The sequence below is a fragment of the Geotrypetes seraphini genome, chromosome 6, assembly GCF_902459505.1.
Source record: "Geotrypetes seraphini chromosome 6, aGeoSer1.1, whole genome shotgun sequence".
NCBI classification, from domain to species: Eukaryota; Metazoa; Chordata; class Amphibia; order Gymnophiona; family Dermophiidae; genus Geotrypetes; species Geotrypetes seraphini.
In genome coordinates this window covers 172650399-173150795 of record NC_047089.1, presented here as the reverse complement: position 1 = coordinate 173150795, position 500397 = coordinate 172650399, and the positions used below count along the sequence as shown (strand labels likewise).

Here is a 500397-nt window from a genome sequence, read left to right as displayed (position 1 = left end):
GCCTGCACCCCCCCGAAGGCCTGTCCCCCACTTGAAGGCCTGTCCCACCCCCTTGTAGCTTCTCCCCTCCCCTTGTAGGCCTGTCCCCCCTTGAAGGCCTGCACCCCCTTGAAGGCCTGCACCACCCCCCTTGAAGGCCTGCACTCCCTTGAAGGTCTGCACCCCCCCCCGAAGGCCTGTCCCCCACTTGAAGGCTTGTACCACCCCCCTGTAGCTTCTCCCCCCCTTGTAGGCCTGTCCCCCCCCTTGAAGGCCTGCCTGCCTGCCTTTCCCCCCCTTGAAGGCCTGCACCCCCTTGAAGGACTGCCCCCCCCCCCCCGAAGGCCTGCCCTCCCTTGAAGGTCTGCACCCCCCCGAAGGCCTGTCCCCCCCTTGAAGGCCTGTCCCACCCCCTTGTAGGCCTGTCCCCCCCTTGTAGGCCTGTCCCCCCCCCCCTTGTAGGCCTGTCCCCCCCCTTGTAGGCCTGTCCCCCCCCCCTTGTAGGCCTGTCCCCCCCTTGAAGGCCTGCCTGCCTTTCCCCCCTTGAAGGCCTGTTCCCCCCCTTGAATGCCTGCACCCCCTTGAAGGTCTGCACCCCCCCAAAGGCCTACACCCCCCCCCCCGAAGGCCTGCACCCCCCTGAAGGCCTGCCTGCCCCCCTTGAAGGCCTGCACCCCTTGAAGGTCTGCACCCCCCCCGAAGGCCTGTCCCCCCTTGAAGGCCTGCCTGTCTGCCTGTCACTCCCTCCCCCTTGAAAGCCTGCTTGCCTGCCCGCCCGCCCCACCCTGAAGGCCTGATGCCCCGACCCACCCCGAAGGACCGCTCACCCCCCTGGCCTCCCCGCACCACCTATGAAGCAGCCGCAGCAGGATCGCGAAGTCAGCGTCAGCGATCCCTGTGCTGCTTCCTGCGCCACGGTCCCGCCCCTCCTCTGACGTCAGAGGAGGGGCGGGATCGCGGCGCAGGAAGCAGCGCAGGGATGCTGACGCTGACTTCGCGATCCTGCTGCGGGCTGCTTCACAGGTGGTGCAGGAAGGTCAGTGGGACGAGCGGTCCTTCGGGGGTGGCGGGGGACTGAACGGCAAGGCCGGGAACACCCCCTTAGGGCTGGTACCCGGGGCGGCCCGCCCCCCCCCCCCCCCCCCCCCCCTAGGTACGCCACTGGATGGGAGAGGTTCTGCAAGACTAGAGAACAGTGAATGTAGCCCTTCATAAAAGTGGTAACAGAGAAGAAGTAGGAAACTACTGACTGGTAAACATTTCTGTTGTTGGAAAAATAATGGAGGTTCAGCTGATGGAAAGAATAATGAATTTCCTAGAATCCAATAAGTTGCAAGTAGTACAAGATCTATGACAACATGGTTTTACCAAAGGAAAATTGTGCCAAATGAACCTGATTGATTTCTTTGACTGGATGATTGGAGACATGGATTGAGAAAAAGTACCAGATGCGGTCTACCTAAGCATTTGACACAGTTCCTCATTAATAAGCTTAGCAGGCTGAAGTGAGGACCCAAAGTGGCGAACTGGTTGATTGACAGATGACAAAGGATAGTAGTAAATGGAATTTGCTCAGAGGAAAGAAAAGTGAATAGAGTGCCTCAAGGATTGGTACTGGGGAGATTTATTTATTTATTCATTCATTCATTCATTCAATTTTCTATACCGTTCTCCCAAGGGAGCTCAGAACGGTTTACATGAATTCATTCAGGTACTCAAGCATTTTCCCTGTCTGTCCCAGTGGGTTCACAATCTCTCTAATATACCTGGGGCAATGGGGGGATTAAGTGACTTGCCCAGGGTCACAAGGAACAGTAGCTTTAACCTTCTGCACCACACTCTCCCCTGTTTAATATATTTCTGAGTGACATTACTGAAGGGTTAGAAGGCAAAGTATGTCTTTCTTTGCAGATGACACAAAGATTTGCAACAGAGTGGACACCCCACAAGGAACAAAAAACCAGAAGAGATCTACAAACATGGGACGAATGGTCTAATTGTTTGGTGGTTAAAATTTAATGCAAAGAAGTACAAAGTGATGCAATTGGGGAGTAAAAATCCAAAGGAGCTGTATGTGATAAGGGGTGAGGCTGATATGCACAGATTGAGAAAGGGGCCTTGGGTTGATATTATCTGAGGACCTCAAGGCTGCTACATGATATGACAAGGTGGCAGCTTTAGCCAGAACGATGCATAGAGAGGTATAATCGGCAGAAAAATGAAGCTGTTAATGCCCCTGTGCAAGAGTTTGGTGAGGCCCCACTTAAAATATTGTGTTAAGTTCTAGAAGCTTTATCTTGCTAAGGACATAAAAAGGGGTCCAGAGGAAGGCAATGAGGATGGTATCAGAATTGTGCCAATAGACATATGAAAAGAAACTTGAAGACCTGAATATGTATACCCTGGAGGAAAGAAAGGATAGTGAAGATGAGATACAGATGTTTTGAAATATATCAGTCTACAAACAAATATTTTACGAATGCAGAAAACAGGAGAACAAGAGGACACAAATTGAGGTTGCAGGGTAGTAGACTTAGGAGTAATGTCTGGAAATATTTTTTTCACGGAGAGGTTGGTGGATGCCTTGAATGTTCTACTGGTGGAGATAGAGATAAAAACAGTGATGAAATTCAAAAATGTGTGGGATAAACACAAAGAATCCCTAAATAGAAACACAGGGATGGGGGAACCTAGTGTGTAAAAGCATCTAGGAAATGTTTCTAATCCAGTCTTGAATTTTTCAAAGGACCTCTCCAATTGAAGTTGGAGGGGAGAACATTCCATAATGTTAGACCTGTGATACAGAAAATCTTTGCTCTAACAAAGCTGAAACAAATCTTCCTAAATGATGGGACTGTAAGGCCATTCTGTTGAAAGGATCTGAAAGTTATGGATGTAGAGTGGAGAGTAGAGAGCAAGTAAATGGGTCACATTTTCTAGAACCAGAAATTATTTTCATTGCTATGCTATTTTTAGACATTTGATATTCAAAGTTCTTGTGCCATGTAATACTCCAGAGAGGACATTACAAGGGAGTGGATAAAGAGATAACTTACTGAATTAAACAAGAGGCTGGAAACTCAGGGTCTGATCATAGAGTACTCCAAGGATCTTTATAGATGGTTTAAAAGAAACCTTGATTCTTCTGATGAGGATGGGAATTGCAAGAGGTATAGGAGTCTTGCATGCAATCAAGAGCCCTTGAGATAAGTCAGGTTTTAATTTTAGCTTAGTTCTACAGACAGATTGTTGTGGGGAGTTGGTTTTTTGGTTGTTTTTTTTTGGGGGGGGGTCAGTTCAGTATATCATTAAGTATAAGAATCTTTTTTTTTAATTAATCTTTATTGATTTTAAAACCAAAACAGTCCCAAACAAATAAAGAACAGTAGGTATTACATACAATGCACTATAATCTGTACAGGCAACTTATATATCATTCAAGATTTACAAATATCATATATTAAATAATAATATATTTTAACACAATATATGATTTAAAAAATTCATAAAGTTACCTAAATGTCACCATCAGTATTTATTTATTTTCCTCCCTTCCCTCCCTCCCCAAATCACAGTTCAGGGTGGCCAGTATCTGGCTATCATCTGCATATACATAAAAAGTTAATTCCAAGATCTGAATTAGCATCTGAATTAGCCTTATACATAAAAGAAAACAATACACTCGACCAGAGTGGACACAGCAGCGACGACCAACAAATTGGAATCACTATGGGTTAAAATACCAGGAAGGAAAGGGCCCGAGATAAAGATGGGCCTGTACTATCGTCCACCTGGGCAAACCAAAGGAAACGATGAAGAAATGAAAGCCGAGATGAAGCGAGAATGCAAAATCGGTAACACGATTGTTATGGGAGACTTCAACTATCCTGGAATAGACTGGAGTCTTGGAAACTCACAATGCGCTAGGGAGACCAGATTCCTGGAGGCTATACAGGACTGCTTCATGGAGCAGCTTGTCAGAGAACCGATGAGAGGGAATGCCACTCTGGATCTAATCCTTAATGGACTAAGAGGACCTGCACCTCGTGGTTAGAAGAGCAAAAAGAGAATATGAAGAGAGGCTAGCCAGGGAAATTTCAAACTGTTCTTCAGATATGTTAAAGGGAAGCAGCCAGCAAGGGAGGAGGTGGGACTGCTGGATGACAGAGATAGGAAAGGAGTGATGAAGGAAGAAAAAGAAGTGGTGGATAAACTAAACATGTTCTTTTCGTCAGTATTTACAAAAGAGGACACATCCAACATGCCAGAACCTGAAAAAATATTCAAAGGAGATCAAGCAGAAAAATTAACATCCATGGAGGTAAGCCTTGAAGACGTACACAAACAGATAGATAGATTAAAAACTGACAAATCTCCAGGCCCGGACGGAATCCACCCTAGGGTACTGAAAGAACTAAAGGAGGAAATAGCAGAACTACTACAGCAGGTTTGTAATCTATCCCTGAAAACAGACGTGATCCCGGAGGATTAGAAGATAGCTAATGTTACGCCCATCTTTAAAAAAGGATCGAGAGGTGACCCGGGGAACTACAGACCAGTAAGTTTGACTTCGGTTCTGGGGAAAATGGCGGAAGTGCTGATAAAAGACAGCATCGATGAGCATCTAGAAAGGAATAAACTTATTAAAACAAGCCAACATGGCTTCTGCAAGGGAAGATCGTGCCTAATGAACTTATTGCACTTCTTCAAAGGAATTAACAAACGGATGGACAAAGGGGACCCCATAGACATCGTATACTTAGATTTCCAAAAAGCCTTTGACAAGGTACCTCATGAACATCTACTGCAGAAACTGAAGAACCATGGGGTGGAAGGTGACGTACATATATGTAACCAAAATTGGTTGGCGGGTAGAAAGCAAAGGGTGGGAATGAAGGGCCACTACTCGGACTGGAGGAGGGTCATGAGTGGTGTTCCGCAGGGGTCGGTACTCGGACTGCTGCTGTTCAATGTATTTATAAATGATCCAGAAACAGGGATTAAGTGCGAAGCAATAAAATTTGCAAACCACACCAAACTTTAGTTGAGTTAGGACTAAAGAGGACTGCGAAGATTTACAAAGGGACCTGAACAAACTAGGAGAGTGGGCGACGAGATAGCAGATGAAGTTCAATGTAGAGAAATGTAAAGTCTTGCATGTAGGAAACAGAAACCTGAAGTACAGCTATACGACCGAGGGAGGGGGGGGGGGCTGTTAATAGGTGAGAGTACCCAAGAAAGGGTCCTGGGGGTAATGGTGGACAATACAATGAAGTCGTCAGCACAGTGTGCAGCGGCCCCTAAGAAGGCAAATAGAATGCTAGGTACTATCAAGAAAGGTATTACAACTAGAATGGAAGAAGTTATCCTGTCGTTGTATTGGGCGATGGTGCGCTCGCATCTGGAGTACTTTGTCCAATATTGGTCGCTGTACCTTAAGAAGGATATGGCGATACTCGAGAGGGTTCAGAAAAGAGCGACACGATTGATAAAAGGTATGGAAAACCTTTCATACGCTGAAAGATTGGAGAAACTGGGGCTCTTTTCCCTGGAGAAGCGGAGACTTAGAGGGGACATGATAGAGACTTACAAGATCATGAAGGGCATAGATAAAGTGGAGAGGGACAGATTCTTCAAACTTTTGAAAACTACAAGAAAGAGAGGCCATTCGGAAAAATTAAGAGGGGACAGATTCAGAACCAGTGCTAGGAAGTGCTTCTTCACCCAAAGGGTGGTGGACATCTGGAATGCGCTTCCAGAGGGCGTGATAGGACAGAGTACGGTATTGGGGCTCAAGAAGGGATTGGACAATTTCCTGAAGGAAAAGGGAATAGAAGGGTATGGATAGAGGATCACTATGCAGTGCATACAAGTCCATTCCTGAAGGTATTTTTGAACCAGGCTCTATGCCAGCATATCCTGAGCAAAATATTAGCAGAACTTGATATGTCCTGATCTGGATGTCTCAGTTTGAATCAGCCACAAAAACAAACTCCACCATATATATGTTTTGGTATTTAAAAGACCCTTCAGAAGTAGCCACTGCTGAACAACTTTAGATGCCAGAAGCTAAATGGTTCACTGGCACACCATCATTTGGCCACATATGTTTTCCCACCTTAGCAAACTAACTCCCCCTTTAACAAAACTGTACTGCGGTTTATAATGCCGGCCATGGCTGTAACAGCTCCAACGCTCATAGGAATTCGGAGCTGTTACCGTCGTGACTGGCGCTACAAACCATGCTATGGTTTTGTAAAAAAGGGGGGGGGGATAAATTCCATAATTTTGTGATTTCTATTTCCAACATTTCATAATTGCTTCTTAGTATATGATATCTCCAAATATCCATGTGACTTATACAATTAGAATACAAACAACTTATTTGAGACTGTGTAGGAGGGCTCCTTGCCGACATAACTATGTTTCCATTACTTCATCAAAGCAAATGGTCTCAGTCAAACAATCTCCTTCTCTCCTCGGCATGGTATGTGAACCAATGATGATGTGCCAGTGAGCCTTTAGCTAATGACGTCTAATGTTAAGCCATGGCTACTTCTAAAGCAGTGTCTCGCAAACTTTTTCGAACCAGGGCATACTAAACCTAGTGTCCCCAGCATGAGACACCCGGGAATGCACCAACATGATGACATCATGACATCAGTGCGCCAACATCAGTGCATGCGCAAAGGCCCTTCAAATGGGCCTTGCACCGAGAGAAGGACCTACGCTGGAGAGAAGGGCTGGCAGAGAGAAGAGGTACCGGCGAGAGGCATGTCCTGTAGACAGTCAGCCAGCACTGGCGCCTCTCCTCTTCCCCAGTGTACCGTGGCACACCTGAAATCTCAGGAGGCACACAGTTTGCGATAAGGATCATTTAAATACCAAATACTATATAGTTTGTTCTGCTGTCCTAGATGAGATAGGAAGTTTAAATTCATTATAGGCAGAGTACCTTGATTACCCTTCAAAAAGCCATGATTGTGGAAAAATGGGTCCCCGTTGGACTTGCTAGAGACTCTGCATATTAAGATAAGTAATTTTCACTGCTGATTGATATAAAAGTTGAAAGTTATAACTCAGTAATTTCTAAACGGAAACACAAAAAAGGAGGAGGTGGTTATATGGGTCTATGATGGAAAGTATGAACCGTTAAAAAAAGCTTGGTATTGGACAGAATGCCCTTATCCAAGTTGGTTTCTGAGACCCCTTAATCTCCTCATTCCCTTAAAATATTCTACTGTGGGATTTTTTGGTATTTGTAATTTAAGTTCCTCACCTTTTTGAAGATTTTTGAACTTATAAGTGGTCAGTTTGAATCTGGACATTCTTTCTAAACTATGCTTCCAAACCCACATGGAAAATGCATATATATGAGAATGTGTCAATGATCAGGATACATCTTGGGGAACAGTCCTGTGTACTCTGCAAAATTCAGGAGCTACATATTTCATTTTGCATGTTTCCTTTTCAAATTCTTCTTTTTTTTTTAAAGTAACAATATGGTTTATGGTAATCTTCAGTTGTGCTTCTCAATCTTCTTCTGGCAGCACACCAATCAGGTTTTCAGGATAGCACATTACAGTAATCCAGAAAACCTAACTGATAAGGCGTGCCTTCAGGAGAAGGCTGAGAACGAAGCACTGATCTAAGGTTCTGAAACTGCAAAATAAATAGTCATAGAATTATAATATAATTTTTAAAAAGTTGGAAGCTCCCCCCCTCTCCTACTCCACCATCCTCCAACAGTGAAACTAGGGTCTGTTACATTGAGAAACTCTTACAACAACAATTGAAAAGATCTGTAGCCGTGGAGGGGCATAATCAAAAGGGATGTCTAAGTCCATTTACGTCCATCTCGCAAGTCATCCAAAGTAAAAAACAGCTTAAGACACATTTTCGAAAAATACGTCCAACTTTTTTTTCGTTTCGAAAATCGTCTAATTATTCGTCCTGCCGATCTGATCGTCCAAGCTGCTAAATCGTCCATCTTTATACCACATTTTCGTCCAACTTTTTGTCCAAGTCCAAAATGCCTAGAACAAGCCCTGTTGGATGTGGGAGGGGTCTACAAAGTGATGGACTACACACCCAGACATGCCACCTAAATAGTAGAGTACCTTACAGGCACTGCTGTGAACTTCACAAAAAGAGTGCCATGTCTTCTCCTCACTACAGCTCCCTTATAGGTTACGGTGAGCCCCCAAACCACCTCCAGAGTCCCCTAGATCCATTTATCTACCACCCCAAAAGCCCTTATGGCTGCAGGAGCCACTTATGCCAGTAAAAATGAGTTTTGTGGGTGTATAGGGGAGTGCAAGTTTAAGTATCAATGCAGTGATTACAGGGGCTTTTGGGCATGAGTCTTCCTCTCTATGAGTCTTCCTCTCCACCCCCAAGATGACTTAAGCTGCCTCTGTGCTGGACGATTAGGCTTTCCTATGCCCGGCTGCCAGGTGATGATAGTCTAGAGGCTGAAATTTAAAGGTGTGATTAATATTTTTATGGGGGTGGGGGGGGTCGGTGATCACTGGGGTATTGTGTGTGGGTCTGTTTGCAGTGCTTATCTGGTCACTTTAGGTGTTTTTTTGTGACTTAGACCATGTTTTACATGGTCTACGTCACAACGTCCAAGTTCCGTTGATCGTGGGCTATATAACTTTCGGTTATACATGCTGTATGACTAAGTCTAAGCCGACCCACGTCCCGCCCAACTCCCGCCCGCGACACTCTTCCTGAAATGCCCCATTTAGCTTTGGTCATTCAGCAGCACTATGAAGGCCTAGGTCGTTTAGAAATATGTCCAAAACCCGATTTTAGTATTAGCACTTGGACGTTTTTGAGAAATGTTCGTCCAAGTGCCGACTTAGGCCGGTTTTTGGACGTATTTCTCTTTCGATTATGAGCCCCTTAGGCTGTTAAAATTACCTACTGAAAACTAGAAATAATCACCAGATTCTAGTAATCACTGAAAAGCAGAAATGCAGTTTAACGAACATTGTGGTTATCATTTACTTTTGTGCTCTTATATAAATAAGCAAAAAAGATAAAACGTATCTACCCACAGAGGTAATGGCTGGATGCCTTGTACGCTTAGACTCAGTTCAAGCAATCTCTTTCATTATCCAGCAGATGGCGGTCTATTTTAATTATGACTGTGTATCAGTTCTTCCACTTCTGACTTTCTAGATTTAGATATGATTTATTAAATGCCTTCTCACATTCCCTGCTGATGAGGAAAATGCATAGTATATAGGACTTAATTACACATTCAGAAATTTGAACTTTTTTTTTCTTAATCATAGCAATGACAGATATAATTTTGTTCATTAGCTGCCAATAACTTCTAGAAGTTTCCTCTGCCTGAAGTATTAGTCTAATACATAATAATATAAATCACACACAATAATTGTTCTTCTTTTCTCAGCTGCTTAGTTTTGAGTCACCTAATGCCAATCATTTCCCTTTTATGTATGTATACTGAATGAGATTTGTTGAACCAACTATTCCTCTTGGCAGAATTAAGCAAGTGCATAAATTGTGCAAAATTCCTCACCCCTCTCAGGATGCATAAAATTCTGTACAGGTTATATAAAATTCAGTGCAGACATGGGCAGCAGAGGAGGAAGTGACCCGCTGCACAGCAGGTCACTTCCTCCTCCTGTGCTGGCTTAGACCCGATTGTTTATGTGAACCCCAATATTGCACAAGCAGAAATCTGCAAGGAGTACAAATATTAGCAAAAGCATTATTTTCAAAGAGCTTCTCTTTTGTAAATGTCTTTACACCCCTTCCCCAATTTTCATATTCTGCTTTCTAAAATAACAATTCAAAATGTATTAATAGGGTTGCCAGATTTCCTCTATTAAAAAAGAGGACACCTGGTCTTGCCCTGTTCCGCCTCCAAATCTGCCCCGCCCTCCACATGAACCACCCCGAAATCGAGTGTGTCTGTAGGGTGTCTGTGCATGCCTGGATGTCAATGCAATGACATCATGTGCATGTGTATAATGTCATTACGTCACCGTTTGTGCATGCCTAGATGCCCTCCAGACCTAGCCCTGAGGTCAGGGACCTCCAAATCCAGACAAATTGACAGGTTTTGAAAATTCCTTTGGGCACCCGGAGTGTCCTCTAAAAGAAGATATGTCCAGGTTTTCCTGGACATCTGTATTAAGGTGAATTTGGTTCAAAATGGCAGGCCTTCCCCTTTCCGGTGCATCCTGGAGGGACCTTTAACCACCAGGGACAATCATAACCTTAGGCCTCTCCCCGGTGCATCCCAGGATGCACCGGGGAGGGGAAGGCCCGCCATTTTGAAGAGGCGGGCCTGCTGGCAGGAGGGAGTAGGCATCCCTTCAGTCAGCTATTATAAACAAGGTAAGGGGGAGGGGTGAGGATCGTTGGAAGCACGAGGGGGGTGTTAGTTGGCATTGCTTGGTGGTGGGAGGGACTGAGCATCTCTCCTGCTGCTTGGGGGGGGGGGGAAGTGGGCATCTCTCTTGTTGCCAAGGGGGGGAGAGTCAAGGGCATTGCTGAGCAGCAGGAGGGATGCCCACTCCCTCCCCCCGCTACCAACGTCATGCAACCCCATATTTGGAGGGGTTTTTTCTGTTTGTAAACGAATGTCATAATGAGTACACACTATCCCCCAAATTCTGTAGGGGGGTCACCCAAATTTGGTCAAGGATCATAGATGTGTATGTAAACTAATTACTGTAATCAATTAAGCGCTAGCAATTATTGAAATTAATTGTCACTAATTAGGAGTTATACATATATCTACACCCTATTCTATAACATGAATGTCTAAATTTCACAGCAAGCAACTTTAAATGGGGTGTGGTCTTGGAAAGGGCATGAGTAGGTCATGGGCATTCCCAGACATTAGGCATAATGATTTAGAGTACAGTAGAATCTTAGCTAACCGGGACTCTCACCCAACTGGCAAAAAAAAAAAAAATCACTGGTGAAAAAAAAATGTCCCTCGAAGCATCAGCGGCAGTGGTCCTGAGCTGCAACCCCCACCTCCCTCCCAACCCGAAACACCAGTGTGGCAGTGTCCTGACCTGCAAATCCCCCCTCCCCCCCCTGAAGCCCACAAGCAGCTGACATACAAATCCCCAACCTTTCCACCCCGAACCACCAGCACTGCAGCAGTCCTGAGTCGCAAATCCCTCCTCCCTCCCTCAAGCCCCTTAGTGGCAGAAGTGGGCGGTGATACTGAGCCATGAACCCCTTTGCTCCCTCCCTCCCTTCCTTACCCGAAGCACAGTCAATCAGCTGGAGGCAGCCTCAAACAGGCTGATCGTGGCCAACCCCGACACGGTCTTTCCTCTGATGTAAGCGAGAGAGGGAGGAATGATTTGAGGCTCAGGACCACTACCACACTGGTGCTTTGAGGTGGGAGGGAAGTGGGGGGGGGGGGGGGGAGGAATTGAGACTGTGTTAGACAAGGTTTCTAACATACTCTTAATTAACCAGAAAAGCAGTTATCCAGCATCCACCAATCCCCGTAGGTGCCGGATAACTGAGATCCTACTGAACTTGGATTTGTGCACTCAACCACCATCAGCTGGGTGTGAGAATTTACATCCGCTTTAGACAGGTGTACAGCACTCTTTTTAAAATGCTATCTTAGCAAGAATCATAATGGCGCTTAACCCTGGGCACCATATACTGAATCTGGCACTTTGCACACATAGGATTGAATTCTATATATGGCACCTAATAAAAACTGCCATCGAAAAAACCTGCTGAGCGGCATTCTATAATGCGGTTTATAGAATAGCGCATATCTAAGGAGGAGAGTGGTTAGAGCTACAGCCTCAACACCCTGAGGTTCTGGGTTTCAAATCCCATGCTGTTCCTTGTGACCCTGGGCAAGTCACTTAATCCTTCTCTGCCCCAGGTACATTGGATAGACTGTGAGTCTGCCACGACAGATAGGGAAAATGCTTGAGTACCTGAATGTAAACCACTTAGGCTATAAGCAGTATATAAATACTAAATGAAATAAGGACCAACTAGACGTGAGCAGAGGACTTGATATGAGTGACAAAATTTCCGTTGCATGACACCCCTCTTTCTCCCCTATCCTTCCATCCAGCTTCACCCCTAACACTTTTCTACCGAGGGTCCTTTTGTTTCTCTTCATCCTTCTATTTTGCATGTCCCCCCCTCCATTCTTCCATCCAGCGCCTCCTCCCTGTTCTCCCTAACCCAGGGATCTCAAAGTCCCTCCTTGAGGGCCGCAATCCAGTCAGGTTTTCAGGATTTCCGCAATGAATATGCATTGAAAGCAATGCTTGCACATAGATCTCATGCATATTCATTGGGGAAATCCTGAAAACCCGACTGGATTGCAGCCCTCAAGGAGGGACTTTAAGACCCCTGCCCTAACCACTAGATTAGAAGCAGCACCAGTAGTGGGGGTGGCTGTGGGAAGGAGGTGGGACTGTGTAATTTGCTACAGCCCTGGAAGTGAGCGACTGTGTAAAATCTGTGAGCGATGCTCACAAAAAGTATAAGTGATCGCTCACCCGCTCAACTTAGAGGGAGCGAAGCCCAGGACCTGCACCTTTCTCAGGCATGGTCATTTGTACCAGTGGAAGCGTGGTGCAAATACTCATGCCTGAAGTTAGGTGCGGATGCTTCTTATTCTCTTGAGGAATGACCTGATCAGCTCGTGACTCTCCCATTTCCATAACCCCTTTTCGACACCGTGCATATATTTTAAGTGTGGATTCCATGCTTAAAGTTATGGCCAAATTAATTTTTGGAAGACATAAATATGATCATGCCTCTCCATTGTTGAGGTTACTTCATTGGCTTCCTTTTTACTGGCAAATTCAATTTAAGTGTGTCAATGTAATTTTTAAAATTTTACATGGAATTTTTTCGCCTTTATTACCTCTATCATTTAACTCTCTTCGGTTTCATACTACCAGGAATACACATATATTTAAATTGCTCTTCCCTTCTGTTAAAGGGATTAAAACCCTAGGTAAATTCTCACATTCCTTATCCTATTCCTTAGTAAAAATTTGGAACGATCTTCCCTCGATTATCAGAACGTCATTATCTCTATCACTTTTTAGGAAAAATCTGAAAACTTATCTCTTTCAGAGATTCTTAACTGAGGAGTGATCTAATTTATTGAAAATTTTTCTATTACCTTTATTATTGTTTTATATTATATTCTTTTAAACTTCATTAACCGGCTCGAGTCCTTGCTGGAATGATCTGTATATAAGATGGAAATTAGATTAGATATAAATTTAAATTAAAACTAATTTATGCTAATAATTAAGAAGTCAAATATCAGTGCTAACTGGCTTGCCATTCAATTAATTAAGTTGCATGCAAATCAAAGTGCCATGTAGAAAATTCACACTTTTCTTTCGAAGGCATACTCAGACTCATATTCAAATTGTGGGAAGTCTCGTAAGGTCTGCAGCAATACCAGAATTCAATGCCAGTACCATATCTGCCTACCAGCATTGAAGACTCAAAGGCCAAAGATATACCACCCTTTTAGGTGGTTGTCTTTGGCCAAGGAACATAGCCAGCGAGTTGCTGAATATTGGTGTCGACCAGCTATGTCAAGGGCCATAGGCAGGCATGCTCACCCTTCAGGAAAGATATTCGTTTAAAAAATAAATGACTGCCCATCCCTAAGCTCCAGAGCGGTCAAGTTCTCTAGCTCCAGAGGGGAGACTTTTTTTGACCACGCTTGATTATTAACCTACATCCCAAGGCAGAGCATTAGCGAATCTTCCCCTAAGAAAGGTAAATTCATGTTTGCTGATTCCACTCATTGAGCAGGTCCCAGAGTGCAACCGGATGGGCTTGTCAGAAATCCAGGACTGGCTTCCCACGTGCCTCCTGGAATCGGGCAAACTCGGCAACTTTGCTGCCCCAGAAACAAAAGGAGCGGGATATGAAGCGAGTGACTTCCGCAGCCGGGCAAAGAGGAAAACGTTGCCAGCTTTCGCCTCGCACCTACACCCTCAAAGCCCTGACCGCGACCAAACCACCGGGCAGAGGGGGGAGGAGGAGAAGCCCCTCCCCCACCTGGAGTCAGTCTCTTTGGGAAATAAGACACCGCCCCGAAGAAGGAGAAAGGAAAGCGGCTGGCGAGGTGTCACTCCCGTTCCCTGGAGCCTTCCTTCCTTCGAATCATTTTATTTACGGGCCTCCTTTACGTTTTTAAGGTCGTGCCCTCGGCAGCCGCGGGGTTCCGTCGCTTCCCTGCCTCCGTCTCGCCCGGATCGTGGCCCGGTGGTGTGCATTTGTTAGGAGGAGGAGGGGGGGCGGTGCACGGCCGGTGTAAGCAAGTGGCTGGACTGTTCCAAGCAGCACCTTCTCCGGGGGATCCACCTTAAGAGCGGTGCCCGCAGGGATCGGCCCGGGATCGGGGCCGGCCGCCGATCTTAGCATGCGGGTCCTCGGATCGGACTGAAGGCTACGGATCATGGAGCGTGTGGAGACCCGAGCGGGTCAGCAGAGGTTCCCGGACTCGGCGCAGCTCCCGGGGAGGGGGGCCGACGGCTGGAAGCTGGTGCAAGTGTTGCTGAGTGGAGGAGCTCCCTGGGGGTTCACCCTCAAAGGGGGCAGGGAGCATGGGGAGTCCCTCATTATCAGTAAGGTAAGAAGAGTACTTTGGGTGCTAGTTGGGGGGGGGGGGGGGGAACTGTTAACCTTGTTACCGTGTTAGTCGACTTGGGTATTTGGATTGCTTGACCCTTACTCACTGAACTGTCGCCTACTTCCTCAGTTCTTTAAAGCATGACGTTGCTATAACTAAAGGTTTCCAATCTTCTGGTTATTTGACTAACTTTTGGTGTGCAGATTGAAGGGATGTGCTCCTATGTCCAGGCTGAACAGCAGGTTAAAAAGAGGATTATTATAGAAAGAGAAAATGAAGGCAGATTAATAATGAAAGTGTAAACTCCAAAGGCTCTGTAAAAGGTGGAATTTGAATTTTTCATGCATGCAGAATAGGCTTGAGTGTAAGGTAACAGGTTGGCAACCCACTTTGCTGATTAACTCTTCCCCTTTACTGTATCCATGACATCCTGTTTGTCTGTCTTGACCGTTTAGTGTAAGCTCTTTCCAGCAGGGACAGCCTTCTTTTTTGTGACTCTGTAGAGCGCGGTGTATGTCCAGTAGCACTATAGAAATAATTCATAGCGGTAGTAGTAGTGTGAAGAGTTTCAGTCTTTGGGAAGCAGAGCTAAGACTGTGATGTCATAATGTCTCATTCCACCAATAAGAGCCAACCTCATCAGTGATGTCACAATGGCATGATTGTCCTGTACTCCCTCTGCCCTCCAATCCAGCCAGCTGATTAACCGTTCCCTTTAACTGTATCCATGACATCCTGTTTGTCTGTCTTGGCTGTTTTAAAATTGTAAACTCATTAGATTTGGGACTGTCTTCTCCTTTGTGACTCTGTACAGCGCTGCGTAAGTTTGGTAGCGCTATAGAAATAATTAATAGTAGAAGTAGATTTTAGATTTTATACTATTAAGAAAAATACCCGAAGCTCAGGTTGGTTCTCTTTCCCCTCAGTTAAAGCATGCCCTTATAAAAAAATCTTGGATAGGACCTTGGCATTCCAGGCAGCAGTAATGAATTCATGTTTGAACGCTCTTATCTCTCCATCCCTCACCTATTATCAGTTCCGGAAAGATCTTAAAACTTATCTATTCAAAAAATATGAAATACAAAATTGATTTTATTTTTAAAATTTATTAGGGTATTAAGTTTCCAATCAATTTATGACTACTCGTACAATCAACTGTATCTGTTGCCTAGTGCTTTTATTCTGAATTGTGTTTTCTTCTATTTTAATAATTGTTTTATGACTTTGTATTTCTATTGTAATGTAATGTAATTTATTTCTTATATACCGCTACATCCGTTAGGTTCTAAGCGGTTTACAGAAAATATACATTAAGATTAGAAATAATATCATTGTGTAAACCGCCATGAACTTATGGTTTATATAAATAAATTATTATTATTATTGGTAGTAGTAGATAAAGACCATGGGCTGGATTCAGTAAATGACACCCAAGATTCGCATTACTCGTATGCTATAATGAGTGCTCTGTGTCCTTTATAGAATAGGGTTAGAGCAGTGGTCTCAAACTCGCAGCCTGGGGGCCTCATGCGGCCCGCCAGGTAGTAGTTTGAGAACCTCAGTACGTTTATCATAATCACAAAAGTAAAATAAAAGTTTCTTGATCATATGTCTCTTTAGCTATAAATGACAATATTATTATTAAGACTTAGCCGAAAAGAAAGATTTATAAATTATAAAGAGTTTTACCTCAAATTGTCATTTCTTTAAAAAGACATTAACTATTTTTTTTTCTGAGGCTCTCCAAGTACCTACAAATCCAAAATGTGGCCCTGCAAAGGATTTGAGTTTGAGACCACTGGGTTAGAGCAAATGTTCCTGCTCATCTTCGGATGTGAAGATTTGGGCCTCCTGAAACCTGGTGTGAATCATGTTGCGTAACCCCAGCATTCTGTAGCATTGCTCCCAGATTTTGGAATGCCCCTGCCCATGCACCTCCTATGGCAATGCCCCCTTTCAGTTTGCATGCAAAACATTTTGGGCTAGTGCACAAGTCCAAATGGAGCTGATTGTCATCAATAATTGTTAATGGCTTGCTAACTAACTAGTTTGTGTGTCGATCTCTGATCGGCACCTAAATTTGGGTGCCATATATAGAATATGGTGGTATATGTGCTCATAAATTTTGCTAGTGCACTCTGTAATGCTACAGTCCAAACTCCATCCTTTTTATTTGAAAAATTTTTTTAAGTTAGATGTTCAAACATGTAACTTTTAAGATTGGCCAGTTTTTCATGTCATGGGTCCATAGGCATTCTTAACATTTTGGATCTGCTATTTCAGTCACCTTTTTCCCCGAGGTGGTCACATATGGCCCATCCAGTCTGCCCACCCTTGCCATCTACTCTCTTCTTCTCCTTTAGACATCCAAGCTTTCTTGAATTCAGATACAGTCTTTATTTCTATCACCTTCCAGCACTCCCTATCTTTTCCATGAGGAAGTATTTCCTTGGATAACTCCTGAATCTATCCTCCTTCACCTTTATCCTATGCTCCCTCATCCCAGAACTTCCTTTCATTTGGAAGATATTCACTTCCAATGCATTTATGCCTCAGAGGAATTCTATCATACCTCCCTTCTCTGTCAAAGTACACAGTAAGATCTTTTTTATCTATCTCCATATGCTTTTTATGGAAGTTGCTGCCCTCTGTATCGACTCCATTCAGCTTATTATTTTCAAAAGGTTTGCACTACAGTAGTTCTCAAAATAACTTATCTGGCATTGAAAATATTCCTGTTTTCTCAGGCACATAAAAATTGTTAGTACTGTCCAACACTGGAACAAATTTCTTTAGAGAAATGTTCTAAGATAACTTAAACTTGCTGCTTACATTTTCTCTTCTCTTACAGACCATCTTTTCTTAAACCATCCTTGTATAAACAATGCCCTTAGGCAAGACATCTGTTATGTCTATGCTAAACTAGCTCAATTCCTGTGGAACATATGTGTTAGATCAGTGGTCTCAAACTCAAACCCTTTGCAGGGCCACATTTTGGATTTGTAGGCACTTGGAGGGCCTCAGAAAAATAGTTAATGTTTTTTTAAAGAAATAACAATTTTGGGCATGAGAGAAGAGACAAGGAAGCTCCTCCCTCTCTGGTTATTCTAGTCCTCTAAATTTCCTCTTCATCCTTCCCTCCTCTGGAATTCCTTTCTACCCTAACTCCTGTTAACCGTGTCGAGCTTTGCGAATGTAGAGATGATGCGGTATACAAACCTAAGGTTTAGTTTAGTTTAGTTTATCCATGCAAATGTGTTATTAAGTTTAGGGGTCTGAAATATGTGTTCTTTACACCAGATCATCTACGTTCCTTTTTAGATCTCAAGGGTTTATCTAGTGGAGGGAGTGTAGCTTAAAGGAATTGCCGGGTTGTAGCGTTTTAAGTCTTTACCTTTTTTGTATTATTGTAATATTACTCCCTATAATATCTCTATTTTTGTTTTTTCCTCCTCCTAATTGAGGTCTAAGGAAGAGTTAAGTTTCATAATAATATTTATTTTAAATATTGTAATGTTTAATGATGTTTTTCTTCTGGAACATGATTCTGAATTTCTAAACCAAGTAGATATACTTGTAAAGTATGTTAAATTCAATAAAAATTAAAAGATAAAAAAAAAGAAAAGATAAAAAAAAGAAAAGAAATTTTGCATGAGGTAAAACTCTATAAATATTTCCTTTGGGCTTTCCTTTGTAATCTATAGCTAAAGAGACGTATCAAGAAATTGTTTTATTTTACTTTTGTGATTATGATAAATATACCGAGGGCCTCAAAATAGTACCTGGCGAGCCGCGAGTTTGAGACCACTGTGTTAGATTATACGTCAAATTATCTGTCACGTGTGTGTCTTGTCTGTGCTAAGCCAGTTCAATCCCTATAGAACAGGGATCTCAAAGTCCCTCCTTGAGGGCCGCAATCCAGTCGGGTTTTCAGGATTTCCCCAATGGATATGCATGAGATCTATGTGCATGCACTGCTTTCAATGCATATTCATTGGGGAAATCCTGAAAACCCGACCGGATTGCGGCCCTCAAGGAGGGACTTTGAGATCCCTGATATAGAACTTATGTGTTAGATTTCTCAAACTCCACACCTTGATGGCAAAGTTGTGACATCACACACTGTTGAGCGGCAACCCTGTGTACTGTTATTATAACCCTGTGAGTGTTAACTGTAACTCTATGTTATGTAATATTGTAACACTGTGAATATGAATTTGTAACTCCTTCTGAGCTCCCTTGGGGGAACGGTATAGAAATTGAATAAATAATAAATAAATATAGTTGGATGACACCCTGGGATAAAACATATTTTCAAATCCATACTTCATTGATCAAGCCGGATTGACCCACGGCACCTTCCGGAAAGAAATTAAGACCGCTCTGTTCAATAGATTTATTTCCTAGCCAGACATCTCCCCTTTTTAAGACCTTACTCGTCATGCTGACACTACGCACCTTCTCTAATGTTTTTCTGTTTTTTCACAGTTAACTCGGTGTCTTCCTTACCTGTCTGTATTCTGTAATTCTCTGTTTCCCCAGTTGTTTCGATGTAACTTGTTAAGACTATTTCTGTAACCACTTGTACCCCTGTAATCACTGTCTGTTCAGTGACTTTTCCCTAATTTTCACCCTGTAATTCGCAGATTGTACAGCCCTCTTCACTGTGAACCGCCTAGAAGTCGCAAGATTATGGCGGTATAGAAAAATAAGATTATTATTATTATTATTACTCCTTCAAAGATGTCAGAGGTTGAGGCTTAATATAGAAATTTTTCAAACAGACATTGACAGAAGACAATGAGGCAATATTGTTGTGCCCTAAAATTGGCCCTGAAACAGTGGACAAACTAGAGGTCCACGAAACGCCGGCCGCGTCGGCTCCAGTTCCAGCTCCGAGAGCAGGGAACAGCTCCGGACCTGGTTCCAGCAGTTTGTGATGGCACACAGTAAATGAAATCTATGATTGAAAACTGAACAACTACAAACACTAAAGAAAAGTAAACCTCTGTGAGTTTTTTCAAACTGTGAAGTGGTCTGTCTTCAGAGCTCCAGTGTGGAATATATTAATCACAAGCTACAATTAAGAAAAAAAGATAAAAAAGGTTAAAAATAGTTAGAGTTTATAAGTTGAAGACTAATAGTAAAAATGCACTAAGCAGATTTTTGGCCAGTGATTTATAGTATGGAGTATACATTTGGACTATATCTACGCTGAGGCCTTTTCCTGCACAAACAGTGTGCTTAAAAAATGCTTATAAAATGCTCAACACATGACTAATCAACTGGTTTAAGATGAGTATAAGAATGAGTGACAGAATATAGATCATTTCATATGAGTGGAGTATTGATTCTTATTGTATACTGACTACTAATGCCACTCAGTTATAATTTTTTGAAGCTTTGTTTTCTGAAGTAGGCCATGAAAACTGTAAGTCTTTTTATAGCTATTCTACATGCTGTTTTAGGTTCTTTAATTTGTTATTTTTCAATTTGTATTTTGTGTTTCTCATTTATTCATTACTTTTTACTTTAACTTTTTATTTTAGGGCTGCATTGTGATTAAAATTTGTAATCGTGATTAATTGTATGATTACAGATTAGGCTCCTTTTTAAGGGCTCCTCTTTTACAAAGCTGCACTAGCGATTCTGGTGTGGGAAATGCAACAGAGTCCATCCAGTTCCTATGGGTTTCATCGCATTTGCCACACCAGAATTGCCTAGAGCAGTGTTCCGCAAACGTTTTGACGCCATGGCACACTAAACCTGTTGCTGAGGCCAGAAGACATCCGGAAGTGTGCAGACATTGATGTGATGATGTCAGGTGCATGTGTGATGTCATCACATCGATGCCTGTGCTTGCACGGATGCCCTCTGGTCGCGACCCTGAACCCATCACTTTGCTGGTGGGGGATCCAGAAGGAGGGGAGGGGAGAGGAGGAGAGACGCCAGAGAGGAGAAGAGTCGTTGGCGCTGGCTGACTGCCTACAGGATATGCCTCTCGCCACAAAAAGCATGTCCTCCAAACAGTCAGCCAACACCTCTCCTCTTTACCAGCATCTCATTGGGGTACACCTGGAATCTGCTGCAGCATACTAGTGTGCCAAGGCGCACAGTTTGCGATACACTGGCCTAGAGTCAAAGGCAGCTGCAGTGTGGGAGGAAAATACAGTGGAACCTTGGTTTACGAGCATAATTTGTTCCAGAAGCATGCTCGTAAATCAAGTTACTCGTATATCACAGCGCGTTTCCCCATAGGAATGAATGGAAACTTGCTTTGATTCGTTCTACCTTCTCCTCCCCCGCCCCTCCCTGAGGCTACCGGCGCTGCTCCATCACTCCCTCCCCCCCCCGCTCTAACCGGCATCGCACCCCCTGAACCGGCATCACCCCCCCCTCGTTCTCGGAGAGAACGAGAGCCAGAAGGCCTTGAGCATGCGCAGATGCTCAAGGCCCAGCCCAGGCAAGAGGCGGGAGATTTCTTTCAGTGGCACAACCGGCAGATGGGGTAAGGAGCATATTTGGGAGGAAAGGTGGGCGGATGCCGCTTTTAGCATGGGGGTGTGATGCGGTTCTCACAGGGGGGGGGGGTGTTCGCTGGGGGTGGGGGGGTGATGCCGGTTCGGGGGGTGCGATGCCGGTTAGAGCGGGGAGGGGGAGGCGCTCGTGTAGCGGAACATGATCGGTTTGCGAGACAAAAGTTTACTAAGTGTTTTGCTCGTCTTGCAAAACACTTGCAAACTGGGTTACTCGCAAACCGAGGTTCCACTGTAAAAATAGAGATACAATCACCCCCAAGCCCCACTCTTACATATACAGAAGTACTTTGCCCCGTATACTATACTTTTCCTCTTGGTGTTTTGCAACCCAAGTGCATGACCCTGCATTTTTTCAATATTAAATCTTAGTTGCCTTTAATCATGTCATTAATTGAGATTAAAATTTTAATTGACATTCAGCCCTAATTAGCACCAGTTAACACCAATTATAGCCAATAATTGATGCCAATTAGCTAATTATTAAATTCAGTTACACGTGCAGCTGACATTATTCTATAACCTTGTGTGTTAAGCATAAAATTGGGTGTACAGATCTATACAAGAAGTAAGGGACAGTGTGCCACACTGAGAGAAAAATACTTTTATAACAAGAGAGCAGTGACCTACACACAGATTACCCATCATGCCTTTCGTCTGTTTTAGGATGTATATAGTGCCACAATCAAATGTGTTCAATGATTGATTGTTTACTTTTAGCTTCTGTGATTTTCTTTAAACTTTATTTAAAACTGCAGATACAAGACACAGATAACATACCACACAAGTAGAGATTTTCATAGTACAAGAGAACAGGTCTAAACAAATGATCAACCTCGAATGGGCCAAAAATTACTCAGTTCCCCCCCTTCTGATTTTGACAAGTCCAATTACTAGTTCACACTGCGTCATATTCTCTTTCTTTGGCTAGTGGTGAATTCCAGTTGTTCAATTTCCACCCATTTGAGCTTCCAAAGCAAAAATTCTGGAGTTTGCTTCTGTTGTTGTGCTATTGTAAGTTGAGCTGCATGTAAGCAATGTAAACCTACAGATCTTTGGTTTTTAGTGCCTCTGTTTTAAACTTTTAGCCGCAGCATTTCCATAAGGCTTCGTGTTGTATTTTTGCCCTGACTTGCTTGTAGTGGTTTATACCAACATCTGGTGGTCAGGAGTGCCCGTAAAAGAACCACAGAAGCCAATAAATGATTGTGTTGAACTGAAATGTTTTTATATAGGGGGTATGTAGGCCAAAATGTTTACCACTCCTTGGACACAATCAAGGAGTTCGATCAATATTGGGGGTGATGTGATGGGAAACTTCTCTTCTTATTCTGGCAGGGGTTGGATCCCACTGGCATAGTGCACATTTAGGATGGGAGCATTAACAGGACATGGTGTGGACAGATAAATGGCTTATTCTATATCATTTTGGGATTTTATTAGCTTTCTTTTCTGAATGATGGTCAGGCATTGCACAGTATTGTTTGAATTCACATACAGCAGTGGTGCCCAACATGTGGCCCCCAAAAATCCTCCATTGCAGCCCTCAAACATTTGGCTGAAATGATCTTCAAATCCTGTAAATGTGTTCATTTCAATCTTGCCCAGATATAATAACCGCAAACAGTCTCTTAAGTGTGTTACTCGGGTGTCTCATTTATGGAATTTGGTACTGTTGACAATCCAAAATAAAGTGAGATTTTAAAATATATCTTTGAAATGTTGTAGATTCGGTAATAATTTTTACTGTCTAATACCCAGCCTGAACAAGCAGGTCAAGGCGGTTTGGAGATTTTTCGTATTCACACTGTGGCCCTTTATGTGAAAAAGATCTTTTGTGAACCAGCATCAGATGCCTACTTGAACTAAAGGAGAGATGCTCAAAAGCTTGCCATCTCTTTTTGGGCAAAATTTTCTGGCAAATCTGGAGCTGCGGTAGCTGTTTGTGTGTCTGTTGTGTGAGTGTATATCCCGTGACTATGGTCAGAATCCAGCTCACAAAACACACACACACACACAAAACACACACACATACACAAAACACACACACACACACACTATATTGTGACTGAAACAAGAAAAAACACCTGAGAAAGATAAATTGCTCCGGAGCTTCTACAATCGGATATCGTATTGGGCCTGTGCAGAAGAGCTGTGCTTACCACTTAGCATTTGTGCGCAGCCACCAGGCACAGTTCTCCCCCTTTTACCGAGCAACTCAGCACAAATAGTGTGCATATGATTTGCTTGCTGTTTGTGCTGGACATGCCCCAAAAACCCAGAATCACTCCCAACCTGGTATTTTTTTACCTGATTGCCGGAGCTTTGTTCAACTTGCCCTAAATGTCGGTGAAGACTTTGTCCATTGTTCTGCTGTAGGGAACCAGGAGTACAAGTGATGAAAGAACAAAAGCTAGGTGACTAGATGACTGACTGGTGGTATCGAGTCATTGTTTTACCTCACTTGCCTTCAGGCCACTCAGTTGGTTCCTTGTTAGCATGGGTGTATTTTGTCCGTCCTTCTATCAAGGTGCTCTGCATCATGATGCAAGTGAGTTCCCAGTCGGTTCTTCATAGCTTCTATACATTGTGCTGTTGGGGATTGACTTGTATTCATGTCTTTGGAAAACTGCTTAAGGTAATCGGGAAGATACACCAACTGTAAGAATTTCTTCATGACAATGTGCAGAAGGGATTTTCTCTTAAAATTGCTTTCCTTATCCTGAAAGTCAAATTGTGTGGTTGGCAAATAATGTTGACACTCTCTTTTCTGGTATAAGTTGTGGTGTAGGTTTAAGGTTTCATAGTACAGTCCGTTCTTGTTATTCGTGTATTTCCAATGCATGTTTTTCACATATTTGTGGGTGCATCTATTGTGACCAATATTCCCCATTTATGCTGCTGTGTATATGTATTTACAGACCTGATCTAAAAATCCTTCTAGCTTCCTTTGCTTTCATTTCAAATTTCCAATATGGCCTCCAAGGGCCAGATTCTGTATAGGATGCCCGGTCTCAGAAGCAGCCTAAGTGGCTTCTGAGAATCTCACTCAGGTGTCCCATATAGAATCATGGCTGTCCTCATGGACAGACGCCTAAGCCCGCCTAACACCATGATTCTCTGTGTCACAGGCACCAGTTAGAGAATTGGGTTGCCGCTGAGTTGTGTCTAATTTACCAGTTAACTTAGGTGTGTAACTTCCAGTATTCTATAACCTACTTGTTCAATTTCTCACACTTAGCTCACAAATGTGCACGCAGAATTATAGAGTTAGTGTTATTTTGCTGCACAGTCCCTCATGAGCTTTGGAATGAACTAAATTACCTTCTTTTCAGAGAGAAGGTTTACAGCTTGGCTTGTCAAATACCACCTCAAATTCCAAACAGACATGATCTAAACAGGTGTACGCAAAGGCATGTATTTGGAGGAGAGGGGTCCAAACTAAAACCTTTTGCTTTTAGTCTCTCTTCATTTTAATGGTTTTTTTTTCTTTTTTTCCATTTTATTTAGGCTTTTTGTTTTGTTTTCGTTTTGGGGGCGATTTTGATCAGTAATGCATACTATTGACTACCACACGGGAAAAGAATGACATTTCTGGGTTTTCTTTCTTTCTTTTTCTTGTCATCTAAACCCAAAATGACACGGGAATAGCAGTAACATTTCCCATATTTCAAACAATGCACATCCATATTTACTGTTGTGGATGCATGATCCATGCAGTGCTCCAAGCCTACTGTTACGCTGTCACACCAGGCCCAATTTATAATGTATTATAGGAGTGTCGTTATTTTTGAATAGATACATTTTTATTGTAATCTGCTTTGATGCCCAAAGAAAACAGGGAGCAATTGAAAATTAATAATACATAGAATAGGGTAACTACCTCTCCCAAGTCAACTGAAACAGGTTGGTTCAAGCCCGATGTTGCTGCATTGCATGCAGGGAAATGTAGTCCTGCTATATCTTAAGGAAGTTGGAATTGCAGCTCTGAACGTTCAGAAGAACAAAACCAAGTCCATATCAGCTGTATAGATTCAGGTAGATGAGATGGCAACTGCAGCTCTAAACCAGACATGCTTCTACATAGAGATTGCTGTGTGCTTTGTGCTGTTATTGGATTTTTATTTTTTGGGGGCCTGGTAGCTGCCTTTTTTTTTTTTTTTTTTTTTTTTTACCTCTTATACTTCCAGTTCCATGAAATCATTTACTATCAGCCTTCATTCCCAGCTGCCTAGGATATCTGCCTGTATTTTTATATCTCACACCCTCCTCAGACGGGTCTAGGGGAATTCAGCATGGCCCTTTCATTGCAACTGTTTCAGTGTGCCCCAGTTCAACAGGGCCATTTCATCACTGGAGAGCGTTTACCTTGTTGAATCTGCCATTCCATTGGACAAATATTATTGTGAAAGAGGGGGCATATCAAAGAAGGCTTGCCCCCACACTGGTGCTTAAGTCCCAATTAGACAGTTGAAAGAAGGCTTCCTGGGCAGGCATCTTCCCCCCCCCCTCACTTAGACACACAATGGTGCTTCATGCCCAATTGGATTGATGATCCCCTCACCCCCTTCCACTGGTGCTTCAGGCCCAACTGCTTCAAGGTTTGAAAGAGGGAGGCGGCGGCAATGCCCCCATCATCCTCCAATGGCGCTTCAATAAAGTTATTTGAAGGCTCCCACTGTGGCCAGAAGTACTCCTCTCGCCCCCCCCCTACTAGTGCTTCAATAAAATTATCTGAGGCAGCATGGGGACAGCATCTGTCGGACTCCTCAGCTCTTCAGGGATCAGCGCAATGAGGTCAACTCAAGATAGCATCTGTCGGACTCCTCAGCTTTTCAGGGTTCAGCGCAATGAGGTCAACTCAAGATAGCATCTGTCGGACTCTTCAGCTCTTCAGGGATCAGCGCAATGAGGTCAACTCAACATAGCATCTGTCGGATTCTTCAGCTCTTCAGGGATCAGCGCAATGAGGTCAACTCAAGATAGTCTGTCAGACTCCTCATGAGACACTCGTTCAGGTGAACTGAGTGGAAGCAGACTCAGCTTATGATTAAATGTCCCACTCAACTGGCCCATTCCCCCTCAGACTGGGTTTATAGTCCACAGCTGGCTTGCGGTTGTATCCCCTGAGCCTGGCTGTTAAGTGTTGCTGTTGAGGACTGGCTGACCCTTTCTGTTGATGCTGTGAATGATGTACCTCGGGTTGGCCTGGGGGTAGAATACAGCATTTAAAAGTATTGAATTAACTAGTAGCCCTCTTGGTTGCATGTTCTGCAATTAGATCTTTTGCATTGTGTTTGTACACATGGGACTAGATTCTATATATGGTGCCAGAAAAACATGCTTAGCGCTATTCTATAAACCCTGTCTAAAGTTAGGCACAGTTTATAGAATACGTATAGTGTCTAGACTGCACCTACAATTTAGGTGCAACTATTTACACCAGCTAAAGCCTAGTGTAAATGTTGGCGCCTAAATTCTATGCGGATCGGACGTATTTTATAACAATGCGTGTAATTTTTAGGAACCCCCCCTTATGAGATTAGCACATTAGAATTTATGTGTACCACTTTATAGTATACACTTAGATTAGAAAGCTGTGTGCATAAATTTGAATTATTGTTGATAACTCCGTGTTAGTTATCAATTATTGGCGCTGATGGGCATGTTAAAAAGTAAGTTGCGCATATGCAATTTGGCTGCTTAGGGGATAATTTTATAAAGTGGCGCTACAAAGGAGCACATTTAACACCAGTTCTATAATGGCATTAAGGTGTGCCTTACATAGCGCAAAGCTGCTTTTGTGCACCAAAACGGAGGTGTGGCATCTTACACCCAGTTAGTAGTAGGCATAAGCTGGCATGCCTAAGTGCACCCTGTAATGGGCACATCTGATACTATTCTATAAAGGGGTGCGCATATACCTATAACACACTGGTACAACCCTTATTATTTTGAGCCCCATGCATCTAACATGCAGGTCGCATTCACCTGTAAATGCATCTGTTCTACATTTTAGGCAACCTTCAGGTGTTCTCTTGAGTTCAGACGGCATGGAAGCTTTTTTATTTATATTTTTGATATACCACTTATATTCTAAGCAGTTTACATCAGGCACTCTTGGATAGTTCCCCTTTCTGTCCCAGTGGGCTTACAATCTTACTATGGTAGCTGGGACAATGGAGAGTTGAATGACTTGCCCAGGGTCACAGGGAGCAGTGCTGAGATCAAACTTGCAACCTCAAGGTGTTGAGGTGGCAGCTCTAACCACTCTAACCAAAAAGACTGACTGTGCACCCTCAGGCTGTAAACCATGTTGATGCTCTACAGTGGGCAGTATAGAAAATTTCTAATAGAAACATGACGGCAGATAAAGGCCAAATGGCCTATCTAGTCTGCCCATCCACAATAACCATTATCTCTTTCTCTCTCTGAGAGATCCACATGCCTATCCCAGGCCCTCTTGAATTCAGACAGTCTCTGAACATAAGAATTGCCGCTGCTATATCAGACCAGTGGTCCATCGTGCCCAGCAGTCCGCTCACGCGGCGGCCCCCAGGTCAAGTTCTCTAAATGAGTCCAGCCTCACCTGCGTATGTTCTAGTTTAGCAGGAACTTGTCCAACTTTGTCTTCAATCCCTGGAGGGTGTTTTCCCCTATTACAGACTCTCTCGGTGAAGAAGAACTTCCTTAGGTTTGTACGGAATCTATCCCTTTTCAACTTTAGAGAGTGCCCTCTCGTTCTCCCTACCTTGGAGAGGGTGAACGATCTGTCCCCTCTTTTCAAGGGAGAAGAGGCCCAGTTTCTCCAGCCTCTCACTGTATGTCAACTCCTCCAGCCCCTTAACCATTTTAGTCGTTCTTCTCTGGACCCTTTAAAGTAGTACCGTTTCCTTCAAGTATGATGATCAGTGCTGGATGCAGTACTCTAGGTGAGGGCGCACCATGGCCTGGTACAGCGGCATGATAACCTTCTCCGATCTGTTCATGATCCCCTTCTTTATCATTCCTAGCATTCTGTTCGCCCTTTTCACCGCCACTGGAAAGCTAAACACAGAGAAAACTACATTCTTTTTAGCTACGGCTTCCTACTCTCTGATTAATTCCATAACTTTAAGAGGTATCAATTATACCTACAACTATCAGAAGTTGGGAGTGCACCTAGACAGACAAATGTCCATTTCTGCTCATCAGCCTAGTCATTCGAAAAGGATTCTGCGTGCTCTGGAAGCTCAAATCAATAAGGAAATGTTTTGACTAAGCATCCTCCTAGTCCAATCATTAGTTTCCAATAAACATAAGCATTCTATTGAATAATTTTTTTTAACCTGCTATTGTAGCTGTGAGTTACAGTGACTTTATTGTTGGATAATTTCTTCTGCCTCTGCTTAGCATATCATGCAATCCCCAATTGTTAGGTAACTTCTAATGAAGCTTGTGGATGGATGCAATGCCTTAAGTATCTAATCTAATCTAATGTTTGATTTTTGGGTTGCCCTGTGCCTGTCTAGGTTCAAGGCGACTTACAAATCAAGAAGTTTACATTACGTTTAGGAGTTACAACAATGAAATATAAAGTAAACAGTATACTATATACCTAGATCAGTGGTCTCAAACTCAACCCCTTTGCAGGGCCACATTTTGGATTTGTAGGTACTGGGAGGGCCGCAGTAAAAAAAAGTTAATGTCTTATTAAAGAAATGACAATTTTTTACGAGGTAAAACTCTTTATAGTTTATAAGCCTCCCCTCCCCCCCCCCCCCGAAGGCCTGCATGTTCCCCCCTTCTTTGCAGCGTCCTCCAGCTTCCCCCCCTAGCCTCCCGGTCTTAGTTTCAGCTAATTACCGCAGCCTGCAGAGAGGATCGTCCGTGCTGTAGAATTCCTTGCAGGCTGCCACGACCTCCACAGCACGTTCCCTCTGCTGAGGTTCCGCCCCTCTTCTGATGTCAGGGGCAGGATCACGGCAGAGGGAACGTGCTGCTGAGGACAACAGCAGCCTGCAGGGATTGCTCTCTGCAGGCTGTGATAATTATCTGAAGGTAAGAGCAGGAGGCCAGGGGTAAGCCGGAGGACACTGCAAAGAGCGGGCAGCACTAGTACAGACCGCGGGCCGCAAAATAGTATCTGGCGGGCCGCATGTGGTCCCCGGGCCGCGAGTTTGAGACCACTGACCTAGATGGACCTGTAATATATATTTTTTTTAAAGTCTTTATTCATTTTTAAAACTTTCAATAAGGACCTGTAAATCTAATGTGAGGGAATTTCTGAACTGCAGTGACTTAAGACAGGTCATAAAAATCAGAATATTAAGTGATGCAGAAAGGCAAGTAAGTGGTAGAGCCACACTCTAATGTCTACATATGGTTTCTGCCACAATATTAGCAAGAAAATATTCCATGGCAATGGAAGAAGCTACTGGTAAGAAGCAAATTCAAAGTGCACTCTACCTGTGCAGGGATACTCTGCTGAACAGACACATACACACAAAGGTTTTGTGGTAAGGATGACTTCACGGTGTGCAAGCTTGAACAAAATGAAAAGTGCCAGAACACATCTGCGGTGAACTTTAAGACTCACAAAAATTTGTCGCACACAAAATTTTCAGAGACTAAAAATTGTGTGCTGAATAACATGTACAGATGTATAGACATGCGTGCATAGTACCATAACATAGTAGATGACGGCAGATAAAGACCCGAATGGTCCATCCAGTCTGCCCAACCTGATTCAATTTAAATTTTTTTAATTTAATGAAGCAGTTGTTACCTCCGTGCATCACCATTACTTCCATTTTGTCTTTTAAAGCTGCAGGCATATATGGTCGCAGAAAACAATAACCTGGTAGTAAATCCTAAAATGTGAAATTCTTGCTTTGCAAGTTAAAATTCCCTGTTTACTTCTGTGCCTTGTAGAAGAATAGCTAGTGGCCTTCATTAGCGTATATTTTAATGTGTTATGTATCCCATGTGTGCTGTGGTTAACCTCCCTTCTGCATCGTGCAGCCAGTAAAGTATGTGCAGAATTTCTTTTGAACTGTGTGGTTCTGCTCACAGCCTTTTGCATTGGTCCCTGTTTCTCCAGGTTTCCTGGGGATAGGGGGAAGTTTTTTTATTTCACCTTTTTATCATAATGTATCAGTACTATGTACATGCTTAGAAATGGTGTCAGATCAACTTAAAAAAGAAAAAAAATCAACACCAGTATTAATTAAATCTTTAACTTACCATGTGGCAATAAATTTATCTAGCACACATCTTGACTCTTGGAGTAGATCTGAGTTTGATCATTTCAAGATTGATTTTTTTTTTTTTTTTTAAATAGAGGTTTGCATGGAGGTCAGATTCACTTTGGAAACCAGCATCTTGTTTCTTGGCTCACGTCCCCCTTTCTTGAAGGCCTAACCTGGACATGATTGTACTTTCCTTAGGAAGTGTCCAAGGGTGCGGCAGAGCTAGACAGCACCTAGTAAGTACTCCATGTACTTTTCTCTCTTTCGAGATCGGACAGTATAGCCTGTAATGGGGGAGGGGAAGGTGCTTTCTGACTCATTTAAATAGGTGCAGTGTAGTTCTGGTTGCATGAGAAATCTTTGGCTACCTCTCTGCCTCACTGTTGACCTAATCCTGATCTTTCATCGACGTTGAGGTTCTGTTAAATTTCAGTGAGAGCTCTCTCCCCCTCAGAATCTTATATTTATAAAAGTGTTGCTGCAATAAAGGTTTTGATTGCTAAGGTTCTGCAGGTCTCTGCTAGTGCAGAATATTTTTTTGTATAAAAGATTCCTGTTGCTAGTTTGGACTTGGTTCAGATGGAACCTCCCTGTTCTGGGGCTGCAGTGCCAGACAGCATACAACTTGCATCAGTCCTTTTCAAACCTCACCAACTGAGCACAATACAAATGAAATGTATAAAAAGAGGAAAACGCTAAGAAGAGTCCCCCTGCTAACACCGTGAATGTGTGTTGTTAACTGCAAGCCCTCGCTGTATAGAGTGGGCCCTGCATAGGGCTTGGCCAAGAGCTTTCGGTGCCCACGTAGGTAAACCTTAATCCGTGTTCTCATTTGTGGCTCAGCCAATCACAACCCCTTTTCACCCAATACTCCTCTTCCCCCTTTTGGCCTATTGTGGCTTACAGGGAGCCTTCCTCCGTTGAGGGTCTTTGGCTGCTCTACTGTTGAGTGGCGCTTGCGGCTGGCCTGTAATCATATATATAGCCGTACAGCTGCTTCTGCTTGGTGGCTTGTTTGTGATAAGACAGGATATAATCTTTTCCTGTAAAGGGTGGTAGTGGGGTGCTCAAGAAAGACCACCACTCAGTGGGTGCTTGAGAGGCACAGGCAGCTGACGGTGGCAATTATGCTCTGAAACGTGATTCAGTCGCATTAGAGTTCGTGGACCGAGGATCGGCTCAGCAGTGCCGCCAGCTCTGCTTTGAGCTGCCCACTGTCTTTTTCCGCTGTCGTACAGTGCTGCCTCAAAATCATGCTGTCCCAGGCAGATGCTTAGTTAACCTAGTGCAATGGCCGGCCCTGGTCTTGTGAGAAATGATGTACATTAATGGTGTTGGTGTGCACTGTTTAGTACAAGACTCCTATATTTTGTTGTTGTTGTTTGGAACAAGACCTAAACTAAACTAAAACTTGGATTTGTAGACCGAGTCATCACCATAAAGGAGCTTGACTCGGATAACAGTAAATTTTTTTTTTTTTAAATTTTAAATAAATCTTTATTGATTTTTAAAACATATAAAAAGTGCAACAATTGATGGAGGTTAAGGGATCCAAGATGGCTGCTGCTAAGATGTGCTTAGAAGTACGCACCTTTCTGCTCAGATCTTCTCTTTGTTACTTCCTTCGTGGAGGCTTTTTACGATCCAATTCATGCACCATGCTGAAGAGGAGGGGCAAGATCACTTCTGGTGCCTCGCAGCGTTCTGCTGTGCCGACTCTCGGCAACATTGAAGATCTTTTGCGGCGGATGCAGGGAGTTACACTCCCGTTGTCTGGAGCTGGCCCGCTGAGGGCACCGGGGTTAAATGAGACCGACGCTGCACTTCCTGGGCCGGATACTACCTTGAGCCCAGACATACGAGCCCCACCCCCGCAGCCGCGAATCACTAGCTCTCCAGGGAGCGAGGTAACCCTGGAGCTGGGGGCGGTCCTTACTCCTGAGGCAGGTTACAACATGGTGGAGAGCGTGGAGGCAGAACTCCCTGAACAGGGGAACTCTGCAGAAGATTCAGAGGCTTTTTCAGCAAGCAGCAGTGGAACAAACCAGACAGAGCAAAGCCAAGGAACTTTTCTTCAGGGTGAGCATTTTTACACTCAACAAAAATTTCCTATATGGGAGAAGCCCACTCAGGTGACTCAGGAATCTCTATGGGACTTAGTGGCTAATTTTGCTAAAACTATTAGTCCCAATTTCCATTATATAGAGAACAAGTTGACTCAACACATGGAGCTTAAAGATGTAAAACAAGATCAGACAGCTTAAAAAACTTTAGTTCAAAAGCTTGACCAAGATGTTATAGCAGTGAAACAAATGCAAGAGGCCCTCGTTAAGGATAATGTTAATCTTAGAAAGAAGTTGGAAGTGCTTGAGAATGCTTCTGGAAATAATAATTTGAGACTTATTAACTTTCCAAGATTGACAATGGTAACACCTAGGGAAATGCATAGGAGATACTTGGTAGAAATTTTACAAGTTTCTGAAGAGACATTACCTCCATTCTCTCAAGTTTACTACCTCCCAAATAAAAATGGGCCTCACCTACAGAAAAAAACTGATCAAGCTAGCCGCGTTTAGCCGGGGGTAACCCGCCGAAACAGGGAATGAAAACTAGCAGTGGCTGCGGGGACGGGGACAAGGCCATTCACCGCCCCGTGGAGCAGTGAATGGTCTTGTCTCCGCAGTGAGGCATCAAGGATCGTGCGGACCCTGCAGCCCCCACCCGCCTGCCCAATCGATCCTAATGTTTAGCTAGCTCTCTCCCTTCTCCTCACCTTAGTTTGTAGGTTTTCTTTTTCGGCGACCCACATGCTATCAAAGAGCTGCGCACCCGCGGCTGCTCAATATTTGATCTTCTGCTCTGACGCAACCGGAAACAGGAAGTTGCAGCAGAGCAGAAGACTGAACACTGAGCAGCCGCGCGTGTGCGGCTCTTTGGGAAAGCGAGCAGGTCGCCGAAAAAGAAAGCCTGCAAACTAAGGTGAGGAGAAGGGAGAGAGCTGGCTAAACACTAGGATCGATTGGGCAGGCGGGTGGGGGCTGCGGGGACCGTGCGATTGCACGTGTTCCCGGCTCAAACTGGAAGGAGGGAGTGAAAGGGAAAAGGATTCTGGGCCAAGGGGATGAAGATGGAAAGAAAAACCCACAGCAGGAAAGAAAGGGAAGGACAGGCAGGTGAGCCAGATGCTAGAAGCAGGGGGGGGGAATAAAGAGGGAAAAAAGCTAGATGGGGTTGAAAAGAAGAGACACACTGGTATGGAAGAGGAAGATAGGGGAAATCTGGACACAGGAAGGTAACAGAAAGAGGAGAAATTATGTGCATGGGGCATAGGGACAGAGACATAAAGGGGACATGCCATGGGGATGGTATATGGACACGGGGTGGGAGGGGGGCAATGGCAGATACATAGGGGAGATATTAGAAATAGGAAAATAGGAGCACAGAAGCGAGATGGTTTGTGGGGATGGGATAGAGACCGAGCTCGCAGGCTCCAGTGGCTTGCAAAAAATTATATTGTAATGTGCCACGAAAATAAGAGGGAGGAAGGTAGATAGATAGGCCACGCGAGAGGAGCTGAAGGGTGGTAGAAAGGAACAGATGGTAAAGGAGGGAGGGAAGGATGGTGGTGGAAAGGAATAGAACAGACATTGAAGGAGGGTGGAGAGGAACAGACCCTAAAGGGAAATGTGGAAGACAGAGTGGGAAGAAGACAGATGCCAGACTATGGGGAGCGGAGGGAAGAAGATGGGTGCTAGACCAATTGGGGGGGGGGGGTGAAGGGAGAGGCACAGTAACAGCAAATGGAAGACGCAGAGAGAAGACACACAGTGGATGGAAGGAATTGAATGAGAAGATGTGGAAAGTAGAAACCAGACAACAAAGATAGAAAAAAAAATTCTATTTATTTATTTATTTTTTGCTTTAGGATAAAGTAGTATATTAGTTGTGTTGATAAAAATTTATAAACAAAGCCCTGCCAGCCGAACATCTCTTTCTCTAGTTCAGCAGCAGGAACTTTGATTTATAAGAAAGGAATAAGCTAAATATTACAGTACTAAGGCTTATATGGATGCAGCGGGAACGGTGACGGGGCGGTGAATGGGATGGCAGTGGCGGTGACGGGGCGGTGAAGGGAATGGCGGTGACGAGGCGGTGCAGAGGATGGTGGGACGGGGACAGATTTTTTTCCCCGTGTCATTCTCTAATTTATACCTTGAGAGAATTGTTCTGTCTAACCAACTTTCTGTACAAGTGTTTACTTGATCTGTAAATATGAAAACTTAAAAAAAAAAAAAAGTGCAACAATTATACATTCAGAAATATCATGACATGACATGTCATGCACATGACAGCACTTACATTCTTGCAAATAACTAAAACAAATTACCCTACCCCCCACCCCCACCTTTCCCTCCATCCCTACCTGGTTGTGTGTAAATCCAAGAGCTAAAGAATCAATCATTCTGTTGCTCAACAAATGACTCCAATGGACTCCAAATCACTTTGAAAGCCTTACCAAACAGGGATCAGTGGAGACGATGACCCAGCTGATTGCTTTCTGGAATGATGCAGGATGCATCTATGGAGGTGACCATGCTAATTGTATTGGTTACGCTGAGATTCTGCGAGCTCCACTTAAGGCTGCTGTGTGAGAGCGAAAAGCCTACTGCGTGTTTGTATGCAAATGGTTCTTAAAGTACTGCTAGGACTTCTGTATCCGCCCGCAGCAGTGCAATAAAGCAATTTGTCTTTTCATTAGAGACTGAAGGGATCACACAGTGTATCCCGTTTATGGTTTGGTGAAGCTGGGGGCGTAGGCTGAACTAAAAGTGGAGGAAAGCCGCCTCGGTTTTTATCCTTCCTAGGAGTGTCATCTGTGCAACAGGCACCAGTTTTTGCAGTGGAGAATTAATTGATATACTCATTTGCATAGCAGCCTCAAGAAAGCTGTACAGAATTAAACAACTATGCTGTACCCTACTTTAATATGCATTTTGAACACACCAGTACCTATGTGTGCATTCTGGATATACATAGTAACATAGTAGATGATGGCAGATAAAGACCCGAATGGTCCATCCAGTCTACCCAACCTGATTCATTTTAATTTTTTAATTTTTTTTAATTTTTTTCTTCTTAGCTATTTCTGGGCAAGAATGTAATGTAATTTATTTCTTATATACCGCTACATCCGTTAGGTTCTAAGCGGTTTACAGAAAATATACATTAAGATTAGAAATAAGAAAGGTACTTGAAAAATTCCCTTACTGTCCCGAAGGCTCACAATCTAACTAAAGTACAGTGGAATTGGAGGAGAAGCTAGGAGGTCTTGGAGAAGCGGATACCAAATCTGTCTGGGCCAACTTGGGAGTAATGAGAACCATGTGAGCCCTGCTGTTGTTGGCCTTGCGAAGAACTCTGGAAATGAGAGGAATCGGAGGAAAGGCATAAAGAAGTTGTTGGTTCCACGTAATGGAAAAAGCATCTCTTGCTGACTGTAGGAGCTGGTTGAAGAGAACAGAAATTGTGGCATTGTGCATTGTCCTGAGTAGCAAACAGATCTATTAATGGGGTTCTCCACAGATAGAAAGATGTTGACGTGTTTCCCGATTTAAATCCAAAGCTTTACCCGGTACTGTGCTTGGGATATGGTGTGATAATGCATTTTAGGGGTGCTGAGTAACTAGCAGAGTTTATAAAACATATGAGAATGATTTGTGGCTTTTTGCTGTCCAAAAGAGTTGCTGAATCCTGTGTTGCTGCCTTCTTAGAACAATGACTCCCAAACCTGCCCTGGGGGAACCTCAGCCAGTCAGGTTTTCAGGATAGCCGCAATAAATATGCACGAGAGAAATTTGCATACCAAGGTTGGTTGGGTTTTTTTGCGCATATGTGGAGAGAGAACTTCTTTCATGCATGTTTCACAAAAAAAAAAACAAACAAGCATGTACACGGCAGGATTGGCTGATGTGGTAGCGGTGACTCAGAAAAAAGAGCCATCAACTGTAGGCTTCGCAAGGAGGAATACTTAGTTTGCAGGTATTGGGGACCCCCACCAGCTCAGGGGTGAGAATGGGGCAAAAATTTGTAAAAAAAAGAAAAACCCCTCCCCCCCCTAATTTTGGCCTCTGAGGAAACAGGATACTGGGCTTGATGAACCTTCAATCTGTCCGAGTATGGCAATTCTTATGTCTGTCTACGCGCCTAATGTAAATCATTAGTGTTTCATAATCTAGGTGCATACTGTGCATAGTGTGCATGCTACGCTAACATTCTACTCAGGTGTGCATAGTAAGCGACCTGATGTTAAAATGCATACTGTTACATGGTTAGTATTCTAGAACATGTCATTTTACTCATAGGAATGATTTTATGCGATTACCGCCTTAATGGAGTCTCTTGCTGGAGAGTAATGTGAATAGAGACTTCCTTTTTACCGCTAGTTATTTGATCACTCGTACAGTTTTTGTGGGAACTGGGAAGTGAATATTTGTTTTTGAAATGCAGGTAACATATATACAAGGACTAATTCAAGCAGGTGCCCTAAATATTAGGGCAGTGTATCGCAAATTGTGTGCCACGGCAACTACCGTATTTTCACGCATATAACGCGCACGTTATACACGATTTTACAATCCGAGCATAACCATGTGCGTTATATGCGTGAGCGCATTGTACAATTTTTTTTTTTTACATAGTTCCCCCCCGACGTCCGATTCATCCCCCACCCCGAAGGACCGCTCGCACCCCCCGACGTCCGATTCATCCCCCAGCCCCCCCCCCCGCACGGAGAAGCTGCCTACCGTTGGTTCCCAATGTCAGTGAGCCCTGCTGCTTCCTCTGCCGGCAGTCCCGCCCTTTCTCTGACATCAGAGAAGGGGAGGGACCGTGGCAGAGGAAGCAGCGCAGGGCTCTGAGAAGGGGCGGGACCGCTGGCAGAGGAAGCAGCAGGGCTCACTGGCATCGGGAACCAACGGTAGGCAGCTTCTCCGTGCGGGGGGGGGGCTGGGGGATGAATTGGATGTCGGGGGGTGCGAGTGGTCCTTCAGGGTGGGGGTGCGAGCGGTCCTTCGGGGTGGGGCATCAGGCTTTCAGGGTGAGGACAGGACTTCAAGGGGGGACAGGCAGACCTTCAAGGGGGGACGGCAGAAGGAGATTTAAATTCATGGAACAGCATGCGCAGTATACGCTTGTGCGCTCTATATAATAATTTGTTTACATAAATTTAGGTTTCCCGCACGCTATACCCGCGTGCGCGTTTTACACGGGTGCGCGGTATATGCGTGAAAATACGGTACTGTGCCACATCAGATTCCAGGTGTGCCCTGATGAGACGCCGATAAGGAGAAGTGCCGGCACGGGCTGACTGCCTACAGGACTTGCCTCTCACAGTGAGAGGCACACCCTGCAGGAGGTCAGCCAGCACTGATTACTTTTCTCCTCGCCGGCATCTCTCCTCCTCCCCTCCTCCAGGGTCCCTCACCCAGGTTCAGGGTCACGCTCAGATGGATGCCTTCTGGCAGGGGCACTGGGTTTAGTGTGCCTTTTGGCTGAAAAGTTTGCGGGACACTGAATTAGGGGTGTAAGTTCCAATTCTGTAACGGCGATTGCATACAAATTGCGATTCTAACTTTAGATGTAAGCACTTACATTCAAGGCTGTGGAGTTGGAGTCAGAAGCAATTTTGGGTGGAGTTGGAGTAGGAGTTGATAAAAATGTACCAGCTCTGACTCCAAAATTTGTCTTATGTAATTTTTTTTAAAAACATTTTTTACTTATATTTACCAGTGGTTTAGATCCAGAACAAATATATAACTTATCAGCTGTCACTCATATCAGTACTTTAGATACAAGTTAAAAAATTTGAAGCCTAGTATCAGTTGGAATTGGACTCTTCATTCAAAGATTTGTATACTGACTCCACAGCCCTGCTTACATCGTGCCTAAGATCTGCAATGTGACATAATCAGGCTCGAGGAATGGGCATCGACATGGCAAATGAGGTTCAACGTGGACAAGTGAAAAGTGATGCATGTCGGTAACAAAAATATCATGCACGAATACAGGATCTCCGGGGCAGTACTTAGAGAGACCTCCCAGGAAAGGGACTTAGGAGTTCTGATCGACAAGTCGATGAAGCTGTCCGCGCCATGTGCAGCGGCGGCGAAAAGGGCAAATAGAATGCTAGGAATGATAAAGAAGGGGATCACAAACAGATCGGAGAAGGTTATCATGCCACTGTACTGGGCCATGGTGTGCCCTCACCTGGAGTACTGCGTACAGCACTGATCGCTGTACATGAAGAAGGACATGGTACTACTCGAGAGGGTCCAAAGAGCGACTAAGATGGTTAAGGAGTTGGAGGAGCTGCCGTACAGCGAAAGATTAGAGAAACTGGGCCTCTTCTCCCTCGAACAGAGGAGATTGAGAGGGGACATGATCGAAATGTTCAAGGTACTGAAGGGGATAAACTTAGTAGATAAGGACAGGTTCACCCTCTCCAAGGTAGGGAGAACAAGAAGAAAACACCCTCCAGGGGATTCAAGACAAAGTTAGACAAGTTCCTGCTGAACAAGAATACACAGTTAGGGTGCTGGTCTTTGACCAGAGGGCCGCCGCGTGAGCGGACTGCTGGGCATGATGGACCACTGATCTGACCCAACAGCGGCAATTCTTATGTACACTGGCACTGGTATGGTAATCCTTTTTGTTTGTTTTGAATCTTAAATAAAAGAAAAGAAACAAAAGAAATAAAGTGGAAATAAAGAAGTAAATAAGAAAATGGGTAAATAAATGGGAGCAGTGCATGGTGGGGTGGGGCAGGGGGCCCAGTGGACATGTGTACCTAGGGGCCCTCGATGAATTAATCCTGCCTGACTACACACCTAGACCACCAGGGATTGTAAGAGAGACACAAAGGGGCCATTGTGTGGGGCATTCAAGTGGGGGAGGGGCAACTCCTTTTTTTTTTGGGGGGGGGGGGGTAAGAGAGAGAGACAAATGGGGGAGAGCCCATATTTTTGGCTTATACCTAAAATGCATGTCAATTTTGGCCAAGACCAAAAATCTTGGGCGAAGACTAAAATAATGTTTCAGCTGAAGCTGAAACTGGACTGAAAAAGAATTTTGGGCAACTGAACCCAAAATTCAATTAGTTTCTAATTCCCATTTTATGCCTGCTGTGTATACAAATTTGGCTGGAATGTAATAAGACTGAGTACCACTGACTTAAATTTTTAGCTGCCACTGACTTAAATATTTAGCTTTTCTGTATATTGCTTGCTGTCACTTGTTTTCGCAAGCTTTAGATGGTCAGTGATTGTTTTATCTCCTCTGCGTGAAGAATAAGAATAATATAACAGTTTATATAGCGCAGGACCGTGAAGTTCTATGCGGTTTACAATGATTAAAAGATGCTACAAATTGAGCAGAATTAACAACGTTAAAAGCTACTGATTAACAGCTCTAGAGATCAGATATTGTGGACTAAGATTGTACAGGTCAGTTACCTAAATTCTTCAGGAACAGGAGCAGTGCATACTTTCTAGCAACTTGTATGATTTCAAATGATTAGAAAGGAACCATTTTGGAGCAAATGCAGAAAAAATTTACCTCTTAAACAATGCATTGAAAACAGTTGAGGTGTTACTCACATAAAACTGGACTGGGAATTAGCGTAACACATAAAATTTGCAGTTTATAGAGTGAGTTCAGCTGTGACATCTACTAATTTATTTTTACACCAAAATTAGAGAAACTCTCCTCCTCTTTTATCAAGCTGCGCTAGAGGTTTTTAGCACGGGCTGGCGAAGTTTGTGCTCTGACGTTCATAGGAATTCTATGAGCATCGGAGCATTTACCGTGCCGGCCTACACTAAAAACCTCTAGTGCAGCTTGATAAAAGCTGGCCTATATGATCAAAACTGCTCAAAAAAACTTTCCCCCCTCCCCCAGTATCTGTTAAACTGTTATTTTTTTTGTTTTAAACTAGAATTCCTTTCTAAAAAGAAAATTTATGAAAGCCACACAGGGTGGATGACTGAGATTCTGACAAGTGCCTTTTACTATGTAAAATTTCCAGCTCTCATCCTCTTGAGTTTCCTCATTTTGAACTGTTGTGGAGATGCTCTTGGTTGTGTTTTCATTTCTGTGCTTTTGATATTTCAGTTTCTGCATTTTTTAAATATTTCTATTTGGTGTGGAGTGTTTCACTTCCCTGTTGATTGTTTTAATAGCTATGACAGGAAACAGTCACATGGTGCTGTAGAAATGATATAATAAACATTTCAGTGATATTGAACTGGTTCATGATGTCATCATGTGTCATGGCGCTTTTGAACTATCTTCTTCAGAGACACTGATGTGCTTCCTCTTTTACCAAAGTATGTATGAGCATTACCTGACTGGATTTTCTGTTCACTGCCTACTATCAGGGTTACAGATGTCTTTGACGCACTCCGAAATGCAAAGCTCCCATCTTTGTCTAGCAAAAGTCCAATTATTTTAGATGTGGTTGTTTGTTTGTGGTAGAGGATGAATATTTTCATATTTAATACTGTAGCAGTTTTGAGCTGATTGTTTTCTGGTGAGTGAAAGCATAACTGCTCAAGGGCGAGTAGGCAGCTGGCATGACCAAGAAGTCTGGTTCTCAGGGATCCATGACCCAAAAGTTGAAGTACCCCTGGGGGTGTCTCTTAACATAATACATTTTGATTAACAGTGCAGCAGTTATATGGATTATTGCATATTGAAGCATTACATAATGTCTGGAAAATTTAAAGATTGTTTTTAACTCAAAGGCAGAATAAGTTTTTCTCATTGCTTTGCTTTCCAGAATACACACAATTACAGCCTGTGTTGGCAGCAGTCCTCCTACAAAAAGAAGGAAGTGTGAACAAAATATAGGCATATGCTTTAACTACCTCAGCCTCTGCCCCCCCCTCCCAACAAGAGACTTCATGAGAGAAAAGGAAGGGATCTTGAAATGAGGAAGCAATAGAAACCATGCACAGGATAGAATGACCTCACAGTGAAATTTTTTTTTTTTTTTTTTTTTAAATTGTTGTCTTCACTTTGGCCACTACAGTATTACTGGGAAATACTTGATTTATTAGGTTGTATTAGAGTTAAATGCTGTGGGATTTAGGAACCCAGTATTACAGAATTAGCACACAGCCAGATGTGCATGCTAATTCTTATTGGTGCTAATTGACACCCATAATTGGATGTTGGCATCCCATTATTGATAGTTAAGAGTGTGTGAGCCATTTAAGTTGCATATGCATCTCGGAAGCATGCCTAAATTTGGGCACCCAAATCTGGGCACCATATATAGAATCCAGGGGTTGTATACATTTACTTGTGAAAGTGCAAGCAGAATGCTTAAGCTCTATTCTATAAGGGTAGACGTAATTGGCATAGTGTGTAAATGGAAGGAAGATACACCCATGGATAGAGCTTGGGTGGGGCTCCCCCCTACATGTGTAATTTACCATATTTTGTAAATTACACTTATGTAACTGAACTATATAGCTGTTAGTTGCACTGATACTGAGTTACACTATTATTCTATAATGGAATCAAGGCTCCATATGCCAAAACATTTCATCTTACATCAATCAGTAAGGCACCTACATGGTGGTGCTCAGTTGCAATTGTCCTCTTAATCTACATGGCCTATTTTTATAGCTCAAATAGGTTTAAGGGTACATTGGTGCTTTCAGCTTGCACTTGATGCTGATTTTCACATTGAAAGCACTGGAAGCATTACCATATAGGACACCTACAAAAAAAAACCCAAACAAAACCCCCACTCATGCATTCTGCAATGATTATTTTACACTTGCAGCCCGGGAATGGGCATAAAATAATGCACACATTTCTAAAATAGTCATGTACACATGATATTTTCTGACCCCGATGTAGAACGGAACGTGCTCCCAGGAAAAGTCTACTCAAAATCTGGCTAAAAGTGGCCACACTTTGCAAATCTACTTATTTATTTTGATTTATTTACCACCTTCACCTAAGGCAGTGAACAGAAAGTTTAACCCAGACAAAGTTAATAATTACAGCTATAAAAATATTCAAACAGCAGTACCCCTTATGGCATAATGTTCTACTTAATGTCAACATAATATACATTAAGACATCTTAATAGACGATGTAATATGGGTAAGTGAAAGTACAGCTGGTGTTGGTCTTTGCGTATGTGATCGACTAGTTAGTTATTTTTTCCATTAGAGATTTGGGAGAAGAGCCAGTCTTTTACTTGCTTCTCGAAGATAGGATTCTCTGGGGTTATATTTCAGAGTGAATGGGCTACTCTGGAAAAGGCTTGTTGGCAGGCACCACATTGTGCAATTTTCCTTTGGAAAGTGCGCGGTTAGGAATACTCCTTGGAAGGACATTAGTGATTTTGAGATACATAGAGATCCTATTCTTCAAAATTACTCGGACCAATTTCCTTAAGGGCCTTGAGGATTGGACATAAGAGTTTTAAATTTAGCCCTGTATCGTACTGGTAGCCAGTGAAGCTTTTGCAGAATTGGTATGATGTGATCACATCACTTACAACCTCCTATCAATCGTATTGTGGCATTCCATGTAACTGGAGCTGGTTCAAGTCCTTTGTAGACACGCCAGAGTAGGGTGCGTTACGATAATGTCATGGCATAAATAAGCCTTGCCTTCATGATGCATAGAGAAAGATAGCATAATTATTGCACATCATAGTGGCTCCTAACGATTGTTTTGGATTTGGGGCTCAACTTAATAGTCAAGTCTAACTGTACCCCAAGGTTCCTGAGCTGTGATTTGAGGGGGGGAGGAAGGGTTTGTAGCTCCCAAAATTTGATTTTGATGTCAAATATGTAGCTCTGTGTTTTAGGAACCTACAGGAGCTCCATTATACTTAGGTTCAAAGTTTGCTCTTTAAATTGTTCTGAATTGCTGTTAGGCAGGTAGTCAGTGTATTCAGGGTTGTAGATAAATCTCAGGTTCAGTGGGTATGAGAGTCTCCAGTTTATCTGTCTCCTCATTTCGAGTTATATAGACCATCAAGGAATACAAGAAGTTCTCACTTATTTGCCTATCCTAAGCCAGATGGTGTCAGATATAAGACCTTCTTCGATAGGACCCAGCGGAGGCAACTCTTATGTTCTTATGACCTTAGCGTTTCAAGCAGGTAAACTACAATTCTGGCTTGGTGAATGTATTCATCAAGCCATGTCTTATTGTTCTTTTCGAAAATTAGTCAAGTCTTCTCTGTTTGACAAATTTATTACTTAGTTGGGTATTTTTAAGATTGTAATCACATTTTTAACTTTTTGTATGATTTTATTTTTATGGTATGAATGTATTTCACCGATTGTTCAGTTTCTTATAGTGTAAACTGCCTAGAACTTTTTGTAATGGCGGTATAAAATAATAAATTTATTATAATTATTAGTTAGTTGCATGTCATCCACGTGGATGTAGAACTCTATATTGGCCAAAGCTGCTTATGGTCACGTGTTTGTCCCCCCCAAAATGAGTTTTTCTTTTTCTTTGTTAAATCACAAATTTAGGGGTCCTTTTACTAAGGTGCGCTAAATGGTGCCTATTATATTCTATGGGCACCTTAGCATTTACTGCGCGCTAATCGATTAGCGCACCTTAGTAAAAGGACCTCTTAGTGGTGCAGAAAAAGAAAATAGACAAACTTAAAACCAGCCTGCCACAATCTCTGTTCTGGTCAAATGACAAGAATCACCTATACCAGGGGTGTCCAACCTTTTGACTTCCCTGGGCCGCATTGGCTGAAAAAAATGTTTCTGGGGCCGCGCAAACGCTGCAGCAAGACAGAAAAGGGAGCCGGCAAGACGGTAAACACCCGGGAGCAGCAGAGGAAAACACTGCATCGCCTTCGACCGGGGCCGCACAAAATACTTCACGGGGCTGCATGCGCCCTTGGGCCGCAGGTTTGAACACCCCTGATCTATACCTTCTTCTCCTATATAGCCCTCTTCCTACACTGTTCCCATTCTGTGAACTTATCTGCTTACTTTCAGGGTGACATCACTGGCTATTTATTACCCTGTGATCCGAGTATTCTAGCTTTGTCCCCTCTTATCTTTTAGGCAAATCTACTAAGACCGTGTACCCCTCATAAATTTCTTTTAGGCTGCCTCCCTTAGTGCTATGTTTGTCCTCGCACATTCCACAAACCTTTTGAGTGCATCTGTGTTTCTTCTTTTAAATTCCTTCAGATTTCACGTCAGGCATATAATGCTGACAATAATACCATATAGTACTATATTTTATTATAACTTCTTCAGTATCTGTGAGCTTGGTTGGTGGCTTCAGGTACTGTACTGTAGATATTAAACAAAATATGGATCCTCATGGTACCCTGCAAATCGTTGCCCAAGGTGGCGATGAGATGCTGCCAAACAGCATGGACTGCTGCCTTGTTCATAGATAGGATCTGAGCCAATCAAGTTCTCTGCCGCTCCTGTTTCCGGTAGTTTTGCGAGCGTGCTGTGTGGTCCACAGTGTCAGGAGCTGCAGAGAAATCCAGCACTATTATTTCTGAGGTGAATCATAACTCATAGTTACTTGGCCTGCCAGAGGAGGGTGGGTTAGGCATGCTAATCCATTTTAATACAATTTCTTTAAGAGGTGCCTCCAGTTCCTAGAATGCATGTTTTTAGCTTGCACTGCCATTAATACCTGTGCAGAGCCCTGTGTATTAAATTAATCTAGTACTCCTGTGCATGGCTTCACAAGATTTTAACCTAAGCTGGCACTGGATTTCCATGTGTTGACTGCAGTGCTTTTCTTGTACCTCAGATGATGTGCCTTAAAGCTACGGAGCTGCTAACATGTTCCATTTCTCTTTGCAACACTATAATCATGCCATAGTCAAATTGCTAGTGTCTGCCTTCTGGATTTATACCTTAAACCAGTGTCTCAAGCTGTGTGCCAAGGCACAGTGGTGTGCCACGAGAGATTCCTGAATTTTACTTTATTTTTAAAAGTATACACTAGAATGGATGATATGTATGTCGCATACGCAAGAGTCTGTCAATGTTATTTATTTATTTTTTTATAATTCTTTATTAAATTTTCAAAACTTACAAAAAGTACATTATAACATACTTGTAACCATAAAATTAAGCAGTCAGTAACAGTTTATCAATTCCCCAAAAATACCTTCCTCACCTTCCAACCACTCCCGATAAGATAAAAAATCATTTAATCATTTAATCATATATCCCCCTCCTTCCCCCGGATGTGCAATAAATATGTCAACAAAAATTAAAACTATAACAATTCTACAAAAGACATCAGTGGGCCCAATATTAATTTGAAAATGTTTGTGTTCCCTGACAAATCAGCTTTCATTTTTTCCATATTTATACATTAAACATAAATTTGCCCACCAAAATGTAAAATTAAGATGGTCCCAATTTTTCCAGTTGCGCATAATCAACTGTACAGCTGTACCCGTCATAATTAAGAGGAGACATCCTTTATATTTATTTAACGGGTCCTTAACATGCAACACAGTTCCACAAATCACTACCTCATAAGTCAAAGGGATCGCAGACTCTAAAATATTATTAATATGTCCCCAAATTGACTTCCAAAAACTCAGTATCATAGGACAATAAAACAGTAAATGATCCAATGTCTGTCAATGTTATGAGCGTCTGTGTGTGTAAGGCTATAACTATCCAGACAATCAGCATTCTTTGACGTGATTGGTCCCTGAAAACTATCGGCAAGTAATTTTAGTTTTATGCATTAGTTATCCTAACGAGCAACAAAGCAATCAAGGCTTTGTTACTGTTTGGATCTTCTTATCTTGACAAACTTGGATTTTCAGCTCTGACAGAAATTAAATTGGAAAAAAAAGAGAACGGCAGATGGTGAATGATGAAATGCGTGTTTGCTTGTCAACCATCGAGCCGCATTTTGAGTTAATTTGCACTCAAAAATAAGCACATCCATCACATTGATTAGCAATTCTATCTACTTTAGTTTCACTGTTGGTACAATTACCCATACATAGCTTAAAGAACTTTTAAATAAATAACTCTCAAATTTAAGCTTTTGTTGGTTTATCAGTTTTATCATTTCAATTATAATGTGCCGTGAAAAACATTTGCTCCGTTTATGCCATACTTGGAGCTAAAAAGGTTTGAGAGACACTTCAAATATTGGATCGTGTCTGTGGTGACACTATGGGTAGGGGGAACTGGATAGACTACCTGGGCTAAAATACCTGTCTGAAATTACTTTTAATTAACGTTATTGTGTTTTAAGCGCTGAGATTCTAGAAAATATATGAAGTGGAGGGGTTTCTCTGTCCCTTGCAACATTCTGTTGCAATGGCAGCATAGAGGAATTACGTTTTAGGCAATGTTTGCTTGGGGAAACTTGTCCAAGAACTTTTCAATAGTGAAAGGTAGAACAGTGAATCAACTTTTCCTTTACAATAATTATCACATGAGAATATTATTCCACAAAAACCCACAAGAAATAGTGATGCATTGCTTATGGGGGTAAATAGTGGCACACCTAAGTGACTCACAATACTACTACTCCCATTTAGTTACTTAAGCCTTCCTTTAATGTCTTCCACTTCCTTTAATGTCTTCCACTTCAGGTGATTGAGGCCAGCATCCTTCCCTACCTCCCATCCGAACCCTGCCGACTGCGAGCGAGTTCTACATACGGTACCTCCCTAAGCAGCGTCGGGCTGGCAGCACTCTAAACAGGCTCAGTAACTCTAAACATCATCAGTAACACGGCAGACAAGGCCGAAGCAGCCTGTTTAGAGTGCTGCTAGCCCGACGCCGCTTAGGGAACTTGTAGGACTCGCTCGCAGTCAGCGGGGTTCGGATGAGAGAGAAGAAAGGATGTGGGCTCAGTTGCGTGGCGGGTGCTCGGTGGGGGTGTTCGCTCAAGGGTTCTGCTGCACAAGGGATGGAAGGGAGGAAAGGATAGAAGCTGGGTAAGGGTCCTACTGCACAAGGGATGGGAGCGAAGGAAGGCTAGAAGCTGGGTAAGGGTCCTGCACAAGGGATGGGAGGGGGGAAAGGATATAAGCTGGGTAAGGGTCCTACTGCACAAGGGATGGGAGCGAGGGAAGGATAGAAGCTGGGTAAGGGTCCTACTGCACAAGGGATGGGAGCGAGGGAAGGATAGAAGCTGGGTAAGGGTCCTACTGCACAAGGGATGGGAGCGAGGGAAGGATAGAAGCTGGGTAAGGGTCCTACTGCACAAGGGATGGGAGTGAAGGAAGGCTAGAAGTTGGGTAAGGGTCCTACTGCATAAGGGATGGGAGGGAGGAAAGGATAGAAGCTGGGTAAGGGTCCTACTGCATAAGGGAAGGGATGGAAGGGAGGAAAGGCTTGAAGCTGGGTAAGGGTCCTGCTGCACAAGAGATGGGAGGGAGGGAAGGCTAGAAGCTGGGTAAAGATCCTGCTGCGCAAGTGATGGAAGGGAGGGGAGGAAAGATACTGCACATGTAGGGGAGAGAAAGGAAAGAGGAAGAACTGGGGAGAAGGAGAGGAAGGGAGAGATGATCATGTACATACCCCAAAAATAAGACCAAGTGCCACATCCCTGAAGGCCTGCACCCTACCCCTGAAGGCATGCCTGTCCCCCCCTGAAGGCCTGTACCAGTACCCCCGAAGGACTGCACCTCCCCCCGGAAGGCCTGCGTGTTCCCCCTGACCTCCCGCACATCCATTTACCTCATTTCAGCAGCCTGCAGAGAGGATCACTTGTGGTAGCGATCTCTGCAAGCTGCTATAGGCCTTGGGAGCTGTCTTCCCTCTGCCACGGTCCCACCCCTCCTCTGATGTCAGAGGCAGGATCATGTCAGAGGAAACAGCTCCGAAGGCCTATAGCAGCTTGCAGAGATCGCTAGCACAAGCGATCCTCTCTGCAGGCTGCTGAAATGAGGTAAATGGATGCGCGGGAAGCCGGACACCAGCATTTCCCGACTGACCCTCCCCCCTTGCCCTCTAAAGCAGGAGCGGCAGCAGCCGGCCATCAATAGGCAGCGCTGCCACTCCTGCTTTAGGGGGTGAGGGGGGAGGGTCAGCCACCGAATCGGGTGGCCGACTTTTTTGTTGTTGTTGTTTTAAATCAATTCGAATTGATTCACCCGAAGTGAATCGGTGAACAGATTCAAATCGGGCAGCACTACTGGATATTCATATACGTGCCCGAACAAGACCAGTTTTAGACATGGTGGGGCCCAGGGCATGCTGTCCCTCTCCCAGTTTCCACACCTACCATTACTACCACATATAAAACATCTTTAAATGACTTATTCACACTCAAAACACAGACAGACCTTCACCAAATACATGGATCACAAATTCGAAATTCAGTAGAAATGTGAATTGGAAACCTCAAAAACGTTTAACTCAGCAAGTCCTTCAATTTGTACTAAACGCAATCGATGGCATAACCATGAGATGGGTCACTTTGAGCTTAGGACCTCTCAAAATGAATATCTCCCTTGCTGTAGCTGGTGGGGGAGATGAGAAAGGGAGAGAAGTTGGACGTGGTGTGGTGTGGAAGAAAGAGGAAAGAGATACTTGAAGGGAAGACATTTGGGAAGAGAAAGGGAGAGATGGTGGACCTGGAGGTGGCTTAGAAGGAGGAAGAGATATAGGATGGGAGGGTAGGGTAGATAAACTAAACTAAAATTTAACTTTATATTCCGGGTCTTCAACCAGAGGAAGCTCAACACGGTTAACAATAAGTTAAAAAAATGCTAAAATACAAAGGAATCAATTTTCAAAGTGTTTGGCAAATAGAAAAGTTGTTAAAGATTTACGAAAAGATTGAAAAATTAAAGGAAGTTCATTCCATAATTGGGGAAATTTAAAAGCCAGAGAAAGGCTGGAAAGAGAAAGGGAGAATTGGTGGACTTGGGGGGGAGGGAGGGTAGGTGGGAAGAGAAAGAGATAGTGGACCAAGGGAAGGAAGGGAGAGATACGGGATAGGAGAGCAGTTGGGAGGGGAAAGGGAGAGAAATTGGGCCTGGGGCTGGAAGGAGTGGATGGAGGTAAGGAGGGACAAATATTAGGCATGGGGGTGGAAGGGAGAAAGAGATGCAGTATCTCTTTTTTTCCCTTCCTCCCATTGTTCAGCATCAAGGGGGAAGAGAAGAACAGAAAAGAGAAGGCGGGATGTTGGACCATTGGGAGAGAATATGAAAGATGGACCCATGTGAGGGCAAGAGGGAAGAGAAGTGGGATAAGAAGATGCTAGGGGATGGAGAGCAAGGGACAGGGAGATAGCCTCATGAGAGAGGGGGGAGGATTCTGGAAGTGGTGAGCCATGTGGAAGAGGTCAAAAAGGGGGCCAACAAGATGTGTGAGATAACAGTGAGTACAGTGATAGAAATGTGCTAATGGGAAGTAGATAGAAGGAAATAAGAGGTTGAGAAAGAAATGAGATGGGAAATGGTAGAACAAGTGAATGAAAGGAGATGGAAAATTGATAGTTGAAAATGTAAAAAGAAGGGGGAGAAAGAGGATGATATTTGAGTTGATGGAGGCAGAAATAAAAAAGGGAGGAAAGATGAAAGAGAAAAATAGTATGTTGGAGACAGGCATAGTGAGGGAATGGAGCAAGTGAGAAAAGGAGAAAAAAAATGGACAGCAGACATTGGAAAAAGAATTAGTAGAAGATAAACAAACAGCAGAAAGAGAAACTGGGACCAAGATGATGAAAAAATAAAATAGCCAGACACCAAGGTAGAAAAAAATATTGTTTTATTTTGAATTTGTTAACTGAAATATGCTACTTCTAGCTTTGAGATATGTGCATCACACATATATTTGTATTGTATTTCGTGCATATCCACACAGCTGAGTTGAGGGGGAGGGGCTGGAGTCCAAAAGGGGGTAAATGAGCACCAAATTTACTTCCTGCCTGAATGCAAAATATAAAATATTTCAGCTGGTGGGTGATCCTCAAGCTCTGCCAACTAAGGACCTCCTCCTCCAGTCTGGCAACCAGAAATCTCCATGATTTGCAGATAGTGGCTGTATGCTGCTGCCTCCCCCCGCCCTTGGCTTTCATGCTTGCATGAAAGCAGTGACAGCTGGAGGATACAGCCACTATCTGCAAATCATGGAGATTTCTGGTTGCCAGACTGGAGGAGGAGGTCTTTAGTTGGCAGAGTTTGTTTCTAGCCCTATAAGTTCTTTCCCTCCCCATTCTACTTAAAAAACAAACAAACAGGCATGTCCTCCCCTTCTAACCATACTGGCCCAATGTCACCTTCACCTTTGTTCTTGCTAACAAATCCAATTTTGTTGCAAGGGTCTGCCGGCTGCGGCAGCGATTCTGAAACGCTATGCTTACCTTCTGCCATGGTCTACCCAGGCTGAAACGGGAAGTTGTGCCTTTGAGTAAGACTCGCAGCAGAAGAGCATCACATGAGGGGGGTGGGGGGAGGGGCTGCAGGCAGTGCTTCAGAATCGCTGCCATGGCCAGAAGTCCCCTGTAAAAAAATTTGTTAGCAAGAATGAAGGTGAAGATGACATAGAACAAGGCGTGGTTAAAAAGGAGACAAATATACTGGCCTATGGGAGACCATCTCCCTGAGCCCTGGGGCACAGGGCAATTGCTCTGTTTGCCCCCCATCCCCATCCTAACACCGGCTCTGCAACCAAACACTTGCTCCACCTCCTTATCTTTTGTCTGTACTTTTCAACCTTTCTCCTAATACTGCCTTCCCTAATATTTGTATAATACTAAGTGTGATGACTGATGAGCAATGTACAGAAATACACAGAAGAGATCCTACTTGTTAGAGTAGTCGTCGAGCATGACACACAGACAGAGTCTCTACATTTAAAACAGGATTGCTAACTGGGATATTGAGTCAGGCCCAAGCATGCCCAAAATCTGTTAAAATACCCTACCTCTATTGGTAGTCTATATCAGAAATCAAAACAGTGTTATTTAGGAAATATGTCTTGCAATGCCAATTCAATGTCTGTCTAATAAATTTTGAAATGTAATTTCCTGGAAATGTCCAAGTATCGTAATCCACGGAATAGAAGTCAAATGTAATTCTTGGAAGACTTTAACACTAAATTCAACACCAAGGCACTTTCCATGGTTTTCTAATACTCCACATGCAGCTAAATGTTCTTTGCTGGCCAGGTACTAGGGACCTGGATTAGCCACTGTGAGAACAGGCTACTGGCCTTGATGGACCATTGGTCTGACCCAGTAAGGCTATTTTTATGTTCTTATGTTTCCATCTAGTCTGCACATCCATGCCATGTGCTCAGCTCTACAATTCATTCCTGTATAGTTACAATTATAGCTCATTATTTATAATCCACCTTTACTCACAGGTGTGTTTTGAAATCTTTGTGATGCATATTGAGCATATGGAACTTTTGTAAGTCTATGTGCTTTGAAAATGAGCCCCATAGGCTGTTACCTGAGTTCTTAGAATCATGTTGCAGTCATGCCACTACTGTTAGGGTCATTTATGGTGATATCACCATGACGAGTTCAAGCAAGTATGGTGTAAAATTAAGAACGTGATTTCACTGAGAGAGACTCGCCTAGCTGTTCTCTTGGAGAAGGTTATTGAGCAGAGCCCAATTAGTTTGCTGCTTTGAATGGCATGTTTTAAGGTAATGCATCTGAAAAGCATTCTGGTATCTCTTTTGAAAGTCTGTAGGCCTGTCCCAACATATGTACAATTAAATGTCCATCGGGATGACGGTTAGAAGTTTTGGACTTCACCAATGTATTTAATGGCCTAGACTAGTTCAGAATTGGGGAAATGATCCCCGAGAATCACTGGATTCCAGGAAATGCCTACTGAGTAGTCATGTATGTGTTTGGCATAGTTTGTTTTAAGAGCCCAGCTGAGACAAATGAGCATGCACGAGGATGTGAAATTAGCCTTCAGAATTAGAAAGTGAATCAGGTTTATCTGTTTTAGTCTTGAGGATATTTTTGTAAATATAGTCATATATACTCGAGGGTGTGCAGTGAAAAATTGTGACGCACTTCCTGTGTGTTGATGGCTATTATGTCTCATCATTGTTCTTTACAGTGCAACCCTAGGCACGTGTTGAAATTTTTGTGATGTATGCCTCGTGTTCTTACTGCCTCAGGGTAGTCATCGTCAACTCTGTGTAACACTCTGCCACAGAAGAACTTGAATTGAGCATAGCAAGAATTCTAGAAATGAACTTAAGTTATATCATGGTTACAGTATTCTAATAATGCCTCATGAGGCGATTGCTAAGTCTTAGCTTCCATCTGACTTGTATAGCAGTGAAGTTACTCCTTGTCAATTCTAAAGTGCTTGCTAACAGGGTGCTACTGCTTCCACTAGAAATTCTGTAATCCTTTAACTGAAACTTTTTTTTTTCTTTTATAACATATGTTACAAACTAGTTTGCTGCATAGAGCATAAGCATGTCGGGGCTCTATTACATATGGTAAATGCCTCTTTTTGTTGTCTGACTCTGGATCTGCCTATGACTGGCATCTGCCTCCATTTATGGTGCATCAGTGTTGGCATGCTGAAGATAGTTACTCCCTGTAGTCTTTCTCTCCGTTGTCTCTAGGCAGTATCTCATAGCGACAACCAATCTTCTTGTGCCCCTTTTTCTATCTCTTATTCCAAGCCTCCCTTTTTTTGTACTTTGAGTAGAACGGGGATGCCCACTCCCTTCTGCCACTGGACACCTCCCTGAACCTCTCCTATACTTTTTTTAAAAAAAATTCTTTATATTGATTTTCCAAATATTAAGAGTGCAATACATAATATATAAACATATAATAAATCAATAAAAGCACATTCATCTTACAGAAATACATGAGTAATCATTTTATACCACCCACCCTCCCAAAGACTAATCAATAAAAACACAAATACATAGATTCTTTCAATAATCTTTCCCTATTTAAAATAGTAATGTAATCCCACCCTCCTCCTACCCACTCTGGATGTATATACTCAAAGGACTAAAATAAAGATAGAAATAGCCTCCCCCCCATCCTCTCACCCTTCCCTGGATGTGTGTGGAAATAAACAAAACTTAAAGACAAAAGACAACTATAATGAAGTAATAAAAGATGTCAATGGGCCCCAAACCAGTTTAAATAAATTACTATGCCCCAACATGTCAGCATTCATTTTTTTCATACCTATAGCTTGAGCATAAATTTGCCCACCAAAAAGGAAAATTGAGGCGATCATAATTTTTCCAATTACGAGTTACCATCCCCTATACTTTTTTAAAAAGTTGGAAGCAGGAAGTCCGCTCTGAGGCTCCCGCTTCAGGCCTGCCAGTCCTAAATGACGGGTCTTCCCCTACCCAGTGCATCATGTGATACATGGGTAGGGGCCAAAGGCCCTGATCCAAGGGGTGGGGTCTTAGGCACCTCCCTCTGTATCCTGGATCAGGGTTTACCACTGCTCCATCCCTATTCGTGTTTGTCTTCTGTGGGGTTCAAGCTTTGGTCCTTCCTCTCCCTGGGATGCTATCATCTCTTCCACTTCCAGGGCAGCATACCGGTAATTCAGTTCAAGGGCTGGTGGAGTCGCAGTACCAATCTTGCAGAGTTCTGTAATCTGAATCCAGCAGTTTTTCCTCAGCACAGCCTCTTGATTCCCACTGCTAGAAATCTTTGATACCTCATGAACCATTTCATTGATGTATCTCTCATTCTCACGGATGCTTCTCAGTCTTGCCACCTTCTCTCAGTTCCTTTACTTCCTTCATGAGCTGGCACACGGAACCACTCCCTCTGTCTGGGTAACATTTTCTGTTAGCACAGAGACAGTAGCTGAAATCTGAGCAGCAGCTTTGGTGACACGATGTTTCCCAGCTATACTGTGGTTACAGAAGTACTTACACCTGGAAGATGTATGATTTTGTGTATCCGCTGTTGCAGAAATTGAGACCAATATTCCCCTGTCTTTGCATATTTGTGGAGCAGCTGTTTAAAAACATCTTTCATTGTAACATAGTAAATGAGCAGATAAAGACCTTAACTAGAGAATGACACGGTGGCGGTTTACCCGCGGCCACCGCATTTTAGCCGCGGGTCACCCGCCGAAAACGGGGAAGAAAACTAGCAGTCGCTGCGGCGACGGGGACAAGGCCATTCACCGCCCGCGGGGCGGTGAATGGTCTTGTCTCCGCAGTGAGGTATCAAGGATCGCGCGGTCCCCGCAGCCACCGCCCGCCCGTAGCATTTAGCCAGCTCCCTCCCTCCACCTCACCTTAAATTTCGAGTTTTCCGGCTTCCTTTTTTCCGAGCCGCACGTGTTCAAAAATCCGTGCACGCGTGGCTGCGCGAGTCAATCAATCTTCTCCTCTGACGCAACCGGAAACAGGAAGTTGCAGGAGAGGAGAAGTTTGATTGACTAGATTACAAAATCACATACATAATTTACATTACAAGCATCCATACAAAATCAGACCACAAACAAATACATCTTCTTTCCACCATGTTCATTATCCCACCATAGCATAAAAATGATTTTTCAACACCAGTACTTACAGAATAAATACCTTTATCAATTTTTTTAAAAACCTTCACATCTCCTTGCTGCCATATATAAATTGGGAGCTTTATTCCATTGTATGTGGCCTTCACATGAGAAAACACTTGCTTTATGTACATAGAAACATATAAATATGATGGCAGATAGAGGCCAAATGGCCCATCCATCTGCCCATCTGCAGCATCCATTATCTCCTCCTCTCCTTCAGAGATTAGGCGCCTGTCATAAACTTTTTTGAATTCAGTCAGTCTCTGTCTCCACCACCTATATGGGAGTCTATTCCATGCATCTACCACCCTTTCTGTAAAAAAGTACGGTATTTCCTTAGATTACTCCTGATCCTATTACCTCTTAACTTAATCCTATGCCCTCAAATTCCTGAGTTTCTTTTCAAATGAAAGAGACTCCCCTCATGCATATTTATGCTATGTAGGTATTTAAATATCTCTTTCTTTTTGGCACTGTCTGGCCCAATTTTCATAGCAGCTCAGATTATACTCCACCTCATGGTAATATTGTTAAGTAGGAAAAATGATCAGGTAGGTAGTACAGAGCTCAGTATCACAGCTTCTTTTTAGGACCCACAGAAAACGAGTTTCTCTAAACAAATAGGTTTATATAATTTATTATGTCAGATCAGGCAAGATCATCTTGCCTTTAAAATTCCCAGTGGGTCAGTATGCTAAACCTGAAGGAAAAAAAAAATACCACTTTTGTAAGGTAGTGGTAGACTCTTAAAAGTGCTAATAGCTTTATCTCAGAGATTTCAAATCCCTAGTATGCCTGTGGCCCACTAACTCTGCATGGAGGAAACCCAGGACTATATCAGCCCTGTTGGGTGAATCTGGATCCAGATGGAAAACTTACTCTGTCATGCATTAAGCCTTATTTTACATAGACTGTGGAGCTAGGATTTGGGATGTCTGTGTCAGGACATATAAACTGTACAACATAAAGGCAAGGGAGGTATCCTTCTTTATTCAACTAGATGGTCCCGACAAGGATCCTAGTTTTGGCATGTGGACGCCTTCATCGGGGGATACTAAACAGACATATAAAACATAAATAAGAGGATAAATAAATAGACATATAAAATATCTATTCATATTAATATTTTAGATCTTATGTTTTTTTAATGTTTTATATGTCTGTTTAATTCCATACGCCAAAACTAGGATCCTTTTCGGGACCATCTAGTTCAGGGGTGTCAAAGTCCCTCCTCGAGGGCCGCAATCCAGTCGGGTTTTCAGGATTTCCCCAATGAATATGCATGAGATCTATTTGCATGCATTGTTTTCATTGTATGCTAATAGATCTCATGCATATTCATTGGGGAAATCCTGAAAACCAGACTAGATTGCGGCCCTCGAGGAGGGACTTTGACACCCCTGATCTAGTTGAATAAAGACTCTTTTATTGGCTGATAGGATGCCTCCCTTGCCCCATTGTAGGATGGGAAATAATTTTTTGGTTCTCTCAAACCATACTCACAGAATGCAGGGACTTTGACTGTACCCATGCAGATAGTAAGTAGCATTACACATTTAGCAGTATAATACTTCTAAAATGACCTACATAAGTAACTCTGAAAACTGTGAAGACCAATGGTAGACTGAAAGATGCAGAGATTAAAAAGAGAAGAGTCTAGCTGATTGTATGGGAATGTTGCATTATATTGGTAGTTTGAAAGTAGATTGGGGACTGCAAAAGTCAAAGAACTGTTGCCTAAGGAGAAGTGTGGAAAAGAGCAGTCCAGGTGTAAATGACAGGAGCCAAACCTAAAAAAACAGAAACAAATGGAATAGATATGCAAGGGGGATCAGTGGCGCTAAACTGGAAAACACTAAAAACATGGTACCAGAATATGAAGTGCGTTATTAAATCTAACACCATATATGGGAAAGAGTACTTATGAAAACTAACCACATATAGTCAGCTACATTCCAGTCTTGTCATCTCACTTGTTTTGGACATATTTCTGCGCCGTGTCCTTTCCCATTCTTGTAAACATCCATTTTTTTCATTTAATCCCACACACCCATTTTAACAAGCATGCTCTATAAATGAACTGTTTCTTATAAGCATATCCCTAAATCAATTCCACACCATTCTGAATTAAAAACATATAAAAACAGCTATTGCAAGATTGTGCAACCCATCTTGAATCCCAGCACTTTGGTTCAATATTGAACACAATGTTATGCTATGTTAATGTTATTCTGCCTTTACCTATTCAGTTTAAGGTCAGATTATATTACAAGAGGTTGGGTCAGTTATCCAGGAAGTTACAATGGACATACACTTCCTCCTCCCCATTCGCGGTTTCTCCATTTGCAGTTTCATATAATCGCGATTTTTTCTGGGGAAGGGGAAAATAAAAAAAGCAGTCTTAATTTTAAAATAACCCATATTTTTTTCCTCTCTGCCGCCTTCCCGGCCTTACCTGATGGTCTAGAGGGCTTTCGGGGCAGGAGCGATCTTCCTACGCTCCTGCCCCGTGCAGATCGCCATGAGGAAATGGCTGCTGTGAGTTCCCGTAGGTTTTTCGCCATTTGCGGTCCGGCTCTGCCTGTATCCCCCGCAAATGACGAGAGAGAAGTGTACTGACACGAACATTCAATAGAGTTGCCAGTACAAGTAGATCAGTACAGCTATTAATACAGTTAGGTTAAAGTTACAAGCAGGTCATTGTTGGTTTAATCAGGGGCAGAAGAACAGGTTTTTTTTTTTGCCTTGGGTGGGCCCCCACTCCCCCCATTTGGAATGCTCTCCCGGAGGATGTTGTGACTGAGATTACTGTTCTGGGATTCAAGTGCAAGTTGGATGCACACCTTCTTGCAAATCGTATTGAGGGCTATGGTATATCTGGGTCTCCAATCAGGAGTAACTAAATGGGCCGCCGCGTGTGCGGATCACCGGACTAGATGGACCTCGGTCTGATCCGGTGAGGGCTTTTCTTATGTTACTATTTGTTGATTCTGTGTGAAGCAAAAAATTGGTAGGGCCGTGGCTCTTGAGGCTGTCCTCCATTCTGTTGCTTTTAAACTTACTACATTGAATTTACTCTATTACATATTAGATATTTCATTATGCTCCTCTGGGAATGTTCTAAATCAGTGATTCAGAATAGAGAATGACACAGGGAAAAGTTTGTCCCCCATCCCCGCAGGAACTCAATTTTCCCGTTCCATCCCTTTGAGTTTTGTTGCTGTCCCTGTCCCATTCCTATAAGCTCTGCCTTAATCGCAAAAGCCTCGAACACTTATGATTTTAAAGTGTTTGAGGCTTGTGCAGATGAGGACAGAGCTTGCAGGAATGGGGCAGGGACAGGAAAAGAACTCGCTGGGACAGGACAGGAAAATGAGTTCCCGTGGGAATGGGGAAAATTTTATCCCCGTGCCATTCTCTAATTCAGAACCCAGTTCTTAGGACATACCTAGCCAGTCTAGGTTTTCAAGATTCCAAGAATGAATATGCATGAGAGAGATTTGCATACAGTGAAGATAGAGCATGCAAATTTATCTTACGCAAATTTACTGTGAAACTTATGAAACACAAACACTTTTAAGTAGAGAATGACATGGGGAAAAATTTGTCCCCGTCTCTGCTCCGTCCCCATCCCCGTCCCGTCACCACGAGCTCCATCCCCATCTCGTCACCGTGAGCTCGGTCCCCGTCCCCACATATATTTTAATGAGTCCCGTAGTTCCAAACTTAGTCAGACTTTCTATGCATACATAGGTTGAAGGTGTTTATTTTTTAAAGAGGCATTATTTCTAGTTGCATTTTTTAAAAATTATCAACTTATTATACAAATAGAATTTATAGTTTTGTTTCTCACCACCATCTATTCAGGCTGTGGCAGCGACTTTACACAAAATCTACGTCCAGCTGCTGCGCACGCAGCTCCTGCGCATTGACTGCTGTCATTGGGCAAGTGACCTGCGTGGAAGGGGGTGGGGGGAAAACATGCTATAAAGTGGCGGCAGGCAGCTCATGCATTTACTGTGTAATTTTCTCTTTAACAAGCAGCCGGAGGCGAGCCTTGAAGTCGCATGCGGTTGTTGGAAATCCTTCTGAAGTAACCAGAAACAGGAAGTTGTGTCAGAAGAGGACTTTCCGGCAGCCGCACGCAACTTTGAAGCTCGCCTCCGGCTGCTTGTTAAAGAGAAAATTAAAGTAAGCCTTAAAGTAAGCCAGGGAAGGAGGGAGCTGCTGGACTGCGATTAGGAGGAAGAAGGCTGCTGGACCGGGCAATCTTCAGCGCAATGCGAACCTCAACTGCGGGGACAAGGCCATTCACCGCTCCACAGGGTGGTGAATGGCCTTTTCCCCGTATCCGTGGTGACAATTTTTTTATCGTCCCTGTTTCGGCTAGCCGCCGGTAACAGTCACTGGATGTTAAAAACAGGATCGCTGCTTAAGTTTGATTCATTTGCCCTTTATTATTTACTATTTTTTATTTTCTATTTTGCTTGTTGTCTGCATGGCTCATCTGGTTTTGATTTATATTGTCCATTTCTATTTCTTTTATTATTTATACTCATTTGGTTGTTTTTTTTGCGCCTTTACTCAACATGGGATGCCTTTTCACCACTTTAATTTAGGCATTTCAGTTTCCTTAAATCATACAACCATATCGCCTTTCCTATTTTGGGTTCTGTCCAATTGTTCTCTGTTGCATGTAGCGATACTATTTGGGATCCATCATGTGCACTTAGGTTTGACATTATGTATGCTTCTGTTCTAGTTAAATTTGTGGTTTTTGCCAAAATGTATTGTTAGATTGTGCTATTTTATGTTTTTATTACATAGCCTTGTTCTAACAAAGGACTTGTTACCTGTGGATTACAACACTACATGTTAGCTTTTATTCATTTACCTTGTTGTCTCTTTGGTATTTCTTATCTGTTTTATCAATATTATTACAGTCTCATCATTACATATTTGTTTTTATCTTGTTGTCTCTTTGGTATCTCCTACCTGTTTTACTAATGTTATTATTGTTTTTACTTGGATTTTGTTATATTTAATGACTCCATGTTTTTATTATGTTGGTTTATGCTAGTGACCCCTGATGCAGGTGTTTTCATTCGCTGAAACATAATACTGTGTTGGGTCCACAGTTTGTGTTTGTCCTTTATTGGTATAAACAAGACCTTTTTTACATCTTTGATCCTTTGTGGAGTATTCATTGTACGTTCCCACTGTTTTTGTGTGATTTTGAACCCGTGGGTTTTTTTGTCCTGTTGGACTTTTGTTGTTTGGCGGGGAAATAATATCCAACATCAAGTATTCCTAAAAGAAAAAATAAAGCTGGTTAGTGAGTCATGTAACCACCAAAAGCGCAGAATATGCTAACAAATAAAGACCACATGTGCCATCTTGTCTGTCCATTCCCCTAGGCAGTACCGCAGGGTTTGTCCAATCTCGAACTTCACCTTTGTATCCTAAGATGCCCAAGTTTTTTGTTAACCTTTTGTTTCCACTGGAAGCACATTCTGCATAGCCACCTTCCTTTCTGGGAAAAGTGATTTTTTTTCCCCTACTCTGCCCTCTCTGAGCTCCATGTGGCATCTTGCTGTATTTCCATCGAAAAATGCCTGCATATTGTGCATTATTAATGCAGTATATTTTCTGAAGTTTTAGAATTCTCCCCTTTTTTTTCCTTCAAGGCTGTACATACTCAGGCATGAATGTTTAAAGAAGAAACTTGAATTTAACAGTAACATTTCATTTCTGTTACCCTTGAAATGCGCTTCCTTCTCAGACGGTTGGAACTACCCTCAGGGTTCCTCTGTCTTTAGCTAATCCAGTGTCTCTTGAGTAGGAGGGCTGGTGCTATTGGTTCATAAAATGCAGAGCAGTGGGGATAGGGTGCCCCTAGCCTGCAGTTCAGACTATCCATCATGAATATGTATGAGAAGGATTTGCATTGCTACTGTGTGCATTGCATTCCAGCTATGTGGAAACCTATATTTCAAGCATGCTTGAGCTGTTGGCTCTCAAGGGCTGGCGTTTCACTTGTAAAATATATAAACCAATATTGTCTGTGAATTTCCACTACACTGGTCACAGTACTCACCGAGTGGAGGCTTTCCTAGGGGAAGAGAAGGGAATTGCAACCACACATTTTTGACATGTTTTAAAATTTTATGGTTGCCACATGTTAATGGCCAGAATTAATATGTGATAACTGCAAAGGTGCAGTGTAAAATGTTGTGTGTGGAGGGAGGGGGGGCTTTCCATCATATTCCCACACAGTTAACAGAGACAATATACTTGCCATAGGTTACCTGCACTGCAGATAACATTGATAATGTAATGACACCTATTGAGGTGGTATTAATTGTTCTGCTTTGTCTGTTTTGTTAACATGAGGAAAAACTGTAAGGTGCTGCCCTCGCCCATTGCTCACCAGTTTTATTTAGCTAACAAATGAATTAGCATGTGCTACAGGTCAAGCCGCTATGCTAGTAGATAGCATTGCATGCACTAACTGGGGCCAGGATGCAATATACTCACTGTGCATCTAATGTTAATGTAATTTAATCGACCAATGTACACAACGGTTCACCACGGGCTTTCTGTGCGTTCGTTGCGGCCTACGACTCTGTCGTACAAAGAACCTCTTTAGTATTAAAATGAGGTCATTTAATATTAAAACGAGCACTCTGATTGATGCCCTAATATTGCTAAGGCATGCAGTAAGTCTAGAGACGGCTACTAATGACTCGAAATTACTGACTGGTCTAGCTGGTTGGTAACTGTGTTACTGACAAGTCTGTCATATTGCCCTGAAAAAAACCCAAAACAGAGGCATTTGATGTTGTTCGTACCTATTATAATTTTTTTTACTATGTATATTGGATGATTGTGTTATTCCTGTTTTCTTGTTGACTCATTAATAAAAATGATCTATATATTAAAAAAAAAAAAAAAAAGAAGGTAATCTTACTGCCTTGGAAACCCGACCCCTCCCCCATGCTCCTGAACACTCCTCCCCCCCCCCCCGAAGTTCATCAGCAGGAGGGATGCTCACTCACTCCTGCCTTGGTCACCCAGACCACCCCCATACTAGAGGTCTGCACGGGAATGGGGATCGCGGCAATCCTGCGGGAATCCCCCTAACCCACGGGGACCCTCCTCTGGCCCACGGGATTCCCATGGGGACCCCCCCCCCCTTCTAGCCAACAGGAATCCCACGGGGATGGAAGGCTTTGAAAGCAGGGTTCGTCCATATAATATAATGGACACGTCAGCCTTAGTAAAAGAGGGGGTTTATAAGTTAATTACCTGAACAGAAAACAAAAAAAGGGTTCCACCAAAGAGATTCCACAAGGAAAACAGCAGCACAAACACAAAAGAAACTGTGGAATTGATGATCCTGTCATAAGTAATTGCTGCTTTTTATGTGGACGGGCGGGGATGGAGGTAATTCCTTGCGGGGATGGCTGGGGATGGAGAGGATCCTGGCGGGGATGGGTGGGGATGGAGAGGATCCTGGCAGGGATGGGTGGGATTTTTGTCCCCGCGCAACTCTACCCCACACTCCCCGACTGCCAAAACCTGGACACCCCCCACACTCCCAGACATCAAGGCTTCTGATACCTCTCAACACACTACAAAGTCCCAAAGAGAAAGCATTGGTGGGCTATGGGAAATTGAATTAGAATCACCCCAGTTCAAGCACACATCCCAAACCACCCCTTCATACCTTGTTGTAGGAATTCGGCAAGGGGTATGCCCCCTCCTTCCTACCAGCAGGCCTGCATCCTTCAAAATGGCAGGCCTTCCCCTTCCCAGGGATGTATTGGGAGGGATCTGAGACTCCGATTGGTTCAGATACCTTAAGCCCCTCCTATGAACCAATTGGAGTCTTAGGCCCCCTTCCCAGTTTATCCCAGGTTGCATCTGTAAGGGGGCCTAAGGCCCTGATTGACCCAGGTGCCTAAGAACCCTCCAATGGGAAAGGTCTTAGGTATCTGAACCAATCAGAGTCTTAGGGCCCTCCCAGTGCATCCCAGGATGTACCAGAAAGGGGAAGGCAAACTCCAAACAATCCAAAATACAGCTTTGAGACTCATCTACTCATTGAAAAAACATGACCACATCACTGAAGCCTTCATCAACTCACATTGGCTTCCAATCCAAGAAAGAATCCAATTCAAATTCTACTGCATACTATTCAAAACACTACACGGAGACAGTCCATCATACTTGAACAATCGCCTCATACAAGCACCCACTACAAGACAAAGAAAAACGCACGCCCCATTCATACCCCCCCCAATCAAGGAAGTAAAAAGAACAAAACTACACGACGGCCTCCTAGCCACCCAAGCCGCAAGGCTGGACAACCAGATCTCCAACCTCTTGATGACCACCCCAGACTATAGGACGTTCAGAAAAGAAATAAAAACCACACTTTTCAAGAAATTCCTGAAGCAGCAATAACATCACGACCGCTTAGTAATTCTAAAACTGACACTTGATCTACCCACTACTGCACTAATAATAACAAAAGAACTCCCACTATGACCACCTATTAACTCTTTTACAAACCACCTCACCCTCAACAACCTGCTAAATGTTTATAAGATCTACAACTTACCTCTCTAGCTAATCATTGTAACTCTGTTTTTTTTTAATCTAACCTTTTGTAATCCGCCTTGAACCGCAAGGTAATGGCGGAATAGAAATCCCTAATGTAATGTAATGTAATGTAATGTAATTTTGAAGAGGCAGAACTGCCATCAAGAGGGAATGGTCATCACTCATGCTGGATTTCTACAACAAGGTATGAGGGGGGGATTTGTGAGTGTGTGCTTGAGCTGGGGTTGGGGAAAGGTTCTGACCTGACTCCACCAAACCACCAGGGCCTTCTCCTAGGGACTTGATGTTGTGAGAGGGGTCAGAATATTTTGGGCAGTCAGGGGTGTGGGGCTTGTCCGGGTAGCCAAAGTAGGAGGGAGTGGGCATCCTTCCTGCTGATTTTTTTTTTTTTTAAACATTGTTGGAGAGGGGGGCCATCATTGGGGGGGGGGTCAGGGTATGTATGTGTGTGGGGTCCTGGTGGCTGAGGCATGAGTGTGGGCATCCCTCTTGCCCAATTTTTTTTAAGTTTGGGGGAAGGCCTTTGTCAAGGGGGGGCAGGACTCTTTTTTGTAATGGGCACAGATGTGCATATCTATAACAGGCACGACATCTGTGCCCATTTAAAAAAAAAAAAAAAGTACTCCTTCCTACCCCGAGCAGCTGAGGGGCAAGAGTCTGCTTTGGAGCTTGCCCTGCGAGCTCTGTGCATATGTGAAAGTCTGTTCTCTTTTCCAACGACTGATAGGGTGGGATTACAGCTGTCTTCCGAGAAACTAATATGCATGCAAGGTTGGTTGAACATTGATCGCCGTTTTAAAATTGGACAATTTGTCTGCCCCACAGCAACCCACTGAATTTTAGTGACAATTTTAGTGCATCCAGGCCTAATTTCAGGAAATGGCACCCAAATTTGGGTGCTGGAAAAAAAATGCATGCTGAGCGCTATTGTATAAACGGTGCTCCAAGTTGGGCCCCATTTATAGAAAAGTGTGCAATGCTGGAATCTGTGCCCAACTTTTTTAGGCACAACGATTTATACCAGCTGAACCCTGGAGTAAATCCCTGCACCTAAATTAGGCACAGATCCTACAAATTCTAGAATAATGCACGTATCATAAGTAAATGACCCGCCCATTGCCCCTCCCATGGCCACACCCAGTTTCAGAAGCATGCTAAAGGATTTACATGCTCATGTTTATAGAATAATGCTTAGCAAGAGGCACATGTAAATCCAAATTGTTGTCAATTAGCTCCAATAATTGTTGTTGCCCAAGTGGCATGGAGGAGTGGCCCAGTGATTAGAGCTGCTGCCTCAGCATCCTGAGGTTGTGGGTTTGATCCCAGTGCTGCTCCTTGTGACTCTGGACAAGGCACTTAACCTTTCATTGCCCCAGGTACCATAGTTAGATTGTGAGCCCACCAGGACAGATAGGGAAAATGCTTACAGTACCTGACAACTATGTATTGTAAACCGTCTTGGGTGAATCTCTTCATAAAGGTGGTTAATAATGTAAATATCAATAAATAAATAATTATCACAAATAGGCTTGTTACTTAATTAAATTGCATACGCAGATTGGGCATGCACCCAAATTTGTGCACACAATTTTAAGTGCCATTTATTGAATTCCCGATAACTGCTTAATGTATTTTAAGGGGCCTATTGTTTTTGTGTTTTGAAAACTGCCTGTTTTATTCAGTTTTCTGGTTTCTCTTTTTAGCTTGTTGAAACATCAATAGCGGTAATCGATTGTTTATTCTGGGCCCCTATTTACAAAGTTGTCGTAACGATGCTGCCGCAGTAAATGCACTGAAGCCCATTCAGTTTCAGAGCAGCAGCATCGCTACTGCAGTTTTGTAAAAGGGGCCCTTTGTGGTGCAACAAATTCATTTTCATGTAAGAATTTTCAGTACAGATAAGTCGATCAAATTACAAACTGTCCAGGTGCATCTCTGATCATATGTGGTTTATCCCAGATTTGGTGGAACTAGCAGGGGAAGGTGACTGCTTATGGTGGTGGTAATCTTGAAAGAACATTCTTTGGAAGGTTTATCTTTGATTTTTCTCTGTGTGTTTCTGAAGATCTTGGCTGAGATTCTTTCCACTCCCTCCTCCTCCCCCCCCCCCATCAAGTTCTTCAAGGTCAAGAATTTGCCTGTAACAGCGACGTTTGCTTTGTTGGTCGATTTGACCTAAAGTTAATGGAGCTTAAATAAACACAAGTAGATGGCAGTGATGGCTGTATATGTGTCTGTGTCTGATTTTGTTGATGCTTTCAAAATCAAAGCAAGTAGGAATGCAATTTGCAATCGGTTCCTCAACGCCATGAAAATATGGAACTAATTTTAGTTGAAACGCTTTTAGAAAAATGAGATTGTTAAATTATAACACTGCACAAAATGTGTGTGGTTCCTGATGTGTTCACAAATATGTCTCAATTTTCTTTTGTTTTAACTTGTTAGGAATGAGGGAAGAAAACAACTTGAAGGGGCTGTAATGGTGGCCCTCTGTTTTCACTGTATTCTACAGCTGTAGCCATGGAAACTCTTCCCAGTTGACGTTTTGTTGTGATTTTTTTTTTTTTTTAGCTGATCCTCCCTAAGGAGATCAGAACGGGTTACAAATCAGGTACTCGAGCATTGTTCCTATCTGTCTGGATGGGCTCATAGTCTATCTAATGTACCTGGGGCAGTGGAGAATTAAGTGACTTGCCCAGGGTCACAAGGAACAGCATGGGTTTGAACCCACTACTTCAGGGGGCTGAGGCTCTAGCTCTAACCACTACGCCACACTTTCCTCCTATTCTATGTCTGATCTCACTATGGGGTCCTTTTACCAAACTGTGGTAAACATTATTTCGTTCTTCCTGTGATAAACCCTTTTAAGTTGCAGTGTGTGCTTGTCCATCCTGCAATAAGTTCCAGATTACTATATGCATATCATGTGCTAAAAATCACATCGATGAATTGATTCACTTCCCCCATAAATCGGACTCACCGATTAGGCGAGTCCTGCCAACTCCGAGTCTCCTAAAGCAGCAACAGCGGTGGCGGTGGCCAGCAGGAAGAGGCAGTGCTAGGAACAGGCTGCTCCTCCTGCTCTGCCCCGCCAGGGCCTTTCCTCTGCCGCATCACTGATGACACGGCAGAGGGAAGCCCTAGTGGGGCAGGCCAGAAGCAGCCTGTTCAGAGCTGCCTCTTCCCACCAGCCACTGCCACCACTGCTTCTGCTTTGCGAGGCCTTTATGTTGGATCTCATGGTGGAGGGGATTGGTCGGGATGTGCTGCATAGGGGGACAGGAGGGGAGGGATAACTGCTGCACAGGGGTATGGGAGGGAGGGATGGAAAGCTGCTGAACAGGGATTTATGAGGGATAGAAAGCTTCTGCGCATGAAGGGGTGGGGTGAGAAGAGAGGAAGAATTGTTGGATATAGGTTGGAGGAGAGGAAGGGAGAGATGCAACAAAGAGTTAGAAAGAGGTGAAAGGGAGAAATCCTGAATATGGTGGAGGGGAGGGAGACATGCATGGAGAAAAGAAGAGGGAGAAAAGTTGTTATATTGCACTTAGGGTGGAGGGCAGGAAGAAATGCTGCATGGGAAGAGGAAAAAAATGTTGCATATGATGATGGAGGGGAGAAAGAGAGAGAGATGCTGCATGGTGGGAATAAAGAGGTATGTTCCAGGAAACAAGGCAGGGAGAGAGAGAGAGATGGCAGACAGTGGGGGAAAAACACAGAAATATTGGATATGGTAGTGGAAGGGAAGGTACAGACATGGAAGATGGATGGTGATCACGGACAAAGAAGAAAATGTCAAATGGGCAGGAGACCCTGGCAAACGAGTTAACAGAAGACAAAGAGAAACCAGAGCCTGAGACCAACATGATTGGAATAATAAAATTATCAGATAACAAAAGGTAGAAAAAATTTGTATATTTTCTGTTTTGTATTTACACTATGTCAGATTTGAAATGTGTTTCCTGCCAGAGCTGGTGTTATACAGCAAGCATGAGCTAGGATTCAACAGAGAAAGGAAAAGTCTTTTTTTGTTTATTTTGTTTACACCACAGCACCAGGGTGGAATTTGAGAGGGCAAAAGGGGATGGAGTAGGTGAAGAGGGTACAAAATAAACCCACTGGGAAGTTTAAAAAAAATGCCTGATTGGGTAGGAAAAGTGAATCTAATCGACAAATCAATTCAGTAGGCCAAATCGAATCAAAAATTTTTTTCCATGAATCAGGCAGCACAACAATAATCCAATGAGCAGATCCATGAAGAGAACCCGTGTTTTTTTTAGTACCATAACCCGATGTGGCCAAGTTTCACTAAAAACTTCTCTGAGGAGAAGATGTTGTGTTGCTATTGGGTAGAAGTGTTTTACTCTTTGGGGCAAGATTTATTTTTTTTAAAACCCCTATAGTTTCACCCCTGATGTAGCCTTTTTTTGCAAAATGTGGCCACGTAGGGTTATGGTAGTAATAAACCACACAGTTTAATGGCAGCATCGGGCATTGTATATTTCTTGTGGTAAATTATTAAAGTCCTTGTACTCCTTTTTGAACTTGATTTGTTTTGCTTTTTGGTCCGCTGTTTGTTTTGCTTCAGGATTACTACGTAGCCATTAATGCAAAAATCAGAAATCAGCCATTTTACTGCTGTGCTAAAAATAGTCTTAGCATGCAGGAAAAAAACCTGCATAAGATTTCGCTAAGGCCAAAGCAACTCCTACAGATCATGTTTGTTTTAATCCACAGTGGATGTAAGTGACTGTTCACTGGACATATACATGGAAAAGATACTGTTTGAAGTTTGTATATTTGTGGGGTTTTTTTTGTTTTTTTTTAGCATGCTCACTAACACCCCAACACCCCCTTTTTTACTAAGCTGTGGTAGAAGTTTCTACAGTGGCCCAGAGCGCTAAATGCTCCGACACTCATAGAATTCTATCAGCGTCGGAACATTTACGCCCCAGGCCATGGTAGAAACCTCTACTATGGCTCAGCAAAAGAGGGCCTATGCTATTTAGTGTATGTGTAAACTGAAGTACGTGCCAAATTTTTTTTATTTCATTATTTTCAAACTGACACAGTTAGTGTTTTCAAACAACTGCAGCCCTTCCTGTGCAGACCAATGCTGTAACATTTCAGTGATAGATCCTCAGAACCCTGTCCCTCCTACCTCCCTTCTCTCCTCAGACTTATGTTATTGCTCATGCCACTACTCAGTTTGCCACCTTGCTCCAGCCCAGCTAATGCCTCTCCCCACCCCCTCCTCCGACTGAACAGCCCAGGTACTCCTTCCTCTACTGGTCCTTTTCCTTATCCTATCCCCACTTATTTTTAATATAATTTAATTCATTATTTATAGCCAGCTCCACACCAGAAGGAACCTAGTGGGTTATAAAAACCATTAAAATAAGTTTTAAAAAAAATCTACAAATTCATAGAAATGTAAAAGACAAAGAAACAATAACACAAACCAGAAACTAGCACATGTTCATGTGTCGCAAAGTATAAAAAACATTAACATAAGATGCAACATTTCCTTTTTATTTGCTCACATTCATTTTTCACTTGATGAACTGGATACTCTAGTGTGTAGGCAGAGTAAAACAAAGAATACCCCCCCTATTGTTCATACTGTATGCATTTATACTTTATCTTTAGGACATTTGGCTGGTTTAGAATTCCTTAAAACAACTTATCATAGTGCAATATAATATAGCATGAAAATAATAAAGCAGCCAGAAGATATTGGCTTTTCTGGCCAGCCCTAACTGTGTTCCTGGAACTGCTGCCAAACCTTTGCAGCTTGGAATAAGTAAAGCCATATATGCCAGCACAGTCTGTAGTGATGAGGGGAGAAGTTTGTTGAAAATTGGAGGGGAAATGAAGGAAGAAAGGGGCAGGAGTGATGGAGGCTGGGGAGAGAGAAGACTGCTTGAGGGAGGGAGCAACTAGAATGAAGGGTGGAAGTAGGTAAGGTTGCAAACAAACTAGTGGTGGGCACGTCTAATTGTAGGCATGTGTAGTGGCAGCCAGCTCCCAGCCCACAGCCAGTGCCAAGCCAGCCAGCCCACAGCCAACCCCAAGGCAGCCAGCCAACCCACCTCAAGCCAGCCAGCCAGCCCACAGCAACCCCAAGGCAACCAGCCAGTCCCAAGTCAGCCAACTAGCCATCCCACCTCAAGCCAGCCCCCAGCCAACCTCAAGCCAGCCAGTCCAAAGTCATCCAACTAGCCAACCCACCCCAAGCCAGCCAGCAAGCCCCAGTCAACCCCAAGGCAACCAGCCAGTCCCAAGTCAGCCAACTAGCCAACCCACCCCAAGCCAGCCAGCAAGCCCCCAGTCAACCCCGCCAGCCAGCCCAAAGGCAGACAGGCAAGCACCCCCAACCTCCGGTATCTTTTTTTTGTTATCCTGGCGGTCCAGCGCGCTTTCCGTGCTCTTGCCTCGGTTCACCTGCTCTCTTCCGTCAGCGGCACAGCGGTGCATAAGGCAGGAAAGCGCTTTTTGCATGCCTGCTTGGTCCCGTACTGCACTCCAAATGGTTACCTGTCAGTTCTCGTTCAGGATGATGTGCAAGGTCCCTTCCCTACTTTTTCTTGGTTTCTGTATTGTTACAAGTGGGTTGTGCTTTCCTTGTTGTGGAACATAGGCTTATACCAGTGGTCTCAAACTCAAACCCTTTGCAGGGCCACATTTTGGATTTGTAGGTACTTGGAGGGCCTCAGAAAAAAAATAGTTAATGTCTTATTAAAGAAATGACAATTTTGCATGAGGTAAAACTCTTTATTTTATTTAATTCAATTTCTATCCCATCTTCCCAGTAGCTCAGAATAGGTTACAAGGTTTATAGTTTATAAATCTTTCCATTTGGTTTTAAGTCCTAATAATAATATTGTAATTTATACTAGAGACATAGGATCAAGAAACTGTTTTATTTTGCTTTTGTGATTATGATAAACATACTGAGGGCCTCAAAATAGTACCTGGCCGCAAGTTTGAGACCACTGGCTTATACATTCAACAGAATGAAATTTTTACTCCTGGGGAATTTCTGTTAAATTTTGCATTGGTGATTTATGTCTACTGGTTTTTTTAAATTTTGCATGGAAATCCCCCATCTTGAAGCCTGAAGCTTTCCCTGCTTGAAAACCCTCCTCGTGCCTTTTCCCTCCTCAGGCTTCAGCCTCCATAGTTCTCTATCACTCCACTGCGGTTCTCGCTTCCGCTTAACTCCCAGGAGGACTCCTAATTCTGTCTGACACCCCCCTCCCCCGCATGCAATACTCTCACTTCATTCTACTTTCCCCCCAGGCACTCCCTTGTCTCTCTTCTCCCCTCTCCAGCCCTCCTCTCTCTCATTGCATACCCTCAAGCTTGATCTCCACAAACTAATCGCATACTCTCAGCTTACTCTGCCCCCCCCCCCCCCGAAAATATCTTCAACATTCCCATAACTGAGGAAAAAGCAACAAGCTAAAATCCCCCCCTCCCATCTTCAGAAAACCTGTCAATTGTCTGCATTTTTTGTATTTGCCTTCAAGACTGCAGGGCATGCCCTCCAAATCTGTGATCCTCCTTTGCCAAGGAGCTGGATTTTGGAAAGGACAGACAACGATTACTCTTGGTGGGATATACAACTGTGGTCTGTTAAGAACTATTTGAACTTTCACAAGAGTCCCCAGTCGGGAGTATCACTGATCGCTGAACCTCATATCCATAGCCTCATGCAGAGAGAAGAGGAGGAACACTTCTTAGTGGTTTGGTCCGTCTGTTCTGCCTAATTATATTCGGGCCTGTTAATTTTCATTAGCAGCACAAGCATTACCCTCCCCCCCCCCCCCCCGAATCTTGACCAACAGATTCAGGAATGCTAAGCTTGCTATATTAGGTGCCAAGAGCTTTAGATTCATTTTCTTGGGGGTGAATGAGGATATAGCCAGTGCACTTAACTTTTGCATCTTTTTCTACATTATTTAGAGAATATAAACTGCCATCCATGGTCTTCAAAATAGGCAAGTTTCCCTTTATTTTTTACAGCGGAGATGGGAAGTCTGTGTTCATAGGGAGGGTGAGAGAATGTGGAGGGGGAGGGGGGAGGCCGTTTAATATGCAGCTAGATGTTTTCAGAAAAGGGAACCTGGGGCCTCTCAGCTGTGCAGGAATGTCTCCTCAACCCTTTGCATAGCAGATGCTCTGGGCCAATGAGTGAGTGATCATTTGGAAGACCTGATCCCTTTTTTAACTTGGAGCCATAGGGAATTTCTAAGTCATTACCCCCCTGTGACAGCGTTCAGTCTGTTGAAAAAAGTAGAATGTGCCATCTAGCCTGGGCAGTGGGTTGATAACATTAAGTGCATGTGGCCAGATTTAACAGTTAGACTCTGAAGTCAGCTGCTCTCCCTATTGTGAAAGAGAGTGAGAGTCTGGTTATTGTTTTAAGGCCCAGCAGTGTATCCGTCCAATTTATAGCTCTGTGCTGTTTTGCTTGTACAAGTTCCTGTTGGAAGAACATTTCACTTACACACAAACTGTTTGTTTTTCTTATCCTGAGGATGTTCCTGTAAGAGGCATGGGCTTGTACAGTGGTTGCAAAAACAAGCAGTTTGATTGAGGATAAAAGTAAGGACTTGTATTTTTGATGTGCTTTGGCAGAAGGAAATTGGCGATGCCAAGAACTTGGAGCCCCCACTGGGCCCAAAAACCTTTTGAAAAATTAACCCCTAAATATGTTTGCTTTGCGTTTGATGCAGGTGAAGTTGAAATAAATCATACTTGGGTCAATTTTTAAATGCCGCCATCAACATTTAAATATATTTAGGGCTGCTATCTGGATAGCAGTCTCGTAAACAGTAAAAACAAAATCTTCCTTGCACTGGACAGTTCCGAAACTGTATATCAAATAAGACCAGTGTTAATAGCCAAGCGATATATAAAAGCTTGAAAAAAATTATTATATGAATGAAAGGAACACTCACCTAGATCTTGGCCCTTTCTTGAAAAGGGTCCACTAAAGGTGACCATATGAATTATCTTTCATTGGGTCCTTTCATAACACAGCTTGGCTATTTTTATTTGGTATACAACTGTCTGGATAGCAGACAGCACTTATAGATATGGAGAGTAGTGACTATCGCCAACCATATGGATAACAGCTCAAATTTTCATACTGGGTTATTTCCCATATTTATGGGAATTTTTTGTTTTGTTTCATTTGTTACGGGAGCAATGTTGTAAACAGTGCGCACTTTTGGCAGAGAGTTCATGCTCTTTCCCAATAAAGCACGCGTGTCCATATACAATTGAGAAAGAGTGCACACTTTCTTTGCAGAAAGGATGCCCTGTTTTGGAAGACTGCACGGTATCAATGACGCATTTAAAAATACAGTTCAATCAATAGTTGGCTAACTGTTTTAATCCCTCGGGGAGAGTGTTTGGCCTTGGAGAAGTAAGAATCTATCAAAAATGCTTTAAGTAAACGGACATCAGTATGAGCTCTCGAAGTGTAAACGAAGAATTATGAGCTCGGGCAGCAACCCATAGATGACCAGCACCAGACATAAGTCTAAATGAGAGCGGCCCCATACATCATAAGTGCAAACAATGCAATTCAAATCCTATATGAATCCTATATACCAGGGGGAAAAAAAGAGAATAAAATAAGAATAAATTTATATGTGAATATAATGAGTAAATTAAATAAACTCCCAAGAATCCACAATATCAAACTCACTAATAATTGGAATGTAAAGTGCAAAGTGCTCATAACAATTACACTTTGAGAGCTCATATTGATGTCCATTTATTTAAAGCATTTTTGATAGATTCTTACTTCTCCAAGGCCAAACACTCTCCCCAAGGGATTAAAACAGTTAGCCAACTATTGATTGAATTGTACATTGGACATATTGGCAACTGCAGTGTCTTAAGGGTTATATTTTTCGTGCATTTAAAAATATACATATGAAATTTTATGTTTTCCTTTCTTTTGAAATATCCTTATTAAATTTTAAATAATGCAGAAGTCCCCACAAAAAGTACAGCAATAGTTAACAAGTTAGGAGTCCAAAGCAAAGATTATACAGCAGGTAATAAATGATAGTCATCCAAAGAAGCCCAAACCCTTTTAAAGTGCTGAACTTGATAACGTTTAACAGAAACCACCTCTTTACATTACAGGTAAGGCAGGTTCCAACCCACCATGCATGAAAAGACTGTACTGTTCTTCCATTCTGAAAAAAAATATGCTGTATTGCCAAACCCATAAGTATTAAACAATTTAGCTTTATTCTTTTGCATCAAATGAGGTAAAGCAGCTGACTGTAAAATAGCAAATTTTATGTCAGCTCAACATGAAATGCAAAAACATCCTAAACTCTGTGCCAGACCATATCCCAGAATGTCTTCACATTAGCATACCCAAACAACGTATGGTAGAAGATACCTACATCTGACTTAAAATCCAACATAAATTAGAACAATGTGCAGACAATTGAGAAACCGTATAAGGGGTCCAAAAAGCCCGATGTGCAACATAGAAAAGTGACTGAGCTGTAGAAGCTGATAAAGTAGGCCTACAAACTTTTACCCCAAATAATTTCTGCATTTCGGCATCAATTCCCCTCTTAGTCTTGCTCGCACAATTTTCGCAACGCAACACACACATTCCCTCTCTTGAATTTAACTTTGCAATAAACCGGCAAGGCCTTCTTTGACTGGCCTATAAGATCTACACAAAAATCATGCAACCTCGAATCGCCCACCTGCATCCATTCCACATAACTTTTCCAACTCAATTAATGTCTCAACTGTAACCACTGAAAGTAATGCTTAGCTTCAAAATTGAACTCGCTACACAAATCTTCAAGTCTTAAAGCTGCTATCCCGAAGCAACTGCCTACCATACCAAATCCCCTTAACTTGCCACTCTGACCAACTAATGGCCCTTTCCTTGACCTTAATTTCCAGATTACGCCATTTGGAAATACAATCAAAAACAGGCCACAACCCCAAACTATGAGCAACAAACCTCAGTACTTGAGGCACTGCCTACAAAACCAAGGACTGTGGGGCACAACCTGTTAACCTATGTGGTTAACAGACCACACAAAGGAAATGGAGCTGCATTCCTTCCTCTCCAATAGCAACCATTTAGGTACTTCTGTGCTCTCCTGTCTGAAATAATCCCACCTTCTAAGGGGATGAGCTGATTAAGAATTGGAGCTACGAGTGATGACATGTTACATTTATATAAGCAACTGCACAGCCCTGATTTTGGGGAGATACCTCTCCACATGCCTAGACAATTTTGTGTCACACACAGAATAATTATGGGGTTATGTTATATGGAAATGCATATAATTGGCATTTTAATTATAATTTTAACCAAGTTGAATTTTGATATAAATTGAATAAATATTATTTTTAATGAAAATGCCTTACTCTGTGTGAGTTATTGACGTCAAAAGGTACCATATGTTGAGCCGAGATGCAGTAATCGTTCTCACCTCCATAGGGGACAACCAAAACACCGCCGCAGCTACAAGAAAAACATATCATCATCATCATTTAAAATCCGGGACATTCACTCCCTCCTAACTCTCTAATCATCCTATGCTTCGACAAAGCAATATGCTGCGATTTACCCTTCCAATAAAAATTGAGAATCTTACTCTTCAAAGTCTATGTAATTTACTTTAGGTGCCAACACCATCTTTATCATCTCCAGTCACCTTCACCATGTCAAACCACTGAAGGAAAAGCTCCTCCATTGCCTCAGGTACATTAGATAAATTGTGAGCCCACCGGGATAGATAGAGAAAATGCTTGAAGTACAGTAGCTGTATGTAAACAGCTTTGAATGTGGTTGTAAAATTACAAAAAGGCGGTATACAAGTTCTAGTCCCTTTCCCTCTTAGGAATGAGTTTTTATTTGAAATGATATCATTTTAGGCCAAAAAATGCTGAAATCTGCAATTTTTTTTTCCAGTGTTGCAAATGGTGGTACTCTTTGGGAAGTGCGTATTTTCTGAGGAGTACACACTATTTACACACTTCTCCCAAAACAACAGAAAAAAAAAATCCATAACAAAACCAAAATTCCTGTAAATGACTTTGGAAACTAACCCCCTCTTCTACGAAACTGCTAGCAGTGCTGAATGGCCCACGCTGCTCCCAATGCTCATAGGAATTAGCCAATGGGCGCCTAACTCGGTAGGTGTGGTTAGAGGGTGGATTTGTGGAGGATTTTGGGCATGGTTCGACTTAGGTGCATTCATTTAGGTCAATAAAACTTTGAGCTAAATGGGCTATGTGCCTAAGGATTCAACGTCTACCAGTGTTTAAGATTATTTAGGTGCCATTAGCTGACAATTGACAATCGCGCCTATGAGTTAGGTGATGTTTATAGAATCGGGGCCTATGACGATCCCAATTACTTTTCATATTTTGCAGAAATGTATGTTTTGTAGGCCTAGACCAGAAGGAGTTTTCAACCTACTTCTTTGAGCACACCCAGCCAACCTGGTATTCTAGATAACTCGAGCATATTCATTCATTCAATTTGCATGCAGTACTTCCTCTGTATGTAAATATACCAAAGAGTAGCCTGGTGGTTAGAGCAGTGGTTTGAGAGCAGAGAAGGCTGGGATTTGAATCCTTTTGATCTTGGACCATTGTCTCTGGTGCAAACTTAAATTGTAAGTCCTCCAGGCACCTACTGTATCTGAATATAACATACCTTGATCTACTAAAGGTGTGGGCTAAAGTGAAAGAAATAATAAATAGATGCTGGCAACATAATTAGAGGAGTATATAGATAAGAGTACTTGAAATTTGGGCCCTGTGTGGTCATATCCTTGATCAGTGGTTGCAGACTAATTTGCTAGATTAATGTACTACCTCATACTGCTTGATTTGGCAAGGAGTGGCATGGCATAGCCTAGTGCAAGGGTAGGCAATTCCGGTCCTCGAGAGCCGGAGCCAGGTCAGGTTTTCAGGATGTCCATAATAAATATGCATGAGATAGATTTGCATCTCAAGGAGGCAGTGCATGCAAGTTCATCTCATACATATTCATTGTGGATATCCTGAAAACCTGACCTGGCTCTGGCTCTCGAGGACCGTTATTGCCTACCCCTGGTCTAGTGGTTAGAGAGCGGGCTGAGATCCAGGAAAGCCAAGGTTCAGTTGCTGCTTTTCCTTGTGACTTTGGGCAAGTCACTGCACCCTCCATTGCCTCAGGTACAGAGTCTATCACTCAACGAATGATGAGTAATCTCCTTATGCAATGAGTTCAAGGGGTGTGTATGTATTTGTTTACATAGGTTTTTTGTAGTATGCTGCTATTGATATCTGAGCATACCGTACACCAGGGGTGCCCACACTTTTTGGGCTTGCGAGCTACTTTTAAAATGACCAAGTCAAAATGATCTACCAACAATAAAATTTAAAAAAAAAACACAACGCACACTGTACGCATACAATTGTTAATTATCATTCCTATTCTGGGGTTTTTTCAAAGAGGTCAAAGGAGATGACTCTATGCACTGTCACCTCAGTAACAACCATACAAAAATAGACAAATACCCACCCCCTCCCTTTTTACTAAACCACGATAGCAGTTTTTAGCGCAGGGAGCTGCGCTGAATGCCCAGCGCTGCTCTCGACGCTCATAGGCTCCCTGCGCTAAAAACCTCTATTGCGGTTTAGTAAAAGGGGACCATATTGTAAAATATAGAGAGCAGATATAAATTCAGACACATTTTGATCACTAAATTTAAAATAAAATCATTTTTTCTACCTTGTCTGGTGATTTCATGAGTCTCTGGTTGCACTTTCTTCTTCTGACTGTGCATCCAATCTTTCTTCCCTTCTTTTAGCCTGTATGCTTCCTCTCTTCCTGACCTCATTCCCCCCCCCCAATGTTTTCTTCTTCTCTCCTTGCCCTCTCTTTCTTTCTCTCTTCATGCCCCCATTCTTTTTTTCTGTTTCTCTTCTTTCCTTCTGTCTCCCTGCCTGCCCTCTTTCTCCCTCCCTGCCCACCCACAAGCCACTGCTTCTGCCGCTGCCATCGGATAACAGGCCCCCAAAGCCGCCCGCCGCCGGCCAAGCTCTCCTTGCTTCGGGCCCACCAGCATTCCTCTCCCCGACGTCAATTTTGCCGTCGGAGAGGAAGTTCCGCTGGCCAGAACTTCCTCTCCGATGGCACAATTGAGGTCGGGAAGAGGAAGGCTGATCGGCCCAAGATCGACATTTTGGGAAAAATGCTGCCGGGTCCTGCCTTTGAGGAAACAGAAAGTAGGCAGGACTTGGCAGCAAGAAGAGCAAATCGCAAGCTTCACTGACCTGTCTCCCGCTTTAGCCCGCGAACAGGGCTCTAACATGTGCGTGCCGGCTTCCCTTCTTACCCCTCCCCCTCCCCGGACATAACTTCCGGTTTCAGAGGGAAGCGAAGGGAAGCCGGTACAAGCACATGTTAGCCCCCGGAGCATAAGTTCTCCAAGCCTTTTTTTTTTTTTTTTTTTTAAATGTTGAGCAGCGGAGGCAGCAGCAGAATTCAGGAGCGGGCCAGTCAGGAGGGGAAAAAAGAGAAGGGAAGAAGGGAACCCGTTCTGCGATCGACTGGGGTCGCCTGAGCGAGCGACCTGTCGATCGCGATCGACGCGTTGGGCACCCCTGCCGTACACAGTTTGGATATCTATGTATTATGCATGTGTTAATCTGCTAGACCAGGGGTGCCCACACTTTTTGGGCTTGCGAGCTACTTTTTAAATGACCAAGTCACAATGATCTACCAACAATAAAATTTTAAAAAAACACAACGCACACTGTACGCATAGAAAACGTTAATCATCATTCCTATTCCAGGGTTTTCAAAGAGGTCAAAGCAGATGACTCTATGCACTATCACTTCAGTAACAACCATACAAAAATAGACAAATATACTCCCTCCCTTTTTACTAAACCACGTTAGCAGTTTTTAGTGCAGGGAGCTGCGCTGAATGCCCAGCGCTGCTCTCGACACTCCTAGGCTCCCTGCGCTAAAAACCTCTATTGCAGTTTAGTAAAAGGGGACCTTAGTGTAAAATATAGACAGCAGATATAAATTCAGACACATTTTGATCACAAAATTTAAAATAAAATCATTTTCCCTACCTTGTCTGGTGATTTCATGAGTCTCTGGTTGCACTTTCTTCTTCTGACTGTGCATACAATCTTTCTTCCCTTCTTTTAGCCTGTATGCTTCTTCTCCTCCAGACCTCATTTCTTCCCCCAACTTTTCCTTCCTCTTCCCTGCCCTTTCTTTCTCTCTGCCTCCCTTTCATTTTTTTCTGTTTCTCTTCTTTCCTTCTGTCTCCCTGCCTGCCCTTTTTCTTTCTTTCTCCCTGCCCTCCCCCAAGCCACTGCCACTGCCATTGCCATCGGGGACCAGGACCCAAACGCCACCAATAACAGGCCCCAAGCTCTCCCTGCTTCGGCCAACCAGCATTCCTCTCCCTGACGACAATTCTGCCATCGGGAAGAGGAAGGCTGATCAGCCCAAGATCGCGATCGACCTATTAGGGGAAATGCTGCCGGGTCCTGCCTTCGCGGAAACAGAAAGTAGGCAGGACCCGGCAGGAAGAAGAACAAATGCTTGTCTCCCGCATTAGCCCGTAGCGAACGCTTGCTTCAGGGCTCTCAACATGTGCGCGCCGGCTTCCCTTCTCCCCTCCCCCCCCCCCGGACATAACTTCCGGTTTCGGAGGGAAGAGAAGAGAAGCCGGCACGCACATGTTGAGAGCCCTGAAGCAAGCGTTCGCTACGGGCTAATGCGGGAGACAAGCATTTGTTCTTCTTCCTGCCGGGTCCTGCCTACTTTCTGTTTCCGCGAAGGCAGGACCCGGTTTTTTGTTCAGCAGCGGCAGATGACAGCTGGGCGGATCGCCCAGCTAAAAGGCCCTAGGGAGAAAGAAAACTGGAGAGGAAGGCTGATCGGCCCGTAGATCAGGACGGCAACACGAGTCTATCACAGAGCCCGGGATAGGCTCCGCGATCGACTCGCGTTGCCTTCCTGAGCTACTGGTCGATCGCGATCGACGCGTTGGGCACCCCTGTGCTAGACAGTGTCTTCAGGAGGTATTGTTCAGTTGCATTTCTGCTGAGTGGTGGTGGTGTTTTTTATGAACAGTGACATCGAAGAACTGTGCTTCAGTCACTAACTGTGAGAATCTAGTAAGCAATTATAGGCTACTTTTTAACATCCACGCTAATTTGAGTTATTAGGGATAGCTCAATTTAGCGTGACTATTGGTGATGTTTTGTTTTAATATTAATTTTCAAATCTATAAGCAGTCTTTATGAAGCATAAAACTGATATACAGCATAAATACATAACACCATACTAGCACACTTAAAATATAACAACGTGGCCGGGTTCTTCTTCCATCATTTGCAAATGTCTGGAGACTGGATGTTTTAAAAGACATGATAAAAACGTGTTGCATTAGGGTGACATGAGCTGTATGAGGCATGTGTATTGTGTGAGTATGCATATATACAGTATCTTTGAGCCTATATGTTCAGATAGACCCATGGATGGAGTTTCCCCAGTAAGCACTGTCGCTTTGGTGATGCATTCTTAAACATTTTTTTTAAAACAATGTACAATAGGAAACTACTACTAATTTCTAAAGCGCTACCAGATGTACGCAGCGCTGCACAGAGTCGCAAAGAATAAGAAAACAGTCTCTGCTCGAAAGAGCTTATAATCTAAACAGGCAAGACAGACAAACAGGATGACATGGATACAGTTAAGGGGAACGGTTAATCAGCAGGCTGGGTTGGAGGGCAGAGGATTAGGGTTAAGGATTGAAAGCTATATCAAAAAGGTGGGTTTTTAGTCTGCTTTTAAACATGGGAAGGGGCTTGAAGAACAAACTCGGGTAATTTATTCCAGGCATAGGGGGCAGCAAGATGAAAAGAACGAAGTCTGGAATAGGCAGTGAAGAACATATTTACTTTCAGATGACGGTAGGACATCCAGGCAGCAATGTCAGCCAAACAAGCAGACTTTTTCCTGGACTTTAGGTGAAATTTCAGGTGTAGAGAGAGAGATCTGGGAATCATCAGCATATAGGTGATACTGGAAGCCATGGGAGAGGAGATCAGGGCACCGAGGGAAGAGGTGTAGAGAGAGAGAAGAGAAGAGGTCCTAAACTAGTACCATATTAAACAGTCTGCAACCTTATCTAAGACTCTACCACTGACCTGGGTCAAAGAAATTGGGCTGTACCATAACTGGATATCCACAACGGATTAAAAAACACAAGTCATGATTAGATCCAATCCAAAGAGTTAAAAGTAGGCGTAGCTGACTGAATTGATCGTGGCAATGGAATCCCTAATCAGCTGAGCCGGCAGAAATCTCTGAAGCCGCAGTTTGGAGAGTCCTGCTGGCTCAGCTGATCGAAGGGAAAATACCCCTGCCTCGATCAGTTGATCAGGCTGTGGCAGAGGCCCCCCTACATGCACCCCCAAAATTGTGGGGTGTTGAGGTTCAGGGAGCTGGCAGCAGGAGAGAGTGGGCATCCCTCTTGCTAATCGTGATTGGGGGGGGGGGGGGGCTGGCGGTAGGAACATAAGGAATAGCCTTACTGGGTCAGACCAATGATTCATCAAGCCCAGTAGCCTGTTCTCACGGTGGTCAATTCAGGGCACTAGTCAAAACCCCAAAAGTAGCAACATTTCATGCAACCGATCCAGGGCAAGCAGTGGCTTCCCCCATGTCTTTCTCAATAACAGACTATGGACTTTTCCTCCAGGAAATTGTCCAAACTTTTCTTAAAAACCAACTACTCTATTCGCTCTTACCACAACCTCTGGCATTGTGCTCCAGAGCTTAACTATTCTCTGAGTGAAAAAATATTTCCTCCTATTGATTTTAAAAGTATTTCCCTGTAACTTTGCATGTCCCCTAGTCTTTGTAATTTTTGACAGAGTGAAAAATTGTACCCGTTCTAATCCGCTCAAGATTTTGTAGACTTCAATCATATCTCCCCTCAACTGTCTCTTTTCCAAGCTGAAGAGCACAAACCTTTTTAGTCTTTCCTCATACGAGAGGAGTGCCATTCCCTTTATCATCTTGGTCGCTCTTCTTTTAAACTTTTCTAGTGCCACTATATCTTTCATGAGATAAGGAGACCAGAATTGAACACAATACTCCAGGTGAGGTCGCACCATGGAGCGATACAGAGGCATTAGAACATTCTTAGTCTTGTTCACCATCCCTTTTTTAATAATTCTTGGCATCTTGTTTGCTTTTTTGACTGCCACCGCACATTGGGTGAAAGGTTTCATTGTATTGTCTACAATGACACCCAGATTCTTTTCTTGGGTGCTAACCCCCAAGGTAGACCCTAGCATCCTTTAACTGTGATTTGGGGTTATTCTTCCTAATGTGCATCACTTTGTATTTGTACCATGTACCTAACTTGTTCCCTTTTAGAAACAAGTAATATAGAATGTCAGCTAGATCCTCAGATGCACCACTCCACGTTCAAACAATTTTCATAACGTTAAGCTTGATGTGTATTATCTTCACCGGATCCACTCTAATAAATACTCTATTTTTTATTTCATTTTCTTTTTAACCAGTGTTTAGAAACTTTTTTTTTTATTATTTATTTATAAATTTCAAATTTACAATTCAAGATAAATCTTGTACAGAAAGTGATTACATAGTAGTAGATGACGGCAGATAAAGACCCGAATGGTCCATCCAGTCTGCCCAACCTGATTCAATTTAAATTTTTTTATTTCTTCTTAGCTATTTCTGGGCGAGAATCCAAAGCTTTACCCGGTACTGTGCTTGAGTTCCAACTGCCAAAATCTCTGTTAAGACTTACTCCAGCCCATCTACACCCTCCCAGCCATTGAAGCCCTCCCCAGCCCATCCTCCACCAAACGGCCATATACAGACACAGACCGTGCAAGTCTGCCCAGTAACTGGCCTAGTTCAATATTTAATATTATTTTCTGATTCTAAATCTTCTGTGTTCATCCCACGCTTCTTTGAACTCAGTCACAGTTTTACTCTCCACCACCTCTCTCGGGAGCGCATTCCAGGCATTACATCAAATGAGCAAAGAAATAGACCTCATAAATTTACATAGAAAAAAAAATTTTTGTATAATCTCTCAAGTCCACAATTATGATCCATGATGTATATTAAACAGAACTAAAAGAAACCTATTCATTAAAGATAAGCTGTACATGGTATACTGATATTCAGGCATCTAATTTATTGAAGCCCTCTTTCTTACCCCTTCTCCAGGCGGGACAAGGAGAGGAAGGCCGTTAGCTGGTTGGGCTCAAAGAAAACATATTTCTGAGAATTGTAATGAACTATACACTTGCAGGGATGACGAAGATAAAAAGTTCCCCCTAGAGCCAAAACACCAGGTTTTAATAATAGAAACTCCTTTCTACGTCTTTGTGTATCTCTTGCCAAGTCTGGGAACATCTGTATTTTTAAATCAAGAAACTTTTTCTCTTTATTTTTAAAGAATAGTCTCAGAAGCCAATTCTTATCCATCGTAATAGCCAAGGTCACAATCAATGTAGCAGATGTTGCAACTTCTTTATCAGATAATTCAAGCAAAGCTGATACATCAATTGGTCCCTTCATTTTTTCTTCTTGAAGATCTTGAGTTTTATTAGATAGATAATAGACCTGGGTGAAAGGAGGCAATAAATCTTCCGATACTTCCAATATCTCCAACATATACCTTTTTAACATTTCTCTTGGAGTCACTGTCGAGATCCGTGGAAAATTAATCAGTCTTAAATTATTATTCCTAGAGAAATTTTCAAATGTCTCTATCTTTCTTCTTAAATTTATATTATCCTTAATTAAAGAGTCCTGAAGCAATTTGGAAGATTTAAGTTGATCTTTAATACTTTGAATATCTAATTTGGATAATTTGAAAAAAAAAAAAAAAAGAAAGAAAGAAACTTTTTTATATTAAAGATAATAAATAGTAAATTTTTTTTTTCAAACTTATCTTTTAAGGTTCGTGGTCTCTTTTTCTTAGGGACTTTCTGTTTCGCTGGAGAAAGCTTTTTCAAGGCTGGGTCCCTAGTTGTTGTACACTATAATCTTGACCACTCTTCTATGTGAATAAAGTTTCTAAACACTGGTTAAAAAGAAATAAAAAATAGAGTATTTATTAGAGTGGATCCGGTGAAGATAATGCACATCAAGCTTAACGTTATGAAAATTGTTTGAATGTAGAGTGGTGCATCTGAGGATCTAGCTGACATTCTTTATTACTTGTTTCTAAAAGGGAACAAGTTAGGTATATGGTCATTGATGAATGAATGTGGAGCATTACTTTATAGATAAAGTGCAGTGATTTGGATCACTTTGTATTTGGCCACATAAAATTTCATCTGCCATTTGAATGCCCAGTCTTCCAATTTCCTAAGATCTGCCTGCAATTTTTCACAATCTACATGCGCTTTAACAACTTTGAACAGTTTAGTGTCATCTATACTGCTTCCCTCGGAACATACCTAGACAATCTAGGCATAACCTCCTATAGTTATGCAGACGGCATAACCATTCTCATACCTTTCGACCCACGAAAGACCGCCATGACAGACACACTACACTGAACACTAGAAGCAGTAGCGACCTGGATGAAAGATCACAAACTGAAACTCAGTCCAGACAAAACAAAATTAATCCTCCTTGAAAATAACAAAGTCCCAACCATAACCAATATAAAAATCAACTACCCCATTCAAACCACCCTAAAACTACTAGGAATGACTATAGACAGATGCTGCACCATGTAACCACAAATAAACAAAACAATACAGAAATTTTTCACAGTTATGAGAAACCTAAGACATGTCCGAAAATTCTTCAAAAAAAAACACAATTCCAGCTCATAGTTCAATCCCTAATCCTAGGTCTACTGGACTACTGCAACATCCTCTACCTCCCATGCCCTGTTACAATGACTAAACAACTACAAACGATCCAAAATACAGCTCTGAGACTCATCTGCTCACTGAGGAAACACGACCATATTACAGAAGCATACATCAACTCACACTGGCTACCAATTCATGAAAGAATACTATTTAAATTCTATTGCATGCTATTTAAATTCTTAAACGGAGATGGCCCAATCTACCTGAACAACTGCCTCAACCAAACTACCTCAACCAGACATAGAAAAACACACACACCATTCACATACCCTCCAATCAAAGAAGTCAAACAGAAAAAAACTGTATGATGGCCTCCTAGCCACTCAAGCAGCAAAACTAGATAACTAAATCTCTAATCTATTGATAACCACCCCAGACTATAAGAAGTTCAGAAAAGAAATAAAAACTTCAAGGAATCCCTGAAACAGTCTTAACATCACAAATACCTTCCTTCCTCCCACCTTCTTCCTGACTCACATATACTACCTGTTCTATTCCTTAACCTCCCTAGAAATCACCAATGATCTTCCATTATACCCACCATTTATAACTCTTTTGTAATCTGCCTTTAACTGCAAAGTAATGGCAGAATAGAAATCTCTAATGTAATGTAATGTCATCTGCAAATTTAGGTCCAGATTCACTAAAGATAGCAACTCAATCGCTGTTGGCCAATTCTCTAGCTGATTTTCAAACAGCGATTGGTTCACTATCAAGTTTGCATGCAAATGATGGAGAAGCAGCCTCCTTTCGCTGCTGTCGGGGCTTCTGCTGGGCTTTTTTTCCCATTTTTAAAAAAATGGCACAGATACTTTGGCTTGTATTACAAGGAGGTGCCGAGGCGCCTGAGCCAATCAGGGCCTTAGGCCCCTCCCCATGCATCACATGATGCACTGGGGAGGGGCCTAAGATTCGCATTGCAGCTGGAGCAGGAGGTTGTGACGGGGCACCCGTCCTCCCATCTTAAAGGTATGGGGATGGGGGGTGCTGACCCAACTTGGCCGGGGGGAGGGGGCTGATGGCAGGAGGAAGTGGGCATCCCGCCTGCCATATCAGTTCAGCGGCAGCGGCGATGGCAGGAGGGAGTGATCATCCCTTCTGCTATATGGGGAATGTGTGGTGCAGTGGTTAAAGATACAGCCTCAGCACCCTGAGGTTGTGGGTTCAAACCCACGCTGCTCCTTGTGACTCTGGGCAAGTCACTTAATCCCCCCATTGCCCCAGGTACATTAGACAGATTGTAATCCCGCTGGGAAAGACAGGGAAAAATGCTTGAGTACCTGAATAAATTCATGTAAACTGTTCTGAGCTTCCCTGGGAGAACAGTATAGAAAAGTGAATAAAAAATAAAAATCAGTTCAGCAGCAGTGGCGGCGATGGTAGGAAAGAGTGTGCATCCCTCCTGCCATTTTTTTGGGTTCGGGTAGGGGGTGTGCTTTTTTTATTTTTTTTAAATTCTTTATTAAATTTTCAAAGCTAACAAAAGTGCAAAACAATACACATATACATATTAATAATCATAATAACCACTTATAATCAATCAATAACAATACAGAAAAATAAAATAAAAACCCCTCTCCCATTCAATTTTCCATCAGGGAATAAAACCAAATGAAAGAAATAACCCCCTCCCACCCTCCCCTAATTGTATGTGCGATAAAACAACAAAAAAAAAAATTCACCCACCAAAAAGTAAAACTAAGGTGATCCCAGTGGAGTGCCGCAGGGATCTGTAATGATAATAATAATAACTTTATTCTTCTATACCGCCACAGTTGAAAGACTTCTAGGCGGTATACATTGAAGAAGGCTGGACAATCAGCGAATTACAGAATGCAAGAGTGGGGGTACAGCTTATTACATAAGAATTAAGGCAGCATATTACACTGAGATTGACAGAGGGAAAATATAATTTAATAAGAGGTGAGGTTTCAGTTTAGGAGATGAATTTGTCAAATAGTGCGGTTTTAATTGCTTTCCGGAATGCGCCGTAAGTCAGCCTGGTTTCATTAATGACTGGAATTGTTGGGATGTTCATATCTTGTCTCTATTTCTGTTTATCTTTTCTATCTTTACCATTTTTAATTATTGTTTTCTCAGGTACTTTAGTTAGATTGTGAGCCTTCAGGACAGTTAGAGAACTTCCAAGTACCTATCTTTATTTATTTTTATTTTATTGTATCTTTAATGCATCTTTATTGTAAACCGCTTTGAACCTCACGGTATAGCGGTATATAAGAAATAAAATTAAATTAAAAAAAAAAAATATCCCAATTTTTCCAATTGCGAGTAACCATTTGCAGGGCTATCCTGGTCATAATAAGGAAAAGCTGACATTTATACCGGTCCAATTGTGACTCTAAGGTTCAAATATTTTGTGCCAGATTGAAAAATTCCAATTTTAGCACTTTTTGTACGTGCGCCGAATATGAAATAATTTGCCCTCTCGTTGTAGCTTTAAAAGCATCCCAAATGGTTTCCAAAGGGACTTCTTCCGAGATATTCAGTTGAAAATATTCAACCATTTTCCCCTGAATTTCCTCAAGAAATTGAATTGGCCAGATATTTTGTGTGTGTAATACATGCAAAATATCAGTGCCATTAAAAAAAAAAAAAGAAATAAAAACAAAACAGGCAGACCTCGACAGGTCTACAGCAGTCAGGTTTTAGAATTGTAAAACCCGATGCAAAATAGCCAAGCAAATGTTAGTCAATCAATCGCTTGGCTATTTTGCATGGGGTTTTACAAATTTGCATGGCCAGATCGGGAAATGGGTGATCGAGGTGGGGGGGAGGGGGGAAAACACGTGGTGGGCCATTTTGTGAATCGGGTCAGTTAGCAGTGATCGTGGCTGAACCTGTTTAGTGACGATCGCTGACTTTAGTGAATTGGGGCCTTAATCACCTCACTCGTCCCAATTTCCAGATCATTTATAACAGAGGGTAGGGTTGGGTTAAACAGTCATTTTTCTCAATGGAGGAGAGTAAACAATGGAATGCCACAGGGATCTGTACTGCTACCGGTGCTATTTATAAATAAATTAAATAGCACCGGTCCCAGTACAGATCCCTGCTGAACTCCACTGTTTACTCTCCTCTATTGAGAAAAATGACCACCTCCCTTGTAAGAATAGCCTTACTGGGTCAGACCAAAGGTCCATCAAGCCCAGTAGCCCGTTCTCACGGTGGCCAATCCGTGTTTTCTATCCAATAACCAATTCTTAATCCACAATTGACTTTGCCACCTATCCCATGATTCTTTAATTTTCTCAGGATCCTCTCCTGAGGAACTTTGTCAAAAGCTTTCTGAAAATCTAGATAAACTACATCAACTGGCTCACCTTTATCCACTTGTTTATTCACACTTTCAAAGTCAAACAGATTGGTCAAGCAGATTGGTGAAGCAAGATCTCCTCTCTTGGCTGACTCTGTCTTATTAAATCATGTTTGTCTATGTGTTCCACAATTTTATTTTTTATAATTGTTTCCATCATTTTGTCTGGCACTGAAGTGAGGCTTACCCCCATAGTTTCGGATGTTCCCGCCTCCCTCCAGCCTTTCTCCCGGCATCCCGGCCTTACCTTGTGGTCTAGCGGGCTTTTGGGGCAGGAGCGATCTTCCTACGCTCCTGCCTCATGTAGATCGCCAATAGAAATGGCTGCTGTGAGCTCCCGTCGTAGTCTCGAGAGACTATGGGAACTCACGGCAGTCATTTCCTATTGGCAATCTGCACGGGGCAGGAACGTAGGAAGATCGCTCCTGCCCTGAAAGCCTGCTAGCCCACCAGGTAAGGCCAGGATGCCGGGGGCAAGGCAGGAGGGAGGCGGGAGTGGGTCAGAGCCGGATAAGAAGTTATTCGCGGTTTTTCTCAATTCGTGGTCCGGCTCTGCCCTTATCCCCCGCAAATACCGAGGAAGAAGTGTAATACCTTCTTCCAGTCCACCTCAACTTCAGAAAGCCACATTGGCTTATGCATTTATCAGAGAGAATTGACACATTCAGAGTTCTTCTGACTTCCCCTTATTGTCCTGGATATTAATTTTCTACTCTGAACTTTTCTGCATTTTGAAGCAGAACAGAAAAGATCCTGTTTGTGACATCTGTTTTGAATCTCTTTCTATGTCTGCAGTGGTTGCAGTTAGCTTGTAAAGTGATACCTTTGCCAGGTGCATTCGGCATGATCTCTTAGTTAACTACAACTTCAGGCTTTTAACTTTAGAAAAGAGTATAATTTCCTGAAATAACTTTCCCTACATAGGATACTCGTTCTTTTACTACTTTTTTGCTGCCTTAAGATAGAATTTTTGTTTAATCAGTGGGATGTTAGCTTAAATTAATTGGTTCATGGTCCACCTAAAGGGAACCCCCCACCCTCATTTTTTGTTAGCTCTCTTCTTCAGGGTAAATAAGTTAATAAGTCATTTCTAGTGGCCAACCTAAGAAAAATAAAAAAACACAAATTCTCTTACCTATCAAGTGCAGGTCCAAGATGTTTCATTAACTAAGTTCCATTAAAAGATTGTACTATTGGAACTACATTAGGGCAGTAACCTTATAAGCCTCTTAATATGACTTAAAGGACTGTAACACTGAGGGCTCCTTTTACAAAGGTGCGCTAGGGCCTTAACGTGCGCAATAGCGTGCGTTAAATTCCTGAGCGCGCTAACCACTACCGCCTCCTTTTCATAGCGCGCGGTAATTTTGTGCGTGTCCTAAAAACCCTAGCACACCTTCATAGAAGGAGCCCTGAGTGTCTTGCCCTAATGCCAGGTTTGTTAGGCTTTGGTGGAAAGGGGTTTCATTATACTGTGACTGAGATCAGTCTTCATAAATATATCATTTTGGGGATCTGTCAGTTATAATTTTACTACTTGGAGATTGAATAAGACTACAGAATCATTGTTTTTGCCCCTGATACAGATGCAAGCTAAAATGTGGCCATGTTGGGCTCATCTGACTAAAAGTGATATTCACTACACTGCATTGGACTGTGTCCTATCTAATTCTTTTCATACTTCTGTATGTTTCTTTCTTGGATTATGCCTCTTTTGTATGCTTTTTTAAAACTCTTTCCCTTCCCCATCTGTTCTAAAGGAACTGATCCCTGGTTCAGCTTGTAACTTGCTTCTGGTGGCAGGTTATATTCAGGAGTAGGCAACTCTGGTGCCATGGGAACCAATCCACTGGGGTTTTCACTTGGACCTTAAGAAGATTGGTGACTGTGGAGACGAAGTTGCCTTCCACTGGTTGTCATCAGATGTTATCTTTTTAGGACAAGTATTGAGGCCTTGATTTAATACAAAAAAAGCAGTCTAGCAAAAAAAAAAAAAAAAAAAAGGCAACCAGTGATCGGTCTTTATTCAAAACAGTGGTCCCAACAAGGATCCCAGTTTTGGCGTACAGGAGATGCCTTCCTCTGGTGACACTATTGGAAATAAAGTTGATGTTTTATGACATCAGTCTATTTATTTTGGCATACATCATGCATATATGTATGTGATATGTTGTTTTGGTTTAGGTTTTTATATGTTTTGAATACTGTTGTTTAATTTGATGTACATGTGTTATGTTCTTTTATTCGACTTGTTTCATGATTTTAAATGCTCACTTTACTTGTTGAATGTTTCCAATAGTGTGCCCTGAGGAAGGCGTCTCTTATACGCTGAAACTGGGATCCTTGTTGGGACCACTGTTTTGAATAAAGACTGATTATTGGTTGAAAAGACACCTACCTTGCCTTTTTTTTTTTTTTGCTAGACTGCTCATGTCCCAAGGCGAGGTGGTGTTCTGTGTTGCTATCTGCTTTAATACAAAAAAGCCACCAAAATATAAGTTGGGCATGCCCTAGGACTTTGCAGGAAAGTTAACTCCTTAGACTCCACCAAAAATATAAATATATAAACCTCAAATCTAAATTTTTAAGATGAGAAACACCCTCAGCATGAGTTTGAAAGCTTTAAAGAGCGACTCAAAGAGCAGCTCTAGTGCTTAGAATAGCAAAGCCAGCGAACACTGAGCAGAGATTACCACTCACTGCCAGCTGCAAACCATCATCTGGGTGCCCCTGGGTGCTTTAAAGTGCAAGTCAAGTGCAATAAATAAATATATATAAAAGTGGAAGACAAAAAGTTCACTGTCCTGCAATGCCCCGAATGCCTAACCCAGTGACCTGAACAGAGAATGAAAAAATTAGTCACTTGTCCCTCCAGTTACTTAGCTGAATAAAGGTGCTGTAGTCAGATAGTAGCAAGGAGAGTCCAGCTTTTTTTTGGATCAAAGACTAAAGTTAAGGTGCAGTCCTCTTTCAACACGGCTCGACCCAGCAGGGTTTCAGGGCAATAGCCCCTTCCTCAGGAACCGAACAGGCCAATACGACTGTAGGTCAGAGTGATTCCAGGCAGGCAAGGCAAAAAAGGGGGAGCGTCATAACATGTTATGTAATAGTACAAGTTTAACAGTAATTTTGTAAATGCTTTGGGAAGGGGTTTGAGAAGAGAGAAAAAAGCAAAACCAAGAGGAAGAGGAGTGGGAACAGAAATATGATTTAGTACTGCTTACCTTCCAATGTTCTTTAAAGTAACCACTGATCTTCCAGTGGCTCTATATACATTTCTTGCATTATATGATGATCTCTTACCCAACTGTATTTTATTGATGTCAAATCACTTATAATCACAAAAGCTTTCTCTGTATTAGTTGGATTGAGTAATACTAAATAATTGACGCTAATTAATATTTAAATATATAGTTGCTGCTGCTGGGGTTTTTTTTCAAAGCATTCAGTTGCAACCTGCTGGATAGAGTATTTGTTTAGTAGGCAGTATTCAGCACCACAGAGTTTGTTGACATAAACCATGGCCTACTGTAAATTCATTATTCCAGAGCCTCCCATATGTTAGCTTGGATTTCAAGAGTTCCACTGGTCTATGTGAAGATAATTCACTTGTATGACCTTTTTTTTGTAACCTAACAAAGATGTGCAGGTATCTTTGTTCTTGGCCCAAGGAAAATAGTATTTGCCTTTATAAAGGAACTCCTTTCAAGTTCTGCAGCTGTGATCAGAAATAAGGAGGTGGAAAACGTCATTGTTTTAGATATCAAACTGCAGAAATTTGCTGCACCTCTAGTCCCTATGCAATCCATATTAACATATTAAATCTTAATGTAATGGCATAGGACGATTAGGCCTCATGCTCTGAATTGTTCTGCTTCAAGAAAGGTGGTGGTATTCTTTCTGACAGAGCAACAGTACTGTTTAATTGAGGGGAGAGGGAGGAAACGTTTTTTTGGGGAAAAGAACTTAAAAAATCTTGTACTGTATTGTAACACCTAATCTGTCTCATATTCTGTATCTCTGTTTTGGAGATTTGTATTTTTGCTACAAGTTTTGTTCAATAAATATATTTATTTAAAAAAAATTGAACTGACAAATGCCTAAGATCAGGGAATACTTGAATATAAACTGAGATTTTTGGGCCCAAAAAATGGGAGTCTCAGTTTATATTTGGGTCTTCAAGTCTGCACGCTCCCATGTCCTCCCACCTGGACTCGTTGCAGGCTTCCTGCAGGCCTACCTTAAGCCCTGGTGGTCCAGTGGTGAACCAAGACAGGAACTATCCTTCCTAAATCCTGTCCCAGCCAGCTGTTAACCACCCCGCTTTCTTCCCGCCTCACGGATCTGTTACAGGCCTCCCGTGGACCTACCTTAAGCCCTGGTGGTCCAGCAGCGAGTTGGAACAGGAGCAATCCTTCCAGTGTCCTGTCCAACTGTTAAACACCCTGCTTCTCTCCTGCCTCCTGGACCCCTCTCCAACATACCTTTTGAACCCTGGTGGTCTAGCAGTGAAGCAAGGCAAGAACAATTTTTCTTCGTTCCTGCCCGGTGCAGAGCCGCAATCGGAAATGGCTGCATAAGTTCCCGGGGCAGTCTCTTGATGATATGCTGCAAAATTCATGTAACCCCCAAAAGTAGATAGTGGGGTTTTGTTTCTCAAGACCTGATTGAATTTTTTAAAAATTTTATAAGAAAATGATGTCATAAATCTCATTTGACCAATATTTAAATGAGTCTAAATCATAACTCTCCCAGTAATGACTGATTTCTTTGTCCAGACTTGCTGGGAGGTGTATACAGTATATATTTTTACATTTAAAGGGGGACTTCACTTTATGTTATCTTTGTTGCCTAAAGGAATCGAGTGTTCTCTAGCCAATACTGCCCCTGTTTAAACTATTAGAACTAGCACAGAAGAAAGAGTGACTACCTGACCGTCTTTAAAGTTGGTCGATACTGCCAATGAAATAGGATAAACCTGTAAGTACAAGGTTGTAACCAAACTTCAGGATCCACAGCAGTCTGCCAAGTGCCATCCAAGGGGACATTTTAAATAGTTACCCCAAAGTTTCTTTGATTGTAGAGTGGAAATAAGCTTAAGAATTATGGCATTAGGGCATTAATATCTGCACGGCGTAGTAGCATGCATGAATGTAACATTTACATATGTATACTTATACTTTTACAATCTTAGTGTGCAAATGGTGGTTTGATTTAGGCACTAAGATTACCAAATGCTCTCCCTGCGGAGGTGGTGGAGGCAAAAACAGTGCCCGAGTTAAAAAAAATGAGTGGGGTAGATGCAAAGGATCCCTAAATAGAAAGAGGGAGAGTATCAAGACAAAACTCAAAAGATCATCAGATCAACAACTATAATTTCATTCATGATGCGCAGGAGTGATACTTAAATGCAGCCCCAGCAGTGGGAAAATGAAACTGATGCCCGATGGATTTCTACGGACTTTGTCCCATATATGGCAAGATAGGACAAGCTGGAGTTAGCTTTGTTGGTGTCTCCAGGACTGAGGCAATGTGGCCGAAACTGGACAAATTTCTATGGTCTAAGTCCTGTATATTGCAAGAGGGATCAATAGCAAATATGCTTATTATATGCCACATTCATCTCATCCAAGTGCAGGTCTTGCTTATTGTGGATAGACAGGATGGACCATGCAGGTCTTTATCTGCTGTCATTTACTGTATTACTATGGGGATAATGTGCAGCATTTTAGTCTGTGAAGTTGTGACTTACAGATTCTATCTATAGCAGTGGTCTCAAACTCAAACCCTTTGCGGGGCCACATTTTGGATTTGTAGGTACTTGGAGGGCCGCAGAAAAAATAGTTAATGTCTTATTAAAGAAATGACAATTTTGCATGAGGTAAAACTCTTTATAGTTTATAAAACTTTCCTTTAAAGGAAAGATATATAAACTATAAAGAGTTTTACCTCATGCAAAATTGTCATTTCTTTAATAAGACATTAACTATTTTTACTGCCGCCCTCCAAGTACTCTTTTTTTTTCTGCAGCACTCACATTTAAAGTTCAATATCTTTTCTTTCTCAAAACTGGCACATTTCAATCACTAAATTGAAAATAAAATCATTTTCCTACCTTTGTTTGGTAATTTCATCAGTCTCTGGTTGCACTTTATTCTTCTGACTGTGCATCCAATACTTCTTCCCTTCTTTCAGCCTCCTGTATGCTTCCTCTCCTCCAGACCTCATTCCCTCCCCCAACTTTTTCTTTCTTTCTCTGTCTGTCTTTCTCTGATTCCGTGCCCCATTTTTTGCTTTGTTTCTGGTTCCCTGTCCCCCCTCCTTCTTTTTTCCTTCCTCCATGCCCCATTTTTTGCTTTTTTTTCTGGCTCCCTGTCCCCACCCCACCTTCTTTCTTTCTTTCTTCCTTCCTTCCTGCCCTCCCCCATGCTACCGCCGCCGCGGAATAGGCTGCTGCTGCTGCTGCCGCTATCGGGAACAGGCCATCTCCCTGCTTCTCTTCTGCACGGGGCCGACCAACTCTCGCCGCTCGACGTCAATTCTAACGTTGGAAAGGACGTTCCGGGCAGCCAGGCAGCGATTGGCTAGCCAGAACGTCCTCTCGATGTCAGAATTGATGTCGGGCCGCGAGAGTTGATCGGCCCCGCAGGGAAGAGAAGCAGGGAGATCAAAGAACACGGTGCACTCTAGGGAGAATGGTGGACCGCCCCCCCCCTTTGGTACGCCACTGGAGCAGCAGCGTGTCTGGCCAACTCGTTCGCTCAAAGCTGCGGGTGGCGGCTCCTTGCGACATCCGCGCCTGCGTCTGAAGCCTCTCTGATGTGACATCAGAGAGGCTTCCGATGCAGGAGTGGATAGCGCAAGGAGCTGCCAACCCGCGGCTTTGAGCGAACGAGCCGGCTGCTGCTCCAAAAGGAAGAGAATGATGGCCTCCAGACTGCGGGCCGCAAATAAAACCTGGAGAGCCACATGCGGCCCATGGGCCGCGTGTTTGAGACCGCTGATCTATAGTGAGAGAGTGGAAAGAGCAGTTACTATAATAACTGGTAGTGCTGTCTAATTCAGGGAAAATGTTTTGATTTGATTTGGCATATTGCAGGGGTAGACAATTCCGGTCCTCGAGAGTCAGAGCCAGGTCAGGTTTTCAGGATATCCATAATGAATATGCACGAGATGGATTTGCTTGCACTGCCTCCTTGAGATGCAAATCTATCTATGCATATTTATTGTGGATATCCTGAAAACTTGACCTGGCTCTGGCTCTCGCGGACCGGAATTGCCTACCCCTGGTCTATTGAATCAATTTTTCAATTGAATTTGCTTTTCCTGCCCACTTGGGCTTTTTTTCCCAAATGTCCTGGCGGGTTTATTTTTTAGACTTTCTACCCACCCACGCCCCCACTCCAATCCCACGCCAGTGCTGTGGCATAAACAAAATAAACAAAAAAGATTTTTCCTCTCTCCGTTAAATCCTAGCTCATGCTCGCTGTCTAACTCTAGTTCTGGCAGGATACACATTTCAAATAGAAACATAGAAACATAGAAAAAGACGGCAGAAAAGGGCTATAGCCCACCAAGTCTGCCCACTCCAAATACCCGCCCTCTGATTTCACTCCCCCAGGAATCCCCTGTGAATATCCCACCTTCTCTTAAAGTCCGACACGCTGTTGGCCTCAATCACCTGCAGTGGGAGTTTGTTCCAATGATCCACCACTCTTTCAGTGAAGAAGTATTTTCTGGAGTCGCTATGGAACTTCCCTCCCCTGATTTTTAGCGGATGCCCCCTGGTGGTCGAGGGTCCCATGAGGTAGAAGATATCTTCTTCCAACTCGATACGGCCCGTGATGTACTTAAACGTTTCAATCATATCACCCCTCTCTCTTCGTTCCTCAAGTGAGTACAGCCTCAGTTTATTCAGTCTTTCTTCATACGTGAGATCCTTGAGCCCCCAGACCATCTTTGTGGCCATTCGCTGAACCGACTCGATTCTCTGAACATCCTTCCGGTAGTGAGGTCTCCAGAATTGAATGCAGTACTCCAAGTGAGGCCTCACCATGGTCCTGTACAGCGGCATCATAACTTCAGGTCTCCTGCTGACAAAACCTCTACGAATACAACCCATCATTTGCCTTGCCTTGGAGGTAGCTTTCTCCACTTGATTTGCAACCTTCATGTTATCACTAATGATCACCCCTAGATCTCGTTCCGTCGTGGTCCTGGCCAAGGTCTCACCATTTAGTATGTAAGTTCTGTGCGGGTTTTTCTTTCCCAGGTGCATTACCTTACACTTTTTAGCATTGAAGCCTAGCTGCCATGTTGCTGACCACCGTTCCAGCAGCAGTAGATCCTGTGTCATATTATCAGGCATGGTGTTTTTACCTACTATGTTGCAAAGTTTGGCGTCGTCGGCGAACAGTGATACCCTTCCTCTAAGTCCTTGGGTCATATCTCTTATGAATAAGTTGAATAGAATCGGGCCCAAGACCGACCCCTGTGGCCCTCCACTGATCACGCCTGACGTTTTGGATGGGGTACCGTTTACCACCACCCTCTGAAGTCTACCACTCAGCCAATCCTCAACCCATGTAGTTAGAGTGTCCCCTAATCCTATCGACTTCAGCTTGTTCAATAACCTTCTGTGTGGGATGCTATCAAAAGCTTTACTGAAGTCTAGATACACCACATCCAATGACTCTCCGGCATCCAATTGTCTAGTAACCCAGTCGAAAAAGCCGATTAGGTTAGATTGGCAGAATCTGCCCTGGGTGAATCCGTGCTGGTGGGGATCACGTAGGTTTTCCTCGTCTAGGATTGTATCAATATTTTGTTTGATCAGTGTTTCCATGAGCTTGCACACTATAGATGTGAGACTCACCGGTCTGTAGTTTTCCGTCTCTGTTCTGCAGCCCTTTTTGTGGAGTGGGATAAAGTTGGCGGTTTTCCAGTCCAAGGGGACTCTTCCTGTGCGTAGGGAAAGATTGAAAAGAACAGATAGTGGTTCTGCCAGGACTTCTCTCAATTCCCTGAGCACTCTGGGATGTAGGTTGTCCGGTCCCATGGCTTTGTTCACCTTGAGTCTTGATAGTTCGTAGTAGACGCTACTGGGCGTAAACTCGAAGTCCAGAAACGGGTCATTCTGGCTGTCTCCCATCTGAAGCTGTGGACCAGCTCCCGGTGCTTCACAGGTGAAGACTGAGCAGAAGTATGATTCTACCTTCCACTGCCATATCCAACATTCCATTTCCCCTCCCTGCAGCATCTTTCCCTTCCTCCCCTCCATTATCATGTGCAAATTTCTTTCTCTCTCCATGCACCATCTCTTCCTGTCTTCTACCATATGTTCAACATTTCTCCCTCTCTCTTCTCCATGCATGTCTCCCTCCCCTCTACCATATGCAGGATTTCTCCTTCTCCCCCCCCTCTCTATCTCTTTTGTTTGACCTCTCCTCTCCTCCACCCCAACAATTTTTCCTCTCTCCTCCCATGTGTAACTTCTTTCCTCCCCCTCCCATCCCCCTGAGCAGCATCTTTCCTCCCATCTCATCCAACCCCTGTGCAGCAACTTTCCATTCCTCCCTCTCATCCCCCTGTGCAGTAGCTTTCCATCCCCCTGTGCAGCAGCACCCCATCAACCCTCCCACTGTGAGACCTGACATATCTCTGGGCCTCCCAAAGTAGCAGCAGCAGCAGTGTGGCGATAGTCGGCCTGAAAAGGCAGCACTGTGATTACGGCCTGCTCCGCCAGGGCTTCCCTCTGCTGCGTCATCAGTGATGCCTCAGAGGGAAGGCCCCCCCAGTAGGGCAGGCTGCCTCTGCTAACCAGTCACTGCCACCGCTGCTTTATGAGGCTCGGAGGTATTTCGGGTCTCCCTGGGATGTGTGTGTGTCTGTGTGTATGTTGGTTGCTGAATCGGTGAATCTGATTTTTTTTTTTTTTTTCTTTTTCAGACAACAAATTGATTTGAATCGATTAACCGAAGTGAATCAATTCGAATCAGGCAGCACTAATAACTGGCTGTGTTCTCCTAGGGCTGGAATACAAGGGGATGGGCTATACACAAGTTTTTACCAAAATGTGTATGCGCTCTTTGGATTTAAAAGAAGAAAATTACAGGGAAAACAGTATTACAATCTGTGTTCCTATCGACTTCAAACTACCTACCAGCAGTGTTTTTATAGGAAGGGTCCATAAATTAGTGTCTGCAATAAAAATTAACCATCCGGATAAAATAAACTGAGAGAGAATTCAGGATGTATTCTTTGCAAAGAATCGTTGTGTCTTGTGGTCTTTCCCACTTAAGCTGGGGCAGAGTAAGTAAAACCAGAAGAGAAAAACAACATTCCATTTGTCTGCATTCCATCTTGTGATCAACGTTTTACTACTGCGCATTGTCTGACAAGGTTAGGGGGATAATTGACCCCTTTTGCAGCTTTATTTCAGTGTTCTTAAATGTGGTCATGGGGGTAAGCAGGAAGGGAATGGATATAATTTATTTCAAAGGGTATCTTCTTTTAAAATCAGTAATGTACTGGGAAAGATTTCTTATTTCATTATTTTCCAAATGATACATATGGCAAAAGACGCATTTCCATTTCTGGTCAACAGCAGATTCTAATCTCCAACAAAGCTGGGGCACTACTTTTTAACCAAATGCATATGGAAATGAAAATTTACCATGAATCCACCAATTTAGCATGTGAAAATATGTTTATAAGAATTATCTCCAAAAAGGCAGCAGATGAGGAACCATTTATGAGATGTTATTGACTACTTTGTTTCGGAACATAAGCAGTGCTTCTGCTGGGTCAGACCAGAGGTCCATCACGCCCAGCAGTCCTCTCATGCGGCAGCCCATCAGGTCCAGGACCTTATAGTAATCCTCTATCTAAACCCTTCTATCCCCTTTTCCTTCAGGAAATTATCTAATCCCTTCTTGAAATATTAACCATTGTTGCTTTCCTGTTTGGGACACGTAAAAGAAATGTTAAAAAAAAAACCAAGTTGTAGACATTAGACAATGCTTTGGCATTGGGCTAATTTTAATACATTGTGACTAGCTCTTGAAAGCCAGTCACAAATAATATTTAATATTTAGGCCAGTGGTCTCAAACTCAAATCCTTTGCATTGCAGGGCTACCTTTTGTATTTATAGGTACTTGGAGGGCCTCAGAAAAAAAAATAGTTAATGTCTTATTAAAGAAATGACAATTTTGCATTCTGAGGTAAAACTCTTTAGTTTTATAAATCTTTCCTTTTGGCTAAGTCTTAATAATAATATTGTAATTTATAGCTAAAGAGACATATGATGAAGAAACTGTTTTATTTTACTTTTGTGATTATGATAAACATACCGAGGGCCTCAAAATAATACCTGGCGGGCCGCGAGTTTGAGACCACTGATTTAGGCCAATTGTTGTTACTAGGTTATCAATATACAAGTAGTGTGTCATGGTAGCTGCTCTACTTCATTCTAATGGATATACTGGTAGCCTTTTTAGGCAGCTATGTAGAATAGTTACAAACTGAGGGTATTTATCAGTTTTGCTTACATACTAAAGCAGTAAAAGACTGTTGGGTAGGGGGGACGTTCACTCTGAAGGCAAAGCAAGTGACTCAGCAGGCCTTTCTGTAAACATGCCAGCAATTTACCATTTGTCCTGGTCCGCCAGTTGCTGTAAACAGAGATAAAAGGGTGAAGTTGTTACCCTCTCTCCTACAGAAAGCAATAAACATAACATTAAAACTGAAAAGTACAAGTGTGACCTTCACTTCTGTAACAAGGGTGTTTTGTGAATAGGGCTTGGTTGTTTTTTTTTTAATCTAGTGTGCTCTGAACCTTTTATCCTACCTTCCAAAAATGTCCTAATCACTCATTATATTTCTCACTCAAAATCTTTCAGCTTGATTTTTTTTACCTCGGTTGGTGCACCAGCCAGCCTAAAACCTATGATCCTCAGATTCAAAGGCAGCCATCTTCCAGTAGAGCTGTTCTGGGTGCATGGCTGCATATAGTGAATCGGTTGGAAAAAAAACCCCCAAACACACACTGTTACTGTACCTTGTCCTCTAGGACTGGCTGTGCATGAGTACTGGCATCTTTTTCTTTTCCTAGAAAAAAGCACTGCTTTTGTGCATCCTCCTTATTTTCCTTTGGAAATTCCAATTATAGCAATAATCTTGATGATTGGTTAATAATTAAATAGGATTCTTAAATAAAGCGAGTTATTATATTTTATTTTTTATTTTGTAAAAAAAGGTCTTGATTTCTATAAGCATTTTTTTAATGCTTTTCAACATTTTATAAAGAACATTCATCAAGAGGCATACTAACTTCCAAAGTTGATTGGGTCCAAATCTGAGGTGGAAAGTCTATGATGGTTCTATACAGTTCCCTACTGAGAAAACCCAGAACCAAAAGCAAAAAGACACTGTGGTAAATGATGTTCCTGATGCAAGCTTTATTGGCGATTTCAACAGAATAATCCACAAATGTGAAGAATAGAGTCCTCTCTAGTCTTCACATTTGTGGATTATTCTGTTGAATCACCAACAAAGCTTCCATCAGGAACATCATTTTCCACAGCGTCTTTTGCTTTTGGAATTGCCTTCTTCCTGTGGATACCCTTAGGTCAACTTTACTGGAAAACCCAGAACCAACATCCTTCTGATGCCATAGGAAAGGCTTCCGGGTCAATGGGCCGCATGTACGAGCCACTGATCGCAGCTTTGCAAGACCAGGGGACCAAGTGCCCCTGACTGCAAGAGATTATACCTAGTAGAGCTGTCATAGGCCTCCAGGCCTCCTAACAATGTTATCTGATCCAAATAGGCAAAAAGTGTGGATATCTGAAAGGTACAACAGATATTACAGCAAGAGAAGTAAATTGTGAGAGACAGAAATCATACTCCACATATCCTGGTTTAGGAGTGTCATGGTTATATATAAACCCTATCCCATTTGAAGATATTGCCCTCCCAAACAAACTGTGTCATAAGTGCATTATACGAGAGTCATTTCATAAATAAGGTACACTTTTTTTTTTTTTTTAGTATTTCTTTACAATCCTTCAATAAAGTCTCCCTGCTTTGCAATGACCGAGTCCCAACGGCCGGGACGCTTCATTATTCCATCCAAGACACCGTTTTTGTTCAGTTGCTGAATGGCTCGGGTGCCAGCGGAAGAAAACTCTTCCAGAGATGCAAAAAGATGTCCTCACATTGGTTGTTTCAAATTTAGAAAAAGGTCGAAGTCTGGTGGACTCATGTCTGTACTGTAGGGAGCATGAGGTAACACCTCCCAGCCCTATTCACGTAGTTTTTCAATGACGAGTGGAGAGCTCCATCTTCCCCCATGACCAAAACATTTTTGATGAGCTCAATCAAAAGACAAATGACGATTTTTGCTTATGATCATGAAGGCATCATTACAGACAAAGTTCCATGTTGAAGAAGTGTCACAGCAGTGTATTATCGTGATTTTTTGCAAAAAATGAGCAGAAAAATGTACAAAACCCGACCTCAGTTGCTCTTGGCTGGGCCACTCATTCTTCACGACAACGCTCGCCTGCCCATAGGGAATGCCATCATTGAAAAACTACACGAATACGACTGGTAGGTGTTAGCTCATACTCCCTACAGTCCAGACATGAGTTCACCAGACTTTGACCTTTTTCCAAAGTTGAAACAACCTTTGTGTGGACATCGTTTTGCATCTCTGGAAGAGCTTTCTTCTGCCGGTATTTGAGCCATTCAGGAACTGAACAAAAACAGTGTCTTGGATGGAATAATGAAGCTTCCCGGATGTTGGGACTCAATCATTGTAAAGCAGGGAGACTATATTGAAGGATTGTAAAGAAATACTTGGGGAAAAAAAAAAAACATGTAAATTTAAAAAAATAGTATGCATTATTTAGGAAATGACCCTCATATATTTAATTTGGAACTTCTTTATTAAAATATTGATTGATTGATTGATTTAAAAAAGTTATATTCTGGTATATCAACATTTCTAGGTGGATTCCAACAAACATACATAATTTATAACGGACAAATACATTAAATCAACAAACTTCAAAACACTTAATAAAAAAGAGAAAATTAGCACTGATAGCAAATACAGTGGTCTAATTTGCACATCTTGCTAATGCAACGTCTGTATTGTATGTTTTTCCCATGTTCCCTTCACAAAAATATATTCCTGCTGATAGAGTCAGTAAAATTCCTCCTCTGTCCCCCTCTTTGCCATATAATTGAAGGCTATATTTAATTATGTGCCCTTGTCTAATGTAATTCTTGTTCTAAAAGATTAATCCCTTCAAGGGAAGTTAATTACCGATCCCCCTTTTTTTTTTTTTTTTTACTAAAGCCAGCAGTGTGGACCGGCATGGTAAATTCTCCAATGCCCATAGGAATTGAAAGGGCGTCGGAGCATTTGCTGCATGGCACTTGGCTGTGCGGCTTTGTAAAAGGGGCTCTGAATTATACAGTTTATCATTTTGTGACGGTTAGTCTAGTGTTTGTCAAAGCAAAATATGAAAATAGAAGTGAAAGGTGACTTGTGTGAAACAATGTAATGCAAATATAGTTTGATGCTCATTATTAAGTAAACATTTTATTTTCATTTTGACTTACAAATTACATTTCAGAGGTAGCCTACTGGTTGCCCTTTGTTGATAGCAATTCAAGCTAATGTTTCTCTTTCCTGTCATTTTGCTGCTTTGCCCACCCCACACTTAACCCCCGCTCTCTTCTCTGTATACAGCGGTAATTTCCTTCCACTAGGTTCCCCCCCCCCCCACCATGCTCTTTTCCTGCTTTCTCCTGTTGGCTGCCTTAGCTGTCAGCTTTCTCCCCCTTCAGCTTCCACCTTTCTAACTTTTTAGCTCCTTGAATGTAGATGTTGGGGATGGAGCTCAGCCCCTCCCTCTTCCTGAGCTAGCTCAGGGACTTCTTTTTGTACTTGGAGCTCTTTTTCACTCTTTTGTCTATCTTTTTATTGGCAGCCTCTCTTTATGTCCCTGCCAGTTGAATTGTCCCTCTTTTTGTTCATTTTGATTGTGTTCTGTACATTTCAAAGCAAAACCCATCAACTTTTTTTTTTTCCAATAACCAAATAGAGTGGAACCTCGGTTTGCGAGTGTTTTGCAAGACGAGCAAAACTCTCAGCAAACTTTCGTCTTGCAAAACGAGTGTTGATTCGCTACACAAGCTCTATGGTGGGGTGGGTACCTGCCTGTGGGTGCTGCAGCCCTTGCAGCATGGTGGCTTCCTTTCCCCGGGGTCCCCGTGTGACTCTCCTCCCTCTTCGGCCGATGCCTCCGCCATTCACCAGCGCCTCCCGACTTCCGATTCAAGCCGGCCATCCTCCAGACGCTTGCGCAGGACCTCTGAACTCCCCTTGCAAGCTGGCGCCACTCCAACAACACGCGCACCACATGCTTTGTCTGTCAAATTGTCAACCAATTAGTACGCCATTTGATGTTTTTCTTAAACTCTTTTAATTATTGGGTTATTGGCATTGTTTTTTTGATTTTAAGTAGGTTTATGCTTTTTTTTGTATTTATGTTCTTAATTATATACATTAATTTGTATCTCGCTTAGAATTTAGATAAGCGACTCAATCAAATTTTAATAAAAACTTGGAAACTTGAAACGTTCTATGTCTGTAACACTGTATGTTGAAACCCTCTACTCAGTGTACAGTGATGGCTAAGAAAGCAAATAAGAGTGATAGGAGTTATTAGGAAAGGAATGGAAAACAAAACCGAGAATGCTATAATGCCTTTGTATCACTCCATGGTGCGACCACACTTCGAATACTGTGTGTAATTCTGGTCCCTGCATCTCAAAAGAGATATAGTGGAATTAGAAAAGGTACAGAGAAGGGTGACAAAAATGATAAAGGGGATGGGATGACGTCCCTATGAGGAAGGGCTAAAGCAGCTAGGGTTTTCCAACTTGGAGAAGAGATGACTTGGGGGAGATATGATAGAGGTCTATAAAATACAGAGTGGAGTGGAACTGGTAGATGTGAATCACTTGTTTACTCTTTCCAATAATACTTGGACTAGGGGGCATGTGATGAAGCTATTAAGTAGTAGATTTAAAACAAACCAGAGAAAAGTTTTCTTCATTCAATGTGTAATTAAACTCTGAAATTGGTTGCCAGAGAATGTGGTAAAAGAAGTTAACTTAGCAGGGTTTGAAAAAGGTTTGAATAATATCCTAAAAGAAAAATAACCATAAGCCATTATTAAGATGGGACTTGGGAAAATCCACTGCTTGTTTCTAGGATAAGCAGCATAAATCTGTTTTACTCATTTGGGATCTTGCCAGATATTTGTGACCTGGATTGGCTACTCTTGGGCAGGGCAGGATTAATTCGTTGAGGACTCCTAGGCACACAAGCACATTGGGCCCCCCTGCCCCGCCCCGTCCCATCCCACCATGCACCCAGGCGGAAACAGGAAGCTGCGTCAGAGGGAAGCTTTGGGCAAGCAGCACCGCTTGCTCAATTACAGTTCCCGTTGCATTTCTTACCCGCGTTGCTTGCTTGTCTTACTTTCCGTCGATGGGGGGGCCCACGTTGCCGATCGATGCTGGTGTGGCCCAACGCTGTTTGGAAAAAACAATGTTGATGCCCTCCTTCATTGGGCCCCCCTGACAATTTTGGGCCCTAGGCACGTGCCTACTTGACCTATTGGTTAATCCTGCCTGGCAACGCTTTTGGGTTTTTCCTTATGTTTGTCTTATTCTTTCTCTTCCTGATATGCCTCCTCTCGAGATCTGCTTGACAAGCTGATCTGCTTCAGCCTTGATAGATATGGTACCTGAATGTTGAAGGATCATGTGATTATGTGCTGTTTCCCTTGGGGATGGCCGAGGGTTCTTTTGTTTACCTTATGAATAATTGAAATGGCCTCTTGCTTGCTTTCTCTCTCTCTCTCTCTCTCTCTGTTTCTTTGCTGAGAAGAATAGAAAACACATTTTTTTCCAATTGAGAGACCAGCTGTAATATAATGCCAGCTAGGAAAAATAACATTACTAATTAATATCTGAGCAACTAGCAGATGCATCTACATTTACAAAATGGTTTGCTCGTGAGTAAGCTTAATCTAGGAGATCTGGAGGTTGTTGCTTCAGCATGAAAAGTGGTGACCTTAATGACCTTGAGGTAGAATTCTAGTGTTCCTGACCAGGATTTATTTCTACTTTTACTAGTTTAGTTCTGCTTGTGCTCCATTCCAGGTTTGGAGGACAGTGTCACCAAGCTGCTGGTGGTCGATATTTCAGACTGTATAAGGCAGACTAACGAAAGCAGACAAGCATGTACCCTAGCTGACCTCCATTTTTTTGTTTCCAGTCTGATTCTTTGGTACTGATTTTTCACAATGCACACTGGGATTTTACAGAGGTAGCATGCCATTTAGGACACGCACGACTGCTTGACTGATTCATCCGAACTTAACTTTCCATTTTAACCTTTCTCCTTCTCCTAGGAGTTGAAAACCATTGGCATGCATTTTGGAAAAGTGTTGTATGTATTGTCTTAGAGAACTTTAAGTTTATAGGTATTATTGAACAATCAAAATTAAGGGGACGGCAGGGTTGGGGTTAAGCTGAACCAGTCATGATTTCACCCAATTGAAAATTGAAAAAAAACTTGCTCGTAGCCTCGCAAGGAAATTATTTAAAAAAAACCCATATTCCAACCTGGATAGCGAAACCCTCTCCATCTACTTCCAAGAAGAAATTGATTGTATACATGCAAATCTTGATTTGACACCTCATATCCCTGCAAATGCCCAGAACAACTCCCCCCCACCCACCCACCCCCACACACACTCACTCTCACTATGAGAAAATCCTGAACCGAAACCCTCAATTGCCTTGCACTAGCATCGCATGAAGATCTAGCAAAAATGATCACCACCCTATGACCCTGTGGATCCATCCTCAACCCGTGCCTGCCGAACCTCCTGATGGCCACAAAAGATACCTTTGTCAAATCAATCTTACCACTAATTAAGTCCTCCCTGCAGTCAGGAACAATGCCGCAAAGTTGGAAATCAGCAATCATCAGACCAATCTTAAAAAAATCAACACTGGATCTAAACGAACCCGTCAACTACAGACAGGTCTCCAACCTCCCCTTCATCTCCAAGGTCCTTGAAAAGACTGTACTATTGCGACTAGCCTTTGATGACAGACAGAACAAATAGGAGAAAATGTTTTTTCACTCATAGCATAGTTAAGCTCTGGAACTTGTTGCCAGAGAAAGTGATAACAGCGGTTAGCGTGGTGTCAGGTCAAAAGCGCCTTTCTCCTCTTACCAATCAGAATTTAGAAAAATCCACAGCATGGAAACGGTCTTAGCAGACCTTATTGATGACTGCTGGAACATAGTAGACAAAGGGATGGACTACTGGTCCTTCTAGATCTCAGTATTGCCTTCAATACCAGTGACCATCTCTGCCTCCTTGCCAGACTCTCAACCATTGGAATAAAGGATCAAGCGCTCCAATGGTTCTCATCATTCTTGAGCTATAGGGTCCAAAGCATCCTACTAAAATCTACTCTGTCGCAACCTAAACTGATAAAATATGTAGTACCACAATGCGCCCTCCTGTCCCCTTTGCTTTTCAATCTCTAAATCAGACCGTGATAGACATTGCCTTAAAATACCAAATAAAGATGCACTCGTTCGCTGACAACATACAACTGTACCTATCACTAGGCTTGAACTGGGATGCTCAAAACTACATGACTGTCTTTCAAAAATAAAAAGCTGGATGACCCAAAACAACTACAACTAAATATGGCAAAATCCAAACCCGCATGCCCGTCGGTCAGTCTTCTGGGAATCTGCCACCCTGATGACCAAAGACAAAGTACGTTGCCTGGGATGATCTTGATGGTGACCTTTCACTCTCTGACCATGATCTCCCAAGTAGTATCCGCCTTGTTTTACTACCTCCGGCAGCTACAGAAAATCAGACGATATTTCTCTGAGCCGGACTTTGCTCAACTACTATATGCTTTTATCCTTTCCTCTATGGACTACTGCAACATGCTCCTAAATGAGACTTACTACAAAAACACCTGTCGACTGCAATGAGTACAAAATGTCACCATCCGACTCCTATAGAACCTTCACATATGAGACCCAATCTCCCTGATGCTGTGCGTTGCCCATTGGCTGCTGATCAACAAATGATATATATTCAAAGGCCTAGTAATGGCCTACAAACTCTTCCATGACATGGTACCAGCCTACATGCCCACACCCTGAGTCGACCACTATGCTTGCAAGTAGAACAACAATGCCAGACCACAGGGATTATATTCACCGGAGACATTGAGGAAAGCCTAACAACAGTAAATGTGGAGCTGGACATGGTATACGTCCAGATTGACAAATTAAAAAGTGATAAATCCCCTGGACCGGATGGAATTCACCCGAGAGTTTTAAAGGAACTTAAGGTAGAAATTGGGGAACTTTTACAATCCTTGGCTAACATGTCAATAAAAACCGGGCAAATACCAGATGACTGGAAGATAGCAAATGTCATCCCAATTTTCAAAAAAGGAACAAGAGGGGAACCAGGAAATTACAGACCCGTGAGTCTCACCTCAGTTCCTGGAAAGATAATTGAAGCACTAATTAAAGATACCATCGTACAACACTTGGAGGATCACAACCTGATAAGAGATAGTCAACACGGCTTCAGGAAAGGGAAGTCATGTTTGACAAATTTACTACAATTCTTTGACAAGGTGAGCAAACCAATGGATAGGGGGGATCCAGTGGACATAATTTACTTGGATTTCCAGAAGGCATTTGACAAGGTCCCGCATGCAAGGCTCATGACTAAATTACAAAATCATGGAATAGAAGGAGAAGTGCACAGATGGATCAGCAAATGGTTGGAAAACAGAATCCAGAGAGTGTGCATAAATGGGAAATTTTCGGACTGGGAGAAAGTAACTAGTGGCGTGCCTCAGGGCTCGGTTCTTGGGCCTATCTTGTTCAATATTTTCATAAATGACCTGGAAGAGGAAACAACATGCAATAAATCAAGTTTGCAGATGATACAAAATTATGTCGGGCGGTTGGCACTCTAAGAGACTGCGAGAATCTACAGAAGGATCTCAACCAGCTGGAGACGTGGGCGAAAAAGTGGCAGATGAATTTTAACTTAGACAAATGTAAGGTGATGCATTTGGGAAAGAAAAACAAAGAACATGAATATAGGATGTGGGGGGTGACTTTAACCAAATGCGAACAAGAAAAGGATCTGGGGGTAATGATTGATAGAACCCTGAAACCTTCGGCCCAATGTGCGGTGGTGGCGAAAAAAGCAAACAGGATGTTGGGTATGATTAAGAAGGGGATCACGAGTAGATCGGAAGAAGTTATAATGCCACTTTATAGAGCTATGGTTAGACCACACTTAGAATACTGTGTCCAACACTGGTCTCCATACCTTAAGAAGGATATAACTCTGCTGGAGAGGGTGCAGAGGCGAGCCACGAAACTAGTCAAAGGTATGGAGAATTTGAGCTACAGAGAACGCCTCAAGAAACTGGGACTGTTCACCCTCGAGAAGAGAAGACTGCGAGGAGATATGATAGAGACTTTTAAAATATTAAAAGGATTTGACAAAATAGATCAGGAACCCTCATTACTAACATTTTCAGATGTGACACGGACAAGAGGTCATAGCCTGAAACTGAGTGGCAGCAGGTTCAGGACTAACATCGGAAAGTTCTGTTTCGTACAACGAGTGGTGGGCACTTGGAATGCTCTCCCGGAAGAGGTTGTGATGGAGACTACTGTTCTGGGTTTCAAACGCAAGTTGGATGCATACGTTCTTGCTAATCATATTGAGGGTTACGGGAAAACCGGGTCTCCATAAAGGAGCACCTAAATGGGCCTCCGCGTGTGCGGATCGCCGGACTAGATGGACCTAGGTCTGATCCGGAGAAGGCATTTCTTATGTTCTTATGATTATGCACTCCCTCGAGACGCACCTGGCACCTTGAGACGGAACAAACAAAATCTACCACACCTCTGGAACAAACTACCTACCCTCATATAAAAACATAGCATGGTAAACATAGAATTATATACAGTACAGTGCGAGGTTCTGTTCCAGGAACACCCGTGAATTTTGAAAAACCACGAATGTGGTTTAGGAGCGGATTGGAGGCGGGAGAGAGCTGTAGGGGTAGCGGTGGGTGCTAAAAAAATATTTAGGCTAGCAGGCGGTTTGGCTGTGTAGAAGGCTGTGCAGAAGGGGTGGGGGAGAGAGGAGGAGGATTTGACTGTGCAGAAGGCTGATTCATGGACTCGGTCATTCCCTGTATTTTATGACCAGAAGAGGCAGTCAGAAAATACTGTGAATGATTGAGTCCGCGATTCGCGAATTGTGAATTTGCGGGGGTCTACTGTATACAAAATGTAGCATGGAAAACATAGCATGGCAAAACAGTATACAAAACGTGGCTAACCTAGTATGATATGACAGTATCTCTGGATGTAATAATAATAATAACAACAGTTTATATACCGCAGGACCGTGAAGTTCTATGCGGTTTACAATAAATTAGAAAGATTTTACAAATTGAATGGAACATTCATAGTTAGAGATTAGTGGTTAACAGTTTACAAGATCAGATTTGGGGGTGGGATTGTGATGGGGTCTATTGTTCAGATTCGTTACCTAGGTATTTCAAGAATAGGTATGTTTTTAGGTGTTTCCTAAATTCACCATAGTTGTTTGTGTGTGAAATTAGTTTTTCCAGGTCTTTGCCCCATAAGGCTGCTTGATACGATAGAAGTTGTTGATGATGTCTCTTAAATTTGCATCCTCTAGCCGGTGGGGAAACAAACTTCAGGTGTGTTCTTCTCTTATGTCTATTGGTTGAGAAGGAGAAGAGGTCAGTTATATATTTAGGGGCTAGACCAGATAGTACCTTGAAGCAGAGACATCCCAGCTTGAACTTCGCACGTGCCTCCATTGGCAGCCAGTGCAGGAGTCGGTAGGAAGGGGTTATGTAATCGGACTTCTTCAACCCGAAGATCAACCTGACTGCTGCATTTTGTATCAGTTGTAGTCTCTGCATTTGCTTCCGGGAGATTGCCAGATGGGCAATGTTACAATAATCAAGGTGGCTTAGTATTAGGGATTGTACCAGAATTCTGAATGCTGAAGTGTCGAAGTATGCTCTAATGGACCTAAGTTTCCAGAGAGTAAAAAACCCCTTTCTGACTAGGGAGTCCACATTGTCTTTCATGGTTAGACCTTGGTCCAGTATTACCCCCAGGACCTTCATTGTAGGTTGAATAGGGTAGTTGAGATTGTTAATGCGTAGTGGTGTTGTAGTGACAGGTGGGTGTGGCGAGGCTATAAAGAATTTAGTTTTATCTGCATTAAGCTTCAGTCTGAATTCTGTGGTCCATTGTTCCATCAGGTTTAGTGCTTCTGTTGCCATAGAGCATGGCGCCTCCTTCCTTTTTTAGTATGACTTCATTTATGGATCTGCTCCATTGCTGGATGTAGAGCGTGGTGCCTTCTACCTGTTTGGCATGGTCCAATTTACACATCAGCTCCATCTCTGGGTATAGAATATGGCGCCTTTTGCCTTTTAGAAATGGCTTCTTCTACGGTTCAGCTCCATCTCTGGATGTAGAGTGTGGCACCTTCTGTTTCTTGGCATGTCTGGATTGGCGACATCTTGGGATGTCGAGCATGGCACTTTCTGTCTGGTTCAACTCCATCTCTGGGTGAATAGCGGGACATCTGTCTGTCTTAGCTCCAAATCTAGATGTAGGGCATGTCTACAGCTGTGTGTCATTCACGGTTTCATCGCTAGATGTAGAAAGCAGTTCTGGCTGCATGTTTGCCACGGCTCCATCTTTGAATGTTTTGCACAGCTCTAGTTAACTGTTGGTACTGCTCCATTCTGGATGTAGAACCCGACTCCAGCCACCTATTTGGCATGGTTCCATTTCTGGATGTAGAACATGACCTCAGCAGCCTGTTGGCACAGATCTGTCTTGGATGTACAGGTCGCCTTGAGCTACCTGTTGACACTTCTCCATCTCTGGATGTACAGTATAGCTGTGGCTGCCTGTTGGCACTGCTTCATTTATGAATATAAAGTGCAGGCTCAGTACCCTGTCTGGTTCAGTTCCTTCTCTGGATGTAGATTCCTATATTTAGGGTGCAGCTCTATCTCCGGATGTAGACCATAGCTTCTGCGGTCACTTTGGCACATCTTCAATTGGGATGTTGAGCATGGCGCCAGCATCCAGTTTTGACTTGGTTCATCTTCTGAAGGTACAGAGCAGTTCTGATTGTGTGCCTAGCTTCACAACTTCTCTAGGGGTAGAGTATGGATTCACCAGGTTGGTCAATACAACTGCTTCTCTGGCTGAGCTTCCATCTCTGGTTGTAGAACGTGGTTCCTGTTGGCAGTAGCACCATTACTGCTGGCCATGCGCTGCTCCATCACTATAGTTCATGCTCTGGGCCATTGCTTGGGATTGTGTGGGGACTGCTTCATTGAACACAGCTTGGTTGCGGGTTGCTGAAGGTGGCTCTGTTTTGGCTGACCATATACAGTACAGCTCATTTTCTGGTCTCCATAATTTTTCTGTTGCTTAGAAAGGTTTTTTTTATGTGTGACCTTTTTTTTTTTTTTCTGCTGCTAAACTATACTGGTACCATAGAGGCTATCCACTTTCTTGGCCTTAATGAATCTTTTGAAACTGTATATTATTGTATGGTGCTCTGTGGCTATCCCTTATATTGCGCTTTTAAAGTGACATTGGTTAAAGGGCCTAAGTATACGGTAAGTGTTTTTTAGTATTTTGGGGGAGGTTTAGATTCAGCAGTAGATGCCGTGATTTGTCATCCATGATATGTTTCATCCATGCACACATGAACTTTTAGTACTAATTGCATCACAAGGTTATGGGCATTTGACCAAGTTATATTTTCATTAGGATCTGTAATTCTCTGTTATTGGCAATGTGCAACAAGACTCCTCTGTTGTACTTTCTTACAAATGATTTGGATAGGTTGCCACTTGTGACTTTTCAAACACATTTTTCTCTTTAGGCAATTGAAAGCTCAGTCTGGGATCATATTTAAAGTAATGCTTGTGTTCAGGATAGTTTGAGAGCTGCTCTGTACGTCATAGGAATACCAGATAGCAGGGTTGTTAACCTGATAGATCACTCCATATTAAATATGCCTCTTCTTTGTGAAAGAGACAAGGACAAGAAAAGGTCATTTTCATCTTAATTTGAGAGAACAAAAAAAAGTAAGCATTTATCCCTTTTGCAGACTGCTGCTAAGATATACAACTTCAGAGTTCAAAAGCTAACTAAAACATATACTGTGGAGTTGAAAAGCTGAAGTTATTTGCCTGTCAAATAGTGTTCCAAGAATAACACTAGCAACTCTGCGCTTAACGTGTGGCCAATAAAGCACTTGATGAATAACCAGAAGAATGTTTAGAAAATCGGTCCTTGAAGGCGCCTTGGGCTGCATTTCCCTTACATTTTCCAACGCTTGCAGGGCTATCCTATTGGTGTCATGGCAAAACACTCTAGCCATTCAGCCAATAAGAACATGGCTTTTCAGTACACTAAGGATATTCTAGAACATGACTATGCATAAGAGATTTCCATACAATGCAGTAGTGTATATGCAAATTGATTTCATGCAGGTGGAGACGATGGAGACGAGGATTGCATATGAATTTAAGAGGGCAGCTTAGAAGATCTCTAATGGGGGAGAGTGAGGCGCAGTGGTTAAAGCTACAGCCTCAGCACCCTGGAGTTGTGGGTTCAAACCCACGCTGCTCCTTGTGACCCTGGGCAAGTCACTTAACCCCTCCCCATTGCCCCAGGTACATTAGGTAGATTGTGAGCCCGCTAGGACAGACAGGGAAAAATGCTTGAGTACCTGAATAAATTCATGTAAACCGTTCTGAGCTCTCCTGGGAGAACGGTATAGAAAATTAAATAAATAAATGTACGGGAAGGGATTGTAGAGCTGCGTAATTCGTATGAATGGGCAGACTGGGCAGATCAAATGGTCTTGATAGCCTGAAAAATCTGGCCTGTTTGCATCCATAAGAACATAAGAATAGCCATACTGGATCAGACCAATGGTCCATCTAGCCCGGTATCCTGTTTCCAGGTAATGAGTACCTGGCAGAAACCCAACTAGTAGCAACATTCCATGCTACCAATCCCAGGGTGAGCAGTGGCTTCCCCCATGTTTGATTTTTTCCTCCAGAAGCTTATCCAAACTGTTTTAAAACCCAGCTATGCTAACCGGTTCATAGACAACGGCGCGAAAGACAAAGCGCGCCCAGACAATTGAGCGCAGCGCGGAGGTGCGCGCCGCTCAAAATTACTGTTTTTAGGGGCTCCGACGGGGGGTTTTGTTGGGGAACCCCCCACTTTGCTTAATAATAATAATAATAATAATTTATTCTTGTATACCGCCATACCCGTAAAGTTCTAGGCGGTTTACATCCATTAATTAAGGTCCGTGATGAAAAGGATTCAGGTCCCAATTCCTGCCCCATACTTTCTCTGTCTCTGTCATTTGCAAGTCAGGTACCTGGGGACACATCTTAAAGACCAGAAACCATCTTTCAAATATGTCCGTCTTTTATTATGAGTTTCACATATTTATACGAATCAGGTTTGCCAGCATGTGATGGCATGTGACGTAAGGTCACATGAAACTTTAAACACATCAGCATTTTTCCTAGCTAGAGATTGAAGTCCAAAAGGTAAGAAAAAGCCTTGACCAGCAGAGCTTCTTAACTAAAGCTGTCTGTAAATACGGCTTAACAAAACAATTGAATTCACTTCACATTATCTCTGTTTAAACATTACCTGTCTTCAAAGAAGGGAAAGATAAACAGGGCCTACCTTTGCATCTTTAAACAACATATGCCTAAGGACACTTACTAAAGTTCTGATACGTGTCCCTTCAAATCCCCTCTTACGACATGTAAATGACGTCACAAATACACAGCATGAGCTGGAAGGGAGTGATACCTTAGGTATGTCTCTCAAGGAGGGGTCTTTTAGGAGCTGTAATACGAATAACACAGTACATGAGCAGTCAAAAACAAGAGTGCAAATAATAAGAGATTATGCATTCAACTAAAGTGCTGATCCCAAAAATTAGATAAATCAGAGTTACATTTGAACTCAGCAAAGAGGTCTGCTAATTTCTGAATGTCCATAGGAGGACCTATATTGTCAGAAAGAAAAGTACAACAGCATAAAGTACTGAAGAGAATTTTTCAGCTAGAATCCTAGCTAGGGCCATACGATTTTGAGAACCATCTGAGAAGTGGAGCCTAATTGATCAGTAATACTTTGCAAGGCGTCCCTAGAATAGTTCACAAAGCGTTGCTGATTATAATAATTTTAACTAATCCGATCAACATTCTTATTAATAGTAATAAAGGGAATAAGGAACTCAAACCCAGCCTTAACCTGAGCTCGGGCCTTAAATTCATCTGGGACCCCTCTTGGGACCCCTATAGCATCTATGTATACATCTGATCAGATTTATATCAAGACAAATAAAAGGAAAAACCATGTGAATAGGAAGGATGCCTTTCAGAAAAATATGCAGGAGCATGGTAACCTTAACTAAAGTGCACTGGCCTATCCACTGGCTGGGTAGCTTAACAGGGAGCCAAAAGTCTCCATAAAGCCAGTAAATATCAAATCTGATGTAGTACCAATGGGGCATACCTATGAGCCAAGACAGAACAATAACCTGGGGGTAAATTACCTACAAAACTACTCTGTGTCAAATTAGAAACATGACATGTGTAATTGCCCTTATAGATGATAACGGCAATATCAAGCTTTTGTTGTCCTGGCAACAAAGGGTATTTAGAACACTACAGTGCACAAAGGGGATAGGTAAATAACCCAAAAAGGCATGGTTGGATACCAGGAGGGAGGTCCAGATGTACGGTTCCTAGATGGGGTCTAGCTTGAGCACATATGTAACAATTACTCTTATTATGTTGATCAGCAGTGAATTTCATCCATTCTAACCAAAGGTTACGTTCTGAAAACCCTACCTCAACAGCCACAATATCTTCAAAAGTGGGATTGGCAATAGCCATCATGTCAGTAAGTTTATTGAATGTAGGGGCCAGTGGGTTAGCATTTTTTGGGGCCCCCACAAAATGGCGGGAGAAGATGAGTGGAGGTAGATAGATCCCGTAAGAAAACTGATGATAGCTAGACCCACCCTTAAACCTCATGTCCATAATGTACATACCTTCATCAGTAGGTCTAGGGTTGTCAATAGTAAGAGAAAGCTTAATAATTTGTGCAGGAACACTTTTCCTATAACAGTGTCCAACCTTATGAAGGGTCATACAAGTAAGCAGTGATTTACCATTTTGGTCCACTGTTTTTCAGAGTATTTTCTAGTTTATAAACCCAGTCAGTATCAATATTCCACCCTACCACTCCCCAGAATGCACACTTAACCCCCCAACGTGAGTCAGTAACATATATATATATATATGTCCTTAGTTTTAGGAATCTCTGAGGACCAATGGCACAGCCTTGGGATATCAATTGATGAACAGTCCACAATGTCACAATACTCAAAGGAGAAGGTGGCAACTTGCACACTGCTGGAATTATACCAAAGGGTAGCATCGGTCTTTTCTGGATTCCAATTGAAGGACAGCCTTTGCGAGGGAGTAGTCCAGCTTGACGTCTTAGTCGCAAAGAGGTGTCGGGGGTGCTGTTTACAGCAGGAGTGTCATTTACAGATGGGTATGGGCAGAAAGTGTCGTGGACCCAGAACACATCATCCCTGTAGACCCAGTTAGAAATGATCCATACAGGGAGAAAAACTAGCAGCAGCGGTGCCAGTAAGAGAATGATAAAGTTGGTAGAATGCTGCAATGAGATCATCATGTTGTTCCACTGGAGGAGGTGAAATCTGCGCAGGGAAGACTTGCTTCTGGGGTTTTAGGTTAACCCTCTTCAAGCGACTTGCGTGGATCCAAACAGGAAACTCCTCAGTGAGTGCAGCGGGCCTGGTCACAGCGATCACAGTAGTGGGAAGGCCAAAGGGGAAATCCGTCTGCTTCCGATCCTTGGAAAGCTGCTGGATAATCACCAGGCTGGAAAAAATGGGTAGGAATCTGTGGAGAGAAAGGAGAAGTGCAAGACACGTTTCTTTGAACAAGCCCTAATATTTCAATTAGCTTTTGGACGTATTCCTCCTGTATCAAGGGAAAATCTACCCATGGGGCGGGGAAAGGTCATCCCGTGAGAACCTCAAAGGGAGAACAGCCAGATGTCTGTGCATACAGAAAGAGATACTTGAAAAGAAATGCTTGAAAAGCATTCCAAATATCATTCAGCAGCTGTACTCCAATGTGATCCAAATAAGAGATAGAAAACAAGAGAAACCATGTTGCCTGTACTGAATGTGGCAACATGCAACAATACCAATTCATTCACTTAGCATAGCCATGGCAAAAGAGCGACAATACTCACTTACTTAAGGTTCTTAATTGAACAATCCAAAAAGATATGTTTTTTTCGTGCTTCATATAACTATTATGCACTTCAGAGAGACCATACTGATGTACTGAATGTATTCAGAAATGTATGGATCATATGTAGGGAACACCACGAAATAAACGCTGTATAAAGTAAAGCTTTTTTCTTAAACATATAACCCTTAACTAAACTTCATTCAGAATATAAAAGCTAAAAGTAAAAGAACATTGCGCAGTTAGGCTAGTAAGAAGTGGAAAAAGAGCTCTAGAAGTGGCCAATATTATGTATCCTGGGGTACCCACTAAACTAAAACAAGTAGACATGACACAGACAAAACATAAAGTTTTTAAGCGTGGAGCTATTTCTCCATCTGTCAAGTGTGCAGGGCTGAATTTAACTCTGCAAATAAACACATTGATATAAAAAAAACCAAAACAACAAATAATGTATATCATAACCATCTCATATTTGAAAAAAGGCATAAAGCTAATGTCTCTTTGGAGCGTCTCTATCTCTGCAGTGATAAAGAGGACCCGTGGAAAACATTAGAAATATCTGTGCCAAAATGGATCTGGGATGGCTATGTATACATCCGGACAAAAACATTTTAAATTAGCAACATCCTAATTTCAGCTAAAACAATAGAAAGGAATTGTATTTTCCAATTTATTTTCAATTCACAACCATGCCAGCTGTAATTATCGAGCTATATATCTCTGTATTAAGGAGCAAAAGGTCAAGAATGAAAATATCACTAGCAAGAAGTTAAAATGTCGAGCGAGCACTACGATAACCAATACCATGATATTGGGCAATGAATAAGGGAGAGCTAGCAGCTGGTATCCAGGGTTTCCCCTCTTTGCACCAAAGTCCGTCCAGAAGGGCGGCTTTGGGCACCTGCCAAATACCAGGCATCAAATTCAGAGGGAGCTGTGAAAAAAGAGAGGAAGAGAATCCTGTTCACCCGTGAGACCCAAAAGCCTATTTAAAAGAAGGGCTTGAACATCGTGAAAAGTATGAAGGGTAATGGGGTGACCTAGGATCAGAAAAGTAACCATCTCTACCACCATAGCACAAGCAGCCAGGGAACTTGAACAGGAGTGACTATATAAAAAAAAGGCAACAGAGCGTAACTTACCGCCATGTTCTCCCTTCATGGTGTTACAATAGTCCCAAACAAAGAGATAAAACATGTGGGCATAAGCAGGAAAACCCAAACTTGAGCTAGAAACCAAAGCACATCTTAAATGTCCAACATTTCATAAGTCCATCTGATAAGAGCAGTCATTTCAGAAACCAGGGTCTGTCTCAAAATCTGGTCATAGAAGGAACAAGCAGAGATCCATTGGCGGCAGTGACCAATCATAGCAAGAAAAGTAAGCATGTCTTTCTTGTTAGCTGGGCGGGGCAGAACAGCAGCAATGCAGAAAGTGCAGATTTTCCTCTGACCATGAGACAGGACAAAACCCAGGTATTTCACTTCAGATGTACACCAGTGCAGTTTATTTCATGACACCTTGTGACCACACACAGACAATCATTATAAAAGGTACAAACTATCAGCCTGACAGGTCTCTAGAATTATGGAACACAAAAGTTGTACAAAATAAGAATAGGACCATGAGGGGCAGTGCATGACTTGTAGAATAGCCCGAAGGACATTCCACATTAGGTATACTGTTGCTTAAAGGTGAAGGCAGCCTCACCAAAGGGATTAAAAATAAAACATTCTTTAGGACAATGACAGAAAAAAATCATTGGCTGCCGGTGGAATGGTGGAAGAAACATAAGGGCAATGAGAATTACCAAAACATTAACAGCCCGAAAATCTAGGACGAAACAGGGAATGCCATCAGCTTTGGCAACAAGAGCGATGGGCGTATTATAAGAAGAGATGGTGGTTTTGATAATGCCGGAGAAAAGTCAAGAGACAAGCAGTGGAATCTCACCTTACTGCTTTATAAAACCAAGAATGAGTAACTTCAAAGAAGCACTATAGGGGGTCAGTGGAAGCCCAAACAGAGAAGTCTGGGGGAAGGGACAAAAACATTCATGCACAGACCCTGATAATGAAAGCAAAGAACAGATTAGCTTTGCTCTGCACAAGAAAGAAAACCTTTAAAACGGAATTTTTCTTTTTCTTGTTTCTTTTTTTTTTTTATGATCCAGCACAGAACACAAAGAAAGCAGCCGGTAGAAGAAACGCACAAAATTAGGCAGGATCAAAAGGAAGACAAGAAATAATGCTTGTGTACAAACTACAAGGGAAAGATCTTAGACTGATTCAAACAGCGCTTTCAATTCATTCCACATAACAGCATGTCCTACCTCAGTAGTAAACATTGGTGACACAGAAAGATGTGAGCTGAAGGAAAAATGTCATACACACACACAGCCGTACAAGTCTCATTTGTCTAGGAGTAAGTGCCTTTATGACTCATTACAAAACCCATATAACAATGCAAAAATATTCGCTTATCTTACCTTATAAGCGAGGTACAGTAATAAGAGACAATAAAATCTTATACTCTATAAAAAACCTTACAAATGACAGAGTGGGCAGGGGGGTTCTATAAATAATTTCATTCTTTCCGAAAGAATGGCAGCTGCGTATATATTCATGAGGGGCGCTTACCGAAAGTACCCCGTGATTTTTCCCCAAAAAAACTCCATAATAGAACCCAAAGCTTGAACTTAAAATAAAGGGTTGGGTACAGGTCACCACTACCCAGTGAGTATTAAAGAACAGAAAAAATTCAGAAATACTCACAAAATACCGGTGATATCATCTGCCCATCGCGGACGTGCCCCCAACTGAAAAGGATTCAGGTCCCAATTCCTGCCCCATACTTTCTCTGTCTTCAAAGAAGGGAAAGATAAACAGGGCCTACCTTTGCATCTTTAAACAACATATGCCTAAGGACACTTACTAAAGTTCTGATACGTGTCCCTTCACGTGATAACACACGGATTTACAAAATTTTGATAAAGATACAGGCAATGAAGTGGGGGGGGGAACTTTTTTGAAGAGATTAGGTCGAGGTAAACGGTAATACAGGAGGATGGGTTGTAAGATATGATATAGCGAGAGAGAGATGAAATCGGGAGGGGGGGAAGGGACAGCCGAAGGGGCGGGGTAGAGAGGGAAAGGGGAGAAAATAGGGGGCAAGGGGGATTAAAAGGCCTGTTCACGGAAAAGGTGCGTTTTGAGAAGTTTTCTGAAGCTAAGGTAAGAGGGGGCCTCGAGTATCATTTGGGCAAGCCAAGGGTTCAGCTTGGCTGCCTGGTAAGCAAAGGTTTTGTCGAGAAATCTTTTGAAATGACATAATTTTAGGGATGGGAAGACAAACAGCTGTATTCTGCGGGATTTCTTGTTGGTGTGGTTCAGAGTGAAATGGTGATTGAGGAACAGACATCGCGCCGGCGTTATTGGGGGTTTGGAGGGTTGTAACCCTCCGCATTTTACTGTAAACTTAACTTTTTCCCTAAAAACAGGGTAAAAGTGAAGTTTTCAGTAAAATGTGGGGGGTTACAACCCCCCAAGCCCCCCACAACGCCCCCACAACGCGGCGCGATGTCTATTAAGTAAAGTGCGGGGGTTCCCCCCCCACACACCCCCGTCGGAGCCCTAAAAACAGTAATTTTGAGTGGCGCGCACCACCGCGCTGCACTCAATTGTCTGGGCACGCCTTTGTCCCGGCGCGCTTTTGACCTGACACCATGCTAACCGCTGTTATCACTTTCTCTGGCAACAAGTTCCAGAGCTTAACTATGTATGAGTGAAAAAACATTTTCTCCTATTTGTTTTAAAAGTATTTCCATGTAGCTTTGTCGCTTGTCCCCTAGTTTTTGTAATTTTTTTTAAAGAATAAAAAAATCAATTCTCTTTGTACACCACTCAGGATTTTGTAGTCATCGGTTGTATTTCTTAAGTTCTCACTTTAGTCTGTTCCTCATATGAGAGGAGCTCATCCCCTTTATTACTTTGGTTGCTTTTCTTTCTAATTCCCCTGTATCTTTTTTGAGATGTGGTGACCAGAATTGAACACAATACTGAGATTGCACCATGGAGAGATACAGAGGCATTATAATAATCTTGGTCTTTATCTACTATCCCTTTCCTAATCATTCCTAGCATTTTCTTTGCTATTTTGGTCACTACTTCTCTTTGGGTGAATGGTTTTAGCGTATTGTCTTTTTTTTTTTGGGGGGGGGCACTGATCCTTAAGGTGGACTCTAGCATCTGGTAATTGTGATTTGGATTATTTTCCCCTATGTCATCGAGGATTGAACTTGGATAATAAGTCTGATCTAGAACCTTTTGTGCCCTGAGTAATGGATTCAGCTGATTCCACATATTTCTTCCTAAAAATGGATTAATGGTTAGAGTTAGAGCAATAGGCTGAGGACTGGGGAAAGCAGAGCTTCAATTCTGCTTCTCCCATTAACATTCCTTACAATCTTAGCCAACTTATTTATCTACTATTGTCACAGGTATCCATAGGCTTTTTAAAGGAGGCACTCATGACTGGATTCTGATAATGCTGTAAGCTTGTTTGTACAATATTTGCAAAGGTGGTCTAAAGAGCCAAAACATGATGATGGTGTCTATATGAGGTTGAATAGGAGCAGAGACGTAGCCTAATGGTTAGAGCAGTGAGATGGGAACTGTAATACCCAGGTTAAAATCTCATAAAAGTGCCTTAGGACCTGGGGCAAATTACATAACCCTTCAATGCATTGGGTCTGATGCTGGGCTGGTCCTGATGCCAGGCCAGGTTATTTCCCTCCCTCCCCCGAGTTGGGCAGCAGTAACAAAATGATCTTTCACATGGTGCAAGAGAAGGTAATGCAACCCACTCCTGTATCAGGCCAAGACAGCCACAAGGGCTATTCCTTGTGTGGTCATTAGGAGTTGGTTTGATTCAATGGCTGATCTAGAGGTTGATTAGTGACCGTGATCTGTATGATGTATTGAAAGTAGAGGGAGACTTCTATTTTTTGTTTACTGATAGCTTTACTTTTAAATAAATACAAAGTGATGAGAGAAAGTGGAAGTTGTTGCTCAAGAGCCTTTTGGCATGAGGCAGGGATGACGATTGTGGTTAGCTGATTATATGGAAACCAAGGGGCTCGTAATCCCCTATGCCAGCGGAAAAGGAGATGAGTGGGCCTGGTGAAATCACTCTTCATGCACAGAGAGAGAGAGAGAGAGAGAGAGGCATGCTCTTTTGGATCCAATTTTCCTCAACTCTATGGGACTTGAATATATGTACAAACATTGAGCTATTTTTACACAGAACATGAGTTAATGTTGGAGAGCAGACCTGCTGTGGAAATGTTTCATCTTGCTGGCCTTAATTTCCACAAGTTCTAGGTGGTACTGCACCCTAGAGATAAGAGCTAATAAGTTTCATCAGTGAGACAAGCTAGAGCCAAATGCAGCCAAGCAACTGGCACAGAAATACTACTTAAAAAAAATATTTCCAATCACTTTGCATATCTAGGGCTTATTTTTTTTAAATTCTTTATTTCCCAACTCTTATTATTCCTTATTTTTGTTGGCCTTTCCTCATCTTCATATTGTTTCCTTGTTCCATACTTTCCTGTGTACTTTTAATTTCTTCAGCCATCTTTTCCTTCTTTCTGTTTCTCACCATCTACTTTTCCAGCTTTGCAGGTCAAGGTACAGAGTCCATAAATAAATTAAAAAAAAATGTATGCCTCCCTTTTTTGCTTTCTTTATTTCTCATCCTCCCCATTCATCCAAGCTCTTTCTGGGGGTGGGGGGTGTCTTGTCATAGACTTGTGAAATCTTTTGCAATTCAAGTTACATCACTATGGCCTCCTTTTACGAAACTGCTATCAGTTTCTAGCGTAGGGAGCCGCCTTGAATGGCCCGCGTTGCTCATAGAGTTCCTCTCTGCGCTAGAAACTGCTATCACAGTTTTGTAAAAGAGGGGGTATGTCTTGATCTACCTGGAGGTAACTGGTTAAAATTTTAAAATATGGTGGATCGGTTCTTAAACTAATACAGCATGATCTGCTGTACATCAAAATCCAGATTAAACAGAAATCATTTGGTAAATTTTTGATACCAACCAACAATTCCACTTGGAATTAATGGCACATCTTTTCTGAAATTTGGATGTGTCTGTGTGTATATATGGCACCCTAAAATCAAGTTTCAAGTTTATTTAGTTCTTAATATACCATCTATCAGAAACGTTTAAACAGTTTACAATAAAATTGGTTGTATAAAATATTAAAAAAGGATAAAAAACAAAATTACAGGGAAGATTCTATTCAACCGACACAAAACATGAGGGCATTAAAAAAAAACAAAAAAAAAACCCTTTTGGGTTCCTCTTGCTCCCCCTGCCCAACGTATCTTGAAAATTCATTGTGGCATAGCGTAGGAGACACAGCCACACAATCATGGTGATCTCTCGTAGTTACTTTCTCTTTAGAGAGTAGGCTCGCTTATTACTTTATAGATCACAGGTCAGATTCGAACATCTTCAAGTTTATTAGGATTTTATATACCGCCTATCAAGGTTATCTAAGCGGTTTTTACAATCAGGTACTCAGGCATTTTCCCTATCTGTCCCGGTGGGCTCACAATCTATCTAACGTTCTTGGGGCTACGGAGGACTGAGTGACTTGCCCAGGGTCACAAGGAACAGCGCAGGGTTTGAACCCACAGCCTCAGAGTGCTGAGGCTGTAGATCCAACCACTGCGCCACACACTCCTCCTTGACTAACATTAATATTTATTTATAGTTCTAGTTACTGCTTACTGCATACTTTGAGTGATTTCATAAGTGTGTGTGTGTGTGTGTTTTCCTAGGAATGAAAAATGTCTACACAGTCAACACTTTGGAACCTATGAAAATTCCAAGGCAATGACACATAAGTTTATTGTTGGACACACAAGAATTGACACATGCATGTAGAGTCTTGTAGATTCTCATCTACAGGTTTCATCACCAGAGGTGTTTGGAAACATTTCATAATTGAATGTCAGAATTGTGATTTGAGTATGAAAAAGATTTGTAGCTCCATTGTTCAAACAAGAAGTCCAAGGGTGACAGCATTATTCATAAGTTTGCATTGATTTACACTTCCTGTGCTGGCTGCATTATTCATGAGTTAAGTTATAAATCTTATTTTGTCCTCTCCTGTAATCCCAGTGGCTGCTTGTGTGGTTACAGGACTGGAAACCAATGGCCAAGGCTGGTGGAGGAAGGTGAGATTGATGGGAGGAGCAATGGATGAAGTAGAGTGGGATGGAGTCCTAGGTGGAATTGTTGGGGAGAGGAAGGGTTTGGGAGCTGTGTTGCGCTTAATACTCAATTCATGCTGAATTTCTATACATGCCCATCTATTAGCTAGACTGCCCCCATCTTTTGAAGCATTTGCCTCTGGGCTTTAAATATAAAGGGGAGGTTGTTAATAATTTTACAGAAGTTGGTGAAGACTTGGTTGCTTGAGCATGTGTTTGGGCTGTGATCTCTAAATAGATTATACAAGATATACTGAGGGTGAGGTGGGGAGCTTAAGGGGCCTTGGGATGGTGTTAGAAAATGTGGATTACCATTGAGGTGTTGGGACAGATTTATTGTTCTGAATTTTACAGTATATCATGATTTAAATTGTAAACTGCATTGATGCAAATTTTGGAAATGTGAGGTAATAAGTTTTATAAAAAAAACAAACAAACCCCAAAAAACGTATGTTAAGTGTGACCATAGTCAATATTGTCTGTCCCTTTAGGTCATCATTGCCGTTAAGGTCATCAGAGAGCGATTAACTAGGGGGGTGGGTCAATAGAGTTGGCAGACTCGATGGGCCTCGGCCTTTTTCTGCCGTCACTTTCTATGTTTCTATATGTTTCTATGTTAAGTGCTGTCATTGATATGAAAGGTTGACGGCTATAGTGTTCCAGTTCTGTCTGTGTTTGGTTTTCCTCTGTTTCATATTTTCAGAACTTGACTATTTTAAGAACTTACAGAGCTCAATTTGGAATGGCAACATGTTTGCCTTTGGTAGTAGCATGTGTTGTCATATCACTGCAGATGTGGTTTGGAGCCTCTATCCTGCTTTCCCAGGGTGCACCGCGTACAAATATCTGCTTTCTCTCCCATGGGCTATGTAATGAGGGCAGGTCATCAACTGTAAAGAGAACTTCAGGGTAGAGGAGTGTCAGCAATACTAACCTCTCTGCTGAGTGGGGAGATGGCACACTGGAGACGGGAGAAGGAATGGATGAGTGCACAAAAAGGGTGAGGGGAAAGGAACAGAGAGGAGAAGATGAGGTTAGAGGAGGGGTTGTTAAATTCGAAATACCTATCTTATTTCTTGTAGCATTTATTAAACTGAAGGTTATAAGAACAGTGGTTTAGGAAATAGTGCATTCCAAGGAAGAAACATGCAGCCCATGGTGTTAATGTCCACACATTCATGTTCCTTTGGATGTGATCCTTTAACGGAGTAGGTATTTTCTGCCCCAACAACAAATTCTACTCCCCACCCCAAGAGAATCCCATTATCTGTCCCAGATTAAGTCCTTACAAGCAGCAAAGAATATACTGTAGTGTTAGCGCCACCCATAGAGACAGACCTTACCTCCACCCAACTGCCAAAGAAGGTCTGGTCCAGCCAGACTCTCCTTGCCCTCCTCTTTTGCACCATCCATCTTTCCCTCAATCCTCACAGACTGTTCAACCTCTGTTGGCTACTAAACATTCAGAAAAGCATAATGCTGCTGCTACTACAGGCACGCTGTACCGTAAAAATAATATTAGCTGGTATTTAATTTTTCCTGAATGTATTGATTAGCATTGACCCCCCCCCCCCCAAAAAAAAAATAAAAAAAACCCCACAAAAAAGTTCTTCTTTAGCCTTATCAGATCACAAAACATCCCAAGTGCATGCAGCTGTTACCTGAGGCCTGGATTCTGTAACTGGTCTTAAAAGCGGCACAACGGCGCCGGGTACATAATCACGATTCTGGCAAAGGTAGGCCAGGATTTTCCTGTGCCTATATTTCCAGTGCCTACCTTTGATGTGAATCGTGACTCCATAAGTACTTGCCTAATGCCACTTCCAGTGTTAGCTATACCCACAGTGGCACTAGGCAGCCTAAAGCACCTACAGAGGCTGGCGCTGATTTTTGCTCAAGTCTCCACTTTACCAGCCATGTGGACGAGTTTTGTAATGCTTTGCTTTTGCACTTGATCTATCAACAGCCTTAGCAAACAGTTGTTTCCTTGTCTTGATCTCCAACACACTTTGTCCTTCCAGATCGAAGAAGGGAGCAAAGCTGCCGCCGCCGATGGACTGTTGGTTGGGGATGAGATCATTAGCATCAATGATGTGGACCTTTCTGGGTTCAGGCAGGAAGCCATCTGTCTAGTAAAGGGTTCACACAAGATTCTAAAGCTGATAGTGAAAAGGTAAGTGGTGACCATCTTTATATTTTATGCTTTCAAAAATTGTCTAAGTAGTTTACAAAATCTGGAGAGGTTAAGTAAGACACGGATTCTTTTAAGTTCAGTGGATTGTATTGGCTTAGCAAGGCATGGATGCCAGCCCTGTGTCCTGCAGTATAAGAGCCGCCTTTTTCCTTTTAAAGTTTTCTTAAGCAGTGAAACTTTGGAAGTATTGTGATAAATTTGGCACTCTGTTTAGTTAGACTGTGTATAAATTCCTGAATTCTATAAATCATACCCAAAGTAAGGTGGACAATTGGGCATGTAGTTACAGAATAGGGCTAATTGTACATGTAACTTCCAGGGCAAGAATCTGCCTTGGAGACTATTAAAATACATATCTGAAAGCTTTTTCTAACCATATGGGTGTATGCCTTATTCCTGCCCTGGTTAGCACTTTTAGGCCCTCTTTTACTAAGCCGCGATAGAGGTTTCTGTTGCGGCCTGGGGCACTAAATGCATCTGACGCTCATGGAGAAGTTAATTAGTTATGCATGGAGGAGTCCTTCATGGTGGATATGTGGCAGATGTTTAATTATGTATACTCATATAAAAGGAACCTTTATACGAATTATAACGTATTTATCCTAAATCAATATTAAAATTTTGTAATGAAATGTTCAGTGAAAACAAATAGAACCCACTATGGGAACCATATAGAAACCATCCATCATTGTACTTCACTGGTTGCTACCTAAATGTGCTACATAGAACACTGGCTGTTCAGACTGATAATAAAAAGCTCTTATCTGTGTCTCAGCAGTCCAGCATGTGAAGTAAATCTAAGTAACATTGCCGCTCGCAATTCCATTCGCTCTGGCTTATAACATTCAAGCCAAAAAACTAAACTTTACTGCAGAATTTAAGATGCTGCCTTTTCCTAGGTGCACCCTTGTTGTGTGACTCTTGGATTATTACTAAAAATAATTTATTTATAGTGGGAGGGGTGTTACAAAAAGTTCGGCTCTGGGTGTCAAAAATACTAGGTACACCACTGTGTTGCAATCTCAGTTATTAATATAACTCAAAAAGGATATTTAGGAAAACATATCCCCATCCCAAATCATGAATGCATCATCTATAAATCTCTCCAAGATTTTACTATGAGAACTATATTGTGAATGATAAATACAGTGGTACCTCGGTTTACGAGTGCACCGGTTTGCGAGTGTTTTGCAAGACGAGCAAAACATTTGCAAAATCGGTGCCTCGGAAACCGAGCATGGCTCGATTTACGAGCACCCCCCCTGCGATCTGGCACCCCCACTGCCTCGAACCGGCACCCCCCGACACGATCCGACCCCTCCACCCCTGACACAATTAGGCACCTCCCCCCCCCGCCGCTTCTTATCCTCATCTGGGCACTCTTGAAGATCGGCCCTCGTCTGCTGGGCCTTGAGCATCTGAGCATGCTCAAGGCCTGTGAGTTCATGTTCTGAATGTGAACGTGAACTCGCAGGCCTTGAGCATGCTCAGATGCTCAAGGCCCAGCAGACGAGGAGTCCGATATTCTAGAGTGCCCAGATGAGGGTAAGAAGCGGCGGGGGGGTGCCCAAATGTGTCGGGGGGGATGTCGGATCGTGTCGGGGGGGTGCCCAATCGTGTCGGGCGGGGGTCGGATCGTGTCGGGGGGGGGGGTGCCCAATCGTGGCGGGGGGGTCGGATCGTGGCGGGGGGGGTGCCGGTTCGAGGCATGGGGGGTGCCGGATCGCAGGGGGGCCTTCGAGGGGAGCAAAGCCGGTTCTCGGGGGGGGGGGGGGGAACGCATCAAAGCGAGTTTCCATTATTTCCTATGGGGAAACTCGCTTTGATAAACGAACATTTTGGATTACGAGCATGCTCCTGGAACGGATTATGCTCGTAATCCAAGGTACTACTGTATATTTAGCTTCAAAGTCTGTCATTTATAAACGGGTAATAGTAGAGGCTACTGTCTCATCCGTAGCTACCCCTTTAACCTTCGAATAAAACTGAGAATCAAATATGAAATTACTAGAGCTGCTATTTCATTGGTGTAATTAATTTGAGGAGCAGATAATTCTGCTTATATAAGATGATAGTAATCGGTCAAATCCAGAGCCCCTTGCTCTTGTAGTATACAAGGATGACACGTTTGCAGCGATCAGTACTGCTGACTGTATCCGATTTTTGCATGATAACACAATCGCATTGGGTTAGAATCCTAAATTCCCTTGGGATGTCTTGTAAAGGGTGTGCATATAATAGGGTGTTGTGGAGAATTAAACTTTATGGAAACTATCCCCCAACCTCAAATGGCTTGTCATTCTGCATATAACGCATGTGAAACAGAGAAAATAAAGATGGGGTACAGAAATTCATGTTGATTAGGGAATTAGGATTTGGGGATTTGGGGGGTATTTAGTTCCATATTATGGCTCATTTGCATATTGCAGCATCTAAAAATAGTTTTAAAGAATCTGTTCCTTTTGTTGAAGTCATTCTGTAGAGATGAGAAAGCCCGGGATCCCACATTGTCACTTGTGGGTCGGAGGTGCTGTGTGTTCAGATCATAATCAAAACAAAATTTCCAGCTCTACTTTTGCTGTGTTATGATCCCTGTAAGTCAGATGGTTTCTATGAGAATCTCTAGCTGGCCTGTTTGTTTGGGGATTTTTTTCCAGGAGACATGCATACATTTCTGGTACAGTACTCCCCCGATATTCACAGGGGTTCCATTCCAGCAACCCCCGTGAATATTGAAAAACCGCAAATACAGTTTTTTGCCTGGGGAGGCAGAAAAGGGCAGCTGGAGTGCTGGCGAGTGAAGGAAATCTCTTGCGGTATGCTCCGACCGCCTCTTCCCATACTAAAGTCGGGCTACACCAATCAGGAGCTGCTTTGACACGCAGCTCCTGATTGGTGTAGCCCAACTTTAGTACGGGAAAAGGCAGTTGGTGAATACCACGAATTCACGGGGAACACTGTACTCTGTTACTGACCAGGCCTTGACACCCAGATTTGAAAACTGCTAGTTTAGGGTAACCACTTGGAGAGACAGTCCATAAGTTTGGCAAAACAAGGGCTGTTTTTTGTTTTGCTCTGTCTTGCAGAACTCCTCACCTGCCCCCTCCAAATCTAGTTCTGCATATTTCATTAGGATTCTACCAGAGACGTTTCAAAATGTTATCAGGATATAAGTGGAAGCTGCTTTACTCTAAGCTGAACTTTGTATTGAACCGAGCTGAGTCCTCTCTGTTCATGAAAATGGTTCTGAGTAGAAGGAAACTAGATTCTAGCTAAGATAAGAACTGAACACACAGAGAATCTCACTATCAGTCTCACAAAAGACTTTTGAAAATGTAAAGAGAGAACAGTCACCAGACAGTAGGCCACTCCAGAGCTGTTGTCATTGATTGCCCACATTCCCCTATCTTGTGGTTGTCTGCGTGGCTCATACCATATGCCAACATTTGGAGTGGGCTGTACCTTAAGGAGCAAGCATGCACACATGAGACAGAGTTGGGGGCTATCGGAGTGTAGCTTGTCTGCTGTTTAGCATGTTTGGTGTCGTCTCAATGTGACATCCCAAGTAGGCTCTCATAACGCAACATAAAGGTGGTTTGAAAAAGTCTGTTCATCAGTATTCTGAGTTATATCAGGGATCTCAAAGTCCCTCCTTGAGGGCCGCAATCCAGTCGGGTTTTCAGGATTTCCCCAATGAATATGTATTGAAAGCAGTGCATGCACATAGATCTCATGCATATTCATTGGGGAAATCCTGAAACCCGACTGGATTGCGGCCCTCAAGGAGGGACTTTGAGACCCCTGAGTTATATGGATGCTAAGAGAAGGAAGCTAGTTCTGATCTGAGCATTTGCATAGTAGCTGGGACCACATGACAGCTTTGGTTGAGTTATATTGATTTAAGGAGGAAGAGAATTACTAAGCATAGGAAAAGAAGAAGGAGACAGAAGTAAGCATATATTTGATCATGATATTTTAAAACACCATCCCAGAGCAAACTCAGATAGTGCCTCCTAGAATCTTGCTCTTAGTGCTATAATTTGGTTGGAATGGAAGAAGCATCCTGATTGGCTGGGAGGCACTTGTATATGGACCATTTAAATAACATCCATAAAATGAGATCTCGACTATTACCTTCCGTATTTTAAAAAAATCCAGGAATGCAATGTGTTAAGTCTACCCTCAAAGGAAGCACACTTTGTACATCTGCTTAATTGAAGCATTACCTTTTGAATTTACATTTTCTGCAAGATATGCCATAAAACTTTTTGATGTGTTTTATTCAGCTCATTTTTACAAAGTAGTATTGTGATGCGGTGGGAAATATTTACAACATATTACATCAACTTCATTCAGGACACGATGCACCAATTTCATAAGAATCAGCTGAGTTCTGTGAAAGATAGGACAAAATCATTTGGTGTGTTTTTTGTGGTTCACATAGTAACATAGTAGATAATGACAGATAAAGACCCAAATGGTCTATGCAGTCTGCCCAATCTGATTCAATCTAAAAAAAAATTTTTAATTTTTTTTTTCTTAGCTATTTCTGGGCAAGAATCCAAAGCTCTGCCCAATTTTGTGCTTAGGTTCAAACTACTGAAGTCTCCATCAAAGCTCACTCCAGCCCATCTACACCATCCCAGCCATTGACTCCCTCCCCAGCCCATTCTCAATCAAATGGCCATATACAGACACAGACCATGCAAGTCTGCCCAGTACTGACCTTAGTTCTTCTCTATTTACTATTATTTTCTAATTCTAGATCCTCTATGTTCGTCCCATGCTTTTTTGAACTCTGTCACCATTTTCCTCTCCACCACCTCTCTTGGGAGCGCATTCCAGGCATTCACCACCCTCTCTGTAAAGAAGAATTTCCTTACATTGCTCTTGAGTCTACAACCCCTCAACCTCAAATTATGTCCTCTGGTTTTACCATTTTCCTTTCTTTGGAAAATATTTTGTTCTACGTTAATACCTTTCAAGTATTTGAACATCTGAATCATATCTCCCCTGTCCCCTCTAGGGCAATTCCGGTCCTCGAAGAGCCGGAGCCAGGTCAGGTTTTCAGGATATCCACAATGAATATGTATGAGATGGATTTGCATGCACTGCCTCCTTGAGCTGCAAATCTATCTCATGCATATTTATTGTGGCTATCCTGAAAACCTGACCTGACTCCGGCTCTCGAGGACCGGAATTGCCTACCCCTACTCTAGGGTTTAAATATTTAGTGCTTCCAGTCTCTTCTCATAAGTCTTTTGACTCCTATCATTTTCGTCGGCCTCCTCTGGACCACTTCAAGTCTTCTTATGTCCTTTGTCAGATACGGTCTTCAAATCTGAACATTGTAGAATGGTTTGGCTCTGGGCTTTATGTGCTGAAAGAACAGATTTATAGAAATTCTCTAATCTTAAAAGACAAGCAGAAGAAATTTAAATTCATAGCTATTAGAAATTAACAGTGGTGCTTAAGAAAGTATGCTGTTCAAAGACTTCACCTCTCTACTTCCGTCCCACACACTCCCAGTCACGGAAGTGTGTCTGTCACATGTGACATGTTCACTGTGTTCTTTTAAAGCTATTGCCTCTGACATATTACATTAAGGGCAAATCTGTGTCCAACCAAAGAGAGACACAATTATAAATAATTTATTTACATTTTTGTTGAGAGTATTTTAGTATTAAAAAAAACCCTAATAAGTTACTCTTTAATCTCTTGGAAGGTACTGCTTCTCCCTGTACCTTTTCGGTTTTGTTTTTTTTCTTTTATTTAGTTTTTAATGCCAACAAAAAGTGCAATACAATTTACATACAAATACTAATAATCAAATAAGCACTTATAAACGGTCAGAATCTGTACAAAAGATAAAATTCCCTCCCCCATCCATCATTACCATCAGGAATAATAGCAAAACAAAAGATATACCCCACCCCCTCCCGCTCCCTGTACCTTTAAAATGCCTCCAGTGCCAAATCTGAGTAAGTCGGCACTGAGTAAGCATTCTTCCAACCTTGTGCAGTGGCTCATTTTGCACACTAATTCCACTGCTGATGAAAAACACATGAAGTCTTGCATCTAGGGAATACAGGAACCTTGACATTTGTTCAGAAATTTGGCAGAACAAGACTGTTTCTGCTTCGGTTATGGTGCCAGGCATTGAAACAGTATAAGCCCCCTAGTGCTGTCTGTACAAGCAAAACGGTAGCTAGCTTAACCGGTTTCTTCACATACCTATCCTTCAAGTGAGATAACAAACTTTTCCCATGGGGAGAGAAATTAAGCATGGAATAGTGTTGTATTACTATTGAAACTTTATAATTTAGGTTTTCTTTTTTTTTTTTTTTTAATTTAGCCAGAGAGAGGCTTATCAGATTGTTAGGTCTATGTGTGTCTTAATAACTTGGTGACATATTCATTCTAGTTTCTCAAAGCATGTCATTGAAGTAGAGGTGGGGGTCGGGGGAGAGCATTGGGGTTCCAGATGGAATGCTATTTTTTGCTTTGTTTGAATGCACACACCTTTTTATTTTTATTTATTTATTTATTCGTTTTGAAAATAATATCAAGCATTACACTTGTTAAGGAAATACGAACAGAAAATTTGCAAAAACAAATTATTTGATAGGAATCAATACCATTTCTTCTTAGATCCCAAAAATAACCATAGGGGGAGAATCCAACATTAGAGACTTAGAATTCAAGCAACACGAAACAATATTAATAAAGGCTTTAACGGAAATATTCCTTTCATATACATTTAGTCCCTGATGATCTTTTTTATATCTAGAAAGCTCCTAAGATATTCTGGAACAAAAAAAAGTATATTTCATCCCCAAATATTTTATGAGGCATTTACAAGGATAAACCAATTGGAAAGTGGCTCCAAGATCTTTCACTTTTTGCCTCATTACTAGAAACATTTTTCTCCTTCCTTGTGTCTCTTTGTTAACATCAGGATAAATCCAAATACTCTGTCCCATAAAAGGAGCTTGAGCCTTACGAAAATAAAGCTTCAATACGGCATTAAGGTCCTGTTGAAACATGAATGAAATGAGCAAGGTAGCTCTTTCCTCATTTTTTATAGTGGATGTTTCTAAGATTTCTGAGATATTTCCCAATTTAAGTGATTGAGGTAGAGGTAAAAGTCCTTGATTTACTGCAGGTGTTTCACTCCCTAATTTCTTTGTGAGACCAGGTAAATAATAAATCTTATTCAAAGGAGGAATAAGTTCGGGAGCAAAACCCAAAATTTGAACCAAATAATTCTAGAACAGTTCAATAGAGGAAATTTCTGCTATCCTTGGAAAATTTAATAGTCTCAAGTTCAATCGTCTATTATAATTCTCTAATTGCTATATTTTTTTATGTACCAAAAGTTTATCTTTTATCAGTCCAGCATTAACCACTTTAAGAGCTTTCATTTCTTCATTTACTGCTTGAAACTTAATTTCATCATCCTTTTTTATATCCTCTACTGTTTTTGCTAAAGAGTCTACCTTTTTCACTAGGGAAGATGTTTCCTCCACTGTTTTTTTTTTTTTTTTTTAGTCCATCCTCTGGATCGCTTCCCAGATATCAAGCAGGGTCACCTCCGAGGGGGGTCGAGTGAGTCCTAGGACTGTCTTCCACCAGTGATCTAATTGTGCTCCCCTCAACTCTTTCCCCTGACTTGCTTCCCTCACTGGAGATAACTCTTGCATAGATGAGTCAGTCGCGGAGCATGGAGGTACTACCGGGCCAAGAGGCGAAAAAGAGACTTCCGGCTCTGGGGAGGTGCCCAAGTCCCGGGACGCCAACTCCAACGAGCCTCGTGTTCCAGCCTGGGGAGGAATTCTAGTGGTAAAATCCAGCAGAGTCTGTCGCAGGGCGTTGAAGTTTCTGCCGGTGAGGGAACAGACTGAACTAAGCCCTTCCTTTTGGTATGTGGCATTTCGTTGAGGAAAAAAGGTTAGAGACTCGCTGGCTACACACTAGTCATGCCGCCATCTTGGACCGCCAGCTGAACTCAACACACCTTTTTAGTTCTGGTCGGAACTTCCCAGCAGTTATTTTGAAAATTCTCTGAAATTGCCATCTTACAGAGCAGAAAATGATCAAGAGATCTAACTGTTATGATCTCTTCATCAAAGATGTTTGTTCTTGGATTTGAGCTTTAGATTTTGATTATTTGCCTTTACAAAGGCAAGCTCAAGGCAAGCTACAGGGTGTAACCTGCACGGAATGGTGGTATAGCCCTAAACATTGACATTGAGGGGTGTAATCTGCACCAAGTGGCACGTACTACTCTAACCACCTTACCAGACAGACTGGATGGGAACATACTGGTCTTTATTTGTTCTTTTCTTCTTTGTTGCTATTTTATGTACTAGTATTTCTGCGTTTATGAAGCAGGGAAGGGTTAAGCGACTTGCCGAAAGTCACAGGGCGCATCAGTAGGTTTTGAACCCTGGTTTTCCTTGTTCTCAGCCCATTGCTCTAATCTCTAGGCCAGGGGTAGGCAATTCCGATCCTCGAGAGCCGGAGCCAGGTCAGGTTTTTAGGATATCCGCAATAAATATGCATGAGATAGATTTGAATCTCAAGGAGACAGTGCATGCAAATCCATCTCATACATATTCATTGTGGATATCCTGAAAACCTGATCTGGCTCCGGCTCTCGAGGACCGGAATTGCCTACTACCCCTGCTCTAGGCCATTCCTCCCCTATTCTTACTTTGTCAGTTTTGTGGTGTCCAGGCTCAAAGAATTTCTATTCATATCATCTTGTTCAGAAGTTGGTCCTACAAAAATGCCTAAAAAAAAATGTCTAAATTCACAAGTAATTTGTCTCGCTCTGTAAGGATTATGTTCACCATTAGTGCAACTGATTTCAAATCAATGTAAAGGAATGATTTAAAAAATATATAATAATTATAACAACAATGAGTTGATAGGCAACATTTGTTCTCAAACGTGTGTTGCCTTTGATCATGACTTCTACAAGGTACTACTACTGTTACTTCCATTTATTATTTCTATAGCCCTACCAGATGCACGTAGCATTGTACATTAAACATGCAAGAGATGGTCCCTGCTCGAAAAAGCTTACAATCTAATTATGACAGACACACTGGACAAAAATGGTGAATCAGTATATGCAGTTCATATAAGGAAATACAAAGGAATGAAGAGGTAGAGAGGGTCAGGAACTACAGAGGGGACAACAGACAAATATGGTGTTTTACAAGACGGTGGGGTTAGGACTTTGAAAAGGTAGGCTTTTAGCCTGGTTTTGAATACCGCCAGAGATGGAGCCTGATGTACCGAGTCAGGTAGGTTGTTCCAAGCATACAGTGCAGCACAATAGAAGGGACGGAGTCGGGAGTTGACAGTAAAGGAGAAGGGAACAGACAAGAGAGACTTGCCCGACGAAGTTCCCGGGGTGCAGTATAAGAAGAGATTGGAGAGGAGAGAGATTGAGGAGCTGCAGAGTGAATACACTTCCCCCTCCCCATTCGCGGTTTCTCCATTTGCGGTTTCATATAATCGCAATTTTTTCTGGGGAGAGGGAAAATAAAAAAAGCAGTCTTAATTTTAAAATAACCCATATTTTTTTCCTCCCTGCCGCCTTCCCGGCCTTACCTGGTGGTCTAGAGGGCTTTCAGGGCAGGAGCGATCTTCCTACGCTCCTGCCCCATGCAGATCGCCATGAGGAAATGGCTGCTGTGAGTTCCCGTAGTCTCTCGAGACTACGTCGGGAACTCCCTACAGCCATTTCCTCATGGTGATCTGCACGGGGCAGGAGCGTAGGAAGATCGCTCCTGCCCCGAAAGCCCTCTAGACCACCAGGTAAGGCCGGGAAGGCGGCAGGGAGTTGGGGGTGGATCAGAGCCGGATAATCGCGGTTTTTCACTATTCGCGGTCCGGCTCTGCCCGTATCCCCCGCGAATGACGAGGGAGAAGTGTACACTTGAAAGTCAGTAAGAGGAGTTTGAATTGTATGCAGAAGTGGATAAGGAGTCAATGAAGCTACTGGAGGAGAGGGGTAACGTGAGCATAATGACACTGGCAGAAAATGAGGCATGCAGCAGAATTCTGAACAGATTGAAGGGGTTGGGGGAGAGGTGGCTTTGTGGAAAATCTGAGAGAAGCAAGTTGCAGTAATCCAGGCGAGAAATGACGAGAGTGTGGATGAGGGTCTTAGCAGTGTGCTCAGAAAGGAAAGTCTGGATTTTATCAATGTTGTATAGAAAGAAGTGGCAAATTTTGGAGGTCCGTCGGATATATGAAGAGAAGGAAAGAGATTAGTCAAAGATAACCCCAAGGTTGCATGCTGATGAGACAGGGAGAATGAGGGCATTATCCACTGAAATAGAGAATGGAGGAAGGGGAGAGGCAGGTTTAGGAGAAAGTATAAGGAATTCAGTCCTGTCCGTGTTTAGTCACAGAAATGCTGCAAATGTATTCAAGATGAGAAGAAATTTTAGAAGAAGATAGAGAGAATACTAACATATGGCTGCAGTGCTCATTTGCTGAGCCTCCTAGCCAAAGATTTCAGTGTCTGCAAGGAACTTTCTCTTGGCTCTGTGTGCTTGCTGAATTCTGCTTATAGAGTAACCAGAATTTCTAGGGCCTGCCAGAGGTGGAATATTTAATTTTTTTTTTTAATGTATAATCAACTATGGCCGGGAGCAGCAAGTACTAACTTGGTTCCCTTCCCAGCTCATCTGCACTGGCATTTCTCACGTTGCTGTGTTCCTGGAAGAGGCTGCCACTTTTCTCAGGTTGCACAACTTTTTTGGAGAGAGCATCATATATATACTGCAGAAGTTATAATGCATGATTTGTACAAACTACAGATCCAGTTTTTAAGTGATACTGTAATTTCTAGCGTTGGCCTTGTTTAGTTGAAACTTTATAATTAGGTTTGCCTTTTTTAGCTGCGGCCCTAGAGATCTCATCATAAGCCTTCTTTCTCTCTTTTCATGTGTCCCTCTAGTAACTTTGTAATCGAGGACATATTTGTACCAGGACATTTTGGGGGTGGGGGTTAGGGGGTGGAAAGGACATCAGGTTTCCAGATGGAGTGGGGATTCAGCTTACAGGTTCTTAAGGATGATTTTATCTTCTAAAGCAGGCTTCAAAAAGTCCAGATTTTATTTGCCGAGTTGTATCCAAGTCAGATCCTTACTGATTGCTGAAGCTCAGTACCACATATGCTCTGTGATTGATCATAATGCAAAAATATATTCCCCCCCTCCCGAGTTTTTGTCCATGTTTTTGGACCTGGCTCTAGATGCTGAAAATCCTTCTATTTTTTTTCTGCCCCTGCTCCACCTCAAACCCTTGGCCTCATAAACAGCAGGTACACTGACAGGGTCTGGCAGGGTGATATAGAACTGCAGGAGGGCACAGAGAATTTTTGGTACCTTCTGCCTCTACAAATACAGAAAAGAGCATGTGTTTTTATTAAAATGTTTTCTCTGTGTGAGTTCCAGATAGCTAATCGGCTTCATTAGCATATGTTGCTGAGAGGAAGGGTGCTGCTTTTCAGGTTCAGTAGCTGGAAATGTTTTTGTATGTTTTTATGTGGTGAGGCATTGCACAGTGCACACTGTTCATTTGAAGAGGCTTGTACTGGAAGTGTAGGCTGAAAATCCGAGGATGCGAGAGGGGGCTTGACCAACTCTGTCATAGCCATTGCTAGTCTCCTGTGTCACATTTCGGTGTGACAGGTCAAAAGCGCACGATGACAAAGGCGTGATGACAACCCAGCGCAGACAACTGAGCGCAAAGCGGAAGCGTGCGAAGAAAAACAGTATTTTAAAGGGCTCCGACGGGGTTTTTTTGTTGGGTTTTTTTTTTGTATATTCGCTTCATAAGACGCACCCTTATTTCCGCCAACTTTTTGCATCTTATGGAGCGAAAAATAAGGTATTAATCTGATTCTGGAGACTATGGTTCCGTTATCATATGAAGTGGTGTTATGTAGGATGCTGTTATTTCCTAAATCTCCAGTGGACAGGCATAAAAACAGGTTATTGGGCATAAGGACTGGGGTAGCCATCCAAATGATTACAAAAAATTGGAAAAATTATGACCGACTGAATTTCACCTTCTGATGGAATTCGTTATAGTTATGTTACCGATATGAGAAAACATTTTCTGATCAAAAAGGCAATAATAAGTGGTTCAATCTGACATGGGGGCCCATTGACTAATTTCATTGATTCTACTTGAATAGTTCATTATTCCCTTATTTCTGGTTATCAGTTGCACATCCAGGGAGGAGGGGGGTTGTATATTGGGATTGTTTTTTTTTAATTATATATATGGATACAATATTGTATGGTTTACTTATTACATTGAGATTGGGGGGAGGGGAAAATGTTTTTCATGAATATTATTAAAAGATGATAGTGTTGTTTTTTTATGTAAACTGTATGAATATCTGTATGCTCTGATTTTTAATTTCAAAATGAATAAAGATATAAAAAAATAATAATATCCCTGGGATTCATTAACAGATATCTTACTCCATATGTACCTTAACGATCACTATGTTCAGCCAATCAAAATTTATTATAGATCCCATCAGCTCGGCACATAATATATGATACGACCAGAAAATCATTGTTTTCTGTCACTGCTCCATCGCTATGTATCAGTATGCCCTTGCACCTTCAAGAAGATTCCTCTCTTACAAAATTTAAATCAAATTTAAAGACATTTCTGTTTAAGGATGCTTTTGACTGCTTATATTGCTCTAAGCTTTTACTATCTGACAGGATTTTAATATCCTCCCTTTTGTGTTTCCCTTTTAATGTATTTATTTCCTATTGAATATTATATTTCTCTCCCCTTTTATTTCCTACAAACGTGTTTGTCTGTCTCAGTTATTGTGATTACCTTTTAATTCTATAATTTTAGTGGGGTTTTTTTTTTTTTTTTTTTAAATTATGTACACCACTTAGATTATTAAAATTTGATATAAAACTTTTACATTAACTTGAAACTTGTTACTGGTAGGCTAGGGCAGAGTTAGGGCAATGTGCAACTTAGCCAAAGGAATATTACTGTTAACCAGCTAAGTAAGCGCTAAAAGTTAGGACAGCAAAACAGCTGTCCTGACTTTATGCAGCAAGTTAACCAAGCACCAGTTTGAATATCAGTCATTGCCCAATTATCATCCAGGTCAGTGAACATACCCGGATATTCAATGCCAGGGGCGGAGGATGCCCCCGACTCCGAATATACAGAGTTAGCTGAGCTTGTGGATGGAAGTGGCTTGCAAGCCACTTAGCATCATGGGCTGAATACGGTGGTTAGAGCTATAGCCTCAGAACTCTGCAGTTGTGGATCCAAACCCTGCACTGTGCCCTGTAACCCTAGGCAAATCACTTAATCCTCTACTGTCCCAGGTACATTAGATAGATTGTGAGCCCACCGGGACAGATGGGGGAAAATGCTTGAAGTACCGGTATGTAAACCACTTTGAACGTGGTTGTAAAGCTACAAAAAAGCGGAAAACAAGTCCTAATCCCTTCCCTTCCTCAACTTTCAACTAAAATATTAAGGGGGATAGGATTTGATATACCACAATCAAAGTGGTTTACATACTATACAGTATAAGGGTATTTGTTTTGCACCTGGGACAATAAAGAGTTAAGTTACTTGCCAAGAGTCACAAGGAGCTGCAGTGGGAATTAAACCTGGCTCCTCTGGTTCTCAGGCCACCGCACTAATTAGGCTACTCATCCACTCTAGGAAAAGATCCTGTTTTGCTAACACTGCTTATACAGTAGTACTTCTTTCTTGGGGTTAGAAGGCATTTTGATATTTTTTTCAATTAGTAACAGATGATGCACTGAAAAAGGAGGAAAAACAAAAACCCTGGAACTGGGACATGCCAGCTAAACCTTCAGCAAGGCCCTGCAGGCTGTCTGGCAGAAACGTGATGCAGAGCTGTGTCAGCTCTGGTTCCCTGCAGGAGCTGACTGGACACCACTAAAGGGAAACAGGAAGCTGAAATGTGGGTGACCCGTCAAAAGTGTGCAGGACTTTGGGGGGACATCTGCACGCAGGACATATGCGAGCCGCCGCTTCCGCCGCTTTGAAGACTTTTCGTTAGCGCTCTGAGGGGGGTGTGGGGAACCCCCACTACATTTACAAGTCCTCGCGCTCCCGTTGGGGGGAGACCCCCCCCACTACACTGAAAACTCCCTAACAGCGAAAACGGAAAGCGGAATGGGAGTTTTCAGTGTACATGGGGGTTTCCCCCCAAACGGGAGTGCGAGGACTTGTAAATGTACTGGTGGGGATTCCCTCCCCCTCACAACACTAACGTGAAGGCTTCAAAGTGGTGGAGGTGGCGGCGCACATATGTCCTCTGCGCAAATGTCACTGCGGGATTGTCAGTACGCCAAAGTCCTGCGCGCTTTTGATGGTGTACCAAAATGGGTTCAAAGACAAAAGCGCGCAACGACAAAGGCGCAACGACAACCCAGCGCAGACAACTGAGCGCAAGGCGGAAGCGCGCTGAAGAAAAACAGTATTTTAAGGGGCTCCGACGGGGGGTGTTGGTGGGGAACCCCCCCACTTTACTTAATAGAGATCGCGCCGGCGTTGTGGGGGGTTTGGGGGGTTGTAACCCCCCTCATTTACTGGAAACTTAACTTTTTCCCTCTTTTTTAGGGAAAAAAGTGAAGTTTTCAGTATAATGTGGGGGTTACAACCCCCTAAAGCCCCCATAACGCCGGTGTGATCTCTTAAGTAAAGTGGAGGTCAGTGGACGGCTGCCTGCTGCTTGTCTAGGCCCGCGGCACACAAGCGCGCTAATGCCTGGGCCCGGACACTTCCCTAATTGGGCCAGTCGCTGGTGCCTTGCAGGGCTGCTGCCTGCTGATTACCGGCACGTCAGGGCCAGCGGTGCACAAGCGCGCTGCAGCGTGGATGGGCGCCACTTCTGAATGGCTGTTCAGTTCTTACCTTGATAACATCTTTTCCAGTAGATGGGTGAGATATTCTAGACTCCTGCACTTCCTTCCTGAACCTGCCTACTGTCCCATTCCATTTCTGCTTCTCCAAGTTGTTCTTGGATGCCAGTCAGCCCTTTGGGGTTTTGAAGAATCCTATATATACTCGTATGTTGTTGTTCATTCACGAGTCTTTTTCCTGAGCTCCTTTGATGCCTTTGTTAGCTATTTTGGAGTTTTCTGTTTCTATGTTGAGCAGAACAGTTGATTTTTGGGAATGTTCCCATTAAAGTCCCTACTTCATGTATTATCATTGGAGCTCTTTATGCTTTGGAACTAACCATAGGTGAAGCTAGAGCTCCCAGTGAAGTAGAGGAGGGTCACAGAAAACAATCTGGACTGGATTCCTTCTGCATATGGTACGCGGCCATTGGGAAGTAACCCACTTGTCTAGAATGTCTCACCTATCTACTGGAAAAGATATTATCAAGGTAAGAACATAATCTCTTTGGCATATTAAAATCGCCTTTTAGTAGTACAGCTATATTTTATTGAACGGGAGCAGTTTGATGGACTCTTCTGTTTCAACTACTTGATGCATTAAATAACTTGAGAACTATGTCTCTTTTTACGAAGCCGCATTAGCGGTTTAACGCATGTAATAGTGCGCGCTAATTTGCCAGCCATGCTAGCCGCTGCCGCCTCCTCTTGAGCAGGTGGTAGTTTTTTGGCTAGCACGGGGGTTAGCACATGCTAAAAAGTTGCGTGCGATAAAGCCGCTAACGAGGCTTCGTAAAAGGAGCCCTAAGAGTTTGTCTTCTCTGTGTATGTTGGAATAGTTTTGCTGACTGTTGACTATTATTCTGTAAGGAACGTAATAAGAGACGAGTTATAGTTCTTAATTAAAAGCTTTGTTGTCTAGACATGCTTGTTTCTTTCTGACTGTATCAAATGATCTTATTATATAAAACAGGTCATCAGAAAGGTCAGTGATGATAAACCTATGACAGGAGCATGGAAAACGGCCTCTCCTCCCAGCCAGTTCTTGTGGCATTCAAGAAATGTAGCTCAAATGAAGCTGCCACTCGCAAACCTGATAATCCCAGATTACTGATTAGCTAATCTGAAAGCGCCCAATCATGTAGGAGATGGCAAAGCAAAAATAATAATTAAAAACAAAACAAAAAATGAACAACACTACAAGCAAAACCTGAAAATATGAAAAATAATTTTTTTGTTATTCCTTCCAATGGTGAGATGCACCAGCAGCTGGTTATTTCAATAATCCAACTTTCTGATTGGCTAGTTATTGCTTTAAAGCAGCATATCAAAATGGCCACTTCAATTCTGAAATGCTTCCTCATAGCTGTGTAGAACTGTGTGTTGCCAGAGAATGAGAGTACGAGAGAGGCCCAGTCTGGTGGAGACAGCAAGATTGTCAGTGCATATTTATTGTACGTGTACTTGAACTGCTTAAAAAACCAAAACCTTAAAACAATATTTTAATTTCACCCTAGCTGTCTCAAAATGCAGTTTTAAAGTATCTTAGATACTCGTGGAAGGTGACTTATAGTTCAAACCATCCAGTTTTCTTCATCTTAAGGGCCTTTTTAAAGTATCTTTTTATTTCCTACTAGTCTTTAAGCCCGTTACATTAACGAGTGCTAGAATAGATGTGTCTGTCTGTGTTTCTTTATCTCTCTCTCCTTGGCCGCTGTCTGTGTCCTTCTGTCTTCTCCCCCATCCCCCCTCGAGCAAAGCTGTCTGCCCCCAGCACACACTTCCCCCCAAAGCAGCCCCCTTTCCCTTTCCCTCTCCCTAACTGTCTCTCTATGGCCCTCTTCTGTCTTCCCCCCAGAGCAAAGCTGTCTGTTCCCAGCACACCTCCCCCCCAAAGCAGCCCCTTTCCCTCTCCCTATCTCTCCATGGCCCCTTCTGTCTCCTCCCAGCACACCCCTTCCCCCAAAGCAGCCCCCTTTCCCTTTCCCTCGCCCCCCTGGCCCCCGGTATTGATCCCCTTCTTACCCTCCCTCCATCCCGGCGTCTTCTGGCCTGCTCCTCTTCAAAGCAGCCTGCGATCGTGGTGGCCAGCTTTAGCGAACCTCGCAGGCCGCTCTCCAACTCAGTAGCACATTCCCTCTAACGCGATCCCGTGCGTCAGCGGGAACATGCTACTGAGGTTGGAGAGCGGCCTGCGAGGTTCTTTAAAGCCGGCCACGATCGCAGGCTGCTCTGAAGAGGAGGATCAGTGGCGGCAGCGGCGAGTGAGGGCGGGAGGTGTGTTCCCTGCTGAGGACGTGGGCAGGGAGAGATCTTGCCTGCGCTTCCAAATGGTGAGTGAGGGCGGGAGGAGTGGCCAGAATGTTCCCTGCCGCCGAGTTCTAAAATGGAACACGGCCACGGATCACACACCACAGCGGCAGGGAACACGAAACCCTAAGTGCGCATGCGCGCTTAGGGTTTTATTATATAGGATATGGCAGTTGATGAAGGAATGCAATCTTAAAAATTGAAAAGCAATCGTAAGTCTTGAGAACTCATTGTTGATCTTTCAGGTAGACACTTGCCAATCTGCCCACTGTACATTCTCTAAAGCAGGGGTCCTCAAACTATGGCCCGCAGGCCAGATACGCCCCTCCAAGGTCATTTGCCTGGCCCCCACTTGAGAGTTTACTGCTCATGGTCCTATCCATTGCTGACCTTCTCCATTGTGGCTTTCTCACTATAGTGCACTGCAGTTCTCACTGCTTCTCACTGTGCGCCACCAGTAACCCTCTCATGTGAGCTGGACGGCCAGCCACACAGCGCTGATATCACGCTTCCATGCCGTGTGACCCATCCGCTGAGTGCATGGGCTGGTGTGCACAGCCCTGCTGCCGCTGGGAGGGTTATTTGGAAGTTCAGTATGGCTTGCGGGAAACTTTAGGTATTAGTGAGTTGCCGGATATTTGGGCTACTTTATTGCAGGGCTTGGTAGTACTTCACTGAACATTCCAAACTTCAGTATGCTGTTTCGGCTCTTTGTGTGTACTGGTAATTTTATGTTGGTTAAAATTGTTCTTCATTTTAAATATTGTATTGTTCTTTCATGGTTTTTTTGCCCTACAAATCAGATATGTGCAGTATGCATGGGAATTTGTTAATGTTTTGGGTTTTTTTTCAAAACTATGGTCCGGCCCCCAACAGTCTGAGGACCCCTGCTCTAAAGATTAGAAGTACACGTTACTACGAACACCATTAAATCAGATAACAGCACTCATTCTGAGGTGCATTTGAGAAGTAAAGAAAAGAAATGTGTGGGAGTTAACTAGAAAGGGTCTGTCTTAATATTTAGGAGGCTTTGTGTAGGTGTTTGCTTTGAATCTGGTTTGGTGACCTTTAAAGTCAGTTTACATCCTGTTGATTGCATAATCTTTATTTTAGTTAGGCATCAAGACTGGCCCAGTATCTGTCGCTTGCATAGGTGTGGGGTTTTTTTTTCACTTTCTGTTTCTTAAGAGGTTTTGTATACCTTTGCACTTTTCACATGCACTGTTTCATCTTATACGGCCATACTTAAATTCTTAATATTTAATATTTGGGGGCTAACCAAGTAGGTAAGGCAGGGTTAGTATTATCTGAGACTTGACATCTCCCATCACAAGCTAATTGTGTATTCATTTGAGATTTTACAAAACAGTTAAGTGTATGCTGGAAAGGCATCTTGCTAGTGTACAGTACATTCCCCATCAACCCCATCGTATCCCTTCCCTCTCCTGGGGTAGTTTTGTCCTTAGAAAAAGGTACTATATAAGGCAAGAAAGCAGAAAAGACAGAATTTGAAAATGGTAGAGATGTTGGCATTGGACCCAAAAGAATGAAACCAATAGACACAATGGGGGCTGATTTTACAAACAGCATCCTGATTGTAGGTGGCAGTAGGCATCCTACTTCCATCTCACTAGCAAATTGGGATGCTTTTTTTTTTTTTTTTTTAAACAATGGATGCGGCGAATGACTCATATTGCAGGCGTCTGTCTCACACCTACTGAAACATAGGGACACTTACAGATGCCCAAAGCTGGCGTGGGCATGGTTACCACCAGAAGTGGCCTTGGATGTCTGCAAGCATCCTTATGTGTCTCCATAGGTATGAGACAGATGCCTTAAATATAGGCCTGTCCTACATTTAAGGTGTCTATTAGAAAAAAGATGTGATTCTCTAAAGCAGTGGTTCCCAACCCTGGAGGACCCCCAGGCCAATCGGGTTTTCAGGCTAACCCTAATGAATATGCATTGAGCAGATTTGCATGCCTGTCACTTCCATTATATGCAAAACTCTCTCATTAGGGCTAGCCTGAAAACCCGATTGGCCTGGTGGTCCTCCAGGACAGGGTTGGGAACCACTACTCTAAAGGACGCCAATGCGTAACTGACACGTGATCGGCAGCCACCGAGATCGACGTCCTTTAGAGAATCAGGTCCAATATGAATTGTTATTTGTAAAAAGATCTCATAGTGCTCATTTAAGCCAAATACAGATGTAGGTGGGAAAAATGCTGCTAATAGTTTGCTTGACTTCATAGTTTGTTTCAATTGTGTTAAAAAGTTTTAACTGGTTGAGAGCACGGTCGAGTGAAACGCAAGACATGACACCTCCCTCATCATTTCAGATAGAACAGATCATTTTGTATCACATCAAGGACAGCTGACAATCTATGATCAACTTGGTGGCTATTTACATTCATGCTTCACAGCAGGCTTGATTGGTAGAGCAATAGAGTAGGAGCTGGTTGTTAGCCTGGTTCTCTAACCACTAGACTATTTCCATTTACGCAGTTCTCTTTCCGTACAACGAGTCTCTTTAGCGTTACGATTGTGAAGATTAAAGAAAAAATTATTCTCTTTAATTCTGCTTCTTTTTGCTAAGCTAATTGCTTCACATTTATCAGAGCTGGGGCAGTGACAGGTTGATGTAACACACAAATAAGAGCCTGTGAAATAAAGGTGTCTTTATTTTGTATCTAAAAATGGATGGTATATATGATAGTAAATGTTTGTTCTGGAGCTGTAGTTTACTCGGGCAGAGAGTAGGAAGGGTTTCCTTTGCAGCATACCTGTACAAACAGTCTGCATCCAGCTAGAATATGCTTGGCTGCCACCTAGTGCCTGGAGTTATTGGAACATATAATATGCTTGATAAAATTCTGGATGTTTTGTGCAAGGGACCTCGGAGAAAAATATCTAAATAATTTAACTTAAAAAAAACTATAACCCATTGTGTTGCAGCATGGTTTATCACATCATACCTATGCTAATAGTTTCTCTTGTTGGGCAGACCGGATGGACCATATGGGTCTTTATCTGCTGTCATCTACTATGTTACTATATTTTCCACAGCCATGTTCTAATTTTTCTCCATATTCTCTTACCCATTTTAAGCATATTTCCACCACTGGCATTTTTGTGTTGCCCTTCTTACTGCTCAATATCAGGAAAAAAATCCTTCCTTAATAGTGAGAAAAGCAAATGGCCAAAGTATGTTGGAATAAAACTATATCAAAAACACAAATACCAATATTAATTATAATTGTGTAAAGGGAGAGGCCTCATTTTTCACAACTTACACCAAGTAACCTTAAAGGCAAAGTTAACACTCTGTATATCCAAAAGGTTTCACTTGTGAAACATCCCTGGACTTAATCCCATAGTGCAAATCACAGTGGAAATTATGATGTGCAATAATATGCCCAAAAAATGAAAATCACAAAAATGCACATACATCAAAGCAGTGCAGCCTTTTCTTTGTCCTCTGTTTCCAACAATGTGTTTCTATTTTCTTTCTTTCCTTCTGGCTCTGAGCCCACTTGCCACCTTCTATGTCACCTGTGTGGGAGAGGGAGGGAGATAATTGTTTGTTGCCACTTCTCCATTTGCCCAAACCACTTTTCCTCCTCTGCTGCCAACTTCTGGCAGAAAGACCACATCGCATATCATAATGAGATGCTCACTTATATATTGAATTCACTGACTCGTCCTAGGGGGATTCTTTCCATTTAGGAATGCTTTGTTTTTTATCCCACATATTTTAGAATTCTGTTGTCGTTTTCCTTTCCACCACATCCCACGGAAAGGCATTCAACATCCTCTCTGTGAAAAAGTACTTCCTGACATTACTCCTTTTTTTAAAATTTAAATATATATATTTTTTTATATCTATATATATAAAATCGGAGGTATGTATGTGTGTATGTATATATGTGTATGTGTGTATGTGCTGCGATCACGCAAAAACGGCTTGACCGATTTGAACGAAACTTGGTATGCAGATTCCTCACTACCTGGGATGATATGTTCTGGGGGTCTCGCGGCACACCTGCACACGTGGGCGGAGCTACAAACATAAAATCAGATTTCACCCATTCATGTCAATGGAAAAAATGTAAAAAGCTGCCATTCTCACAGTAATTCACAAACGGCTTGACCGCTTTGAACGAAACTTGGTATGCAGATCCCTCACTACCTGGGGTGATATGTTCTGGGGGTCTCGCGGCCCACCTGCACACGTGGGCGGAGCTACAAACATAAAATCAGATTTCACCCATTCATGTCAATGGAAAAAATGTAAAAAGCTGCCATTCTCACAGTAATTCACAAACGGCTTGACCGATTTGAACGAAACTTGGTATGCAGATCCCTCACTACCTGGGGTGATATGTTCTGGGGGTCTCGCGGCCCTCCTGCACACGTGGGCGGAGCTACAAACTGAAAATCAGATTTCACCCATTCATGTCAATGGAAAAAATGTAAAAAGCTGCCATTCTCACTCTAAGTCAAAAACGGCTTGACCGATTTGAACGAAACTTGGTATGCAGATCCCTCACTACCTGGGGTGATATGTTCTGGGGGTCTCGCAGCCCACCTGCACATGTGGGCGGAGCTACAAACAGAAAATCAGATTTCACCCATTCATGTCAATGGAAAAAATGTAAAAAGCTGCCATTCTCACAGTAATTCAAAAACGGCTTGACCGATTTGAACTAAACTTGGTATGCAGATCCCTCACTACCTGGGGTGATATGTTCTGGGGGTCTCGCGGCCCACCTACACACGTGGCCGGAGCTACAAACAGAAAATCAGATTTCACCCATTCATGTCAATGGAACAAATGTAAAAAGCTGCCATTCTCACAGTAATTCAAAAACGGCTTGACCGATTTGAACGAAACTTGGTATGCAGATCCCTCACTACATGGGGTGATATGTTCTGGAGGTCTCGCGGCCCACAACTCTATGTTGCTTACTCAAGGGTGGGTTCACCCAAGAATTTATATGTTCTTGCTCCTGGAGGTGAAACTAAAATTGTTGTTTATAATCAAGTTTTGCGTTAGTTGTATTGTATTCATTTTGTCAAATATTTCACATTATAATTTGAATATATGTGTGTGTGTGTATGTATGTATGTTCCAGCATAACTCTTCAATGCATGGACAGATTTCAACCAAACTTGACATACACATTACTTACTATCTGAGGACAAACACTGTGGGGGTGGGAAGGGGGGATATGTAAAAATGATTGAAAATGACAGATTTTAGTATCTACCCCATAGTGTTTTCGGGCTCACACATGAATACTCAGCATAACTCTGAAACGCATGGAGAGATTTCAACCAAACTTGGTACACATATGACTTACTATCTGGGGAAAAATATTGTGCAGGTGGGACGGGGTAAAATACTGTGGGGGTGGGAAGGGGGTGATATGTTAAAATTATCAAAAGCGACAAATATTAATGTCCAACCCATAGTTTTCGGGCTCGCAGAGATGAATACCGACACTCCCGATGCCGTTTAAGTCTAAGTTCAGCCCCATAGAGATGGACATTCCTTTGGGACATGTGGAGGGTAGGGGGTTGGGACATGGGGGTGGGGCATATGGGACATGTGGGGGGGGTGGGACATGTAGGGGGTTGGACATTTTGGGATAAATAAATATCCGGGCAACACCGGGTAATCAGCTAGTTTAGTATATAAAGAACACTACACATAAGCAACGTTACATCAGGAAAGAAAGAACATTCTAAACAACCCCCCCAATACCTTCTGCTACAGGCAAGCAATCCTCAAGATGCCTCAAAAGGAATCCCCTACCCCTCCCCGCCCCGTAACAGCCAGATATAAATCAGACAATAGAAATCCACTCCCATGTCTGCAACCCAGCAAGTACCCCATGCAGTCAAAATGCACAAGTAAAGTGAGATCGTAGAGAAACAAGTATGATCCGGAACTAACCCCCCCCCCCTTTCAATCTGGGACAGACCGTCCTACTGCCAATTCCCCCTCCACATCCAAGTATCTACCCCAAACATCCAAATATTGCTGCCACTGCCTTGTCTGGAAGGCCGACAGCCTATAACGTTCACACACCCAACTTGTCTCTCATTAAAGACAAGGTAGGAATAGTGGGGCTTCCCCAATAGCGAGCCACAATCAGCCTCGCCACTGTGAAGGCTAACCGGGCCAGTTTACCTTGGGTATCATCAAGAGCAGGGGTCCCCAAAGTCCCTCCTTGAGGGCCGAATCCAGTCGGGTTTTCAAGATTTCCCCAATGAATATGCATAAGATCTATGTGCATGCACCGCTTTCAATGCATTTTCATTGGGGAAATCCTGAAAACCCAACTGGATTCGGCCCTCAAGGAGGGACTTTGGGGACCCCTGATCAAGAGCATCCCCTCCCCCCCTGACATTACTCCTAAATTGATTTCCCCCTTCCCCACAACTTCAATTCATGTCCTCTAGTTCTACGCTTCCCCTTCTCTAGAAAAGATTTGTTTGTATATTGATACCTTCCAAATATTTAAACATCTGTATCAAATCACCCAATAGTTTGCATATTCAGTTCCTCAAGTCTCTTCTCGTACATCTTTTGGTCCAAAACCCATGTCCTTTTTGCTGCTTTTCTTTAAATTGCTTTAAGACTTTATACATCCTTAGCGAGATACACCTCAAAGCTTAACACAATACTCTTTTTACTAAGCTTCGATAGCGTTTTTAGCGCGCGCTAAACCCGCGCTAGGCGGCTAGACTAACGCCAGCTCAATGCTGGCGTTAAGGTCTAGCGCGCGCAGCAATTCTGCATGCGCTAAAACTGCTGTCGCAGCTTAGTAAAAGGAGCCCTAAGTGGGGCCTCAGGAATGACTTCTATAGTGGCACCAACACTTCCTTTCTTCTGCTGGTTATGCTTCTTTCTATGCAGTCTTGCATTCTTCTAAAGCAGGTGTCCGCAGCCCAGTACTGAGTTCTCGTGGGAAGTGGCACGGGACCAGGCAAGCGGCCTGGTGCACTGCTATGCCGCCAGAGAACAAAAGAGGCAGCCGCGTCTGCTGTTTTTGGCGGAAGCAATGGGGACCAGGCAGCCAGCAGCCCTTGTGCGCCTCTCTCGGCAAGTGAGGTGCCAGAAGTTAAAAAACAAGGCACGTGCTGGGGGGGGGGGGGGAGGAGGAAGAGGTCCAGCAAGAAAGAGAGGGTGGCAACATTAAAACAAGTTAACAGGGGGTGGGGGTGACGCTTTGCGTATTCGCTACATTAGACACACCCTTATTTCCTCCCACTTTTTTTTTGGGGGGGGAAAACTGCATCTAATGGAGCGAAAAATACAGTAAATGATTTAATGTTTTGGAGGGTACAGTGGGATAGATGGAAAGGGATGCAAGAGGGGCCTCAAGGAGGTGGAGATGGTGTGAAGAATACTAGGATCAGACTTTGGGAGGGGAAAAAAGTTGCCCAGATGGAAGGCTTCCAGGTTAGCTGTGAGTAGTGTGGCGTAGAGAATGACACGGGGTCAAATATGTCCCTGTCCCTGCAGGAACTCAATTTCCCCATCCTGTCCCCATGAGTTTTGTCGCTACCCTACCCCATTCCTGTAAGCTCTGCCTTAACTGCACAAGCCTCAAACACTTAGGATTTTGAAGTGTTTGAGGCTTGTGCAGCTGAGGACGGAGCTTAGGCATTGGTGGAATGAGGCATTATGACATCACAATCTGAGCTCTAGAATGTTGCTACTTATGATTTTAAAGTGTTTGAGGGTTGTGCAGATGAGGACAGAGCTTGCAGGAATGGGGCAGGGATAAGAAAAGAAAGTGATAGGATGTGACGGGAAAATAAGTTCCCATGGGGACAGGGAAAAATTTGTCTCTGTGTCATTCTGTACTCTGGGTCAGTGCTGAACCTGGTCTATAGGTCGAACCTGTTCTGTGTGCAGTTGGTGTAGATCAGGGGTGCCCAATAAGTCGATCGAGATCGACGGGTAGCTCGCCAAGGCAAAGTGAGTCGATCACCCAGGACTCACTTTGCCTTGGCGATCTATCGGGCCGATCAGTCTTCCTCTCCCCGACGTCAATTCTGCCGTCGGAGAGGAAGTTCGGGCCAGCCAATCACTGCCTGGCTGGGCGGAATTTCCTCTCCGACGGCAGAATTGACGTCGGGGAGAGGAATGCTGGTCGGCCCGAAGCAGGGAGAGCATGGGGTGGTGTCGCATCGGCTATGGGGCCTGTTATCCATTGGTGGTGGTTTGGGTCCTGTTCCCCGATGGCAGCGGCAGTGGCTTGGGGAAGGGCAGGGAGAAAGAAAGAAAGGGGGCAGGCAGGGAGACAGAAGGAAAGAAGAGAAACAGAAAAAAAGAAAGGGGGCATGAAGAGAGAAATAAAGGTCAGGGAGAGAGGAAGAAAAAGTTGGGGGAGGGAATGAGGTGTGGAGGAGAGGAAACATACAGGCTGAAAGAAGGGAAGAAAGATTGGATGCACAGTCAGAAGAAAGTGCAACCAGAGACTCATGAAATCACCAGACAAGGTTGGAAAAATGATTTTATTTTAAATTTAGTGATCAAAATGTGTCTGAATTTATATCTGCTGTCTATATTTTACAATATGGTCCCCTTTTATTAAACTGCAATAGTGGTTTTTAGCTCAGGGAGCCTATGAGCGTCGAGAGCAGCGCTGGGCATTCAGCGCAGCTCCCTGCGCTAAAAACTGCTATTGTGGTTTAGTAAAAAGGGAGGGGGGGTGGGTATTTGTCTATTTTTGTATGGTTGTTACTGAGGTGACAGTGCATAGAGTCATCTGCTTTGACCTCTTTGAAAAAACCCTGGAATAGGAATGATAATTAACAATTCTATGCGTACAGTGTGCGTTGTGGTTTTTTTTTTAAATTTTATTGTTGGTAGATCATTTTGACTTGGTCATTTTAAAAGTAGCTCGCGAGTCAAAAAAGTGTGGGCACCCCTGGTGTAGATAATGCTGTTTAGGAGGCAGCAAGTGTGAATATACTAATTGTACAATCAACATATTTTTCAAAAACATAAAAAGAATCTTTTTTTTTTTTTTCTTTCGTGTGTGCTAGTATGGCAGGGGTGAAGCTTTGAAATAATCAGGTTGGACAATTGAGAATGATTAATTAGCTTTCAAAGTTTTAAAAAATTATTGAAAACATCTCTTTTTATAGAAGCTTTTTAATTGGTTAAGAAACAGTGACTGAAAGAATGAAGTGGTTATTTTATTTATTTAAAAATTTATATCCCGCTACATCCACAGTTCTGAGCGGGTTCCACTAATCAGGTTATGACAAAGCAAACGAACATAAAAAAAAAAAAATTTACACTTTGCTGCAATACTCAGTGAACATTGTGTATGTATGTAATTTGCTTAGGTATAAGTGGAATATATGGGCTTTTTTATAAACAAATAAATAAAGCAAGCTTTGAACTTTGGGCTCCTTTTACGAAGCCGTGTTAGCGGTTTAACGCGCATAATAGCGCACGCTAATTTGCTGGCCGCACTAGCCGCTACTGCCTCCTCTTGAGTAAGCAGTAGTTTTTCGGCTAGCATGGGGGTTGGCGCACGCTAAAAAGGTGCGTACGATAAAGCCGCTAACGCAGTTTTATAAAAGGAGTCCTTTGTATCTTAATATTGTGTTTTAAGATTGTTTAACCAATTTTAGCTAAGAAACAGCTATGTTTGCCACTGAAGTTAGAGCATAGACATCAGGAAAGCATACTGTAAATATAATCTACAAATAATTTGACAGACTTTTCACAAGCGGTATATGAAATTTTGAATAAAACTTGGAATTTATCACCCAATGTTTATCTTTGTTCTAGAACTGTATTAGATTCTATGGAAGAAAAAAAATGGGTGACAATCATAGGTGGTGTTCACAGCTGCACACTTTACAAAAATTGACACTACCATGGGTTAATGCCCATTGCCCACAAAAACTTAATGCACTTTAGTAAACGGGGGGCTTAGAGATTTTGAAATAACCTGTGTAGCAGGAGACTAGTCATGTTCATGAGCTATCAGAATATTTTTTTTTTGTTAATGAGTTTTATGTTTATTTTTTTGGCATCTGTTTACACGAAGCAACCTTGAATATTTTGCCCATCAGTCATAGTCTTGAGGGCTTCAGAAGGACATTGTTTTGGCTTCTGCTCCTCATTTCTATAATATTTCTGGACACATAGAAACCCCTCCAAAAAAAATCTGGTTTTGGTAGGCACTGTTACAGATGTGTTCAATTACATTTTCAGTTCAGATTGGCCTGGGTAGGTCATTTATTGCTTCCTCGCTCCATTATAGACCAGAAGATTTGTTTCAAAACTCAGTGTGATTAAGCCCCACTCTTTTGAGTATTTTCAGTGTGCAGGCAAGATCTCCTGTCGCAAATGAATTTGTTAATTATTTTTTAATGTAGCAGTTTGTGTACACCACAGTAATGGTGGTCAAAGGAACTAGTGAGACTACTAATCTTTTTTTTCCAACATCTTAAAAAGTACTAATCATGCATTACAGTTAAATATTCTACTGTAAATGCATCCTTACAAGTGTGCTGACAGCCTCCCTCCCCTCCCCTCCCCTCAAAATATAGTAATTATCTTTGTCTTAGGGTGTCTGCTTCTCTCATACCTTGGTGCAATTTCGATTTATACTCCCAATTAAAATCATGTCTTGCTTCTTATCCTCATATGAGAGTGAAACTTCTTTGTGAATCTAATTATATTCACTAGGCTTGCACAAAAGGCAGGGATTAAGCCCAGGAGGTTCCTTGTTCACAAGCTGGCAGGGGTTGAAACTCTTTCACACAATGGCTTTCAGCTTCCTTGTTAGCGTCCCCCAAAAGTGTTTTGCTTCAGAGTAATGATACGCTGTCATTGTCAATGAAGACATGTCCCATTGTTTATTCGATAGCATTGAATGTGTCATTCCTAAGAAGTACATTCCATTTCCCTCCCAATTCTTCCCCTCTGGAACTGGCTATTTGGAGCATTCCGTTGGCAAGGTAGCCCCCAAAGCCAAAGCTACACTGATTAGCAGAGCTGCACTGGAAGCCATATTGGATTCAGAGGTGTTGGGAAAAGATTCAGGAAGTGAGTAGTGTTCTGTGTGCTTTTATATGGGTGACTGTAGGAATGAGACCAAGTATGTGCTGCTGTGATAGTTTAAATTTTAAAAAAGAATGAAACCTTATTCTTTCAGAGAGCTTCAATAATGTTGAGAAGCAGAGAGAGACTTAAAACCTGCTAAGTACTGAAGTAAGTCTTTGTGATCTTGAATGTCATATTGCATGGTGTTCTCCCCAGAAATTTGGCCAGCTGGGTGGCATGAAGGAGTTGTCAGGTGGGGGCAGGGGAGTATTCCACAGTATTACTGTATAACATTTTCTGTTTGCCGGGTGGTACACCCAATCAGAAGGCCCTAGAAAACACTGTTACTTTTGGTGTCCTCCTGAGCTACAGTTTATGTCGGTAACTGATGAAAGAATAGAAGTGCAGGATTATATAGGTTAACGATAGTGACTCTGTTCAGAGAAGAACAAAAGGGAACATATTGTAAACTGAGTGTTCAGTTACCCGTAGACTTGGTTTGTGTCTAACTGCAAATGTGTTTCTTGGTGTAGTCCGTGTGGTTGGAAGTGAGACAGCCTGCTAGTCCAAATTCATTTATATCTGAGAGTGGTCACTGAAACCAGCTCTGAAAGATTTTTAGCCATAACAGGTGGATAAGTTACAAACTGCTCTCTGACGGACACACTCCTCCCTAAAACACTTTGATTAACACTAGGGAAAAACAGTTTCTCTGCAGACTGAAAGCGTAATTTGTGCGTCAGCTGCACACAGCAGACAATGAATCTCAAATATTTCTGAGAATAAGACATATAATAAAAATGAGGTGTCGGATACATCCCACAGCCACAGGTGGCCTGAGATATTGATTCTCTTCAGCCATTGACTTCTCTTGCAACTAAAGAATTAAATGGTTTACAAGGAACAAGCTCTTGAAGGAAAAGTCCATAAAAATGATTAGCAATATAGACCTCGGAAGGTGGACTCCAGGACTTGGCAATAAGGAATGGATTGGTTCTTTGGATCTGTTGGGTACTTCCTCATGAATCTAGATTGGCCACTGTGTGAGAGAGAGGATGCTGGCAGGCTGGACTCTGTTTGAAATTGATATGCCTTGTTTCTCTTCAGGCTCTGGATATAATGCTATGCTAGAAACAGGAACTAGTGTTATCTTGACAGAATCCAGCCAGTCAGGCAGTACTTGCCAAGCTCCAGTATCTAAATTGATATGCATTGTGTAGGAACAGTACATTTGAGCAAGAGATAAAAATCAAATCAATATATAACAAAAGATGTTCTGCTTGTTTCCAAAAGAAGCTGATAAATTTTTATTTTTAAAAAAAGGGAAGGTAAAACAATATCTTTTTTTTTTAAATTGGAAAACATTTTTTTTAACTTGCTTTTGAATTAAATTTCCCTTCCTCAGCTTAGAAAGGAGTTAAAATAGAGGAGTGGTTCTCAAAAATTGCAGGGAGCATGCTATCATATAGAAACATAGAATATGACAGCAGAAAAGGGCCTTCGGCCCAACAAGTCTGCTCACTCAAATAACCCTCCTCTCTAAGTTCTTCTTTGAAGTGAGCCCATGTGTTGATCCCATTTGTTCTTAAAGTCAGTCACGTTACTGGCCTCAACTACCTGAAGTGGAAGATCGTTCTAACGGTCAACCACCCTTTCGGTGAAGAAGTACTTCCTAGTGTCACTATGGAATTTCTCGCCCCTGATTTTTAGCGGATGCCCTCTTGTCGCCGTAGGGCCCGTAAGGAAGAAGATGTCTTCTTCCACCTCAATACGGCCAGTAACGTATTTGAACATCTCTATCATGTCACCCCTCTCTCTGCGTTCCTTGAGACAGTAAAGGTGCAACTTACCTAAACGTTCTTCATATGGGATATCCTTGAGCCCTGAGACCATCTTGGTGGCCAATCATTGAACCGATTCCATTCTTAGCACATCCTTCTGATAGTGTGGCCTCCAAAATTGTACACAGTATTCCAGATGTGGTCTCACTATGGACCTATACAGCGGCATTACCACCTCGGGCATTCGGCTGACAAAGCTTCTCCGGATGCAACCCGGCATTTGTCTAGCCTTGGATGAGGCTTTCTCTACTTGATTGGCTGCCTTCATATCTTCACTAATGATTACTCCCAGGTCCCGTTCTGCCACAGTTCTGGTTAAGGTCTCACCATTCAGAGTGTAGTATCTGCATGGGTTTCTGCTACCAAGGTGCATAACTTTACACTTCTTGGCATTAAAATTCAGCTGCCAAATAGTAGATCAGTGCTCCAGAAAAAGTATGTCCTGTGTCATAGCGTCGGGCATGGTACCTCTGCCCACTATGTTGCATAATTTAGCATCATCGGCAAATAATGCAATTTTACCCCGAAGTCCCTGAGGCAGTTCTTGTATGAAAATATTAAATAGGATTGGACCCAGGACTGAGCACTGCAGTACTCCACTGTGCACTTCCGACTTTTCAGAGGGAGTACCGTTTACCACCACCCTCTGATGTCTGCCACTGAGCCAGTCCCTAACCCATGCAGTTAGTATTTCTTCTAGCCCCAACGATCTCATCTTGTTCAAGAGTCTACGGTGTGGGACGCTATCAAAAGCCTTGCTGAAGTCCAGATACACTACATCTAGGGACTCTCCTTTATCTAGTTCTTTTGTTACCCAGTCAAAGAAACTGATCAGGTTGGATTGGCAGGATCTCCCCTTTGTAAATCCTGGTGTGGATCCCTCAGTCTCTCGTCGTCCAGAACCATGTCTAATTTGTGTTTAATCAATGTTTCCATAAGCTTGCACACTATTGACGTGAGACTTACCGGTCTGTAATTTGCAGTCTCTAACCTGCATCCCTTTTTGTGGAGTGGAATGACGTTAGCTGTTTTCCAGTCTATTGGAACTCTTCCCTTGCTCAGAGAAAGATTGAAGAGTGCTTTGCCTGAGGTCTTCCAAGCACATTTGTAAAACAAAATGCCTCTTCAGGTTGCCCTTTGAAAAATTAAGGGCTCCTTTTACTAAATCTGTTTAATTGATGTGAACTGCCTAGAACTCCCTGGGTATGTCGGTATACAAAAATAAAGTTATTATTATTATTATTAAGGTGCGCTAGCGTTTTTAGCGCACGCAGCAGATTAGCGCACGCTAATCCCGCGCTATACGGATAGAACTAATGCCAGCTCAATGCTATTCTGCGCGTGAAAGCCCTAACACAGCTTAGTAAAAGGAGCCGTAAGTCTAACTGGGGCCACTAATAATTTATATCTACGTGCTTTGCAACTCTTCTCCCAAACACACTTTTCTTTTCCTGGTCACAGACTCATCTTTTTTCTATACAGAAGAAAGTGTGTATCCTGTGATAAAACTAGGACTGCATTTCAATTTGATTTTTCATCCTAACTGAGGTGTTCAGCCTGCCAGCATCTTATTTCTGCCCTGTCTGTGTTTCTCTCTCCTTCCCTCCTCCCTGTTTTCTCTATCCCCACCCCTTTCAGCTATGCGACTTGGCATCTCTCCCTGTCCTCCTGCCCCCATATGATGCATTTTCCTGTTTCATAGGGGTAGGAGAGGTTTAAAGAGTCTCCAGAGCAGGCAGCAGAAAGTGTATATAAGATATTGCTGCACTTCCACTGCCATCTAAGCAACTTTGAAGGTGCAGGAGAGTGAATGAGGGAAGGAAGTACAGGAAGAGATGCCGATCATGCTGCTGACAGAAGTGGGCGTGATTTCATTTTATTAGCCGTGACAAATAATTATTAATCGTAGTGTTAACCACGATTATGGTGCAGCCTTAGAAAAATTAGATGGAGGACAGGAAGAGAGCTGTTTCTATGGGTACATACACTGGTGGATTGATCTGTGGAAAAATATTTCTAATGTGTTTTCAATATGTATAAATGCACATGGAAAAGAAATGATGAGTGAATAGATATTGCTTTAGTTGCATATTTAAAAAAAGTGATTAGACTCTTTCACATGAATTGCTTTTGTTTTTCACAGTAGATGCAAGTTTTGGCTCCCCGGTTTTATGGCTTAGTTTTTTTTCTTCCCGTAAAAGCTATTACAGAAGTTGATCATGGATTTTGGAAATCCTAGGGTTCAAATAGAAGTACTTGTGTTTTATGCAGTATCTGCATGTCAGAAAGAGGGCATTTTAAGAGCAAATACTGTTTCTCTAACACTTTTGCACGAGCTATGGAGTGGGAGATTCTTATCTCCTTGGCTCTGGTATTCAGGGATTGGTCGCTCTTGCAAACTTGTCTTACTTTGTAGGTTATATAAGTACGTAAACATCACCATACTGGGAAAGACTGAAGGTCCATCAATCTCATTATTTTCTTTCCAATAGTGACCAATCCCAGTCAAAGTACCTGGCAAGATCTCAAAGCAGCAGCAAAGGAGTTCAGTTCTTTTGCATGCTGTCCCTTCTTTGCGGAGATAAGGTCAACATTTTGCGTGAGATTCCTGGTTTCCAGCTGGTAAAAGATGTTGATTTTGTTTATCTTCTATGTTGCTTAAACTATTTAAATTTTCATTTAAAAAGAGGGCTAGGTGTAGCAGCTACCTAGTTGCCAGATTCTCTTCTCTCCTCTCAGATGTGCATGAGGCGAGAGCTTTCTGAGCACATTGTTTAATAAAACAGAATGGACCAGTAAATGCTACAGAAGGGTCTATAAGTGTTGTCTAGTGCTGCCCAGGAAAAAAAATTTTGATTCGATTCAGCCTATTGAATCGATTTTTTGATTCGATTTGATTTTCCTGCCCAATTGAGTATTTTTTTTTTCCCAAAACATCCTGGTGAGTTTATTTTATAGCCTCTTCACCCTTTTATAGCCTTTTTACCCCCTTTGCCCTCTCCTACCCACACTGGCACTGTGATGTAAACAAAATAAAAAAAAATACTTTTCCTCTCTTTGTTAAATCCGAGCTCACGTTCATGGTCTAACACCAGCTCTGGCAGGATACACATTTCAAATCTGACTTATTGTAATCACAAAATAAAATTATTTTTTCTACCTTTTGTTGCCTGGTCATTATTCAAATCATGTTGGTTCCAGGCTCTGGTTGTCTTCTGATAACTCACTTGTCAGGGTCTGCTGCCCATTTGTCCTTTACTTCTTTCTCCATGCTAACCATCCATCTTCCATCTCTGTCCTCCCCGTCCCCGGAGGTCTGGCATCTTTTCTTTTTTCAGCTGCAGCATTGGACCCCACCATCCCCAGATCCACTCTCTCCTTTTCTCATCTACCCTTTCATTCAGAATCTCTCCCTCCTTCCCCACCACCTCAGAGTCCACCATCTCTCCCTTTCTCTTCCCAACTACCCTCCTATCCAGTATCTTTATCCCCCCCCTCCACACCATCCCTTGTATCCAACTTCTCTGACGTATGGGACCGTGGCAGAGGGAACGTGCTGCGGAGGCTACGGCATCCTGCTAGGATCGCTATAGCTGACCAGCAATTCTCTGCAGGCTGCTTTGAAGGTGAGACTGGGAAGCCAGGAGAGAGATGGTGGACAATGAAATGGATGGAGGGAGGGTATTTTCTCGCGGGCTAAATTTAATTACCCTGCGGGCCTGAGTTTAACACCCCTGCAAAAGGTATATTGATGTTGTACTGCTCACTAAAATGTTTACAATGCTGTGGTGAGAGGGAATAGTGAACCTGATGTGTGTGCTGCCTAGATTCTTATGTAATGTGCAAAACAATGCTGTTGCTTCCTGGTGCTAAAGCCCTGCCCTGCCAGCAGAAGTGCTACTTTGGTGCCTTCTCAATACTCTTGGTTGGTGGCACTGGTATGTATTTTTCAAGGACCAGCATGCACCACCCCCTCCCAAGCATGCTTGAATTTCACGCATGCACAAAAATTGACCATACAAGATGTGTGTGGTATGGGGAGAGAGTTATGGCAACAGCCCATGGAAAGTGATGCCAACTGTTAGCTTTGGGGAGCCTCTGGCTGTTGGCCCCAGGAGGAGAACCTCTTCAGCTGTTGAGGTCACTGGGGGCAGGGAGGGGGAGGGTAGGAGGGTATAGAGATCAGGGAAGAAGCCAGAGCCCAATTTTGTGTCCACCTACTGTGGGCTTAAGGCCCCTCAAAAATAAAGGTCTGGCTTAAGCCACTTTAAATACTTAAAAAAAGAATAAGAGGCAGACTAAGAAATTATTTCCTATTGAAACAGCTAGAAACACAGGTTCAAAACCAATAGATTACTGGAAAAAAAAACCAAAACATGGCAAAACACTGCTAGACCAGAAAACTAAAAAGAAACCCAGAATCCCCCACAACGATCATCCTTAATCCCCACTGCCACTTCTTCGCCTATCCTGAGCCAGCTGAGTCCTCCCTCCACCAATCACTCTAGGTTCAATCATAAGCAACAGACCAATGAGTCACCCTCTGGAGGATTCTTCCTGTCGCTTCGCCCCGCCTCCTTCTCCTTTCCTATTGGCCGGTCGCGGCGGAGGGGGCGGGTTTGCCGAGTCTTTTTAATAATAGAATGCTGAGGTTGCTGCAGGTAGCTCCAGGTGCAAAATGAAGAAGTGTCCGAGCAAGTACAGTAGCAGAGGAAGGGAGCCAGGCTGCGAGATGGAAGGAGTAGTGCTCCAGCAGTGCCAAGGAAAGGAGTTTCTGTGCTGCCCAGTTCTGGAGGAATCCGTTACTGGTCTCCTGAGGGGATCCCAGGTTCTGATTCTCTGGAGCTAGTTCCTGGCTCCCCTCTGTCCTGTTACACTAAGGTGAATCCATGCCCGCAATGCAGCACTCCACTTGTGTGTGACTTCAACTAGGATCAGAGGCGAGGGTAAAACCGGAGATCCACTATCATCTCCAGACTCTGCCCCCTCGGCCTCCTGATTGGGTGACCAACCCTCCTCCTGCGTTCAGGTCTTCTAAAGCAGGAGCGGCAGTGGACCCAAAGTGAATCGGTGAATCGATTTGAGTCGCGAATCGGGCAGCACTAGTGCTGACCCTCTGTTTCAAAGTCCATTTTTATGTGCCTTCCTTTTTAAAGAGAAGGGCTAAGAGTAAGATTCTGGAACTTTCGCTTGCACCATGCAGCTTTTCCATGTGGAAAAAATAATTCATTTGATACTCTGAAATCAGCCTCCTTCCAGTCCTACACCATGAGTTCTTATTTCAGAACCGCTTTTTCACACTTGCAATAGTTTAACTGTTCATCAAAGACGTTCGGGATTCAACGAAGGTAGAAAACCATGCATGGTACAGTCTCTGTTGAGCATTAGCCTACTACTGGACTCTGAGATTACAGACCCTTTGTTTTTGCTAGTTTAAGTTGGGTTGCACACCTCTAGTTCGCCCTACAACAGTTATTTTTGGCTTGTTGTAATCTCTTGTTGTATCCCTTTCAATAGTATTGAGTACCTTTTCCCCGCCCCCTTCTATTCTTGGTGAATTAGATGAAGTGCTGAATTTTCCTCCTCTGCCAAAACCAGTCATCCCCCAGAATTCCTTTCAAGCTAGTTGGTAACCCACCTCGTTCTATTGCTGGGGGGTCTTCCTGCACATCTCTGAAACAGCTGATACAGGCTGGCAGTATGCAACTTGAGAAACTGTCCTTCCTGTATATTTGCATTATTTTTGTGAGAGGGAACTGAGAGCTCAGTGCCAGAGAAACAGGGTTGCATGTGTTCAGCCAAGCTGAGAGCTGTGTTGTGCCAAAAGTATATTGGCTGAGGAGGGTGGGTGGGAGTGATGTGTCGGTCTGCTTGGAGGAAATGCAGACTGGATACTTGAAAGGGGCAGCCCTGGTTGTCTACAGAGCAGGTGGAAACAGGCTGGCTGGTTTGGGATTAACTGACTGGCTGGCAAGAGATACTGATGGCGAAAGTCTAGGAATATAGGGAATGTGAGTGCAAGGGGAAGGGAGAGAGAGTGTGTATGTTTAATGAGTGCCAAGTCAGAGAGGAGTCTTGAGCTGCCGGTAACACTAACTTCTTGAAACTGCTACGAATTTTGGCAACAATTCTGTTGAGCTGTCATAGATATCAATACTGCCTGCAGGTTGAAAGTTGAGCTGGCCTCTCTAGATTAGTAGAGTATTGCATTTATTGCATTGCAAAGAGGATATTTCAAGAAGTTTCAGGATGTGTGGAAACCATTGACAAGATATTGTACGGAGTAACGGAAAATATTTCCCTTAAATAGATCAGTTCAAATGGATAGGGTGGGGATTATGGTATTAATGTGTATTTATATGATTATTGGTTATGTGGTAGGGAGGGGTGGGTGGGGGGAGGGATAAGAAGTTATGTAATAAACAAATGATAGAATGTAAGTGATATCTGTATTGTTAATGTGACTGAATATATACTTACACTTTATGTAATTTTGAAAATGAATACAAAATTTGGGGGGAAAAAAAATAGATTAGTAGAGTATGTTTTAAAATTCAGATCCCTTAGTATATAACTATTTTTTGCTATCTCTATCAGACAATTTCCTGCAAGGTCATGTTTACCATTATCTTGTATGGGTGCACTTTGATATGCATATAAACTTGTAATCTGTTCTGAGTTCTCCTGAGAGGACGGGATCTAAAATTAAATAAAGAAACAATTAGCACAGTACTCATAGAGTTCTTCTGCACCAAAACCACAACGATTCTGCATTTTGAGAGAAGTTTTCACACTAATATCTGTGATTGTGACAAACTGAGTTACGGAGCTTTCCATTATTGTGCATATGTAATTTTAATATTTAACCCTGATTCTCCCAGGAATAACCATTCTTAAATTTGTACATGCAATCTGGCCTCCCTAATCCCCGCTGTACCTAAAAGAACATGGGACCATACTAGCTACCTCATAAACCCTAACCATTCATCCTGAAACTCATCCTTACTTTAACTCGGTTCATAGACAACCCCGCGAAAGACAAAGGCGCGCGCCGACAATTGAGCGCAAGACGGAGGTGCGCGCCGCAGAAAATTACAGTTTTTAGGGGCTCCGACGGGGGGTTTTGTTGGGGAGCCCCCCCCAGTTTACTTAATACACATCGCGCCGGCGTTGTGGGGGGTTTGGGGGGTTGTAACCCTCCACATTTTACTGTAAACTTAACTTTTTCCCTAAAAACAGGGAAAAAGTTAAGTTTTCAGTAAAATGTGGGGGGTTACAACCCCCCACACCCCCCCACAACGCCCCTACAACGCGGCGCGATCTCTATTAAGTAAAGTGGGGGGGTTCCCCCCCACGCCCCCCCCCCCGTCGTAGCCGTAAAAACTGTAATTTTCTGCGGTGCGCGCCTCCGTGCTGTGCTCAATTGTCTGCGCGCGCCTTTGTCCCGGTGCGCTTTTGACCTGACACCCTTTAACTCAATTCTTTCTGCTATACTGTATAAAATTCAAAATATCCTAATGTGTGCAGTTAGCCAGACAGGACATAGCTGTGTGCAAAGGTTAAGGAACTCTAGGTCAAATTCTCTGTTTTAATTAATTTCTAAAGAGCCCTTTTATTAAAGGATGTTAAACCTTAGTGCATGGTCAGCATGTCAGAAAAGGCATACCACAAAATGTGTTAGTGTTTTGCAATATTTTGCCTATTAGCACGTGCTAACTTGCATATTATCTATTTTTTTCAATATATATTTTTAGAGGGGGCGTGCCATGGGTAGAGAATAGACATGGAAGCGTTAATAAGCTAGTGTGTTCGCATTACCGCACACTAACTGGCTAACGTATTCCACTTCCTAAAAAAGAGGTGATAAGGGCTCCCAAGTTTGTTTTGTTGGATTTATTGATTTATTTTATTAGGATTTATTTACCACCTTTTTGAAGGCATTCACTCAAGGCAAGAATAAATCAGACATAAGCAATAGACAATTACAGCAGTAAAAATATTCAAATTCGTACAAAGTATGACATAGTAATGTTGCATTACAAAGTTCATGCAATACATGGTAAGACATTTTCATATATCTAATATCTTCTATAGTCACAGCTCAACATGTAATAATATTATATTTAATTAGAATTGAAGACATTTTCATAGACAGCATAGGGCAGAGATGGAGCATATAGATGGATAAATCATATAGGGACAGACTTAGAGACTTTAATATGTATACTCTAGAGCAGTGGTCTCAAACTCATGGCCCAGGGCCACATGCGGCCCACCAGGTACTATTTTGAGGCCCTCAGTATGTTTATCATAATCACAAAAGTAAAATAAAACGATTTCTTGATCATATGTCTCTTTAGCTATAAATGACAATATTATTATTAAGACTTAGCCAAAAGAAAAGATTTATAAACTATAAAGTTTTACCTCATGCAAAACTGTCATTTCTTTAATAAGACAGTAACTATTTTTTTTTTTTTTTGCTGAGGCCTTCTAAGTACCTACAAATCCAAAATGTGGCCCTGTAAAAGGTTTTAGTTTGAGACCACTGCTCTAGAGGAAAGATGGGAGAGAGGGGATATGATAGAAATGTTTAAATATCTCTGGAGCATTAATGTACAGGATGTGAGTCTTTTTCAAACATAGGATGATGTTGAGGTGATAGGCTCAGGAGTAATGTAAGAAAATACTTCTTTACAGAAAGGGTGGTAGATGCGTGGAATAGACTCCCAATGGAGGTGGTGGAGATGAAGACTGTATCTGAATTCATGATAGCATGAGACAGGCATGTGGGATCTCTTAGGGAGAGGAGGAGATAGCAGATGTTGTAGAAGGGCAGACTGTTGTCATGTTTCTGAGTTTCTAAGATAGAGCAGTAGGAGTAAGAAAATAAGGAGACTAATTTAAGGAAGTTGCATATGAGGTCAGAATGGTGCTTGAAAATTTTCAGCTATGGTAGGAGTGGATAAGCATGTCCTGCTATAATATGTGCTGTGTGTGTTCTGCTTCTTGAAGTAAAGATAGACTTGTGTTAAGTAAAGCCTTTCAGGGAGTACATTCTAGAGTGTGGGAGGTACTCCGGAGAAGGCTAATTGGTGGATATCTGCAGAGGGTGTGGTTAGGGAGGACTGTAGTGACCTTGTGGGGAGGGGGGGTGTAGAGGGAGATCTTGTTCTTCAAGTACTCTGGACCATTTCCTTTTGAGGGCCTTGAAGATCAGACAAAGAGTTTTAAATTTCACCCTATATTATACTGCTAGTCAATGAAGATTTTGCAAAACTGGTGTGATGCGGTCACGTCGTTTATTTTTAACCAGTACCACACTAATGCAAACATTAACGCCTGACTGGAAAAAAATATATTTAAAAATGTCATTAAACTACTGTGCTATGGCACACAGTTTGTGATACAGTGGCCTAAACGTTAGCGCCTAAATATTAGGATGCATAGCGACGCCTGATTGCTTAGGCATCACTATAGAAAATTTAACCTGTAAACTGTATATTATATATATTGGTATTAGATCTGTAGTATGTGTCATTAGGTTAAAAACGTATCGAAAAAAACTTGTAATTTGTTTAACTGTATATTATATATGTTAACCCATTCTGAGCTCTTTGGGGAAAACTAACTAACTAATTAAATAAATTATACCATATTTAATCTGGGTTAAGAGTGCAGGAAGTCTTGCATTAAGATTCAGTAAGGCCAGATTCTAATCCCTAAGGGCTCCTTTTACTAAGGTGCACTAGCATTTTTAGCGCACGCACAAAATTACCGCGTAGTACACTTCTAGAATAACGCCAGCTCAATGCTGGCATTAAGGTCTAGCGCGCGAGGCAATTTAGCACGCGCTATTCCACGCGTTAAGGCCCTAACACACTTTAGTAAAAGGAGCCCTAGGTGAATATAAACTGACTTGATGACTTCTGCATAATGCAAAGTTAAATTTATTTTTTTTTTAAAGGGGGGGGGTGATGGTAATGTAAATTTTTGTAAAAAATTAGAAATATAAATATTTTTACTAGTTTTGTAGAGCAGTCTGCATACAAACTTTGAAACTATTAAAATTTAATAGGGGTATCATTCTTTAAAACCATATGGCTGAAACACTTGATAGTTTAATCATCTACCCCAAACATTTTGAATATGTAGCAAAAATTGTGCACATATCTGAATGGTGGTGCTCTAAAATCAATTGAACTCAAGCTTATAAAATATATTTAGTTGAATTGATTCTTTCCACCTACACAGCATGTCCTTTGCTTCTGGCTGGCACACAACCTCAAATTATATAAATCCACCCCATGTGAATTGGTTGGCAAGGTGTCCTTGTCTTCAAATGGTTCACCCTTTTTCCTCTGACTGTATTTTTTTTTTTTTTTGTAGTTGTGGCCAAACAGTTCAATTTTTGTTTTATCAGTTGAAAGTGCTTTGTTTAAAAAATGTTCAGGTTTAACATGGTTTTCTTTTGCATGCTTTAGACCAGTAGCTTTTAGACCTGTCTTGAGGGCAACCCCCCCCCCCACCCCCAATCAGTCAGACTTTCAGGATATTCATAGTGAATATTTACGAGAAAGGCTTACATAAACATTTTTCTCATGCATATTGTGGATATCCTAGAAACTTGACTGGCTGGGGGTCCCTCTAAGCAAAACACCGGTAAGGCAAAACCGGCAAAGTGGAGTTGATGAACGGGAAACTCCTAGGTTTTTTTGATAACATAAAATAAAATATATAAAAGCAATAAAACCAATTTCAGCTGGCAATAATGACAAATAGTCCCAAGTTTATACCAGTCTGTTAAGAAAAATGATCATCTGTATGCAGACGATTCCACCTTAACATATACAATAGTAGCGGACAATAGATACTACAGACACAGTATGGCAAATCAGTTGGCAAAAGGTGTAGCAAATTAGGAACCAAATAGATGAATAGGACCCTGCATGGTCCTTGTTTCGGCATATAGAAATGACTTCATCAGGAGTCCTTCATTGAAATCACCCAGCTGATCCAAAGAATCAACAAATTCATAAAACATTTCCATAACCACTCAGTGACTCCTGCGCCAAGCAACGCTTGCTCTCAGTCACGTGACCACAACCACCTGACTTTCCACACACGCCTTCTAGGACAAGTTTAGAAACTGCTCCTGTAGATGATAACAGTGATGAGCTCTAGAAAAGTTTTCCTTTTGTCAACCCTCCCAAGTAGATTATTATTGTGTAAGTAATGCTGTACTGTGGATATGTGGACAGCTACTCAACTGTCAGCTAAAGTTTACAAGAGGTTATTTGCGGTGATGTGTAGGTTCTGTTTTTTAGATCTGGCCTTTCAGGACTTTCTTGTTCTTCTACATCTTGCCTTGATTTCAATAGTTTCATGAGACTTCCATTTCTTAACAATATTTCTGGAAAGAGAGAACACCCAGGGTCTCATAGAATGGGACAGTGGAGTTCTCTTTATAAAATGACCTGACACGGGCCAGGTTTTAGTGTAAATGCCTGCATCAGGGGTCATTGCAAATTATATATATATATATTTTTTTTTTTTTTTGCTTTCTCCTATTTAATAAGAGTGAATTGCCTTCATTTTCATATGCTTGTGGAGCTTCTTACAGAAGCCCATGGTTGATTAAAGTATGTGGAACAACAGAAACTGAGAGATTAGAAAGGTCAGAGTATTTGTTCAAACATTGTCTTCACCTGGAAGTACATGGAGGATTCCCAGGATGATGTAATCCCTATTATACTGTAGTTGAATCAGCTACTGTATATAATTCTTTGGTAAATATATGGAGTTCAAATCTGGTCCGAAGGCAGTTTAACCCTTTCACAATGTTTCGGAATGGAAAGCAACATGAAGGATCCTGCTCTACATTGAAATGCTAAAGTTAATCGTATTTGGAAATTACATATTTTATGATTTCACAATGTGTACCTGAAGAAGCAGCGTATTGTGAAATGGTTGAGCCACCGTCGGACCAGATTTGAACTCCATATATTTACCAAAGAATTATATAGCTGATTCCAACAAGGATCCATTTGGGCTTTTTTGTCCCACATCAATATGAGCTATCCCTACTATAGCGACACAACCACTATGAATATATGGAATGTCAACTGCCCCCCCAAAAAAGGCAACAATTATGTATTGTCTGTCAAGGATTAGAAAATTCCTTTAGAGCAGACCTTCCACTGTGGGGTATAGTGAGCAAAAGTGCAACTGAAATTGTTTCTGGTAGCAAGTTTTGCAAATTGTGGGCTATTGCTCTCTAAGAGTAGAATGTTGTGGAGTACCACAGAAGGCAAGGAGTTGAGGCTGGATTTCAAAAGTTGTTGAGCATCAGGTTCAATAATGAAGAGATACTTTTCTGCCGAATGTGCCATTTCTCTCCTTGCAAACTGAGGAAGCTGTGCATGGCGTAAGTTGGACAACCATCCATTGAAGGCGAGACCATACATGAGTAATAGTTCATTGTTTAGTTTAATTTAGATTATACAATTATTTGCGATACCGCCTTTCAAACTTTCCAGGGTGCAATAAAGTGGTTTATTCTACATAGAGCAGATAATAGGAAAAAAGTTAGTATTGTACCAAGTTTACCATAAGAGGAAATGGGGGGGGGGGGGGAGGAGGGGAGGGGAGCCAGAACAATTGCAATGTATCAAATCCCAGTAGAAAATAATAGAAAGACCTTACCTTAGTCTCCCCGGGCATTAAGGTTCTCCAAAAGCTATGGTGAGCAGGTGGGTTTTAGCACTTCCATGAAGGCAGTATGATTTTAAGCTATGGGTAGAGCAGTGAATTGCAAACTGTGTGCCGCGACGAGATTCCGAGTATGCCACCAGGTATTGAGTCACTTCTGGCATCGTCACCTCTCCTCCTCTCTGCCCCCACATGAACCTCATCTCGTTTTCCTTGAGCTCGGGGGCCGTGTCTGGAAGGCCTCTGAGCATGCGCGAATGTCCACGTGATGACATCGTGCACATGCACGCATGCGTGCAACGTCATCATGTCGATATCCGTGCACGCTTGGAGGCCCTCCAGACACAGTCCCAAGCTCAGAAAACAGGATGAGGTTTGTGTGGGTGTAGGGCGGGGTTGTGGTTGTGCCACAGAAAGACATTTGCTCCGTTAGTGTGTCGGAGCAAAAAAAAGTTTGTGGGACACTGGGGTAGAGAGTTCTGGTAAAACAGGGTATAAGAAGAAAGGGTAGAATGCCTAGTTACATCAAGGCAATGACAGGGAGGAAGGGGAATGGTTGACTGAATAATATATTGAGAGTATATTGGATGTGTAGACCCTGATTCTGGAATGAAGGATTTTATGAATCATTAAAAAGTTTTGTAACTCAGGAGAGAGTGAAGATTAAAAACATCAGGGTGATATTTACTACCCAGCCTAGAGGATGAAGTAACAAAGCAAATATGTCGGAAGCTGCTGTAAAAGTGGTGTGAGAAGGTCACGGATAACAAGTAACAGGCTTTACATCTTCACAGTCGGTGCAACAATGTATGGGACTTTCCTGAATATTCTTTTTCTCCATCAATGAAGCTTTTAGAGCAGCTTCAGTCTAACACATTTCTTGCCTATCTCCCTTTTCTGTGTGTCTGTGTTTTCTTGTAGGTTTCATTTGCCCTGAGGAATTCTTGGAATTCCAGTCTCACAGCTCTGAGAGATTACTGCCAGAGAGAACCGGCCACAGTTGAATTCCAATAAAACAGTTTTGTAATTTGTTGCTCTGGAGTTATGTTCTTGTGGGTTTTGCTGATCTTTTTTTTTTTTTTCCCCCATATTCCTTCACCATGCGATTCCTTCATAGCTAGTATGATCCACAGAAGCTATAACAAGGATGGCACTGAGAGAAATAGTTTGTTGGCACTAACAAATGACCGCATGTGAATTTCATTTCACCGAGTAACCAGCTCAGAATGGAAGTATTACCTGAGTGAATGTTCGCTCTCCGAGTGCTACACTATAATTACGCTTCACTTTGTAAGCTCAGTTTCAAGGATGCATTACTGATTGTTGTGGAGAGAGTCTGTGAAAGCAGAGCCAAAGGTACCAGCTGATACATGAAGCTATGTTTAGGTAAACCCCTAAGATACCGGATATCATTTGTTTCTGTTGAGGAAACTTTCCAAAAGGGAAGAAAATACTCTTCCTGGTGAACTATTCTTGCATGATGTGTCAGATGTGCAACTTTGCTGAGTCATGCCAGTGCCTATGGGGTTCATTTTCAAAGCACTTTGACACACAAGTATCATAGATTTTAATGGTAATTTGTGCATCTAAGTGTTTTGAAAATGAGTCTCTTTGTGTTATTTGTAGGGGATGAGAGAATTCTCCATTTGGCGATTCCTTGTCCAGGTATCAGTGCTCCTTGGGGTAGTTGAACATCAATGGTGTCGCATATGTTATATGAGAGCTCTTTATATTTCCTTTGTTGTTCATGTTAAAGGGTGAACTAAGGAAAAGAAGCAGGAGTGTGGAATCGATGATCTTGATTATAAGCTTATTAAAAAGTCTTCACAATAAAAGTTGTGTGGTGTGGACCCGACACAGTCTGTGTTTCGGCAATAACAACCCTCTTCGGGGGTCATATGGAGATATGCAGCAATGTGAGTGTTCAAAGTTGACTATGGAGAATAATAATGATGAGCCAAAAGTGATGGTGAACTGTTGTAGGGGTCAGAATGAGTGTGAAATGTGACAATGCAAAAATAGAGATTAGAAAGTAGGATGATCAATATCATACTACTGATGTTGTGGGAAGTGTAGTATGGGGGAACGTAATAAATAAAAAATATGCCAAAATAATGGATAGTGGCCAATGAAATGAACTGAGGGGAATACAGTGGAGAGGTGCTATAGAATTGTAAACATGCCATAAATGAAAGATGGTGGGCATTGAAATCAACAGTAGATAAGTGCTGACATAAAAGGGCAGTGAAAGACTAAATTAAAGCATACCGATCGGATGGAACCACAGAGTAAGGCATGCTGAAAAGCATCCAAAAATAACTGTGAGCTAGATGAGAAATAGTAGTCTATTATATAAATGCAGCAAAGTGGAACTGGCAGTGCCGTATGGCTAATAAGAAGTGAAGCGGTGAGGGTAAAATTCCATGGTAAGGACTCAAACTATATGGGTGTCAAAGTCGGTCCTCGAGGGCCACAATCCAGCCGGATTTTCAGGATTTCCCCAATGAATTTGCATGAGATCTATTAGCATACAATGAAAGCAGTGCATGCAAATAGATCTCATGCGTATTCATTGGGGAAACCCTGAAAATCCAACTGGAATGTGGCCCTCGAGGACTGACTTTGACACCCCTGCACTAGAGAGGAAGGAGTGACAGCAGAAATCGTAGGACTATGTAAGTCGCAGACCAAAAAAATGTGCCGAAAGTCATGAGTTCTAGAACCAAGCCAGAAAAGTGAGAGAGCCTGTGATGAATGGACAAGAAAATGAAAACAATTGAAACAAAGCCGGCACTAAAAGAAAGACGCAGCCAAAGTTGCTCAAATCCATTGGTGAGCAATTAAAGAGATACATTGGGTTAAAGGATGACCAGGAATGTCTTAAGGAGTGGGCCGTGGGGCCACTGCCTTGCGTCTGTAAGTGTTCCCCTATTCCTTCCTCTGTCCTTGATCTTCGCCAAGGATGCCAGTGTTTCTTGATTTAAGTGTAGCCCGCAGTATAGGTTAAAAAAAAGAGGGGGGGTTGGCATGGATTGGCCAACAGCATTCATTTGTGTCCATTTTGCATACTAAGATTTATACCAGGCTTCAACTAGCGTTAGAATTCACCCCCAGAATTGAATAATGAATTCATTAAGTTGAGTGATAAATTCATTTCCCAATGCTTATCTGGAAAGGTTGTTCATCCCAAAGTGCCCTATGTACGAGGGTTGATTCATAAGTCATGGCAACTTATTTTATTTTTCTCTTGGAAATGCACCAGCACTGGAAATCTAATATATACATTTGAAAGTGTGCGACATGTACTTCTTAATGTTGCCACCAGATGAGAGATAAGTGCAGTGGTCTTTGGTAGGGGAGAAGTAAAAATCTGGAAATCATCATTTTATTATGGCAATACAATGTACAAGATGAACAACAAAGTGCAAATACAAACTGTCTAACTGTTAGCATCCTTCAAAGTAGTCTCCCAGGTTGTCTTCTGTGGTCATCCAGTTTGTGAGGGACATACTGTGAATACACAGTATTATAAATCATATTTGCAGTACCACCTGCATCTTGCAGTATGGGAGAAATGTCCAGAACTGTTGCAAAACGTCATAATCCTACATGACGGCGCTTTGAAGGATGTTAACAGTTAAGCATACTCATTCTCAAGCTGATTGTGTGCTTGGTTTGATGAAACAGCTAACGTTTATTACTTGTTTGTTAAAAACCAGTTATTTCAAATGTCATGGCTTTTTTTTTTTTTGCTTCTCCCCTACCAGAGACTGCTGCACTCATCTCTCATCTGGTGGCAATATTAAGAAGTACATGTCACACACTTTCAAACGTATACTGTATATTAGATTTCAACTTTTGGTGCATTTTTGAGAGAAAAAAATAGTTGTCATGACTTATGAATCAACCCTCATAAAATAGCATTTAGACCTGAATTTTATCGCCATTGAATTTTGATGCCATTTATAGAATCTGTGTGTTTGTGTGTGTGTGTGTGTGTGCAGTTAGAAAATTTAAAATACAAGCGATATCGGAGATGTGGAAGCGAATAGAATAACTTGGATCATAGAAAGCTGGAGTAGATCAGGAAGGTAGGATTCAAATTTTAACAACTTTCTTGGTTGAACAATTACAGACCCAATGTGGCAACATTTTGTCTAAATAAACTGCATCAGTGGTCAACAGACATCAAAACACAGCTTACTCCAAGGTCATTAGTTTAAAATGCAGCTTTGATTTCCAGATAAAGTGGCATGCTCCAAGAATAACTAATTAATCCAAAATTGGTAAAGTGGGAAAATATAAATATTAAAGTGCAAAAAACTCTCCACTTATAAGGCTGAAAGTCAACTCTTAACGGAAGAAAAAGCCTCAGGTCTTTTTGGTAGAGCCCAATGCTCAAACCACCTCCACCCACATCATTAGCCAAAAATCTTCCCTTAAGAGTGACTATATGCCATCATAGTTACCGTATTTCTTAAGGGACTGAGATTCTCAACAACATTGCAAACAACTGTGTTAAAAAATTTAGAGGAGTCCTGTTTGTAGCCAACATTTCATGGAACCAAGCCGTTTCTTCAGTGCTCTTGGACTTCCAATATCTCCACACAGTTTGGGCTGTTGCTTTCACAATCGTGAGAGCTAATGAAGGAAAAGACTTCAGTAATAATGGCTATGGCCTATTAAAATTAGTGATCCAAATGCTTCAGAGGTCAACAACCTCCATTAGTAAATACAAAAGATCATTATCTTATATGTGTTCTCACTGTGTCTTCATTAGCCACTTTCATATAACAAATAAGTTTTATATTTAAATTTCAATGAATTATCTTGATATGTCCAAATGTGTGCAGTAGGAATTCTATATGTGTTGGAGCATTTACGGTGTCAGCACACACTAAAAACCTCTAGCACAGATTGATAAAAGTGTTTGGGAGTGTGTCTGTGTAAATTTGGTAGTTGAGATTTACCAGAGGACTTAAAATCCCCCTTGATTGAAGATATTGGTACCTATAACTAAGTTGCAGGGCAGGAACAGGGTCAACTTTTATTTAGCTCAGAAGGGTCACTATGGGTGGGGAGGGTCACACATTTATTCTGTATTTCTTGGTTGCTAGCTAAGCTGACATGTCACACACAGATTGCACATGCAAGAATATTTTTGGTTGAGACACTGAAGATCCTGCTGGTTCCTCATCCTGATCCTATCTCTGGTGATCCAGGTTACCTTTTCCATGAGTGAGGAGACTATCCAACATCATGCAAGAGCTGGGAAGAGGAGTTGGTTTTCTTGTGTGCAGACACCATTTTTGGTTGGGTTTGTTTTTCTCATATTTTCCCCTTAGAGATTTTTTTTTTTTTTAGAAAAAGAATGTTTATTTTAAGGTGAATGAGATGTCTGAAGTGTGTTGAGAAGGGGTCCATATTGGTACTCGCTAAGTTGAGCTGGGAAACGAGAACAAGGAAAAATATAATTTTACACCCAGCAACACAATCCATAATAATAAAAGGCTAAGCGCGCATGTGCTGTTGAAAATCCGTGAGTCCTGGTGGCGTGAGCTGTGCTTCTGTGCCAGTGCTCACGGCTCCTGCGCTAGCGCGTGTGCCAGCGACTCCTCCCTCCCACTGCCGGTCCTCTTCAAAGCGGCCTGCTGAGGTTCGCCAGCCACTGTAGCGAACCTTGCAGGCCGCTCTAGCAAATCCAGGGAGGCAAAGGCGGAACGGAGGCTGCAATTGGCAGCGGCTGCTGCTACTCCTCCAGCCGCCTAGCTCCTCTCCGCCGGCCCCGGCTGGCAGCCCTCTCTGCCCAGTCCTCTCTGCTCCGGTGGCCCGCGCAGGAGAAGGAGCGGATGAAGCAGGGAGACTGTGCAAAGGGAAACAAGGGGGTTGACGGGACGGGAAGGGAAAAGGGAGGGGGAGGAAGCCGAGGAATCTCTAGCACCCGTTAATGTAATGGGCTTAAAGACTAGTCTAAGAATAAAAGAGAAACAAATTGTAAAAAAAAAAAAAAAAAGTTAAATGGTATTTATCTGATTTCTGTTTGTTGATAAGGGGTTCCGTACAGATGCAATCTTTTAGATGGATTTGGGGATCTGAAAAAATCTAGAGAATTTCAAAGCGCTGCTGTAAATCTTTAAAAAAAGATTTTAATCTGATATGTTTTAGAACTTTTAACGCTTTAACTTCTGTCAGAAAATTCAAACTTCAAATTTGACATTAAAAAGAAGTTTGGCAATAAAAAAAACTTGAAAGTTACCCAGAGTCTTTTCTTGTTCAGTAGCCGTAGGAATCATTGCTCACTCCCAAATTTAACACATGTATTCCAAAATGTCTGTAGCAAATGTGAGTGAATATGTGCTTTTGTATAGTGCAGTGGTTCTTAACCTGGGTTCGACCGAACCCCAGGGGTTCGGTGAGTCAGTCTCGCGGGTTCGGCGGAGGTCAAAACACACCTCCGACTCGTATAGCGCTTCGGTCACGTTCAATCATCTATCAGTTATTCAGTGATTTTGATCAAGACTGATCGTGTACTCGGTTTCTTGATCTATCAATCAACAGCAGAAGTCACACTGATTTGCAGTAAATTTCATTATTATTTTATTATTATTCGAAATATAGGAGAACTTTTTTGTTTTCAAAATTGATATTATTTTTTCCCTCACTGTATACCTATGTTTTGAATTTGTAAAAATCATATTTTATTTTTCCAATAAAGAAGGGTTCGGTGAACACGCATATGAAACTGGTGGGGTTCAGTACCTCCAACAAGGTTAAGAGCCACTGGTCTAGTGGGAACCTTCCTATCTTGATCGCTGTGACCAACAGCAACATCAGCTGTCACACTGAGACAGAGCAGTGAACTTGGGTGGCATTACAGCTGCATGTTCCCAGTTGCATTAAAAATTGTTGTTAAAATTAGATAATTTTTCAGCTGTGATAATTCTTCATAACTGGACCAATGTATACATTTTCCAAAGGTGCTGATGTTTGAGACACATAGACCTCCGTGATCACAAAAGTCCATCTGTATCCCTCATCTTTAGGTTTTGTTTACATCGGCCCAGAAAAAGATATCACAGGGTGCCAAGAAATGCGCTAATAAAAACAAAGCCTCACCAAATTTCTTGGTATTTGCAGGTGACAGGGCAAACTAATTAAAACAACAATGTCTTGCTTATTCACAAGGAATAGACCATTAGAATGCTCTTACATTTTTTAGAATGAATGCCCCATTGTGTATTGTATTATGTAAAGGTCCTGCTGTAGACAGCGAGTAGGGATTCAGAAGAATACAGAAGGATCTTGCTTGAGGCCATGGCTTGCAGGACTTAAAAAAATGAGGTTTGTTTGGCAGGTAAGGAAAGGTCAAAGATTTCTGAGTCCCCTTGACTCCCTAAGTACTTTGTATAGGACAATGAAGCTATTTTTTTCTGTTTACAAGATAGTTCAAAGAGGAGGGGATTTCTTCCATCTCAGTTTTGCACAACCTGGAGTGTGTTGTCCACACAGTTTGCCCACAGCTGTTCCTTATAGGTGAGCCTCTGATAACAAAAACAGGACTTAGAATGGTAGGTGAAAGGTCGTTGGGATGGGAAGGAGGAAACATTATATGATGGCCTTCTCCACCCTGTATGGCAGAAGTATTTTTGTTGTTCACATCTTGAATTTAGAAATTAAATTTAGTAGTATAAAGAATGTATAGTCTCATGTATTTATAGAGCTGAAGAAAGCAAAGTAGTGATTTAGCCTTGCTTTATTACTTTTCTAGGTTATCTGTAATGCTTGGAAATTTTAAACTGATACCAGCTTATCTGGCGTATGTACAGATCTGTGGTTAGGCCAGAGATTGTAATCTATTTTGTATCTCTTGTTGATCATGCTTGATGAAAATGTAAGCATTTTACAAGTGTTAGTTCCTTATGCTTATCTATCCTCACCATTATAGGGGCAATTCAGTGAAGCATTTTCTATGTGTAAAATCTGTTTTACTTAAGTGCAAGGACTAGAGAACGAGAGTAAATGTGTGACCTCCGATACAGGTGTGATTTCTGCCACTTATGCCAATATTTTTTTTAAAGACAAGTTGGAGTCGTGTCTTTGAAACTTGATTTAAAAATAGGTGCCTGAAAACCCACTTGTTAATCTTAGCCAATGTCGGCTTCAATTTTCCCCCTGGGCCTCTCTGACTCTTCCACACTCAGAGGGTTTATTCTCCCCGATCTGGGCCATGCTCTCCTGCATAGGCTTTCAAAGTTTGGGCTTCTTAAGGTGGCTCAGAGAGGATGCTCCTTAACCCTTTCAGGACCATAAGGATCGTAGGCCAATTTTTGTGGTTTTGACGACATTTGTATGGTAAAAAGGGCTTGCAGATGCCAAAAAATTGATTTTTTTGTGAAATATCATTATTTTTTTTAAAAAAAATCACACTTCTGGCTTATGGACAGTGTGGCAAGTGAATCTTCTCGTCAATCTGGCAACGACGCTAATGAATGAATGTCGGAACCAGTTTGTTTACATAAAGGCAGTATCATATGGAATCCGTACATATCAAATTTAGAACTGTAGACTATCCCAATCAAAATTTATAGGATTTTAAAGTTATGGGACAAATATGTCCCTTGGTCCTGAAAGGGTTAAGGGGAACTAGGGGGTTTGCCTAGGCTCTTCTTCACACCCTAACGGTAATAATCCTCACTCCATTTTCTGCTGTGGGAAGCCAGAAGAAACCTTATTAAATTGATAAAGGCCCTGAATACTTTAAAGTTATGGTTTAAGTGGTTTAGCTTATCATAATTTTCACGTCTCAACATGTTCTACTTTCAGGAGCTTCGACCTGTGATTTTGAGATTTAGCTAAGCAATGATTATAGTATAAGTGTTTGGTTTCATTAAATACAAATCAAACAACATAAAAATGATGCCGGGATGGGGGTGGGATGGGATGAGATTAGCTCATGCCTTTTCAGAAGCAGTTCAAGACATATTTCATCCAGATACAATAGGCATTTTGCGCAGGGACAGAAATCCCACCTGCCCCCGCCAGAAGCCCACCCATCCCTGCCCATCCCCCGAGGAATCCCCTCCATCCCTGCCCGCCCCCATAAGGAATCCCCTCCGCCCACGCCCATCCCCCATAAAAGTTACCTGTCCCTATAAAAAGCAGCAATTACTTCTGACAGTTTAGATTTTTTTTGCACACAAACCTCAGCCACTAAAGATAAATTAAAGACAAATAAGTTTGCAATATGTGCAGAATTGGAAATGTTAACATTTATGGTAATAATAACCTCCTAATTAAAGAAATTGCCAATAGCCTGTGAACAGTGTACCGGTATGATCATGTTGCCAGAGCAAGGTATAATTAATATCCAATCTATCAGTATAAATCAAATCACACCAAGAGATTGAAATAATGAGAAAAAGTATTTAGTATATAACTGAATTAGATCTAATTGGCAAAATTTCTCTTAAATCCCTAGTGCAATGCACAGAAATCCCTGCCATTAAAGATAAATAAGTTTGCTATATATTATATTAAACTACATGAGAAGGACAATTACATAGGTATAGACCAAACATTGAGCTTAGCTTATCATGAATACTTTATGATTTAACTGCCCATAGAGAACCAAAAATTGAGTATTTAAGGGAGATGGACAACCTAGGGAAAAATACTGAAAAAGGCACAGTATTGGGATATTAGGAAACTTAAACACTCATCATATACTTATACAATGGGGTACTGCTATTGCTGAAAACCAGGAAGTAATCAGGTTACAGCCGACTCACTTCCATTTCGATGCAGACATGGCGAGAGTCTTCAAAAAAATCACTGAGAAGCATCACAGTGGGAAATCTCAGACTGGGCGGGATGCCCACCATAACGCTCAGAATGAGACCACAGGGGAAACGGCCATTGAAGCAGACATCAGCAAGACCTCGCCACGTGAAAGGAGGGTGGACCTGAAAAGAAAGATGACGTGACACAACACATTACCACCGTGGGCTCTACACAGACGAGGGACCGCTGACTCAGCTCGAGAAATTGCATAAACCGGCAATACTTCTACCGCACTACCTATGTGAGCACCATGACCCAAATCAAAAGTCCTCACTCTAGAGCTAAAGCGTACCCACTTCCCCTCCCTCCAAATCCTCACTACACCCATATTCATAGTTTTGAACTGCTTCCAGCCTTCCTACCTTATATAGAGTTGCAAGACTGTACCTCTCCCGACGTCAGAGCTGCACTTCTTCGCAGGGCAGCGGGCGCTGCACGTGGCCAACAAGAAGCCTTCCCTCCAACATCAGTTCTGACATCAGGGGAAGACTTCCAGGTCAGCTACGTGCAGTGTACTGAGAGCGCTGCACGCTGCATAGCGGAGCCAGATGGAGGGCAGGAAAGGAAGATGAGCCCATTGGCTCGAGCTGCTTCCAACCCCGCGGGATCCCTGAGACCACGAGGGGCATCCCCACGGGATCCCCGTTGTTCCCGTGCAGCTCTCTAATTTGTTTGTACCTGAAACAATGAAGGGTTAAATGACTTGCTCAAGATCACAAGGAACATGGGAAAGGGAATAGGATTTGATACACTTCCTTTCTGTGGTTACCATGAAAGCAGTTTACATATTATATATAGGTATTTATAGTATTTTGTACCTGGGTCAAAGACCGGTGAGGTGATTTGCACAGAGTCACAAGGAGCTGCAGTGGGAATTAAACCATTTCCTCCAAATTCTCACACATCTGCACTAACCATTAAGTTTTCAAGTTTTATTAGGATTTTATATACCGCCTATCAAGGTTATCTAAGCGGTTTTACAATCAGGTACTCAAGCTTTTTACCTCTCTGTCCCGGTGGGCTCACAATCTATCTATTAGACTACTGTACTCCTCTAGTCACCTGTGTCGATTCTGGAGCCTCGGGTGGTATGTTTTATGTTTTTTTGTGGGCTGTCCCAAATTTTGTTTTGGCCATAAAATTCTGCTTTATGCTTCATATTGTAATCTCTCTTGTACAGTTGGTAACATAAAGGCAGAATGTCAGACTTTTTGGACTATAACATGCACACCCTTTATTATAGCCATGACCTCTACTTAAAATAAGAACCTCTTTCTTTGGCCTCACACTTCAGTTATTTGAGCCGAGTTCATACTTTGCATACCTCTGTGCAGTTTTGATTATGGTTAGCACTACTGCGTCTCGATAGACCTTAACAGATGGGGCTGTGGGAAAGAAGGAGCTTTCAGAATGTCTAAATCTGATACCTGCTCAGGATTTAAACAAAATTCAGAATGAAAATATGTGATGCCTTGATAATTTCACATCAGCTTGAATTACCTACACAATACTACCCTAAGTCAGCTGGAAGACATGAGAGGAATTATCCTAGGAATATATTATAAGACTTACCAAGCAAGCAACAGCATCCCAGGAGAGTTGGGTTTCACTCTCTGTTTACTATCATAATTTCTGTAGGGCAGACAACGGGAGGAGGGGTTTAAAATTGACAACGTTCATTAAGGACTCATCATTTTATGTCCTTCATCTCTTTCATATTCAGCATACAAGTTGCTTTCAGAATGTAATTTTATAAGGAGGTTAAGTGGGTTGCGCGCATCTAAGAAGCTGAAAGCTATGCAGTCGAAGATTTTGCTGCCAGCAGGGCCTCCCAAGGTGGACAGGTTTCAGCAGAGATGTCAGTCTAATGATATACCTAACCCATCTGGGCAGCAGCAGAATAGGCAGTGTTGGAGGATCACGTTTGGTGCAACAACGACGACAACATCGAACACACTGCACAAAAGAAAAGGCCTGGCAATCTACTTCTGTATTCTGCCATGAAAACTTGATGATGATCATCAAGTCGATAGGACTCGAACACAAGTCGATGACACCTAACCTCTGCGGTAGCTGAGGGAAGAGTCCATACTTGGCCAACCATAAATGCAGGATTGCTGAGAAGGAGTTTGAGTACTCCAGCCTGCAAGAAACGGAAACTGCTAGAGAAGTGGCAGAGACTGCTAGAACCCAATTTTTTTGTCTTGATTGTATGGCTTTTTAGAGTTGAGGCCTTTGTGGTAATTAAACTGAAGGATTACTTAGTTAAATTGACTTGCCTGCCTGAGAGAGAAAACAGGCCTATGCTATGTAGTGAACCTAACTGCATGAATAAAGGGAAGGGGATTAGGACTTGTATACTGCCTTTTTGTAGTTATATAACCACACTCAAAGCAGTTTACATACAGGTACAGGTACTGTGCTGGTGGAGTCGCAATCTATCTAATGTATCTGGGACAGTGGCGGATTAAGTGGTTTGCCCATGGCCACAAGGAGCAGTGTGGGGTTTGAATCCATAACCTCAGGGTGCTGAGGCTGTAGCTCTAACCACTACGCCACACTCTCCAGCATAATGAAAACCTTTTTTCTGGTTTAATCTGTCTGCTGTCAGTAAATATGAGGGGCCTGGGCCTGTTGGCATTGAACGTAGGCTCGGTGTTTGGTCTACTACAGATATTTTCAAATGTGGTTTTTGGTGGGTTAGCTTGGAGACAGTATGAGTGTGATACTCTTGGTTCTCCAATACACTTTCCCCTCCCCATTCGCGGTTTCTGGACTCGCGAATTCACATAATCGCGATTTTTTTCTGGGGAGGGGAAAAATTTTAAAAAACCATATTTTTTACCTCCCTGCCGCCTTCCCAGCCTTACCTAGTGGTCTAGCAGGCTTTCGGGGCAGGAGCAAGCTTCCTATGCTCCTGCCCCGTGCAGATCGCCATGAGGAAATGGCTGTAGGGAGTTCCCGTCGTAGTCTCGAGAGACTACAGGAACGCACAGCAGCCATTTCCTCATGGCGATCTGCACGGGGCAGGAGCAAAGGAAGATCGCTCCTGCCCCAAAAGCCCTTTAGACCACCAGGTAAGGCCGGGAAGGTGGCAGGGAGGTGGGGGTGGGTCAGAGCCGGATAATTGCGGTTTTTCGCCATTCGCGGTCCGGCTCTGCCCGTATCCCCCGCGAATAACGAGGGAGAAGTGTACAATGTTTTACATCATCTTTATACTCTTTAGTTACACATATGTAGAATTGGCTGACTCCTGACACAGGCAATACTTTGCCAAAACACGACCATGTCGAGTCTTTAGATCCACCAATTTTTGGCTTTGATTGTTACCTTGCTTTTGAACTTGCTTGGTGCATCTACACCAATGGTTTCCAACCCTGTCCTGAAGGACCTCCAGTCCAGTCGGGTTTTCAGGATAGCCCTAATGAATATGCAAGGAGCAGAGTTGCATGCCTGGCACTTCCATTATATGCAGATCTCTCACGTGCATATTCATTAGAGCTATCCTGAAAACCCGACTGGCCTGGCGGTCCTTCAGGACAGGGTTGGGAGCCACCGATCTGCACAAAAGGAACCCATTTGGAGACATTACCCTGACAGAAAAACAGCCATGTTTTTTAAATACAAAAAGAAAAAAAAAAGAGAACATGGAATGAGACCCAAATGTGATGTAATAAAACCAAGATGGCAGGCCAGTTGCTATTCTGAACAATATATCAGGCTGCCTTAATCCTGATGCTCCAGAAAGCCTCTTGATTGACCGAGTCTACTTTTTGAGGGTATCAGCCTGTTGCCAAGGTTTGGGAAGACAGAGCCTAATACCTCTCAAACAATTATAAGGTATGTGTGAGGAAGAGCTTCTTTTTAGTGCAGTTAACCAAAGAGCGCAAGATTACCTGAAAGATGCAGAGAGGGAGGAAAGGATTGCTGCTTCAACGCCAAGGGACATCCTCTCTTGGAAAACAGTCGCAAAGTCATTTGGGGCTTCAGCTTGGGTGAGGGGCACATTTCCACCCCTCATTCTTTTAACGTTTTATATCAGCATCTGATGTCGGTGACTGTGGTGTATTTAGTGGTGGTAGAGCAAAGGGCAGCCTAGAGAGACGCTGATGGGTTTTGCCCATGTTGTGTTGCCACTTCTTTAAAGAAATCCAAGATGGTTGTTACTATTTTTTTAATAATTGTTTTAGATAGGGAGTCTAATTTTGTTTAGCTGGTTTACCATGATACATCTGTAGTTCATGCAGGAGGACCTCTGTAGTTTGGACAGTTCTGTTGTACTACTTCACCCCTCCCCCCACTCTTTTTTCCTGTTTGGCACCTTTCCTTGGTGGCTTTTTTTTTTTTTTTTAATGTGTGTGTCCTTTGTGTTCACACTCCTAGCCCAGATTCTTTGTTACTGAACCAGTAGGTACAGGTAGTAGAGGGAGAGAGTTTAACCCTATAGAACAGAATTCAGCGTGGAAGAAGAGGCATCTGTCACAGTGAAAAATTGGTGAGTATGTAGTGTCAAACCCTTTTTTTTTTTTTTTTTGTAAGCCTAACAATTAAGGAATTTGATTTTGTATTTGTAGTTCATATCTGAGATACGGTATGTTCTATTTTCTCCTCGGCAAAATACTTGTCATTGAAAATCAGCCACTGACAGGACCTCTGAGAGGGTTAGGTTGTATTTGATTTGCCTTTCTACAAGATACTTTGATAGAACTTAGCTGTCTCTGCTTTGTTTGTTTTTGCTAATGAGAGCAGAGACAACCTCTTTAGCTGTGCTGAGTTGTCTGTGAGCCTTGCACCGCTGACCACACAGTTCTTACTCTGTAATTCCTCTGGGTTCACTGTTCCTCACAAAAAAAAAAAAAAAAAGTTGTGTTTTGGTGATGAAGTCTACTGAACTTGGGGAGTACAAGGGGTTTATTTGTAAGATGAAGTCTGAGGTTTGACTTTTTAAGCAGTTTCATATACTGCACTTTAGTAGGTTTGCTTGGTAATAGCCACATACATGCCACACACAGAATATTGCTGTTATTCCCATGGCATTTGAGAAGACACCATCACAAGATCTTTTTTATAATGTGCTTCCTTCAAAACCTTCCGTTTTCATTTCATAGAAAAGAGAATAATAGAGTTGAAAGAAATCTTATTCATGTTATTAATTTCAATGCATGTTCTGTTTAAATAGTGAGTGAAGAGGTAAATCGGTAGTTTTGCTTGTTAATACAGATACAGTAGAGTGCTGATTATCCTAACATAACATAACATCGTACTTCTTAACCGCATAACCAGGAGTTTTACGCGGTTTACAAAAGATTAGAAATAAGAAAAAGTTAAGGATGACTGAAGGAAAATTAATTGATCAAATATTTAAAGATATGTTTTCAATTGAGTTCTAAAGTATTTATATGAATAGACTCCAAGCAATAATAATCAAAATTCCTTATCATGTGAGGCTGCTTGGAATGCTAAAGTATGATCAAGAAATCTCTTACTTTTACAGCCTTGTACTGACGGAGAAATGAACAAAGCATGAAATTTCCTACTATATTTATGAGATGCTATAGAAAATCTATTAGCCATGTAAGCTGGAGCAGTTCCATATATAACCTTACAGCCTAACTTAAACAAAACACGCACCTCCAAACACTGGGTATCTGGATGTCCAATTATCCGGATTATTTTGCGGGGTCTCAGTTTATATTTGAGTTCCCCCTGAAGTACCATTCCTATCACTCTCCTACTAGTGTTCCTTCTCTGCTTCTGCCGCCGCTGCCATCAGCCCCCTCGAACCGGGAGACTTTTTCCCACCATCAGTATGCCCCCCTATAGGAAAAGAGAGCATCCCCTTCACTCCCCAAAAACAATATCAGTCCCCTTCCTGGACCCAGAGGAAGGATCCCAGGCCCACCTTGTTTCCTTGGTGGTCTAGCAGCGCGCTGGGGAAGGAACGACTCCCACTCAATTCTGCCCATGTTCTTTCAGCGACATAAATAGCTGCCAAGACTTCCAGCTGCAGTCTCGTGAGGCTACTCATAGGGCTCCTTTTACAAAGCCGCGCTAGGGCCTTAACGCGTGGAATAGCGCGCTAAATTGCTGCACGCGCTAGCTGCTACCACCTTCATATGAGCAGGCGATAGATTTCCGGTTAGCGCGCACTATAGCGCGCTAATCCGGTGTGTGCGTTAAAACTGCTAGCTTTGTAAAAGGAGCCCATAGCCTCATAAGACTGCCCTTGGAAGTCTCGACAGCTATGTTTGTTGCTGGGTCTGGGAGGGGCTTGGTGGTATCTGTTTGGGGATGGAGGGAGAATGCTGCCTTTTCTTGTTTTTTTGTTGGGGGTTTTTTTGGGGGGGGAGGAGGTGCGCTGATGGTATTTTTTTAAACAATTATTAAAAACAAAAGAGAAAAATAATTAAATGTTCAGTCATCCGGATTTTTGATTATCTGGACTGTTATCTGCCGAGTTAGTCTGGATAATCGGCATTCTACTGTATATGGTAACAAACACGGAGGGGTTGAAACAGCATAGGTTTGAGACTTGTGAACAGTAACACCAATCTTCAAGGTCTCAGCCCTGAATATCCTATATTCGTGCATCTTTCATATACATATAGGGGTAGATTTTTGAAAGTGTTTAAGCAGGCAGGAGAGGCTTCTGTCTGCTTTAACCAGTGATCAATATGTGGCCCCAAAGTCCTTCACTGTGGCCCTCAAACAGTTGGCTGAAATACTCTTCAAATCCTGTACATGCATTAATTTCAATCTTACCCACTTAATATAGTAACCGCAAACAATATTTAAGTGTGTTACTCAGATGTCTCATTTATGGAATTTGTGACTGTTGACAATCCAAAATAAAGTGAGTTTTTAAAATCTATCCTTGAAGTATTGTAGTTTAATACCCAGTCTAAACAATCAGGTCAAGGTGGTTTACAAAATTAGTAGTATGAGTAAGCTTGAAATCTTTTGGTGGCCCTCAGAGCTCTCTCGTATTAGTTGTTGGGTCAAGTGCGGGATGGCAGGGAGTTGCCAATGTGGGGGGAGGAGGGGAATCAGTCAGTGTGAGAGAGGGAAGACCCGAAAAAGGGAAAGGAGAGATGGATGGTGGACTGTAATTGGGAGTGGGGGAGAGAAAGGATACATGAATGTTGGACTCGCAGAGTGGAGGGTAGGGGAGATAAATGCTGGACCCATAAGGGGGGGGGAGTGACTCAGACCAGAAAGGAGGGTGGGAAGGGAAGAAGAGATGCAAGCAACAGAGGTGGTTGGGGGAGGGGACATGAATGCTGAACTTACAAATGGGGGTGGGGGTAATGGTAGAGAAAGAAGAGAGTGACAGACCAGAAAGAGGTGATGGGAAGGGAGGAAAAGATCCTTGGCTGTGGAGACAAGGGGGTGGGGGGATGGTAGTAAGAGTGTGACCCAAACCAGAAAGGGGGTTGGAAGGGGTGATAAGAGGGAGAGAGAGATACTATACCATGGGGGCCAGAGAGGGGATTCAGGGTGTGAGTGAGAGATTTAGTGGGATTTAGAGGAAGACAAGACTGCAGTTGGAGTGAGAGAGGGAACAAAGGAGTCTGGAACCTGAGAGAAGAAAAGGTAGGAAGGAATTTCAGGCCTAAGGATAGGAGAATGTTATGCAAAACACTACAAATAAACTTTGCAGGATTTTGAAATATTGTGCACAGAATTTTTTTTTTCCGCAGAATTTCACCAGGCGTATGTATTGTTAATCCTGTTGAAAATTGGGGTCACTCCTACCTCAATACTCCTGAATTTCAACTCCTATGCTTCTGTATAAAAGTAAGGGCAGAGTTTTTTTCAGTAAGTAAGAGTATCAGAGCACCTATTTGGCAGTAATTTTTTTTTTCAGTTTAAAAAGTTTTATTAGTTTAATATAATAAAACAGTATACAATTACAAGGAAACAGTAAATTTTATCTTTTTTTTTTTGTTAAGAGTTTTTGAGGAAACTTGAAATTTGGGGTAAGATGATTCCAGTCCCATAGAAAGAGTCTAAAAAAAGAATGCTGCTGTCAATTACAGAATTCACCAATGACATGATGGGGCCAGCAGAGGGCAAAATGGCATCAAATAAATCTATTAGTGACTATAGAAAGTGAAACTAAAGATGTATTCAAGGATTTCCTGAAAGAGAACTTTTTTTCAAGAAAGAAAATTAATTATGACTCTTAAAATTTGGAATGAACATTTGGGAAAATGTACACACAAAGCAAAATGACTGTAGGAGTTCATAGTGTATCATTCATATACAGTAGATTAAAAAAGTATCTGACACGTCTGTGGAGCTTTGTGTGGAATACTCCCATTAATTCCTTTAATTCTTTACCATGTTGACAATATAGAGGCTTAGGCCGTATGGTCAGATTTTTTTAATTTTTTTTTTATTTTTTATCTACTTAAACAATCAATATCCCTGTTTTATATACAGTACTTGCAAACAAAATGTGACACAGGGTTTAAAGTACATACTGTATAGCAGTGGTTCTTAACCTTGTTGGAGGTACTGAACCCCACCAGTTTCATATGCGTGTTCACCGAACCCTTCTTTATTCCCTTAGTTTTGCCGGAGCTAGACTAGAATTACTCAACTTGGCATTGCAAATCATGCAATTAGGACGCTGACTCCCATCACGTTCCGTTATACATGTGAATTCATATTGTACATAATCGTCCGACCACTTTCGTATTTTGCTCGACATAGTTAGTAAGGGATTAAAATATTAAGATAGGTATCACACGACGTACCATCACAACAGTTACAATTCGACTACTGTGCGCATCAAATCCCCTGCAGCACAGATAGGCCAAGCGATGTTGCATGATCACCTGCAGCCAATTATGGACAAGCGGGGCGTATCATTATGAATCATAAGCGCTTCAGTCACGTTCAATCATCTATCAGTTAAATTTTGATCAGGAATTGATTGATGTATATAAGGAGTTAGTTACAGATTGATAGATCAAGAAACCGAGGACACGATCAGTCTTGATCAAAATCACTAAATAACTGATAGATGATTGAACATGACCGAAGCGCTATGTGAGTCGGAGGTGTGTTTTGACCTCCGCCGAACCCGCGAGACTGACTCACCGAACCCCTGGGGTTCGGTCGAACCCAGGTTAAGAACCACTGCTGTATAGTATCAAAATCTTAAAATAAATAAATTATGTTGTGATATGCTCAGACCCACAACCAGACAGCTATAGAATTAGCTTAAGGTTGTGTTAGGACCATTGTTGCAACCGCATGATCCCATTGCCGCCCAGCAAGCTTTGCATCAATTTCAATGAAAAATAAATAGTTATCATTCATCTGAAAAGATGTTTCAGGCAGCAGTGTCTATTTCCTTTTAAAAAATGGAACGCGCTTCTGGAGGTTGTGATAGGCCAGAGCACGCTACAGGGGTTCAAGGAAGGTTTAGATAGGTTCCTAAAGGATAAGGGGATTGAGGGGTACAGATAGAAGTAGAGGTAAGTTATAGGAATAGTCAGGGACCACTTCACAGGTCATAGGCCTGATGGGCCGCCGCGGGAGCGGACCGCTGGGTGCGATGGACCTCTGGTCTGACCCAGTGGAGGCAACTTTTTATGTTCTTATGTTCTTAAAAATGTAATAATTAATTTGTCTTATGAATAGTACTCAAATATTTTAATATTTTTTAATGCCACAAAAGTGTTTGCATCATTACTTAGGGACACTTTTACTAAAGTTTAATGTGCTCTAAGTTCCATGTGGCCCATAGGTTTACAATAAGACATGCAACATCTACCACCTCTTCTACAAAGCCGCACTAGTGGTTGCAGCGTGGCAACAGCCCCAAAGCCTTTTAAATCTCTATGGGTTTCGAGGCCATTACCACGTGGCAGCCGCTAGCGCAGCTATCTAGAAGAGGGGGCTAGTGTGCTCTAATGTCTTTAGTAAAAAGGCCTCCAAAATTTTAGGGTGCCCATCATTTTTTTCATATTCCTCAAATAGATTAAACTCATTAATCATTTGCATCAGAGCTGTGTCCTTTCTGTATCTTCTGTAAAAGTAACATTGAAGTAATCATTAATATTCATAGTTGAGAGCTGATAAGAGAGGTGGGAGCGCAAGGTAGGGTCAGGATGATAAAGGAGCATGTCTTTTTTTTTTTTTTTAATGTTTCTGTGATAACTGAAGTTTGACAATGCTGAAAAGAACAATTAAGGACATTGATCCATTTGTATTCTAATAAAAGTCTAACTCTAAATCATATCGGCAACCTTTGAGAAATCTGCTAGGAAGGACTTGCTACCCTGTAATGTTTCATGTACTTTAGAAGTGTATCATTAAGCTAAAATCTAGGGCTCCTTTCATCGCACACACCTTTTTAGCACGCGCTAACCCCCGCGCTAGCTGAAAAACTACCGCCTGCTCAAGAGGAGGCGGTAGCAGCTAGCGTGGCCGGCAAATTAGCGTGAGCTATTACGCGCGTTAAACCGCTGGCGCGGCTTCGTAAAAGGAGCCCCTAGTTTCTGAACGCAGAGGATGTATGAACTTGGAAATTAAGATTATAGTGTGTCTCACTGGATGTTAGGATTCCATTGCATGACTTCCACTGCAGCTCTCTGCATTTGATCTGTCTTTGGGGGGGAGGGGGGTTTCCCTCGTATTTGATCTTTCCTTTTTCTGTAGCCAAGCACAATTAAGTCAGGCACACAAATGAATGATGATATCCAATGGTACAGGCTCAAACCTGCTCTCCCTTATTTTAGAACACATCTTAGTATGTGATCCTTCCTGCACACATTGGTCTCCTGAGCTCCTCCGGGCTTTCCCCCCCCCCCCCCCCCATTTATGTGAACAGGTACAATTTGAATCTCTCGGCATTATGTTTAAGCGTTTTTTCTTCTCAAGAAGATGCATTTATTTGTTGCTTTATTTCATTTTATTGAATTTAATTTTATTTAAAAGAATGTTACTGACGTTCTGAAATATGAAAACAAAATCCAGAGCTCAACCCTCATTTTAAATATCTCTTATAAGAACATAAGAAGTTGCCTCCGCTGAGGCAGACCAGAGGTCCATCCTGCTCAGCGGTCCGCTCCCGCGGCGGCCCATCAGGCCTAATTTTGTAACTTCCTCTAATCCTATCCCTATTACCTACCTCTACTCCTATCTGTACCCCTCAATCCCTTTGTCCTCCAGTCCTGACCATGCTGGAAGACTTGCAAGCATTGCACCTGAATGCCTCCTAGGCTGAGATGAGATGCTCTGTCTGAATTGACTTTGTGACCATTTATTCTATTCATTTGCTTTATACAAGGTTTAAGAGCGGTTTACACTTATAAAAAAAGGTCACACAGTTAATCTGAGTGGCCAGTAACATTGGGCGACATCAAGGCCAGAAGATAAGTTAAAGGGTTGAAATAGGGGGTGGGATGGAGAGTGAAGGGGTAGCAACAGGAGGATAAATTTGATTGGAGAGTATTGGGAGTAGTTGATTTGTAGAAAGGAAAAAGGGGCTGGGCATGGGATGAGGTGAGAAGGTAAGAAATTGGCGGGCTAGAGAAGAGAGTAAGGGTAAAAGAGCAAGGGAGGAGAGTAAAGTTTTGAGTTTCCCTCCCTCCCACCGATATTCGGGATGTGGGGTTGGGACGGAGCAGGAAGGAGGAGGTAGGGAATTTGGGTGGAGGGGGGAGGGGTCGGTCGCAGCTGGTTGTTTGGTGCCTAAGGGCAGAGCCATTATTAGAGGCAGATGAATTTGAAGTACTATCAATTTGGAATAGTAATATGTCCTCGTGTGCGACACCGCCACGAGGTGAGGTGGCTTTACGACACCGTAAGTCACTGGGAGTTAAGGGAAAGTTGGGGATAAGTGAGCTACTGTCGATACCGATTAGCTCTTTGAAGAAATCATAAATGGTTAAGTGTAAAGTTTGCTGATGTTTACAAATTTGTTAAATTAATGTTTGATATAATATGAAATAAAGCTGTGGCCAATTATTTGCCCAATATTTATGATTGTCCTGGATTATTATTATAAATATGTGTGGTATTTCTGAAGGGCTGATGTATGAGTCCCAATGTTACAAATTTCACATATAATCAGTGCTATAAGGAAAAGAAAACTAATATCAGAATTTAACGATCAGTGGTATTAAATGCTGAGGGAAAAAAAGCCAACCCCCTCTTTTACTAAGGTGGGCTAACCAATTAGCACATGCTAATCGATTTAGCGCGCTAAATGCTAATGCGTCCATAGATTAACATGCACGCGTTAGCGTATAGCATGCGCTAATCGGTTAGCGCACCTTAGTAAGAGAAGGCCCAAATTTTCAGCATCTTTTGAAAAGTGAGATATCCTAATTGATCAGAAATTACTGATGGTAAAGTGCTTGCATATGACAAAAGGCCCTTTTTCTGGTAGTTGTCAAGTGGATATTCTGCAATGAAGGAAGTTGAAACAAGCTGTATTGAGAAGATCATAAAACTCTTCCCTGACGTACCCCCCTACCTCCCTTTTACGTAACGTAGCATGGTTTTTAGCGCCGGCCGCGGCGGTAACAGCTCCAACGCTTCTAGGAGTTCTGTGAGCATCGGAGCCGTTACCACCATGGCCGGTGCTGAAAACCGTGCTGTGCTTTTGTAAAAAGGGTGGGGTTAATTCCTTCAAGTTCTCCTCAGTTAGCCTGGTTGTAAGAAATCAAGTGCTTTAAAAACAAAGACAGGGTATGTTCTTGTAGGCTGAAGAAAGCCACAGCATGATGGCTGAAACATCGGTTCTACCAACTCAAGACACGGCAAGACTCAGAAAATAGCAACAATCAAGACACAGTAATTAGAATGATATCCTTTCCTGTACTGAAAATATAAACAATAAATACATGAACTTAAAATTAGTTAACTTATAAAGATAAGATCAATAAAGGATCACAAGAAAACGAAGTCCAGAGTCAAAAAAGCATCTTCTGCAAGAGAAAAATCAGAAGAGAATTAACTCTGCATAATTGTCAGTAATCCTTGCATATGAAAGTCAAGTATCTTCCATGCAAAATGTATAAGAATTCAGGAAAGCTAACATTAAAATAAATTTATGAACCGCATAATACCAGCTATAGTTTAAAGTGATTAACAAAATAAAAACTAGATAACCTTCAGGAATTCCATCAAATTCATATCTAACTACTACCAGCACAAATCTCCTAAATAAAAACATTTTAAAGAATTTATAAAACACAGAGAAACTAGATTCTTGTCTTAAGAGAGTGGAAGAGCATTCCATATAGATAAACTATTATTGTGAAATTTGTATAATCTTACAGATTTGTAAGAAGGAAATATTAATATAGATTTTTGCCTTCCCTTTCCCTGCAACCATTGAAAATAAGTATACAAATATTGGGGCAATTCCCCATGTAATGATTTAAAAACAAAACCACATAGTTTATAAATAATCTGACACTCATCTATAGCCAATGCAACTGTATAAAAAAGGCGTAACTGATTCAACTTTGGAAGCAGAAAAAATTAACTTTGCAGTCCCATTTTATATTAGTTGAAGTCTATCTCTGGTTCTTTGAACAATTAATATAAACAACATTGCCCAAACATTTTTTTAAACCCAGCTATGCTAATCACTCTTACCATCTCCTCTGCCAATGAGGTCCAGAGCTTAACTATTCGTTGAGTGAAAAAATATTTCCTCCTATATTTGTTTTAAAGGTATTTCTGCGTACGTTCATTGAATGTCCCCTAGTCTTTGTACGTTTGAAATAGTAAAAAACGGATTCACTTTTACCTATTCTATACCTCTCAGGATTTTATAGATATCGGTCATATCTCCCCCAACTATCTCTTTTCCAAGCTGAAGAGCCCTAACTTCTTTAGCTTTCCTCATGAAAGGAGTTCCGTCCCCTTTTTTATTTTAGTCACTCTTCTTTGAACCTTTTCTAATTCTTATTTTTTTTTTTAGATAGAGCAACCAGAATTGAGTGGGGCTGCCCCATAGAGCAATACAGAGGCATTATAACATTCTTAGGTCTTATTTGCTAGCCCGTTTCTAACAATTCCTTGCATCCTCTTTGCTTTTTTTGGCCATTGCTGCACATTAGGTGGAAGGTTTCTGCGTATTGTCTACGATGACACCTAGTTCTTTTTCTTGGGTGCTGACCCCTAAGGTGGACCCTAGTATCTCTTAACTATTATTTGGATTATTCTTCCCTATGCACATCACTTTGCATTTGTCCACATTAAATTTCATCTGCCATTTGGATTGCCCCAGTCTTCCAGCTTCTTAAGGTCTTCTAGTAATTTTTCAATCTGCAGGCATTTTAACAACTTTGAATAGTTTAGTGTAGTCTGCAAATTTAACCCCTCCCCCTTTTTTTATTTTTACAAGACCGCGATAGCGGTTTTTAGTGCAGGCCAGCGCGCTGAATGCTCTGCGCTGCTCCCGATGCTCATAGGAACTCTGAGTGTCGGGAGCAGTGCAGAGTATTCAGTGTGCCAGCCTGTGCTAAAACCGCTATCGCAGTTTTGTGAAAAGGGGGGAGGGGGTTAATTACCTCACTTGTTCCAATTTCCAGATCATTTATAAATATGTTAAATAGCACTGGTTCCAGTACCGGTATATATCCCTGCAGCACTCCACTGTTCATCCTTCTCCATTTAACCTTACCCCTCTGTTTTCTGTCTAACAATCAGTTCCTGGTCCACAACAGAATATTGTTTCCTATCCCATGATTCTAATTTTCTCAGGAGTCTCTCATGAGGAACTTTGTCAAAAGCTTTCTGAAAATCTAGATATAGTACATCAACCAGCTCACCTTTTAGCCACATGTTTATTCACATCTTCCAAGAAATGAAGCAAATTGGTGAGGCACGACTTCCCTTGGCTGGATCAATGCTAATTCTGACCCATTAAACTCTGTTTGCGGCATATAAATCTTTTAAATAAAGAAATGTGCTGATATATGTATCAGCACATTAATTTTGTATGGTCCAATACATGTACACTTTTTCTGGAAGTCCAAATTTTCTCATTAAACCTGTGTTTGTAGTCATACCGACAGAGGCAAATGAGTTAGTTAAGAGTCTTCTGATACTATAAAGCAGTGTTCTTCAACCACCGGTCCATGGACCAGCGCCGGTCCACAGAAATTTCCTGCCGGTCCACAGGGCCAGCACGTGCATCAGGCCCAAAACAGTGTTCTTCAATTGCCGGTCCACGGTGCGATCGATGCGGCGTTACCTTCGAGCCAGCTCCCTCTTCCTAACTGATTCAGTACACAAAGCCATGGGCAGTGGCTCCTACGGGCATCCCTGCGCCTGAACCGGAAGCCTTCTCTCTGACGTTGCAACATCAGAGGGAAGGCTTCCAGATGAGGCACGGGACGTGCAAGTTGCAATTAGTACTATTAGGGGGGGCGGGGTCTAGGGTGGAGGTTGGGTAGAGATGGGCGGGGTCTGGCCCACGACTTAGCCCCGTGTTCTTCACCTGCCGGTCCACGGACCGATGCCGGTCCACAGAATAATTATTTTATTTCTTCCGGTCCATAGGTGTAAAAAGGTTGAAAAACACTGCTGTAAAGGATCATTGTTAACTCTGCAGCTTTTCTGCTGTCTGTGCAGGCTGTTCTCAAAATTGTGGAAGGCGCAAAGAGTTTGAGCATCCCTAAGCTCAGGAGTTACCCACTTGTGTGTCTGATGCAATCCTTCCGGTTAATGAAAAAGGCAGTGTTCATCCATATACAGCAAGATTGATCAGGCGCACAAACCTTTCCCACCTCTTTGGGAATTGCCTAATATCTTAAGCTTTGGAACTAACTGAGGAGCTGAGGAGACCATTATATGTGGGAGGGGTTACTTTTGCTAAGAACTCTGGAACTGTAGTGGTCTGCAGTAATTTGTTTAATAAAATTTGAGCTGTAGGGAGCAGTTCCATCCTTCTGGCATCGTATGACATCACCCACTTGTGTGCCTGATTAGTTCTGCTGTCTGCAGAAAACACCTGTTACAGATGAGCAAGCAATACGGTTGTCTTTTGCAAGTGGTAGAGTTGGTGTTCCACTGAATATCAGAGCATAATAGAGATCTTGTTATTGAGTTCAAGTGCTAGTAATTTGTGTGGTGTATTTTGTCTAAAGCATTTCCTTGTAAACAAAACAAATGCATAACAGGCCAAGAAACATTAATCTACAGTGGCACAATGCTTGTGTGCTACCTAAGTTTCCCAGATAAATACTAGTCTAGTAACTGCAGGTCTGCTGTACAGTAAAAACTCAGTCATAAAACCGTCACGTTTTCCGGTAGCTCTTATTCCCTTCAGTCCCAACTCAGTTTGGTTTATTCCTCTCATTACTTGGCTGTTCAGGAAGATGAAAGTGGTGATGGATATTGTAGCACAGAAAATGCCGTCTGAAAATGATGTTCATGGGGCCAGGAGATTTCTTACGAAGATCTTGAGAAATTCCATGAGGTACAGTACTAATTTGTGGCATGTCATTTTGCTCCTTCCCTTGCTACTGTATATTGTGATATTTATTCCATCCAATGTAACTTCACTCACATCCTTTTGTTTGTTAAATGTTTTGTGCTGTGGTAGTTTTCTAGTGTATTGTGTTTGTACTTTTTTTGGATGAGGGTTGTGGGGAGTATAGAATAATTAAAATAGTCATCCAATATGGGGCTCATAATCGTAAGTGAAAAACATCCAAAAACCGGTCTAAGTTGGCACTTGGACGAACGTTGTCAAAATACGTCCAAGTGCCGATAATAAAAACGGGTTTTGGACGTATTTCTAAACCACCTAGGCCTTCATAGTGCTGCTGAACGACCATAGTTAAATGGGGCATTTCAGGAGGAGTGTCGAGGGCGGGATTTGGGCAGGACGTGGGCAGGCTTAGTCGTACTGCATGTATAACCGAAAGTTATACTACACAGGATCGACGGAACTTGGACGTTGTGACTTAGACCATTTAAAACATGGTCTAAGTCACAAAAACCCACCTAAAGTGACCAGAGAAGCACTGCAAACACATAATACAGAACCCCACACACTACCCCAGTGATCACTGACCCCCTCCCCATAAAAATATTAATCACAACTTGAAAATTTTGCTTCCAGAACATCATCACCTGGCAGCCTGGCATAGGAAAGCCTAGTCGTGTTGCACAGGGGCATCTTAAGCCGTCTTGGGGGTGGGTTATGGACCCATGGAGAATAGGACCTATGCCCATAAGCCCCTGTAATCACTGCATTGATATTGAAATGTGCACTCCCTATACACCCCCAAAACCCTTTTGTACTGGCATATAAGTGGCTCTTACAGCCATAAGGGCTATTGGGGTGGTAGATAAGTGGTCTAGGGGATCCTGGAGGTGGTTTGGGGGGCTCACCATGACCTATAAGGGAGCTGTAGTGAGATGATGACATGGCACCCTTTTTGCGAAGTTCACAGCAGTGCCCTGTAAGGTACCCCACTATTTAGATGCCATGTCTGGGTGTTCAGTCCATCACTTTGCAGACCCCTCCCACGTCCAACAGGGCTTGTTCTAGGCGTTTTTGACTTGGATGAAAAGTTGTACGAAAATGCTGTATAAAGATGAACGACTTAGCGGTTTGGACGATCAGATCAGCAGGACGTATAGTTAGACGATTTTCAAAACGAAAAAAAATTTGGACATATTTTTTTGAAAATGTGTTCTAAGCTATTTTTTACTTTGGACGACTTACGACTTGGACGAAAACGGACTTAGACGTTCCTTTCAATTATGCCCCTCCACGTTTCTATAATAGTATCAACTGTGTTGCCTCTATTGAAGGTAAGCAGACTTAATTTCAAATTACGAAAGTGTGTATATGTATTTACATGTATACACATGCAGTCCTATTTAGCAATAAATCTCTGCTCAACAAGACATGTGAGTGTGTATGGCTTTTTTCAGCAAATCAGTTTGATTCAGGTATTAAGTAGCCAAATAAGTGTTGCTGAATAGGATTCATATTTTGTTGACAAGATTATTTAAAATGCTTGGCTTATGAAGTAGTTTAAGTGGCTCTGATTTTTGACCTAGAGAAAGTGAGAAACTGCTAATGGAATAGAGCTTCACTTCAGTTTTAATGCTGCTACTTTTCAACTGATATGTGAACAGATAACATGTTTTGTGATTTAAACGAATATTGGTTTAAATCTTTTGGTACTTGCTTGTTAATGTCATTGTTTTGTAACTCTTGTTTTATTGTATGTCACTATTACCTATATCGTCAATATTCAAAGGGGTTTAACTGAGCAGGACATAGCCACTATTTGGGGATAAGCTTCCAAATGGCAATGATGAGCTCAATAGAGGGTATTCTGCTTTCTAGGTGCAAAACCACTGTTGGTGCAGACTGTGCTGTTATGAAGTATTAGGCTCTACTGATGCTAAAAAAATCCATGATAACTTTCAAAAACTAGATGGTAGCATGGCTAAATTCTGGAAAATATGCTCCTTGGGGCCGTAATAAGATGATTCATTGCAGCCGTTCCATTGCGGGACTTTTCAGCATGGCTGCGATGAATATCCCCATTACGGGGAGGAAGGCTTCAGGTGGCAGCCCCAGCCATGCAAAGAGAAGCTGAAAGCTCCGGCGGAAGCGTCTCCCCCCAGGGCCCCGGCTTCCTGCCAGCCACTGCCCACAGAAACGCCTTAGCCTCAGCCCCCTCACCAGTACTGGGCTCTCCCGCCAGCCACCACTGCCCAAGCAGATGAAAGAACGTGGCGTGACAAGCTCTGGCAGCAGCTTCTCTCTCAAGGCCAGGGCTTCCTGCTAGCCGATGCCACCTGCTTCCCAACCTTACCCTGCGGCCTGCTTCTCCGGGGCCAACGCTTGGAGCTCTAATTTGGACGGACACACACACACACACACACTTTCACACACACACATTGACACACTGAAGTTGCCATGATGAAAGTCTTTTTTTTTTTTTTTTGCACTTTCTGTTCTCAAATGAGCTCACCACTGATAAAAGGTTTCTTTGTCACCTATTATGGTTTTGATAAAAGCATAAAGGATAGTCCTGGTAACAAGGACATCGAACTATGATGCAGAACCTCTGCAATTTTACTTTTTTAATCTCTCTATTTTAACCTAGCAACAGTTAAATGCTGTAGTTCTTCAGTATAAGAGTCCCCCCTCCTCCTGCCCCCCTACCAAATATATTATACCATTTGCAAAAACCCTTTCACCATTATCCAAGTGACTGGAGCATGTTCCTTAGCCTACGCCTTTTCCTTTATATTGTACAATATCACGCTGTATTTAGGAGGTAATAGTATTGTTTATTCCCAACTCTCTTTTCCCAGAAAATATCATATGCCGCCTTAATGCTAAAATCCAGAGGGGGGTGGAGGCTAAGGTTGTATTTATTTATTAGGATTTACTTACCGACTTTTTATTGAAATTCACCCAAGGTGGTATAGACATTATCCAACGGTGACTTCATCTGATTTCTAAACTGTGATTGTACGATACTATAGGATATATTTTTTGGATGTGGGGGAGTAAGTGATGACAGGGAATTAAAGATGCTGAATTTAAATTAAAATCTGGAATTTACAAAAATAAAGTTAAACACGGCCCTAAAAATTTACTGAAAGTATTTGCTGCTCTAAGTAATGATTTCAACGCTGCTTTGTAGAAACATTACCAAAATCCAGTGGAGAACAGAAGAGAAATGTTTGTGTTAAAATCCACGAGATAGAAGTTGAAAGGCTGTGGCTGTGAGGAACAGGGGTTCAGAAGCTATTTCCTCTGTGGTTTATGTGCAGGAGCAGAAAACTGTATGTTTAAATGAACACTGAGACCACTTAGTCTTCTCACTTGTGGCCTGGGAGAAGATCAAGGATAGGGAAGGAGGAGAGAAAGGGGGAAGGGGTTGTACAGCTTCCAAAGTTAGGTCTGCAGTGATTTAAGATCTGTATATGAGAATGCTGGAGGGGGGGGAGGGAGGGAGGTTTGCCACCTTTTGCATGTGTTCAAAAGAAAGGTCGTATCATTGTGAATTTATTTTGATTATTTTCTGTTTTCGTAGTCTTTGTAATATTGTGATCCATGCGCAGCAGTTCAAGCTGTTTGAAAGAAGGCACACTTTTTGTATCCAGTTTCAGCACAGTTTGGGTTTTCTGTTTAGTCTTGTGCTAATATTTTTCTATATCATTTTTCTTTAAGTTCTAAATTTCTTGTCTATTTATGTTTTTGGGTTTTTTTGTGTGTTTTTTTTGCCATAGAAAAAATGACCTAGCATGCAGGCCTCATTCCTGGCATTCAACCAAATTCACAGAGAGTCCATTGGAGACTGCATCATCCCAGCTGTCTTCAGCCAATGCCGGTACTTCATGGCACTCCTGCTACCATTCTAGGTGGGTTTCAGTTAAATTGTTGCTCTTTTGTTTTTTTAACAAGAAGTCTGTCATCAGCTCTTCCACATTCAACTTTTCAGTTCGTTTGGCTGACATTGTCTTTGTTCCATTACTTTTGTAATGTTTTAGTTTCTCGCATGCTCCAGGCCAAACAAAGACTTAGATCATCACTATGTCCAGGTAAATACAGTATGTCCCCACCTAGATACATGAACACGTTCACAGGAATGAATAATGTCCATGTGCAGGTGTCAATGAGGATACACACTCTCTAAAATGTACAGCATGGTCTTCATGTCAAGCCTACATTTCACTGTTTCTACCAAAAAATAATAGACTCCTTCACTCTCAGGAATTCCAGAGTAGAGGCACTCTGACTTGGGTATATTGTCATTGACCAAAGAGTCTCCAGATTAAATATGAAAATGATGGTATAATTACTAGACTTTTTAATTTTACATACTACCCTATGTAACAATGTGCACAAACCTAGCACACATTTTTGCTTGGTTTTTAGCATGGATTTTTTTTGTGCTTGATGTATGTGAATATCATGTACACCAGCGGTTCCTAAAGGGGGGGTGATACCGCCCACTGGTGGGTACTGAGAAGTTTAAGGGGGTATTTTGTGTCCAAGTCATATTGAGGGGATGTTGAGGACCAGCCACCGCCCCCTTGAGCAATTGATTTTTGTTTTGATTCTTCAACTTTTGACACTTCAACTTTTTTGCCGCCACGGCAACGTTCTCACCAAGTCCCGCGCGACTGCCCCAAATCTTCTCCTCTGATGCAGGCTGCCCAGGTGGAAACAGGAAGTGCATCAAAGGAGAAGCTTTAGGGCAGTCGTGCGGGACTTGGTGAGAACATTGCCGTGTCCGGACACCTCAGAAAGAGAAAACGATGAAGAGTGCCCGCGAAGGTGAGGGGAAGGGAGGAAGATGGCCCGATGATGAGAAGAGGTTGAGTAGCGCTGAAGGGAAGTGGAGGAAGGGGGGAAGGGTAACAGACGCTGAAGGGAAGTAAGGAGGGGAGAGAGAGGGAAGCAGATGCTGAAGGGAAGTGGGGAGAGAGAGAGGAAGAAGCAGACGCTGAATGGAAGTTTCATCACATCAAGCTCAGCTCTCTCACTAATAATATATTCATTTTTAAATAACATATTCTTTTAATCAATACATCAATATTGTTATCAGAGACCTTGACCAAAGTTTTAAAGGTATTATAGGGCGCTCTGATACGCTTTATCAGGGAACTGTAGTACAGAAGCTAGCTGATTTTGAGCTTATATTGAAAGAACAGATTAGAAAGCTTGCACTTTGTGTAAAATAGTATGTACCAAAATAGTATGTACCAAACAGAGAATTGGTAGTGGTTATCTATTCCTATGACATAGTTTGCTGAAAACCTTTTTATTTTCCAAATTATTCTACAATTGAGTCATTCCATGAAGACGTTTTAGAGAAACCGCTGCATTTTTAGCTTGTCTCATAGTTGTTTCTCAGTAAAGGTGGTGGAGACAAAGACTGTGTCTGAATTCAGGAAAGTATGGGACAGGCACATGGGTTTCTTAGGGAAGGAGGAGATAGTGGATGGTGCAGATGGGCAGACTGTGTGGGCCATTTGGCCTTTATCTGCCATGTTTCAATTAGTGCTGCCCGATCGAATCGATTGACCGATTCACATTGGTGAATTGATTCAAATCAATTTGCTTTCAAAAAAAAATTTGGACTCACCAATTCAGTGAGTCCTGACACCTCCGGGTCTCCTAAAGCAGCAGCAGTGGTGGCAGTAGTCAGCGGGAAGAGGCAGTGCTCAGAACATGCCGCTTCTGGCCTGCCTCGCTAGGGGCTTCCCTCAACCGTGTCACTGATGATGCGGCAGAGGGAAGCCCTGGCGGGACAGGCCAGAAGCAGCCTGTTCCGAGCACTTCCTCTTCTCACCGGCCACCACTACTGCTGCTGCTTTGGGAAGCCCACATGTCAGATCTCATGGTGGAGGGAGCTGACACACAGAGGGATAGGAGGGAGGGAGAGCTGCCGCACTGGGGGATATGAGGGAGAGAGAGCTGCTGTACAGGGGGATAGAGGGAGGAAGAGAGGGAGCTGCTGCACAGGGGGATTGATGGAAGGACAGGAGAAATAGAAAGCTGATGCACATGGGGGGGAGAGAAGAGAGAGGAAGATTTGTTGAACATGGGGTGGAGGAGAGGAAGGGAGAGATACAACAAAGAGGTAGAAAGGTGTGAGAGGGAGAAATCCTGCATATAATAGAAGAGAGAGAGACATACATGGAGAAGCGAGAGGTAGAAATGTTGGGCATAGGGTGGAGGGCAGGGAGAGATGGTGTATGGGGAGAGAAAGGAATGTTGCACCGTGGACCTCATCTGGGGCAGCCTCCTTGGAGCGGCTGGGACACGGGCAGTGTGTCTGGGAGGGAATGCATGGATGGGAGAACATCGCAGGGGAGGGGACATGGGCATCCTGGGACTGTCGGCCACAAGAAGCCCTTTCTGGATACGTCAATCGCTCCTCCTAAACTTACTTGCTCCACTTCATCACTGACGCTGACCCATTCTGCTTCTATTCCTTTCTCTCCTCTCTTCTACCTTCCAAAGTATTTAGATCAATGCTGTCTTTTTAAAATGTTTATTTTATTTTTATTTTTCCTCTAACTCTACTTTTCACTTCACTATTACCCTCCAGGTACTTTAGTTAGATTGTGAGCCTTCGGGACAGTAAGGGAATTTTCCAAGTACCTTTCTTATTTCTAATCTTAATGTATATTTTCTGTAAACCGCTTAGAACCTAACGGATGTAGCGGTATATAAGAAATAAATTACATTACATACATTACATTACATTACATTACATTACATAATGGAGGGAAGAAGAGAGATGCTGCATGAAGGGGAATAGAGAGGTTTGACTCGGCACAAGGCAGGGAGAGAGAGAGAGAGAGAGATGGAAGACAGTGGGAAATAAACAGAAATATTGGATATGGCAGTGGAAAGGAAGGTACAGAGATGGAAGAAGGATGGTGAGCACGGAGAAAGAAGAAAATGTCAAATGGGCAGGAGACCCTGGTGAGCAAGTTAACGGAAGACAAACAAAAACCAGAGCCTGGGATCAACATGATTTGAATAATAAAATGAGCAGGCAACAAAAGGTAGAAAAATAATTTTATTTTGTGATTACAATATGTCAGATTTGAAATGTGTATCCTGCCAGAGCTGGTGTTAGACAGCAAGTGTGAGCTAGGACCTAACAGAGAGGAATAATCTTTGTGTGAGCTAGGACCTAACAGAGAGGAATAATCTTTTTATGTTTGTTTGTTTATTTACACCACAGCACTGTGGTGGGGTGAGTGAAATGACTACAAAATAAACCCAGCAGGACATTTGGAAAAAAAAAAAACACACCTGATTTTGCAGGAAATGTGAATTGAAAAATCAGTTCAGTGGGTAAAATCAAACCAAAAATTTTTTTCCTGAATCAGGCAGTACTAGTTTCCATGATTAAGAGTGAGAGCTTGCCGTTGTTAAATCCTCAAGTTGGTTGATATCTGAGGTCTGAAAAACAAACTTTGAGCAGACATAAATGCTAGCAGGTAAAACTTCTCGGGTTTATGTGTATTGCCATTGTAAAATTTGGAACGCATGTATATTTTCCCAGTGTTTAAATCCCTGCATTCTACTGTTGTACATGTAAGTATCACCTTTGCTAAAATTGCTATTTGTGTGTATACTGGTTGACATATACAAGTCTGTTTTTTATGCATGTAAATGGTACTTGAGGTTTCTCGAATTAGCCTCTGAATGTACTGTGAATTACATACTGAAAACTAAAAGCTAGTATTTATATGAATAAGTTAGTAAAAGCAGAATTCTCTTAAATACAGTCCTCATATTTGTTGAGAGAGTTAGCATAGTTAGTTCCATTAGTGAAATCTCTGCCTACTAGTGCTACTTTCTGTAGCACTTTGATAACAGCAAAATTTAAACATGCTTGTATATTAGGTGATGGCAGAAAAAGACCATCTAGTCTGCCCAGTTTTTCTTATCCATGCTTCTAATGATATATTTCCATTTCTATCGCTGACTGCTTGTAGGATCTCTCTCCTTATCCAAGACCATTTGTACTGTACTCTCTCTTAGTAGATGGGCATTCAAGATTCCAAACTTTAACATGCAGCACCCTTCCCTTTCCATGTATACTACAAAGTTTTGAAATAATAGAAATAGCTACCAGCACTAGCCTGACTGGTGCCTGAAAGTCTAGCATCTTAAGCCCCTTGCATTACCTGTTAAACAGACCCAGCTAAAACTTCTAGTTATTTCTGTACTTGTGTCTAGTTAGTCCTGCAAATACATCCTAAATGGTTTAGGTAGCCCTTCTGTGGACTATTTCTAGTCAATATTCTTGTAGAACTGGACACCATACTCTAGTGAGACTTCACAAACAGCCTGTACAATGGCGTAATTTTCTTTTTATGTTATGTCATTGTATATGGACCATGGTATTTCCTAAGCTCTTGTCATTGTCTTGTTCCAATGTTCTGCTGCCTTGAAATCAGTCTCTCTGAGGTCTCTCTTCCTGCTTTATGAACATTGGTGTTATAACTTTTCTCCCTCCCATATCATGCACCACCCCCTCAGACTTCTGTGCTCAAAACAATTAACTGTATTTCTAAGTATTGAAATATCTTCCATCTAAGTATTCCTTAGGTACTCCAAGGACAAGCAAGCATTACGTGTAGGAGACAACATCCACAGAGCCCGGTATCGATACTACCAAGTGCACTGTCGCATTAAATTTTTAGACTGTACCAATACCCGCAGCTTGTACGGTTCCTTGGACAAGAGGTCTTGGAGGGGTGGGAACCAAGCAGGGTTGATTTGATTTGAATCAATTTAAATCGCAGTTTAAATCACTAGTCAGAAACACTTAATATAAATCATGGTTTTCTACAGAAAGACAAATTCATGTTGGTATAATCTTAATATTTACAACTAGATGAAGTAGTTTCATTTTTTGAAAAATAACTTTTCAGGTTAGTTTTACAGTTATATTTTTAAAAAATGACTGATTTGGTTACCGTATTTCCCTGCATATAGGCCGCCCCTCTGCATAGACCGCAGAAAAGGGTGGCCTATGTTTAAAAAATGGAAGATAAGCCGCCCCATGATATTAGCCACGGCTTATCTTCCAGTACCTCCCCTGCCTTTTTCATTCATCCCCTACCCCCAGTACGTTTAAGCCCCAACCACCCCCAGTACCTTTTTCAGAAGCCCTCTCACTGGCACGTGGCTCGGGTCTCCAGCAGTGCAGGGCAGCCTTGATCTCTTCGGCATCCAGCTTGCCCCCGCACCGTCTGCTGAATGGCTGACGTCAGCTCTCATGGGTTTAGGATTCTCAGCTTATCTTCATGTCTCATAAGCCTAATGTTGAAGATTTTGGCCTTAACAGCATCATCTATTTTCTCTCGATTTTGTTAGCAAACTCATCAGAATAGGCCAGTGCTTGATATACTGCTCAAAACTGTCACTATAGAGTTCTATCTAACATCTTTTGGGAGTGTTAGCTCCACCCATTCTTTTCAGAGCTGCTGCAGAAAATTGATTGTTAAGGAAGTAGTTAGCAATTTCAATGACAATAGTCTATTTCTGGGACACTATAATCTTTGGCTAGGAGGTGCAGCAAATACTGTCACCGTATGTTATTAGCTTGGTATTATCTTCAAGCTCTTCTAATTTTCTTCTTATCTTGGATATATTTGCAGCATTGTCTGTGACTAAACTGTGTACTAGATATTTGCATTTTTGTTCTCATTTTATTATAGCTTTTTTGTTCCTAGTTCCGATAAGTATTTTGCTGTATGTGCATTTCCTGTGATATCAATTGTTTCTGCAAGAAAGACATTCTCTTCTGTTATACAAGCACATACAACAGGATCATTGTGGACATTACTCCATCCATCAAGACTTAGGTTAACAATGTTATTCTCTAGACCAGCGGTCTCAAGTTCAAACCCTTTGCAGGGCCACATTTTGGATTTGTAGGTACTTGGAGAACCTCGGGAAAAAAAATAGATAATATCTTATTAAAGAAATGACAATTTTGCAAGAAGTAAAACTCTTTATAGTTTATAAATCTTTCCTTTTAGCTAAGTCTTAATAATAATATTGTAATTTATAGCTAACGAGACATATGATCAAGAAACTGTTTTATTTTACTTTTGCGATTATGATAAACATACAGAGGGCCTCAAAATAGTACCTGGCGGGCCGCATGTGGCCCCCGGGCCGCGAGTTTGAGACCACTGATCTAGACCCATTGCACTTTGCTCCATTTCTCTGTCATATACTTTATCCAGCAGTTTTCCTGCAACATCTGCTCTGCTGGGTGGACTGAATCCTGGTCTTGGTGACTGAATCAAATTAATTTATTAATTTAAAACATTTTATACTAAACTAAATGGTTTACATCAATTAAAACATACATAAGATAAAAACAAACCATATCATAAAATCTACATAATTAAACAATTTCTTATCTACAATAGCAAACATGGTTAAGCTGATTTTTTTCTTCAAGTGCCAATTAATAAATCACAAAAATGCAGTAACAGAGTTATTAATTGTTTCTTAATTTTAAATCAATTTTCATACAGTCGCAATTGGCCCAACAGAGCATTCCACATTTTAACACCAGCAATACAGAAAGTCACCATGGTGTGGGTTTTCAGTCAGACAGAAGGAAGAGCTTGTCACATAAACAAACTGGGCAATTTTTTCATCAGTTACCTCTTTTTCTAACCTGCTGGTTTTAATCACAAACCTATCTATGGTGATTCTTTGAAGGTGTGAATAAACATGTGGATAAAGGTGAGCTGGTTGATGTAGTGCACCTGGATTTTCAGGAAGCTTTTGATAAAATTCCTCATGAAAGGCTCCTCATGGGATAGGTGGCAAAGTGCAGTTGTGGATTAGGAATTTGTTATTGGATAGAAAACAGAGGGTAGGGTTAAATGGTCATTTTTCTCAATGGAGGAAAGTAAACAGTGGAGTGCCTCAGGGGTCTATACTGGGACCGGTGCTGTTTAACTTATTTATAAATGATCTGGAAATTGGAATGACAAGTGAGGGGATTAAATTTGCAGATGACATTAAACTGTTCAGAGTTATTAAAACGCATGTAGATTGTGAAAAATTGCAGGCAGACCTTAGGAAATTGGAAGATTGGGTGTCCAAGTGGCAAATGAAATTTAATGTGGACAAATGCACTGATGCATATTGAGAAGAATAACCCTAATCACAGTTACCAAATGCTAGAGTCCACCTTGGGGGTTAGCACCCAAGAAAAGGATCTCGGTGTCATCGTAGTAAATACGAAGAAACCTTCCATCGAATGTGTGGCGGTGGCCAAAAAGCAAACAGGATGCTAGGAGTTATTAAAAAAGGGATGGTTAACAAGACTAAGAATGTTATAATGCCCCTGTATCACTCCATGGTGTGACCTCATCTGGAGTATTGTGTTCAGTTCTGGCCTCCTTATCTCAAGAAAGATACAGTGGCGCTAGAAAAGGTTCAAAGAGGACCAACATGATAAAGGGGATGGAGCTTCTCTTGTATGAGGAAAGACTAAAAAGGTTAGGGCTCTTCCGCTTGGAAAAGAGACAGCTGAGGGGAGATGTGATTGAAGTCTACAAAATCCTGAGTGGAGTAGAACAGGTACAAGTGGATCGATTTTTCACTGCTTCAAAAATTACAAAGACTAGGGGACTCTCAATGAAGTTACAGGGAAATACTTTTAAACTGAATAGGAGGAAATTTTTTTTTCACTCGGAGAATAGTTAAGCCCTGGAACACATTGCCAGAGGTTGTGGTAAGAGTGGATAGCATACCTGGTTTTAAGAAAGGTTTGGGCAGTTTCCTGGAGGAAAAGTCCATAGTCTGTTATTGAGAAAGACATGGAGAAAGTCACTGCTTGCCCTGGATCGGTAACATGAAATGTTGCTACTTTTTTGGGTTTTGGCCAGGTACTAATGATCTGGATTGGCCACTTTGAGAATGGGCTACTGGGCTTGATGGACCATTGGTCTGACCCAGTAAGGCTATTTTTATGTTCTTAATATACTGTGGATATGTTATGTATATGATGTGACTGAAACACTATTCTGGACAGATAACTCTGAAAATATAGACAAGGAAGATGGTGATTGTTATTAAAATTAATACTGTCTGTTTCTACTTGTCCAGTTATGTTTTACTATTTTATGTATGTAATCATTTTGTAAACTGTTTTGATATAAAATGATATAGAAATTTTTTAAATAAATAAATCCTTTAGATTGATGATAGATTCCCCTGAACAAAAGCATCAGTGCTTCAGTTTTATTATCAATACCATTTCTGCTTATTTAGTATTATTCTTTGTATTCACTGCCACTCAGTACTACCCAAAAAAGGAATATTTGCTAGTTTCAACTCTTATTTCTTCATAACGGCTGTATCAAAATGACAGTTAACATGCAGTAATAATAACGAATATCTTTTTGCTCCAATATAACAGCTCCTCAAGGCATTCTTTAAGAAATATGATGAAATCAAAATGTTTACCAACTGAAGATTTGGCTGGTTATGTTCTTTTTCATCATCATCATCAAAGCATTTCTCATGATGATTTTTCAATTAGGCCAACAGGCCTTGCATTTCTTTGTTGCAGTGTTTGCATTTTGCCTTGCCCGTAGGTAGAGGAATTTATTAAAATCTTTCCAAACTGGGTCTCTTACGGCCTGGTGCCATTATAGGTTTTGTTCTCTAAGAAGAGAATAATGTGATACAACTCAGGCTATACACACAAAGATCCTAAGACTTATGGATTCCTATAGAGATATCTGGTATGGAGAGAGAGAGATCTGAGAGTCGTCAGCATAGAGGTGATATTGAAAACCATGGAAGATCAGTGCACTGAGGAAGTGGGCATATATGGAGAAACGGAGAAGTCTCAAGACAGAGCCTTGAGGTACACCAATTGACAGTGGTATAGCAGTGGAGGAGGATCCACCATTGTATACACTGAAAGTGTAATGGGGAGATAGGAAGAAAACCAGGAGAGAACGGAACCCTGGAATCCACGAGGACAGCATGAGGAGCAGATGGTGATCATCAATATTGAGAACATCAGATAGATTGAGAAGGATGAGGATAGAGTAGAGGCCTTTGGATCTGGCCAGGAATAGGCCTTTAGACACTTTAACAAAGGCAGTTTCTGTGGAATAGACTATGTGAAAGCCTGATTGAAGTGAATCACCTATCTTTCACAATCGGCAGCCACTTTTTAGGCAGCTGCTGATATCAGCGCTCTATAGAGAATCTGGGTCTAAGTGGATAATGCTGCTGAATATTTCCTATGACCACCTTGGGCACTATCTAGCTTTTCATCTAAAGAGAAAGGGGATGGGACTTTATACCACCTTTCTGGTTTTACATATTATATACAGGTACTTATTTTGTACCTGGGGCAATGGAGAGTTAAGTGACTTCAAGGAGCTGTTCTCAGGCCACTCCACCAACTGTTAGGCTCCTCTTTCCCTCATCCCAGTCCCTCACTACCCATCTGTGCCTCCTCCCACAAATGATTTTTCCTTTCTCTCTTCCCTAAATCCAGTATCTCTATCCTTTTCTTTCCCTGTCCATTGTCTCCCCTTCTCACTCTCATCCCCTCACCAACCCCAGCTTCTTTCTTGTTATTCATCTCCTCTCCACATCCAGTTTCTTCTCTCTACCCTCTTGTTTAGGCTTCCATCCTCTCTTCTACCGCTCCTATTTCTACCCTCTATGTCACCTTCTTAAATCCATCATACTCTTCATAGCCCACTGTCTCTTTTTCCTGTATCTGAAGCAGCTTTTGTCCCTATTTCTTCCCCCATTCCCCAGCATCCACTCACTTATCTCATTCAGTATGTATTTACTGTATCTTACTTCACCTTAATTTCAGCTTATATCTCTGTGCCTCTCCATCTTTATTTTCTCCTGCATATGCCCATGTTTCTTCCCCACCACCAACAATATCTGACTTTTCCTTCTCCCACCGCCAATGCCCTTCTTCTATCCCCATCTTCCGTCTCCCACCTGCCTCCTTGTCAGCCCCCAGCCCTTTGTCGGTCCTCTTTTCTCATCCCCAGCATTAAACTGGTCTCATTGACCTTTTCTCCTACCACTAAATTCACTCTCACTCTCTCGTTTTTTTGCCTCTTCCCTCCTGGTTTACCTTCCAGAAGTCACTGGCAGTGGAGAGCATTCTACCTGAGGAAATGGTAAGTTATGTCAAAGAAGGCAGGATATGTTTGATAGAAGACGTCGGGGTCAGCAACAGGCAGTGTTTGTAAATTTATTGTAGAAGTTCTTTTCTGTTTGTGGGTTTTAAGATTATGGATGTTAACTTTGTAATCTGCCAAGAACATAGAATTGTGTGGAATAGAAATTAGGGATACATAAATAAATTGCCCCCCACCACAGGTGACTTCTGAAAAATAAGTTAAGGTAGACCGGGGAGGAAATATGTGAAGAGATGTTGAGGGAAGAGGATGCAAGAAAAGATGCCAAACCGTGGATTATGGGGGATGCAAGAAAAGATGCTGGACCATGTACTAGTGGAAGGGGGGAGAAATTGAGATGAGATGCTCCAAGGAAGATGGTGACTGAGTATTCAGGCAGGCAGCAAGAAGTCGGTAGGCCTCAGATTGTGGTATTGGTGGTTGTGGCGGAGGCAGCTGCAGCAATCACTGGAGGAAGAACGCAGGAAAGGCAACAAAGGGGTGCATGTGTAGCATGCTTTGCATCTAGTTCCTTCTCTCTACTGTACTCTACTGCTTTTCAGCAGCAGGGAATTCAAATTCTGTATTTCTTTATATTGGCTATCTCCCTGTGATGATGTACCCTGAAAAATGCCTTCTGAGGCCCCTGCCTCAATTGGCTTAATTATGAAGTCACCCCTGGGAGCAGAGGAGAAGCCTAATGATTAAAGCATGCTGAGATTCGGGGAAGTCATGTTAAAATCCCACAAATGCTCCTTGTGATCTTGATAAGTAACAACCTTCCATTGCCTCAGGTACAAACTTAGATTGTAAGCCTTCTGTGAACGGCATTTCAATGTAACTCACCTTGAGCTACTACTAAGGCGAGCTACGGGTTTTTTTTTTATCATCAGGTATTTGCCATATATATGGTATAAAAATTGTTAATTTGCATAGCTGGTTATTTAAATCGGTTGACATGCTTTCCTTTAGTGGAGTGCTACAGATAATGACATTATTAATGCAAGCATGTAGTAATTTTGTTCTTTTTAGGATATTATAAATGTCTAATAAGCTTGGAAAGAAACCTAGGGCATGATCAGATAGGTTATAATCATAGACTGGCCTGGAGAAATTACTTGTATCACCTTGTAGCTGTCTATTCTGTTTAAAATTCCAATAATCATCTTTTTGCCTCAACTCTTTCTTAGATACCATGATATTAGTTTTGTACCTCGGAAATCATGGAGACATTGACACTTCATTTTAGATTTGTATTTTAATGAATGAATAAGTACCACACTGTGATATCTTATATTCGCCTAAGCATGATTATATATTTTGTTAGTATAGAAGATATGTACACAGTATATTTTATAAGAAAATACCATAGAAAAATTATTTTTCAAATTGGTAAATAACCTTCATTGTAACCATAACCATTCTAATCTGGTTTTTTTCTTTTCTTTTGCTGCAGCTCTTCTCAAGATTTGTCGAACTCCTGGGATCAGACAAACTTACAACACACCTATGATCATTTTGGTTCTCAAGGGAGTATGGACAGTTTAGACCACTCTTCTCAGACTTACTATGGGAGACTAACTTCTGCCAAGTCCAATCATAGCATTGATCGTCTAGTCAACCAAAGTGCACACGATTCAGCTTATGGCTCTTTCTCCACAAGTTCTAGCACCCCTGATCATACTTTATCTAGAAATGATGCTGCTTCAACAGAAGCCATGATCTACAAAGTTGGCCGCTGGGACACTGCAAAGCATGGGGATAATATACACAGCCAGTTCCCAACTGATAATAAACTGGAGGAAAACCAGGGATATTCACCGTCTCCTATACCTTATGAGAGCAACAGGAATCCAAGACCAGAGGATCATTCCGATGCTAAGCTCTCTGCTAGTGGGAGATCAAACTTTGGGCCTGTCTGGCATGTTCCTGACAAGAAAAAGGCATCATATTCTCCACCTCCTCCTATTCCTCCTCTTCGCAGTGATAGCTTTGCTGCTACTAAAGGACATGAGAAAAATCATGGCCATATGCACCCAGAGAGCACTAGCACCCAGCACTTTACAGTCCTGAGCAAGTCTCAACCCAAGAGTGAATGGAGCTCAGGGACGTCTGATTATCAGCAGACACTCATTAGAGCAACTGATAGGGGCTCAGCAGAGATGAAGAGGATGCCTTCCTCTGCTGATAAGTACAATAATAATGTATCAAATACTAATGGACTGCAGACCTCTTTGTCTAGCACTGATGTTCGATCTGCACAGTCTGCATACAGTTACCATCACCAGCGCCAGCACAGCGATGAAAGTACTTTCTCCCGCAAGGCTAGAATTTCTGCTTCGCCTAAATCGCAAGATATTACCTTTCACAGTAGCATAAAAGAGCAGCCTTCTAGTCGCCTCCACTTACACAGTCCACCAAAAGTCAGAATGCCTGGTGCCTTGCCCTCTGCCAACAATACTACTGCTGAACAAAACACAGAGAACACGGGGTCAAGTCGCTATTACTGTGTGACTGCAAAACAACAAATGCAAGGAATTGCTGAACCAGCCCACATAAAGGCAGGTATTAGGAAGGCAGGTGATGGTGATAACACCCCTTCTGCATTTCCTGAAAAGTCTACTTCAGCCACTGTGATCCAAACTCCAAAATGCTACCTACCTCAACAACATGACAAATCTTCAATTGAAGCCTGTGAGAAGAATGGTTATCTCAAACTGGAAGGAAGAGGCAATAGATCTGCTGCTGTGAAAGACTTTAAAAACTCCAATTATCTTGAAAAAAACAGCACAAGGAATGAAAAGCAAAGTGTCATGGCTGCAGAAAATAGAGGTTGTCAGAAAGATTTGAGCTGTGATGAAGAAAGTAGTAAAATCTCCCCTCAGATTACACCAATGTTGCACTCCTTAGCACAAGAGGGCAAGAGCAGTCTTGCACCTGGAAGGGAAAGACGGTCTTCAGCCGATACCCTGATATCAAAACAGCCACACAAGAATGATCGTTATGCGACAGCTCTAAGAAATGAAATCCAGATGAGGCGAGCACGACTGCAGAAGAGCCAAAGCACTGTAACCTTGACTGGGCCAAGTGAATTGGAAGAGCACACTGGAAACTGGAAATCAGAGTCGACAATGAATCTCATTTCACCTTCAGAAAGCTCTTTAACCAGCACCTATAAAGATCATTTGAAGGAAGCCCAGGCTAGGGTCCTGAAAGCTACTTCTTTCAAACGCCGGGACCTGGAGCCTGGGCCATCTGATCATCTCTCAGGGTCACCTGATTACAGGACTTATAACCACATATTTTCTACATCCCCTTTTCTTTCTGAAGATGCCCCAGGACTTTCTGAGCCTACTCAGGTGAAACTAAATCTGTCAGGAAGTGGATCTCAACATGTTTTGCGCATAGGAGGCAGAAAGCGATTTACAGCTGAACAAAAATTAAAGTCCTATTCTGAACCTGAGAAGATGAATGAAGTAGGGATTTCAAAAGACCATCATCATCGTTGTCCAGACACATCTGAAGATGTTCTTGCTCCATTTGCTGATAGGTGGAAGTTTTTTGAAGAGACCAGTAAATCCACACACAAAAAGCCTGCACAAAAACCAACTCCAGCTAGCATACGTGAGGAACAATCTGAAAGACTTGTTAAGAAATCTCACAGAAATGATTCTGGGGAATCATGGCATGAGAAGAGGGCTCGTGCAGCTTCCTTAGGATCTGAAAACATACTTGACCCAGAGGAAGGAGCTAGGAATCGCTTCTATTGTGGTGGCCATCCGGCCCCTGCCAAATCATTAAAACCTGAGCAGTCCAGAAGGTTAGGAACTTTCGCAGAATATCAAGCATCTTGGAAAGACCGACAAAAACTTTTAGAAACCAAGAATTGTGGGCGATACCATTCAGCTGATAATATCCTTGATGCAGGCCTTGAACAGTATGAGAAGCCCCAGTACAGACATGAGAGGTCCCGGTCATCCCCTTCCACAGACTATCACGCATCAGTAAGATGTCTTGCTTTTTTTCTGTTTAACACTTGTTTATTTTATAATTACTAATCCTTTGCACAAAGAAAGCCAAAACATTTCAAGTATATAGTGATATAAAATGACAATATAATGCACTAGACATACACTAGACCCATGCCTTATAAAGAGAATGTTTCCTATTTAAATGACCTAGGTGGTTGCCTAAAACATCAGAAAAGTTAAGTCTGAGGTGTTTAGGGAGTGAAGGGGTGGGGGTGGGGTGTCCCAATTTCAGTTTTATTTAATGCTGGACTTTGGATCATACTTGTGATAGTCTTGTTTCACTGTGTATGAAATCGAAAGCTGGACCAAATGTATCATATGTAAGGCTGATGTTGTAGCATGTGAAAGAAAAATATATGATTTAGTTGAACTGGTAATTCAATTGTATTCTTTCCATCAGGAATTAATCACGTCGATAAAGAGTCATTTTTTAACAATATTGGCACTATTTTATTTTATTTTATATATATTTTGGGGCATCAGCCAGTATAACTTTGTGTTGGAGCTTTTACTATTATGTGTATTCATTGCTCAGTATATGGATTGTACTATCACTATTCTAGCACTATTCATTTAGTTTAGGTCTGATATTCAGCGGGACAGACTAAACACACAAACCATCCAGATAGCAGAGATATTTAACCACTATTTGGGATCTTTTTTTTTTTTTTATTGGTCCACCCTCATTCTACCTCAAACCAGGCCCATTATTACACAGATAATATTAGGCCATTCAGTCATCGTTACCACCTGATACTGTCTCTGTAAGCTCAAGATACATAAATACTGGAGCTATATATTCACTGCTTGCCAGTATAACATTGTCTTTATATCTGGTTTTCTGTTCACACTGTTTTTCTGTGGCTGTGAGGAGGTGCCATCAGATGTTCAAGGTGAACTATTTGTATAAAAACATGTATATGCTTTGTGCAACGCTCTGTGGCCCTAGAAAGCACAGGTGCATGGTTGTAGAGAAACAATGGCATTGATGAAACAAAAGAAAGATGGTGGTGCTTTAGTAGTGAACTAAGCCCAAGGCTTCTGAAATAAGAGAAGGATGGAGGAGAGTTGCAAACTTTCTGAGGTCAGGCCACATGGAGAGTGTGGCATGGTGGTCTTGACCTAGGAAATAAGGAGACGGAATATTGAGGGGGGGGGAAGAATTGGAACTGCTGGAGTTATAATATTGGGAAAAATGGAAAACAGAGTGCCATGTGGGATAATGGGGTTAATAACTTTGGAAGTTAACCAGAGAATCATTTCCTTTTGATGTTGCCTCTCTGGTCACTGGAATTTGCTCCAGGGAATGCCTCCAGAGTCCACAGATGACAGCATATGTGTTCTTGAGCAATCAGCATACTTGCACCTGCAGAAAGATTGAGCATCATTCAAAGCCGCAAATTCTGTGTGTAAAATGTGCTTTCCCCATGGAAAGAACTTTTAATTATTGCCATTCCCAAGACTTGTGAATTAGCCTGAGTACTTGGGAATTGTTTCTTCTGTGAGTCCCTAGTAAGATGGGATCTTTAAAAACAAATTGAAGCTTCTTCTTAGCCCAGGTTGTAGAGATTGGACAGTGCTACCGGTCATGAAAGAGCTAGTTGTAACTTTCAATTCTGTTGGTCATAGGGTTACCAGACATCTGGGGAAACCTGGACATGTCCTCTTTTTGAGGACTGTCCGGGTGCCCAGATGATTTTTCAAAAATGGAGGAGTCTGTCCGGGTTTAGCTGGCTCTCCCAACTCCACCTATCTCCACCCTGAGCCCAACCGCTGAAATCAATCTTTGGGCAGCTGACAGCAGTAGCAATGAGTTAAGCCTGCTGCCGCTGGCCTGCTCCAGAAGCCGCCTCTGCAATGACTTCCTGTTCCCACATAGGTGGGTCTTGCAGAGAGCCGACTTCTGGGGCAGGCTGGCAGCAGCAGGCTTATCTCGTTGCTACTGCTGCCAGCTGCCCAAAGATTAATTACAGTGGCTGGGCCCGAGGAGGAGGTAAGTGGGGGAGTCGGGAGCTAGAGAGCAGCGTCAGAGGAGGGAGGTAAGGAGAGGGGGCTGGAGAAACAGCATGAGGGAGGGAGGGGGGTTGAAGAAATGTCATGGAGGGAGGGGGGTTGGAGAAACAACATGAGTGGGGGGTTAGAGAACCATTACGGAAAGGAGAAAATGCTGGAGGAAAGAGCATGGAGTAGGGTACTGCTAGATGAAAGGGGAGAGATGGAAATAGCAGGAGACAGGAGGTTGGAAGAAAAGAGGAGGTTGAAAGGAGATAGAAACAGGAGAGGTGGAAAGAAAGGAAAGATAGAGAGAAGCACTAAAAGAGTACAGAGGAGGAGGACCAAAGAAATGGGCAGGGCTGTGGGTGGAGTGTAGGCGGGGTCATGGGTCCTCTTTTTTGTCTTCACAAATATGGTAACTCTTGGTCATGATTGTAGAACTATGGGCTATACATAATGTTATATACAGAAGAGAGGGTCTCTGTTTGCGGAACCTGCAATTGAGTGGGAAAAAAACAGACAAGACAGAGCAAATGAAGAAAAGGCTTTGTTTGAAATCAACAGCCACATAAATGGGAAGAACCAAGCATGGTAAAGAAACTATTTTAACAGAGTGGTTCCTAGAATCTATATAAGAATATCGGGAGGTTGGAAGGATAGAACAGAATAGCTAGCCAGAGTTAAAGACCTTTGCACCTTATTCCAGTAGGAGAGAAATGCACAAGAAGGTGCTACAAGATCAGAAAATATGAATGTTTCTGAGCACATGCTTTTAACAGAAATGCAAGAGAATGTGGATAAAGGTGACCAGGGAAGTAAAGTAACTCATCTTTATTTGAAGAGCAGGGAGTAGGAGCCAAGGGGCAAGTCTTATAGGGGATAATTTATAAGGGACTTGGGCATATAGAGCATGTCTTACACACTCAAATAGGCATTTATAGAACTGCCTTTGCATATATGTGCATAGAAGCAGCCAATAGGAAATCACAGAATCTATTTGTGCAGTACATAGGGATGTAGAACGGGCAGGGCGGCAGCAGAATTGGCACTAATATGACTTATATAAAATATGCACAAAAGTGCTGATTCTTACTAGCATGCACAAAGTTACTCCTACCTTGAAATAGGTGTAACTTAGGGAGCTTTTGGGAAGACAAAATGTGGTCCTTTATGGATAGGTGAAACACATGCTCCTGTGTGCCTATCCTGCCGTAAAGTTAGAGAAAATTGTACGTGATCACAGTTAGTTTGTTCTTCTATTGAGGGTTGTGTTTGTTTTAATGTTTCTTGTGTTTCTGGAGTACCAGGTGATCATAAGTTAATTATTAACAGTAAATTTTCAGCTGCTAGATATGTGCAGTTCATCAAATCACATGGGCATGATAAGTAAATATTAAATATTTTGGACACTGTATAGAAGCAGTGTGCAGGTAATAAACTGACCTTTCAACTTCCTGGAAACCATTCCCTTATGACAATATTTTGTTATGGTCAGAGCCCAAACATTTTCCCTGTAGATACAAACCCTGTATTCTGTAAACTTGCTGGAACAATCTCATGCTTAAGTGTGTAAAATTGCACACACAGGAGTTATAGAATTGTGTCAGTTTTATGCATGTAACAAAATGTAATTATTAGCTGATAATTGATGTTAACCAGTTATTGATTATAATTGGTGTGAAATTGGCACTAATTTGCAGTAATGTGTGTAATTGCCTGTAGTCGAGATTCTACAAATTCTGCGTGCAAAATCCAGAGAGCTGGGGGCAAGATGGCAACTGAGCAGGTCACATAGTTGAAGTCTTCCCTTACCTTGGGATTTTTTTTCGGTAACTACTTTATGAGTTTTCTTCCTGTGCGATTCCCAAAGGAGAGGGAAACAGCGGGCTAACCCTCCACCTGCTCCTGTGAGTTCATCGCCGTGTCAGACTAGAATCTATATAAGAATATCGGAATAAGCCTAGTACGACAAATTATTGTTGAGACCAGCCTGACCTAACCCACCTCTTGTTCCCAGAGAGGCAAGGGGAAGCTGGCCTTCTATGGAGAGACCTTGGGGATTGCCGAAGGTAGTGGAACCCGTAGCAAACCCAGAAGTGGAGGCTTTGATGCTTTCTGCATTGAAACTTAGGAGGTGGAATACTGGTACTGGCAGGTGGTGAGTCTGGAGGGAGTCTAGGCCCGGTTGATGCTGGGAAACCTGAGCAAGACCAACTCCTAATATCCATGCTCATGCCATTGATGAAGCTGCTGGTAGTTGCACTCCAATCTTTCTGGGCTGCAATTGAGAACCTTCACCTGGTATGTGCAAACTTTATGACTTTAACACTAAACCTTTCTTCTAAAGTTACTAAACTTGAGACAAAGGTTCACAACACACTGTTGATATTGCTGGTTTGGAAAAATCAACTACTGAAATCAAAAATCTATTCAAGTCGCAAATGTCTGATAAAGCTCTACTCTTAAGAAAAATCGAGAATTTGGAAAACCAGAATAGGAGTTTAAATTTGAGTATTGAATTTTCCTATTCCGAAGTTTGACACCTCAAGAGCTGTTTAAAAATTTTTGGACCACCATTTTGAAGATCCCAGAAACTAACGTTCCTCCATTACAAAAGATCTATTTCCTGTAAAAGTCATTAAAGGAACAGAAAGACGGTGAAGAAGGAATGGAAGTTTCAAAAAAAAAAAAAAAATTCTCAAGACGTGCTACGTTCCTGGTGTCCTTTGAGTTCCATCAGGATAAAGAGATGGTCCTAAAGCTTTATTATAACTTAACGCAAGCCTCCTTTATTGGAGAGAGAATATATATATTTCCATAGTAACATAGTAGATGACGGCAGATAAAGACCCAAATGGTCCATCCAGTCTGCCCAACCTGATTCAATTTAAATTTTTAAATTTTTTCTTCTTAGCTATTTCTGGGCAAGAATCCAAAGCTTTACCCGGTACTGTGCTTGGGTTCCAGCCCATCTACACCCTCCCAGCCATTGAATCCCTCCCCAGCCCATCCTCCACCAAATGGCCATATACAGACACAGACCGTGCAAGTCTGCCCAGTATTGGCCTTAGTTCAATATTTAATAATATTTTCTGATTCTAAATCCTCTGTGTTCATCCCACGCTTCTTTGAACTCAGTCACAGTTTTACTCTCCACCACCTCTCTCGGGAGCGCATTCCAGGCATCCACTACCCTCTCTGTAAAGTAGAATTTCCTAACATTGCCCCTGAATCTACCACCCCTCAACCTCAAATTATGTCCTCTGGTTTTACCATTTTCCTTTCTCTGGAAAAGATTTTGCTCTATGTTAATACCCTTCAAGTATTTGAACGTCTGAATCATATCTCCCCTGTCTCTCCTTTCCTCTAGGGTATACATATTCAGGGCTTCCAGTCTCTTCTCATACGTCTTCTGGCGCAAGCCTCCTATCATTTTCGTCGCCCTCCTCTGGACCGCCTCAAGTCTTCTTACGTGGACATAGGCTAGAAGGAAGGAGTTCGTAGCATACCGTAATAAAGTTATTTCTTTGGATGCAGTTTACCAAGTCCGATTTCCATGTAAATTTTTTTTTCCTAGATAGATTTTCTTTGAACCACTTCAATTATGGTTTTTTCTTGAAGGTAAAGGAATCTCAATGACTACTTAGGAAGATGAGATGTAAGTTAAGTCCATATTTAATTTGCCGGAGTTCCTGCTCTATTTCTGTGTTTGCTTTGCTTATGTAATCTTCCTTCCCTAAGAGTTTTCTTTTCTTGAACCCCTAGAATTGAGGACTGTATAAGGATAAATAATTTTCCTTTATATATTTTCTTTTTCCAGTTTCTAATTGTTATTGGTTGTAACTATTTGATATTTCTGTCATAGAATCTGCTTTGTATGTTAAATTTAAAATAATAATTTTAAAAAACCAAAATCCATAGAGCATAACTGCAATGTAGTATGGACCTGGAGGAGCATGCCTAGAATTTGTGTGTATGGATTATAAAATGCTATTAGTTAGGTGCCTAACTGAAAGCATTTAGGCACAAGCATTTGCACTGCCTTTGAGCTAGCCTAAGCGCTCGTGTCTAACGTTAGATATGTAGGACTTATGCTAGTGTTCTGTAATGGCAATTACACACTAATCCCAAATTTTTTATATGGCGCCTAAAATTGTGCTTGTAGCCGATGTGCGCACACAACTTAATTGATCAATTGGGCTAAGCAGCACCAGTAATTGGCAATTAATACCTCATAATTGATGCTAATTGGCAATAAATAAAACTTACACGCACAACTCAAAAAACGCGATTCTGTAAAAGTATGCACTAGTTGCAGTGTGTGACTTTGAAAAGGGGGTGGATTGTTATAGAATAGGCCCTATGTACGCATAATGTAGGCACAGGCATTTAGGCCTGGTTTTAGCTGGCCTAAATGGCTGCACCTAAGTTATGCGTCGCACACCAGCATCAAGCGTGTTTCTATAAAAGCGTGCTGTTTTAGTTTGAACCAATTTTTCAGGCATCATATATAGAATACGGCCATAAGGCAATAATTTGGATTTGTGTGCACATCTTGCTAGGTGCTGTTCTGTAAAGATGCACATGCATCACCTCTACCGAGAATCTATTCCACATATCTACCACCCTTTCTATAAAAACTATTTTCTTAAATTACTCCCGAACCTGTAACCTCTTAACTTCATCCTATGCCCTCTTAGTCTGGAGCTTCCTTTCAAATGAAAAAGACTCATCTCATGCACATTTATACCACATAGAGGCAATGTCTGGAAAGCAGAATATACTAATTCTCGAAGTATGGGAAACAAGATTCTGGACCTAGAAGTAGTGATGGAAGAAGATCAGTTGGATATAGTAGTGTTCACGGAGATGTAGTTCTTAGAGAGCTATGACTGGGGTGTAGTTATACCGGTCTATAATCTGTTCAGGAAAAAGACAGAGTAGGAAGAAAAGGAGGGGGAGCAGCATTATATGTTAAAGATCATATCAAAGCCACACAATTGCAGGATCTACAGGGCAAGGAAGAGGCACTGTGAATCAATTTGGAAAGAGGGAATGGTAAATATATTTACATTGGTGTGATGTATAGGCCTCCTTCACAGACGGAAAAAGAGGACAGAGTAGACATTCCGAATATATCTAAAAAAGGGGAAGTTTTACTAATAGGTGATTTTAACATGCCAGATATTGATTGGGGTATCCCTATTGTAGAGTCTTCTAGAAGTAGGGAGATCGTGGATTATCTACAAAGAGAACTGTTCCAGCAGGAACCTACGTGGGATGGGGTCTTATTACACTTAGTTCTTACAAAAAGGGGAAATTGTTTCTGATGTTACAGTGTGTGATCATCTGGCATCCATTGATCACAGCATGATACAGATTAATATTGAGATGGGTATAGAGAGGGCTCATTCAAAAGTAAAGGTTCTAGACTTTAAAAAAACAAACTTTGTTTGGATGGGGGATTACATCAAGGAATTGTTGCCTGGATGGGAATATCTGGAAGGAGTAGAAATGTAGTGGGCACAACATAAGAATAGCCTTACTGGGTCAGACCAATGGTCCATCAAGCCCAGTAGCCTGTTCTCACAGTAGCCAATCCAGGTCACTAGTACCTGGCCAAAACCCAAGGAGTAGCAGTATTCCATGCTACCGATTCAGGGCAAGAAGTGATAGGAAGAAGTACAAAAGGAGCATTGTGAGACTCAAAAGTGAAGGGGAGAAATATGTAGAAGCTGATAAAGAAAAGACTGAATTGCTTAACAAGTATTTCTGTTTTGTGCTCACGGCTGAAGCGCCAGGAGTGGAACTGCAGAAGACAAACACGAATAGGGATGGAGTAGTGGTAGACCCTGATTAATTTTCAGAGGATTGTGTTCGTGAGGAGCTAGCTAAATTAAAGGTAGACAAAGTGAAGGTGCCGGATGGCGTATATCCGTGGGTGCTGAAGGAACTTAGGGAAGTTCTGATGGCTCCGCTGACAAATCATTTCAATGCTTCTCTAGAGTCGGGAGTGGTTCTGGAGGACTGGAGAAGGGTAGATATAGTCCCTCTACCCAAAAGTGGAAGTAGGGAATCACAGACCGGTAAGTCTGCCTTCTGTTGTAAGCAAGTTAAGTGAAACACTTTTAAAACAGAGAATGGTGAAGTTTCTGGAATCCGGTGGATTACGGGACTGGAGGCAACATGGGTTCACTAGAGGTAGGTCTTGTCAGACAAATCTGATCAATTTGTTTGACTGGGTGACCAGATAATTGGATAGAGGGAGTGCGCTAGATGTGGTATATTTAGATTTTAGCAAAGCCTTTGACAGTGTTCCACACAGATGTCTAATAAACAAACTGAGTGCCCTCGGGATAGGCCCCAAAGTGTTGGGCTGAGTCAGAAACTAGTTGAGTGGAAGACCACAGAGGGTAGTAGTCAATGGAAATCACTCTGATGAAAGGGATGTTACCAGTGGTGTGCATCAAGGTTCTGTTCTTTGGCCTGTTCTTTTTAACATTTTTATAAACGATATTGCTGAAGGACTGTCGGATAAGATTTGCCTCTTTACAGATAAAAAACCAAAATCTACAATAGAGTAGACATCTCGGATGGTGTGAATAACATGAAAAAAGACCTAGCGAAGCTTGAAAAATGGTCTGAAATTTGGCAGCTAAAATTTAATGCTAAGAAAAGCAAGGTCATGTATTTGGGCTGCAAAAACCTGTAGGAACGATACAGTTTAGGGACAAAGAACTTATGAGCACAACAGAAGAGCGGGACTTGGGTATGATTGTATGTAATGATCAAACAGGTGGTAAAACAGGTTGAAAAGGTGGCGGCGAAAGCTAGAAAGATGCTAGAGTGCATAGGAAGAGGTATGGCCAGTAGGAAAAAGGAGGTATTGATGCCCCTGTGTAAAGCTCTGGTGAAACCTCGTTTATAGAATATTGTGTACAATTCTGAAGACCACACCTTCAAAAAAATATAAAAAGAATGGAGTTGGTCGAAAGGAAGGCTACTAAAATGGTGCGTGGTCTTCGTCATAAGGTGTATGGGGACTGACTTAAAGATCTCAATATGTATACTTTGGAGGAAGGGCGGGAGAGGGGAGGTGTGATAGAGGCATTTAAATATCTACATGGCGTAAATGAGCACGAGTCAAGTCTCTTTCATTTGCAAGGAAACTCTGGAATATGAGGGCAGAGGATGAAGTTAAGAGGTGATAGATTCAGGAGTAATCTAAGGAAATACTTTTTTACAGAAAGAATGGTAGATGCATGGAACAGTTTACCGGAAGAGGTGGTGGAGACAGAGACTGTGTCTGAATTCAAGAAAACATGGGATAAGCACGTGCGATCTCTTAGAGAGAGGAAGAGGTAATGGTTACTGCTGATGGGCAGACTGGATGGGCCATTTGGCCCTTATCTGCTATCATGTTTCTATGACAGTAGAGAAATGGACCAGATTATAGGTTCTGAAGCACCGAAATGGAACCAGAGAGCTTATGCATAGCTGAAGGAGGAGATTCAGGCATTACGTCCCATTTTCCCCCTTTCTGTAATAGGTAAACTCTAAATGGGAATAATTCTTTTTACTTTTTTAAAATTGTGTGTTTCATCCATCGAGCATCATAAATGCTATCAAACGTTTATATGAATCTTATTCAAAAGGCTGATGTGTTACACACATGGCTCAGTTGGCAAGTTGAGACTTTCCTAGTGATGTGATACAGTCCCTCCTATTTAGGCAGACTTCCAGGATGTTGCTGTTTGGTGTGCTCTAGGGTGTTTGGACTACATTGCTTTTCTGCTAGAATTGTAAAAAATGACAAGTGGCTCCCTCCAAATAGTTCCTACAAGTCCAGCATTGAATTAATCATGTACATTTACTCTGGTAGTGTACATGAGAGAGAGCGTCACAAGGCAGGCTGCTCTTATGTAAGCCAAGCCCACTTGATAAGAGACAGCATATTATCAACTTCATGTAGGCTCAGGCAAACCAAACCCACAAATAAAGCGTTTCCATAATAATAGATTTCTGAAGGCTGGAACTTGGTGTCTGAGTGTGCTGTGAAATCTTTGCTGCAGGATGACTCTGCTGGGACCGGGAGGAGGCAAATTGGAGATGCGAGGGAAGACCAGGAGAGCGTCATCTCGGAAAACAGCAGCCCTGACACACGGAGCTCCCCTCTGAGGTAAGGTGCATGATTTATGTTTGAGAGGGAAACTTCAAGCTTCTGACACAGTTTAAGTAAATCTGAGTGTTTCGGCTGTAGTTTGACTGAATGTCAGGCATACATAGTGTGTATTGGAATGCCACTGTCGGACCATTTCTTTTGTATGTACCAGCTGCTCACCACCTTGGGTGAATTTCTTCATAAAGGTGATTAATAAATTCCAATTAAAAAATAAGTAAGTGTGTAAAGGTATTTTGTGCCGAAAATTCAAGGATGGCGATTAAAATCAGTGTTTAGTTGTGATAATTCACTGCAATATGAGAACAGAGGGAAGCTTATTTATAAGAACACAGCAGTATCCTAATTGTAATGTTCTCATTGATTTTTTTTTTCCCTGAGGGAAGAGGAGTTTCCAAAAACACACACACAAAAAATAGGAGTACCTCTCTACCTTTTGCAAAATGTCTGTTTTCACAAGTACTGCGCTATGGGCTTTAATTGCAGCAGTATACTGTAATTCCAAAAGATTTCCATTAGGGGTGAAATTGCTGAATGCAGTGGAAATGAATAACAGATCATCATTTTTTTTTTCTCTCTCTCTCTCTTTTGCCATTGGTAGCTTCAGAGCCAGAGGTGCGATATCAATGTCTGTTTTCCTATCCTCTACAATATACAGCATTTTGAGTAACCAGAGTTGTTTCTTAGAAATGACGGCGTCCAATCTGTTAAGCCGGGTTAATCACTGATCTTTTTGCTTGTGGAGTCCTCCCACCCTCCCCCAAGCCAACGTTTAAAAGAAAACAAAAACAAAAAAACAAACCCAGCCAGTTCACTATAATCCTGTGGCGGTGCAATTTTTAAAGAACAAAGAGAGAAGCAATAGCTGCCATTTGTCTACCAGCACTCTCGGCTCCTAGATCAAGACTTATCTGTTTCAGCTGCTCTTGTAGCTTCATGGAGGCGGAAGGAGTGGGGGGGGGGGTGAAGATTCCGATTGTGGACGTGTTTTGTAGCAGAAATGTTCAACGACAGCTAGCTGTAGTGCCATTTAGCCAGCGTTAGAATGCAAGGAACAATCCGTCAGCATTCTTAACAGCGTCTCTCCGTCTGCTGCTCTCTGAGTATACAATCTGTATTTAAATCACATGACTGGCTTCCTGCTTTAATAGAGTTTTTTTTATTATTATTATTATGGTGGACTGCTTGGGTTCACACGCAGCTGCAGCAGATGTTTCATTTGGATTTTGCAGCACAACGCTGGGCGTGCTGCTGAACACACATCCTCAATGTGCTTTTAGATTTTGTGGTGTGTTGTTTTTTTTTTGTTGCATGTGAAGTGCTCGATTTGTTAAATTACACAGCCTTTGTACGGAATTTTTGTTCCTTGGGTTGTCTGCACGGTGTGATGGTAGAAAACAGTTAATCCCTGGCACCAAGTCTCCCTAGGAGTAGCGGGCTGTAATTTAATTTGTTGAAACTGATTCTTTGTTATGAGTACTTTCTTCGTGTTGTAGGCAACATAAATGTGAAAGACCCATAATTTTCAAGGATAGAATGTATTTTGGGAAATAAAAATATGTTACGCTGCTGGCAAACTAAACAATCTGCATAATTCTAGAGGGAGATGATGTACTGCAGTGATCTTAGTATAGCTGACATGGCCTAATTTCAGAGTATAAAAATAAATACACAGCTTTATGGCTGTGGTTTAGGTCAAGACTTACAATAAACTAGAATTCAACCAAATCTGTGCCCAAAATTGGCGCCTCAATTTCAGCAGAAACCAAAACTGTAAAGGGAAATGTCCCTCACCCCACCCAACCAAAAATTCTGTCGTCCCCCCCCCCCTGCAATTACTCCCAGCTCCCTTCTACCCTACTCTGGTATGCCCTCTCTGGGCCTACCATAAGAAGCAAATTCCCCTGTTCATACTGGTTCTGACCACAGAATGGCAGTCCTAGCAACCATTTCCACTGGAACAGCACATGAGAAATGAATGGGGTTTGTTCCTGCCCCTAAAGAGGGTACTGGACCCACCAGGGCTTCCTAAGTTAGGAAGGGGAGAGCCTAACAACATTGGGGATGGGGGCCAGGTGTGATCATGGGGAAAGAAAGGAGTTTTGGTTTCAGCTGGTCTGCCTCTACAATAAACATCCTGGGTTAGTAGGATTTCTAATCCAAGATAGCTGTTCCTCCTCATTCTCTTACCCTGACATTCCAGTGTAGGCACAGAAATGATATTTTCCATGAAAATGTGAACGTTTGAGTTAGTCTTTCAAGATCTTGACTGAGCAGCTCATTCATCCTATCTGTGGGGTGGTTTTACTACTTGGGATCTAGCCTAGGTACCTGGATCCTGGATTGGCCACTGTTAGAAACAGGATATTGGGCTTGATGGACCATCAGTCTGTCCCAGTATGGCAATTCTTATAGTCTTATGTTCTTATCAGGGTGCCAAAATAGGACCGAAACAGCAGATTGGTTCACATATACACTTATTTACTCAGTTAATACGATAGTCCCTAAGTGTTTCTGCATGTAACCACAAAGGGTGTGTGGCCAGGATTTACTCCAGGTTTCAATTGGTGTTGGTCCTCGTGTCCAAAGTTGGGTGCCCAATTGGCACCCAGTACTATTCTATAAAGTGCACTCATCCCAGAGATCCTTTATAGAATTGCGCTAGGTATTGATTTTTTCCCGGCATTCAAATTTGGACACCATCTACTGAGTACAGCTCATAGTTCAGAAGGTTTTATGCATAAAATCAACGTTATGTACCTACAGCCTTCAAATTAATGTACATAAAGTCAATTTACACACACTAAAACATCTTTTATATGATTTAAATCAAATTTTTATACTTACCTATTTCTGAAATGAATCGGTAAGAATGGGTCAAAAAATCATCCCAAATAATCCAAAACAAACCAAAAATACTCCATACCTATCCCTAACGTTCAACAAAGTTTTGGGCTACAGGTTCAGATTAGCGCTACCAAAACAAACTCAGATTTTCAGTGAATTTCCCTCCATGCATGAGTTAATCTATTTACTCCCTTCTGCACAAGCAAGGAGTGAAGGAAGGGCATGCCTTGTTCAAATGTGATAACAGAATAAAATAGTGCTCCAGGAGGAATTTGTACTAGAGAGGAGCAAGGCAGCAATGGACATTGAGTTATTGCTATATATTTTTGCAATTAATAAAGAGGAGGAGGCATCCTTTAAATCAGTGAATTGGAAACTGCATGCCTGTGCCGCAGCGAGATTCTGGGTGTGCCACGAGGGATTAAAGGACACATAATGTATACCGAGTGTCACTTCTGGTGTCGGCGCCTCTCCTCCTCTTCACCCCCACATGAACCTCGTATCATTTTCCATGAGCTCGGGGCCATGTGTGGAGGTCCTCTGAGCATGCTTGGACATCAACGTGATGACATTGTGTACATGCATGCAATGTCATCATGTCGACGTCCGTGCTCAGCAGCAATGTGGCTGGTAAGGATCCCCAAGCCCTGCCAGCTGAAAACTCCTGGCTTCTCTTCTCTCTCTCTCTCCCCCCCCCAGTAATGGGGGGGGGGTCTCTTAACTGCACTCCCCCTCTCCGGTACCCCTTAAATCCTTCTATTCTTCACCTGCAGAGATCAGAGACTCCTACTCACACTGGCCCTGAGCCCTCCCTCTGACATAACTTCCTGTGCAGGAGATATCAGACAGAAAGCTTGAGCTGGGGCAAGCAGTGGGCAGGATCTTGGGCTAGGTGGACCTTTGATCTGACCTTGTATGGCAATTATATTCTTTTGTAATTTCTAGATATGACTCTTCTGTGAAACTGTTGTTTATAATATTTTTAGTATATTGATAAAGTATTGTAGTAAGAAATAAATGGCAAGAAAATACTTGTAAGCAACTCTTACATTCACTTACACATCTGTATATGTACAGTGAGAGAAATATAAGTATAGCAGTGGTATATAATTTGGAGGTCCTGACATCATTAGCCTTCTCAATATTATTATCCTTCTCAATATTATGCATCAGGCCTTGACATATTTTCTTTGGATTTAGGAGGCAACCCAGAAGCTTAAGATCCAGCAGCTCGTGTAGAACCTGATTTGCTAAGACTGTTTTCACATTCAGTGTCCAAAGGAAAAGAAAGCCTAGTAAATCAGGGTCTATATTGCAACCCTGTGACCCCTGGCAGAAACTGAGAGCCAGCAGCCACCTTCCCCCTCCCTTATCATGTAGTCATGCAACCTCCCATTTGACTCTTCTCCCATCCTGTTGCCAACCAACCTCACTCGGAGAATAGTTAAGATCTGGAGTGTGTTGCCAGAGGATGTGGTAAGAGCGGTTAATGTAGCTGGTTTTAAAAAAGGTTTGGACAAGTTCCTGGAGGAAAAGTCCATAAACTGCTGTTGAGACAGACATGGAAGAAACCAATACTTGCCCTGGATCGGTGGCATGGAATACTGCTACTGTTTAGGTTTTTGCCAGGTACTTGAGACTTGGATTGGCCTCGGTGAAGACAGAATACTGGGCTAGATGGACCATTGGTCTGACTCAGTAAAGCTATTCTTATGTTCTTACTTTCCCTACCCTATCATCAACCAGTCTTATTGTATTCCTCACCCCATCAACACCCAGATCCTAATGCTCAAATTTTGCCATGGCAAGGCAGCTCTGCATCTGATACACAAAAGGATTCTCGGGGACTTTTATGAATTGTAGTAGAAGCCACCAAGAATCCTATGCAAATATATTACAAGGAGTTCATTAGTATTAAAAAGAGAGTTCCTTGTAATGCACAGAAGGGTAATACGGTGATGGGACTAAATCGCGCGAGACAACAGCGCGCCGACAACTGAGCGCAAGGTTGATGGCGCGCCGAAGAAAAGCACTATTTTAAAGGGCTCTGACGGGGGGTGTGGGGGGAACCCCCCCACACTTTACTTAACAGACATTGCGCTGCCGTTGTGGGGGGTTTGTAACCCCCCACATTATACTTAAAACTGAACTTTTCCCCTAAAAAAACAGGCAAAAAGTTTGGTTTCAAGTATAATGAGGGGGGTTACAACCCCTCACAATGCCAGCGCGATGTCTGTTAAGTAAAATAGGGGGGTTCCCCACCAACACCCCCCGTCGGAACCCTTTAAAATAGTGCTTTTCTTCGGCGTGCCATCAACCTTGCGCTCAGTTGTCGGCGCACCGTTGTCTCACGCGATTTTGTCTATGAACCAGGAATACCCACCTATTACCAGGCAAAATTTTCCGGCAGGTCTGGAGCTGCCAGTAACTTAACATAAACATAGTAAATGATGGCAGATAAAGACCCGAGTGGTCCATCCAGTATGCCCAACCATACTGTGCGTAACTGTGCAAGCTTTGTGTCTCACACCTATGGTCAGAACACAGCTGTTAAGCGCAGGACACACAATCACACATAAACATGCACAACAGCTGCCTCCATATTGTGTCCAAAAAAATAGACTTGCCTGAGCTCCAGTGATTAGAAACTCTACTGTGCCCGCACAGAACAGCTGTGCCTACCGCTCAGCTCTTGTGTGCAGGTGTCTGGGTACAGTTCCTCTCCCTTTCATCAAGTTAGCACAAATAGCGTGCATATGATTTGCATGCTATTTGTGCTGAACATAACCCGACAAATGGAAATCACTCCCAACCCGGTGGATTTTCTTTTTTTTTTTTTTACTGGTTGCCGGAGCTTTTTGCATCCTGCCCCCAGGCTCTCTCTTTCAGCCCATTCTCTCCCCCCATTAAATCAGCCGCCCCTCCATCTAACCCTTACCATCTAGAATAATAATAATAATAATTTATTGTTTATATACCGCCAAAGCCAAAGTAGTTTGAGGCGGTTTACAATAAAGAAGAGCCGGACATACAGCGAAAAAACAATGAAGTCTTTGAGTACATGAATATTTGTACAGAGTATGGTAACATTCTAGATCATAAAGGGCATAGAGAAGGTGGAGAGGGACAAATTCTTCAACCTATCGGGAACCACAAGAACAAGGGGGCACTTGGAGAAATTGAAAGGGGACAGGTTTAGAACCAATGCTAGGAAGTTCTTTTTCACTCAGAAGGTGGTGGACACCTGGAATGCGCTTCCGGAGGTTGTGAAAGCTTATCAGCAATTCCTCTAGCCCAGGGGTAGGTAATTCTGGTTCTCGAGAGATCAGGTTTTCAGGATATCCACAATGAATATGTATGAGATGGATTTGCATGCACTGCCTCCTTGAGATGCAAATCTATCTCATGCATATTTATTGTGGATATCCTGAAAACCTGACCTGCCTGTGGCTCTCGAGGACCGGAATTGCCTACCCCTGCTCTAACCAGTCAGCCATTCTGCCCCTATCCTTACCCTAACTAGTCAGCTGGTCAGTCAGTCTAACCCCAACTCAGCAAGTTAGCCAGCTCCCCCAGCACCCATCCCCTTCCAGCAGGATAGTCAGACATTTCTCCAGCCCCCTACTTTAGTAAGCCAGACTCGCTCTTTTTTCATCCATCCAGCTCCCCCACTGATTCTCGTTCTGCTGTTCATGAATCAAGAACTGCACTAATGCAACTCTGTGTAAGTCAGAGCAATGCAGTGGAGGAGCTCTCATGTTCATCTCTGGTTCTTAAATCTTGCTGGTCCAGTACAAGAATTGCTGCACCAAACTGCTCAGACTTACACAGAGCCATGCCACAAATGTTCCTTGCTCTTGTAGGTTCCTGGTTCTGTAAGTGGCTGCAAACTGGGGCATTAAATCCCAGGTGCAGGATGGAAATTTCTAGTCGCTATGGCTACCTGGTGCCTGGGATTTGTTGAGCCCTGTTCTACGTACAGACTTGTGATTCCTTAAGAGTTCATACACAGGAACTAAGCCTTGCCAGCTCAGATCTGACACTTTTAAGCTCACTGCTTGAAAATGCAGGCAGCCCAGCAGAGATCTTTACGCACGTTTGCTTGTGGCTAGGTCTCCCAGATGAAATTGTTATGAGACATCTGGATGTCAGTCATGTACATAAGCAAATTTTGCCAATGTCTGGTCTGCAACAGATATGAAATTAACTGATGATTAAAAACAGTAGTGGTTATTGAGGAATATAGTAACTCTGAGAAAACCTACCTAGACATTGCTCCATACTTGAGATCCCTGAATGATCTCTAGTGTGAATTTATCAGCTTCTGAGGACTATAAAACCCACCTTTTCACATTCCTGGTGCTGTGTCATAGACCACAATTAATCTTTGGCCTTTTCCTTACTGCTTTGTAACTGGGGATGTTTATCTGACTCTGCTGAACTCCATGAATGTGTTTGTCTCTGTTGCCTCCACTGGAGGTCATTCTCTGGGCAATGAAACGCAAATCACACTTGTATGACCTCATTTATCAGACATGCAGTCTCTTTCATGTAACTTGGATTAGTAATAGGAGTTTATATGGTTAGAAAATAATAATTCACAACAAGCACAAATCTTGTCTTCCAATTGACCAAACTTTCTACATGAAATTGTGTTTTTTAAGCAAATATTAAATGCTGGTTAAATTCAGATCAGCTAGAACCATGCTTCCCAATCTCTTTGTGCCTTTGACCCCATGGCTGTGACCAGGGCCGCCATCAGGGCAGTACTACCAGTCCTGCATTCAGGGGCCCGGGGGTGACAGGGGGCCCGGGCTCCCCCAAGGTCCTAGGCAGTGTTCCCTCTAAGGCAGCGGTCTCAAACACGCAGCCCACGTGTGGCTCTCCAGGTTTTATTTGCGGCCCGCGATCTGGAGGCGATCATTCTCTTCCTTTTGGAGTAGCAGCCGGCTCGTTCGTTCAAAGCCGCGGGTTGGAGGCTCCTTGCGCTATCCACTCCTGCATCGGAAGCCTCTCTGATGTCACACCATCAGAGAGGCTTCAGACGCAGGCGCGGATCTCCAAGGAACCGCCACCCGCGGCTTTGAACGAATGAGCCGGCCAGACACGCTGCTGCTCCAGTGGCGTACCAAGGGGGGGGGGGGGGCGGTCAACTGTTCTCCTTAGCGTGCGGCTCGCGGCTCGTCTAGAGCAGTGGTGCCCAACCTGCTTCCCTTCTCTTCTCACTGCTGCCATCGGGGATCAGACCGCGGCGGCCCGACATCAATTCTGACGTCGAGAAGACGTTCTGGCTAGCCAATCGCTGCCTGGCTGCCCGGAACGTCCTTTCCGACGTTAGAATTGAATTGAATCAGGTTGGGCAGACTGGATGGACCATTCGGGTCTTTATCTGCCATCATCTACTATGTTACTATGTAGCCCCCTGCAGAAGAGAAGCAGGGAGATTTCGTCCTGTTCCCGATTGCGGAAGCGGCAACGGCAGCAGCCTATTCTGCGGCGGTAGTGGCATGGGGGAGAGCAGGAAGGAAGGAAGGAAGAAAGAAAGAAGGTGTGTGTGGGGGGGACAGGGAGCCAGAAAAAAAAGCAAAAAATGGGGCACGGAGGAAGGAAGGAAGAAAGAAAGAAAGAAGGGGGGGGACAGGGAACCAGAAACAAAGCAAAAAAATGGGGCACAGAATCAGAGAAAGACAGACATAGAGAAAGAAAGAAAAAGTTGGGGGAGGGAATGAGGTCTGGAGGAGAGGAAGCATACAGGAGGCTGAAAGAAGGGAAGAAATATTGGATGCACAGTCAGAAGAATAAAGTGCAACCAGATGAAATTACCAAACAAAGGTAGGAAAATGATTTTATTTTCAATTTAGTGATCAAAACGTGTCTGAATTTATATATGCTGTCTATATTTTGCACTATGGCCCCCTTTTACTAAATCGTAATAGTGTTTTTTAGTACAGGGAGCCTATGAGCGTCGAGAGCAGCGCTGGGCATTTAGCGCAGTTCCCTGCGCTAAAAACTGCGTTTCAAGTTTAATAATTGTTTTGATTAATCGCTTTGTCGAATTTCAAAGCGATGAACAAATTAAAATTACAATTTCTGGGGAATAATACAAACAGAACAATACATATTAACTTACAATATTAAAAAAAAAAAATAACGAAAACAAACTTAAAAACACAAGGAAAGAAGGGAGATGAAATACAAATCATTATAGGAAAGTAGAACAAAAAAGGGAAAATACAAAATGAATAACAAAAAAACAGTGTAATATAATACAATAAAATATTCTAGACTGCAGTAAGTTTCATCAATTATCAAAAGCATCTTTAAAGAGAAATGTTTTTAAGTTACTTTTGAATTTCTCAAGATTCTTCTCTTCCCTTAAATAAATTGGAAGGGCGTTCCATAACTGAGGAGCCGTAACAGAAAAAATAAATTGTCGTCTTGTATTGATGACCTTAAGGGATGGAATAGTTAATAAATTCTGTTCATTAGATCTAAGGGTTCTGATTGGAGAATATGGTATCAATAATTTGTAAATAAACGCTGGGGTTTTATTAAGAAGAGTTTTGAAGGTGAGTATGCATAGTTTATATGTGGGAGACTGGGAGCCAGTGTGCGTCTTTTAAAAGAGGTGTTACATGATCAAATTTCTTAGTTTTGGTTATAAGTTTTATGGAAGCGTTTTGAATGATCTGTAATCATTTTATTTCACTTAAGGAGATTCCTTTGAAAAGGGCATTACAGTAGTCAATCCTGGAGATCACCAATGAATGAATTAGGATGTTAAGTGATTTAGAACATAAGAATTTTGAGATTGATCGAATTTGTCTTAATCTGTAAAAGGTTGTTTTAATAATATTACTAATGTGATCATGAAAATTTAGTTTGTGATCAAAGGTCACCCCTAAAATTTTGGTATTACTAACTAATTGTAGGGGAACATTTTTTATAGAAATGGGAGCAGTGAGGGAGAAATCGTCTTTCCAGGGGAAAAGCATCACATTAGTTTTTTTTTATATTGAGTGCTAATCTATTTAGGTCTAGCCAACGATAAATTTGATCAAGTTTTTCGTTGATCGCTATGATATCTGATGTTTTGTTAGCGTCCAGTGGATGTAAAAGCTGGATATCGTCAGCGTAGGCAAAGACCTGGAAACCAACTGATTGGCATAAAGTAAGCAGAGGGGCAAGGAAAATATTAAATAATAAAGGGGAAAGAATAGATCCTTGAGGGACACCATGTGTAGACTGTGAAGATTTGGACATTGAATCATTAAAAGAAACAGAGGAAGTACGATTTGTAAAATATGATATAAACCAAGTAAGTACTTGGTCTGTAATGCCTATTGATTGAAGTCTATCCAGAAGAAGTTGGTGGTCAATTGTGTCGAAGGCTGCTGAGAGGTCAATGGAAATCAATAGAACTGACTGGTGGTGATCTAAAAAGTATTGGATGGAAGTAGTCATACAAATCAAAGAATGCTCTGTGCTATGGTGATTTCTAAAACCGGTTTGGTTCGGGTGTAGGACATTGGTTTTTTCCACAAATTCTGAAACTTGATTAAACACGACTTTTTCAGTCAGTTTAGCCAAAAAAAGGAATATTTGCTATTGGTCTGAAGTTAGATAAATCTCCTGAGCTAATTTTCTTATCTTTAATGATAGGACGGATGATTGATTTTTTCCATGTAGTTGGTACGATGTTTTGACTTAGACTTTCATAAATTAGTTTATGGATGAACGGACCAAAAATATTAAAGTGACGTTTGAGAATGAAGGGAGGGATAAGATCAGCCTTTGAGCCCTTAATGTTTATGGATTTGAGAATGGTCTCAATTTCGTATAGGCTTGGCATATTAAATTTTGAGCATTTTGAGTACAGTGAATCTGAATCGTATTGTTGAATTGCAAACGTTTTACATTGATTTACTGTAAAAGTATTTCTGATTTTACTAATTTTTTCAATGAAATAGTCAGCGAGTTCTTGAGCAGTTGGTGGAGGTGTAACAGTTTATGATTGCTGTTTATTTAGGCTTGATATTGAGTTGAGAATGGTATAGAGAATTGATGGATTTTTAGCTTTCAAAATTTTGTTAGAATAAAATTTCATTTTTGCTTGGTTTATTTTTTGTTTGTAGAATTTGGATTGCTCAGTGAAACATTGAAAATTTATTTTAGTTTTTGCTTTTCTCCACTTACGTTCTGATGACCTTAGTTGTTTCTTAATAAGAGAAAGTTCAGCCATGAACCATGGGTTCTGAATTTTGCGAGCTGGAATAATCTTTGTTTGCACTGGGGCTAGTCTGTCTAGTAATAATTTAATAGCAGCGTTCCAGTGATTAATTAAATCATCTATGGAATAAGTTGAAGATTCAGAAAAGTCTAATTTAAATGTTGAACGAATTGGATCAGAAGAGAGATCATTGAAGTCTCTAAAGTTTATTGATTGTTGTTTAATGTGGGGTTGTTTATGTGAGATAGTGTGTTTGATTGTTATTAAAATATGGTCTGACCATGGAACTGGTAGACAACAATTTACTGAAAAATTGTTTCTTGCGGATGTAGTTATTAGAGCCATATCAATTGTGTGTCCTGCCTGGTGGGTCGGCGTTGTTAAAAGTGGATAAAGGTCTAATTGATTTATGTAAGAAAGAATAGTTTTAGTGTAATTATTATTGGGATCATCAAAGTGGATATTGAAGTCACCTAAAATTAATGGATTCAATGTAGAGCTACCAAAGTCAAACATTAAGGATTGAAGTTGAGTAAAATTATCAGTGTTAATTGGGGGTGGCAAATATATTAAAAGTACGTCGGTTTTTGGTTTTGTTAATAATGAAAACTGTAAATATTCAATAGAAGAATTTACAGGGGAATTGTCTACATGGGTTAATAAGTGTTCTCGGGAAATTGTTGCTAAACCACCTCCTCTTTTATAATGACGATGATTATAGAAAAATGAAAATCCTTGGGGACAGGCATATGAAAGATAGGCTTCCTCACCTTCAGATAGCCATGTTTCTGTTAAACATAGTATATCAAATGAATGTTGAGTAATAAGATCTTTTATTAAATGATATTTAGATTTGATGGAGCGGATGTTAATCAAACCTATATTGAGGTGTCTAGTTTTTTGGTCTGGGGCAATGAAGGTATTGAAGAAGAAGAAGCAGTCTGATTAGAAGATAGTGTGATATTTAGGCGTTCTGAAGGGCGTCAGAGTGTTTGATTGACCTCCCTTTTAATTGGTCTGTGTCCCCAAATGACCGGAATGGGTAAGGAAGTAGTATCCATTGTATGATGAATATAAATTGGAGTGGGGTAAGAGATTTTGTTGTGATTTAAAGAATTATTAGCAATTAAAATTAAAATTGCACAGAGAAAAATGGTTTTGTTTAGGTTAAGATGTTTTAGAAATTTGTATCGATTTGGTATTAAGTATTTCAAAACGCACTGCAGTATCGCACAAAGGAGCACATTAAGGAGCATAACATGCTCCTTAAGCGCGCTCCGCAAAGTGACTGCTTTTAAAGGTCATGTACCGGGAGTTAGTGGGCGGAGTCAGGAACGTGCCACCGCTGCGCGGCGGCAAAGAGATCTTGAAGAAAGCAGCTGGAGAGAAAATAAAAGGCAAGGTAAAAACCAAAAGAGCTAAAATAATTAAACTGAAACTACAAACAAATTTAAAATGGTTACAAATGAGTAAAATAACTTTAAAAATAAAGTGCCATGCAGTGAGCAACTGTATCTCAAGCGTGCGCCGCAAAGTGACTGCTTTTAAAGGTCATGTACCGGGAGTTAGTGGGCGGAGTCAGGAACGTGCCACCGCTGCGCGGCGGCAAAGAGATCTTGAAGAAAGCAGCTGGAGAGAAAATAAAAGGCAAGGTAAAAACCAAAAGAGCTAAAATAATTAAACTGAAACTACAAACAAATTTAAAATGGTTACAAATGAGTAAAATAACTTTAAAAACAAAGTGCCATGCAGTGCCATCCTTTTAATAAAAAGGATGGGGGGTATATTTGTCTATTTTTGTATGGTTGTTACTGAGGTGACAATGCATAGAGTCATCTGCCTTGACCTCTTTGAAAAAACCCAGAAGAATAATAATAATTAACATTTTCTCAGCGTATAGTGTGCTTTGTGTTTTTTAGTTTTATTTTTGGTAGATCATTTTGACTTGGTCATTTTAAAGTAGCTCGCAAGCCCAAAAAGTTTGGGCATCTCTGAGCTAGAGCGTTGAAACTGTGTATTTCTATTTTATCCCCCCTTTTACAAAACTGTGGAGCGTTTTTTAGCGCCAGCCGGTGGCAACTCTGATGCTCAGAATTCTATGAGTGTCAGGGCTGTTACCACTGTGGCTAAAATCCATACTACAGTTTTGTAAAAGGGGGAGGGGTTCGTTTGTGATGACATATTCCATACTAGGCGAAGGTGTTTTCTGTGTTCTGTGTGTTTGAAAGACATGGTTTTCTGTTAGGATTGACGGTGTAAGATTGATCTGTGCTGGTCTGGCTTGTTTAGTTTTACAATGGGTGTATTGATGTACTGTTAACTGCAATATGTAATTTCCTAGGTACTCTTGTGTGACGTGTGGTTTGTTACTAAAAATCATGTTTTTCTTACAGATGGGGGGGGTGCCAAAAAATGATGGGCCCCGGGTGTTACATATGCTAGGTACGCCACTATATGTAAAGATACCAGAAAGCTGGCGTAGCAAAAACTTTAAGTAAATTGTTATTCTTCTAAGTTTTGAGTATTTAACCCTCCCACAATCTCATGGGCACTCGTTTCAAGTTTATTGAGATTTTGATTTAAACGCAAAATCAAATATTTTCAATGCGTATAACAAAAATAAATTTGGGGAAATAAATAAAACCATTTGAACAATAAACATACAAACATATCCATAGATGATTAAAAATACATAAGGAGTACAAGGATAAACTACATTTGTTTAAAAATGTGTCCTCCGTGCCTGCTCATAAATTTGTGGTGTATGTAACTTGTCGCTCATGCATATTTTTTTTTTTGCACACACCTCATCAATCCTTAGAGGAAACATTGGTCCTAGGCCACCATAGCACAAATTCCTGTATTATGCTTCTGCTGTGCACAACAATAAACAATAAACACTGCTGTCATACTTTTTTTTGTCCCCTGCCGATTTCCTGCTAGCACCCCCCCCCCCCCCCCGGATAAAAGGGGGAGGGAAGGGGTGCGTGGGGGGGCCCAATAGGATTGCTCAGTAAGGGGCCCAATTTCTGATGGTGGCCCTGGCTGTGACCTAATAAAATTGAGTGACCCCCTGGAAGTGCAGAATAATAATAGACCTGTGGAAACCCCACCTAGGTAATCACCCCCAGAGCAGATTTTACGACCCCATTTGGGGTCCCGACTCGCAGCTTGGGAAGCTCTGAGCTAGAATTTGCACCCTTAAAGTGAAAATTTGTGGATCAAATAACCCGATATAAAAGAATAAATAAGAATAGCTTTACTGATTTTTTTTTCTCTTTGTGTGAGCCTGCAGCCAGGCCCGCCATTCTAGTGTTGAAATCCTTTAGAAGGAATGTTGCCAAGCCACTTTAATGATTCAGGTAAAAGGCAGTGTCCATAGCTCACTGTTCAAAAACACGAGATGCTTTCAGTCCACTCACTACTGATACTGGAAGACCTGAATATGTATACTCTAGAGGAGGGATAGGGGAGATAAGATACAGACATTTAAATACTTAAAAGGTATTAATATAGATCCAAATCTTTTCCAGAGAAGGGAAAATGGTAAAACTAGAGGGCATAAATTGAGATTGCGGGATGGTAGATTTAGGGCTCCTTTTACTAAAGTGTGCTATGCTTTTTAACGCGTGCTAAATGCTAATGCATCCATGTTAGTCTATGGACACATTAGCGGTTAGCACGCTAATGTGTAGATTTAGAGCATGCTTAGCGCACTTTAGTAAAACAGGGGGTTAGTAATGTTAGGAAATTATTTTTCACTGAGAGGGTGGTTTATGCCTGGAATGCCCTCCCAAGAGAGATGGTGAAAATGGTGACAGAATTCAAAAAAGTGTGGGATGAAAACAGAGGATCTGTAGTTAGAAAATAAATGGTATAAATTGAAGAACTAAAGCCGGTACTGGGCAGACTTGCATGGTCTGTGTCCTTTATATGGCAGTTTGGTTTAGGATGAATGAGGAAGTCTTCAACGGGACCTCCAGTAATTTGGAACACGACGACATTGCTGGGCAGACTTTTATGGTCTGTATCTTGCAAATGACAAAATGGTTCACTTAGGCTGGAATAAGCCTTGACAGTAGTTGGAACTAGAGATCTGCACGGGAACAGGGATCGCGGGATTCCCGCGGGTCCCGCGGGAGTCCCCCCTAACCCACGGGACTCCCACGGGGACCCCCCTCTGGCCCACAGGACTCCCAAGGGGACTCCCACGGGGATGGAAGGCTTTGGAAAAGAGATTCCACAAGGAAAACAGCAGCGCAAACACAAAAGAAACTGTGGAATTGATGATCCTGTCAGAAGAAATTGCTGCTTTTTATGGGGACGGGCGGGGATGGAGGTAATTCCTTGCGGGGATGGGTGGGGATGGAGAGGATCCTGACGGGGATGGGTAGGGACGGAGAGGATCCTGGTGGGGACGGAGAGGATCCTGGTGGGGACGGGCGGGGATGGGTGGGATTTCTGTCCCCGCGCAACTCTCTAGTTGGAACCTAAGGACAGAACTGGGCAAACCTCTGTGTCTATAGCCCTGAAATATCAAAGAAAAATTATTTAATTTAATCATGAATTTATAATGCATGTAGCTATTGGGCAGACTGGATGGACCATTCAGGTCTTTATCTGCTGTCAATTACTATGTTACTATGCTACCAGGACCTCACTGTAAATCCATTAAAAGATTAGAATCCAGTTCTTAGCATGTCTAGTAGCAAATGGTATGATTGAATATACCTTGGTGCATGGATATTAAACTTAAAAATCCAAGGGCTATTACTTAGCTCTCTCCCTTCCAAGAAGGATCTGCTTCAGGATGGTTCTGGATAGGCTGTTCTTCGTTGCTCAGCTGAAATGTCATAGAATGACACCATGTTTTAATGATGTCAAGAGACTATTGCCAAGTTTCTTTCTCAATTCCTTCACATGTTCAGAAAAATGTGATGTTTACTGTACTGTAAGCATTGTAAAACACTATGCAGGTGTGACAGTTTCAGAACCCTTTGCCGGAAAATCATATTTTAGCCCTTACTGTGGCCCATTCTGGGCCTACAAATTCGAAGCATCCGTCACCCTTTTCTGTGATGACATATTTTCTGATGCTATGTCAGAGACCTTGTTGAATCGTCATAGCGTATCTTCTTGTTTTAGAGCAGTATCTCTCAAACTGTGTACCAAGGTACAGTGGTGTGTCCCAAACAGATTCTGGATGTGCCGCGAGAGATTCTAGAATTTTACTTTAATTTAAAAAATTCCCTTCATAAGTATACACTAGAATATGTTGCATACACAAAAGTTTATCAATGTTATGAGCGTCTGTGTGCGTAAGGATACCACCGCCCAGACAAGCATCATTTTTTGACGTGGTTGGTCCTTGAAAACTAATGGCAAGTAATTTTATTTTTTATGTAGTAGTTATCCTAACTTGAGCAACAAAACAATCGAGGCTTTGTTACTGTTTGGATCGTCTTATCTTTACGAACTTGGATTTTCAGCTCTGACAGAAATTAAATTGGTGAATGATGAAATGTGTGTTTGCTTGTCAACTATCGAGCCACATTTTGAGTTAATTTGCATTCAAAAACAAGCACTTCCATTGCATTGATCAGCAATTCTTTTATATCTACTTTAGTTTCACCGTTGTTACAATTACCCATACAGAGCTTAAAGAACTTTAAATAAATAACTCAAATTTAATTTTTGGTTGGTTTTGCAATTTTATAATTTCAATTACAATGCGCTGCGAAAAACATTTGCTCCGTTTAGTGTGTCACAATATACATTTGCTCCGTTTAGTGTGCCAAAGTTTGAGAGACACTATTTTAGAGTAATGATTGCTTCTGCATTTCTAACACTGAAATATTTAAATGTGTCCATCATACTAGCCTGATTGTCTCTCCTTTCCTATCGAGTATGCATATTTAGGTCCTTGCATCTCATCTGATTTGGTTATAGATTCAGACCATTTACTATGGGGTAATGTGGCTGATGCCGGCAGACTTCTACGGTCTGTGTCCTGTTTATGGCAAGATGGATTAGGAGCAAGTATCTGTATTTGATACCACATTTGTCTCATCTTAGTGCAGGTCTTGCTTATCATGGGGGGAAGGGGAAGGACATCTTGTAGAGGAGTTTAGCAAGTAAAATGATTAATTATTAGATGATGAGTGTAACATAGTAACATAGTAGATGACGGCAGATAAAGACCCGAATGGTCCATCCAGTCTGCCCAACCTGATTCAATTTAAAATTTTTTGTTTTTTTGTTTTTATTTTTCTTCTTAGCTATTTCTGGGCGAGAATCCAAAGCTTTACCCGGTACTGTGCTTGGGTTCCAACTGCCGAAATCTCTGTTAAGACTTACTCCAGCCCATCTACACCCTCCCAGCCATTGAAGCCCTCCCCTGCCCATCCTCCTCCAAACGGCCATACACAGACACAGACCGTTCAAGTCTGCCCAGTAACTGGCCTAGTTCAATCTTTAATATTATTTTCTGATTCTAAATCTTCTGTGTTCATCCCACGCTTCTTTGAACTCAGTCACAGTTTTACTCTCCACCACCTCTCTCGGGAGCGCATTCCAGGCATCCACCACCCTCTCCGTAAAGTAGAATTTCCTAACATTGCCCCTGAATCTACCACCCCTCAACCTCAAATTATGTCCTCTGGTTTTACCATTTTCCTTTCTCTGGAAAAGATTTTGTTCTACGTTAATACCCTTTAAGTATTTGAACGTCTGAATCATATCTCCCCTGTCTCTCCTTTCCTCTAGGGTATACATATTCAGGGCTTCCAGTCTCTCCTCATATGTCTTCTGGTGCAAGCCTCCTATCATTTTCGTCGCCCTCCTCTGGACCGCCTCAAGTCTTCTTACGTCTTTCGCCAGATACGGTCTCCAAAACTGAACACAATACTCCAAGTGGGGCCTCACCAATGACCTGTACAGGGGCATCAACACCTTCTTTCTTCTACTGACTACGCCTCTCTTTATACAGCCCAGAATCCTTCTGGCAGCAGCCACTGCCTTGTCACACTGTTTTTTCGCCTTTAGATCTTCGGACACTATCACCCCAAGGTCCCTCTCCCCGTCCGTGCATATCAGCTTCTCTCCTCCCAGCATATACGGTTCCTTCCTATTATTAATCCCCAAATGCATTACTCTGCATTTCTTTGCATTGAATTTTAGTTGCCAGGCATTAGACCATTCCTCTAACTTTTGCAGATCCTTTTTCATATTTTCCACTCCCTCTTCGGTGTCTACTCTGTTACAAATCTTGGTATCATCTGCAAAAAGGCACACTTTTCCTTCTAACCCTTCAGCAATGTCACTTACATACATATTGAACAGGATTGGCCCCAGCACCGAACCCTGAGGGACTCCACTAGTCACCTTTCCTTCCTTCGAGCGACTTCCATTAACCACCACCCTCTGGCGTCTGTCCGACAGCCAGTTTCTGACCCAGTTCACCACTTTGGGTCCTAACTTCAGCCCTTCAAGTTTGTTCAACAGCCTCCTATGAGGAACTGTATCAAAGGCTTTGCTGAAATCCAAATAAATTACATCTAGCATATGTCCTCGATCCAGCTCTCTGGTCACCCAATCAAAAAATTCAATCAGGTTCGTTTGGCACGATTTACCTTTTGTAAAGCCATGTTGCCTCGGATCCTGTAACCCATTAGATTCAAGGAAATACACTATCCTTTCTTTCAGCAACACTTCCATTATTTTTCCAACAACTGAAGTGAGACTACTGGGCAGAATGGATGGACCACAGAGGTCATTATCTGCCATCATTTACTCTGCTGCTATTTCATAGACTCACTGGACCACCTCCACCCTGTGTTGAAGTTAACAGGGTACAGGTCTAAATATCAGTTGGTACCTAGTTAACTTCCAGATTGCTGCACTGACCTGGATATTCAATACTGGAGGACAGACATTCCCTGGAATTGAATGTCTGAGGTTAATTCATGTCTCAACTGCAATTGGCTTCTAAGCCTCTTACCACTGTATATTATATTGGACCCAACATTTTTTTTAATTTGGCCCCCTTTTCCATTTAGGATTTATTTCAGCTTTAGGACTCTGAATATCTCCCAACAGGTCTACTTTGGTTCACTGATAACTGTGAGACCTGATGTCAGCAGGAAGAATATAAGGGACTTCTGTATGTGAGAGTGTGCGTGCATGTATTACATTACATTAGTGATTTCTATTCCGCCATTACCTTGCGGTTCAAGGCGGATTACATTCAAACTAAAAACAAGAATTACATTCAAATTAAAAGGAATAGAATAAGCGATGACAGAGAATTTTTTAAGGTAATAAACATTGGATAAAGAGTTACCAAAGGGAAGTGGAGGTCTTTAGGAGATAAGAATAGGGTGAAATTATGGATTTTAGATAACGTTTGATAGATAAAAGAGTATTAGAGAGATCTAAGGGTAAATAGAGTGTTAGATATTTGGTTGGGATTGGTTGTGCTGGATAGGTTTTATGTGTTTTTTGAAGAGTATGGTTTTAATATCTCTCCTGAAGGCTTTGAGTCTGAAGTTGAAGATAACAGAGTAGTGATTTGTCTGTCCAGTTTAGCTGCTTTGGAGGCTATTAGGTTGTCATAAAGTTTTTTTCGTATATATATATATATGTATAAAATTATTTATATATATGTGTGTGTGTGTGTGTGTGTATATATATAATATATATATATATATATATATATATAATATTATTATTATTACTACAAAATAATGATCTGTACCTTAAATGGAAAAACATGTGGAAATTTCATCCCCTTTTAAAACCAAAGTTTTATAAACAGAACAAAATGTAATTGGGTTCTCAAGGAGATCGTAACAGAAGAGGGATATAAGAAGCACTGTTACTCTAAATTGATGGTTCATGTAATTGTTCATAGGTACTACAAGACAGTTAAGTGCTGGGAAAATATACAGTGGCTCATCCTGAAATTTGCCTGCCAGGCAAATAGATATATGACCCTAATACAAGCTGCGAGTACATTCTGCTCTAGATAAACTAAACCCATAAACCAAAAAGCCCCCAAAAACAACCCCAGAAAGAACGGATAGCTGGAAAACCAAACTGAATAAAAATCAATTTGGGGGAACTCGTTTAATTTTTCTTTTGTACTCCTTGTCGAGCGTTACACATTTCAAGGGAGGGTAACTGTGAAGAAAAAAGTACATTTTTCTGTCAAAGGGGAAAATTAAACCAAATTACAGGTTTGTTCTAGTTTTGTGTTTTTGTTTTTTTTCAAGTGACATTAGAATAACTGGAAAAATGTTAACTAGAGCACTTTATTCATGCCCCTATTGTAGTCTCTCTGTAGTCCTTACCCCAACTGCAGGAGCATAGCTACCATCGAGCAAGCCTGGCTAAATGCCCAGGGCTGCCCAATGGTAGGGGCCATCTACAGCTGATCCCTCCCTTCCGTGCACTCGGGTCCAGCATCTCTCCACCTGTGCCCAGCTGCTTACCCGCCACCTGGTCCTCTAGATGCTACAATAACACAGACATCACTAAAGGCTTCCTCTCTCACTGGTGGAGTCTTTCTTATGTTACATCCTACTACTTCCCGACCATGTGCCCAAGGCCCCGCCCCCCCAGGAGGGACCTAATGCTCCCGGGCCTATTTTGATTGGCCCAGGCGCCTTAGGCCCCACCAGTAGGTGGAGCTTTGGGACGGATGGGCCAATCCGGCCTCATTCCATCGTTGGCTGCCTGCCGGACAGGCGGGTTTGGCTCCCGTCTGTCCGGCCAACTACACAAAGGTACGGGGAAGGGGGGTGGGGTGTCGTGGGGGTCGGCCAGGGGGGTCGCGGGGCAGCTGGGGGGGCGGTCGGAGATTCTTGGAGGGGGGGTGGTCGTTGGGGCGATGGGGGTTTGTGTCGAGGGCAGGAGGGCCTGGGATCCCTCCTGCCCATAATGTAGTGCGGGGTGGGGGTAGGGGGTCGCCGTGGCCAGGAGGGTTTGGGCTCCCTCCTGGCCCGAACAACTAGCGGGGTGTGGGTCGCCAGGGCCAGGAGGACTTGGGCTCCCTCCTGGCCCGAACAACTAGCGGGGGGGGGGGGGTCACCAGAGCCAGGAGGGCTTGGGCTCCCTCCTGGCCTGATATTGTTGGGGAGTCGGCGGGGCAAGAGGGCTTGGGCTCCCTTTTGCCCCAATCGTGTCGGGGAGTCGGGGGGGCAAGAGAGCTTGAGCTCCCTCTTGCCCCGATCGTGTTGGAGAGTCGGTGGGGCAAGAGGGCTTGACGTCAGAGAAAGGGCGGGACCGCCGGAAGAGGAAGCAGCGCAGAGCTCACAGAAGGGCCAGGACCGCCAAGAGGAAGCAGCAGGACACCATAAGAGCTTCTACATGATGGGGGGGCGGTCCTTCAGGCTGGGGGTGTGGGTGTGGGTGGGAGTGCGTGCGAGCGGTCCTTCAGGGTGGGGGTGCGGGTGCGTGCGAGCGGTCCTTCGGGGAGGGGGTGCGAGCGGTTCTGCGGGAGGGGGGTGAATCGGACGTCGGGGGGGACTATGTAAAAAAAAATTTGTACAACACGCTCACGCTTATAACGCGCAAGGTTATGCGCGGTTTGTAAAAATCGTGTATAACGTGTGCGTTATATGCGTGAAAATACGGTATTTATGAAATGACCCTTGAATATGGTAACTTTACTTTACAGACATAGTGGTTTAACAATCCTTGTCAACAATCGTATGACTTCTCAGATCATAAAAATAATTCATAGTAGTATTTAATTAACAGTTTAGTAGTACATCATAAAGTTAGCTCGGCATGCCTCGCTGGGTCCAAATGAATAAAGGTGTGTAGCAGTTGAATGCATTTTGGTAAATCATGTGCTTTCCAAGTAGATTTTACATTGGATAGTCTTGTAAAGAGAAATACTTTTGATAAGAGCATTGATACTTTGCCAACCAGCTTGTAAGATCTTTGGGTATGGAACCTCCCTCTCCTGCTGGTTTGTGTTGACCTTTCCTGGTATTGTTGTAATAACTGTGTTTACCTTGCACGGTTCTTGATGGGAGATCTCCTTGTCAACACAAGTGTTTGGAGGGAGCGGCATCATCAAGTTGGATCAGATCAAAGTCTCATTCAGTGACTTTAGATCAATATCGTTTAAGGAAGTGCAATTTGTTTGTGGCGAGTTTCTGGGTAAAGTAAATTCTGATGGCATTAGTAAATGAGGTGCCTGGATTTGCAGATTGTGCTGCTGTTATAGGGAGTCCTTGTATTATTATTATTTTAATAGATTTTATTTCATTTTTAAAGTTAACAATAGAAGCACTTAAACATATATTCAAGCAAGCATATTTACAAGATATCTCTATCTATGAAAAATGGAAATTTGGATCTGTAATAACTGAAACCATTGTATGATTCTGACAAAATACTTGTTATGCAACCTGACTTTTCAACTGAATGAAGTTCATTTCGCTGTAGAATAAATGATTGTGGTACTTGTTTGTGGGATAGAAAGGGCCTGGTGCTTAGCTCTCAGAATTGTTTTTGCCATCTACATGGTAATAGACATCTTGTGCTTAACATCAGTGAATGCATATAGCTAAGTGAAGGACTATTTTTACCCACCACCTAGTATCTGTCCTCCTCCTCTTGTCTCTTCTGCCAGGCACTCTTTGAGACTGAGTCATGAAACAACACACACACTTTTTTAACTTGTTAGCTAAAATTGGTATTTGTGACCAATTCACAAACCTAATGATCGGCACAGGGGTATTCATTCTCCTGCGCTAATCCCCCGAAAATTCAAGGGCCAGTTGATTTGGGGGGAATCTTTTTAACCCTTCGGCTTCCTGAAACCTTTTATGAAGATTGATATATTGTGAGCTGCTTTTGAATTCTGCCATTTGGGATGCCATAGTGACACTAGCAGAAGAACTGTGCATTCTATACTGCTGAGGAAGGCTAGATGGATCTCTGGAATGGTAACAAACTATTGTTGAAGGCTGTGAAGGACACTGTTTGGATCCATTTGGAGAATGGAAGGGATTTCTAAGCCCTGAAAAATTAAAAGGAAGATCGCGAAGGCAATGCGAGTCGATCGTGGAGCCCATCTCAGGCTCCGTGATAGACTCACATTGCCTTCGCGTTCTACCTGCTTCCTGACGCCGTAAAGAGGACGCTGAAGCACCGGGCCGACCAACCTTCCTCACCCAACGTCAATTCTGACATCTGAGAGGAAGTTCCAGGCCAGCCAATCACTGCTTGACTGGCCAGGAACTTCCTCTCTGACGTTAGAATTGACATCGAGTGGGGAAGGCTGGTTCCGGCGCTTCTGTGTCCTCTTTATGGCGTGGAAGCAGGGAGAGCTCAGAACATGGCAGTGGCCTGTTCCCCGATGGTGGTGGCCTGTTCCCCGATGACTGCGGCGGTGGCTTGGGGGAGGACAGGGAGAAAGAAAGAAAGGGGGGAAGGGAGACAGAAAGAAAGAAGGGAAACAGAAAGAGAGGGGGGACAAAGAAAGAAAGGGGTATGGAGAGAGAAAGAAAGAAAGGGGGCATGGAGAGAGAAAGACAGAAAGAAAGGGGGTTTGGAGACAGAAAGAAAGGGGGCAGGGAGACAGAAAGAAAGATGGACAGAAATAAAGAAGGGGCAAGGAGAAAAAAAGAAAGGGGAGGGGGCAGGGAGAGAGGAAGAAGAAGTTGGGGGAGGGAATGAGGTCTGGAGGAGAGGAAGTATATAGGAGGCTGAAAGAAGGGAAGAAATATTGGATGCACAGTCAGAAGAATAAAGTGCAACCAGAGACTCATGAAATCACCAGACAACAAAAGTAGGAAAAATGATTTTATTTTCAATTTAGTGATAAAAATGTATGTTTTGAGAATTTATATCTGCTGTCTATATTTTGCACTATATTTGTCTATTTTGCACTATATTTGTCTATTTTTCTATAGTTACTGAGGTGACATTGCATATTTTAAAGTAAATTGCCTTGACATCTTTGAAAAAACCCTGAAACTCATAAATGATAATTAACATGTTCTCTCCATACAGTGTGCTTTGTGTTTTTTATACATTTTATGTTTACCATTATGAATTAATAAGATATTTTGTGTACATGAAAATGAATGGAAAAAATTGGGGGCGGGGCGGGGGTGGGGCTAGGGCGGGATTGGGGACGGGACGGGACTGAATATTAATAGATGTCCCGTTTTGATGAAAAAAATAAATGGTCACATTAGCCTTGGTGGATGTGGGGATGTTCTGTTTGTGATTTTAAAAAGTCAAAAAATATTATTGAAGAATTGTTTGTTCATTTATTGAAATGTATTTTTTTTTTACTTTTGAAGAATTTATGGTTTTGTGGATATCTTATATTTATTCTCAATTGCACTGTTTTGTTTTCCTAAATCATTTCTGAAATTTGGAAATAGCCCTCATTTTTGTGTATTGGTTTGGTCTAGTGATTTACCGTGCTCAGTGTGTTGTCTCTTAGGTGTACTTGCCTTTGGCCCACTGGCCATTTTTCTTTTTCTTTAAAGAACCATTTTTTCTTTCAACATAAGATTCATAGTTCCCTCTCCTCCTTTAATTAAAATATAAGGGAAAACTGTATCTACCATGCATAGTATAAGGCAAGTGGTAAACAAGCACTCCCACAAAACATGAATTTTATTTGCTTGCATTAGAGCTGCTTGTTCTTCCCTATTTGTAGTCCTCGTCTCTTTTGTATAATCGTTTTGCTCAGACCTCTTGCTTTAGTGCAGTACTCAATTCATTTATACCTGCCTAAAAAAAATACATTATTCTTCTACATGGTGGACTTCATATTTTTATGTGGTCCGCCTTATACCTTACCCAAGGAAAGATGGAATATCAAATGAATGTAAATAAAAATAAATATTTACCTTTTTCTAAATCCCTGTGGTTACCTGGAGACCAGGTACAGCCATGCTTGGAACAGTGTAACAAGTAACCTGCTTATATTGGCTCAGAGGGGTCTATATTGGCAATGATGGATATATTAAATGATACAGCATGAGCCCATATACTGTTACTAGATCTGATTTGTAGCATTAGTTCAGCCATGGCTGCTTATAGAAGTTCTAGGGATTGGCAATTTAGAGTGTGAAGAAAGATTTGCTGTCTTTAGTAACACCGGAAATTTGTTGATTGCTTGGAAAATGTGAGGGTTTGGATGTACGAGATCTTGGTAGTAACTTTAGACATACCAGGAAAGAGATCTTTGAGGCACTACACTTTTCCTTCCATATTCGCGGTTTCACCAGTCGCGGTTTCGGTTATTCGCAGTTTTTCAATTGCAGGCTCTGCCCCCAAAATTACACCAGAGGAAATTGCTGCACTTTATTCACAGGAACAGGTCAGTTATTCGTGGATTTATAATATTTATTCTCCAGGGTGTTTTTTTAGCAGAAAACCATGCATAACATATGAAAAGTTATTTGCGGTTTTTCTGTATTCGCTGACTTGTTATCCCCCTATCACCGCGAATACGGAGGGGAAAGTGTAATAATCAGTAGAGGTTAGTCTAATTTCCTGATTAGACTAAGAAAAGAGATCATTCTTTCTCTTGGGGAGGTTCTTCTTGCTTTATCTTATCTTGCCACGCTTGTCTTATGCTTATAAATCTGCTTCCATTTGGTCAGAGATGCTCTTTCCCAGTAAAGAATATTCCTTGTGCTAGAGAGAGAGTCTGAGCATTTACCAATCACATAGAGGTAGCATATAGCACAAAAGAGTGGGGTCCAAAAACATAGCGATAAGGCAAATAGTCTTTCCACATCTTCAGAGAAACACAGTGAGGCAGGGAGGATACATTCGTCAGATTTTACATCAGGATATTACTAGCATTTTCCTGTGACATGACGCATTTCTCTAGAAGTGTGTTTTTGAACCATTATCAAGAAGATAGGTTGATTCCTGACACAGGCCACATAGCTGATACACGGCTGTGTTCAGTCATCTTCCATCTGACATATTTAAAATAAGCTGTTCGCCTGGCGTGTTTCTATCTTGTGTTCCAGCGATGTGATTTTTCATTTTCAGTTAAGTACATTGTTTTTTGGTTTTGCATTTTGATTCATTTGGTTGGTTATTTTGGGGGTTTCAGCTGGCAGGGTTCATTTAGGAGTCGTTCAGGTTTCATTTGTTAACTCACCTGTTTTGATTTATGGGTTTTTGATTGGTGGATATTTTCACTTTGATTTACAGCACACTTAGGGTGCTCAATGATGGTGTGTGGGTGGGGGTATATTACCTCTACCTAATCCGTGAAGTGTTGGAGCTTGACTCCTATCGCTGCTTGTTCACACTGAGAGCACCCTTTATCTTGGTACTATCCACGATAGCCGGCACACGGCTTGTGCGGTGTGCACAGCTTTTGACCCTGGGCGCCCCCTTAATGAACCTTGATGAGACTAGGTCTGCCTTTTTGTTGTTTCTAGCTTAGGTTTTTGGCAGTTTTTTGGAGTGCATTTTTGTGTTATATTTAACCCTTTCAGGACCATAAGGATCGTAGGCCAATTTTTGTGGTTTTGACGACATTTTTATGGTAAAAAGGGCTTGCAGATGCCAAAAAATTGATTTTTTTTGTGAAATATCATTTTTTTTTTTTTTTTAAATCAAACTTCTGGCTTATGGACAGTGTGGCAAGTGAATCTTCTCGTCAATCTGGCAACGACGCTAATGAATGAATGTCGGAACCAGTTTGTTTACATAAAGGCAGTATCATATGGAATCCGTACATATCAAATTTAGAACTGTAGACTATCCCAATCAAAATTTATAGGATTTTAAAGTTATGGGACAAATATGTCCCTTGGTCCTGAAAGGGTTAAAATAAGAACATAAGAATTGCCATACTGGGATAGACCAAAGGTACGTCAATCCCGGCATCCTGTCTCCAACAGTGGCCAACCCAGGTCCCAAGTACCTAGCTAGTTCCCAACGATGACAGATCCTTTCCCTGAGTAGTGACTCCTAATATGGAATCCTTCATCACGTAGCTAAAGTTCTTGTCCCTCTTTCCCACGTGCATTACTTTGCGCTTGTTCACATTAAACGTCATCTGCCATTTTGATGCCCAGTCTCACAAGGTCCTCTTGCGATTTTTCAGTCGTCCTGCGATTTAACAACTTTGTCCAACTTTGTGTCATCAGCAATTATCTCACTAGTTATTCCCATGTCTAGATTACTGATAAATATGTTAAAAAGCAGCGGTCCCGGCACAGACCCCTGGGGAGCCCCACTATTTTTTTTTAGTATTTGTATACATAGCCTAAGTAGTTTAAATTCAAGTACTCAAGCATTTTTCCCCCATCTGTCCCGGTGGGCTCGCACCTAATGTACCTGGACAATGGGGGAATTAGTGTCTTGAAAATCTTCTATACAGGAATGAGAAAGAAAATCAAATCGAACTCCTATAACTTTCTCACTTATATTCAAGCAATGATTTACTTAGGCCACAATGTCATTGAAAGTTTCATGCACATCACATCTGAATGAGGGGAGAGCCTCAGAACCCCGTGCATAATAATGCCAATTACTGCTCTAGAAAGGGAAAAGATCTTCACCGGCTCTTGACCCCCTTCCTACCTACAGCAGACACAGCAAATGTTTCAAAATGGTGTCAGAAAAGTCAAAACTACTTAGAATTAGTGACTTGCCCAGGGTCACAAGGAGCAGCATGGGATTTGAACCCAGAACCTCAAATTGCTGAAGCTGTAGCTCCAACCACTGCACCACGCACTCCCACTATTTACCCTTCTCCATTGAGACTATACTAACCATTTAAACCTGCTCTCTGTTTTCTGTCTTTCAACCATAATAGGACAATACCTTCTATCCCATGACTCTAGTTTTCTCAGAAGTCTTTCATGAGGTACTTTGTCAAATGCCTTCTGAAAATCCAAATACACGATATCAACCGGCTCACCTTTATCTACATGGTCATTCATCCCATCAAAGAAATGCTATAGATTGAGTAGACTAAGGGCTCCTTTTACTAAGCTGCGTTAGGGTATTAAACGCGCGGAATAGCGCATGCTAAACGCTAACACCAGCATTGAGTTGGCGTTACTTCTAGCCGTGTAGCGCAGGGTTAGCGCGCGATAAAAACGCTAGCGCACCTTAGTAAAAGGAGCCCTAAGAGGCAAGATTTCCCTTGACTAAATAAATCCACGTTGGCTTTGCTGGCTTCTATGTTCTGTCATTTTGTTCTTTACAATAGTCTTTACCATTTTGCCTGGCACTGACGTCAGACTCGCAGGTCTATAATTTCCCAGATCACCTCTGGAACCCTTTTTAAAAATTGATGTCACGTTGTCCACCCTCCAGTCTTCTGGTATTATGCTGGATTTTGGAGAAAAATTACTAATAGCTCTGCAAGTCTATTTTTCAATCCTTTTTTTTTTTTATGTTTGTTTTTTTTTTGTACTTAAATACCCTTTATTCTATGCTCATAGTAGGGTTTTTTAACATCAATTCAACGGCTTGAATACATTTCCAGATATCCCAACAGTATTCAGATGTAGTCCTAAAGGGGATGGATGAGAAAGGAGCACAGAAACCCCTTCTCAAATCACACAAATGAAATAGCAGCCTGAGGCCCTGTTCTCTTCCACTTTGCAATGCTGCCTATTTTTCAATTCTAACCTAACGAACAAAAGACTTTTTATTGTGGAAAGCAGTGCCTCACTTTGTTTCTCTGAAGATTTGGGGAGACTATTTGCCTTATTGCTATTTTTTTGGACCCTCACTCTGTAGTGCTCTTTGTGATTCACGTGGTGCTCTGTCTCCTGTGTTGTATTTTTTTGAGGTAGCATATTGCAGCATAGCATGTGAAAGTAAGAACAGATAGTTGGCCTTTCCTACCCACCCTCAAAAATATATGCTAATGTTAATGATATCTTCTATACCACTATATCTCCAACTGGATTCAAAGCGGTTTACAAAAAGCTTACAAAGAGTAAATTAAGAATAAAAAGTGAATCAGGACAAAAAGCTAGAAATTAAAGACAGCATTATATAAGGCATCATGTGTTGAACAAGGCCCATTTCTCAAAATAGAAAAGTTTTCAGCAATTTTGCAAAAAGAGCAGTAAGCTGGTATAGATTTAATTTCAGTCGATAAGGCATTCCAGATTTTAGCTCCCAGATAATCAAAGGTGACTTTATGATGTCTTTTATATGTGACATTTCTTAAAGTTGGATATAATAAGACCTTGAACTTATTGAGTCTCATAGAGTCTGTGCTGTGAAGTAGATGACAGTTCTCACTTCCTGATGTACATTGGCCATCCAGTGCCTTAAAAAATAATGCAAGCAAATTTGAATCTGGTCCTGTATTGAACTGGTAGCCAATGCAGAACACATAGTGTAGGACTTATTCTGTCAAATCTTTTTAGCCCACTCTCTCTCTCTCTCTCTATACCAATGGTCTCAAACTCATGGCCCGGGGGCCACATGCGGCCCGCCAGGTACTATTTTGAGGCCCTTGGTATGTTTATCATAATCACAAAAGTAAAATAAAACAGTTTCTTGATCGTATGTCTCTTTAGCTATAAATTACAATATTATTGTAAAGACTTAGCCAAAGGAAAGATTTATAAACTATAAAGAGTTTTACCTCATGCAAAATTGTCATTTCTTTAATAAGATATTAACTATTTTTTCTGCGGCCCTCCAAGTACCTACAAATCCAAAATGTGGCCCTGCAAAGGGTTTGAGTTTGAGACCACTGCTCTATATGTATATACAGGCAAGTCCCCAGGTTAAGAGCGAGTTCCATTTTTTAAAAACCGTTCTTAAGTTTAATTTGTATGTAACTCAGATCCTTTACAGTACACAGTCTATAAAACATTAAACATTAAAGAACATTAAACAGAAAGAAAAGATAGGAGGTTTACACTTATTGTTGTTCTTCATCAGTCCCACTGTAGTGGTGGAGAGGGATCAGTCCCACTGTTCCCTCTCCACCACCACATCCAACATTTCTCCCTCTCATCTCTCTCTTCCCCCTGCATCTGTACCTCATACCTCTCCCACCACCATGTCCAATATTTCTTTCTCCCTCCCTATGCCCAACAATTCACCTCTTTCTTCATTTCCACATGTCTCTCTTTCCCTCTCACTCAGACACCCATGCCCAACAATTATCCTTTTCCATTCCCTCCGCCACCTCAGCATCTCTTTCCCTCGCTCCCTCCATTGTTCATCCTATCTCCCAAGTTCATGCTCTCTCCCTCCTTCCTTACTTCCTTCCATTCTTTGTTCAGTTTGTGCTCCCTCCCTTTTGTATCCCAGCACGACCCTGCTTCTCCCTTCCAATGCCAACGCAGTCTCTCTTCCTCCCTTCCATGTCCCAACTCCCCCTTTATCATCCCCCTCTGTTCTGCGTCCCAAATTCGTGCCTCCCGCGGGTGTTTATCTCCTCTGGCCATCTCCTCCTCTGCATCAGTGGGCTACGTGCATAAGCCACCGATTTTGGCTTTGCGAAGACCAGGGGACCATGTGCAAGATCTGCCGCCCACGGCTTTGCCAAGAAAAGTGCAACTGGGAAGAGGCAGCCGACCAGAGGAGGTAAACACCCACGGTAGGCATGAATTTGGGACACGGAATGACGACGAGGGGTGCGTTGGGACATGAAAGATAGGAAGAAGGTCGCGTTTGGACAGGAAGGTAGGAAGAAGGGGGCACGTTGGTACAGGAATGGAGAGGCAGTACCCCAGTTCATAAGTATGAGTTTGACATAAGTTGAGCATTCTTAAAGCCTGTAAATATATCCTAGGTGCCAGCCATAAATTGTGACCACTTTTAACAAAGACAGATTTGTGTCATCCTCATTTGTACTTCAGGTGAATGAGTATACGAGATCATTCAGTTCAAATGTAACACTCCTCCGTTCCCACATCCATCCAGAAAGCTTTGTAATAAGGGTAATTAACTAGTATTACGATTAACATCGTTCTTTTCTGAACATCCGGCCCTCGAGGTTTCCTGAAAAGCCTGCCAGCACAGACTTGGCTATGCGAATGCCTGCTTTTCCATAGGACTGCTAGTTATTGCTGTGCACACAGCCTGCCAGACCCAGCTGCTAGTTATTTCTATCATTCTGGCCTGCCACATAGAACCAGCTGTGTGGTTGTCTGTGTTTTCATTAGGACTTCTAAATTTGTATTACTCAGCATGCTGTTCATTCTGGCAGCCCCAGCTTGCTTTCCTGTAAGCATTTCTGTGCAGCATTCCACAAACTGGAGCTTGTAAATTCAGATTTCACCGAGCCAGCAAACTTAATTTTACAACATTTTGCAGAATATACAAAAATTACATATATTCGTTGGTTCATAGACAAAACCGCCGAAGATAAAGGCGCGCGCCGACAACTGAGCGCAAGACGGAAGCACGCGCCGAAGAAAGAGTGTTTTTAGGGGCTCCAACAGGGGGTTTTGTTGGGGAACCCCCCCACACACTTTACTTAATACAGATCGCGGTGGCGTTGTGGGGGGCTTGGGGGGTTGTAACCGCCCTCATTATACTGTAAACTTAACTGTTTCCCTGTGTTTTAGGGAAAAAGTGAAGTTTTCAGTAAAATGTGGGGGGTTAGAACCCCCAAACCCCCCACAACGCAGCGCAATCTGTATAAAGTAAAGTGGGGGGGTTCCCCCACACACACACACCCCGTTGGAGCCCTTTAAAACAGTTATTTTTTTCGGCGCGCATCTCCGCACTGCGCTTAGTTGTCTGCGCGCGCCTTTCTCCCGGCGCGCTTTTGATCTGACACCATATTCGTTCAACAGCTTTCTTAATTCAAAATTTTGCCATTTTAATTTCTTTCATTTCCACTCTATAGATTGACCTTATGTTTAAGGACATAAGCATACTGGGACAGACTGAAGGTCTATCAAGCTCAGTGTCACAAGTGCATTGGTGGCACTGTCATACAAGAGATTTGAGTTAGATTCTGAAGTCCAGTTACTGCTGCTCAGGCTAGTTGGGTTTGTGGATGCTGGAGAGACAGCATTCACAGCCCCTCACATGGGTCATTTCTATCCATTGCACTACTGGCTCACTTTGGCAGCCTCTTGCACCCTTCTGTATTCTCTAGGGAACCTGCCTGTGGACTTTTGTCAAGGCCTGCTGCTGCAGACTCTACTGAGTTAGATTGGATAGAGTTTATAAATTGAGAAACTTCTCAGCTATAAAGCAAAGTTCAAGGTGTGGTGAGCTAGGAAACTGCCTAGAGCATAGTTCTGCCACTTCTTTTCAGATTCCAGAGCAGGGCTGGTGTTAAACATGTTGGGGCCTAAGGCAGAAATTAGAAATGGGGCATAACACCCACTAGCAAGCTGCATCACTTTCAGTTTCAGGTAGGTTTGGGGCCCTCGGTAGCATAGGAACTTTCAAGTTTCAAGTTCAAATTTATTAAAAATTTGATATACCACCTTATCAATTTATTTCAAGGTGGTTATACATTTTAAAATAGGGTAAAAAACAATTAATACAAATTAACATAACTTTAACAAAAAAAAACATACTCGACAAAACTATAACATACTAGACTAGACAAACGGGTACGAGTGGGAAAAAAGGGTAGAACTACAAAGGTTAAAGAAAAGTAAGATATAAAGGTATAAACATAAGGGAGGGGTTAAAAACAATAAGTCCAATACAAATGGACTCGTAAAACATAAATAAATTTTTTTAAAATCCTTAAAAGGACATTTATACTTGAAAGGCATCTTTAAAAAGGAATGTAAGAAAAGATTTAAATTTCTCAAGATTAGTTATCTCTCTTAAAGCATTTGGTGCGGAATTCCAGAGTGTTGGGTAAACTACTAAAAAAATAGAGTTTCTTCTAGTGTTGATATGATTCAGAGTTGGAATTGCTAATAAATTTTGCTCCGAAGAACGAAGAAAACGCGATGTTGTGTGCGTTATCAAAAATTTATTAATGAATTCTGGCTGTCCAGTGTTTCTTGTTTTAAAAGTCAATAATAGAGTTTTATAAATAACATGGTGATGGATGGGAAGCCAATGGGCTTTTATCAGAAGAGGAGTTACGTGGTCAAAATTTTTGGCCTTGTAAATGACTTTTACTGCTGTATTCTGGATTATTTGTAGACGTTTTAACTCTTTTTTGGTAATACCATGGTATAAGACATTGCCATAATCCAGACAATAAATGACTAGTGAAAGGATTAAAATATTTAAAGCCAATATGTCCAGAAATTTAATTAGAGAGGGTATTGTTCTTAAACGATAAAAACATTTTATTATAACTGTACTTATATGATCATGAAAAGTGAGAGATTCATCCAAAGTGATACCTAGAAGTTTGATACTACGAACAGTCTGTATTGGAATAGATTTGATTAACTTAGGACAATTGCTCTGTTTGCACCCTTTCTAACGCCAGCCCTGCTCCTGAGCAGCAGGGGTATTTCCCCAGCCCTTTCCACCTAGGCAGGCTGCAGAGAAGAGGAGGGTGTGGTTGATCTTGGGGGTACAGTAGAGAGAACACTGGTCTGTCCACTTCCTAACCAAGTCCCTCTTTTCCTGTTGCTTGTACCCATGGTCCACTCATACCCTCTTCCAGCTCCACTGTTCTACTTCCATTTTGTCTTTAAATTAATCCCCCTCGCAGCAACCCAGTGGAAGCGGAACGCCAAAAGAGCAAGTGTGCATGATCTTTTTTTTTTTTTTTCTGTTGGATTGATTCTCCTTTGTAACTGAGACATTTCTGTGAAAAAAGTACTATGAAGAACCAAAAATAATTTCTTCAGGTTGCATATTTCAAAGTATAGCAAAATAGAATGGAGTGGAGTAGTAGATCAGTGGCTAGGGCATTGGACTTTGACATCCAGGGATGCCTGGTTCAAATCCTGCTACTTTTCTTTGTGATCTTGAGCAAGTCACTTAACCCTCTATTATCTCGGGTATAAAATTAGATTGTGAGTTCTCCAAGGACAGGGAAAAATACCTAGGGCTCCTTTTACAAAGGTGCGCTAGGGTCTTAACGCGCGCAATAGCGTGGGTTAAATTCCCGAGCGCACTAGCTAGTACCGCCTCCTTTTTAGGAGGCGGTAGATTTTCGGCTATTGCACACTATAGCACGCAGTAATTTTATGCATGCGCCAAAAACCCTAGCGCACCTTCTTAAAAGGAGCCCCTAGTGTGCCTATATGCTTCCACTGAAAAAGATGTGAACAAAATCCAGATGAATAAAGATAAATTACCAAAGAACAAAACTGAAAGATTAAAGGTGTTTCCAGACGTTTACTGGTGCACATCCAAAACACCCGCCATCTCTAGCTCCAAGATACTCTCTTCCTTCTCCTTATACACCTCTCAGAGAACTCTGATCCTCAGATCAGCTCTTTGGTGTACACTTCTCCTCAACTGCCAATTCCAGATTTCGTTCTTTTCATCTAGCTGCCCACTATGCCTGGAATAAATGACCCGGGTTTGTCCACCAAGCCCCTTCCCTTGTTTAAAAGCAGATTGAAAGGGGGGGGGGAGAGGAATTCAAGATGGCATCAGCATGTTACTTGCGTTCCTGAATGGATCTGAGAGCGTTCTGTTCAAACTTTTCCTACCTGTAACCAGATGCCGCACACAAAGCGCAAGGGGATAGTTCGGGTGGATCCTTCGACGCCTCGAACTTCCTCCCCGATGCAGTGATCGATTCGGGAGTTTGCGACCACTCTGAATCCCATGGAGTTGCCTGGGGTGTTGGCGGCGCTATCCCCCACATGAGGAGAAGTGGAGAACTTTGCCCTGGAGACATGTTTATCTCCCCCAGTAGCTGTTCCTCCACTGTGACCTGCTCCAACCACGGCAGACTGAGGAGCCCTGCCGAATGGAGATTGCAGGGGAAACCCTGGATCAAGGGACAGAAGCCGCGAGAGTATCAAAGGAGCAGGGGAACCTGGGAGCTGTTGGAGAATCCAGATCTCAGTTGATCAAGCCACCGGTGGTTACATTGGAGAGCATTTGGGATGCTCTTTCTAGCCTGATGTTGCAGTGGCCAAGTCTTCACAAGAAATAGCAACTTTAGTAAGTACTGTTGACTCTTTGGGTCTTAAACTAGAGGGGCTAAAGAAGATTTTTCTAAAGAATTAACAAGTAAATTGCAAAGTGGAAAAAACATCAAGACCTATCTTCTAGATTAATTAAGGACAAAATTCAATTGAATCGTAAGGTTGAACAGTTAGAAAACTTTAATCGGCGGTTGAATATTCATCTTTTGAATTTTCCTAAGACCCTGGGAGTATCTCCCATTGAGATGTTTAAAAAAATATCTTGTTGAAATTTTGAAATTTTCTCCTGACTGTATACCACCTGTTAACAAGATTTATTACCTACCATTAAAAAAAGGATCAGGGGTGAACTGAGATTTTTAACAAGTCAATTTGAACATTGAAGGAGTCCTAAATGTTTCTGATCTCTTAGAATCAACTGTATTATCTGAGAGAACTGAATTATCTGAAAGAACAACATTATTAGTTTCGTTAGTCTTTGAACAAGACGTAAATGCAATTTTTTTGTTTATATTTTCGCTCTTCACAGATGTTTTATGGTAAAAAGGTTTATATATACCCTGATGTAGCTAGACAGACACAGGAACGTAGGAAATTGTTTCTTGTAATGAGACCTGAAATAGTCTCTTTAGGAGGTACGTTTCTTTTTGCCTACCCCTGTAAATGGTGTCAGGTCAAAAGCGCGCCGGGACAAAGGCGCGCCCAGACAATTGAGCGCAGCGCGGAGGCGCGCGCCACTCTAAATTACTGTTTTTAGGGCTCCGACGGGGGTTTTGTTGGGGAACCCCCCCACTTTACTTAATAGACATCGCGCCGCATTGTGGGGGGTGTGGGGGGTTGTAACCCCCCACATTTTACTGAAAACTTAACTTTTTCCCTGTTTTTAGGGAAAAAGTTCAGTTTACAGTAAAATGTGGAGGGTTACAACCCCCCATAACGCCGGCGCGATGTCTATTAAGTAAACTGGGGGGGTTCCCCAACAAAACCTCACGTCGGAGCCCCTAAAAACTTTAATTTTGTGCGGCGCGCACCTCCGCACTGCGCTCAATTGTCGGCGCGCGCTTTTGTCTTTCGCGCCATTGTCTATGAACCCCTGTAAATGCCTAGTTAAATATTTAAGGTTTAAATATGTGTTCTGTTCTGAACAGCTCCGCACTTTCTTGGATCTGAAGAAGTTGGCCACAGGAAATGTTTAGTTTAGTTATTGTGAACAGTAGTTAGTTAAAAAAGGGATTCTTTGCTGTTAAGCCTTTCCTGATTGATTAATTACATGAATAAAAAGTTTCTCTTCACTTATTCGTAATTCCTCCTCCATCGATTGAGGTCTATTTCTTTCAATGTATAAAGATTTCCTTTCTTTTATTTAATTTCAAGCTGTATTGCTGTGACAAGAGTTAATTCTTGTAACTTAATTTGAAAATTGATAAAGAAAAAAAGCAGACTGAAAACCCACCTGTTTGATATAGCCTTCAATCCATAACCCTACTGCCAACTGCCCACCAACACAGCCAGCAGATTAACCATTCCCCTTAACTGTATCCATGACATCCTATTTGTCTTGTCTGTTTTGATTGTAAGCTCTTTCGAGCAGGGACTGTGTTCTTTGTGACTCCGTACAGCGCTACGTACATCTGGTAGCGCTATAGAAATAGTAGTAGTAGAGGTGTTTTACATTTTTGCCCTTAGGTAGTATTCCGCATAGTAATTGTATATTGGATCACTGCAGCAGGCTAATCTGTATTTCTGAAAAGTACAGCTGTAGCTCTTCATTGAGGTAAAAAGGTTCAAGCTAACAGCTATGCTGGTAACTAATGACTGTTTTTCCTCCTGCTGTTATGTATGAAACTAGTTATCAACTATGATAATAGCCAGCTTTAAAGAGGGCTATTAGCTTCCATTATCTAAAGTTGTATGTGCAGGGTAATTGGCGTGAAAAAGATTTACTCCTAATCTTGAAAAGAATGGTTTCCTTCTTTGCTTAACCTGATTACCAGAGGAACTCCCAAGCCTTTGTAATTCACATAATTTTGTGATGTTTCCCAAATGTGCCTAGTCACCCTTTTAGGGGTAGTTTTACAAGGATTTGACTAATTTTAGATGGCAGGAAAGTACTTAGGTAGTATTCTAGTCATTTATACATGTAAAGTGGCTGTTCTTAGAATACCACCTAGTGGAAAAGTACATGCTGTGATTGGGCAAGACTAGGTGGTCGCCTAGGGCAGCAGCTTCTGGAGGGGGGGGGAACAGAAAAAAAGCAGTGCACATATATGCATATGTATGTATATTATAAAATTCTGTCTTCATGCACATATGTACTAACATCTAACTGCAGCTATATATGGCAGGTTTAAGTGATTATACCTTAATGTATATACATTTATGGCCACTTGCATTAGTGTTGTACAAAGGAAAGTTAAATGTCTATTTTTCTTTATAAATTAGGCTTAAAATAAGTGCCATAACCAGCCCCTGTAGTGGGCGTCCTGATACAGGATTATCCTTCACCTGTATAACCTCTAACAGTGCTGCTGATAGAATTAGCCAGGTCACATGAATGTAAAGACCTACTGATGTTGCTGAAATTCACCTCAGTTTGCCCCAGATGGTGCTGGGGTATTTGTTGGAAGAGCTGGAAGTTATCCAGTACTGCTACTTGGATATCTGTCGAGGCAGGTTAGAACAGCAAACTAGTACTGATATCTGAATAACTTCTATCAGTCACTCATACCCAGATGTTCAGCACCGATATCTAATATCAGATGGTGCTGAGTAACCAGGTATAGATTAAAACACTATGGTTGGATTTTGAATCCAGTGCTGACTCTGGTGTTTAAGCATCACGGGGAGAGTGTATAAATGTATTCTTGTCAAATGAAAGAGGAGCAGATGATGAGATGACAATATAACCATCAACTCAAGAGGACTGTCGTCTCTCTTGTGAGGTTATTTTTATTTGTCCCAAGGGAGCATCTTTCTGCTGTTTCAAGTCTTCTGTGGTCCAATTTTTGCTGTGTTCAAGTGTCACAGCCACAGTACTGTAAGGATTACCGTATTTTCACTCATATACCGCGCACCCGTGTAAAACACGCACACGGGTATAGCACGCGGGGAACTGTAATTTATGTAAATAAATTTTTATATACCGCGCACACCTGTATACCGCGCATGCCGCCCCGACTCTCCCGTCGCTGCCCGACTCTCCTTTCGCCTGCCCAGACTCTCCTCTGGCCAGCCCAACTCTCCTTTAGCCCGCCCCGACTCTCCTCTCCCCCTTGAAGTCCTGTCCCCACCCTGAAAGCCTGATGCCCCCCCCCCCCCGACGTCCAATTCACCCCCCCCCCAGGACTGCTCGCACCCCCACCCCGAAGGACCGCTCGCGCTTGAACCCGCACCCCCACCCCGAAGGACCGCTCGCACCCCCACAGCCTCCCCAATCCCCCCCCATCATGTAGAAGTTTCCTACCGTCGTCCTGCTGCTTCCTCTGCCGGCGGTCCTGCCCCTTCTCTTAGCCCTGCGTCTACGCTGCTTCCTCTTCCGGCGGATTTTCCGGAGAGATATCATATTTATCAAAGTCTCCCAATAATAAGTTTCACCATCATTGTAAAGACTTCTGAACATCCCTTTGTGTAGAGTATGTTGCTTATCGGTATTTTTGGTGGATGCCATCCGATTCCAAAAGAACAAAAACAATGTGGAGAATAAAAATACAAAAACACCCCTAAATGTAAACAAGTGCGAAAAAATATCAATAGTATTACCCAATTAATAATGATACTGCTGATAGTATCTGCGTTGACCTAATAAGCTGCACAGGGTGTGCTGTTGAAAGATGCAGACATCAGCTCTGAGGAAGAGAATTAAACAAGGTGCTGAATGAAGGGCATTGTTGATTTATATGAAGAGATAAGTGCTTTGGGCCTGATTTCTAACAACTGCGCTGTAAGTTAGGCGGCAGTAATAGTCCTACCCCCACCTAACTTAATTGGTTTAATTGGTGATAAACAGCATGGTAGTTGACCACATCATTTAAAACCAATTAAAAGAAAAAAAAATGTAGGCGTCTGCAGATGCCTATTAAAAGTGCCACCTAGTAATTGTGGTTTACACTGGATGTTAATGAAGGTGTCCTTCGGTGCCTCGATAGACGGGATTCTCGTGTAAAGTAGGCGTTGGAAATGTAGGCCTATATAATCCTAGCCTTCATTTCCAGCACCTACTTTAGACATGGCCACAATTCTGAAAACGGCACCATTGCATGATGGACACGTGAGCAATGCCGCTTCTGTAAGTGGCCACTGCTAATGGCACCATTTACAAAATCCAGGCCTCGGTGTCTTCATTATTTTGGATATATTGAATTTTCACATTGCAGCTACACCTTCTGTAGTGACTCTTGAAAAACAGCAGATTTTTTTTAATTACTTTATAGCAATGGAACTTGAATTTTCAATTGATTTTTATAAAGTACTGGTTTTATTTTGATATGTTACATTTTTATTCTGCATATGGTCTTAGATAGATCATAAGAAAAATGAAGTCAAATAAAGACATATGACTTATCTAGTCTGCCTAGCCATGCCATCTACTTATCCCCTCCTTTTCTTTAGAGATCCAGTGTACAGTAAAACCTTGGTTTGCGAGATTGATTCGTTCCAATAGCATGTTTGTAATCCAAAGCACTCGTATATCAAAGCGAATTTCCCCATAAGAAATAATGGAAACTCAGACGATTTGATCCACAACCCAAAACTTTAATACAAAATACAGTAAAAGCTTGGTTTACGAGCATAATTTGTTCCGAAAACATGCTTGTAATCCAAATGCGGCCCAGGGAAGCCAAAACACTCGTATATCAAAGCAAATTTCTCCATAGGAAATAATGGAAACTCAAGACGATTTGTTTCACAACTCCAAAATTTTAATACAAAATACTATATGTACTCGTATTGCAAGACCTCGCTCGTTTAGGACAGTCACTACACTCTTGCAGCGTCAGAGAGAGAAGAACCATTGTCTCAGTTGTGATGTGTGCATACTGTATGTACTTGTATTGCAAGGCATTGCTTGTATATCAAGTTAAAATTTAATAAAATATTTTGCTCGTCTTACAAAACACGTGCAATCCAAGGTTTTATTGTACTTGTCCCAAGCTTTCTTGAATTCAGATACGCTTTTTTGTCTCCACCATTCCAAGCATTTGACATATTATTTAAAAGCGAAAAAGAAAGCCATTCATAATACTGATATTAGAAGTGACCCCAAAATTTTAACTAAGAATAGTGATAACAATCGTATTCTTGACCGAGTTGTTCAGTTCTTCTCAGAGATCTATTGTTCAAAAAAATCTCCTTCTGACCTTGAGATTTCTGACTTCCTAAAAGAATTGCCCAAACCACAATTAAGCGAGTCTGAGATTAACCAACTAAAACTTACCAATTTCTTTAGAGGAGAATTTCTCAGGCTATCAAATCTCTAAAAGCTGGGAAAGCGTCCGGAGGGGATAGTCAAGCCATTGATTTTTATAAAAATGCATCAACTCTGTTTGCTACTTACCATTTGAAGGCTCAGTCACCATAGTTAGATTGTGATTCCACCGGTATAGATAGGGAAACACCTAAGGCTCCTTTTACGAAGCCGTGTTAGCGTTTTAACATGCTTAATAGCACGCTAAACTGCCGGCTGCGCTAGCCGCTACCGCCTCCTCTTGAGCAGGCGGTAGTTTTTCGGCCAGCGTGGAGGTTAGCGCGTGATAAAAAGTTGCATGCGATAAAGCCGCTAACGCAGCTTCGTAAAAGGAGCCCCTAGAGCAGGGGTGTCCAACCTGTGGCCCAAAGGCTGCATGTGGCCCCGTGAAGTATTTTGTGCAGCCCCGGTCAAGGGCGATGCAGTGTTTTCCTCTGCTGCCCCCGGGTGTTTACCATCTTGCCGGCTCCCTCCTCTGTCTTGCTGCAGCATTTGCATGTTTGTGCAGCCCCAGAAACACTTTTTTTGGCCAATGCGGCCCAGGGAAGCCAAAAGGTTGGACACCCCTGCCCTAGAGTATCTGATCACTATTCAGTGGTATACAAATCATCTCCATATTCACATTCAATGATGATTTTATTTCTCAAAATCAAAGTAAAAGTACTTTTACTGAGGCTAATATTGTACTTGATAAACCTAGCAGAGATAAATTGCTTGCTAAGAACTGTAGATCAATCTCCTTACAGAATTGCGACCGCAAGATCTGTGCAAGGATACTAGCAGTCAGATTGCCTAAAGTTAATGCTAAACTGATTCATCCTTCTCAAACAGGTTTTATCAAAGGTAGACTGGCACTGTTAATATGAGGTTCCTTTGCCATGTAATGAGGGCTGCTCAGCATTTAGAAGAGCCAGCAAGTCTGGTCTCTCAAACTATGTGGTAGGCCCCAAAGAGATTCCAGGTGTGCCACGAGAGAGTCCAGAATTTTACTTTATTTTTAAAAATTCCCTTCATAAGTATAAACTAGAATAGATGAGGTGTACGTCGCGTGCGCAAGAGTCTGTCAGTATTATGAGTGTTTGCGTGTCCACCGCCCAGGCAAGCATCATTTGAATATTTCCATGCCATTTAAATTTATTATTTTACGCTCTGTTTATCTCCTGTGTTATATCAATATCTCATAAGAACATAAGAAATGCCTGCACTGGATCAGACCAGGGGTCCATCTAGTCCGACGATCCGCACACGCGGAGGCCCAGCCAGGTCTACCCTGGCGAATACCTTAGTTATAATGTGTTATAATATCAACTGTGATTAAAACTGTATTATTAGAGCAGAAGGATAACTCTTAAGATGTACTTTTTAATTTTTGGTGAAATTCTATTTGTCTACTATATAAACATGAGGCCTAAATAGCTTTAAAAAAACTAGCTCTATTGTGAAACTTAATAAATTTTGGAATATCATTGTAATCTTTTGTGCTGCATCGCCTGATCTCTGCATTTAATCAGTCTATAATTTAATACACTGTTTACTAGTGAATTTATATTATCATTGTTTTATTTCATGTTAATTTTAAAAATCTTTTTTCAGTAAAGATGATTTGAACTTAATATAAAATCAGTAAAACAAATACAAACTAAATACAAAGAGCCTGATGTGCAAAGCAATTTAAGTGGACAGGAAAGGCTCCTGCCCAGTGGCATAGTAAGGGAGGTTGGCACCTGGCATTGCCGTGCCGGGCATCCTCACCCACTCTTCCCCGCCATTTAAGCTATAATTGCCTCATTTGGATTTAGTGAAGCAGTTGATAAAATTCAGGTGCTCTATTTATGGGAAAATATGAGGTGTATATCAGCCTTTTTTCAGCCACCCACCATTGTTAGACTTGTCGAGGTGATATTTTGACAAGGGAATGGGCTGTTGAAATGATAAATACCGTGTTTCCCTGAAAATAAGACCTTCCCTGAAAATAAGCCCTAGTTTGATCGACCCCTGAAGCCCCTTCCGAATGTCCTGTGCAACATCTTTCCTCTAATTTTGCCCATCCCCTTGCACAGCATCTTTCCATCCTTTCTTCCCATCCCACACAGCAGAACCCCGCTGACCCTCTCACTGCAAGGCCGACATACTTCTGTTCCAAACATCAGCGGAGGCAGCACTGAACAGGCTGCTTCGCGTCATCAGTGATGCGTCAGAGGGAAGGATCTGGCGGGGAAGGCCGCGAAGCAGCCTGTTCAGTGCTGCCGCTGTTTGGAACAGAGGTATGTCATCCTCGCAGTGGGAGGGTCATCGGGGTACTGCTGCATGGGGGGGGATGCGAGGGAGGGATAGAAAGATGCTACACAAGGGGATGGGTGAAAGATGATCGTTGTACACACAAAAAAATAAGACGTCCCCAGAAAATAAGCCCTAGTGCGTTTCTTGAACCCAATATGAATATAAGACAGTGTCTTATTTTCGGGGAAACACGGTAGTAGCAGTAGTTCTTCATGGCTAACTGTACCTGTGCCAGTGTTATCACATTTCAGAATTTAACCTTCTTTAACGATTTGCAGGTTACTACCTTGCGGGTTGCCCTGGAATTGGATGCTTTCTCTCTTTTCCTCCTCTTTCTGAACTGTAAGATGATATCTGTTGCTGACAGCATGGGATCAGCATGCCTGGCATGAGCACTAACCTATTCCTTATAAAGCAGAAGAGTTTAATATGTTCACGTTTTCTGTATATTGGAGTTAAAGCTATTTGCATGGAGCCTTGCTTACTAACATGTTACATACCATTTGTACCAGAACAAATCTACTCTTCCCCTCTCTGGGCCGTGCTAAATTGGATTAATATCTACTCTGTGAAGCTGAAAGACATTTTTTTAAACAAATAGTTATTCATCATATGTTTTAATCAAATGCATTTGTGGTCATATTTCAGAGGCGTAAAACAAAGTGAAAAAGATCCCTGGTAACACTTTAAAAGAGGGAACTGTATAAAGTCATTTCCATGCATACGTGAACACTTAAAAATATACCTGCTGGCATAAAGGTATAGTATGTGCTTTGCCACTGTGCATACCCTTATGTGGACCATGCAGGTACACAAATGGATTATGAAATAGTTATCTTTGCACCTACTGTAAAGTCATAGGCACAAATATTTATACCTGCTTAGGGCAGGTGTAACTATGTGTCTGCAATGTTGGCATGTGTTAATACCACTTGACTAGTATTTTGTAAAGACATGTTGGCATCTATGTGGCTTTATACAATTGCTTCTAAATGGGTGTCTACTTTCTTGTTTAAAGTATTTATTGATTGATTTATAAAAAAATAAATAAAATAGGCATCTACTTTCTTGTTTAAAGTAGGTGTCTTCATATAAAAATTACCCTTCATATGTCACTCTGCTTGTGCCCAGTGGTCATGCTTCCACCCCAATTTCCAGGCCTGATTTGTATGTTGTCTTCTGCATATTATTTCCAGTTTGCATGTCATGGTGCTTGATATCGAGATACATTTTGCCTCTGTCTTTTTTTTTTGTGGTATCTCTGTGCTGTGCTAAAGTTGAGCGTTTTTTTGAAAGGGAGCCTTTGTATTACTACAGATCATAAAGGTAAAGAACTAATGACTGTTGCTTTGAAATGACAGTGTTTGCACATTTCAGCACGCAAAATGAATTAGCTGTTGCTGCCATAGTCCTCGGGTTTTGTTTTGGGGGGGTTTTCCTGGGGTGACTTGATAACGAATGGTTTAAGCTCATCAGCAGTAATAATGCTCCAATAAGTTGCCAGGCTCTAATACTGGTATATGGGTCAGTGGCAAAATCCAGTGGAATTTATTACCGTAATTTTATGTTTTTGGAGTTGAAGCCCTCCAGCAAACCTGTTACAAATTTTATAGTCATTACGTTATTTCTCAGCTGATGCTTACATGTTGAGATTTTAGTGAGATGCAAGCACCGCCAATAATCCTTTTGCAAATCGTCACACAGGAGCGGGAGCCAGAATTTCATATTACTGTAGTGCGAGGGCTGCGGAATAAAAGTATAACGCTAGGAGTGACCTCATTATTTTGATCAAGAGAGCAGAGGGTGCAGGATTGCCAGCTCCTCTGAGTTTATTTATTTAATTTGTTCCCCCTTCCTCCCCCCATTGTACCCATAGAGCTCAGAACAGGTTACAGGTTGAACATACATAAAAGACAGTTAACTGGTTATGATTTGCCATAATTACAGTACAGTTTGATACAAATTTTTATTCCAACTTGTTATATACTAGGGGTCTAGTTTCTCCATACAAATTATTACTATGGATCTAATACCAATATACATAATGTACAATTTACAGGTTGCATTTTCCATAGTCACCATGGAAGAATTTCAATTCATATTTTTAGCCTGTAGCAGGAGGTGGGGAAGAGGAGAGCTGACTCCTGTGTTCCGTTGGTTGGAGGGGTTCCCATTTCCCTTTCTCCTCTGGTCTAGTATTGACTGTGTATTCCATTTCTTCCATTATATTTATATTCCATCTTATTTGGGATTGTTCTAAATAGATTCCTGTAAAAGTTCTACAATAAGACATACCTGCACATCAAAAGAGACATTGGTATACAAACCCATATTACAGAACCAAAACAATGTATATAAAACCCCCAATTCCAACATTTCCTAGGAAAAAATGAAAAGTATTCCCCATGTGGTCTGTGCTTCTATTTATTTATTTATATACCACTTGTATATACCCAAGGGGGGATCCTAAATAGTTTACACTGAATAGTCAGGTACTCTAAGTGTAAATACTTCAGAATTTGCTTAGATGAGCATTTAACACTTTCAGAAATCCCAAAAGAAGGGTACCTGCCAGTGGGGAAAAAAATGTTATTCCCAGCCTTTCCCAAACTTGCTTGACTTTATGGAAGATTGACTAATTCAGGAATATCAACCCTCTGGGGATGCAAACATAACAAATATGTAGGAAATATTTTTGCATTCAGTGGAGGCAGTGCATAATTCTTATGCCCATCCATTAGGGTATCCTGAAAACCTGACTGGTTTGGAGCCTATTATGGCTGTCCCAAATTCTTGGTATCCAAATGCTAAATGGAGAGAGCAATCCTAGTGCAAGCTTAAGTCTGCTGCTGATTCATGGAGCCAGTCAGCTGTGAGAAGCAGCCTCATAATCAAAAAGTAGACACTCCCATCCTTGGACTGGCAAGAAGGAGAGTGAGGAGAAAGACCAATGAGGGGTGGGGGGATAGATAAGACAAGTGAGAAATAAGATTAGAGGAGCACAGAGAAATTAAAACATAGGGAACAAAGGAGAGAGAAAGGTTAGGGAGAAAGGTAGAGAGGCGAGAGGGGAGGAAGCTCAAGCAAATAAGGAAGTATAAGAGGGAGGATGGAGAAGAGGAAGAAGCGAGGGGAATAAGAATAGGAGAGTGCAGATTAGAGAATGACACGGGGACACATTTCTCCCCGTCCCCATGGGAACTCATTTTCCTGTTCCTGCCCCATTCCTGCAAGCTCCATCCTCATCTGCACAAGCCTCAAACACTTTAAAATCATAAGTGTTATGGCTTTGTTCAAGTGTTCGAGGCTTTGTTCGGTTAAGGCAGAACTTACAGGAATTGGGCAGGTATAGCAACAAAACTCACGGGAATGGAGCAGGGAAATTGAGGTCCTGCGGGAATGGGGATAAATTTGTCCCCATGTCATTTTCTAGTGCAGATATAATGATTTCCTGGTAATGATAGGCAAGAAGGGGGGGGAATGAGAAGGTGGTGGTGGTGGTAGTTGACATTTGAAACCAAGAAGAACAAGGATTTCAAAAGGCAAATAATTGGATCTTGTGGTAAACTTCTAGAGAAAAATTAATCGCTGCTGGCCAAGAGTATGCCTGTGACATGAAGAACCTAGGAAGCATGACCGAGGTTATCATGTTGATACTAATCTAATTGACCGTAAACAAACATTTTGTGGCCCATAAAGTATAGCTTTCTGAATAATATTAATTGGGAACATCGCAGAAATGTGGTATTTGTTTTTGGCAGAAATGGACTGAAAAACTAATGATATAGGAAAGGGTTTGACAACCGCGCTTTATTTGGCCAGTCTGTTGGTATTTTTTGTAAGGGTGGTCAGCAGGACCAGAAAACTAGCCAATGTTAAGGGCTGTTCTTTTGCCAAAACCCAGACCAGCAGAAACTTGCTCAGCTTCTACAGACTGTTTATTTTCTCAGGAGGAGGAGCCAATCTGGAACCCAGTCACCGTGGCAGAATAAGTAGCTCACTGTGAAAGAGCATTAGCCAGGGATTGACTCGATTCATGTTCTGCTCCCAAGCTCCCTGAGGGTCTCAGTGCTTCCTAGTTCCATACAGGAGGCAGAGGTCTGAGAGCAGTGTGTGCACTGGCTCAGTTTCTCATCTGTGCTTTAAAGTGGGCTCTGCTGTTACCACTACTGACATGGGGATTCAGGTGAAGCCCTTCTGCAAAAGAAAAATGTGTAGGCTGAGAGGCATTGGTGATATTTTTTATCTCCCAGTGTCTTAGGTCCCTATTGTTTAAAGTTTGCAATTGCAGTCTATTAAACCATTCATTGTGGTATATAAACTTAAGATATACTTCCATTGTAGCTGTCTTTCAAAATATTTATCCAGCCTGTTGTATTGCAAGTAAAAGTGAAGATGTGCCTTTTGCCTCTTCTTTTTTTTTTTTTTTTTTTTAAATATCTTTATTCATTTTTAACACTTTCATTAAGTGAATACAAGAAAAATTCATTTTACACTTTATACATCACTAAAAATCCTTACAATATATAAATAGATCAATACATTTTTCCCATCAAAAAATTATTATATAGTTATTAATGAAATATATTCATATCCTTCAAAAAGTACAAATAACATATTTTTCATCTTTATAAGGAAATAGTAAGCACCTATAGAAATATTTAATTATTCAAAATCCAAACCAATCCAACCCACCCCATCAATCAATAAAAAATTCAAAAATTAAATTCAAAGAAAAATCCACCCCCCTCCCCCTGGATGTGCATTTGATATATCAACAAAATTCAAAACTATAATAATTCTACAAACGACATCAATGGGCCCCATATTAATTTAAAAATTTTTATATTCCCCGACAAATCAGCATTCATTTTCTCATATTTATAAATTTGCCCACCAGAATGTGAAATTTAGACGATCCCAATTTTTCCAGTTTCGCATAATCAATTGTATAGGTGTACCTACCTTTTGCCTCTTCTAAACAACTCCATCCAACGCGCTAAACCCATTTCTGTTCCATAATGACTCAGCAGAATCATATTGACCAGACAGAAACATAGCACAGGGACCTGTCAAGATAGTATGAAGCTAAAGATTCCTCCAAAAAGATGGTGAGATTTAATGACCCAGTGCAGCCATGTTTTAGCTACTTGCCTCCATTAGGGGTCTGTAAAACTTTCAGTGCAGGGTTGGGGGGGGGAAATGTTGTTAACCAAGCCATTGATTTAAAACCAATTCATTGCTGTTTTATTTCTCAGTTATTGCACAAGAAACACCATTCTTGCCATCAAATTTTCTTAGGTCCCCTCTGTTATGCTTTAATTGAGTTGGCATTTTTTCCAAGTCCCTAACTGATGCTTTCCCAGAATGAGAATTTCTCCAATGAATATACATGAGATCTATTTGCATGCACTGCTTTCAATACATATTCTTTGGGGAAATCCTGAAAACCCGACTGGATTCCAGCCCTCGAGGACCAGAATTGCCCACCCCTGTACTAGACTAATTGCGAACCGTGAACAGTAGGAGATCCTGGAAACTAGGGGATAAAAAAAGATATTAAATAAATAGAAATTGTGAGTAGGATAAATTTTCTACTTGTTTTGCCCACATTCAGCTTCCCTGGCACCTCTCGCTCTTTTTTTGTTATATGATCATTTATGATTTGTATTTGCTGACCTAGACAGCAGATGTCCATTCCCTTTCATGTGGGGTTGGATTTCAGGATCCGTCATGTGCATACTAAACTTTTTGAGTTAATTACACATGCTAAAAGCATGCATGAGCTATACTGTAGAGAAAGTGTTTAAGATTTAGTGCATTGCCTGCTAAGTGGCATTTAGACTTTGTTAAATTTTGTGTGTATTCAGATAAATATTTTTAGCATGAATTTATGTATAGGCCTCAAGGTGTTACAGGGTATAGCATTGTATGTTAACACCGTCAGTAGTTTTGTTTACTGGCTTTGACCAGATATTATAATAATATCCATATACACAGTCTAATTTAAAACATACTTTTCTTCTTTCTAGGCAAAGCAAGATTGTGTATGGAACCAACAATTCAAGTGAAACCAGAGATGCTTTTGACCAGAATTTAGGACATGGACATAGTTTATCCAGTAGACCATCTCAAACAAGAGAGCCCGTGGTTTTGGCACAAGAAAGCAGAGCTAGATCGGGAACATTGCCCAGTGATTACAGATACCCGCCAGAAAGGAAGGAGCGTAGCTTATCTTCCCTCATTTCTTCTGAACTCCATGATGTGAAGGAGAATCTCTTCTATCTCCAGGACAGGGGAGAGGACAGTCAACAAACAGAACAAGAAGTGTCCATCAAGAAACGAGGACCTGCTCCTCAGAGGCCCCCTCCACCCAAACTAGATAATACCATCAAGTACAAACGCCCAGTTGGACCAACTACTTCCCCTGGCACATCTTTGAACTCTATGCTTACTGTGCCTGGCCAACATCCATCCCATTCCCCCAGTGCTGATGATGTTGCTTCGGGTCATCTCTCTCTAACTGGGAGTCCTGCAGAACGAATAAGTACCCAACCACAGGTGCCTGGGCAAACCAGTTTCTCAGAAAATGAGAAGCAATACTTAGAGAAAACGCACTTTATTTCCGAGCCTTCCTTGTCTTTGAAGCATCGCTTCTTGCAGAAATCTGGATCGGAAATGTCTAGGTCTCCATCACCTCAGTTTGCTCCACAGAAACTGACAGATAAACCACCAGTATCTTTACAGGATGAGAACCTGGCTAGGTACGGGCAGTAATTGCATCTGGAATTAATTTTGATTTGGTTGGCGGTCTTAGTGTGAGAAGTAACACTTGACCCTTGCACCTGATTTGGATTGGTGAGGGTGCCTTTTTAATAAAGGGCCCTAAGTAGTTAGTGTGAGATTTAGTAAACGGGAAAGTTTGGCACACTTCAGGAAACAGACTTCTAAATTTTTAGACTGGTGGATGGAATGAATGATGACAAAGTCCAAGGGGGCCTCCAAGAGTGGATTGGCATCCAAACTTTAATGAGAGACCTGACATGGGACCGTGTTTTGGCAGAAAAGCCTTCATCTTGGGTCTTTAGTATTGGCCATACAGATGAATAATATTGTCCGTTCTTTTAATTTCAGTGGGCAATGCCAACACATATAAACATAAAAGCAATGCAACCAATTCTTTCAAATAAGGAAAATACGCTGCCACTGCTCTAGAGCAGTGGTTCCCAACCCTGTCCTGGAGGACCACCAGGCCAATCGGGTTTTCAGGCTAGCCCTAATGAATATGCATGAGAGAGATTTGCATATAATGGATGTGACAAGCATGCAAATCTGCTCCATGCATATTCATTAGGGCTAGCCTGAAAACCCGATTGGCCTTGTGGTCCTCCAGGATAGGGTTGGAAACCACTGCTCTAGAATATTAGGCAAATCATCTCTGTTTCTCAAGGCAGCCAGCTTACCTGATGCTCTAGAACAGCAAACTTTCTGGCTGGCAGCACACTAAATCCAGTGCCCTGGCCAGAAGGCACCCGGAAATGCGCGGACATCACGCATATACATGACGTCATCACGTCAACATCCACGCATGCACGAGGCCCATCTTGGTGGAGGGATCCGGGGGGAGAGGAGGAGAGTCATCTGCACCGGCTGACTTCCTACAAGATGTGCCTCTATGTCCTGTAGCAGCTGGCCGGCATAGATGACTCTCCTTCTTGCCAGTGTGTCACTGCATACCTGAAATATCAGGAGGCACACTGGTGTGCCGTGGCACACGGTTTGCAATACACTGCTCTTGACATTGCCAGCTGAGATTGAAATAACTAAGGATACTATCCAGACTATATTGTTGGTACTGGCTATCCCTATTGGCTATCTCTTGGAAGTCCACTGTACTTTTTTGGCGTGGATTCCTCTGCTGTGGATGCCTTCTCTCCTATTGCCAAAGCCATAGCTCTAGCATTACCAGAGCAGGATTATTTTTAAGTTTGGCAGATGCTGTGCAATGGGGGCATTGACTGATATCTCCATTTTGAACCAATTAGAGAGCATGACCTGCCCATACCAAAAATGTGATGTTCTGCAAAAGAATACTTGTTCCCTGCCCTAAAAGAGAGAGAGTGGTGTTATAAAAAGGGACATACCACCCCAGGTGCCATCTTGGTGCATTTCTCCACACCAGGTCATTCGCTGCCCTCCTTCCCCCGGCATGTACCCCCTTGTCTTCCCTTCCTCCTCTCTATGCCTCTTAACTCTTCGCTGGTGCGAGCAGCAGCTCCAGCCTCAGCTCTCCCTCTGAAGTCAGTCCCAGGACCAGGTAGAGAGCTGAGGCCGGCACAAGCAGCAGGTTGGAGATGCTGCAGGTTGGAAGTACTGGGGGGGGAAGGGAAGAGACGTGTGCGGTGGGGAGGGGTTGAAAAGAATGTAGGAGTGCCATCACTCTAGGCACCTCTCACCCTTACTATTCCACTGTGGGGGTAGCAGAATAAACCGGATGCAAGCAGAATGCAGTTAATGGAGGAATTCTCTATAGATTACCCAAAAGTCATTGTCAGGATGATCCGCACAGAACAGTCTTTACAGAGTACTAGCTCAGTATGCATCATACGCCTAACATCGAGTGTCTGCATTTATGCTTATGCCCAAATAAATCCAATATCCAATTCCAAGCTTCCAACCTTTAAAGTATTCTTTCTATATTACACCTTTAGATCCTTATCTGGTGTTTCTGCTTCTGTTTTAGCCATAGACCTCAGAAACACCCCTCCTCCGTCCCATACAGGCTATGTTCTCATAACGGGGAGATTCATGTGTAACCTCTTCATCGGTCAAGGCTTAAATTTTAATAGCTAATGCTCAGTACTTTTATGTTTTTTAAACACTTTTTATAACTTTTAAAACAACTAATGAAGTATGTGTACTTATCTTCAAAAGTGTTGCTGTACTAGGCTGGTGGACCCGACATGTTTCGCTGCCGCTTCGTCAGGGATCCTCACATGCCGTTAACCACCATCCCGCATAGACTCTTCAAATACAAGATCTTGTATTTGAAGAGTCTATGTTTCTGAGGTCTATGGCTAAAACAGAAGCAGCAACTCCAGATAAGGATCTAAAGGTGTAATATAGAAAGAATACTTTAAAGGTTGGAAGCTTGGAATTGGATATTGGATTTATGCTACATGGTGATAATTTCAGGAATAAGACTTTAAATAGTGCCTTATAAGTTTGTTTAACATATGCCCAAATAAAGGCAGTTAGGTGCACAAATGTACGTATTCTATAACATTGCATCTAAATTCTTGGAATGACCCCCGACCCACCCATTCTCCTCCCATGACCATGCTCCCTTTTGACTGAAATTAGGTGCACATATTATAGAATGGGATGAATAATTCCTAATGACTGCCAATTAAGCGCCTGTCAAAGCCAATGATTGATTGCTATCCCTAATTAAGGCAGTTACTTTGTGGACCTGTACAAAATTGAGCACCCAGATTTGTACTTCAGTGTTATTCCTGTAGTGTTAGTATAGAGAGGGCTCTGGTCAGCCTTGCACAACTACTGCTATAGGAAACCAGCTCCAGCTGTAACATCCACTCCTGACTGGGTTGCTGAACTGCCTCAGTTTCAGCTTGGCAGCAGTTCAGCTTTTACTACTTTCTGTGTGCACTGCTTGGAATCTTATATTCTTTCTTACTAACAGCATTGGCGGAATAAAAGAAACTAATGTCATGTAATTATCAGCTCCAGTTCAAGCACCATTTTGAACCACTTTTCCCAGCTACTCCAGACGCCTATTTGCTTTATAATCAGAAACAGTTTCCATGTTTTGGTTTGTGTTTGGTGGTTTTTTTGTGGGGGGGGGGTTTGTTTTGTTTTGGAGGGGGGGTAGTCAGAATTTGATCCTTATTAAAAATGTGTGTCTGGAGAAAAGTTATGGTTCTTGATGCAAGAGTTTCCAGAAAAGAGGTAGAAGGCAGTGAGAAACGGGCTCAATTGATCGCCAGTCAGGAAGTGGCAGGGCCCGATCAGGTCACACTGAAGAAAACATTGCGACAGTATTTCAGTTGTATTCAAATCTATCTTGTGCACATTCATTGTGGATATTCTGAAATCCTGATTGGCTGAGTGTGCCTCAAAGATTGGTAGAGAACCTTCAGTATGTTCTAGTGTTTTTCTATACTACTATTTCAATAAGAACTGACAGAGCAGTTTGCACCACCAGAATAAAGCCAGTAAAGCATCAGTCATAAACTTAAAACAAAAATTGGGCCTAAAATGATACATTTACAAACAAATAGACAAAAAGAAAAACCCAGCAAGGAAAAGAGAGGGACGGGTGTGAATATAAAGAAAGACAATCAATCCAAAGGCAATCGAATAATTAGAAGGACAGAAAAGAAAAGGGCTTTGGAATTGCCCTATATTGGTGGGAAATTATTACTGAGGATAGGCACAGTAGAATAACCAGGTCTTGGCACCCTCCTTGAACTTGCTAAAATAAAATGCACTTTGAATTCCAAAGAGGGAGCATGAGACCTAAAAGCATCACTGTGTGTCCGGTGTCAGTTTGTTAAATGAGGAACACCTGAAAGATTATTGTATGATGATATTAGGGAGTATCGTGGACACCCATACTTGAAAGAGTGTAGAGTAACATGTTTTAGTCAATGGGGCAATAAGAAGAAAAGTTATTCTAGCTGACATTTAGGGCTCCTTTTACATTTTTAGTACATGCACCGGATTAGCACACGCTATAGCGCGCGCTACCCGGAAAACTATCGCCTGCTCAAGCGGAGGCGGTAGCGGCTAGCGCTCACGGCATTTTAGCATGCGCCTTTGGAAAAGGAGCCATTAGTAGTTTGGAATTGAACTGCCAAACCTACAAAATTATAGTATCTGTTTAGCCAATTGCAAGGTAGTTTTGAAAGTTTAACTAGTTTGAGATCCAAAGCATGAGAAGTGAAAAATATTTTACCTGGTGAGCCACAGCTGCTTCCATGAAAAAATATTTTATTACAATAATAAAATTATCACTATATCGCTGCTAAAATGTCTACACTTTTTTCCTTGTAGTTGTAGAATTAATAAATTAATTAATGTGCATGATTTTTTTTCTAATATAATTAAATACATCATATTTATTTTCCAGAATTGAAAGGGTCATAGGTAAAAATACAACAGTGAAAATGGTTCCCATCAAGATTGTTCACTCTGAGAGCCATGCAGAGAAGGAAAATCGCCAAAATTTGTTAAGTAACATAGAGCCTCCTGCCTTACCGATTGGTTTAGAGAAGGACCAGATTAAAACTCTGAGTACGTCTGAGCAGTCCTATTCTCGCTTTTGTGCTTATACGAGGCTAGATCCAGAGCGTGACGTTGAAAACAAAGCAGCTGGTTCCCAACCATCAAACTCACCTGAGAACATCTTGAAGGACTGTAATTTCACCAACCTTTCAGTAAGCTATGTGAAGGCCAAAGAGAAGACTCTTGACGATCTGAAATCAGAAGAACTGGCCAGAGAGATTATAGGGAAGGATAAATCACTAGCAGACATTTTGGATCCTAATGTAAAATTGAAAACTGCCATGGACTTAATGGCTGGAATCTTTCCCAAAGATGACCATCTCTTAGAAGATGCACAGCAGCGGAGGAAGCTCCTTGCTAAAGTTCCCTCTCCCAAACTTACAGAGGAAAAGTACGTAGAGTGTCTTGTCTTATATGTGTATTCATTTATTGTTTATTTAATAATAACTTTAATAATAATAACTTTATTTTTCTATACCGCCATAGTCAGGTGACTTCTAGGCGGTTCACACTGTAAGAAGGCTGGACATTCAGCGAATAACAAGGTCACAATACAATACAATAAGTCAACATACAATACAATACAAGACAAAACAATACAATACAGTACGATACAATACAATGAGTGTATACAACACAGTACAATATAATACAACGAGTCTAAATATACTACAATACAATAAGTCAACACCATACATAAGTCTAATACAGTATCGTACAATGAGTCTAAATATAATACAATAGTGAAGAGGGGAAAGTTACAGATTGGGGTTCAATGGGTAATGAGTAACTGAGTATTTCTTTAGAACTTCCATTTGAATTGGAGTACTATGGATAGCGAATATCTGAGTACATGAGGGGCATCTTGAGAAAGAAAGAAAGGCGTTTAGAGGGAGGGGAGTCCTAGTGCGGGAGGGGACAATTTTAGTCCGTGAATTTTTCGAATAGGGCGGTTTTGATCGATTTGCGGAATGCACTGTCAAAGCTTGATTACCACTATTTCCTACAAGGTTCTTATTGCCTCAATAGCAACTTTTCTTCTATGTCATATTCTTTCGTACTACTGTCTTTCAATGAAAGTTGGAAGGAATAACAGGAAACTAGTTTGTAGATGGATTGTGAGATAAAGTCAGATGAAGAAAGCCACTAAAGTTGTTTTGTTTTTAATTTTGTCTTCTTGGACACACTGCATAGCCCAATCTTTTCTTTCAGGAGCAAAAGGAGATCATTGTGAAGGAGAGAGACATTAATGACTTGGATTCAGATAAATAATAAAACAGTTCAGATGTGCCTGAGGAATACATATTCAAAGTGATTTAAACAGCCAGGAGAGGATCCTGGTTATTTAAATTGTTTGGTTGGGGTTAAGTGGGGTTATTCAATGGCACTTAACTGGACAGTACCGCTGAATATTCCCACTAACTGACCATCCCTTAACCAGTGAGCTTAGGGATACAGTTTGGGCGAAGCAGCAATCTAGCAAATTAGTGGCAATATTCAGTCTGCTAACCAGTTAAGTAACTATATAAAGTTAGTATAGACTTATAAGTGCATTCACTTTGCAGCTCCTCAGAATCTTTCCTCTCTTATCCCTCCCTATACTTCTCCCTAGAAATCCTGTTTATTGGGCAAGTCTCTCTTATCCATACTCTTCTCCTCTACTGCTAACTCCAGACTCTCTTGCTGCACCATACCATCTGGAACAGACTGCCTGAGTCAGTATGTCGAGCTCCATTCCAGGCTAAAAGGCCACTTTTTTGAGGTTGCTTTTAACTCCTAACCCCCACTCACTTGTAGAGCACCCATGCCTGAGAAACTCCCTGATCCCCCTACTTGTTCTATTTGTCTGTTTTGTTAGATAGTCCCCGCTCAGTAGAGCTTACAATCTCTTGAAAGTTTTAATTTACACCACAAATGAAAGTGTCCTCCAATGCATCTGATAATATAGGAATCTTTATTCATCCAATGACATAAAAATACATCCAACGACTCAATGACTCGACATGCACATGTTTTGGCCAACAGGCCTTCCTCAGGAGTATATAAGTAAGTATACGGACATATAAAAAACATCAAAAGCATCATATGAAATACATACATAAAAAATTATGAATAAAGTAAAAATGAAGAATGATTCATGTACATGAGGTAAAAAAACTTAAAAATACATATATGTCATCAATACGTAGGTTAATGATTAAATATTGAACAATGCAGCTATGTTGATAATTAAATTTATCAACAAATATAATGTAGTGAAATTTGTCACCAAATGTAATGTAATAAAATATGTAATCAACAACTACTATAACCATAAAAACATACAATAAAATCAATATTAAAATTAAGAAAACCCAAATGGAAACCCATAGAGTTTAATTTATAAATAGCAAACATCAAAAACACATTAAAAGGGGAATGTGAGTCAACATAAAAACTATTACTAAAAACTGCATCAGGCATTAGAGCCTCATTTGCCATAGTATTTTTGGAAAAAGTAAACAAGCGATTCACATACACCCTTTCCACTTTACTCACTATTTTATAGACCTCTATCATATTGTCCTTGAACAGTCTCTTCTCCAAACTGAAAAGCCCTAGTTGCTTTAGCCTTTCTTCATTAGCAAATCATTCCATCCCTTTTATCATTTTTGTCACCCTTCTCTACCTTTTTTATTACAACTGAAACAGATCCACTGTTTCCCGAGTCAGTCCTGGAGGTACCCTTTTGCCAGTCAGGTTTTCAGGATATCCATAATAAATATGCATGAGATTGATTTGTATATACTACTGCCATTGCATGGAAATCTCTTTAATGCATATTCATTATGGATATCCTGAAACTCTAGGATCAATTTGGGAAACCCTGCACTAATCAGCGTAACCTATGAATTAGCGCTAGTTATTAATAATAATAATAATAACAGCTTATATACCGCAATACCGTGAAGTTCTATGCGGTTTACAAAGATTAAGCAAAGGTACAAATTGATTGACTTTAAGAGGGGAGGAAGAAAGAGGGTTAATGCACATTAAGTTGAATTGTCATGCATTGAAATTTTTAAGATATATTAATGAATGTGCAGCTCTGTTACTGAACATTGACTTCATTTTTTGGTAATGACTTTTAGTGCAAAAGGTTTCCACAGCACTTTGCATTGGGTAGTACAAACTACAAGTATAAATCGATAGTCATAAGAATAGCCTTACTGGTTCTGATCAGTGGTCCATCAAGGCCAGAATCCCTTCTTCACGGTGGCCACTCCAGATTACAAGTTGACAAAAACCCTAAATAGTAGCAACATTCCTTGCTACCAATTCAGGGCATGCAGTGGCTTCCCCCATTTCTGTCTCAATAGGTGACTATGGACTTTTCCTCCAGGAACTTGTTCAAACCTTTTTTAAAACCAGCTATGTTAACCATTCTTACTACATTCTTTGGCAATTTTGATCCAGAGCTTAATTTTTTTCCAAGTGAAAAAATATTTCCTCCTATAAGTTTTAAAAGTATCTCCCTGTAACTTTGAGTATCCCCTGGTCTTTGTCATTTTTATTGACGTAAAGAATCGATCCACATGTACCCATTCTACACAACTCAGGATTTTGTAGATATCAATCATTTCTCCCTTAGCTGTCTCTTTTCAATACTGAAGAGCCCTAACCTCTTTAGTCTTTCCTTATACAAGAGGAGTTCCATCCCCTTTATCATCTTGGTCACTCTTTTTTGAACTTTTTCTAGTTCTGCTACAACTTTTTTGAGATAACGCGATCAGAATATAGCACAATACTCAAGATGAGGTTGCACCATGGAGCGATATAGAGTTATTATAACATTCTTAGTCTTGTTTACCATCATTTTTCTAATTATTCCTAGCATCTTGTTTGCTTTTTTGGTCGGTGCCGTACATTGGGCAGAACGTTTCAACGTATTGTCTACAATAATAATAATAACAATAATAATTTTATTCTTATATACCGCCAAAGCCATGAAAGTTCTAGGTGGTTTACAACAAGAAGTGCTGGACAATCAGCGAAGTGGTCACAGTATAAAGTCATCGAATACAAGACATGATAGTTCGAAGCAGTTAACAAGAGGTGCTGGAAATCAGCACTATACAAAGACATCTAATACAAGCTTACAGAATGGAAGAAGTGAAAATCTAAAAAATTTCTTAGGTTGCAAATCGGTTAAACAAATTCATTTTTACTGATTTTCTAAAATTAAAGTAGGATGAGGAATGCGGGATGATGTTACCCAGCCAATCGTTCCATTTACCTGCCTGAAAGGCGAGAGTTCTGTCCAGAAATCTTTTGTAGTAGCAGGCCTTTATTGTTGGATAGGTGAACCGATGAATTTTACGTGTGGGCCGAATAGAAATATCCAGATTAAATTGAGACACCAAGTATGTGGTGGCCAGGCCAAATATTGATTTAAAACAGAGGCAAAAAAATTTAAACAAAACTCGTGCTTCCAGGGGCAGCCAGTGAAGTTTTTGATAATAGGGGCTTATGTGTTCCCATTTCTTCAGCCCAAATATCAGTCGAACTGCCAAGTTTTGGATAACTCGGAGTCTTTGAAGGGTTTTTTTGAAGGATCCCAAGTAAATGATGTTGCAGTAATCGAGCATGCTCAAGATGGAAGATTGGACCAATAAACGGAATGATGCTGCATCAAAGTATTTTCTGATGGTTCTGAGTTTCCTTAGTGTCGAGAAGCACTATTTAATTACCCCTCCCTGAAATCTTACCAATACAAAAAAATTTTAGATAGAATGTTATCTTTCCAGGCAGCTAGGCTGAACACTTGGCTTGGAAAACCCATACTTGAGGCCACTACATACACAGGCTTTAGAAAATCCCTGAAAACTCGATTGTTTAACAAATTCTAAATGACCAACCTCCTCTTCCTCGCTACGGCACTCTTCTCTACCTCGCCTCCCCAATTCTAGATTTGAGACTAACTCTTACCCTCTCTCCCCTTGTATAACACGTCCTGACAAAATGTATCTTTATTGTAAACCACTTGTATCCTATGTACTGACAAAATGTATCTTTATTGTAAACCGTTTGTATCCCATGTACTGTAAAAATGTATCTTTACTGTAAACCGCTTTGAACTTCACGATATAGCAGTATATAAGAAATAAATTATTATTATTTCTAACCAGTAAATCTGTGTGACGGTCCAGAGTCACTCCCAGAATTTTTTATGGAATAGACGATGGGGAAGACCTGACCATTCAAGAAAATTGATGAGTCTTTAATTTTACCATTCGGGCTTGCCAAGAAAAATTTGGTTTTGTCTGAGTTTTTCAATTTAAAGTCGATCATCCATAATTCAATTTGCTTTAATATGGATGATAGTTGATTCTTTGTCTCAGAAGACAGGGCAGTAAGGGGAATAACTATGGTGATATCATCTGCGTAGATGTAAAATTTAACTTTTAAGCTTTGCAGTAGGTTCCCCAATGAGGCAAGGTAAATGTTGAATAATGTAGGAGAAAGGGGAGAGCCCTGCGGAACTCCACAAGAGTTTACCCAGCTGCAGGATTGTTTATTATCACTATAGACTTGGTATGATCGTTTGCTCAAAAAACCCTGAAACCATTTTAACACATTGCCTTAAAGACCAATTGTCTCCAAACAGTCAATCAGAATAGCATGGTCGACCAAATCGAAGGCGCTGCTTAAGTCTAATTGCAGAACTAATGCGCTTGTGCCTTGACTGAATAAGGTATGAAGGAAATCTAGCAATGATGCAATGACTGTTTCTGTGCTAAACCCCAATTGAAAACCTGACTGATTGTCTTGTAGAATGCTAAATTTGTCCAGATATTTAACTTATTCCTGGTTGACCAAGCCTTCCATCAGCTTAATGAATAAGGGGGTGCTCACAATAGGTCTGTAATTTGATGTCAACTGGATAGATTCCTTATGATTTTTTTACGATCGGTGTGATCAGAATCTGGCCTAGATCCTCAGGAAATGTACTGGTTAGTAATAGAGAGGAAAGCCAATTGTATAGCTTGGCTTTAAAAGTGACTGGAGCGACTTTCATAATATTTGGAGGACAGCAGTCTAATCTACAATAGGAATCAGCATATTTAATGTAAAATTTGCAGAATTGCTGCCAGGATGGAATAGTAAAATTGTTCCATGACATATCTACCCTGCGTTCATATTGGGCAGCTGGGTAGTTCAGACGGTTGGTCGTGACGCCCATTAGTTTGGATCTCAAGTTATTGATTTTGTTGTTAAAAAAATTCGGCCAGAGCATCTGCAGATGGTGGGGGATCTGAGGTAGCAAAAAACAACTCGGAAATGTGAAAAGCTATTAATGTTAGAACAAACACTTTCACCAATGCAATATAATGTCACAAAACTCAGTGCTGCTGCAGTTTCAATAAAGGGAGTTTTAAATGACTGGAGGAAAAAGCCTCAGACTGGAACCCTTCCACCACCACAATGGTGGTCCAAGGTGGTCAGGCGAACACCTCACTGGCAAAAAAACCTCCAGACCGACTCCCAATAGTAGTCAACTTGAAGCAGGGCTGTTGTGCAAAAGATAGAGGAAATATCCACTTATCTAATTTGTTGATCGGTACACCAACGATGGCCAGAGTTTCACATATCTGCTGCCTCAGGGTGTAAAGTGATCCCATCAAACTTTAAGCTGGGCGCAAACCGCATCTCAAGATCAAAAGATTTGAGGTAGAACAGGTAAAGGCCTGAATATCATAAAGATTGTTGACTAGTTTAAAGAGATTTCAACTATTAGTGTTCGGTGAGCCAATTTTTGGGCGTAAGAGTTAGTGCGTTTTTTTTGGTTATTAGTTTTTTGTATTCATTTACTTTTAGTCTCCAATTCAATCTCCCTTCACTGCTCCCTGATTTCAACCATAGTCTTTCGAATGACACCCAGATCTTTTTCTTGGGTGCTGACTTACAAGGTGGACCCTAGCCTCTGGTAACTATGATTTGTGTTATTTTTTCCAATATGCATCACATTGCATTTGTCCACATTAAATTTTATGTGCCATTTGGACACCCAGTTGTCCAATTTCCTAAGGTCTGCCTGCAATTTTTTACAGTCTGTATGTGTTTTAACTACTTTGAGCAATTTAGTGTCATTTTCAAATTTAATCACCTCACTCATTCCAATTTCCAGATAATTTATAATAAGTTAAATAGCACCTGTCCCAGAACTGATCTCTGCAGCACTCCACTACTTACCTTATTCCTTTAAAAAAATGGACATTTAACCCTATTCTCTGTTTTCTCTCCGATAACCAATTCCTAATCCAGAAGTAAAAATTACCTCAAATCCCATGACTCTTTAATTTTCTCAGTAGCTTTTCATGAGGAACTTTGTTAAAAGCTTTCTGAAAATCTAGATACACTATATCAACTGGCTCACTTTTATCCACATGTTCATTCATACCTCTAAAGAAGTCAAGCAGATTGGTGAGGCAAGATCTCCCTTGGCTGAACTCATGCTGACTCTGCCCCATTAAATCATGTTTATCTACGTATTCCACAATTTTATTTTTTATTATAGTTTCCACTGTTTTACCCGGCACTGAAGTCAGGCTTACCAGTCTGTAATTTCACTGATCTCCCCTGGACCCCTTTTTAAAAATCGGTGTAACATTGGCCATCCTCCAATCTTCAGGTATTACAGATTATTTTAGTGACAGGTTACAGATCAGCAATTTCATATTGGAGTTCTTTCAGTACCCCGGGATGTATACCATCCAGTCCAGGTGATTTATCACTCTATAACTTGTCAATTCGGCATAGTACATCTTCCAGGTTCATTGAGATTTTTTTTTTCAGTTCCTCCACATCACCCTTGAAAACCATTTCCAGTTCAGGTAGATCTCTTACATCTTCTTCCATAAAGACCAAAGCAAAGAATTCATTCCATCTCTCTGTTATGACCTTATCCTCCCTGAGTGCTTCGTTTGATCCTTATCTGATGGAGCTAAAAAATTGTTACTATGAGCTTTTGCCTCTTTAGCAAGTTTCTCTTTGTATTCTTTTTTAGCTTTCTTTATCAATGTTGGGAATCTACCTTGCCAATGCTTAAGTATCTTCTTATTTTCTTCATTTGGATCCTTTTTCCATTCTTTAAAGGACGGGGGGGGGGGGGTTTCCCTCTAATAGCCTCTTTTACTTCACCTTTTAGCCATGCCAGCTCTCATTTCCTCTTCTTTACGCCTTTGTTAATACATAGAATACATCTGGTCTGGGCTTTCACAGTGGTATTTTTAAATAATGTCTACACCTGGTTTACAGTCCTAACCTTTACTACTGATCCTTTTAGCTTCTTTTTAACCATGTTTCTAATTTTATCGTAGTCACTGTTTTGAAAATTAAATGCCGCTACAGTAGATTTCTTTAGCGATGTCACTTCAGATATCAGCTCAAATTTGATCATTTTATGATCACTGTTTCTCAATGGATCCAAAACAATTACCTCCCATACTATGCCCAGCAGTCCACTAAGGGCTAAATCTAAAATAGTCCCCCCCCCCCCTTTTCGGTTAATGGACCAGTTGCTCCAAGAAGCAGTTATTTATGATGTCTAGGAATTTTACCTCCCTAGAACACCTTGATGTAACCTTTATCCAGTCATTGCTGGGGTAATTGAAATCACCCATTATACTTTTGCCCAATTTGCCAGCTTTCCTGATCTCTGAAAACATTTCTTCATCTGTCTGCTCATTCTGTTCCGGGAAACGGTAGTATAACCCTACCTGTATATTCCTTCCCTTCACACATGGAATTTCTATCCATAAGGATTTCACACTGCTGTGTCATGCAGAATGTTTATTTTGTTTGATTTAATTCTCTATTTTAACATATAGCACAACCCCCTCCCCTCAAATTTGATTTACTCTATCCTTGTGATATCATTTGTACTCAGGTAACACAGTGTCCTATTGATTTTCTTCCTTCTACCAGTTCCCTTTACATGTGTTTGTGATAAACTGCTCTGTGGCAAAGTTTTGAACTTTTTGGTGCATGGGCTTGTATTGTCCATATCCTTTTCATTTAATTTGGTGTTTAAAGTTTCGCTTCTCATTTGGAGGACTTCTCTCAGTTGTTTCTTTCCTTTTCCTTTTTTTTTTTTTTTTTTTTTGGGGGGGGGGTTACCCACATCATATTTTTCTTCTATATCTCAGCGTCATTTCACAAGTTTTGCAATAAATGTGAATACAAGACTGCCACCCACTGGGTAAGGTTACAGATTTCTACCTACCATTGCATTATTTCACATCATTTTATTCATTCACATTCATTCAACATATTTTCAACACTTGATGTTTTTTTTTTTTTTTTTTTTTTTTTTCTTTGTTTTTTTTTTTTTAGTTCAATAAATTTTATTCAGTATTTTAAAAAATACAAGGAGCAATTCAAATACATAAAAGTAGTATAACATTTTGCATTAATATACAGTTAATTATAAAGGCCCATATTATTAAGAAAAGCTCAGAGTTGTTTTTGGATTTGTTTGTGGTGATGTATGACAATAGAAAGTGAAATAGGACAAAGTAAAAATTGAAAGAGAGAGGAAAAAAGAAGAGAGAAAGAAAAAAAAATATATATATATATAATTTTTAAAGAGAGGAGAAGACAGGAGTGTCTACATAGTAGAATGTACATATGAATCTAAAAATGACCAGGGTGATTTTTTGTTTTTCCAATTCATGGATTTATGGAGTGAAATTTTATTTTCATATGCATATGATTCAAATCTGTGGTACATACATAGAGAGTTCCACCAAAAAGTATAATCTAATAACGAAGATGATTTCCAATTTTTCAGAATATGCATGAGAGCAGTCACAAACATGGTATCAATAAGTTTAGGAGGACAATTTGATTGCGCGAAACAGGGGTGTTGAGATCGAAGGATTATAATGTCCATAGAAATCTCTTCTGAGCAGTTGGTGATAGATTGTATGGTATTCCAGATTTTGGACCAAAAAGAACGGACCAGAGTACAATGGAAGAACATATGATCAAGAGTTCCTTCCTCTTTCAAACAGTTCCAGCAGATAGAATCTTGTTTTAATTTGGCTTTCCACTTACGAAATGGGGTCCATATTGCATTCCACATTACAAAGAGCATTGACTGTGAAACTCTAGAAGATAAAAGTGGGCGATTTGTTGAAGACCAAAAGAGTTCCCAGTCAATGTCAGAAAGTGGAATGGTTATTATATTATCCCAGTGTTTCATAGCATGATATGAGAAAGTGAAGGATTGGTCTCTTAGAATATTATAAAAAAAAGATATAGCTTTCCCTTTTGATAGAGACCGTAAAGACCAATGGTAAATAGTATTTTTAGAAGATATGAAGTCATATTGTATCTGTACAGAAGACAGTATTTCACTGAGTATGATCCATTGTGAATAAGCAGAGGATGTTAGTAGGTATGTGGAGCAAAGTATATCAAAAGGGATTAGTTTATTAAGAGTATATAATTGATGAACAAACCATATACCTGTCCGTTGCCACCGTTTCCATGAAAGGGATTTGCCTTGGTTTTGGATATTGGGATTGTTCCAAAGGGACATGAATGGGCTAACACTAATTGAGATATCAGCTATTTTATCTAAATGATGGAGAGCATGCTGCGTTGAATTCAAAAGAGAGTATTTTCTCAAATGTCTGGGTATTGGTATCGTTAATAGGCAAGAGATGTGTAAAGGTTTGCATAGAAAACATTCCATTTCATACCAATTAGGAGGGTCTTGAGAGAAGGAGTCATTGACCCAGTAAGCTCCATATTTAGTTAATGAAGCAATATAGTAGTGGTAGAAATCTGGAAAGTTAAGACCACCGTTAATTTTAGAGGCCTTCAGCTTGGCTAGAGCAATTTGGGGTTTTTTCTTGTTCCATATAAATTCAGATAGCTTCTTATTTAGCCAATGGAAAAATGATTTCTGGCATAAAAGAGGAAGCATTGAGAGGATGTAATTAATTTGAGGTGCTAGGGTCATTTTGATGGATGATATTCTACCCCACCAAGACAAATAAAGTGGAGACCACCTAGATGTAGTGTTAAGAACTAAATTTTTGATTTTGGATATATTAAGATCTTGAGCAAAGACTGGATCTTTGTGTATTAAAATCCCTAAATATTTCACAGCTTCATTTGACCATGTGAATGGAAAATTAGCCAAGTCTGATTGAAGAATGTTATTGTTCAGAGGAAAGATTTCTGATTTCTCCCAGTTTACAGAATATCCTGAGAAGCTAGAATATTGTTTGATGATATGTATAAGATGAGGGAGAGAAGATTGAGGGTTCCTTAGAAAAATTAATACATCATCAGCATATGCTGCTAGTTTGAAGTCTCTATCAGGGGAGGGAATACCATTAATTAGCGGGCATTGTCGAATAGCAGAGAGAAGAGGCTCCAACACTAAATTGAACAATAGTGGTGAGAGAGGACAGCCCTGTCTAGTGCCTCTGTGAAGGGGAAATTTATTGGATAAAGAGTTATTAATTAGAATACGAGCATTAGGACTATAATATAATGTTTTTATCCATTTCGTGAAAAATGATCCAAAGTTATACCATTTTAGGACACTGAAAAGAAAAGACCACTCCACTCGATCAAAGGCTTTTTCAGCGTCTATAGCTAGGCCTATTATTGGGTCTGTCAATGTTTTAGCATGTGCATTCACGTGGTGAAAAAGTCGTAGGTTATCTCCTATATATCTTTGTTTAATAAATCCCGTTTGGTCTTTGTGTATAAGATGTGGAATCACTTTGGTGAGTCTTAATGCAAGTAACTTTGCCATTATTTTATAATCTAAGTTAAGGAGAGAGATGGGACGGAAGTTTTTGACCAAGGTAGCGTCTCTGTCAGGTTTAGGGATTACAACGATGGTGGCTTCTGTGAAATTAAATTGTTTATCTGGAGAGGAGTGGAGGAAATCATAGTATGTAAGGAGATGAGGAGCTAAGATGTTTCGAAATAGTTTATAAAATTCGTTAGTAAAACCATCCGGACCTGGGGCTTTTCCAGTCGGTAGGGAAGATATAGCAGTTTCTATTTCTGTTATGGTTATCGGAGAATCTAGTTCTAATTTAACAGGCTCCGATATGGTCGGGTGAGATAAGGAGGAAAGAAAAGAGTCTATATCTGATTCAGGAGCCACAACTTCAGACTTATATAATGAAGTATAAAAATTTTCAAATTGAGAAGAAATTGAAGATCTGGTTTTGACTAATTGTCCTAATGAATTTTGGATAGATGTGATATGTAATCTTTTGGATTTAATTTTAAGGTATCTGGCCAGTGGACGACCCATAAGATTATCTCCCATATAATGACCAGAATTGGAAATGAAGATATCTCGTCTGGCTGTGCATGAAACTAAAGTATTATATTCATATTTAAGTTTTTGGATATGATGGAGAATAGTTGGGTCATGTAAGTGATTAGACATATGTTGTATTTCTAATGTTTTAATAGCGTTTTCTAATTCTTTTTCTTTTTTCATGGACTGTTTTTTTTTCCAAGAGGCAATTTTTATCAATTCACCTCTAAGGGTTGCTTTATAAGCTTCCCAGATTATGGAAGGACAAACTTCAGGATCTTTAGAGTTATTTTCGAAGAATTCTAATGTAAATGAGTTGATTTTTTCAACAGTTTCTTCATCCAAGAGTAAGGCGTTGTTTAGTCTCCAAGAAGGAGATTCATTACGTGGAGCCGAAATAGAAATATATAAAGAAATGGCAGCATGGTCCGTAAGGGAGATTGGATGTATACTAGTATTAGTAAGGTCATGAATGAGAGAGGAGGATATAAGAAAGAAATCAATTCTCGAGTATGTATTATGCGGTGGTGAAAAATGTGAATATTCTCTACCTTTCGGGTGAAGTAGTCGCCAAGGATCTACAAGGGAGAAAGCATCTTTTAGGGCCTGTAGAGCTGTGAAAGACTTGGTCTTGGATGGTTTACAGGAAGAAGATCTGTCAATATATAAGTCTTGGATTTGGTTAAAATCTCCACCCAATATCAGAGAACAAGAACTGAATTCAATTAGTGCTAGTTGAATGTCTCTAAAAAAATCCGGGTGATCTTTAACCGGGCCATAAATATTGAGAAGAACAAAGTCTATTGAGTGCAACGCAGCATGTACCAGACACCATCTTCCCTCTGTGTCTGTTTTAATTGAATGAATAATGGGAGAGAGTTTATCTTTAAGAAAGATTGAAACACCATTTTTCTTTTGATAAGTCGCAGGGGAGTATATATGAGCAGAGTATCCCTTTAGTTGAAATTTCGTGGCGGCAGCAGATGGGAGGTGGGTTTCTTGTAATAAAATTATGTCTGGATGTTTATTGGACACATAATTGGATATCTTTTTTCTTTTAATGGGATGATTCAGGCCATTCACATTAAAGGAAAAGACATGTAGGTCAGCCATAATATATGATTTGCGTTAGAGAGATATGCAGTATATCACTTTTGTCGAGAGAAGATATCTGATATATTAGTGAGATAAGGTAGACACTCCTGTCTAATAAGAAAAGTAGAAAAGACATTAAAATAAGAAAGAAGAAGTTGATGTTTTGATATAACATTTGTCACAGCTTCAATATACATATTTATACACTTCTGTTTCATCACTTTGTTGTCATCTGATTCTCTTTATGCACAGAGAAATATATATATTTACAATATCTTTATATATATATATATATATATATTACAAAGCCGCGCTAGGGCATTAACGCGCAGAATAGTGTGTGTTAAATTGCCGCACGTGCAAGCCTCTACCGCCTCCTTTGGAGCAGGCGGTAGATTTCCAGGTAGTGCGCGCTAATCCGGTGCATATGTTAAAACCGCTAGCGCAGCTTTGTAAAAGAAGCCCATAGTGCTACCTCATTTTTATGGTTTATATCTCTGTTTATATGATTTTAACTCACCATGATACTGATATTTGTCATTATCAGTATTTGTTAATGTTTGTCCCTCAGATAGTTTTTGTACCCCTGAGGCAGGCACCTGTGCCGAAACAAGAACCGCGTCGAGTCTGCAACACAGATTGTATTTGATAAAAGATATTTCTATTGACTTTTTAATAAATATTTATTTTATCCTTGGTTGATATGTACAGTTCCATCCCCCCTCTATTATTGTGTGTTAAATGTAGGAAAGACATATTTGTATGCTGATTAGGAAGTAAATATTCTGATTCTCTACCAGGAAAGAAGAGCAAAGCATGCCTTCAGCAATCTCCCTGACAACCAGCTCTGCCTACTACAGCACATCCGCCCCCAAGGCTGAGCTCCTTATTAAAATGAAGGACTTACAGCAGCAGCAGCAACAGCAGCAGCAGGCCGAGGAGGATTCTGAAGAAGAATTAGATCATGATCTTTCAGAAAAGAAGGTAAATAGCTCCTTTCAGTGAGGAGCGGTGATGTGTATGGGGGGGACTACCCTGGGCGCCGTCTTGATAAGGGCGCGGCACCCTCCCTCCCGCTCCTTCCCCCCCTCACTGCTTCCTTTCCTCATACCTCTAACGTTCCTAGCAGCAAGCAGCAACCCCTAATCTGCTCTTGCGCCTGCGTCAGCTCTTCTTCTGACATCACTTCCTGGACCCACACCTAGGAAGTGATATCAGGGAGAGAACCCCAACAGCAGGTTGGGGGTTGCTGCTCATGCCATGAATTTTACAGTGGTACTGGGGAAGGGAAGTGGCATGCACTCGTGACAGTTGGGGGGGAATGGGTGGGGAAGGAATGTGTAAGGATGGAGGTGGGGTGCCACCACCCTGGGCACATCTCACTCTCACTATGTCACTGGTGTGGAGATTTGTGTCCATAAACCATTCTGCCACCAAGAAGCATGGATTCCATTGCTCAAATCATGGCCAAATGTTTGTTTATTAAAATTTGATATATCGCCATAGCAAGGTGGTTTACAATACAATATATCAAAAGAAAAGAATTCCATTAAATGAAGAATTGACCTGTCTAAAATAGAAATATAATTTTACGTTGCTGTCTCTGCAAATATTGGGTTACCTAAGAAAAGGAGATAGTTAGATGTACTTCATAGTGTTTTGCAAGAGGTAAGTTTATTCGCTCTAGGATAAAACAATAAAATATATTTGGAGCACAAGGGCATAGAGTTATCATTACCAGTCACAGCTTTTCATCCCCCCTTATTAGTCAGCCTGGTCCTTAAAAGCTTGTTCACGTGTCTGCTAGTTTTATTTACCTCCTAAAGGCTTCTCTTTCACACAGATTTATACTCACCAGAAAAACTGGAGGTTTCACCTAGAAACTGGATAACGATAATCTTTTATTTAATTTTTCCTTGGACATGGGAGGAAGGAGTTGGAAGGGCCTCCTTCCACCTACAAGAGGCTGACCACCTCGTCTGTCTCTGTTCCCAAATGTGGAGGCAGCAGTGGTCAGCCCAAGGCTACTATATTTTTAGACATACAGTGGCAAATTCTATAAATGGCGTTCCAATTGTAGGCAACGGTAAATGTTCTACTGCTGTCGAACCAACCAATCAGGACGCACGTTTTAAGAAAAACCACCCCGAGATGGGTTGCCTATATTGTAGGTATTTTTGCAAGCCTAGGGAGGCACGTAGAACTGCCTAAGCTCGCCCAAGGCTAGGCATGGGCTTGGTTTCACCCATAAGTCGCCTTAGGCAAGCTTAGGCAGCCCTAAGCATCTCCCTAGGGCTGTGATAGGTGCCTGAAATATAGGAAAACAAAATGTTGGTCTACATTTCAAATAGACGCGGCCATTAAGCTGATCGCTGCAAGGGCATCTCCCTGCCACGATCAGTATAGCAGCCGTGGCAGAGAACATATCACCCCCGTGAAGACGACTGGCAGGAAGGATGCCCAGTCCCTCCTGCCGGAACCACTGAAGCCAGCCCCCCCATCCCTGAATGTCCGCGGCAGGCAGAGTGCCCAATTCTTCCTGCCACCACACCCTCCTCCCTCCTCCCCTGACACATCCCCCAGCAGGAATTATGCCCACTCCCTCCTGCTGGATCCCCCCTTGCAGGCATACCCCCACCCCAAGCCCACCCAGACCCCACCAGTACCTTTTTTTTTTGTTGGCTGGCTGTAAGGATGCTTACTTCCTCTGGCCGGCAGGCCTGCCTCCACAGAATGGCAGGCCTTCCCCTTCCCGGTGCATCGTGGGATGCACTGGGGAGGGGCCTAAGGCCCTGACTGGCTAGATCTCTTAGGTCATTCCTATGGGAGGGACCTTAAGCGTCTGGGCCAATCCAGGGTCTTAGGCCTCTCTAAGGTGGCGTGGAATATTTTGTACAAAACTCAGCAAATCTGGCCTTATGAGCAATGCATATCCCCTGATATAGGAATGCTTAGCCTGCTGCTTCTGGTTTTGCTTCATTATTTCTTTCTGGTTTTATTTTCACAGCAAGAACTGATAGATAGCATTAGCAGAAAGCTTCAAGTGCTGCGCGAAGCCCGGGAGACTCTTTCGGAAGACATTCAGGCGAACAATGTGCTTGGAGATGAAGTGGAGGCCATTGTGAAAGACGTGTGCAAACCCAATGAGTTTGACAAGTTCAGAATGTTCATCGGAGACCTTGATAAAGTGGTCAACCTGCTGCTGTCACTCTCCGGTCGACTGGCCCGGGTGGAAAATGCACTGAATAATTTGGATGAAAACGCTTCTTCTGAGGAACGGGTAAAGAAAATCTTACAAAGATTCCAGAAGTTTTAGGGAAACTGAATGTATTGGTGATCTTTCCGATCTCTTCCAAAGAGCCAACCTGGTACAAAGTAAAGGGAATAGATAGATATGGTTTGCTAATACATTGATCAGGGTCCTTCCCATAGTTTCAGTGATGTCTTCAGTCGAATACTGAGCAATAGGGGTGGACATCCAGAATGTTTTCATTTTGGATTTTCAAATGAAAGCGAACATTATTAAGAGTATGTTCTATACACACTTAGGCCTCGATTCTATAAACAGCACCTAAGACATAGGCACCGAGGGATGCGGTGCCTATGTCTTAGTTAGGCGCCATTTATAGAATCATGCCTAGCGGCACCTAAAATTAACTTATGCCAGGGTTTTCTTGAACTAAATACCAGAACCTACACACAAAACATGCCCAAGATTCACCCATGATCTGCCCTTAACCACACCTGTACCTTGGGCTGGGCGCATATCTAAATTAAAACTCATTTTTTTAAAAAGTAGGTGTCGGCGGGTGCTTATGAGGGTAGGTGCTGGAATCACGGCTACAGCATGGCACCTAGCAGTGCCTAAGGTCATAGTAGGCATAGTTAGGGGGCGGAGATGACCTTAGGTGCTATTTGTTGCGATTCTTCCAAAAACGTAGGCGCCAGAAATGTAGGCCTTTAAAACCATGGCTTACATTACCAGTGCCTAAGTTTTTTCTTAGGCACCAGTAGCCATGATTTGGTTAATGGCACCTAAGCATGATTGACAAGTGGCCGGTGCCATTTTTTTAGCTGCTGGCTGATTTAGGCGATGTTTACAGAATCTAAGCCTTAGTGCTTATCTTCCCAGTGCTAGATTTTAGGCACTCTTTATTAAATTACCCCCTATGGGGGAAATTCTATGTTTGGCACCCAAAAAATTGATGTGGAAAAAAATGCTTAGCGCTATTCTATAAACCTTAGGTGCAGTTTAAAGAATTGGTGCTGGAACCTGCGACTAAATGTAGACTTGGCCATTTACATCAACTAAAACCTGATGTAAATCCCAGTGCCTAGCTTAAGTGCAGATCAGGCGTATTCTATCATTTTTGGAATGCCCATGGTCCTCCCATGGCCACACCCCTTTTCAGTTCCATGCACTAAAATTTAATACATCTCTTCATAAAATACACCTAAAAAATGCATGTGCCAATCAGTGTCAATAATTGTTAGTGGTCAATTATTGATGCTGATTGGCTTATTAATCAAGTTATGTGTGTAAATTGGGCACCCACCAGCGTTCCCGCTAAGCTGCGCTGGGGTGCGCTGGCGCTCAAAATATTACCTCGCAGCGCACAAGTTTCTCGTCACAGCGCACACAGTGTAGAGCACAGTTCTTCAACCGCCGGTCCGCAAACAAAATCTTGCCGGTCCGCGAAGGATTCGGTCCCCGCCGCAACGAAAGGCCGGCGTCAGCTGACTTGCAACTTCCTGTTGTAGTCGCTGTGCCGGGACTCCTGCCTTCGCCGGGACTCCTGCCTTCCACCGCGTTTGCCTCCTGCCTTGTCTCCGCACCTCCAGACCAGCAGCGGCAGCTGTGTATGCTTTTAACTTCGGCACAGAGCTGCCCCTAATCAATAGTTTAGCGCGGTTTCATAAGGCAGCCGCGGGGCCTTTGCTAGGCCGGCCCACATCGCATCATCGAAGCGGGCCGGCTATCAAAGGCCCCGAGGCTGCCTCATGAAACCGCGCTAAACTATTGATTAGGGGCAGCTCTGTGCCGAAGTTAAAAGCATACAGAGCTGCCGCTGCTGGTCTGAACTCTTGGGCCGCTGAAGGAGGGCAAAAAGCAGCTGTCCTGGAGGTTTCCCTTCCTCTCGCCTTTACAGGTTCCTTTTTTCCACCTTTTTTTTTTTCCTTCAAACGGCAACGGGCCCCAGCATCGACATCAATCAAGTAAGTTCCACTGTCAATCAAGCGGTTCTGCTCGGCCAAAGCTTCCCCTGTGACATGAGCCACCCTCAGGGGAAAGAAAGTGACCCACAAAGGTGAGGGGAAGGGGGGCAGATGATGGAAGTTGGGGGGGGGGAGAGAGAGAGAGAGGGGGCAGATGATGGAATGGAGGAGAGGAGAGAGAGAGAGAAGGGGACAGATGAGGGAAGTGAGAAGAAGGGAGAGAGAGCAGAAGGCAGATGGATGTCAGTTGAGAAGGGAGAGCAGATGCTGAATGGAAGTGGGGAAAGAACACATACTGGATGGAAGGAGGAGATAAATAAAGGGGGAAGAAAATAGTAAGATAATGGAGGGGTGAGGGAAAGGGGTGACAAGCTGTGTGTAGACACAGTGAAAAGAGGGAAATGGGACTAAATAGTAAGAAAGAATTTAATTTAGATGGAGGCAGAAAATAGAGAAGGAAGACCAGAGAAGAAAAGGGAAGAGAGAGCAGAGAATGATCAGATCTGAGTGGAGGAAATGAGAAGAGAGATATGCTAAAAACCACAGGGGGGAGGGAAGGATAGAGATGCCAGACCATGAGGGGAACAGAAGGAAGATGATGGATGCTAGACCAAATTGGGGGGTGGGGGGGGGCAGGAGGAGAGATGGCAGGGAAAGACAGACAGTGAATGGAAGGGGCAGATGCTGGACTGAAGAGACAGAGAAGGTTATCATGCTGCTGTACCGGGCCATGGTACGCCCTCACCTGGAGTACTGCGTCCAGCACTGGTACTTTAAGAAGGACACGGTACTACTCGAAAGGATCCAGAGAAGAGCAACTAAAATGGTTAAGGGGCTGGAGGAGTTGCCGTACAGCGAAAGATTAGAGAAACTGGGCCTCTTCTCCCTTGAGCAGAGGAGATTGAGAGGGGACATGATAGAAACATTCAAGGTACTGAAGGGAATAGACTTAGTAGCTAAGGCAGGGAGAACGAGAGGGCACTCTCTAAAGTTGAAAGGGGATAGATTCCATACAAACGTAAGGAAGTTCTGTGGTAGAAAGCAACATATTTATTTGGCTCATAACTTGCTGGCGCCCGATATTTTTAGCTCACAGTGAAAAAAGTTTGCTCACAACACCCGCCCGCTTAGAGGGAACACTGGCACCCACCCAAATTTGCATGCACAACTGAAAGCGCCTCATATGGAATCCAGGCTATATGTGCATAGTGCTCACTCCTGTTAGCGGATGACATTCGTTTCAAATGATAATCTGTACCTACTGAGTACCACACAGCAGAGCGGGGTTGACAAAATAGTAAATTAACCCACCGGTTATCTATCTTTATCAGGGCCGCCATCAGAAATTTCTGGGCCCCTTACTGAGCAATCCTATTGGGCCCCCCACGCACCCCTTCCCCCCCCCCCCCGACACCCCCCCTTCTTCCATGGGCCAAATACACACATACTTTTCTGCTAATGCTCCACCTAAGCCAGTACCTTAAAATCTTCTCACGTCCATTGGGTGATTTGGCATAGAGGAGATATTCATAAAAAGAACGTCCGTCAAGATCTTTACTCATAGACTGTGCCATTTGCTTTAAATTATCTTCCATCATTAATCCAAATTGCATGATTCTTTCTCTGTCTTTGTCCTGAATGGCATCTGGCCACATTGCTGGATCCTTCCAGTCAACAAATTTATGAGCAGGCGCGGAGAACGCATTTTTAAACAAATGTAGTTTATCCTTGTACTCCTTATGTAATTTTAATCATCTATGGATATGTTTGTATGTTTATTGTTCAAATGGTTTTATTTATTTCCCCAAATTTATTTTTGTTATACGCATTGAAAATATTTGATATTACGTTTAAATCAAAATCTCAATAAACTTGAAACGAGTGCCCGTGAGATTGTGGGAGGGTTAAATACTCAGAAGAATAACAATTTACTTAAAGTTTTTGCTACGCCAGCTTTCTGGTATCTTTACATACAGTGGCGTACGTAGCATATGTAACACCCGGGGCCTATCATTTTTTGCCCTCCCCCCCATCTGTAAGAAAAACATGATTTTTAGTAACAAACCACACGTCACACATGAGTACCTAGGAAAAGGCAGCATCTTACATATTGCAGTGAGCAGTACATCAATACACCCATTGTAAAACTAAACAAGCCAGACCAGCACAGATCAATCCTACACCGTCAATCCTAACAGAAAACCATGTCTTTCGAACACACAGAACACAGAAAACACCTTCGCCTAGTATGGAATATGTCATCACAAACTAACCCCTCACTCTTTTACAAAACTGTAGTGTGGATTTTAGCCACGGTGGTAACAGCCCTGACGCTCATAGAATTCTGAGCATCAGAGCTGCTACCACCACGGCTGGCGCTAAAAAACGCTCCACAGTTTTGTAAAAGGGGGGATAAAATAGAAATACACAGTTTCAACGCTCTAGCTCAGAGGTGCCCAAACTTTTTGAGCTTGTGAGCTACTTTAAAATGACCAAGTCAAAATGATCTACCAACAATAAAATTAAAAAACACAAAGCATACTATACGCTGAGAAAATGTTAATTATCATTCCTATTCTGGGTTTTTTTCAAAGAGGTCAAGGCAGATGACTCTATGCATTGTCACCTCAGTAGCAACCATACAAAAATAGACAAATATACCCTCCATCCTTTTTATTAAACCACAATAGCAGTTTTTAGCGCAGGGAGCTGCGCTGAATGGCCAGTGCTGCTCTTGACACTCATAGGCTCCCTGCGCTAAAAACCACTATTGCGGTTTAGTAAAAGGGGACCATATTGTAAAATATAGTCAGCAGATATAAATTCAGAACTGTGCATAGTAAGTGAAGGGAAGTTTTCATCTCTGGGAATTTACCAGTTAACTATTAAGTTATTTGGGCAAATTCCTTTGAAAACTGTGGTAATACTGCCTCCACTTTGCTAAATTTAAAATAAAATCATTTTTCCTACCTTGTCTGGTGATTTCATGAGTCTCTGGTTGCACTTTCTTCTTCTGACTGTGTATCCAATCTTTCTTCCCTACTTTCAGCCTGTATGCTTCCTCTCCTCCACACCTCATTCCCTCCCCCCAACTTTTTCTTCCTCTCTTCATGCCCCCTTTCTTTTTTTCTGTTTCCCTGCCTGCCCCCCTTTCTTTCTTTCTCCCTGCCGTTCCCCAAGCCACTGCCACTGCCGCTGCCATCGGGGAACAGGACCCACCAATGGATAACAGGCCCCAAAGCCGATGCCTTGACGCATGCTCTCCCTGCTTTGGGCCGATCAGTCTTCCTCTCCCCGACATCAATTCTGCCGTCGGAGAGGAAGTTCCGCCCAGCCCGGCAGCGATTGGCTGGCCCGAACTTCCTCTCCGAGTGCAGAATTGACGTCGGGGAGAGGAAGACTGATCGGCCCGATAGATTAGATCGCCAAGACAAAATGAGTCCTGGGTGATCGACTCACTTTGCCTTGGCGAACTACTGGTGCCCCTGCCTTAGAACACTGCCTAGGACCCTGGGGGAGCCCGGGCCCCCTGTCAGCTCCGGGCCCCTGAATGCAGGACTGGTAGTACTGCCCTGATGGCGGCCCTGATCTTTATAACCAATATGCTTGAGAAATAGATGAACCAGAAGTGGTACTAATCTGATGACTAGTTAATTAAAAAGATGGGGGAGTAAGGCTCATTATACACAGAAAGCCTTCTGTTTCCAAATTGCACAGTTTCAAGTTAGTTGCAGGGCGTCATGGCTGGGAGAGGCATCCTTTAGGTACTCTTAGGGACCGATATTCAGCCAGGCTGACTCCCATGGACAGTGCTGAGCCTGGATATTGAATGCTAGGCCATTTCTGGTGGTCAGCAATGAATAGCCAGTTTACGTTTGGCTGTGTAGTTGGCTGGGTCGATATTCAGCGCTGGTTGGCTAAGTTTATAGTGGCCAGAGATCGACCAGCTATTTATACAGCTCTATTTAACCACTAAACTTAGCTGGCTAGCGCTTTAAATTTTGCAGATTACTGTCTAAGTCACATGACATAGCCTACTATCAGCTAGCTGCTAAGAGCTAATATTCAGTGGCAGTGGTGTAGCGAGGGAGGTTGGCACTTGTGGCGGTGACACCCGACATTGTTGTGCTGTGCGCCTCCCCCCCCATTCTTCCCCACTGCATGGGCGCACGCCCCCCCTTGTACCTCTTGAAATGTTCGCTGGCGCAAGCAGCATCTTCCACTCGCTGCTCGTGCCAGCATTGGCTCCCTTCTGATGTCACATCCTGGTCCTGTGACCAGGAAGTGATGTCAGAAGGGAGTCTGCATGAGCAGCGAGTGGAAGATGCTGCTCGCGCTGGTTAACATTTAAAGAGGTGTGGGGGGGCAGAGGGCAAGAGAGTTGCCAGCACCCCCCCCCCCTGTGAAGATGGCACCCAATGCAATCTGCCTCCCTGCCCCCTCCCCTTACTTATACCACTGTTCAATGGCCATCTCATGCAAAGGCAGCTTAGGCAGCTTAACACTATTTAAAGAGCCAAGAGACGTTCCTGGCTGGTTAAATAGCTCTGAACAGTGGACGGTTAATCTTTTCTTTTTTATTCTCATTTGGCCTGGGATGTGAAAAAAGAAGAATGTGGCAGGGAGATTTTAGGGAGAGAGTGAACAACTGAACAGAGGAAGACTCAGCACTGGAAAGGAAGTGGATGCAGGAAAATGACAGAGCTGTTGAGAGGGGTGTCCCAAAAAGGCTGTTAAACCGAGGAGAGGGCTATAAAGTACACAGAAATAGTGGGTTCTGTGAATAGTCTATAAATGTATATCTTTATTTGCTTTCAAGCGGACACTGATGGAGAAGCAGAAGCTGCTCACTCGACAGCACGAGGATGCCAAGGAGCTGAAGGAGAATCTGGATCGCAGGGAGCGCATTGTCTTTGACATCTTAGCGAGTTACCTGAACGGAGAGAACCTAGCTGACTACGAGCACTTTGTGAAGATGAAGTCGGCTCTTATCATTGAACAGCGAGAGCTGGAAGACAAAATCAAGCTTGGGGAAGAGCAACTGAAGTGCTTAACAGACAGTCTCCCTCTCGACAGGACCAAATAAGAAATGGTCTGAGAGCTAAAACAGTTTGCATTAAGGACTGGTTCTCGTATACAGAGAAGAGAAACAAGAGGAAAAAGACTATCACAGTAGCAATAATTTGTTGTTTTTATTTTTTTTTATTTTGGCTTGTTTGAATGATGTATTTAATTTTTTAAACACTATTTTAATGCCGCAGCATAAGCTCTTGTGTATATTTCTCCCTGAGCATTTATGAATTTCCCACAAAGGGGAGACAACCGAATGTAAGCTGAAAATTCACTTTTATTGTAAAGTCCTGTTATAGAGGGAAGAAAAGTTATAGTTGTATCTTAAGCTCTAGATACATCTTACAGAGACTTTATAGACTGCCTTAATGCCCCTTCATCAGTGACTAATAGCATAGAAGGTGCTCAGGGGGCAGGATTTTAGTTTGGCAGCTAAATGCACATTGCAGGGGATTTAATTTTATTTTAATCTGTCATTATGCCCCTGCCTGCTGGGGTGCAGTTCTTCCATAAACCCTATTGTACCATAAAACAGTTTGTGGTTTTATTTATCCCTTTTCTTTCATGTCACCATACAGGGAATGGCAATAAAACAGCTAGTTGACACAAAGTCAAAACATGATCCTAAACATAAACCAAATGCATTAAGGTGAAGGGATGCACTTAAAAGTAATCTGGTTCGAGCACAAATAAATAGCAATCTGGAATAGCGTTTTTCTCTTTAGCAAACTTGACCCCATGCACTTTGCACTTGTGGAACCCACATGCCCACCTCTAGGTTGGAAGCTTGAGATTAATGTGGAATGCGTCCTGCATGATGCCTGCTGAATGTGATATCAGAAAAGGAACAGTGTTATATATTTATTACCCAGGGCAGACTGAGAGGCAGGACGTGGTGCGCCCAATCCACTGTTGGTGTTGGTGCCAGCACCCAGCAGTTCTCCAAAATGCCAGCATCACATTCCACCCCAAAGCAATTGTGCTCTTAAAATAATATCCTTTTAACGTGACTTATGTTTTTTTGGTAGTTCAGGAAAAAGAAATTCAGAAATTAGCATCTTTTTCATACCCCATCCCTAACCCACTTCCTCCATCATGCACATTACTGCCTTGCATGAATCTCTCCCCTAGCCCACTATAATAAGCACATAATTTACCTCTGGTATGTTGAAAGCAATTAAGACATTCAACCTGCCATAGTTCTGCTATATAACTGCAACCTACCTGTTCCCCTGGGAGCCCATAATCATGGGACAGGTATTTTACACGATAACTATATTTTATGTATGATGTATTTTTGGTGTGGTTGTTTTCTAGTTACGGGAGTGATGAGATTTTTTTCTGTTTTATATCATCGGAGCAATTTTTTTCACTCTTCATTTTCCTTATAAATGATGTGGTGCAAGGCATTAACTGCCTTTTCCATTTTTTTTAAATCTAATTTCAGCATCACAATATTGCATTCATAGTTATACACATTAGTATTTGTTCAGCTCATTTCATGAACAAATTATTTTCCATCTTCTTAAGGTCTAGGCTTCAGATATGCAATTACCACGAAAACCTTTTTTTTTTCTCTATTTTGGACTCATAAACTGCGTTGAAGTTGAGACGCCATTCATAACAAAATCTTCCCCAAATCAAAAGCTTAATAGAAATGATTCCCCATGAGTCCAGCTCTTCCCCATTAATTTCATTACTTTGAATTTTGAAACTGCAGAACATTTGACCTTCAGAGGGGTACCAAATCCAGAGAATCAAAATTTGATTTAGCACAGGTTGACAAAGTAAATGCTCCGATGCTCATAGGAATTCTATAAACTTTGGAGCATTTAGCACATGTAAAAAAAAAAATCTCTAGTGCAGCCTGATAAAAGAGACTGTTAATGTTTTTTCAATGCAGAACAAAAATCTGACAGCTACACTCTTATCTAATGGGCCATATGGTACAACTGGTAGGGTGCTTGCCTACTGTACCCAGAACCTGAGTTCAAAACCCACCCTGGGATCTCTGTCCAACTCAACCTTCTATCCCACATTTGTTTGGTAAATGAGTTCTCATTCTTAGGGTAGGGGAAGATGGGACTTGTTAGTTGTATACAAGGGACTCCCTTCTTACCTAATGCACAGTGCTTTATTTGACAACTAAATTTTGCAAGTCTTCTGTTATTAACAGCAGATGGAAGTCCTCCATGCTGTTTGGGACCCGTGAGCACACTTGAAACTGAATAATTCTGCCTGGCAGCTGCAAACACTTAGTTCATTTATGATAGCGGTGTTCTGTGCTAGCCAGCTGCTCGGCATAAACAGCCTAGAAGAACAGGTGTTGGGCATTTAAGCAGTAAAAGGGGAGATCAGTGGGTGCTAGAGAAAAACAAACACAAAGCAAACATGATTGTGGCATATGGCAGAACTTTACAAGGCGGTCAAAACGGCTCAGGAAGGGGCAAGAACAAAATCACTGCAAATATATGTGCGCAAGCCCTCAGTAGATGTCTGTATGTGCGTATCGTCAATCACCGTACCTCCCATGTTATGGTATGTGATACACCAGCAGAACTGTTACATTCCATTGGAAATTATCTTAGCTAAGCTGCAATGTTTGGTCTGCCCTGTCTCTGCAGCTTTTTGTAGTGTCTTACTTTTAATACTGTGGTTATGCTAATGCCAAGTGTATGTGACATGTGAATCCTGATATTTCAATATGCACCTGTTAAAAAAGTCAGTACTCTAATATTATTCACCATTTATTACACTGAGAACACATCAGCATTTTATCCTGTTCACATGGTGCTGTGTATTGTGCATCCTGTCTTATTTAACCAACATGCTCATAGATCTCTCTTAAAAGGTGAAAAGTCTTTTTAAGAGAGAGACCTATGACTGTCAGCACTATATGTAAATTTTTAAAAAAATAGTTATATGGCATATTTTGTTTTTAGACCTGCTGTTAATCTGTGTTAGGCATCTATTGGTTCTGGTTCGGGTCCTCTGTATAGTAAAAAATTATCTGTAGGGCTTTCTCATTACTGCCCAATGTGAAAATGTGTACAGGTTTCCAGCCTTGAATTATATAAAGATCATTTTGCTTGACTTTACAAAAATTAAATCCTTCAGTTGCTGTTTCAGGATATTGTGTTTTTGGTACATTTCATTTGAGTGATTCTATAATTCAAGGGTTTTGGGGTTTTTTCTTGATGTTTGTGATTATGTAATACAGATGATATTTGCTGGTTGGGCATTTTTAGCTTGATGAAAAAAGAACCATCTTACCTTACAATATATGTAAGGTTGAGTGTAAGTTCAGATCCATTGGAATGAATGTCTCCATTGGCCTGCGAGCAGGAGTTGAGTCAGAGGCCGAAAGATAACATTTAAGACTGGCCATGACTCTGGGTGTTGCTTTCAGAGCTCTGCAATTGTTTGAGAATACAGGTTGGTCAATAATAGCAAAGATAAAAACCATTTCAAGGGAGTGTAATAAAAAGCAAATGTAAATATCAGCTTGAGAAATGACATTTAAGCTAGTCTAATATGTTAGGTAGGAAATCCAACAGTAGAGGAATTGAAGGAAGTCTGAATGAATAACACAGGATATGTTCACTCCCTTGACATTTAGAATGCCTTGAAAGTGTTCATACCCTTAGAAGTCTAAAAAATACAATTCAGAATGCGTAACCTTACACTATCAACATGAAAGAACAATATTAGAAATATCCAAAAAGTAATTATGAAACTGAAAAAGCCTACCTTTTATATGTCTTCACACCCAATCTAGCTCTGGTTCCAAAACTTTCTTTAACCAGGCCCATAAGTTAAATAGAGCCCACCTATGTCCAATCACAGTAGCTGATTTGAATTGAAAACTCTTGATTGAAGAATCAGGCTCTGTTGTATAAGGCATTTGAAGCAAAGGTCTAAACATGCCAAATGCAGAACTGCAAAATGAACTCCAGGATAAAGATATTCAAAGTTCCCTATTAAGGGGAAGGGCTTTAAGAAGATTTCAATGAGAATAGCCCTCGGAGCATTTTCAGGTCCACCACTGTTAAGTAGAAACAGTTTTTACCACCATGACACTGTCTCATTCAATCTCTCCAAATTAATTAGCTATGGGTTAACAAAACTGCTAAGGTCTAAGATTAATTTCCAAGAACTACAGAGGTTTCTGCCTAAGACTTCAACAGATTATGGCCTGTATGGAAGGGTGACGAGAAGGAAGCCAGCACTGAAGAAAAGCCATGTTGTGTTGCACAATGCTTTCAAAGAAAACAATTAAGGGATACTGCATGCATATGCTAGAACAGGGGTGCCCACACTTTTTTGGCTTGCAAGCTACTTTTAAAATGACCAAGTCAAAATGATCTACAAACAATAAAATTTTAAAAAGCACACTGTACGCAGAAAAAATGTTAATTATCATTTGTATTCGGGGTTTTTATCAGAGGTCAAGGCAGATGACTTTAAAATATGCAATGTCACCTCAGTAACAACTATACAAAAATAGACAAATATACCCCCTCCCCTTTTACTAAACCACAATAGTGGTTTTTAGCGCAGGAATCTGCACTGAATGCCATGTGCTGCTCTCGATGCTCATAGGCTCCCTGCGCTAAAAACCGCTATTGCAGTTTAGTAAAAGGGGGCCATAGTGCAAAATATAGACAGCAGATATAAATTCTCAAAACGGACACATTTTGATCACTAAATTTAAAAATTCATTTTACCTACCTTTTTGTCTGGTGATTTCATGAGTCTCTGGTTGCACTTCCTTTTTCTGTAAAGCCAATATTTCTTTCATTCTGCCTTTTTTTCTCTCTCCCCCTGTCCCCCTCTTTCTTTCTGCCTTTCTTTCTCTCTCCCCATGCCCCCCCCCTCTTTATTTCTGCCTTTCTTTCTCTCTCCCCCGTCCCCATCTTTCTTTCTGCCTTTCTTTCTCTCTTCCCCTGCCCCCCCCTTTCTTTCTCTCTTCCCCTGGCCCCCCTTTCTTTCTGCCTTTCTTTCTCTCTCCCCCTGCCCCCTCCAAGCCATTGTGCTGATTTCTCCACTTCCACGATTCTTTCCCACCCCCAAGCCACCAACGCGATTTCTCCCTGCTGTTTCCCCGAGCCAGGCCTGGCGCGTACAAGCACTGGGCCCACAAGATTTCACTTCCTATGTCAATTCTAATGTCAGGGAGGAAGTTCCAGGCTAGCCAGGCAGTGATTGGCTGGCCCAGAACTTCCTCTCCGACGTCGGAGATGAATTGACGTCGGAGGTGAAGTTTTGTAAGTCCGGTGCATGTACACGCCAGGCCTGGCTTGGGGAAGCAGCAGGGAGAAAAAAATCGCAAAGGCAAAGCGATCAACTCGCGTTGCCTTTGTGATCTACTGGTCGATCGTGATCAACCATTTGGACACCCCTATGCTAGAAGGTTTTGTTGCTGGGATAAAAATTGAAGTTTTTGTTCTCAGTGTGAACATAGTATCTTGCCCCCCTAACACAGTTTTTACAATAAAACATGGTGATGGCAGCATTATGTTATGAGGATGCGATATTATAGTCAGTGGGTCCAAGAGGACTATGAAGTTTGAGGGAAAGATGGATGATAAAAAGAATAGGCAGATCCTGTAGAAATCCTTTGATGCATTTAAATTGTATTTTTTAGACATCAAAATATTTTAAAAAATGCACAAGTTTGATGATTATAGCACACAGTATCCTTCCTTTTTTCTCATTCTGTACCACAAAATATGCTCATTTTGCCAGACAAAAATAACTTTGTCATCTGATAACATGATTACTAGTAATCCATATCATATGCTCATTATCATGGAGGATATTCTTAACATTAGTGACATGGAAAGAGTAATGAGATGAGGGAAAGTTAAGACAGCATGAGGTCCAGCCCTAGAGAAGAAAAGTCTGCTGGTTGCCATTGTATGTGAAACGTGAATCCCGATACATGTTGTAACCTGCACGGAGATGTACATTGCTCATAACATGGAGAACGTCTGTTAGTTATCCCCTCGTATATGGAGGAGAGGGAGAGGCAGCAGACCAAGGAGCAGGGATCCATAATGAGAGGCAGAAAATAGTGGAAAGAGAAGAAGCAAAGCGTGGGGGCAGGAACAATGGTCACAGAATCCCTCAGGAAACTCTACTGCGAATGCATTGTTAAGAAAGCAGTATGGCATGCTCAAAGTAATAAGCGTGCAAATCCATGCCATGTAATTTGCTTCTCATTACTCTGAACTAACTTTCCTGTCAATGCCCAAATGCTGATTGGCTCAGTCACTCACAGGAAAGTCAAGTCAAAAATACAGACATTAGTTTTCTGGTGCTAAAGGCGCCAGATAGTCCTTTATTTTTTAAACATATGGCATACGTACTAATGACCAAAAAGACTCGGATATTGTGAAAACCAACAATATTAATAAAACACTTTCACAAAGAAAGATGCACTGTGCCACATGGTGTATAAATAACAGTACAGGCTGAATGACCATTTACAAATGATCATTCAGACTTACTAATGACCACATTTAAATGTATTTATGTTGCTCCTTGTGACCCTGGGCAAGTCACTTAATCCCCCCATTGCCCCAGGTACACTAGATAGATTGTGAGCCCGCCGGAACAGACAGGAAAAAATGCTTGAGTACCTGAATAAATTCATGTAAACCATTCTGAGCTCCACTGGGAAAACGGTATAGAAAACTGAATAAATAAAAAAATAAAATAAATGCATAAAAAGGCCCCTCAGTTTGCAGAGAGGTGCATCTTCTGAGAGTTTCATGTGAAGAGATACTAATGCAGGGACAAATTTGTCCCTGTCCCTGCGGGATCTCAATATCCTTGTCCCTGCGAGTTCTGTCCCATTCCAGCAAGCTCTGCCTTAACCGCATAAGTCTTGAACACTTATGATTTTAAAATGTTTGAGGCATGTGCAGATGAGGACAGAGCTTGCAGGAATGGGGCTAGGTCAGGGACAGAGCTTGAGGGGATGGGACAGAGATCTCACGGAGACAGTGAAAATTGGTCCCTGTATCATTCTCTACACTAAAGTACATCTTGATGAGCATAGAAGCGGCTGTGTGAGTGGACAGCATGAAGGAGGCTGTATAGAATATGTGCAGTGACTTGGTATGCTGTCTGAGTAGTATGCTCATATTTTGGAGAGTATACATGGGTATATGTCTGTGTGCATGTTTCTGTTTCTAGGCATTCTTTTTTCCTCACCTATGCACTCACCCTGCTGCACTCACTTCCACAGCCTGTCACCTAAGGCTGCCAACTGGATCCAGATTAGCAGGACAAGGTTGATCCAGTGCTGGGGTTCCCCTGTTGCATGCAGGGACTTGTAGTTCTGATCTCCCCATTGCATTCCCTAAGAAGTCCCTCTTTGACCCTACCACTCTCCCTGCACTAATTCTATCCATCCCTCTCTTCCATCCTGTCCCTATAGTTTTCCTAGCAAGGAAAACAGTGGGAATAGTCAATGAGCAATTCTCAGAAGCCAGCAGAATAAAACCAAACTTGGTTATTTCAATCCACGCACCCTCCGATCCTCTGATCAAAACTTATTAATAGTCCCATCACTTAGATATATCAATACCAGGAAAAATTCCATTTTTCCAGTTGTTGCTCCTTCCCTATGGAACTCAATGCCTAACTCCTTAAAAGAGACAACATCTATGGAGAAATTCAAATCCTTCCTTAAAACGTTCCTTTTTTAAAATGCATTCCAAGTTTGATTGTCCTTTTAAGGATTTTATAAACTTAATTTCAGTCCACTTCAGTTGGACTGCTAATTGTCACTCTGCCCCTTTGTATTTTCCTGTGTTTTCTCTTCTTTATTTAAATTGTAGTTCTCCCTTTTCCTCTCATTTCAGTATGTCCTTTTGTCTTATTTGTCTGTCGTCTTAATTGATAATGTCTCTTTGTTAATATTTGTTCCCCCCTTGATTTTATTGTACAACCACCTTGAAATATTTGATAAGGCGGTATAGCAATTTTTTTAATAAACTTGGAATTGTGAGATGGAGAACAGAAAGTTTAAGGCAGTATAAGGAATTGGTGAGGAAATGATTGATGTCTTTATCAAGTGCGATGTTCTTTTCTGTGCCAGGTCCATATCATTGCACACCTTGGACTGAAATAAAGAAGTTTGGTTTTATTCTTCTGGCATCTCTGGATTGCTCATTGTCCGTTCTCACTGTTTTCCTTACTCGTATTATTTCTGTGGGTTCTCGTCTTTTTGGACTCTGTGGTTTTCTTTTCCTATATTTTTCTTCCATCTTTCCTTCCTATCTTTTTTCCCCCCTTTGCACTTACCTTTACTTCCAGAGAAGATGGTTTTACTAGAAATAGGCCTCTTCAGGAACTTAAATAAAGTAAATGGTAAAACAAAAGAAAGAAATTGATGAAGGAACACCAAGAGAGAGCCTCACAACCTGTCCGTTATACAGCACTAACATTTTAGGAAGCTACCAGAAGAATTCTAAATACATCACATACACTCAAAATTTTAAGGAGCTATCTGGGGTCAAAGACTATAAAAATTTTACCCTCAAATGTAACCAAACATCTGTAAGGAAATTTTAACAAATGGCTCATACTCAGAGCTAGGACTCTTGGCTTATATACCAAAGAATTCATGTCTGCTTTTTCTGTGTGGCTTTAGAAAGATCAGGAAAAACATTAACTTAAACCTATTTTGGGGCTATATCTGTGGGAACATAGGGAAATTCATAAATCTCAGATTATTCTTTCTCAGTTAATTCTCTACATTCTAGTATGCAAACTCCTTGTCCTTAATTATATCTGCATATACATCTTACAACTCAGATCTTGATATCAACCTCCTTAAGACTTACTTTGGTTACCAATTACTTGTAATGTTCAGCAATTATATTTATGCAATGGAATTGATTTTATCTATAATTTATTAACCAGGGGAGTTTGAAGCGGAGGAGTTGCTTTTGTGGTGCTGGCCTGGTTTGATTGGGGACATGGAATTAGAAGCTGACTGAGGGTAGTGAGTATGACGGGGTTTATTTTTATTTTATTTTTGTTGGGCTTGTTTAATTTTGCTATTTTTTCCTGCTTTTATTTTGAGGATTTATCTTTGGTGTTCTTTAGTATTGAAGCTTTCCCTTCTGCTGTGCCTTTTACGTATCTCTAGTATTGATTTTATTGTATTATCTTTTCCCTTTTCCTTCTCTTTATATAGGTAAATGTAAGTAATTATTTCTTTTATAGGTACTGTAGTTAGATTGTGAGCCCGTTGGGACAGAGGGAAATTCTAAGTACCTGGTTAAATTTTTGGACATATTTAAGTCAATTTAATTGTTTTGTAAACCGCTTCAAAACCTTTGGGAGATTTAGCAATATAAAAGACACCACATTCAATTAAATTAAACCATAATCGCTAAAAAAAAGAGTGGATTTCCTGAATTGTGTACCAGATAGTCCCAGGTGTTACCACAGCAAGTTCAGTTATAACTAGAGGAAAGAAGTCCATCCTGGACCCAATAATCAGTTGACCTAGAGATTTCCATATTTCTTCAGCCACTGGGAAGGATGCTGCAATCATAGACCCCTCCAGTTACAAAGCAGCGGCCTTAACCTCTGATGCCAGCACTCCAGTACTTCTATGCAGTCACTTTTGGATCTGGGGGGCCACTCTGAGGCATAACAAAACTTCATCTGTACTGCATGCTGCCTCAGAACCTGATAGAAACGTGGAAGCGGAAAGCACTCCTTGAACACGGGGAGCCCTTAAAACCTCCAAAATAGTTTGCTTCAGCATAGTTGTTTGTCCAGATTTTGATATGTAAGTTGTGGTCTCCCCACCCCAACCGCAACATTTGTGGTGGAAAGTGTGAGCCCATCCAAACCCTACTATACTGCCATATAGGTGCCACCTGCTGCCATAAGGGCTATTGAGGTGATGGACGTGGGTATAGTAGGTTTTGAGGGAGTTTTGGATGGCTCACCATACAATATAAGGGGGTTATGGGTGAGATGTACTTCTGGCACTGTTTATGTGAAGTTCCAAAGCAGTGCCTTCTAACGTGCCCCAATGTTCTGTTAGCATGTCTGAGTAGCTAGTCCATTAGAAAGCTGGCCCTCACACATCTAAATGGGCTTCATTTGGACGTTTTCAACTTGGACGGTATTGTGGTTGATAATGGGGAGTATAAACGTCCTGAGGTTGGACATCCTGGTGGCCAAGATGTCCAACTAGACAAAAAAAAAAAATTGGACATCCAGTGTGTGGCGCAGGGGTTAGAGCTACAGCCTCGGCACCCTGAGGTTGTGGGTTCAAATCCCTCACTGCTTCCTGTGACCCTGGGCAAGTCACTTAATCCTCCCCCCATTGCCCCAGGTACACTAGATAGAGTTTAAGCCCATCGGGACAGATAGGGAAATATGATAAAGTACCTGAATGTAAACCGCTTAGGATATAAGTGGTATATAAATAATAAAATAAATACATTTTCAAAAATGAACCCTTCTGGAAGTCCAATTTTGGATGTTTTGTGGGAAATGTCCAAAGTCGGACTTAGTCGTCCAATCGAAAATGCCCTTCCATGTATGTAACTGCAGATTCCACCCAGGCTCCTCCCATAATCAGCCCCTCTGCATGCCCATAGTGAAAATATGTAGCATAAAATGTACGTGAGTTCATTTACACATACAAGCATGCACCAATAACTAAAATGAGAGCACTTATGTTGGTTACCTAAAAGAGGCAACTCATAAAATTGCCAGAACCGTAGTTAAGAAAACCAAACATTAATAAAATAAAACAATCTAACATAAATTAAGAACTGTACACCCCCTGGTTTTGCTAGTCTGTTGAGATTCCATAGCGACTGTTTTTCTTTTGTGTGCCTTATTGTTTGCAATAGTAGGGTTATACTTCCTGGTTTTGTGTGTGTGTGTGTTCAGCATAGAAGGAACTTGAAGTCAAAGCATAATTTGAGTATAATATATAGACAACACAAATAGAACAGATTGAACTTTAATGGATGTAGACAAAAGTACACAGAAACATATGCTCTGAATAGGAAAAACATACAAAGAGAGAAGATTGCAGAAATATTTAACTTCATGAAGAAAGAAAAACCAGATTCTGGGGTTCGGACAAACCTGAAACAACCACAGAACTGAAGCTATAAGTTTTTTTTGCTTCTTCAGACTTATCTAATAGGGCTAAGAATTACTGCAAAGTAAAGAGACAGAGGGACTAACTTGTTTGAGTTTGGAGCTCATTACAAACTGAAATAATTTTCTGGTTGGACATCAAATGTGCTGCCTGCTGAGGGGTGGGGCTTTTTTTTTCTTACGGGATGTTTTTTTGTTGCTGGGTTACTTATGTTGCTTATATAAGTGGATCTTTTAAGAAGCTTTTAGGCTTTCTTGTTGATTTTTTTCCCCTCTTAGCATTAATACTAGGGATAGGGAAAGCTAGTAATAATGTTGAAAGTCACAGTAATTTCAAGGTGCCAATAAGAGTTTTTGGGCTTCCTGTATTATCAAGGGCACTCAGCGCAAAAAGATGTTTGATAACCTTATGGTGACGCAAGCAGCAAAACTTAACCACTCCATCTCCAACCTGTTGACGGCAACGGGCGACTTCAAAACTTTTCGAAAAGAAATCAAAACCCTACTTTTCAAAAAATTTATCCAGATATCTTAACCCAACCCTTCCCCCTCCTCCTAGATAAATTCTCCCCCAAAACCTCCACTTAAATAATCTCTTCCTCCCCAAAACACCAACCAAGTATTCAGATCCCTGAAATGTAACGTAATCTTATTTGTACTCTAACTGTAATCTATTTGTTATATCACACAGTAACGTACAGTCAATTTAATATCCAATTTGCATGTTCTTCCGGAATTAATCCAGGTACCTCTCCTCCCTTGTAACCAAAAAAAAAATACCCCAAAACTGTTGTAACTTCACTGGAAATGTCCAGTTAGCTCTTTTGTAATCCACCTTGAACTGCAAGGTATAGGCGGAATAGAAGTCCCTAATGTAATGTAATGTAATGTATTATCGGATGATTTCCCAAGTACTGATGAATAGAGATGGTGTCCAGCTATTGAAGAAGGGATGTAATGCTCTCTAGGACAGACTGCCTACCCTACAAAAGAGAGCTCTGACCTAGGACTTACAGAGTTGGATGGACAAAGCACTCAGGTAAGTAAAGCTTTGGAAATGGGAAAAAGGGCCATCTCTGAGAAGTTGTGTATACTAATGTCCACAGAATGAGAAATAAAGTCCTAGGTCAAGATATTTGAATAGAAGAGGATGGCTTGGATTTAGTGGCAGATTTCAAAATGTGAAATGTGCAGAAGCATATGACTGGGGTATTGTTACAGTGGGCTATAATCCATTCAGGAAGAACAGGATAGACCCTATAGGGAGAAGTGATACTTTTATTTATTTATATACTGTGTGTGTATATATCCACACACTAAAGCAACAGAATGCTGAATTTATGAAATAATCATAGAAACATGATGGCAGATAAAGGTCAAATGGCCCATCTAGTCTGCCCATCTGCAGTAACCATTATCTCTTTCTCTCTCTGAGAGATATGCCTATCACAGATCCTTTTGAATTCAGACACAGTCTGTCTCCACCAGTGTATGCAAACCAAGTTTATGCATATTCATTGTGGATATCCTGAAAACCTGACTGGCAAAGGGGTACTCCAGGACCGAGTTGAGAAACACTGATCTAGATTAGAAGTGTCCAACCTCGGTCCTCAAGGGCTGCAGTCCAGTCAAGTTTTTAGGATTTTCCCAATGAATATTGCATGAGATTTATTTACATGAATTTCCTCCACTGTATGCAAATAATTGTATATATATTCACTGTGAAAATCCTGAAAACCTGATCTGGTGAGTGTTGATGGACACCCCTGATCTAGACAGAAGTAGGGACATTCTGGATTTCATACAGAAAGAACTGTTGCAAGAAGTTTTCAGAGAGCTCACATGAAGTGTTACTAGACCTGCTGCTTACAAATGGGGGGGGGGGAGTGTTTCTGGTAGGTAATTATCTACCAGAAGGTTTGGTTCAGTAATAAGACACAGGTAGAAGAGATGCCAAGTTACCCAGTTCCAGGCTGGAGATTTTGGGACAGTTCTTGATTTCTGACCACCCCATCCCAGTGCATTATGGGATTTTCAGCACAGATGTCAATGGGCAGGGTCAGGCACTACAAATCTCATAATGCTTTGGGATATAAGTTCAAAATTATCACTGGTCAAAATTCTCCAGTAACTTCACATCTCTGAGATAGTGATGACTCATTCAAAAGCACGGGCTGTAGACTTCTGGAAAACTTTTTCAAGATGGGGGAGGAAATGATGTCTCATCCAAAAGACTTATGCCCCCATGCTTTTCTTCTCTCCAAACATCTCAGAATATGCAACAAGCTCCCTACCCAGTGGCGTAGTAAAGGTGAGTTGTGCCCCTCCCCCATGTGAGCCCACTTCCTTTTCCCTGTACCTTTTTAACTTCTCCAGTGTGAACTACATGCCCATGTCAGTGTTGGTTCACCCTTTGACATCACTTCCAAGGCATGGGTCCAGGAAGTGACATCAGAGAGATCGCTGATGTGGTCAGTAACCACACCAGGGAAGTAAAAAAGGCATGGGGGAAGGCAAGGAGACTGAGAGGAAGAGGGGTGTTGCAGCCTTAGGAAGACCACACCTAGGGTGGACCGCCCCCCCTGCACCCCCTTACTATGCCACTATATATGAAGATAAGATATGCATTACTATTATACATTAGAAAGCTAAATACAATCAACAATGCAAAGACAGACCACTCTTAGTTACCTTCATGCTCTGTCTAACCACTGTTTCCTAGACTTCATCTAGCCTTGGATCCACCTGCACCACAGCAGCTGAAGAAAGTGTAGAAGTATTGTTACAACCCATCTCACTGTAATGTAGATCATGCCTTCTCCACTGCCTTCACTTTCCTTGATTTACCATCCCTGCAAAGGGTGCTGAAACGTTCTCAGTTCAGCCAAGAACAGAATGACATGGATATGGTTCAATCAATGATCTGAAACAATGTCAGAATTTTGTTTCTGCAAAATGGCACTTAGCAAAATAATGCTCAGAATTTAGGAAGTTGGTTGGTTGGGCTGAGAACTTTTCAGTCCCCTCTTGTGTAATCAAAACACCCTGACCCCAAAATAGTTGAGTCACATCCTTAAAAGCCCATCATTTTTGTAATGTAGACCATGCCAAGTTCTGATAATAAATTCCAACTTTAAGATCTTTTCATATCAACTCAGTATTCTGGTGAGCTTTGGACAATATAAGTTCCTTAGTGGAAAAATCAGCAAAACAGGCAATTATATCCCTCATTCGTGTCAGGCTAACACTTCTATGCACTCTCTGAATATGAGTCTCTCTGGTTAGCTCTCCAGATTCCTGCAGAAGCGCAGTACAAATATCTTTCGTTACTACTTCACGTGAAAGAGTGAACTCACAAATAATACAAAGAAAGATGAATATATGATATACAGAAACTATAATAGTATACTGTATGTACAGTACATAGATGATATAAATAGGTAAGATACAATGCATGAGTTAAATATATGTATAGCACCATTACTGAAGATTGTTTATTGTAACACCTTTACTGAAGGTCATGCAAACCGCTCTGAATTGACTCTCCAGTCATTAGTAAGGGTATAGAAGCTTCCAATAACATAAACAGTTTTAAAAATATTCAGTTTTGGGTACTCCTTTGAATCACAGGGTACAGTGGCAGGACCTTTTTTCCAGGTCTTCAACATGATCTTGAAGTTCCTGCAATTCTGTAGTGCTTTTACTCAGAGATCTAGAGGGGCACAATTAAACTTCCATGGATGTCCAAATTGTAACATCCAACATCGCAGGACCATAATTTATAGTACATCTATAAGAAACACAGCAATTGATTATGGCATAGCTATATGTCTAAAATATCACTGCGCAAACAAGCCTTTGCCATACATCTAAATCTATCCATTATATGACCTTCTTTACATATAAGTATAGATGTACAGGATGTCCATTATTCGATGTACTGGATGTCTAGCATAGGTGCTCTATTGGTCATCCTACTGGATGAGTTGATATCACTACTAGCATCACAAATGTGCTGCGCCTGTACATAGCCCTGCACGTGGAATCACAATCTTTGTGGGTATTAGGAGTTTATAGTGATGTGAGCAGTAGTGGTTTTGGAGGAGAAAAAACAAGTTCTGACTGAAGGAGTGACAGTGTGATTGGTTGTGAGAGAGCCTGTGTGGGTAATAGAGGTGTAGTGACGGTGTGATTGTGAGAGTGAGTGCTCCCCCAGAGTGTCTCAGTGAGTGACAGACAGTGAAGGAGGGAGTGAATCTGTGTGTGAGAGGGGTGATGGGGGAAAGGAGAGAGCCCATCTACACCATTGCAGAGACGGAGTGCCTCGTGAATCTCTGCCTCAGGTACCGGAGGCATCTCTTCGAGCACCATGACCAGAGGCCCCTCTGTCGTGACTCCACAAGGATCTGGAGATACATCTGGAGTACCCTCCATAGATGAAAGTCACCCCATGCCCTCTACTATCGAAGTCATGGTATCACCAATGACATCCTGATATGATGTGCACTGCCCCTGCAAGCAGCCTCTTCCCAGTTGTCTAACACCACATTGGGATCAATGCACAGCATTTCCTTATCACAAAAGAGAAAATATGTGACCTTTCCCTGTCTCTTTGACATCATTGAGAAGGCATAGGGCAAAATAAGCAATGAACAATCTATGAAAAAGAAAAACTACTCCATATATTTCAGGAAGAAGTAGAATGCATGTGTTCTATGTTCTTATTAACCAGCATGTGTTGTATAAGCTGTATTTGATGGGAACCATCATACCACATCATCATTTTCCCATTGCAGTACCACCAGATCCTAAAACCTAAAATGACACTTATTTTCTGAAGGTGCTTCACCCCCCCCCCCCACCCCAATATGTCACATGAACACTTGTACTGATAATGATAACAGGCCAAGAAAAAAACATTTCTTGGTGCCTTGGGGTTTTTACCTGTTCTTGGGGTTATTTGGGGCGCTAATTCAGAAAATTGCATTGGACAGACCGCATCAGCTCTAGTTTCTTAGATATAGTTGATATGCCTTTGGGATTGTAGAGCCAAACATGAACACTGGGCAAAAAAAGATTAGCCTCTGAGGGAATATTTGGTGGTTGGAGGACAAAATATAATCAATGAACCTTTGATAGCACGAGATAGAATCATACTGCCACCACTACATATAAAGCTAGGCCTGATGAAACAATTTGTAAAGGCTTTGAATAAGGAAGGATCATGCATTGAATATGTGGAGGGGCCTAATCAAAAGAAACTTCTAAGTCCGATTTGGACATAAAGCACTAGACGTCCAAAGTCGGCAGTGGTAAAATGTCTCTCTCTCTCTCTCTATATATATATATATATATTTTTTTTTTTTTTTTTTTTAATTGGGATCAACTTAATTTCTCCTTTTGGTGGGACTCTTTATGTTTATGCTACAAATATGAGAAAATGAATTCAGAAATGTTGTGTAATAATAAGATATTTAAATTAACATGGAGTCCATTGACAAATTTTGTTAATGATGATTAGCTGGATTATTCTCATGATTTCTTATTTGATTTACACATCCAGGCGGGGTGGGTGGGTGGGCGGAGGGGTATTATATTTTGATATTATCATTGATCAATAAGTTCAATATGATTTTCAATATAAGTCTGAAATAATGCATTTGGTTTTTGTTCTTGTATTGAGGTGGGAGGGAGGGGAAAATGTTTTTGAAGTATTTCTATGATTGATGTATCCAAGTTTCCAAGTTTATTAGGTATTTTTGATTTATCGCCTATTCAAAATTCAAGGCGATGTACAAATAAAATAGTTGGTAACACACTTACAATTATTAAATTAAACAAACGATTATCTAAAATACAAATACACATATAACATTACATTTAAAGGGTATTTGAATAGATTATAATGAAACATAAGGAAAATTATTTAATGGTTACATTCGATAATAAAATCATTAATTCAATTTTAAAATATTTAATTAAATTCAGGGGAAAAACAATAGGAAGGGGGACAAAGACAATTGACCTTTTAAGTTATGGATGCGGAAAGAAAAAAAGAAGAATTTTGAAGTTAATTATATAGAAACATAGAAACATAGAAAAACGCAGCAGAAAAGGGCTATAGCCCACCAAGTCTGCCCATTCCAAGTATCCCCTCCCCTGAATTTACTCCCTTAAAGATCCCACGTGAGTATTCCATTTTCTCTTAAAATCCGTCACGCTGCTGGCCTTTATCACCTGGAGTGGGAGTCTGTTCCAATAATCCACTACTCTTTCGGTGAAGAAGTACTTCCTGGAGTCGCCATGAAACTTCCCTCCCCTGATTTTCAGCGGATGCCCTCTGGTGGTCGAGGGTCCCATGAGCCAGAAGATATCATCTTCTGACTCGATGTGTCCCGTGATGTACTTATATGTTTCAATCATATCTCCCCGTTCTCTTCTTTCCTCAAGTGAGTACAGCCGCAATTTTTTTAATCTTTCTTCATACGTGAGATCCTTGAGCCCCAAGACCATCCTGGTGGCCGTTCGCTGAACCGACTCGATCCTCAGCACGTCCTTTCGGTAGTGTGGTCTCCAAAACTGAACACAGTACTCCAAGTGAGGCCTCACCATGGCTCTGTACAACGGCATCATAACTTCAGGTCTCCTGCTGACGAAACCTCTGCGGATACACCCCATCATTTGTCTTGCCCTGGAGGAAGCCTTCTCCACTTGATTGGCAACCTTCATGTCCTCACTAATGATCACCCCTAGGTCGCGTTCCGCCGTGGTCCTAACCAAGGTCTCACCATTTAGTACATAAGTTCTACGCGGGTTTCTCTTACCCAGGTGCATTATCTTGCATTTTTTAGCATTGAAGCCTAGCTGCCAAGTAGTTGACCATTGTTCCAGCAACAATAGGTCGTGTGTCATATTATCAGGTAATAAGCTTTTGCCTACTATATTGCAAAGTTTGGCGTCGTCGGCGAACAGTGATACCCTTCCTCTAAGTCCTTGCGTCATATCTCTTATGAATAAGTTAAATAGAATCGGGCCCAGGACCGAGCCCTGCGGCACTCCACTGATCACGTCCGATGCTTCGGATGGGGTACCGTTCACCACCACCTTCTGAAGTCTACCGCTCAGCCAATCCCCATTCCCCAACCCATGTAGTTAGAGTGTCTCCTAATCCTATCGATTTCAGCTTGTTCAGTAATCTTCGATGAGGGACGCTATCAAATTTTTTGCTGAAGTCCAAATATACCACGTCCAGTGACTCTCCGGCGTCCAGTTGTCTAGTAACCCAGTCAAAAAAGCTAATCAGATTAGATTGGCAGGATCTGCCCTGGGTGAACCCGTGTTGGTGTGGATCACGCAGTTTTTCTTCATCTAGGATTGTGTCAAGATTCTGTTTGATCAGTGTTTCCATGAGTTTACACACTATAGACGTGAGACTCACTGGTCTGTAGTTTGCTGTCTCTGTCCTGCATATGTATATTTTAATGCATTGTTTTTTAATGAAAAATTAATAAAGATTTATTTAAAAAAAAAAAAAGAAAAATACATCTAGAATATATATATATATATATATATATATATATATTTTATTTTATTTTTTTAATCATCTATATGGATGTCCAGGCCATTGATCATCTAGACCACCACTATGCCTATCCTTATACTACATTTTTGACTAAAAATTAGTCTAAGACCCAAACACCCAGAACAAGACCATTTGAATATGAGAGGGGCCAGCATTGTGATGGACTGGCCACCCAGACATGGCAACAGAGCAGTAGGGCACCTTAGAGGGCACTGCTGTAAACTTCACAAAAAGGGTGCCACATAAACATCTCACCAGAACTCCCTGATAGGATATGGTGAGCCCCTCCCCCCATACAACACCCCTAAAACATACTGTCTACAATTCCAATAGCCCTTATGGCTGCAGGTGGCACCTACATAGCAGTAGAGTAGGGTTTTGGTGGGTTCACATTTTCCACCATGAATGTAGTGGTTAGAGTGGCTTATGGGTCTGGGTCCTCTATGGTTCACTATCCCACCCACCCCCAGGCTACTTAAGACACCTCTATGCAGCTCTACTAGGCTTTCCTATAGCAGATGCTGATGTTCCAGAGACAGGTGTGTACGTTTTTATTCTGATATTTGTGGCAGTGTGAGGGGGTTAGTGATCACTGGGGGACTGTGTGAGGGTCTTTATGTCTCTGCAGTGGTTATCTGGTCACTTTGGATACTTTTTTGGCACTTATACCTGCTTTTACATCACCTAACTCACAATGTATAAGTTTCATAGCATGGAATGTTGCTACTCTTTGGTTTTTGGCCAGGTTTTGGCCAGTTACTAGTGACATGGATTGGCCACCATAAGAATGGGCTACTGGGCTTGATGACCCAGTAAGGCTGTTCTTATGTTCATCCAGGAAGTCTCGTAAAACATTCAATTATCCCTGCATGACAATTAAGTCTAGGCCACAGATCAGACAACTTATAAATGACCCATATTTCATAGCATCAATGAATGAAATCAAATCATGCGCCTGGTCTTCATTTGTTTTTGTGTATAAATTTCTTGGCAACAAGAAGGCAGACAATTACACACAATTAGTAGAGGATATGCTCTTTCTTTTCAACAGGCTTGGCTGTAACCTGAGTGTTAAAGTCCATTATCTGCATAATCACTTAGATCACTTTCCAGAGAACCTTGGTGACTTAAGTGAAGAGCAAGGTGAAAGATTTCACCAAGACATAAAAACAATGGAAGCCAGATACCAAGGAAAATGGGATGAACACATGATGGTAGACTATTGCTGGAATCTTATTCGGCATTGTCCTTGTAGATCTCACTCTTGGAATTCTTACAAAAGGAGCTTCTTGTGTGTCGAATGACTGGAAAGTTTGTATCATAAACTTGTGTTTTTGGTATGAAATAAGTAGATTGCCATGTTGTACACTTTTCTTTTCATTTTTAATATGTTTCCTTCATGCTTAAAAGATATTAATTTAGATAATTTCTTTGGACATGGATTTTGGCTCTGTCCAAGAATTCAGGCTTTTTGGAGGGTGGTACACACATAGGGCTCCTTTTACTAAGCTGCGATAGCATTTTTAGCGCACACAGGATTTTAGCACATTAAGGTCTAGCGCACGCTTAGTAAAAGGAGCCCTTAGTCTCTCATTTCTTCTGGAGGGTATGGCATTTCTTTCGGTGGGATTCATGGGTAGTCATTCTTCATGGGAAAATCAGCTTTTGAGTAAAAGCTATATTGTAGGGAAAAAGTGACTCTCCACCCTCCATTTGGTATTAGAGGAACACATTTCATATTATAATGGTATGGGAATCCATGTCAGCATGATACTCTAGGAATTTAAGCAAAACTATCCATATTTGTACACTCTATCTTCCACGATCTGGTGTCAAATTCTGAATAAATTGCAAAGGCCAAATCTACCTTTGATGTGATGGGAGGGAACGGGATATAGTGGGGTTCTTCCAAGGGGTTTAATTTTGTATATCTGAACCCAGGTCATATGACCCAAGACCGGGTTTTGTTCATATATCTTAATTGTTTATTGGCAACTGTTGTCTTAATGATATTACTTGGATTTGCCATTGTGGTAAAGGTTTTGCCTGCTTTGTATCCTTTTTCTTTGCTATTGAATAAACAGTTTTACACATAAAAGATATTAATTTAAACACTACATTAAAATATTCTTCTGTGTCAAATGACTGGAAAGTTTGTATCATAAACTTGTGCTTTTGGTATGAAATAAGTAGATTTTCATTTTGTTCCCTTTTCTTTTAATTTTTAATATTTCCTTCATGCTTAAAAGTTATTAATTTAAACACTACATTAAAATATCCTAATTTTTTAATGGGTGAACAGAGTGAAGAGTGGTATATAGCACATGTTCTGTATCTCAAAATCTAGAGCTGATAGGAGAAAACTGGTGCTAGTTTTGGAATCAGCAGGTCTAATATTTGAGGCACCAAAATGAGTGTTGGCCAGTGTAATGCATGTGATCAATCAACATTGGCATATATTAGGGTTACATCCAGTTCTAAAAGAACCACCTAAGATTGCCCATACTCGTGCGAGAAACATGGGAGAAATATTTAAATCTAAACAAATTGCTTATGAAGCTAATCCTGGGCATTTCTCTTGCGGCCACTGTTCAGTATGCTCATTAGTCTTGCAAATTACAGAGATCAAGATCCCCTATTCGGATTGCACTACATCAGGAGTAATCTATGCAATAGTGTGCCCTTATGGGCTTTATTACATTCGTCAAACAAAACGGAATATAAAAACAAGAATCATAGAGCATCTCAGCACAATCTGTACTGGTAAGATGGAGGCTCCATCTTCTAAACACTAAAACAGTTACAATCTGTGGTGTTAATGAAGGTATTGCTGCCTCATGGTGGAGATTTGTCCCAGATTCTGATATATAAGGAACAAAAATTAATTTACAACGGGCACACGGTAGACCCATTTGGACTTAATCATGAGATTGAATGGCCCGCCAAGATGAAATAAGGCAGTCCACTATTGGTCGGTTCCCTAGTCACTGCCAGGGTTTCCTCCGGTAAAAGGGCGGTCATAAGGACAATCCCTTCAATTCGCCTTATCATGCTGACGTTCTCAGTCGTGGAAGTGATCAAAAGTCTTTGGGCTCCTTTTACGAAGGTGCGCTAAGCGTTTTAGCGCACACCCCAGATTAGCGTACGCTAGCTGAAAATCTACTGCCTGCTCCAAAGGAGGCGGTAGCAGCTTTTAGAACGTGCTATTCGACGCGTTAAGGCCCTAATGCTCCTTTGTAAAAGGAGCCCTTTGTTAAGGTAATGTTTAGCTTTTCTGTTATCAAAATCTGCTTCAAGAAAGAACTTTTTAGTACTTGTAAGTTGTGGAGTATCGAGTGCTTTTTACAACAGCGTCTTTGTGTAAGAGCTATAGCCCTCCCTGATGACGGAAAACTTGAAACTCAGCTTGAGTTGGAGGTGTCTGAGTTGATTCAACATGGAGAAGGAGACGGATTTCAATAACGGAATTCAAATGAACTGATTTTAGCACCAGCGTTTTTGGAACACGTACCACAAACACTATTTTCACTGGGACACGGCCAAGTTTATTGAGGACCGGACTCTACTGGTTCATGTGGTTGGGCGTGGTAGCAACATCATTTGAACCAGATAAGTACTGGATTTCCAGTGATTACGTGTTCTTCATTTATTTGAAGTATTCTTAAACTGTTCTTAAGATCAGATTAACCAAATAAGAATACACAGAAGAATAAACAATAGGTTGGTTGGTTAAGTGGGGAACATGTGAGTGCCATGATGGTTCCCTTGAAAGTCGTGGCCCAATTATCTGTGGATTTGGCCATGATGAAAGTGTACTGAGCAATTCACTTTCACATAAAAATTTTAGTATTATTATCTTTATATAACAATTTAATTAAAGGTAGATATAGAACCCTAGGGCATTTTATTAGATTATTGATGTGTGCATGTAACCACATAAGTAATACTGGAAAAAGATAGGACTGAGTGTTATGTGGCCCAATTTGTCTGGTTAACTTAGGCCCCCTTTTACAAAGCCATGCAGCCGAGTGCCACATGCTCCATCGCCCATTCAATTCCTATGGGCGTCGGAGCATTTACCGCACCGGCCGAGCTGCTGGATTTAGTAAAAGAGGGGGTTAGGCAGTTAAGTGCTGACTCTGCCCCTGGACCACCCACATCCTTACATCTCATTGTACATTACCTACTATAGTTTGCGTCTGCTCTATTTGTGGACTTTGAATAAAGGTGTTTATATATCAGTTCCTATTATCATCTAGGCACTTCTGTGTTTTCATTCCACTTTTTTTGTGTGTGTGTATCGCGTCGTGGAACGTTTTGTCTTCCCTTTATTTCTACTGGACCAACCACAAAATAGCCAACTCGGCTTTAGCGGTTAGTGCTGATTTTAAATCACGCAAGAGATTTAACCAGCCAGAAGCTTCTCCCGCCTGGTTAAAATGGCTTGACTATCAATCCCCCCAATAATTCTAAATAATTAGAACCTGGACATCGAACGAAAGAGAGGTAGACAAAAAGGAGTCAATATCCTCCATATTATCAGGAAACCAAGAAGTGTTTAACTTGGCCCCATGTGCCTCAGTTGCCTAATCAAGCACCAGAGAAGTGTTGTAACATTCTGATAACATGGCCACAATGATCTGCAGCTCTGTCAATAAAATGTCTCAACTTTCCCTCAACACTTAAGTCTTATCACAGCCTCAGCATTTTATACTATAGTGAGAAACTATTATCTTGACACAACCTGCAGTTCCAGAGACAAATTTCTTATTTGCATATTTCACTAAGGGGTTTATTTTAGAAGCCTTTTTTTTTTTTTTTTACAGTTTCACCTAGGATAGGCACATAAATTCTAGTGTGCAAATCTCAAAAGGGGGTGTGGACAGGGGAGGAGCATTGATGGATCATGGGTGTCTCTAAAAGTTAGGTGCACTGTTATAGAACATGCCCAATCTGCGCACAACTTAGGAACTGATAGTTAGGCCTGGTTTTCATTGGCATAAATGATTGTGCCTAAATGTTAGTCACACATACAATATAATACAATACAATCTTTATTTGTATACCGCCAATACCTCCTTGAAGTAGTGCTGCCTGATTCACGATTTGAATCGATTCATCAATTCACTTTGGGGAATCGATTCTTTTTTTGTTTTAAATCGGGCTTGCCGATATGACCAGGTATCCTAAAGCAGGAGTGGCAGCGCTTCCTCAAGCTGGCTCTCCACTGCCACTGCTGCTTCTGCTTTAGGAGACCCCTCGGGTCAGTTGGAAAGTTCTGCAGTGCATAGGCACTCTTTGTAGTGTCCTCTGGCTCCCCCCCTGGCCTTCCGCTCTTACCTTCAGCTAATTTCGGCAGCCTGCAGAGAGGATCGCTGGTGCTGTAGCAATCCATGCAGGCTGCTGTCGGCCTCCATAGCATATTCCATCTGCTACGATCCTGTGATATCAGAGGAGGGGTGGGACCGTGGCAGAGGGAACGTGCTGCAGAGACCAATGGCAGCCTGCTAGGATCGCTACAGCACCGGCGATCTTCTCAGTAGACTGCCGTAATTAGCTGAAACTAAGACCAGGAGGATCTAGAGGATGCTACAAAGAAGGGGGGAACATGCAAGCCTTCGGGGGGGGGGAGCCCTGGGGGAGGGAGGGAAGTGGGGTCTAAAGAGATGTGCATATGCCGCACTAGGGGGGGGAAGAAATAATGGATCTAAAAACAGAGGAGAAGGAGGGAGATGGTGGACAATGGGATTTAGGGAGGGAAGGAACCAGAAAGAGAGAAATTGGAACCAAGGGATGGTGTAGAGGGGGGATAGAGATACTGGATAGGAGGATAGTTGGAAAGAGAAAGGGAGAAATGGTGGACCCTGGGGTGGTGGGGAAGGAGGGAGAGATACTGGATGAAAGGATAGTTGAGAAAAGGAAAGATGGTAGATCTGGGGATAGTGGGGTCCATCGCTGCAGCTGTGGGGATGGAGTTGAAAAAAAGGAAAGATTCCAAACCTCCAGGGGAGGGAAGGGAAATGTAAGGGGAGGAAAGAGATGGAAGATGGATGGTTAGCACGGAGAAAATGACAAATGGGTAGGAGACCCTGGCAAGCGAGTTATCAGAAGATGTTTGTCGCAGAGTCTAGGACCAACATAATTTGAATAATGACCAGACAACAAAAGATAGAAAAATAAGTTTATTTACTGCTTTGTGATTACAATGTGTCAGATTTGAAATGTGTATCCTGCCAGATCTGGTATTAGACCGCAAACACGAGCTAGCATTTAACAGAGAGGAATAGTCTTTTTTTGTTTATTTTATTTACACCACAGCACCAGTGTGGGTAGGAGAGGGAAAAGGGGGTGGGGTGGGTGAAGAGGCTATAAAATAAACCCAACAGAATGTTTGAAAAAACAAAACACCCAATTGGGCAGGAAAATGAATCGAATCGAATTGTTTTTCCTGAATCGGGCAGCACTAACATGAAGTTTACAGTGGTTTCCATAAGTAATTATGGTGATACAAATTAAAATATTTTTTTTATTATTCCACATTGTCACCACTGCTTACATTAGACCAATCCTCTAAACAAACTTAAATAATTAAAATAATAATGTGCTCAGCCCCACAACCAAAATGCTTAATGATAAAACACCGCACCGGTTGCCAGTAAGACCATCACAGCCTTCACTGTCTTGACTGCCCTGATGTCACCTGGTGAGACATTTTCTTAAACAGATATTAATCACACTTTAACTTATCTGTACCTCCTTATCATAGAAACATAGAAGATGACGGTAGATAAGGGCCTTAGCCCATCAGGTCTGCCCACTCTACTGACCCACCCCCAAGTCTACTATCCTAGGGATCCCACTCCTGGTGACAGGTTCCCTTGGCGGTCAATCCATCTGCTTTGGCAACTTTATGATAAACAAAACTGTGCTAGTGACCTCTGTGTATTGTCCCTGTCTGGTTGATCCCCCCCCCCCCGAGTTTTGCTGAAATTGCTTCTTCAGGAGGGGACATTCGACTCAGCCAGACTAACCAACGACACATCAAAGCCAAGCAAACAGAACTCCAAGTATTACAATCTTTAGGAATAATTAGTGATGAATTTTTGAAAAAAAGAGGTCTTTAGGTCTTTTTTGAAACATTTAAAATTAGATTGCTGGCTAATATTAGTTTGTAATGCTTTCCACCGTTTTCCTGCTTGATAAGCCCTTGCGGAGTTAATAAGTTCTATTCTATCTAATGTTCCTAATGACTGGATACTGAAAAGTATTGTTGTTTCTTAGTTTCAAAAATGGGTTATTAGAGAATTTAACAAGATGTGGCATATAATCATGAGTTTCTCCAAAGCGTATTTTAAATAGAATACAATAGACAGGAGAGGGGAGATATGGTAGACACATATGAACATAAGAATTGCTGCTGCTGGGTCAGACCAGTGGTCCATCGTGCCCAGCAGTCTGCTCCCGCGGTGGCCAGTAGGTCAAACACAAGTGCCCTAATTGAGTCTAACCTTACCTGCGTACGTTCTGGTTCAGCAGGAATTTGTCTAACTTTGTCTTGAATCCCTGGAGGGTGTTTTCTCCTATAACAGCCTCCAGAAGAGCGTTCCAGATTTCTGCTACTCTCTGGGTGAAGAAGAACGTCCTTACGTTTGCATGGAATATATCCCCTTTTAACTTTAGAGAGTGCCCTCTCGTTCTCTCTTCATTGGAGAGGGTGAACAACCTGTCTTTATCTACTAAGTCTATTCCCTTCAGTATCTTGATATTTTCGATCATGTCCCCTCTCAGTCTCCCATTTCCAAGGGAGAAGAGGCCCAGTTTCTCTAATCTCTTACTGTATAGCAACTCATCCAGCCCCTTAACCATTTTAGTCACTCTTCTCTGGACCCTTTTGAGTAGTACTATGTCCTTCTTCATGTACGGCGACCAGTGCTGGATGCAGTATTCCAGGTGGGGGCGTACCATGGCATGATAACCTTCGATCTGTTTGTGATCTCTTTCTTAATCATTCCTAGCATTCTGTTTGCCCTTTGTGCCTAACCTCAGAGATATTTTATAGAATCACACTAAGGCCCTCTCTACTAGGGAGGGAGGGGGGGAATTAGAGGGGTTGGGGGTAGGGGGTGGTCAGTGAGGAAGATCGTTTCCTGCTTTGTGCACAGATTGTTTGATAATGGTATAATGGATGATGGAGGGAGGGGGTGTAGTGGAGGGATTGGGTGTTGGGTGGGAGGAGGGGAGAGAAAGCAGATGGGATTGGTTTTTGGAATTAAATTGTGAATGCTGTCTACCCTATTGGAACACTCGCTATACGCCAGCTTCTCTTTAATTATCAAGTGTTCCATATTGTTCCTCAGGGCTCCTAGAAGCTCAAGGCCCTGATCCAGCTGTGTTGCACTATTACCATACAGATGGGTTTGGGGATAGCAGCAATCTACTTAAGAGAGGAAAGAGTTCTAGATAAATTTAAGAGCAAACTTAAGTGCTTCCTTTTTAAAGACGCCTTTAGTGATTAATTGAATTCCCTATGTTTCTTATTTCTTCTTAAATTACAATATATTTCTTCCCCTTTTCCCAATGTGTTATTAACCTTAATTGTTGCTTTTATATTCAAATGTATTTCTTCCCGTAACTTTCCCATTATGTGATCTTGTATGCAAAAATAGTCGTTAGTTATGTTTAGTCATGTTATATTATGTTATATATTTAATGATATTTTAAAATGTTTAATAATAATTTTGTTGGTCTTGTATGTTTCCCCTAACTTTGTAATTTTTAGCTGCACATCGCTTAGAATTTGTGAATAGGCGATTAATCAAATCTTATAATAAACTTGGAACTTGGATCTACAACAGTTACTTTTGTTTACAAATTGCTGATGTTGTTCTGCCTTTCGGTCACTTCTTGATGTTGTTTTGTAATGATGTACATTGCATAGTTGACCGTTTTGTTTCTTTTATATTGTATCTCTTTCATTATCACTAATAAACACACTTAAATATAAAAATTTTACTATGTAACTTCACGATGTGTCCCCTATTCCCACTTAGGATTTTGTAGACCTCTGTCATATCTTGAAAGTCACCACACATCCTTTTTTTTTTTTTTAACATGAAATCCTGTTTTGATGCTTTTGCAAGGAGTTAGAGAATTACTTCCACTAAAGCATTTGGAATGGGGTTAGAAAAGACAGATTGTAAGTCTTCATTTGCCAAGTTGTTTAAACAGCATACACTGTTGTCAATTTTGTAAAGCAAATGTGTTTAAAGCTTTTTCAATCTGCTGTTTGCTACTTTGGCCAATATGTTTCAAGTACAATAAAAACTATAACATGGGAAATTGACATAAATACCCCGGCGTGTTAATGATTAACTGCATTATTTCATCTCTGTTGACTCAATGGGAGAGAGACGGTGAACGGTGATACAGTACACTTTATCGTGTGTGGTGTAGTGCAAAACCTCTTCCTGAAGGCTTGGCACTTGCACGGAACGAAGACCTTGTCTCCTGTCCTCTCCAGTATCACTCCAGAACTCCATTTACTTAAACTGGCATATGGGGATAAGTTCAAAAGTAAGCATCTTTTAAATTAATTAATTAAAATGTATTTATTGCTAGTTTCTGCTGCTTTTGGTTAGGCAAAGGTACATAAGAATATAAGAATAGCCTAACTGGGTCAGAGCAATAGTCCATCAAGCCCAGTAGCCTTATGGTGGCCAATCCAGGTCCCTAGTACCTGACCAAAACCCAAGGTACAGAAATGGTTGTTTTCCACCTCACTGATAGTTCACTGGGTAGAATTCTGATACGTTAGCATGGAGAACTGATGTATTGTCGGTCCATCAGACTGGATTCATTTTTGCAATGCGTGTATATGTGTTATGTGCTTTTAATTTACAGTAGACCAACTTTACTAACAAACCCCACTCTTTTTACAAAGCCGTGCTAGCGGCTACTGTGTGGCAAAAGCCCTTTAGATCCCTATGGGCTTCGGGGCAGTTACTGTAAAAAGGGGAATAAAATAATCCGATCAAACAAATGATTTGCTTGCAGACAGTGACTGTAATGCAAGCCGAGGATGCAGAGTTTGGAGCTCTTCTGCTATAGGGTGTTAAGCACTTAACAATGAATTGGATTTATTATTTTTGATTAACCGCTATTGACAATAGTATTAAGCAATATGTTCCACAATTACATCTTATAGTTGATTAATCGATTCTTAATGTTGTTGAAATATAATTTAATTAAAGTGGTTAACATTGCTGAAACAGGTTACCGTGTGATTGCTTAAGGGTAGTTTGCTTGCTTATGTGTCTTAAATTGCTTCTCGATGCCTTTTATTCCGAACGACGCCTGGTCATTCTGTTTCCCTCCCTTCACCCTCCTTTTTCTTTTTACATTGTAGTTCTCCCCTCTCCCCTTTTGTTTCTGGCATGTTGGTGTACTGTTATTTATATATATAATTGTTTATTATGACATTGTATCCTGTTTATTGGTTTTTGCATTTAATATATTTTGTATGTATTTTACTTTTGTAAACCGCCTTGAAGTCTGATAATGATAGAAACATTCAAATACATCACGGGTCGAATTGAGGTGGAGGAAGAAATATTTTTTTTTATAGGTCCCACGGTGACAAGAGGGCATCCGCTAAAACTCAAGGGGGGAAGATTCCACAGTGACACCAGGAAATACTTCTTCACCAAATGGGTGTTTGATTGATGGAATAAACTTCCACGCCAGGTGGTCGAGACCTGTAGTGTAGCTGACTTCAAAAGTCGATGGGACAAACAGGTGGGAGTGCTGCAAGGTTATGCATGACAGAGGAGTACACCAGGGAGGGAGGGTTCTTGAGTGGGCAGACTTGTTGGGCCGCCGGCCCTCTTCTGCCATCATACTCATACTCTATAAGGCGATATAACAAATTTTAATAAAACCTGAAACTTAAATTATCCCCCTCTTCTAGCACAGGGAGCTGCGCTGAATGGCCTGCGCTGCTCCCGATGCTCATAGGAACTCTATGAGCGTCGGGAGCAGCATGGGCCATTCAGCGCAGCTACCCGCGCTAGAAACTGCTAGCGCAGTTTAATAGAAGAGGCCCTATGTGTTACAGAATTTCTGCCAGGGGGCATGGCATGGGCAAAGTGTGGGCATGAGAGTGTTAGTGCTGACTGGCTAATATGCAGAAAATGCTGGTCCACTTACTGCCTCCTAAACATAAGGAAATAAGGGCCAGATTCTGCAAATGATGCTGTAATCAGCCGGCGCCTATAAAAATGGTGCCCGTTGTGCATTAATCATGTTATGGGTATCATTTGCAGAATCCTGGCTAATGTCAAAGGTAAGCGCTGGAAACGTAGGCCAGGGTTTTGAAGGTCTACATTACTGACACCTATCTTTTGATATAAATCATGTCTACAGAGATGCCTAAGGTAATTTCCAGTGCAAACCACGCCTACTTCGACCTTGGGAGCCTCTGTAGATGTGGTTCTGGCATCATTTTTGGAGGCACCTCTGGGCATCTATTTTTTTAATGAGTTTTTAATTGGTTTTTAATTGGCTCAGTCAATTACTGTGCCAATTGAACCAAATAAAACAATGAAGTTAGGCAGCAATAGGGCACCTACCGCCACCTAATTTACAGTGCCATTTAGAGAATTTGGACATAAGTGCTTCCATGTTACCCAAGAACAGGTACTGCGTGTTAATCTAAAAGTTAATGCATGACCCACAGTAATAATTTTAAAAATGTGGAATAACCCTTCTTGATGCAGGATTAGCTCTGGTCGTGCCCCGTGTTAAAATCCCTCATTATGGCTCATTAAGCCCAACATTTAACGCTTTTTTGTAGAATGGGCCGTTATTTTCTAGAACCTCAGCAGATGTACCGTAATCAGAAACACTGAAATTAAAGGCATGTCTCACTCACACCATTTACTGACAAAAGAGTTGCAGGTTGTGAAGGGCTCCTTTTACTAAGGTGCGCTAGCGTTTTTAGTGCACGCAGGAAATTACTTCGTGCTACACCGCGCGCTACTCTTCTAGAACTAACGCCAGCTCAATGCTGGTGTTAAGGTCTAGTGCGCGTGGCAATTTAGCGCACGCTATTCCGCGCATTAAAATCCTAAACGCGGCTTAGTAAAAGGAGCCCTAAGTGTTTCCAAATGTTCCCAAAGACATAATTGTTCATGTATCTGTGCTTTAAAAGGATGAAACCAAATAAATGTAATTCATTCTGATTCTGATTTTCTAAATTATACTTTTTTTTTTTGTCAGTAAATCTTTTCATGACAAAATCAGGAGTTTGGCACAGAGTTCAGTTAGGGAATGAGAGAACTTGATCTGGTACCTAGTTCAGTTTGGGGGCTGTAGAGAATCGGGTAGGATCAGAATAGAAATAATAATCTGCACTAGGGACATGCATAGAAAAACTTTAATGGTTTGTATAGTCTTATTTTGTTTCAGGTTTATGTCATGTATATCGTTTCCTTTCATTTATTTTGACCTTTCTATTTTCTTAACTCTGCTATTTTTTTTGTAACAATGCAAGCACATTTATACAACGCACAAACTTGATTTTGTGTATGGAGGCAGGGTGACCAGGTTACCCATTCCAGAAGGGAGACTTTTTGGCCAGTCGTAGATTTCTGCCAACCTCATCCTGGTGCATTATGGGATCTGCAGCACTGATTTTAATGGATAGAATCATGGACTACAAATACTACACTGCTTTGGGATATAATTTTAAAACCAGGACTGGACAAAAAGTCTTCCTTCTGGAATGGGTAACCTGGTCACAATAGTATGGGACATGCTAAAACACCTTAAGCTTCTACTAAAGCTTAGTGCCTAAATGCTAAAAGGACCATAAGAATATAATGCCTTCTTAGCATTTAGTGAATACTAAGTTTCAGTCAAAGAATCCCTAAATAACTAACGCTGGCTTTTATAAAGCCACGGTAGAGATTTATACTGTGGGCCAGCAAGGTAAATGCTCCGACACACTTAGAATTCCTATGAGCATCGTAGCATTTACCTCAGTGATCTTCGGTGGAAACCTCCACCACAGCTTTGTAAAAGGAGTCCTAAATATTCTGTAGGTTTTGTGTGTTACTTTGGATGGGAAAAGATATAAAAACAACATAACCAATATGTTTGATATTTTCATGTTGCTTAAAAACACAACACATCCCTGTTGTGCCTCAATTATCTCCCCCCCCCACCACCTTTTTTACAAAACTACATAAGGTATAGGTAGATTGTGAGCCCACCGAGACAGACAGGGAAAAATGCTTGAGTACCTGAATAAATTAATGTAAACCGTTCTGAGCTCCCCTGGGAGAACAGTATAGAAAATCGAATAAATAAATAAATAAGTGGTTTTTAGCACCGGCTGGCACGCTGAAGCTCTGCGCTGCTCCGACGCTTATAGGAACTCTATGAGCATCAGAGCAGCGCAGAGCATTCGGTGTGCTGGCTGGTACTAAAAACGGCTTGTAAAAGGGGGAGGGGGGTATGTTTGTTAACCCCTTGTCTGCCCACTGCTTTTACAGATGAAGGTGTGTCTTGTGTTAGCTTCTGCAACATTGCCACAAAAACCCAATGTGGTATATCTTTCCTTACAGTAATAAACGCAAATGATGGCAAATACAGACCAAAAGGGACCATCCAGCCTGCTGAACACTGAGTTTAGCATTGCAACAGCAGGTTACCCCCGACTAGAGGTCTGTAACTGCCACGCTGAATAAAGAATATTAAAAAAAAATAATAATAATTGTTTTTTCTTTTGAAAACCAAGGAAAATCATTTTACTGCTGTTTTGGGCTGTTCCACACAGGCTGTGCTAGTGCTTTGTTATTATCCTCTTTCTATTAACATATCCTCTGTGCTTATTCCACACCCTTTTCAATTCCATTACCGCTTCTCTCTCCAGCACTTTCGTCAGGAGTCCATTCCATGCTTCCACTACTCTTTCTATGGAAAACATGTTTCCTGATGCTGTTCCTTAGTCTACTTCCTGGTTCTGCGGCTTCCTTTCCTCTGGAAAAGGTTGAAGATTACAGGCTAAAATGGAAAGGTGTCCCCAGGTCATCTGGGAGCATTCTACCATGCAAATAATGATGTCAATTGATTGCGGTAGTACTACTATTACTACTTATTTCTAAACATTCAAGAGACAGTCCCTGCTCAGTAGAGCTTACAATCTAATCAAACAGACAAACAGGGTAAATAGGAGGATGTCAGGGAGTTTCTCAGGCACTGAGTACTGTACAAACAAATGGGGTTGTTGCTACGTTACTGGCTGATACAGGTTCAGTGGAATGCTTTTTCAGTTGGGATAGCCCAGTGTCTCTCAAACCTTTTTAGCTCCAGCACACTAAACGGAGCAAATGCTTTTCATGGCACACTCAATGGAGCAATTTTTTTTCATGGCACATTACAGTTGAAGTGATAAAATTGCAAAACCAACAAAACATTAATTGTGAGAGTTATTTAAAGTTCTTTAAGCTATATATATGTGTAATTGTAACAACGGAGAAAATAAAGTAGATAGAATTGCTAATCAATACGATGGATGTGCTTGTTTTGAGTACAGGCTAACTCAAAACGCAGCTCGTTAGTCAACAAGCAAGCGTGCATTTCCATCAACCACCATTTGTAGTCATTCTCTTTTTTTTAATTTAATTTCTGTCAGAGCTGAAAATCCAAGTTTGGAAAGATAAGAAGATCCAAATGGGGGAACAAAGCCATGATTGCTTTATTGCTCAAGTTAGGAGAACTATTACTTAAAAAATAAAAATAAATGTACTTGCTGTTGGTTTTCAAGGACCAATCATGTCAAAAACTGATGTTTGTCTGGGCAGTTGTGCCCTTAGGCACACAGATACTCATAACATTGACAGACTCTTGTGTACGCGATGTACATGTCATCTATTCTAGTGTATACTTATGAAGGAAATTTTTTAAAATAAAGTAAAATTCTGGAATCTCTCTTGGCACGCTTGGAATCTCTTTGGGGCACACTTGAGGCGGTCCAGAGGAGGGCGACGAAAATGATAGGAGGCTTGCGCCAGAAGACGTATGAAGAGAGACTGGAAGCCCTGAATATGTATACCCTAGAGGAAAGGAGAGACAGGGGAGATATGATTCAGACGTTCAAATACTTGACGGGTATTAACGTAGAACAAAATCTTTTCCAGAGAAAGGAAAATGGTAAAACCAGAGGACATAATTTGAAGTTGAGGGGTGGTAGATTCAAAGGCAATGTTAGGAAGTTCTACTTTACAGAGAGGGTTGTGGATGCCTGGAATGCGCTCCCGAGAGAGGTGGTGGAGAGTAAAACTGTGACTGAGTTCAATGAAGCGTGGGATGAACACAGAGGATTTAGAATCAGAAAATAATATTAAATATTGAACTAAGGCCAGTACTGGGCAGACTTGCACGGTCTGTGTCTGTATATGGCCGTTTGGTGGGGGATTGGGCTGGGGAGGGCTTCAGTGGCTGGGAGGGTGTAGATGGGCTGGAGTAGGTTTTAACTGAGATTTCGGCAGTTGGAACCCAAGCACAATACTGGGTAAAGCTTTGGATTCTTGCCCAGAAATAGCTAAGAAGAAAAAATTTAAAAATTTAAATTGAATCAGGTTGGACAGACTGGATGGACCATTCGGGTCTTTATCTGCCATCATCTACTATGTTACTATGTTACCACTGTGCCATAGCTCACAGTTTGAGAGACACTAGGATAGTCAAATAATAATAATAACAGTTTATATACCGCAATACCATGAAGTTCTATGCGGTTTACAAAAGAATAAAAGAAAGGTACAAATTGATTGAACTTAAAAGAGGTAAAAGCAAGTGGTTGATAGGTCAAGAGAACCGTTATTGAGGAGAAAGAGATGTACGGGTCAGCTGTCTAGATATTTCAAGAACAGATGAGTTTTTAGGCACTTCCCAAATCTCCTTGCCATCTCCTACTGTCAATTTGAATTGTGTATAGTCAATAAATATGCCCCATTGAGAATACTCAGTCTTGGTTATTTAACATGTGTTAGTGCAGGCTTGTACAACCTATGGCCTGCAGGCCCAAACCTGGCCCACTAAGAGCTTTTATCTGGCCCTAAGAAGTTCCATGGGATTACTGTTACCCCTGCCGAAACTCAGCTGTTTGCAAGCTTGAAACCATGAGACCAACCTGAACTTCCAGCACTGCTCAGCTCAAGCTTGCAGATAGCTGAGTTAGGGTGAGGGAAGCAGGAATCCCACTGACCTTCTGCTGCCAAAGCTGGGTAAGGGTAAAGCGAGGGGGGTACATGAAAGAGAGATAGGGTGAAGGCTCGGAATCTATGCAATGCCGGGAGTTATGTTACATTACATTAGGGATTTCTATTCCGCCATTACCTTGCGGTTCAAGGCGGATTACAAATGGATTGTACGGAGATTAGAAGTATTTAGGGAGTAGTTTGTACATTTCTTTGAGTTGCTAAGGATTATATCTGAGTTGTCATGATATTGGAAGTACATATGTTGTCATGGTATTGGAAGTACATGTAGTAGTTGCGGGTGATGCAGGTGATGCTTGGGACATTTCTGATTGTGTTAGTTTGGTTTTATGTGTTTTTTGATTGGAAGGATTTTTATTCTTTTTTGAAGGTTTTGTAGTCTGTGGTCGTGGTCTCAATAGGATGTAGAGTTGTGGGTCGAATGTTGCAACTCGAGTGGCTAGGAGGTTGTCGAACAGTTTTTTTTCTTTTGACGTTTTTGGTTGGAGGGTGTGTGAATGGTGTGTGGGTTCTCCTATGTCTGGTTGAGGTGGATTGAACTGGTCGATTGTTCCAATAGGCTGGGCTGTCTCCGTTTATTGCTTTAAACAGTAGGCAGTAAAATTTGAAGTGTATTCTCGCTTGTATTGGGAGCCAATATGAGTCGTTGGTATGCCTCTGTAACGTGGTCAAATTTCTTCAGTGAGTAGATCAGTTTTAGGGCTGTGTTTTGTATTGTTTGTAGTTGTTTTATCATGGTTGCTGTGCATGGGAGATATAGTATGTTGCAGTAGTCTATTAGACCTAGTATTAGGGATTGTACCAAGAGTTAAAATTGTTTTCTGTCGAATAATTTTCTGACTTGCCTCAGGTTTCTCATGACTGCGAATGATTTTTTTTATTGTTTTGTTGATTTGTGGCTGCATTGTATAGCCTCTGTCTATTAGTACTCCCAGGAGTTTTAAAGTGGGTTGGAAGTGGTATGTTGAGTTTATGACAAGGTTTGTTAAAGTTGGGGTTTTGTTATTTTCAAGTAGGATGAAGTTTGTTTTGTCCAGATTTAGTTTTAGTTTGTGGTCTGCATCCATGTTGCTATTGTTTCAAGTGTTCTGTGTATTGTGTCCGCCATGGATGGTGCTGGTTGATCGATATTAAGGCCTGCACTAAAATATGACTGTTTGTTTTCAGGCTGCTTCAGAGACTTTTCTATCTCTTAAATTTGTTTTATTTAATTTTTAATTTTTTTTATCTTCTTTCATTCTTTCTATTTTCTATCTCTTTGATTTTTGATCTTGGAAATGTATTATATGTTGCTATTACATATTTTTAGTTTATCGGGTACTTCGGGACAGATAGGGTAGTTTTTCTCAAGTACCTAATTTCATTTTAGTTTGAGAGATTGTAAACCGCTTAGGTCAGTAAAATGCAGGAGCAGTATATCAAATCTTAAATAAACATAATTCTTGTGAATTTGATAGTTGAGAAGAGTAAGAAGTTATTTTAAGAAATTTAAAGAAATTGTAAAGCAATTTCTAGACTTTTAAAAAAATGTTTGGAGAATAATTTTAAGAGACTGAAAAGGTAAATGGATAGTTTATGGAAGAATTCTTATTATTATGGAAAACTCTGAATTAAGTTCAACAGGAGTTTGAACAGGATTTATTTAAAATTCCTGTTTAAAGAAAGAGACAAATATTTTCAGTGAGAAGTTTAATTTTGAACGGAAATTTATTATTTAAATGCCAGATAGACTAGTGGTAAGAAAAGAAATGTAAAGTAAATTGAATTTCTTTAACTGTCGACTAGAGTCAGTTATTAAATTTAAAAGAATGCAGTACTTTGTTTTTATTGCTATGGAATTTTGACTAGTGCTGTATTGATTTGACTTGCATTGCACTGCTGACAGACAGGGGCTTTTAACTGGTGGTTAGGTAGGAACAAGTCTTGAAATGAAATTGGAGAATAGATTCTCTGAATTTTATTTTTATTTTACACAACTATTCAGTAACATATTAGGAACCAGAAGCAGAAGGACATATTTAGCTGCATTGAGAGGAAGGCAAAAAACATTTGTTTTTTATTTGATTAACACTATAGAAAGAATAATAGCAGAATTGCCAGAAAGACTTCCTGTATTGATCCTGGTTCCGAGGTATCCTGATTTCTTGGTGGTGTCCAGAATTCAAGACTACAATTCAGTTCCAGCTGCTTCAAGGCTGACAGTGTTCATCTTCGTCTAATGCTAGACAAAGGAGAGGTTTTCTTTCCTTTTTCGTTTCCTGTGTGCACCCAGTTGTCAATAACTTTGTTTAGTGATTCACTTACCTGAAAAGCCTTCAATAGGTTCCTGCAAGAAAAAGAAGCAATAATTAATATCTGACAGAACTTCAAGGAGAAACACATTAGAAAAAGTAGAGAACACAGGGGCGTAAAGAAAGGAAAAAGGGACACTTACCTGTAAACAGGAACTACTTATTGATTACCTGTGGGAGAAAAAGACAAACTATTTTACAGTGGCACAGTATTTGGAAACAAGTAACTTTAAAAGCATGAGAGAGGTGGGGTTTGAACAATGCCTGGGTTTGATTAATACTTGTTTGATAACTACTGACAGAGTAACGTTTGCCTAAACTACTGTGCCCGACAATTGGCCCTGAAGCAGCAGACAAACTAACGTTCTGCGAAATGCTGGCTTCGTCGGCTCCGGTCCTGGCTCCGGCAGTTTGATACGGCACAGATAAGAAAATGAGAAAATAGAATATAAGAGCATTAAATGTAATGTAATGTAATTTATTTCTTATATACCGCTACATCCGTTAGGTTCTAAGCGGTTTGAAGAAAATATACATTAAGATTATAAATGAGAAGTAAGAAGGTACTTAAAAAATACTTAAAAAAAGATAAGTAATCTTCTGTTGGCACTTTTCAATCCACTGGGGTGGTCTATTATCTAGTATTTACTGCAGAAGATATGAATACTTATATCAATTAAGTATAAGTTATAAATTATGAAAAAAAAATCCCCCCTAAAAAGATAATAAATGTATAAAATCAGGTTTTTGGCCAATGATTGAATTGTGGAGTATCCGATTGGGCTTTAACTACGCCAACAGTGCGAGTCAATGATAAGACATAGGGCTCCTTTTACTAAGGTGCGCTAGCATTTTTAGCCTACGCAGGAAATTACCGCACGCTACATGGCTAGAACTAACACCAGCTCAATGCTGGCGTTAAGGTCTAGCACGCGCGGCAATGTAGCACGTGCTATTCCACGCATTAAAGCCCTAACACGGCTTAGTAGAAGGAGCCCATAGCGTAGTGCTCCAAAACTCTGAGGCCTTTTCCTGAATTAATCAAATTAATTATATTAATAGAGGTCTATTGATTCTAGACCCCCTCCATTTGAGTGGATTACGTGTTATTGGGGTTATTTTGATTAATACTGACCCGCAGGAGACAAAAACAGATTATTTAAGCACTTTATATAAAAGAGAGTTGCCATAGAGATTTTAGAGTGACTTTAAGGAAACTATTTTAATTAGAATATCTAATAACAGCATTTTAAATTGAGATGGTTTTAATGTTATTTAAATGAATTTTGACAAACGCACTTTAATGTTATGAAAAGCACTTTGACTTGGATCCCTTTCTGAAGTGAATTCACGAGTAGTTTCATTTTGTGCAATAAACATTGTTAAAGTGTAACTGTGATTTGGAGGGTTGGTCTCTTCTTTTGCTGGTGTCTTACTGGAAACTATACGGACTCAGAAGTTCCTAAAACCTCAGTAGCAGTTCGGTGGACGTGAGCCTTGTTTTAGGGGATTCCAACTCAAAATAACAGGCCACTGTGACCTGCGTTTTGTTTCTGTGTGCTAAGACAGGGCTGCGCTGAAACGAAGGGGTTTTATACCAGCACGATGACGATAATGAAGATGCAAGGGATGAATTGGACCACACGGCTTCTAACATAGATGATAATGGCAATGATGATGGGAAAGTTACTTTTCAGTATACGGAAGGCAAGTGTTTCAGACAGAGATTACCTTGATCTACTATTATTACTACTACAGTGGTACCTCGGAATCCGAACGCCCCAGAACTCGAACAACTTGTAATCTGAACTTTTTTTTAAATTAAATTTTGCCTCAGAATCCAAACACTGCTTTGGAATCTGAAAGTACAGGAACTGCAAGCGCTGCTCAGCCCAAAGCTTCCCCTCTGAAGCAGCTTCCTGTTTCCGCCCGGGAGGGAAGCTTTGGGCTGAGCACCGCTTGCAATTGTCGTTACCGATCTTGCTGCCTATGCCGGCGGGGGGCCCGATCTTGCTGTCTCTGCCAATCAGAGTACCAAGCAATGGATTAATCCAGTTTCTATTATTTTCAATAGGAAAAATTATCTTAGAACTCGAACGTTTGGGAACTCGAACGGGGTTCTTGAATGGATTAAGTTTGGATTCCAAGGTACAACTATACTTATTTCTATAGTGCTGCCAGATTAGGGTTGCCCGATTTTGTCCTCAAAAAAGAGGATTTGTGGCCCCACCCCATTACACTCATAGCCCTGCCCTATTCCACTCCCCAGCCCTGGCCCCACACAAACCCCATCTCTTCAGGGCCATGTGTGGAGGGCATCTGTCAGGTTTTGAAAACCTGTCCAGATGCCTGGACAGTTTGCTAAAAAGAGGACATGACTGGGTAAATCTGGATGTCTGGTATCACTATAACATAGTAACATAACATAGTAGATGACGGCAGATAAAAATTTGAATGGTCCATCCAGTCTGCCCAACCTGATTCAATTATTTTTTTTTTTTTTTAAATAATTTTCTTCTTAGCTATTTCTTGGCAAGAATCCAAAGCTCTACCCGGTACTGTGCTTGGATACTATGCAATGAAGTTTTTTTTCACCCAAAGGGTCGTGGACACTTGGAATGCGCTACCGGAGGAAGTGATCAGGCAGAATACGGTACAAGGATTCAAACAGGGATTGGATGGATTCCTGAGGGATAAAGGGATCGTGGGATACTGAGGGAGGAGCTGGGAGGTAACACAAGTATAGGAAGTAAATCAGGTAATGTGTATAAACAAACCTGGTCGTGCATGTGCAAGACCGGAGGGCTAGGACTTCGATAGGAAGGCAGGACTTAAATGGGAAACCAAGGTGGCAAGGGAGCCCCTTCTGATGATTCAGACAGGTCTTGACCTGTTTTGGGCCGCCGTGGGAGCGGACTGCTGGGCGGGATGGACCTGTGGTCTGACCCGGCGGAGGCACTGCTTATGTTCTTATGATGTAGTAAAGGGGGTGGGGGAGGTGAGGGGGTGGTCTGCAAAGTGATGTTTTGGTGTCAAGTGGATGTGGGGAGGCTACGAAAAATTTTATTTTTTCTGAGTTGAGTCTCAGTCTGAATTCAGACATCCACTGCTCCATCAGATTTAATACTTCTGTTGCCTTGGGAGTAGCTTCCAAGAGAGAGTTAGTGAATGGGATGATGATCGTGAAGTCATCTGCATAACTGAATAATTTTATCCCCAGCTGGGTTAATTGCGCTCCTAAAGAGGACATGTAAACATTGAAAAGCAGTGGGGAAAGTGGTGACCCATGCGGTACGCCGGATGGATTGCTCCAGGTATCAGATAGATCGTAATTGAAACCTATCTGATAGGTGCATGACTTAAGGAAACCCAGAAATCAGTCTAAGACCTCTTCCCTGATACCAATTGCATCTAAGCATTGTAGTAGTTTCCCATGGTCCACCAAGTCAAAGGCGGAGCTCATATCGAATTGCATGATCAGGGCATTAAGGCCCTTACTGAACAAGAGATGCAGATTATCTAAGATAGCCGTAATTACTGTCTCAGTGCTGAACAAAGGTCTAAAACCAAACTGAGTCTCATGTAGGAGAGAGAATTGATCAAGATATAAAGTATTATATTATATTAGGAAATAACTTTTTTTTACTTTTATTTAACTATTAAAAATACATGAAGTTTTACTTTTACTGAAGTACTTTAACCAAGTACATTGAATAACAATGTATTTACATAATGACCATGGCTCTTCCACCTATAGGGACTGTCACTGCTCTGGCTCATGGATTGAAATGGAGAACTTTCTCCAGTTACTAAGCTTGGAAACTTACCCCCTCCCCCTCCCCACTCAAACCTTTATAAAACTCAAGCATGGTTTTTAATATTGGCCATGGTGGTAACAACTTCGTCGCTCATAAGAATTCTAAGAGCGTCTGAGCTGTTACTGCCATAGCCGGCGCTAAAAAGTATACTGCAGTTTTGTAAAAAAAGGGGGGGGGGGAGATTAATTTCCAAAGTGAGTTGGTCAAATTCAAACCTGCCTTTAAAATTTATAATTCAAGGAAAGCAGAGCTGGAGCTGAATATAATATATACTTAGGTAAAATCACCGGTCAGGTTAACATACAGTCTGCTTGTCAAGCCCTAGCCAGAATGACCATAAAATTCCTTTTAGATGCAGTAAAAAAAAAAAAAAAAGTAATCTCTCTGCATGACTTGGCATATAATAGGGTGGTGATAAGCATCTGGAAAAATATACAATAGTCAAATAATATGCTCAATTGCTTTATAGGGAGTGGTTGGATTTCACCTAAGTTTCTGCTGTTCTCATAAACCAGAACATTGGCTTCCAAACTTAGACCAACATTTTCATTTGTTTTTACATTTTAACCTATAAATTCATTACAAACAGCATAAGGGATACCTACTGGAGATGTGGGATCATTAGTGTATATTTGACTTGTTAGTGCATCTGAAAAAAATTTAGTGCATGCTAAATTGATTTTAACAAATGTTGACCCTTGCGATAACACTTACGTTCAAAAGTGGTAAAATGGTGTCCAAGATGGCCTGCGTGCTATACTTCTGATTTTGAGTGCCATTATGTCCTAAAGTGCAAGGCAACAGCTGAAGACACCTTGCAGCTCCTACTTGTCAACCTGTGGATGGGCCAATGGATTGATAGGTCATGTACTAGCCATCTAGCTTTGGGGATGGATTGCTAGGAAGTAGCACAGGAGGAGGAGGGATGCTGACTCACAAGAAGTGGACTCCCCCTGGATTCAAGCAGCAGTTTGTGACATGGCTGATTAGGCACTTGTGACCTGGATTAGCCACTGTAGAAACAGGATACTGGGCTAGATGGACCATTTGTCTGACCTAGTATGGCTATTCTTATGTTTTTTATATTAATAGTTGGAGTTTTTGAGCAACAATGTGATCAGGGATGAGCTGAATGAAGGGATAACAATGTTTACTTCCTGTCTGAATGCAGCAGCTAGAAAGCTAATGTGTTGTTAAAACAAAAACCTTGCACTATAACTATGGCAAAAACCTTGCACTATAACTATGGCAAATTCTATCTGTAAACTGTATATATATATTGATATTAGATTACTAGTATGTGTCGAGTTAGGATAAAAACGTATCAAAAAAACTTGTACTATAACTATGAGAAATTGTAACCTGTTAACGCCATGGCTGTGAGCACAGAGCATAAGTGTCAGTTATAAGAGATGATCTCTTGCCCTGACGCAGCCCCAGTGCGAAAAGGTGCCATGCCTTGTTGGCAGGGGGAACTGAAACCGTAGTCCACAGCAATGTGGGCCCAGCAGCATATTGAAAGGCAAAAGATACTGTATTTTTCACTCCATAAGACACAATTTTTTCCCTAAAAAAGTAGGTGGAAATAAGGGTGCGTCTTATGGAGCGAATACTACAACCTTTCTCCCCCGCCCCCCCCCCGGTACCTGGAGGTCAGCAATGTTCTGCTTGTCTGGGTGAAAGCAGTGCATTGTGAAGAGCTCGGAGGGTGTGGATCAACGGAGGAGCGGCTTATGGAACGCTCAGTATACCAGCGAGGCTGCAGTCTTTGTGGTGCTGCCACCAGCCTCTCCCTCTGCTCAGGGTTGCAGCAGAGAAGAGCAGCCAGTGCCTGCAGCTGATAGAGCCAGAGATACGTGTAATGGAGGTCAACAGCCAGTGCAACACATGGCCAGTGGATCAGCCTTGTTGAAGGCAACTGACTGTTGGGCCCTGAGATGGCGGTTATTTTGGCGTGGATCCCTCTCACACCACCGGGAATCCTAGGCCTGCTGCATCATTCAGGAAGTGGCGTGGGACCAGGCAGGCGCGTGAAAAGCTCGTGCCTGCCTTGTTCACCTCTCTGCCTCATGCTGATGCAACCGTCCAGCCATGATTAAAACCAGGTACGGAGGGGGGATGCCCTGCCATAATTAAAACCAAGTAAGGGGGGGGGGGGGTGCCCTGCCGCGATTAAAACCAAGTACGGGAGGGGGGGGGGAGGGGGTGCTCTGCCACGATTAAAACCAGGTATGAGGCAACATGAATAATGCTTGGGCCATTCTACTATTTTCTCTCTATCCCCCAAACCAAAAGAGTAGAGTGGACCCATGCATTATTCATGTTGGCCTTCAACAGTCATTAATCTGTGTTGGAACAAGAATAAGTGATTAAATGTTAGTTTTCTTTGCCTTTGTGTTAGCTTTGTAAAATGCTTATTATTTTAATTGCACGAATTGGAATATTTTTCAGGACTATACTGTTAACTTGCTCTAAACTATAAATGGGATGGGGACTGGTGGAATTAGCATTGAAATCAGACAAATTTTTTGTTCATTTATTTTGAAGGTGAAAGGGAAAGAGTGTCGAATGATTTTAAAATATTGATCCTGTTAGCAGAGACACCTAAAGGTTTTGGGGTTTTGTGTTTTTTTTTGGTAAAGTGGCGTGATCTAATGGGGTGCTTGAGCGCAAAATGTTACCATTCTCACCATGAAAAGGATGGTTTGCTGCATTGGATTGGTTGTGGGTGGTTTTTAAAAAAATATTTTTTTAAGGTTTTAACATTTTATGTGTTGCGTAGTGTTTTTCATTTTTTAATTCTTTGTATTTTGAAAATACTGTTAACAGTATGGGGCAAACATTTTTAATTAAAAATAACAACCCCCCCCCCAGGTACCGGGGGGGCTGCCGTGATTAAAAAAAGGTATGGGGGGCCCTGCCTGCCTGCCTTGTGCCCTGTCCCTACCTGCCTGCCAGCCACTAGGCCTGCCTGCCTGCCCTATACCCTGTCCCTGCCCACCCTGTGCCCTGGCCTGGCCTACCACTAGACCACCAGAGGGGGGACAGGGTACAGAGCTTGGCAGGGAGCGGGGACAGGGGTCAGAGCTTGTCAAGAAGTGTGGGGTAGGGTGCAGAGCCTGGCAGGAAGAATTTTGTTCAGAATGTTTTTTTCTTGTTTTCCTTCTCTAAATCTAGGGTGCGTCTTATGGTCAGGTGCGCCTTATGGAGCGAAAAATACATTAAGTGCTATTTCCCGCTGATTTTCAAAAATTTCTTTTGAAGTGTGCAGCACAAGTTGTGACCTTTATTGAAATGCTACACTGCAGTGATTTTGAATGGACTATATAAAGTGGAATCGTAATAACTAAAGGGTTTGGGTTTTTTTTTTTTTTGAACCTATGAAGTGACCTCCCTTTCAAGCACAGCTGCATAGATTTGTTCTGACGGCATGCGGGGACCTGAGGCTTTTTCCCCTTTGATAGAAGCATACTGGGTATGTGCAGTCTAAAGTTAAAGTGAATTTATAAATCATTTCTTAAAGCAAGGGGTATAATGGCAGATAGAACCCCACTATTTACCCTTCTCTGGTTGGACACATGCTCAAAACACACTGGAGTGTAGACTAGTACTGGGGCAGGGGTTCTTATCACCTGGTATAGTATTTCATTATCTATGTTATTTTATTTAATAATTATTTTTTCCTTTCATTACATTTTTGTTTATATATGTTTTAGGACTCCTGATGCAGGCATAATTGCCGAACCACAGCCCGTGCTGAGTCCAATGCATATTTGGATGACTTCTTATATATTATACTAGCTGATGACCCGGCGTTGTACGGGTATTTAATTATAGCAATAACACTGTAAATGGATTCAAATAAAGATACTTTATAGTGGTGAATGAAATTATTGTTTTACAGCGTAATAAAAAGTACAAATGCAAATTATAATGTGAAATATTTGACAAAATGAATACAATACAACTAACGCAAAACGTGATTTTAAACAAAAGTTTTTAGTTTCACCTCCAGGAGCAAGAACATATAAATTGATGGGGGAACCCACCCTTGAGCAAGCAACATAGAGTTGTGGGCCGAGAGACCCCCAGAACATATCACCCCAGGTAGTGAGGGATCTGCATACCAAGTTTCGTTCAAATCGGTCAAGCCGTTTTTGATGTACTGTGAGCATGGCAGCTGTTTACATTTTTTGCATTGACATGAATGGGTGAAATATGATTTTCTGTTTGTAGCTCCGCCCACATGTGTAGGTGGGCCGCGAGACCCCCAGAACATATCACCCCAGGTAGTGAGGGATCTGCATACCAAGTTTCGTTCAAAGCGGTCAAGCCGTTTTTGAATTACTGAGAGAATGGCAGCTTTTTACTTTTTTTCCATTGACATGAGTGGGTGAAATCTGATGTTATGTTTGTAGCTCCGCCCACGTGTGCAGGTGGGCCGCGAGACCCCCAGAACATATCACTCCAGGTAGTTGGAATTACTGTGGGGGAAGGCAGCTTTTTACATTTTTTCCATTGACATGAATGGGTGAAATCTGATTTTCTGTTTGTAGCTCCGCCCACGTGTGCAGGTGGGCCGCGAGACCCCCAGAACATATCACCCCAGGTAGTGAGGGATCAGCATATCACGTTTCGTTCAAATCGGTCAAGCTGTTTTTGAATTACTGTGAGAATGGCAGCTTTATACTTTTTTTCCATTGACATGAATGGGTGAAATCTGATGTTCTGTTTGTTGCTCCGCCCACGTGTGCAGGTGGGCCGCGAGACCCCCAGAACATATCATGCCAGGTAGTTGGAATTACTGTGAGAATGGCAGCTTTTTACATTTTTTCCATTGACATTAATGGGTGAAATCTGATTTTCTGTTTGTAGCTCCGCCCACGTGTGAAGGTGGGCCGCGAGATCCCCAGAACATATCACCCCAGGTAGTGAGGGATCCGCATACCAAGTTTCGTTCAAATAGGTCAAGCCGTTTTTGAATTACTGTGAGAATGGCAGCTTTTTACATTTTTTCCATTGACATGAATGGGTGAAATCTGATTTTATGTTTGTAGCTCCGCCCACGTGTGCATGTGGGCCGCGATACCCCCAGAACATATCATCCCAGGTAGTGAAGGATCTGCATACCAAGTTTCGTTCAAATCGGTCAAGCCGTTTTTGCGTGATCGCGGCACATACACACACAGATACATACCTCCGATTTTATATATATAGATTGGTTGCCAATAAAGTGTGGTTTATTTGAAGACCTGGCTTACTCTGCTTCTTCTTTTGGAATTATTACCAGCATGCACACCAATATAAAATTGCTCTCTCACTCATTTTTCTCCACTTTTGTTATCTGGCCTTGATGCTCACTCTGATCTCTCCAACAAGGGATCAGTTTGTATTTGTATTTATTGGATATTTAGAAATATCTATGGGAAGTCTGAAGGGTTTATAGTTCATAAATTGCATTAGCTGCTGTGTCATTAAGATCAAAGTAGAAAGTAGCACTCTTCTTCCCATGGCGTGACTTTGCCTTTTTTTGGGGTCGATTTGGGTTCTTCTGCCTTTTGACTGCGCATATACCATTATTGAGTTCTTTGATGGTACGGTTGAGTATATTGTATTGCACTGTTCACAGCCGCGTTGGCTTGCCTCTATATTTCTTGTATGTTTTTTTTCTTGTATGCCCTTTGCTTGTCTGGTTGACCTCAATAAACATGATTTTTTTTTTAAAAAAAGAAAGAAAGTAGCACTCTTCTAAGCATTTCGCGTAGATGTTGCTAGGATGAGAGTTTCTAAATAAGTGATCTGTTGGAGCGTATAAATAGGCTGTACATGTACAAGATTCCCCGAAAGGACTTTGGCCTTCCAAGCAGGTAAACAGAATAAGAATTTAAGGGGATCTGATTATGTCTTCTTTCTCTTACCAGGATTTTAGAAAACTATTGAAAACTTATCTGTTTGATAAATTTATATGAGTTGTTAATTTTACTGCTCTTGTGTTCTTGATAATGTAACTTGAGGTATTATTGCTATGTTTGTACAGTTTTCTTCTTGTTGTAAACCGCATTGAACTGCATGGTATTATGGTCTACAAATAAAGCTATTATTATTATTTATCAAATGCATGGCTGACTGAATCTAAATACTTCATTTGTGACTGACACACATTATGATAGTCGAAACAAGTAGACTCCCTAAGCGTATGCTACTAGATTGTCCTGTATTCTGTCTATGGGGATCATGTTCAAAAAACATAGATGTCCAAAAGATGGCATAATCCGGTATCTGGATGTCATACTAGACAAAATATCCAAGTGGGCATTTTCGAAACTGACTTTTTAGATGTCTTTCTGGTTGTTTTGTCTCCAGTGTGTCCAAATCTTAAGAGGGCATGATTTAATAATAATAATAATAATAACAGCTTATATACCGCAGTACCGTGAAGTTCTATGCGGTTTACAAAAGATTAAGCAAAGGTACAAATTGATTGACTTCAAGAGGGGTAGAAGAAAGAGAATTAATATGACAGGAAATTCAATGTTGAGGAAAAAGTGATCAATAGGACAAGTTAATCGCTATTGGGGGGGAGAGAGATGAGTGGATCAGTTGTCTAGATGCTTTAAGAACAGGTGTGTTTTTAGATGTTTCCTGCTTTAGGCAGGATTAGGGTAGGCTTAGCTCTTGGACATTTTACAGCAATAATCGGACATTTTACAAAACATCCAGGGCACAATTTGGCCGTTTGGGGCTAGAACTGTTTTTAAAATGAATAAGGGCCAAAAAGGTACCCAAATTGACCAGATGGCCACTGGAGGGATGAACATTTGGCCCCACACACAGTCCAACAGAGGTCACTAACCCCCTCCCACCCCCAAAGATCTGCATGAAATAGTATACAGTATATCTGTCTCAATGACAGCTGCAGATACTATGGCCAGTCCTAGTAGAGCTGCAAGCAGGACTCTGGAGTAGCCTGGTGGGCAGTGCAGTGGACTGAAGAGAAGGGGACCCAAGCCCAATTTTTAACTAGTACACTTATGGTGGAAAGTGTGAGCCCACCAAAAAACCTACTGTACTGCCATAAGTGACACCTGCAGGCATAAAGGCTATTGGTATGGTACACAGGTGAGTACAGTAGGAGAGTCTTGGAGGGCTCACCATATAATGTACAGGGGTTATGGTGAGATGTGTACCCGACACACTTAATTTGAAGATCAGAGCAGTGCTCCTTAGGGTGCCCCGCTACTCTACTGGCATATCTGTGTGGTCAGTCCATTAAAAATGCTGGTCCCTCCTACATGCAAATGGCTTGTTTTGGATGTTTTTAATTTAGATTTTTTTTTTTCTGATAGTGGCAAAAAAAATTAAATTAAACACCTAGCTGAACAAAATGTCTAGCTGGGCCATTTTTGGGGACAAAAAAAAATAGACATCTTGCGGGTTCAAAAATGGACATTTTCTCCATCTGATTTTTGGATGTTTATCTCAAAACATCCAAAGTCAGACTTAGACGTCCTATCAAAAATGCCTCTTCATGTCTGACATTAAAATATGCTTGTTGGAGGACAAAGAGGAAGGCAGAAGATTCAAGCGGTGTCTCAGCTACCCACCTTTCGTCTTTTACCAAAGAAACAAAATCCCTGAGTTTGCTTTTGGTCTCTTGGCAACTCAGGATAACAATTAAGCTAATCCTTCCTATAGAAAGGACGAAATGTTAGTTTTGTGCTACACATCCTGTTACTTAGCAGTGAGAAGTACAACCGCATGGATTGCTTTCATCTGAAACTAGTGTAGATATATACAAGATTTATCATCTAAACATTTTGGCTATTGAGATTAGGCAAATCTATCAAAGAATTTAAGATTGTACATAGAGGAACACAGCAAATTGGAAATGATTACTAACATCAGAAATTGTATGGTTAGAGAGAGAGAGAAAAGAAAGTCTGAAAATGCTTTCGAATGTATATTCATTTTTTGTTTTTGTGCTTTGTCTTCCAGTGAATTATTTATTGTTTGCATGGCTGGATTGCCCAGGAAAGAGCTGCGACAGGTTCTGAAGACTTCCAGGCCATGACGTACTTGGCTCACACAGCTAACCTCCAACTAGCTGGCTTTGCGTTTGCTACAGTGGGCTGGATCTTGTCCTCCATTACAACAGGCCTCGTGCAGTGGAGAGTGTGGCATGTGGCCAACACCACCATTATCACTTCTGGCATTGCCTGGATAGGAATATGGCGATCGTGCTTCTTCAGTGACATCCTCATCTCCTCCAGCTTAAAAACAATGTACTGTCAAGAATTCAGTGTCAACGATTCTTTTCTACCCCGGGAGATTTTTGTTGCCCAGGGCCTGATGTTGGTAGCTGTGATTCTGGGAGCCATAGGGAAAGTTACCGCCGTCTGTGCTCTGAGGAATGTTTATCAAGGCATATCTCCTGGGACTCAGATTGTCAAGTGGTTTATAGCTGGGGGAGTCTTGAATGTAGCTGCTGGTGTTTGCATCTTAATACCTGTGGCCTGGAATTTTTATTCTGTGGTACACAACCTTGGGATCACCTTTCCTTCGACATTTTTTATGCCTACTAACCCATTAGCACAAGACGTTGGAGCTGCTATTCCAGTTGGTATTGTATCTGCAATTTTGATGATACTGAGCGGAACTTTTTTCCTATGTTACAAGCTGCCTGCCAGGCCCGCACTTAAGGTACATCCTCTCGGTACAGAGGAAGGTTACATATCGGATGACTGGAATGTAAGCTCAAAACATACTTTTCCTTCTAAAAGCTGCTCATCTGTTCATAGCTCCCTGAATCAAATGCCCTATTGCAATGGCATCAGCAACGATGCATTTGAGCTAAGTGAATATTTATAATGTTCCTGGACTGTTCTTTTGCACTTATATCTTCATTGATCAGTTTCTCCATGAATTTTTGACTGCTGTTATGGAACTAAACAGCATGGCAGAATATCTTTGCTTGTTGTATCATTGTGTGGATGATACTGGTGTTATTTTATGTGAGGGGCTAGACTCTAAACTTATGGATATTGATTTATTTTCACAAACCTTAATTCACTTTTCTCGGAAGTGATTTACTGCTGAGGCTAACACATCCCAGGCAGATATGTTTCAGGGTGCTCTGAAACTTTCAGAGACTTGTGTGCAGAATAATTTATTGACCCTCTAGGTTTGCCGTTGTAAATTATAACCACTATTGCACTGACGAATAGGATCTAAACCTGAATTTTCCGACTCCAAATTTCTATGTTTTTTGGGTAAGTTTTATTGTAGGTTTTTTAAAAAATGACTGTACTGTATAGATAATAGAACCATTTTTCATTATTTATTTATCAAATATGCATTTACTTAAATTAAAAAAAAAAAAAAAACCAAAAAAACTTTTGGATGGCTCATTAAAACACCTATAAAGATTTATGAGGGCTGGGGTTTTTGGTGTGTTTTTTTAAATAAACTTTATTTATATTTCTCCATCTAGCTGATTTTAGCTGAGGGGGGTTTGATAAAGAGAAATAATGTTGGCTGATTGATACAGCAGATACAACACCTTTAATAAACGATATTGCTGAAGGATTTAAAAATTATTTGTGAACAGCTCTGGGAAAAACATGCCTAAACTTGAGGGTCCAAAATGTTGAGAATGACTCCAAAACAAAATTGAGTTAATAAGGTCTACACTTACCCACACACCACCCCCTTTACAAAACTGCGGAGGTGGTTTTTAACCCAGACTGGCACGCTAAATGCTCTGCATTGCTCCCGACACTCATGTTTCTATGAGCATTGAGAGCAGCGCAGAACATTCAGCATGCCGGCCTGCGCTAAAAACTGCTTCTGCAGTTTTGTAAAAGTGTGTGTGGGGGAGGGGGGGTGGGAGCGGGATTAAATAGGTCTTTTCACATAGCTGTGCTGCCGAGCTGTGCACGCTAAATGCTGAGCCATCCATTGTAATCCTGTGGGCGGCTTTGCAGTATGGTTTGATAAATAGGGGGGGGGGGATTTACCCCCCCTTTTATAAAACTGCAGAAGTGTTTTTTAGCAAAGGCCGGCACGCTGAATGCTCTGCGCTGCTCCCGATGCTCGTAGGAACTCTATCCCCCTCTTCTAGAAAGCTGCGCTAGCGGCTGCAGCGCGGCAAGAGCCCCGAAGCCCTTTAAATTTCTATGGGCTTCGGGGCCGTTACTGCATGGCAGCCGCTAGCGCGGCTTTGTAGAAGAGGGGGATAGAGTTCCTACGAGCATCGGGAGCAGCGCAGAGCATTCAGCGTGCTGGCCTGCGCTAAAACTGCTTCCGTGGTTTTGTAAAAGGGTGGGGGGGAGTGTTAATTTGTCATCTATTTACTATCTGTTATTTTCTAACCTATGTAATAAAAATGAGCTCAGTGTTTTTATTGAGTCATTTTGGAAAGGCTGTTTCTGGTACTATAGTCCTGTTTTCACAGAGACAGCCATATTTTAGCGCTCCTTTTCTGCTCCTCTCTTTTAGAAAATTATCTATGTAAACACATTGTAGAAACAACTTTTTTAACTGGCATTTTTATTGTGTCACAGTACAGTTTCTGAAGTGCTTTCACATCTTACTTGGCACCATTGACACTAATGATTAGTCTGCACTAAACGCTAAGACGCCCGTAGGAGTAAAATGCTTAACATTTAGGAGGGGTTGCTGAAAAGTTCTCAGCCCAGCCAAGAAGACGTGGATATGGTTCAATCAATGATCTGAAACAATGTCAAAACATAGAATTGCGTTTCTACATATTGGCACTTAACAAAATATGATAACACTCTTTACAGCCACAGAGAACTTTTCAGTACCCCCTCATAACAGTGGTCTCAAACTTGTAGCCCAGGGGCCACATGCGGCCCACCAGGTACTATTTTGAGGCCCCCGGTATGTTTATCATGATCACAAAAGTAAAATAAAACAGTTTCTTGATCATATGTCTTTTTAGCTAAGACTTAGCTAAAAAGAAAGCCAAAAGGAAAGATTTATAAACTATAAAGAGTTTTTACCTCATGCAAAATTGTCATTTCTTTAATAAGACATGAAATATTTTTTTCTGAGGCCCTCCAAGTACCTACAAATCCAAAATGTTGCCCTGCCACTGTCTCATAGCAAGCACTATGCATCTTTGAAAAAGCAGTCCCAAGTGAAGACAAAAAAGATCTGTACTGGTTAATGCGATTGAACTAGGAAAGGTGATATTATAGAGAACAGAAATTTCTGACCTACAACAACAAAAAAATCTATTTCTAACATCTTTGACAAACAAGCTGAGTGTCATTCAGTCTTGGTCACATATATTCCTTGTTGGAAGATACCTCTGTATAAGCCAGTGGCTGTCCTTTGCTCTCATGCGATCTGGTTATACAGAACTGTGATTTGATCAGGATGACACCTCCTACCAAAAGCAAAAATCCACTAATCCAGGCACAGATCATGGCACTGCCACACTCCCAGCGAGGCACCATACTTGACAAGTCAGGATCCCCAAACTTCACCACTGTGGAATGAATCAGGTACGACACAGGGAACAGAGTACAAACCGCTGCCAAGAAAGCAAGGATGCCTCCACAAATGACTAAGCTCCTCTTTGCATGGACTTTAGTGTCCCCCAGGATCGTAACACATGCCAATCCAGGTACGGTCACAACAACCCCTAGTAAACCTTTGGAAAAAGAAATGCAAATAAGGATTCGAGTCATCCGCATTTCAGTAGGGAAAGCCAAGAGAGTGCTGTAGCTTTCACATACACTTTTATTGAAGCCTTGAATGATGCAAGCTTCCCACAACCCGAGCAGAAAGTATTCATTGACGAGCAGGCCTGATGAGACCGTCAACCACTGGGGCATTAGAATGGCCATTAGTGAGGAAATGCAGCCAAGAAGGGCTAGGAAGAGTCCAGCAAGTTCAGCCAAGCAAAGCCTCGTCTCCATTCTGTTTCTGACGTTAGTCTGGCTAGAAATAGGTTTTGTTTCAGTTTTTCTTAGCAGCTTTACTGGTTATATAACTTTAAAAAGGACAAGGCGCAGTTAATTCAAGAAAATCCACTTGTTGGGAGTTCAGTACTTGAAATTGACTATGAAAAGGCAACTTTCAGTTCAGTCACATCACTTGCTTGTCATGTGAGCCCCTATTGTTCTGTTCAACCCACTGATACACTTGGGGGACTCAGTGGTTCCTGGGATCCTTTTCTTAAAATCTCTTTATGAAAACAAAAGAGTGTCTCAGAAAGTGGAAAAGAGTTGGCGAGAATCCCTAGATAAGAAGTTGGCAGCATACGACTGGCTCGGCCCCTTCTAAGTCAGATTCCTCCCCCGCCTTCCCAACCATGATATCCAAACTATCTTGAAGCAAAGCAACTGCAGTATGCATGTATACCGTGACTTACAGAAATTAAATTGGAGCAGAAGTAGGTGATATGATATTTTTAATTAACAAATAATTGGTTTGCCAAATGACAGACTGAGATCTGGATGCTCTATTTAACAAAAACACCAAAACCATTGTAGAACAGACAGAGAAGAGCAAAGTAAAACTATAGGAAAAAGATAATAGCTTTCCTGTAGCAAGTGAAAAAGTGTGTTAAAAAATCCTTCATTGGTTGTCCACAGAATTAAAAAAAAAATTGGCTTAGTTTTGGAACATTTTCAATTTTTTTTTCCTTCTGGCCAATTTTTAGATATTTTTGCAATTCATTTCAGAAGTCAATGCAAGTAAAGTTTGAGTTGCATACTTGGAGGGGCATAATACGTTTAAGTCTGATTCGGATGTATGGCACTAAACTTCCAAAGCTGGCACTGGGAAAATGTCATTCTCAAAAGGCAAATCACTCTGGGGCTCTTAATCAAAGCAGAAATATGTCTAAAAAGCCGCCCAAGTCGGCACTTGGATGACCTAAAAGACAGGTCATCCAAGTGCCAATAATCAAAATGACATTTTATTTATTTATATATTTTTTAAAGATATATTTATTGAGAATGGCAAATGGCCCAGACAAAGAAACACAATTGGCAAAGTTTTAGATGTATCCAGGGACGATTTAGGTCTCTGAATACCGCTGTGTGCCCAGAGCTGAAAAGGGCATTTTTTTGAGGCGTGGGGAGGGCGGGATTTGGGCGGGACGTGGGCCAACCTAGACTTAGTTGTACCGCAGGGATAATCAAAAGTTTTATGAGGCTGTCTGGAAATTGAATGGAATGCACAATAATGGCAGGACAGAAAACATAGATTCCAGACAAATCAGCCACTGACCTTCAAGCCTTGCATTGAAGAATGCTGGATGGAACTTATACGTTGTGACTTAGGCAATCAAAAACCAGGTCTAAGTGCCCAGAAGGTATCCAAAGTGAGAGCGCCTTTGCGAAGGGCCTCAAGAAGGGCCAAGTTACTACACCAAGAACATCAAGAAAGGACTGAAAGGTAAGGAAGAAGCGGGCGCAGAAGGAACAAACACAAACAAGCAACAGTAAGAAAAGCTAGAGCAAAGGCAGCACACAAGACAAAGGTAGAACACAGGTAGCGCACACAAGAAGAAGGTAGAGTAAAGGCAGAACACACAGGAAGAAGGCAGCACACACAAGAAGAAGGTATTACAAAGACAGCACACATAAGAAGAATAGGCAGCACACACAAGAAGAAGACAGGAAGCAGGTGCTGAGGGAAGCAGGCACAGGAGGAACAAACACATAAGCATAAGTAAGGTAAGGTATAGCAAAGGCTGCACACACAGGAAGAAGGCAGGAAGCAGGCATAGAAGAAACACGTAATCTTAACTGTTATCTTTAAGCAGGAACGACAATAGAAGCAGAGGGGAACCAGAAGATAAGCTTTCCAGTGTTCTGCACGGACTGTCATATGTATGACTACCTCCCCTCGGGAAAAGGCAGGAGGAACTACAATCAATAAATGCGTGGCTGAGGAAATGGTGTGAGGAAGAAGGATTCCACTTCGTGAGGAACTGGACAACGTTCTGGGGCAAGAGCAAGCTCTACAGGAGAGATGGACTGCACCTGAGCACGGCGGGAACAAGACTTCCATCAAACAACGTCAAGAGAGGAATAGAACAGGCTTTAAACTAAGAGGAAGGGGAAAGCCGACAGTCGACCTAGCGTCGATGATTCGGAAGAAGGTATCACGTGATGATACTAAGGGAATGCAAGGCTCGGAAGAAACAAAGGACAAATTACAGGAGTCAACTAACCCAGAAGAAGTGGTTAGAAGGAGTGTACCAAAAGAGAAGACACTAAAGACCGAAACACAGGGAAAGGAAATGAAGACACTTAAATGCCAGGATCTAAACTGCTTATATACTAATGCAAGGAGCCTAGGAAACAAAATGGGGGAATTAGAAGCCGTGGCCAATGCAGAAGACTTAGACATCATTGGAATCTCTGAAACATGGTGGAATGAGGAAAGCAAATGGGATACAGCACTGCCGGGATTTAAGCTCTATCGCCAGGACAGGTCAGGACAGAAAGGAGGTGGCTATGGGTTAAAATACCAGGAAGAAAGGGACATGAAATAAAAATGGGCCTATACTATCGCCCACCCGGGCAAACCGGAGATATCGATAAGGAAATGGAAGCCGAGATGAAACAAGAATGCAAAAACGGTTGCACAGTTATTATGGGAGATTTCAACTACCCCGGGATAGACTGGAGTCTTGGAAACTCAAAATGCGCTAGGGAAACAGAATTCCTGGAGGCTACACAAGATTGCTTCATGGAGCAGCTTGTTAGAGAACCGACGAGAGGAAATGCCACTTTGGATCTAATCCTAAATGGGTTAATGGGACCAGCAAAGGAAGTGGAAGTAGTGGGACCGTTGGGAAACAGTGACCATAACATGATCAAGTTCAAGGTTGAAGCAGGAATACCAAAAGGAAAGAGAACCATAGCGACAACTTTCAACTTCAGAAAAGGAAACTATGAAGCAATGAGGAAAATGGTAAGGAATAAACTTAGGAACACTTCCAAGAAATGGAGGATGGTAGAACAGGCCAGGTCTTTTTTCAAGGACATGGTGAGCGAGGCGCAAAATCTTTACATCCCCAGATTCAGAAAGGGGAGCAAAAAGAGTCGAATAAAGGACCCGATATGGATGACTTAAATAGTGAAGGAAGCGATAAGTAATAAGAAAAATTCATTCAGGAGATGGAAAAAGGACAAAACTGAAGGAAACTGGATAGAGCACAGGAAGTATCAAAAAGAATGTCACCGTGTGGTTCGAAAAGCTAAAAGAGAGTATGAAGAGAAGTTAGCCAGGGAGACTCGTAATTTCAAACCGTTCTTCAGATATGTTAAGGGAAACAGCCAGCTAGGGAGGAGGTGGGACCGCTGAATGATGGAGTCAGGAAGGGAGTAGTGAAGGAGGAGAAAGAAGTCGCGGAAAGACTGAACATGTTCTTTTCGTCTCTATTTACAAACGAAGACACAACCAACATACCGGAACCTGAGCAATTCTTCAATGGAAATCAAGCAGAAAAATTAACATTCATGGAAGTGAGCCTTGAAGATGTGCGCAGGCAGATAGATAAACTAAAAATAGACAAATCTCCAGGTCCAGACGGAATCCATCCAAGGGTTCTGAAGGAACTAAAGGAGGAGATAGCAGAACTACTGCAGCAAATATGCAATCTATCCCTGAAAACAGGCGTGATCCCGGAGGATTGGAAGACGGCCAACATCACGCCCATCTTTAAAAAGGGATCAAGAGGTGACCCGGGAAACTACAGACCAGTGAGTCTGACCTCGGTTCCTGGAAAAATGGCGGAAGCACTGATAAAAAAAAGCATCGATGATCACTTGGAAAGAAACAAACTTCTTATAACCAGCCAACATGGTTTCTGCAGGGGGAGATCGTGCCTAACCAACTTACTACACTTCTTCGAAGGAATTAACAAACAGATGGACAGAGGTGACCCCATAGACATCATATACCTTGATTTCCAAAAAGCCTTTGACAAGGTGCCCCATGAACGACTACTCCGGAAACTGAAGAACCATGGGGTGGACGGAGACGTACATAGATGGATCAGAAACTGGTTGGCAGGTAGGAAACAAAGGGTAGGGTTGAAGGGACACTACTCTGACTGGAGGAGGGTCAAGAGTGGTGTTCCGCAGGGCTCGGTGCTCGGGCCGCTGTTATTTAATATATTCATAAATGATCTAGAAACAGGGACGAAGTGTGAGATAATAAAATTTGCAGATGACACCAAACTATTTAGGGAAGCTCGGACTAAAGAGGACTGTGAGGAATTGCAAAGGGACTTGAACAAACTAGGAGAATGGGCGACAAAATGGCAAATGAAGTTCAACATTGAGAAATGTAAAGTATTGCATGTGGGAAGCAGAAACCCGAGGTACAACTATACGATGGGAGGGATGTCATTGAATGAGAGTACCCAAGAGAGGGACTTGGGGGTAATGGTGGACAGGTCAATGAAGCCGACTGCACAGTGCGCAGCGACCGCTAAGAGAGCGAATAGAATGCTAGGTATAATCAAGAAGGGTATTACAGCCAGGACGAAAAAAGTTATCCTGCCGCTGTATCGGGCGATGGTGCGCCCACACCTGGAATACTGTGTCCAGTTTTGGTCGCCATACCTTAAGAAGGATATGGCATTACTCGAGAGAGTTCAGAGAAGAGCGACACGTCTGATAAAAGGGATGGAAAACCTTTCATACGCTGAGAGATTGGAGAAACTGGGTCTCTTTTCCCTGGAGAAGAGGAGACTTAGAGGGGATATGATAGAGACTTATAAGATCATGAGGGGCATAGAGAGAGTAGAGAGGGACAGATTCTTCAAACTTTGAAAAAATAAAAGAACAAGAGGCCATTCGGAAAAGTTGAAAGGGAACAGATTCAATACAAATGCCAGGAAGTTCTTCTTTACCCAACGTGTGGTAGACACTTGGAATGCGCTTCCAGAGGACGTTATAGGGCAGAATACAGTACTGGGATTTAAGAGAGGATTGGACATTTTTCTGCTGGAAAAGGGAATAGAAGGGTATAAATAGAGGATTACTGCTCAGGTCCTGGACCTGTTGGGCCGCCGTGTGAGCGGACTGCTGGGCAAGATGGACCTCAGGTCTGACCCAGCAGAGGCATTGCTTATGTTCTTATGTGACCATATGACCACTGCAGATACAAAATGTGGCCCTGCAAAGGGTTTGAGTTTGAGACCACTGGTGTAGAAGGACTGAGGTTGAGATAGACACTAAAGAATGACACAGGATGGTTTCCTGCTGTTATCTGCAAGGACAAAGATGGGAACAAATTTTATCCCTGTGTCATTCTCTAAAATAGGAAATTGAAAGGAATGCACAATAATGGCAGGACAGAAAACATAGATTCTAGACAAATCAGTGAAGATAAATAACTGTTCCAAAGAATAGGAGGGAAAGGGTAAAGCACGAGGGTAGGAAACAACAGTAAAGTAAAGAAACTCAGTAACGATTTAGACCCGGAAAACTTAAGCTGGGTCTAGGTTGACTTTATAAGCAGAGTTGAAAAGGTGCGCTAGCATTTTTAGCGCATGCACCAGATATAGCGCGCGTTAGCTGAAAAATTACCGCCTTCTTAAAAGGAGGCGGTATCGGCTAGCGCGCGTGGCAATTTAGCCCTAAGTTTTCAGTGCAACTTTGAAAATGTTAAAGGACATTCACTTTGCATATGAAGAGGGAGAGAATTCCAAGAATGAGGCAAGGCAGTAAAAAGCGCGCTGTCTAGTGGAGTCAAGCAATGCCAGTTTGGGATTTGGTAGGACCAGGCAGTGGTCATTTATTGAATGGAGGAGATGAATAGGGGTGTAAGGAAGAGTAAGCTTTGCTAAGTACTCTAGAACGCCCATCCAGTGGGCCTTAAAAGCAAGAGATAACAATTTAAGCATTATACGTTGTTCCACTGGTAGCTAGTGGCAACGTTGTAATAATGGAAAAGCTTGAGCATGGTGTAATAATCTGATAACAGTATTTTGGACTGATTGGAGTTTCTTGAGATGTGTGCATGAGCAACCCAGATACAGGATATTACAATAGTCCAAGGTGGTTATTAGTAAGGAGTGAATGAGAGAATGACATGTACCTTGATTGAAATACAGTATAATCTCGTTATAACGGACTCGCTTACAACGGAACCTTGCCTATAGCGGACAAGGTCTGCTCGTCCTGGCCGTGCGCCTTCATAAACATACAGAAAATCATCGCATATAGTGGACTCACATATAACGGACTTTTGGATATAATGGATAACCAATTTGGTCCCCAGAGCCGCTTTTAACTGTAGTTAGCTTTTAACTGTACAAGGCGTATGGCGTGCTGGTGATATAGTATCAAAATGCAGCCCAGAAGAAAATGACAGATTATTTTTCTTTCCAGTACAGTACGACATAATGCTTTAGAACATCTTTTAGTGTTCTCGTTTTGCAATCATTTCCTGCCATACCAATGTTTTGCTGAGTTTTGTTCTTGATGTTGCTGATATGGTTGTGCAGTGACTGTTGTTCATTGAATCTGGATATAATGGACTGTTTTTCCAGGTCCCTTGAAGTCCGTTATAACGAGATTATACTGTAGTGCCTATTTGAACATAACTGAGGGAGAACTATAAAACAGGTCTTACGTAGGGCAGCTATTTGAGGTATACAAGTAAGTAGGGAATCAAAAATAACCCCAAGATAGTGGAATGGGTTTACCAGTGAGATTGGGTGTCCGAAAAAATGAAGAGATACGCTAGGGGTGGTGAGGCTCCCTGTATACCAAACTACTGTGTTTTTCTTTGTTTAGTAACAGGTTATGATCATTAAGCCAGTTAGCGACACAATGTAAACAGCGCTGCTATACCCGCATTACCCCTCTCCTAAGGTCACTTCATTGGCTCCCTATCCGTTTCCGAATACAATTCAAACTCCTCCTACTGACTTACAAATGCATTCACTCGGCTGCCCTTCATTATCTTTCTTCACTTATCTCCCCCTATGCCCCCCCCCCACCACCACCATGAGTTCCGCTCAGCCGGTAGGTCCTTCCTATTTATGCTCTTCTCTTCCACTGCCTACTCCAGACTCCATCCCTTCTGTCTTGCTGCGCCGTATGCCTAGAACAAACTGCCCGAATCCCTATGGCGGGCTTAGTCTCTGGCAGTATTCAAGTCCAAGTTAAAAGCCCACCTCTTCGAGACTGCTTTCAACTCCTAGCTCCTCTCGCCTTGGTTTCTGCATCCCCAACCCTGTTCGTCATGTCTGTCTGTCCAAGTTAGACTGTAAGCTCTTCTGAGCAGGGACCGTCTGTTAAATGTCAAAATGTACAATGCTGCATACACTTTTCAGCGCTATAGAAGTGATAAATAGTAGTACCTATGTCAGGAGTACAGGGATTAGTTTAGAAGAACAAGAATATATCATCTACGTGAAAGTGAAATAAAATACCGTGGGACTGAATAAGTGTAGCTAGGGGACTAAGAAATAGATTAAAAAGCAGTGACAATACATTTGAGCCTAGAGGGACCCATCGTTCAGAGCGGGGTTGCAATTGATAGTGGGATAACTACCTTATAAGCACCGTTTTCATCTCAGAGCAATGCTAAATGTTTTTCAGAGTTAAATGTTTTGCACTAGATGTTTTCTCCTGCAGGCTCTGTAAGATACCAGGGATATCGCAGAGACCTCACAGATGCTATGTACTTGTCCTGTGGGATTAGGGCATAACTGTGTTGGTTCATGTAGGCCAGCTTCACGGTACCCTTGGGTACACTTCTCTATTCATATGGTTCACACACTGCAACATTTTGAGACATTGCCGTTCATATGCCGTACATTTTTTTTTTTTCAAATATGTTCTTTTTTTTTCAAATATAATACATCAAAATAACATGAAATAATAATATTCATTATAAGTAGACATAATACAAACATTTGACAATTAACAGAAAATAACATAAAACAGAGGGCTCCTTTTACAAAGGTGCGCTAGCGTTTTTAGCGCATGCACCGGATTAGCGCACGCTATAGCGCGTGCTAGCTGAAAAACTACCACCTGCTCAAGAGAGGGCGGTAGCGGCTAGCGCGTGTGGTATTTTAGCACGCGCGATTCCGTGCGTTAAGGCCCTAACGCACCTTCGCAAAAGGAGCCCAGAGTGTTCATGAGCTGCAAACTTCCACCTTAAAGAATAAAAAGAAGGCATCATGAAGAACTTCCAACTAAATTCCTCCAGTATTCATCCAACGGGGCCCATTTCCTAGTAAAATTAGCAATATTGTTTTGTTTGCAAACCATTATTTCTTCATGTTTTCTAATTATAGATAAATGATTCCACCATTCATGAAAATTAAGTTTAGCGTAATCTTTCCAGTTGCAGGTAATGTGATGAATAGCTAGAGCAATAATACCCCTTCTTTTACTAAGGTGCGCAAACCGATTAGCATGCACTAATCGGTTAATGCACCTTAGTAAAAGAGGGCCATAGTGTCAAATATTTTATTAAGTGTTGAAGGAATCGAGATATCTAGGTTAGAGGAGCGCAATATGATGGATTTAAAGGAGATAGGCAAATTGTTTTCCAAATGAGTTGCAGAGAGTATTCTGGATCAAACGCTTGATCAGTATATTTGTACGTTCGGGCATTCATATAGGAGATGTACAAGAGTACCAGGTTGTGTATGGCAGGACCAACAAAACCCTGAAGAAACTGAAAGCGAAAACTTGGTAATTTTAGTAGGGGTCCAATAAGCCCTATGTAAAGTTGAAAAAAAGTAGATTGATATAATGAAGCTGACATAGTGGGTCGAGCTGATGAAGTCCAGGAGTTCCAGTTTATTTCTTCTGGAATTAATTTCAGTTCTTCCGACCAGAGGCCATCAAAGGAGATTACCTCATCGCCATCCACGTCACACAAAACTTTATAAAGCTTAGAAGCTCTTTTATTCCTTATTAATAGGGACTGAGTAAACCTAATGAAATTAGATAAAGTAGGAGCCTCCCCTAACCCCCTACTTAAAAAATCTTAAGGAATTATGAGATTCTGAAATAATTCGCCAATTTTGTAAATCAGAATCAGGGAAATCCAAAATACGTTTCAAGTCTTTTATCGGGAAAATTTCACCCTCGTAGGATAGCTGAGAAAGAGCCCATACATTTTTAATCGAGTTCTCGGTGTCTTGGTCTGGGGCAGAGATATGTCAATTAGAGAATGACACGGTGAAAAAATTGGTCCCCGTCACCGCCCCGTCCCCGTCTCACCATCCTCTGCACCACCCCGTCACCGCCATTCCCTTCACCGCCCCGTCACCACCACTGCCACCCCATTCACCGCCCCGTCACCGCCACTGCAACCCCATTCACCACCCCGTCACCGTCACCGCTGCATACATAAAAGCCTCAAACGGGTACGATTTTATATACTTTTCTAATATCTCCCCTATGTATCTGCCATTGCTCCCCCCTGTGTCCATATACCATCCCCATGGCATGTCCCCTTTTTGTCTCTGTCCCTATGCCCCATGCACATAATTTCCCCTCTTTCTGTTACCTTCCTGTGTCCAGATTTCCCCTATCTTCCTCTTCCATACCAGTGTGTCTCTTCTTTTCAACCCCATCTAGCTTTTTTCCCTCTTTCTTCCCCCCCCCCCTGCTTCTAGCATCTGGCTCACCTGCCTGTCCTTCCCTTTCTTTCCTGCTGTGGGTTTTTCTTTCCGTTTTCATCACCTTGGCCCAGAATCCTTTTCCCTTTCACTCCCTCCTTACAGTCTGAGCCGGGAACACGGGTGATCGCACGGTCCTCGCAGCCCCCACCCGCCTGCCCAATCGATCCTAGTGTTTAGCCAGCTCTCTCCCTTCTCCTCACCTTAATTTGCAGGCTTTCTTTTTCAGCGACCTGCACGCTTTCCCAAAGAGCCGCACACGCGCGGCTGCTCAGTGTTCAATCTTCTGCTCTGCTGCAACTTCCTGTTTCCGGTTGCGTCAGAGCAGAAGATCGAAACTGAGCAGCAGCGGGTGCGCGGCTCTCTGATAGCGTGCGGGTCGCCGAAAAAGAAAATCTACAAACTAAGGTGAGGAGAAGGGAGAGAGCTGGCTAAACACTAGAATCGATTGGGCAGGCGGGTGTGAGCTGCGGGGACCGCGCGATCCTTCATGCCTCACTGCGGGGACAAGACCCATTCACCGCCCCGCGGGCGGTGAATGGCCTTGTCCCCGTCACCGCAGCGACTGCTAGTTTTCTTCCCCGTTTTCGGCGGTGACCCGCGGCTAAAATGCGGTGGCCGCGGGTAAACCGCCACCGTGTCATTCTCTAATGTCAATCTTACAATATGTTCAGTTCTGCATTTGTAAAATACGTGGCAAAATCATCTTCTATTCAGACATTCACGACTTTTCCACAATGGTTTAAAGTCAGAATGATTTAAGTAAGGCTTTACAAATAGAAGAAACAACAGAAAACGAAATTTGGCTTTCTTTGGTGACTCTGAAACATACCAGGCAGGGTGCAGGTAGTATTGTAACAATTTTTAGCAGTTTGCTCAGCTTAGTTATCTGAATTCTAGACTATTACTATTATCCAGATAAGTTCTGCGTTGCTCAACCTGGCACTATCCACATAGGCCTTGATTTTATAAATGACGCCTAAATCATAGGCACTAACTAACATAGCACATAGTGCACGTCAATCTTTAAGTTAGGCAATGTTTATATAATTGTGCCTATGCTAGACTTAAGCAACAGTAGGTGCCCTAACCTTAGTTGCTTCCTATTTATGCCAGGATTTCTTTGGCCTAAATACCAGTGCCTACGTTAGGCGCATACTGGTGCCTAAGTCCAGTTTAGGCACGTACCATGCTAAACATGCCCACGATCTGCACCAAACTGTGCCAACTTTCTGGTAGGCACCTTGGACTAGGCACCTACCTGAAGGTGGTAGACACCTACTGAGTTAGGCACCAGCCATCCAATTAATTTTAATTTAAGCCATTATCAGTGCCGATTAAGCTTTTTAAATAAGTTAGATGTCTAGATCAGCTACGTACGCCGATCTAGACAGTTAACTTTAGACATCTTTTACAGAATTTGGGCGATAAAGCTGTGGTGATCCGTAAGGGTATTCGCAAAGAAGGCTGTGCTGCCAAACTGGAAAATGGGCTTTAATAAGGTATAAATATGAAGTGGAACCAGAAACAGTATCCCGACACGGATCGTGTTTTGGCTGCAGAGCCTGCATCAGAAGTCCAGTGATTCTTCAGATATTCCACTAATCAGTTGACTGGGAAGTCCAATTTCACAAAACAATCAGCACAGCCGCAAACGCAAACAGACACAGTGGTGGACTCTGTAGCTGAAACACAGTCCATGTTGGGTCCTGTTTCTGGTTCCACTTCATATTTGTACCTTATTAAAGCCCATCTTCCAGTTCGACGACATGGTCTTCTCTGCTAGTTTTTTTGTTTGTTTTGGGGTTTTTTTTGCTTACCTTGGTTTTGGTGCAGCGTTTGGACAGGGCCTCTGAATATCTGGAGAGCAGGTGCCTTTGAATATTGAAGCATAAAATTCTTGCAGGTGCTGCTAGCTCTCTTCATCTGCCTGCAGAAGCATCCCTCACACTGCCCCCTCCGGCTCCTATTCTTACCAGTGGCGTAGCGTCCGGGGCAGTGGTGCCCCTCCCCTGCCCTCTTCTCTGTCATCGTCCCCCACTCATTCCTGACCCCCCTGCTGCGCATGCATACCTTTCCCTTCCACCATACCTTTTAAATTTTCCAGGCGAGAGCAACAGCACAATGCCCACATCGTGCCGGCTATCCCTCTGTCGTCACTTCCTAAGTGCAGGGCCCAGAAGTGACATCAGAGACACGGGCAGCAAGTTCGTAATGCCGCTCATGTGGGCAAAATTAAAGAGGTACGAGGGAATGGAAGGGGCAGACGTGCACGATGGGGGGGGAGGGGCGGGAAGGACAACAAGTGCCTGTGCCCTTTATAAAGACTGCACCCAGGGCAGACTGCACCCCCTTACTATGCCAGTGATTCTTGTCTGTGACGTGAATCTTAAGATTTGGCATGTATTCAAAGATTGTGTATGTTAATTGTGAGCCGCTTTGGTTAAAAGCGGAATACAAATGTTTTAAATAAATAAATAAATTACCACTTCTCAGCACACTCCTCCCCAAGACACTCACTGGCTCTCCTTCCCTCCCCTCCCCCCCTGGGCCCCTTGCATAGCTTAGTTCCTTATCTCATGCAGAAGCTTCAAGTTCACAATGAAGGAAATTCTCCCTGGCTTGCCCCCTTCCTTCCTGTGACTAAAGCTGCATTCCAGTGCTCCCACTCCCAGCGCCAGGGCTGGCATAATTATCCTGTGCCTAGGATGGCATCTTCGAGGGAGGGGGGTGAAAAACAGCAACTATGTTAAGACAAAGCAATAGGTTCTGACACCCAGAAAAAAACCATAAGAACCATCAGCCTGCAAGTCTACCCGGAGAGGGGGTTTTAAATTTTCCCCAATACATATTGTATGGTTTATTATTTTTGTATAGCAGGGGTTCTCAGCCTAGTCCTCAGGACACTTCTAGCTAGTCAGGTTTTCAAGATACCCACAATGAATATGCATGAGATTAATTTACGTAAGCTAGCTTCATTCTATGCAAATGTAGCTTATGCATATTCATTGTGGGTATCCCAAAAACCTGACTGCCAGACTGAGTTAACAAATCGTGCACTCAGCACTTGTTGCTCTACCCCCCACGATCTGTCGTGAAACAATGACAATACTCAGGCGTTTTCAACTAGTGTGGAATTTTATTTGGCCGCAGCCATAACAGCACTATTACATCACAACTGTCATAAAATGAGCCGAATAACAAACCATGAACTGTGATCAACTGTACATCGAAACTGAACATCTGAAGATGACATAACACTCCATGCATAACACTTATTAGATATAACCACCACATGATCAGGTGCACAGCATATGCCTCTCCATCCTCTCCGAATGTGGGGTGCCGTAACAGCTTCCCCTGCTCGCTGGACCTATCCCGTTCAAGGATGTGTCCTCTCATCGGAAGTACGTTGCTGTGAAGATCATGGCCTGGCCTCCCTGCCGTCCAAGCAAGGTGACATGCCCCATTTCATAAGCGCTGTAAAGGTGAATGTCGTTTACTCATATGCAGTGCTTACCCTCCACTATCCGGGATAGCGAAACCTCCCTTATTGCGGGTTCCCCCCAAGTGCTATGGCTGCGGCCAACTGCACCAAACAAAATATATGCAAAGCCAGTGTGCTGATAACTTCACCAAACTAGATATATATGCAAACCCAATGTACTGATAACCAAACCATTGTACTGATGAACATATGCAAACCAAATATATATGCACGCCAATGTACTGATAACCAAACCAATGTACTGATGCACATATCAAAACCGATGTGCTGATGAACATATCAAAACCGATGTGCTGATGAACATATCAAAACAGATATCCCAAACCAAGCAGCTGATGAGCATATCCAAAGCAATATACTGATGAACTTCACCACCAATGTACTGAGGAGCATCTCCAATGTACTGAGGAGCGTATACTGATGTAGTGATGAGTATATCCCATGTACTGATGAGCATCTCCAATGTACTGAGGAGCGTATACTGATGTAGTGATGAGTATATCCCATGTACTGATGACCATCTCCAATGTACTGAGGAGCGTATCCAACCAATGTACTGATGAACTACACCAGAATGTACTGATGATACTGATGAGCATATAATGATGAACTTCGCCGAACCAGTGTATTGATGAGCATATACTGATGAGCAAATCTAATGTAGTGATGAGCATATAATGATGAACACTCCGAAACCCATGCACTGATGAGCATATTGATGAACATATCCACTGTACTGATGAGCATATCCTAACCAGTGTACTGAAGAGCATAATGGACTGTTGAACCCAAACCCAATGTACCGCTGAACATATCCAAACCCAATAAACCAATGTGCCAAATCTATGTACTCCTGTACCTATAACCCTGTACCAGATAATCCAGGAATGTGTATGTACTCCTGTACCTATAACCCAAAAGGTCATTCAGCCTCTCTTGAGGTCCCTGTGATATAACATACCCGCTTCAAGCCTAGCTCCAATCATAACCTTCGTAAATCTTAATTTAAGGTTTGTTTCTAGTTTCTATCCATAACCCCTATTGAACCTACGGATGCCATCTATAACCCTCTATATCCTTAAATCCGATGTAAACCCCGATCATACCCTAAAGTCACTCCCCGATTATAGATACCATCGATGTGTTGAGCTGCGTACGTGGCGTTCGTTCTTACCTCCCTGATGTTGACTCTTGTTCCGAGTAAGGGCGACCTCCCTTCCGCTCCCCTAGTCTATTCCCCCCACCCTCCCCCTACTCTTTGCCGATTGGCCCCAAGGCTTCAGCTGATTTGTACTCACTCCTCCCTATGCAGTTCGGAGCTTGCTTTGAACCTTTAGTATATAGCAGTGTCTGTCAAATTTTCTCGAGCTGGGGCACACTAAAGATAGTGGCCACGGCTCGATGCACCCAGACGTGCGTGGACGATGCCATGATGACATCACATGCATGCATGACATCATCATGCTGACATCCACACATGCGCAGAGGCCCTCCAGACAGGCCCTGAAATGCCAGTAGAGCGCGCCAGCAGGGAAGTCTAACAAATATCAACTGAGTATCCCCAACCACAGATCTCCCAAGCTCCACCCTAGACCCACCCAAGCTCTTCCCCCAGATCCCGCCCCCTTTACTAATTGTAATGCAATTTTTTCCAATCATTTTTCATACACACAATATACACAGCAGATATAAATTCTCAAAACTGATACATTTTAATCACCATATTGAAAATAAAATCATTTTCCCTACCTTTGTTGTCTGGTGACTCTATTTTTCTGTGCTTTTAACTGTTTCCAGGGCCTTCTTATCCATTGACTGTTTTTTCTCTCCATCTTCACTTTCTGCCTTGCATCCATCTTTGTTAAAGAAAAAATACAGGGACTAATATATAAAGGTCCAAGTCAGTAAAGATGATTATGATGAAAAAGAAAGACTGACTGCATTGGTAATAAATATCAGCGGTAAGAGGGCTGATGACAACTTAGAAAAACGCTCAGAAAAAGTGAAACTCTGAGGGGGGTGAATACCTCCCCTTGGGCAAGAGTTTACAATCCAATCATTGCATTTGCTGTTTGAAGCATCACTCTCTGACCGCTGGTAAAGCTTAATCAATTCAATAATTTTAGTTGACAAAATTTTTGTTCAAAAATCTATCATACACGAACTCTCTTGCTCTTTAAACGATACTGTACACTTATCTGTGCAAGCTTGTAAGGATTATGGTAGTAAGGGCTCTAGGGGTCTCAACGTGGCCCCGTTTCGATAATCTTCTTCAGGAGACCCGATACTGCACACTCTGAGACCTTGTGCTAATCGTATCTTTGCAACAAGAGATGATCTAAAATTACAACAGACATTTATCAATCACAGCGCACAAAATATACTTGCAGTGCGCTGTAAAAACTTATACTTGTTTGTAGCAAACATGAAGGTGAGAAGCGCTGTGTATGGACAAGTAGAACATGAAAGCAGAAAATTATCCACATACCGTTTGCCAAATTTAGAAAGTCCAAACGACGGAGACCGCTTCACTCCTCACTGGTTTTATACTACTGTGAGGAGGAGGGGTGACCTCCGACGGAACGTGATGACGTCACTGAACTGCTGACGTCAAAGGTTACTGTAATGATTATGGTACAATCACTGTAAATAAAGTTCATTTGAAAAAACACCAAAATGTCCAAACTACTGGCCAGATTCACTAAAAAGGCTGAAATCATAGCAAAGCTGGAATCAAAAGCTGAAATCATAAAAAAGCCACCCACTCAATCTCGTTATTAAGTCCATTGGGATGAAGTGTGTTCAACTCGAAAATCCATTTCTGTTCCTTCTGCCAGAGGAGTTTAGGTATATTACCCCCTCTGACAGAATGTACTGTGTCTAACACAGAAAATTTTAAACCAGAGATGTCATGACGCTGTTGCATCCAATGCTGTACAAGGGGGGCTTCTTGTATGCCTGAGTTTATTCTACTTATATGTTCACCTATTCTAGTCTTGACACTCCGCACTGTGCAACCCACGTAACATAAGCCACAAGGGCATTGTACTATGTACACGACTTGTTTCGTGTTGCAATCTGAGACAAAAGAAATTGGTCTTCTTTTGATGTTGAGACTCATATCCTGTAAAGGAACACTATACTGGCACATTTTGCAGTGACCACACGGATTATGCCCACTCGTGGCGGTGGGGGTGTTCCGTTGACAGCATAAAAACTGGGAACGAACCAGCCTTTGCTTCAAGTTTTGATTTCTGGAAAACGCAAACCGAGGGGGCTCCTGAAACTCCGAATGGTACTGCATCACATGCCAATGTTGTTTGATAGTGCGTTTGATGTGGAATGCCAGGTGAGAGTAGGGTAACACACATACTAGAGGTTGGTCTTCCCTTCTAGGATGTGGTTCTAACAGTAAGGTACGATTGGCATACAAGCCCCTCTTATATGCTTTCTTAATTACAGTGCCAGGATACCCTTTTTCTTCAAATCTAGTTTTCATGGTTTCTGCCTTAGAGATGTAATCCTGTGTAGAAGTACACAATCTCCGGAGTCTCAGAAATTGTCCGGCAGGGATATTGTCCCTTAGATGTTTTGGGTGAAAACTGTCATATTGAAGTAAATTATTACGATCAGTGGGTTTTCGGTAGATGCTCGTTTGAAAACTCCCATCAATCAACCGGATATTGATATCCAAAAAAGGCACTTGGTGGTAGTCTTTCGTCAGCGTGAAATGCAAGTTAACATCACAACTGTTTAACCAGGCTGAGCGTTTTTCTAAGTTGTCATCAGCCCTCTTACCGCTGATATTTATTACCAATGCAGTCAGTCTTTCTTTTTCATCATTGCATCCATCTTTGGCATTAACTTAATATTCAATTTTTCTGCTTTCTTCTCAAAATCTATTTTTCCATGTCTTACCTTCCCTTCCTATCCCTTTCTCCTTCCCGCCCTATTTCCATGGTCTGACATCTCTCTCCTTCCCTCCTCACCCCCCCCCCAGTGATCCAACATCTCTCTCCTTCCTTTCCCCCCTTCCCAGTCTGGCATCTCTCTCCTCTCCTTCCCATAATCTGGCATCTCTCTCTACTACTACCGTATTTTCGCGGATATAACGCGCACCATTGTAAAACGCGCACAGGGGTATAGCGCGCAGAAATCACGATGATATGTACAAAAACTTTTCTATACCGCGCTCAGGCATATAACGCGCATGCTGCCCGACTCTCCTCTGGCCACCCCGACTCTCCTTTCGCCCTCCCCGACTCTCATCTGGTTGCCCCGACTCACCCTGACTTTCGGTGCACTGCCCCGACTCTCCTCTGGTTGCCCCGACTCACCCTGACTTTCGGTGCACTGCCCCGACTCTCCTCTGGTTGCCCCGACTCACCGTTCACCCGCCCTGACTTTCGGTGCACTGCCCCGCCTCTCCGTGCCTGTCCCCCTTGAAGTCCTGTCCCCCCTTGAAGGTCTGCCTGTCCCCCCTTGAAGGTCTGCCTGTCCCCCCTTGAAGTCCTGTCCCCCTTGAAGGTCTGCCTGTCCCCCTTGAAGATCTGCCTGTCCCCCCTTGAAGTCCTGTCCCCATCCTGAAAGCCTGATGCCCCCCCTCGACGTCCGATTCTTCTCCCCCCTCGGCAGGACCACTCGCACCCCCACCCCGAAGGACCGCCGACTCCCCGACAATATTGGGCCAGGAGGGAGCCCAAATCCTCCTGGCCACGGCGACCCCCTAACCCCACCCCGCACTACATTACGGGCAGGAGGGATCCCAGGCCCTCCTGCCCTCGACGCAAACCCCCTCCCCCCAACGACCGCCCCCCCCAAGAACCTCCGCCCGTCCCCCAGCCGACCCGCGACCCCCCTGGCCGACCCCCACGACACCCCCACCCGCCTTCCCCGTACTTTGTGTAGTTGGGCCAGAAGGGAGCCCAAACCCTCCTGGCCACGGCGACCCCCTAACCCCACCCCGCACTACATTACGGGCAGGAGGGATCCCAGGCCCTCCTGCCCTCGACGCAAACCCCCCTCCCTCCAACGACCGACCCCCCATCAAGAACCTCCGACCGACCCGCGACCCCCCTGGCCGACCCCCCCACCCCCCTTCCCCGTACCTTTGGAAGTTGGCCGGACAGACGGGAGCCAAACCCGCCTGTCCGGCAGGCAGCCAACGAAGGAATGAGGCCGGATTGGCCCATCCATCCTAAAGCTCCGCCTACTGGTGGGGCCTAAGGCGCGTGGGCCAATCAGAATAGGCCCTGGAGCCTTAGGTCCCACCTGGGGGCGCGGCCTGAGACACATGGTCGGGTTTGGCCCATGTGCCTCAGGCCGCGCCCCCAGGTGGGACCTAAGGCTCCAGGGCCTATTCTGATTGGCCCACGCGCCTTAGGCCCCACCAGTAGGCGGAGCTTTAGGATGGATTCATTCCTTCGTTGGATGCCTGCCGGACAGGCGGGTTTGGCTCCCGTCTGTCCGGCCAACTTCCAAAGGTACGGGGAAGGGGGGGGGGGGGGTCGGCCGGGGGGGTCGCGGGTCGGTCGGAGGTTCTTGGGGGGGGACGGTCGTTGGAGGGAGGGGGGTTTGCGTCGAGGGCAGGAGGGCCTGGGATCCCTCCTGCCCGTAATGTAGTGCGGGGTGGGGTTAGGGGGTCGCCGTGGCCAGGAGGGTATGGGCTCCCTTCTGGCCCAACTACACAAAGTACGGGGAAGGCGGGTGGGGGTGTCGTGGGGGTCGGCCAGGGGGGTCGCGGGTCGGCTGAGGGACGGGCGGAGGTTCTTGGGGGGGGGGCGGTCGTTGGGGGGAGGGGGTTTGCGTCGAGGGCAGGAGGGCCTGGGATCCCTCCTGCCCGTAATGTAGTGCGGGGTGGGGTTAGGGGGTCGCCGTAGCCAGGAGGGTTTGGGCTCCCTCCTGGCCCGATATTGTTGGGGAGTCGGCGGTCCTTCGGGGTGAGGGTGCGAGTGGTCCTGCCGGGGGGGGGATGTATCGGACGTCGGGGAGTCGGCCGGGCAAGAGGGCTTGGGCTCCCTCTTGCTCCGATCGTGGATGCGGGTGCGGGTGGGAGCGCGTGCGAGCGGTCGTTCGGGGTGGGGGTGCGAGCGGTCCTGCTGGGGGGGTGAATCGGGCGTCGGGCGGGGTGGGAACTATGTTTTAAAAACTTTTGTATACCGCGCTCAGGCATATAACGCGCGAGGGGTATGCGCGGTACGTAAAATCACGTATAACGCGCGCGTTATATCCGCGAAAATACGGTACTCTTATTATTATTTCTATAGCACTACCAGACTCCCCTCCTACCTTCCATTCCCTGGTCTGATATCTCTCCCTTCCTTTAGTCATCTCTCCTTCCCCCCAGTGTAACATTTCTCTTTCCCTTTTTCCTTTCTGCCCTCTGCAGTTCATCTCCCTTCCCTTCCTCCTTTCTGGCCCCCCTCCCAGTCCATATAGGATATAGAGTGGAATTATACTAATCAGAATGATGTACACACAGAAAAATGTCATTTAGCTCATCTGATGGTCCAAATAACTTTATTCATCCAGTAATTCAATGACTCGACATGTACATGTTTCAGCCAAACAGGCCTGCCTCAGGAGTCTTTAGAGTCTTCAAAATAATGTCAGATAATGTGATTCTGAGGATCATTTGATTAATTGTTATAAGATTTTTCTTCTTAGTACAACACAACAAAGTATTAACTGCCAAGAGAGTTTGTACTTTACAGTTATTGAGTTTGGTGGTGTTACCCTGTGTATTTAGAGACTATTAAACCAGAAAAAGGAGGACAGATTGAGACATCCGGGTTTTACTTCTATTGCTTGCAGTGGAAGTAACACATAGATGTCTCAATCCGTCCTCCTTATTTCCATTGCTTTCACTAGAAGTAAAACCTGGATGTCTCAATCAGTCCTCTTTTTTCTGGAGCCATATGGTAACCTTACTCCAGTCCTACCCATTTTTCCACCCGCAATGAAAGGAGATGATAGGCTAGGCTCTTCCATAGTTGCACTGCTCTTGCAGCCCTTGATATGATGCTGGTTTTTATCCATTGCCCCACAAAGGCTATGATTTTTTTTTGAGACAGGGCAAATCTGGTTTTAATTAGTTAATATAATTAAAGAGGTGGGTTTTGTTAAAATTTCCAAGATTACTGGGCAGTTATAATGTCCTCTAGTGCTATTAAGCTACCAGGGTAGAAAGATAATGGGAGGTAGGCATCTACACTATGGGCGCAAAGAACAAATTAGTTTATCTCCATTGTTCTTAAACCTGTTCTGAGAGACCCCCAGCCAATTGGGTTTTCAAGATATCCTTAATGAATATGCATGAGGCAGATTTGCATATAATAGAGGTGACATGCATCCAAATCTGCCTCATTAGAGATATCTTGGAAAACCCAACTGACTGAGGGTCCTCCAGCACAGGTTTAAGAACCCACTGGTTTATCTCATTCATTTTATTCATATTTGGTCTTTTTTACTACTGCTATGCTGTTAACAAAATTAAGTTATATGTTGAACTGTACATGCTGATAGAAGATAGTAGCACTTTCACTTGAATTAATGCATGATGTCAAATTACGTGATACCAGAACACAGGCTCTACAACAAGTTAAATAGAAGGAAAAAGCCTCAGGAAAGGGCCCTCCCACCCCCACAAAGAGTGGTTTATTAAAGGTGGTTGAGTGGTCACCTCATTGGCAAAAAACCTTCATCAAAATTGAGAAAACTCTGTGCTGTGCTGTAGAAAACTCAAAAAGATAGAATAAAAAATTATTCAACTTATCTTCAGCTGATTGTACACCAACGGTGGCCAGCGTTTCACAAATCTGCTGCCTCAGGGTATAGCACGACCGATCAGACCAAGCCACTGTTATTTCACTCCAGTCGATCAAAAGTGAAAGTGAAAGCAATCTCAAAATGCTGACTTGCTGACATGCTGAACCCCTCCTCTCCATAAAGTTGATTAATAAATCACAATTATTCTATAAATGCATTCCATAACAACAATTGTGCATAAATCTGCATACCAGGGGTTGCTGAAAAGCTCTCAGCCCACCCAAGAAGAGAATGATGTGGAGTCATGAAACTTGCAAGCTATTACATATTTTTATTGACTTTTTTTGTTTCAATGATATGAAATGAAACGAAAAGGGTGGAATAACTTGTAAGTTTTGTGTCTCTACATTATTCTTTTCCTGGTTGGGCTGAGAACCTTTCAGCGACCCTATAACCTCTCAATTTTAGGAGCAGCCACTTACACTATAGCAAAGCCTGGTGTCTGGTATGAATGTAATTCAGTGTTCTGGGGCATGCTCATGACCAGCTCATTCCCCTCCCACATCCACACCCCCTACTTACTGTTTCTATAGAGAAAAATTTTCTACTGTACATTAACAGCATTGGAGATAATGTGATGCAGTTCACCTACTGAGCTGGCATTAACTGTACTGCCCCACACGGCCTGCTGTGTTAACAGTTCTAATCTAACCTCTGCATTTTTAGACAATTTTTAGCCAACAAAATTAAGCCCAAAGTGGTTTACAATAGTAAAAACAAACAGTTTAGGAAAGAAAACATTTTACAGAAATACCAAAGTCAAGATTTACCGTATTTTCACGCAAATAACGCGCACCCGTGTATAACGCGCACACGGGTATAGCGCGCAGAAACCACAATATTATGTATAAAAACTTTTGTATACCGCGCTCACGGGTATAACGCGCATGCTGCCCGACTGTCCTTTCGCCCGCCCCGACTCTCCTCTGGCCACCCCGACTCTCCTTTCGCCCGCCCCGACTCTCCTCTGGCCACCCCGACTCTCCTTTCGCCCTCCCCGACTCTCCATGCGCTGTTCCGACTCTCCGTTTACCCGCCCTGCCCTGCCCACCCCCCCGGCAGGACCACTCGCACCCCCACCCCGAAGGACCGCCGACTCCCCGACAATATCGGGCCAGAAGGGAGCCCAAACCCTCCTGGCCACGGCGACCCCCTACCCCCACCCCACCTGACGCCCGATTCACCCCCCCCCAGCAGGACCGCTCGCACCCCCACCCCGAACGACCGCTCGCACGCGCTCCCACCCGCACCCGCGATCGGAGCAAGAGGGAGCCCAAGCCCTCTTGCCCGGCCGACTCCCCGACAATATCGGGCCAGGAGGGAGCCCAAACCCTCCTGGCCACGGCGACCCCCTACCCCCCCCCCCCACCACATTACGGGCAGGAGGGATCCCAGGCCCTCCTGCCCTCGACGCAAACCCCCCCCCCTCCCCCCAACGACCGCCCCCCCCAAGAACCTCCGACCGCCCCCCCCAGCCGACCCGCGACCCCCCTGGCCGACCCCCACGACACCCCCACCCCCCTTCCCCGTACCTTTGCTAGTTGGCCGGACAGACGGGAGCCAAACCCGCCTGTCCGGCAGGCAGCCAACGACGGAATGAGGCCGGATTGGCCCATCCGTCCCAAAGCTCCGCCTACTGGTGGGGCCTAAGGCGCGTGGGCCAATCAGAATAGGCCCTGGAGCCTTAGGTCCCACCTGGGGGCGCGGCCTGAGGCACATGGTCGGGTTGGGCCCATGTGCCTCAGGCCACGCCCCCAGGTGGGACCTAAGGCTCCAGGGCCTATTCTGATTGGCCCACGCGCCTTAGGCCCCACCAGTAGGCGGAGCTTAGGGACGGATGGGCCAATCCGGCCTCATTCCGTCGTTGGCTGCCTGCCGGACAGGCGGGTTTGGCTCCCGTCTGTCCGGCCAACTAGCAAAGGTACGGGGAAGAGGGGTGGGGGTGTCGTGGGGGTCGGCTAGGGGGGTCGCGGGTCGGCTGGGGGGGGCGGTCGGAGGTTCTTGGGGGGGCGGTCGTTGGAGGGAGGGAGGGGGGTTTGCGTCGAGGGCAGGAGGGCCTGGGATCCCTCCTGCCCGTAATGTAGTGCGGGGTGGGGGTAGGGGGTCGCCGTGGCCAGGAGGGTTTGGGCTCCCTCCTGGCCCGATATTGTCGGGGAGTCGGCCGGGCAAGAGGGCTTGGGCTCCCTCTTGCTCCGATCGCGGGTGCGGGTGGGAGCGCGTGCGAGCGGTCGTTCGGGGTGGGGTGCGAGCGGTCCTGCTGGGGGGGGTGAATCGGGCGTCGGGCGGGGTGGGAACTATGTAGAAAAACTTTTGTATACCGCGCTCACGCGTATAACGCGCGAGGGGTATGCGCGGTAGGTAAAAACGCGTATAACGCGCGCGTTATATGCGTGAAAATACGGTAGTTAAAAAAACTTTTGAAACAAAAAAGTTTTTGTAGAAATTTCAAATTCTGGATTAGGTTAAAAAGTTTGAAACAAAAAATTTTTAGATGCTTACCGAATAGTGAATAAGAAGAAATTTTCTTGATGGAAGTAAGGAGATCATTCCATGCTTGAATTGTTTTATAAGAAAAGTTCTAAACATATTTAAAAGAAAGGGAGAATGACCTTTTAACCTAATGTACAGCGCTGCGTGCATCTGGTAGGAATAAATAATACCAGTAGTAGTAACCTAGTAAGTAGTAGTAACCTAGTAAATAATAGCAGTAGTAGTAATCTAGAAGCTTTACTACCACTAAAAGAGACTAAAGAGAGCAGACACTCAGGAGCCAAACCATTTAAAATTCTGAAACAAAACAGAATAGTTTAAAAGTGATATGAGCCTGCACGAAAAGCCAGTGAAGATCCATTAGAAGAGGAAATGCGGTCAGACTTCTAGAAAATCAATCTAGCTACAGTAATACGAGTATTAATAATTCTACTAGTTTCAAATTTTATTTTAGTTTGATGAATTGTTTATTTAGTTTTACTAAGCGAGGTACAAAATTGATAAAAATATAAACATACATTTAGACATTCAATTTAGAATAATGGGTTAGACAAATAGACTTACAGCCCAACTAGTACACAAGGTAAGAGGGAACAGTGTTTTAAAGTACAGTGGTACCTTGGTTTACGAGCATAATTCGTTCCAGAAGCATGCTCTTAAATCAAAACACTCGTATATCAAAGCAACTTTTCCCATAAGAGTTAGTGTAAACTTGAAAAATTCGTTCCACATCCCCAAAAACTTAAATTACCATTAGGGACGCCTCCACCGCTGCCTCTGCCACAAACCCATCCACGCGGCTCCTCCAATTCTCCTCCTCTGCTGCTGTTCGCTGCCTCTCACTGCGGGTGGTGCTGGCTAAGCAAACGCCGCCGCTGCCGCAACAGAGCCCGACTGGACACTGTTGGCTCTGCCGCTCCTGGACGCTGCCCCCCCTCCCCCCGGATGCCACTAACCCCTCTGCTGGGACTCTCAAGTGCTGGCTCACTCCTGCTGGACGCACCCCGACTCCCATGCTCCACCCGAGGACACCGGCGCTGCTATCGCCTCTTCCCCCCCCTCCCTGACTGGCCCTGTCCTTACCCCTGCATCGCCGGTGATAGAAAGTGCCTGCCACCGGTCTGCTGCTGAGCCTTGAGCATCTGCGCATGCTCAGGCCTTCTGGATCTCACCCTCTCCGAGATTCTCATGAGATCTCCAGTCTCATGAGAATCTCGGTGAGGATGAGATCCAGAAGGCCTTGAGCATGCGCAGATGCTCAAGGCTCAGCAGCAGACCGGCGGCAGGCACTTTTATTACCGGCGGTGCAGGGGTAAGGATAGGGCCAGTCGGGGAGGGGGGGGAAGAGGCGATAACAGCGCCGGTGGCCTCGGGGGAGCAATACTGTTGGTTCCCGCGGTCGGGTCGGGTCGGGTGGGGGCTCGCAAATCGAGTCAATGCTCGATTTACAAGTCAAAAGTTTGCTGAGTGTTTTGCTCATCTTGCAAAACACTCGCAAACCGGGTTACTCGTAAACTGAGGTTTGACTGTACAGAGGAGAACCATATATGGAAAAAAAATCAATAAGGAGGGAAGAGTGCAATCGAAGAAGGAAACTAATATACAGTTTAAACATAATTTAAAGGCATCTTTAAAAAGAAAACTTTTTAAATTACTTTTAAAACCACTCAAGTCGTTTTCCTCTCTTAAATTCTGAGGCATGGTATTCCAAAGCTGCGGTGCCATCACTGAAAACATATCATGTGGTTGTGTTCCAATAATTTTCAAAGAGGAAACTACTATAAGCTTTTGATCAGTAGACCGGAGAGAACGCGAAGTGCAATAAGGGATAAGTAATTTATCAATGAATTGAGGTTCATTAGTGGAAAGGATTTTGAATACTAAAAGTAAAATTTTGACGATAATAAGATGGTTAATTGGGAGCCAGTGAGATTTAATCAGAAAAGGTGTTACATGATCATATTTTTTACCGTTGTGGATGAGTTTAACGGCAGTATTCTGAATTATCTGAAGGCGCTTTTTTTCTTTTTGTGTAAAACTTATTAATAAAGAGTTACAGTAGTCAAGTTTTGCAATAATTAAAGAGTGGATTAATATATTTAGCGATTTTGGCTCCAGAAACCTGGAAATTGAGTGAATCATTCGCAGCCTATAAAAGCAGGATTTCACAATATTACTTAAGTGTTCGTGATAGGAGAGTTTATTGTTAATGATGACTCCAAGTATTTTTTATGAAGTTACAATATCCAAGTGAATATTGTCCAGAGTAAAAGAGGCACTCAAGTTTATTCCCTTCTTCCATGAAAAGAGTAGAGCTTTTGCTTTCTGTATATTTACACAGAGAATTGCAAAGAATGGGCAGTAACTATGGGCTAGAATCACTAAGCAAACCGATCATGTACTGATCCGTATGCGAGCCCTTTACGACCCTAATTCCCTCCTGCAGTATTCACTAACCTGTTTTGCGATCCGATTCCGATCTGCCCATGCAAATGAGGGGAACTGTATGCAAAGTAGGCAGGGACGCGATTCACTAAACAAATTTACTGATTCGACTTTGTTGGCCGATCAACCTAAAAAGCAACTGCTGAGGACCACTCGCTGAAGCCCTTTCTTACTGCCTTCTGCTGCCCTGTCAGCCCCAATCTACCTGTCTGCCCCGAGCTGCCCTCATTGCTTGCCTACCACGACTCTCCCACCCTTCCCCACAGTGTAAGCTCGTTGTTTTAACCCGCAGGCTTTAAGTGGGTTAAAACCACGGGCTGTAAAAAAAATGGGTTTTTTTAAAGTGCTGGGCTGGAGGTCCAGTGCATGTGCATACCATCTAAAGATGGTCTGCGCATGGCACGGGGATCGCTTTATAGCGATTCATGCCAGCAGAAAGGGGCGTTCCTCTGATCACCCTCATCTGCATGTTGAAATTTACTGAATTTGTTGGACCTGCCTTGATTGGACCCGGATCGGGCCCAATCGGGCAGGTTAGTGAATCTGGGCCATATCGCCGAGTTAAATATATGGCACGGCTCCTGCCTAGTTCCACATCAGCTATTAATGAAGAAATCACTGTGGGCTATATTCACTAACCTGCCCAATCGGGCCTGATAGGAGCCTGATCTGGGCAGGTCTGACGAATTCAACAAACTCCAACATGCCGGCAAGGATTGCTCTATAGCAATCCCGTCTCCGGCCCGGCACTTTTTTTCTTTTTTTCAAACTTATTTTACAGCCCATAGTTTTAACCTGCTTAAAGCCTGCGGGTTAAAACCACGGGCTTACACTGCGGGGAAGGGTGGGAGAGTCGGGGCAGGCAGGCGATTAGGGCAGATAGGGGCAGGCAGGCAGGCATTTGGATTTCCACTGACTTCAGTATGCTTTTGCAACCACAAAGAGCAGGTCTATGGCCACTTGAAGCGTTCTGCCAGTTCAGATTCGGAGGACATATTTCGTCTTAATTGGAAACTTGTTGGCCCCAAAGGGGACTCAAGATCCTGACATACCTCTCTTTTGTCAACAGTTTAGCTTTGCCTAAATTGGTTCAGCTTATTCTCTATTTTCAAAAGAATTGTCCATATTATCTGAAATGTGGTTTTCATTGAAATGGAACAAAATAATTAGATGTGTAGATTGCTACAAATAAGTACCATCCATTTTTCCTGAATTATATTTCTATTTATTTTAATTGTATATATGGCTTGGTTTTCCTGCTCAGATGAGTTCATGGTAGACTGCAGGGCTCAAACCTGTAGTGAACACAACTGTATATTGTTCTAATTTCACTTCAAGTCATATATTGATTGCCTTCCTCCCCTATAATACCTGAAGTTAAATAATCTGTCCTGTTGTATTCATTATTTTTGATTAGAAGCAGATACTATAACCTATTCTACCACAAGGGGGCGGCACATGCAAAGGTAGCAAGGATTGAAGGCATAGTTGGTTGATATTTTATTCAACAAACTACATGTCATAATAAAAGTGCATAGGGCTAAAGGTCAACGTTGTAGGCTATGCCATCTTTTTCCCCTCCAGTGGGCCCTGTGATCGGGCCCCTCTTTTGTGAAACAGATTACCTTTGATATTCGGATAGAATTGTCTTTTAAGAAAGTTACGGTAAATTACTGTTGAAGACCAACTTGTTTTGATTGGTGTTTAGAGATCAGACTGTGACCACTTGATGTGAGATAGGGCTATCTGAAATTTTAAATCTGTGGTATTAGATTATGGTGCTCCCCCATACCCCCCCGTAGGGGGGGGGGGGGTTATTATTACATATTCTATAAGATAATTGAATATATGGTAGGGAGGTGTGGGAAGAGGGGAGGGATAAGAGTATATGTAATGTACCAATGATAGGTTTTAAGTGATGTATTTATTGTTAATGTGATTGAATATATATAACACTTGTTGTAATTTTGAAAATGAATAAAGAATTATAAAAAAAAAAAAGACTATGTTGCTCATTTCAAAAGAGAAAAACGTCTCAAAAAGCAAGACAATGCGGCAGATGGATTTCTCATCAAAATATCTAAGTTGAGATAGTTTAACCTCAAAATTGGGTCATTTTACTCTGCAGGTCATTTAAATTGCAAGGGTGTGGAACTTGGGTGAGCTTTAAATCTGGACATTTTTCTGCAATAATAGAACAGACAAAAAGGTCCAGGACGGAAAAGGAGTATATTTTTATCTAGATCTATTAGTCACCGGGTCAGCAGCATGCAGCGTGGAAGAGCCACTGCCCGCTGTCCCAGCGAACATTTATAAAACAGGCAAATTTGATCATGTTACTCCACTTCTGAAAGAGGCACATTGGCTCCCCGTCACTCATCGTATCACCTATAAAATCATCTTACTGACCTTCAAAATAAAACTCTCTCACCAGCCTTCATTTCTTGATAAGCTTCTCATTCCCCAATGTTCCCCACGTACTCTAAGGTCAACTGATCAAAAGCTTCTGTTTATTACCTCCATAAAAGACTTCTATTACACACGGAAAATAAATTTTGCAGTAGCTGCCCCAACGTTCTCTGCCACAGCAACTCCGCGACGAACAACATCTAGACAAATTCAAGATAAGCCTAAAGACTTTTTTATTTCGTGACGCATTCGGCTGTGTTTAGACTTACCTTCTGCTTTCCTTTTCTTAAATTTTTATTATTTCCTTTTCTCTTTAAGCAACCAACCGCTTTAACAAAGCGACCCTACCCTATACGTTTTATCCCATTCCCACTCTCTCCTTTTCTTCTCAAATATGTAACTTTTCCCCTCCTTTCCCTTTTCCCCTCACTTTCAAGTTTGTCTAGTTAATGTCATTAATGTTCACTCTATTTATTTTTAAATGCCTTTTATTTTATCTTTCTTCTTTCTTACCCTTTTAAAATTTTATTGTTAACTGGCCAGATATTTGTTTATGGTCGGTATATTAAAAGCTAATAAACTTGAAACTTGAAATGCGTGCAGCTGGCACTGAAGATAAGGAGCAGCTAAGCTGGAAGGAAGATGGCGTCCGACGATCGAGGTAATTGCCTGGGATCCCCAGCTGACCAAAAAGGCTTCCCTCTGATGTCAGCTCTGACATCAGAGGGAAGCCCTTCTGTCGGCTTCGGTGGAAGGAGGCCTGGTGTGAGGGTGGGGGACTGCCGGACTCGTGGGTGATAGGAAGGGAGAGTGTTGGGCGGGTAGCTGCAAGCACGAGGGGAGCTACCAGTGCTGATATGAAGGGGAAGGACGGGAGGCAATGTGGAAGATCCTTTACTGCGGGGACTGAGCCATTCACCGCCTTGTCACCGTACTTGTGGCGAAAAGTTAATTATTTCCCCCGTTTTGGCAGGTTACCTGTGGCTACCCACAGGTAACAGTCACCATGTCATTTTCTAATTCCCACGAACTCTTTCGTTTCAATGAGCCCTCCTGGACCACAGAAATACCTCCTGTATCTAAATATATATGTGTACTGTAAGCCTGAGGGTTATTGCAGTGGTGGACCTTTGGGTACAATAAGTTTTCTCTGTTCCTGGAGAACTCACCATACAATATGAAAAGGTTTAGCTGAGATTTGTACTTGGGGTCTCTTTGTGTGAAGTTCAGTTCAGTGACCAATAGGCTGCCCCTCTGCATTGCTGGGATGTCTGCAGTGGCATAGCAAGGGAGGCTGGCAGCTGAGGCGGTGATGCCCAGCATTGCTGTGCACCCTGCACTCTTCCCCACCTCTTGGGTGCCCCCTACCCCCCCCGTACCTCCCAAATGTTTGCTGTGAGCAGCATCTTCCACCCGCTGTCCACGCTGGCGTCAGCTCCTTTCCGTCACTTCCTGAACCCGTAACCAGGAAGTGACATCAGAAGGGAGCCAATACCAGTGCAAGCCGCATGAGGAAGATGCTCGTGTCAGCGAACATTTAAAGAGGCATGCGAGGGGGCAGAGAGGAGGAGAGGCACCAGTGCCTGCGCCCCCCCCCATGAAAACGGCATCCAGGGTGGTTCACCCCCTCCTCCTTTACTACACCACTGGATATCTGTGTGGTCAGTTTACTAGGAATTCTGCCATACAGACATCCCTATGTTTTTTGGTTGTTTGTGTTTTTTAACGTTTTTTTCCCCCGGGACTTATTTTTTTCTGATAATGGTACTTAAACATGGATGTATTGAACTTGAAACTATCTTTCTCAAATCCATAATTGAACCAGAAACTTAGATGTTTTTCTGTCTCGATTATGGCTGTGTGCTAGATATTGGTTTGAAACATCTTATTGAAAATACCCCTCTGTTTAGGAGTGGGTGACTAGTCTTTCTTGTCAGTAATTGTAATTCTTTTCCATTCATTGTACACCACCTAGACCTGTGTTCAGATGTTTCAGTACATCAAGTTTTAATAAACTATTAGGAGCATTTCTAAAACACTAACCCCCTCTTCTATTAAACTGTGCTAGCGCAGAGAGCCGCGCTGAATGGCCTGCACTGCTCCCAACGCTCATATGAGCATCGGTAGCAGTGCAGGCCATTCAGCGCAGCTCCCCACGCTAGAAACTGCTAGCGCAATTTAATAGAAGAGGTCCTAAGACGTCCAAAAAATAGCATAAATCCTAATCGCCAGGACGTTTGAGTGCTGATTTTCAAAACCATTTTTCTGGACATCTTGCGTGGTGTTCTAGCCACTGTGCATCCAAAACTAAAGGGAGCATGTTGGAGGCATGTTCTGGGTGGCCTTTGGGCATGCTTAAACTTGGATGTCTTGTGGTAATAATTGAACCTTTCCCAAGACGTCCTGGATGGAACTTAAATGTTCTGAACTAGTGTCTAAGTGCCAAAATGTTACCCAAACTGACCAAAAGACCACTGGAGGGATTAGGTTATGACCCTCCCACACTCCCCCAGTAGTCACTAATCTCACCCACCCACACAAAATGTGAATGGAACAATACATACATGTGTCTAGAACAGCAACACCTAGTATGAGAAATCCTAGTAGAGCATCACACAGGTGTCTTAAGTTGCCTGGTAAGTGGGCTAGTGAGCCCTAGAAAGGAGGACCCAGGCACATAAGCCACTCTAACTATTGCATTTATGGTGGAAAGTGTGAGCTCACCAAAATCCTACTATACTGCAATATAAGTGCTATTGGGGTGGTAGACAGGTGGGTATACTAGGTTTTGGGGGAGTTTTGGGGGTTCACCATATATTAGAAGGGGGCTAAGGTGAGATGTACTTCTGGCACCTTTTATGTGAAGTTCACAGCCGTGCCCTCTAAGGTGCTCCACTGCTCTTTTGGCATATCTATGTGGCCAGTCCATTACAATGCTGGCCCCTTCCACATTCATTAGATTTTGATGTTTTAAAGTTGGACATTTTTGTGGTTTAAAATGAAGAACAACATTAGGCATCCTAAGATTGGATATCCTGATGGTCAAGACATCAAAGTAGGTGATTGAAAAAAAAACCAAACAAAGTGGACATCTAGCGTTTTTGATGGTTTCAAAAATGGCCATTTCTCTGCCTCCGACTTTGGACGTCTTGCGGGAAACATCCAAAGCTGGACTTAGATATCCTATCAAAAATGTTCCTCCACATCTTTGTGGGCCACAAGAGTTTATTAATGGTGAAGTACAATCTGTTATTCAAAAATATAGCTATTTTAACAGTAATACGTCCACACCAAAGTATACTATTCTTTAAAATCTGTGATGTCTTTGCACTTAGGTCAATTCAGCAGTGCAAAATAAGTGCATTTTCCACTGCGTCTATGTCCCGTGTCCAGTTTGAGTCTGAATTCCCACACTTGTTGAACTCTTTCTCACTTTTAATGCAAATATACCGTAATCACTTTGTTACAATAATCTCAAATTACAATTACAAATTCAAAATACAGCCCCCAATACAGGTTCTGGCTAATTGGTAAAACAATTTTGCAGCACCCAGGATCAAGTGAGACACATACGAAGGAGTGTGTGTGTGGAGGAGGGGGGTGCTGAAAAGTTATCAGTCCAACCAAACAACTTTCTAAATTCTGAGTGTTATTTTGCCACTGTAGCTGAAAAGAGTGTTATCATATTTCGTTATGTGCCAATTCTATATTTTCACATTGTTTCAGATCATTGATTGAACTGTATCCACATCATTCTTTTCATGGTTGGGCTGAGAACCTTTCATCGTACAGGCCATGGGTGCAAATTGGATGCTCATGCCGTAATTGATATGACTGTGATTGGCTACAGCTTTCTTGTTGCCTTTAATTCTACACAACCAAGCAGACTAGTATGGCAACCCCAATAATTTATTCATGATCAAGGAGGAGGGGCTTTGGTTGAAATCCCTTGAGATACCTACAGTTTTGTTTGGTTCTTTCTCCCCATGAGGCCATATTGAGGAGGGAAGGAGAGGCCTAGTGGTTAAAGCTGCTGTCTTAGCAACCTCAGCCTGCTCCCTGTGACTCCCTGGGCAAGTCCCTAACCCTCCACTGCCCCAGGTACAAAACTAGATTGTGAGCCTGCTGGAAATTGTTAAAAACTTGTCTATGTGCAAAACTTTAAGATTATTTATACGCAAAGTTTTTGCAAAGATTAATTTTTGCTGCTCGCTGCCAATATTCAGATTTTCCTAAATTTGTTAAACCGCATAGAATCTGCAAGGTATTGTGATATACAAATGTTATGTTAAGAGTACCTGATTGCTATTCAATGTATTGTAAACTGCCTTAGGTGAATCTCTTCATGAAAAGGCAGTTAATAAATAAATGTATTATCGAGGACTCCTCCCACCCCCGCCATATCACCGATCTGAAGTAGCAAGGTCCAGATCAACTGCAGTAACTATCTGTGGATTAGTAAAAAGAGGAAAATAAAGGGGATCAACATTCCACATAAATATACCGTATAATGTCGTTATAACGGATTTCATGGGACCTGGAAAAACAGTCTGTTATATCCAAAGTTCGTTATAATCCAGAGTTGCGTTTTTAAAAAAAACTTTATTTAGGTCACGATTGCAACAATTGCTCGGCATTTCAAAGTCTCAAGCTTATAAATGGTTGCAGTTGAAACAGGCCATTCAGAGAGGGTTCCCTGATTGGCAAAATTTAACAAATCAGTACAGCTTGCTGGGCCTATGCTTCCAGACAGATTTGCTAGGGCATTAGGCCGCCAAGTGGTATAAATTAATATCTGAATACTTGAACAAGAAGCCTAAAACTATTCTAAAAGACATTTGGAGCATTGAGATAAAGCAGCGGATTTCTGCTACTCAATGGCCACGGATTTGGACTTGGAGGATGAGATGTATAGCATCAGCGTCTATGAGACAGACTTGGTTTTTTTCTGTTGCATAGAGTTTTATGGAAGCCAGTTCGTTTGCAGAAGTTAGACAGTTCAAAGTCTAATAGATTCTGGCACTGTCATCTTGAAATAGGGACACTGGATCATTTGTTGTTCTATTGTCCTTTGATACTCAACTTCTGGAAATCAATATGGGGACAAATAAATTTGATTCTGGAGTCTTCAATTCCGTTGTCTTATGAGGTGGTGATCTGTGGTACATTGTTATAACCTAAACCTCCATTGGATAGATATAAAAGTAGACTATTTGCCATAATAACTGTGATAGCCATGCAAATGGTTACTAAAAATGGGAAAAGTTGGGATAGACTTAATATCTCCTTTTGGTGGGGTTCTTTATATTTATGTTACAAATATGAGAAAATGAATTCAGAAATTAAGTGTAATAATAAGCTGTTTAAATTGACGTGGGGTCCATTGACAAATTTTGTTAACACGGATTAGCTGGATTATTCCCTTATTTCCTATTTGATTTACACATCCAGGGAGGAAGGGTGGTATTATATTTTCTTGTATTCATTGACCAAATGAAAGTGTTGTTTATGATTTTTACTTTATGTATCCACTTTGTTTTTGTTCTTGAATTAGGGTGGGATGTTTTGTAGTATTTCTTTGATCGATTGTAAGTGCTGTCTTGAAGTCAATTGTATGTATATTTTAATGCACTGTTTTTGAATGGAAAATTAATAAACAGTTTAAAAAAAACAACAACTTTATTTAGGTCAACTTGAAACAACGTACAGTCAATGAACAACAGTCACTACACAAGCATATCAGCAACATCAATAACAAAACTTAGCAAAACATTGGTATGGCACGAAATGATTGCAAACGATGTTCTAATCTAAAGCATTACATCATACTGTACTGGAAAGAAAAATAATCTGTCATTTTCTTCTGGGCTGCATTTTGATACTGTACCACTGGCACGCCACGCGCCTTGTAGGCGGAGCTTGCATGTCCGTTATAGGCAAACAAAACTACAGCTAAAAGCTGCTCTGTGGACCAAATTGCCTGTTATATGCGAAAGTCTGTTATATGCGAGTCCACTATATGCGGTGATTTTCTGCATGTTGATAAAGGCGCACGGCCGGGACCAGCAGACCTCATCCGCTATAGATGATATTCCATTATAAGCGAGTCCGTTATAACGAGATTATACTGTATCTGCATATATAAATTGAACCACCGAATATATGGACCTAAACACACAGATAAGTTTCCAAATTTATTACTTATTTGGTATACTGCTCATTGACATAGCTATCTAAATGGTTTAAAACCTAATTAAGCACTCTTCCTTATCAGTCCTGGAGGGTTCACAATCCACCTATGGTACCTGGAGCAATAGAAGGTAGGGTTACTAGATTTCCGGATTTCCCTGGACTTGTTCTCTTTTTGAGGACATGTCCGGGAGTCTAGACAGCTTTTCAAAACCCGACACTTAGCCTCCCTCAAAATTGCCATCGAGCATGCACATGACATCATCGTGTCACATGCGCACATGCACGGATGCCCTCCTGCCTGATCCGAGCAGGCAGCAGGGGGCAAGGCTGGGGCAGGATTGGGGGCTGGGCTGGAACTGGGCGGTCCTGGGGGAGTCTGGATTTTCCAAACAGAAAATCTGGTAACCCTAATGGAGGGTTAAGTAACTTCTGCAGCGTCACAAGGAGTGGCACTAGGGTTGAACCCACAACCTCAGTGTGCTCAGGCAGGAACTCTAACCACTAGGCCACTGCTCCTTAAAAAGCCTTCAAGGTTTCAATGTTTATTAAAAATCAGGGGAGGGAGGGTGGGAGGCGGGTATTTCTTTGAATGATTCTATTTCCTTATGAAATGTTGGTTGGGTGGGGTTTTTTTTATTGTTGTATGGATTTTGATTGATTATAAATGCATATATGATTAATATTATTTGTATAGATACTGTATTGCATTTTTGTTGGTTTGAAACTCAATAAAGATTTAAAAAAAAAAAAAAAATTGTTATACCGCTTAATCTGAAATTCAAAGCGGTGTACAATAAAATTCATTGTCAGCATACAATGACATAAAAACAATTGATTAAAAACAGGACATATCATTACGGGGGATATGTCAGTAAAAACAAACGTACATACACCAGACAAAAAAAAGTAACAAGAGGAAGAAAGGGAGAACTACAATCAGTAAATAAAAGAACAAATAAGGAAAGAACAATAAGGAAAGGGTAGACCTGAAAAATAACGAAGAAATTGTTGCCCTAATGAGGGCAGTTATATCTCAAAAGCGTCTATGAATAGGAAAGTCTTCAACTTAATCTTGAAAGGGCCTACAGAAGTTTCTTCCCTTATATAGTTGGCAATGGAATTCTAAAGGAAAGGTGCTGTCACAGCAAAATTATTGGATCTTAAAGTATTAATATATTTTAAGGATGGAATGTTAAGGAGATTGTGAGCTGGAGAACAGAAAGATCTGGATGGGCTATATGGAATAAGTAGTTTACCAATAAATTCTGGTTGATTGTATAATCGAGTTTTAAAGATTAAAAGAATAAGTTTTTAACAGATTCGGTTCTTAAAAGGTACCAGTCCTGTGAATTAACATCCCATCTACCTCCTCCCATTCACATACAAATTACTCAAACGTTCATTCTTTCCCATTGCTATCTTTTTTTTTTTTTTTTAATTCTTTATTCATTTTTAAAACTTCAATTGTGCGCAAAAAATGATGCATTTACTTAAAATATTATCATTACAACACAATATACTTAATAGAATAAAAACAAGACTTATTTTTCCCACCCTCTTCCCATTAACCAACCTCTCATAAAAATACTTGTAATCAACCCTTCAGTACTTCTAAACAATTGCCCAAAACATACCCCCACCCCCCTCCCCGGATGTGCATATTTTCCTCAGTTATACAAGTAAATCAATATTTACAGTATTTAGTTAATGGTTCCCAAACTTCCATAATTTTTTTTATAATATCCCTTCTGAATGGCCAAAATCTTTCCCATTTTAAAGATATAACATAGGGATTCCCACCAGAATGAATAATTTAATCTGCCACAATTTTTCCAATTCTTTAAAATAAGCTGCATGGCAACCCCTGTCATTATATACAAAAGTTTATTATTTTTTGCTGAAATTTGACTTTTTGCCCTCATAGATGTTCCAAACAAAATGGTATCATATGATAATGCCACTGGATTATCTAATAAATTATTAACCTGATCCCAAATAGATCTCCAGAATTGTAGTATCAAAGGACAATAGTGTAGTAAATGATCTAATGTCCCAACTTCCAGATGACAATGCCAGTATCTATTAGTTTTAGAACTATCTGCTCCAGGGCTGCCCAATTCCGGTCCTCGAGATCTACTGGCAGGCCAGGTTTTCAAGATATCCACAATGAACATGCATGAGAGAGATTTGCATACCAAGAAGGCAGTTCAGGCAAATCTCTCTCATGCATATTCATTGTGGATATCCTGAAAACCTGGCCTGCCAGTAGATCTCAAGGACCGGAATTGGGCAGCCCTGATCTACTCTATGTAAACGAATTGGGGTCCAAAATACTCTATGTAATAAGAAAAACTATGTTTGTCTCATAGATGCAGACATTGTACATCTCATAGATGCAGACATTGTACATCTCAATCTCCAAGACCACATGCTTTCTTTCATCTCAAACCAGTCATAATCCACTCCAATCTGTCTTTTGCTCCAGCCCTTGCCAAAGTCTCTGCTAACCTATTCCTGGCCATATCCCAGGGCCTTACCCAGTTCTCATCCTTATTGAACTATTCACTGTTTTTGACACTTAATCATCATCTACTCCTTTGAAACAGTATCCTCCTCTTGGATCTTGATAATCTGTTCTGTCTTGGGTTTCTTCCCATTTGTCCTATAGCAGTTTTAGAGGGCAATTCTATGAAAAGGGAAGCCTAAAATGCACTTACTTATAGCCTGTTCTATAAAGAATAGGATGTATGTTTGTTTTTTTCTTTATAAAATATGATTCAGCACCATTGAAGACATAAAGCAAAATTCAACGTAGAAACTTTTGGCGATGCCTGACGATGTGTTTAAGGGCAATTGGAAAAGTGTACACATAGGGAAGGGGAGTACTTTGACAAGGACCCAATAGAATAAGTTGTAAGATTGTTTAATAAATTTTAATAAAATCGGTCCTGGAACCTTTTGAACAGACTATGGGGCTCATAATTGAAAGAGAAAAACGTCCAAAAACCGGCTTAAGTCGGCACTTGGACAGACATTTCTCAAAAATGTCCAAGCGCCGATAATCAAACCGGGTTTTGGACGTATTTCTAAATGACTTAGGCCCTCATAGTGCCGCTCAACGTCCAAAGCTAAACGGAGCGTTTCGGGAGGCGTGTCGAGGGCAGGAGTTGGGCGGGACATGGGCCGGCTTAAACTTAGTCATACAGCATGTATAACCAAAAGTGATACAGCCCACGATCGACGGAACTTGGACGTTGTGACTTAGACCATTTGAAACATGGTCTAAGTCATAAAAACCCACCTAAACTCACCAGATATGCACTGAAAACACATAAAACAGACCCCCACACACTACCCCAGTGATCACCAACCCCCACCCCCATAAAAATATTAATCACACCTTTAAAATTCAGCCTTCAGACCATCATTACCTGGCCGCCTGGCATAGGAAAGCCTAGTCGTCCAGCACAGAGGCAGCTTAAGTCGTCTTGGGGGTGGGTTAGGGAGCCATAGAGAGGAGGACCCATGCCCATAAGCCCCTGTAATCACTGCATTGATACTTAAACGTGCACTGCCCTATACACCTCCAAAACCCTTTTTTACTGGCATATAAGTGGCTCCTGCAGCCATAAGGGCTATTGGGGTGGTAGATAAGTGGGTCTAGGGGATTCTGGAGGTGGTTTGGGGGGCTCAGCGTCACCTATAAGTGAGCTGCAGTGAGGAGAAGCCATGGCACCCTGTTTGTGAAGTTCACAGCAGTGCCCTGTAAGGTACCCCACTATTTAGGTGCCCTGTCTGGGTGTTCTGTCCATCACTTTGCAGGCCACTCCTACGTCCAATAGGGCTTGTTCTAGACGTTTTGGACTTGGACGGACAGTTGGACGAAAATGTGCTTTAAAGATCGACGTTTTAGCAGCTTGGACGATCAGATCTTCAGGATGTATAATAGGATGATTTTCGAAAGTCAAAAGACGTTGGACATCTCTTTCGAAAATGGGACTTAGGCTCTTTTTGACTTTGGACGATTTGTGAAATGGAAGTAAACAGACTTAGACGTACCTTTCGATTATGCCCCTCCACATATATACTGTGTATAATATACAGTAGACTTAAAGTATATAATTTTACAAAGAGAGAGCCAGCATTTAGATCAGTGTTTTTCAATGCAAGGCTGACCCCTGAAGACCTCTGGGGTGGTCCCCATTGTCTTTCTGGCTTTCTTTTTGCTACTTTGTCTCTCTACGCAGGTTCAGGACTGCATTTGGAAATGCTTATATACTTGAGGATACCTGACAATGAAGTTTGAAGGTGGACTAGTGGGGATGGGATATCATTGACACACACTGGTCAGTAGTGCCATGGTCCCGCATAGGAAGATATTTGACAGCTCTCCTTCAGATTATTATATTAAAATTAATGAAGACCACTGATTTAAATTCCAAAAGCACATCAAAATGACCACAGTACCACATAAAAGCACATATACTGGTATGTATTCATATGTGCACAAAATGCAAAGTGTGTAGTTTTAAGATGGCATAAGAACATAAGAAGTTGCCTCCGCTGAGGCAGACCATAGGTCCATCCTGCCCAGCGGTCCGCTCCCGCGGCGGCCCATCAGGCCCATTGCCTGAGTAGTGGTCTATACCTATCTATACCCTTCAATCCCTTTTTCTTCTAGGAATCTATCCAAACCTTCTTTGAAACCATTTAATGTTTTCTTGTCTACAACAGCCTCTGGAAGCATAAACATGAGCAGAGTCTGGGCAAGGTATACAGTTACCCATCTACATGATAGAATATTATAATCTATGAACATTCTTTAGCAATCTAGGTGTAAGCATTTATACCAGCTGTATGGCAGGTATATGCATAAGTTTGCACTGCTATGCTAGGATTCTATAAAGGAAAGTAGGTGCCTACTATATTTTGTAGAATATAAGAACATAAGAATAGCCTTACTGGGTCAGACCAATGGTTCATAAAGCCCAGTAGCCCGTTCTCATAGTAGCCAATCCAGGTCACTAGTACCCGGCCAAAACCCAAGGTGTAGCAATATTCCATGCTGCCGATACAGGGCAAGCAGTGACTTCCCCTGTGTCTTTCTCAATAACAGACTATGGACTTTTCCACCAGGAACTTGTCCAAACCTTTCTTAAAACCAGCTACGCTAATTGCTCTTACCACACCCTCTGGCAATGTGTTCCAGAGCTTATCTATTCTCTGAGTGAAATTTTTTTTTCCTCCAATTGGTTTTAAAAGTATTTCCTTGTAACTTCATCAAGTGTCATCTACTTGTACCCGTTCTACTCCACTCAGGATTTTGTAGACTTCAATCATATCTCCCCTCAGCCATCTCTTTTCCAAACTGAAGAGCCCTAACCGTTTTAGTCTTTCCTCATATGAGAGGAGTTCCAAAAATGGTTAGGGCTCTTCAGCTTGGAAAAGAGACGGCTAAGGGGAGACATAATTGAAGTCTACAAAATCCTGAGTGGAGTACAATAGGTGTCTTTTAGGTAACTAGAAGTAGACACCCCTTTATAAAATTGCCCTCAAAGAATCATTAAAACATAATTTCTCTGATTTTTCATGGGACTGAAAGAAAATATGGAAAAATTACGCTGGGTTTTACTAAACAGCGCTAGCGGTTTTTAGCACAGGACAGCGTGATAAATGTTCTGACACTCACAGGAATACTTTGAGCATTAAAGCACTTACCTCGCCAGCCCGTTTAGTAAAAAGAGCCCTTAATATGTATTAAAAGGATGCAAGTCAATTCCACTTCCCAGATACACATCGAATGCAGACGTATTAATAAAGTATGTGCATGAGAAATATTTTTCCATTTTGTGGTCAGTGGGTGAACAAGCAAACTGGGAATGAAAAAAAATATATAGCTGGCCTGTGTGCAGTGAACAAAGATTTATGAACAAAAACTGTTTCCGCAATGTTCTGTATGTAATTTAAAGCGACCTCTGGGCAGTGTAGACAGCCTTAGTAATTATGGATGACAGTACTGATCTCAGAATATTTATCACTGCTGCCTGGTGAGACTGAGGAATGCCCCCTAATGTAAGGGCATCAATAATTGAGGCTTGGCAGTGTGTAGCCATTCTGTTACTTGAGCTTACCTTCATTTTAGTCTAATTAGTGGCTAAATGTTTTTTGGGTTTTTTTGCCATTATTAATGTTCATTGTCCTAGATTAAAAATACATCAAATTTGAAATTTATTCTGATTGTCATCTACGAGGGTCCTTCAAAAAGTTTTTGCACTTTCATATTTTCACAGTACTTTGAAGGGGATCCAATGGAATAAGGAGAGGTGGTAAGAGGGTGTGTCGTAGAATGTCATGTGACTAGTCAGGCAGGGCACATGGTGATTATGTGGAAAAGTGCTATAATTTGCATTTGAGATATTTAATAAATAGTGTTTAAAAAAATAAATGTGCAGAAACTTTTTGAAGGTCCCTCATAGGTATGAAGTTCTTAAATGCCTGGGAAATTTTATTAATGATCATTCTTAGAAATAACATGCTGGCAACATCTTTACACTGACGAGAGAGGCTGCGGAGAAGAATAAATATTTAAAATGTTTTGAGAGATATTTACAACATTAAGGGCACCTTTTTACAAAGGTGCGCTAGAGTTTTTAGCGCACACACCGGATTAGCGCACGCTACCTGAAAAACTACCGCCTGCTCACGAGGAGGTGGTAGTGGCTAGCGCACACGGCATTTTAGCGCCTTTGTAAAAGGAGCCTTAACACTAGATATTTTACAGACCAATGAAGATGGTGTAGTATACATATTCCCAGCGCTACAACTGATCCTGGGTTACACTGCTGAGGTCCTAATGATAACACATTATGCTTTTTTATTAATTATTCATGCAGCTGCAGTTATGTCTGTGTGATTTGATCCGTGCATAGTGACTTGTGCCTGATAAGGGTTCTTTACGTACTTCAGGTTTCCACAGATCTTTCAGTTCAAATGTTGATGGAACCCCATTCTCAGCTGTACCATTCTCAAACTGGTTTGTTCAACTGGGTTTAATGGAGCATTGCCCTGTTTCACTGGCAGGGTTGGAAAACCTCAAAGCTGTCTGTCAGGCACTGTTCATAAGCAACAGGTCTCTTTTCCCCACTAGCCATTGCTGTTTAACTGGTTTTCACTATGCTGACCTTTGACTCTGACTCTGAGGGTTGTCAACAGTTTAGGCTCATTGAACCTGTAGCATATAATATTATCAATCTGGACTCTGTATTCCTTAAGCAAACTTCTTTAATACAAACTTAAACAAAGAAATAAACTCACAGTTCAGTTGATCTCAAGGAATTTCTTTTTCTACAAATCCACACTCTATCAGCACATCCCACAGATAGGGGAAGCCAAGAGTGTATTTCTCTTACACTTTGTAAAGGATAATATAGTGCTCCAAACTTAGCAAACTAAGCTGTATTTAGAATAGCAGTTTCAAAGGTGTAACCAGGTGGAAAACAATGCTTTCCTATGGCCATGTGCTACCTAAATTGGGGTCTGCTCACCACAGGCTGAAGAGAGAGAGTGGGGCTAAGTTCACTGAGGATACAGAAGTGCACACTGGGAGCTTGAGTTAAAGAAACAGTCTGTTTACATATCTGAATACAAGCAGTCTGCTCTCATGAATGTGGGAGCAGACAGGGCTGCCATCAGGGCAGTACTACCAGTCCTGCATTCAGGGGCCCGGAGCTGACAGGGGGCCCGGGCTCCCCAGTGTTCTCCCCAGCGCTTTTCGGGCGCAACGCCCAGCAAATTTAGATGCCCGCCCGGCTGTCATTTGCCGAATCCTGCTGCCGCCACTTCTTAATGCGCAGCCTGAAGAGCCGCCGAAAAACCCGCCGGACTTTAAACAAAAAAAAAAAACCCCAGCAAGCGACTCGAAACCGGAAGTTACGTCCGGGGGGGGGGGGGGGAGAGAAGCCGGCACGGACCATTAGAGCCCCGGAGCATGCGGGAGATAGGCCAGGGACCCGGCAACGAGAAAGGCCCGAAGTAAGCAAGAGCAGCAAGTTGTAAACTTCCCTCTGTCACTGCCCTTTGGGAGATAAGTCAGTGACCAAGGGAAACTTACAACTTGCCTTTGTCTGTAGCGAATCTGCCGGGTGTGTGAGACGGGGGGGGGGGAATGGGAGGAGTAATGCTGCTGCACCTAATTAGGGGGGATGGGGAAGAGAAATGCTGCTTCTGCTGTACCCAATTGGGGGGGGGGAAGAGAAATGCTGATGATACTGCTGTACCCAGTGGGGGGAGGGGGAAGAGAAATACTGCTGCACCCATTTGGGGAGAGAGAGGGAAGGAGGGAGAAGGAAGATCAGGAAAAGGAGGAAAGAGATGCAAAGACCATGGGAGGGAGGGAAAGGAGATACCATACCATGGAGTGGAAGAGAGAGATGTCAGGGCATATGGGGGGGAAGCAGGGCCAGATTAAAGGATAGGCCCAGTAGGCACAGGCCTAGGGCCCGAAATAGTCAGGGGGGGCCTGCCAGTGCTGTGCTTTGGGGCCTCACCCTTGCTGGATTCGCTGGCAGCAGCAGCAGCCTCATCATCATCCCGGGCGACCCCCAACCCAATCCGACCCTCCTATCTCTCCCTCCTTCCCTCATCAGTGACGTGCCAGAGGGAATCACGGCAGGAGAAAGCCCTGAAGCAGCCTGCTTAGAGTAGAGCAGTGCTGTTTAGAGTCTCGTGATGGGAGGGAGGGAGAGATAGGAGGGTCGTGGGGGGGAGAGTAGCAGTCTGCCCCAGGTGTTCGACCTGGCGTCATGAACTTCTTCGGCTAGCATCAGCATTTACAATTCACTGCTGTTGCCAGCTTCAGGCCTTCCTCTCTGCCGGGTCCTGCCTACTGTTTCCATGAAGGCAGGACCCGACAGAGAAGAAGGCCCAAAGCAGGCAACAGCAGCGAATTGTGAATGCTGCTGCCTGAAGAAGTTCATGACGCCAGGTCATGGGTGACAGAAGGAGGAAAGGGAACAGAGGGGGAGAGACTTGCTGCACCCAACTGGAGGGAGAAAGAAGATGAGGGAGGGAATGAAATGAATTGCCAGGGATTGGAGGGAAGGGAGGGAGGAAGAGATGCCAGGACATGGAGGGAAGGAGGAAAGTATGCCAGACCAAGGGAAAAGGAAGGGGGAAAGGAAGGAGGAGATGTCAGAGCATGGAGGGGGAGGGAGAGATGGAAGAAAAGGAAAGGAGTGAGATGCTAGAGAATCAGGGAAGGGAAGATACCAGACTGTGGGGTGCGAAGGAAAGAAAGGAGAAGAGAGAGATGCCAGAGCATAGAGGACGGGGTGGTGACAGAGAGAGAAAAATGGAGAGGTGGCAGAGCTGAAATCAATCATGTACAAAGGAGAAGAGAAGGGGCACAGGATAGACAGTTTATTGAAGGAGCATAAAAAGAGGGAAGATGCCATATGGAACGGGGAGAGGGCGGACAGTGGATGGAAGGGGCTGATGCTGTATGGAAGACAGAGCGGACAAATGCTGGCTAGAAAGAAGAGTGAAGACAAGATGATTAAAGCAAAAACGACAAAAGGTAGAAAAAATTGTTTTGTTGCTTTACGTAGAATCAAGTAGTATTGTATCTATTGATTAAAGTTTATAAATAGGAAATGGAAATAAGGCAGTTTTTTGGGGACTAAACCCCTTTCCTCAGGTCAGGACAGGATACCATAACAGCAGGGGTGCCCAAATGGTCGAGCGCGATCGACCAGTAGATCGCAAAGGCAATGTGAGTCGATCGCGTTGCCTTGGCAATCTTTTTCTTCCTGCCTCCCTGAGCCAGGCCAGGCGCGTAGAAGCGCCGGGCTCACAAGACTTCACTTCCGACGTCAATTCTGACGTCAGAGAGGAAGTTCTGGGCCAGCCAATCGCTGCCTGACTGGCCTGGAACTTCTTCTCTGTCGTTAGAATTGACATCAGAGGTGAAGTCTTGTGAGTCCGGCACTTGTACATTCCTGGCCTGGCTCGTGGAAGCAGGGAGAAATCGGCATGGTGGCTTAGGGGGTAGGGAAAGAATCGGGGAAGTGGAGAAATTGGCGCGATGGCTTGGGGGGGTAGGGGGAGAGAGAAAGAAAGAGAGACAGAAAGAAAAGGGGAGGGGCAGAAAGAAAAAAATATTGGATTTTTAGTCAGAAGAAGGAAGTGCAAACAGAGACTCTTGAAATCATCAGACAAAAAGGTAGGAAAAATGATTTTATTTTCAGTTTAGTGATCAAAATGTGTCTGTTTAGAGAATTTATATCTGCAATAGCGGTTTTTAGCGCAGAGAGCCTATGAGCATCGAGAGCAGCACAGGGCATTCAGTGCATCTCCCTGCTCTAAAAACCGCTATTGCAATTTAGTAAAAAGGGAGGGGGTATATTTGTCTATTTTTGTATAGTTGTTCCTGAGGTGACATTGCATAGAATTGTCTGACTTGACCTCTTTGAAAACCCGCAGAATATAAATGATAATTAACATTTTCTCTGCATACAGTGTGCTTTGTGTTTTTTTTTTAAATTTTATTGTTGGTAGATCATTTTGACTTGGTCATTTTAAAAGTAGCTCGTAAGCCCAAAAAGTGTGGGCACCCCTGCTGTAGAGCCATTTCTTGTATGACTGGATGAGCTATATTTATCTTTTTTTTTTTAGTTGTTTAAATTCATGCAGAAATAAATGGCTAGATTGAACCTAATGACTTTTTTAACTTCTATACCATTTGAAAGAGGGCAAATACTTCTTAAATTTAGTAAAAATATTCTGGCACAAGTGTCAAACCTTAAAAAAGGAAGTCATATTGAGCATTGGAAAATAATAATAATAATTAACTAATAAAAATAGGGCTCCTTTTACTAAGTTACGATAGTGGCTTTAGTGTACGCCATGCACGCTAGATGCTAACGCCAGCATTGAGCTGGTGTTATTTTTCCCACGTAGAGCAGGGGTTTGTGCGCGCTAGACATATGTTAGTTTAGAATAGATAGGAATAGTTAGTTTAGTTTAGGTTAGGTTAGGGCCCTGCTGAAAGAGTCTACCTTGACGTGGTTGCAGGCTTACAAATCTTTTGGTCAAAGAGTGCGGTGACAGAGAAAAGTATGTGTGTATTCGGCCCATGGAAGAAGGGGGGGGAAGGGGTGCGTTTGGGGCCCAATAGGATTGTTCAGTAAAGGGCCCAGAAATTTCTGATGGCGGCCCTGGGAGCAGAACAACCTCATGGTATAAGACCTCCCAAATACATATGACATGTGACATAAGTTCAAACTAAAGGGATCTCTGGATAACATCTGAAGGCTCCTAAAGTGTGTGTGTAGGGGGAGGGGATGCTCGGGACACTTCAAAGGAGCTGAGATTATCTGCAAGTGGACTCCTTTTTTCCTTTTGTTTCTTTGCATTGTAAGGGCTGCTTGGGTAAAAAGTATACAATAGCAAATCATATTACCATTAGAGTGAAATCACAGGAAACAAGATGGCAGCATGAAGGCAGGACTGATATGTGCACACTACAAAAGCACGGAAGAGGTTTTTAGCACTGGCTGGCGGACTGAATGTTCTGCGCTATTCTGACGATCATCGGAGCAGTGCAGAGCATTCAGCATGCTGGCTTGTGTTACAAACTGAAGGAACGGTACAGTTTAGGGGTGAAGATAGCAGATGTAAATTTGAAAAAAAGAGAAATAACAAATCACTTTACAAATTAACAACTAAAAATGAAACAAAAATTGGAAAATAAGATAATACCATTTTATTGGACTAATACATTTTTAAATTAGCTTTAAGAGGTCTCAAACCCTCTTTCCTTAGGTCAGTAAAGTATACTGCTGTTACAGTATCCTGTCCTGACCTGAGGAAGGAGAATTTGGTCTCTGAAAGTTAGTAAAAAATGTATTAAAATTAGTCCAATAAAATGATCACCGTATTTCCATTTTCTATTTCTAAACATTTATCAACACAACTACAATACTACTTTATCCTAAAGCAAAAAAAAAAAAAAAAAAGAATTTTTTTTCTATCTTTGACATGTGGTTTCTGCTTTCCTCATCTTCTTGTCATTCTCTTTCTTCTATCCACTGTCTGCCCCTTCCAGAAACTGTCTGTCTCTCCCTGCCATCTCTCCTCTAGAGAGTTGCATGGGGACAGAAATCCCACACATCCCCGCCCATCACCGCCAGGATCCTCTCCGTCCCCACCCGTCCCCATCAGGATCCTCTCCGTCTCCACCCGTTCCCGTCAGGATCCTCTCCGTCCCCACTCAACCTCGCAAGGAATTACCTCCATCCCTGCCCGTCCCCATAAAAAGCAGCAATTACTTCTGACAGGATCATCAATTCCACAGTTTCTTTTGTGTTTGCGCTACTGTTTCCTTGTGGAATCTCTTTGGTGGAACCCTTATTTTGTTTTCTGTTCAGGTAATTAACTTATAAACCCCCTCTTTTACTAAGGCTGACGTGTCCATTATATTATATGGGCGAACCCTGCTTCCAAAGTCTTCCATCCCTGTGGGAGTCCCGTTGGCTAGATGGGGGTCCCCGTGGGAGTCCTATGGACCAGAGGGGGGTCCCCATGGGAGTCCCATGGGTTAGGGGGGATTCCCACGGGATTCCTGCGATCCCCGTTCCCGTGCAGATCTTTACTCTCCTCTTGACACCCCCCCCTTTGATCTGACATTTATCATCTTCCCTCCATTCCCTCAAGGTCTGGCATCTCTCTCCTTTCATCTCTCTTTCCCTCCCCACCACTGTGGTTTTTAGCATCTCTTTCTTCTCATTTCCTCTGCTCAGATCTGATATCTCTGTCTCCTTCCCTGTTCTCTGGCATTTCTCTCTCCTCTCCTTTTCTTCTCTGGTCTTCCTTCTTTATTTTCTGCCTCCATCTAAATTAAATTCTTTCTTATTATGCAGTCCTCAATTTCCCTCTTTCCACTGTGTCTACCCATAGCATGCCTTCACCCCTCCACTATCTCACTAACTCTATCTTCTTCCACCATTCAGCATATATCCTTTTTATTTATTCCTCCTTCCATCCAGTGTGTGTTCTCTTTCTCCACTTCCATTCAGCATTTGCTCTCCCTTCTCCCCACTTCCATCATCTGCCCTCTTCTCTCTCCCCCTTTGCCCCACTTCCACCATCTGCCCCTTCTCTCTCTTTCCCCCCACTTCCATCATCTGACCTCTTCTCTCTCCCTTTTCCCCACTTCCATCATCTACCCCCTTCTCTCCATCCACCACAGGCCAATCTCTCTCTCTTCCTCTCACCTTTCTTTCCGATTTTGGCAACAAGATCGGCAACGGCCCCCCCCCCATGATGACACTCAAGATCGGCAATGGCCTCCCCCCCACCGCGATGATGCTCAAGATCGGCAACGGGCCCCCACCAGCATCAGCAGCATTTCAAATCAGCAACACGATGTTCAGTCCAAAGCTTCCCTCTGACTCGAACTGCCTGGGCGGAAACACGAAGCTGTGTCAGAGGGAGTTTTGGGCTGAGCACTGCGTTGCCGATCTGAAGTGCTGTTGATGCCGAGGGGAGAAGAAGGCCTATTGCCGAACTTGAGTGCCGGAGGGAGTGCCAATAATTGCTGTTTGAAAAAAGGAAAAAAAAAAGGGGGGGGGGCTTTCTCTTTGCCCTCCTTCAGCGGGCACCCTCACAGTTTAGGGCCCTAGGCATGTGTCTATTGGGCCTATTGATTAATCTGGCCCTGGTTGTAGCCAGACTTAATTGAAAGGCAGCTCAGCCTCTGATGCACAAAAGGGTTTTCAGGGGCTTTTACCAATTGTGGCAACTACTGAGAACTCTATGCAAATTCATTACAAGTAGATCATTACTATTAAAATGAGCATTCCTTGTAATGCACAGAAGGAAAACCCACTTCTTACCATACAAAATTTTCTGGCAGGTCTGGAGCTGCCAGTAACTGTTTGTGTGTATTTTGTGTGAGTGTATATACCATACCTAGGGTTACCAGATGTTCGGATTTCCCCAGACATGTCCAGATGGCTTTTCTAAACCTGGCCTTTTGGGTTTTGAAAAGCTTTCCTCCACATCGCATTGGGCAGGAGTGCATCCATTCATGCGCGGATGCCATGCGATGATGTCATTGTAACACATCCACGCATGTGTGGATGCAGCGGGGGACTGGGGCAGGATTGGGGGCAGGGATGGGTGGAAGTGGGCAGGCCTGGGGGGGCAGGTCTAGGGGCGGGTTCAAGATTTTCCAAACGGAAAATCTGGTAACCCTTCCCATACCTATGATCAGAATACAGCTGTTAGGTGCAGGACACACACTCATACAAATCACCCACAACAGGTGTGCCAATATTGCGTGTGAAACAGAAACAAAGAAACTTACTCGAGAGCTCTGGTGATCAGGAACTGAACTGGGCCTGCGCACAAGAGATGTGTCTACTGCTCAGATCTTGTTCACAGGCGCTAGGCGCAGTTCCTCCTCCCATCAGGATGCTCAGCACAAATGGCAAATCAAAATCGCTCCCAACCTGGTGTTTTCTTTTACCAGGTTGTCAGTACTTTGTGCATCCTGCCCTTAATTGCAAAGGCAAGATTCTTGTATAGCACTTCCAACTGTAAGTTATATTCCTTTGTTTGATTGTTGTATTAAAGAAGAGTGGTTCGAGAATTCTGGGTCTCTACAATGATCTTGGACTTTGGTTTAGCTGACAATCAACCTTAATGTTCCGTCTGATAACATTGCTGCGAGGACTGAACACTGGTTCTCCGAGCTAAAACAAAGAGTTTAGTACGACCCCTGATATTTTAGAGACTATCAGTTTTAAAAGATGTTCCATCAGATGTAACATCTGGGATAGATTCAGCATGCTGACCAAACCATAACAGCTTGTTTTTTTCAGTATTGTTTAAGCTGAACCTTCAAAGTCTATGTTTTAATTTTATTAATAGAATCCGTCAATGCCTTTGAGAATAAATTTTGATCCAAATCAGTTGGTAACAACAAAAAGATGTCGTCTGCATAGGAATAAAGTTATTCACCAGAACCTAATAAAATATTACGCAGAGAACCCATATATATCTTATATAGCGGAGGGGAAACAGGAGACCCCTGCAGTACATCATAGGGGGAGGGGGTCTCCAAAACTAAGAAGAAGATCCATCCTTGATCACGTGATATTGTCTAGTCCTTAAAAATCCCTCAAACCAGCGCACACATTAACAATTCATGGTTAACAGTGTCAAATGCTGCTGAGACATCAAATTGAAACAGCAGCACTTGACTCCCTCAACTTAAGATTGCTCTCACTTCTGATACCACCAACTCTAGCAACTGTGTCTCAGTGCTAAGGAATTTCTAAAATTGTGTTGAGTCAGTTTTAAGATATCAAAATCATTAATAAAATCAGATAACTGAGACGCCACTAAAAATGTCACCAATTTAGTGATAAAAGGAATGCTTGCCACTGGTCTGAAACTGGATGGAAAAATATGCTGTGAAATAGTGCTTAACCCCCAGAGACCCAAATATAGAAAAAAACGTAAAAAAATGTTTTTGAACGTTCACATGTTGTTATAGGAGGCTTGTGATCCCTAAATCAGTGTTTTTTTTTATTTTGACATTTTAGTAACTTTTGGGGAGGATGTTGTAAAATTGCAACGCTGGGCCTGTAAGGTAGCAGAATTTCAATAGTGTCACTCTCTCTCTGAACACATGTAAGGAATAATTAAAAGTTTATTTGTACAGTAAACATTGTCCATCAAAATGTTGACAATGGAACCTATCGCAATGAAGGAACTTGTAACAAATTCTGCTGTGGTGAAATGTAAAGTTGCATGCACCCTGGAAGTCATGGGTCTGCTACTCTCTGCTTTTGCATCTTCTTCAGCCTCAGAATATCACAGAAAATCTGCATTGCTCAAAGTATTTTTTGATGGAATCTGCAGTTCTGCACCACATAATGCCAGTCTGTGTGCAAGCAACTAGGAAAGATATATTTTGGCAGGGCTGTGGAGTCTTGTACACAAAACCTTTTGACTTTGACTTCAATATTTATATATCTATACTGTATAGGAGTTCGCAGGATGGGAACGGGGAAAGAACTCGCAGGGATGGAGACATACTTTGTCATTCTCCAGGTGCCACTTTCACTAATATAAATATCATAAAATATATTACATTTGATATAAAAATATATTCTGAAAATAAAATGTATCCTCAAACGAATGGGTTAGTCAAATTATTATCTGTGAAATAAGAAATTTAAGCATTATAATATTTACATGGCACACAATATAACTCTGCTAGGAGTCGGAGTTGGAATCGGCACATTTTCACCAAATCCAACTCCACAGCCCCAAAATTGCTTCCGATTCCACAACTCTGACTCTGACTCTACGGCCCTGCATTTTGGAAAGGTGGTGGTGATACATAACTCTGTTTTTTTCATATCAACACATGGGGGGGGGGGGTGCCTGGAGAAACAGCATGGATAGATGGAGGGAGAAACAGTATGGGAAGGAAAGAGTGCTAGAGAAAAGAACATGGAGTAGGATAGTGCTGGATGGGAGGGGAGAGACAGAAACAGCAGGAGAGGAAGTTGGAAGGAGAGAGAGGGGCACCCTTGGGTGGGGGGATTGGAAAGACAGAGAGAGAGAGAAAGAAAAGAGCAGCAGAAAGAAAGAAGAGGAGGGTTAGAAGAAGAGAGAGAAGCACCTGTGGGGGAGGAGGGTTAGAGGAAGGGAGAGAGAGAGAAGAGTAGAGAGAATGGGAAGGGGTACCATGAAAATGGATGGAGTGTGGGCAGGGTCATGTATCCTCTTTTTTTGTCTTCACAAATAGGGTAACCCTTAATACACTCCTAACCTGGCTCCTTGGTGGCCACATTGGCCACAGTTTCTCCAGTGCCCTGAGATGCCTAGCACCCTTGGTCATCTAAAACATGATGAGAAAGGCACCAGAAGACTCAGGTCGGCCCAGCCTGCCTTATCATGCCCAGGATGCCACCAGCAGCACCAGGGCATGTGGCAGTGGTGTAGGCATGGGTGGATCTGGGCCCATCCATTATGTTTTTGTTTTTTTTTTAAATTTATAACCCGGCTTTTTCAAGTTGGCTCAGAATTTAAACATAACTACCATATTTTCACATAGATAACGCGCACCCGTGTAAAACGCGCACATGGGTATAGCGCGCGGGAAACACAAATTTATGTAAAGACATTTTTATATACCGCGCTCACGGGTATACCGCGCATGCCGCCCCGACTCTCCTCTGGCTGCCCCGACTCTCCTTTCACCCGCCCCGACTTTCCATTCACTGCCCCAACTCTCCTCTGGCCACCCCGACTCTACTTTCGGCCACTCCGACTCTCCTCTCCCCCTTGAAGTCCTGTCCCCACCCTGAAAGCCTGATGCCCCCCCCCCCCGACGCATCATCCGGAAGGACCGCTCGCACCCCCACCGCTCGCACTCCCACCCCGATGGACTGCTCGCACTCCCACCCGAAGAACCGCTCGCACCCCCACAGCCTCCCCCTCCCATGGAAAAGCTGTCTACCTTGTTTCTGGATGCCAGTGAGCCCAGCTGCTTCCTCTGCCGGCGGTCCTGCCCCTTCTCTGAGCCCTGCGCTACGCTGCTTCCTCTTCCGGCGGTCCCGCCCTTTCTCTGACGTCAGAGAAAGGGCGGGACCGCCGGAAGAAGAAGCAGCGCAGCAGGGCTCAGAGAAGGGCAGGACCGCCGGAGGAGGAAGCAGCTGGGCTCACTGGCAACCGGAAACAAGGTAGATAGCTTCTCCATGGGGGAGGCTGTGGGAGTGCGAGCAGTCCATCGGGGTGGGAGTGCGAGCGGTGGGGGTGCGAGCGGTCATACACAGTGATGGGACGGTGGATTCGGCTATAGGAGCCACGGCTCTTGGTCGGATTACACAAATCTGAGTGTATGTGAAAAATTGGTTTATTTTGCATTTTCAACATTCATATTTAAGTTTCACTATTTGATTCATTCATTGAGAAGTCTTGGTTCTAGTTATATTTTCGTCATTGATTTTGACCTCTCACTTTTGCATATTTTTTGAGAGCTTTTTCCTCACCTCTTATTATTTTTGACTTAGTCAGAATTTAGACATACACAATAAAAAAATACATAAAATACATATAAAACACACACAAATGAGCAACCAGCGCTTACACAATTGCAAATGCCTTAATGCCCATATTTCATGTTACAGAATAGATGTCTCTTCAATAATTTCTTAAAAGCATCAAAATTACATTGCTTTCTAATGTACAAAGGTAGCCGATTCCATTCCTGGGAGCCCCTGCAGGAAACACGTTGACATGTGAGGTATTCCCTTAAGGGTGGCACAAACAAGTCAGCATGATGGACAGAACGTAACTTGGATAATGGGACATAAGCCTGAATAATACCCACTAAACTTGCAGGAGCCAGACCATGCATACACAAATAAATCATCATAAAGCAGCCTAAAGTATATATGGCCTTCTAACTTCAACCAGTATAGCATCACAAAATATTCTGTTACATGTTCAGTCCTTTTCAAGTGAAAAAGAGTCCTAACCACTGAGTTTTGAGCAACTTGTAATGCATTCAACAGGGTTGTTGGTAGGCCCATGAGCACAAGATTACAATAGTCCAGACACGATAATACCATTGACTGCAGAATGACCCTAATGCCCGGATTCTGTACAGGATGCCCATCCCAGGCGTCCTATACAGAATCGGGCCTACACCTGCCCAAACTAAACCTGATTCTGTAACCGACGTCCATGTTGCAGACGCTGGTTACAGAATTGGGTTACTTTAGACGCGGCCGCTATACTTAACCGCGGCAAGGGATCTCCCTGCCGCGATCAGTATAGCAGCTGTGGCTACGGCCGCCAGTCTCCCATCGCCACCCCCCCCTGACGATCGCAGCAGGAGGGTGCCCAACCCTTCCTGCCCACAGAACCCCATGATCGCCAGCAGAAAGGTACTTAACCCTACCTGCTGGTAGGCCCCGCCTCCCCGAAGATCGCCGGCAGAAGGGTACCCAACCCCTCCTGCCGAACCCCCCAAAGGCCTCCCCATCAAAACTTGGGCTGCCAGCAGAAGTATTTTTGTGCTAATACTGCCATGCCCCGCCCACTACGCATGCTCAGCTTCTGCTTATGTACAAAACTGAGCAAATGTGGAGGCTAGTACAGAGATGGCAGCGCAGGTACACTACTGCCAACAGCCTAAGTTTGAAGAGTCCATTCAGTGAAAAGGTTTTCATTTGGCAGAGCTCATGGATCCCTGCCAGCTCAGGTATTTCTTTAAGATGAAGGGGGGGGGGAGTCACCAGGAAGGAGGTGGCAGTGAAGAAATTTTGGGCCCATCCCCACAGGAACTCAATTTCCCTATCCCATCCCCGTGAGTTTTGTCACCGTCCTTGTCCCTGCCCCATTCCTGTAAGCTCTGCCTTAACTGCACAAGCCTCGAACACTTATGATTTTACAGTGTTTGAAGGTTGTGCAGATAAGGACGGAACTTGCAGGAATGGGGCAGGGATAGGAAAAGAATTCACAGGGATGGGATGGGAAAATTAGTTCCCTTTGGGGATGGGGCAAAATTTGTCCCCGTTTCATTCTCTATTTCAGGCCAATAGGCATAGGCACCATAGGCAGTCCCCTGATACATTTTAATTTAACATTATATATTTTTTAAATCTCTTGGATTACAATATGCAGAGGAGAAAATGTTGGAAAAGAGGTGTGTTGAGAGAATCTTCGGGATGAGAAATTAACTGACTGACAGCTGGTAGAGGGTGGTAGTGAATGGGATGGAGTGGAGGAGGGGCCTGGTGATTAGCGCTGCAGCCTCAGCAGTCTGCAGTTATGGGTTCAAGTCCAGTGCCACTCCCTGTGACCCTGGGCAAGTCACTTAACCCTCCATTGCCCCAGGTAAGTCTGTGGGGACAGATAAGGAAAATACTTAAGAGTACCTGATTAGATTGTGAACTGCTCACATGGCTGTACCAATGGTTGGTATACCACATAAACTTGAATTCAGTGCCTCAGTTTTGAAGGGGTCCAGGACCTGAGCCTCAAGTGGGGATTCATTCTGGGGCTGATTCTATTCAATATATTTGTGAATAATGTTGCTGAAGGGTTATAACAGAAGAGTTGCCAAACTGGGTCAGACCAAAGGTTCATCTAAGTCCAGTATTCTGTTTCAAACAGTGGCTAGTATAGGCCACACGTATCTGGCAGAATTCCCAAAATAGCAAGATTCCATGTAATTTAACCTCAGGGATAAACAGTGGCTTTCCCCAGATCTACCTTAATAATGGTTTATGGACTTTTCCTCCAGGAATTTGTCCAAACATTTTGAAACCTGGCTATACTAACTGCTTTTACCGTGTGCTGTGGCAATGAATTCCAGAACTTCATTATAAGCTGAATGATAAAATTTTTTCTCGTAGTTGTTTTAAATGTGCCGCTATGTAATTTCATGAAGTGTCCCCTAGTTTTTTTTTTAACTTTTTGATAGACTAAACAGCTGATTTCACAAGTACCTGTTCTATTCCATTCAGGATTTTATAGACCTCTGTCTCTTCTTCAAGCTAGGGCCCTAACCTCTTTAGCCCTTTCTCATATGAGAGTTGTTCTATCCACTTAATCATTTTGGTTATCCTTCTTTGTACCTTTCCCGGTTCTAGTACACCTCTTTTTAGATGCAGCGACCAGAATTGCATACAGTATTCAAGATGCAGTCTTGCTATGGAGCAATACAGAGGCATTATTCTCGATTCTTTTCCTAATAATTCCCAAGATTTCATTTGCTTTATTGACTACGTCCGCATACTGAGCCCAAAATTTCAACGTACTGTTCATGATGGAAAAGCAGAAAAAGTGTGCCTTTCTGTGGACGACATGAAGAGTGGCATGCATGAAAAATGATCTACAAAAATTAGAAGCTTGGTTGTGGAGCTTTAATGTGGAAAAATGTTGGATGGCGCATTTGGGGTGCAGAAATCCACAGGAGCCACATGTGATAAGAGGTAATGACTTAGGCCCTCTTTTACTAAACCGCGGTAGTGGTTTCTACTGCGGCCTGGGGCACTAAATGCTCTGATGCTGCTCTGGCACTCACAGGAATTATGGGGCCCTTTGATTAAGGTGCGCTAAACGATTTAGCGCACGCTGAAAATTAGGGTGTGCTACGTGCTAAGATGCCCATAGGAATATAATGGATGTCTTAGCATTTAGCGCAAGGACTCCTATATGAGCATCTGAGCAAAGTTGGAGCATTTAGCACTCTGGGCCGCTGAAGAAACCTCTACTGTGGCTTAGTACAAGTGTGTGTGTGTGTGTGTGTGTAGGGGGGGATGGGGGTGGGGGGTGGCGGTTAATGAGTTAAAGATTCAAAATGAAGTTGGTCAAGTGCAAGGCTGACATGCACAAACCAGGGAAAGGACCTTGGGGTGATAGTGTCTGAGGATTTTAAGGTGATAAATTAATGTGACCAGCCAGTGGCCAAGGCCAGAAGGACCCCTGGCTGCTTTGAAAAGAGCACGACAAGTAGAAAGAAGGAGGTGATAAGGATTATTGATGAGACCTCATTTGAAGTACTGTGTCCAGTTCTGGAGACCATATCTTGCCAAGAAGTAAAAAGATTTGAAACTATTTAGAAAGAAGTGATCAAAGCAGTATGGGGGTCTATTTTGATGACTTGAATATGTATACCCTGGAGGAGAGGAGGGACAGGAGATACATGATACAGTAATTTCAATTCTTAAAAAGTAGTTAAGGAACCGATCAACCTTTTCCAAAAATGGAGAGGCAACAGAACGAGAGGACATGAAATGGAGCTTTAAGAAGGGAAAATTAGAAGCAACATGAGGGAGTTCTTTTACTCATGCATGGAGAGAATGGCGGGTGCTTGGTATGCTGTTCCAGGGAGTGCAGGGGTTGGATACAGTGAAGGAATTCAAAAAAGTATGGGATAAGCACAGAGGTTGTCCATATAATATAAAGACATAATATAAATATTGAACATGTACACACTTTAAATACGAAGAAAAAGAATCATAAAAGGAAAAGGGGGATGGCGGGAGAAAAAGAGATTAGTTTGTACCAAGGATCTGTTATACCCCTAAAAAGAAAGAGGTGGGTAACCAGCAAGGAGTTGCAGTTACAAGCCTGGCATTTCTGGGTAGACAGGATGGGCATGCTGGTCATTATCTGCCATCATTTACCACGTTATCATGAGAACAAAATGTTGGACAAATGGCATGCAGGGAAGAATCTGCTGGATGAGAAAAATTTTGGACAAGGAGTGTGGAAAGGATGTTGGAAAGGGGGGCGTGTGCAAAGAGAATCTGCTGAATGAGAAAATGTTGGAAAAGGGGTGTGCAAGGAAGAATTTGCTGGATGAGAAAATGTTGGAAAAGGGGTGTGCAAGGAAGAATCTGCTGGATAAGAAAATGTTGGAAAAGGGGGCGTGTGCAGGGGGAGAACCTGCTGGATGAGAAAATGTTGGAAAAGGGGGCGTGTGCAGGGGGAGAACCTGCTGGATGAGAAAATGTTGGAGAAGGGGTGTGTGTTCAAGGAAGAATCTGTTGGATGAGAAAAATTTTGGACAAGGAGTGTGGAAGGAATGTTGGAAATGGGGGCGTGTGCAAAGGAGAATCTGCTGGATGAGAAAATGTTGGAAAAGTGGGCATGTGCAAGGAAGAATCTGCTGGATGAGAAAATGTTGGAAAAGGGGGCGTGTGCAGGGGGAGAATCTGCTGGATGAGAAAATGTTAGAAAAGGGAGCGTGTGCGGGGGGAGAATCTGTCGGATGAGAAAATGTTGGAAAAGGGGGCGTGTGCAGGGGGAGAATCTGCTGGATGAGAAAATGTTAGCAAAGGGGGCGTGTTCAAGGAAGAATCTGCTGGATGAGAAAATGTTGGAAAAGGGGGCGTGTTCGGGGGAGAATCTGCTGGATGAGAAAATGTTAGAAAAGGTGGCGTGTGCAGGGGAAGAATCTGCCGGATAAGAAAATGTTGGAAAAGGGGGCGTGTTCAGGGGAGAATTTGCTGGATGAGAAAATGTTAGAAAAAGGGGCGTGTTCAGGGGGAGAATCTGCTGGATGAGAAAATGTTAGAAAAGGGGGCGTGTTGGGGGGGAGAATCTACTGGATGAGAAAATGTTAGAAAAGGGGGCGTGTTCAGGGGAGAATCTGCTGGATGAGAAAATGTTAGAAAAGGGGGCGTGTGCAGGGGAAGAATCTGCTGGATGAGAAAATGTTGGAAAAGGGGGAGTGTGCAGGGGAAGAATCTGCTGGATGAGAAAATGTTGGAAAAGGGGGAGTGTGCAGGGGAAGAATCTGCTGGATGAGAAAATGTTGGAAAAAGGGGGCGTGTGCAAGGAAGAATCTGCTGGATGAGAAAATGTTAGAAAAGGGGGCGTGTTCAGGGGAGAATCTGCTGGATGAGAAAATGTTGGAAAAGGGGGCGTGTGCGGGGGGAGAATCTGCTGGATGAGAAAATGTTAGAAAAGGGGGCGTGTTGGGGGGGAGAATCTACTGGATGAGAAAATGTTAGAAAAGGGGGCGTATTCAGGGGAGAATCTGCTGGATGAGAAAATGTTGGAAAAGGGGGCGTGTGCAGGGGAAGAATCTGCTGGATGAGAAAATGTTGGAAAAGGGGGCGTGTGCAAGGAAGAATCTACTGGATGAGAAAATGTTAGAAAAGGGGGCGTGTTGGGGGGGAGAATCTACTGGATGAGAAAATGTTAGAAAAGGGGGCGTGTTCAGGGGAGAATCTGCTGGATGAGAAAATGTTAGAAAAGGGGGCGTGTGCAGGGGAAGAATCTGCTGGATGAGAAAATGTTGGAAAAGGGGGCGTGTGCAGGGGAAGAATCTGCTGGATGAGAAAATGTTGGAAAAGGGGGCGTGTTCAGGGGGAGAATCTGCTGGATGAGAAAATGTTGGAAAAGGGGGCGTGTGCGGGGGGAGAATCTGCTGGATGAGAAAATGTTAGAAAAGGGGGCGTGTTCAGGGGAGAATCTGCTGGATGAGAAAATGTTAGAAAAGGGGGCGTGTTGGGGGGGAGAATCTACTGGATGAGAAAATGTTGGAAAAGGGGGCGTGTGCAAGGAAGAATCTGCTGGATGAGAAAATGTTAGAAAAGGGGGCGTGTTGGGGGGGAGAATCTACTGGATGAGAAAATGTTAGAAAAGGGGGCGTGTGCAGGGGAAGAATCTGCTGGATGAGAAAATGTTGGAAAAGGGGGCGTGTGCGGGGGGAGAATCAGCTGGATGAGAAAATGTTAGAAAAGGGGGCGTGTTCAGGGGAAAATCTGCTGGATGAGAAAATGTTAGAAAAAGGGGCGTGTTCAGGGGGAGAATCTGCTGGATGAGAAAATGTTGGAAAAGGGGGCGTGTGCGGGGGGAGAATCTGCTGGATGAGAAAATGTTAGAAAAGGGGGCGTGTTCAGGGGAGAATCTGCTGGATGAGAAAATGTTGGAAAAGGGGGCGTGTTCAGGGGGAGAATCTGCTGGATGAGAAAATGTTAGAAAAGGGGGCGTGTTGGGGGGGAGAATCTGCTGGATGAGAAAATGTTAGAAAAGGGGGCGTGTTCAGGGGAGAATCTGCTGGATGAGAAAATGTTAGAAAAGGGGGCGTGTGCAGGGGAAGAATCTGCTGGATGAGAAAATGTTGGAAAAGGGGGCGTGTGCAAGGAAGAATCTGCTGGATGAGAAAATGTTAGAAAAGGGGGCGTGTTGGGGGGGAGAATCTACTGGATGAGAAAATGTTAGAAAAGGGGGCGTGTTCAGGGGAGAATCTGCTGGATGAGAAAATGTTGGAAAAGGGGGCGTGTGCGGGGGGAGAATCTGCTGGATGAGAAAATGTTAGAAAAGGGGGCGTGTTCAGGGGAAAATCTGCTGGATGAGAAAATGTTAGAAAAAGGGGCGTGTTCAGGGGGAGAATCTGCTGGATGAGAAAATGTTAGAAAAGGGGGCGTGTTGGGGGGAGAATCTGCTGGATGAGAAAATGTTGGAAAAGGGGGCGTGTGCAGGGGAAGAATCTGCTGGATGAGAAAATGTTGGAAAAGGGGGCGTGTGCGGGGGGAGAATCTGCTGGATGAGAAAATGTTAGAAAAGGGGGCGTGTTCAGGGGAAAATCTGCTGGATGAGAAAATGTTAGAAAAAGGGGCGTGTTCAGGGGGAGAATCTGCTGGATGAGAAAATGTTAGAAAAGGGGGCGTGTTGGGGGGAGAATCTACTGGATGAGAAAATGTTAGAAAAGGGGGCGTGTTCAGGGGAGAATCTGCTGGATGAGAAAATGTTGGAAAAGGGGGCGTGTTCAGGGGGAGAATCTGCTGGATGAGAAAATGTTAGAAAAGGGGGCGTGTTGGGGGGGAGAATCTGCTGGATGAGAAAATGTTAGAAAAGGGGGCGTGTTCAGGGGAGAATCTGCTGGATGAGAAAATGTTGGAAAAGGGGGCGTGTTGGGGGGGAGAATCTGCTGGATGAGAAAATGTTAGAAAAGGGGGCGTGTTCAGGGGAGAATCTGCTGGATGAGAAAATGTTAGAAAAGGGGGCGTGTGCAGGGGAAGAATCTGCTGGATGAGAAAATGTTGGAAAAGGGGGCGTGTGCAGGGGAAGAATCTGCTGGATGAGAAAATGTTGGAAAAGGGGGCGTGTTCAGGGGGAGAATCTGCTGGATGAGAAAATGTTGGAAAAGGGGGCGTGTGCGGGGGGAGAATCTGCTGGATGAGAAAATGTTAGAAAAGGGGGCGTGTTCAGGGGAGAATCTGCTGGATGAGAAAATGTTAGAAAAGGGGGCGTGTTCAGGGGGAGAATCTGCTGGATGAGAAAATGTTAGAAAAGGGGGCGTGTTGGGGGGGAGAATCTACTGGATGAGAAAATGTTAGAAAAGGGGGCGTGTTCAGGGGAGAATCTGCTGGATGAGAAAATGTTGGAAAAGGGGGCGTGTGCAGGGGAAGAATCTGCTGGATGAGAAAATGTTAGAAAAGGGGGCATGTTCAGGGGAGAATCTGCTGGATGAGAAAATGTTAGAAAAGGGGGCGTGTTCAGGGGAGAATCTGCTGGATGAGAAAATGTTGGAAAAGGGGGCGTGTGCAGGGGAAGAATCTGCTGGATGAGAAAATGTTGGAAAAGGGGGCGTGTGCAAGGAAGAATCTGCTGGATGAGAAAATGTTAGAAAAGGGGGCGTGTTGGGGGGAGAATCTACTGGATGAGAAAATGTTAGAAAAGGGGGCGTGTTCAGGGGAGAATCTGCTGGATGAGAAAATGTTGGAAAAGGGGGCGTGTGCAGGGGAAGAATCTGCTGGATGAGAAAATGTTAGAAAAGGGGGCGTGTTCAGGGGAGAATCTGCTGGATGAGAAAATGTTAGAAAAGGGGGCGTGTTCAGGGGAGAATCTGCTGGATGAGAAAATGTTGGAAAAGGTGGCGTGTGCAGGGGAAGAATCTGCTGGATGAGAAAATGTTGGAAAAGGGGGCGTGTGCAAGGAAGAATCTGCTGGATGAGAAAATGTTAGAAAAGGGGGCGTGTTGGGGGGGAGAATCTACTGGATGAGAAAATGTTAGAAAAGGGGGCGTGTTCAGGGGAGAATCTGCTGGATGAGAAAATGTTGGAAAAGGGGGCGTGTGCGGGGGGAGAATCTGCTGGATGAGAAAATGTTAGAAAAGGGGGCGTGTTCAGGGGAAAATCTGCTGGATGAGAAAATGTTAGAAAAAGGGGCGTGTTCAGGGGGAGAATCTGCTGGATGAGAAAATGTTAGAAAAGGGGGCGTGTTGGGGGGAGAATCTACTGGATGAGAAAATGTTAGAAAAGGGGGCGTGTTCAGGGGAGAATCTGCTGGATGAGAAAATGTTGGAAAAGGGGGCGTGTTCAGGGGGAGAATCTGCTGGATGAGAAAATGTTAGAAAAGGGGGCGTGTTGGGGGGGAGAATCTGCTGGATGAGAAAATGTTAGAAAAGGGGGCGTGTTCAGGGGAGAATCTGCTGGATGAGAAAATGTTAGAAAAGGGGGCGTGTGCAGGGGAAGAATCTGCTGGATGAGAAAATGTTGGAAAAGGGGGCGTGTGCAAGGAAGAATCTGCTGGATGAGAAAATGTTAGAAAAGGGGGCGTGTTGGGGGGGAGAATCTACTGGATGAGAAAATGTTAGAAAAGGGGGCGTGTTCAGGGGAGAATCTGCTGGATGAGAAAATGTTGGAAAAGGGGGCGTGTGCGGGGGGAGAATCTGCTGGATGAGAAAATGTTAGAAAAGGGGGCGTGTTCAGGGGAAAATCTGCTGGATGAGAAAATGTTAGAAAAAGGGGCGTGTTCAGGGGGAGAATCTGCTGGATGAGAAAATGTTAGAAAAGGGGGCGTGTTGGGGGGAGAATCTGCTGGATGAGAAAATGTTGGAAAAGGGGGCGTGTGCAGGGGAAGAATCTGCTGGATGAGAAAATGTTGGAAAAGGGGGCGTGTGCGGGGGGAGAATCTGCTGGATGAGAAAATGTTAGAAAAGGGGGCGTGTTCAGGGGAAAATCTGCTGGATGAGAAAATGTTAGAAAAAGGGGCGTGTTCAGGGGGAGAATCTGCTGGATGAGAAAATGTTAGAAAAGGGGGCGTGTTGGGGGGAGAATCTACTGGATGAGAAAATGTTAGAAAAGGGGGCGTGTTCAGGGGAGAATCTGCTGGATGAGAAAATGTTGGAAAAGGGGGCGTGTTCAGGGGGAGAATCTGCTGGATGAGAAAATGTTAGAAAAGGGGGCGTGTTGGGGGGGAGAATCTGCTGGATGAGAAAATGTTAGAAAAGGGGGCGTGTTCAGGGGAGAATCTGCTGGATGAGAAAATGTTGGAAAAGGGGGCGTGTTGGGGGGGAGAATCTGCTGGATGAGAAAATGTTAGAAAAGGGGGCGTGTTCAGGGGAGAATCTGCTGGATGAGAAAATGTTAGAAAAGGGGGCGTGTGCAGGGGAAGAATCTGCTGGATGAGAAAATGTTGGAAAAGGGGGGCGTGTGCAGGGGAAGAATCTGCTGGATGAGAAAATGTTGGAAAAGGGGGCGTGTTCAGGGGGAGAATCTGCTGGATGAGAAAATGTTGGAAAAGGGGGCGTGTGCGGGGGGAGAATCTGCTGGATGAGAAAATGTTAGAAAAGGGGGCGTGTTCAGGGGAGAATCTGCTGGATGAGAAAATGTTAGAAAAAGGGGCGTGTTCAGGGGGAGAATCTGCTGGATGAGAAAATGTTAGAAAAGGGGGCGTGTTGGGGGGGAGAATCTACTGGATGAGAAAATGTTAGAAAAGGGGGCGTGTTCAGGGGAGAATCTGCTGGATGAGAAAATGTTGGAAAAGGGGGCGTGTGCAGGGGAAGAATCTGCTGGATGAGAAAATGTTAGAAAAGGGGGCATGTTCAGGGGAGAATCTGCTGGATGAGAAAATGTTAGAAAAGGGGGCGTGTTCAGGGGAGAATCTGCTGGATGAGAAAATGTTGGAAAAGGGGGCGTGTGCAGGGGAAGAATCTGCTGGATGAGAAAATGTTGGAAAAGGGGGCGTGTGCAAGGAAGAATCTGCTGGATGAGAAAATGTTAGAAAAGGGGGCGTGTTGGGGGGAGAATCTACTGGATGAGAAAATGTTAGAAAAGGGGGCGTGTTCAGGGGAGAATCTGCTGGATGAGAAAATGTTAGAAAAGGGGGCGTGTGCAGGGGAAGAATCTGCTGGATGAGAAAATGTTGGAAAAGGGGGCGTGTGCAGGGGAAGAATCTGCTGGATGAGAAAATGTTGGAAAAGGGGGCGTGTTCAGGGGGAGAATCTGCTGGATGAGAAAATGTTGGAAAAGGGGGCGTGTGCGGGGGGAGAATCTGCTGGATGAGAAAATGTTAGAAAAGGGGGCGTGTTCAGGGGAGAATCTGCTGGATGAGAAAATGTTAGAAAAAGGGGCGTGTTCAGGGGGAGAATCTGCTGGATGAGAAAATGTTAGAAAAGGGGGCGTGTTGGGGGGAGAATCTACTGGATGAGAAAATGTTAGAAAAGGGGGCGTGTTCAGGGAAGAATCTGCTGGATGAGAAAATGTTGGAAAAGGGGGCGTGTGCAGGGGAAGAATCTGCTGGATGAGAAAATGTTAGAAAAGGGGGCGTGTTCAGGGGAGAATCTGCTGGATGAGAAAATGTTAGAAAAGGGGGCGTGTTCAGGGGAGAATCTGCTGGATGAGAAAATGTTGGAAAAGGGGGCGTGTGCAAGGAAGAATCTGCTGGATGAGAAAATGTTAGAAAAGGGGGCGTGTGCAGGGGAAGAATCTGCTGGATGAGAAAATGTTAGAAAAGGGGGCGTGTTCAGGGGAGAATCTGCTGGATGAGAAAATGTTAGAAAAGGGGGCGTGTTCAGGGGAGAATCTGCTGGATGAGAAAATGTTGGAAAAGGGGGCGTGTGCAGGGGAAGAATCTGCTGGATGAGAAAATGTTGGAAAAGGGGGCGTGTGCAAGGAAGAATCTGCTGGATGAGAAAATGTTAGAAAAGGGGGCGTGTTGGGGGGAGAATCTACTGGATGAGAAAATGTTAGAAAAGGGGGCGTGTTCAGGGGAGAATCTGCTGGATGAGAAAATGTTAGAAAAGGGGGCGTGTGCAGGGGAAGAATCTGCTGGATGAGAAAATGTTGGAAAAGGGGGCGTGTGCAGGGGAAGAATCTGCTGGATGAGAAAATGTTGGAAAAGGGGGCGTGTTCAGGGGGAGAATCTGCTGGATGAGAAAATGTTGGAAAAGGGGGCGTGTGCGGGGGGAGAATCTGCTGGATGAGAAAATGTTAGAAAAGGGGGCGTGTTCAGGGGAGAATCTGCTGGATGAGAAAATGTTAAAAAAAGGGGCGTGTTCAGGGGGAGAATCTGCTGGATGAGAAAATGTTAGAAAAGGGGGCGTGTTGGGGGGAGAATCTACTGGATGAGAAAATGTTAGAAAAGGGGGCGTGTTCAGGGAAGAATCTGCTGGATGAGAAAATGTTGGAAAAGGGGGCGTGTGCAGGGGAAGAATCTGCTGGATGAGAAAATGTTAGAAAAGGGGGCGTGTTCAGGGGAGAATCTGCTGGATGAGAAAATGTTGGAAAAGGGGGCGTGTGCAAGGAAGAATCTGCTGGATGAGAAAATGTTAGAAAAGGGGGCGTGTGCAGGGGAAGAATCTGCTGGATGAGAAAATGTTAGAAAAGGGGGCGTGTTCAGGGGAGAATCTGCTGGATGAGAAAATGTTAGAAAAGGGGGCGTGTTCAGGGGAGAATCTGCTGGATGAGAAAATGTTGGAAAAGGGGGCGTGTGCAGGGGAAGAATCTGCTGGATGAGAAAATGTTGGAAAAGGGGGCGTGTGCAAGGAAGAATCTGCTGGATGAGAAAATGTTAGAAAAGGGGGCGTGTTGGGGGGAGAATCTACTGGATGAGAAAATGTTAGAAAAGGGGGCGTGTTCAGGGGAGAATCTGCTGGATGAGAAAATGTTAGAAAAGGGGGCGTGTGCAGGGGAAGAATCTGCTGGATGAGAAAATGTTGGAAAAGGGGGCGTGTGCAGGGGAAGAATCTGCTGGATGAGAAAATGTTGGAAAAGGGGGCGTGTTCAGGGGGAGAATCTGCTGGATGAGAAAATGTTGGAAAAGGGGGCGTGTGCGGGGGGAGAATCTGCTGGATGAGAAAATGTTAGAAAAGGGGGCGTGTTCAGGGGAGAATCTGCTGGATGAGAAAATGTTAGAAAAAGGGGCGTGTTCAGGGGGAGAATCTGCTGGATGAGAAAATGTTAGAAAAGGGGGCGTGTTGGGGGGAGAATCTACTGGATGAGAAAATGTTAGAAAAGGGGGCGTGTGCAGGGGAAGAATCTGCTGGATGAGAAAATGTTGGAAAAGGGGGCGTGTGCAGGGGAAGAATCTGCTGGATGAGAAAATGTTGGAAAAGGGGGCGTGTTCAGGGGGAGAATCTGCTGGATGAGAAAATGTTGGAAAAGGGGGCGTGTGCGGGGGGAGAATCTGCTGGATGAGAAAATGTTAGAAAAGGGGGCGTGTTCAGGGGAGAATCTGCTGGATGAGAAAATGTTAGAAAAAGGGGCGTGTTCAGGGGGAGAATCTGCTGGATGAGAAAATGTTAGAAAAGGGGGCGTGTTGGGGGGAGAATCTACTGGATGAGAAAATGTTAGAAAAGGGGGCGTGTTCAGGGGAGAATCTGCTGGATGAGAAAATGTTGGAAAAGGGGGCGTGTGCAGGGGAAGAATCTGCTGGATGAGAAAATGTTAGAAAAGGGGGCGTGTTCAGGGGAGAATCTGCTGGATGAGAAAATGTTAGAAAAGGGGGCGTGTGCAGGGAAGAATCTGCTGGATGAGAAAATGTTGGAAAAGGGGGCGTGTGCAGGGGAAGAATCTGCTGGATGAGAAAATGTTGGAAAAGGGGGCGTGTTCAGGGGGAGAATCTGCTGGATGAGAAAATGTTGGAAAAGGGGGCGTGTGCGGGGGGAGAATCTGCTGGATGAGAAAATGTTAGAAAAGGGGGCGTGTTCAGGGGAGAATCTGCTGGATGAGAAAATGTTAGAAAAAGGGGCGTGTTCAGGGGGAGAATCTGCTGGATGAGAAAATGTTAGAAAAGGGGGCGTGTTGGGGGGAGAATCTACTGGATGAGAAAATGTTAGAAAAGGGGGCGTGTTCAGGGGAGAATCTGCTGGATGAGAAAATGTTAGAAAAGGGGGCGTGTTCAGGGGAGAATCTGCTGGATGAGAAAATGTTAGAAAAGGGGGCGTGTTGGGGGGAGAATCTACTGGATGAGAAAATGTTAGAAAAGGGGGCGTGTTCAGGGGAGAATCTGCTGGATGAGAAAATGTTAGAAAAGGGGGCGTGTTCAGGGGAGAATCTGCTGGATGAGAAAATGTTAGAAAAGGGGGCGTGTGCGGGGGGGGGGGGAGAATCTGTCGGATGAGAAGCGTGCTGCAGAGACTCGGGAAGCCTGGTGTAGGGCCGGCCCGGCGCCTCCCACCCCCCGCACCGTGGGAATAGCCGGGAGGAGGAGCGCTCTCCTAATACGGGCAGCGAGGAATGAAAGATGGCCGGGGCGGGGGTCCCGGGGCAATGGGAGTCCGAGCCATGAGCTCGCCGCGGCTGGGCTGGCGATCAGCGCTGGAGGCCGCCTGCGGCCGCTATTGAGCCAGTCAGACGGAGGGTCGGAAGGAAGCGGCCGGGGAGCGGGGGCTGGAGGATGAGCCCGGGCGGGACGGGGCAGAGCCGCCGCCGCCGCTTCCTCCCGGGTCCCGCTTCCTGCCGCGCTTAGCAGCGGCGCCCGGGGCCGGGGTGATGCCGTGGATAAGCGGCGGTCGCCGTCGCCGGCAGCCGCAATCGCCGTCGCCCCAGCCTCCCCCTCCGCCGCCGCCGCTCTCCTCCTCCTCCTCCCCCTCCCCGCAGCAGCTGAAGCCGGGGCGCTGGGAGAGCTCGGAGCTGCCGCTGCCTGCCGGCTGGGAGGAGGCGCGGGACTACGACGGCCGCCTTTTCTACATCGATCACAACACCCGGCAGACGTCGTGGATCGACCCCCGGGACAGGTGAGGGGAGGTTGGGGATTTGGGTTGCTGGATGCAGAGAGAGATTATTGGAGGGAGGGAGGGAGGGAGGGGAGGGGGAGAGTGTTGCTCTTCATCCCTGTTGCACGGCTGGTTTACCTTCATTCAGGGGAAAGGGATATAGGTCATTAATCATGAGTATTGGTATTTCTATTTTACTTGTGTTGCATATGTATAGTTTACCATTCTCTGCAATTTAATGGACTTGGCAAGTGTTAATACTTGTTCTTCTGTGCTCTCCTTTTGGGAGCATTCTATTGTTGGAATTTTATTTTCTTATAAAATCAATAAAACAAATTGAACAAAAAAAAAAAATTCCTGGGGGTGTTAAATCCAGTGGACCCGGTTAAGGAGTTTGTTCAATATTGGGGGTGCTCGAGCACCCCCAGAGCAGGCTCCTATGGAGAGGGATGAGCGTGATTTCCTCCCCCCCCCCTGGCGTATTATTCTGGGAATGAGTGTGATCATTGCTCCCATGTCCCAGCTGCAGTAACTTTGCTTCTGGGGTGTTTCTTTAAGTGAGTGTATGCTTTCCAGATCTCTGCCTATGTAGTTGCTTGGGTCTTACTGTATATTTTGTGTGTGTTAAGGGGGTGGGGGTTGTTCCAGGTCCTTTCTTTACTTCCAGTATTTGGCTTAAAGGGGGGGGGGGGAGGAGGGTCTGGAGGAGGAATAAGTCTGCGCTGTCCCATTGTCCTGGCCTCTGGGCGAGGAGCTCTGGAGCTGGCAGCAGCCTCGGGTCTTCCTCCGCCTCCTCCCAGATGTTCACTTTAAGCTGGCCTCTGTCACATCAGATGCTATTTGAACTGCTGGCTTTGTGCATGGGGGATTTCCTCTTCAGCACTGCAGATTTTCCTTCCCTGTTCTGCCTAGAAACTCACAATACAGAGCTATTTGTTCCTCCCCTTGAGCAGGCTCACTCTTTTTTTTTTTTTTTTTTTAGGAGGGGTTGACAAATCTTGTGATCACTTGCCCTATTAACCCTGCCTTATATCCTAAAGAAGCCCTATACTACATCCTTTAATCTTAGACACATCTGCATTAAGTGATGTGCCAGGACAGCCTCATGGACCTTTTGATTTTGCCACCTAGTACTGTAAAGTATGTTCCACAGCATTAAAGCGATTCATCCTTTCCACCGCATATGGGTGTTGCTGCATATTTTCTGCGCTCTGGGTGTATTTTAGGTTGGCTGCTCTCAGTTATGTAATTCATGTTCTCTTAGACATGTAGGTTACACTGGCATCTGGTTCAGAAAGAAGGTGCAGTGGAAGGTCTGCTGTCATATTGCACTGTAGAATACCTTTGAATTTATATATATATATATATATATATATATATATATATATATATATATATATATATATATATATATATATATATATATATATATATATGCCACCTCCCGCGGCTTAAATATTTGTGGCATTCAGATGTTTTACTATTGTGTCTTTATCCAGATAGTCAGTTAATGGATTTAATATTGCTGCTATGCAAATAATTCTGGGGACCCACCCTAGTGCTATCTGGATAGTGCAAGCACAGTCTGTAATGATTTTCAGCAGTCTTATTTGGCTAATGCTGCTGAAAGTTGATAGCCTTGATCAATGAAGCCACTTATCTCCATGGCAGGTGTTGCTATCTGGAAAAGTGCTTTTGAACATGGGGCTGCTTGCCTTTTATCGAGAATAATTGGGACCGGGTTTATTCTTATCTGAAATTCTTTTATTAGAGAGCGTCCATTAAGCAGAATATACCATGTCTTTTACTGGGTCAGAGCCAAGGTCCATAGTGCCCAGATAATGGGATGGTTTTCACCATGTAACAAAATAAAGGGGCCCTTATAATAAAGTTTAATGAAAGCTAATGGACTAAGTGTTAAGAAGCCCATTTTATATATATTGAATTTTTAGTGCACTAAACTTTAGGACCTCATAGGAAGCAATGGGGCTAAAGTCTCTCTCTCTCTCTCTGAAGGCAGTGGCTGAAGATTTACTTTGAGTTTAAAATGAAGATGCAGGACTCTGTTTTACTGCCTCACGGAATCTGCATCATGTTTGTAGAATTCTGTCAAGTTGGTGTAGCAGGTCAGCTGGGTTTTCTTTCCAGGTTTTTCTTAGATGTTAATTATGTCACGGTTTTATGATTTGGAGATAGTGCTGCTTTTGGAAGGGCATTTGACACACAGTATTGGAAATCTTGACTACCCTGCATGAACATATATTGGATACTTTTTATATGAAGCCATGTAGAGGTACATTTCGCTTCAGTGGTAGTACGTCCATCTGTATAACTAAATGTATAGTATAGTTGCAGAAATGTATGTATTATTCAAGCATATCTGCAACTAAATTTTCAACTTCTAGAGCAAGGTGTACTGATGCTTTGATGAGGCTGAACCTATGGAAGGGTCTGAAGAGAAGAGGAGGTAACCGCTGAGATAGAGGGTGGGGAGCAAGGCAGAGATAGGTGGTAAAACCTTGGAAGGTTGGGGATGGGCTTGCAATCTTCTAGGGCAGAGCTTGCTAGTCTCGGTTAGAACCTCCAAATGGGGTCACAAGACACATGTTTGGGGTTGCGACCTGGGTGGGATCTCCATAGATATATCCAAGTTACCAAGTTTTTATTTTATTTTATTTACACATTTATATCCCGCATATCCAAAATCTATGCGAGTTACCCAGTTCCTAAATGTTTTCCTTATATGTTCCTCACATTTTCTATTACAATTGTATTTCTCCCCCCTTCCCACTTGTGTCTATGGCCTTTGGGTCAATAGTTACCCAGTTTGAACAGTTGGTAGTCTAGTAGTTTTTATAGGAAAGTATGTTTAATTGTTATTTTTGTTTAATTGTTATTTTTTATCTTGTACAACGCTTTGTTGAAACGAAAAAGCGTTTAATCAAAAACTGAATAAACAATAAACAATTACAACATCACACTAATAAAACAATACAGTTAATAACCCAACATGAACATAATATAATTATTTATCATACAACTTATAAAATAAAACCATACATGAACTAAATCACTTCCAAATCCTGGAAAGCATTTCTAAAAAAAAAAATGAACCTTCAAACTCTTACTGGAATCAGACGAACCACATCCGGGAGAAATCATATTATTCTCTTGTAATTGACAATCCTTCTGGGCAGCTTACAACCTAAGATCCGGTAACACATATAATAACAATCTAACATTTCACATACAGAAATTTAGGCTAGTTTGAACTACAAAATTTTATAGTATGGTAGTTTTATGTTTTGCAGAACTCATCCTGCACAATTTGACCCTCATAAGTCTTAATATTTATCCTTTAGCTTTATGATTTACAAGTGTCTTCAAATAAGGTTTTAAGGACATTCTTAAACTTATCAAGAGTGTTTGATAATCTTATAGAATTCCAAAGTTTGGGACCTGCTACTGAAAAAGTAACAGTTCTCACGTACAATTTCTTGATATGTTGGAATTCTGAGGTGTGTTTGAGTTTCTGACCTTAAAGATTTTAATGGTATGTATGGGTTTAGTAGGTGCATAAGATACAATGTTCTCCTGTTTTTAATGTTTTGAAAACCAATAAAAAAGTTTTATATGTAATTTGATGATATATATGTAGCTAATGGGCTTCCTTCATTGTAGGAGTTATATGATCAAATTTTCATAAATTATAAATTAATTGAATTGTTGTATTTTGAATTATTTGGAGCTTTCAGATGTCTTTCTGACATAATACAATACATAATTTTATTTGGCTGATCATGACTCAGTGCCTCAAAAAGGGTAATGAGCACTGTTTAAAGGGGACCAGGAGTTTCCTGTCATTACTGCTGCTACTGGAGATTGCCCTGATCCAGGAGGCAATAGTGCTATGGACGTCATTCCACTTCTATTACTGGAGGTTTCCTTGGGCTGGAAAGAGGCACTGTTGTGGACTCATCCATGGCTGCTTCTGGAGGCTGTCATTGGCTGTAAAAAGGCATCCTGTTCTTCTGCTGGTCCTAGAGGAAGAGATGGAAGTGATGATGAGGATCTAATTCTACTACTGAAGAGAACGGGTCTTGGAAGAGCAGCGGGAGTCTGTGGTTCCATTGCTTTAGTCAATACTTCTTTGATTTCTGGTGCTGCAGCAATTTTGGATCGGGGGAGATGGGGTGCCAGGGAAATGTTTGCCTTGGGCTGTGAAGGGAAACTTATCTAGATGCAATGTGTCAAACATGCATTGTTCAACTTGTTAATTGTTGCAAGAACTTTGTGCAAATGCCAAATAGGTGATGAGATCTCCATAATATAGACAAACCTTGAGCATTAGACCAAAAATTATGGGGCTCTTTTACTAAAATGCATTAAGATTTTGAGTAAACATGGCTCACTTGATATGGGACTTTCCCATGTATTAAATGCAAAGTTCAGTTTATGCTCCCTATTGATGAGGACTTTGGAAAGGCAGTTGAACGGCTGCGGAGGGTGATGGCAGAGATTAATAGCTGGATGAATTGTAACAGATTGAAACTGAGTGTCCAGAAAACGAAGCTAATATGTTTTGTTCTTTCATTGGGATATGCTCGTCCTGATAAAATTGCTGCAATATCCACGGAGCTAAAATATCTAGGGGTTCTACTGGATTCTTGTCTGATGTTCAGGGGGGCATGTATGTGCAGCAGTAATAAAGGTATTTTATAAATTGCTTCTGCTGAACAGTTTGCGCTCATATGTGTCTGCCTTTATGTTTAGGACTGTCTTGCAGAGTGTGGTATTACCATGCTTAGACTACTGCAATTTGGTGCTTCTGGGTTTACCTGCATCATAAGAACATAAGCAGTGCCTCTGCTGGGTCAGACCAGAGAACCATCATGCCCAGCAGCCCGCTCACGTGGCGGCCCATCAGGTCCAGGACCTGCATATTAATCCTCTATCTATACTCTTCAATCCCCTTTTCCTTCAGGAAAACATCTAATCCTTTCTTGAAACCCAATACCACACCCTCTGAAAGCACAGTCCAAGTGTCCACCACTCTCTGGGTGAAGAAGAACTTCCTGGCATTGGTTCTGAATCTGTCCCCTTTTAATTTATCCGAATGCCTGAGTGCGCTGCAAGTAGCCCAGAATGTGATTATTCAAACTGTGTTTCAATTAAGAAAGAGTGATTATGTGACAGAATGCTATATTGGTTAAAATTATAACATCGAATCCTTATAAATTACTGGTCATGGTGCATTTTTGTATATGCACTAAGGCTCCGAAACATTTGATGGATAATATTCTGCCATATGCATGTTGCGCTCGGTAGCTCACGATGACCTGCATATTCAGACAGTGAAACAGCTGCCGCTAGCCGTGTCTAGAGCTAGCATATTTTCATGTGTGGATCCTCGCGAGTGGAATATTTACGACAGCAATCTAGTTTGAGTAGTTTTAAGAAAATGTTGAAGAAACATCTAAATAAATAAATAATAATAATAAGTTTATATACCGCAAGGCCGTAAAGTTCTATGCGGTTTACAATAGTTTTTAAAAAACAAACAAATAAAAAGTTGAATAGAACTAAAAAAAGTTAAAAGCCAATAATTAGAGACACTAAAATGATCAAAATAGTGCATAATAAAATTTTTACGACTTAGCTGCCTAAATACCCTCGAAAACAGATATGTTTTTAGATGTCTCCTAAATTTTCCATAAGTGTAAGTAAGCAAAAGCAATTTTTTAAGTTTACATCCTCTAACAGACGGAAAAACAAAATTCAGATGTAAAAATATAGTAAGAATCAAATACAACAACAAAAAATAGTTAAGCATGAGATATATATATGGTTAACTGGGACACCTCTTCTGTAAGATGAAATATGGGACTTGATTTATAGATTTTTGATGCGAGGCGCTGGTAGCCTCTTTGTAATTTTAGGAGGCTTTATGTTATTATGTTATATTGATGTTTGATTTGTTATATTGTATGTGATTCTGTTTGTCTATTCACTTTACTTTGACTTTACTTTGGGAAACGCGAGGTATAAATAAAGAAATACAAAGTGTTCATGTGCTTTGCCTGGTAAAAGGCAAATAAGTACCAAAACAAACAAAACAAATAGAACATGGCACGTTTCAGGGTAGTTTCGATTGTTAAAATTCAGATTGTGCATTAATGTTATCAGCATGCGGTATCTGCTAGGAGTTAATGTGGGAGCATGTACACCAGTTCCTCCTATGTAGGAAGCAATAAGTGCTCCTGCAACAACATGGCGTTATTGTAAAAACATGTTAAGTATAAAGCCCACGCCCATTCTCTGCCCATACTATTCCTTCTCCCAGATAAACTCTAAAAATCGCTAATGTGCGGTTTCTTTGCGTCTCCCCCTCATCCCTTGGAGTTTGTGCCCTCTGAAATGGCGGCAGCGGCTTCTACTCTCCGATGTGGACCTCCCGAAGTGGCAGTAGCTTCTCACTTTGAACCAGGCTAATGGCTGGCACCAGTTATCAGTGTTGGGTATCTGGGCATCTTGGCGTATGGGGAATTTTTACTCCTGCTAATATGCTTATAAAGTTGATGTAGGTTTTAGGCGCTCATCACAGTCTAAATGGCCTAGTATTTACGAGTGAATTAACTCCAATCTTGTGGCTATTGTTGGATTTTCTGTGCTATTTTGGGGATCAGGAGGGTGGGATATCTCAGACTGTTTGTGTTTTGCTGAATAGCAGCTCTCATGAAAGAAGATATTCAGGCGGGAAAAAACATACTTGGCATGGCTCAATCCTATCCCGCTCCTCCAAAGTTCACGGGGGTGCTGGAGACCTTTCACTTCATCTACAAAGTTATTCACTCACAAATATGCAGCTTTGTGACCCGCAGACCCAAACTCTGAATCTTTATTTCTGCCGGGAGCCTGAGTATTTCCAGAATGTTCCTTGCTGCAGACATGTAGCTTCCCACAGAGATATGAGAGTGGATTCTGACACCCCTTTGCTTCTTATGGAAAAATACAAAATTAGAGTAAAATGTCATAACTTCTTTAAGCTATCACGTGGCATGAGTGAACAATATGAAAAATGAAAGGACTTTGAACATTGTGACTGAACTTTGAGACCAGTTCTATTCTCTTCACAGCACTGTGCCACTTTAACTTCTTCATTCCCATTTGGTTTAGATCAGTGTTCTTCAACCTTTTGACACCTATAGACCGGCAGAAATAAAATAATTATTTTGTGGACTGGCAGTTGAAGAACACTGGGCTAAGTTATGGGCCAGACCCCGCCCCCATAATAGTACTAATTGTAACACCATTTTTTCTTTTCATTTTTCATATATATAAATATATATATATATATATATATATATATATATATATATATATATATATATATATATATATACATACACACACAATATAATCTTATTAACAACATATAATGGTTAACCACAAAATTAAACTACACAAAGCACACTGTATGCTTCTCAACATTCATTCCTACCAGAATGCAGATAACCCCATGCAAATATTACATTACATTACATAAGTGATTTTTATTCCGCCATTACCTTGCGGTTCAAGGCGGATTACAGAAGATGATTTCTGGACAACTCCAGAGGTGTTACAGAGTAGAGCGAGTTGCTTCAGAGGATTGAAATGTTTTATACGGTGTTAGTTAGTCTTCATGGATTTCTTGAATAGCAGGGTTTTTATTTCTTTTCTGAATGTTTTGTACTTTGGGGTTGCGATTAGTAGATTGGAGAGTTGGTGGTCTAGTTTTGCTGCCTGTGTGGCTAGAAGGCCATCGTACAGTTTTTTCCGTTTGATTGGGACAAAAAACTAAAGGTACTAATATATACAAACAAACCCTAAGATGCAAGACTATGCATGCAGTACAACCCCAGAGGAAAAGAAACAAATGCATTTCTTCCTGAACAGACAGCAGATGTAAATCAATCACTAAATTAAAAAAATAAAATCATTCCCTCTACCATTGTTGTCTCTCTCCCTCCATGCTGTGCCTTGTCTTCTGGCCTGCTCCCGCCTGGTCATTTTATACCTCCCTCAGTGTTATCTTCCGGCTGGCTCCTTCTGCCTCACTGATGCAGTGCACAAAGCCATGGGCCGCGGCTCCTCGTGTGTTCCGCGCCTCATCTGGAAGCCTTCCCTCTGACGTTGCGATTTCAGAGAGAAGGCTTCCAGTTCAAGCGCAGGACGGGTGTAGGAGCCTCTGCCCGCGGCTTTGTGCACTGCAGCAGTGAGGAAGAGGGAGCCGGTCCGAAAACAATGCCTCATTGATCGCATCACAGACCGGTGGCTGAAGAACACCATCTGGGGCCTGATGCAAATGCTGGCCCTGTGGACTGGCAGGAAATTTCTGTGGACCGGCACCGGTCCACGGACCGGCGGTTGAAGAACACTGGTTTAGATTGCGTTGCTCATCACCATCTCGGTAACCTGATGCATGAAGCAAAATTCTCTGGAGCCCCTACACTACTTCTCGACTGTTAGTAATGTTTTGTATCCTATAGTAATAGCTTTAAAGCTGTCTGGCTTTTCTGATGCTTCCATGGTGTCACATTAGTAAATTTTCTCTTTCCAAAGATACGACACAATATCAAGGGTCTTTAAAAGTTGCCCATATAGATGAATGTGTAATAATCTGAATTACAGAGTGTATCATACACAGTGTGTTTCCATACGACAGTAACTGCTCTGACCTACCTGTCTTCTGGTCATTTTTAAAGAGAAGACATCTTGTATGACATCTTGAAAATCAAGTAGGCGTTCTCGTAGGCTTCCTTGGCTGGCATCGTGATTGTTGTAGTTGTCTGGTTCTTTTGTTTTTTTAAATTCTTTATTCATTTTGAAGCCAAAAATAAGTGCAACATATTATACAATCATATTACACTATAATAGCACCTAAATTCAATTAAAATTGTAACAAGGGTTCCAGAACAATATCAAACAGTAAAGGAGATAATGGACACCCTTGTCTAACTCCTCTCTCCTGACAGAAGCGCTCTGAAAAAGTATTATTAATATATAATCTGGCAGAAGGAGAACTATACAAGGTTTGAATCATTTGTATTTGTCTGGTTCTTGCTGCATCTTCCACTTATTCAGATGCGGCATGACCCAGAGAGCTGCAGCAATCAAGAATGACTGTGTACTCCAGTCAATACCTTGGAATACAGCCTCAGGAAAACCACTTTGGTATCTTAAGTTAGTAGACATTTTTTTTCTCATGCCTGTAGGGTTTGTTTCTGATGAGGCATTTTAGAAAGGAGAGTATGCTGCCAGAATGACAACCACCAGCTTCTGTGTAGAAAGAGAGGGAGGCATAGCATTGGCTCTATATCAGGGGTAGGGAACTCCGGTCCTCGAAAGCTGTATTCCAGTCGGGTTTTCAGGATTTCCCCAATGAATATGCATTGAAAGCAGTGCATGCAAATAGATCTCATGCATATTCATTGGGGAAATCCTGAAAACCCGACTAGAATACAGCTCTCGAGGCCTGGAGTTCCCTACCCCCGCTCTATATCAAAATGTAAATAAACTAGGAAACTTAGGGCTCCTTTTACAAAGGTGCGCTACGGGTTTTACTGCATGCTCTAGCCAAAAATCTACCACCTGCTCAAAAGGAGGTGGTAGCGGCTAGTGCGCGCTATTCCGTGCGTTAAGGCCCTAGCGTGCCTTTGTAAAAGGAGCCCTTAGTACTTGGTAATTTCTAATTGATTCCTATTGCTTGTTAACGCTATCAGCTCATTAATCTCCCCCTCCCCCCCTTTACAACACTGCAAGAGGTGTTTAGTGCCAGCTGGCGCACTGAATGCTCTGCGCTTCTCCAACGGTCATAGAGTTCCTGTGAGCGTAAGAGCAGCGCAGAGTATTCAGCGCACTGGCCAACGCTAAAAATCTCTTGCGCGGTTTTGTAAAGGGGGGGGTTAAATTAAGTTACAAGTGCAACTGGCCTTTATTCTATGACTTGCGTGTGCAAATTTGTGCAAACAGCTTTCTAAAATTAGGGGGAAAATTCTTAAATTGGAAAAAAAAACTGCACAAAATAGTTTTAACGTTCTGGCTGGCATATTTATCAAAATATTTAGAGTAAAGTCACTGAATTGTAATGTAAACTTTAAAACCATAAAGAGGTTCTTAGTCAAAAAATGCCCTAGTATGAAGGCATTAATTCTAGCCGCGTAGCGCGGGTTTAGCACACACGGCAATTCTGCGCACGCTAAAAATGCTATCGCAGCTTAGTAAAAGGAGCCCATAGACATTTTACTCACCCAAAAACTGTAAAAAAAAAAAAAAAAAAATACCCTGCAGAGGATCCTTAAATAAAATCAGAGGAACGGATGGAAGAGGGTTTTTTTCAGCCAATGAGGTAGCCCTGAGTTATGCCTGCTTGAACGTTAATGAGCAATGGCAGGATAGAGTCTGAGGCTTTTCCTCCTCCTTTAAGGATCCTCTCGGGGGGTATTGTTTTGTTTTGGGGTTTTTTTTTTTACAGTTTTTGGTGAATAAAACATCTATATGTTTGAGCCAAACATGAATTCTTAATAATGCTTGAAATAAGTGTTTTTTGAATGAAGGAATAAGTAAGAATTCCTCAGTTTTGGGAACAGGAGAATTAGGTTCAAGGGTAGTGGAGTTTTCAAGTTACTTAATCTCCCATTTTCCCTGGTACATTAGGTAGAGCGCGAGCTTACTGGGACAGATAGGGAAAAATGCGTGAGTACCTGAATGTAAACCAATTAGGCCATAAGTGGTATATAAATACTAAAAATAAAATCTATGGGATATCACATGGTACAGATGAATAGTAAATTTTTCAGAAATGCTGAGTCTTGGAGCTCCTTTAGGAATTCTTGCAGGATGCTCTTTCAAAATAAGAACATAAGAACATAAGCAGTGCCTCTGCCGGGTCAGACCAGAGGTCCATCCCGCCCAGCAGTCCGCCCCCGTGGCGGCCCAACAGGTCATGACCTGCCTTAATCACCAGAAGGGGCCCCCTTGCCCCCTAGGTTTCTCATCGAAGTCCTATCTTCCCATCAATGTCCTAACCCTCCGGCCTTGCACCTGCACGACCTTGTGAGCTGTCTATACTTATGCAACACCCCAGCACCTCCCTCAGTACCCCACGATCCCCTTTTCCCTCAGGAATCTGTCCAATCCCTGTTTGAATCCCTGTACTGTACTCTGCCGGATCACTTCCTCTGGGAGCGCATTCCATTTGTCCACGACCCTTTGGGTGAAGAAAAACTTCCTTGCATTTGATTTGAACCTATCTCCCTTCAGTTTCTCTGAGTGCCCCCTCGTACCTGTCGTCCCTTTTAGTCTGAAGAACCTGTCCCTGTCCACCCTCTCTATGCCCCTAAGTATTTTGAAGGTCTCTATCATATCTCCCCTGAGCCTCCTCTTTTCCAGAGAGAAGAGTCCCAGTTTATCCAGCCCCTCAGCATATGGGAAGTTTTCCAGCCCTTTTACCAGTTTCGTTGCCCTCCTTTGGACTCTCTCAAGAACTGCCATGTCCTTCTTGAGGTGCGGCGACCAATATTGAACGCAGTATTCCAGATGTGGGCGCACCATCGCTCGATACAGCGGCATGATGACTTCCCGCGTCCTGGTTGATATGCCCCTCTTGATGATGCCCAGCATCCTGTTGGCTTTCTTCGAGGCTGCTGCACACTGTGCGGATGGTTTCATGGATGGATCCACTAGCACACCCAAGTCTCTCTCAAGTCCGGTGTCTTCCAGCAATCTCCCCCCCATTTTATACTCGAACAACGGGTTCTTTTTCCCTATGTGCATGACCTTGCATTTATCTACGTTAAAGCGCATTTGCCATTTGTTTGCCCAGTCCTCCAGCTTATCGAGGTCCCTTTGCAGTTCCTCACACTCCTCCCTGGTCCTAACTCTGGCGCAGAGCTTGGTATCGTCTGCAAATTTTATAACCTCACACTTTGCCTCCGTTTCCAGGTCATTGATAAATATGTTGAAGAGTAGCGGCCCCAGCACCGATCCCTCCGGCACACCGCTCGTGACTCCCCGCCATTCAGAATATTGGCCCTTTACTCCGACCCTCTGTAGTCTACCTGACAGCCAGTGCTTGATCCATCTGTGTACATCCCCGCCCATCCCGTGGTTCCACAGCTTCCTAAGCAGCCTTTCATGTGGCACCTTGTCAAAGGCCTTTTGAAAATCGAGGTAAATGATGTCTATGGGTTCCCCTTTGTCCACCTGACTGCTTATTCCCTCAAAGAAGTACAGAAGGTTTGTCAGGCACGACCTTCCCTTACAGAATCCGTGCTGGCTTGTCCGCAGTAGGGCCATTTTTCTCGATGTGCTCGCAAATGCTGTCCTTGATCATTGCTTCCACCATCTTCCCTATAACTGAAGTCAGGCTCACCGGCCTGTAGTTCCCGGGGTCACCTCTCGATCCCTTCTTAAAGATAGGTGTGACATTCGCCAGTTTCCAGTCCTCTGGTACCTCTCCAGTTTTCAAGGATAGGTTGCAAACATGCTGGATTGCGCCCGCTATTTCCTGACTTAGTTCCTTTAGAACCCTTGGGTGGATCCCGTCCGGTCCCGGTGATTTGCCGCTTTTCAGTCTGTCAATCTGCTTGAGGACATCCTCCCGACTTACCTCTATATGCCCCAATCTTTTGGCCTGCTCCCCACTCATGAGCTCCTCTGAGTCCGGTATATTGGACGTGTCCTCGCTCGTGAAAACCGACGAGAAGAACGTGTTCAACCTCTCAGCTACCTCTTTATTCTCCTTAATCACTCCCTTCCTATCCCCATCGTCCAATGGCCCCACCTCCTCTCTCACTGGTTGCTTCCCCTTTACGTAACTGAAGAATGCCTTGAAGTTTTTCGCCTCCCTGGCCAGCCCCTCCTCGTATTTCCCTTTTGCTTTTCTAATCTCTCGGTGGCATTCCTTTTGGCATTTCCTGTGCTCCTGGTGATTTTCCTCCGTTGGATCCCTTTTCCATTTCCGGAAGGACACTTTCTTGTCACTGATTACCCTCTTTACTTCAGGTGTCATCCAAACCGGGTCTTTTGACCGCTTGTTCTTGCGGCCTTTCCTGAAACTGGGGATGTACAGTTTTTGCGCTTCCTGCAGTGTGTCCCTGAGAAGGGTCCAGGCGCTCCCTACAGTCTCCATCCTAAAGCCGTTCCTGAGCTTCCTCCCCACCATTTTCCTCATAGCAACATAGTTCCCTTTCCTGAAGTTGAGCGCAGTTGTTGCGGTCCTCCCCACTATGGGTGACCCCCTTTCTAATGTGAATCTGATCACGTTGTGATCACTGTTGCCTAGTGTTCCTCCCACTTCTACCCCTCTTGCAGGCCCCCCTAATCCGTTAAGGATGAGGTCAAGAGTAGCATCCCCTCGCGTCGTTTCCTTGACTAGTTGCTCCATGAAGCAGTCCCTCACAGCTTCTACGAATCCTGCTTCCCTCGTGGAGTTGGAGTGTCCCGTACTCCAGTCTATCCCCGGGTAGGATATAAATTCATTTTTTTTCTGTGGTTGTAAAGTTTTCTAGGTCCCATGTGAGGTGGTGGGAGGAGTTGTACTGAGTCCATTGGGAAAAGAAAAGTTTCAGAGTACTATATCATTCTCTAGGCTATAGAAAATTGGGCAACAAATGACCTTTTCCAAATTAATATTTGTTGACATAATCTGACTTAATGGAAAGGAAGCTGACCAAATTCTGTGGGAGAGGGAGCAATTTGAGAGAATAGAAGACTGTTGTTCTCCCTCCCCCCCCCATCACAGATGACAAAAGCTAATCAGTTTTAACACAAAATGTGACATTTTGAAATACAGTGGAACCTTGGTTTAATTCGTTCCAGAAGCATGCTCGTAAACCAAATTGCTCGTATATCAAAGCAAGTTTCCCCATAGGAAGTAAGGGAAACTCGCTTTGATTGGTTCCACCTCCTCCCCCCCCCCCGAGGCTACCGGCGCTGCTCCATTCCCCCCCATCTTGAGGCCACCGACACTGCTCCATACCCCTCCCCGCAATCCGGCATCCCCCTGCGAACCGGCATCCTCCCCCACCACGATCCTACATCCCCCCCCGAGCAAGGCAATGACATCCCTTACCCCGACTGGGCACCAGTGCCGGTGCCCGAAGATCCTCCCTCTTCTGGCGCGGCCTGGGCTGGGCGGTGCGTTGGAGATCCTCCCTCTTCTTGTCTGGGCTAGGCTGGACTGGCTTTGAGCATTTGTGCATGCTCAAAGCCTTCTGGTCTCGCTCTCTTCGAGATTCTGAATCTGAGAATCTCGGAGAGAGCGAGACCAGAAGGCTTTGAGCATGCACAAATGCTCAAAGCCAGTCCTAGCGCGCCTTTGTAAAGGTCCTAGCGCGCCTTTGTAAAAGGAGCCCTATATGTTATATGCTTAAAAAAATACCTCTTCAAAATGTACACATAGAAGCTTAAAAATCTGCTGTGTGGTGAAGAATAAAAATTTTTTAGGCCAGTTTCTAAATCTTACCTTTAGTGTCTTGTAAAAATCTGCACCCCCTTGAACATTTGTCACATGCTGCTGTCTAAAAAATATAGTTCAGAAGGCATTAAGGCTCCCTTTTACAAAGCCGTGGTAGAGATTCCCATGCAACAAATGTGACACAGCTCATTCAATTCCTACAGGCTGCGCCACATTTGCAGCATTGGGATTCGCTATCATTTCGCTGGGAGAAAATCATTGAAGCAGTAGCTCATATTAAAAAATAAATCCCCTGATGCAGGCGTAGGGCGAAACAGGGCCTGTTGGGATATAATTGAACAAATCTGAAATTGTTGAAAAGCGGCATATGGATACCGCTAAAACTGCAGCTGCAGTGATTTTGAGCTATTAGAAGGCAACAAGATAAGTGTTTACTTCTCTATAAAAATATAAAAGTTAGTAAAAAGTACAAAAGCTAATAAAACGTTAAAAAGCTGAAAATATAAGAGCTAAGTGTAACGGTAAAATACAAGACCAAGGATGTATTTCTCTATGTCAATATTATTATTGGCATAGTTTGTTTCACAGGTTTTACCCTGGGAAACACTGAGGTCTTTACCGTTTTCACAAATGAAGAAGGTGTAGCACTGGATTTCTGATAGCATTATATGTATTGAAATCATCCCAGGAAATGCAAACTCTGTATTGTAACACATTTACAGAAGCTCATGTATTGTAACGTGTTTACAGAAGCTCATATAAACTGCTCTGAATTGACTCCCCCGGTCATTAGCAGCGGTATAGAAGCTTTCAATAAACAATAAATTTCATAAAATAGAAGCAGCTTGACGCTTCATCCAGGAGTATTTTGGAATTGGCTCAGATACTGTGGTAGGATGCAGGTAAGCTCCCTTTAACTTGTGATCCTTGTTAAGGCAATTTTCGGAGTTGGGGCTAATTTGAGTTTGCTGTGATGATGGATGTGAAGACCAGGACTGTGGAGTTGGAATCAGTCAGAAGCAATTTTGGGTGGAGCTGGTAAAACAAATAAAAACTTAAAATACAAACATTATTATATATGGTAAAATTTTCATTTTATACTTATATATTATTTTTTTCAGGTCGTGTCCAAACTTCCAATAAATATGTTTTATTAGTCCTAAATTTTTACTCAAAGAAATAATTACAGAAACACATGATAATCAAATTAGATTTTCTATACATAGTAAGGGTAGGATTCATGGTTGGACAGTAGAAAAATAGAGGCGACAGAGTCAAAGTTGAAGTTTTGGTGTATTGATTCCACAGCCATGATGATGACTTACATGTCGAAGACTTTTTGGTTGCTTATTCTTAACCACTTTTTGAACATTTCTAAAATCATTCATTCTTTTTTGTTTAAATATGCTAGAATATGCTGTGTAGAGCAGTGAAACAAACTCCTACCTTAGAGGTTCTTCTACTTGACTGCGGCAAAAAGTAGCCTTATGCAGGCATTTTCTGCATGCTAAGGTTATTTTTTTGCCGGGTCTAGGATCGCAATGAATTGGCTATGATGAATCTTTGTTTTGGAGGTAGTGCCCCTCACTCCCCTAAAAGTAGACCTCCCAAGTGTCAGCCCCAGAGCAGTAGGCCGCAGGGTGAGTCAGGGAAGTAGGCGGTGGTGACTGGCAGGGGAGCTTATGGTGAAGTAGCATTCTCGTTGATACTGCTTTGAGAATCTCACCTGTAATGGTCCTATAAAATCAAGTGAAACTGTTTTTTAGGATATTGATGTACTAATGTCAGAGTCATTTTATGAAGTTGAACCTATCCTGTTGAGATTTGTTTCAGTTTACAAGACCTTAGGAAATTGGAAGACGGGGTGTCCAGATGGCAGATGAAATTTAATGTTGACAAATGCAAAATGATGCATATTAGGAAGAATAACCCAAATCATAGTTACCAGAGGCTAGGGTCCATCTTGGGTGTCGGAACCGAAGAAAAAGATCTGGGTGTCATTGTAGACAATACGCTGAAACCTTATGCTCAATGTGCAGTGGCAATGAAAAAAGGAAACATTATTAGAAAAGGGATGGTAAACAAGACTTAGAATGTTATAACGCTTCGGTATCGCTCTGTGGTGTGCCTCAACTTGAGTATTGTGTTTAATTCTTGTCACCTTATCTCAAGAAAGAGATAGCGGAACTAAAAAAGGTTCAAAGAAGAGCCATCAAGATGATAAAGGGGATGGGACTCCTCTCATATGAGGAAAGCCTAAAGAGGTTAGGGCTCTGCTGCGTAGAAAAAAAGACATCTAAGGTGAGATATGATTGAAGTATGCAAAATCCTGAGTGATGTAGAACGGGTACAAGTGGATCGATTCTTTTATTCCTTCAAAAATTAAAAGACTAGGGGATACTTGAAGTTACAGGGAGATACTTTTAAAATTAATGGGATGAAATATTTTTTTCACTCGGAGGATAGTTAGGCTCTGGAATGTGTTGCCAGAGGATGTGGTGAGAACGGTTAACGTAGCTGGTTTTAGAAAAGGTTTGGAAAAGTCCGTAGTCTGCTATTGAGACAGGCATAGGGGAAGCCACTGCTTGTCTTGGATCTTTAGCATGGAATGTTTCGTTTCTGCCAGGCACTTGTGATCTGGATTGGCCATTGTGAAGATGAAATACTGGGCTAGATGTACCATTGGTCTGACCTAGTAAGGCTATTCTTATGTTCTTACTATGGACCATGTGCTAATGCTGCCATTAGTCTGCAAGCCTATTTTTTAGATGGTAAGGGCTCATATGCTAATGTAGCTAAGCTAACTGATTAGCGTAAACATGCCTCCTTGGTGAAAAAATACTTTTGTACTACACCACAGCTACCTGTTTAGGAATGCACATGAGAGATGCAACTATCCAAATTTACGAGTTTCTACCTTATCCTAGTTTATTAACATTCTTAGAAATAAATCATAGGGAGGGCCTCTTCTATTAAACTGCGCTAGCAGTTTCTAGCGCAGGGAGCTGCGCTGTTCCCGACGCTCATAGAGTTCCTATGAGCGTCGGGAGCAGCGCGGGCCATTCAGCATGGCTCTCTGCGCAGTTTAATAGAAGAGGGTTATAGTGACACATCCATTTTGGATGGAATACAGTTATAACAAGTTTTCTGTAGCACTGTTCTATAAGAATGAGCAGCGAGTGTGAGGAGGCAGGACAGAGAATATTGACTGACAACAAGGTTAATGGGTGAGAGAACCTATGTCGCTATTAAGTTCATTTCCGCTATTGTATACTGTCTTGAACTGAACAGGTATGACGGGATATAAATAAAGCTTTATTATTATTTGTAAAATTTTGAAAATGTGTGATCAGTCCAGTTTTGATTTGTCTTCCATTCTTGGATAGTTAAGAATTTGATCATAAGGTGGTTAAATGTCGTGATCTGTTTTGCTCTCAAGAAATGCCTATAGTTTCTGGCCTTTTTCACTAAGGTGCATCCTTTGTCTCATTTTCTGCACTGGGTACTGTATATACTCAAATATAAACCTATCCAAGTATAAACTGAGATAAGTTTTCCCCCCAAAGGAGGGTGGGAGCGTAGAGGGAACTGTTAACTCAAGTATAAACTGGGAGGGAGTTATTCAAGCATTCATGCAGCAGCCAACATTGCCTGCCTCCCCTTTGCTTTTGACTCCACCCCAGCAGCAACTGACATTTCTTTCTGACCCCCCTCCTGCCGCTGTCTCAAACATTTCCCACCTCCGATAATCAGATTTTCACTTACAGGTACTTGCTTCACCTGGTACACACTGACAAAGTTATCCACCGACTGGATTAGAGCTGGGCTTATCTGCACGCACTCAAAGTCCTGTTGGCTCCCACTCTCTCTGAGACTTTCGGATAGGGTGGGAGTCGGCTAGCTTTTCAGCATGCACAGATGCTCAAAGCCCCACTCTAATCCTGGAGAAGCAAGTATCTATAAGTGAAAAGCTGATTATCGGGTGAAATGTTTGTGGCAGCGGTGGGGGTGAGGTGGTCAGAAAGAAATGTCTGTTGCTGGGGGTGGAGGCGATGGGGAGTCGGAAGCAATGGCTCCTGCGGTGGCAGGAGGGTTCAGAAAGAAAATGTTGGCTGCTGCGGCGGGAGGTGATGGCAATGGGGAGATGGGTAATGTTGGCTGCTGCTGTGGTGGTGACTGGAGAGAGAATTAAGAGATTTTGAATATAAACTGAGAACCTCATTTTTGGTACTTTTTAGACCAAAAATCTCAGTTTATATTCAAGTATACATAGTGATATGTACTTGAGCAGAAACTTTTCATTATTTGTGTTTTATTTGGAACAGCTCTAGTAGAAACCTCTCATATGTTGAATGGCTTTCCCTTATAAGTAACTGGGGTTGTTTGATATTATTGGTGTGTATTTGGACCAGTTTCTATTGACTTGGTTAAAAACTTGCTTTATACTAGCTTTTGCATCAGATGAAGATGTTGCAAGGGATGTGTGTGTGTGTGTTGGGAGTATATCTCCTAGAGATTAAGGTCTAGATTCACTAACCACCGAGTCTGTCACTGATCCGTTCCCGATTGCATGCAGGCCGACAAATTCACAAAAGGCCTGCATGCAAATGGGGACAATCGTCCCCACCCATGGCATGGATCGCTAGAGAGTGATACTCGAGCATGCACACACCCTGACAGTAGTGACAGGAGAAGCAGCCTCCTGTCACTGCTGGCTTTTTTTTGTTTTCATTTTTTTAATAGGCCACAAAATATCATGCCTATTAAAAAAAATGAAAAAAAAGCCTCCTGAATCGGCACGGCATATCCCCGATTGGCACGGCAGGACCCGACACCCCCATAAAAGTTGGGAGCAGGAGGGGTGCTCAGTCCCTCCTGCTCTGTAGGCCACCCACCCACAGGTGGGCAGGCCCACCCCTGACCAGGCACCCCCCTACCTCCAAGTTTGTAGCAGGAGGGATGCTCAGTCCCTCCTGCTCATCCCAATTCCAGCGACGCGTCTGTCTGGGCCTTAGGCCCTGCCCCGGTGCATCATGTGATGCACAGGGAGGAGCCTAAGGCCCTGATTGGCTCAGGCACCTCGGACTCCTCCCCCCTTGGGAAGGACCTGAGGCGCCTGAGCCAATCAGGGACTCTCTTAGGGCTGAGCCTAAGAAAGTCCCTGGTTGGCTCATGCGCCTCAGACCTCTCCCAAGGGGGGAGGAGTCCGAGGTGCCTGAGCCAATCAGGGCCTTAGGCTCATCCCTGTGCATCACATGATGCACCGAGATGGGGGCCTAAGGCCCAGGCAGACGCGTCACTGGAATCGGGAGGAGCAGTAGGGACTGAGCACCCCTCCTGTCCCCACTTTTAGATACAGGCAGTTTTCGGGCCGTGCCAGGGGTGCGACCTGCCGGTCGGGGAATGGTGGGATCGCGTTTGTCGGGGGGGGGGGGGGGAATTGGATGTTTTTTGACAGGTCTGCCTGTCTTTTCTTTTATTTTTTTAATGGGGCAGATATTTTGCATGTGTAACACATGCAAAATATCTATGCCATGGGGGGAAAATGAATAAAAAAGACAGGCAGATCTGCAGCAGTTGGGTTTGCCTATAGTAAAACCCAATTCAAAATAGCCAAGCAATTGTTAGTGACTCAGTCGCTTGACTATTTTGCATGGGGTTTTACTAATTTGCATGGGAGGATCGGGATCGAATTGCTATAGGCATTAGTGAATGGGGTTGGAGGGAAATCGCGCCGCAAACCGATCATTACACAATTGGTTTGCTTAGTGAATCTAGCCCTAAGGGGCGAAATTCATCAAAGGGCGCTACTGTATTAGCACATGCTAAATGTTAAATGCTAAATACATCCATTATATTCCAATGGACATCTTTAGCGTTTAGCGTGTACTAATAGTTGGCTTTGATGAATTCCTCCCAGGGCTGTGGCTGCAGGCTGTATCTTATTGCAAAGAGTACACACATATTTAATGCTTAGTGCCCAAATTTGTACATGCTATTATAGCAGGGTCTCTCAAACTGTGTGCCATGGCAAAGTGTGGCCCGAGAGATTCCAGAATTTTCCTTTTATTTTTAAAAATTCCCTTCATAGGTATACACTACAATAGATGACATGTACTTTGCATATGCAAGAGTCTGTCAATGTTATGAGCATCGGTGTGTGCAAGAATTCAACCGCTAAGACCAGCATCATTCTTTGATGTGATTGGTCCTTGGAAAAGGACCAGACAGCATGTACTTTTGGTTTTATTTTTTATGCAGTACATATCCTAACTTGAGCAACAAAATAATCAAGGCTTTGCTTCCGTTTGGCTCTTCTTATCTTTGCAAACTTGGATTTTCAGCTTTGACAGAAATTAAAACGAGAATGTCTGCAGATGGTGGATGATGAAATATGTGTGTGCTCATCCACTATTGAGCCACATTTTGAGTTAATTTTCACTCAAAATCAAGCACATCCATTGATTAGCAATTCTATTCTGTCTACTTTAGTTTCACCTTTGTTACAATTAGCCATAACTTTCTGATTTAATTTTTTGTTGGTTTTGCAATTTTATAATTTCAATTATAGGGTGCCTTGAAAAACATTTACTCCGTTTAGTGTGCCGGAGCTAAAAAAGTTTGAGAGACAATGTATTATAGAATGAGGTCAGTTGTGGACGTGAGTTAATTCAATAATTGACTTATAGGTACCGATTTGCAGTTGCATGCACAGCTTGCCTTAGTTGCTATTCTCTAAACTGCGCATGCTGATTCTAAGGCATACATCTGCAAAGGGGCGTTGATTTGGGTGTGACATGGACAGGTCATGTATTTATGCATGCGTCTGCCCCATATAGACATTTACACCAACCTTTATGCTAGTGTAAGTGGAGTGTGGCCAAATGTGCAGACTTACCATAATCATTCTATAATGGCAATTACCGTAATCATGCAATAGAAAAGCACATTTTCAAAACTCAGTCCATCAGCAGCAGTTTTGAGAAAAATAGGTAAAGGCTTTGGATTGAATTAGTTTTGCATAGGCTGCACAGCACATGAATCTTACCTCGGTGAACGAAATTTTAATTGCATAACTCCACACTGACAGTCATTGGACTGAGCGAGTTTTGGAAAAGTGCTCGTCAATTGTCATTATAGAATTAGCTCAGTTTCTGGGTACCCTGTACAGAATCTACCCCTCTGTGGTCACCCTTTCTTTTGCATTGAAATAGGTTATCTCTGGGCACAATTAAGTGAGATTGCACTACTTGGTTAAGATCTTTGCATTTCTGATAGGTAGCTTTTAAATGACTTTGGAGCTTTCAGCTTGCCCATGGGGGTTGGGGAGGAATGGAAATCGTGAACTTTGCCAGTATTTTAAGGGTAAGTAAGAGCTTGTGCCTGTGTGCATATTCAGCTATTTTCTTCAGCAAGTGAAAGTTAGAGGAAGACAGTGAACTTCGGTCCCATAATACCGTGCCAGAAATATGCCTGGAATGTTAAGCAGGCCACAGAAATGTTAAAGTGGAGTCCATGTTAGACTGTAATAATAATCCCTGTGATTCCCTGCTTCACAGCACAGTGGTGCAGAAGGATCTGTGCGTGCTTTTATAGCTGAATTCTCTGTTTATTCCTTTGAAGGAGCTACATGTCAGGAAAAACTTTTTCCACCCCCCACCCCCCCTCACTGTTGCTTGTTTAAGGGGCTGTACATGCATTCCTTGTCATATTTCTGATTCATTAGTTCACCACAAGGCATTCCTGAGCAGCAGTGGGGGCAGTCTTTTGGTACTTAGAGGGGCACAGATCTGGGGCAAGAAATCATGCCTGGGCAGGGTCCCTTATGGTTGGAGGGAGGGGGGGGGGTGGAATTGGGAAGGATTCCAGAGATTGACTATGAGCTGCTGTATGCTACATATAATCTACCACATGTGTGCAGACCAAAGTGTAAGCACAGGACTCCTTTCATTGCAAGTCCAGGGATGATCACTTGCTCACTCCTCCTCTTTTAAGGCCATCCCATTGTTTTATAAACCCCCTACTGTACTTTTAGGTACAGTAGATATTTTTTTGTCCCTGGAGGGCTCAAAATTAGAATTACCATATTTTGTAAACTAAAAGAAGAGGACTCATGACCCCGGCCTGCCCCTGCTCCATCCAAGGTGCCCTGCCCTACCCCCCACTAATCTTACGCCTACCCCGCACCACACTCCAGTGCAGCCTCTCTCCAGCTCCCCACCTGAGTCTCCCCACATACCTCCTCATCACAGCAATTTCAAACTTCAGGTAGTCGACAGCCAGCAGTGATAGCAACATGATCCTGCTGCCATCAGGCCTGCCCCATAAGCCTTTGGTCTACAGCATCCCACCTATGCGGGAACAGGAAGTCGCTGCCAGCTGCCCGAAGTTTGGAAATTGCAGCACCAGAAGAGGTTACAGGGGCTTGGGGACATGCTGACAGGAGCAGTGGCGTAGTAACAGGGGGATGGTGGGGGCGGTCTGTCCTGGGTGCCATCTTGGAGCGCTGGCACTTGTCCTCGCCACTCCTTCTCCCTCTTTCCCCCCCCGCCTTGTGTGCCTTCACCTTACCTCTAGATCTTCACCGGTGTGAGCAGCAACTCCAACCTGCTGCTTGTGCAAGCACTTCTAGGTCCCGCGCCTAGGAAGTGATGTTGGAGGGAGATCTGACAGGGGGCAGCAAGTTGGTGATACTGTTCGCGCCAGGAAAGTTAAAGAGGTACGGGGAAGGGGTGCACTTGTGTGGCAGGAGGTGCAGGAAAGAAGAGGGCAGGGGCAGGGTGCCACCGCCCCGGACGCCTCGCCATTCCACTGGACGGGAGAGCCATATTTATTTCCAGGGTAGGGCTGGACTGGCGAGAGTGAGTCCAAAAAACCCAGACAAACTCCCTCTAGTCCGGGAAACCGTCCAGACAGACCTCTACAAAGAGGACATGTTCAGGTAAATCCGGACGTCTGCAAACCCTACTCGAATCCTGCTTTTGTACCTGCAGCAGTGGAGGCTTAAGTGACTGCCCAAGATCGCAAGGAGTTACAGCGGGATTTGAATTGGGGTTTCCCTGGTTCTCAGCCCACTGCGCTAACCATTAAGTTGCTCCTCCAGCTTCAAAATGATGCCTGAAGTTACCTTGGGGGTTCTGAGCACTATTAATTTTAATGTATTACAGCACTCCAGAAATATTTTTCTAATTGTTTTAACTTGGAAAAGCGAACCAGGATTGTCTTAATGAAAGGCTTATGTTCTGCAGTTCTGGGTGGTGATCCCAGTCAGTGTGGATTGAGAGTCAGATGGATTAAACTACAATAGGAGGCAGAAAAAAAAAGGAAAGTACCGGTAATCCCCTAGAGGTTTGGTTTTTGGTTGGGTTTTTTTTTTTTTTTCCTGTTTTCTCATCAAGAACTTGGAATTCCAACATTAACCCCCTCCTTTTATCAAGCTCCAGAACAGTGTGGTAAATGCTCCAACGCTCATAGGAATTCTGCGAGCAACGAAGCATTTACTGCGCTGGCCTGTGCTAAAAACCACTTGATAAAAGGGGCCTTAAATTTATCTTCTCGGTTACAGCGCCCCAAACATGAAATTCCCTCCCAATTTATTTAAGAGAAGAGTGTCTTCTTGACAGATTCAAGAGCAAGTTCAAATGCTTTCTTTTTAAAGATTGTTAATAAGCTAGATTAGGAGCCTTTAATGAATTTTATTTCCTGACTTATTCAAGTCTCCCACTTTTACCCTCCCTGTTGTTTTTTCCTTATTTATCTTATTTACTATCAACAATTGTATTTCTTTCCCTTTTACTTGGTATGTATCTATCTGGTTAGTCAAAATTTTTTGTTCTGTTCCCCCTGAAATTTCTAATTTTACTTTTTGTACATCGCTTAGAATTTTGAATAAGCGATTAATCAAATTTTTAATAAATTTGAAACTTGTTACTATCCACATGCCAGGTAGAATGACATTATCTTTAAACATGGCAAAGTTAGACTTTGTAGCGTAAATCCACAGTAAATCTACCATTATTTGAACCCCCTTAAAAAAAAACAACAACCAAACAGCGTACTAGCTTACTATTAATTATATCCCAGTGACGTAGACTTTTGTCTCAGGAGCACTGTTGGAGGACCTATCACAAACTTCTCTGTACTCAAGAAAGCACTGCAGATGATCTGGAGAGACCCCCAGGAAAGAGACTTGGGAGTATGGTCAACAAGTCGATGAAGCTGTCTGTGCAATGTGCAGCGGCGGCAAAAAGGGCGAACAGAGTGCTAGGAATGATTAAGAAGGTTATCATGCCGCAGTACCAGGCCATGGTATGCCCTCACCTGGAATACTGCGTCCAGCACTGGTTGCCGTACATGAAGAAGGACACAGTACTACTCGAAAGGGTCCAGAGAAGAGTGACTAAAATGGTTAAGGGGCCGGAGGAGTTGCTTACAGTGAGAGATTAGAGAAACTGGGCCTCTTCACCCTTGAAAAGAGGAGACTGAGAGGGGACATGATCAAAACATTCAAGATAATGAAGGGAATAGACTTAGTAGATAAAGACAGGTTGTTCACCCTCTCCAAGGCAGAGAGAACGAGAGGGCACTCTCTAAAGTTAAAAGGAGATAGATTCTGTACAAACGTAAGGAAGTTCTTCACCCAGAGAGTGGTAGAAAACTGGAATGCTCTTCCGGAGGCTCTTATAGGGGAAAACACCCTCCAGGGATTCAAGACAAAGTTAGACAAGTTCCTGCTGAACCAGAATGTACGCAGGTAAGGCAGTCTCAGTTACGGCCTTTGACCAGAGGGCCGCCGCATGAGCGGACTGCAGGGCACGATGGACCACTGGTCTGACCCAGCAGCAGCAATTCTTATGTTCTTATGCCATAAGGACAGATCACCAAGTCTGTTAAGAACGTCCCAAAGCAACTGAAGTCTTTGTTAAAGCTGGGGAAGGACACTGTGAAATTCTGACACATCGGTAATTGTATTATTTGAATGATGTTATAGCTCAAATATTTTTAATGTGCAAAAATTGCTAGGCAATAATGCTAAAATGTCAGCAACATCAATATAGATTAAGATAATTAAATTATATATATATATATATATATATATATATATATAAAATTTATGTACCACTTATAGCATAAGTGGTTTACATTCAGGTACTCGAGCATTATCCCTATCTGTCGTGGTGGGCTCACACTCTATCTAATGTACCTGAAAGATTAAGTGACTTGCCCAGGATCACAAAGAACAACATAGGATTTGAACCCACATCCTCAGGGTAATGAGGCTGTAATTCTAACCACTGCGCCACACACTGAAAAGTTCTTGGCCCAACCAACCAACTTCCTAAATTCTGTAGCTGAAAAGAGTGTTAATCTTATTTCATTAAGTGCCAATTTGCGGAAACAAAATTCTATATTTTGACATTGTTTCAGATCATTGATTGAACCATATCTTCTTGGTTGGACTGAGAACTTTTCAACACTCCCTCATATGATGACTGATTTAAGTATGTAAAATTTCTTGTTGCTGAGAAAACAGCGCAAAAGTCTAGGGTTTTTTTTTTTGGGGGGGCGGTTTTGCCTCACCCTGTTTATAAACAAATAGTAAGTGCACTGCTAATATTCTGGCCACAGTGTACACAAAGCTAGGGTTACCATGAGGCTCCAGAAAAAAGGGGATGGATTGAGACATCTGGGTTTTACTTCCATTGCTTTCAGTGGAAGTAAAATTTGGTTGTTTTCATCTGCCTTTTTCTGGAGCCGTATGGTAATCCTACACAAAGCACCACACAAAAGTATGAGTGAGTACAGTGGTACATTGGATTACGAGCATACTCCATTCTAGGAGCATGCTCGTAATCCAAAATGCTCGTTTATCAAAGCAAAGTTCCCCATAGAAAATAGTGGCAACAGCAACAATTCGTGCCAGAACCCAGGGTCTGTACCTGTCGGGTGCCGGGTGCTGCAGCGCCGTCTCCTCCGTCCGTCATCTGAAGAAGAACCCCACATTGCCACTTCGGGAGGGATGCCTCTAATGTCTGCCAGCCGCCGGAGAACCCCGCAGTGCCGCTTCAGAGGGATGCATCCTCCATCCGCCGACCAGCCCTCCACGTCGGATGCCCTTCGCATGCTGGAGAGCCCCCACCCGATCCCATACAGCCGAGCGTCGCCCCACCAGCACGCCACGCACAATGCTGATGATTGACGCTGTGCGCGTCACACACAACGCGCAGGTCGCCGCGCAGGTGGGATGGCAGGCCCAGACAGAGGTCCTCTGCGGAAGGCACCCGAAGTGGAAGGCTGGCCGGAAGACGGAAGAAGAATCACCCGAAGCGGCGCTTCCTGGTCTGTAAGTGCTCGTTTATCGAGGCAGTGCTCGGTTTACGAGTCAAAAGTTTGCTGAGTGTTTTGCTCGTCTTGCAAAACACTCGCACACTGGGTTACTCGCAAATCGAGGTTCCACTCGTAAATGGGCACCCACTCGCAAATGAGCACATACGAATATCACAACCATGCCTGTTCTCTGTGTATGAGTACATTTGCAAATTTTTCTGCAGCATCTTTCCATATGGTGCTGTCATAGAGATGGTTAAAAAGACGGGTTTCACATACTGTTCAGCGGATAGTTAGAAATAAGTGGGCTGTATAATTGGGGGAAATGCACAAGCTTCTATAGCGCAACTAATGACTGGGGAGTCAATTTGCATGAGCTTCTGTAAAGGTGTTACAATGCAGAGTTAGCGTTTTCTGAGATTGTTTTCAATACAGGCACATTTATACCATAATCAGTCACCCTACTTAGATGCACACATTTATGCCATAATCATTAAAGGGTTATAATTTGGCTATTTGGTTATGCCATGTTTGGAAATCGAGGAAATACTTCATGAACGCTGGATATGAACGTCTCAAGCAGTTACCGCAGATAAGAACATAAGCAATGCCTCCACTGGGTCAGACCTGAGGTCCATTGTGCCCAGCAGTCCGCTCACGCGGCGGCCCAACAGGTCCAGGACCTGTGCAGTAATCCTCTATCTATCCCCTTTTCCAGCAGGAAATTGTCCAATCCTTTCTTGAACCCCAGTACCGTATTCTGCCCTATTACATCCTCTGGAAGCGCATTCAAGGTGTCCACCACTCGTTGGGTAAAGAAGAACTTCCTAGCATTCGTTTTGAATCTGTCCCCTTTCAACTTTTCTGAATGCCCTCTTGTTCTTTTATTTTTCGAGATTTTGAAGAATCTGTCCCTCTCTACCCTCTCTATGCCCTTCATGATCTTGTAAGTCTCTATCATATCCCCTCTAAGTCTCCTCTTCTCCAGAGAAAAGAGACCCAGTTTTTCCAATCTCTCAGCGTATGAAAGGTTTTCCATACCTTTTATCAGACGTGTCGCTCTCCTCTATGTACCTTGCTGGTTTTGAGCCCTAATCTTGAAATGTTGATAGCACTGCGTTCTCACTATTGTTTAATCAAATTTAATTTATTGAGTTTTTTGTATCGCAGTACTACTATTATGGCCACTCAGGCAGCGAAGATAGACAACCAAGTCTCCAACCTATTGACAACAACCCCAGACTACAAGATGTTCAGAAAGGAAATAAAAACTATACTCTTCAAGAAATCCCTTAATAAAGCTTAATACCATAAAACTTAACCCCCCTCTTACCATCCCCTCCCTAACCCCAGATCCTACTTTTCCCTCTCTTGGAAACCTTCGCTGATCTAACGTTGTAACCCTTCTTCCATAACTCTTTTTGTAATCCACTTTGAACCGAAAGGTAATGGCGGAATAGAAATCTGTAATGTAATGTAATATAATGTGTGCACATCTGTGGGCCTATAATGGTGCACAGCGGGGCTTGAAAAAGAGCCCGGCTACAATCTGTTAATCCTGGAGCACTGGTGTACCAGAGCACCTTAGCTTTTACTACTGCACTGAGGCCACATATATATTTATATAGTATTATTTCCCCCACTTGTAGGGGTGTGGAGTTTGTTTGCAGTGCTACCCACCTTTCTCGATTTGTATTTGGGGATTTTTGATTTTTATTGTTAAGCTATTCCCCTTTGGGTATTTGATATTTTGTGAATAATCAATAAGGGCACATTTATACCAAATCAATCATCTATGTATATACACATATGATACTGGGTTAACCATTTCAACGAAGTATGCTATATGTTAGGCTTGTAGACTGTGTTATCTATGTAATGAACTTAACACAAATTCTCTTCATTTTTAAACAAGTGGAAATGTTAATATATTGAAATCTGAAGAGAAAGCAATGATGTTCTTCAGGGAGACAGGTCGGTTTGCATGGTGAATTCTTGAAATAGTTTCCTGGGCTTATTTTTCCTCCCTTGAGTGTTGGTCTCGTATATCATGATAACCCTCCCCCAGTCTTTAAACTCCCGCACCACAAACATACATTGGTACAATTTCATTGTTACACAAGTGCTCTTTCTCAGTTTTTGAGACTCGGATTCCACAGGTAGAGAGACATCTTTTGGTATTTAACAGGTATGAAAGAGATTTCTTCTGCTTTTGGAAATTTATGTTCTTCTATTCATTTTTTTTTTTAAGTTCAATCTTTTTATTGAATTTTCAATAAAACATATCAAAAACTATAAAAATACAACTTGGCAACATAAAATACAGTCATAAACTTCAGTCACGAACATGCAGTGCATATAGTATATGTAATATCCGTCTAGCAAGCATGGTTAATGCCTATCAAGGAGATGTCTCAAATTATTAAAGCTCATAGTATAATCTGTAGAGCAATCAAAAAGAAATTCAATATCAAATGGGAGAAAACGTAAAGGATATCCTAACAGTAGGCCTCTTTTAAGATAAACAATATTCAATCACAGGTGACCAGACCTTCAGGAAGGTCGACAAAGAATTAGTCTTTTCAGCTGCTACTTTCTCATACTTAGAGTATAAACATACTGAGTTCCACCAATGGGCGTAAGAAAGGGCAGAGAAGTCCTTCCAACATGACAAAATGGATTTAAATGCAATTAGCAGTAAACAGGATAATAATCTAGACTCAAATTTATCCAAATGTGCTTTAACTGCATTCGCACCATATATAATAATCTGATAGGAGATAGACTCTTCAATAGGAAGGAACTTACAAATTGTACACCAAATTTTGTTCCAAAATTGTTGCAAGAAAGGACACTGATATAACATGTAATTGTAAGTACCAACATTTTGCAAACAGGACCAGCACTTATCTGAGAGTAGAGGGTCAATTTTGTGCAGTTTACTTGGAGTCCAGTATACTCTATGAAAGAGAAAAAGCACCATTTGCATCATTGCTGATGATTTCATTGCTTTAAAGGACGTCAGCCATATATTCTCCCAGTCGGGCATTGGTTCCGCAGTTATCAGTTCACGGGCCCACACATCATATAATGCAGAAGGAGAATGGAATTTCCTCGCGTGAATCAGTTTATACCAACCAGACGCTTGACCTGATTGCGATTGTATTTTGGCCACCCAATGGAGGATGGTGGGTTGATCCTTAGAGAGAGCAGTCTGTTTCAGATGTGCAGAGATGCAATGAGTCAATTGAAGCCACTGATAGTGCTGAGACGGCGGAAGCTCGTAGGCAGACGCAAGCTTATCATAGGCTATATAGTGATTGCCATCTCTGAGTTGCTGAATGGACCATATTCCAAGACGACGCCAGGATTGCCATTCCAGATATTGGCCTTGTATCTTCAAGTGTGGGTTGCGCCAAATAGGAGAACTCATAGTAACTCCCCAGGATATAGGAGCTAGATTATCTATAGTTTGAATGGAGATTTTGTTGCTGTAAGTATAGGGTTCAACTTTTTCCCAGGTGCTTGTTTCATAAAGGAGAAGTACTTTAAGTGATGCTTATCGTATATTTTACGTTCCAATTTCAACCATATGGACAGATTATCATCCATAGGCTCCACTAGCCACTGTGATCCCTGTCTACAGAGAAAAGCCAGATGATAGCTATATAGATCAGGGAAGTTTACCCCACCATTTTCTTTCGAGCATTTTAATTTGTGTAAAGCTATACGCGGTGCTTTCCCATTCCATAAATACTTGGTCATGAGTGATTCAAATTTCTTGTAAGCTGCTGTTGGGAACAGTACTGGTATCATGGATAGGATATATGTAATTTTTGGTACCAATACCATTCTGAGTGAATCCAAGCGTCCCCACCAAGACAATTTCAGGGGTGACCAGCGGGAGGTAGTAGAGTCAATTATTTGTAGAATGTGTGAGGTGTTGAGTGTCAAAGTTTCCTCAATGGACGCACCAAAATATATTCCTAAATATTTGAGTTTTTCAGGTGCATACTTCAATTTCAAAGTTTTAATAACATCTCCACAAGGTGATCCAGTCAGTGACATGACCTCAGTTTTGGAACTGTTAAGCTTGTAACCAGATACTGATGAGTACTTAGATATAGATTAAAGCAGTGAAGGTAAGGAGTCCAAATCAATGTATAATTGAACATCATCAGCATACGCTGTCATCTTAATATGTAAATCATCGATGTTAAGTCCCATAATGGTGTTATCAGATCTTATAGCAAGGAGTAATGGTTCTAAGGCTGAGTTGAATAATAAGGGAGATAAGGGGCAGCCTTGTCGTGTGCCTCTAGATGGTACAAAAGGCGTTGAGAGGACGTTGTTAATGCGAAGTCTAGTAGAAGGATTAGAATATAAGACTTTAACCATGCGTATAAAGTCGTCATGAAATCCAAACCACGATAATACTTGAAAGAGGAAAGGCCACTCCACCCTGTCAAATGCCTTCTCGGCGTCAAGTGACATAGTTACTCCAGTTGGCATAAATGTCGGAGCTAAAGACAGCACATGAGTAAATAATCGAGTGTTGTCACTGGATAGGCGTCCTTGTAGAAAACCCGTTTGTTCCATGCTGATTAATTTCGGTAATACAAGTTGTAATCTTGACGCGATCAATTTTGCAAACAATTTAGCATCGGTGTTTATAAGAGAGAGAGGACGATAATTTTGCACAAACAGTGGATCCTTTTCAGGGTTTGGTATGACAATAATCACTGCTTCTGTAAACGTGCCTGTGGCGTATCCTTGGGAATTGAGAGATTGAAAGTATTCCAGTAGTATCGGAAGAAGATAGGATTGGAACGCAATGTAGAATTCAACTGGTAGGCCATCCGGTCCAGGAGCTTTGCCATGGAATGCAGGGTCTCCGTAACCTGATCTATCTGAATGGCTTTAGTGAGGAGGGTATTATCATGGTCATCCAGTTTCGGGCCAGTGATATTGTTTAAGTAATCTTGTATCTGAGTGCAGTCCGGAGAATCCGTGGAATAAAGTTTCTTGTAGTATTCCTGGAAATGATTACAGATGGCCGAATTATCAGTCAGTGTATCTGCTGTATCATTTTGTAAAGCAGGAATTTGAGTCTTTTCAGATTTGATTTTTAGATAATTAGCCAGCTGATGGCCAGCTCTATTATTGTTGGCATAGTAATTGGCTGATTGTAGGAATATCTCCTTAGATGCCACTGTACTGAGTGTGAGGTTATAATCATATTGAAGTTTTCCAAGACGTTCAATGATTGTAGGATTCCTGAGGTCTGCGAAATGGTTCTTTTCCAATGCCAAAATCTGGTTCTCCAGGTCCTGGATTCGATTTCTATCCTCTTTCTTCTTTTTTGATGCATGTGCTATGATCTGTCCTCTTATATAAGATTTAAAAGCGTTCCAGGTGGAGTGCCATGACGTGTCGCTAACAGGATTGAGATAAAAAAATTCTCGAATATGATGATTTACATGTTCCACAAATAATTGATCCGTCAGTAGAGATGAGTTGAACCTCCACATTTTCTGTGGCATAGTCGAGAGAATGCCATTGAGGGTCAGTGTTATAGCAGAGTGGTCAGACACTGTTATGGGTAAGATGTCTGTAGAGAGCAATTTCCGGACCAACGAATAACTAATCAGGAAGAAATCAATCCTGGAGTAGGAAACATGGGGCTGAGAGAAAAATGTGAATGTAGATTCCTCTTTATGGAGCAAACGCCATGGGTCTATCAGTTTCAACTGAAAAAGTATATTCTGAAGGTAGTGCCAAGCTCTAGATTTTTTATAAGGCACATTGGATTTCCTATCTTTTTCTGGGCATAAAATTAGATTAAAGTCACCACCCAGTATATATGGTGGAATAGAATTAGAACTAATATCAGATGTCAGGGACTCGAAAAATTCAGGGCAATCTTGATTTGGAGCGTAGATATTATAGACAGAGAGGTGAGTGTTGCCCACTAGCAGGTTTACTTTAAGCCAGCGGCCTTCGTTGTCATGTGCTGAAGAAATTATTTGTATATCCTGTCGCTTTCTAATGAGTGTAAGGACTCCATTCTTTCGTCCCATAGCAGGAGAAAATAGAGGTGTATAAGCCCATAAAGGGGAAACTTTTTAGAGGCTTCCAGAGCTGAGAGATGAGTTTCCTGATATAGGACTGTGTCCGGCTGGTGGTTTTCAGTATAACGTAGTATCTTAAGACGTTTTATTGGATTATTGAAACCCTTTACGTTCAAGGAGAAACAGGTTAATGACATGTATACTGCATATAGAGATACAAACACAGGATATTACTGAAGCATATTGGTACATTAGGGTAGTTGTAAATCTCCAGATTATAATGCAAGAGAAAGAAAGTGCTTGCTAAATCTGCATATTGAAACACTGCAACTATAAACATCAACTTAAACATGTCAAGTAAATCAAACATACTGTGGGTCAGTGAGCTGAAAGGAAGGAGGACCAAACAGCAATACCCCAGGCAGAGTTAACATGAGTTTCTAAGCATCTAATACAGGACTCATATCAAATCAGATTTACATTTAGTATCAGGTTTTATCAATCAGGGTTGGGCACACTGATTCAATGAAATCTGCTAGGTCCGAAGGGTTATGAAAATCTTTAGTCGCATTGTTGTGAGTGACCCGAAGGCGAGCAGGGTAGAACATTCCAAACTTGGCCCCAAGATTTTTAAGCTGGGGTCGATATGATAGTAGTAGTTTCCGGCGTTTAGCAGTTTCCTTTGCTAGATCAGGTAAAATCAGGATTTTATTCCCCTCAAAAGTGATTGGAGAGTGTAGTTTTGCATGCTGCATAATTTTGAGTACCTGCTGATGTTTCAGTAGTGATACCAATATAGGTCTGGGGTACTTCTTATGAGGCAGGCGATATGCGTTATCAAAATCAATTTTGAAGTCATCATTCATTTTTAGTAGCTGAGGGAGAAGTGCAGCCAGAAAATCCACAAGGTCGCAGGCCTCCCGTCCCTCCGGTAACCTGAGAAGACGGAAACAATTTTGGCGCGCACGATTATCTGCGGCTTCCAGCGCCCTTTCAAGCGCTGGGATGCGCGTGACCTGCTTTTGGAGGTGTTTTATCGCCGACTCAGTCCCCACTGTTCTGGCTTCCAGGGTCACCAGTTTCGATTGTGCGGTGGCGAATTCCTCTCGTAGTGAGGTGAGGTCAGAGCGCATTTCATTAATATCTTGCCTGGTGTCCACGATGAGCTCCCGTATGGATCGCAGCTCATCTAAGATGGCGGAGGAGGCTGCGTCGTCGGTCTTAGAGACGCCGGATTTCCCAGGAGATGCAGGCTCCGCGCTCTTGCGCTTTGAAGGTTTGCTCGATGCCATTATATATAGCGATATTTCGCCTTCAATATTTGCCACGTTACCGTAAGCAACGTTAGTAAAAGATGCTATTTTGAGACTTAAATAGATTCTCACCGCCGGAGCACGAGCTGTTTACAGCCTATCCCTTCGGGCTCGCTAGCGCCCCCCTCTTCCATTCATAATTAAAGCAGCCTTTCTTCTGTTTGACTGCATAGAAGTAAAATAGAAGCTGTGGTGATTTTATTATTTTAAAAACAAAACCCTGTGTGTTTAACACCCCCCCCCCCCCCACACACACACACAAAACACCACTGCAAACCTGCAAAGTGAGGTTTGCGATAAAATGTCTCAAGTGAGGCCAGTTTAAGTTTATTAGGATTTTATATACTGCCTATCAAGGTTTTCTAAGCGGTTTTACAATCAGGTACTCAAGCATTTTCCCTATCTGTCCCGGTGGGCTCACAATCTATCTATGGAGGATTAAGTGACTTGCCCAGGGTCACAAGGAGCAGCGTGGGGTTTGAACCCACAACCCCAGGGTGCTGAGGCTATAGCTTCAACCACCGCGCCACACACTCCTCCAGTTCTGTAATAAACCTTTGGTGTATTGTCTATCGTACATGAAAGTTTAACTAAATACTACATTAATGAGCTGCTGCAATGCAAATTCATGCAAAGCAGTTCCTTCGTTTGAAATGTGTGAAAACAGGCATGCAAAGACAGCTTTGCAAGCTCATCCATCATTCCTCCCCTGCTTAAACACCTCCCCCCCCAAAAAAAAACCCAACCAAAACACCCCACACATTGAGGTATAGTTATTCTTTCTATTGAATTGGCCCAGCTTTTCTTTTTGTATGGCTGCTGGCCCTCTGTAAGGCTTTCCTACCTTGGAAGGTAGAGCCAATGAGCCTTTGGTTGACTACCTTAGATACCTGGTCAGTTGGCCCAAGAGGCATTGAATCCCTGGTGGTGGGTCAGTGGCCCTAAAAATCCTTACCAACCCTTGCTTGGCAGTCAGTTCCCTGCCCCCAGCCCTGCTTTCTCATGCCAAGCTTCATTTCCGTCACCACAATAAAAACATTTGGGCTGGGACATCCCAACTCTTACCTTAGTTGTCTAATTCAGTAGTTCCCAACTCTGTCCTGGAGGACCACCAGGCCAATCAGGTTTTCAGGCTAGCCCTAATAAATACATAAGAGAGATTTGCATATAATGGAAGTGACAGACATGCAAATCTGCTCCATGCATATTCATTAGAGTTATCCTGAAAACCCGATAGGCCTGGTGGTCCTCCAGGACAGGGTTGAGAACCACTGGCCATCATTTTGGAAAATTTCATTAACATGAAGTCAAGGCAGTGTGTGAAGGATTTCTCACAAAATTTAGCTATGCATGTAAAATGGATGCTAGCCTAGGGCAGGGGTAGGCAATTCCGGTCCTCGAGAGCCGGAGCCAGGTCAGGTTTTCAGGATATCCACAATGAATATGTATGAGATGGATTTGCATACACTGCCTCCTTGAGATGTAAATCTATCTCATGCATATTTATTGTCGATATCCTGAAAACCTGACCTGGCTCTGGCTCTCAAGGACCGGAATTGCCTACCCCTGGCCTAGGGTTACCATATAGCTCCAGAAAAAGGAGGACAGATTGAGACATCCGGGTTTTACTTCCATTGTTTTCAGTGAAAGTAAAACTCAGATGTCTTAATTTGTCCTTATTTTTTTTTATCCCTGGAGCCATATGGTAACCCTATGCTAGCCCACAATTTTATTTTACTTATTAGGACATCAGTTTAATATCTTTGTGTTACATAATTTCAAGGGATATTCTTTTTATTGCAATATAATTTTCTGAATGATTCTTGTACTGGAACACAGAAGAGATTTCTCTTTAATCCTCAGGGATATTGGCCTGATTGAAGAATTGTCTAGCTGTTTTGGGCTAGATCTTGCATGGGCCTAAGGATGTGGTTCTTGAATTATGCAGGTAACAACTTTTCAGAAGTCATTGTTATCCGAAAGGACGCCTATATCATTGTGTTTCAGTGCTGCTGGTCCTTGGGTTAAGTATTTCAACTTAGAAAGCTTCACTTTTGGCTGTACTGAAGTGTCTGTTGAAATTTGCAGAACGCTTTCTTTGCTGTAACTGCAAGCAATAATGTAACAGAAAATGCTTTTTGTAAGTGATTTTATTTTTTAAATAAGCATATTCATTTTAAAATGTTCATTGGAGCAGAATATACTCTTTTAAATAAGGCCCCTTGGTGAAAGTCAGTATTTTTATGGAGGCAAAAGATTAACAATAGAGTAAAAGAAGAGATGCTGACTGGTTAGTGCATGGATGCTCACTCTCCATCCATGTTCTTTTTCATGATCACACTTGTATCCCATATACTCGGAGACTATCTCAATCTAAACTTGTCAGCCTAAATATATTCCTCAAGTCATATCATTCAAACCAACTGCAATTTTTTTCAAATCTGTTTACTCTTCCGGGCCTCAACGACACCACTCAGCCGCTCTACAAATGCTCATCGCAGCAAGCTTTATGTGTCCACTTGTTACTGGCCCGCATTATATTCATTTACTTTCTTAATAGATTTTCATTCAAAAATATTTAATATTAACTTTTTATATATATATAAATTCTTAAGATTTTTAAAAAGACTTTTAAAACATTAACTTATCTTAAAATGTTCTTCACATCACTAGCATGGCTCGACCCAGGAGGGCTGGAGCCAACATGTTTCGCCTAAGCTTTTTCAAGGATCTTCCCCTGCAATCAAAACCGTAAGTCAGTATCTTATTTAGAATAAAAACCTTTGGGCTGGGACATCCCCACTCTTACCCTAGTTGCCTAATTCTCACTTACTACCAATCCATCATCATCATTACTGATTTCTTACATCTCCTTGTCACCTTTGTTATCTTTCCCACCAAAATGCCTATCCCCCACCTATCTACTGACTTTTTATATAAATCTTTTGTCACTATGCCCGCACTAAACCTTCATGTCTTCACCTTCTTGGTAAACTGAAGACCAGTTTTCTGTACTATAATATCTGAAGAAAGAGGACCGTTTCAAGTCTAATACGTATTTGATCACTTATCTTTTTTTACTAACTGATAATATAAATTAATAAAAACAAATTCAAAATTACAAAAATTCAAAAAACACAAAATGAAAAACAAAAAGACAAGACGGATGAGGGGAGAAATACAATAAAGTCAAGAAAAGGAGGTAAAGGGGGGGGGGGAAACAAAAGGGAAGGGGATTCTTCTGTTTGGAGCTATTTCTTTGAAGGACAGAATTCAGTCCTCGAAGGCATCTTTAAATAAGAAGCATTTCAAAGCTCTCTTGAATTTGTCCATATTTATTGCCTCTCTGATATGAAAAGGTAATGAGTTTCATATCTTGTAGAGCTTAAAGGTTGTCATTAATGATTTAAATTATTCCTTCTCTTGCTGCTATAGGGATCCAGCTGACAGCAAGCAACAAAAGTAACATGATCTCTCCTCAGTTTACGTACCTTGAATCAACTTTGCAGTAGTATTCTGAACCACTTATAGCTTGAGGCCCACACAAACCATTGAAATAGCTGTGTAAGCTCTAGAGTTGTTTTTGGCAGCATATTTTCATCGTCAAAGCACACAGCATACAGATCAGACATTTTTGGTGCATGTGTTTGGTAACCACCATCCTATGAGACCCTTGAGGAAGACGTGTTGATCGAAACATGGACCGTGCTGGGTCCCATATTTTGTAAAAAAGTGGTTTATTTGTACACAACAATCTGTTTGTTCATAATAAACTTTGCATGTATCTTGTACATTTGTCTGCAGTTTTTTCTTTGGTTTTGGTTTACCACATTCTTACTGCAGTTTTTAGATTTTCTTTTCTTGTCTTTCTTGTGGAATAAGAACATAGGAATAGCCATACTGGGGCAGACAGATGGTCCATCTACCCTAGTGTTCCGCTTCCGGCAGTGGCTAATACAGATCACAAGTACTTAGCAAAGTTCCAAATAGTAGCAAGATTCTTTGCTACCAATTCAAAGGACAGCAGTGGATTTGTTCATTTCTGTCTCAATATTTGTTATAAAAGTATTTCCATTAATTTCATTGAGTGTCCACCAGTCTTGGTACTTTTTGAAAGAATAAACAATTGATTTACATTTACCCTATCTATACCATTTCAGTCCTCTGTTATATTCCTCCTCAGCTGTCTCTTTTTTCCAGGCTGAAGAACCCTAACATCTTAGTTCTGCTTCCTTAATCATTCTGATCACCCTTCTTTGAACCTTTTATAATTCCTATATTTTTTTGAGAGACATCAATCAGAATTGCACATTATACTCATGGCGAGGTTGCACCATGGAGTAATACAGAGGCATTATAGCATTCAGGCCCTCTTTTACTAAGGTACGCTAAGTGTTTTAGCGCGCGTTTAGCGTATGCTAAATCAACGCATGCGCTAACTGCTAATGCATCCATAAGATAACATTCACGTGTTAGCATTTAGCGCGCGCTATTTATCACATGCTAAAAAGCATAGTGCACTTTAGTAAAAGAAGGGGTTAGACATATTTTCTACCCCTTTCCTAATAATTCCTAGCATTCTAGTTCCTTTTTTTGTCTGCCACCTCATATTAGGCAGAAGGTTTCAGTGTATTGTCTGTGATGATACTCAGATCTTTTTTGCGGGTGTTAGCACCTAAGGTGGAACCTAGCATTAGGTATTTATGATTTGGATGATTTTTTTCTAATGTGCCTCACTGTTGCATTTGTCCACGTTTACCTGATTGACGACAGAAACTCCAAACACTACTCAATTTTCTAATCTGGGGTCCTTTTCTATTCTCTTCTTTGCTTGTTCTCATGTCTTTGATGTCCATCTCTGGCTCCTCATTCATTCTGCTCTCATTCTCTTCTCTATTTCAGTGCGGTCTTATTGGTCTCAAGCCCTCAGGATGAATATTTTAATATTTTCTCTGTTTTCCTCCTGTTGCCTTCCTTCCCCTGTTCTCTCCTCACTTCTTCTTCCTTTATTTCCCAGATTTCTCTCTTTCCCACACTTGAAATACAGGGTCATCTTTCTTTTATCTCCCCCCTCCCCCATTCCTAGTAGTGTCTCTCTGCATTCATTCTCTGTCCTCTCACCATCTTCAATTGTCTCTCCTCCCCCCCTCCAATCATGGGCCTTTTTATCTCTCCTTTCCAGCCCATTTTTTTCTTTCCCTCTCCTCTGCTACACTGAAATACTTAAAAAGTTATTCATTCCCAAGAAGGGAACATTTTGCAAAGAAAAAGAATCCTCAAGTGGCTTGCCTTTTAGCCCTTCCAGTTGCGTCATTTTTTCTTCAGTGGTCAGCGGTAATGGGCATTGATTTAGACAGCCTGTTCACGCCAACCTGATCCTTCTCTCTGACGCTTCCCACATATACAAAAGTGGGAAGTTAACATCAAAGAGAAGACTCAGGGAGTTGGGGTGAGTAGGCTATTTGAATCAGTGCCGCAGCTACTTCATATGCTGAGTGACCATGGGGAGTAGCCGCAGCACACGGGTTGAAAAACACCACACTACAGCTTTTATTATGGGTATAATTACATGTATGTATCTGTTCCTCTTCATTTATTTAGTCAGTTTTTTAATTCCTTTAAGAATATTGAGATGGTTTGAAGCAGATTTTAAATAAAAATACTAGAGGAGGCTTGAATAAAGGTCTGGAACTTGTTCTATAGATTGGAATCTTAACATTGCCCTTGCTGGATATTTTCAGACTAGGAATTACTCTTTTTTTTCACTGCTCACTAGACACAAGGAATGCTTCAGAGGCTCTCTGCATTACTGAAATGCTTCTATTGCTTTAAAGGGAAGTTGACTTTTCTATTTTAGTTTGCGTTGGCAATGCAACAAAAACTGGAAAAGTACTGTGATATCAACACTCTTGAACCGAAGACTGATTTTTCAAAGGAAAGCTTTCATAGATTTTTTTCAGGGGGAAGTATCTGTAAGGGATCTGTGAGCGTGTAAAGATTTATATCAGAATCTTTGAACATCGATCACATTGAAATTAGGTCATGCATACATTAGATGACAAAAAAATCTTTAGTTCCGCATTGTATTGTAGAATATCTTTTCCTCCTGAGCCATTAAAAAGGGCCGTAAATAGATGTATGTGGCTTTCAGACAGCACTGAGCACTGGGTGAAAAATACCTGGGTGCCAGATGCCTTTTAGCTTCTTGTGCTGCTCCAGGCCAGAAGAGGACACTGTGGTGGCCCTGGGTTGAGAATAAAAAAAAAGCCATGATGATCCAAAAATGTCAAATACAAAGGACCTGAAACATAAAAAAGAATAAAAAAAAAAAAATCAAAGTCCCGAAAATGAATAACAACAACAAAAAAAGTTATGAGGAAAGATTTTTGTCTGCTAGACAAGTTTCCAAAGATTTTCTACTCTTGTACACATAGTAAAACTGTAAATTAAAGCAAAGTGTTCTCTCCATAGCTACTAGATCCCTACTGTCACAAAGAAATCATAATATAGAATTCTTTTAGAAGAATATTTTCTTAGTGTTTTGCTACCTACTTACATATTAATTCTCTGAGATAAGCATTCTGAAGTTATCATCTGGTAATGCTGAGCCATCCTTGTGACACAAAAGTAGAGGTTTTACTTCTAGGCATAAGGGGATCCTTGTTTCTGGATAGGCTATTTATTTGACATCTGCCAAGAACTCGCAGAAATATTCCCTTTTCTCCCAGTCCTCCTGCCTGCTTCACTTGGCACATGCACACACTTCTCTAGGGGGTTGAGGTTCACTTGGGGAGGAGGGGGGGAGAAGGGATTTCTTATCAAGGCTCAAGCATAGGTTTCAAGCTTCATCTTAAATATTCAAGAGACTGGTATGGGGAGCTACACTAACTTTACTAAGACTTGTGCAACATACATTTCTAAAGGTTGTACAGCATTAAGTAAACATTATCCTGTATAGCCACCACAGATCAAACATCTGCTTCATGTGTTGATGTGATCTCTTTCCATTGTCAGACCCACTGGGTTAGTGGCTCTCTGGCCCAGATTCTATAAATGGCACCTGAGGTTTGGCTCTGATCTAAGTGCCTATCTAGGTGCCTAACAATTATTCAATTAGGATTTTGGGGGGCCCATGTAAAATGATATAAAGCAGATGCGCTCAGGCATCCTGTGGTAACTGCCAAATATGTATACACCAACAATATACTAAAATATATTTTTTTAAGAGTGTGTGTGTGTTGGGGGTGGGGGGAAGAGTGCAGAAAGTAGGTATTCCTGTGCTAAACTGTAAGGGGCAAATTCTATAAATGGCATCCCAATTGTAGGCGGCGGTAGGCGTCCTACCACTGTCTAACCAGCCAATCGTGACACACGTTTTTAAAAAAAAACCTCCCAAGGCAAGACGCCTACATTGGAGGCGCCTTTGGGAGCCTAGGAAGGCGTGCAAGCTCGCCTAAGGCTAGGTGTGGGCATGGTTTGGGCCGGAAGTGGACTTAAGTGGCTGTACGTGTCTCCCTAGGCCAGTGGGAGACACGTGCATGCTGGCCTACATTGTAAGTAGATGCGGTTGCTGTGATTTTGAGAGTTTTTTTGTATTATTGCTGTCTGTATACAGTCTATTCCTCTGTAAACCGCTCTGAACTATTTGTGGTATTGCGGTATATAAAAATAAAGTTATTATTATTATAAGTTTAGCGGCCACAGCTGTAACCGCCCATCCCCTCCAAATGATCGTAGCAGGAGGGATGCCCAGTCTCTCCTGCCCGGCACCTCCCATAACGATCGTGGCAGGAGGAATGTCCAGTGCCTCCTACTGGAACCCCTCTCCCCCCCCCCCCCTGTAGATCGCCTGCAGGAGAGATGCCCAGTCCCTCTTGCCATACACCTCCACCCCATGCCGTACCGCCCCATGCCCATGCTGGACTGCCAATCAGGCCTTAGGCCCCTTCTTAGTGCTTTCCACAATTCACCAGGAAGAGGCAGACCCACCATTCAGATGAAGGCAGGCCAAATAGCCAGACATTAAGCAAAGGTTAGAGGGGGCTCGTGGAGTGTGTGTGTGTGTGTGTAGGGAGTCTTGGGGCGGGCTGGGCAGTCCGGCGGGGGACTAGAGTGAGCATCCCTCCTACTGGTAGTCATCGCAGGGGGGGGGGGGAACAGGTTGATGCTAAACTTATTGCAGCAGGGAGATCCCTTGCCACAATAAGCTCAGTGGCAACCTGATTTTCTAATTGGCATCTGAAACATGGACATTGATTAGAGAATCTGTATTTTTTAGGTGGGCACTATCACTGAGGATTAGTCAAATCGCCGAGCCCTACTAATGCTTTATAATGTACTTGTGAGGTGGCTCGCAAGCAGCATTATTCTTTTATCCTGGGATTCAGCAACCCATGGTATCAGGATTGTACAGGTTTCTGAATCCCACAGGGATTACTGCAGTTTGATGAATTTCCTTCTCCCCATCTTAGTATGCGCTCATGGAGTGGAGTTTGTGTTATTTTTTAAACCATTTGTTATTCATATTTCCATAGGCTTTTTTTTCCCCCCCAAGATATTTTATTGAAGAAATATAAGCAAAAATACAATAAATGTTCAACATATTTCAATAATTTTCACTCACTAGGGAGATACTTATAGATTCTGTGATGAATATAATATAATCAATTAAATATATATAGAACCACCAAAATGACACTGGAGATAATTTCTTTTTTTCTCTATTTATAGATGGGAACAAGCCTCAGAATATTGAGTGTTAAATTTTCACCCATTCAGACACCTCTTCTCTCCTACTCACATTCACATCACTGGCCTGAGCCCATCCTCCCTACCATCTTTCCAACATTAAGGGCTCCTTTTATGAAGGTGCGCTAACGGTTTTAGCGCATGCACCAGATTAGTGCACGCTATCCAAAAATCTACCGCCTGCTCAAAAGGAGGCGGTAGAGGCTAGAGCGCGGGGCAATTTAGCACGCACTATTCCGTGCGTTACCACCCTAACGCTCCTTCGTAAAAGGAGCCCTAAATATTTTATTTCTTCTGATTTTCAGTAAGACTGCTGCTTAATATTATTTACTACTATTTAGTACTAGAGGGACCGTATACTTCATCCATAATAAAAACTATTTAAACCTCACAGTTCATTTCAGAGACTCTGGACCGACAGAAAGTGCACTAGTGCTAAAGTGTACTAGTGCTTAAAGTGCCGTTTCATAAAGTGTCATTCCAAAAAGTGCATATGTGCTGTAAACTTCCAAACCTCATAGAACTTAGCCTTGTTCCCATGCTCTTTAAGAACCAGGACCGTTGCTTGCTACTCTCAGTCCAATGTGGCCTATGTTTCGCGGGATCAAATTACATCCCCGCTGCGTCAGGAAAGAGTCCTTTTGCAACGCTTATCTGGGCTACAGGCCAACTCCTGCCAGTAGCTCTGAACCAGTGTCATTCTGGTTTATTTTGGTGGTTCTATATATTATATTTAATTGATAGGTAACCATCAGGTTTTTTCTACTTTTGATATATAATATAATTAATAACATATTTTAGCTTAATTATATAAAAAACACAAAACAAGAAAATATTACAGTAAATAATACAAAATATGGAAGCACAGTGCATATAAAAGAAAAAATTAAAATTACACACCACTTTAATAAAGAGAAGGATTCACAGCCTGTTTTAGAAAGCCGCACGGCAACAGCCCCAAAGCCCTTTAAATCTCTATGGGCTTTGGGGTCGTTATCGTACAGCAGCCACTAGCGTGGCTTTGTAAAATAGGCCCTCAGTGTATCAGGACTATGAGATTAATTCAATTGTGACAGAGAAAGGTCACAGAAAGAGGATAAAAGGGACCAATGTTTGTGAACTGTTCTAAATGTTTCCAACTTTTCTGCTATCACCATTTCACATAGGCTAACTTTTGAAAATATGTTTTAAATCTCTGCTTTAGCTACTGCTCTAATTTAATGCAACCCTGCTTAGTTAGATGAGAAAGCTGAGGTTTGAAAAAGACTACCAGTAATATGATTTTTCTACAGCAGTGAGCAGAGCTTTTGGTATGTGGCAAGCAAGAGGTTTCTGGAGGAAACGCATCAGTGTAAACATTTTAAGGCATGTGATGGGCATGGTGCCAAAACGTTCTGAGATGCTAGAAAATTCTAAGAAGTGGAGTCTGCCTCTCTGTTTTTCCTCTACTCTAATGTAGCTACATCACAGCTCTACTGTCATACCGAGTGTGTACCCCATACCATCGCAAATTCCAGTTCTGGTTTTGCCTGCATTGTCGCCACTTGGAGAATCTTTAGTTCATCTACTGTTCTTTTTGCAAAGAACCTATTCTCTTTCTACCAGTCTCATCCTGGCTTCTTCATTAAGAACTTTCTACTAAAAATATTTGTGCATTATCATATTCCCAGGGTATTTTATTATTTTGTTCACATTAAAAGGAAGCACTGGGCTTAAGAAATAATTGACCAAAATTTAAAGTAGCCCAAGCCACTACATCATTTTATATAATCTATACATACGATATACAGTATACTCCTGCATTTACCACTAATCATTTGCTTTACTGCATGTTAATTTTGTATTAAATGTGCAGCAAGTGCAAAGGATTTGTTATACAGTACTCCCTCGATATTCGCAGGGGTTCTGTTCGAGGAACCCTGTGAATCTTGAAAAACCACAAATATGGTTTTTAGCAGGGGAGACAGGAGAGGACAGCTGGAGCACCGGTGAGTGAAGGAAATCACTTGTGGTATGTTCCAACTGCCTCTTCCTGCACTAAAGTTGGGCCTCACCAATCAGGAGCTGCTTTGACACGCAGCTCCTGATTGGTGAGGCCCGACTTTAGTGCAGGAAGAGGCGGTCAGAGCATACCGTGAGTGATTTCCTTCACTCGCTGGTCATCTCAGCTAGAGATATGGCTGCCCTCTCCTGCCTGCTCATTTGCGGTCGGAAAATACCACAAATGACTGGGACCACGAATCGCTGACTGCGAATGACCGAGGGAGCACTGTATAGCTATACATATGAACATTAGCACTACAAAAGAGTCCAATCTGCTTTTGCTGCTTGGAAAGCTGCTTTGGTCATACCTATTCTTATGTTGTTCTAATACAGTCAGCCCTATTGTTTCTGTAAATGACAAAATGTGCTTATCAAGTTCTAGTGTGTTAAAGTCCAGTCTCTTTATTCATGCAATTTAATGTATCCGCAGTTGCATCTATTATGACTATGGTTGCCATATTTTAGGCCACAAAACCCCAGATACATAGCCCTGTCCTGTTCCACCTGGCCCTGCCCAGTTACCCCTTGGCCTCACCCCCACAAAGTCTCCAGTCTTTCCCTGATGAGCTCTGGCTGCATCTGGAGGGCCTGGAGCATGCTAGGATGCGTGTGACATCTTCTGCACATGTTCAGAGGCCCTTCAGATGCAGCCGAAGCTCGTTGGGGCTTTCCAAAACCCGGACAAACGGCTGGGTTTTGAAAAGTCCATCCGGGCACCTGGACAGTCCTCTAAAAAGAGGACATGTCCGGGTTTTCCCGGATGTCTGTTAACCCTAATTTTTACAAGTATTCCCCATTTGCGCCACTGTGTTTGCGTAATCGCAGAGCTACTCTAAACCAACCCCCCCAGCTTTCTATGCTTTCATTTTCACTTTGCATCTGGTGTTCATTTCCAGATATGGCCACCAAGGCCCATATCCTATAAATGGCACCTAACTTAAGTGGCAAACCCGTTTTAAAAATGATTTAAAAATTGTTTTCAAAACAAAATTGTAGGTACCTGGATCGCATTTACAGGGAGTGCCTTGAGTGCCTATGGTTGAAGTAGGCATGGCTAATGCCAGAAATGACCCTAGGTGTCTCCATAGACATGATTCAGATCAAATGAGCACTGGAAATGTAGGCCTTGAAAACATAGCCGTGATTCTACAAACGACACTGTTGCGCGATTGACACACACGATCGGTGGCCGTTTTTTAGGTGACCGCTGATACTGGTGCCATTTGTACAATCGGGCCCAAGTGTCCATCTACAGTGCTCTCCCATGCAGGAAACTAACCTTATGTTCCCAATAGGATCCTACAACGAATAACGGGAATGGACTGTATTCCCTTTTTAAATGAAAGGGGGGGCTGTCTGCCCAAGGCGCTGTCTTGGTGGGGGCGCTGGCACCTGTTGTCCCCTCCCTGACCCGTGCGCCTTCACTTTCCCCCACTGTACCTCTAGCTCTTTGCCAGTGCGAGCAGCAACTCCAACCTGCTGTTCGTGTCAGCGTCTGCTCTCCCCCTGACTTCGCTTTTGGGCCCCGCACCTAGGAAGTGATGTCAGAGGGAGAGCTGACTGACAAGAGCAGCAAGTTAGTGATGCTGCTTGTGCCAGGAAAGTTAAAGAGGTATGGGGGAGGGGGGTAGAGGAGGGTCACCTCTCACCCTCGCTACGCCACTGGGGTGGAGGGAGAGTAGGAAATTGGCACATTGGCAGAAATTGGATTAGTAACTCCAGCTGAGATGACAACTTAAGGATAGCAATTTTTGCCCACCCCTGTGCAATGTGAGCAAATTTTGGGGTCCTTTTTAATAAGGCGCTCTAGCTGTTTTAGCGTGCACGCTAAACGCTAACGCATCCATGGAATATAATGGACGCATTAGCGTTTAGTGCGCATGTTAAAATGGCTAGTGCGCCTTAGTAAAAGGACCCCATTATCCGTGAAGGTGTTTGGTACTTGTTGAGTTCCCGTGTGCACTTTTCCCTCAGAGTTAGATGAGAAGTGTACAAAAAAGGTGTTGGTGTCACTCGGCTAGTATAATGGTCAGTGGTCCACTTTTAGGATTTTCTGCTTCATTATTTCTCTGTTATGAACGTTAAACATTTACTTGTGGACGGGGGGAGGGTGCTGCATACAGAAACTGTATGATAGTGGCTAAAATTTGATATGCTTTCATTGTCAAATTTAAATGCTCTGGTACTTGTGTTTACTGGTAAAGCACATTACATTCTTAGCAGTGCTAGAAAGAGAGCTACTGTCTCTCTATGTAGTTGTATTATTATTATTTTACAGATATCAGTTATCACTTAATCGGATTAAATGAGTTATCAGTTAAATTGCTTGCATTGTTTGGTTATGCTGCGCATTTCATTGCAGTACTGATTTTTCAGATGGTGTGATTATATCTCCCTTACTCTGTCCATTCAGATACTGGAATTGAAGGGCCATTAACTTAATCTATGGGATTTGAGCCTATTAAAGTATTTAAGTTGACCACCCACACCATTCCTCACTCTTATAGAGCTGCTAAGCTAAATGGCTGTTTTGTGTTGCAGCTGGTTTGGAAGAATGAATTGTTTTCTATTTTGGACCCAGCTGTGTCTTCCTGTTCCTCATGGGCTTCCAAAACAGATAGAGCTGGGTTGTGATCACGTGCCATGAGCCCTTATGCCACTTGTTTTCCTAGTATGTTCATTTTCTTTTCTTACCTGATGACCCAGTTGTTGAAATAGCAGCCCTCAGCTGGGGTTTGAACCCTAGGTTTTCTTCTGGAGCCCTGACTAGGTGTAATTTACTCAGTGATTGAGAGACTCCATGCTTTCCCTCCTCAGCTGTAGCTGATTTATGCAGTAGAATATCTGCAGTGGTAGGCATTCCCAGTCCTTGAGGGTTGCCAACAGGTCATGTTTTCAGGTTACCCCTGGTGATTATTTGCATACAATGGAGGTAATAAACATGCAGTAACTTCAGTAGATAAGTTTAAGGATAACTTAGACTTCTTTTTTCTGATGCTTATTCTCAGATATAATAGATAACGCTGTGAGGATTTTGGAAGACAAAGAATATCTTCAATATTACTTTTATTAAAAAGAATTTATTTTTTGATTTGTGTTTTGTATTATATGTTGATTATTTTTTGTATGTTGTATATTTTAATTATGTTTTAGATTGTAAGCTGACTTGAAGGATAGAAAATTTTAAATAAACTTAGAAATAGAGAATGACACGGGAAAAAATTTGTTCCCGTCCCTGTGAGCTCGTTTCTGTCCTGTGAGCTCGGTTCCCGCCCCCGCCCCTTTCCCATAAACCATCTGATCCCATACATACAAGCCTCAAATAGTTTTATACTGAACTTATTTTATTAAAGTATAAAAAGAAACAATATTCTGTACAATTGGCATTTTATAAATCAAAGTTCTAGCTGCCGAGCTAGAGAAAGATCTTCAGCTGGCAGGGCTTTGTTTATAAATGTTTATTAATACAACTAATATAATACTTTATCCTAAAGCAAAAAAAAAAAAAAAAAAAAGAAAGAAAATAAATAGAATTTTTTTTTGTTGTCTGGTTTCTGCTTTCCTCATCTTCTCCTCATTCAATTCCTTCCATCCTTTGTCTGCCTTCTTCCTGCCTCTTCCATATGCTCGGTTACTGTGCTTCTCCCTTCCATCTCTCCCTCCACCCCCCCCCCCATTGTTCTGGCATCCATCTTCCCTCTGCTCCCCCCATACTCTGGTATCTCTGTCTTCTTCTCTTCCATCTTTCCTTCCCTCCCCCAGGTGGTTTTTAGCATCTCTCTCCTCCTCCTTTCCTCTCCTCAGATCTGGTATCTGTCTCCCCAATCCAGCATGTCAAAGATGGTCAATGAATAGAATAGTCAACAACAAATGCAAAGCCTCTTGTAAAATAGGAATGGGACTGCATGTCCAAGTCCTCCATGTTCAGAGGGAGCAATAATTTTAGAAAAGCTGGAAATGGGAGGGATTCATACACCCCACCTCTCCCCAATATAAATGTGGGAGCCGTTTCTAAAATTGTTGTTCCATCTGGAAACAGCCCTAATACAAGCTCCTCTAGTTACAGTATGACTAAGAAACATTGTACCTCCAAAGCTACTGCTCCCATTAAAGCTTTTGGCTCTGTATAGAATGAGTGCTTGAGCTAAGGTGATGGAATAGTCTTGTATGCAAGATGTATACACATTGAATCCCTTGTGGAAGAAGTACAAGAACTAAGAGATGAGATGGAAAGACTAAGAAACATATGTGATCATCGGAAATCCATCCCAGATATGCATCTTGATACCTCAAGGATTTCCAGCAAAGAGGATGGAAGCATTGTGCTGCAAGAAGACAGCTGGACACAGATCACCAAACTCTGCAAAATGAACCTCACTTCTCTATCTGCTGTTGAACTGAAGAACCAGTTTGCAGCCCTGGAGGTAGAAGATATATCTCAAGAACAAGAGGAAACAAAGTTCTCAAATCTCAAAGGGAAAGGTAGTGGTTGTTGGTGATTCTCTTCTGAGAGGTGCAGAGGCGTCCATCTTCCAACCAGACATAATGTCAAGGGAGGTGTTCTTTCTGCCTGGTGCAAATATTCGAAATGTAGCAGAACATTTGCCAAGACTCATCAAGCCTATTTTCCTATGCTTCTCATCCATGTTGGCACAAATGATACTGCTAGGCATCCCACTGAATGTATCAAAAGCACTTCATGGCCGTGGGACAGAAGGTGAAGTGGGTACACAAGTGGTGTTCTTGTCGATCTTTCCTGTCATGGGTAAATGACAAATGAGGGAAACTTGCATCCTGGAGCTGAATTCGTAGATGTTGTCAATATGAGCATTTCAGTTTCCTAGACCATAGGATGATTTTCCAAGAGCTACAAAGCAGGCATGGTGATCATTTATCAAAGAGGAGACAAAGTGTCCTTAGTACCAGGCTGGTTAATAAACTGAAAAGGGTTTTAAACTAAGTTTGCTGAGGATGTATGAAAAATGTTCCAAGGTAGTTAACTGCAATTTGACATCTTACATTCCTGAGAGTTATTTCAATCTAATCTAATCTAATCTAAACCTTAAGTTTATATACCGCATCATCTCCATGAGAATGGAGCTCGACACGGTTTACAAGAACTTAAAATAGTGGGTAGAGAAGAAGAAAAAGGATTACATGAACTTATGTGTAGAAGGGGGGAGAGAAAGGGGGGAAGGATAGAGCTACAATTTGCTGAAAAGCCAGGTTTTCAGTTGTTTGCGAAATAACTGAAGGGAGCTCAGGTTCTGCAGCGGGGTGGTAAGGTTGTTCCAAAGACCTGTGATTTTGAAGAGAAGGGATTTTCCCAGTTTGCCTGAATAGTGGATGCCGCTTGGAGAGGGGAAGGCTAGTTTAAGCATTTTGGGCAGTTCTGGAGGAGTCGGGACTGGAGGAGTTGAAAGACAGTGGGATAAGAGGAGGCAGGATTCCGTGAATGATCTTGAAAGCCAGGCAGGAACATTTGAAATGGATTCTGGAGATTATTGGGAGCCAATGAAGTTTGGCAAGGAGTGGGGAGGCATGGTCAGACTTGCGTTTTGAGAAGATAAGTTTGGCTGCAGTATTCTGGATTAGCTGGAGTCTTAGAATACTTTTTTTTGATAGATTTAAGTAGATGGCGTTGCAGTAATCTAGTTTGGAGAGGATGATGGATTGGACAAGGATAGCAAAGTGTTGTTGGCTGAAGTAGGATCTAGCTTTCCTCAGCATGTGAAGGCTGAAAAAGCATGATTTTGCCAAGGAGTAGAGGTGGTCACTGAGGGAGAGAGAGGAATCGATAGTGATACCAAGGACCTTGCATGAGAACTCGAGCTGTAGTGTATCGCCTGTGGGTAGTGTGAAAAGTGTGGGCAGGTGTTCGAATTTTGGGCCGAGCCAGAGTAGTTTTGTTTTAGATTCGTTTAGTTTCATCTGTACCGAGAGGGACCAGGCACGGAGTCTCATTATGCAAGCTGTAATGTTTTCGTGGAGGTTGGTGAGGTTCTGGTCAGTCTCAAGGAGGACAAGGATGTCATCTGCATAAGTGTAGATTGTTTCCAGGGGGGATAGTTGAAAGAGTTTCAGGGAGGACATGTAGATGTTAAAGAGAATAGGTGAAAGGGGTGATCCTTGAGGGACACCACAAGATGGAGTCCAAGGAGTGGACATGGTGCCATTTGTGTTGACGGTGTAGGAACGGGAGCGTAAGAAGTTTGAGAACCACATTAGGACGGTGGAGTCGATTCCAATCTCGGAAAGTTGGTAAAGTAGTATGTCATGATGGACGACATCAAAAGCAGCGGAAAGATCAAATTGTAGTAGGACAGCGAATTTGTTACGTGAGTGTAGTTGTTGTACCTTTGAAATTAGACAAAATTCAAAATTCAATAAGACAAAAGGGTAATAGCTGGAAAGCTTTGTACACCAATGCCTATAACATGGGAAACACATTTCCAGATCTAGAGGCTCTAACAGTAGAAGCTGGTTTGGATTTAATGGCAGTCATGGAGAACCATGGCTGGGATATAGTTATATCTGGCTATAATCTATTCAGCCGGGACAGGGTAGGTAAAAAGGGAGGAGTAGTGTTATATGTTAAGAATAATATTAAAGAGACAGAATTATGAGACATAGGCAAAGAAGAAGCACTCTGGGTTAATCTGGAAAGAGAGAATGGAAAATCTGTTTATGTTGGTGTGAAATACAGGCTTTCTTCACACTCAGAAGAAATGGACAAAGATTAATTGATCACATTCACAAGATAGCTATGAAAGAGGAAGTATTACTGATAGGTGATTTTAATTTACTGGACATTGATTGAGCCGTCCCAGCTACGAGGTCATCTAGAAACAAGGGGATCATGGATTTGCTACAGGAAGAATTGTTCCAGCAGTTAGTAATGGAACCCAGGCAGGATAGAACTATTCTGGATCTGGTGTTTACAAATGGAGAAAGTCTTTCTATTTTAATTCCTTTGAATAGCATAACTAATGAAACTTTAGAACACATTTCTTATATTATAATTGAAATTGAACATTGGACAATCAATTTTAAATTGAAATTAAATACAGAAAAGACAAAAAGTTTTCTTAGCAAGCGCAAAGGATAAAATTACTAGAACATCGTTACATCTAAATGATCATGACTACCTGATTTCTAAAACCATAAAAATATTAGGAGTCACATTATACACACATCTGACTATGGTTGAACACATGAATATAGTGGTGAAGAAGTGCTTTTTTGCACTATGGAAATTAAAGACCATTAAAAAATATTTTGACCCTTTATCTTTTAGATTATTGGTGCAATCTTTGGTTCTATCTATATTGAACTACTGCAATATCGTTTATTTGGGTGTACCTAAAAAAGCAGTGAGCAAATTAAGAATAGTAGAAAACACGGCTGTCCGCCTGATATTTGGATTTAAAAAAAGCGACCATGTTAGTCCCTACTATAGACTACTGCACTGGTTGCCAATGGAGGCACGAATAATGTTTAAGTTTTCTTGCATTTGTTTTAAGCTGGTTTGGGGATTATCTCCTACCTATCTTTTACCTCATTTCATGCTATATAGCCCTACAAGGATAACCAGAAATTGTAATTTATTTGCATACCCAAGGATCACTGTAAATACAAGTCCTTTTTGGATAGGACTTTCATGTTTCAAGCAAGTAAACAGCAGTCTTGGTTAGCTAACTACATCATTACATTACATTACATTACATTACATTAATGACTTCTATTCCGCTTGTACCTTGCAGTTCTAAGCGGATTACATCAAAAAGATAACTGGCCATTTCCAGGAAGAGGAATACAATTAAAGACGTTGGGCCTAATACATCAAAACGATAGCTGGACCGTTTTCAGGAAGAGGAATACAGTTAGAGGCGTTAGGTCAAATTATGTTTTAAAGGGAGGATATTAAGAGGGGGAAAGAGGGGAAAAGAGAAGGGGTTAGGAAATTAGGACAAATTTCTTGAATAGCATGGTTTTGATTTCTTTTCGAAAAGCTTTGAGGTCAGTTGATGCTGTCAGTAGGTTGGTGATGGAGGGGTCCAATTTAGCTGCATGTGTTGCAAGTAAGTTGTCGTACATCTTTTTGCGTTTAGTTCCTTTAAAAGGGGGGTAGGAGAAATAGGACTGGGTTCTCCTCTGTCTGGAAGAGAGGTTCCAATGGCCAGGCTGACCTATGGCGCCTTTTGGAAATAAATTAAAACTGTATTGATAGATTTGATAGATTTATTTCTTAAACAGAAGTCGCACCAAATTTAATAATCTTATTCTGTCTATTCTTGAGAAAAATGTTGTACTTTTATTATTTGCATTTTGTAATTCGCTGATTGTCCAGCTCTCTTCAGTGTGAACCGCCTAGAAGTCTTCTGATCATGGCAGCATAGAAGAATAAACATAAGAACATAAGCAATGCCTCCACTGGGTCAGACCCGAGGTCCATCTTGCCCAGCAGTCCGCTCACGCGGCGGCCCAACAGGTCCAGGACCTGTGCAGTAGCCCTCTATCTATACCCCTCTATCCCTTTTTCCAGCAGGAAATTGTCCAATCCTTTCTTGAACTCCAGTACCGTAGTCTGTCCTATTACGTCATCTGGAAGCGCATTCCAGGTGTCCACCACACGCTGGGTAAAGAAAAACTTCCTAGCATTCGTTTTGAATCTGTCTCCTTCCAACTTTTCCGAATGTCCTCTTGTTCTTTTATGTTTTGAAAGTTTGAAAAATCTGTCCCTCTCTACTCTCTCTATGCCCTTTATGATCTTATAGGTCTCTATCATGTCTCCTCTGAGTCTCTTCTTTTCCAGGGAGAAGAGCCCCAATCTCCCCAATCTTTCAGTGTATGAAAGGTTTTCCATGCCTTTAATCATTCGTGCCGCTCTCATCTGGACTCTCTCAAGTATTGCCATATCCTTCTTAAGGTACGGTGACCAATATTGAACACAGTACTCCAGGTGCGGGCGCACCATTGCCCGATACAACGGCAGGATGACTTCTCTCATTCTGGTTGTAATACCCTTCTTAATACCCAACATTCTGTTTGCCTTCTTCGTGGCTGCTGCACATTGTGCTGTTGACTTCATTGTTGTGTCCACCAGTACACCCAAATCTCTTTCAAGGTTACTTCCCTCTAATACTAATCCTCCCATTTGGTAGCTGAACATCGGGTTCTTTCTCCCTATATGCATGACCTTGCATTTCCCTACATTGAAGTCCATCTGCCATTTATTCGCCCACTCCTCCAGTTTGTTTAGGTCCCTTTGTAGGTCCTCACACTCTTCCGCATTTCTAACCCTTCTACAGAGTTTAGTGTCATCCGCAAATTTGATAACTTCACACTTCGTCCCCGTTTCCAGGACATTTATAAATACATTGAACGGCAGCGGTCCGAGTACAGACCCCTGCGGAACTCCACTCGTGACCTTCCTCCAGCCCGAGTAGTGACCTTTCACTCCAACCCTCTGCCTTCTGCCTGCCAACCAGTGTTTGACCCATCTGTGCACGTCCCCTTCCACCCCGTGGTTCCACAGCTTCCTAAGTAGCCGCTCATGGGGTACCTTGTCAAAGGCCTTTTTGAAGTCGAGGTAAATGATGTCTACGGGTTCCCCTTTGTCCAACTGACTGTTTACCCCCTCAAAGAAGTGCAGTAAGTTTGTTTGGCACAATCTTCCCTTGCAGAAGCCATGTTGGCTCGCTTTCATCAGCCCATTTTTTTCGATGTGCTCACAGATGCTGTCCTTTATCAGTGCTTCTACCATCTTGCCCGGAACCGATGTCAAACTTACCGGCCTATAGTTTCCGGGGTCTCCTCTTGACCCCTTTTTAAAGATAGGTGTAACATTTGCTATCTTCCAGTCCTCCGGGATCTCTCCACTTTTCAAGGATAGGTTGCAGACTCGTTGGGAGTATTCCCACTATCTCATTTCTTAGTTCTTTTAGTACCCTAGGGTGGATACCATCCGGGCCTGGTGATTTGTCGCTTTTCAATCTATCTATCTGTTGGAGGACATCCTCATGGCTCACCTCTATTGTCGACAGTTTTTCTTCTTGGTCTCCATGGAAGATCACGTCGGGTTCTGGTACACCGGATGTGTCCTCGCTTGTGAAGACTGACGAGTAAAATTTGTTTAACCTGTTGGCTACCTCTTTTTCCTCCTTTATCACTCCCTTTCTGTCTCCATCATCCAAAGGTCCTACTTCCCGCCCTCGCCGGTTGCTTCCCTTTAACATATCTGAAGAACGATTTGAAGTTTTTTGCCTCCCTGGCCAACCTCTCTTCGTATTCTCTTTTTGTTCTCCTAACCACTTGATGACACTCTTTTTGGCTTTTCCTGTGTTCTTTCCAGTTCTCCCCAGTTTGGTCCTTTTTCCATTTCCGGAATGATTTTTTCTTGTCTCCTATCGCTTTCTTCACCTCATTGTTTATCCATGTTATGTTATGTTATGCTAAAGTTATATGTTATGCGGATGATCATTTAGCATCTAGTGATCATTGAATGGTGTGGTTCAATATTAAGATGCAGAAGGAGAGGACTTATTCAAGTTTGAAGGTTCTAGACTTCAAAAGAACTAACTTTTGTCAAGATGGGGAAATAACTCAAGGAGGAGTTAGTTGGATGGGAACAGCTGAAGGAAGCAGAACAGCAGTGGGAAAAACTGAAAGGAGCTATTTTAAAAGCGACAAACTTTTATGTTTAAAAAGTAAATAAATGTAAAAGGTAAAGAAGGCCACTTTTGTTCTCAAATGTAGTAGCTGAAAAGGTAAAAAAAAAAAAAAAAAGTTAGCCTTCATAAATTACAAGAAGTCACAGAAAGAGTAGAGTTTAGAAGGTGAAGTACTTCTTTGTGCGGAAGAAGAGCAGGGCTTGGGGGTGATTGTGTCTGATTATCTTAAGGTGGCAAAACAGGTAGAAAAGGTGACGGTTAAGGCCAGGAGGATTCTTAAGTGCATAAGGGGAGGAATGGCCAGTAGGAAAAAGGAGGTGATGGTGCCGTTGTATAAGTCTCTGGTGAGGCCCCATTTGGAATGCTGTGTGAAATTCTGGAGACTGCACCTTCAAAAAGATATCAATAGGTTGGAGTTGGTCTGCTACAAAATTAGTTAGTAAGAACATAAGAATAGCCTTAATGGGTCAGCTCATTAGCCCATTCTCAGGTTGGCCAATCTAGATCACTAGTACCTGGTCAAAACCCAAAGAGTAGCAACATTTCATGCTACCGATCCAGGACAAGCAGAAGCTTCCCCCATGTCTTACTAACATACTATGGACTGTTCCTCCAGGATTATGTCCAAACCTTTCTTAAAACAAGCTACGCTATCCACTTATACTACAACCTCTGGCAACGCGTTCCAGAGCTTAACTATTCTCTGAGAGAAAAAATATTTCCTCCTATTGGTTTTAAAAGTATTTCCATGCAATTTAATTGCGTGTCCCCTAGTCTTTGTAATTTTTGACAGAGTGAAAAATTGATCCACTTGTACCTGTTCTACTCCATGCAGGATTTTGTAGAATTCAATCATATCTCCTCTCAGCCATTTCTTTTCCAAGCTGAAGAGCCCTAACCTTTTTAGTCTGTCCTCATACAAGAAGAGTTCTATTCCCATTATCATCTTGGTTGCTCTTCTTTGAACCTTTTCTATACTTGTATCTTGAGATAAGGAGACCAGAAATGAATGCAATACTCCAGGTGAGGTTGCACCATGGAACGATACAGAGACATTATAACATTCTTATTCTTGTTAGCCATCCCTTTTAAAATAATTCCTAGCATCTTGTTTGCTTTTTTTGTCATAAAGCATATGGAGACAGACTTATAGACCTCAATATGTATACTGTAGAAGAAAGGTGGGAGAGAGGGATATAGTAACATAGTAACAAAGTAAATGGCGGCAGATAAAGACCTGAACGGTCCATCCAGTCTGCCCATTATTTATTCTAATTAAAAATACATGATAATGATAGAGATATTGGAATATCTCTGTGGCATTAATATACAGGAGGTGAGCCTTTTTTTCAAATAAAGGAAAACTGTGGAATGAGAGGACATAAGATGAATTTAAGAGATGATAGTCTCAGGAGTAATCTAAGAAAATACTTTTTTACAGAAAGGATGATAGATGCATGAAATAGTCTCCTGGTAGAAGTGGTAGAGATAAAGACTGTGTCTGAATTCAAGAAAGTATGAGATAGGTATGTGGGATCTCCTAGGGACAGGGCTGTGGAGTCAAGAGTTGGAGTTGAAAGCAATTTTTGGGATACTGGAGTCACAGTTGGTAAAAATGTGCCAGCTACGATTCCTAATAGAGTTAAATTGTATGTCATGCAAATATTATAATGCTTAAATTTTTTATTTTACAGATAATTTAATTAACCCATTTTTTCAGGATATGTTCTACATTTAGAATATATTTTGATATTGCGTACTTTGATGATTACAAAATTGTAATAAATTTTATGATATTTATATTAGTGAAAGCATCTAGAGAATGACACGGGGACAAAGTTGTCCCCCATCCCTGTCCCATCTCAGTGAATTCTGTCCCTGTCCCCACAAACTCTGATCCCATCTGCACAAGCCTCGAATCATTATAATTGTATATTGAAATCATTGTATTAAAGCAGGGGGGCCCAAAAGGTTGATCACAATCTACCAGTAGAACGCAAAGGCAATGCGAGTTGCCTTTGCGTTCTCCCTGCTTCCCCGAAGCTGACGCAGCACTGGGCTAGGCGTGTGCAGCTGCAAAAGCACCAGGCCCACAAGCCTTCCCCCCCCCCAAGTCAATTCTGATGTTGGAGAGGAAGTTCCAGGCCAGCCAATTGCTGCCTGGCTGGCCTGGAACTTCCTCTCCAACGTCAGAATTGACATCGGGGGTGGGGATGAGGGGGAAAGACTTGAGGACCCGGCGCATGTGCAATTGCTGCATGCACCTGGCCTGTTGCGGCATTGGGGAAACAGGGAGAAATCAGCAGCGGTGGCTTGGGGGGGCGGGGAGAGAGAAAGAAAGACAGAAAGGGGGGCAGAGAGAAAAAAAGATAAACAGAAAGGGGGGCAGGGAGAAAGAAAGACAGAAAAAAGAAAGGGGTAGGGAGAGAGAAAGAAAGAAAGAAAGGGGAGGGGCAAGGAGAGAGCGCAAAAAAGTTGGGGGAGGGAATGGAGTGTGGCAGGTGGCAGGGGGCAGACAGGGAGAGGAAGAAAAAATTGGACTCATGGAGGGACAGAGATGTTGGTTGGGGAATGGAATGAGGTCTGGAAGAGAGGAAACATGCAGGAGGAAGAAAGAAGGGAAGAATTATTGAACCCAGTCAGAAGGAAGTGCAACCAGAGACTCGTGATATCACCAGACAAAAAAGGTAGGAAAAATAATTTTATTTTCAATTTAGTGATCAAAATGTGTCTTATTTAAAATCTTTATTCATTTTTAAACTCACAATAAGTATAACACAAAATGCAATCATTTTATACTTTAACATTACTTATTATATCATCAAATTATAGCTCTCATCAAATATCTCCCCTCCCTTATATCCAACAATTAATCATAAGCAGGAGAAATCATAAAACATTCCCACCCTCCCATCCCACCCTAGATGTGTATGAACAAAAGGGAATTAATGTTTATTCTATGCAATACTTTCAATCTTTACAGTATCTTGTTAATGGCTCCCAAATAACTTGAAATTTCTTAAAACTTCCTTGCTGCACGGCAATTATCCTTTACATTTTGAAAATGTGACACAGAGTTCCACCAAAAGCTATAATTCATCCTATCCCAATTTTTCCAATTATTTGTAATCTGTTGTATGGCAACCCCTGTCATAATGAGTAAAAGCTTATTGTTATTAGATGATATTTGGCTTTTTGCCCTCATTGACATGCCAAACAATACGGTATCTTAGGATAATTCCACCGGATTATCTAACAAATTATTTATTTGACCCCATATTGATTTCCAAAAAGCAAGTATTAATGGACAATAGAATAACAAATGATCTAATGTCTCAGCTTCAAGATGACAGTGCCAGCATCTATTAGATTTAGAGCTATCTAACTTCTGTAAATGAACCAGGGTCCAAAATGCTCTATGTAATAGAAAAAACCAAGTTTGTCTCATAGATGCCGACATTGTACATCTCATCCTCCAAGCCCAAATACGTGGCCATTGAGATGCAGTAATTTGATGCTTGATCTCAATGCTCCAAATGTCCTGAAGACCAGTCTTTGGTTTCTTATTTAAAAATCCAGATATTAATTTATACCACTGATCAAAATATGTCTGTTTTGAGAATTTATATCTGCTGTCTATATTTTGCACTATGGCCCCCTTTTTACTAAACCACGATAGCGGATTTTAGCGCAGGGAGCCTATGATCTTCGGGAGCAGCGTGGGGCATTTAGCGCATCTCCCTGCACTAAAAAACACTATTGTGGTTTAGTAAAAGGGGAGGGGGTATATTTGTCTATTTTTGTATAGTTATTACTTAGGTGACATTGCATATTTTAAAGTCATCTGCCTTGACCTCTTTAGAAAAAATCCCAAATATAAATGATAATTAACATTTTCTTTGTGTGCAGTGTGCTTTGTGGTTTTAAAACAATATTATTGTTGGTAGATCATTTTGACTTGGTCATTTTAAAAGTACCGGTAGCTCGTAAGCCAAAAAATATGGGCACCCCCTGTATTAAAGTATAAAAAGAAACAATATTTGGTACAACTGTCATTTTATAAATCACAAATATAGAGCAAGGATCAACAAAACCCCTGTCGCCCCTCTCCTTCCCTCCCCCCTTCCCCCCTCCACTATCGAGACAACTGAACAAGCCATATTACTACAAAATGCTGCATAGAAAAATCATGCTAACAGAATACCTCAGTCACACACACACAGAACACAAATGCCATAATAGCTATCCATAATAGCTGACCAAAAATGATAAACCAAAATCCCAAGAAGCCACCTATTGAGGTATGTAAATAAAGGAGTCTGAGACAAAGGTTTTATGTACCAACTCTACAGCCCTGCTTAGGGAGAGGAGGAGATAGTGGATGGGCTGTGATGGCCTTTATCTGCCATCATGTTTCTGTTTTCTAATACCTCACCTCCACCCTCGACAGCACAGCTAACTTCCCCCAGCAAGGACTTTCCCAAGATTACAAGTTGTAGCAGCGGGATTTGAACTTAGCTTTGCCAGTTGTCAGCCTGATGCTGTAACCACTAGGTTATTCCTCTACTAAGTGCAAATAGAAATGAAAATACCTTGAAAAGTTAATGTTGCATATAAAAATACTTACACACCAGTCACACAATCGAGCGCTGGCACAACCCCCACCCCAGGATTACCTTATTTTTTTCCGGGCCTTTAGCCCCGCCCAGTTCTGCCCCAAGCCTTCTCTCTTCCGGGCAAGCTCCTGGAGGGCCTGAGGCATGCATGGATGTGTGTGATGTCATCCGCACATGCTCGGAGGCCCTCCAGAAGCAGCCCGAGCTCGTCAGGGCTTTCCAAAACCCAGACAAATGCCAGGTTTTGGAAAGTCTGTCCTGGAGCAATCTTCTAAAAGGAGGACATGTCTAGGTTTTCCTGGACATTGGTAACTCTACCCCACCCACTCAAAAAATAAAAATTAAAAAAAAAGTACACACTTCATCTGTACAAAACACAAAAGAGACACACAACCATGCAGGCAAAATTTATAGATTCTATAATATATAAATAGTGCAAGTAGCACAACAGTATGCACATTCACAGAGGCTGGAAATAATTCAATGAGCCATGCCAGAGGTTTTAGTAAGAGTGGATAGCATAGCTGGTTTTAAGAAAGGTTTGCACAATTTCCTGGAGGAAAAGTCCATAATCTGTTATTGAGAAAGACATGGGGGAAGCCACTGCTTGCCCTGGATCTATAGCATAGAATGTTGCTACTCTTTGGATTTTGGCCAGATACTGATGACCTGGATTACCTTGAGAACGGGCTACTGGGCATGATGGACCATTGGTCTGACCCGGCAAGCCTATTCTTGTGTTCTTATGTACTTGTATTGCAATTTAAGTACCGTATTTTCACGTAGATAACGCGCACCCGTGTAAAACGCGCACACGGGTATAGCGCGCGAAAAACACAAATTTATGTACAGAAATTTTTATATACCGCGCACACCCATATACCGCGCATGCTGCCCGACTCTCCCGTCGCCGCCCGACTCTCCTCTGGCTGCCCCGACTCTCCTCTTCCCCTTGAAGTCCTGTCCCCACCCTGAAAGCCTGATGCCCCCCCCAACGTCCGATTCACCCCCCCCCCCCGCAGGACCGCACGCACCCCCACCCCGAAGGACTGCTCGCACGCACTCCCACCCCCACCCTGAAGGACCACTTGCACCCCCACAGTCTCCCGACCCCCCCTATAATGTAGAAGCTCCTACCGGTGTCCTGCTGCTTCCTCTTGGCGGTCCCGACTCCCCGACATGATTGGGGCAAGAGGGAGCTCAAGCCCTCTTGTCCCAGCCAACCGCGGCACCCCCGACACGATCGGGGCAAGAGGGAGCTCAAGCCCTCTTGCCCCCCCGACTCCCTGACACGATTGAGGCAAAAGGGAGCCCAAGCCCTCTTGCCCCGCCGACTCCCCAACTCCCCGACAATATCGGGCCAGGAGGGAGCCCAAGTCCTCCTGGCCACGGCGACCCCCTACCCCTACCCCGCACCTGGGATCCCTCCTGCCCTCGACGCAAACCTCCCTCCCCCCAATGACCGCCCCCCCCCAAGAACCTCCAACCGCCCCCCCAGCCAACCCGTGATCCCCCTGGCTGACCCCCACGACACCCCCACCCCCCTTCCCCGTACCTTTGTGTAGTTGGCCAGACAGACGGGAGCCAAACCCGCCTGTCCGACCAACTACACAAAGGTACGGGGAAGGGGGGTGGGGGTGTTGTGGGGGTCGGCCAGGGGGGTCGGCTGGGGGGGCAGTCGGAGGTTCTTGGGGGGGGGCGGTCATTGGGGGGAGGGGGGTTTGCATCGAGGGCAGGAGGGCCTGGGATCCCTCCTGCCCGTAATGTAGTGCGGGGTGGGGGTAGGGGGTCGCCGTGGCCAGGAGGACTTGGGCTCCCTCCTGGCCCGAGCAACTAGCAGGGGGGGGGTCGCCAGGGCCAGGAGGACTTGGGCTCCCTCCTGGCCCGATATTGTCGGGGAGTTGGGGAGTCGGCGGGGCAAGAGGGCTTGGGCTCCCTTTTGCCCCGATCGTGTCGGGGAGTTGGAGGAGCAAGAGGACTTGAGCTCCCTCTTGCCCCGATCGTGTCCGGGGTGCCGCGGTTGGCTGGGGCAAAAGGGCTTGAGCTCCCTCTTGCCCCGATCGTGTCGGGTGTCGGGACCGCCAAGAAGAAGCAGCAGGACACCGGTAGGAGCTTCTACATGATGGGGGGGTCGGGAGGCTGTGGGGGTGTGAGCGGTCCTTCAGGGTGGGGGTGCGGGTGGGAGTGCGTGCGAGCGGTCCTTCGGGGTGGGGGTGCGGGTGCGTGCGAGCGGTCCTGCAGGGTGGGGGTGCGAGCGGTCCTGCGGGGGGGTGAATCGGACGTCGGGGAGGGGGAAACTATGTAAAAAAAATTTTGTACAACGCGCTCACGCGTATAACGCGCAAGGGTATGTGCGGTATGTAAAAACACGTATAACGCGCGTGTTATATGCGAGAAAATATGGTAATAGTTGACCTGAAGTGCTTTTGTATAGTTCTACGAAAGTGAGCGTAGTTAAATCAGCACAGGAGCAGAATGAATGAGTAATGTGCAAGCAGAGGGTTCTCTTCTCCATGTTATGTGTAATTTCCAGTTGATATGGGAAGGAAAAAGAAACATAGAGGGAGGGAAGGAGGTGGCATAAAGTGGGAGTGAGTGGCTGCAAGAGCTAAGTTGTGGTAAATATTGCGGCAATTGCCTTCCTGAGGAAGTCCATCTTTAGGTTCCAACTGAAGGTGGAGAACAAGAAAAGGACAGTAATAGAACCGGGGGAAGTGAAGGAGGGGAGCTAGAGAGAATTAGGAAAAAATGTGTAAAATGGGAGTAAACTGTGGGGAAACAGTGGGATGAAATTGCACATCGAGCTTTTTGGTTTCCTTGCTTGTTTTAGCTTTTCTCCTCCAACCTGCCCTCTGCCTCCGTCCCAAAAGTATGCTCTACCTAATGGTATGGCTTTTATATAGAAAAGGGAAATTTTAAGAAAATCACCTAAATAGCCATTTGTAAATATGTTCATAATTGGTAAGTGGTGTGAATCATGTCTCCAAACCATGAAAATGGATGCTTTTTTTGAGCTGCGTACTGCTTAGCTGGTGTGAGAGGCAGACTTGTCATTACAAGGGTGTTGCCAGTGAACATACTCAGCTGTTATGGTATTCCTTGCATGGTATTTTAACTTGTGTTCCACCCAGCAAATACTGACATAAATAGGACGAGACACTCTCTTTTTTAATTTTATTTAAAGGAAATACTTAGGGGTTGGTCCTGGAAGCGGCGCTTGCTGCGGCAGGTGCTTACAACATGGGCTCCTGCCGAGCGTCAATCACCAACGGGCACTGCTTCTAGAATCGTGGCTACCACAGTGGCCTAGGTGCCGGAAATGTAGGCCCTGGTTTTGAAGGCCTGCATTTCCAGTGCCTAGGTGCTTCGGAGAATCACGTATGGTGACGCCTAATTTTGGCACCGCCCCCCCTAACCACGCCTACTTCCGCATTAGGCATCACTAGGCACCGGTTGCGGAAGATGCTTAGCGCCGCTTATTTTTTTATGTTAATTGTTTTGTAATTAGCTTTTAATGGCGTGTTCAATTATCGCACTACTTAATGCTGATTCAAAACAAGTAGGGTACTGGTTGGCGTGCTTCAGACACCGCCACCTAACTTTAGGCGGCCCTTATAGAATTTCCTCCTCAATGCATTTTCTGAGAAAATAGTTTATGAAAAGAAAAATAGGGAGGGACAGGCTGTGCAGGGATGTCGGATAGAATATTTAATTTGCTACTTGGCAGTGATTTGGAAATAAAGAATTCTCCTCTGTCAGGGAGGCATTTGAGGACTACTGCAGTTTTTCCTGAATGGGAACTTTTTTTTATAGGTGCTTTTCCCCCCCCTCCCCTATTTGTCAGCTTTCCGAAACTTATTCTCCCAAGACTAATGTTTTAATGGGTGTTGATTATGATTCTGTTCTGCCCAGGAAACAAATATATCCTGTTGAGTATTAATACTGTGGATTGCGGCTTCAGCTATTTGAATATTTCTGTACAATATCAATCATTACTAAGTTATTTTTAATCCATCACTCACAAGAGGCTGCAGTGTGGTTTACACTTAAACATAAACATATAAAACATTTCATAATTAATAAACCCACTGCTTAAGTTGCGTGTATTTATAGAATAATGCTTAGTTGGATTTTGGTAGATACGCCTATATGCACATGTACATGCATGTTATTGAACATTGCCCTGCACACGGAGCAACATGGGACCAAATTAACCCCCTTTTTATAAAACCACGTGAGGTTTTTAGCGCCAGTTGGCGCGCTGAATGTGCTGCGCTGCTCTGACACTCATAGGAACTCTATGACTGTCGGAGCAGCGCAGGGCATTCAGTGTGCAGGCCGGCACTGAAAACGTCTTGCGGGTGGGGAGGGAGGGGTAAAACACGAATTCTGGGGTGTAGGTAATTCATTTCATTATTTACAGCTCTGTCTGATTTTTTTATTTGATTGCTAAAGATAGGCTAACATTTTTTTCAACCCTTTGGGGTCCTTTTACTAAGGCGCGCTAGAGTGTCTTAGCGTGTGCTAAAAATGACAGGGGTTTTGTTGACCTTTGCTCTGTATTTGTGATTTATAAAATGACAGTTATACCGAATATTGTTTCTTTTTATACTTTAGTACAATGATTTCAATAATAGTAGTCCTGTTGCCACATAACCCCCCCCCCCCTGCATCGGGAGAGATGCCCACTCTTTCCCGCTGCCAAGCGAACCCCCCACCCCCCCTAGGAGCGGGAGAGATGCCCACAGAAACTTAATGTTTCTGTGAGAATATGCTGAGATTTAGGAAGTTATTAAAGACATACTTTTTTTATTCAGGCATTTCAGTGAAATGAAAATTGTTTCTATTTTGGAATATTTATGTAATAGCCTGGTCCCGAGGAAGTTTTGTTATTAATGTTGCTGTAACTGAAGATTTATTGTGAATGTTTAATTATTGTGGATGTTTTTACTCTAAGTCACCTAGGTTTTTAGGAGAATAATAAATATTTTAAATAAATAACAATACGCGTGTCTCTTAGCGCACGCTAAAAATTAGCGCGCGCTAACTCTAACATGTGCTAACGCATCCATTACATCCTATGGATGTGTTAGCATTTAGTGCGCGCTAAGACGCACTAGCGCGCCTTAGTAAAAAGTCCCCTTTATTAATGAAACCAACAGACTTATACAATAAGCCAACTTCAGTAGGCAATGTGCCTGGCTCCTTCTCTCTATGGTTCACTAGCCCACCCACCTATAATCATGACAGCCCACCCTAAAATCATGACAGTTGCCGCACCAGACTTCAAAATGGAACTATTCACTTGGCTAACTACTACCCTCACAAACGGAACATTATGGGACACATACTGATTACACCTATCCCCAAAGATCAGAAAATCTCAACCGCACTGATATCCAACTTACAGACCCATAGCAGCATCCCCTATTCACAAAACTACAGGAAGGATTGGTCAACCTACAACTAATCAACTACCTAGACAACTTTAACATCCTCAGTGGACACCAATCAGGTTTCAGGAAAGGATACAGCACAGAAACAGTCATAGCTTCCATACTAAACCACCTCTATGATCTTTTCAGCAAAGGCAAAAGCGCTCTGATTCTGCAACTAGACCTTAGCAGTGCGTTCGACCTAGTAGACCACAAAATCATGCTACTTTGCCTAGATGCAATGGGGCTCTTGGGAAAGGTAAAGAAATGGTTCAAATAATTCCTAACAAACAGATCTTACAGAGTAGCCAGCAATGGAAATTACTCCAACCCAAGGAAAAACCCATCGGGGGCGGGGGGGGGGGGGCCCAAAGCTCCCCCACTATCACCCACACTGTTCAACATCTACATCGCATCCTTAGGTCATCTACTACAAAAATTAAACTTAAAGCATTACATATACACAGACGATATATCCATCTTAATCCCCTTAAATGACATCACAAATGAAATTATAGATAACCTCTCACACACAATGATAGAAATCGAAAAATGAACTACCAGCTTCAAACTGAAACTAAACACAGAAAAGACAAAAGTCTTTTTGGCAAGCCCCAATGACAAAATAACCAGAACATCGTTAAAAATAAACGACCACGAATACCCAATCTCCAAAACCATAAAAATACTGGGTATCACACTAGATACACACTTAACCATGGCTGACCACACAAACTTACTGGTGAAGCAATGCTTTTACATGCTGTGGAAACTAAGGACTATTAAAAAATACTTCAACACAACATCCTTTAGATTACTGGTGCAGTCGCTGATCCTATCTATCCTGGACTACTGCAACATCGTCTACCTGGGTATCCCAAAAAATAAACAGTACAAAAATTAAGAATAGTGCAAAACACTGCAGTTCACTTGATCTTTGGACTGAGGAAAAAAGACCATATTAGCCCCTACTACAAAAAATTGCACTGGTTGTCAGTGGAGGCGTGAATACCGTTCAAGTTTGCATGTATCTGCTTCAAACAGGTCTGAGGACTAGCACCTTCCTACCTGCTACCACACTTCACGCTACACAACCCCACACGAACAACCAGAAACCGAAACATCTTTACATACCCAAAGATCACAGGCTGCAAATACAAATTCTTTCTGGACAGAACCTTCATGTTCCAAGCAAGCAGTCAGCAATCCAGACTGGGAAAAAATATAAATAGAGCCAGGCAGACCTATGGCGCATTCCAAAAATCAATTAAAACCGTTCTATTTGACAAATTCATCGTCTAAACAGATGACCTTCACTCACTATGATATTATTTGACAAATTCATCGTCTAAACAGATGACCTTCACTCACTATGATATTTCCCCTTTGCAAACCTGATGTAATTTCTCATGTAACCCCTTATTTCTTATGTAACATTTCTCTTCTTGCATTCTGTAATTCGCTGATTGTCCAGCCTTCTTTCAATGTGAACCGCTTAGAAGTCATTTGACTATGGCGGTATAGAAAAATAAAGTTATTATTATTATTATTATATGGAGTTCTGCTAGGCTTTCCCATACCAGGAGCTGCTGTTCTAGACACAGGTATGTACTGTTTCATTCAGCTATTTGGGTGGTGGGAAGAGGGTCTATGAGCACTGGGAGAGTGTGGGGTGGTCATAACTTCATGCATCCTGTAGTCATCTGATCAGTTTGGGTACCTTTTTGGCACTTAGATGCTTGTAAAACAGGTCTAGCTCAGAACGTTTAAGTTCCATCCAGGATGTCATACGCTAGGTTTGATTATTGCTTCAAGATGTCCAAGTTTAAGCCAGCCCAACTCCCACCCAAAACACGCCTTTGACATGCCCCTTTCTGTATTGGACATTCTGGAGGGCGAGCATCCCGCAAAATGTCTAAAGTTATTTTGTTTTCAATAAGTGGCACTTGGATGTTTAGCCAAGCAAAACATCCAAGTGCCAATTTAGATGCTTTTTTTGTATGTTTTTGTTTTTTGAAAATGCCCCCGATTGTGTTTTATTTTTATGGTTTAAAACTGCTATGACGGTTAAATACAGTGGTCCATGCATTTTTACCCCGATGCATGTGAAGAATGGCCATATCTATATGATGGGGCATCTGTAATTATGCGGCTTAAACGGATAGTCAAACTATACAAAAACAGTGGTTCTCTCTCCCAGGAATTTAAATCTAGGCTAAAAGCCTACCTTTTAGTCTCAGGCTGTTTTGAAATCTTAACCTCTTACTGATGGTAAAAATGAATTCACCTGCAGAGCCAGCCCAATCATTAGACAAGGCTGGGAAAGGAAAGGGATAGGATGTTCTATACCAGGGGTGTCGAAGTCGGTCCTTGAGGGCCGCAATCCAGTCGGGTTTTCAAGATTTCCCCAATGAATATGCATGAGATCTATGTGCATGCACTGCTTTCAATGCATATTCATTGGGGAAATTCTGAAAACCCGACTGGATTGCGGCCCTCGAGGACCGACTTCGACACCTGTGTTCTATACAGTAAAACCTTGGATTACGAGGAACGTGGTTTGCAAGTGTTTTGCAAGACGAGCAAAACGTTTGATAAAATTTTAACTTGCTCAACGAGCATTATCTTGCAATATGAGCACTTGGCGCACGCCACGTCTCCACGGTACGCGCGTTGCATTGCTGAACGCAGCAATTAAGCGTAATACAAGCATGCACAGCATACACACACAATTTACCCGCAGTACAATATACCCTAGCCCGATACATCCCAGCCCTACCTTCACTGTTGCACCTGAATCCCTACTCATTCTGCCAATGCCCAATTCCAACCCATTTGGCTCAAAGTCTACATAGTTCTACCCAATTCCGAGTTCCCACCTAATCTCAATATGCTGCGGGAGTGTAGTGACTGTTCTTTTTTTTCCCCTTCGGACTACGGGAACGCAACCTGGCTGCACGCAATCCTCTTTACTCGAAAAGACCTGTACAACGAGGGTGGAACCGCTTTGCCTGAACACCGGACTCGCCGGCCCGCAAGGACACTCCCTGTTAGGGTCTGATGCGTCAAATCGATCGGTGGGGGTAGTGACTGTTCTAAACGAGCGAGGTCTTGCAATACAAGTTGGTACAGTATATTTTATATTAAAGTTTTTGGGAAGTGGAACGAATCGTCTGAGTTTCCATTATTTCCTATGGGGAAATTCGCTTTGATATATGAGCGCATTGGATTACGAGCATGCTTCTGGAACGAATTATGCTCACAAACCAAGGTACCACTGTACTACCTTTCTGTGGTTGCAATCAAAGCGGTTTACATATTATATACAGATGCTTACTTTATGGCTGGGACAATTGAGGATTAGGTGACTTTCCCAGAGTCACAAGGAATTGCAGTGGAAATCAAACCCAATTCCTTCAGGTTCTCAAACTGCTTCACTAACTTAGCTTCTTGGGGCAAAAAAGTGCAGCTGCAGTCCAACAAAACAATAGCTCTCAACAGCCACAGAAACTCAAAGAACCATCAACACATATATAGTTTTACTACTACTACTACTACCGTAGGCAGTGGAACGCTATTTGGTTTTGGGGGCCCAGTAGCTCCGCCCTAACCCCAGCAGAATCCTGCGGCATGGCCTGTCACCAGCTCATGACGCCACCTTCTTCTGGCATTGTACTTTAACGTTGGGCTAGATTGGTGGCCAAAATTAGGTTCCAAAAAATTCTGCACTCAACACTATTCTATAATGGGTGCCCATTATTCCTGCACCCAATTTGGGTTCACATTCCCAATATTTCATAATACTTCATATAAATTTTAGGAACACCCCTAAACCGCTCATGGACCTCCCATGGCCTTGCAACTTTCTGCGTTGCGACATATTGATATAAAATAGTGCATAGCAAGATGTACACCCAAATCCAAATTGGTGTTGATTAGTGCCAATTAGCACCCAAGAATTGGCACCGATTGGCTTGTTTGCTAAATAAGAACCTCTTTTACTAAGCCGTAGTAGAGGGTTCTACCACGTTCCAGAGCACTAAATGCTCAACGCTCATAGAAATTCTGTGAGTTTTGGAGAAGCATCAGAGCATTTAGTGCTCCAAGCCACAGTAGAAACCTCTGCCGAGGCGTAGTAAAAGGAGGGGCTAGTTAGGCACACATCTTGGATTGGCACTCAAAAACTGGCACCGCATTTGGGCGCTATGTATAGAATCCAGGGGTTTCTGTGTACAGTAGCTTTCTCTAACTTTTGTTTAAGTAGGAGACCATGTTCCCAGAAACTGCACACCAATTGCATAGATTGTAACCACAGAAAGGCAGTATACAGTGCTCCCTCGGTCATTCGCAGTCGGCGATTCACGGTCCCAGTCATTCGCGGTACTTTCTGACCATGAATGACCAGGCAGGAGAGGGCAGCCGGAGCGCCGGCGAGTGAAAGAAATCACTCGCGGTATGCTCCGACCGCCTCTTCCTGCACTAAAGTCGGGCCTCACCAATCAGGAGCTGCGTGTCAAAGCAGCTCCTGATTGGTGAGGCCCGACTTTAGTGCAGGAAGAGGCGGTCGGAGCATACCGCGAGTGATTTCCTTCCCTCGCCGGCGCTCCGGCTGCTCTCTCCTGCCTCTCCAGCTGCCTGCTTCTGTCTCCCCCCGCTAAAAACCGTATTCATGAATTTTCAAGAATTCCAGGGGTTCCTGAAACGGAACCTCTGCGAATATCGGGGGAGTACAGTACATCAAATTTCATCCCCTTTCCTATAAGCCTAGCAGGAATTCTGGAGGGCAATCAGTACTGAAAAGAGAGTCAAATCTATTAGAAACATGTTTTTCTATCTGCAGAAAATATGTACTGCTATTCTTTAGTAAAGTATCCTTGAAGAGCATGAATCTGGCAAGCAGAAAATAGCTGCACAAAAAAATGTAAACACTTTGGAAAGAATGCAGCCGCTAAGCTGGCCTCATGGTTTGACAAGTGAGATTTGTGTAGAACTTAATTTACTGCCTAACAAAGTCCAGACAGATGCTGAAGATAGCAAATTTTGCAATATCATAAAATATTATTTTGGGCATGGTGGATGGCAGGGATTGAAACATGCATTTGCCTACATACCTCAGGTGAGCAGAGCCAGTGCAAAGGGTGGTGGACGTCCTAGGCCTGCATCCCCCCATTCACCCCTCCCCCAGTTTTGAGAAATAAATTCAATAATCACGATGATCACACAAACATCCATTTTATCTGTCATAACTAGATTGTAAGCTGTTTGAGAAGGGACCGTCAATTCCATGTTTGATAAACAGCGCTGCGTATGCTTAGTAGCGCTGTAGAAACGATTGGTAATAGCAGTAGTCACAGGCGTCGAAATGGGGGAGGCCACAGGGAACATGGCCTCCCCCAAAACTGGCGATCGATGGTTATTATCCGCCCTCCCGTCCGTCTCCTGATGTTGTAACTTTATATCTTTGGGGCAGCCGCCGCCGCACAGCATCAACAAGCAGGCCAGTCCCAGAACCCATCATTCTACTTCTGGGGGGTCGTTGACACTGCGCTGCAGCTGCCCTGAAGATTTAAAGTACAATGCCAGTACAATGAAGTATTTTGAAATATTGGGAATGTGAACCCAAATTGGGTGCCAGGAATTGCACCTGTTTTCAATAATGGGCACCCATTAAAGAATAGTGTTGAGTGCCGAATTTTTTGGAACCCAATTTTGGCCACCAATCTAGCCCAACGTTCCTGGCATTCACAAAACTTCAGGAAAAGTCAGTTGTCTTCTCCTGTAGATTTTGCATAAATCCTTGTTTAGGAGGGGGGAGGGCGGGCTGGTAATATGTATTGCCTGTTGGATTGATTGAGTTAAAATATCATCCTTGTTAATTGTTAAAGATGCTGCCAGAGCAAATACCATTGTTTTTCAGTCTTTAAACTCTTCCCCCCCCCTTTACAAAACCGTAGCACAATTTTTAGTGGCGGTAACAGCTCCAACGCTCATAGAATTACCGCCGTGGCCGGCGCTAAAAAACGTGCTATGGTTTTATAAAAGGGAGAAGGGTCTGTTCATGGGTAAAACATGTTGATTTCTTTGTTGCAGTGTTTTCACTTTTCCCAGAAATCTCGCACCTAAGTGTTTTCTTACATCATCTGCAGGATGTGGTATCTGAGCACTGAATTATCAAGTAGCTAAGTGACATTTTTTTGTTAATTTTCTAAAACCTGTTGTCTGTGCGTGAGGTGACATCCCTGCCTGGGACATTAAACTGTTCCATTGGCACTATGCATACCTTTTTGAGGGTTTCTCTATAGTGGCAGATTGGTAGCCACTATTCATAACCAGTTTAGCATTTTAGAATGGCTTGGTATAGCTGGGGTATAATATTCAAGAACTGACTTGTTGCATAGACCTGCGAGTTGTGACATACTTCCCTGGACTCTGTTGATAGCCTGCCAGACAAGAATGTAGAGCAGGGTCTTGCTCAAGCATGTGTGAGTGCCATTGAAATTTCACCAAAGGGCAGGATGTATGTACTAAAGATTTTTTTTCCCATTCTGGGCCTCTGGAAGCAATCAGACTTAAAATATTAGTGATAGCTGCTAAAAGCTGGCCAAGAAATATTACCCTTTTCTGCTGGACTAACTTAAATGGTCCAAAAGAATTTAGGGAAAATGGCATTTGTGGAAAATGCAAGATTATCATAAATTGCATCATGTTGACTGAGTGAAAAGGAAGGTGGGGAGACATAATTTGATATGGTAGAGTGATAAGGTGGGACAAAGTTGATAATAATTTCTGCAAGAAAGTGACAAAGTTGGCAGAATAATTTCTGGTCTGGAGTTAAAAAAACAAAACACCCAAGACTCTGCCAAGGTCTTTATGACACTTCTGATGTGCTGGGTCATTTTATTTGTGTGGATTTGGCTCATGTTTTTCCAGTGCAAGTTATTTTCAGGGACAATAGATTGCTGAAATGTCCCATTAAATGCAAGTAGAAATAAATGCACTTTGAAAAGAAACTATTACATGTAAACATGCATGCATAGACATACCAGACACACAAAAACAGGTAGATAACACACACCACTCATGCAAAACACAGACCAAAACAAACACATATACAAGCAACACAAATAGAATTTATAGATATGTGGAATAGAAATTGTTTTAAATATTACAAACCCAGATGTAAGCATACGCATGCAGAGTTTGGGAAGAATTCAGTGAGCCATGTACTGTATGCTTTCCGTACTTGTATCTAGATTAAGTGACAGTAGTCCTGAAGTGCTGTTAGATAGTTTCACACAGTGTCGTTATATAGTTTTACAAAGGGTGAGCACAGTTAAGTCAACATAGGAACACTGTGAATGAGTAATATAGCCATGGAAAAGAGAGTTCCCTACTTTCAAGCCCCAGTTCTTATAGGAGGGAAGAGGGGACACAGTGATGGGAGGTGGGACAGGAGTGGCTGCAGGAGTTAAGCTGTGGTAAATTTCTTGGAGACTGCCTTCCTGAGGGGTTTTTGCTTAAATGCTCCTGTCAAAGCCCACAGCGCAGAATCTTGTAGTGTGAGCAACTTCTCAGAAAAATAACTAACCAATGCCTGAAATTATGTTTAAACTTTATGCACGGTGAAGTCGCGATAAAAATAGTTACAGGAAAAAGGAAATTTGACCATGCTATGCCATTACTAAAGAACGCGCATTGGCTCCCCATCAACCATAGAATTACATACAAACTGGCACTAATTACATTTAAAGTTAAACAATCTAAAACCCCACTATTCTTGGACAGAGGAGTGTGTGGCGCAGTGGTTGAAGCTACAGCCTCAGCACCCTGGGGTTGTGGGTTCAAACCCCGCGCTGCTCCTTGTGATCCTGGGCAAGTCACTTAATCCTCCAAAGCCCCAGGTACGTTAGATAGATTGTGAGCACACCAGGACAGATAGGGAAAAATCTTCTCACTATTCCATCCCTGCGAACAATCACCACCAGCCATAACACACTTTTCTCAGTCACTGCCCCTCAAATTTGGAATCTGCTACCAGCCATGGTAAGGGAACCAAAAACACTTCAAAAGTTTAAAGGGAAATTAAAAAGCTACCTATTTAAGGACGCTTTTGATTAATTCATCCTAGAGCAAACCCGACATTGAAGCTTAAGTAGGCAAGCCTTCATCAATATAATTCCCTCTGATCGTTTCACCTCTCCGTTCTCTTTCCTATACCGATTGTAGTTCCTCGTTTTACTTTCCTCTTCTTTGATGTGTGTCAGCGTCCCCCCCAATAAATTGTTTGTTTTCCTCATTTTTAATTGTTCATCGCTTTGAAATTTCTGAAAACGTGATTTTATCAAATTTTAAATAAACTTGAAACTTGCTATGAACACTAAACTTATGGAGAGATATGTTTGACACGCATGCACAAAAGTTTTTTCTAATAAGCAGGGTTCTTGTTTGGATGAAACTGGGGTTTTTTTGTTTTGAGGGGGGTGTAATGTTGCTGGTGTACAATAAGAGGTAATGCAGTTAGTAGGTAGAGAAATAATAATAAATAGTATAGCATGCCAAGTTGCTTATAAGCTACACTATTACACACAGCTTTTCTGACTGCATGCACAATTCTGCATTAGTCACCCTTATCTTCCATTCTGCTATTCTGTCTTATCTGTTTATATATTCCACCTCTGCTTGCACCCTATTCTGCCTATTAAGATGTTTTAATTGTATTATATTGACATTGTAAGCATTGTATTGTATTGACATTATAAGCATAAAAGGCACCAAATCAAATTAACCGCCATGCACCATCCTATTGAAAAAAACAAACATGCACCTCACATAGAATAGCATTTAGCATGGATCCATTACCTAACTTCTGGGTGCTGAAATTGCATCCAGTGTAAATGCTGGTGTCCAAGATAGGTATAGTTGGGCAGTATTCTGTAATTCTGTGTGCAACTTTTTGAAATGCCACCAACATGCCCATGGCCCTTTTTGAGAATAGCACACATCCAGATGTGCCCGCTGATTTTAATGAGTGCCAGTTAACATCAGTACACTCCTCCCTCCATATTCTCAGGGATTAGGGGCAGAGCTGGCCCGCAAATATGAAAAAATTGCGAATAACTCTGACCCATCCCCACCTCTCTCCTGCCTCCCGGACCTCTCCACACCTTACCCTGGTGGTCTGATGGTGAAGTGGGGCAGGAGCGATCTTCCTACACTCCTGCCCTGTGCAGAGTCATCAACAAAAATGGTTGCCATGAGTTCCCGCTGTATTCTCGTGAGACCACGGGAACTCACAGCAGCCATTTATGTTGACAGCTGTGTATGGGGCAGGAGTGTAAGAAGATCACTCCTGCCCCGCTTCCTTTCTAGACTACCAGGTAAGGTGTGGAGAGGTCTGGGAGGCAGGGGTGGGTCAGAGTCGGCCACTTAAAAGGAGGAAAGGAACTCAGAGTTTTCATGTCTCTGCGCCTTTACAACTTACAAACGCGGGTCATGGCATGAGGCAGGAGTGTAGGAAGATTGCTCCTGCCCTGTTTTACCGCTAGGCTACCAGATATGGCGTGGAGAGGTCTGGGAGGTCGGGGTGGGTCAGGGGTTAGAAACTCACGAATTACCAAAGTCGCGAGTCTTAAACTTGCAAATTTGGAGGGAGAAGTGTAATTAGTTGTTAGTACCCAATTATTTATGGCTCAGAGCCCAGGGAGTAACTTGATAAAAGTCTGGGTCTTTGAATGAGGGGAGGCTTAGACTTACTATCCCAGGACTTCTCCTAGTTGTGGGCTGGTGTTCTAACCACTAGAATGTTCATAAAACCTGTCTCCACTTCATCATATCCTGGCTTCAGTCTCTAGGGGTTACTCCCACATTCCTTGGCACTTTAAATTGGGAAAGGTAGTGAGTATAATCAGGATGTTCATATTTATAGTCCAGGAAATGTATAAATAGTTGACCCTATTAATATCCATGGACTGGTGCAAAAGGTTATTGTGGTAAAATGCTGCCTGAAAAATAGGATTGTTACTAAAAATTATTATTAAATGGATGGAACTCCATCAATAAGCTATCTCACTCTCAAAGAGAGGAATATAACTTATAAAGCACTATTAATTTAGGGAAAGTTAGCTCATTTGATTAAAACTTAGCTCTGCAATAATAAGTAAATATAATATAGGTGAATATTTATTCAAGGGCTAAGACTCAGAACATTTATAAGCAAACTGAAGGTTTATTTTCTTTTTAGAACCAGTATAAAATTACAATCAAGCCGGTAGAAGCAGTTACAGATAGGATCTTTAAGCAAAGAATTAATAGCAATACACTAGACAAAATTTCTCTAAGATTAAAGGATCGTTTACTCACAATGCTGGTTGAAAAGTCCTTAGAAGGCCACATGGCCTAGCTGGAGAGCTAAGCACATGGAAATGCTGGTTCACAAGTCCTTAGGCCCGAGCACATAGCATGTGCAAGAAGCACATGGCCTGGACAGGTTGCAGCTTAGTCCAGCGCTGGTCCGAAGTAAGAGGAGAGAGAGCATCTTCCCCCTGAGAAAGAATTCCACTTCATATTTATAGGATTGAGACCTGTTCTAAAAATAGAATCCCAGGTCTCTGGACCCATAATGCATAGCAGTTGTCCCATCTCTGAGGCTGACAGGGCATCACATCCAATCATAGAGTAGTCTTTCAATTCTCTCTTTTTTTTGGTGATGTCATGATTGAATTACACTGGCTTAAAATGGTGTCCCAATATAGAGTATTGTTACTTGTCCTTGCTGAATGTGGTATGAATCTATGTCTTGAGTGGTTTCCCTGTTCTAGGCAGATGAGGTCATCTAATCAAATCTTCTTTGAGTAGCTTAAAATGGTGTGAAGAGCTTCTGTTGATCTTGCAGACTGGAGATGAATTTGGTGTGAAGGGCTTCTGTTTGATCTTATAGTCCAGAGGTGAATCTGGTGTGAAGGCTTCTGTTTGATCTTGCAGACTGTTCCACTGATACACCTTCTATTGGGGTAACACTTTCTGAAGATGATTGGCTTAGTCCTTTCTTTTGTAGTAAGTGCATTTAACACAAAAACGAGCTTCTATTGTTCAGACTGGGGTAGTTCAGAGATGAATTTGGTCATAACCCCATCAACATTAACTATATCATGCTACATATTTTAAGATCATATCCGAATTATAAAATCATTTCATGCTACAGGTTAGTAAAAAAAAAAAAAAAAAAAAAAAAAAAGGGTGGGGAGTTAGTGCACCTTCAGTTAATTTAGCATAGCCCAAACATTTTATGACACACTAATAAATGTACATCCCTAAGGCATATGCTTCTTGTGGGAGAAGTATAGATGTGTTTTTTAATTTTTTTTTGGATAATACTGCTTTGCTGTCTGTCACCATGAAAGATTCTGTGAATGGTGGTCTATCAAATACCATATAAATAGATAATAATAAAAAAAAATTCATTGATACAGAAGGAAAGAATATGTAAGGATATCAAGTAAATACCTTGATCTGGTTGATTTCTTAATTTTGCGCTATGCTAAGTTGGACTTTCTCAATGAAGGATCATTCAATTCTTGCCAGTATTTTTTTTTCTCTCCCCATCCCTCTGTGTTAATTTCAGTTTGATTGAAACAGGTTTAAAAGGTCATGTTGTGAACATACTTTGGCACAACTTGTAGCATGCTAATGCGATGGAATGCTCAAAGAATGTTATTGTTCTTCCTTTCTCCTTTTATCTGCCATTGTTGTTTTCCGTTTCCATTCTGGTTGAATTTGCTTTTTCCTCCAATTGTTTGCTGCTTGATTATTTGGCTCTTAATCTCTTTTAGTCAGATTCTGTAGTTTTAAAATACATTTGTTGGATGTTATGAAATAGGAGTCTGAGCCAGCGTGTCACAGTTCTTTGCCAGGAATCCTTAACAGAAAAGGTTTAAGACCGTGAATTTTTGCATCAGGGTACATACAGGATTTGGCTTCATTGTGGTGACTTGACAGGTTCTAATCTGTTGGGCCTGGCAAAAGGAGAAGTTGCAGAGTAACACATACTGCAAATAGAGTTGCCTCATGCATGCTATGCCCCCATTATGGTAGGGCAGGGATTCTCAACCAAGTCCATAGGGCAAACTCAACCAAGCAGATTTAAGATACCCACAATGCATATGCAGAAGAGAAATTTGATAACAGAATTTGAACGACTTGGTTTTTAATCACGAGCATCTTGAAGTACACAACACTTGCACAATTTTCACTGGGACCCGGCCACACTGTATGAGGACCCAACTTTGAACAGGGTTTCTGTCACAGAATGTCAGCAATATTAACTAAGTCAGATAAGTAGAAAACTTGAACGCTCTTCCGGAGTCTGTCATAGGGGAAAACCCCCCTCCAGGGATTCAAGACAAAGTTAGACAAGTTCCTGCTGAACAAGAACGTGCGCTGGTATGGTTAGTCTCGGTTAGGGCACTGGTCTTTGACCAGAGGGCTGCCGCATCAGTGGACTGCTGGGCTTGATGGACCACTGGTCTGACCCAGCATTGGCATTTCTTATGTTCTTTAGTACTGGAACCTGAGTGACTACATGTTTTTCATTCCTTTAAAACAGTGTTTCTCAAACTTTCTTGAGCTGGGGCACACGAAAGGTAGTGGCCACGGCTTGAGGCACCCAAAAGTGCATGGACGGCGCCGTGATGACATCATGCATATGCATGACATCATCACATTGACGTCCGCACATGTGCAGAGGTCATCTAGGTGGACCCTGAGATGCCAATAGGGAGTGCCAGCAGGGAAGAGGACTGGAGAGAAGGAGAGGCACTGGTGCCAGCTGATTGCCTACAGCAGTGTTTCTCAACTACTTCAAGCTAAGTACCCCCTAAGTATAACAAATATCAACTGAGTACCCCAACCACAGTGGACTGCTGTGGACTCCCTAGGCCCACCCAAGCTCTGCCCCAGATCCCATCCCCTTTACTAATTGTAATGCTATTTTTTTCCCATTCATTTTTCATATACACACAATATACATAGCAGATATAAATTCTCAAAACTGATACTATATTGAAAATAAAATCATTTTATCTA

The 500397-nt window shown here is 42.4% G+C and overlaps 4 protein-coding genes across 7 annotated transcripts in view; 3 read left to right on the top strand and 1 right to left on the bottom strand.

The window, feature by feature from the left end:
• Nucleotides 1-13950: 13950 nt before the first annotated feature.
• Nucleotides 13951-304625, top strand: SHROOM2 (shroom family member 2). 3 transcript variants are annotated; one of them, XM_033948356.1, is made up of 10 exons: nt 13953-14629; nt 125785-125936; nt 198959-199090; nt 210861-213408; nt 223503-223609; nt 272498-273229; nt 277618-278163; nt 292008-292191; nt 294215-294487; nt 301244-304625. In XM_033948356.1, exons 1-10 carry the CDS (start codon nt 14456-14458, stop codon nt 301508-301510), a joined length of 5115 nt encoding a protein of 1704 aa, XP_033804247.1. In that variant the 5' UTR covers nt 13953-14455; the 3' UTR covers nt 301511-304625. The 3 variants fall into 3 exon arrangements, with proteins under 3 accessions (XP_033804248.1, XP_033804247.1, XP_033804249.1); XM_033948357.1 differs by lacking the exon at nt 198959-199090 and having other exon boundaries at nt 13951-14629; XM_033948358.1 differs by lacking the exons at nt 198959-199090; nt 210861-213408; nt 223503-223609 and having other exon boundaries at nt 13954-14629.
• A 46064-nt stretch (nt 304626-350689) lies between these two features.
• CLDN34 (claudin 34) lies at nt 350690-351490 on the top strand. The gene has a single exon (XM_033948000.1). The coding sequence runs from the start codon at nt 350690-350692 to the stop codon at nt 351488-351490; it is 801 nt and encodes a 266-aa protein (XP_033803891.1).
• Nucleotides 351491-353928: 2438 nt separating this feature from the next.
• Nucleotides 353929-354570, bottom strand: LOC117362924 (claudin-22-like). The gene has a single exon (XM_033950015.1). The coding sequence runs from the start codon at nt 354568-354570 to the stop codon at nt 353929-353931; it is 642 nt and encodes a 213-aa protein (XP_033805906.1).
• Nucleotides 354571-420999: 66429 nt separating this feature from the next.
• WWC3 (WWC family member 3) overlaps nt 421000-500397 on the top strand; it is a 230235-nt gene continuing 150837 nt past the window's right edge. For both annotated transcript variants that reach the window (XM_033949184.1, XM_033949183.1), the window contains exon 1: nt 421000-421651. In XM_033949184.1, the coding sequence (XP_033805075.1) occupies nt 421407-421651 (245 nt within the window). In that variant the 5' untranslated portion in view covers nt 421000-421406. The remainder of the gene's footprint in view (nt 421652-500397) is intronic.

Excerpts from the sequence above, each read along its gene's own strand:
- CLDN34 (XM_033948000.1), top strand. The coding sequence starts at position 350,690 with ATGACGTACTTGGCTCACACAGCTAACCTCCAACTAGCTGGCTTTGCG.
- LOC117362924 (XM_033950015.1), bottom strand. The coding sequence starts at position 354,570 with ATGGAGACGAGGCTTTGCTTGGCTGAACTTGCTGGACTCTTCCTAGCC.
- SHROOM2 (XM_033948356.1), top strand. The coding sequence starts at position 14,456 with ATGGAGCGTGTGGAGACCCGAGCGGGTCAGCAGAGGTTCCCGGACTCG. Across the intron at positions 199,091-210,860 it reads CACTCCTGCTACCATTCTAG|CTCTTCTCAAGATTTGTCGA; the intron begins GTGGGTTTCAGT and ends CTTTTGCTGCAG. Across the intron at positions 223,610-272,497 it reads ACACGGAGCTCCCCTCTGAG|GCAAAGCAAGATTGTGTATG; the intron begins GTAAGGTGCATG and ends TCTTCTTTCTAG.